At 43.5% G+C, this 530,384-nt stretch overlaps 7 protein-coding genes and 2 pseudogenes across 19 annotated transcripts; 6 read left to right on the top strand and 3 right to left on the bottom strand.

Moving 5' to 3' along the window:
• The first annotated feature begins 29,408 nt into the window (after nt 1-29,408).
• On the top strand, nt 29,409-48,508 carry Rhex (regulator of hemoglobinization and erythroid cell expansion). Of its 4 annotated transcripts, none has more exons than XM_047521149.1 (8): nt 29,409-29,593; nt 34,608-34,687; nt 41,349-41,482; nt 44,074-44,180; nt 44,417-44,517; nt 45,589-45,708; nt 47,150-47,211; nt 47,765-48,508. In XM_047521149.1, the coding sequence occupies exons 4-8, from the start codon at nt 44,170-44,172 to the stop codon at nt 47,948-47,950; spliced, it is 480 nt and encodes a 159-aa protein (XP_047377105.1). In that variant the 5' UTR covers nt 29,409-29,593; nt 34,608-34,687; nt 41,349-41,482; nt 44,074-44,169; the 3' UTR covers nt 47,951-48,508. The 4 variants fall into 4 exon arrangements, with proteins under 4 accessions (XP_047377105.1, XP_047377104.1, XP_047377106.1 ...); XM_047521148.1 differs by lacking the exon at nt 29,409-29,593 and adding an exon at nt 32,430-32,521; XM_047521150.1 differs by lacking the exon at nt 29,409-29,593 and adding an exon at nt 32,430-32,521 and having other exon boundaries at nt 41,349-41,486.
• Nucleotides 48,509-56,462: 7,954 nt separating this feature from the next.
• On the bottom strand, nt 56,463-61,755 carry Avpr1b (arginine vasopressin receptor 1B). Its single transcript, XM_047519971.1, has 2 exons — nt 60,816-61,755; nt 56,463-56,776 (listed from the first exon to the last, which is right to left on the bottom strand). Exons 1-2 carry the CDS (start codon nt 61,753-61,755, stop codon nt 56,463-56,465), a joined length of 1,254 nt encoding a protein of 417 aa, XP_047375927.1.
• Nucleotides 61,756-79,175: 17,420 nt separating this feature from the next.
• Nucleotides 79,176-79,701, top strand: LOC124961080 (small acidic protein-like; annotated as a pseudogene).
• Nucleotides 79,702-96,422: 16,721 nt separating this feature from the next.
• Nucleotides 96,423-99,068, top strand: LOC124961412 (UPF0415 protein C7orf25-like; annotated as a pseudogene).
• Nucleotides 99,069-140,660: 41,592 nt separating this feature from the next.
• Fam72a (family with sequence similarity 72 member A) lies at nt 140,661-151,377 on the bottom strand. Of its 2 annotated transcripts, XM_047519796.1 has the most exons (4): nt 150,440-151,377; nt 148,181-148,258; nt 145,381-145,505; nt 140,661-141,818 (listed from the first exon to the last, which is right to left on the bottom strand). In XM_047519796.1, exons 1-4 carry the CDS (start codon nt 150,589-150,591, stop codon nt 141,724-141,726), a joined length of 450 nt encoding a protein of 149 aa, XP_047375752.1. In that variant the 5' UTR covers nt 150,592-151,377; the 3' UTR covers nt 140,661-141,723. The 2 variants fall into 2 exon arrangements, with proteins under 2 accessions (XP_047375752.1, XP_047375753.1); XM_047519797.1 differs by lacking the exon at nt 145,381-145,505.
• Nucleotides 151,378-152,000: 623 nt separating this feature from the next.
• Srgap2 (SLIT-ROBO Rho GTPase activating protein 2) lies at nt 152,001-389,876 on the top strand. 5 transcript variants are annotated; one of them, XM_047519792.1, is made up of 24 exons: nt 152,001-152,164; nt 153,925-154,531; nt 245,332-245,524; nt 272,809-272,971; nt 314,735-314,797; nt 322,378-322,593; nt 323,241-323,369; nt 331,221-331,445; nt 335,132-335,233; nt 336,205-336,402; nt 345,714-345,798; nt 348,917-348,944; nt 350,835-350,859; nt 355,986-356,046; nt 362,390-362,467; nt 363,315-363,449; nt 365,181-365,286; nt 372,559-372,783; nt 376,511-376,590; nt 378,695-378,875; nt 380,399-380,545; nt 384,127-384,451; nt 385,096-385,190; nt 386,521-386,659. In XM_047519792.1, exons 2-23 carry the CDS (start codon nt 154,465-154,467, stop codon nt 385,183-385,185), a joined length of 2,922 nt encoding a protein of 973 aa, XP_047375748.1. In that variant the 5' UTR covers nt 152,001-152,164; nt 153,925-154,464; the 3' UTR covers nt 385,186-385,190; nt 386,521-386,659. The 5 variants fall into 5 exon arrangements, with proteins under 5 accessions (XP_047375748.1, XP_047375747.1, XP_047375746.1 ...); XM_047519791.1 differs by lacking the exon at nt 385,096-385,190 and having other exon boundaries at nt 152,002-152,164; nt 331,224-331,445; nt 386,521-389,876; XM_047519790.1 differs by lacking the exon at nt 385,096-385,190 and having other exon boundaries at nt 152,002-152,164; nt 386,521-389,876.
• A 12,338-nt stretch (nt 389,877-402,214) lies between these two features.
• Ikbke (inhibitor of nuclear factor kappa B kinase subunit epsilon) lies at nt 402,215-429,065 on the top strand. 4 transcript variants are annotated; one of them, XM_047521268.1, is made up of 22 exons: nt 402,230-402,554; nt 403,098-403,181; nt 404,703-404,798; nt 405,426-405,566; nt 406,225-406,354; nt 407,465-407,646; nt 408,293-408,453; nt 409,869-409,979; nt 410,267-410,446; nt 411,011-411,207; nt 411,955-412,019; nt 412,115-412,206; nt 412,362-412,448; nt 416,800-416,866; nt 416,988-417,100; nt 418,934-419,010; nt 421,875-421,914; nt 422,792-422,893; nt 424,088-424,184; nt 424,917-425,029; nt 425,211-425,282; nt 426,955-429,062. In XM_047521268.1, the coding sequence occupies exons 3-22, from the start codon at nt 404,712-404,714 to the stop codon at nt 426,986-426,988; spliced, it is 2,148 nt and encodes a 715-aa protein (XP_047377224.1). In that variant the 5' UTR covers nt 402,230-402,554; nt 403,098-403,181; nt 404,703-404,711; the 3' UTR covers nt 426,989-429,062. The 4 variants fall into 4 exon arrangements, with proteins under 4 accessions (XP_047377227.1, XP_047377225.1, XP_047377224.1 ...); XM_047521269.1 differs by lacking the exons at nt 416,800-416,866; nt 416,988-417,100; nt 418,934-419,010; nt 421,875-421,914 and having other exon boundaries at nt 402,229-402,554; nt 426,955-429,064; XM_047521270.1 differs by lacking the exons at nt 402,230-402,554; nt 403,098-403,181; nt 404,703-404,798; nt 405,426-405,566 and having other exon boundaries at nt 406,224-406,350; nt 426,955-429,065.
• An 8,402-nt stretch (nt 429,066-437,467) lies between these two features.
• On the top strand, nt 437,468-504,558 carry Rassf5 (Ras association domain family member 5). Of its 2 annotated transcripts, XM_047521465.1 has the most exons (6): nt 437,468-437,977; nt 464,165-464,286; nt 498,770-498,880; nt 499,898-500,195; nt 500,839-500,954; nt 502,404-504,558. In XM_047521465.1, exons 1-6 carry the CDS (start codon nt 437,515-437,517, stop codon nt 502,554-502,556), a joined length of 1,263 nt encoding a protein of 420 aa, XP_047377421.1. In that variant the 5' UTR covers nt 437,468-437,514; the 3' UTR covers nt 502,557-504,558. The 2 variants fall into 2 exon arrangements, with proteins under 2 accessions (XP_047377421.1, XP_047377422.1); XM_047521466.1 differs by lacking the exons at nt 437,468-437,977; nt 464,165-464,286 and adding an exon at nt 478,552-479,028.
• Nucleotides 504,559-506,894: 2,336 nt separating this feature from the next.
• Eif2d (eukaryotic translation initiation factor 2D) lies at nt 506,895-526,988 on the bottom strand. Its single transcript, XM_047521753.1, has 15 exons — nt 526,790-526,988; nt 525,720-525,910; nt 524,408-524,491; nt 523,317-523,407; nt 519,646-519,753; nt 517,587-517,831; nt 517,016-517,133; nt 515,099-515,144; nt 514,611-514,714; nt 514,340-514,489; nt 513,878-513,967; nt 512,612-512,707; nt 511,459-511,579; nt 508,963-509,137; nt 506,895-507,100 (listed from the first exon to the last, which is right to left on the bottom strand). The coding sequence occupies exons 1-15, from the start codon at nt 526,843-526,845 to the stop codon at nt 507,030-507,032; spliced, it is 1,746 nt and encodes a 581-aa protein (XP_047377709.1). The 5' UTR covers nt 526,846-526,988; the 3' UTR covers nt 506,895-507,029.
• Between the last annotated feature and the right edge of the window lie 3,396 nt (nt 526,989-530,384).

The following is a 530,384-nucleotide window of genomic DNA, read 5'->3' as shown; positions in this document are numbered from 1 at the left end:
GATGGAGGAGTGATGGGAAGGAACACCCTTCTCAACCTGACTGGAGATGATTGGACCTTCTGGGCGAGCAGTGCAGCAGAGGCCAAACCCTCCCTTGGGTCCAAACATGTTAAATAGGCATTTCAAGGGGCTGGGGCTGGGGCTCAGGGGTAGAGCGCTTGCCTAGCATGTGTGAGGCACTGGGTTCCATCCTCTTTGGAAACACCAGAAAACCAGGAAGTGCTCTGTTCACAAATTACATACTCCCAGCCTGGAACTGAAAATTGCTATGGAAATTCACGGTGGACCATGTGAACACCCTCTAGGGAGCAAAGAGCTTTGGGCATGTGCATGATGATTGTCTGTGACCCTTGAGAAAAGAACATTTGGGGTGCAAGAGGACCATGGGGGCAAGAGTGGAGCCCAGCGTGGGTAATCATCCAGCCTCCCAGCACTGGGAGAGGGCCTTTGGGGAGAGAGACCTCAGGAATGTGGACAGGAGGCTGGCTGGATGCGGAGCTTTTCTCTGTTTCCAGAACATTTGAGGCTGTTAGTGGTAACACTGTGTAATCATCTAAACCTTTCTGGAGCTTCAGCTTTCAGAAGACAAATGAGTGAGAATGCTCAGTAGCTCTGAGGACAGAGTGTGTTAAATGGGACAGAGTGTGTTAAGCTGGCTCTTGATGACGATGACTGCAGGGGACTCTTGGCTCTGGCAACAGCTTCTCCTCAGTACAAATTGACCAATTGGTTGGAAAATGCCCCAACCTCCTCCTGCCTGCCATTCTTTATTGAATCCACTCTGGGATGTTGAAAGAGGACTGGGCCGGAACCCTGGATCTAGACTTGGCTCTGCCATTAATTGGTCACCTGACTGCAGAGAAATCACTTCTCTCTGAATCTAGTTTCCTTGTCTATAGAATGAAAAGTTGGGGTTGGGTGTCCATAACAAAGACTATTTTGGGGATATAAGCTATGTGCCAGCCTCTGAGTTAAGGACTGTGTAAGTATTAGCTTCTTCAAACCTGACACCAGACCTATCAGATAATTCTAACTCATTTTACAGACCCAGAGGGTTTAAGTAACTTGCATAAGGAGCTATAACCAGGATTCAAACCCAGGTCTGCCTGACTTGAAAGTTGCTCTCTTTAACCATGGCACTGTGTAGGATGATCTCTTGGGTTTTACATTCTAGAATTTCTTCCTGAAAGACAAAGGCAGGTAAGGGGTGGGGAGGAGAAAGGGAGAAAGAATAACTGCTGCGTGGCAGAAAATTTAAGGTCTTTTATTGTAAGAAGAGGTGTGTGCAGGGTGGGGTGTGGAGGTGGATCTACAGGATAAGAAATCTCATTACCTATTTTTTGTAAGCATTTTCTATTTTGCCTTCAAGAAGCCTCCTAGCAAAGATCATTATTGTATTGCTGACAGGTGAAAAAATCCCTCCACTCCACAGAATTATGAAAAAAAATAATTTTCATGTGATCAAACCAGTTGTTTATTGCAAAATGAGAGCACCTGGCACTAAACATATATTTTTTTTAATGTGGCTTGATCTGCTTTGTTTTTTCAAAGCCTCTTGTTTTCATGAAATTGGAACTAAGGATTCAAGGTCTCCAGCATCTTTTGATGTAAAAAATTTAATTAGTTTGAGTAGTTCATAACCACTGGCAGTTCTAATCTGGGAAGCTGACTTTCGGGCCAGCAATTGCTGCAGCAAGTCAGTAGAGGGCGCAGGCACTGTGGAAGTTCCTCGTCTGAACATCACAGGGGTGAACGTGTGTGCGCAGGCGTGCATGTGTGGTGTGTGGTGTGTGATGCTGCTCATTGGTCCTATTTCAAGACTCCAAGACAGCTTTTCTTCAAATGGGCATGAGACAGGTGCAGGAAACTCAGGGCCTTCCTGACCAAACTCTCATGTGGACACGTCCACTGTGACAACCCAGGCAGGGGATGAGAGTGGCTTGGGATGGTATACACATGGTGGACTCGGGCAGAAGTGGTGGACCAAGACTTGTTTGGGAGATAGAACCCACAGGATGTGTTCATGGACTATGTGGGGATAAAGGAAAGGAAGGATCAAGGAGAACTCTAGGAATCACCCACACAGTCCTGTGCCAGGTGCTGCAGGTTCAAGGTTATTTGTGCATACAGCATTGATTGTGATTGGAATGCTTGGAAATAGCTAACAATAAGAGACAGATCAGTAATAATAGCTATGAATGGACTGCTGTGGAGCCATAATAAACCAATGAGAAAGCTCCAAACCACTGCAATATACTGTTGGGTTGAAAAAGTAGAACAGTCTGTCTAGTATGCTACAGTTTGTACAAAATGAGAGGGGGAAAACAACATAGTCCCATCTGCTTAAATAGGCATAGAATGTCTCTGGAATGATAGACCAAGAAATTGGTAGCATTCAGTATTTCATGAGAGAAGAACCAGGTAGTTGGGGGCAGGGCAAGAAGGAGCTAACTGTATACCCATTTGCACTCTTTGAATTTTGAACCATGTGGTTCTATTACTTTTGAAGTTTTGTAATGCTGTTGCAACTAAATACCACAAATTAAGTAGCTTAAAGCCATGCAAATTTATTATCTTACAGTGCTGAAAGGCCAGAAATTTGAACACAGGTTCCACTAGACTAAAATAAAGGTATTGGTAGCATGCATTCCTTTCTCTAGAAGAAAAATTGTTTTGTCTTTTGTAACTTCTAGAGGCTGCCTACCCTTCTTGGCTCATGGCCCCTTCTCCCATCTTCTAAGTCATGTTGTCCTCTGGCCACAGCTGGGGATGGTTATACACTTTTTAGAACTCCTGTGGTAAGATTTGGCTCATGCACATAAGCCAGGATAATCTTTCCTTTTCAAAGTCCTTAATTTAATCACATCTGCAAAGACCCTTTTGCCATGGAAGGTCACATATTAACAAATTCCTGGGATTAGATATGGACATGTTTGGAGGTCATTATTCTAATTGCCAACCACAATGTTCTATTCAAAAAGAATAAATATAATGTTAAAATAGTGATTCCTTAGCATTTGGTTGAGTCATAGGGTAGATAGTAGTGTGTTTACTGAGTACAGAGGTCAGGGAAGCAGAAACAGAGAAATGGAGGGACAAGAGCAAATTAAACCTGAGATGCCTGTAGGCTTTCCAGGGGTGCTATCAGATTGACCCTTGAATTTATGGATTCAGTGTTCCTAAGACCTTTGGAAGCTAGAGATAGACATTTGGGTGGTATCAGCTAGAAAATGACCAAGAGCACACAGAAAAGAGGAGAAGCCCCAGGATTGTACGTTGAAACTGCAAAGTAGGTGAAAGAGAGAGGAGCCAGGAAACCCAGAAGGAGCCCCAGGGGGAACAAGAAAACCACACTGCTCCCACCCCTCCATCTGCAGGGGAGCCCCACCCACTCTATTGCACCCCTTGCTCATTTTATTTATGGGATGCCCACAATCTGGAATCCTCTCGTTCTGTTTGTTTAATGCCTGTCTCTCTCCACTATATCGTAAGGTCGATATAGTGCCAGTCTTGATCATTGTCATATTTTGAGTGAATGAATGAGAATAAATTTAATTCCACTACCCCTAATCCACAAACAAAAACGTGGCTCTAAAATTTAAGCTAAGAAGGAAAAATGTAGCTGTCCCATATCCCCATCAACTGTGCCCTAAAGTTAGGCTGCATAGGATTTATCTGCTGAGTATTTAAAAAGTACTAGGAAGATACCTCTTTTCCCACTCGTATTACCTTGCTTAAGATCCATGGTCCAGTAGTTCCCTAGAGTGAGGCACTATCCTCTTAGCACTGAGCTTGACGCCTAGTAAGCACTCAAATTTTATGATTTTATTATTATTCAGTCTACATGCCTATATTCCTAGGGGAGATGACTGACAGTCATTTACTTTTTAGCATGAATTAGCTTCTCAGCAGGAAGAGTTCAGGAAGAATCTTAGGGTGGGGTGGGGATGGGGCTGCCACAAAGGGTAAAGGGTTTCCAAAAACGCTGGGGAATCTAAAGGAAACCCCCCGTTTGGTTTTGCCAAGGCTCGCGCCTGCACAGTGACAAGAGCGCTGTGTGAGTCTCCTCAGCCTCAAGCTTTTCATTTGGGGCGGTGTCGGTCCCCATCAGTCAAGCGGTGGAGGAAATGAAGAGGCTCTCAAGGGAGGGGCAGGGGAAGGGGACGGGCGGGCAGGGTGCAGCTGGCAGCCAGGGCTGCTGCCTCTCCGACGTGGATGGCTCCCCTTGCTGCTGCTGCTCGCCCGGGAGGCAGGTACTCGGTTCTGTTCAGGGTTGAGACTTCTCTTTGGGTTCCTTCCCACTTGTCTGGAATTTGGGCTCACCCAGTACAAAGTGGGTCCCTGGCGGCCTAGAGGATTAGAGAGCAAGGCACCCCTTTCCCTTGAACTGCTCCTTTGGGGGGCTGCATATCCCAATCCCCCAATTCAGAGGCACATTCTGACCCCTGTGTATGTAGACAGTGGGAAGGAAGGTCGCGCTTGGAGACTCGGGGTAAAGGACTGAGCGGTGGGGTTGGTGCCTCTGATAAGCAGTTTGGGAATCTACAGGTCAATGCGTGTCGTTGGGTGAATTTCCACCCCCACCTCCATTCTAGACCCCAAACTTGACCGTGCATCTCTTGAGAGCAGGTCTCATGCTCTAGTCTAGACTTTTTGGTCCCAGCAGAGTGGTCGACATGGCCTGCACTTAGGCCGTTCACTACAGTGAGCGTTTCGATCAAGATGTGCTAAGTGTAAAATACAGATTTTGAAGACTTTCCAGGGGAAAAGAGCAGAAAATATTACTAATTTTTGTACTAATCACAAGTTAGAATAATCAGTTGACATATTAGGCCGAATAAAGCATACCATTAAGATGGATGTTATCAGTTTATTTGAACTTTTAAAAGCGCGGCTGCTCAGACATTTTCCACAACATCCGGGCCTTGCATTCGATTCTCTTGTACGTCCGTGGTCTACTCTGCCTTGGCCTCCCCGCTCCCGTCCTTTCTTGTTCCCCTTAACTTCTAACCAGACTGCCACTGCTCTTTCCTTGGGCATCTTCAGAACCTTCTCTGGACAGCAACTGGCTCTCCTCTGAGTTTGTGGTATTTGTTGAATCACTGGTCATACCTTCCAGATGTGTCGCTCAGGTCATTTAAACCTAAATGTCATTAAAGATGTCATTTAAATCTATCTTCAGGGCAAAGCCATTCAGGCAGGAGCAAGTGGGGAGAGGGGGCTAACTTTAATTGAGTACCTGGGCTACCAGTTTTATGAATGTTATGATCTTCTTTAAATTGGTTTTCAAAACAGCCTGTATAGTAGGCGTTGTTTTTCTTTCTTTTTCAAACAAAGAAACCGAGGCTCAGAGACTCTAATAACTTGCTCCAAGTCATCCACCTTATCAGAGGTGCAGGGTCAGGACTTGAAACCTGGTGTGTGTGACTCACAGGGCGAGTTTTTCCCTCACCTAGTAGCATGCTATTTCAGTTTTGCATCATTTGAAATGAGTCTACAGAGGCTCATGGCAGATTATGCACAGAACCAGCCTGTCTGGGTCTTAGAGTATTTGGGTATGTTCTAGATCTAGCAATGGCCCCTGACTTACTAAGTAGCCTGAACAAGTAACTTCTCACCTCTGTAAGACAAAGAAGACCTTTAGAGTTTGTGATCCTAAGGCTGCTGAGAAGGGAAATTCAACAACCATGCCCTTGTAGCTTAGTCCCTAATAATTTACATCTGGAATTAGAGGAATTTTTAAAAATAAGAATTCAGAAAAGCAACCTCAGAACCTGATTTCCTCATGTCCCACAGGCAGGAAACCTCACGTTCATTTTCAAGGATTATGGGCTTTTGATAGGTGCCCACTCAGGACATGAAACCAGAGCGGTCTCATATGGGGTGTGTCCTTGGGAATTGCGATCTTGTATCACAGCTCCAACAACTGGAAATCCCATTATCTGTTTAGCAGATCAGAGAAGAGGGCCAGGTCCTTTCATTAGCCTGCTTATTAGTCCTTCCTGACACTGTTTTATAAAAGTGTCATCAAAGCTGGGATGCCCTTAGGAGTCCTCTCTTTAAGACTCTGACAGCCTTCTCAAATCTGGATGTACAAAGCAAATCAGTCCTGCCTGGGGCTCTTCTCAGCTGCGGCTTTCATTATTCTATTGGCAATTCAGGCCCCCAGACCTGTCCCCACGACTCAGGCCATACCTATGCTTCTTTATTTAGTGCCTGCCGATTGCTGCTAAGAAGGCTCAGGAAGGTAAATTTTCCAAACAAGTTGCTATTTTTTGTTCCCAGTCCCTGGAGGGTAAATGAAGTAGTTATTTCTCCTAGATGGATTTCAGACTGAATAGTGATTTTTATTTGTTCAACTAGACTGGGCCATAAATTAATTCACTACTAGTCTTTGAACCTGATGTTTAAAAAAAATGGGTCAAGGACTACATCCTTTATCTACCTCCCTTTGAAATTTGGTTCTGGGGTTTCAAAGGTGTGATGGGGAAAAGAGAGAGAAAGAACTACCGGTTAGAATTTGAAAACCCTTTTCTTGACGCTTCTGTTAGCAGCAGGGGCCTGCGTGCCGTTCAGTGCATTCCACGACTACCGTCCAGAGCCCCCGCCCCACAGTGTGCGGCTGGAAACAAAAGGAAGGAAAATATTTTATATGAACAAAAGCCCTATTGAGTTACTTCTGGGAAACAAATGAGCAAACTCTTTTAAAGATATTGCAGCTTATCAACAATGGATGTTATAGAGGCATATGTGTTACTTCAAATTAATTTCATTCTGTGAAATTCCGTAAGGCAGGGCCACTGGTGGGTGACCTAACCTTGCAGGCCGTACTTCAGATGGACAGAAGAAGCCAAAGATGGCTCTGTTTTACTAAAGCTTGTTATGTATAACCCCCCACTTCAGAAAGACCTTTGGGAGCTGTGTCTGACAAAACAAAGGCAAAAGTGACCTTTAATCTTAACAAGACTGTGAGGACAGGTAACGGTGTGGCATTTTCAGAAACTGCTAAGGACAGTTTATAAGAATTGGTGGGGGACGTATTAGGGATTGAACCCAGGGGCTCTTAACCACTGAGCCACATCCCCAGCCCTTTTAAAATATTTTATTTAGAGACAGGGTCTCACTGAGTTGCTTAGGGCCTCAATAAATTGCTGAGGCTGGCTTTGAACTCACAATCCTGGGATTATAGCTGCCCGTCACTGTGCCCAGCTTATGTGACTTTTTAATTGGATAGAGAACCTTACAAAGGGGGGGCATATAGTAGACACTCAATAAATGCTGAAAAGACAGGATGTGCTGAGGATCCAGCTCTTTGCTGCCTTGCCCCTCTTGCTGAGTTCTCTCACCTGCGCCTAAACTGCTGTCAGGGAAGCATAGGAGAAAGGGGCATGGCTCCCACAGCCTGCTTGGTGGTCAGCAGGACCGGAAACGTCCCTTCCTAAGGGCAAAGCAACGCCCTTGTTTGAACACAAAGCTTGAAATCCTATGGAGGAGGTGTGGCATACTGCCCAGGTGCATTGGGGCTGCCAAGGAGGATGGAAAGAGGGCTGTTGGCAGTGAGCACACACTTTCACTGTGACTGAGGTGCTGGGGGACCTGGGCAGGTTTCTGGGGGGGGGTCTGTTGGAATCTGGACCCCCTCCCCCTCTCTGAGTGATCCAGCAAGTCCTTCTTAAGAGTGGTGGAAACAGAAAAAGATCAAGAAAAACTGATGCAGTGTCCAGTGGGTGATAGAGGGGTAGGCTAGACTGGTGGTGGACAGGAGATCTGGGACTAGACTCCCTCAGTCCTTGCTCAGGCAACAACAGATTCTTCCTGAGCCACCAAAGACACCCCGACTTGCTCTCTTTCCTTCACAACTTTGATGACTATTTTTGCTGTTGTTGTTTGTGTGTTTTTGGTACTGGGGATCGAACCCAGGGGTGCTATTACTTTACAAGGTATGTGTCTTTAACATCTCTTCTGCACACAGCTTTGAATTTCAAAAGGAGTTAAACGCCAAGTGACCCCAGAAGGTTCAGGGGCTGGGTACATCATATTTAGGTGACATTTACAGAATTTGTTTTAAAATGGAATCGTGGAAAAGTGGAAAGTCTAACCCTAGCTCACCACATACCAAAAGAGATTTGTGGCAAAACAAAACAAAACAAAACAAAATGAAAACCAAACCCAGATTCATTGCAAAGCCGCTTCACTGACCCACATTAAAAGTGGCAGGCGTTACCGGAAAGAGGTCAGAGCGGCGAGATGAATTATGAGCTTTGTTAGATGCAAGCAGAGATGCTCTGGAAATAGAAGGGAAAACCTAAACATTGGAAAAAACAGTTTTATTGTCATGAGATTTGTTTTTTCCAGGTGTGTCACGGGCAGCTTCAGTGATGCCCAGATGGCCTTTCTGCAGCCCCCCTCACTTCCCCATGCTGCTTTTAAAAAACAAGTTCCAGCTGGGTACAGTTGTGCACACCTATACTCCTGGTGATTTGGGAGGCCAAGGCAGGAGGATTCCAAGTTTGAGGCCAACCTCCGCCATTTATGAAGGCCCTAAGCAACTGAAAGAGACCCTGTCTCAGAATAAAAAATAAAAAGGGCTGGGGATGTAGTTTAGTGGTAGAGAGCCTCTGGGTTCAATCCCTCGTACCAAAAAAACGACAAAAAAAAAAAAAAAAAATACAAAAAAACAGAAAAAACCAATCTTCCCTTTCCGAAGCTGCTGTTAGCTCAGTACCCGTCCGTCTCAACTCCATCCTTCCCCTTTCTTGCTCGCTGCCCTTCTCTTTTTTCTTCCTGGACCACTTCCCTCATCCATTAGCCTCCGTGAGGCCCGGATGACTCCCAGGGAGGCCAGTGTCTCCGCAGCGTGCTCTCTTTTACCTGGTGTTCTCTCCTCCTCCCTGTTAGCACAACAGACATTCGCTGTAGAAAAATGAGCAGGCGCAGAAGTGCTGGGGGAGAATGCGAGATTCGCCGAGTTCCACCACCCAGAGATGATGACTGCTCACATTTTTGGTAATTACTTTTTCATGATGCCGACAGAGAGAGATGGCCATTATCTCTTGCTACGTGGGGAAGGAGATAGAGCGTCCGCAGGCAGAGACGCGCCCAGCGTGTTTATTTTAATGGAGTAGATGTGCGTTCTGTTGTGTTTACGGAACAATATGGTATGAAGATCTTTCCCTGGAGATTAATCTGTTTCCACAGATACTTTAATGGTTAAGTCATATTTAATCTTATGATGTCCCACAATTTACTCAACAATCCACTATTACTAGGTATTAAGGTTGTTACTTAATTGTTGATTTCGTAAATGACAAACAGTCACCTGCCGTACACCTGGATCTTTGTGCATACATCCTTGACTATTTCATCAGGATTAATTCCCCTAAGGCAGTTACTGGCTCAAAGGAGCATGGACATTCCTTTTTAATACCACTAAATTGCCCTTCAGAAAGATTGGAATAATTTGCCTTCTTGCTAGATGGTGTCCACTCCCAGAGCACAGTCATGCTGAGCATCTTAATTATTTTTTAAATGATTTCAAATCATTTTAATTGAGTTTCTTTGATCGTTGGTGAGATGGAACTGTTTTTAATACATTATATATCTGGGCATGTGCAAATGTCACCGAGAAGGGGCAGAAGCTAGCCAGAGCACCACTGTAGGATGACAGCCTGGTGGGAAGACAGATGACAGGTGGCAGGTTACAGCTCTGTGTGACCAGCCATGATTGAAGGTGCTGCGTGAGACCTTTACCTAGCCTACACTCTAAGGGTGGGATGGAGCAGAGGGTTTCTGGAGGAGGGGACAACCCAGCTTGGTCCTAGGAGAAGGAAGACTAGGAGATATCCAGGTGAAGAGCCAGGGAACAGCATCCTGGGAGTTGGGGGGTCCAGGGAAATAGGGTGCCAAGGTAAGGATGGGGCCTGAGAACTGTAAGAAGCTCAAGTTGATCGTTGAATAAAGTGTAAGAGAATCTCCTAAGATACAGCTGGGAGCTGGGCAGACCCCAGGCCCCCACTGCCGGGGTAAAGCCTGTGGACTCTGTCCTGGGCGGCTGAGAGACACGGACCACCATGAGGCAGACTTACGCAAGGTTGCATGCACGTGGGAGAGAACAGGATGCTTCTCTGGAGGCTTCTTGCCCCAGATGCCGTTTAACACGCCATGAGAAAGTGAAGGGCCAAGGTCGGCCTTCATGGTACTTTAGCAGGATAAGGAGGAGGCATGCCTTGCTCAGGAAGAATCTTTTCAATTTGGAATGGAACCACCATTTACCCAGTTATCCCATTCCTATGTTTATACCCAAAGGACTAAAAATCAGCATACTACAGTGATGCAGCCACATCAATGTTTATAGCAGCTCAATTCACAATAGTCAAACTATGGAACTAACCTAGATGCCCTTCAACAGATGAATGGATAAAGAAAATGTGATATATATACACAATGGAATATTACTCAACCATAAAGAAGAATGAAATTATGGCATTTGCTGATAAATAGATGGAACTGGAGAATATTATGTTAAGGGAAATAAGCCAATCTCAAAGAACCAAAGGCCAAATGTTTTCTCTGATACGGAGATGTTAATTCACAATGAAGAGTGGGGAAAAATAGAGGTATTTTGGACTAGACAGAGGGGAGTGGAGGGAGGAGAGGGAGTAAGGGGGAAGGAATTATAGAATGAATCGGAAATTATTACCCTATGTGCATCTGTGATTACATGACCTGTGTAACTCTACATCATGTACAACCGGACAAATGAGAAGTTATCCTCCATTTATGTATGATGTGTCAAAATGCATTCTACTGTCATGTATAACTAATTAGAACAAATAAAAGATATTTTTAAAAAAGAAGAATCTTTTCAAGTTGTTAAATTATATACTTCTGAGTAATAACAAAACAAATGCAAGTTGATCCTATGCAAATTAAATACTTGAGATTATTGAACCTCAAATCAGAAAAATTCATGGTTATTTAGTTGCCACAATCAGGAACTCAAAATTTCTGGGATTTAACAGTTTGTGGTGAGATGTTTTCAGTCATAAAATAATTCTCACAAAAACAAAATTTTCCATGACAATTAGCACACTTGCTTGTCCCAGCCTCTGATTTTCTATAGACATGGACTGGCATTCATAATCTTTCACGGGATGTTGTCAATACAGAGTTTTTACAAATTGCAGACCTGAGAAGCTACATTTTCAAGTGCTGGTTGATACTGCCAAGGGTAATGCATCCTGAAAGCGACAATAGTTTCAATAAATGTGTCCAGTGTATTATTACTGCATATAAATTGAGGGATCTCGTGGGAGCCAACCGGCTTCCTGGAAAGCTACTTAAGGGTTTTACCTCCTCTAGCACAGAATTCTGCAATCACACACTTCCCACCACGTCCCTCAGTTTCAATCATATTTTCAGTGGTTGCAGAAATTCACATTTATCATAAATTTTCAAATTATACATTTTATCTAGAATATTGAAAAGGTCATAATATTCTTTGAGTATCATGTCTTTTTTTTTTTTTTTAAAGAAATATTATTGCTTCCAATATAAGAGAAAAAGTGATTCTGATACTGATCTTTGGGTTGTAAAAGGATTGATCCTGTGAGTCCCAGTTAAAATGAGTCTTCTCTTTCCTTTTTCTGGTGCTTTCTATTTTGGAGAAGTCAGCATTAATGCAAAGAGATCACCATTTATTTAGCATGAACAAAATGTATCTCAGAAACATTTCATCAACTTGGCAAAACTTGATTTTTCCCTATTTCTTATTTCTACTGGATATTTTCAAGAGCATGTTGTATCTTAGCTTTCGATTTTTGCTTATTTTAATATTTATGTTGTCACAAATTTTACTTAAAATATCATGCCAAATTACTGCCAACAAAACATATTTAATCAGAAAATATATTATTTTCACTTCTTTCAAAAGTGTAGATTTGGTTTGTGTCCAGAATTTATATACTTATTAGCATCAGTGATTTCTAAAGAATGCTCCATTTGCTTCTAATTGATGTTTTGGGGTCACAAAACTTTCTTGAAATTCATCAATTGTGTTTGACAGTGGAACTAAGAGGTGTATTCACACCCTGCTCACATTTCTGTGACACATTTACTAAAACCAACTGCTCTGAACTCTATTTTCTTTTGGCATTCCACCTTTTCCCTCCAAAATGTATGCAGCAATCCCGATATTTGATTTTGCTTTTTCTCCAGACAGTTTTTATTCATTCTCTGGTTCTGGTTCAATATTTTTTTCTTTTCAGTATCTTGGGAGAAATGACATATTAGTTTACTGAATATTAAATAAATATTATTAAAATATATAAGTAGCTTATATTAGAAGTTATAATTTTAAAAACATAATGCGTAATAAGCCATGACATTTTATCAGTAGCCAATTTTTATCCTGAAGGAATTTCCTTTAGCAACCCATAAATAAGAGCTAAGATGTAATTACCAGTTCATTACATAGTACTCTTTAATTTATGAATATAAAATGCTTTGCAGATATGTAATGACACATGAACATTAATTACTATAAAAGTAAGTTATGCTATAATGAAAATCTTATAGATCTTAATTTGGAGCGCAGAGCTACCATTCACGTAAACAATATGAATTACAATGCAAAATGTCAAATTTAGCCAATACACAATTACTAGTAGGTTTTTTTTTTAAACACTTAGAAGAAAATCAAAACAACAGTTAGAAAGCAACTCCTAGGTTGGAAGCACTAGTTATTATAGCACAATTTATTTAAACCAAAAGGGTCTGGTTCAACTCACTGTTCTTCAACTTATAAAGCAAGCAAATGTCAATTATTCTAGAAAAAGTCTATTTGCACCTGCCAGAAAACTATCATAATAAATGGATTTGTGTTAAATAAGACATTATATTTTCATTTGCCAGAAAATCATTGTAATAGGAATATGAATCACCAACCTGTACACTTACCAGTTAAACAAAAATGGAAACAAAAGTCAAGATAATGTTGTCTACAATGTAAATAGTCCCCTTAGATGTGCTCTTGATCAATAAACAACCTGAACAACCATCCTTAGCTGTCCTATGTGTGTGGCCACTACAGTCAATACAGTGCTTCCCACAAATGTAGGAACAGGAATTATACCATAGTCTCAAGGATGGTGAGGGGTGAGGTCTGTGTTGGGATTCTGGTCTTGCAGTTTGCTGTCTGTGACATTGAGCAACTCTCCCATCACTCAGACACCTCATCTACAAATGGGAATAAATACTTCAAATCCTTCTAACTGCTACTTGGAGGTCACAAGAGATACTCCCAGTTGATTAGCAAATGAGATCATGAGATGGGCATAAGGTTTCCATTTGACATTTGTTAAAAATGTGCTTGCTTTTTGAAAAAAATATTATTAGGTTTTAAAATCAAATAAAAGACATGCACAGAGCCAGTCAAAGACTGGCTGGGCCTGCGTGTGGGACCAGTTTCTGTTAAATCGCCTGCAGACAGCCGCTGGTTTCACATGGTCACTGCTGGACTATTTTTTTTTAATTTATTTTTATTGTAAACAAATGGGATACATGTTGTTTCTCTGTACATGGAGTAAAGGCGTACCATTTGTGTAATCATATATTTACATAGGGCAATGGTGTTTGATTCATTCTGTTATTTTTTCCCTTCCCTCCCACCCCTCTTTTCCCTCTATACAGTCCCTCCTTCCTCTATTCTTGCCTCCCCCCCAATTATGTGTCATCATCCGCTTATCAGCGAGATCATTCTTCCTTTGGTTTTTTGAGATTGGCTTATCTCACTTAGCATGATATTCTCCAATTTCATCCATTTGCCTGCAAATGCCTTAATTTTATTATTCTTTAAGATGCCCTTCAATTGATGAATGATTAAAGAAACGGTGGTATATTTATACAGTGAAAGATTACTGGTGGACTTTTGAAGGAGTCTACGAGACTGACATTCGAATTTCCTTGGGAAGCCAAATGTTAAGGCAATTGTTTGCTGTTTGCGAATAAGTCACTGTGCCGACTGAAAAAAATCTCCGAGTGATCTTTAAAGCAACCCCAAACAAAAAACGGCTCCCTAAGACACCTCAGGAGGACGTGGGGTTTTTATTTTGAGAAATGAAAATTTGCAGTAACAACCAGAAAGACATTTAAAGTCCCAGAAGTGATAAGAGTATTTACTTCAGAGGAACCCAGGAGGAAGTGAGTGTGCATTTGCCCTGTCTGCCTGCGGGCTCCCCTTGATTACAGCTATGCCTCTGTGGTCAACCCAGGAACACCAAAAGGGCGTCTCCCATCTTTCATTTATTCATCAAGCACTTATTGAGGGGCTGCCCTGGCCTAGACGCTAGAGAGAAAAGTCAATAGTCTCAGTCAACAAGGTTTTTGTTTGTTTGTTTTGTTTTGTTTTCTTTGGGGTCTACCAGGGATTGAACCCAGGGGCACTCGATCACTGAGCCACATCCCCAGTCCTATTTTGTATTTAATTTAGAAACAGGGTCTCACTGAGTTGCTTAGCACCTCGATTTTGCTGAGACTGGCTTTGAATTCACCATCCGCCTGCCTCAGCCTCTGGAGCCACTGGAATTATAGGCGTGTGTCACCACCGCACCCGGCTCACAAGGTTTTGAAGTCGAGTTAGTGAACTGCCTTTGCCTCGCTCTGTCTTCCAGGTTCCGTCCCTCCTTCCCTCTCCATCCTAGGAGACAACCTTCCCTGCACCCCCAGGTGCCAGAGCTCCGTCTCCTACCAATGACTTCAGGTGTTCACAAGGAGAAATGACAGCTTGTTCCATTTCAAGTACCTTTGCCCCTCTTCCGGCTGGCACCCTTTCACCTGGAATGCCTGTAGCCTGGGCACAAATGCCGCCTCTTCCATGCGGCCTTCTCATCACTGAAGTGAGAAATGACGAGCCCTTCCTCTCCCATCTGACAGCCCTCTTTGCCATCTTTTCAGCACTGGCCGAACACTTGCCTTCTGTTTCATCCACTGGGCTCAGATGGAGATCTCCGCTAGACTGGGTGGGTGTGGCATGGGATACCACTTTGCATCCCAGGTCCCTATTGGGTTTATCGCACCCTTGACTCCGGTCTCACCCTCCTGGGAACTTACCATATAGTGTAACAAGTGCGACTGGGTTGGACTTTTTTCTTTGATTTTAGAATTAGAATTAGATTGATCCGTCTCCTGAATTGGTGGCCCTCGGCCGTCATGGGAGCCTGCGCAGTTCTTATGTTCTATTTCCTTCATGTTTTTTAGTTTCCTTGGTTCTTTACACCCATCCCACGCCTGCCACGGACACCAGCTCTTATTTTACGAAGAAGATCCTTCCATCTATCTTCCACAGTGTCATGCGCACATGCATGGAAGCTTGAGCCATGCCTGGCATTGTTAGCTCTGAGCTTGCCCTTTGGCGAAGGGAAGGAAAACATTGCATTGGAATTTTAGGCACCCTTAGCTAATGAGGAGGGATTCCGGGAGGTGGCACTTGCAATCACAGCAGGAGGGATTGGCAGCTTATCTGGTAAACAGCTTCTATATATTCTCCACGATCCCCCAACTCAGGGTCGTGCTCTCCCCACACTTGTCCCCTCTAGCAGAGCCTCTTGACACAGGCTGTGACCTGGAGAATTCTCACTTCCAGGAGATGACTGTCCTCCTTGACATAGACTGCTATCTGAGGGTACCATTTCTGTTTCTCCCGAGTCTCTTGGCTGTCACTCAATGGACCTCTCTCTCGGCAAAATACCCCCCTCTCTCCCAATCGTGAAGAAATGTGTTGAGCTGGATGACACCTGTCATCCCAGTGGCTCTGGAGGCTGAGGCAGGAGGATCACAAGTTCAAAGCCAGCCTCAGCAACTTATGGAGGCTCTAAGCAACTCAGTGAGACCCCGTCTCTAAAATAAAATATAAAAAAGGGCTGAGGATGTGTTTCAGTAGTTAAGCACCCCTGGGTTCAATCCCAGGTATCAAAAAAAAAAAGGTCTTGAGTCCTTAAGTCAGCAGTTCTCAAACTCTTGGTCTTTGAATCCCTGTGCATTCTTTAAAATAATTAGGAAATCCAAAGAGTTATTCTTTTATAAGCAGTCTGAGTTTTGAAAACAGTCAGAGTCCATTCAGAGTAAAATCTAGTTGGTATGTATATCAAATTGGGTAATACTGCATTTTGGATTTTTTTAAAAAGTAAAACTGACATCTTAAAAGTTGGACTGCAAACTTCCACTCATGACCATTCCCCTAATTCCACACATATATTCACACATGAGGAAAATGTTTCTTGTACACATTTAGTAATGACACCATCACTGGAAGAATAAAATTGGAAACAATCTAAATGTCCACTGCTAGGAAGACAGTTAAATAAACTATGGGCATCCATAGATAGACCCCTATGAGGTTAAAAAGCAGAATAAGAAGGTTCCGTGCATATTGATAATAAATTAGCTCCAAAATATTTCATGTTAAATGAAATAGTAAAAGGGAAGACAATGTATATAGTATGCTATCATCTATAAAAAAAAATAAAAAACACAGTGTGTGTGTGTGTGTGTGTGTGTGTGTGTGTGTGTGTCTGTGTCTGTGTCTTCGCTCCTGTGTGCAAAAAGCAAGCCATGACCTGGCCATGCTGGTCGCCTTCAGGAATGGGAGCCAGCCATCTGGGGTCAAGGGTCAAAGAGCAACTTTTCCAGGAGTCTCTTCTTCTATCTTTGAACGTTGCCTGAAGAAACCAAAATTTTAAGCACCCCCTCCCCAAACTGAAAATTAAATTAAAATAATTTTAAGAAAAATTAAAAGAATTTTCAGAAGATTGAAAAGAAGAACAATTTCAAACACTTAGAAAAGCTGTTCTCCAAAAGAGTTCTTCTTCCTTGGGCAACGTCATGGTGGAGAGAAGGATACGCAATGCCAGACAGCAGTGGAAGGACTGTCAGACAAGGAGCTGCGCTTGTGGGAAGAACCAGTCATTTCTTAGCCGTGCCTCTTCCTCTTCTCAGCCTTGCCTTGTTTCACAAAAAAGGAAACTGAGTCCGCACCGTTAAGTGACTCATCCTGGGCTCCCAGGCCCTTGTTCCAGCTCTCGCCTTGTTGGAGGGGATTTTCCAATTGCTCCTGCAGATCCCTCTGGAGGGATGTGGTGGCCGTCGGGGGTACAGAAGGCGCCAGATCCTCTTTCCTTTGGTCTTACACACCTTTTCTCACTTCACATCCTAAGAAGAGGCTGGAGGCCCAAGCAGGGAGAGTGCGGGTGACAGTGGCCATGGGACATTATCGTCACCCATTCTTCCTCTTCCTCTCCCCCTGGGCCACCCACACCCGGGCAGGTGTCCCCTTCAGGGTCCCCTGGCATCTCACAGGCATATCTCCTCTTTTTCTGAAATCCCCATTGCCCAGTTCAGCTTCTTTATCGCAGAACTTGGTGGGTTCAGAGTGACTTTGCACCATTTCAAATCAACTTCCCCTTCAAAGGATAAAGATGGGCCATCTGCTGAGAGATTTAGAGATCTGGGGTAGAAACTTTCCAAGGTCCAGCGGAAGCTGGATGACCCTGGTCTGGCTGTTCTCGAGTCGCCTTTGGCAAGCATTCATTTATTCATTCAACAAATACGATCTGAACCTATTCATCATATGAGGTGAGTTTCTAGGCACTGGGGATGTCGTGAGGCCAAAACCCAGAAGGCAACCGTTCCTGTGAGCTTCCGTTCTTTGGAAGGGAGAAAGACAGTAATCAAATCAACAAATGAAGGACTGAGGTAACCTCAGACACCATGGATAAGGGGGTGACGTGACAGACAGAAGCTGCAGAGCTGACTTTGACCTTGTGCTTGCTCATTAAGAGAGAGAAGCCATCTCCAAGCCCTCCCCTCCGCTCTCCAAAGGTGAGATTCTAACATTCTCCCCACTCAACAGGTTGCCATGGAGGAATGACAGACATGGAGAAGAGGTGCCAGATCCCTGGGGTCCTGTGTCTGCCAGTGGTTGCTAAATATTCTTAACTCTGCTTCCGGGAACCTCAGAACCTACGACAAGAACTCACTGAACAGTCCCCTGGGTGAGATGAATTGGACCAACTCTAGGTTCCAGGACTCCAGAGCCAGCAATGCCTCCCTGGACAACCCCACCCAGTTACTTGGTTCAGGTAAAACCAGCCCAAGGCAAAATGGTTGTTACTGATGGTTCAATAATAGGCCAATCATTTAGTTTCTAAACAACTCTGTGTGGTAAGTATTCATAGTATGTTTATTTCACAGACAAAAAGAATGAGACTCAGAGAGGTTAAGTGACTGCCCAGAGATCACACAGTTAGGAAGTTCTTGAGACCCAGGGCACTGGAGTCAACATCAGTCTCCATCATGACCTTGTCTTTCATGATCCTTCCTCTTTACCCACCTTCCTTTGCCTTTCTAGAATAGGTATTTGCTTTGCCACCCTGGATGGACATCCCCTTGCTATCTCTTCTCTTCATGGTAAACAGATGTATCCAGCTCAGCCGATCACCCTCAACTTGTGACCCGAGTTCCCTTCCTGCTCTGGGATCATGTGTGTCTCTCACCCCATTCCACTCTCCCTCCATATCCTGTGACTTGTCTCATTTCGGGTGATTCACTGCTTATGACTGCCACTAGGAACATCTGGCTTCCAGGCCCCCTCCTAACAGATGGGCAGTAACTGCTGCAGGGATCTGGGAAGGTCAGCTGGCCAGGTTGAAGGGCAGAGAGGAATGGAGATGTTGAGGTGTCCAGCATGATTCCTTCTGGCCTAGGGACCCCAAGAAGCTCTAATTCTTGGAGCTTGTGCCCCCAGATTAGATTGCCCTAGTGATCTAAAATGTCACCTCCACCCTACCTTGGTAGCTGTCTCTACATCAGCGTCTGAGTAGCCAGCTAGCTCCCCAGGACATGTGGCCGCACAGGTGCCATCTACTGTGAGAGCTGGATCTTTTTTTTTGGCGGGGGGTCAGTACCAGGGATTGAACTCAGGGACACTCGACCCCCGAGCTGCATCCCCAGCCCTATCTTGTGTTTTATTTAGAGACAGGGTCTCACTGAGTTGCTGAGGCTGGGAGAGCTGGATCTTGCAGCTCTACTTGATGGGGGAAGAAAGCTGAAGGGCCTGTGTGCAGGCATAGAGAGCTTTGGTCTTAGAATTAAAAATGTGGGTTCAGGGCTGGGGAGATAGCTCAGTTGGTAGAGTGCTTGCCTCACATGCACAAGGCCCTGGGTTCAATCCCCAGCACCGCAAAAAAAAAAAAAAAAAAAAAAAAAAAAAAATGTGGGTTCAAGTCCCAGCGGTAGCAAGTGCTCTTGGGCAAGTGTCTTTCTCTGAGGTTCTGCACCTGCACGATCAGAGGTTTTCCAGATTCCTTCCAACTCAGAATCTGGGGTCAGACCATGGTTGGAGAAGGGGTGGACTTGGTGCCTCATTCCTCCAGGCAGGGGAAATTCTTTCAGTGCAAATAATTCTCCCCTTCCTCACCAGGGCCTGGGCAGACTCACTCCTGCCACCTCTTCCTGGTGGCTCAGCCCAACTTGCTGGTGTCCTGATTCCTTTCAAGACCCTTCACACACCCCTCCCTTGTACCTATCACCTTCACCTTGTTTTTTTTTTCATAGACACCCTAGCATATCTCTGGTTATCCTTGGTAAAAATAGTGGAAATCAGGGGTGAAATAACACGGAGGCAGCAGAACATAGTGTATATGAACACGAATTTGAGGTCAGTGAAATGTGAGTTCAAGTTCAAACTCTGTGACCTTGTGCAAGGTGGACCTCCATGAATTGGTTTCTTTACTGTAAAAAGGGAATAATGATTGGTCCTACCTCATGTCCATTATGAACATTAAATGAGATAATGAATGTGCCTCGCATATATCAAGTCCCTGATAAATGGAAGCTAACATTATCATTTAGGATCTTGCACAGCTCATTGCATGTGTGTGTAAGGATTACTTTCAACTACTCTTTCCTTTTCCTCTCCTTCCCTTTCTGCAGAGGACATCACCACGGTGGAGCCAGAGACTAAGTCAGCAGGACTCAGCAGGTAGGTGAGAGAAGGACCCACGCAGGAGGGGGATGGGGATCTTAGAGAGAGGGTCTGTGTGTGGGGGTGGGACAATGGCTGTGGATGCTGAGGCAGAGGAGAGAGGCTCCAGGTCGGGGCAGAGGATGCTTGGCTGTTGGGGCGGTGGAAGCCCCGAGGTGGAGAGTTTGCCCAGGGACAAGGAGGCTCTAGGGCACTTTCATAGATGGCTACCAAGCTAGCCAGGATGGCTGGAGTGTCCTCATTTCTTCTGGTTGCTTCCATCAGCATAGCAGTCATGGCCCTTTCTGGATCCATTGGTGTCGTGGCCCTCATTTTGCTCCTGGTGATTCTCTTGTCCATGACCTTGAGGAAATGGAGGCACGAGAGTGAGTGGAACATCTGGCCCTGGAAGTGGGAATGACGAAAGGGTAGAAACTGGGGGCAGAGGAGGAGATGTCTTCCTAGGGGTCAGTCTGGAAGGAGAAGGGCTGGCAGGCTATAGCGTCTCTTCTCTAGAGTTGCTGGGGACGCTGAATATAGCAACGTGATTTATCCATCAGACAAATTATTTCTGAAAGCCATGTGTAAGCCATTGGTATAAACAATTATGGTTTATCTGTGTCAACTAAAAATATTGATCCTGAATAATCTCATCCAAATAATAACAAAATTACTAAGTGTATTCATTCCCCTGTATCTTCCTGGGAATTTAACTCAGTCTGAGGCTCAATGGATGAACTTGGTGGTCTTTGCATTTCAAACTTCAGCCCTAAATTCCGTAGTCAACAAAGTAAAGATGGTCACTACCCCAAGTCAGGCTGACTTTGAGTTTATTAATTTTTCTAGGACTATTTAAGAAACAACTGAGGCATCAGACCAATTTGTTCCACAAGTCCTCGGTAAGGAAATGTTCAGTTTCTGCTGTTTGCTAGATAGGCCCCATACAGAGGGTGGTGGGGATGAGGCAGGGAACATTCCTTAAAGGAATGTTCTTAAAAATAGAGCGATCCAGGCTTGCACAGCAGGGACACGGGGTTCTACTTTCTGTCCTGTTGGGACAGCCCAGCACCTACCAGCTGCCCAGCCATCTGCCTCTAACTGGGGTTCTGTCTCTAAAGGAACTTTCCTACCAAGCTGAAGTCATCTATTCCAACGTGATCAACCTGGACCCCAGGAAAAAGGATGACTTTGCTGTCTACGCCAACGTGCCCTGTTTTGATCGCCCCAGGAGAACATCGCCAGATCAAGTGGAATACTCTGCCATCAAATTCCGCTGACAGGGAGCCAAGAAGCTGCTCAGGGCCGGAGCCTGACCCAGCTCTTGCTTTCAATTTATGTGTGTGCCTGTATGTGTTTTTTTTTTAATGCATAAAACATTCTGATAGATGACTGAGTATATCTTCTAATTTTTTGGAATCAAAGTGCAGTTATAACGGAAAGGAGTGACTCGGGACACAAGGAACTTGCTCACCCAGACCACCTCCAGCCCCAGAGGCAGGTTCCTCAGACAGACTGGCCAGCAGAGATGCCCTCTGCAGCCCTTCACTCTCCCCAGGCAGGGGGATCCACACCCTGTGGGTCCAGCTTCTGTTTGCTCCCAATAGCGTAGCAATCAGGGCCCTTTCTGGATGTCTACTGTTCTGCTTTGTCAGGAATTGACACCCATGAGTTCATTCATGAGTCATGGTCATGTCTGTGACTTGTGAGTGACTGACTACCTCATATATCTGTCCAATAGAACAGATGGACACTTTGCCTCGTGTGGGGCTGCAGGCACATAGGAAGTGCTTCTATGTGGGAGGATGACCACATCAACAATGACCAGGGACAGCTTTCGTGGAGCCTTTGGTAGATGTCTGGAACTTTGCCTTTTCATTCACTCTTTCATTTCTTCATTCACAGATATTTAATAAGCACTTTCACATTCTGAGTTTTATGAATATTGCAGTGAACCCAACAGATAAAATCTTGCCCTCGTAGAGCTTACCTTCTAGAATGAACAAAGAAAAAGCAAATACCCAGGATGCTATGGGCACCATTTGACACCCTGGTGGTGGTGGGTAGCTATTTTATATTAAAAGGTCATGGAAGAAACAGTCAGTGCAAAGATCCTGAGGTAGAAGTGGACTTGACATGGTCAAAGAAAAGCAAGGAGATGGAGTCCAGAGTGGAATTTCCAGATCACTAGGGGTCAGAAAATCAGGGTTCTTGACTATTACTTGAAGGGAACTTGGCAACTTTGGAGAGTTTTGAACATGATTTGATTTTAATTTTCAAAGACTTCTCTGACTGCTAATATTGAAAAAGAGTATAGGGACAAGAATGGAAGGAGAGAAAGTAGCACTCATTCAAATGCTGAAGCGCCAGGCAGACCCTCAAAGGGAGGAGAACTCATGCTTCTCTGGAGGCTGTTAGAAGGAGAACTCAAGATAGAAAACAGAGACCCACAATGGCATCAGTCTCTGGGTGGCAGAGACCCCAGAGACTAGATGAGTCATGGTGATGGGAAAAAAACAGGGTGCAGCCCATGACCATGACTAAAGAAAGGGGTGCTTGAGAGGTTGGGCAAGGAATAAAGAGCCAGAGGCCTCAGCACCTCTGGGTTTTGCTCTGGTAACCCACCTCTTCCCTTACCTTCTCCTACCTAGGGAGAAGTTCAAGGGTCAGTGACAGTCACAGGTGTTCCTGGTGGAGGACGAGGATCAGGGACTCAGCAAGGCTCCGGCCTCTCACCAGCACCAACCTGCAGGGTGCATGCTTTCCCACCAGCTCCCTCAGCTTGGTCTGGTCTTGAGGACAGTGGGAGATTGCCCCCAAAGGAGTGCAGGAGGTAATGGGGATCCAGCCATCAGTTCTTGAGCTCTTTAGTGGCCTGAATGGGTTTCAGTACAGGACTGGGCTCGGCCCCAAAGGAACCAGGGAGCAAAGCCTCGGTTTAGGCTTCCACAGCACATATGGCCCAGGGAGATCGCTGTCTGGCTGTGTTCAGCACCTCTGGTCCTTCCAGGAATTTCTGAAGATTCTCGTCCAAACCAGCCCAAGCCGGGGAGTCGGTGATCTAAAGCAGAGTTGCTCACGGCAGAGTCCTGGAATGTCAGTGGCGTGGCGAAGGCCTCCGCTGCTCCTCGCTCCCTGCTCCTTGACCCTCATCTGCTCATCTAGATATTCCTCTCAGGGACACCAGAACGGGATTCCTGTCTCCTCTCCACCCTACTCCTCTCACCATCCAAGGTGACCTTGGTGGCAATGTAGATAGCCCCTTCCCGCATCTGAACTCCACGTTCCCCACAGAGTGTTCTAGTTCTGAGAGATTAGCAGGGGCAGGATGGAGAGAGTAAGTGAGATCTAAGATCAAATAATGCTGGGCGATGATGAATGAGCAAAGAGCATTGTAGAATTTTTTTATCTTTTCATTTTAATCCAACACCGATGGCAGCCAGTCCTGTCGTCTACGGAGGGTGGCCTCATTCACATCAACCAGAAAGTATTTGTTCAATGGCTCCGCTCCACCTGGAGGGCCTAGAGAGGGAGAAGATAGATCAGAATCACTAAACTTCTCAACCTTTCCTGTGTTGAAAGCTGTCAAGGGTATGTTCAGACAGTCCGTGGTCTTAGCCAAGATGGAGGTGAGCATGTGACCCAGTTTGCCTGGGACTTCCTGTTGGCCCAGTGAAGTTATTAGGCCCACTTTCACTCCCAAAAGTGTCATAGTTAGGATGACACATGATGTGGTCACATGTTAATGAGGTTTTGAAAGAGCATAAGTATGTCCAGACCAAGTAAGGAGGGGAAGTGAGGTTGTTTTGTGTAATCATGGGAGGAGAGTTGAGGGACGGGAGACTGGGGGCTGAGGAGGTAAGAGGTTAAGATTGTGGGGATATAAAAACTTCCACCGCCTTGAATCTTAGCAAAGCCACGGAGCACATATACCTAATGTGGTATTTTGGGGAAGGGGAAATCATGGAAAGGGACTGAAAATGACACCTCGGTCAGCATCGAGCAGAAATCAGGGGGAAGTGGTCAGAGGGGCACTAGGAATGAGCTGGAGAATTCAGCGGGAGGCTGAACTCAGAGCTGAAGTGATCGCAAGAACAGTGACCTACTGGAAATTGTCAACAGTCTCAGGAATGCCAGCAGAGTTTCCAAAGAACTTTTCAGGGGATTGAACTAATTGGAGTTAAAGCTAAATGAATAGGCTGACCTCAGCATAAATCTGGGTTGTAAAACAAGTTTCTTTGTTTCTGGGCTTCTCCAAACCTTCATCATGGAATGTGCTTTGTAAATAACCATGTAGTAGCCTTCAAATTTCCTTTGATTTTCCCATGTCATGTCCTATGGGCATCGTATAGGAAAAGAAGTGTCACTTGTAACAAGCTGTGGGAGGATCTGGCTTAAAGGGGTACCTGCCCAGGGAGCACTGTCACAGGGAGACCCGAGGGACCAGGTTAAATCTGCTTCCACCCAGGAAGGGGGAGAGTGACCTTTAGACTTGCTTGTGGGCAAATGGGATCCTATGCCCAGCCGGAAGCCAGGATGCCCTTGATGGTGTGCTACTGCGCCAAATGCCTTGTGAGGCAGCAGGAGGCATCTGGGCACCGTGTTATGCCAGCACTATCACCTCGCCCTAGTAGGCATTTGCAGCACTTAAGTTTTGTTTGGTTGTCAAAACTGGGTGGAAGCATGCTGCTGGTAACTAATGGGTAAAGGGCAGGGATGCTGCTAAACATCTTTGAACGCACAGGACAGAGTCGCACAGGAAAGAACCATCCAGCCCCAAATGTCAACCATATTCCTGTTGAGAATACCTACTGTAGGATCTTCCTGGGCCCACAGGTGAGTCTGTATTTGCAGTGACTCCTGTAGATACTTACAATGAAGGTGCTCCCTGGGTCCCAATACCTCAAGTCAAGGTTCAAGGTGATTCTAACAGTAAAATAAATGCTGAAAAATGACTAGGACAATTCAGTAACTAGGAGGATGAGCGACCATCCTGGTTTGCAGGGCCTGTCCCAGTTTTAGCCTTGAAATTTCCAGGTTCCAGGACAATCCTCAGGCCTGGGCTGCTGGTCACCTGGCAGCTAGGGACTCTCCAATACAGAATTAGCCTTTGTGGTTTTAAAAGAAGCAACTTCCCTTCTCGGTTAGGATGGGAGAATTCTGGACATTTCCAGTTAAAGTCCAGAGGGCAAGGGAGTGAGAAGCTCCTGGACCCTGGACATTGAGATAAATTCTGGAGCTGGCCCTCAGTAGGAGTACCCATGGCCACTGCCAGGCGGACGGAGCTGTCTGCCTCCCCTTGCTCCACACGCATCACCCGCTCCTTCTCAGAGGAGCTGCTCTTGCATTTTGCTGAGTAATGACTGGGTGTGGTTTTTCTGGAAGATTCTTGGGAAAGTCTACTCAGTAGGTTGAGAAACCTCTAGACATTTGGCCATGTGGCAGGTGTTACATCTCCTGGGAAAGGATAATTCTGCAAGACCCTGAACATCTCCAAAGAGAGTATCTACGTTTTAACAAAGACAGGGACTGGAAGCAGGAACTGCTTCACAAAAACCTGAAATAAATCCCTGCATTCAGAAAGAGGGCTTGGTTGCTCTCTTTTTTTTTTTTTTTTGTGGTGCTGGGGATTGAACCCAGGGCCCTATGCTTATAAGGCAAGCACTTTACCAACTGAGCTATCTTCCCACCCCCTTGCATGCCCTCTTAATGTTTCTATTAGAGAGGGCTGGTGGCATTGCTTGGTGGTGGTGGAAGCACTTGCCTAGCATGTTTCAGAACCTGGATCCAACCTCTGGCATTGAAAATGTGTGTGTGTGTGTGTGTGTGTGTGTGTGTGTGTTTCTATTCAAGAACAGAAAAAGTTGTTTTTCTTGCTTCATGAGGATGAATATTTTATCACTGACATCATTTAGAATAACTGGTGCATGATGATCATAAAAAAATAGGCCACTTTTAGTTGGTTTTATTGTTTGTAAATCCTCCAGAGATAAGGCACCCCTTTAATGCCAGGATAGACAGCTCCTCCCACCCTTGGTACATCACTGACCTCAGCTCTCAGTCTTGGCACCTCACTTACCATGTGTGACCCTTGGCAAATAACTGATCGCCATAAGTCCAGGTTTTCTCATCTATCAAGTGGCAATAATAATGGCAACCTGACAGGTATAATCTGATGATATTATACAAAAATAGTAAACTATACAATGCTGCAGAAAATGTAAAGAATTATTAACAACTAACTGTATTATAATCGGTTCAATTATCAAGGATTATTTTCCATTGTTCCATCGAATGGAACTGTTCCATCAGTTCCATCAGTGGGACTGCTTTGCCATCATTCGGTAGAAAAGGTGAATTGTCAGTTAAACACATTTTGTTTGTTTGAGAACCACCTCAAGTACCTTTCAGGGACAGCTCCTCATGAACAGGAATCACACGACCCCTGATATTTTACTTACTTAAGGTGCTAATGATCTAGGTGGAGAGTCAAAATTGACACAAAACATCAGAAGAAAATGTATGTGCAAGGTAGACTGTGCCAGAACAAAGAACAATGTATAAAGGTCCAAAGGTAAAACACCGGTGAGTATAGGCAGGCAACTCTTACACCAAAAAGGTTTTTGTTCCATAAGGGGATGTATTTGAGTCTTCATTAAAAAAATAGTGCACTCCCCTAATATAGTATAAAAATATGTTTCTGGGAATATATGTTAAAAACTCAATTTATTGAATTCACCAATGTCCCCTGGGAATACTCTGACTAGGGGCAGTTTTGAATGCCCAGAAGGAAAAGTGGGGTACAGCCAGGAATCACCACTTGCTAGATGAATGTTCTTCCTATCTCCTTCCTCATGTCTTTTCCAAGATTTTGGCGTCTCCTCAGGAGGCCCCATCTGTCCCTCTAATACGGCAGCAGCTCAGGGTTCTGTCCTCTCACTTTGCTCCCAAGCCTCAATTCTGCCTACTTGCCGATGCCTCTGAAATCTACATCTCCAATGCGTATATCTAGCTGCTTCCTGGACTTCACCTCTTGAGTTCATAATAATAACACCTCCAATTAGTCACTTGTATAGTTTTTACAGTGTATCAGACACTCTGTAAGCATCTCATATATATGAACTCATGCAATCTTCATGTTAGCACTTAAGTTATCAGCAGCAGCAACAGCATCTCTAAGACACTGATTCCCACGAGGTCAGGCAACTTTTCCAAGATGGCGGAACCAGCCGGCCCTTACCTCTATGTACACTGGACCCTCGATAGTCACGCTCAGCACATCAGAAACAGAAACGACTTTGCTGTTCCTCCATGATTCCCACCTCAGCACCATTCACTCACTTGTCCAACTGGAAATCTATGACCATCTTGGAATTCTCATCTTACTTCATTCCAAGTGGTTCAATAACCAAATCTTATCACTTCCACTTATCTCGCTATCTCCTCTAATCTATTATTGACAGTATAACCAGAGAGTTCTTCTGAAAAAAATCTCATCTTCTCTCTTTGACTCATCAACAAGTCTTCAGTAGGTTCCCATAGTCTGTTGGATAAATTAACACAGCCCACAAGGCCTTCTGTGACAGCCCCAGGGTCACCTCTGCAGCCCTGCCACTCCTCAGAGCCTCTCTCACCCTCTCCCTTTGACCTTGGCTGTCCTTCCCCACTGGCTCTTGACAAAGCACCCTCTTCCCACTGCCCAGAATCCTCTCCGACTCCCTCCATCAGAGCTAAGGCCTCCTTTGATCAGAACGTGGTGGACCTCTCTTGTTCCTGGACTCCCTCTAACTTTCCATGGTGTAAACTTCATCGCAGCTTAATGTCAATTTTTCATCCGAAGTCTGTGCCCCGTCACATAAGGAGAGGGACCACATCTATTTTCTTCAACCCTGTATCCCAATTGCTTAGCATATATCCAAGTGTAGAGAAGACCACAAAAAAATGTCTGCAGAATGAATGAAGGAACAAATGGGAGAACCATCTGGAAGGTCATGGTAACAGCCATCATAGAAAAGCTCTTAATATCTTTTTTTGGGGGGGGGGGTACCGGGGATTGAACCAGGGGCGCCACATCCCCAACTCTTTTTATTTTTTATTTTGAGACACAGTCTCACTAAGTTGCTTATGGCTGGCTCTCTAAATGGCTGAGGCTGGCCTCAAACTTTCGAACCTCCAGTCTCAGCCTCCCCAGTCATGAAGATTACAGACACAAGCAACCTCACCCAGTTCTTAATCTTATATTATTCTTTTTAATATTATTTATATTGAGATAGAATTCACATGCCATAAAATCCAACCATTAACAGTGTATTCAGGGGCTGGGGTTGTGGCTCAGGGGTAAGCACTCACCTAGCATGTGTGAGGCACTGGGTTTGATCCTCAGCAACACAGATAAATAAAGGAATGTGTTCACCTACAAAAAATATTTTTTGAAAAAAGCATATACAATCCTGTGGTTTTTAGTGCATGCACAGGGTTGTGCAGCTACTACCACAATGTTTCAGAGCATTTTCGTCACCTCTTAAAGACACTGTGTCCTTAGAGGTCACTCTACCTCCCCCTGTCATTATTAAAGATAATAAGGCCTAGCACTTCTAGAGTGTTCCATAATTGGCAGAATACTTCATGTGGGCCCAATGAACCTAGAACGATTCCGTGAGGTGGGCGTCTTAATGGATGGTTCACTAGGTTAAACTTCAGCGTATGGAGTGAGACTTTTAATTAATAAAAAATTGCATCTTAAAGGAAGGAGAAGGGTGCAGGTGGCCCGGGAGCAAGAGGCCACTGTATACAGAATGCAGCTCCCATCACGGTGTGGTGCTGCGTGCTCCGTGTGTGTCAGATCATGGCCTGTTGGCCTGCGTGCTAAGCTGTGTCATCCTGAGTGTGCCAAAGTCAATGAGCTGGGGGGAAATAGGTGGAGAAGTACTGCTTACGGAAAATGGCTTTGGACCAATGACGATGGAGATAAGTGATCTGAATTTGAATCCCAATTTTATGACTATAGGCAAATTAACCTCTCTGATCTTCAGTTTCTCTATTTAAAAATAATATCCACGGGATCTTCCTTGTCGGATTGTTGTGACAATTAAATGAGTGAGTGTCTTTGAAGCATCTGGTGCAGCGACTGGTGCTCAATAAACAGAAAAACATTAGGGATGACCCTAATAACCAGCAGATTGGAATGAATGCACCCATGGACTTAACACTGTATCATTACTGAAAATGAGAAGTCATTGCAATTTGGGCTGCAGTGAAACAGATTCGCTCAAACGCTGCGAGCTGTGCCATGAAACAGACTCTCAGAAAGCAGAAGTTCAATGTGGGGCAAGAGCCCTTCCTTTTACTCATGTTAAAGGGAACTTTATGCTTACCCTCAGGAGATAATCTAAAGTAAGCCAACAAAGCAAAACAAGACAAACGAACAACAAAAAACAAACCTTTGTCCACACAGACAAAGTATCCATTAGAGCGTTGACGGTTAGGGTTTTCTCAATGAAGTATTAGGAGACCCTGAGGATGGAGGGAGCCTGGCTTGAAGAGAGAAAAGACACCAGCGGCAGGGGCACAACTGGAAAGGTAGGTGGCTGCCAGAGAGTGGCAACCCTTATAGACCTTTGCTGGGGACCAAACCCAAAGTTTTGCACATATAGACAAGGACTGTGCCCCTGAGCTATATATCCCCAGGAGCCACTAAAAATTTTTGAGCAGAGTGACGTAACTAGACTGTTAAGACTTAAAAAGCTCATTTGCTACAATGCACAAAATAATTTGGTAAGCTAGTCTTTAAAATACAAATATAGAGACAAGGTATGATAGAAACATCGATTGGAGAGATTGGATTGGTGAGTAGATTTTTTTCCCCCCTTTCTGAAATTTCCCTAATCCAACTGACACATCAAACTCCCTCTGGGGAAAAAAAATTGATTCTCCTGCAGAGAGTAGCTTTGTTCTCCCACCAGTGCTGGAGACATTATGCAAGGAGATAAAATGCTTGGGAGGGGGACTGTCTTGCTAAAGGGGAGCTGGCGGGAGATGGGGTGGGAGATGAGAGTCTTATCCACCTCCATCTCAGCTGCTTCTCCACGAGCTGATGAACCCAGAAATAGCTTCCTGTTGATGTTGCAGATATCATAACTTCGTTTATCATCATTCTGATCTCCCCTCACGTCCTACCCGTGGGGCTGGCGTCTGCCAGCTCAAAGTGCAGCCATGTCACACAGGGCTCGGCAGGTGGGACTCTGGACGAGGACCTCCCACCTGAGAGTTCTCCGGGCAGGAACAGGAGGTGGTTTTGTGAACTATTCACTTTCTCATCTTGGGTCAGTATTTGCATGCGGTTAGGGAGTGTGTGAGCTGTATGCACACGCCATGCACATGTAACAGGACACTTTTATTCACACTCATTGATCCATGCCACAAACATTTGCTGAGCACCTACTAGCTATAGGCCGAATCGTGGGGACTGGAATACAGTCCAATACTGCAATACTGCTGTATAGAGTCTGGTCATGGATGATGCATAACATACAAAGTCATGGAATTTTAGAACAGAAAGGATGCTGGAATTGACTGAATCAAAACTCCTTGTAGAGGCTGGGTGTAGCTCAATGGTAGACCATGTGTTTAGCATGTGTGAAACCCTGAGTTCCATCCCCAGTACCAAAAGAAAGAAAGAAAGAAAGGAAGGAAGGAAGAAGAAAGAAACAAATGGAAATTCCTGTAATTACACATAAGGAAATGTCCAGAGACTCCTCAGATCTCTAGATCATTGAAGCTCAATCAAGTGGACTTTCTACTAAATTCCTACCTAATGCTCCCTACCAGACACTGTGAGCATGTGTGCCAAAGTGTACCTCTTAAACCAAGGTATCACCATTTCTGACAAATTGTCAATCTGTCCCATACCAGTCCCCTATCAAGTGAGTCCCCTATCAAAATCTCACATGGAAGACCTGAAGTGTGTGGTGTTAAAGTTCTTCACCAATAATGACACAGCATCGTGAGCTTCGGGCAGCATCCTGGTGTGTGTTTCTGGCTTGGGCTGCTGCTGTTCCTACACTGCATCTCCATAAACAGTAATAGAAATAGCAAGTCAAAAATCATGGCTTCATTTCCTCAGGTTTGTTGTAGCTCATGTTAATTAAATGCAAAGTCCATGGCTCAGTCTGGAGCAGGGAGAAGTGAGCGTGGGGGGCCTAGTTAAGAATCCTTCCTGACAGCTGCCAGTGTCCTTGAACATTCCTGAAACCCCCAGTGATAAAGGGCCACATGTTCTTAACAGAAGCCACGTGAAGGAAAAAAACTGCAGCTACAGACGAGATTTCACAGAGCAGGGACGATCAACGCTTCATAAAGCACTGAGAACTTGTTCCAAGGGATATCTTTCTCGCCAGCATTGAGAGAATAAAAATGCTCAAAGCTACCATTTTTGTTTACCAGAAAGTACCCCAGGCTAAGGTACCTCACTACTTATTTGTATTATTTTACCTTAATCAACCTTATGAGAATTTTTAAAATTAGATATTTATCATTAATCCAATTTTTAGATTAAAACTCAGGATCAGGAAGGTTAAGTAACTTTTCCCATGTCTCCCAGCTACTAAGAGATGGAGCCAGGATTCAAATTTGAATATATTGAACTTGAAGGCCATTATTCTGTACCGGTCAACTTGTTCTGGACAGGGGTGACATTGCATAGGCCCATAAAGTTCTCCTCTCTTTTTTTTTATGTCTAGGTTATTTTATCAGCCTCCCACTCCTCTTTACTCCCAAGTGTAGATCCTGGGGTTTTAGCCTGAGATCCCCATAGAGCCTAAAACTGACCTTCTTCCCTTCCTGATACTGTCACACACACAGTCAAGGACAGTTTAGGTTCATCACATTTGCTTACAGGCAAAGAATTTGTCCTGGAAAAATTATCCTCATCCATTGCCCTACATCCCATGTGCACTCTCCCACGTGACAGTCATACAAGTACAGGTTTAGAGATGAGCTATTCTGGAAGGGATCTTTGCTAATAGCTGGAGCCCTGTTTCTTCATGCTGCAGAGGAAGAACATGAGTCCCTGGGTGGGCAGTGAGTCGTGAGCTCTCGAAGCAAGTTGGTGCCGGAGCTGCCATTGAATCCAAGCCTCTTGACTCCAGCTGCAGCCTCCTCTCCACTCTACCAGCCTGCGGGCATATTTGCAGTATTTAAATGTGTGCAAACATGAGAGAGAGACTACTAATCTCCCCCATCGACACAAACCGACACAAACCGCACCAGGGAGTGGAGAACAGGGCCAAAAGGGACAGGAGGGGTTATCTGCTCCTCGCCTGCTGCACCCACTGAGCTAGATTGCAATCTTCCTAGCAGTAGGGCCCCCTCCCTTGTTGGAAATGATGAAACATTTGTGACTGACTTCCAGTGACGAGAAGGTTCTGGGTGGGGTTATGTGGGAGGACGTTCCCATCAGGACCTTGGGGACACATAGACTGGGATCAGAACGTGCCTGTGGCCACAGAGGTAAGTACGGTCTAGGTTGGTAGGATTTTAGATTAATTTGCAGGGTGTGTGTTTGTCTGTGAATGTGTTCAAGTGTCACTCTGGATGCTCCCTTTTGATGTTGGGATTCCAGGGTGTGGAATTCAATTTGCAGTTGTCATGGAGTGACCCTAAGTTTCGGTACTTTACACTTCATGGACATAAATCTCTTGTTCCTGAGACCTGAGATCTGTTTGTATTAGCAGCAGCAATAGGGCTCCAGCTAAGGTGTATGGATTTTGGATGCAGAAAAAAAACTGGTTTTGAATCCCTGTTCTGCTAAACTCTCATGAGTCTTGGTTTTCTCATCTGCAAAATGGGTATAAGAAGACTCACCTACAAGGATTCAGGCATGTACACCTAGTGCCAGTACAACACTCCCTCAGCAGTAACTATTACTTTTTCTTTTGAAGTCAACTGGGACCCAGATCCCAGAGAAAATCTCTTCATAGGAGTGTTTTCCTTGAAATTTGCTCTGAGTTGCAAAGGACTAGTTATATGGGAGGAAAAAGGGGCCAGCCTGGGAGTCTAAACATGTAATTAATGGAAGTCAGAAAATGTGTGCTGTCAAAGAACAAGCCACCAAACATCTGGGCAAGGTAAAACCAATGATGACAGGAAGCAGTAATGGCTGACCCTGAAACAGAGCTTACTGCATGCCGAGCGCTGTGCTAAAGGCTTCATTTAATCCTCACAACCAAAGCAGGCAGGTGCTTTTCTTTACAGGTGAGGAAACTGAGGCATCAAGGCATTTAGTGACTTGACTGAATCAGTAAGAGAAAACTCTTCTGAGGACCTGAGCAAAGAAGAGCATCCTGAAACCAGGCCCTTCTCCCTCATCTCCCCCACCTGGGAGGGACTCAGGCTCCACAGTGCTGGGCAGTATGGAATCAGGCGACAGCCAAGGCTTGTTAACTGGCTGACCCTGCTTCTTGTGCTGTGTGTATCGACCTCATGGTGTGAGATTTGTCAATCGTACCCAGTACAATTCCCTGAATAGAATCGACTACATAATTGGTGGGACCAGCATGCAAAATGAAAGTCTGGGGTCCCTTGTTCAAAAATTTTTAAGGATTTAAGGATGAGAACAGGAAACATTAAGGTAATCACAGGACCCTTGTGAGCACAGGGTCAGACTAGACTGCAAGCCCATGAAGTCAGCCCTGGTCCTGTGTACTGCTGACACTGAGGCAGGAAAATTGCTGGAACATTCTCTGACCTCATGTAACCCTCTTGACAGTTCTGGTAGGGGGACATTTGACTTCCCAATTAAAAAAAGAGGAAACTGAGGCTCACGGCCAGTGAGTGTCCCCCTTCCCAAGGTTATTACATAAAATTTGTTCAATTGCAATGTGTAAAGCGTGTTACAAAATGCCCCCCATCTTCCCCCAGTGCCACTCAGAACTGTTAGGAATTGTGAGGTGTGAAGCAAGGACAAGACATAGTCTCAACCACCAGAGCTCACAAACCAAGCATAATCTGTAGAAGGTGCCTCGTTTCCCTAAAATTAGTAGGCTTTTCTCTATATAGTTGGCCAATGTGTGAAATGGAAAAGAATTCACTTAGCTAGTTCCAGGTGAACCTGGAGATTCGTGGGAACGGGCAAAATGAACCTGTGAATGCTATTCAAATCATTTGCACTTCTTTGTGTTCTCGCTGTTTTAGCCTTGGAACCAAGTTGCTTTCAGCTCAAGAAACTTCCTGCAAAAAAATGCTTTCTTTGCACTTACTGTGCTTGCACCTGGAAATAAGTGTGACTGGAGATGGGGCTTAGCTCGTAGGGACTCAAAGTTTCTTTCTGGTTAATCTGAGTCTCACCCCTTAGGTCTATTTTATTATTTTTTATATTTTTTATTCATTCTAACTAGTTATATGTGACACATAATGTCTTTCTTTAGGTCCATTTTAGACTCATGGAATTCTAGAACAACAAATTATCAGTACCGATCCATTTAACCCACCCCACCCCACATTTTAGAGACAGGGAAACTGAAGCTACATGCCTAAGATGACGGATTTATAACATTACTGAGTCAGCTGTCCATCTAGTTCTCATTTCCTGTTTCAGATGACACCTAACTACCTGGGGTAAGACCCCTGATGGGTGACCAGAGCCAAAGAGAAGATTTCTCTGACACCAGGACAAAGGTAATCCCCTAACCCTCCGCCATACCCTTCCCCAGGGTAGTTGGAAGACTCCATTCCTTCCTACCCTCAGCCAGGTCTTTCCACCTCTCTGCCCCCTGGTGAGTGGACGCGGTGACAGTTACAGTGGCAGGGCTTATTTGGGACTAGGGGCTTTCCAGGACCCCACAATTTCATACAGTGGGCTTCTTACACCCTCCACCTGAAAGTCATGAATACTTAGTGTTTTTTTATAGAACTCTATGGAAATGTGTGCATTTATAAGGCTAAGCAGTTGGGGTTGAGCGGGCTGTGGTCTGAGGATCAGTTTCTGTGGAGCACCTGTCTATGCCAGGCACTCGGCTCAACATTTTACATCCTGCACACAGTGTGGCCAAGGGTCTGCCCCAAGTCACCTTGGGGACTAGAACTTGTTTTGTTTTGTGTTTTGTTTTTAATGGGGAAAACAATAGTAGCTTTCTCATAAAGTTATAAATAGAATAAAAATAAAATAATTCATATGAAATGCTTTTTCATGATGCCGGCACATACAGAGTAGACACACGAAATGTATGTGTTTAAAAAAAACAAGTACCGTCCCCATTTTACAGAAGTAACTGTGAGGCTAGAGAGATAAAGCAACTCACAGCTGGAAAGGGCAGATTTGAAATCAGTCTATGGAATTGTTAAATTCCTGCTCCTTATTGCTTCCCTACTTACTTGGGTGGTTTCTTTGCAATGTACTCAGATTTATCTGTATTATTATTTTTTTTTTTTTGCATGAGGTCAAATTTAAATCAAACCTGTAGGAAACACCAATTCCACTAAAACTGTGTGGTACTTCCAGGATTGGCAGACCTCCTCTGCTCCATGAATTGCCAGCCTCCCTCTCTCCATCCATCCATCCATCGCCTGTTCTCAGATAATTCCCTCAGTGACTCTTCCCTGAACGTCCTATCTCATAGGTATCTCTTTTTCCTCTGAAGTGCTACATCTGATTGACAACTTTCCTTCTGACAACTCATTCTTCTTCACCTATGACATTTCTTTTGCTTTTTCACATATTAACGTCTCAATTTTCCAAACAAACTGAGCTCTTAAAAGCACAGGCATGTTCTCTCTTTCTTCATGCTATCAGGGTAATTCACCCAGGGCTGTGCACACAGACCACTCAAATGCCGGACTGATAAAATGCAGACATTTAGTCGATTGCTTCGATGTTCTATTAACATAGATTAAATTGATGTAGATAGATTTGATATCATGCTAATTTAAGATACTCAGAAAACCTGGGCTTTTTTCAATGTCTTAAAACTTGTTTTGAGGGCTGAGATGTGGCTCAATGGTAGAATGCATGCCTAACACTCACAAGGCCCTGGGTTTGATCCCCAACTCCAAAACAACTACAAACTGGTTTAAAGTTTAGTTAATAACAATGTATTATATTACTGAAAATTGTTAGAGTATAAATATTAAATGTTTTTGGTACAAATAAAAGTATGTGAAATAATGTATATGTTAATTAGCTAGATTTAGCCATTCCCCAATGTAGATATATTTCAAAACAAGATGCAGTGTGCAATAAGTATATGCAATTCTTATCAATTACAAAAATTAAGTTAGGGACTGGGGTATAATTCTGTGGTAGAGTGAGAATGTTCAACATACATAGAGCCCTGGGTTCAATCTCTAGCACCAAAACAAAACAAAACAGACAAACAAACAAACAAACAATGCAGGTTAATTACTGAAAATTTTGAAAAAGACAATAAGTGAAATGATTGAAAAGATGCTATAAACAACCCCAACACCCAGTTTTGTTAACATTCAACACTTTCTTCCAGTCTCCCTTTATGAGCAAAGTACATTTAAATGACATCATTGATTTATTTTCCAAAATTTTATATCTGTGAATAAATGTGTATTCAATATATAAAATTACTGTTAATGAACTACTGTTAATATACAGGATTACATAAATCAAGTGGGTTTTTACTGAACAAGTGTGATAACAAGAGAAGTTTAATTACCCAGAATTTTCTCCTTACAAAATTTCCATCTTTTTATGTATGAGAGTATTGTGTGTTGATAAAGGCAACTGTATCCTTCCTTTTTACAGATGAATCCTTTCTCTAGATGAATTTCTTCTAAATGTCATTTTTAAAGGCTGTTAATATTCCATTCAATACCTTAACCATAATTTATTTAATTTTTGTTTTCTAATTAGATCATTTTACACTTTTAAAATTTAGATAGTTTGTTTTCAAATAATTGACTCTATATGGAGCTTTATTTTTCTCAGTAACAGCTTTGGTCCTGATCTAGATCATTTGTGAATTTTTTGTACCTCATCCTTCACTGGTATATCATTTGAGGACTTTGGCATTTTTCTTAAAATAAATGAAAGAGATGGAAACTTTAAAATTATGGTTTGCTACCTGCATCCCAGTTTTTTTTTGTCTGTTTACCTTTTATTTTAATATAAAAAATGTTAATATTTTAGCATCAAATCTATTTTTCATTTATTCCTTTGTGATTTCTTCCATTGCATATCACCTAAGAAAGTTATCTCTCATCTGGGGATTTAACAAATATTATTAAATATATGAATATCCATTTCTATTTCCATCTTGTTTTAATGGCCCAATTTAAAAATATTTACCTCCTTAATCCCTTTGGAATTTATTTATTATCTCATGCCTGGATCTAAGTTGTTTTCTTTTTTTTATAAGTAGCTAATCCATTGTCCTGTGGGTCACATTTGTTAAATATGCTTTCCTTTCCTCCACTCGTTCTGTGAAACACTGTCGTGAAATATTTATTGTACACACCAGCATATTTTTCAAGTCTATACTACACCTAAAAAGTGCTACAGGAACCCACCTGTGACTGTTTCTTTCCAAACACATTTCAGCTCTTCTAAATTATTATATTTTCCCAGATGAACTTCAGAATACTCTCAAGTTACAAAAAGAAAAAAAAAAAAAACCTCTCATTGTAATTTTGATTAGAATTATATGGAGCCAATAAGTTAATTTCAAAACTGATTTTTGAACAGTTCTAACTTCAATGTTTTTCTATTAGCTTAAGTCTTTCGTGTCTCTCAGTAAATTTTTATTAAACTCTTCAGATTCATTTTCTATAATTAAGACTAATTTTAGGTATTTCCATTGTGATGATTGCTAAATATCATAGTATTTTTTACCCATTCTGTTTTCTGTCCATTACTAGAACAATGGAGAGAACAGCTCATAATTTTAGAGTATTGATCACAGTCATGGACTTTATTGAGCAGTATCATTAATTCTACCAGTTTTACGAAGAATTCTTTTGGAATTTCTATTTTTCAAAGAAGGATGGATATGATTTCTCCTTGCCCTAAACTGCACTTCAGTTTATTAACTCAGGTTCCAACACCAGCCTTACTGAGCACAAAACCTCATTACTCCTTTTTACATCTCCAGTCCCTTAGTTTTATCATCTGTTAATTGGAAATAAAAATAGTACCTGCCTCCTGGGTGGTGTGAGGTTTAGATGAGTTAATATATATTAATTGTCCACCATTTAGAACATACCCAATAAATAGTCAATGTCCCCATTATTATTAGAAGTTGGAGGAGACTCCATCTTCCAGGAATTAGAACTTCTAGGGCTCTTCTGTTACATCAGACATTCTTATTCTCAAATAACTGCTGAAATATTTTACCATTTGGTAAGAAACTGATTGATGGTGCAGGATAGATAAACTATATTTAAGTAAGAAACAATTCCCATACTTTTATTAACTTAATTAGAAATGAACTTTAGATTTTATTAAATGTTAGTTGGTTCTTTAATGAGATCATCATCTTAAAAATTTGGTCAATTGATGTCATATTTGTATTATATAAATGGAATGGTTAAGATGAGGCCTTTGGGTCACATGGTCTTTAAAACATGACTCTTCCAGCTGGGCACCGTGGCAAATTGCTCAGTCTTTCTAAGCCTTAGTTTCTTTGTCTATGAAAGGGTAGTAATGTGAATTCTTATAGATTAAGAAGATTGAAGCACATGATAAATACTCAATGTTAGTTTTCATTACTGTAGCAATTGATTTCCTAGATGTGTCTGGGCTAACCTCTTGATATGCCCATATATTTACCTCTGTATAAGTGAGATAAACTTGGAGGTTTTTCTGGGTCCTGTCTAGCTCACAGTCTGTACAAATTATGTGTTCCTTAAAACTTTGAAGTAATTCATTTGTAAAACTATCTAGATGCAAATTTGGGGGAATAATTCTAAATTTTTTTTATTTTTAAATAATAACTGATTTGGTTCCCAGCATGGCAAAAAAGGAAAGAAAGAAGAGAGAAAGAAGGAAAATAATAATAGATGGCATTTATTGTATGATTATTACTATAACCCAAAAGCTATAATAAATATTTTATGGATCTTATTATCCTTAGAAATAGGTATCATTTATATTTTCTGATCCTGAGATTAGTTATCACTGTTCCCATTTTATGTATAAGAAGACTGAGGTTTTGAGAGTTTAAATCACTAGGTTGATACAGAGAACAAGCTAGGAGATGAACCCTAGCAGTCTAGCTCTGGGATCTCTGCCTTTGGTAGCTGGATACCATGCTGCTGCCAAACTTTATTCTTATTGTTTTGGTCTGTTTAATTTTTCTGTGCTTTATGGAATCAATGTTACTAATTTATATTTTCTAGGAAATCACTGATTTTTTTTTTTTGAGATTTCTAAGTCAGTCTTAGTGCTCTCACAATTTTTTCTCTCTTCTGTTTCTGTGGTCATATTCTGTATATCACTAATTTATTTGTGTTTCCTCCTTTTCTTGGTTATTTGAAACTGTGTATTAAATTGGGGGAGAGAAGTCTAGTAACGTGGGAGAAGGTGGATAAATGAGGAATAGAAATAATGCTTTTTTTTTTCTTTTTAAATCTTCTATTTCCATCCAATGTGACTTCTTTTTCACCTTCCCTGACTCCAGCCTTTAAAGAACGTAATACTTGCCAGGTATGATGGCACATGCCTATAATCCCAGTGGCTCAGGAGGCTGAGGTAGGAGGATTGGAAGTTCAAGGACAGCCTCAGCAACTTATCAAGGTCCTAAGCAACTCAGTGAGACCCTGTCTCTAAATAAAATACAAAAAAGGGGGATGGGTGTAGGTTGAGATGTGGCCTAGTGGTTAAGCACCACTGGGGTCAAGACCTGGTATTAAAACAAACAAACAAAAACCACAATACTTCAGGCTAGAAAGAGATTTAGAAGTACTTTGCTAAGCTCTTTACCTATACAAGGACACACGGTTAGCAAATAACAGAGTCAGGAAAAGTCAGGTGACCCTCTCCTGTCTTCTTCTCTTTCCATTATGCCACAGTTAATTTTAGTTTAGTTTTGTTTTGCTTTGTTTTTGTTTGTTTTTTGTGGTACTGGGGATTGAACCCAGACCTTGTGCACGTGAGGCAAGCACTCTACCAACTGAGCTGTATTCCCAGTCCCCACAGTTAATTTTAAAGACAATAAATTAATGAAGACAATCTTTAAAGCTACTTAATTTTTAAAAGATTAATAGAGCCAGACTAACAGTATTGATTGTGTTTCCTTTAGTTCATTTGATTTTCACAAAATTTTCTAGTGCGACCTCATTTTAAATCATTCTTCCTAGAATGAATCTATTCAAAGAAAACAAAGTGTCAGGCTGAGAGGACGTCTTTTTACCCCATCTCTGATTTGATGCTAGCCCCGTTAGGGACGTCCTTAGGAAAAGGCTTCCTGAGTGACAGAGGGGAACTTAATTAAAACGGAATCCAGCCTTACATCCCTGTGTGAAACAAACAGCAAATGCTCTTAGCACCCTGATGCAGTGTGGTTGTGAGCACAACATTAGTGTGTGTCTGGGTGTCAAAATTCAGCAGAGTGAAAGAGGGCAGGACAGTCACTACCTCAATGATGGAACAGAGCAGACGGAAACCTTCGCATGTTCCAGGTACACGATGTAATTACCTTATGCTGCTCATTTGGTGTGTGTGTGTGTGTGTGTGTGTGTGTGTGTGTGTGTTATGAACAGACTGCCTGATCAGCAATCTGTAATTAGGCCTCAGGGAACAACCTGTGGTTTGGAGTCATTAGCCACTTAAATAATGACATCTGTCATCATCTTCATACCTCATCCTGTCCTAGATCTTGTTTCCAAACTACACTAAAAAAAAAAAAAAAAAAAAAAAAGTCCAAGTTTAACCTAAAATAAAACCAACACAATTTTTAACAGCTCTAGTCTCCATCATGGTAGAGTGTTTTATTTATTTATTTATTTATTTATTTATTTATTTATTTATTTATTTATTTATTTTACCAGGGATTGAACTCAGGGGCACTCAAACACTGAGCCACATCTCCAGCCCCATTTTGTATCTTATCTAGAGACGGGGTCTCACTGAATTGCTTAGCACCTCACTTTTGCTAAAGCCAGCTTTGAAGTCACAGTCCTCCTGCCTCAGCCTCCTGATCCACTGAGATTACAAGCTGGCTAGAGTGTTTTAGAGTCGCCGAATACCTAAAAATAATTATTGAGCATTTCCCATGAGCCCGGCATCATATAAAGTTCTTTACAAATAGCATAAATCACTGAGCCTATGCAAGAACTCTGTGAAATAAATACTATTATTCTTCCCACTTTACAGATATAAAAACCAAGGCACTAGGGAGTTCCATCATTCACACGTAGAGGGGGACAGAACTGTAATCCTCGCTGAGGTCTCTTTGACGACTGTGCTGTCTGCTGCTCTCATTCAACGTAGCGGCTGTGTGTACCTTGGTTGGTAATGTACTCTTAAAATATGGTAATGGTGAAAGGAAGGGTAGGCAATTGTAGTTTGGTATAAAGAACCAAAATAAGACAATGGGACATTTATCCAGTGTAGTGATTTTCCACCTGGAGAAAAATTTCTTATTTCAAAGTACATTTAATAATGTGTGAAGTCACTTTGGTAGTTACATCGATGGGCTTCCGGGATGTTCCATGTCCTGCCATATGCAAAATAGTGCAAGACAAGAAGGTCTTTTCTAGCCCCAAATGTCAGATTGCACTGAGAAGCACCGGTGGAGTGGAACGTGAGGTTGGCGTGCCATACTTGCAGGTTGGGTGACTGTGGATTCAGTCTCTACGAATAGAAAATATTAAAAAAGAAATAGTGTCTCTACTGAACATGCACACACTTTTTTCTTGTCATTAGCCCCTAAACATTACAGTATAACAACTGTTGAGATAGCATTGACATTGTATTAGGTATCATAAGCAATCTAGAGATGATTTAAAGTATACAGGAGGATGGGTTATGTGCAAATATTATGGCATTTTATTTAGAGACCTTGAACATTCTTAGACTTTGGCATTTCGAGGGGGTACTAGAACCAATCCCCCAAGGACACTGAGGGACAACTGTAATTTAAAGTGACACTATAAACCCCAGGGATGGCAGGGCTCACATACCTTCAGGGATCAGTCAGGAATTGAGGACAACCTGTTCCACTGTACAGTATCCAAACTCAAAAATCAAGTCAGTGCCCAGTTTGACCAGTGGGTCCCCTGTTATAACCCTTTTTTTCTGACCTGTAAATACATTCGTAATATATTAAGTGAGGGAACACCTACCAATCTGTATGATCCCATGTTTTTAAAAGATTGTATATGTATTTGTACATATTTTCTCCTACACGTACAAAGTATGTGTAGGTAAAAATGTATAGAAAAAAAATTGGAAGGATATGGAATAAGTTTTGGGATGATTTTGTAAAATGCTTTGCTCATGAATATCTTCAATACCTTGACTAAAACTATCCATTAGTTGTGTAATTTTTCATAAATTAAATAGGAGAAGCACTTAAAAAACTACAAGCATTAAGTACGCTATGGGAGCACAGCCCTGGTGACCCACTGGCCGTCCCCTTTGCTGGGCTCCTGCCTCCTAATATCTGCTCTTACCATGGACAGAGTGCACTGAGGGCAAGTATCCTACAGGAACAATGGAAAAGCCCTGAGGATAACCAGGTGACCGTGTGGTGCTTCCTGGCACTGTAGTGGTGTGTGCTGGGACCCATATAGAAGGATTCCATCATTGCGAGCAAGGTGACTTCTCCCACTTAGGGACATTCTCCCTCCCCAACCCCCACCTCACATACTGAATCAGAACAAAATGAAGAACTCCTGTCTAGATCTTGACTCCATGTTCGTAAATCACACTAAATAGAATTCTTTGGGAGTGACGATGTTAGGGGCTCTTTGCTCATTTAAGTAAAAAGCAAACGGTGGACAGGGTCTTTGGGGAGAAGTGTGTAGGATTGATTATGTCAGATCATGAGCAAATAGGATGGATAAACGGTGCACATGTTGCTCATCTTTTGATCTCCCCCCCAAAAAAGGGCATTCGCAAGGATTAGCTGGTTGTTGTGTGAAAGGTGTCAGGGAGATGGTGTTATTTTCTCTGGAGACTTCCAGCTGACCAGGACTTATAAGGCCAGGGAAAGGCAATGATGGCAAACCCTGAAGCCCCCACCCATCATTTCCTTCTCTCTCTGGACTCCCAGGGCACGTTCTGATCCTTAGAAGCCCAGGGTGAGGACTTCGAACAAAAGCTCAGTCTTCTTTCATTGCCCTTTGCACTTGGAAACCCTGACAGAGAAAATAACCATTAATGACATTCAAAAACTTTTTAAGGTTTAGGGTCTGAAGCAAGAAGGGTGGGTGAGTGCATGCTCCCATCTCAGAGATCAGTAAGTATCATTTCAAAGGCTTTAAAATGATTTTTCCTTTGCTTATAGAAAGCTCCACATTCAACAATAAGTGGATGGAATTCATATACTGGTGTTTTAAAACAAATGTATTTGTGAGGGTGTAATGGCATCCGCAGTCCTAAAGTCAACACTGAAGCTGCGTGGTGTTTGAACATTGCTGTACATGCCTGGGTGTACATGCACTTAAGACCTGAACTTCTTTGAACAATCTCTACCAGTGTTCTTTGCTCAAGAAGAACCCCCTTTGCTTCTGGTTAAGGCTCTACAGAAGCGGAGCACAATGATTAGATGTAGGCTTTGGACACAGAGTTCAAAGTCAGGTCTGATCACTTTCCAGGCCTTTGACCTTAGACGTCACCCATCTTTCTGAGTCTCTTTTGCTTGCATTAAAAGAAGGGTAATTAAACTTCTCTCATAGCATTGCTATCCAAAATAGGGAAGATGGAGGGTGCACTGAGGGTGACTGGCTATCAGGTACAACATGCCTATTTTGCATATTCAAAACCTGAAATCTGGGGAGAGGAAGGCAAATGGCCCAAGCAACCAAGTTTGCCTGAAAGGAATTTGGCACAGAGCCCAAGAGTCCTGATCAGTTTCCTTACCCCACCCCCGCAGGTCTCCAGGAACAGTTCCCCCCAGATCTCTTCCTGCTTGCCCTGGAAAGAGTCTGAGCCCCACTTACACCAGTGGCAGCCCAGACAGAAGCTCATCATGCTGACAGAGTGAGTGAGCCCACGAAGAACGGAGCAGGGTTTCCACCAGGCTCACTGGTGTAGCTGGCCACCGGCATGCATACCCTTCCTGGCTACCGCAGCCATATTGTCCAGAGAGGCAAAAGGCTCTTCCCTGAAGCCCACAGCAATGCCTGCTGTCTGCTTCCATCTGGGGAAGGGCTACCTTCGGCAACTGTGTTAACATCGCTGCCACCTCTGACTTGCACCCTTCTCTTTTCCGACAGAGAGATGAAGCTGTGGCATGGCTTAGTGATTGCTGTGTTGTCCCTCCTCCTCCAGATCTGTCTCCTCATAGCCCTCAATTACCTGCTCAGCAGGAACATAGGTAACTGGCTCCACATTCCTGCCCCTCCCAGTCACCCTAGGAGACTCCTCCTAATCCTGTAGAGGATGAGACCCCTTGGGAGCTATCACTTGAAAATCTACCTGAGGACCCAATGATCAGATCCCTGGCACCATGCATCCTCAACCACCCTGCATCTGGCAATTCCCACTCTGATCTCACCTTTTACCCAACCTGTTTCTCACTGGGAATGACGGCCCAGGCTCCTTCCACACCTGGACCCTCTGCCTGGAGACCTGCTTCCGCATACTTAGGCAGGAGGGCTCATTTGACCTGAGCCTAATGAGTTTTCTTCATCATGCCAAAAGACTGAATGTGAAAAATGGCCTTGAATTGCAACAGAAGGAAAGATAATTAGACTGAAACATGAGTTTAAATTCTTGAAATGATCTACAGAAGAAGGTAGAGAAGCTCTGTCGTGAGAAAGCTTTACTATTAGGAAATATAATGGTGCTTTGGCTAAGACAGGCAGGATGATATTCTGAGGATTTTTCCAGGAAAGGAAGTCTAAGCTTCTCCATTCAATCTCTGTTTGTTTGCTCATTCATCCATGTGACAGATATTTATTGAGCATGTCAGGCACTGTCTAAGCCCAGGCTAGAGGACACCTAACAAATTATAAATTCCTGCCCTCTGGAATTTCTGCTTCAAGGGACAGCAAAGAAGGTAAACAACACACATATAAGTTAGGTAATGATAAATCCTGGGGAGGAAGCAAGGCAAGGAAGTAGCAACTGAGAGGGGGCCAGCATCCCTAATGTGCGGGCATCTGAGTATAAACTTTCAGGAAGTGAGGAGTGAGCCCCCCTGCAAAGGCTAGAGACAGAAGCATGCCGGACACACGCTGGCAGGAGGCTGCAGGAGAAGGGCCTCAGAGTCCAGGGCAGGGGCTTCTCTGAGTGAGCAGGGTTTGAAGTACGGCAGAGCTGAGATTTGAAGAAGGGATCCTGAAATGGTCTGCCCTGTGAAGGGGAGGGTTCCAAAGGTGCTTAATTCAAGAGATGTCCCTAACCCAGGTTACTTCTGCTTTTGACCTTGCCCTCTCCCCTCCAGCCCACCAGAGTGAACGGATACTGAAAGAAGCCAGGCTCCAGGCCCCGGAGCCCAACCCTGCTCGCCATCAAGTCCCTTTGACCAAAGAGACTTGGACAGAGTCTGCTCTCCATTATAGGCGTGAGTAAGAGGCAGGGGAGGACTTGTCCTGAAGCTCTGTCTAGGCACCCAGGAGCCTCCCTGCAGCAAACCACGTTCATCCCTGTCAATCCAGAAAACCAAAACACAAACTTCTAGCCTGAGGAGCCCTCACACCGACCCAGAGCAGGCCTCACCAGCCTGCCTTTTTCAGAAAGGTGCCCATCCTACCAAAAGAGAAAGACCCCATGGGGTTCATGTGGGTCCCAGTCCAGGCTTGTGTGAATGAGTGATTACAGGGGCCTAGTGGCCGGCTCCTTTCTTTCTAATTCTATGGCCTCTTCTGCTGAGCCAGCAAATGGTGGAGCTAAGATTTTGACTGCTTCTGCCTGCCTCCAACCACGGTGGTCACTGGGCATCGTACCATCTTGCCAGTTCATTGGCTGCTTCGTGAAGTTGACTCCTTCATAGTCCCCACAGGGACCCTGGACTGAGACTGCCTGGGTATGGGCATTTGAATGAACATGACAGTTCCTTCACTAGACCCAGGAACACTCTTGGTTTTGTGCCCAGGTCTTATTTTCTTTCTTTCTCTTTCTCCTTCTCCTTTTCTCCCCTAGTGCTGCAGATGGAACCCAGGGCCTTGCACTCGCACCTGCTGGGCAAGCACTCTATCACTAAGCTCCACCTTGGCCTCACCCTCTGGTTTTCTATCTCAAGGGTCAAGAGATCCAATAGGTCACTGTCCACCCCACACGGTGAAAACTGCTGCTTCGGCAGCCAGGCATCTCCCCGAGGTGCCCACTCACTGGAGTTGCACTTTTCCATTGGTTTATCTCTTGATTGGTTTGAGTTTTGCTCTGTCCTTCTGATCTTATCTTTTCGGTTAAGGTAAGGAAGCCCTTGGGAACCAGAAGGGGCCACTCAGGCCTTCAGAGTTTCAGCAGAATGGAAGAAGCGCTGGCCTTACCCTGACCCCAGAGCTTCCCTTGAACCTGGTCAGAATCAGACTGTTTGGCCAGCAGGCACCTCAGCAATCACTGCTCAGCCCTCTGGCTTTGCAGAGGACAAAAATCAGGGCACAGAAGAGACACAACCTGTCTAGAGCTGGTGACAGCTTTGGACTGGAACCTGTGCCTGGGACTGGGCCATGCTGTCTGGATACAACCCTGTTGGTTTCTTTTCCTGGCAGACAGTCCTGCTAGGCATGGGCAAGCCTAGTGCGTTTTTATTAGTTCTAGATGGAGCTGAGGGAGCAGTCGTACCTGGACTCTTGGACAGGAAGATGCTGCCTATGGTTGGCTTCTCCCGCACCACCCTTTCCCTGTCCTGTTTCCCCTTCTTTCTCTTTTGGGGCTCTGCTTCCCCTCTCCCCACTCCTCTTTGCCTCTGCTTTTGTCTCAGTCTCCCTTCCATTATCGCTATCCTCTCTTAATACTCTAAGACTTTCTTTGGAAGAGGAACCATTTCCATTTCTCCCCAGGTGAGAGCAACACATCCTCAGATAGCTCCGTCAGCTCTGCCATCTTGCCTTCCACCTTCCAGGTAATGAAATTCCTAGTGATAGGCACTCCTCCCTATGTAACCTAGGCTCCCTGTAACACTGAGAGCTCAGGCCACCCAAAACCCAAATTGTGGAGGCAGGAGCGAGAAAGAAGGGTTGGGTGGGCCCTCGTAGCATCCCTGGGTGAGGGTGCCAGTCTTCCACCCACAGCCCCATATTAGCATAGATACACCAAATGAAGGGGATCTGAGCAGACCATAAAAGTGAAAGTGCTAATAGGAAACCCTTCTTCCCACACCCCAGTCATTGAGCTGCTGAGTCCTGGCCTCATTTGAATCCAGTCTCTGCATCTTCCCTTCCCACCCATTGCCTCCCACCTTCTCATCCTTAAGCCATTCCCTGAAGACAGGCAGAACACTGTCACTGGAAATCTCCCCCATTGCCCTGACCCTGCTCTCGGATAGCTACTGGGATCCGAGTCCTTTCCTACCAAGTCTTGAGCAGCCTCTTTGGGTTCAAGTTCCATCCAAGGGTCTGACCTCCTCCAAACAGAGTAGAAATCTTGACCCCTGTGTTTCTGTTGTCTTCCCACAGACCATCAAGGATGTGAGTTACACACCAGTGGTCTTTTCAGCCCCTGAATCTGTCCTGGACTATGAGAACATAAAGGAAGCCACAGATTATGTCAATGTCAATCCAGAAAACCACAAACCCAATTTCTGGACTCCTGTAAATGCTGCTTTCTCTGAGCCAGTGGAATACACTCAAGTGGCTGTGTGAATTCTAGATTGTTTAATAGGGTGAGATTCTCTATGTATTCTTGCATTCATTTGGTAGCAGAATTGCTTTCATTAAAAATAAGGCAGCTGAGTGTGGTAGCTCACACCTGTAATCCCAGTGGCTTGGGAGGCTGAGGCAGGAGGACGCCAAGTCAAAGCCAGCCTCAGCAACTTAGCAAGGCCCTAAGCAACTTAGCAAGAACCTGTCTCAAAATAAAAACTAAACAGGACTGGGGATGGGGCTCAGTGGTTAAGAGCCCCTGGGTTCAATACCCAGTACCAAAATATAAACAAGGCAGAGTTGGGGGAAATAGGACTATGTCCCAGCAAGAAAGATCTAGATCAGATATTAGGAATATCTTCCAGGTAAAGTATGAAAACAGAGGAGTCCATTAGTAGCAAAAGTGTTGAGGTCTTTTAAATAGGTTCTAATCAGCTGTAATGAAATTCTGCTTGGCAATCTTATGGTTAAATGACTTCTCTTTGAGCTCTTTAATTATTCACAATAAACAACTTCCTAAAAGTTTTAAATAAAACTACAACCAACAGTTCCTCTTTTCATCTTGCCTAGCCCTGCACGTTGTCTTTTTAACATTAATGTATTTTGCTGAGTAATCTTGCTTCCCCCTCAAAATTTCATATAATTCATTTAGAAATTCTATTGTCAATCAACTTGTGAATTTGCTCCTTTTTTTTCAAATAAGCAAAAGATAACAAATAGAATCCTAGTCAATGCCAATTGGATCACCATTGGATATTCCAAGGAAAATCTTCCAGAAAATTTAATTCAATCAAAGTCAATATCCATTGGGTTTTTTTTTTTTAACCAATTAGAAATAAGAAGATACCTTCTTGAACTGATTAAAAATAGCTATCTGAAGTCAGCTGATAATATGATGTTTAACTGTCAGGTCTTAGACATAGTCCCATTAAGTCAGGAATGGAGTAAGACTATCCCCAAACCTGCTATTTACTTAACATTACTCTAGAAGTTCTAATCAGCACAACAAAATAGTTAACAAAATAGTTAACACATCTGCAATCCCAGCTATTTGGGAGGCTGAGGTAGGATCCTTTGAGTCTATGAATTTGAGACCCCCACCTCAAAGCAGACAACAGATAAGAGCTATTACTACTGCAAAGGAGGACAAATTTGCCATTGTTTGTAGATCTCCTGGTCCTAGAAAACCACAAGGACTTAAATGCTTTACAATTGATTATGTTCAGTAATCAGTGGCTAAATAAGTATGCATTTTCCCCAACGGTTAATTGAGAGGTGAAATGGGAAAATTGTTTATGCTGGGTGTAGAGTCACATGCCTTTAATCCCAGATTCTCAGGAGGCTGAGATAGGAGGATCACAAATTCCAGGCCAGCCTGGGCAAGTTAGTGGGACCTGTCTCAAAATAAAAAAGAAAAGAGTGGGAATGTGGATCAGTGATAGAGTGCCCCTGGGTTCAATCCCCGATACCACCAAGGGAAAAAAAATGTTCACTCACAATAGCTACAAAACAAACAAAAATCCAACAACTGAAACCCCTGGAACACTCCTAGCCAAATCCAAACCCCGCTCAGGGGTGCACAGTTCCTAGAGAAGACCAATCTGTTAGCTGAGCTCCATCTGCAGACTGGGAATGCCCTTCCTAGCTCTGGCGCTGTGTGCAGTTGGCCCCCTTCACTTTCCCAGTTCCTCTCCCGCAAGATGATCTGTAGGGATGATTCTGATTTGGGTTTCTGGGGCTGGAAATTTTTTCCAAACTGTTTGTCCCTTCACCTTGTAGCTAGCACTGTTGTTCCTCTCCTTGAAAGCTTTACCTAAGGGAGAAAAAGAGATTCTACTGACTGGACAGGATGAGAAGCAAACATTGACAATAATAGTAACACTACCCTTGCAACAAGGAATGAAGCTCAGTCAGTGCAGGGAACATGCTGGTAATCATAGTGACTTGGGAGGCTAAGGCAGAAAGATCACAAATTTGAGCAACTTAGCAAGACTCCACCTCAAAATAAAAAGGACTGGGGATGTAGCTCAGTAGTAAACCACCCCTGGGTTCAATCCCTAGTTCCCTAGTACCAAAAAAAAGAAAAAAGAAAAGGAAGGAAAGAAGGAAGGAAGGAAAAGATAAAATAGAGGGGCTGGGGTTGTAGCCCAGTGGCAGAGCATCTATCTGCCTGGCATGTGTGAGGCACTGGGTTCCATACTTAGCACCACATCAAAATAAACAAAATAAAGGCACACTATCCATCTACAACTACAAAACAATTTTTTTTAAAGAAAGAAAAAATAGAAATAACACTCTGCTTCTTGCTGATGTCTTTTTAAAAGAAAAACAAAAAATCATCAAATTTGTGGTGAAGAGATTCAGGTAAGTTATAGGGTACCCAAAAGAGATTGTACAGGGACAGGGTACACTACCAAGGACATACCAAGACAGGGGATACCTGGGCTACCAGGCAGAAAACTTACTTTCTGCAGAACCCTGGAACAGGAAGTCAAGAGGAAATACAAATCAAAAGAAGACTTGAAATAGCTAGATTAAGTTACCAGAGAGCAACTTGGGAGATTGATTCTGGTCGCCAAAGTACCTATTATGCCTCTATTGCAAAGGCATTTGCTGGAGATATTGCAAATCAATTAGCCACTGATGCTGGGCAGATTTTTTTTTGAGGTTATGGATTTAATAAAGAATATCCTATAGAAAAACTAATAAGGGATGCCAAGATCTATCAGATTTATGAAGGTACTGCACAAATTCAAAGGCTTATTATAGCTCGTGAACATGTTAGCATGTATAAAAATTAAAAGAGACTGCTGTAGAAACATGGTTAATCATTGAATAATTAGAATATGACCCACTCTTCATGCTTCAGAAAAGAGAAAGGACTTTAAAATTTATCCAGTGAAAATAAATATCAGTATTCTTATATAAATCTACACCATTGATTCGAATGTTAGTTTGCACTTTTGTTTAACAACTCTAATTTTCCTTTTTTCAAATAGATTTGATTTCATTAAAATTATGTGTTGTCAGCTGTGTGTGGTGTGCTCACCTATAATCCAAGCTACCTAGGAGGCTGAGGCAAGAGGATCATAAGTTTTAGGCAACCCTGGGCAACTCAGTGATTAAAATTAAAGATTTAAGTTTAAAAAAAAATTTTTAAAGGGTTGGGGATGTAGGTTGACTTGCCTTACCTCGCACGTGTGAGGCCCTGGTTCAGTCCCCCATACTGTGGGTAAAATATGTTGTCCTTTTGTTCTACTGTACTTGAATTATATTAGCCTAGAAAATTACATTTGTCATTTTGATTCCTTAAAGAAGCAGAAGTATCTTGGAATTTTATTATTTTTTCAGTGATATAAAAAATGGGCTTATTATAAATTTGAATATGCCAAAATTTACATTGAGAAAATGTTGTAGGATTTTGATAACATCAAACAACTTTGTAGATGTGATGATATTATTGTATTAAGAGTTTACAATTTGAAATGTACTTGCTTTCAGTTCTGAACAGTAATAGTCAAAATTTTGATACTCATATTTGCCCATCATACAACTATGAGAAATTTCTTGAAGATCTTTTAATTTTAATGCTGACCTCATGTTTCACTCACCTTATCTAAGTCAATAAAACTTGCCCTAAATTATTTTTATATGACTCTGTTGGCCTCTAGTAACTTTTTGCCTGTTGTATACAATCTTATTCATATACATGCATTTTGAAAGAGAACTTAAATAAAATTATCTGTTCAGTACTAAAAAAAAGACTTGATAATCTGGAATCATCAGGGTGGAGTTAAGGCATCATGGCCTAGTTGGGGCAGGCAAGAAAGAGCCGGAAAATGTGCACAAAATAGCATGGAACAAAGCTGAATCAACACAGCCATGAAACCAGAGCCTGTCAGTATCATACAGATCTGGGGAAAGGAATGACTGGGTGGACTTAATCAGAGAAACCACCCCAGAGAGAGGCGATTTCTGACCTCAGTTTAGAAAGAAGGGTGGAAAGTCAATCGAAAGGAGAAGAGGCAGAAGCAAGACCTGCCCCAGTGCAGGCTCTCTGCAGGTTCTTGAGGGACTGACCTGAGCTGAACCTCACAGGGAAACACCTGCCTGGGCTCAGAGCGTGGCGGGAGGCTCAGGGGCAGGGCGTGGACGTCAGGGAGACCAGACACCAGAGGCTGTAGAATGGCTCAGATGGTCTGACTCAGGTCCCTAATGCATGACATGCTTCAAAAGCATGACACCATAGCACCTCTATCATGGAGGTTAACCTCAGCACCCATCCTGCTTGCGTATCGGGTATGAGAATTCTTGGAGAGTGCTGTTTAAAAATCAAGTTCAAAGTGTGACTCCACCGAATGACTTCCAGAGTTTTGAACTCCATGATGTAAATGATGTCTCAGTTGCTTTGATAAGTAACAAGGAAGGCCGATTTCACCACCCAAGGAGTTTCAACTAATAAAATGATGGGGGCTAGCTAATAATTTAAACGACAGTAGTTCCCCCTTATCTTTGGGGGATACTTCCAAGACCCCTAGTTGATGACTAAAACCTTGAATAGTATTGGACCCTGTATATACTATGTTTTTTCCTGCACATTAACTAAGCACAATAAGAAATCAACAACTACTAATAAAATTGAACAATTGTTAACGAATATGGTTTTTCTCTCATGCATGTGATATGTGACAATCTGATAATCAGGACAACTCCTCAGTGATTAACGTGTGGGTAGTTTATATGGCACAGACCTGCAAGACCAAGATGATGTATGTTGCAGGAGAAAAGAACAAAATGGTGTGAGATTTCATGACGTGCCTCAGAATGGCATGTGACTTAAAACTTTTGAATTGTTTCTTTTTGGAATTTTCCATTTAATATTTCAGACTATAGTTGACCTCGGGTAACTGAAATGCCGAAATTGAAACTGTGAATAAAGGAGGACTACTGTAATTAATCCTTGAAATTACCACCAGCCACGCTGCTAGCAAGAAAGTAGCCTTTGTGATGCTCCTGTGAGCTTAGAGGGTCATCTGCCTAAACCTGTACCAATAGTGTCTGCATAAGTGACCCTTTGAAGAGCAAAGTTTCCAGTTCAAAGGAAGTCACATTCTCCCATGCTCCATGTCATTAATACCTCCAGAAAAATAATTATGCTGTTCCACTCCTGGTTCCTCCATGAGTGAGGAACCCAGATAAAAATCTCCCCCAATTTATCTGATAATAAGATACAGAGAAGTTGATTCACTATTGGCAAACACTGGATGGTTAATTATGGGTCAATAATGAGCTGGGAATACAGACCACAATAAATGTGACCTGTCTTCAGTGGATTCTTATTCTAAAGGAGCAGGTATACAAATGTCCACCATGGGAGTTGCAGAGAATACCATGAATGTCTTATTAGCCAACCTGATCTACTTGGATAAGGAGGAGGAGGTATTTTATGCACAATATCCTTGGGGTTTTTTGTTTTGTTTTTGTTTGTTTGTATTGTTTGTTTTGTTTTGCTTCTGGCATGAGATCATTGAGCTCAGAGGGACCCTCAAGAGGCCCAACCCTCTAGTCCCTAAACTAGAGGACATAAGAAAACTATAGCTCATCTGGTTTTTTGAGGTCCCAGTAAGCTCCCTTATATACTCAGGCATATGTCTCATGACCTGTATTCAGTCCCTCACTCTGTAGTAGTCCCTCACTCTGCCCTTACCCAATACATTCCCCCAGTGGGCTTAGAAAGAAGGCAGCATGTGTCCAGGTATCTCAGGAGAACTGGGGGAGATAAGAGGCTGAGACTCTTCAAGACTTTAGGAGAAAGTTCCTTATGAAATTCAAGCTCAGAAACTGGGTAACTTTCCCAGTCTGCCCCTGAGGGCTATTACTGCTTCAGACCCTCCAGGAGAAGGAGGTGAATAGGCTGAATTTTAGTTAATACTGGGCTGAAAAGGGGGCTCCACCTGATTCTGGGGCAGAAGCCACAAAGCCGGTCCCTGTCCAAGCTGATTTTACCAGCACTTTTAGCTCCACACTGCCACCTTGTGGTCCAATGACAAATTCCAGGACACTTTGCTTTTCCTAGGAGCTGAGCACAGGACTCCAGGGAGGTGGTCCTGTCCTACCACTCCCTCCAGTTCGTGTTTTATTTTTTTCTTGAATATTCCCATTATACTTTCCACCAGGAAACAAAGACTACCAGAAATGTCCTGGATATTAAAGAGTTTTATTAGTGGATTTCAACCTTCTCTGGGTTTAGGACCCAGGAATGAACTGCTAGTTTGTGCTGAATTTATAGCCCCTTGGTAGATAAAAGACCTATTTACATACAAAAGACAGACACTGTCATATGGGAAGTTACTGGCCAGTACCAAACAATGGAAAAAGTCAATCTGAGGAATCTCCACAGTCAAATGACCAGTGCCCCCCACCTGCTATCCTCTCGCCCTGCCTGCCCCTCACCTCCTACTCCTGAGTGGATTTTAAGGGACCAGGGTACTGTGTCTCACAGTCCACAGAATGGCATCAACATTTTACACAAGTGTCCCACCCAGAGACAGCATCGTTCAGTTTCTCCTGGGCTTAGCTTCCAGGAATGGGATTGACTGCCGAGAACCCCCTTCTTGCCTTCCTGCCTTCTGTGTCCCATCTAAGATTCCTTCAAGCTGTCCATGAGAGCTTCCTACAGAACCCGAAAAGCTGTCACTCACAGATGCGGATGATCCACCATTTCCTCCAGCAGCTTTCTGGAATTGGCCCCCAAGGCCCAAATTGTTTTTTAATAAGACAGAACCAGCTTCTGGGAAAAGATCAAGAGCAACTTTTACATGGGAGAAATAGTGGGGTTCCCAAAGACACCCCACAAGTCAATTTCCCTTATGAGGTGCCAAACAGAAAATACAATAGTGGTAAGAAGGGGTGCTAATGAAGGCAAAGAGTAGAGTCAATCTTGATCCCAGGTGAACTTTTCCTGAACTGTAGACCCTCCTGGCCCAGGGGCCTGGAAATTAACCCCTAGAGACTGTGATGGGCTGACATATTTGACTCCATGGAAATGTTATAGGCCAGGCTGCAAGGGTAATGACTAAACAGACTCCTTTTCATCTCGAGACTCCATGTTATGTAGGAAATGCTTCTCCTATGGGAACACATCTGTACCCATCAACAGTTGCTTAGCATGGTATGTTTGGCAACAAAAATGGCAATTGTTTTTTTGTTTGTTTGTTTGTTTTTGCAGTGCTGAGGATTGAGGCAATTCTTATGTAATATAAAATTGTTCTTTTTTTGATTCCTATTTTTCCCAATCAAGGTACCATGTCAACAGTGATTGTCTAGATGTTAGTAACCATTCTTTAGTTTGTACCTAAGTAAGGTCATTTTGACCCACTTCCCCCTCTGCTAATGATTTCAGATCTCATGATGTTAGTTTGTGGTTTTAAATCATAGCAACAGACACTTGTGATTAATTACTGACTTATGGTTTAAAAACCCCTGTAACACTATGGTCGGGCTGTTCTCCCAGTAGCCATTTTTGGGGCATTGTGGGAGACTGTCAGCCAGCCAACTAGTAAAGACTCTCAAATTTGGACTTCTCAGTTGTGATCAGTCTGTTCTTAAGTTGTGCCCCATACAGAGGCAATCTGGAACCAGGCCCTCATTATCTTCTCTGACATCAGCAAAGAGTGCTATAGCCTACAGTCTTATAAATCCTTTCCAACAAACTGGCATTGCTTCCTTTACTTAATAAATGAGGACAGTGCTGCTCAGAGATTGGACAACTTGCTAAATCAATACAAGGAGAAAAGGGGTGAATCCAAGACTCCAACCCAGGTCTTTGGGGTGTCTTTGGTATTTCATCTACCTTCTAGACATCATGATAGATATTTACAGTAAATAGTACCTATTTTACTGTAGACATTTTGGCCAGGAACTGTGGTCAGAAGATGGAACAAGGGTGGGGGGTGGGCAGCAGCTTATGTAAGCAGGAGAAGCCTTACTGGCATTGGGAGTCTCCTAAGCCTGGCTCCACATGGGCAGATAGACAGGGGCTTCCATGGGCCACAGAGCCCAGTGAATGGGAGACCATGGGTCCTCTTGTCTTCTTAGAGCCTTGGTTCCATTAGGACCTTTGTCCCAGTGACCAGTTCTCTATCCCTGAAAGGCCAGGATGTTTTCCTCATGCATAACACTCAGCTTAAGGCCTTTTCTTTTAAGGAAGCCCAAGGAGGCTTTTTAGAACTGAGTGGTTATTTATTTATTTATTTATTGGTACTAGGGACTGAACTCAGGGATGCTTAACCACTGAGCAACATCTCCAGCCCTTTACAAAATATTTTATTTCGAGACAGGGCATGGTCTTGCTGAGTTGCTTAGGGCCTCATTAAATTGCTGAGGCTGGCTTTGAACTTGCAATCCTCCTGCTTCAGCCTCCTGAGCTGCTGGGATTACAGGCATGTGTCCCACGACCAGCTCTGCCCAGTTCTGAGTGGCCTCTTAAAGGAGTGTATCTACAAAACCATAATCACATCTCCGTGGTGGCATCCCCTTCCGCCTGCTCTAAGTCCTTCAGTGACTCTGCAGGCCCAGGCCTGGAACTGAGGCTGAGGCTGAGGGTGGGTGGGCAGCTGGAGCGGGTCAGCAGGGTCGTGCGGCGGCTGGAGAAGCTGCTGCTGGAGAGTTGTCTGCGCATGCGGGGCCGGGCACCCCAGCAACAGGCACAATGACGCAGGGGGCGTGGTAACAGGTGGCTGTTGAAGCCCATGTAGATCCAGGGGTTGCAGCAGCTGCTGACGTTGCCCAAAAGCATGGAGATGGTGAAGGCCACGTTGGTGGAATCTGCCACGAGAGAAACACAAGAAGCCTTGGGATGATGGATAGAAGGGACTCGGGAAAGAGGCCAGGCCTCTGCTGAACAGATGAGGAAACCTAGTTGCAGAGAGGAGAAAGGATTCGCTTGGGGTTCTATAGCTAGAGAGCAGCATGACTGGAACTTGACCTGGGTCTTCTGACTCCAGAGTCTACCAAACTGATTTTGTTTGTTTTAACTTACTACAGGGTGAGAGCAGGAGCTAAGTTTGTTGAGTTTAGAAGGGTGCACATTGTTAGGAAGAGGAGCAGCTCAAATAGGAGAAACTGGTTTTGTTCTAAAGCCTAGAATGGATTCTACCCTAATGGATGTAGACCTGGGACAGCTTCTGTAAAACAGGGAAAATAACCAAGTGCAGCTCCCTCTGCCTCTGTTCCCATGTTGCCCTCCAGATTCTGTCTTTGCCTTTCAGGGCCAGCCCGACTCATTCTGCCATTCATCACTGAATACATGTTGAGTACTGCCTCTATGCCAGGCCTGTGCCAGGGACCAGGGAGGACGATCAGTGGAGCCTGGCTGTTCCATAGGTCCCCATGGCTTCATTTCCAAGCACAGGAGAGAGCGCAGCTTCTAGATACATCTGAGCATCCCATTCCAGTGCTTGTTCCATGTTCTCAGATTGTCCCTAGGGAACACACTGACACCCCGTCCCTTGCCCACCTTTGCAGGGAAAAATGAATTTCTCTCTTAGGCAATCAAAATGCAAGAATGCCAAACTCTGAAGAGGTTCCTTCCAGATACAATCTTTCAGTGGGCTAATGAAGCTCCCCAGGCCAACAGGCAGGCTGCAGGATGGGCACCAGCCTCCTGGGTCCACCATGGTTACCACTATGGCACAGGAGGCTTACTGTAGAATTATTGAAAGCAATGTCAGAGCTGAGAAGAAATTTAGAGGTAATCTTTCCAATTTTTGCAGCACAGTGAATAAGAAATGCAGCTGGAACCCAGCTTTCCCAAGCAGAGATCCCGCACCCATCAGAGCTTCAACCTGCAAACGCAAAGGCACGGCTCAAGTGCCTGCTCTGTAAAGCATTGTCAAAGTTTCAGGCAAACTGGCTCCTCCTGTACATCTCTCATGGGTCTCATGGTGTGACCTCTTGTGGCCCAAGAGAAGGGATAATAGAGGGTTAAAACGTTTGATAAGAGCCACAAATAGGGGTGCGGGGAGCCCAAGGCCTCTGGGTCTGGATGGACTGTGTTCCCTCCACCACTCTAGGGCACAAGAGTGAGTGTGTGTGAGGCGGGCACATCTGAGTGAGGAGGGACAGTCTCCAGTTTTGCCTAGGTCCTGGTTGGTGTCTCGTTAACCATGAGCTTCAGAAGACTTGCAAAGTCGCTTTGGCTAAGGGGATGCTATTCATCCTGGCTGCTCCATCAATACACATTTAGTGCTCGGATGAAGCTAGCGACAGTTGTTCTGCAAGTTCCTTGGCATAGGAGGCATCTGCTTGACTTGGCCCATCTGTGCCAGGTACACTACAGGGCAGGAGATGTACCATGAGGAAGCACCAGAGAACATGGGCTCTGCTTCTCAGCCCTTGAGGGCAGATCCACCATACCTGGTCCAGGCAGAAACTCAGCTGACAGTGGGGACAGGGGCAGGGGCAGAGAGAAAGACAGGCTCTGACCAAAGACTCAGAGCCAGGAGGCCAGGAGACCAATGTGCTGTGGAGGAGAACTGGATGTATTGAAAAGTAAGTTTAAAGTAGTGAACCCCTGTCCAAAATGCTTTCATTTTTCTGAAAGAACACATTGTCTGTACAGTAATGCTTTGTTCCTATACTCAAGAACCTGGGTAAGTGCTAAATCACTCTGCAGAGGTGAAGAACAAGGTGTTGGGGACAAGCTTATGAGGATAGTGGATACTAAGGCAAGCAGGAAGGATCACATTAGCTGATTGGCAAGATGCCCATCTTCTCGTATGTTCCTCATTAAAGGGGCAAATGACCACCTCACCCCTGGTGCCATTGGCTGGGTTGCAGTTGTTCAGAGTAAAACAATGCTATGGCTAAAGAATGGCCCATAGAAATCTCAATTCAAGTCTTAACTCCATTTCCTATTAGCAGTGACATTTTGGACCCGTTATTTTACCTCTGTAGCCTCAACTTACACAGATGTACAATACAGAAGGTCATCCCACAGCAGGATGAGGACTCAGCTTGGCACCAGGAAGCTCTCCTTGTTTCCAGTCTGGCCTTGGTTAGGGCAAGGAGATCCCTAGTAGTTGGTTGGATTTAATATGCTTATTGCTTATAGGATAATTTACAAACAGTCTCTTGTCCAGACTGATGTCAAAGGGTAGCTAAGAAGGTATATAATGGGACCATCATAGTTGGACATTATTTTTGCACTTCTCCTCATGGTCATGTTAAATTCTCTGCCTTCCACTATTTCAGGTCTCCAGAAAAGCAAAGCATTTGGCTTGAGTGTGTGTCAGGATGACCAAAATGAGATTAGAAACAAAAACTCCAGGGGCACAACTCGGTAAGGGCTGGTAGGAATTGGTAGCCTGAGATGCTGGACAATGAACTCTCAGGAATCTTCCAGAGGAACCTGACAGGGCCTCCCTAAGGCACTTGCCTGGTGTCCCCAGCATGTGTCCTGAGCGGTGCACACTCTAAGGTGTGCTGCAGAGCACAGTCACACCTATCACAGGCACCCAGAGAGTCCTCCTGCATGGCCCCATGCCCTGATCCTGCTGAGGGGAGCAGAAACAGATGCACATGAACACCAGCCTCCAACACGTAGGCTGCCCAGACACAGGCCCTGCCTTCCTGAGAACAACTCACCTCCAATGTCCAGACTATCAGGCAGTGTCTCCAGCTCCCGAACCTACCTCACCCCAGTAAAAGGCAAGTCCTGCCATGTGCCAGCTGAAACAGAACTCTTGGGGGAACCCACATGTTTTTCATGTAAGAGGAAGGCCCTTCTCCTCGTGGAACCACTTTTAGAACCAAGGATATGAGCAGGGCTGGGGTTGAGGGAAAAGACAAGGAGGCAGAAGACATGGGTTTGACATTCACTTTGCCACTCCCTTGCTGTGTGGCCTTGGGCAAGTCATGGTTCCTCTCTGAGCTTCTGTTTCTTCATTGACACAATAAAAGGGTCTGAACTTGAAATGTGAGGGTTGTCATCTGTCAGCCCTAATTAATCAGAAGTGGCCATTGAGATGGATCTTAAAGTGATGTTCAGGTACAGGAGGGAAAAGTATCGAGAGAAAGTTTCTGGGTCACAAATTGTCATCCTGGACCAGATCATTTGGGAAAAAAAATCCTTTCAACTCTATCATCTTAGGATTCTAAAAGCCCATCTGGCAAACTGGAAGTTGGCTGGGAAAATCTGCCAACAGTTACAGTTCATCAGCATCACATAGTATTTTTAAATTGTTAAGTTAGTTATCAAAACTTAAAAATTGGAAATTTCACATGCAAGATACAGAGCATTGCTAGGCTGGACCAGAGTGGTATCTATCCTTCTTCACACGTTTGAACGTTTGTCCTCCAGAATTCATGTGCTGGAAGCATAATCCCCAGAGTCATATGTCCATTATACTTGCGGGTGGGACCTTTGGGAGGTGGACTGGGTCATGGGCTCTGTCCTCATGAATGGACTAATCCACTCATGGGTTGATGGATTAATGAGTTATCAAGGAAGTGGGTTTGTTATCACAAGAATATTTGCTATTAAAGTCAGCTTGACTTTCTCCTACGTCCTGTCATCATGTGATATCCTGTGCCACACTGGGACTCTGCAGAGAGTCCCTCACCAGATGCAGACTCTTGACTTTGGATTTTCCAGAGCAGTAAGAACTAAATTTCTTTCCTTCATAAATCACTCGGTCTCGGGTGCTCTATTACAGCAACAGAAGATGAACCAAGACAAACAAGCACCAAATTTCCTAAATGCTTCACTCAAGTCCTGGGAGGCATTGTAACCCCCGCTCTAACCCTAAGGTCCTTCTTCCCCGCTCTTTCCTACCTCACCCCCCCACAGAGACCAGACACTTGCCTTCATCAGGCGCGTCCTCATCCCACACAGACCACATCTGGACACTGAAGAAGGGTGCCCAGCAGGCGATGTAGGCCAGCACAATGATGAAGGTCATCTTCACTGTTCGGATCTTGGCCCGAGAGATGGTGCTGATGCTGCTGACCCGAGATGGTAGCCCCCGAGTGGCTGAAGCTGGGGCAGAAGGTGAAGGCTTGTCCCAAGTCCTCCAGCCTCCTCCTTCCACCCTCCCAGCCTGTGTCTTGACTTTTAGGTTCTTACAAATCTCATGGCAGATGAGGCTGTAGCAGGCTGTAAGTATAACCACAGGCAGGACAAAGATGGCCATAGTGGTCCAGGTGATGTAGGCCCGTGGCCCCCAGGAGAAGCGGAAATCAGCCCAGCAGTCCAGCACCCCCGTGCCCTGGATCACCTCCCGCAAAGAAAAAATGAAGACTTGAGGGAGGCTAAGGATGGCGGCCAGCAGCCAGGGAGCAGCAATGAGTGGGTACGTGGACTGGCTGGGCTGCTGGAGGCTGCGCAGGGGGTGACAGACGGCCAGGTATCGGTCCACTGTCATGGCCAGCAGCATGTAGGTGGAGGCAAACATGCTGAGTACCTGCAGGTACTTGACAGCCCGGCAGAGGAGGTCAGGACCCTGGAAGCGGTAGGTGATGTCCCAGAGCAGCTGGGGCAGCACCTGGAAGAGTGCCACACCCAGGTCAGTCAGGGCCAGGTGCAGCACAAACAGGTGCATGCGGGAGCGCTTGCGGCCTGGCTGGCCCAGGGTCAGCAGCACAGCCAGGTTGCCCCCTGTGGCCAGCACCAGGACAGTAGCCAGGATGCCAATCTCCAACTTGGCCAGCTCCTCATCCCGACCCAGCCAGGGCGTTGTGGCATTGGGGGCAGAGAGGGTGCCCCCGGGGTTGAGTATGGTAGTCCAAGAAGACTCAGAATCCATGGTCAAGGTTTGCTGGGGGTGGGGAGATGGAGGAAGCGTGTGAATGAAGTATCAAGGGGAAAGTTTAAGGAGAGAAAGACGAGGGAGTAGGCTTGAAAGCAAGTAGTAACAATTCTGAGGACAGGGATAGAGAGAGGAGGGAGACTGGGATAGGGAAGGAGAAAACAGCTGATCCCAGGGGCAGCAGGGGAATCCAGGAAAGAAAAGGATCGGGCAGATGGGATGCGGGCACGGGAAGAACAGAGGAGGCTGTGCCGGGTGAGGTGTCAGGTAAGGAGAGACCTGGGGCAGCTGCCACTCCTCCCAAAGCCACCCCAAATTCACTTTCTCCCAACTTTTCCGGAAGTGGAGAGCGGATGCCTCTAAGACTGCTCAAAGGTGCGATCCAGGATCATAGGTGTGGCCCGCAAGGTTGCAGGTTCCAGCCTAGCGGTCGGTTCTCACCGGTAAGTGGCAGCGGAGCGCAGGGGCTGGAGCCCAACGGGTTTTATGCGCTTGCAGCAGAGTCGAGAGACCAGGGCTCGCGGGTTGGCTCCTGCAGTGGGAGGGCGGAGAGAGGCTCACAGGCACCCACCAGGCAGGACTGAGAGACTGCTGGGGGAGGGGGCGGTGACTCAGGGACGGGGAGCGAATAAAAAGAACCCAGTACCGCAAGCAAGCTCTCACCAGCCGGCAGGACCCACGGACTAGCAGATAAACTCCTCTACACGCGCACCCTGGAGTCTCCGACTCCCTCCAGACAGACGCACGCCCGCGCTGTGCGTGTGTGAAAGAGGTGGCCTCTTCCCACCTACGCAGGGACGGTAAGGCTGGCAGCGTTGTGGCACGCCCCCTGCCTGGGGCTCCCGTTTAACCCGCGAAGGATCTAAAATCTTCGAGGTGGCACATCGCTAGATGGAGCCGTCACTTGGGAGCTGACATTCTACCGCACAGTCTCAGGCGGGAACTATCGGAAGAAGAAGAAAAAGTGAAGACATTTATGGGGAAGGAGAGTCAGGATGGAGAGATGGAAGGAGCTAGACCTGGGAGCTCCGGTAGGATAAGTAGGAAAAAATTCCGCGTATTTGCGCCTCCAGGGGAAGTCTTAAATGCTGTCCTGTCCTGAAAACTTTTGATGAGCTAGGTGCTTCCAAAATATATAAATGCAATTAACCACACTGTGAGACAGAAACCCAAGTCCTGGAGATGTTGCATAATTTGCCCTACAAGATTGCAGACCAGCAAGCTGTAGAGGCAGGACCCGAACCAGCTCAGCGCACTTTGTCCAAAGCACAGCTGCAGTATTTATATGAGGTCCAACTTGAGGGACATCATTGTGTGAGAGGCCTGGGGCTGAGGGTACAAATTAAGTGAACACCACCAGGCCCACAGGCAACTTCCAGGTCAACCGAGGTATTGCGTGGTATTGGAATTCGTTTCCTCTTCCATGAGTTCACATGCACGAAGTGCGTTATTGGGAGCTCTAGAGCAGATTTCCTTAGGAGTGATAATAGCAGGTGGTCAAGAATCTCAGGAAGGGCAGGATCTGCAATGGTAGGGAGGTCCTTTGTCTTGCCTTTAATCAATCTGGATTCGAACCCCTCTACCATGTCACCCACCTGCACATGCAATTAGCACCACTTCTGGAAGTTTCTACCTCCTGTAAAGCCTACAGATTTATCTCTTTTTGTGCTCTTCAGCCCAAGATTCCACTTTCTCAAGGAATTTGCTCTTTATGAGTGATTATTTTCAGTCTCTCTGCCAGATCACTCCTATATGCTCTAGTACTGTAAAAATTCAATTGTAACTACTCCCTAGACACTATACCAACTCCTACTGTGGTAGTCCCTTCTGCTTTCTCAGTGAAACTTCTCAAAGAGTTTGTCTGTGTTTGTCTCCAGTTCCTTGTTCCCAATCATTCATTTCTGGATCTAATCACTTAAAATGTGTGATTTAAAAATATTAGGGACTGGGGATACAGCTCAGTTGGTTGAGTGCTTGCCTGTCAAGCACAAGACCCTGGGTTCAATCCCCAGCACTGAAATATATATATATATATATATATATATATATATATATATATATATATATACATAAAGTGGTATCATACTATATGTATTATTCTGAAACTTGCTTTTAAATTCTACATTACTTTTGAGATCTATTTATGCTTATACATAGATCTAGTTCATTCTTCCTTACAACATAGTATTCAATCATGTGAATATAGTACCTTTTATGTATCCATAATTCTATTTTGATAATTTAGGTTATTTCCAGGTTTCCCCCACTGTTTATTTATTATTTCTATGGGGATATATTTCTTTTAAAATTTTTATTGAAAAGCTTTTGTCTTTCATGTTTAGGTCTGCAGTCCATCTGGAATTTATTTTTGTGTATGTGTGAAGCAGAAATCCAACTTTATTTTGTTTTCCTACATGGCAAGTCCATCACTCCCTATGGCCAGATATTACCCAATTATCACCTGTAATATGTCATCTTTCAAATTCCAAATGAGACTATTTCTTGGATCTCTGGTATGTTCTATTAATTTATTTTTCTATCCCTGTTCCAGTGTTTCCCTATTTCACGCACTCTAACTTTATAATGAACTTAATAAATGGTAAAAACAAGCTTTCCCTTGTTCTTATTTTCAAAATACTTCTCAAAATTTTGAAACTGTGAAATTTTGTATCAGTTCACATAGTTCCACAAAAAGTTCTGTTGAACTTTTAGATTGAAGCATTGAATTTAGAGATTATTATGGAGGAGGATCAATATATTTAAGATTTTAGGTCTCTTCCTATGTCCTTCAATAATGTTTTGTAATTTTCTTCATAAATGTCTTCCCATTTTGGGATAGATTTACTCCCATGTACCTTATAGTTTATGTTTTCATTATACATATTATTTTGCTGTACCATACTTTCTTTTTTTTAAAGTCGACTAGCATGAGATTTATTTATTCATTTATTTATTTTTTATGATGCTGGGGATTGAACTCAGGACCTTGTGCATGCGAGATAAGCACTCTACCAGCTGAGCTATATCCCCAGCCCTCTACCATACTTTCTAATAACTAATAACTAATTACTTATTGCCAGTATATAGCAATTCTCTTGATTTGGTATCTTGTTATTTTTCTGCAGTTTGTAAATTATTTTGGCTATTTATGCATAAAGTATTATCTGCAAACAACAATATTTTTGGTCTTTTATTCTCAATCTATTTAGCTCTTATTTGCTTTTCTTGTCTTATTGTGAAGGCTAAGAGTCTAGTACAGTTTTGAAAAGCAGGAATCATTGATGTTGTAAACTTTAATAAGAATGTATCTAAAGTTGTACCATTAAGTATTATGCTTATGGTAGGTCCTCCTCACTTTTTAATTTTTAAAATATGTTATATGCATGATTATAGTCATATGATTCCACAGTAGTTGTTATGGAAAAAAGTAATCTCCCATACTACCTCTATTTTTCAACTTCCTAGAGGTATTTTCTTCCATTTTAAATTTTTTAATTAAAGAAAAATTTAATCATTTACAAAGGTAAAGAGTAGCTTAAGGAAACCTCAAGTTTCCATTGCCCAGATTTCACAATTATCTCTATAAAAACAATCTTGTTTCATCTAAATCTTCATCCATTTCAAGATTATTTTGAAGCAGATGTCTGAAATAATATCATTCATTTATAAATAATTCATATATCTATTTTGCAAGGATAAGGACTTTTAAATTATAACTATAATGTATTACCATTCTTGTGGTAGTCAGCATTCTCCAAAGAAGGAATTAATAGGCCATAGATCTCTATCTATATCAATATCTATAGTTGTATCAAGAGAGTGTATTTGGAGACTTAATACAAGGAATGAGCTACATGACTCACCCCTAAATTCAATCCCCACTACTTAAAAAAAAAAAAAAAAAAAAGTAAACATTTTTAAAAAGTGAGTATGGAGGGCAGAGGCTTGGCCTGACTGGTTTTGGCTTCAGGGACTCCCCAGAAGTCTCTGGTTCCTCTCACCATAAGATATCTTGTAGAGTCACAGCATATCACAGTTGAAAGGGACTCACACACCCTTTAGTTCCAATCAAAAGGATGAAGAGTGATAGAAAGAACCTCAAGACCATCAGTTCCCATTGTTTCATTTTCCAGAAGGAAGCCCAACCTGAAAGTCAAAGGGGCAAATGAGGTCTTCAAAATCACACAGCTGTGGAGGGTTAAAGCCCAAGCAGGACCCAACGCTACCTGGGAGTTCTTCTCTCTACTTCCATGCTTCCTTCTCTCAATATGGTTGTTCAATGTGGTGGCATGTTGGAACTTCTGGACAAATGGTAAAATGTCCAACCTCACCCACAGAGATTCTGATTCATTGCCTCAAGGCAAAAATTTCAGCCCTGAAGTTCTAAGACCAACTCAGTTATTAACAAGTAGTAGAAGACTAATAGATTTTGGTTAAATGTTCTTTCAGAATATAATGAGCACAAATGAGTAAATGAATTATCCCTGCCAGTAATATCTCCTCAATTTTCAACCTCATTATAGAAATTTTTAAAATTCATTATATTAGAGAGATGAGCATAATAATTTGAAAATATATGGTTTGCCTTTTGACAGAGACTTTCTGGAGAGTAGATCAGAGGAGTGATTCTACTGTTAGTGAGAATCTCAAAGGTCCCATCGGGCCTGAGTCAAGTTACCTATGCATAATGGTATTGCCAGCCTCTCAGACCACATCCTACTGAAATGTGTGGCCATGAGTGATATAGGAAGAGGATCTAGTGCCCAGGCATCCTGGTGGCCAGCATATAGCAGGTAGCTCTATCCTTTATAAAATACCATGAATCTCCCTGCCTGGTTCCAAAGAGACCTCAGTTCTAAGGGAGAATTAGTGCTAGACAGTTTTCCTGGGGCTGGGGCTGGATTCTCCCAGGGCTGAGCTTTCTGACCTGGCTTCTTGGAATAGGAAGCAATCCTGTTATGCTCAAATAATACTGCCCTTGACTTCCTTTGGGGAACAGTTGAAACCTCTCCATTATTTATCACTCATGAGAAAGTATTAAGCTCATTGTGGCTATCGGCTCTCCAATAAGTTTCCCTGGAGTTCAGTGAAATGAGAGCACTGACTCACAGAGTAGACATGCAAAGCTTAGCTTTCTACATTCTGGGAAAGCTGGCCCCGTCAATTCAGCATGCATGACTGTTAGAGGGTAGGAGCCCCAGAGAGAAACCAGGGGCAGGAGGGAGGAGGTGCAGAGCTGCAGAGTCAGAGAGGTACAGAGGTTGAGAGGCGGCTGCAGAGTTCAGCTTCCACCTCTTGTATTCAACATCAGTGCTCGCTCCCTCCCCAAAGGTGAGGCTCAAGGCTCTTCCTTATGCTGAGGAGAAAGGAGGTCTCTCTGATCTGCTTTCAGGGTTCCGCACTTCTCTTTCCTATTATTTCTTGCTCCCCACCTCCGCCATGTTCCTATGTTCTCATGTGTATCCCTCCACGGAAAGTTTTACTGCCCGGTTTGGGTAGGTGAATGAGTAGGCAGCAGCCCAGGTTCCACTTCCTTTATCCTCCCGTCAACACTTACCTCTTCTATGCCCCACTGGTGGTGCTGGGCAGGGAAGCTCAGCAATCAATCCATCTGGCTAATGTGCAGACGCAGGCAGCGTGAAACGATTAAGTTGTCTATTATCTGTGTCTCCAACTCCTACCATAGATCTTGGCACATAGTGGGTACTTTATAAATATTTGTTGGAAGGATGGTGAGGGAGACATGGAAAAAACATTGGACCTGAAGTTGGGAAACTGAGCTCTCCTTTCAGTACTACTAACTCTGGGTGCCCGCGGTGAAGTCACCTTGTCACTCTGGCCTCATTTTTCTCTCACAAAGGAAAATGGTAGTGGTTGGATTTGTTGATCTAAGTGCCCTGCAGTACCTCTTTTATGGTTCTACAGCTCTACAATATCCCAACCCAGGCTGAGCTGTTAAAGCTAAACATTACCCTTCTCGGGTGATACAGATGTTTCAGAAAAGTCTTCTGAAAAAAATAACACCTAACCCAAGGAAGGACGTTAATTCTGGAAATTCAGAGCTAATATAGGAAGTCATGGATAAGATTCGTTTTGTGAGCACAAATTCTGAGCTACAGTCCCTATCAGGAACCAGGATCAGCAACTTCCCTGACAGAGGATGTCAAATGTCATACAGTGGACCCAGGCTGCAGATGATGCCAACGTGAGTTGAAAGATAATGTCGCACTGCGATGCCTCTGGCATGACCCATGCCCAGGTCCCCTTCCCAGGATCAGATCTAAATTCAAGGCTAGTCTTTAATATATTTTTACTTTCAAAATCTGGCATCTTGACTGCTTCAATGCAAGAGGTATCGTTGTACAGTCGAAAACATACTTTTAAAGAAATATCCTAGCTGACTGCCATTGTGTGCACTTGTAATCCCAGCACCTTGTGGGGCTGAGGCAGGGGGATTGCAATTTGAGGTTGGTCTCAGCAAATTAGTGAGACCCTGTGTCTCAAAATAAAAAAATAAAAGGGACTGGGTATATAGCTCAGTGGTAGAGTAGCCCTGGGTTCAATCCCCGGTGCCTCAAAAAAAAAAAAAAGGACTAATCAAAGGATCTTATAGAAGAGTAGATGCGAATGAACCAGCACATTGAAGAAATGCACAAGTTAAGTTTCATTTGTTTTTTTAGTATCTGCCTGGTGCCAGCACTATGGATATTACCCAAATTCTTGTATGTGTCATTTTCCCTTTTGTTCCTCCCTCACACTGGTGAGGAAATTGAGATGATGCAGCGAGGTGAACCAGCCTCCCCAAGCATCCACACAGCCAATACGTGGTAGGCCAGGATTCCAAACCCTTTCCACTGAAAACTACAGAACCCAATCTTCCTGCCATAATACGCTGCTCCTGGGTCCTTAGGTGACATAAAAAAGGTGGAAGATATTCATGATCTATTTAATAAAAATAATACACTAATAACAACTAAAATTCACAAACTTTTCAGAATTGAAGAATTACTTTGATATTGCATTATCTCATTAAATTCTCATAACCCTCCAAGAGGGTATTTTGGTCCTAAGTTAAAGAAGGATATTGAGGTTCAGAGAAGTTAATTACTAGACCAAGATCACACGGGACATAAAGGCTGTTATAGCAACAAAAACAAAAGTTCTTGGAAGGTCCTCATAAGGACCATAAAGGGATTCTGGAGAAAATTTTTGAGAATCACTGTTCAAAGTTAACAATCTCTCTTCATTTCTGCCTGAAAGGCAGGAATCATAGGGTCATCAAACTTGAATTGCAGAAAGGCTGTCAAAAATCATTTAGCCCATTGGTTTTTCAAAATGGGAACTGAGAGTTCCCCAAGGGTGCTCCAAGGGCTGCCTTATTCATTAAACTGGTCCCTTAGTCTCTCTCGGGCAGGAATTACTTTTGCTTAGGAAAACACTTAATAAACTGCAGAGAGATAGAGATGAGACTCTGATTGTTTGACCTGTAAGGTAGCAAGAAAAAGAGGGCTAAACCACTAGCATGAAACATCAGGAGGATTTGGATAGTGGAGACGTAGAGAAAGGAAGGGAGAGAGTTCAAGGGCCGGCTGCAGGCAGGTACGCCGAAAGGGCCTGTGGGAAGGCTCGTTTTAGCTGTGGGCTCTGATAGCCCTTTGAGGCACACATGCCCCTGCCAGCCTCCTCCTTGCCTCCACACAGATCTTCCTCTTGGGGTGCCTGGGGAGGACGTGGAGAAAAAGCCGTATCCTACATCGCTGTCGGCCAAGGCAGAGATAGAGAAGCACTGCAAAATCCTTTATGAGCATTCAGCAGAACCAGACACTGGAGCCAAGAGGACTAGGAGAAAGCAAGGCCTCTGGACCTCCTGAAGCGTGCGAGTGGGGGTCCGGTGGATCTCCTCCAGAGCCGGAGAAGCAGGTGACCCAGTTGGTATCAAGGTGAGGACGACACCTTGCCTAGTCTCCCTTCGGATGATCCCATTGTGCTCTGCTGACTCACTACGGGCCTGTAACACTGTTCGGATCCCGGCTCTTCCCATACACCAGGTCGTGGTGATTTCCTGATTAACAGATGGCCCTTCTGCTCTGGTCAAGCTGTTCTCCCAGGGCCCCTTCTGTCCACAGTGCTTGCTCCTTCCCTTGAGAATCCTTCTGATTTATCCAAATCTTACAGCCTTCAAGGCTTCTCATCTTCACGACTCTGGACAGCAGGGAAGTCTTTCCTCAACTTCATGGTGCAGGAGAACTTGGTCTTGGGAGCCCGGTTGTCCCTGACTTTCTCGACCTCCCTAATGAAGTTGTAATTGTGAGATAGAATGAGTCACTGATAGATGTCTTGTGTATCTTCAATAAATGTTGGTCACCTGTCTCGGGGTTCGTGAGGCATACTTAACTGCAAATAATCTTCTTGCAAAACTTATACCCTGCATCTACTTGGGGTTCAGAAAATACAGGCTCTATGCTAGTGCTACTCAAATAATTTAGGTGGCAAGGATCCTTCACCACAGGACTCAAGTGTGCACCTGTTACACTTGTGGGCCTAGTAGGCCAGGTAGAGGTTGGTGGGGTGGAGGCTGTGTTTGCTTCAGGCTTTAATGGAGCACTCAGGACTGAATCCATTGATGACTATTTTCTAAGTCTCTGACCCTGAGGTTCTAAGGACTAGTGGCCTTCTTCTAATCTCCCAGACAGTGTCCCAGAAAGGAAAGCAACTCACCAAGGGAGGAAGGGGTGAGAGTCAGCACGTAAGACTCCAAGCAGGGTAGTGTGCTGACACCCAGGTGAACTTCCAGCACAGCCCCAGAATCCAGCTAGATGAGGCTTCTCAAGAAAGGAGCATTCATGAACTGGAAAAGCAAGTCAAATGAAAGATCCCTGCCACCAGAAGTACTGGGGGACACAGAGCACCATGCCACTCTGCTGGGGACCTCATTAACAAATCCTATCACTAGGGTGGCCCTCAGGGTGACTGTAAAAGCAGAACAGAGACACGAACATGTACTAAGAGGCAGGAGCAGCTTCCCAATCACCCAGTCAGAACATCGGTCCTGTGACAGGAGAAACTTCCAGGAGGAAGGACATCAAACCAAGTCTGGGAGCCTCTTGATGATCACCAGGAACCACAGAGAACAGAACTCACCAGGTGGCCAGAAAGACTATGGCTCAACAACACAGGTGAGGGGGTACCCCAAGATGAGGAGAGTTTTCAAGCCCTGGAATGATAATAATTTTGCTGGTAGGTGTTCTGAGTCAGAGAGAATTTAAATAATAATAATAATAATAACAATTAAATGGAACTGGAGTCTAAGAAAATGTCAATGACTTCTAATAACTCATCTTTGGCTGATAGCAAACTGAAGAAATTACAGAGATCTCAAGCGTTTCAAGGTCTGTTTGACGCAGGGAAAGTCACCATGAGCACTTGGGCACAGAGGAGTCATTTCTTACCCCTTCAGGAAGATCCTTCAGCCTAGGTTTTTCCCTTCCCTGGGATACCTGGTTATCTCTTCACTGCCCTGCTGTCCTCCTTTGCCTGAGTCATAGAAAGAAGGCAGTTTCTTTATCTATAAAATGGGGACACTTAACACCTACCTGCGAGTCACTGTGACAATTAGAGATAATGCATGCGAGGCACATAATGAGACTTAGTAAATAGTGTTTGGTGAACTGTGCATCACATTATTTATGGCTTCAGCTTCTCTCTGCTGCTCCTCCTGGCTCTGACTCCCTTTTTAGAAAGTGAGCGCCACATGGGAAATTAGGGCATAAATATATCCACTGTCCATCTCATCCTTTTGGCATTCCACTCTTGAGGGGTATAGCGGTGTGGCCCAAGCATTTGACCAGTACCCACACTTCACTGACCATACAATTTACCTCCAAAGCTTGGCCTTTCTAATTCCCAGGTATGCAGGGACATCCACTAAAAGTTCCTTCCTTCGTTTTTTCTCCTTCAAACACTTCTAAAAACTATTACAGGGCTGGGGATATAGCTCAGTTGGTAGAGTGCTTGCCTCGCATGCACAAGGTCCTGGGTTCAAGGGCACCCCATCACAAAAAAAAAATCACTACAACATAAAATTAATCAACACCTTGTGCAGATCACCAGCACCACAATCTTCTGAGTTGTGTGTCTGGGACTTAACAGGTAGATTCCTGAGCCTCAGTCCAGTCCACCAAGTCAGAGTCTTTAGAGATAAAAGCCAGGGAGTTACATTTTAAATCTCTCCAACAAAACTTGAGAATCACTCTGACCTAAGAAATATGAAGACATCTGGTTTATGTTTTTAGGGAGCTCGTGATGTAGGTAGAGATGATAAAAAAGCAGGAAAGCGACATATATGTTTTAGAATGATTATTCTGGAAGCAGAGCACAGAAGGACTTGAAAAGGGAGCCAGAGGCAGATTTATCCCGAGGTGTTGGCAATAGGCGAGATAAGGGCTGGAGGTGCTGGCAAGGCAGGGCAGATGCCTCATGTCTACTCAACATCGATGTGTTTTTTATTGCAGGCAGTCACCAATTCCTTTGGGGAAGCTGGAAGGCTATAGATAACAGACAAATAAAAAGTATGAAATAGTTCCAACAAACTGATTTCATTTATGCCAGCAGAGGCCCCAAGCCTTGAGTCTAATTCAAAATAAAATGATACTGAGGGCTCAAATCAATGCTGGAATTTAAAAAGCTTTTTAGATTTTTCCAATTGCAATATTCTGGTTAAATTCACTGGAGTTGCCGTTTTCTTACATTTTGGGTTCCTCTGCTTTGCTGAATCCCACCTATGGGCTTTGTCTAAGGGGAATTAAGTGCCAGCTCAGGAGGAGAATGCGGGGACATGAGTCAGGGGCTGCTTTGGGAAGGGTTTCTCGGGGGTGAGCATGCAACAGATTTCACTGGGATGAAGAGCAGGAAGCTAAGAAGGGAAGCCACTGCAGGAGGTGAGACTGACAGGAGGCCAAAAGCCTGAAGTTTCTGGGCAAAATCAATTTGCCCAGAATGTTCTGGAATTAGATACGTGAGCTGGATAAACCAAGACAGGCTGTCTCTGTTCTTGGGTCCCGCCAAAGTCAATAATGGGTGCACAGGCATCTGAGACCTTAGAAGGATGTACCCCTTAACTTTGGGGAAAGGGTCAAAAAATGTCCCTGCCTGAAATGAAGCCAAACAATTGACAGAAAATATGGAGACACACGGACATCACTAGATGCCGAAATTAGGAGATGCTTTGTGTATGTGAAGTCAGTGAGGCTGAACTGGAGATTCAAACACACATGGATTCCTAAGCGGCCCGAGGAGTTCTATGGACACGAAGCAACAACGAAGAAAACAAAGAAGTACCTGCTTTTTTTTTTCTTCTTCCTGTCCACTTTCTTTTTTGAAACCAGTATTTAATCATGGAATCCTTTTACATATTTGGCAGAAGTTGCTTACTGGATCTGGTCCAACAGTTTTTTTGAGTTTTTTGTTTGTTTGTTTTTGTTTTTGTTTTTTGTTTTTCAGGAATTGAACCCAGGGATGCTTAACCACTGAATCACATCCCCGGCCTTTTTTGTATTTTATTTAGAGACAGGGTCTCACTGAGTTGCTTAGGGTTTCACTAAATTGCTGAAGCTGACTTTGAACTCATTATCCTCCTGCCTTAGCCTCCTGAACTGCTAGGAATACAGGTGTGTACCACCATGCCCGGAGATTTTGTTTTGTTTAGTGAACACTTTTTTTTTTTTAAGTTTTGAGTTGGTTGCCACTATTCACAGAGCAGGTGATTTCATCTAAAATCCAGAGTGCCAACTTTTCTTGAAAAAGTCATATCTAGTAATTTCAGGTTAGTAAACTAATTCCCACATGGCCACAATCTTCTGGAGCTGTGCAGTGGTCATTCTATGAAGGACACAACCTCCCCAGCTTACCAGTGTCACCAGGATTCACCACTGTCTCCTTACCCTACTGAGCATCAGTTGTCATTTACCCTCACTTTCTTGTAGTGAAGAACCTTCGAAGCAGGTTTCTATTAGAGTTCTCTATCTGGCTGCTCTGCCCCTTCATGCTGTCCATGTTGCATTTTAGTTTGTGAGTCTTGTCACAATACCTGTTGACATCACACAAACCCAGAGAAAGAGTTTCCAAACTGTTCTCCACCATCTCTGCTCTCTACATTGGTATAGATATACCAGAATTAATATTTTAGGTAGCTCTGGGGCACCATTAAGTCTCTGTCCTCTCCCAGAATGTCATGGTCAATTCAGGAAAGCACAATGAGAAATATAACTAACATGAAGAAAGTTAAAACTTCTTGAGAAGGGGCTGGGGATACAGCTCAGTTGGTAGAGTGTTTGCCTCACAAGCACAAGGCCCTGGGTTCAATCCCCAGCACCACACACAGAAAAGAAACTTGTTGAGATGATGTTATGCAACTATCAGAAAAAGGCAAAATAATGCATCCAAGAGATGATGTGAAAAGGTGCCCCCTCCTCAGCCTCTTCCCAGTCACCCCTCCCTATTTGGATTCCAAGCTCACCAAGCAACATCCTGATTGTAAATTCCAGTCCAGGAAATGTGTTCTTGGGAAGCAGTTGTGAATACTCTGGTCACTGAACATCTGGGCTCGTTCATTGTTCATTTGTACATTGGGCTCCTGGGATGCATGGTTCTTACAAGGGTAAGTTGGCAAGTCCCCCATGATCCGAACTGATAAAACTGAGCTCCTGATCTGTCCTCACTGAGGGCCAGACCGAACAAAACTCAATAGATGGTTTCCTCATCAAGAGATGCAGTCCTCTGCCTGCTGTCCATTTTTTATTAAATTGCTACAGGGACACGCAGCACCTGTCCAGAGTTGCTGATGCTGTGACTTCCAACTCCAGCTCCAGGGTCTGCAAATGGACACTGACAGGTCTTTATTCTTTTTGTTCCTGAGTTTTCATTGTCCCTGGGAGATGTTACTAGGTTCCAAGCCTGATTAGTGCCTGGCGCTCGCCTGACACACATGCATACTCCATAAACATGGAAAGAATCTCACATGGAGACATTTCAGCAGAGGCCAGGTGACCACCCAGCAGAGATGCCCAAAGAGATCCTCTGCTTGGGAGGCTGTGCTTCTTGATCTCAGAAGTCCTTTCTCTCTCAGATGCCACATGTCAGCTTCCTAGGCTGGCAGGTGGCAAAGGGCAGAGCAAGGGGAAGTGAGAACAGTGCTGGCATTTGGCCAGTGAGCAGTGGAAGACAAGTCTCTGAAGTGATAAGCACTATCATTGCCCAGCACGCATCTGTCAGCTTCCTGGTAACCCAGAAGCACTCTCCTGGGATCCCTGGAGACCCGGCAGGGGTAGAGGAGGTGGGGCAAGAGAGAAGGGACATGTTTATCCGCTCTGTATCATAGGTGCCAGGTTAGAACAGGGCACAGGGATGCAGGGGGGTCTCCTGGGTAGGAGGAAGGAATTGTGTTCACTCAGAGAAGACTGGCAGGGGGGTCAAGCAGCTGGGGAGGGTGTGCATGAAGTCAGCCCTATCCCTAATGTTGAAAAAAGAATGCTATAAATCCCTTACCTAATTAGGTTGAGCAATGTACATGAGGGAAGTTTTAGGGTCCAGTTTGATGCCCTGTCAGTACCCAGGGTTGGTGAGATAATGAAGAATGTCACAGACCCTCTCCCACCCCTAAGCCACCCCCATTCCTTCCATGCCCTTCTCTGACCTGGTACTGAGTCTCAGAGGAAAACTGCTGATCAACCTGTTCCTTCTACGATGCCAGAAGTATTGCTTTTATACCTTTCACAAAACATATCAGAATGAACCCCACATGCCCACAACCTAGACTGAACATATTTTCATTTGCCATGCTTGCTTCTTTTTTATGCTAATCTCAGACACGAAATAAATGGAGTTTTAAAACATAGGGCCATTTTGTCACATAACCCTTTTCACAGAACCTCATGCCATGATCACACCTAACAAAATGGACAATCATTCTTTCATGTCACCTAAGAGCCAGTTCACATTGTTTCCCCAGTTGTCCCCAAAATGAGCGTGTAGGGCTGACTGGTTTGCTGCAAAGCTTTTTGAACAGCATTCTCAGCACCTGGGCTTCTGCCCAAGAGACTCAGGGGCCAGTCAGGATAGGGCTGAGGGGGAGGTCCAGGCCCCCACCTCTGCTTTAGCCAGAGCAGTTTTTATTATTAGGGACAAAAAGAGGCTTTCTGTTAACATTTTTTTTTCCTGAAAATCATTTCCATGAGGCATTATTTCTTTCATATTTCCCAGAGAGAATGCCTGGTGCTGTAAATGCCCTAACTCCAAGGAATCACTCCTAGTGGGGGTGGAACACCAAAGGAGCAGCTGGAAGAATTTGGGAGACAGTGTTTTTTCATTTGTTCATTTTAGTTATATATGACTATATAATGTATTTTGACATATCACACATGGAACATCACTTCCCATTCTTGCAGTTGTACACAATGTGGAATTACACTGGTCATGTATTCATATACACTGGTCATGTATTCATATACAAGCATGGGATAGTTATGTCTGATTCATTCTACTGTCTTTTCTATTCCCATCCCCCTTCTCTTCCCTTCATTCCCCTTTGTATAATCCAATGAACTTCTATTCCCCACCCCCTGCTTTATTGTATGTTAGCATCCATATATCAGACAAAACATTCAGCCTTTGGTTTTTTGGGATTGGCTTATTTCACTTAGCATGAATGTCCCAAATCCATCCATTTACTGGCAAATGCCATAATTTCATTCTTATTTATGGCTGATTAATACTCCATTATGTAAATCTACCACATTTTCTTTATCCTTTCAACTGTTGAAGGACACCTAGGTTAATTCCATAGCTTAGCTATTGTGAATTGAACTGCTATAAACATTGATGTGACTGTGTCACTGTAGTATGCTGATTTTAAGTCCTTCAGGTATAAACCAAAGAGAGGGATAGCTGGGTCAAATTGTGGCGGTTCCATTCCAAATTTTCTGAGAAATCGCCATACTTTTTTCCATAGTGGTTGCACCAATTTGCAGTCCCACCAGCAATGTATGAGTGTACCTTTCTTCTTGGGGACAGTTGGGTGGCTAGAAAAGGTGAAATTTTATTCCTGCTCAACATGAGCCCACCTGGACTCACAAAAACAGATTTTCCCAGGACTGGCATATTTTGGGTCCATTTGGTAGCTTCTCCTCTGAGTGCTGTCACATATAATGTGTTACCTTTTCTCTTTCTAGATACTACATCTCGATCCATGAAACCCTTGGTTCCTGTTTATTCATAGGACTGATAAACACATTGCAAGGCCAGTGGATTCTGAAACTCTCCACTGTTCAGTTTATCTGTTTCACTTTCCCAGATTCACTCTCAAGAACTTGACCCCAGAGAAATGATCTTCCAAACTTCTAATCGATACAGTGTGGCATTAGCAAAACAAATATTAACATGGAGTATCCATAACAGACCTGGAAGTGGCAAAGCAAGAGACACTCCATCCCAGGTGCAACAAATCAGCAATTGAGCCAGCAAGGGGTTACAGCTCATGTTATATCAGTGTAAAGAAGAAAAGCTTGAACAGCAAGAAATTCTAGAAAATTCTGGCATTTTCAAGGAAACTCAGTGATCACAGTTTTCAGTAATAGCCCAAGACTTTCCTCCTCTTTCAGCACATGTGCTCAGATTAACCTTCCAAAATATTCAATATGATTTTGAGATTCTTGAAATTATCATCAACTGTCTTTCTGTCCTATTCAATTGCAGAATTGTAAGACCCTATAAAGATGCTGATGACATCCACCTTTTACATACACTCATTCCCTGTGGGCTGTCAACACCTTTGTCCACTCTAATAGGCAGAGTGTACACGGAGAGACACAATTTGAGCAGAGAATCAACTGGAGCACACTTGAATCATTGCCCCAAACCAATATTTTTTATAATTTCTAATAAGAACTCAGAACTCTAGCTTGCCCTTGAACCTAACTAATGTTTAGGAGTATCTGCTAAGTGCCTGGTTCTCTTTGTCTGTAACAGATGCATAGAATATGGCTCTTTCCCTGAGATGTTTGTGATTTCATTGGGGATGCAAACCTGCACATAAGAAAGAAAAAGGAATTCAACACAGGCTATGCTTTCCCCTCCATCTATCCAAGCATGGGTCGACCCTCAGGCCCAAATCAAGCCTTCCAACACTAAGCCTTTATCACTCATTTCTATACTCAGCCAGCCTTTTCTGAGGACCTACTGAACACCAAGTACAATATCCAAGAACCAGAGACAGAGTGGAGACAGTCATGGCTCCTCTTAATTTTAGTCAGTTTTTTCACCACTGTGATCAAACCTGACAAGAACAATAGAAAGGAGGAAAAGTTTCTTCTGGCTCGCAGTTTCAAAAATTTCAGTCCATAGTGGGCAGACTTCATAACTCTGGTCCCAAAATGAGGTAGAACATCATGGTGGAAGGAGTTGGCAGAGGAAAGCAGCTCAGGACATGGGAAGCAGAGAAAGAGAGAGCTCTGTTTAACAGTGACAAAATGTAAATCCTCATATCTAAACCATAACACTATTCTAGCTTCTAGCAAACCTTATCTTGAAAAGTGACCTGTCACATATGGGTGACATCAATAAAACTGTAAGTTCCCAAGGGGTAGTGGTCATATCTTACATTCTTTTGTCATCTCCTCACCAGTTAAAATTTGATCACAGAATTTACTGAATAGAATTTGAAGGTCTGGGTTGCATGGAATTTTCAGTAAACATGAAAGTTATAAATTAATAGTAAAATTCTAACAGAGAAATCTTAAAACATTAAGAATTGTTGTGCATGCACCCTTTAGAAAGCAGCTCAAATACCACCTCCTCCACAATGCCTTCCCTTAATTACTCAGACAGTTATAGCCCCCTCTTTTATTCCCCCTGTTACGGTTTGGATATGAGGTGTCCCCCAAAAGCTTATGTGTGAGAAAATGCAAAAAAAAGTTTACAGATAAAATGATTGGGCTATGAAAGCCTTAACCTAATCAGGGATTAACTGGGTGGTAGCTCTCGGGAGGTAGGGTGTGACTGGAAGAGGTGGGTTATTTGGGGTGGGCCTTTGGGGTATATATTTTGTCCCTGTTGAGTGAGAGTTCTGTCTCTGCTGATGGCCATATCCTGAGCTGCTTTGCTCTACCACACTCCTCCGCCATGATGTTCTGCCACACCTTGGTCCCAGAGCGATGGACCCAGCTGTCTACGGACTGAGACCTCTGAAATTGTCTCAAATAAATTTTCCTCCTCTAAAATTGTTCTCATCAGGTCTTTTGGTCACAGTGACAAAAAAGCTGACTAAGAGTGGTGCTGCTTGGGCCTGGCCGATTGCGGGCTGCTGGTGTTAGACTGAGGAGAACTGCGGGCGTGTTGGGCATTTCGCCTCGGGGATCTGAGCAAGTATGAGCGCTGCCAGGGAGTCTCACCTGCAGGGAGTCAAGCGTTCAGCCTTCCCAGACACCCACCTTGAATCTAGCAATTAGGAGGCAGCAGACTTGGGCAATAAAGAGAGAAAACAAAAATTCTTGAGGCTTACAGGTGCAGGCAAGAAAGAACATACGGGTTGTCTTGTCATAGGAGATCATAAATCAATATCTCACTTCCAAACAGGGGGAGAGGACAAGAAAATTAATGTCTCAATATCAACAAAGTGTGGACAGTAAATTATCAAGAAGATATCGACGACATTGGCTTCAGTGAGGTAGAAGATCATAATGGAGAAGGTGATGTGGGGATGATGGTGATGATGATGATTCACCTGATCCTGAAAGTCCAGATGACTCTGAAAGTGATTCAGGGTCAGAAAAAGAAGAATCTGCTGAAGAACTCCAAGCTACTGAGCACCCTGATGAAGTGGGAGATCCCAAACACAAAAAAGATGCAAAAAGTAATTATAAAATGATGTTTGTTAAATCCGGTGGTTCCTAACTCCCAAACACTTAGTCTTTGTATTAAAAGTAAACCTTATTACTATAATGCACAGTGGAGGACTGCTTATAGAGCACAGACCTTTGTATTATAATTTTTTAAAAGGCTCTTTTAAATAATTACAAAGTGTTTGCTTTCAAATGCCATTCGTTACACGTTTATGGGCATGACTATAACCATTTTGTAAAGAATAAGAGTTGTATAAAATTAATAAATATAGTACTCAACTTCCTTTCGTATTAGTATCATCAGCCCTTTAACCTCACCTTTTACCCCTTCAAATGCATTGTGGGGAAGACACTTTTGTTTGTGGTAGCTATCTCATCTTTGTTTTTGTTCCTTCATATTTTTCTCTTATAAAAATTTGATACTGTGATGTGTTCATGAAAAATATTCCTTAACTATACTTTGTTAAAAGTAGAATTATTCATCATGGATATTTCTGCTGCCAATCACAATCTAAATTATTGTTGGCAAAAGGTGAACTATTTAGTTCACTCTTACCAATTCAGTTCTGCTCTTTTGGATCAAAACAACATGAGAGCAAGTACATTAATCCATGAAGTCCCAAGTTTTCATTTCTATATAGGACAATGGGGAGGGACATAATGAGTTACCTGTTGGATGGGAATACAATTGACATACATTTGGGATGTATAATTCCAGTCTTTATAGAATTTGGATTTACATTGTATGTTAGGTTTTTGATAAGATTTGGCTAATTCTTACAAATAAAAAAAGAAAAATCTGACTAAAACACTCCCTCTGAGTCCATGGCACTTAATGAAAACCTCAGCGCAGTTACTATAATTACTAATTTACTAATTTAAGTTTCCCCTTAGACAAGCAGGGAAAGGGGAGAGGGTCTCAGCCTGCCCAGGAAGACCAGCTGAGTACCTTCCTGTTTCTTGAATGGAGAGAGAGTAGAGAATACACAAATCCAATAGGCACTTTCTTGATAGGATGACAGACATGCTAATGAATCTTTACAAAATTACCTGTGACTGCCCCCCCACCTTCACTTTTTCCTGAGAAGGTAAGATTAAAATTTTCTAGACCTTTGTGACATCTCATTTGAGGCCACCAAAGACTTAGAGAAGTCTTTTGGGGCATTCCCCATTTAGCATTGCCCCAAATTAGGAAGATGGTGGTTGTTGATAGTGTTGACTGTCAGGTGATGGGGGCTACATCCCAAAAGACTCCACTGGAAGGGACCAGGGAGGAATTTTGCCCAAGCAAGTAGGCATTGGGGGCAGAGAAGTCTGGCCCCTGCAGACGGTGGTTTAGTTAACAGGCTCCTGGTGAAGGGGAGACTAAGGCTGTATGCTGAGGGAAGCAGGGTTCTAACCCCAGGAGTCAGAGATAAGACAGTGCCCAGCAGGAACAGTGGAGCAAACAGGATCCTAATCCCAGAACGACATTAGCAGATAAATAACCCAGGCAGGAATCCAATTCTGGGGACCCAGGCAATGCAACTGGAGAGGAGCACATGATATGACAGTGATCTTAGAGTCCAGTTTCCACAGTCAAATGGAACAAGTCTCAAACCTCAGCTAAGCAAAGGAACAAGTTACTTAACTTCTCTGAGTCTCAGTCCACATCCCTGTAAGATAAGGCTATTAGATGAGGCTGTTCAAAGGAGTAAATGAGATTATGCTTGAAGAGGGGTTAGGACAGTGTCTGGTGCACAGTAGATACTAAAGTAGTAACTTGTTAACTGGAGTAGAGGTAATAGTAGCAGTGGGGGTAGAAATAATAATGAGGAATTAATCAAGAGCCTGACTGCCAGAATTGAGGTATCTGTGAACTGGCATTGAACTTGAAGCCAAGACACCAGATTTCAATCCTGCTTCTACTGAGTGCTAGATGTTTGATCTTATTCAAGTCACTCAACTACTCTGAGGCTCAGTATCCCCATCTGTCAAATGGAAGTGTTTGCACTAGCTGTGCACAACTCTCCAAGTTCCTGAGAATTTCATCAGACCCTAAATCTGATGCAATCACCAGCAGATTGGTGTCTGCATCAAATAGACACTTGAAGAATGTTGACCCAGCTGGATGGTCAAGCACTGCCCTAAGGCTGAATGGAATGTTCTTCTATTTCCTTGCCTAAAGCAGGATAAGGCCAGGGTTTGGGCCAGGTTGAGTTTGCCCGTGTGTTTCAGTGGTCTAAGCTGAGTGACTGTGGTTTTCTGGGAAGCAGGTTACCATTTTCCCTCTTGGTCATACGCCACCTCCAAATGGTCCTAGCTGTGACTGTCAGAAAGCTCAAACCCACTCTTTAAACCAATCTTGAAGTTAAAAGGAACTTGCGACTCTCTAAAGACATTTTTTACTTCCTTGGACAGTTAGATTTTAAATTCATTTGTAAACTGGAGGAAGATTAAAGTAGATGATGATCCAGTTTTGCAATTTTAATCTGAAGTCAAATTTCTAGGCCTTCTTGTAGCATACATACCCATTTAACTGGAAAATTCATAAGTAAATATGGTTTGAAGAGAGAGAATAAGTCCCTGGTGCTCTCAGACAGGCCTTTGCTGTGGATGATGTCATTATTTTATTATTTTATTGCCTGGAGAAGAACTGGGCAGAAAGTTCCGTTTTCATGTTCTTCTAAGTCATTAACGCGAGGAGGAAGGTGGTAATAGGAGTCTCTAAGAAATGCTTTTTAATCGTCTTAATGTCCTCCTTCAAAAAACAAAACCAAATTATTCACATACAGCACTAACTGAGGTGGACCCAGGCTGGGCCCGGCACTGTTTGCTCTCTGCAGATATCTGAAGTGGTAGCCATGGTGACCAGGTGTATCTGATGGTCACACATCTGACCCTCAGGACTGAGGGGAGCCACCATAGCAATACTGGAAAAAATTACCATTTTAAACCCACTAATGCACACTTTATTCAACTCATCTGGTGGATCTGGTGCCTGAATTGAAAGGATTCTAAAGAGTTGGAACATCAACTCTCCTGGTTGCGGGGACTCAGGGGTTTCCTTGAATGTGAAACTTTCCATAAAAACAGGACAGTACCCTGTAAACTGAGATGGCACTCACCTGTTTCCTTTTGTTGGTGCCAACAAAAGTGACAAATGAAAAAAGGAGAGGCAGTGCAAGCCCTTCCTTAAAGTAGTGGCCATTAAACTTGAAGGTGCATCAGGATCCCCTGATAGTGCTGGGCCCCCCAACCCCAGAGATTCTGATTCAGTAGATCTGAGTAGGACCCCAGGCTTTGCATTTATAGTAAGTCTTCCTCCACTTGTGGTTGACACTGGTCCAGGGACTATTTGTAAGAATCATTGCTCTAAGACCCTGGGTCCTTAGCTACACAATGGAATCAGCTGAGGATTTTTTTTTTTTTTTTTTTTTTAGTTGTTGATGGACTTGTATTTATTTATTGATTGATATGTGGTGCTGAGAATCAAACCCAGTGCCTCACACACGCAAGGCAAGCGCTCTACCACTGAACCACAACCCCAGCCCCACCTGAGGATTTTTTTTTTTTTTTTTTTTTTTTTAATGATGCTTGGGTCTCACCCCAGAGGGTCTGATGTAATTGCTTTGGAGAGCACTGATCTGAAAGGTGCTACTCCCCCTGCTCTCAGGAAATGACCCAAATTCATTTCCTGACATTCCTCAATTTCACTTTCAATGTATATTTTTTTAAGTCAACTACTATGTGCCATGCACCTGTATGCCAGAGCCTGGGAGTCTAAAAGATATAGGATCTCTCTCTCTGGGAGCTCATATGTGAGGGGAACCAGAACAGAAACTAACAAACAAAAAATTAATAACATACAACTAAAAATGGTGACAAAAACACTTGGGGAAGAAAGAGCCAGGAGCTAAGGATCAGAGAGAATATGGAGGCATGGGGCGCTCTCTTGGGGTGAGAAGTCACTGAGATGTGTCCCAGGTGACATTTGAATTGAAATTTGAAAAATGAGGGACCAGCCATACTGAGTGTGAAGAGAAAAAAATACTCCAAGAAAGGAACATGGTTCTCAGAGAGTTGGGGAGAGGGGTGTTCCTGGAGGACAGAGGAGGAAGCAGGTGGCCTGAGGGAAGGTTGGGGTGCGGGTGAGCAGGGCCACAGCAAGGAGGGCTTCCTAGGCCGAGGGAACGAGCTGAGATTCTTCTAAGTGCAGTGGCAAGCCAGTAGAGTAACACTTCTGTTTATGTTTTTATGTATTTAAGTTGATGCATACCTACACATATTTATGGGGTACAGTGTGATATTTTGAAATACATACATATATAGTATGTCATGATCAAATAGTCTAGTTAGCATTATCGCCTCAAAGTTTCTCACTTCCTTGTATTGGAAACATTCAAACTCCTCTATATAAGTAAATTGGTTTTAGCTGTAGTCACCCTACTGTGCTATAGAGCCCTAGGATTTGTCCCTTCTGACTGTTTTTTTGGTACCTGTTGTCCACCCTCTCTCTAGTGTCCCTTCCCTCAACCCTTTGTAGCCTCTGGTGACCTCTATGCTTCTCTCTCCTATAAGATTATCTTTTTTAGCTTCCATTTTTATATTTAGATAAATGCACACACACATATATATACTTCTATGACTGTCATGTGAAAAAAAGATTGCAAGCATCTGGACCCAGCTTCTTGGCTGAACCCAATAGGAGCAAGAGTTTCCCACATTGGGAGGTCAGGACAATGTCTCCCCTTGGGCTGCAGAGAAGGGCTCCCTGGAGCTGCAGGGGAACCCCCACTGGGTGTGGGTCAGAGGGAGGAGGACTGAATGCCAGTCATGCAGGCGCAGTAGCTAGGTTTGCATCTCTTTTGTGCTTTGTGTTCACTCGCCAGATATTAAGTTACGTACATGAGTTTAACACCTACACCTCTTCTTGGCATGGACTGGGGCTGGAGGTAGTTCTAATGAGGGGCCAGCTTTGCAGTTCCCTGCTAACTGAACTGGAGGTTCCAAGGCTGGCAGCCAAGTAGGAAAATCCACAGCCAAACCATGTGGCCCAGGAACTCTGGAGTCCCAGGTGCAAGGCCATCTGCAATAGCCCTTCACATTGAGTGGGGATTTTTAATCTATTGCCCAGATGGAGGACCAGATTAAATGATTCTGGCAGTAACCAGAGACCTGAGCAGGAGGACACCAGCAGGGACAATCTGTGGGAAAGTCTGTCCTGAGCAACCAGGTGCTAAGTCCCTCAGGGCAAGAGAAGGAGCTGTCTCTTGACAGACACATGAACTCCTTGTCACCCGACATAATTGCAGAATGCATGTGAGCTGAAACTAAATCCTTGTGAAGAGTACACTAATGGACCTCAGAAGGACTTGCATGGCCAAGGACTCTCACCTTGTCCTAAACTGAGAGGAGGGGAAGGAGAGAAGGGCAGGCTTTGCTTCACAGTTTTATAGTCATGGAAACAGGGGCTCCAAGTCGGATCGCCCTCCGAATTACAAAGAGGGTACTGGATGGGGTACCCAGATTCCTTTCTGTTCTCAGTTCTACCTAGTTCCCACTACATTGCCTCCCTTGGGGATAGCACCCTAAAGAAGGATGTGGATGCAAGAGGATGCAGCTCAGAACACTTTGCCCCAGACCCAAAGGGGAAAGATTGGGGTAGAGGTGAGTGAGGTTGGACCTGAAAAATGAATCCAATCATGTTCTCAATAATCAACATTTTCTGAGTGCTGTCTGTGTATGAGACTAAGTACCAGGAACAAGAGAGATCCTGGGCCTGGTGAGGGAAACAGAGAAAGTAGATACCTGGGCACAAGGGCTATTTTATTTATTTATTTATTTTTACTAATGCCTGTTGCACAATAGGCACCCAGCATACAGGAACTGAAGGAAATTATTTAATGACTTAGCGAATTCACAGAAATAGTCCTGGCTTTCAGTGGGCACTTCATGATTTTTTTTTCAACAAATGAAAGTGTTTCCTCCACAGAGGATTCTGGAAGCTAGGAAGATGCCTGGGAAGAAAGGAAGATAGGATAAGTGAGATGATAGAGATTTGGGGAGAAAAAAATGCAGCAAGGATCAAGATAGTATGAGAAAGAAAGAAAGAAGTAAAACAAAACAAACAAACAAAACAAAAAAACCACACAGGGTGCAGAAGAGCCAGAGGGAAAAAGAAACATGACCCCAGCACACCACACGTTCTGGGGTCAATAACACAGGGTCATGAAATCTTCACACTCTATTAGGAAGAGGAAGAGAAGCTGGGATATATAGGTGGCAAAAGATCAATCTAACTCTGCAGGAAATCAACAGATAATGTCTAAAATTGATAAATCAGCAAAAAGCACTAGAAGTTCATCTTTTAGGTATATGAAAGACAAAGTGTTAGAAGTGGTCACCCTTGGGCAAAAGGACAGGAGATGCCATAAAGACTCATGAGCTCCTAGACTAGTCCGCTGGCCCTGATTCCCTCCCCTGCTTGGACCCAGGTGCCATCCAGACCTGAGCAGCCAACTCCACCCAAACTGAAAGAAGAGGCCAAGACAAAAGCTGTAAAACACAGAACAAGGACAGGCCTTTGAACAGAGAGGGATCGTGAGGCGCCCCAGGAGCATGAGGCTAACTTCCAAAGTCAGGATCTTTTAAAATGGTATTTGATTTTCTGAGTTGAATGGGAAACTTCGACCGAATAAAAAAGTCTCTTCCTTGGATAACAGCTGAAATAATGAAGGAAACTGCAGGAGGGAGGCAGGGTCAGGGTAGGATCAAAGCTAATCTTCTGATTCCTCCTTGCTCAAATGGCTCTGTTTGCCCCAGAATGACTTGCCTCTCACAGCTTGAGGACAAGAGGAAAAGGCCCTTAACAGAGAGAAGCATAAAAAAGAGGCAAAGAATAGGACACCAGAGCTGGACCTGGTCTCAGGTGCCATCTTGTCTGACTCCCTCTTTGCATGCATTCGGGCAGCATTGTGGTTGAGCACTCTGTCCAAGGGCACAGAGGATAAGGGACAGAAAGGACAGAGGTGGCAGCAGACTTAGTTCTGTCTGATTCCTGTTTAGGCCCCTTTTCCCTCACTATATCACTAGGGAGAGAGGCAAGATGATCAGAAGAAGGATCTGGTGCAATGGGCACTAACTAGGACTCAGAACATATGGATTGTAGCCCCAGCTCAGTAGAAAATCATTGTTTAACCTTGGGAAAGCCATTCAACCTTTAGCCTAAATTTTGTCATTGGTGGACTAAGTTGACATTCTATGAGATTCTAGTTCCATCCTCAGAAAACCAGATTACGAGCTTGAAAAGACAGATTTCATGCTCATGTCACATCTGGAAGATCTAATTCCATACCTACAGGGCCACAGTCTATCCAAAGAAGTCCACATTCCACAACTAGAGAGCCAAGTTCTATGCCTGAAAAGGCAGTCACATAAGGAGGTGTTACCATCTCGGGTTGATGAGTTTGTTGTCTCTGTTTTGCAAAGAACTGAAGAACGGGACATAGAGGTTAAGAAGCAAGCAGTAGGTTTATTGCAAAAGGGACAGAGGTAGACTTCTCCGAAGAAAGAGCTGGGAGTCCAGGGGGGAGTTTGGGTCTGTTCTTTTTGTGGTCTCTGGAATTTCCTCCTTCCCTTGTCTCCTCTCCTCTTCATGTCCTCACTATTATTGATTGGTGACCCCTCTGTCCACATGTCTGTTTTAGTTTTTCTATTGGATCCCCTACTTAGGAGCATGAGTACAGAAGTGTCGGATTGGTCCCCCCTTGTGTCCACAAGCACTCATCAGAAGACCCTCTCCATCCTCCTTTGTTCTGGCCCTGTTCCTGACCTCCTTGCTGGACATCTTGCCCTGGCTACCTAAGGCCTTCTCTCTCTCCCTCAGAGGTATTTTCCAAGCTAGAAAATGATCTTCCATTCATGAAGAACCAAGTTCTATGTCGATAGGGCCAGGTTTTGTGTGGAGGACCAGATCATATGCATGAAAAGACAGAATTCATACCTAGAGCTAAATCAATGTCTGAATGTTCATATTTCATAAGTAGAGTACAGGTTCCATTCAGGTCTGATGCCTGGAGATGGAGGTTTCACACGTGGAATGCCAGGTTCCATGCCGGGTGACCAAGTTCCATGCATGCAGAGTCAGCTTCTATGACTCATACGCCAGATTCCATGCTTATGAGGCCATGTTTCATGACTGGACATCAATTTCCACACATGGAAACGCCAAGTTCCAAGCTTATAGATTGAGATTTAACATAAGAAATACTAAGTTCTAGGTGGTAGGGAAAAGTTATATTTTCTTAAAGAGTAAATTTCTATGACTGAAATTCAAGTTGCTTGTCTAAAATGACAGATCCTATACTTTTAAGTTCTGTATTTAGAGATTAAAAATTCATATATGGAGTGCTGGTTTGCATGCTATAGGACAAAGTTCAGTTCTTGGAGATTGAGATTATATTCATGAAATGCCAATTCCAAGCATACAGGAGTGGATCTCATAAGGTGGATCCAAAAAACATGCCTATAAAAGCAGAATTTACACCTAAAATGCCAAAATAATGCCTGAAAGTCCCGATTTCATAAATGAAACATTAGGTTCTGTGATGATATGGCCACCTTCTATGGTTGGAATTTAAGATTCTATACCTGTAACACCAACTTCTCTGCTGTTAGGGTCAGGTTGCATAATTTTAGAGGTTCTCTGAAGATAAAGAAGGGAAAATCAACTTAAAACAAAATTCAAACTCTGTCTGTTTCTCTTAATATACCCTTATAATACAGATCCTTTCTGATCCCAGAGGTATGTTGGTTCCCCACACACACCAGACAAGCAGCAAGTTTGCAGCAAAAACAATGGAGTGTCTTCCAATCCAATTTAATTCTGACACTATCTACTTGGATATAGCATCAGATCCCATAGGTTGAACATTTAGTCCCCAAGAATACCCACCTTATTTCCAATATCAATCAAAAGTCCCAGGTTGTTTCACCTGTGCTTCTGATTAACCAACTATAAATCAGGGTTCCTGCAACCCCCTTCTTGAGTTTCATTAATTTGTTGGAGTGGCTCACAGGACTCAGGGAAACACATTTGCCAGTTTACTATAAAGAATATTACAGATGAAGAGATGGTAGAGAAGGGGCACAGAGGTTCCTTGCTCTCCGGGGCTATGCTACCCTTTAGAAACCTCCATGTGTTCAGATACCCCGAAGCTCTTTGAATCCTGTCCTTTTGGGTTTTCATGGAGACTTTATTGCAAAAGCACAATTGAAGCATGGACAATTATAACAAAATGTGATTGGACAAAACGGATATGCTCTAATGCTAATAAACTGAGTGAGGAAACCCTGCAAGGCCCGCCTATTCAAATTCTTCTTGGTCTTTCTGTGCAACATTTCTTCCTTCAAGGTGTCAGGGTCTTTAAGCCCCCTTGCCCGTCTGGACCAGCGACAAGGGAAGGGGACACTCCCCAACAAGGTCAGATCAGGATAGGTAAGGCCGACTGATCGCCCGCTCCCAGCCCTCCTGGTGGAGGACAATCAGACGCGTCAGGGAGACCCGTCACAGCAGGAACTCGTTTATTGAGGAAATCCCACAGCTTTTATGTAGGGTGGGGGATAGGCGGGAACCAATCAGCTTAAAGGTCAGCAAGGCAGGGGGGTTCACGCAGGCGAGAGTCCCATTGGACTATATGGCAAGCACGAGCTGATCACGTTCGCGGAACTGTTGTTAACCAATCCCTGACGGTGGTCCGGTTTATCGCCATGAACCTTTGAAACCGCCTTTGAGCCTTGATTTTGCTCATTCGCCAGGGAGTAAGAAGTCAGCCTGAGTTAGTTAACATGTCATTAGTCCCAACATCAAGGTATGGGGCAGGACCCTTCTGGAATGAGGAGGGTCTTATGACTTTCTATTGGACAAGAATAATTCAGAGAATTTTTTATGGTCATCTCCATAGCAGGATGATTAAGTTTCTCTAAGTTGCCATAGAGAAGGAATCGTAAGTCAGTGGAAGAACACATGTGGATGAAATCCCATACATTAAATGCCAGGTTATATGCTAGTGGCACCAGGTTCCATTTCTGGAGATTGATATTATACATGAGGAGTGCCAGATTCTGTGCATGGGAGACTAAGTTCCTAGTCTTAAAGAACCAAATTCTATGAAATGCCAGGTGCCATGACCGGAGTGCCAAATTCCACACTTTCAAGCTATGTTCCGTGTTGGACATTGAAATTCCAAACCTGGAATTCGCTTGTAAGTCTATTACATCATGGAGATTGAGATTCTGAACATAGAATGTCATGTCCCCTGCTTTTAAGTCCAGATTACATGTTTGGCTATTGAAATTCCACACGCAGAGTCTCAGATTCCAAGCCTGGAATAACAGATTCCATGCAAGAAAAAACAATTTCTATGAGTAACATGAAAGTTCTACGTGTGGAATTCCAGGTTCCAGCCTTCTAAGACTGTGTTTGAGGCTTGGAGATTTGATTCCAAACATGGATTGCCAGATTCAATGCCTGTATGGCCAGTATCTATTCTTGGAAAATGAGATTCCAGTTATGGAGTGTCACATTCTATACCTGGAGGTATATTTTTATAAATGGAGAGTCGAGTAATAGCTTGGAAGTTTATATTTCCATATTTAGAAAGCTGTGTTTTGCTCATGGTGGAGATTCTGGAGTGGTTAATTTTAACTGTCAGCTTGAGGCAGCTGAGAGATGCCTAAATAGATGGTAAAACATTATTTCTAGGTATGTCTGTAAGGATATTTCTAGAAAAGATTAGCATTCAAATTTGTGAACTGAGCAAAGATCACCCTCACCAATGTGGGTCAATATCATCCAATTTGTGAAGACCTGATAGAGGTGAAGGAAGGGCAAATTCATCTTCTCCTGAGGTGGGACATATATCTTCTGCCCTCAAACATCTGGTTCGCTGATCTTGGTACTCTAGAACATATATATCTATATATTATATATATATATATATATATATATATTATTGGTTCTGTTTCTCTGGAAAACCCTAATAAGAATATCAACACAGAGAGTCAGATTCTACTTCTATAGAACAGGCTTTATGATGTTCTTGGCCCTGTTTCATGCCTAGAAATCCAGATCCCATACTTAGATTGTCAAATTCCAGACCTGATGTCCAGTATGCACAACTGGTAATCCAGAAGATTGCCTTATGATTCAGTTCTACAGAATATTATTCATAAAGGAAATGCCTTGTTTCATCTCTAGAAGTCCAGATTCCATATGTGAAAGGCAAAATTCGAGGTCTAAATGACCAGGTTTAATACCTGGTGGACCAGATGACACTCAGATTCTACTAGAATGCCAGGCTACGAGCTAAGAGAGAGAGATTTCATGCAGTTTTAATGTACGGCATACTTGAAGACCAAATTCCACATCTATATGGCCTGGATAGACATTCAATAGCATTGGTTCCACACCTGATAAACAGGCTACATCTCTGGTAGAACAGTTTCCATGCATGGAAAACCAAATTCTATGGCTGAAATGACAGGTTCTACACCTGGATTCTAGATCCCATGCTTGTTTGGTCATGTTCCACACTTGGAGATTGAGATTTCATACACATAATGTCAGATTCATACTTGTAGGTCAATCTCTGTACTTGGAGATTAAAATTCCACATACAAAAAGCTAGGTCACAGTTTTATATGTGAGAGTCAAATAATTACTTTTTTTAAAAAATATTTTGTTTTAGATGTAGGTGGGCACAATACCTTTATTTTATTTTTTATGTGGTGCTGAGGATTGAACCCAGGGCCTCCCACATGCTAGGTGAGCACTCTACCACTAAGCCACAACCCCAGTCCCAAATAATTACTTTTAGATCTACTTTCTGTGCTCAGAAAGTCAGATTTTTTTTTTTTTCCATTTTAGGCCAAGTACCTTACACAGAGAACCAAGTTCCACAGATCAGTTCTTATGAATGCATGACTTTGTTTCCTGCCTAAAACTTTAGGTTCCACACTTGGAAGGTGAGATTTCATGCCAAGATGTTCCACACCTGGTGGGTCAGATGACATGCTATGAGATTCAAATCCCAACCCACAAGACCAGGTTCCAATTCTGGAGAGAGAGATTTCATAACAAGCACCCATGACATGCCTAGAAAGACTAGTTGTGTGCCTAATGGGTTAAGATTCAAATATAAAAGTAAAGGTTCTAATCCGAGGGTGCCAGGTTTCATGACTGGAGAAGATTATACCTGAAGAGATTCTTCACAGCTGGAAATTCAGAATCCATGTTGGAAGACCAATTTCCACATTTGAAGGGCCATATTCTAGAGAGGATAGGCTAATATTCATGTTTAGATGTCTAGGTTTCATGTCTGAGGGTTCAAATTCCATGCTTGTAGGGTTAGGTCTCATGGATCACCACATTATTTGCTTGGAAAGATAGAATACACATTTGTTAACTGTATTGCAAGTTTTCATGCTCAGAGGGCCAGATGGCATGCTTGGAGGTCCAAGTCCCATATCTATACAGCAGGTTCTCCTGGAGGACGAGATTATATGCTGGGAAAGGTAGAAATAATACTTAGAGGCCTGACCCCTGCACCTAGCTCGGTGCCATCACTGGTTGGTCGCAGTCGCAGAGCGAGCTGGCGGGCGAGTCAAGCCACTTGCATCGTGGAGGTAGCAGGCGGGCACCCAACCCGCCTGCCTTGCGGAGCTGGGCAGTGGGTAGCCAACCCACCCAACCATCAGGCCAAAGACAGACGCCATCACTGAACAACCCCGCCCGACCACCACGTGGAGGTTTGTTGCCATCGTGGAGTTAGCCAGAGGCTTCTTTATAGGCTGGTGCAGGCATTTTGAATTATTCCTGAGGGCGTGGCCATCATCATTGGAAGAACAGCTCCCTTCCTGAGACACCTACAGGAGGCTAGAGGACCTTTGACAAGACCCAGGAGCCAAGAGAGGAGGTATTGAGAGACTCAGGACCAATTCAGAGCCACTGGGGAATATACCCCACCTGAAGGCCACCACCCCTAGAAGGTCAGCTTCCTAGTGGAGCACCGCAGTATCAAGTTCCTCCAAGACTTCAGGCTACTGAAGGCTAAAAGCAAAGGAAACTATCAGCAATGCGAAGAGAGAGCCTACAGAGTGGGAGAAAATCTTTGCCACTCATACTTCAGATAGAGCACTAATTTCCAGAATATATAAAGAACTCAAAAAACTCTACACCAAGAATACAAATAACCCAATCAACAAATGCAACAAATGGGCTAAGGATATGAACAGACACTTCACAGATCTACAAGCAATCAACAAACATATGAAAAAATGTTCACCATCTTTAGTAATAAGAGAAGTGCAAATCAAAACTACACTAAGATTCCATCTCACCCCGATTAGAATGGCGATTATCAAGAATACAAGGAACAATAGGTGTTGGAGAGGATGTGGGGAAAAAGGTACACTCATACATTGCTGGTGGGGCTGCAAATTAGTGCAGCCACTCTGGAAAGCAGTGTGGAGATTCCTTAGAAAACTTGAAATAGAATCACCATTTGACCCAGTTATCCCAGTCCTTGGCCTATACACAAAGGACTTAAAATCAGCATACTACAGAGATACAGCCACAACAATGTTCATAGCTGCTCAATTCACAAAAGTCAGATTTTGGAACCAACCTAGATACCCCTCAATATACCATGGAATATTACTCAGCCATAAAGAATAATAAAATTATGGCACTTGCAGGCAAATGGATGCAGTTGGAGAATATCATGCTAAGTGAGATAAGCCAATCTCAAAAAACCAAAGGACGAATGATCTCACTGATAAATGGATGATGACACATGTAGTGGGTGGGAAGAGGGCAAGAATGGAGGAAGGAGGGACTCTATAGAGGGATGGGAGGGGTGGGAGGGGTAGCGGGGGGGGGGAGAATAGCAGAATGAATCAGGAACTGTTACCCTAGGTAAATGTATGATTGCACAAATGGTATGCCTCTACTTTGTGTACAAACAGAGAAACAAGATGTATCCCATTTGTTTACAATAAAAATGAATTAAAAAAAAAAAAAGAAATAATACTTAGAAGACCTACCTCAGTGTCTGAAAGTCCAAAATTCTTGGGCAGGAGATGTAGGTCAATGGTGGAGTGCTTACCTACCATGTTGCAAAGCCTAGTTTGATCCCCAGCACCACCAACCAAACAAACAAAACCCAAGCAGAATTCAGATAGTTTCTGTACTTGGAGGTTGAAATTCCACACATGGATTGCAGTTTTCAGCCTTGGAGAATAGATTCTTGTCTTGAATTTTGAAGAGAATCAATTTCTAATTTCCTAAGTTTCCAAAGAACTCTTTTTAAAAAATATATATTTTTTAGTTGTAGATGGAAACAATACCTTGATTTTACTTATTTATTTTTATGTGGTACTGAGGATCGAACCTAGTGCCTGACACGTGCAAGGCAAGCACTCTAGCACTGAGCTATACCCCCAACCCCCAAAGTACTCTTTCTTAAGACTAACCTGTCTTATTGCATGTCTGAGGTCAAGCTGTCATACTGTCTCATCATGTTCCCATCCTCCATTTTTATAAAAAATGAATGAATGAATGAATGAATGAATGAATGGACAGCACAGTCTTAACCTTCCTGAATTTAATTATTAGCATTGCACTGGTAATAACATCGAGGATGATTACAGGACAACTCAATATATTGAAGCCTCCTTTATTCAAGACTCTGTAATGTGGTCACAGGGCTGTGAGCCCTTTTCTGTGTTCTCACAATGCTTCTAAGGATAAAGCATAGTATAGAAATAAAGTGTTGTGGGGTGTCCTGTGTTCAGGTATGTTGAGGAGTGAAGTGGGAAGAATGATGGCAAATTTGGCTTAATGACCTTACCTTTTCCCATCTCCTGACTTATTTTTTAAATATTTGTTTTAGTTGTGAATGGACACAATGCCTTTATTTTATTTATTTATTTTTACACGGTGCTGAGGATCTAACCTGGGGCCTCACACACGCTAGGTAAGCGCTCTACCACTGAGCCACAACCCCAGCCCTTCTCTTGACTTATTAATGAATGCATCGCTACCACAGAAGGGTGTAAGAACGCAAAGTAGAGAAAACCAGCACAAAATAGGGAACTTAGCAAAGTTCCTTTCATCTGAGTGACAAACCTATGGCAAAACTCTGCCTTATCTACCTCCTTTCCTTCCCCTCTCTTCCTTCCTTTATCTGTCTTAGAATTAAAATGGTAAAACTATGTCTTAAAAAATGCATGTCAGAGGATTGCGCTATGCTTTAAAATGTCACCTGTAGGCTGAGGTTGTAGCTCAGTGGTAGAGCTCTTGCCTAGCATGCGTGAGGCACTGGGTTTGATTCTCATCACCACGTATAAATAAATTTTAAAAAGTCCATTGACAACTTAAAAAAATTAAATAAATAATAAATAAATATATAAAACGTCACCTGTACATACCTTCATCTCGGTTGAGTATTTTGCATTGTTTCCAAGAGAACATGAGAAGTCCTACATTTACTTCGAATAGATCAATATTGTATCTTCGAGTTTGGAAAAGATTTTGAAAGTAAATAGTGGCACTCCATATTTCCTCAAACACTAATTCAGGCTTGTAGCAGAAACATTTAAAAGCATTTTGGCAAAGAAGATTATTGATGTCATAAAACCAGATTCAGTTTTTTCTTGGACGCTCTCTTTTGCCTTCCTGGTCACCACAGTTCAGTGGGGTTAGTCACTCAGACCATGTACTTATTAGATTTAGATTAACTTCATGGAGATACGTCATGAATTCAACTGTAAATAACGTATTTAAATAATAATTACTAGAGCTTTTGTAAGTACCACACTTATCAGTAGCTTAATGCCTTCTCTTTCTGTTTATTTCTACAGGGTATATTAAACTGTACTTTGTAGCAGAACATTTACTTATGCAGGACAAATTGTTCCTAAATGCAGTCTAGCATGTAACCACCCGGACACTTTAGAAAACCAGCTTCCTTGAATTTGTTTTAAGAGTACGTCCATAAATATGTTTAAAGAGCCAGGTGCGGAGGTACCCACCTGCAATCCCAGAGACTTGGGAGTCTGCAGCAGGAGGATCATGAATTCAAGACTAGACTGGGCAATTTAGTGAGACCCTGTCTCAAAAATTAAAAATAAAAAGGTCTGGGGATGTAGATTGTGGTAGAGCCCCCCTGGGTTCAAAATCCAGCACTGAAAAAAAGTTTAAAGACCACTATATTAAAGGATGGAGGGCCATTTGCATAATCTTCAGGAAAGAAAATCAGAACAACAAGCTTAGAAGCCGGTGCTGCAACTGCTTTCCCTGCCACTGGACGCAGGCCTGATGCTGAGCAGGGACACTCTGTCAAGACCCCTCTGGAAGCTGGATGTCTCCCCAGTGCCTCTCTGCTCTCACCGGAAGGGATCAGGTCCGACTTCACCACATCGTCTTCCACACTGAAATCACAGGCAGGGACACTGATTGGAGTCTGCCTGCACCTCCGCCCTCGCTTCAAGGGAAGCTGGGGACATTTGGCTTCTATTTTCAAACTGCCTCAATAGATGGGAGAGTCCAAATACGGAGTGCTCAAGGCATCTATATGACTTAAAAAATAATACTCATCATAATAAAGGCTACTATATTTAAAGTGTATAATAACAACATGATCTTAAACACAAATATTTTCTCTAACTCACCACATGATCAAGAATTGCACTATAACAGTAGAATGAATCAAACGTAACTTTCCTATGCTCATGTATGAGTGCATGACCAGTGAAACTCCACATCCTGTATAACCACAAGAATGGGAAGTTATACTCCATGTATGTAGAATATGTCAAAATACACTCCACTGCCTTGTACAACTCTAAAGAATGAATAAAAAATTTTAAAAAAGAATTGCACTATAATGTTCATTTTATTATAAAACTTTACTGTAACATTCAATTTTCTGCTTTTCCCCACTCAACAAATGATGCCTTTTCCTTAATTTACTTTAAATAAATTGCATAAAAAGATATGATTATTCAACAAGTAAATCTTTTTTTTAGTGTGTTTAATATATTTTTTATTTGTTCTAATTAGTTATACATGACAGTAGAATACATCTTGACACATCACACATAAATGCAGTATAACTTCTCACTCTTCTGGTTGTACATGATGTAGAGTTACACTGTTAGTGTAGTCATATATGCACATAGGTTAATAATGTCTGATTCATTCTACTATCATTCCTACTTCCATACCCTCTCCCCTCCCTTCACTCCCCTCTGTATAGTCCAAAATACCTCTAACTACCCCCATTATTGTTAATTAGCATCTGCATATCAGAGAAAATATTCTGCCTTTGGTTTTCTGGGATTGGTTTATACTTAGCATAATATTCTGTAGTTCCATCCATTTACAGGCAAATGCCATAATTTCATTCTTCTTTAAGGCTGAATAATATTCCATTATGAGTATACACCACAGTTTCTTTATCCATTCATCTGTTGAAGGGCACCTAGATTGGTTCCATTGTGTATGTGAACTAAGCTATTGTGAACTAAGTGGCCATAAACTTTGATGTGGCTGTGTCACTGTAGTATGTTGATTTTAAGTCCTTTGGGTATAAACCAAAGAGTGGGATAGCTGGGTCAAATGGTGGTTCCATTCCAAATTTTCTGAGGAATCTCCATACTGCTTTCCAGAGTGATTGCACCAATTTGCAGTCCCATCAGCAATGTGTGAGTGTGCCTTTTTCCCCACATCCTCACCTGACATTTATTGTTGCTTGTATTCTTGAAAATTGCCATTCTGACTGGAGCGAGATGGAATCTCAGTGTAGTTTTGATTTTCTTTTCTCTAATTGCTAGAGATTCAACAAATATATCTTAGGGAAACACAGTGTTTGGGTTTGCATATTACAATACACATTGAAATTTAATTACGTGTAATAATAAGGAAAAAAGCTACTTCCAAGGCTTGATATGTGATTCTCCAATTCTGCATTTAAGAAATTGACTTAAGGGAGCACCATCGGCGCTGAGTGGGCTGGGGGCTGCCAGGTGAGGTTTCCCAGCGGGTACCGTCTCCACGTGCCCGCGACTGCCTGCTCGCGCTCGCGATCTGGGCGCTGCTGGAAAGGAATAATACTGTCGCATGTCTGTCTGCACGCTCCATGCTCTGTGAAAGAATCGCCGTAGCCAAGGAACTGATGAAGAGAGCAGAATCACTTTTAAGATCAAGAAAAGGTGGTATAGAAGGTGGTGCAATGCTGTGCAGTAAATTGAAAGCAGAATTAAAATTCTTCTAGGAACTAAAATTCTCAGAAGCTGGGAAAGTAGCTGTTAAAGAATCCCATTTGCAAAGCACAAATCTAACACATCTGAGAGCCATTGTGGAATCAGCAGAAAACCTGGAAGAAGTTGTTAGTGTTCTCCATGTCTTTGATTACACAGATACCTTGGGAGAAATGCAGACTTTGATAGTGAATGTAGTTGCAATTGGTGGTCATCCTTGGGTGAAAGCCATTGGCCGAAAGGCTGAAGCACTGCATAACATCTGGCTGGGCAGAGGCCAATATGGGGACAAAAGCATCATTGAGCAGGCTGAAGACTTCCTCTGGGTCAGTCTCCAGCAGCCAGTGCAGTACGGCAACCCTTACATCATCTTTGCATTTTACAACAGTGTCTCAAGCCCCATGGTAGAGAAGCTGAAAGAAATGGGCATATCTGTGAGAGGAGACATAGTAGCAGTCAACTCTCTGTTAGATCACCTGAGGAGCTCCAACTAAGGAGAGTGGATCGGAGGATGAGGGTCCAGAACTTTTGCAGGTGACCAGAGTAGACCAGGAAAATATACTAGCGAGTGTTGCATTTCCAACAGAGATAAAGGTCGATGTGTGTAAAAGAGTAAATCTGGATGTTACTACTTTAATCACATATGTATCTGCCCTCAGCAATGGAGGCTGCTGCTTTATCTTCAAAGAAAATGTGCTCACAGAACAAGCAGAGCAAGAGAGGAAAGAGCCAGGTTCTACCTCAGCTGGAGGCATTTATGAAGGACAAGGAGTTGTTTGCTTGTGAATCTGCTGTCAAGAATTTTCAGTCTATTCTAGATACTTTAGGAGGACCTGGGGAGAGAGAGAGGGCCACTATGCTCATTAAGCAAATTAATGTGGTGCCAGACCAGCTTTCTGAGTGTGCCTTGAGACTAGTGGTCAGTTCAAAAAGCAAAATAGCCATTTGTTAACAACTTTTGGGACAGGAGACACCCTAAAAGCCATCGCAATGCCTGCCAACAGTGGTTTTGTTAGGGCTGCGAATAACCAAGGTGTTAAATTTAGTGTGTTTATCCATCAGCCCAGAGTCACCCCCTTACCAAACGACTACACAAATGTCAACGGTGAACACTAATGTATCCTTCAAATATTGTCATGGATATAAGTTATTTATACCAAAGTCTGGGTCTTCTCACCTAAACTGCAGCAGGGGGAGGTCTATAGTAAAAAGAATATTTGTAACTCAAACTAGTAAAAATTTTGTGTGTGCCTCATCTGTATTTAAAGTATATAATCGCCTAAAGTAGAAAAAGCACAAGAAACAACCTTATATATCAAACTGTCTACATTATAGAAATTAAGAACAAACACACCTATATAAACCTTTTAGCTGTCTCATAATACTTTTGTTTGGTTCAGTAGGGCTGCAACTTCCCTACTAGTAATCACATTTCATGGAATATGGCCACACTGCATCTTGCATTCATTAAATATCTAGAGAAAAAAAAAGAAATTGATTTAAAGTTTCTTAAAATTTAAAGAATTTTGCCAGGCATGGTGGCGCACACCTGTAATCCTAGCAGCTGGGGAGGCTGGGGCAGGAGGATTGAGAGTTCAAAGCCAGTCTCAACAATGGCGAAGCACTAAGCAACTCAGTGAGATCCTGTCTCTAAATAAAATACAAAATAGGGCTGGGGATGTGGCTGAGTGGTCAAGTACCCCTGACTTCAACCCCCATTACTCTCCCCCAAAATTTAAAGAATTTTAACAAATGAACTGGACTCTAATCCCACTTTTAAGGACATAAAGTCCCTGGGACAACACTGGGGAACCACTCAGGGCCACTGGTTAGGAAACACTGCTTTGCTGTTCTCTGGGAGGCATTCATATCTGAATTTTCTGTTGCTTCCTGAATCTACTTGTGATACAGTGGCAGTTGGAATGGCAATAGCTAATCCCAGACTTTCCCTACTGCCTGGAGATACTGTCCCTTTTCATTCCTCCACCTCATCTTTGCCCACTATTGGAATTGTATTATATACTTGAACTAATCAAGGAATGGATTGCCAAGGGTGCTTTTGAGTGACTGCAAAAAAAAAAAAAAAAAAAAACCAGGGACATCGTTCAGGGGTACAGCACTTGCCCAACATGCCTATGGCCTTGGAGAGAGGGAAAGAGAGAGAGAAAGAGGGAGAGAGGAGGGGAAGAGAAACCAAGAAACCAGAGGACTCTCCTGAGCAAGGGAGCCACACTGTATCTACAGCACCTCTTGCAGGCTGGAATTAGAACCCTTAACCCGTTTGGCAAAGTCAAGTGCAAGAGGGTTCAGGTGGACCCTCTAATGGCCTGTCAGATGAGGCTTCTCATTTACTGGGAATGGAGACTCTTTACACCCACAACCTTATTTGCTGAAAAGTGCTTATAAATAGCAGCCTGAAACCTTTTATCTTATTTGTTCATTTAGAAACAAAACAGTCCAGGCCTTATCTTAATGCATGTGGTATTCCGGTTGTAATCAGTGACCTTTTAGTTAAAAGAAAGTGACAGCAGGCTGGGAGTGTTACTTTTTGCTTTCAAAGGACTCATAAAATGGAGAGGAGGGGCTAGATTAAATACTAAAACATGGAGCTAATCGCCTAGTAGCCCTTAGGGTTTGGAGCGGAGGCTTCTGCTGTTGAATAAACAACCTTTTAGGTAATGAATGACACATGTAAGCAAGGATCCCGCCTTATCTACCGCTCCTCCTCAAAAGACCCCCAACGTAGAGCACGCAGTGCTGTGGTGGCACACGCAGTGCCTGCAGAGTCTAAGAGGGTGCCATTGGTCAGGTGCCCAATGAGGGCTGCATCTGCCTTGCTGGTGGAGCAGCTGTGGCCTGAGTCTCCCCAAGATCCCCTAAACTGCTCGTCCCAAGTCTTGTACAAGGCTCTATTGGCTATTCCAGAGCATGTTGTTCACTCCATCTCTTTTTTTATGTAGTTTTCAATATATTTTTAGTCTTTAGGTTAATGTATATATACACATTATATATTCTATATATTATACATATATGTATATGTATATATATATATATTTTTAGTTGTAGATGGACACAATACCTTTATTTTATTTTTATGTGGTGCTGAGGATCGAACCCAGGGCCTCACTGGTGCTAGGCAAGCAGGTTACCACTAAGCCACAACCCTGGCCCCACTCTGTCTCTTTCAACCCTACTTCTCAACTGTACCAATCATTTGGCACTTACTCATACATTGCTTGCCCTGTTAGTTAATTGTGTCATGCGTGTGTCTTGCCTCCCTTTGAGAGAATTAATCTATTGATGCCAAATCATGCTATGAGTAGTGTCTTGTTGAATTAGCATTCTGCACTGGTAATGGCTAAACATTACTCCCATAGGAACTTTACAGAATTCTCCAGAGGGGAGAGTTGATATCTTGACCTGGAACAGTTAGCTCCTGGGCTTCACGAGAGATGCATGTAAAAGTCCTGTTAATTGATTGAGGCAGAATGTGGAGTTCGACTTTAGAAAATATCAAAATTGAGTGGGAATAACTTCAAAACAAAAGGAAGCTTATGTTCTTGCAGAAAAACAGGTGGATTTTTTATCCGGGAAAAGGACAAGATGCCAATTAGACCAGTTACTGAGAATCAGGAAGGCGAGAGGCAGACTGCTGCTTGGCTGAGAAGCCACTGGCAGAGACATCTAACAAAGTACCATGCAGTCACAAGGGGCCTTCGGTGTCATCTAGACCCGGAAGCTTGTTCTTTGGAAATTTGACAGTTTTTATATTTTGCATTTTGTGTTTTGCTGTCTCCTAATATCAAGTAAGACTATATTGGAAAACACCTGCCTGTGCTAAGGGGACCCAAGGAAAGGGGGTTTGTCTAAGTCTAGGGAGGAATTTTAAGAAGGAGGCCCTGGGCCCTGGCACTGTGTGCCTCATGTTATTATAGAATATGATTCCTTCACTTCCCAGTTGAATCGTAGGCTCCAGGGAAGGCAACACCACTCTTCAGGTGTTGAATGAATAACTAAGGGTCCAAGCCCAAGACTTCTGAGCCACAACTGGACCAACTTGAAATAATAAAAGGTGTTAGAGTTATTGCATGATTATTTTCAAATTCTCTTATTAGATAAAAAATGTCACCTAATTCTTCATTTCTTTAACCAAGTTAAGGAAGAAGAGAAGTTTTTCTTAGTTTCAAAACAGAAGAATAAACGTTAGATATAGAGAAGGACTTCCTGATAATGAGTGGGAAAAAAGACCACATTCTATGCTGAGAGAGTGTAAACTTAGAAGATCTGAACAAAACTGTTAGATTTTCTTTAAAAAGGAGTTTCATGCCTGATTGGCATGGGCTCAGCTTTATGGTTTCATCCAAGAGGAAGAAACTTACCTCATCAATGTCCCTAAGCAGCATCTAGCTCAAAGAAGACCCATGGGGTGCTGAGTGCACAGTGACCCACACCTGGAATCCCGGGTACTTGGGAGGCTGAGGCAGGAAGATCACAATTTCAAGGACAGCCCAGAAAACTTAGCAAAACTCTATCTCAGAAAATACAAAAGGGTTGGTTGTGGGTATAGCTCAGTGGTAGAACCCCTGGGTCCAATCCCCACTACAGAAGGAGAGGGGAGGGAAGAAGAGGTAAGAGGAGGAGGAGGAGACCCAGGGGACTGACTTCTAGTCCAAACTTTCCTTCTTAGTTCATCATCTTTAACTTGTTTTTTTTCCCAAAGATTTTTTTTAACTGGCACACAATAATTGTGTTAACTTGTTCTCTTAACAATAAAATAAGAATTATTGGGGTTTCAGGATGGCGGACTAGAGGGTGGCTGCATTTCATGTTGCTCCAGGATGCAGGATTCAAAAGAGGATAGTGAGAGACTTGGGACCAACTCAAAGCCGCCGGGTGAGTCTCTTCCATTGGGGAGGCGTCCCGGATGGGGCGGTAGCCCCGGAACGCAGGGAACTTTGTGAAGTAGAGTTGCTCGGCGAGACACCCCTCCCCCCACAGGAGCGGTGAACACGGACAACTGGGATCATCGTAGAGGAGGTGGCTCAGCACAGCGCTTGGACTTGGAGCAACCACTGGGGCTCCAGGCGGCTGCCTGAGGAGGAGCTGCGGGGCGAGCTGTTTGGACTCAGAGTGACCGCTTCTGAACACCGGGGCCTGCCAGGGGGAGGAGGAGGAGCGCGGTGGGTCACTTGGACTTGGAGGGACTACACCAGAGCTACAGGTGGTTGCCAGAGGAGGAGCTGTGTGGCGAGCTGTTTGGACTCAGAGCGATCGCTTCAGAACACCAGGGGGCTACCCGGAGGAAGAGGAGGAATGTGGCGGGTCGCTTGGTCTAGGAGTGACTGCATCAGTGCTCCGGGTGGCTGCTCAGAGGAGGAGGCGAGTGGTGAGTTGTTTGGACTCAAAGCGACCACTCCTGAACACCGGTGGCCTGCCCGGAGGAGGAGTGCGGTGGGTCGCTTGGTCTCCGAGCAACCGCTCCTGAACACCCGGGGGGCTACCCCGAGGAGGAGGAGGAACAGGGCGGGTCACTTGGACTCGGAGTGACTGCCTAGGGCTACGGGCGGTTGGCGGGAGGAGGAGACGCGAAGTGAGTTGCTTGGACTCCTAGTGACTGCGTCGGAACACTGGGCAGCTGTCCGGAGGAAGAGGTGTGTGGCGGGTCTCTGGGTCTCGGAGCTATTGTATGGGGCTCCAGGTGGCGGCTCAGAGGAGGGGCCGCATAGCCAGGCGATTAAGTGCAGAGCAGGGTCCCAGGAGCTAGGCGGCTTCTTGGTGGAAGAGCCACACAGAGACACGCTTAGGGGCAGAGCGAAGGTTCCAGGACTGCGGGCAGATTCTCTGATGAGAAGCAGCCTAAGGAGACTCGTCTGTGAAGGGTGAGGCTCCCAGGCCCAGGAGGTAGGTCCGGGCCCCTGGGAACGTTGCAGAGGAAGGCAGCCCAGCCCAAATGGTAGTTGTAGATTGAGGGGAACCTCTAGGAGGGGAACTGACCAGCGAGACCTCCCCACCGGCTGAGTCTTCCCTGCCGGGTGAGGTTTTCCCACAAGGACGGTAAAACCAGAGACACAGGCACAAACAGGCCTTACCTCAGCCCGCAGCCTAGTTCCCCTTTGGATGACTATTGGTCATCAAGTGGAGGCACCTCTGCCCACTATCAGGAAATATACCCCACCTGAGGGTCACCACCCCTAGAGAGGTAGCTTCCTTGTGGAGCTCCGCATTATCAACTTCCTCCAAGACTTCAGGCTACTGAAGGATAAGAGGGGATATACTAGCAATCTTCAGGGACATTATAAGTCAATAGAGGAAATCTGCAATATCTTAATGATCCACTGATTCATGAACAATATGAGAAAACAAGGGAAGAAAATGTCCCAAACAAATCTAGATGTTACATCAATAAAATCCAATGACACAGCATGGCAGAAGAAATGACAGAAAGGGAGTTCAGAATGTACATAATTAAAATGATCACGGAAGCAAACGATGAGATGAAAAGGCAAATGCAGGCATTGAATGATGAGATGAAAGAGCAAATGCAGGCCTTGAATGATAGCACCAATCGACAGTTAACAGAGCAAATACAGGAAGCAAAAGATCATTTCAATAAAGAGTTAAAGATATTGAAAAAAAAACCAAACAGAAATCCTTGAAATGAAGGAAACAATAAACCAAATTAAGAACTCCATAGAAAGCATAACCAATAGGATAGAACTCCTGGAAGACAGAACCTCAGATATTGAAGACAAAATATTTAACCTTGAAAACAAAGTTGAACAAACAGAGAAGATGGTAAGAAATCATGAACAGAATCTCCAAGAATTATGGGATATCATGAAAAGGCCAAATTTGAGAATTACTGGGATTGAGGAAGGCTTAGAGAAACAAACCAAAGGAATGAACAATCTATTCAATGAAATAATATCAGAAAATTTCCTGGCGATCCAAGATGGCGGCCTAGAGGGAGACTGCACCCCCAGTCGCTCCAGAACCCTGGAGTTAAGAAGGGGAGGCATTGAGAGACTCGGACTGAAATAGAGCCACGGGTGAGTCTGCCCACTGGGTAAAGCTCGGTCCGGGTGGCAGGCCCAGATAGAGGTGGCTTATCGGAGCCAGGCAGGGCAGCTAGAGTCATCCACAGGCAGCCCTGCGCACTCCGGCGGTGGGCCCCGCCCACACAGCCAGCTTCTCCAGGTTCTCAGAACGGAACTGGCCCGCTAGGGAGAGCCTTTCTGACCAGAACAAGCTCCGAGTCCCGGAGCCCCTGCAGCGCAGCGTACTCCGGCAACGAACCAGCAGAGAGCCGCGATCCGCAAACAGTCTCTGGGATTAGGGCAGGGCAGCCAGAGACCTCTTCAGGCGGCTCTGCCCACTCCGGCTGCAGGCTCTCTTCACGGGGCGATCCAAGATGGCGGCCTAGAGGGAAACTGCACCCCCAGTCACTCCAGAACCCTGGAGTTAAGAAGGGGAGGCATTGAGAGACTCGGACTGAAATAGAGCCATGGGTGAGTCTGCCCACTGGGTAAAGCTCGGCCCGGGTAGCAGGCCCAGATAGAGGTGGCTTATTGGAGCCGGGCAGGGCAGCTAGAGTCTTCCCAAGGTAGCCTTCCACACTCCGGCAGTGGGCTCCTCCCACACGGCCAGCTGCACGGCGCAGGCCCACAGTGAGAGCCTTTCCGCACAGAGCCAGTTCCAAACCATGCAACCAGTAGGGGGCTAGGGGCAGTTTTCTTCGGATGAGCTGCTTTATCAGATTCCTCCAAGACATCAGGCTACTGAAGGCTGGGAGGTGATACACTGGAAATCTACCGGAACACTATAAGCCAGTAGCGGAAAACTGCAATATCTCAGGGTCTCACTGACAACTGACCAATATGAGAAAACAAGGGAAGAAAATGTCCCAAACAAACCTAGATACTACATCAATAAAACCCTATGACAGCACAGCAGAAGAAATGTCAGAAAGGGAGTTCAGAATGTACGTAATTAAAACGATCAGGGAAGCTAATGAGGAGATGAAAGAGCAAATGCAGGCATTGAAGGAGGAGATGAAAGAGCAAATGCAGGCATTAAATGATCGCACCAATCAACAGTTAAAAGACCAAATACGGGAAGCAAGAGATCATTTCAATAAAGAGTTAGAGATACTGAAAAAAAAAACAAACTGAAATACTTGAAATGAAGGAAACAATAAACCAAGTTAAAAACTCCATAGAAAGCATAACTAATAGGATAGAACACCTGGAAGACAGAACCTCAGACATTGAAGACAAATTATTTAATCTTGAAAGCAAAGTTGGCCAAACAGAAAAGATGGTAAGAAATCATGAACAGAATCTACAAGAATTATGGGATATCATGAAAAGGCCAAATTTAAGAATTATTGGGATTGAGGAAGGCTTAGAGAAACAAACCAAAGGAATGAACAATCTATTCAATGAAATAATAACAGAAAATTTCCCAAATCTGAAGAATGAAATGGAAAACCAAGTACAAGAGGCTTATAGAACTCCAAACATACAAAATTACAACAGACCCACACCAAGGCACATTATTATGAAAATACCTAACATACAAAATAAAGACAGAATTTTAAAGGCCGCGAGAGAAAAGAATCAAATTACATTCAGAGGGAAGCCAATAAGAATATCAGCAGATTTTTCAATCCAGAACCTAAAAGCTAGAAGGGCCTGGAACAACATATACCAAGCCCTGAAAGAAAACAGATGCCAACCAAGAATCTTATACCCAGCAAAACTTACCTTCAAATTTGACGATGAAATAAGATCCTTCCATGATAAACAAAAGCTAAAGGAATTTACAAAAAGAAAGCCAGCATTACAGAACATTCTCAGCAAAATATTCCATGAGGAAGAGATGAAAAACAACGATGCAAATCAGCAACAGGAGGCGCTAGCCTAAAGGAATAGCCAAATAAAGGAGAAACCAAATCATGTCAAAAACAAATATGAGTCAAGTGACTGGGAATACAAATCATATCACAATAATAACCCTGAATGTTAATGGCCTGAATTCATCAATCAAAAGACACAGACTGGCAGATTGGATTAAAAAGAAAAATCCAACAATATGCTGCCTGCAAGAGACTCACCTCATAGAAAGAGACACCCATAGACTAAAGGTGAAAGGATGGGGAAAAACATACCATGCACACGGACACAGCAAAAAAGCTGGAGTATCCATCCTCATCTCAGATAATGTGGACTTCAAACCAAAACTAGTCAGAAGGGATAAAGAAGGACATTACATGCTGCTTAAGGGAAGCATAAATCAGCAAGACATAACAATCATAAATATCTATGCCCCGAACATTGGCTCATCCATGTACGTCAAACAAATCCTTCTCAATTACAGAATTCAAATAGACCACAACACAATAATACTAGGCGATTTTAACACACCTCTCTCACCACTGGATAGATCGTCCAAACAAAAATTGAATAAAGAAACTATAGATCTCAACAACACAATCAGCAATTTAGACTTAACGGACATATATAGAATATACCATCCAACAAAGAACGAATACACTTTCTTCTCAGCAGCACATGGATCCTTCTCTAAAATAGACCATATTTTATGCCACAAAGCTACTGTTAGCAAATACAAGAAGATAGAGATACTACCTTGTACTCTATCAGATCATAATGGATTGAAATTAGAAATAAATGACAGAATAAAAAACAGAAACTTCTCCAATACCTGGAGACTAAATAATACACTATTATATGATGAATGGATAACAGAAGACATCAGGAGGGAAATAAAAAAATTCTTAGAAGTAAACGAGAACAAAGACACATCATATCAAAATCTCTGGGACACTATGAAAGCAGTACTTAGAGGAAGATTTATTTCATGGGGTGCATTCAAAAAAAGAAGTAGAAATCAACAAATAAACGACTTAACACTACAGCTCAAAGCACTAGAAAAAGAAGAGCAGACCAATACCAAAAGTAGTAGAAGACAGGAAATAGTTAAAATCAGAGCCGAAATCAATGAAATCGAAACAAAAGAAACAATTGGAAAAATTAACAAAATAAATAGTTGGTTCTTTGAAAAAATAAATAAAATTGATAAACCCTTAGCCACACTAACAAAGAGAAAGAGGGAGAAAACTCAAATTACTAAAATTCGGAATGAACAAGGAAACATCACAACAGACACGAGTGAAATACAAAACATAATTAGAAGCTATTTCGAAAATCTATACTCCAACAAAACAGAAAACCTCGAAGACATCAACAAATTTCTAGAGACATATGAACTACCTAAACTGAACGAGGAGGACATACACAACTTAAATAAACCAATTTCAAGCAATGAAATAGAAGAGGTCATCAAAAGCCTACCAACAAAGAAAAGTCCAGGACCAGATGGGTTCTCAGCCGAGTTCTACAAAACCTTTAAAGAAGAGCTCATTCCAATACTTCTCAAACTACTCCATGAAATAGAAGAGGAGGGAACCCTACCAAACTCGTTCTATGAAGCCAATATCACCCTGATACCTAAACCAGACAGAGACACATCGAGGAAAGAAAATTTCAGACCAATATCCTTAATGAATATCGATGCAAAAATTCTCAACAAAATTTTAGCAAATCGCATACAAATATATATTAAAAAGATAGTGCACCATGATCAAGTGGGTTTTATCCCAGGGATGCAAGGTTGGTTCAACATTCGGAAATCAATAAATGTCATTCACCATATCAACAGACTTAAAGTTAAGAATCACATGATTATTTCAATAGATGCAGAAAAAGCATTTGATAAAATACAGCATCCCTTCATGCTCAAACACTAGAAAAAATTGGGGTAGTGGGAACATTCCTAAACATTATAAAGGCAATCTACGCTAAGCCCATGGCTAATATCATTCTAAATGGTGAAAAACTGAAAGCGTTCCCCCAAAAAACTGGAACAAGGCAGGGATGCCCTCTTTCACCGCTTCTATTCAACATCGTCCTTGAGACTCTAGCCAGAGCAATCAGACAAACCAAAGAAATTAAAGGGATACGAATAGGAAAAGAAGAACTCAGACTATCCCTGTTCGCTGATGACATGATTATGTATTTAGAGGAACCTGGAAATTCCACCAGAAAACTTTTAGAACTCATAAGTGAATTCAGTAAAGTAGCAGGTTACAAGATCAATGCTCATAAATCCAATGCATTTTTATACATAAGTGATGAATCTTCAGAAAGAGAAATTAGGAAAACTACCCCATTCACAATAGCATCGAAAAAAATAAAATACTTGGGAATCAATCTCACAAAAGAGGTGAAAGACCTCTACAATGAGAACTACAGAACACTAAAGAAAGAAATTAAAGAAAACCTTAGAAGATGGAAAGATCTCCCATGTTCCTGGATAGGCAGAATTAATATTGTCAAAATGGCCATACTACCAAAAGTGCTATACAGATTCAATGCAATTCCAATTAAAATCCCAATGATGTACCTTGCAGAAATAGAGCAAGCAATTATGAAATTCATCTGGAAGAATAAAAAACCTAGAATAGCTAAAGCAATCCTCAGTAGCAAGAGCGAAGCAGGGGGTATTGCAATACCAGATCTTCAACTCTACTACAAAGCAATAGTAACAAAAACGGCATGGTATTGGTACCAAAATAGACAGGTAGATCAATGGTACAGAATAGAGGACATGGACACAAACCCAAATAAATACAATTTTCTCATACTAGACAAAGGTTCCAACAATATGCAATGGAGAAAAGATAGCCTCTTCAACAAATGGTGCTGGGAAAACTGGAAAACCATATGCAATAGAATGAAATTAAACCCCTATCTCTCACCCTACACAAAACTCAACTCAAAATGGATCAAGGACCTCGGAATCAGACCAGAGACCCTGCATCTTATAGAAGAAAAAGTAGGTCCAAATCTTCAACTTGTTGGCTCAGGATCAGATTTCCTTAACAGGACACCCATAGCACAAGAAATAAAAGCAAGAATCAACAACTGGGATAGATTCAAACTTAAAAGCTTTCTCTCAGCAAAGGAAACTATCAGAAATGTGAAGAGAGAGCCTACAGAGTGGGAGAATATCTTTGCCAACCATACCTCAGATAGAGCGCTAATTTCCAGAATCTATAAAGAACTCAAAAAACTCTACACGAAGAATACAAATAATCCAATCAACAAATGGGCTAAGGAAATGAACAGACACTTCACAGAAGAAGATGTACAAGTAATCAACAGATATATGAAAAAATGTTCAACATCCCTAGTAATAAGGGAAATGCAAATCAAAACTACCCTAAGATTTCATCTCACCCCAATTAGAATGGCGATTATCAAGAATACAAGCAACAATAGGTGTTGGCGAGGATGTGGTGAAAAAGGAACACTCATACATTGCTGGTGGGGTTGCAAATTAGTGCAGCCACTCTGGAAAGCAGTGTGGAGATTCCTCAGAAAGCTTGGAATGGAAACACCATTTGACCCAGCTATTCCCACTCCTTGGCCTATACCCAAAGGACTTAAAATCAGCATACTACAGAGATACAGCCACATCAATGTTCATTGCTGCTCAATTCACCATAGCCAGATTGTGGAACCAACCTAGATGCCCTTCAGTTGATGAATGGATAAAGAAACTGTGGCATATTTATACAATGGAATATTACTCCGCAATGAAGAATGATAAAATTATGGCATTTGTAGGCAAATGGTCAAAATTGGAGAATATCATGCTAAGTGAGATAAGCCAATCTCAAAAAACTAAAGGTCGAATGATCTCGCTGATAAGCGGATGAGGACATATAATGGGGGGTGGGAGGGGCTAGCATTAGGTTTAGGGTTAGGTTTAGAGTTAGGCTAAGGACAGCGGCAAGAATGAAGGAAAGAAGGACTGTGTAGAGGGAAAAGAGGGGTGGGAGGGGGAGGGGGAGGGGAAAAATAAAATAAACATCATTACCCTATGTAAATGTAAAAAAATAAAAAAAAGGAAAAAAAAAAAGAAAATTTCCTAAATCTGAAGAATGAAATGGAAAATCAAGTCCAAGAGGCTTATAGGACTCCAAATACACAAAATTACAACAGACCCACACCAAGGCACATTATAATGAAAATATCTAACATACAAAATAAAGACAGAATTTTAAAGGCCATGAGAGAAAAGAACCAAATTACATTCAGGGGGAAACCAATACGGATATCAGCAGATTTTTCAATCCAGAACCTAAAAGCTAGAAGGGCCTGAAACAACATTTTTCAAGCTCTGAAACAAAATGGATGCCAACCAAGAATCTTATACCCAGCAAAACTTACCTTCAAATTTGACGATGAAATAAAATCATTCCATGATAAACAAAAGCTAAAAGAATGTACAAAAAAAAAGCCAGCATTACAGAACATTCTCAGCAAAATATTCCATGAGGAAGAGATAAAAAACAAAGAAGCAAATCAGCAAAGGGAGGAATTATCCTAAAGGAACTGTCAAATAAAGGAGGAACCAAGTTGTGTCAAAATAAATAAATAAATAAATAAAATTTAAAAAATGAACCAAATGACCGGGAATACAAATCATATCTCAATAATAACCCTGAATGTTAGTGGCCTGAATTCATCAATCAAAAGATATAGACTGGCAGATTGGATTAAAAAGAAAGATCCAACAATATGTTGCCTGCAAGAGACTTACCTCATAGAAAGAGATACCCATAGACTAAAGGTGAAAGGATGGGGAAAAACATACCATGCACATGGACTCAGCAAAAAAGCTGGAGTATCCATCCTCATTTCAGATAATGTGGACTGCAAGCCAATGTTAGTCAGAAGGGATAAAGAAGGACATTTCATACTGCTTAAGGGAAGCATAAATCAGCAAGATATAACAATCATAAACATCTATGCCCCAAACAGTGGCTCATCCATGTATGTTAAACAAATCCTTCTCAATTTTAGAAACCAAATAGACCATAACACAATAATACTAGGTGATTTTAACACGCCTCTCTCACCACTGGACAGATCTTCCAAACAAAAATTGAACAAAGAAACCATAGATCTCAATAACACAATCAATAATTTAGACTTAACAGACATTTATAGAATATACCATCCAACCAAGAGCGAATATACTTTCTTCTCAGCAGCACACGGATCCTTCTCTAAAATAGACCATATATTATGCCACAAAGCTAATGTCAGCAAATACAAGAAGATAGAGACACTACCTTGTATTCTATCAGATCATAATGGATTGAAGTTAGAAATAAATGAAAGAGTAAAACACAGAAACTACTCCAACACCTGGAGATTGAACAATATGCTATTATATGATGAATGGATAACAGAAGATATTAGGAAGGAAATTTAAAAATTCTTAGAGGTCAATGAGAACAAAGAAACATCATATCAAAATCTCTGGGACTCTATGAAAGCAGTACTTAGAGGAAAATTTATTTCATGGAGCGCATTTAATAAAAGAAGTAAAACTCAACAAATAAACGACCTAACACTATAGCTCAAAGCCCTAGAAAAAGAAGAACAGACCAACACCAAAAGTAGTAGAAGACAGGAAATAGTTAAACTCAGAGCTGAAATCAATAAAATTGAAACAAAAGAAACAATACAAAAAGTTGACAAAATAAATAGCTGGTTCTTCAAAAAAATAAACAAAATTGATAAACCTTTAGCCACACTAACAAAGAGAAGACGAGAGAAAACCCAAATCACTAAAATTCGGAATGAACAAGGAAATATCACAACAGACATGATTGAAATACAAAACATAATTAGAAACTATTTTGAAAATCTATACTCCAACAAAATAGAAAATTTCGAAGACATCAACAGGTTTCTAGAGACATATGAATTGCCTAAACTGAACGAGGAGGACATACACAATTTAAATAGACCAATTTCAAGTAATGAAATAGAAGTCATCAAAAGCCTACCAACAAAGAAAAGTCCAGGACCAGATGGGTTCTCAGCCAAGTTCTACAAAACCTTTAAAGAAGAGCTCATTCCAATACTTCTCAAAGTATTCCATAAAATAGAAGAGGAGGGAACCCTCCTAAACTCATTCTATAAAGCCAATATTACCCCAATACCTAAATCAGACAGAGACACATCGAGGAAAGAAAATTTCAGACCAATATCCTTAATGAACATAGACGCAAAAATTCTCAACAAAATTTTAGCAAAACGCATACAAAAACATATTATAAAGATAGTGCACCATGATCAAGTGGGTTTCATCCTAGGGATGCAAGGTTGGTTCAACATCAGGAAATTAATAAATGTAATTCACCATATCAACAGACTTAAAGTCAAGAATCACATGATTATTTCAATAGATGCAGAAAAAGCATTTGATAAAATACAGCACCCCTTCATGCTCAAAACACTAGAAAAAAATAGGGATAGTGGGAACATTCCTTAACATTGTAAAGGCCATCTATGCTAAGCCCATGGCTAATATCATTCTAAATGGTGAAAAACTGAAAGCATTCCCCCTAAAAACTGGAACAAGGCAAGGATGCCCTCTTTCACCACTTCTATTCGATATCATCCTTGAAACTCTAGCCAGAGCAATCAGACAAACCAAAGAAATTAAAGGGATACGAATAGGAAAAGAAGAACTCAAACTATCCCTATTTGCTGATGATATGATTATATACTTAGAGGAACCAGGAAATTCCACCAGAAAACTTTAGAACTCATAAGTGAATTCAGTAAAGTAGCGGGATATAAGATCAATGCACATAAATCTAATGCATTTTTATACATAAGTGATGAATCTTCAGAAAGAGAAATTAGGAAAACTACCCCATTCACAATAGCATCGAAAAAAATAAAATATTTGGGAATCAATCTCACAAAAGAGGTGAAAGACCTCTACAATGAGAACTACAGAACACTAAAGAAAGAAATTAAAGAAAACCTTAGAAGATGGAAAGATCTCCCATGTTCTTGGATAGGAAGAATTAATATTGTCAAAATGGCTATACTACCAAAAGTGCTATACAGATTCAATGCAATTCCAATTAAAATCCCAGTGATGTACCTTAGAGAAATAGAGCAAGCAATTATGAAATTCATCTGGAAGAATAAAAATCCCAGAATAGCTAAAGCAATCCTTGGCAGAAAGAGTGAAGCAGGGAGTATCGCAATACCAGATCTTCAACTCCAATACAAAGCAATAGTAACAAAAACAGCATGGTATTGGTACCAAAATAGATAGGTGGATCAATGGTACAGAATAGAGGACACGGACACAAACCCAAATAAATACAATTTTCTCATACTAGACAAAGGGGCCAAAAATATGCAATGGAGAAAAGATAGCCTCTTCAACAAATGGTGCTGGGAGAATTGGAAATCCATATGCAACAGAATGAAACTAAACCCATATCTCTCACCATGCACGAAACTAAACTCAAAATGGATTAAGGACCTTGGAATCAGACCAGAGACTTGCATCTTATAGAAGAAAAAGTAGGTCCAGAGCTTCAACATGTCAGCTTAGGACCAGCCTTCCTCAACAGGACTCCCATAGCACAAGAAATAAAAGCAAGAATCAATAACTGGGATAGATTCAAACTAAAAAGCTTTCTCTCAGCAAAGGAAACTATCAGCAATGCGAAGAATGAGCCTACAGAGTGGGAGAAAATCTTTGCCAATCATACTTCAGATAGAGCACTAATCTCCAGAATCTATAAAGAACTCAAAAAACTCTACACCAAGAATGCAAATAATCCAATTGACAAATGGGCTAAGGAAATGAATAGACACTTCACAGAAGAAGATCTACAAGCAATCAACAAACATATGGAAAAATGTTCAACATCTCTAGTAATAAAAGAAATGCAGATCAAAACCACCCTAAGATTCCATCTCACCCCAATTAGAATGGCGATTATCAAGAATACAAGCAACAACAGGTGTTGGCGAGGATGTGGGGAAAAAGGTACACTCATACATTGCTGGTGGGGCTGCAAATTAGTGCAGCCACTCTGGAAAGCAGTGTGGAGACTCCTTAGAAAACTTGGAATGGAACCACCATTTGACCCAGCTATCCCACTCCTTGGCCTATACCCAAAGGACTTAAAATCAGCATATTACAGAGATACAGCCACATCAATGTTCATAGCTGCTCAGTTCACAATAGCCAGATTATGGAACCAACCTAGATGTCCTTCAATTTATGAATGGATAAAGAAACTGTGGTATAGATATACAATGGAATATTACTCAGCCATAAAGAATGATAAAATGATGGCATTTGCAGGCAAATGGATGAAATTGGAGACTATCATGCTAAGTGAGATAAGCCAATCTCAAAAAACCAAAGGACGAATGATATCACTAATAAGTGGATGATGACACATAATGGGGGGTGGGAGGGGTTAATGTTAGGGTTAGAGTTAGGGTTAGGGAGGGGGGCAAGAATGGAGGAAGGAAGGACTGTATAGAGGGAAAAGAGGGGTGGGAGGGGTGGGGAGGAAGGGAAAAAATAACAGAATGAATCAAACAACATTACCCTATGTAAATTTATGATTACACAAATGGTATGCCTTTACGCCATGTACAAACAGAGAAACAACATGTATCCCATTTGTTTACAATTAAAAAAAAAACAATTTGACCAGGTACTGTTCTAGTGTGGAGGGACTCTTTTTTAAGGCTACTCAAGTTTCACATAGTTTTATGGGAGGCATTTTACAAAAAAAAAAAAAAAAAAAAAAGAATTATAGTCACTGCACTGATTCCTCAGTATAGTTGTTTAAGTCAATTTTTTTTATTGCTGTGACAAAATACCCGACAAGAACAATTTTAGAGGAGGATAAGTTTATTTGGGGCTCATGGTTTCAGAGGTCTCAATCCATAGATGGCCAACTCCATTCCTCACGACCCTAAGTAAGGCAGGACATCTCAGTGGAAGAGTGTGGTGGGGGGAGGCAGATCAGGACATAGCAGTAGAAGCGGGTGGGGAGAGAGAGAGAGAGACAAAGAGAGAGAGAGAGAGAGAGAGAGACGGCCCAGTTAATCCCTATTGGTGGATTAATGCACTAGCTTAATCATTTCACCTCTAAAGTTTCTGACATTGTCTCACAAATGAGCTTTTGTGGGATGCCTCATCTCTAAACCATAAGATTCTGCCCCTGGCCCCCAAAAGCTCATGCTTATCTCACAACACAAAATACATTTAGTCCATTTCCAAGAGACCTCATAGTCTCAACAGTTCCAAGATTTCACAAAAGTGTAAATCCAAAGTCTCCTCTGAGACTCAAGGCAAAATCTCAACATGAGTCCCTTTAAAAATCAAAATTAAGCTACATATATCCAATATATAAAGGTACAGAGTAAACATTTCCATTTCAAAAGAAAAAATAGGGGTATAGAAAGAAGGGATGGGACCAAAGCAGGACTGAAATGCAGATGGGCAAACAAGTCCTATAGTTCCACATCCAGCATCTGGGGCCCATGATATCTTGATATTCTCTCCAAAGGACTCACGTACCTCTGTCCCTATGGCTTTGCTGGATGCAACCCACAAGGCCTCTCTGTTGGCTTATCTGTGCTCAGTTCTTGCAGTTTTCCTTGGCAGATGTTTCATGGTACTGACAATTCTTAATCTTGGGGATCTTTGTGGCTTTAGCTTCCTCCTCACATCTCCACTGCCCTATCAGGGGCTACCTGCAGGACTCTAATCCTAACTCCAGCATTCTGCCATCCTGCAGAATTGGAACCACATTATTTCCATCAAAATCTGCCACCATCTTGAGAAAGAGCCAAGCTCCAAGGACGGTGGCTGCAGTGGCCTCTGAGTGTCTGGGTGATTGAGCATGGTAAAACAACTTCCCGGGCTGCCTTGTGCATGCACAGTGCCCCATGGTCTCTGCTCAAGGGAAGTTTTATTTTTACATTCTTGAGCCTGAGATGGGTGTGGTCTTGCCAATTCCTGAGATGTCCTTAAGTCATCTTTCTTATTATGACTCTCTAGTGACTGTGTTCTCTTTAACTACCACACATTCCTTAGCCCCAGTTTTACTCAGTTTTCTGGCCAAACTATAAATTTCCAAATCACTCTGCTTTGCGTTCTGCTCCCAATTATTGCAATAAACTTGGCTAAAAGTTGCCAGTAGTATTCTTGCCACTTCCTGCTGCCTAGAAATATGGTCCACCAGATTAAGAAGCCCATCACCTTTAAATTCACAGAAAGTCTCAGGACATAGGCAAAAGCGTAGACAATCTCTTTGCCAGAACATAACATGAAAAGCCTCTAGTCCAATTTCCAGTAGAATCCTCCTTTACCTCTGAAACCTCATGAGCCCAATCTTTACTGTCTACAATCCAATCAGCACTCTGGTCTTCTGAACTCCCACCAGAATTGCCCATTATGATACACTTACAAAAATCTAAATATTTTCTAGCTTGCATCTCTAAACTTTTTAAAATTCCTCCCACAAATTCCAAAAAACTCCAAAATCTTCTGAACCACATGGTCAGATTAGTTACAGAAATGGCCCCATCCCTGGTACCAATTTCTGTTTTAGTCAGCTTTTTCATTGCAGCAACCAAAAACCATGACAAAAACAATTAGAGGAGGAAAAGTTTATACTGGGGCTCATGGTTTCATAGGTCTCAGTTCATAGATATCTGACTATATTGCTCTGGGCTAGAGAGCAGGCAGAACATCATGGCAGAGGGTGTGGTGGAGGAAAGCAACTGGAAAACATGATGCCAGGGAGCAGAGAGAGAGAGAAACCACTCCACTTACAGGGACGAAATATATAGCCCAAAGGCTCACCCTCTAATGACCCACTTCCTCCAGCACATCCTACCTGCTTCAGGTACCACCCAGGTAATCCCTATCAGGAGATTAATGCATTATTAGATTAAGTCTTTATAACCCAATCATATCACCTCTAAACTTTCTTGCATTGCCTCACACATGAGCTTTGGGGTGACATCTCACATTAAAACCATACGACAGTTTTTAGATGTTGATAGTCAATGAACTCGGTGAAAGATCTTTGGACATATAGAGTACATTAAAATTGAAGGTGCTACAGTTCACAATAGCCAAGTTATGATCATCATTGGATGTGTTCATCAATGGATGAATGGACCTTTCTCTCCCCCTTCATCTGTCTCCCTCTGATTTCACATTCAGGGTTCAGATTAGATTCTATATCTTCCAAGAGCCTTCTTTGACCTCCTAAATCTGAGTTAGATGTCATTCCTCTGTACTCTGAAAGACCCCGTACTTCTCCATCACAGCATTTACACTGTGCCTTGTCATTGCCTGGCTCCATGGTCATGTCCTTTGCAGATCTCTAAGCTCCACAGGACAGGAACCATAGTTCAAGGTTGTACTTTTGGTACCCAACACAAGTGCCATCAGGTACACAGCTAGCACTGCCTTAATATTTGTTGTTTGAATAAAATAATAAAGATATAATAATGGTGCTGCAATGTGCTTAGAAAAGTCAAGGAGGAAATATTTCATAGTGGAGCATTGTCTATTGAGGCTGACGGAAGAGACAGTCTTGGAGACAATGATGACATCGGATATCCTGCAAGGTTAGGAGCAGACAGAACACCGAAACAGCACCCTCAGAGTCGGGAGCCATGTGGAAACAGGATTAAAGGCCTCAGCTACAAAATACCCACTTTGACAGGTGCAGTGGTTCACATCTGTAATCTCAGCAATTTGGAAGTCTGAGACAGGAGGATTGCAAGTTCAAGGCCATCCTGGGCAACTTAGCCTGTCTCAAAAATGTGTGTGTGTGTGTGTGTGTGTGTGTGTGTGTGTGTGTGTGTGTTGAGGACATAACTCTGGTAGAATACCCCTGGGTTCTATCCCTAATACTTCCCCCCAAAAAAACCTGCCTTGGACTGGGAGTGTAGCTCAGTAGGAGTGTAGCTCAGTAGCATAGCACTTGCCTAGCATATATGGAGTCTTGGGTTTCATATTTCCACACTGTAAAAAAGGAAAAGAAGACACCCTGCCTTCTCTCCTCCTAGTAATTTATTTGAGGGAGAAGGAAAATCCCAAATAATTGTTCTCTCACCCTCAGTCTGATGTGCCTGGAGAGAAGCCAGGTATTCCCAGTCACACCACCTACAGCCATGGTCATGTTCTTAGCATCACTCACCCGAGTGGCAGCATTAGCTGCCTTAATGGTCACCCTCCGAGAATCTGATGAAAACTCTGAACTCTCACCACAGAAGAATCACATGGGCACATAGCACAACATTTCACATATAATATACAACCCTGTGAAGTTCACCTGTACGCCTCAGCTTGCTTCCTAATCTTTTAAAATTTGCTCTCCCTAGTACTACCAGGGTTGACTTGAGAAGCAAATTTCCTGACATTGTTGGATTTTTATTACCTTCAGAAGAAAAACAAAAACAAAAACACTCCAAGTTCCCTAGTAAATATATCAGACACCACCCACATGCTCTCCCATCCCTTGGCTTCACTTGCACTCCAGCTGCAGCAAATGTAACCCCACATTTGCTCTCCTCAGCTGTGCACCCCTCACTTTATGTCGCAGGGCTTCTCTACCTGTGGGACACTTGCAGGAAGGAACTAGCTCAGGCATTGTGCACGTATGACCTGGAAGCATGAAGAAATTGTCACTCCACAGAACAACTCTTGACCAATGCTGGGCAGCAGCTGATAGATAAATGCTTCTGTGATCTTGCATGCAGACAATTCTGCTTACAGTAGGATCAAGGCCCAGTGGCTTACATTTGTGACTAACTTGCTAGGGTGTCCTTGGAAATGACTGCTCTTCCTTCCTCTTTCATCTTCCCAGTTTCTCTCTTCAGTTCTATGGGAACTTCCCAAGATAAGCTATCCCAATGTGAGCCTGGTCCCAGGCTCTGGAAGATGACACAGAAGGCCCTGTATGACCTGATTTTGACCCACTTTCAGCCTTCTCCTTCTGCAGCTCCAACCATCACGGAGCCCTTGTCTACCCTCATTCTGAGTTTCATCACTTCACACTGCCACTGCTCCACGCCTCTTTCTGGTGACGAATTCTTACTTGTCCTTCAGGTTATAGTTAAGGATACGGATTCACAAGAAATGTCCATAAGAACCTCTCCCCAGTTTGCATTCCTTGATCTTCCTCTAGGACCCCATAGTCCTGTGACTTCCTCTTCATAACACATATACTATGCTTTGAATGTGTACCCCAAAAGTTCATGTGTTGCATAAAGGGGGTGGGAGGGGGCAAGAATGGAGGAAGGAGGGACTGTATAGAGGGAAAAGAGGGGTGGGAGGCGCGGGGGGAAGGAAAAAAAATAATAGAATGAACAAAAAACTATTACCCTATGTAAATGTATGATTATACAAATGGTATGCCTCTACTCATGTACAAACAGAAACAAGATGTACCCCATTTGTTTACAATAAAAATAAATTAAAAAAAAAAAGTTCATGTGTTGGATACTCAGTCCCCCAAATTCTAAGTCAATGATATTTGAAAGTGAGACCTTTGGGTGGTAATTAGGATCAGATGAGGTCATGGGGGGCACATGAAGATATTAGTGACTTTATAAGAAGAGGAAGAGACCATCAGGGCTAGCACGCTTGCTCTGTCTCACCAGGCAATGCCCTCTGCCATGGCATAGTGCAGCAGAAAGTCCCTCACAGATGCCAAGAAGATGCCAATGCAATGCTCTTGGACCTCTCAGCTTCCAGAACTGTAAGCCAAATAAATTTCTATTCTTTATAAATTACTTGGTCTCAAGTATTTTGTTATAGAAACAGAAAATGAACTAAGACAACTTACTATGCTGTGCTGTAAATATCTATTTACCTGTTGCTTCCTTCACTGGACCGTGAAACACTTGAGGCAGAAGCAGTAGATTTTATCTACCCTTCTCAAATTTAGGACAGTGTCTAGGAACCCAGATTAGAACTAAGTAGTTATTTGTTGACTAACAGCCTGAAAAATGATACGAAATTTCTGAGTAGAGCCTGCAGACACAATATTGGGTCTTTATAACATCTGGACCTCAGTGAAACTGGTGGAAAGTTCAACTGGGCTCCATTCCCCTGTGGCCTGCAGATGTGATAGTCCCAGTCTAACTGACCCAATTGACAGAGTTTGCGGGGCGGGCCTCTTGAACAAAACAGCCAGTGAAAAATCTGGACTTGCAACACTTTTTCTTAATGGGCTGCCTGGAACTTCCCTTGTCCTGCAATGGAAAGTTGATTCCAACACAGAATCTGTCCATGCTATCTCCTTTTCAGGTCCTGCTACGTAGAAGAAGGAGGAAAAGAAGGAGAATGAGAAGAGAAGGAGGAAGGGGAAGAGGAGGAGGAGGAAGGAGAAGTGGAAGAAGAAGGATAAGAAGAGGAAGAAGAAGTTGCCTCGAGGTTTTGCTTGAGAGAATCCCATTTGAGAGCCATGTTTGAAAGATTACAAGGCAACCTTGGCTCTTTCACCACTTAAATGTTGGATGACTTTGGGCAAATTACCTACACTCTCTGGGCTTCAGCATCTTCACGTCTATGTAAATCAAATGTTCTGGGTGGCCCCTGCCCAGGGGAGCAGTGAGACTGTGGTAGTGTTATACTAGAATGTGCTGACCACTTGGTCCCCAGCTGCATAATCTTACACTTCCTCCGTTATTTCTGGGCACCTATAGGAGGTTTCATGTGCTCATGTTCTCTTGACAAACTGTCTGGGTAGGACCTCTGGTCACTCTCACAGCCACCAGGTCTGCCAGGAGGAGGTGCCTCCCTGACTCTTCACAGTTACTGTCCAGTAGGCCACTGAGTGCTTCTGCTCTGCTCTGGGTGAAGCAGGAAGAATGGCACTCCTCTCACTTTATATTATGCTTTGTCACTTGGTCCCTGAAACAGTCGTGCCTGCCCCTGAAATCACCTTGGCTCCCTCCATCAACTGTCCTGAAGAATAGGTACCACATTTCGTTTTCCTATCCCTGTTGTCTTCCCACTTTCCCTCCTCCATTCTTAGATATGCACATGTGTGCATTTGTGCACACACACAAAGACCCCTGCCCATTAGATCTTGCAAATAGATGCTGGGAAGAGGTGATCATATGCCCCACACCCAGAGGACATTTAGGCTCAGAAAGGACAGTTCTACTATAGGAATAATAAAACCTACAGTCTATGTTTGTTAAGAGAAAAAGAAATTGTATACAGAGTATCTATTTTGCAACAAATATAACAGTGAATTACAATCCAGAATATATAAAGAGCACCTAGTGGTCAATTAGAAAAATATAACCCACCATCTTCAAATGAATGGATAAAGCAGAGTTGAGGATGTGACTCAGTGGCTCAGTGGTGCAGAGCACTTGCCTAGCATGTGCAAGGCCCTGGATTCAATCCACAAAACAAGGAAACAAAGAAACGAACAAAAATGGATGGATGAGGTTGTCGTTGGGCACATTATGGAGGTTCGCCTGTCTCTAGGTGGTGTGTTCCACCTTGACCGCTGCGACCAGCAGTCAGGCCTCCCCAGTGCCCTCACGTAGGAGGTGACTGTAAAGAGCTCATCGGTCACCTCTGAATATAACGAGACAGAAAACAGGAAGATGGCAGCAAATCCTTCAGGACAAGCATTGCACTCTCCAGACCCATCTGAATAAGGACTTCCGGGATCATGCAGAGGAAAGCATATCCCACCCAGCAGAAGGCAGCTTTGCAGCGTGCTCACTCACGCACATGCGTCTGGATACTTCATAACTCAAGGCTCTGCATTTGGGAATCTTATTCTTCCCATTTTACCTCTCCTTGACCCAGAATGAAGAAAACAGCTGTGAAGAAAACGACTTTGTAATACCAAATGCCAAAGCTACTCTCATTCAATGCTGTACGCACTGTGACATTCAGAATTTTGGTGAACTTACATATTTTTTTTTTTTTTTGCTTCTAAAAAGAAAGGAATATGTAAGTGAAAACAAAAAGAAGGGGAGAACTAGGATGATGAGAGCTTTAGAAGCTGTATTGACTGAAACTTTGATTAAGCTGCCCGTGACTTTATCTTTTCTGTAATGCCATTTGATTTTTAACTCTCAATCAGACTTTGAGTCGGACAGACACGTAAAATCAGCCCCTGAATGTGTTATGTCCATAATAGCCTTGCAAGAACCACTTGTAGTATTTAACTTTCAAGAAATCAGGGTGCTTTTGAAAAATGTGAACACATAGGATTAAATAAGTCAGGTTTATATTTGTAGTCCACAGGATTGATGCAGTATATATATAGCTTTCAAGTTTACAGTCAACGTATCAAGAAATACTCTTAACTATTAGTTATGAGAAATACTCATAACTATTCTTGTATTATTTCAAAAAAAAACCCAAGATAAAATTAAATTACCAACCAGTCTTAAACATCTTTTATAAACATATGCCATTATAAATGATGTGACAATGTTATTCAATTATAAAGAAGGTGGTGGCTTTAAAAAATGGATGGATAAAGCAAATGTGGTATATCAACACAATGAGATATTATTCAATCATAAAAATAGATGAGATTCTGCTTCTTTGTGAGTGTGTGTGTGAGTGTGTGTGTACGTGGTACTGAGGATTGAACCAGAGCCCTTGAGCTTGCTAGGCCGGTACTCTACCACTAAGTCACGTCCCCAGCCCTTAAAGTTTTTTTTTTTTAAAGAAAGGAAGACAAGTATAGAAAGTAAGCAAAAGATAAACAAGTTATACATTGAAAATATTATATAAAAATACATTCTCAATTTTACTAACTAGGTGTGAAAATACAGATCAAATCAAAATGATACACAAATTTCTCATCAAATTGACTTAAACCAAAGCCTGAAAATATACAGTGTTTGTGTTGCTGGGGATAAATAGGCAGCCTGGATCTGTTGGTGGAGGTGTAAATTGGACAGCTTCTTGAAAAGAATGATTCAGCATTATCTATTACATTGAAAAACATGGATGCTTTTGTCTTGGTAAATTGACTTCCTTTTAAGTGTGTGACCTTGTGAAATCCTTTGAAATGTACCCCCAAGAGACAAGCAGAGGGAGTCCCTGTTGCATTGCTTGTAAAAGTAGAAAATAAAGACCACTCAAATGCTTAATAAATAGTGGAAAGGTTTCATTACCCGTGATCCATAAATACAGTGAAATACTATGCAAAGTAGGAGAGATGAGGCATGGAAGGAGCTCCAGATCCATCTTAAGGTGAAAAGGAAAACAAGAAATAAAAGGATGACCATTTTCTTTTCATAGAAAAACATCCAATGAGGTTCACAGGGATTGCAACATCACATGGTAGGTACCTCATTAATATTTTCATGAATTGGTTAAAAAATAAATTTAAATAAATAGATACTGGGGGAGAAGTCTAAGGATTCACTGCTCAAGGGGCCACCCACGCTAGCGAGCATAACTGTCCCCCACAATTTGATCCAAAGGCAAAGACTCAAGTCCTTCACATGTTACATCTTCACAGTCCCCACAAAACCTAGTGCATAATACACACTAAAAAATGCCTATAAAAGAAGAATAGAGAGTGGGGATAAGTGAAGAAATGAACTCCACAGCCTAATCTAGCACCTGAGGTCTGATTAAAAGAAAAAAATAAATAAAGTTTACAGAATTCTTTTCCTATTGAGAAAGTTTTAGTGAGACTCTTCCCAGGATACATTCTTCAGGGATCAGACCTTTTAGGTAGAAACCCAAAAAAACTTGGACACAAGGAAAAGACTGATATAAATAATAGCATCAGGAAGAAGAACCTTTTAGAACTGGACCTCCTGCCTTATACAAGGCCTCTTTCCCATCTTGCCTCTGGTGGAAGGACAGCAGGTGGCAGCAGAATCAAGCCTTTTGGTTGCAGAAGCTCCTGGAGATGACTGTAAGAAGCTTGCAATGATTCTGAGAAGCAGCGTTTGAATGAAAACCTTTCATTTGAAAATTCTAACACAAGAAAAATAAAAGAGTGAGGAACTGTGCCATCAGCCCCAGCCAAAGCAGATCCCAGTGTCCTCACCAGTCTACCATCTGCAGAGTCTTGTCCTTCCTAGGAATTCTGAGATTCCTACTGACAGTGACCAGGAAAGGGGCCTGGGGTCTGTCTGTAGGTCCTTGTCCTGAGCTGGTTCACCAGGACCAGGCTCTGGTCAGGGTGGGACTCACTGGAGAGGTCAAACCAAATTCAGATCAAATTTACAGATGAAGGAGGGGTGTTTTAAAAGGAGACTGCAGGTGGTAAAAAGAAATAAAGTACGAACCCATGCCACAACATAGATGAACCTCAGAAACATCATGTAAAGTCAAAGAAGGCAGTCACCAGAGACCAGAGAATGCCTGATAGCGTTATAGGAAATGTCCCAAATAGGCAAATCTCGAGACAGAAAATAGACTAGTGGTTGTCTAGAGCTGGGGACGTGGTGACTTGGGGGTTACTGCTAATGAGTGTATGGTTTCCTTGGGGGATGATGAAAATGTTCTAAAATTAGTCTTTGCAAGTGGTTGCAAAACTCTGTAAATATACTAAAAACCATTGAGTTGCACATTTTAAATGGGTGAACTTTATGATACATAAATTATTTCAATACAGCTATTTAAAAAAGAAGTCACCCAGACCTGGATTCAAATCTCAGTTCCTCCTCTCGTAAGTCCTCAGCTTCTTTTCCACGCCCACAGCTCAAGATTAAGTTGCAATTATTTAAAATCAAATATGAAAATGCCAGCCCATAGTGAACTGGAATTTGTGTCATTTTCCTAGATTGTACTACTTGCCAGCAAGATAACGTTTCATCTCAAAAGCTGTGTCATGTTTGCTATTGGTACAACTCTAAAGGTTGTCACTGCCCTCTGTCCCCACCCAAGGTGTTTTTCTATCAACGTATCATCACTTTTTACAATCTTAGAAAGTCCCTGAAAATAGAAAGTTAAGCCAATGGCAACATTGAGTTGGGAAGAATCTGAGTAGGAGGGAACCCCTCCCTCAGTGACCAGAAGCACAAGACTAGAGTCAGCGGTACCCACAACACAAAACCGAGAAGTGACAGCACAATGGAAATGTTGAAATGGGTGTTTTTTATTGAAGAATTTGGGGTCTTGTCACCAGAAATGTTTCTAGAAATATTCTATGGAATATTTGGAGGAAACGTAAATACATTAGCCAACATTGTATTTTAAAAGTCATGCGAATGCTTAGTGGCGTAGGCCCTTCCTAGTAGGTTTTTTGTGGGGGAATTATACTCTTTGTGGAATGGATAAGAAAATGGGCTAAAGAGACAGTTCACCTTGTTTCAAAACTTGGTTCTTCCCCTTATGAAACCAGGGCAACTCCTAACTCCTGGGTGCCTCAATTTCCTCATGTAAAAATTGAGGGAGTTATTGAACATACTGGACTATAAGGCTATTAAAAAGTATGGTTAATGTAAAGGACTTAAGCAGTGCTTGGCATTTACACACTCAAGAAATCCATTCCTTCCACAGAAATTTTTTGAATTATATTCAATATGATTCAATATAATTCATGGCATATTCTGGCTCGATACACGCCACAGGTTTAGATGGTAGGAATATTCAAGTCAAAACAGGACCAAGTTCCTGCTCTCCTGGAGTCTGCTTCCCGGAGGTGGCTAACAAGAACACAGACAACAAATACATACCTATTACTGTGGACTGTACGGTGCCCCACCTGCCACATACATATGTTGAAGCTCTAACTGCGCATAAGATGATGCGTAGAGATGGGGCCTTAGGAAGATATGTAAGTTCAGCTGAAGTCATGAAGGTAAGGCTCTTGTGATGGAATGTGTGCCCTCTTAAGACAAGGGAAAGACACCAGAGTTCTATCTGGATCATGTGAGGACACGAGAGAGGACAGCTGTCTGTAAGATAGGAAGAGAGGCCTCATCAGGAACCAAAGCTGTCCGCACTTGGCTCTTAGATTTCCCAATCTCCTGAACTCTCAGAAACAGATTTCTATTATTTAAGTTACCCAGTCTATTTTGTTACAGCAGCTTGAGTAGACTAATACAGGTTTTTATATAAATACATATTTAAATAGAACCTTGTAGAAGCCATGTAATTGGTGCTATGGTTTGGCTGTGATTCAGCCTCACCAAAACTCATGTTAAAATTTCAATGCCAATATAGCAGTGTTGGGAGGCAGGAGGAATGAATGTCTTTCTCATGAGACTGGATTAGTTTTCATGGGAATGGATTGGTTCTCACAAGAATAGGTTTTGTCCCATCTTCTCTTCTGTAGGTGCCTGCTTGCCACTCTCACATGTGCCCCTACCCTGTGATGCTATCTGACCTGTTATAACACAGCACAAGACCTTTGTCAAATAGAGCTATCTGATCTTGGACTTCCCTGCATTCAGAACCATGAATTAAATAATCCACTTTCCTTTATAAATTACTCAGTCTCAGATATTCTGTTATAGTGACAGAAATGGCCTCACACAGTGGGTTTTACAGATGGAAAGAGTTCTATACTCAATACAATGAGGAACATGTGTTCCCTAAACAATGGTCCCCACTTTCCAAGGTATAGCCTTGGAGAAGCTGCTTGACTCAGCTTAGATTCCTGTGTTTATACAATGCTAAATGAGATGAAATATTTGATTCTGCCTATCTTATGGTTGGAATACCAATTCACCTTTGAGGGAGATGACTCACACGGGTATGCTAATGCTTAGGGTATCCTAAGAATAGACTGATTATCCTGATTATAATTTTCGAATGGAAGATTAATTAAATCCCTAAATTTGGATTTGGCTTCCTAGTTAGCAATGTTTCCTTCCTGGAAAAGAAACAGTGTGTGTCATACAGAACAGCTCCTTCTGATCAACCCCCCATTCCCTCTGCTCATTGTTAGCTCCAACTGCGCTGTTCTCCTAGCGTCTTCCTTTCCAGATAACAGCCTGGAGAACAGAGCTTCTGGTTTCCCTGAAGCTCTTTTGATATGGCTGACGTCTGACTGATGCATTGTCATTTCAGTTATTTTTCACTCGCACAGAAAAACCATAGAGTCTAACAGCACAAGATAATCATGCCTAAATTATTCATTTTGTAAAATTTGAGTCTCCTGCTTGTTTTGCCTCTGTATGCTTTCACTGGGGTATCTTGGAGCCACAACATTTATTCAAGTTCTTTTCCTCTTGTATTCTCCAAATTCTCTGAGCAAAAAGAGAATTCTACTAAAGTGCCCATGGAAGCATCTCAGCACTTTTTTTTTTTGCTCCCTGGGTACTTTCCACTACCAAATACACTAAAGAGAACAGTGACCTTTTTAGTTCCCTGGTGCAGTGGAATTGAGGGACAACCACAAAGAATTCAGAGTGCATCACATAATGGAACTGCCAGGCACCTTGTGATGGCAGAAATATTGTTTCCTGATGATGAGACTAAAAGGATCTTCTTTTAACTGGTGGATTTATTATTTTCACTTCCGAACAGTCCATTTTATAGTAGACTGTTTCTCCAAAAGGAAACAGAAATAGGAGTTTTTAAATATAAAAAATGCTGAATGCCATTCTTAAGATAAATGCAAACAAAAATAACAAAAAGATAATTAGCAGATTGTCAAAAATCGAAAATAACTTCCTCTGTTGGTATTTTTACAAAAAAAAAAAGTGGCGGGAGTGTAATTTGCTGCATGTGGAGTCATGGGAAAATGTCAGATTTTATGGTGCACAAAGGCTTAGATTCCATACTTCTAGGAATTCCATACTCCTAGGAATTCCATGCTTCTAACTTTCTGGAAATTCCATGCTTCTAAACTTCTAGGAATTTATCCCAGACATGTGCTCAAAGATATAGGTATAAAGATTTTCTTTGTGTAGTATTTGTAAGAGAAAAGAACAGGAATATAGATGTCCATGAAGGAAACTGGTTAAATAAGTTAAAAAGCTAGAGAGTCTATCCATAAAATGGGATACTATTGAAAAATGATTTCCATAAAATGATTTCACAGAGGGTGAAAATCATGGTACAGAGAGATCGAGTAACTTGCCCAAGGATTCATAGCCAGTCAATGGCAGAGCTGAGATTTGAAACCAGGTACCCTGGTTCCAGACACCAAACTCATGGTCACCACACTCCACTTGCCCCCATATAATCTCAAACTTCTATAATGAACTCTTAATTATAGTGTAGCCAGTATAAAACTTAAACCAAACTTTAATCTCACTGAGTCCCTATATAGTTCAATTGGCAGAAAATGTGATCTTGGTCATTTTGGGGGCTCCCTGCTCCAAGGGTGGTGCAAGGTTGTAGAGTCTTACATGGCACCAAGTCCAGCAGAGGCTCTGCTAGTTGTCAGTTACATTGGTTGCCACAGAGGTGTCCACTATGGCTTTGCTGTGACCAAAATACCTGACAAGAACAACTTAGAGGAGGGAAAGCCTACATGGGGCTCATGATTTCAGAGGTCTCAGTTCATAGGTGACCAACTCCATGGCTCGGGGCCCAAGATAAGGCAGCACATCATGGGGGCAGGGCCCAGTGAAGGAAAGCTGCTTAACTTATGGTGGGATCAGGAAGCAAAGAGAAACAGGGATGGGTGGGGGGTCACGGGAAGATGCACTCTGCCAGGGTATGTCCCCAGAGACCCACTTCCTCCAGTCAAGTCCCACCTGCCTATAGTTACCACCCAGTCAGTCCATGCAAACTATCTGATTAGGCTACAGTTTCCATAATCTAATTATTTTACCTCTGAATATTCCTGAATTAACAGGAGTTGCGGGGGGTGGGGGCGGTGGTCATCTCATAACATAATAGACTTATGTCTTACAGAATGACAGTTGTAGTAAACAAACTGTTTTGCATTGGTAGCAGATTTGGACTGAGACATGGGACTTAATACCTGCAATTTGAATGCAAAAACAGAGGACACTTTGCACAAGAGATGAAAAACTAACAAAAAAATAAGGACAGTTTCCATTTACACCTAAGATTCCTATGGTTGGGGATGTAGGTCAGTGGTAGGGTGCTTGCCTAACATTCACAAGGCCCTGGATTTCATTTCCAGTACAGCGGGGAGGGGGAATCCTCAAATAAGAATTGGCTCCTGTTCAACTAGCTAACCCATAAGTGCAGAAAGCAAGACAAGATTGCAATCCGAGGAAGGAAGTGTCAGGATCCAAAGGCCTAGAATCAAAGAGAATATATTTAAGTAGAAGCCAAGTTAATACCAGAACTTTGGAATGGCTAGAGCAGGCAGGAAAAAGCAGGAAAACCAAGAGGTAGAATCTAAGCATAGGATCTTTTAACTATAGGAGCTTGGGTAAGAGATCTGCCTGAAATTCCATCTGCCACCAATGAAAGCAGAAAGGAAATATGTAATGAGAGCCAAGGCAGGGGGAAATAGTCCAAGATGGGTGTGCCTCCTGTGTATTTAAGACTCGAGTCCAGCTCAGCAAATCTGGGTTTCTTTATTCCTTGGGCTACTGTCCATTTTAATGAGCAGGAAACATTTGATCTCAAGCAGTTTCAGAAACTCAGTTTGCCCCAGTCTTTGTCTGGGTTTTATGGAGAAAAAGAATAACTGCAGTACAGGCCTATATTTGCTTATAGGCATTCTTGGTCAGCAATTCCTGATCCTTTGCTCCACCTAGTGGATTTCCAAGCTAGAGAAGTTCTAGAAAACATCAGTGTTAAAACAAAAGGATGTGCTTTTGCTGATAATTTTGAACTTCTGTCAGTTTCTTTATTGATAATACCTGTTCTCCCTCTAATCTGTCCTCATTCACATTGTTGACTCTCATTTATTTTCGTTAAAGCCAAATGCGTACCTGAGAGTCAGCAGGATCTAATACATTCCTTTTCTCTCTTCTTAATATAGGAATAGCATTATATAATCAGGAGTCCCATTTCACCACAGAAAAGCGTGTTTCACTTATAATTATATCCTGCGATGGTCAAACTCAGTCAAACTTCGACAGGGCTATTTAATTACACAATGGTCTATCTACTTAATATTTCAGGAACTCCTTTGAGCAGCAATTGGTTAAGTAGTCATAGAACTCTTTCAAAAAGTTTCATATTCAATTATAAAAACAGATAAAAAAACATTGTAATTCACGGAAAAACTAAGAACTTCAGGCACAAAGGGATTCAGAGCTGACTGTTACACAAAATTCATTTGTGGAGATAAGGACTGGTATGGGTGTAGGTTTAAACCACTAGGGTATGAAATAAAAACTCAACTGTCTATACTAACTTACTAACACATGTCCTTGTCAATCACCAGACTTAAAATCAATCAAATCATTGTTCATTATGCCTTATATAGATTTGATACTTAATTTTTGTAATGGGTTGACTTATGCCCCTATTCATATTCATAGGTTAAACTCCTAATGCTAATACTTCAGAATGGGACCTCATTAGAGATAGGGTCTTTACAGAGGTGATCAGGTTAAAATGAGGCCATTAGAACTTTTGATTATGTAGAAGGAAATGAGAGGGAGGGGGTATGAAAAATGGTGGAATGAGACAGATATCATTACCCTATGTACATGTATGTTACACAAATGGTATGAATCTACATTGTGTACAACCATAGAAATGAAATGATATACCCCATTTATGTACAATGAATCAAAATGCAGTCTGTAAAAAAAAATTAAATTAAAAAAAATGAGGCCATTAGAGTAGACCCTAATCTAATTACTGATATCCTTACAAAGAGGGAAAATTTGGAAATAGGTAAATACAAAAGAAGGATATCGCATAAAAATGAAAACAGTCATCTACAAGCCAAGGAGACACCTGGAACAGAATTTTCCCTCAAAACCCCTAAAAAGAACCGACCTACTGACACCTTGATTTCAGACTTCTAGCATCCAGAACTCCAAGAGAATAAATTTCTGTTGCTTAAGTCAACAGATTCCTTTGTTGTAGCAGCCTGAGCAAATGAATATAATTACCTCTGGCAAATGAATAAGAAGCTTTCTGCAAAAATAAAATGAATCCATCAAATCTAGAGTTGGAAGGCTTCTAAGAAAACATATTGCTCAACCATCTTGTTTTGAAATAAATGCCCAAGGTCACACCGTAAGTCAGACTTAGTCACCTTTTAGCTCAACTTTCTGCCTACCAATGATCTATTACAGTCTCCCAACTGTTTCAAAGGTGCTGGCAGAACCATCGAATGATGTGTAGACACAAAACTTTGGTGGAAAGAATTTTTACTGGGGACAACATGGAAGTATAGGCCCCTCCTAAATATTTGTAAAGGGAAGCAGTCATTAAACAGGAGATTGATATCCAACAGAACAAGAAAACAGAAAACCTGACCCCTGGCTGGGCCCGTGGGCTCCACCATTCCTCCAGACAGCCATTTGGTGTGGTGAAGAGCTAGCTCTGATTGGAAGGCTTCCCCCATTCCACTGAGGATGATTCACAAGAGCAATTTAGTCACCCACAGGTCAGAAGCTCAGGTTCATGTGAGCAGAATGGGGGCAAAGGGATACAGAGTCTGAGTAATGCTTCCTAATGGGTGTGGAGACTTGTTATAATAGTAAGCACGCTGTTGATTAAAGTACATGACACAAGTAATTGCTAGAGATCCTAAACCAGCCATAGCCTGGGATGACAGAGTTCTATCTAACATCAGTCAGAAAGCCCAGTTTCAACTCTACAGTAGAAGCCTTTGAAAAGTCTCAGGAGTAATTGGCACTTAATCAGTGCAATCATTATCATAGCACATGGCTCCTGCAGTTTCAGGCTGCCTTGCAACCACTGAACTGCAAAGGGGGAGAAGGCATTTGTATAATTTAGCCACCGACTATACTTGATTCACAGTCCCAGACTAGGAAGGAGAGAAAATATCTTCCCATTTATATATTTGAAAAATACAGATAGGTCTGGGGATATCGTTCAGTGGTAAAGCACTTGCCTAGCATGCACAAGGTCCTGGGTTCAATCACCAGCACTGAGAGAGAGAGAGAGAGAGAGAGAGAGAGAGAGAGAGAGAGAGAGAGAGAGAGAGAGAGAGAGAGAGAGAGAGAGAGAGAGAGAGAGAAAGAGAGAGAGACAGAGAGACAGAGACAGAGACAGAGACAGAGAGAGAGAGAAAGAGAGAGAGACAGAGAGACAGAGACAGAGAGAGAGACAGAGAGAGAGAGAGAGAGAGAGAGAGAGAGAACGTGCCAATGCAGGGATGCAGGTTCACTGTCAATGAGAATTCAGCCTTGTGTCATTGATGATATAAACAGTGATGGGCATTTTCCCTTTACAGAGACCTAGACAGCATTAATTTCAACACAAAGGAAAGTAAAATCTTCAGCAGGTTGCTAAGCCTGTGCTTTTCATTTAATCTTCTAACCCTCCACCCTGAAATATCGAGGGGAGGATGACTGTCCACGGCCCAAGGTATGGAAAAAGCAAACGCTACCTAGCTACCTATAACTAAGGGACAAAGAAGTGTTGATTTTGCTCTTGGTTTTGCTTCATTAAATATTACCATTGGGCATCTAACTGGGTATTTAAAGAGAATATACTTCTCTTGGAGAGTAGACACTATTTTTAGATGAATATCCTCTCTCCTTTTCCCATCAGCAGGGTTCCCTTGTCCCATAGGGGTAAGAGATTTAATATAGTTGTGGCATATTAGTGCTACAACAATCCTTCCATCCCACGAAATATTTTGCAATGTGAGTTTCCTACACTCACATAAAGACCAAGAGTCTATTTTTTCTCCCCTTGAATCTGGGCCAGCCTTCTGATTAATTTTGACCAGTAGTGAGGTAGAAGGGAGGCTGTGTGACTTGCAGACCTGGCTCCCATTTCATCCTCTTAGAAGACAACCATCATATTAAGAAGTTCAGTCTAGATGACTGAAATGATGACAGAGGCTTCCAATATTTGAGGCCTGCAATGAAACAATTTAGGACCTTCTAGCCTAGCACAATTAACTGCCGCATACATAACACATGTGAAGCTAAGTGAGATCAACAGAATTGCCCAGTGAAACTAAGATTTAAGGGTATTCATTACACAGCAGTAGATAACTGAAATGTAATGAATCCAGGACTTGGAAGACCACTGGAGAGGCCTTCAATGGGCAGGTACTAGGTGTGGCTCCAGAAATGACTTTTAGGTATATTGGCCTGCCAGAGAAACTACTACTTCTGCAACAATCTAGAAGGTAGGACCCAGAAACCATTCACCACTTTCTAATTTCAGAGACACGTCACCATAGTCATGATCTGTACCTCAATCTCCAGCACAACCCCCCCACACACACAAATACACATTAGTAAAATGGGTAATTGCTGGGTATGGTGGAGCATACCTGTGATCCCATCTACTCAGGGGGCTGAGGCAGGAGGATCACAAGTTTGAAACCAGCCCCTTAGCAACTTAGTGAGACCCTGTCTCAAAAAAAGAGAAAGGGTTGGAGATATAGCTCAGTGGAATCTCCAGTACTTAAAAAAAAAAAAAAAAATTGATAATTAATATGTGGTTCCTACCTTTTCTCCACTTAAATTAGTTTTGAAATGCATTTGTAAGTGCATCTAATTAGCAAAAAAGTAAATTATGTGTGAAGCCCTAGTTGTAAGAAAGTCTGGAAAATGAAACTTTTATCTTTTTAGTCGAGGGACAGGATTTTTTTTTTCTTTTTGTTTTTTTAAAACTGTATGACACTTAAAATAGTGCCCACATATAAGTTATTAAATATGAGTTAAATGGTGGAACTAAAATTTGATAAAGGAAAGATATAATTTAGGGATGTTGGTCTCCAGTATATGTAGATTATACATAATTGTAGGATCACATTGGTCATGCAGTCATATATGTACATGAGGTAATAATGTCTGTTTCAACAGTATCATTCCTTCCCCCATATCCCTTCCCCTCCCTTCACTTTCTACCTCATATGAAGTAATTCTATTCTTCCCTCTATATGCCTAAAACCCGTGTTTCTGTAATTCCCCTTTATGAATCTGTCACGGAGTATCCAAAAAGATTTAGGATTCAAGATTTTTCTCAACCTGGTACTTGCTGTCGTTGCTGTCACTGTGCAGCCATACCAAGGAAAACATAACTGAATCTGGTCGTTTGTACTAAACTTTCACCAGAAACGAGTTTGGGAGGGGGTCAGAGACTCGTGAAGGGCAAGTTCATCATCTTGCTTCCCCATGACTTTGGCCGCCATCTCCCTCTGCAGGCTTGTTCTTCAGGATACTGACAGCTTGATTTCTCTGGGTAATGTCACACAAAGGAAATTAGCTCAGTATGTCTTCTACTGAACTCCATCTGTAGCTCACTGTTTTAAGGTATTTGTGAACAAAGCTACGAAGCAATTTTGATAAGACAAGGCAATGTTCCAGTCTGAGAATATTTCCCCTAAAGAGCCATTTTTAAAAATACCACTGAACAGCCTGAAAATCCACCCACGCATGAGCAATCGCCTGCAATATACAGAAAGCTTTTCAGGTGTCACAGCCATAATAGCAGGTGGTTCCTTTGGGTAGAAAAATTATGGCATGGATAAGGAAACAGAAAGAAAACTGTTTTGATATTCTGGGTACCACTTTCCCCAAGTGAATCATTCCCATATGCCTACTTTTGCCATGGGCCCCTTTCCAGAGGAAGTGATTTGTGTGAACGGAGGTGGAGAGACGTATTCTGGTGGGCAAACTTCACTGGTGCCCATATTTGGCAGATCCAATTAATCGTTAGTGATTTGTCAACCCATTCTTTCACAAGTCTTGAAAATGAAAAATTTGAATATGGATTTGATACCTGCTTTTGCTTTCCTCATAAATACATAATCTTGTTATGAAGATCCAATAGTGCTCATTTAAGGCAAGGCTGCTTCTGAAATTCCATATATATAGACTTCATGTGCAAGCTTAAAAGGAAAGCAGAGACTAGAGAAATTTGCAAAAGGTGGTTATTTAATTTGCTATTTTTTAACTTAATTTTTAAAAATTTTATTTGTTCTAATTAGTTGTACATGACAGTAGAATGCATTTATACATTTTGATAGATCAGACATAAATGGAGTGTAATCTCTCATTTTTTTGATTATACATATTGTAGGATCACATCGGTCATTCAGTCATATATGTACATGAGGTAATAATGTCTGTTTCAACAGTATCATTCCTTCCTCCATACCCCTTCCCCTCCCTTCACTTTCTACCTCATATGAAATAATTCTATTCTTCCCTTTTCCCTCCACCCTTATGGTGAATTATCATCCCCATATCAGAGAAAATTTTCAACCTTTGGTTTTTTGGGTTTGACTTATTTCACTTAGCATGATATTCTCTAACTCCATCTATTTACCAGCAAATGCCAGAATTTCATTCTTCTTTAAAGCTGAGTAATATTCCATTGCGTGTGTGTGTGTGTGTGTGTGTGTGTAATATATATATATATATATATATATATATATATATATATATAAAACATTTTCTTTATCCATTCATCTGTTGAAGGGCATCTAGGTTGGTTCCATATAATTCACTATTTTTGAGACATATGAATACCTTAAAGAACAGATATTTACTCCTGTGTGAAATTTTGTTACCTGTAAGAAAAATCTGGACTACTAAAAATAACTTTGTTTCCAGATAGATATACAAAAAAGCTGGAAACTAAGAGCTCTCCATAGTTTTTTTTTTTTCTTTTTCATAGTGTATAAGGCTAGTATTCTTATCATTTACAGGTAAACCGAGTCTCCCTTACTGAAAAGGGAGATGTTGGTGTCCCTAACTCAATTTAAAACAAAAATCAACTAAGGACCAATAGGGACAGATGTGTACAGGAAGATTGCTAATGGAAAACTTGACCTTATTTGACTGGAAGACAACTACACTAAAAAATACAAAGGAAACACTGTCATTAAGTTAACTGTGTCCCTTCCAAATCTTATAGGGATGCCATTTACTTACTGTGTGAGTCTAGGAAAGTTCTTTAACCTCTCTCTGCCTTAGTTTTCTGATGTTTATGGTGAGGATAATAGGAACTAGGAGGGATTACAGGTAAAGCATTTAGAACAATAGCTGCACACAGTAAACACTCAATAAATGCTACCTCACTTTCTTCCTTCCCCTCAACTGCTTTCATGTTAGTTCTACACAAAAGCAGGGATTTTGTCTTATTTAGTTCTGTATCCCTAACATTTATTTTGTGCATAGCTGGCATTCAATAAATATTAGTAAAATGGATTAATTAATGAAAGTAGATGGGCTCCGAGTTTGAAAGTCAAAGAAAAATTGTTCTCTTTTAGTTGTTGAGGGAAAAATAAATCTCAATTTAGAGTCACTTATGGAGGTAGGAGAGATTCCTCAACTAAGATGAGACGACTGATTTAAGTTGGGATCCTTCCAACTCTTTGGATGTTGGAATTAAGATTTTCTTTCTTATTTTGTAAAATGGGAATGATAGCTCCTAAGGTTATTCTGTACATTAAATTAAGGGGGATTCAAAAGCTCACAATAAACTATAAAGGGTTAAACAAAATCATGATATTGCTAATTTTCTTCTCAGTGAGCTTGTCTACTGGATGACAATAAAAAGATTCTTTGAGAGTGTTGGAAGAAAGAATCTTTAGCTAAAGATTTAAGTACTAAAAATATTCAACCCCAGAGGTACCACAGACATAGACTAATTTTTTCCATCTGTGCAGTTTAGGGTAGATTTGGCATACACTCAATACCAGGCAAGAAAGAAACTATGGTTTAGGCTGCTTTTAAAGTTAAAAAAAAAAAAAAAAAGGCAGAAAAGGAAACTATTTCCTTTTATAAGCATGAATGTTAAAATAGAGAGCGCCTTCATGGAGTAATTCACCAGTGCAACTAGACTGTTGGATCCATAGCCTCTCCTACCTTCCCCACTCCACATTTGTGTTCTCATAGTTGTTTTCTCTATCACTGTTTATGTTATGGTAACTTCCTTCTTACCAAAGGAAAGCAAATATAGATTATTCTTAATCAGCCAAGTATGACTCAGAGGTCAAAGGAACGGTTCTTTGTAGAATAATCTCTCTAAATTACTAATATTTAAGGACCTGGTTTTCAGAGCCTGGTGTTATTCAAAATATTACAGCTTTATGAGATAAGCTAATCCCAGAAAAACCAAAGGCCAAATGTTTTCTCTGATAAGTGGACGCTGATACATAACAAGAGGTGGGGTAAGGGAAGAATGGAGGAACTTTGGATTGGGCAGAGAGGAATTGGGGAGGGGAGGGAGCAAGGGGGTGGGAAAGATGGTGGAATGAGGCCGACATCATTACCCCATGTACGTGTAGGATTATATGAATGATGTGACTCTACGTTGTGTGCAACCAGAGAAATGAAAAATTGTACTCCATTTGTGTACAATGAATCAAAATGCATTCTGCTGTCATGTATAACTAAATAGATCAAAAAAAAAATCACAGCTTTAAGATTAGGCCCTGCACAAGATGCCTCGACAGAGTCTGAGTCTGAGGTTGAGAAACTGACTTGAGGAAAAAGATGAAGTAGCAGAAAAAGCCATGGTGGGTGAACCGATGACTCACTGCCCCCTCCTTGAACTTCAGGAATGATGAGATGGAAAGGGAAAAAAAGGTAGTGCCCCATTATGGACCAGAGGTTCCATGAAAGATGAGAAATCCAGAGAACTTAAAGAATGACATGGGTTCCTAGGGTAAAGGCAATAAATAAAATGTCCATGGTCAAGTTGTTACAAGCATCAAGGACATTATGAAAACTAAACTTGATTACATCTTATTAGAGCTATTGTTTTAAATCTGATCATTTTATTCTCCTGCTTAAAACTTCAATAACTCTCTATGTTGCTCCTGGATGAAGTTGAAACTTCCAATGGCATAGAATGTTCTTCATACAAGGATTCTAACCTTCCCTGTTAGTTTTATCTTCTAATTAATTCTTTATACTTATTTTGGAAGATATGGGGAACTATTTAGAATTTCCCAAATATGCAAGATGTAAACCCCATCTATTTGTTTACACTACTCTCTCTGCCCAAAGCACTCATCCCAGCTGGCAAACTCCTGGGCTTCAAAGCCTGTCTCAAGTATCATTTCTTCTGTGTAGCTTTCTCAACTCCTACTCTCTCTTATTACTCAGAAAGATTGTTCTTTCATCTATGGAGTCACAGCGCTTTAAGCATGCTTTTGTTAACCACTTGATACAATGAATTAGATCCCCTCCCCAACGCACTGCACCTCCCTGAAGTCAAGTGTGAGCAGCGCATTGTGCAATTCTTGCCACACTGTAGGAGAATAATACAGGTTTGTTGAATTGAATCAAATATTAAAAGACAACCAAAGTATAGGTGGATTTTTCTAGACCTAGGAATTATGCTAGGACTAGAAAGTGTATGCTCAATCTGCATACCTATGATTCTGCTTTTGGTATTACCAGAGTGTATGTCACTTGCTTTTATTAAAAAACAGTGTCATGAATATATTTCTCTAGATAAAAATTTATCAACCATTTTCTACTTAAAATTGACTTTCCTAAATCCCAGTTAGCTTAAAGTACCTGAGTAATTTGAAATATTGTCCGGTTGGAATGGAATCACTTTTGGGATTTGCTTCACTCAGTTCACCTCTATCTTGCTTTTGCTCTTCAAAGAGCCCCTCAATCAACCATGGCCTTTGAAGGCATGAGCTGAACAGGAACTGGATGAATTCTATTGAATTTTAACCTTGCCATGTTCTTTGCTCTAGCATTACACTTTTAATTGAACAAGTTAACTGAAGAAATATATAGTGTTTCCCAGCCCCCCACCAGTACTAGAGATTAAGCCCAAGGATGCTTTACATTCCCAGACTTTTTTTTTTTTTTAATTTTGAGACAGGGTCTCACTAAATTGCTGAGGTTGGTCTTGAATTTGGGATCCTCCTGCCTTGGCCTCCCAAGTCACTGGGATTATAAGCATGCACCACTGTGCCTGGCAATACTTATTTTTTTCTCTTATCCATATGCCCACCTTATTCCAGAAGAATAAGAATTTGAGAGATTGAAGAAAAAAGCTAAATCCAAAAACCAAATTTTTCACACTCTTTCCTTTGACTCTTTGGATGAACTTCTATTAGTTCTGGTGGTTAGTGTGAAAGACTTGTGGAAAAGTTCTACCGGTATTAGTGACAGCATTTCTTGAAGCACCTTTTTATCCTGGTTTATAGCAAATGATTCTGTCAAAACCTATGGATTACTTTAATCTAAAGACCAAGTAAACTGAAATTTGTTTAACCTTAAAATCCATCATTTCTGCCCCCATCTAGGTTTCATAATGATGTAGTTAACTACCAGCATGCATCTTGGCTAAGTATGACCATCACTGATTCATGTCTGGAGGTGCTCAGAGGATACAGCATGAAGATTAGGAGTGGGAGTTCTGGAGTCAGTCTGTCTGAGTCTATCCATGCCTATGACTGGTTATTGACCTCAGACAAGTTACTTTAGGTATGTCTCACCTGCTTTATCAGTGAAAAAGAGATAATAATGGTGCCCACTTCATGGGTTTATTTGTAGAATATGTGAATTAAATATGTAAAGCATTTAGACTAGTGTCTGGCACACAGTCAATATTCAATAAACATTAGCCCTTATATTCTCAATATATATACTGTCCCTCCATATTTTGGGATATGATAAGTGGTTATAATAAAAAAATAAAGGAAGGATGATCATTTTTAGAACCAATTTTATTTACAAAACTGCAACTCAGTCTGCTTTGGTACCATTATTGACAAAATACCTACAACTAAGACATTAGTTAAAAAGATACATTGATTTTAGCTTTACATAAAACCAGAATCCAACATTATCCCAGTTTCCTATTTCTGTGTGGCTCTGAATACAATTTTCAAAAACAACAAACAATGAAAAAATAAAAACTCTTTATAATATACAGTGGCTTAAGTTTCTTTCTATTTTAGGTTTTGGACAAACACTACTCATCTAAAATTTGCTATTCATAGAGAAAGCCCTACGGAATGGAAAAACATAAAGATTAAGGTTTAGTTTATCTGGCTTTCATAATACAATATCCATAATGGCTTTAGGAGAATGTAAATAAATAACATCAGTAAACAGTATATATTGATAATTTTTTAAGAATTCATTTATCTAATATCATGCTAAAGAATCAAAAGGATTATTCCATATATTTTCAAGTCTGAATTTATTCTGTAAGCTGATTCACAAGGTTTTGCTCCACATTAAAACAGTTATCACATATGTTAACCAGTATGCATGGAAACCTAACAGCTTGCTTTTTTTTAACCCCCCTCTTAATAGATGAGTCTAATATATGTATGTTTGACATGAGAGGGTACAAATGCCCTTTATTCAGGAAAGTAAAAAATCAGTGGTATCTGGTATCAAACTGTAAGAAAAACTTCCTTAGATTGGGAGGTAGCTGAGTGACATGTAAAAGAGTCTTATTTTTGCCGTACTGGGGATTGAACTCAGGGCGTTGTGTTTAGGAGGCAAGAATTCTACCAACTGAGCTATCTCCCCAGCCCATGGATCTTCTATCTGAAGTTAAGAATACACTTATATCAGACAGAAGTAGTAGAGGAGAGGAAAGAAAGAATAATTTTATTGGCTTAAACCGAGGTAATTAATTTGAGACAGCAAATAAATAAACCAACAAATGACCCGTTTTTGTTTTAAAAGAGAATAAAGAAAGGGAGGGAGACAGAAAATCACAAGTAAATCCTCACTACAATTTTAAGTTGATCCATTACAAATTTTAAATATGAAAATGTTATTATAAAAATATTACACATATATCATAATTCCATTCATCGAATACACTCCTCTGCTGAGATATCTAACACATCTTCATCTGTACTTTCTTCTATCTCTGGCAAATTGCCCCAAAGTAGGAAGTTTACACCTGAAAATAGAAGGTCATAAAATTCTTCAGTGCTCACTAATATTACAACACAGAACATGATCTATGAAACTTTTTATGTTAACATGCTTAGATAAACCATAGTGTTACCAGTAAAGAAAATAGCTATTAAAGCATGTACTACAAATAAAATCGTCTAATATTATCCGTCTGGGACATAAACAGTCTTTGAACCCTTTTAAGTAAGAACTTAAATTTTAGAAACTTAAAATTCAAAAGAATTTCAGACCTGCCTCCTCTAGCTACATGATGCCATAATCACTTTACACTGACAATGTTCTAATATATTTTAATGATCTTTAAGAATAGAGACCTTGTGAGATTCTTTTAGGATAAGTACCTCTTTGGAGGGTACAGGGAAAAGTTTGAATAAGTCTTCTTTATCTCTTCTATAAGCATAGCAGTAGTTGGTACCATTTTACTGACAAAAAAAAAGGCAACACTTTTGGATCCAGTTATAATATGAACTGGAATCCTTGAAGTAGGCAGGCTTTAGTCTAGAGGCAGTAAGGCAGAGCTGTAAACATTAGAACTGGGTTTTAATAGTCAAATTGACCAACAAAAGAACAATCTAGAATCTCATTAAAAAAGAATGAATTTGAAATTGAAGAATCTACCACAGACTTATACAGGACAAGAGCAAGCATACTGAAGATAATGAGAAGGTTTTGAAGGGCAATGTACTATATTATAGCTTAAAAGTACTAAATTAGAGGTGTTGGGGGAAATGACCTCTAGGACAGCCAATGAAGTTCCATGAGAAAAACAAATCTCAAACTGTCCCGTTGTCAGTGTGGGCACAAGGAAGACGCAGCAGCTGGGGATACCCACTTGCATTGAGACAGTGGCCACATGATAGAATGGGATGTGCCAGGGCTTAAAGATTTGGTTTGAATCCAGTTTCCAACTCTACCAATACCATAAGGATGGGTTTTACTATTTTTGCTACAAATGTATGCAATCATAAACAATATATATCATTGTTTTGTGTATCTCAAATTTTTATTGAATGGTATTATTCTGTTTTTCTAATTTGCTTTTATCACTCATTAAGCTTTTGGCCTTTTCCTATTTGATATGTGTAGATTTAGCTCCTTTAAATTCTGTAGAGTATTCCATGATGTGAGTTAAAAAAAATGTTACAAATATAGCCTACCACTCTTCCCTTCCTCTAGTTGCCTATTTTGCACATGTACCCAAGGAGACAACTACTAAGATGTATATTTATATTGATAAAAAGTGGAAATAATCAACTCCAACTTCTGTTTGGAAGATACTAGAATCTAATTAGGCAAGAAATTAACATTTATTTGATGCTAGTGGGCACACAGATGTCAACTATATTATTTTTGTATTTATTTTGTGTTTGAATCATTTATTATTAAAAAAAAAAATTCCTCCACCTACCCTTATCCCCAAGAACAAATGGTCTGGTTCTGGTAGTATGACATTTAAAGAACTGATAGGATTGCAAGGAATTGCTAGACAAAATCTAGGTGAAAAACAGAACCCAAAAAGGTAAAGTGGAGAGCTAAGCCACTTGCCTTTGGGAACATTTGCCTAACTTCTAGGAAATCTGGGCTGAGATTTCCCAAGCCTCTTTGGGAAAGTTCTGGGAAATCGGATCTGAATGTGAAGGCTAGACTAGAACACAGAGCTCCTGGGATCGTTTTCCGTTCAAACATTCTAGAATTTTATAAAACTTGTATATGTATTCCTTTGATGTTACTGTTTTAGGTGATTCAAGGACAGTTTCAATGCCATTAGAAGTCCTCTTTTATACTCTCAAATCTTACTTAAATCACAATTTAGGGTTACAAAGGAGAAGTTTGATATTCTTGGAGTCAATACTCAGAGCCATAAAGCAGCTCAGCACAACTGGTTCAAAGGAGAAAAAATAAACTAAGAGATTGAATCTGACAGAAGTGCCACCTTCCTTTCTCTGTTAAGAAGGGAGGAAGGAAATCCTGTGATACATCTGTTTCTCATGGATTAGATTCAGTGTGAATGGAAGAATGCTGGGCTTTTATCTTTGAAAAATTGACCAATATTAAAAAGTAAATCAAAATCGAAAAATCTCCACCCTGTGTTTTGAATTCTGTGAAGCAGGAAAAACAGTATCAAAGCAGAAACTTCCTGTAACATGTCCCATGAGCGATACAAATATATAACTAAAAGCCTAAATTAGAAATCTATATCTTACTTAGGGGAGTTCAGAGAAGTCCTTGCTGGAAAATGACCTTCTTAACACATAGAGTCTTTTTCTTTGTAATATTTTTTTAGTTGTAGATGAACACAATGCCTTTATTTATATTATTTATTTATTTTTATGTGTGGATGGAACCCAGTGCCTCACACATGCTAGGCAAGTGCTCTACTACTGAGCTACAGCCCAGCCCCGGCATAGAGTCTTAAGATTGCCAAATGCTGAATTAAGAGCCACATAGTTGAATCCCAAGTGATTAAAAAAAAATTCAGTGTATAAAAACTCAAGCATAATTGAAAGGTCTGAAGACCCTGACAACAAGCTTGCAATTCATGATCTGGGAAGGGAAATAATTTATATTTTAAAAAGGAGATACATTTTATGTTCCAAAGAAGACTGAAACATACTTGAAAACTCTGAGTATGTTAGTGTCAAATTAGAATGTCAAGTTCCTTAATGTCAATTTAATTTGTTATGTAGATAGATATTCGATATTGAGAACACGTTTCCTATAACAAAACTGAATGACTCTGGACAACGTAAAAAGGATTATATGCATACCTTAAGAATTGGTAGTAAACCAGAGGGTCAAATCCAACCCAACATCTGTTTATATAAACATAATTTTGTTGGTATATAACCATACCCACTTATAAATGTACATAATGCCATTGAACTATACATATTAAAGATGTGTTAAAATAGTAAACTTTATGTTATTTATATTATCACAATAATAAAGTACAAGATGGGTGTGGTGGCAAAAAAAGAATTGGTAGTATATTTTCTTACTAAAATAATTCACAAAACACATTGATATTTCCCTCCACTAAAATTTTATCATAACTTATTAATATAGATGTCAGAATGTCTACTTTTATCCTGAAGAATACCAAATACAGAGATTGCCTAGTCCTCCTGTTCCATCCACACTGCTCCAGTCTCCCACCCCCACCACATCTCTCTCTCTTTCACACACACACACACACACACACACACACACACACACAATTATTTAATCTAAAATCTTCAAAAATTCTCTGGAGTCAGAATATGTTTCAAGGTAGTAGTTTAGAGCAATTAAAGTATTACTTTAAAAAGACCAAGAAATCAAGCCAAGTTGGAAGTTCTTACATACAATGAAAAACAGAAATGGCAACAAATTTTGACCAAGAGTCTTCATAAATGAATGTCTGGGGAAAAAGGATTAAAATTTCACTAACTGATCCAACCCAGCCATGAAGGTCTCTGAGGAATTCTGAAATGATCTATTGGGAGTTGTTCTCAGTACTGGTAGAGAAATGTTACAGTGAAATGCCTAAGTTAATTGTTTCTTACCAGTGGAGTCTAGTCTGTTAATACCATAAACTGCCTGGCTGTGAAACATCCAGAAGTGTCCGTTGTTGCAGGAAAGAAGGCAGGAACTACAAGGAACAATCACATGATAACCTACAATGTTCCCGCTAAAAACAAAAGTAAATATTATTAGATACCATGTAATATCTAGCCCATAGAAGCAGTTTTATGTGCTAATGTAAAAAGACCATATAATTTAGATCCCCGTTTCTCCTAAATTACTCCCATTACTAGGACCTTTGGGATTGGAATTAACTCTATTAATAACTATAGTTCTATTATCAAGTGGGAAAATAGCCTGCAAGTTAAGTGAAATAATACTAACATATTTTTGCATTTCTTTGCTACTATATTTTTTCCTTCAGAAGCTAGCTTCTGGATATGATTTGTTCTATAAAGTATAAATACAAGGTTGTGATTTGTTCTGTAAAGTACCCAAAATTGATGTATAGCAATACAAATAAAATATATTAAATACACTCAGATCTGTGGGTAAAGGTTTTTGCTATCCCCAGGACCATAGCAAATTGGGTTCCTCTATGTTCTAGTTCCATGCCAGCACCTAAAAACTGTTTCAACAGATGGAGGAGTAGGAAGACAGCATGAGTCCCTGTAAACCAAACACAAGATGGTTGCTCTAATTTTAGTTTCAGTGTTTTTGAAGGAATTCAGAAATAAAGCACATCCTCAGCCTCTAGAGAAAGTTGGGAAAAGTTTTTACTGTCTTTAGTGTTATCCAGCTGATTGTAAGTACCTCACTCTTTCTCACACTCAATGTTTTTAAACTAACTAATCACATACTAGAATGAACATATATGTTCATATGTTTCCACCTTGAATTCTAAAAATTCTTACTATAGCTTGGTGTTATCCTGTGAGATGTGGGAATTAGTCACTTTTGTGAGACCCTATAAAAATGCCATAAAAAGCACCAGCCTACCTAAAATATGTCTTCTGATCATAACTTGCTTATAAGGCAAATAAATGAAAACAAAAATTGTTTTTGGACCAGAGCTGACAATTATTTGTAAAACTATATTGCAAGAGTAAATCTATGTCTTTAAGTACCACATTTATTCTATTCATCCATTCACTCGACTAATGTTTTATATGCCGGGTATTATTCTATATTAGGAATCCAGTTCTATACTAAGTCCTTATTTTAACGGAACTAACATTCTAGTGGGGATATATCAGATCATTTTGCTCCCTTGTTAAAAACCCCTTCAATGGCTTCCCATTGGCCAATAAAGGGAATAAAAAACGAGTCACACCAAGGTTTAGATCTGTGCTGTCTAAACAATAGCCACTAGCTCTATGTGGCTACTGGGTACTTGAAATGTGGCTGGCCTAAACTGAGATGTGCTAAAAGTGTAAAACATATACCAGATTTCAAATACTAAGAACAAAAATAGAATGCATACGTTCTCATTAATAATTTATGTTGTTTACAAGTTATAATGATAATATATACAGTGGATTAAATAAAATATACATATTTAAATAATGCTGTATATTTAAGTCAATATTAACTTAAAAACTTATTTCTTTTAACTTTTTAAAATGTTACTAGAAAAATTTTAAATACATAAGTATCTTGTGTATTTCTTTTAGACAACACTGCTCTAGATTATCTGGGTTCTGACTTCATCTTTAACTTGCTCATACTGTTCTCCCCCAATGCTCACATCTCAGTCATATTGACCTTCATCTTTTTATTTCTTTAACATGTTAAGCTTCTTCTTGCTATGGGCTCTTTGCATTTGCTATCCCCTCTATCTAGAACATTCTTCCTCTGGTTCTTTCTCAGTCTTTAGAACTCAACTCCAATGTTACTTCTCTATGAGATGGCTTCCCTGACCATGATATCTAAAATAACTCTCACCTACTTTTCCAACTTGTATTATTCTCTATCATTTTTTCTTCTTATTTCCTTTGGAGTACTTCCCACTATATTAATTTTGATATTTATTTAGATCATCTTCCCACTAGCATAGAATATACACAGGCCTGTGACTTTATCTCAATTACTACTGTGTTTCCAGTTCCTATAACAATGATTAGCACATGGTAGATCCTCAATATAACTATTGTTTGAATGAACAAATTCAGAGAGTCATTAGCACATAAGTTTGCTTATTTAAATTATTAGGATTATAATTTGTAATTCAAACCCCATTTAAATGAGAAAAACCTCAATTTTTCTTTATAATAAGAATAATAATACAATTCTGTCTACCTCTCAAAATATAATAACTAGCTTCTATTTTATTTATAGTTTATCAAGACTTGAAACATTCACAATTCATTTCATCTTCACAACTTTATAAGATAAATACAGAAGACATTTAAGTTTCTAACTTAATAAGATAGAAATTAAATAAGAAAACGGGTTCAGAAATTTAGAGGTTTAAAGAATTTACTCAAGATCATATAGACAGTAAAGGTAGGGCCAGGGCTCAAAGATGATTTTTATGACTGTAAATCCCAGTGTTTACCTCTAAACTATATTGTCTCATTCTGGAAAAACAAGCAAAACAAAACAAAACAAAACAAAAAAGCAGATACTTGTGAGTGCACTTTGAAAAATTACAAAATCATATACAAATGCAAAGCATCACGGACCCTTTTAAAAAATAGATCTAAGTAACAAATGGTTTTTCAATGGCTCATTGCATGGGTTATATCAGTGTTCGTTGCAGTCCACTGAACCTTTCTCTGTGCTTTGCTGTCAACATCCATCTTCCAAACTTAGGCTATCTAGAATAGTGCCACAAATTACCATTTTAAACATGCGATGTCCTTCAGTTTACATTTGCAGATTTCGGTGAAATAGCATCTTCCAATGAAGTCTACTGCACTAGGGAATGAAAAAGCTTACAGTCAAATATGCTTTGAAAAAATTTTGTGGCAAAAAAAATAACAAAATTGACCATCTGAATTTTTAAGTATATAGTACAAAAGTGTTAAATATAGTCACATTGTTGTGCAACAGAGTCTCCAGATCTTTTTCATCTTGCAAAACTGAAACTCTAAACTTACTATATAATATCTCCTCATTCCCCCCGACCCTCATTTCTTGGCCACCACCATTCTATTTTCTGTTTCTATGAATTTGACTACTTTAGATGCTTCTTATAAGTAGAATCATAGAGTATTTGTCTTTTTGTGACTGATTTACTTCACTTAGCATAATGTCCTCAAAGTTCATCCATTTTGCAACTTGTGACAGGATTTCCTTCCTTTCAAGGTTGAATAATATGCTATTGTGTATATGTATGTGTATATACATACATACCTGCATACCTACATACATATATAATTTTGTTTATTCTTTCCTTAGCTGAGTCAATGGACATTTGGATCTTTACTAATGTGAATAATGCTGTTATGAACATGAGTGTGCAAATACCTCTTCAAGATCCTGATTTGAATTCTTTTAAGTATATACTCAAAAGTGGAACTACTGGATCGCATGGTAATTCTATGTTTAATTTTTTAAGGAATCAACATGCTGTTTTCCATACCAGCTATGCAATTTTTCATTCTTACAGTATGCAAATGTTCTAATTTCTATTCATTCTCATATCAAATGTACTTTTAATTGCAATTTAGCACAAATTTAATAAACCCAAAGAACTGAGACTCTAAAGAAGAACTATAGTATATTTTCTAAGAGTTAATTTTTGTAAGCTCACTATAAACATCTGGCAAACTTTCTATTTAAAAACTTATTCATTCATTGATTCACATGTATCTCAGCACATTAATCCATCACTATTAAAACTGACAAAAAAAGAAAAGACCTGATTCTACTGCAGATATTAGTCTAACCTTCAACAGTTCACCAAACTGAGTCATCCTATTACTTATCATAGCTATTGAAAATCTAAAAAGGTTAATATTTTAAATTTATGTAACTGTGCTACAGAAAGAAAAAACAGTAGACAATAAATTTTTCTTTTTTGCAACACACAGGTGCACACACAAACTCAAAATATTAATCCATTTATCTCTGAAATAAATGAGTTTTTGGCTTTGCAGTTAGGTGTGACTATACTTAAAACAATTCATGAAAGATTTCAAGGAAGGAGGAGTCTGTAGCTTTATTTGGCATATTTAAAAACTTTAAAAGTTTTATCATCATCATTAACTTAGTTTTAAAAGAATTAGGACTATTAGCCTGCTTCCTTCCAAGTATGTTCCAAAGACTTGTAGAATACTTATCTATTAGCATTTTTAAATAATTACTTTCATCTTAAAATAAAGCTTCAAAATCTTGGAAATCGCGTAGGTATATATATATTATGGGAAGAAAAAATTCTTTGAGCTAGATAAAGGTATATTTGAGTCAAATAAGTGGCTATATTATCATATAGAAAGGAAATTTTAAGGACTTTTCACTCAAAAGTGGGAAGTGCTGAAATCAAATTTAAAAAGGGTTCAGTTATGCAAATTACTATATAATATCCCAAATAGGCTTTATGGGGAATAAAGATAATTTTAAGACTAAGTCTCCACATTTCTCACATCAAAATCTATTTTAGTCTCTCTTACTAGGGGAAGAGGGGAGAGAGAGATTTGAGAAAAGAATATTGGGGACTAGGGACAATAGAACCGATTCAGAATACCAATTGCAAATAATAGTGGAAAACTGGAGAAATATGAAAACCTGTGTGACTTCTTTTCTCCAACAGTACTGAAAATCTTGGCTGAATTTACTTCGAGTCGAGGTCACGAAACTGATTCGGTGAGATAGGATGTTACGCAGGGCATTGAGCCAGGGATCCAGCTTAAGAGACGCGCGGCCACGTGACCTTAATTGAACTGGAAGCATTACATCAGGAATGACCACTTTGGCTAAACCACAGACTTTGTCCAGACAGTCTGCCCACTTAGATATATTCCAAAGGGATCATCAGACGTTTGGGAGTGGCTGGAACATCAAATGATAACCTCCTCGTTGACTCCCAGAAATCCGAGCCATACACTTTCCCCATTTAGTAAAAGACTACGGTTGCCCGCCACTAGCTTGACTTACTTGGTAGGAGGGATGTCTGTAGAGAAAAGGTCTATGTCAGTATCAGCCAGCAAAACAGCCTTCATTCCCCTACAGCTGAGCACTTGTTTACAGAATTTGCAACACAGGATGGACACGCATCGGTCCTTGAAACTACAACTGCTTGTAGACATAGCGTCCCACGAAGGATGAGGTGCGGGATTTTGAAAAAGGAAACAAGAGCAATAACCTTCCTACTTGGAGCCCCCTAGGCTAAAAACCGAGTCGCGAGGTCTTGAGTTCTTATAAATCCTAAAATTGGGAAGGAAAAGAGTCCTTTCCTGTTTTCCCGGTGGAAGGACAAGTAATATTTATTGAATGGGAATGGGGGGGGGGGCAACAGATTTAGCTTCCTTTTAACTTTCGGAGAAGGTAGTGGCGTTTGAGGTGGGGAGGAGGCAAGTGGAGTTTGCAGGGAAACCTGTCATCGGCTTTCCCTTTCTGCGGTCTGAGGGTCCTCTCCTCGTGAGCTCCCGCCCCTGCAGCAATTCCCCTCAGGCTTCTCCTGCAGTCTTTTATTTAAAGCTTCGCTCTAAGCACGTTCCTCTCCCAGCTAAGCCCCTCCCGCGGAGCTCTCCAATTCCTCCCTCTGCCCCCACGCCTCCTCTTCCCAGGATTCAGAACCCTTCAGCTTTTTCCGCCGGGACGACCCTGGCTCTCCTCAAGCCCCCGTTTTCCTGCGACTCTCCACAGCTCAGCTCGGCCGCGGGCTCGGCTCCCAGCGTGCTCGCTCTCGCGCGGATTCTCTCGCGTCCTCCCTCCCTCAGCTCTCTCTCGCGGTCCCCTCAGGTCTCTCCCACAGCGGCTGCTCCCGAGCGAGCGGTGGTGATGATGGGGTGGGGCAGGGGTCGCTTTTTAGGTTCTTTCGGCGCTGCAGTCTGTGACCGAACACGACGTTTTTTGCTCCTTCTTCCGCTTTCCCTGCCTTTCCAACCGGCTGTCAGTTTGAATTGCCAGCGCCTCGCACCGATTGGGAGAACTAGACTTCGCCCATGTCGCGCATTGGCAGCTCTCGGGCCTTCCTCTGACGAGAGCTCAGTGGCTTGGAGACCGTATGCCCCGCCCCAGTAACGGTGCTGAGATCAGATCGGCTCTCTGGTTGGCTAAGCTTGACTCCGCCTTCCATCTCATTGGTCGATTTCGGAAGGTTTGGGCTAACCCTCCTCCCTCCCTGGTGGAAGTGGCAAGGCACGCCCTTTCGCATTTTTTATTGGAGGATATTCTACAGTCCCCTCCTATTTCTGCTCTCTATTGGCTAAAATTCCCCGCAACGCCCCTCCTTTCTGCCCCTGTCCAATTGGTCATGCCTTTTCTCAAGAGTTTGTGTTTGGTTGTCGGTTCCTTCTTAATCCCGCCCACCAGTTCTACTTTAGGGTTCGACAGCCCCGGGAGGAGCTTACTCTGGGACCACGCCTCAGCAGTGAGTGTTAGTCACACCTCCAAGTTTCGTAGGCTCCTCCCCTTGTCCCTGGACTCTAGAGATCAGCTATTCCTGTTGGCTGGAGGCCCCATCGGTCGATAAAAAGCGGGCGGTGATTGGTAAAGGGGTGGGTTCTGTTTCCCGGCGGGGTCCTGCGGAGTTGGCTGAGGCTCCTCAGGGGACTGGGGGGCCGATCTGCGTAGAAGCGGGTGGTGGGGAAGAGAGGGGAGGAGAGCTCCGAGTGGGAAGTGGAGCCAGGGGCCCGAGACTCGTCGCGTCAGAGCCAGGTAAAGGCTCCTTTCCTCTCCCCTTCCTTCCCTACTTGCAGGCTTGAGCACTGACCGAACAAACCCAGGCTGGGGCGGGAAGGAGAGGGCGCGGATGCTGCTTGCGGCATCGCCTTAGCTATGCCGCGCGTCTGGAATCCCTCAATCCGCCCCCCTCCTCACCCCCGACCCTCTCCAAATCTCCCAGTACAGCCCATAATACTTCTCCGGACTGCATGTCTCTCCGCCCATCACCGCACTGCCTGAGACTCTGTCCTGGCTTACTTACCGCAGCGCAGACTGCATCCAGCCCCCTCCCCATTTCCTTATCACACCGGCAGCCTGGGTCCACCTTGGGGCAGCCGTCACTGGCGTAGCCGATGACCATCGGCTGGCCTCTTCCCCTGTTTCCAAGCTCTGGCAGACAGCCCAGGTCACAGACCAGGACCCAGAAGGATGGGTGTTCCGCACAGCTTCCGGGGCTCTTTCCTTGTCCAACCCTCCTAGCTCGCTCGCAAGGTCTCCTCTTCACCCACTCCGGTTCCCAGACCCGCATCTCGGTACCAAAGTTGCTAACATCCTTGGACTTCACGTAACATCGCAGCCCACCAAAGTCTACTAACAGCCCCTCACCCCCAAGGCCATCTCCCCTAGCCCTCTCCGGGCTTCCAAGCTTATGCAGTTCCAGTTGTCTCTGGGCTCTGGTCCAGCCTCAGGACCCCACCTCAAAATCGCCTCCCCGCTTCCTGCCAGCCTGAACCATGCCGCCTCTACTCACTCCCGACCTCCCTCAGTGCGGCTCTTCCTCCGGCCCCGGGAAGTGTAAGATACTCGCGGATCCTCCTCCCGGAGCCCAGAGGGAAAGGGCCGGCCAAGGAGGGAGGGTCCCTGCTGCGGAGCGCCAGGGAGCCAGACGCCGGGCTCCGCGCTCCCGCCTGTTTCCCTCCGGCCTCCCGGGCCTTGGCTGGGGAGGTATCTCCTCCAGCACCTCTTGGTGCGACTCGCACGACCTCTCCCCACCCCCAGATTGGGATTGGGTGCGGTATCTGGGATTCCTGGGCTTGGGTGACAAAAAATATTGGGGATGGCATTAAGTTACTCTCGTCCTTGGTTTGGGGAGGCAATGCTGCCTTCCGTCCCCCATCCCCCGGTTTTCCCGGTTCCGACCCTCGCCTCTAACCCGTTTCCTGCTTCTGCCGACCACATTGTTTTCCTGGATGTCCCGTGCGGAGCAGGCTTTTTCCTGCAGATCCCCTCACCCCCCCCAACATTTTGCTGCCAAGAGAAGCTAGTAACCAAAAACAAAACAACTGGGAGGAGGGGCGGGAAGGGAAGAAAAGTTGTGCCCGGGTGGCTTGTCCCTCTCTGGCTTTGATCCCTTTTGATGTCCAGGGAGGTGCCCCAGCCAGAGGGTCAGGGGCCGCGTCGCGGGCAGGGCCAGAGGGCCCCCTTGGGCTGGCGGCTACCCAGTGCTGGCGGGGCTCGGGAAGCCGCCGAGGTGCCGCAGTCCCCGCCCGGAGCTCCGCGTTCCCGCCGCAGTCCCCGCCCGGAGCCCGCGCAGGCGGCTGCTCCAAAGTGTTTTCTTTCGGCCTTAAAACAAAATCCGGAGGGAGCTTCCTTCCTCCCCACCTCGCTGGGCCGGGCTCTGCTGGCCAGGCAGCGTTTGGCCGAGATGAATGGGCCCAGGCCGGGCCCGGAGCGACGTCCCCAACCCCACCCCCGCTGCGATTAGGATCTGCTCTCGGGTTGATCGCCCCCTCCCCCTTTTCCTGCATTTACAGGCAAGTGAACCGGAGCAAACGACTTCCGATCCAGTCCGCGCTGCTGCGGCTCCCGTTTGGGATTTGATTTGCAGCATCTTCGAGCCTGTACGACAAAAAACCGCGAAGCACGCCCAGTCTTCCCCCAGCACCCCGATACAAACCCACTCCCTTCCAGGGACATAGCTGGGCGCGTCCACACCCCCGCACCCCCACACCATGTTGTGCGGAAGGACTTCCACTCCCCGCCTGTGTCGTTGATGTCAGACCCCAGGCCAGGCTGCGGGCGCTGCCGTTCTCCAGGCTAATGCTGAGGCTGCGGCTCAGGCTCTAGCACAGGAACCAGTCGCCGCGTTCTCGGCCCCAGCGCCTACCGTCTGCATGTGCCCGCCGTAGCCGCCTGCCCAGCCCGCAGCCCGCGCTCCCCGGAGCGCTGGAGACCACCGCGGGGGGCCCCTTCTGCCCTTGGGAGAAGCGGTCTTGGAGGTATTGATTTTTTGGTTGGATTTTTCCCCTGGATCTATCAGTTCACAATTCGAATTTGGAAGAAAGAAGGAAAACATGACGTCTCCAGCCAAATTCAAAAAGGATAAGGAGATCATAGCAGAGTACGATACTCAGGTCAAAGGTAAGGGCTTTGAAAAATGGCATAATGCATGTGCTCTATGGACTGGTGAGGCATGCATTTCCACCCTGATTTGCAGGCGGTTCATTTCTTTGGGTGGAGCAGGTGGGGGCAGGCTGACCCCAGAGGTGGTTTCATAGGTGGGTCCGAGCCTCCTAAGGATGGGCAGTGCCAGGGGCCACAGGCACTGGTAAGGAACTGGAGTGGGCTTAGGAGTGTCTTTGTGGGTTTGGCTATTATTTTGGCAGCCCCTTCCCCCAGGCTGGACAGGATGGGGGGAGGGGCTGGAGGTTCTTGGAGAGAGAAAGGCGGCAATTCGGCACTCACCTCCCCATGTCTGGGTCAGTTTTCCTTGAAGGGCAACTGAAATCTGACAGGTGTTTGGACATTTAATTTAGAGGCTGAAGGGGAGTCCTGACAGGCAACCTTGAGAAGGTGTGCCATTTGGAGATCCCTGGGAGAGGCGGGGTTTTTTCTGATGCACTACATTAAAGCCTGAGATTTGCAATGGTACTGTTCACAAAAGTCTCTAGCCATATTGGGTTCACCTAGTACCTGCTCGGTTCCTGGTCACTCTGCATACAGTTAGAGATCAGAGAACAGAAAGAATAAGGCCATCCATACCCCGTCTCCACCCTTACCTAAACAGCAATAGAGTTGTGGTGTTAGGGTTTTAGGGTGGTGCTGATTCTGGAAAATGAGGAGACATAATTTTTAAGCCCTTCTGTGTTGTCATTCCGTGCTCCAGAATACATGCTTTTAAAGCCCCATTTCCTTCTCTGCAAAAATGTGAAGGGTAAATCAAAATGTGGACCTGGAGAAACCAAGTGACCTGTTTCTTCATCTAGTCCACTGCCTGACTTGGCTGGTCAATCAGATCCCATACCCAAATAGCCTTTTCTTAACCAGCATTTCCCTTAGGAGTGGTTCCTACCTGTGAAAGAGACCTAGCATATGTTTATGCAAGGCACTGGCTCTTCCTGACCAGTCCCTAGAAAGAGCCATGCTGCTCCAGTTCATCGAGACCCTAGCTGGGGAGTGGGAGAGGTGGGTGGCCTTAAATGTTACACCACATGGTTGGAGCTCTGGGTTTTCCTTTGTTTCAGAGTACAGAGGGAGGGGCCCCTCCTTCTTTCCCTGCACCAATGCAAGGAGACCTTTTCCTATCATAGAGGACTTGGGAAGGGCCATGTCTCCCCTCTAATGATTGCCTGGGGTGCGGGTAGAGGTAGAGTGTGTATTGGGCAGCTTCCTTATCTCTTGGAAGGTTGGAAGGTAGTTTGAAGTCCCCATTGTGTCTGCAGGATCTTTTGTATGTCATCAGTTTGGTCAATGCTGGAGGTGCCCTAAGGGACCTTCTATCCACTTGGCTGCAAATATTGGTAGGTTTATTACAGAGATGGGGGGAGTTGATTGATTGATAGCTTCAGTTGGGCTGGGATTTAGAGAGGTGTGGTTGTGAGTTATAATTGAGGTCTTGGCCTCTTGTCACTGTTCATAATCTGGGCCTGTTTTTGTAAACAATAGGCCACTGGCCTCCATGTCCTGTCCAGATGCACTACATTCTGCTCTTGGAATCCCCCCTGCAATTTTAGCCAGATATGTCATTCTTTCTTTCTTTTTTCTTTTAATACATCCTATTCTTAACTGTTGCCATAGGGAGTGTTAATAACTTTGACTTTTCCAGATTTCTCTCCAGAAGCACACAATTTGACTAAGGTGCAAAGTGATTTTACATGCTTATTTTTTGGAAGGTTCAAGGCTGATAGGTGTTAATAGATTCTGCCAGTTTCTTATTGGTAAAATATTTCTCACGAGTGTCTCAAAATTAAACACTTGGTATATTTACAAACATTGCTCATGGACATGATGTAATGCAGTCAGCTATTTGGGGTTTCTTTTTAACCTTGCCACAAGCAGGAGACTTCTGCTTTGCTCCAATATTTTTCCATTGCCACTATTCAGGATCATAGAATTTTATAGGTGACTGAGCATGATGTCTTCCTTAGATAAGGTGCCCGATGAATGCTTAGGGAACTGATCTGAATGGTTTAATCCCTTATTTTATAGCTGAGAAGAGTACAGAGAACTGAAGAGGCTTGTCCAAGGTCACCTAGTAAGGTGGTAGGAGATCTGAGGCTAGAGGCAGGTTTATTGATTTCTAATTCCCTATTCTGTATCTTTACTATGAAACATCATCTAATCAGAGTGGGGAAAAATTTCTTAAAGAACCAAAATCTGCCAATGAATAATAGTGGTGATAATGATAATACTTCACATTTTGGGTGCTCATTATGTTCCATACTGTCTCAAGTGCTTTACATGAAATGGTCTTGTCTAATCTTTACATCAGTCCAGAAAGTGGTCATCTTCCATTCAACACATGGGGAAACTGAGGCTCAGAAAGGCTAACAGACCCTTCCAAGGTCACACAGCTGGACTGTAGCTTTAATCATGGGCTGTTTATTGAGTGCTTAATATGTGTTTGTTTTGGGGTCAACCTGTATAGCAGTGAAGAAGGCAGAATCCAAACCCTCATGGAGCATACATTCTAGAACCTGAGCTCTGGACAAGCAGAGAATTTTGAGACAAAGAACCTGGGTTCAGGGTTGACTCTGCCATTTCCTATCTGGAAACCTTCCATCAGAATTATGGGTTTTAACTCTTTATGAGTTCTGCGGGACTCACGTGCTGCCAGCCTTACTTCTCTTACAGATGCCAAGATAAAAAAAGAAATTTGCTGTAACAGCAAAGCAGTTTGGATTGGTGCTTAAGAGCGCAGGTTTTAGGGCCATTGGGGTCATGGTTTAAATCTCCATTCTGTCACTCAATATGATTTGTCTGGGCCTCAGTTTCTTACTTTGGAAAGTAGGCAAAATGATAGGTATTTCCTAAGATAGTTGTGGGAAGTCACTGAGTATATGTCGATCACTTAGCACAGAATCTGGCATGTGTTCGTGTTCAAGGGTGGTGTAGCCTTCCCCTCTTCAGTAAGCCTTCGTTCCTGCTGACTTGGGCTAGTTAGTAAGCCTGCATGTTGTATTCACTCCCAAAGCACCAGTTGTTAAATGATAGGAAATGAATCTAGAAATGAAACTTGAGTTCTAAGTTCATCTAGTAGTAACAAAAGACATTTTGTGCCTGTCATTTCGCCCTTTTGGACATCAGTTTCCTTTTCTGCAAAATGAACAGATAAACTGTCTTAAGTGTTGGTTGGCTACTGTTGTTCTGTATGTCCCTGCCCAGAGACCTGGGTCTGCTGTTCATTTGGGATGGTTTGACTCAAGTGGTCTCTAAATGGACTGCGTGGGACTTTCTATCCTGTGGTTTTTGCCTCCCCTGAAATCACCTGCTTTCATGTGCCACGAAGAACTTCTGAGACTATAGCCCCAATGCCACCCCAGTGTGGTTTAATGAGGGGTGCTCATATCCTTGGTCAGCCAGCCATGTAGCTGCCGTCTTAAAAACCATTGTTTCTGGTTTGTGGGTGTTCAGATTCCTTTGAAAGTTCATGCCTCTTAATGTCAGACTGGAAAGCACTAATATTCTGAGTCTTTTCACATAGCTTTTCCAGTTTACAAGGCACTTTCATATACATTAATCTCTGAATATTCTTGACAGGCCTGGTCAGATTCATGGTCATAGTATGGTGCCTTTGGCCTCTATCCTGTTAGCTTCTTTGCTGGTATTTATCAAAAGGTGATGAGGGCAGGGCATGGTACTGGAGATGCTAGGCTGGGTGGTATTTGGGTGAATTCACATCATTGCCTATAAGTCCCAGGTATTGTCCTTCCTTATTCAAGATCCTTTTTGCTTTACCTACTCCATACCTTGAGTTTTTGCATTCTCCTAGAAAGCCTGAGACCAAGAGTTAATGAGAAGATTCCAGGAGGAATAGTCTCTATGGCACTGTGTGCTAAGCAGTCAGCTTCTCCTTTTTGAAAAGATTAGAGGTCTTCTCTCTCTTTCTCTCTCTCTCAGTGTCTTAGAAGAGTGTGTACCATGAAACTGAGAGGTGAATTTTTGTAATTTCCATGTGGAGCATTTTGATAGAAAAAGCACAGACCTTTGCCTGGAACATTTTAACCCTTTCAGAACCCTTTGGGAGGTGGAGATGAAATTTCAAACTCTAGTCATGTTGTGTGTGCACATGTGCTTGGAAATGCTGATTGCTGGTATTTAACAAGCTTGTTCCCCAGGGGAGGTCTGAGCAGTTCCTCACTCATGCCAGCAAAGGTCTTCTCCCGAAGCTTCTTTCCTCCCAGCCCCTGCCTCCCATTCCCCATGGGAGCTTTAAATATAATCAGTTTATGAAAAGCTGCAGTAAAACATCTTGGAATCCCCAAGCAGTTGCTATCATCTTCCTGTGAGATGGCTGAGGGCTCTTTTTCCCTTGTGCAAGGAACATAGAGACTCTGTAGTGAGGTGAACTCCTACAAGAAAATGAAGCTCTTGGAAAAATAAAAGCACTGCATCTCAGAGTTGCAAGATCCCAGAGAAGGGGGTAGGCTAGGATCCAGGGCATGCTGTGGGTTGTGCAAAGTAGCAATGGTTGGAAACCGTGTTCAGGGTAATCCTTAGCTTTGCCAGTGTCCAGTGTTCTTTGGGAAATGGGAACAGAAATTTCCTTTGGAGAAGGGTAGTTATGGCCTCATCTGTCTTGTGCCATACAGGTCAAAAGCTTAGACAAGCTCTGATCATTTCTCTGCTATCAGGTTCACAGACTGTGACCTGACCCAATCAGTCGGGTCTGTCCCCCTTTAATATCAACTGGTGTTCAGGCTCTGCCTCTTAAACTCCTGCTGTCCACTCCTGATAAACTGAGCTGTCCAGAGTCTCCTGTAGAATTCTCCTTTCAGATAAAGGGTTTCTTCCTGGGCATCATGCTTCCCTCACACACGCTAGATCTCTGAGGACTATGTTAGGAAAATGCTGTCAGATTTAGGGGAAAAGTAATCAATGTGTAGGTTTCTACTAGCAATAAAATTCAAGAGTACCATTTTAACCTGGTGTCAGAATTGACCTTTAAGGGAATCTGTGGAAGTTACCTCTGCAGAGGTTTGATTTAAAATTAAGTAATAACACTTAAAAATTGTTTTAAAAATTACAAAATAACACCTTTTATGATAATGTGTAGAACTCACATTTCTCTCTTTTTCTTTTAATTGTGGTAAGATACACATAAGATTTACCATCTTAACTATACGGAAGTGTACAGTTCAGGAACATTGTGCAGCCATTATCACCCTCCAGAGAACTCTTATCTTGCAAAATAGAAACTGTACCCATTAAATAAGAACTCCCCTCTCCTGCTGTCACTCCCTGGCAATGTCCATTCTACTTTCTGAGGTAGTTGCAGATAAAGAGAATCATATATTTGTCCTTTTGTGACTGGGTTATTCTGTTTAATATGACGTCCTCAAGGTTCACTGATATTGTTGATATGTCAGAATTTTTTCCTTTTGAAGACTGAATAATATTCTGTTTTATGTATATATCACATTTTGTTTATCAGATCTTTTGCTGATGGACACTTGAGTTGCTTCCAGTACTTATTCATACTGTTGGTATCAACACAGGTGTATTTCTATTTTTCAAAAATGTCCTCTAGGGCTGGGATTGTACCTCAGTGGTAGAGTGCTTGCCTAGCGTGTGTGAGGCACTGGGTTTGATTCTTAGCACTGCATATAAATAAAAAAAAATTTTTTTTTAAAATATCCTCTATACTAACATTTTATGAGCCTATATATGTATACTTCTGTATAACCACTTATCCTGATAAATATTTGAGTTTTTAATATATGCATTTATATTTTTATATTACAAATATCTATTTATGTTCATAATATGAGCATTTGTATTATTAATAATAAAGTTATGCCTTTTAATAATTACATGGGTTACTAAACTCTTATTGTATTTTCAGTAACTTTATTATGTTTAATAAACTATACATGTTTAAGGATACAATTTGATACTCTTTGAAGTACAGAATACACCTAGGAAACCATCACATCAAGATTAGTGAACATAACCATTATCCCTAAATGTTTCTTCATTATAATGTAGTTCTAATAAATGAGTACTACAGTAACCATGTACAGAAAAGACATTAGCTTAATGCTAAGGAACTAAAAGGGAGATACTACTAAGTTTAACAAAGTAATAAATAAATAATGATCCAAGCTACCCAGATTGTTCCTGGAAAATTTGTTTTATCTTAATGAAAAAAGAGAGGCTCTCAGAGAAGTTCAGTTAATATTTGTGTCTCAGTCACTGCTGTTTTTAGGAGAGAGAGAGTACAGAATGGGAAAAACAAGACAGGGGAAAAAAAGGTCTTGGTCATATTAGGAGCTGACATGTGACAGTATCTATCTTCCTATAGACCTTGCTTGAACTGGTCCCCAGGGCATCACACCTCTTTAGAAGGGTTACGTAAGTCAGATGCTAAGGGGAGGGTCTGGGGGCTCCCATGGGAGATCTTACCAGAATGTTATAAATATGGTTTCTTTCCTCTAATAATTGATTCCCCCTTGCCTGCTGAATAGAGACCAACTTTCTCAGGTAGACGTGAACTCCATCCTCAGTCTGGGCAACCTGTCATTTCAACCACTTTTCTCATTTTATTTTAAGAGAACTGGAGGCCTCTCTGGACTATTTGCTATTCTTTCAACACATCCACTATTAGCTAGCATTTTATTGTTTGTTTGGGGCTTACCACGTACTAGACATTATCCTAAGTACTTTATCAAGATTATTTTATAATCCTTACAGGAGAAATATAGTACCGCTATGGCATTTTGCTGATGAAGCAAGTGAGGTGTAGGACATTCAGTAACTTGCTGGTGTCTGCCCCTGGTGGAGATAGAACAGGAATTAGAACCTTGACAGTCATCAGAGTCCGAGTTCCGAGTGCTGCTCACAGAATGCCCCTTTTTCCCTGCTCAGTCCCTATTCCCTTGCCCAGTCCCAAGTCTTTACCTAAAGAAATTCTAGCTATCCTGGGATACCTTCCTTGATCACTGTGCTCAGAAATGACTCTTCTCTTTATTTTACCTATACATTGTTTTCCAGGGCCCGGGAGATAGCTCAGTCAGTAGAGTGCTTGCCTTGCAAGCACAAGGCCCTGGGTTTGATCCCCAGCACCACAAAAAACAAAAAACACACATTGTTTTCCTTCCTTTCTTCCTTCCTTCCTTCTTTCTTCTTCTTCTTCTTTTTTTTTTTTTGGTACTGGGGATTGAACTCAGGGGCATTCAACCACTGAGTCACATCCCCAGACATTTTTATATTTTATTTAGAGACAGAGTCTCGCCCAGTTGCTTAGGGTCTCACTAAGTTGCTGAGACTGACTTTGAACTCATGATCCTCCTGCCTCAGCCTAACCACCACGCCCAAAATTTTTTTTTTTTTTTAATAGATCTCATAGGGCATTGATCTCTTACTGCCTTAGGTTTGGAATATTTGTATTTCAGTCTTCTCTCTTTCATGATGCTTCTGGTAGGAATGTTTTGAGATGTAGTGCAGTGCAGAGAATACAGATGTTAGAACCAGTCCTGACTTGGAGTCTTGTCAATATTATCTCCTTGCTCTTTGACTTTGCTCAAATCATAAAATTTCTCTTCCAAGCATCCTCTTCTGTGCCATGAAGATAACAAGACCTACCTTGCTGTTTATTGCAAATGTATCTAAAATACTGACTTAGTGTATGACAAATATTAAATGCAAAATAAATAACTTATAAGGTTTCTTCACATGGGAAACAGTTCCAGAATATTATTGTAGCCCAAATGCTGACTCTCAGTAATTATGTATTGACTATAATAACAAAAGAATAAATGAATGACCTAGAGATAACTATTTCTTTTGGAAATAGTTTCTTAATTTGATCTTGGCCAGTTTATCTTTGTACAGTATCGCTGAAATGATTGAAAAACAAACACCTGTTATTCTGCTAAGGTCGCTGCATGAAAGACTATTTATATCCATCATTTCCGATGTACGCTGCTCATAGTTTAACCACCACAGAGCTGAACCGCCTCTGGTTCCCTTGCTATGCTGTGTTATGCCATGTTTCATGCTTTATTCATGCTGTGTACTCTCTTTGGGATGGATCCTCTTCCTTGAACCTGGAAAATTTATTCATCCATTAAAGCCCAACTCAGATGCTGTCACCTCCTGAAAGTCCTCCCTGCTTTACTGCATATGCTGGCTGTCAGCACAGTGACCCTGCACAGCATACCCCAGCATCTCCCCTTGCTTTCTGCACATGGCCATCAGTGTACCCACAGCATCTCTCTATGTCCTTGCGCACACTTGGTATTATTGCAGTCATTATGTTACATTGTAATTTCTTTGTTTACATCTCTTTGTTTATAACTCACTGAGCATCTTTGGGATAGAACTGTCTTTTATTCAATTTCATGTGTCAGGCTTCTACCACAGAGTAAGCACTAACATGTTTATAAACATTCAAATGAACTGTTTTCTGAGTTAAGGTTGGATGTGACAGGGCCATGCTGCCACACTTCTGCAGTTCTTCTACTTCAGAAAAATAAGTCACTCCTTTGTTAATGTTACTTGAAAGTCAAACTAGATGAAACATGGTGACTGTCGTCATTATACAAGGGCAAGTGCAAACTATAGCACCATCCATGGGGCATATTTCTCCTTATTTATTACCTCCCCTGTCCTCTTTCAAATCTCTGCCCTAGAGCTATACTTAATTTGATCAAATTTCTTCAATCACATCTCTTACCTTGGAAACCAAGAAAAATATTAACTTTGAAAATTCCCAGGAGTTTAAAAGAGAAATAAAGCTTTCTTTGTAATTGAAGCAGAACACATTCTACACTTATCCAGGATTTATTCCCCAGTTTTAACAGATATTCACAATCTAAATTGGAGAAAGTTTACATCAGTCTTGACCAGGAGTTAAAAACACTGTTGATTTGAACTGGGAGCTGTTGGAATGGGCTTGGTGAGAGATATTACCCGGCCAGAAGCAGCTGTATGATCTATGGTGAATGGGGAGGAAGGGTCCAAGGGCATCCGCAGGAAAACTCTCCCCTCTGGTTTTTCAAGTCATTTGGTATTTGGTAGCCCTGACCTTATTTACAACAGTGAATGGATAGTTCTGAAATTGAAATACACCTTCCCAGGGAGGAGAAATAGCTGGGAATTATGCCTTCTTCATTTTTGTGGGTGTCTTATTAGGATACCATAGGTTAGAGAGAAGGCAGTCTTTTCTTAAAAAGAAAAAAAAAAAAATTGTTTTTTCCTTCTTGTACCAATCAGTGGATAGGTAACCTGAAAGGCATTGTGAAAGTTGGGACCTTGTCTTTGCTGTGTGAGTCTCGATCCTGTGTTTAGAATCATGGCAGTGTCTGAAAGCTCCCCCAGGAGATGACGACCTCACCACCAGCTGTGGGTGACTGGGTGGCCACAGCTTCACAGGAAGACAAAGCACAGAAAACAAAGGGAACCAAAAGCATGAGCTGGCCAAGAGGCGACATGCCATGAGCTTTAAAAAATACATCCTGTTTCTGAAGAGATGGCAACAATTTCTCCAAACACTGAAATCCTTTAGAGATCTGTTCCCTTTTGTGTGTGTGTGTGTGTGTGTGTGTGTGTGTGTGTGTAGGGGCACACTGGGCCAGATCTTGGCAGATGAGTTAGCTGCTCTGTGGGAGGCATCTTGTCTGAGGTACTTATTCTGGAGCAATATTTCTTTTGGATCAATGGTACATTTTATAACAAATTGAACGACAGGATTCTATACAGGTAGAATGGTTCTAAGAGGAAGAGTGCAGGATTGGAAGGCAGAAAGTTTGCCTGCTAGTTTTGCTTTGATTATGATTTGGGGAATAACTCACCTAAGGTCTCAAAATTCCTAGTTTCCTCATCTATAAAATGAGGACAGTTCTTGGCACTGATTAATGATGATGGTGATGATGGCGCCCAACATTTATGGAGGACTCCAGAGGCCTAAACTCTGTTTTAAGTGCTTTACATGTATTAGTTCATGAATTTCCTGATAGCTCTATGAGGTAGCTGTTATTATCCCCATTTTACAGATGAAGCAAAATGAGGTTAAGTAACTTGTTCCGAGGCACACAACCAGTAAGTGATGCTCTTACCCAGGCTGATTGACTATATTTTGGTGAGGTACTAGGGATTGAACCTGGGGCATTTTACCACTGAGCTGTATACCCAGTTCCCTAATTCTTTCTTTCTTTGGTTTTTATTTGTTTGTTTTTGTTTTGAGACAGGATCTTTCTAAATTGCTGAGGCTGGCCTTGAATTGGCCATCCTCCTGCCTCAACCTCCTGAGTTGCTGTGATTATAGGCATGTACTGCCACACCTGACTTTTGTGAGGCTGAAATGAAAGAATTCACTTGAAAGCCATTTAAAAACTGTGAAATGCTGTATGTTTAGTTGATTGTTGTCATTTCCTAGTATCTTAATACAAAAAAGAGTTCATACAGTCTTTTAAATGTCTTCCTAGTGATACTTGCTTGACCTACCCAAGCCTTGTTTTTCTCATCTGGGAAATTAGTGATTAAATTAGAAAATTTCTAATATCCTCTCAGCTTTCCTTGTTCATGATTCTTGCTTATTTAATATATGAAGATGACGATGTTGTCCCTTGTAGGACACACTCATTGGTACAAAAACTGTTTTATTCTTGGGATGACACTCTGTGTGGCTTCCACACACATGGAGAGGATGAACCCCAGGTGGTGGCAGAGCAGTTGAAGCGACATTTGGTTGGTTAGGTGTCATGATCTGGTAGAAGGATGTGCATCACAGAGAAATCGGAGGAATGGTTACAAGATGGGCCTGGAGGTGGAATTGTGACTTGATCACTAGGACAATGAATGCTTTAACCAGGATAAATACATTAAGCCTTGGATTTCTAGGAAGCTCATGAAGTTCAAGTGAGAAAATGCCTGTGTCACTGGTTTGTGTGGTTTTTCTCACCCCTGTTGGAAAAAAAGGAATTTGTGTAATCCTTAGTATTAGAGACAATTATGTCTTGTGTTCAGAACTTGGATTTAAAAGGAAGCTTGAGTGATTGTCTCTAACGAAAATTAAAGAAATAAGGAAGTGGGAGGCAGGCTTTTAATCCCTGACATCTGGACGGGGGGAGGTGATGTAGATGTGGAACCTGTGTAGGGTTGACCTAGACATCTGGGCTGTGGGGAAGTGACTTCAGGCCTTCCTAGGATGTAGGATGGCCTCTTGCCTCTTATGTCGCTCTTCATACGTTAGGCCCTTTGTCAACGAAGGAATTTCTGTGAGAATTGTGATGGAGTATGCTGTAATACGGACTTGAAATGTTTTCATGTTTATGTTTGTTTTCTTTTCAGCTAATGAATAGGCTAAGTAACAGTCTGTTGTTTTAAGATGAGTACTATTAATAATAATGACAGCTCATATTTTTATCATTACAGCATTTGAAAAATATCATTCGCAGGGAGGGAGGTTCTAGGGTAATGCAGGAACAGCTTCCTAATTTTGGACAAGCCAGTCCACCTTTGGGATTCTCAACTTCTCAGCTGAAAAGGGAAAAGATGGATTACTTGTTCTTTGCTTCATCATTTTGAGGACACATGACCAAAAAATGGTTAGCATAATGTGAATTGCCACATAGAGTCTTGATGTTGATTGTTGTCCTGGGGAAAGGCTAGAAACCAGAGAACAGATATTACAGGTTTTTTTAAATGCATGGCTCCTCGTCCTGGTTTAAGGTTTCAGCTTTAAGTGACATTAATAGGCTTTGTGTTTTGGGCATCCTTGGAGCCAATTGTGCGGTATCGCTTGATCTCTCTTATTTATTCAGTGATTTGTGGTGATGTAAGTTATCTCAGCTCTTCGCTGTCAGCAATTTTAAACCAAACATCGGAGCATTTTGGATAGATGACATCTGTTACTTTGATTAATGAGGTTCTTGATCTGGATATGTTAAGGCCAGTAACAACACAATTTTAAAACACCTGGTTCTCCTCCACACTATAGTAGCACTCACACCAACAGGGCCTGAATCTGATTGTGCCACTTATTTCTTTCTAAGAGTAAGTGTGTGTGTGTGTGTGTGTGTGTGTGTGTGTGTGTGTGTGTGTCTGAGAGAGGGCAAGCAAACACTTGCTGGCTTGCTCTTTCTTCTGTTCTTTTGGCCAGGGAGCAGGATTGCCAGTCCAGAAGTGCCAGCTTTTTTTGGATTCAGCAGCAAAAGAGTTCATCATTATCTAGGCAGAAACAAACCTCTCAAGTTATTAACCCGCCCTTGCTTCATTTCTCCTCTTAGTCTTCCTATAAGAAAAGGCACCCTCGAGCACATACACCTCACACTCTTCCAAGACTTAATGTAAAACGATCTCATGTTTTTGAGAGCAGGAATTACTTGGGAGGGACACGGGTTCCGCAGGCTTAGTGGGCATGATGTGAAAGTACGACTGTTTGGCTGGTGGAGATTGCAGATAAGAGTGTGATATGTAATTGAGTAAGAATTTGAAAAATTAGCCGATAACATTAGAGAAGCAAAGCAACCGCTTGTGCTTTTTTATGCATGAAAACTATTTGGAGTAGGAGTGAGGAGCTAGCATTGTTTTTAGGGCGTGGGAACCCCCTCCCCACCCCACCAGCCAAATATGTTTGCCCAGACCAAGAGTGTAAGGTCTCTGAGTGATCTTGACAGATCATTTAGTACATTCTTCTGCCCCTGGGCAATTCTTCAGTCTAATCTTTTCAGGAAAAGAACTGTTGGCTACCCTTTAAAATCCTTTCCAGGAGAGTGTAGCACAGCCTACCTTTCCATCTTGTTCCAGTGACCCAAACTACCAGTGGTCAATCCTCTCATCTGCAGAACTTGAACTAGAATAAGAAGAGGCCTGATGAGTTAATTCATGTTTTTGTGCTGTTGCCACGCCCTCTGTACAGGCCTTTGCTGCATTTGGGTTCTTAGCAACTGGGGAAGGAGGAGGGTATTGATGAAACTCATAAGGCGTTGGCTCTTGGCTGCTGGGGTGTCCTTCCCAGTCCCCTCCCTTCCTTAGTTCCTCTGCTTTTGGGACACTTTGTATTGAACAAGAAGATCATGAGCTAAGTTTATTCTGGCACCCATTTATGTAGCACCTACTGTGTGCTTGGTACTGTGTTGGGTTGTGGGCATAGAGAGATTAAAAGACTTCTGTCTTCAAGAAACTTCAGTCTATTAGAGGGATGGATAGATTGCACAGATTCAGTGATAGGACCACTGAAGAGAGCTGTCAGAGCCCCTGTGGACAGTGGAATAGTCGGATGGTGAGTAATGCTGGTGAGGCTAGGAGGTGGGGCAAGATGATGATTGCCACTTAGCATTTATAGAGCACACCTGTTGCCTTCCTATACTTTATCTCATTTGACCTCACAATAGTGCTATATGAGGGCAAAGTGATTTCAGGCCTTTGTTTTTTGTCTTTTTTGAAATATTTTACTGTGAGTTAATTATACATTTACACACAGCTGTCAGAAATAATACAGAGAGACTGTGCACATCCTTTAGTTTTTCCCAATGGTTAATGGCTTGCAGTACAATACAGTACAGTATCACAACCAGAACATGGACATTGACATTGATACAATCAAAATACTGAACCCTCATGTTGCTGTTTTATAGTCCTTTCTCTTTTACCCTCTCGTCCTACCTCCTTGCCTTAATCCTTAGTCCATCAGTTATTGGCAACCACTGATCTGTTCTCCTTGTCATTTCAAGAATATTACACAAATATTATAAAAATGGAATCATAAGTATGTAGTCTTTTAGGATTGACTTTTTTTTGCGTCACAAATCTCTGGAGATTCATGCAATGTTGTGTGAATTAGTAATACATTTCTTTTCATTGCTGAGAACTATCCTGTGTTTGAAAATTTAACCTTTCACCTACTGAAGGGCACTTGGATTGTTTCTAGTTTTTGGCTATTAGAGTAAAAATGATAGGAAGACTTGTGTACACATTTTGGTATAAACAGGTGTTTTTTTAAAGAAGTAGAGAGTAGAACGTTTTTTATTAATGGAATTGCAGATTAGGTTGAGAAATTGGCATAATATATATTCTGCTTTCATCTTGGAGTTTTCGTATAGATAAACCAAAGTAATACCTGGTCATGAATGTTACAAGCTATAATGAAATGTTAACAAATAAATGGGACAAGATGCCACAACATTGTGTTCTGTCCTTTATTGGAACCTTACCCAGAGCAGTTCTTAAATTGCAGTCTAGAGCTAGCTTTTAAAGGCTGTCTTTTCTTTTTCTTATTTATTTATTTATTTATTTATTTATTTTGGGTACCGGGGATTGAACTCAGGGGCACTTGGCCACTGAGCCACATCCCCAACCTATTTTGTATTTTATTTAGAGACAAGGTTTCACTGAGTAGCTTATCACCTCACTTTTGCTGGGGCTAGCTTTGAACTTGTGTTCCTCCTGCCTCAGCCTCCTGAACAACTGGGTCTTTTTCTTATTTTTGATATATTGGTGTTCCTTATATGTTCTGGTTATTGATGATTATGGATGAAATAAATATCTTATCTTGGAGTTAGCTTATCTTTTCACTTTTTATTGAATTCTTTGATGTATAAGAAATTTCAAATTTAATATAATTAAATGTATCTAACTCTTTATTGTTTGGACTCATTTAAAACATACACTCACTTAAAACACCACTCTCCTATCCTGAAATCATATTTTCCTGTGTTTTCTTTTAAAAGTTTTGAAATATTACTTTTCATATATCTGTCTTAAATAAAGGAGAGATTTATTTATGTATGTGGTATGAGTTAGGGATCTGATCTGACTTAATTTTATATTCCACGTGGCTGTTTGTCCTACCTCTATTTATTTAAGGGTACATTTTTTCTACTATTGATGGCTTTTTTTTTTGGTACTGGGGATTGAACCCAGGGGCATCTAACCACTGAGCCACATCCCCAGCCCTTTTTTTTATATTTTATTTAGAGACAGGACTTGCTGAGGTTAAGTGCCTTTCTAAGTTGCTGAGGCTGGCTTTGAACTCTTGATCCTCCTGCCTCAGCCTCCTGAGTCACTGGGTTTATAGGTGTGCACCACTGTCCCTGGTTCTCCTATTGATTTTTAATGTCATCTTTGTACATTTATCTAGTTTCTGCATATTTGTGGGCAAGAATTCTCTATTATGCTGAAGTGGTATTGCCTCTGGATGTACATCAGGGGTTCCTAGTGAGGGAGGTGAAGTTTTTACCTCCCGAGATAGGTAGTACTAGGCTGTTACCATAGTCCCAGCCAGAACAGCTTTGCCATTATGTTTACTATATTTGACATCCACCTAAGATTTTATTTGAAGAATTCAAAGAAATTCTTATACTTCTTTTTAAAAGTTTAAAAACTACCATTTTAACAAATTATATTTCAAAAAGTTTTTCAGGGGTAGCCCAGGGTCTTCTTTCTTATCTTGAATTGGACACAAAGGGTAGGAACCTAGAACCTAGCAGTGAGAGGACAAAGCATTTTCAAAGTAAAATAAATACATTGTTTTGGGATTGTGGTTGATCCACACAGATCCCCTGTGCCACCAGTAATTGTTAGGTAGTCTCTGTGAGCAGTTTAGGGCTGTCTGGAGTCCAGTCCTTATCCTCTATGACTACATCAGTGAAGAAAAACAGCCTACGTATACGAAAAGTAATTAAAAAAAAATTAACCCCACAGCAATACAAGAAATGACATCAGCCTGGGGATGACTAAAAATGAGTTCTGTTGATAAGCACTTGAGGAATTCTGAGATGGGAGAGGTGTGGGCCAGAATGAATAAGACCTTGATTTATGGAGTAAGATCTGGCTAAGTCAAGAGTGGGAGGGAAGAACAGAGGCAGTGTGTCTTGCCTTAGTGCTGTTGCCACCCCCTCCATGCTCACCACTCCGGCATCACTTCCTACACCCTAATACAATGATGGTTTTATCCACACGCCCCCAGCCGTCCTGTCCCTCTCCCAGACACACACTCCTACCAGAAAGCTTGTGAGTTCTTGGAGGGTGGGCAGTGGGCAGCCTTTCATTTCAGTGTTCCCAGCATCCGGCCCCATGTTTTCACGTGGGGTGACCCAATAAATGGGTGCTGAGTGAGAGAACAGACTATGGCTGGAGCAGAGGAGTGATGGACAGAGGAGTAAGAATAGGCTGGGGAGTTTCAGATGCTCTTGAAGGTCAGCCAGTATCTGGCTCCATACTGGGGCAATGGAGAACAATGGGGCAGTCTGCAGTGTGGGGAAGTCCTTTCAGAGGGACTCCCTGGCTGCTCTGGGCAGCCTGGCTGGGAAGGGTAAGGGAGGGCTGCTTCTGCCCACACAGGGTACACCAGTCTGCGCTGGGCCCTGCCCTGGGTGCTACAACTATGTTGTCAAAGAGTGATCAATTCCAGGCTGGGGTTGTGACTCAGTGGTAGAGCACTTGCCTAGCACATGTGAAGCACTGGGTTTGATCCTCAGCACCACATAAAAATAAATAAATAAATAAAATAAAATAAAGGTATTGTGTCCATCTACAACTAAATATATATATATACACACACACATACAACTACAACTAAATATATATATATATACATATGTATATGTATATACATACTCTTCCTCTTTTCTTTCTTTCATATATATATGTATATATATATATATATTTAAAAGAAAAAAGAGTGATCAATTCCTAGAGCCACATATGGGGAAAGTGTGAGTCTCCATTTACTGAACAAGAAACTTGCATTCAGGCAGATGATCCGAGGTGACAGTGACTTGTAGTGGAGTGGAGATTGCAGCTCAGCTTTAGTTCCAAAGGCTACTTGTTCTTTTACCCTCACTACCATGTTGTGACCACACTATGTCAAGAGACACCACTAAGACAGGAAAATGAGCTGCGGAGATAGGGGTGGGGACTAAGGGTGAGGTAAGAATCAGGAATGCCGGAGGTTTCTGGCTTGGGAGAAGGGAAGACCGAGGGTGACAATGGCAGAAATAGGCATAGGGAATTCAGAAAGAGGTGCTGCGGTTGGTGAGAGAATGAGCATTATTTTCGGCATCCTAAGTTTGAGGTGACAGTTTCATTGAAGCAGGAATTTCATCAGGCAAGTGACAGTTTCATCCTTACCCCCTCCTCCCCGCCCCCTACTTCATTAAATCTGTCATTTTCCCTTCTTCTAAATTGGGAATGTTGCAGAGAAACTGTGAAATAGATGACACCTCCTGTACATGCCAAATAACCTGACCTCCTTTGCAGCGTCTTTACATTTCAGCTTGAGCAATGTTCCCCCTCGAAGGGAACTTCGTGTTTGCGTTCAGGAATAAATAGCATTTTCTCTCCCCATGCCCTGTAAGGAATGAGCACAGTTAAGCCAGGAGAGGAGACACTTGAGTTTGGAGCTGCCTTGCTCAGAGAGTGGGCCCAAGGCCTCTTCCGAGGGTCAGCTGTGAATTGAAGACAAATCAAGTCAAGCCCTGCCACCACCCTCCACCGTCTGAGCTCTCATGGTTAAGAGCTGGCTAAGGACCAAGTTATTTTAAAGGCATCTCGGGGAGTGTGGGAGAGGCCCAGTTTGGCAAAACATGACCGGGTGGTGCCAGTGCTGTGGCAGGGTGTGGAGGCAGGAGTGGCTAATCACCTAAATTTGAATAAATCTGGTATGGTGAGATGGTTCTTTGATAGAGGATTTGATTAGAGATTGTGACTTAAGTTTTGTTGAAAGAGGGGATCAGGCTAAAGCTATTTATAGGAAAATGTATTATAGGGTATTGGTAGTTGAACTTAATGTATTCATTCCTTCATCACCTCCAAAGCCTTTGAAATCTTAGTGTTATTTCTGTTTTGAGCCCAGTGGCCTGTGGTTATGTCTTATCCAATGTGTTGGACCCAGGGAGACTGTAGGAATTACTCTTCCTCTTTTCTTTCTCTTTTTTCTTTTTCTTTTTCTTTTTTAGTAAAAAAGATCACCCATGATTAGTGTGGGAATTCCAAGCCACAGTTTAGTAAACACAACCAAGCAAAACACACAACTGGAGGTTGGAAGGCTTGGAGTACCAGTTCCAAATCTGATCCTTGCCATCAACAACTGCATGGCCCTGAGCAAGTCCCTAACTCTCCAGGCCTCTGCTTCTTCAGATGTAAGATGAACACATAACACCTCCAACTAGGGTTTGTTGTGTTGATGAAGTGGGATAATGCTTAAGCATCTGCTTCATAAATTACATAGCCGAAATAAATATGAATTTAAAATTTTATTTGCTGTGACAGAGGAAGGTGGACAGTTTCCTGGTGTGTGTTTTAATGGGACTTGACCTATATAACATTGAGTCAAGGATGTTTGTTAAAGTGAATCACCTGTTGCCTTCTGGGCCGTGCTGGAAATGACATGCCATATTATGGTGAACTCCTTTTGCACCGCCCCAAGTTCAGGTTGCTCTTACACAATTTGGGTGAGATTTATGAAGGCATGCATTCTTACCCCTTGAAAATAAATCAGTGACTTGGGCAGGATAAACATCAGGAAAGTGACTTAGCTGGTAAATATGTGATTAATAATGTAGATTTGGCCTAAGAGTGTGGGCCTGTGTATATAGATGGGTAAATGATAATAACAAGTTGGCCAAGTTCAGTGTGTTGAGGAACCTATTGGGCTCTGCCCATGCTTGAGGTATGACTGTGCCAGTGCCATACTGGGTGTCTAACTATAAAGGAGCTTGTACCAATAGCACCATTTTGCATTTGTTTGTTTATACGTCTTTCTTGCCTGCTAAACTCTGAGCTTCTGAGGATGGGGAATCCTCCTGCCCATCTTTGTTTCCATAGTGCTTGGCACATAGTAAATGTTTATTGGATGGATGAATGAATGAAACTCTTGGTGTTTTATTTAATTAGAGGGATTTTTTGTGTGAGGCATGGGTGTGGGCTTATGTGTGTCGTCACCTGGTAATTTCATAGATGTTATCTCTACTGTAGACCCTCGCTGTAGAGGAGAGACCCATGATTATAAATAGGTAGATGTGGCTGCTGCCTTCTTCCTGGGTCCCCAGTCAGGCTGCTCTGGCCTGATGGCACAGTGGTGAGGGCTGACTCAACATTTGTCCTTGTGTCTTTTAAATAGAATAATGCCCTCCCTCTGCCCCCTTCCTCCTTGGCCTTCTTTCAAGGCCTGTAGCTCAGTTAATTCTACCTTAGGCGGCCTTTCTATAGACACAGTTGTCTTCCTCATTTCTCTTCTTCCCTTCTCTTTTCCAATACCTGTCCTTACCCCAAGGAAATCTTTTCATACCTCACGGATCCAGGTGTATTCCTGTTCTTGAATTCAAACCCAATCTGAATATCCTCCCCCAACATATCCTATTGTGGCAGATGAACTTGAAAAGTGCGAATGAGGAACCTAAAAGGAGGAAAGGCCTGGCTACCAGGCTCAAAGTGACAATCAAAGCAAAAAAGCACAGGTGCTGTCAACCCTGAAAGCTTCTAAAAGTGCCCCTAAGCCTCCTTTTGAATCACTTAAAGTCTTACTTTACCTCCTCATCTTTCTCCAATGAAATTTCCTCCTCAGGTACCAGTCTTAAAAAACAAAGCAAAGCAAAACAAAACACCCCAAACCTATTTCTTCTTGCCTTTTATGCCAGTGATGAGAGAATGGGATTTGGAGTTGCAAGGCCAAACATTAGTAGCTATGTGACTGCCACTTAGTAGCTATGTGACTCTGAAAAAGTTTCCAGGCTATCTGTGTTTCTGTTTCCTCCACCACTGAAAATATTACCATGTGCTACCAAATCACCCCTATCTACACTGTCCTGGTAAAGTATATATGAAACATTCTTTGTAGCTAACAAAGCACCATATACAGGTGGGATTTTTCTCATGTTACAGTAGTTTTCTATATTGTATTTCATTTGTACGTGATGTATTTCAGTCGCATTGTGGGCTTAAGACAGTGTTTGAGAACCAAGGCACTGTACATAACCATGCCTTTGATGGTAAAATGTGTTTGAACGTCAAATAACAAATTTACAAATAATGTTATTATGCAGTGAAACTTTATTGGTAAATTAATTGAGGGCTGTCTCTAGATTGTTAGGTATAGATGACAGGAAGTTTTATTTCACACTCCTTTTATACCTGCCAGTGGTGTTGAACATAGTGTTGGGCACTTAGATGATTAAGGTGTACATACGCTTGATGATAGTTTGAAAAAACATCTTAGTCATGACCCAGAATCATTCTTATTTAGTAGCAATCTGAGTGTCTTGACGTAATGTTAAATTAATTTATTTTGAAGTAGAGAATGGGAAATTAGAGGTTCTTCAGAAAGTTTATTTTGGTATTGTACTATTCCTTTTTATTCCCAAGTTAGATAAATCAGCATAAATCAAATCTGCTTGGAAAAATATTGTACAAAAGAAAGGCACATGTCTGCCAGTTCCCTAGCATGGCAATTCTTTCAGGGCTTTTTTTTTTTTTTTTTTTTTTTTTAAGATTACATTCTTTCTCAACTAACCAAGAAAGCCAGTTCCCAATCTCTTATCTTATTTTAGAAAAATATATCAAGTGTGAGAACCTGTAAGCGTGGAGTTTATTAGTCTGCTTAAAGCAAGGTTTACTTCAAATAGGTGATCTTTAATGTTGACCATTGTACTTTTGTCTTCAGAGAACAACTTTAGTTTTAATCCTATCCTCAAGTAAGCAGAGGAGAGATAGGGCTGATAATAGACAGAGCCAAGTGTTTGTAGAAAAATAAGATGAAATTACAGAAGGCTATTGAAAACCCTGCCTGGGAGAGTTTAAAGAAGAGGGTAGAAGGAGGTGGTCCACACCTGTAACCTCAGTGACTCAGGAGACTGAGGCAGGAGGATTGCAAGTTCGAGGTCAACCTCAGCAACTTAGTGAGGCCCTGACTCAAAATTAAAAAGAAAGAAAGAAAAGGATAGAACGCTTTGTTAGCATCTGAGTAGAGGCAGAAAGCTGGCCAGTAGGCTCTTCCAGTCCTAATTCTCTGTTGAAAGCTTCCTGCATTTATGCAGAGGTTGTGTAAGATGGTACTCACCGCTGTTGAATGTATTCTTGATTTGATTGGTTTCACTGCTCTTATGGTTTCTGTTTTATCTTGTAAGCATATCATGGTGAATACTTAAATCATTAACAACTCATTAAAAGTCTTTTTGGCTATTTTAATTTTCAACTAAGCAGCAGCTTGGGTGTGGTGGCAGCCTGCACAGGCCTGCAAGGCAGCCGTGCCTCAGCAGCTCCTAGCATTTTGGCTGTCAAAAGGCCACTGAATAAACAGACTGAATTGGGGGACCTACTCTCTGAATGTCATCCTGAATATCCAGTGTCCTTGCAAAGAAGGACAGGCTGCAGAATGGGGAAGGAGAGTCAAGGATGTCTCTTTAACCTTAAGGAGTCTTCAGCAATTAGCATCTTGACTTTTTGTTTTTTTTTTTATAAATGCAGTTGCTTTTTTTCTCTGTCTCAGAGACAATATTTGCATATTTTTTTCTTCTTTCAGTATTTCTATAGTTTCTATCATTCAGAGACTCAAAGAGTTTTTGGTTCTATTATTTCACTTATTCTCTACAGGAATAGGAATTAAAATCCTGCCCCCCCCCCCCCCCCCCCCCCCCCGCCGCCCCGGCTGGTGCTGGGGATTGAATCCAGGGGATGGTGCTTGCTAGGCAAGCATTTTACTCTACCACTGAGATGCATCCCCAGCAGGAATTAGTTTTGATGGAAATGAAGTAGTGTGTCACTTGCTGGGCTGTGATGTTCTAGGGTAGTTGTGGTGGGAGTTCTTCCGGCTACTTGTTATGTGTATAATACATATTATACACAGGTGCAGTCATGTGTTGTTAACCACAGGGATGTGTTCTGAAAAACCGGTTGTTAGTCGATTTCATCTTTGTGCAAACATCATGGAGTTTACTCACACCAGCCTAGATGGCGTGGGTCAGTTACTCGATTGGACCCCTGAATGCAACTGAGAGATGTAGTAAATGGGAGGTGCCTGAGGCTGCTGCCAGTGTAACACAGCACACTGTTTTACAGTAAACTTTAAAAAAAAAAAAGAGTGTACTCTAAAGATGAAAAGTATAGCATAGGAAACACATAAACCAGTAATGTAGCTGTTTATTGTCATTTTCAAGTATCATGTACTGTACATAATTGTATATGCTATACTTTTATAGGACTAGTAGCTCAGTGGGTTTGTTTACACATCATCCCCACAAACAAGTGAGTAAAGCATTGCACTGTGATGTTACCTGGGCTGTGACATCACTAGGTGAGAGGATTTGTTCAGCTCCTTGTTAATCTCATGGGACTGTCCTGAAATGGTCTGCTGTTGATCGCAAGTGGTTGTGTGTGGTGTGTGACTGTACAGATAATGCCTGTATGTGTGTGTGTGTTTGTATGTAACACACATATATATTCACATGTATATCTCACCTTATTCCAAAGAGAATGGGTAGCAACTTAGTGTCTCTTAAAAGAGAATTTCAAGTACTAGTTAGTTTTATACATTTTAAATATCTTACTTACTCTTCATAAGTAAAAAAAAAAAAATAAATTTCTCTACTTTTGGGTGGTTGAACTATTCTGTGGTAAATCGATCAGTTGCCACTTGTATTGAGATAAAGATATTCAGTCAATCAAAATGTTTCTGCAACATTGGCATGCTTTGTAATGGAAATGAAAATGACAGCATGTATTTGTCAGTTTAAATGAATAGGTTTCCTTCAGATCAGTGCTAAAGTTGGTATTATAGGTATCTCAGACTGGGAATGCTGATGATTAATTATGCAAATACCTGACGGAAGCTTTTGATCTCACCTCTGCATCTCAGAGATGTAGTTCCCTGTTAAACTGTATGCTAGCATTGGCATTTTTTTCATTTTAAACTTTATTTTATTTATTTATTTTTATGTGGTGCTGAGGATTGAACCCAGTGCCTCTCATGTGCTAGGCAAATGTCTACTGAGCTACAACCCCAGCCCCAGCATTGGCATTTCTCATGAGTACAGACATGATGCAGGACGTGAACTCTGTGATACCTACCAGACATTCAGCTTTTGTTTATTTAAGAAACCCATTCATTTACTCAGTCACTCATTGATGGATTCATTCATGTAGTCAGCATAAGGTGATGCATGCCCACTATGCACTAGAATCTTGTTTGGTGCTAGAGATGGAGTTATCAATAAGACAGAGCAAGCTAGGCACAGTGGTGCACACCTGTAATCCCAGAGGCTTGGAAGGCTGAGGCAGGAGGATCACAAGTTCAAAGCAAGCTTCAGCAATTTAGCGAGACCCTAAACAACTCAGTGAGACCCTGTCTCTAAATAAAATACAAAAAAGGGGCTGAGGATGTGGCTCAGTGGTAAAGTGCCCCTGGGTTCAATCCCTGGTACTCCCCAACCAAAAAACAAAACAAAATGACAGAGCAGGTTCCTCTTTTCATGGAGCTGTAATCTTAGATAGATATTTAACGGACTAATAAATGGACAGATTAATATGGTAATTTAAGGCAGTTCAGTGTTCTGAAGGAAGCAGAAGAAAAATGGTGAGCTGGAGAATGGCTGGCAGAGAGGAGGGAGCTTACTGACTCATGCACAGACAGGGAAGGCCTCTTGGAGATGATGTCTGAGCTGACACTGTGATGGAAACAAAAGAGCTAGCCAAGAGAAGATCTGGGAGCAGCAGATACCACGGTCTGAAGCTGTGTATGTTTGAGGAACAGAGCTAAGGTCTGTGTGACCAGAGGGTACCAAGTAAGTAGGAGAGGAACATGGAGTGAGGTGGAACATTCTGGGATGACCAGACCACAGGGCGCTGAGGGAACACAGTAGGGTCTCTGCATTTGATTGCCAGGGCAGTGGGAAGCCAAGGAAGGCAATGAGCAGGGGAGTGACATCTGATTTATTTATATTTTTAAGATCACTCTGCTTGCTGTGTGAAAAATGGATGTTAGTGGATAAAAAGTGGAAAGGGTACCATTTGCAAGATTCTTGCAGTAATCAAGAGATGATGGTAGCTTGAAGCTGGTGAAACATGGACAAATGTGAGACTTATTTTCTCTCTCTACTAGGTGAAACCAGAATGAGTGGCATTCTTAACGTACGGACATAAAAGGAGCATTTGCAAGGAAAGAACAGCAGTGGTAGGGGTGTATGTGGAGCTCTGATTCCTTTTATACAAGATGTAACACCTTCCCAGAGGTCATCGTTGCTACTTAGAGCACAGGCCCTGTAGGATGGTAAGGCAGGCTGCAGATAAGACCCACAACTCTGAGGCCACTTGAACTTCTTTGTAAACCCACTTGAATTTATCTGGAAGAGTTCCAAGCTTTGGTACTCTTATTTATCTAATGCTGGGTACAAAACCACTTACTGGGGTCTGATTTTAGGACTGTTTTCAAGGTCTCCTGTAGGTAAGTGGGCTGCAGACGTCCCTTTACTATTAGCTTGCTCTCTTTAAAATGTTCTCTTTCCAGGCCTCTCTCAGAAGTCTGGTTGTTTGTTTATATTTTAGTGAGAGATTGTATTGGTTTCCTGAATGAGATTTTGATAAGGGTCTAAGACACTAGATGCCAGTTAAGGGCATTCTTGGGGAAAGTAAGCAGGTATATGGGGCTAAAACGAAAAGGTTGGGACACCTGCAATTGATTGAAAGGTTGGGACACCTACTTAATGATTTTCTTAGCTCTGAGAAATAGTTTCCTAATTTTTAAAAATCAAAGAGTTGCAGTTCTTTTTAGCTAATTCTCCTAGATGGGTAGGTGAAGCGCAGGGGAAGGTGTTTTTCTCTCTTTTGCCTTCTGTGAGGAAAGCCTGTGTTTTCTTTCCCTTCCTTCTTCCAGAAAGAGCTCTCAGTGGCAATGTGTAAAATGCCAACTCACTAATTTCCTCAGAAAGGGATGAGCCCACAATTTCAGCCTGTTATCTGCTGTGGTGTCTGCGTTCTGTCCAGCGGCTGTGCTCAGAGGCTGGGCTCCCTTGTTGGGTGCTTATCTGTGAAAGCCAGAAGGGCCTGTGCACCCTCAGGCAATAAAGTGGACTTCAATAGTGAAGAGGGGGAAAGCAGATTGTCCAAAGCAAGTAGAAAAAATACTCACATCAAGGTTTTCCAGAGGAAAGATTTTTGAACCATCATCAATTGAATAGCTGAGTGGAGGTGTGGGGTGTGCACACCTAATCCCAGCTACTTGGAAGGCTGAAGCAGGAGAGTCACAAGTTCAAGGCCAGCCTGAACAAAAGTAAAATAAGAAGGACTGGGGTGTAGCACTTACCTAATGTTTGAGGCCCTGGGTTCTAACCCCAGTGCTGGGGGGAAGAAGGAAATAGAACAGAATTTTCCCTCCTTAAGATCATCAGGAAATGTATAGCAATGCACACCCAAATTGCTGACAAAATTATAGCTACCTCATATTTGCTTATTAGCATTTGTGCTCTTTAAAGTGGATTCACATGTATTATCTCATTTGATCTTAAAACTCCTATGAGGTCAGCAGGTCAGAAATGTTTAATCTCATTTAAAAACTGGGAAGAAAGAAGCATTAACTAGGCTAAGGTTACACAGTTAATAATGCCAGAACCACAATATAGAATGCATAGTTTTTCTTTTTAAAATACCATTTATAATGTTATTTATATGCAATAAAGTGAACCCATTTTAACTTTATCGTTCAATGAGTTTTGACAAATGTATGTACTTGTATAACCACAATCATAATTGCTATATTGAACATTTCTATCACCCCCAAAAGTTCCTTCATGCTTCTTTGCATCACCTGCCTCCTGCCCCCTGCCTTTTGATGTCTAATCCAATGCTCTTCTCACAACCCCACACTCTGATCTGACAGCCTTTCAGCTAGCTGTATCCTTCTGGAGAGAATACTGGCTGGCAGCCAGCCAGCTGCATCGTGTTGAGTTATGATAGTAAATGGGAAGCTAGTGGGTTGGTTACTCCATTGTTAGTTCCTTCCTTCCCGTCTTTTACCAGCTCCAGGCTATAGAAAGATAATGTGGGTTCTTCTTCCCAGGTGAGCTTGAAAAACAGGACGCCCACTCACCTGCCTGCACTTGCTTCCCATAACTTGCAGAGAGGTGGAGGGCAGGAGGTGGTGAGGTGGTGAGGTGGTGGAGGAAGCGACCTCTAGAGGATGCTCTGCTTCTGCAAGTCTACTCAGTCTCTGCCTTGGAAACCTGCTCTCGGTTGCTTAGTTGTGGTTCCCCAAGGTGTTAAGCAATCCGAATTCTCTATCTGTTGAGTGAATTCCAAAGACCTTTAAGATCCCAGCTCTAAAATATCAGCAAACCTTGAGTTTCATAGCTACGTAGAGCAGGCCCTGCCCTGTACCCAAGTTGGGTTCTGAAGACAGATACTTCCCAAAAGACTGTTCTGAAGTCCTGGTTTTTCCCATAGTGTCTGGAATATTCCAGAGGGTCAGGGTGTCTGCCCACGTGCTCACTCATACATGTTCTTGGAGTTGCTGTGTGGCATCCATTAAAGGAAAGAAAGGGGCTGTTCCTTTTCATAGCTAACTTTGCCTCTGGACCAGCAAGATGGAAGATGAATGTCCTAGATAAGCCCCTTCAGTGGCCCCAGGAAGTGACCCAGAATGATGGTCTCTGCTTTTCTGGGTGAGGTTTGCTACCATTTAGTCACTCAAGTTGGGGACAGCCTTGTGCTATTATGCGAATCCCACCCATTTGTTTTGGGTTATTTGAGTTTTCAGGGCCCTTTCGTATCCATTATATATCTCCCTTTTCTTCTCAATAGGTCTGGTACCTTCTTTTGGGGTAAAAGCTGCATCTCATCTGATCTAGGATAGCCACAGAGACAGAACAGATGCAGATTTCTCTTCTTCTAAGGCTCATCTTAAACCTGGGGCCTTTCAGTATTGATATTCTCCTGGTTATCTTGCAGATTCTCTGACTTTGGTGAAGGGGGAAAAATTACCGGGCTGCATGCTTGAGCTTCAGGTTTCTCATTTGCTGGTGACCTCAACCAGGAAAAAAAAAATTTTTTTTTTTTTTTTTTTGAGAACATAGTCTAGGCACTGGTTTTGCCTTGTACTCCCTAGTCTCTGGCTTTCAACAGCTGGTGGGCATCTGTCACCTTATTCTTTACTTTGAGGTGTACATCAGTTTGGTGAGGCCCTGGTACTGACCCCTCTGTCTCACCTCCCTGCAGGGACCTCTTGCACTGTGGAGGCTTGGGAAACAGTGGGCTTCCTGTGTTTTGTCTACCAGCAAAGCTAGGTACCCAGAGGCCTATGTGACAAGGCCCTGTGGCTGACTCTAGTGTGCTTCCGGAAGACAAGGTGATAGGAACAGAGACTTAGTTGAGAGCCCTATGTGTGTACATCTGAGGTGGTTGAACAGAGATGGGGACAGAAGACTGCTCTTGTCTGCAGAGAAAGGGACAATTTCAGTTTTGCAGAGGTCACAGGTTGTAGCAATGCTACCTCTTCTATTTCCCATGGGAGTTAGGTTTCTAAAGGTCCAGGAAGGTTTCATTCCTTTTCAAGCCCCAAGAGAGCTTTCCATAACAATGAAGAAACATTCAGGACTGCAGGGAATGGCAAGGATTACCGAGGTCAAGGAGGGTGACAAGGAAAAGAAAAAAGACTTTGTTTTAAAGGAAAACTTTTTTGGAGACATCAGGTAGGTGTTACTGTTCACCTGGGGAGATCTTGGATTTATTTGACAGTTCCTATTTTCCACTTAGGCTGCATGTATACACTCATTTGGGAACTAGGGAGGGGAATAATGTTCTCCCCAAGGAGTTGTGGCTGAGCTCCCTGTCCCTAGAACCAAACAGAGCTGCTACCCCTGGGAAGCAGATTGGCCTTGCCCTCCCCAGAGAGCTCAGAGCTGTGTGGTTATTTCATGTCTTTTTCCCCTCACATTTTCCTCTTTGCTGCTATATCTTCCCTTTCCACAGGACAGCTCAGCTGCCTCACCCCATCTTTACCTGGGTCCAGACGAAGTGCTGCCCCCCACCCCTTTTTCCCATAGCCCTTCATTTCTTCGTGAGAGGGAAGGAGGGCTTTGTTCTGATGCCCTCCTGGAAGGGCTGCACCCTACCAAGACAGATGGTTGCCTAACCTATTTTTAACTGTCTCTGGGGAAGAAGATTCCACAACCTATTTTGAAACCTGTTTCACTGATTGACAGCTCTCAAATTTGGAATTTCTTCCTAATATCTGACTTTAAATTCTACAGCTACCAATGAAACTCCTCTTTTTTTCCTTCGAAATCAGGGAGTTTGGAAAGGAGAGGGATTTTGGAAGTTATCTAGGCCCACCCCTGAAGAAGAAAATGAAACTCACCGATTTCCTATCTCCAAATTAAAATGGAAAATGCCTCCTCATCTTCCCATTGAGAATCGCATCGGTTTGGGGATCTGCCTCTGAAAGTGCACATTTGGGTGCCATTCTGTGAGAATCAATTTAATTTTCAGGGAAAAAAACAAGTGATTCTGGAGCTGGAAGTGTAAAATGCAAGGCATTAACTGACTTACTCTATTTTGTTTCTAGTGAGAAAGTTAAATGATGCTTGTAGAATTACCTTGCCACTGTTGGCGGAAAGCAAAAATAAACTCAACTCTCAATATACAAAGACTTTCCCAGTTCTTTCTCCTCCTTTCATACCAATACTTGTCTTTAAAGGAAAAACAGGGCTGGTTATTTTTCTCTTATCCATCAATAGAATCCTCTGTTAAGGGTCTGTCTTAAAAATATTGTCAGGTGGCTGAAACTCCACCGAAGGGCCCCCTTTCATTTGGCTTCTGCTGCTGCACACTTTCCTTGATGTGAGGCCCTGTGCTGCTTCCCTTGACAGACTGCGTCTTGATGGCAGAGAGCTCTGGTGAGAAGCTAATGATGTCAGCTCAGTGCAGAGCAGTGCAGGGGATCTTGTTATGTGGTACAGAAATCCAGCGTTCTATGCAAATCAACAGGAACGTATTACACTGACTCCGAAGGGGTCCTGAGAAGGGATCTTATTTCTCCTTGATAATGCGTCCTTGTAGCTTTTTTCAATCAAACCTCAAAGTAGACATTTTCTCCTTGCAGAGGTAGCATAACATGCCAGGTTGGAATGTCAGATGCTTAGATCAAGCCATGGCTGTGTTCAGACCCGTGACCAAAGTTGAGGTGGCATTTGGGACTTCCTTCATTTCTGGGTTCATGTTTTAGGCTATATGTAGTCAATGTGCAGATTGTGCTCACAAGCATTAGCATCTCAATTTCTGGGAATCTGATTGAAATTCAGTATTCCTTCTGCATTTTAACTGAGAGGTAGTTAAAATGCTTGTTTTAATAAAATACCAGGACAACTTTCTTTGCTATCTAGTTGGGGTGGGTTAGAGAATATAACCTCATTTTGCTATCAACCTAAGAGAAACAGGCAGGTATACTGGGGACATATTATCTGGGGCACAGTTGGGCCAGTAATTGGTCAGTTAATCCCCAAAAGTCAGTTAAAAAAGATAATCTTAAAAAACAAACAACAACAAAAACTAGCAGTCCCTACACATTTTATTTTAATTTAAAAATACATAAAGGTACATATATTCACAAATCTGCAACTGGGGCCAGGACTTTTTCTTAAAGCATGGAATTCTATTGACTTTGTTTTATAAACTATACTTTTAACATATCTGTGATTTCCAGTTTCAGTTTTCTTTAAGTGGAATAAATTCTTAAATAGATTGGAGAAATAAAATGCAGAATACTTTCAGAGTTTTAAACTCCACCACTGTAATCTTTTATCATTGTCTTGCCTACCTAATTCAGCAGTAGTATTTTAAAACAACTTGTCTTTGTCAAGTCTTTTCAAAGCATTCATCTTATTTTTCATGGAAACATGTTTTTTGCACCCATATTTCATCAGTTAATATAATAGTTTTAGTATATAATTAAAATAACAAAGATAACTACTGACCCTAGGGAAGCACCCAGCCTGACTGGTGAGAGCAGAGCAGATACACAACAGATGGGTCTACTAGCAATCAGCCCTCTGCAGCCAGTGTGTATTTGAGCGTAATTGAAATATTTAAACTGCCCAGTCATTTAAGAAAGCATCATTTGTAGATATTACTTAACTTTTTGCATCTATTGCCTGTTACAGGGAATTTTAATTTAGTGCCTTTAATCATAATTCTTCTTTTAGACTATAAGCTTTGAAAGGGTAGGGGCCATTTCTCATTTATCTGTGTATCTCCAATATCTCTTAATATATGGCTGGCCCATACCAGGTGCTGAAAAGTATTTGTATGTGTGTGTTATATATGTATATGCACATGTATACACATATATATATTCATGTATACATATATTAAATATATATATATACACAAAATATACTCATGTATGCATATATTAAATATATATACATATATATGAACGTATCTTCTTTATGTTATGTGTGTGTGTATACATACACACTCTTAGTACACTACTGTATACTAGTTAGTCCAAACAACTCTTTTTTGAATAATTGGATCTGTGTATGTATCACCATACATAACATAGTTAAAATCCATACACATAAGAATCTTTAGACTATCTATAGTTGAGGATTTTGGCTGCACTAGTTCCTTCTGTTTACATGAGGAACTGAAAATTGACAGTGAAGCTTTTACACTTAGGTTGGAACAACATGTATTTTAGGAAGATCCTCTCTTAATAGTAACTATACTTCATTCTTAGACTAATAAAAGCAATGTCAATAATAACTAATATTTATTGAGTGCTTGCTTTATGCCAGGCACTGTGCTTCGTGTGTATTATCTTGATTAATCTCCATGTTCCTGAAAGAAGGCACAAGGCATATTGTGTTATTATTTTCATTTGCAGCTGAGGAATATTTGGGAGCCAGGAAGGCTATGGTACAAAGGTTGAATATTTGAACAGTGGAGGAATGAGGACAGTTTGTTTTTAGAGTGTTGCTTCTTGGGTTGAGGGTCCTTCAGGCAGGGAAGGGTGGGTGGAAGGGGCCCTTACATCCACAGAGGCTGACTAGGGGGAGGAACTGGCATTTTGCTTTTGGCTTGCTGGGAACCAGAGCAGGCACTGTCCTGTCTCAGAGGATAAAAGAAAGGATCCTTGAGGCCAGCGGTTGCTGAGTATTTTAATTCAGCTTCTGGCTGGTGGTGAATAAGCCAAAATAGCAATAAAAACAGGTTACTGTGGGACATCAGACCCTGCCTGTCATTTTTTTTCTGGGTTTCTCCCTTGTTGGGGGGCCCTTCTGAAAATCCTCTTGCTTTGGTAGTCTGGATGTGTGTGAACAGGCTGCTTGCAGTTACCAAAACAAACAGCAGTGTGGGTCCCAGGGTCCTGGCTGGGAGCTCTATATAGCGTGGAAGGGCTCCATTTGGGAATGTTGTTGATAGAAGTCATTTTCCTAGCAGTTTGGCATGAGGTTGGTTCTGAGCTGAATTTAAGAGAGAGTTAAGGTCTTTTATTCTTCCTCACTTTGGGGACCTGGCAGATACCACAAAGCCGGTCTTTACGAATTCATTCACAGCCAGAAATGAATCTCAAAAAGTGCTAGTCTTTGGGCCTCTTGGTCAGGAAGGCAACAGGCAGCAACAACAGAAACAAACCCAAACAAACAAAATGCCTGTGGGCTGGCAAACAGAATTTCTTTGTAAGGCTAATTCTGAATGTCAGTCTCTTCCCTTTTTTGTAGGTTGGAAGGAGACCACAATGAAGGGCTGGAGATGGCAGTTGGAGGCCACTTTCTCTAGTCTCCCAACTCAAAAGAAGAAGCAGTAGCTATCTTTGTGGTTCGATTTAAATTGATAGAAGGACACCTTGGCCTGGAAATTAAATAAAAGGATTCTTGATATACTTTTTGGCCAGAGGGACTATGTGTTGCTGTGTGGTTAGTTTTCCTGCATGTCTGTAGCAGTTTGATTTTATGTGTGTATGTGTGTATATACTGGGGATTGAACCTAGGGGCACTCTTACCACTGAGCTACATCCTCATCCCCAGCCCAGTTTATTTTTTATTTTGAGGCAGGGTCTCACTAAGTTGTTGAGGGTCTTGCTGAATTACTGAGACTGACCTTGAATTTGAGATTATCCTGACTCAGCCTCCTGGGTTGCTGGGATTATAGGTGTACACTACTGCACTTGAATAGTTTGATTTTTTGACAGATGCCTTGATAAGAGTGAATTTTGATTGAGGGGGTGACTTTACTAGTAAGGCCGATTTCATGTTGGAATGGATTCTGAGTCTTTCTTGGTTTACTTTGTACTCCATGAAAAGAAAGACACTGACTGGTCTTGTTAGTCTCTGGGTTCCATTCTGAACTGGATAAAATTGGCCAATTGAAGAGTTTTAAAATAGAATGAGAATTGTGCAGTGGCACAGAGCATGTTTTTGGAGCTGCACTGTACCCATCACCATGGAAGTCTCCTTGAATTTGGCCTTAAATGCAAAGAGCTGGCTTCCTGGAATCCAGCATCTCAGCACTGTACACAAGCAGTGTTAGTCCATGCCTAGGTCATATCTGGACATCACTCTTCTTTTAGTTTCATATCAGATTTTGGCTTCCCTGAGGCAGAATGAAGTCATACAGCCCTCCCCGAATCTTTGGCCTTAGAATCTCCCCCAAAATAATCCATAACAGCTTTGTGAGGTGAGTCTTATTATCTACATTTTAAATATGAGGAACATGCCCAAGGTCATACAGGTCTGAGGAACTGAGATCCTGGAACTGCCTCCAAAGTCTATGCTTTTCCCACAGGACTTTTGAACTTGACCTTAACCCTTGGCCATTTATGTTACCTCTTGGATTCCGTGGGAGTAAATCAACTGAAATAGGTTTGAGAGAAAAAAAAAAGAGAGAAACTTAATTGTGGGTATTCACAGTTGGTCGCTGGTGGAGAAGAATCCACTACCAAATAGGAGTGGCCGACTCTGATATTTTCATTAATTTAGTCAGACTTCCTCTCCCCCCTCTGTCGATTGCACTGGGTAGAAATCAGGAGGTTGTAGCAGAGAAGAGGAGCTAACTGTGGCTTCCTGTGATTTACATAATAAAATCAGAATCTCCCCAATGGCTCTTTCCTGTCTGCTGGTGGCTATGATGAAGTGGGTCACCCTGGGGATAGCCTCACTTCTGGGCCTCCCTAGGGTTATTAGGCCCACAAAGGGTCTTGGGATCAAATGTGCAGTTAAATTGATGAGATCAATTCATTAGGATAAAGACTTCCTCTACTTCCAAAGCAGTATGCTGCTCAGCCAGACTCTCTTTAGAAGTTAATGTATAGATAAAAATTTCATTTCAGGAAGAGATCTATGCTGCCCTTCTCCAAAGCTCAGATTACTAGACAGACAGGAAAATTCTTGATTCTGTATCAAAATATTCAACTTTGAAAGATGAGGGGTTTTTCAGGTTAGTTTTCTGCCTGCTGTTTTCTTTTAGGAATAATTACTCTCTAGGTTTAAAAGATGACCCAAGTGACTTTTTTTTTTAATGTCTGGGTAGGTTTTATATAGTGTGTGTATCCTTCAACTCTGACCACCGGGTAGTCAGCTTAATCTCTTCCCTCATCTCGATACTTTAATTCAACATTTAATTACCTATTTTGGTGCCCATATGAATTAGATTTCTTTTTTAAAAAATTTAAAGCTCTTCTGAACTCATGAAAGATATCCTAGTCCCCAGAGGGAATAATGCCTTCTCCCCTAGACCCACAACTACCACATCCTCTCTCTGGACACTTTTCCAAAGGACAAATGGAAAGTGCTGTCTCCCTCACACTTGACCCATTTGGGTTTGTTCCCGTTGCTTTAACTCACAGAACACCTTTTACTTCCTTTGCTCTTTCCTTATAAAGTACGGAAAATCAATTGAAATCAAAAGATGTTAAATTGAGAGAGAAAGATGCTGCCACACTTCCAGCTTGAGGCAGACTTTAGTCTGTAATTTCAGACTTACTTTGATTATAAAGTGCAAGTACCCCCTCCCCCTTTTTGCTTTTCTTTGTGGTTCTATAATCAGGAGTCTGCTGTTTTCTCTCTAGTGCTATAATTAATAGTCTGGTCTGAACTATAAGAACCTTAAAGTTCTTAACAGAAACACTGCTTACTCACCTCGTTTTACAAACAGCCCACTTAGCCCCTAAGAGTCGTCTTGTCATTCAGCAAACGTATTTAGCACCGACTTCATGTTGGATATGAACAGTGCTGGATGCTGGGGATTTAAAGACAAAGAGAATATGGTTCCTGCCCCCTAATTGTGCACATTGGTGAGGCCCATGTGCAAATAATCAAGTAAAATTCAGTGTGAGAAATGTTGTAATTGAGTTCTATAAAAGTTGTGCCTATTCATAGGGTAGAAGTTTTCAAATTGTTTTGTGTTTGCCTGTTCCTCTGTGAGTCTTGAGGGCCAAGAATAAATATGAATGTGGATTTTTTTAGCTTTCACCACTGTGACAAAAAGACCTGACAAGAACAATTTTTGAGGAGAAAAAGTTTAGTTGGCACTCAGGATTTCAGAGGTCTCAGTCCATAGTGACTGACTCAGTTGCTCTGGGCCTGAGAAGAGGCAGAACATCATGGTGGAAGGATGTGGAGGGCAGCTCGTGACATGGCAATCAGAAAGCAGAGAGAGCCACACTCACCAGGGACAAAATATAAACCCCAAGGCACGTCCCAGTGACCTCTTTCTTCCTGCCATACCCTACCTGCCTAAAGTTACTGCCCAGTTAATCTATGGGATAATGCTCTGATTAGGTTAAAACTCTCATAACTTAATCATTTTACCTTGAAATATTCTTGCATGTCTCACACATGAGCTTTTGGAGGACGCTTCCTATCTAAACCATAACAGCTGTGGAATGAAAGCGTGAATGGATGTCTTTTACCAATGCCAGGCCTGTCTTTCAAGGTGTTCCATAGGTTTTAACTTTCCTGCAAAATGTTTAATTACTAAAGACTAATAGAAAATTGTTTGGGTTGGAACACATGGGAAACAATTGGGTTTTGCTTTCTTGCTTGTTAGCAAAATACCTAATTACTTTTTAGGATTCTATTAGGCTAATATATGAGATCATCATTTTGTAGGTGATTTGGTATTGCTTGACTTAATAAAAAGAGACCAGTTTTATAACCCTCTGGTCTTCTTTAGGTTTCAGGCATACATGAAGGTGAGGTTCTAGGAAGATACTGGGGCATACTATATGTTTTGCTGCTGAGTTACCCTTTGAGTGTGTCTTTATTTGGAGCTTCTGAGAGGGAGTCCGTGCCCCACCAATTATTGTGACACTCAGCTCTGAAGTGGAATTTCTCTGTACCCTTTGGTAGATGGGACAGGGAATAAAACTGCTACTCTGTGTCCATTTAAATATATTTCCATTTAAGTTGAAGAAGGTACAAGAACAGACTTTTGTGCATGTATAAGAGAAACAGCAAATGAAAAGGCCAGGCCCACCGCAGGCTGATGGAGTGCTATTCTTAGCTGGGGGCTCTAACCTAGAGAACAGGAAACAAGATGCTTTGGAATGTGGACTCTGACTGTCCCTGACTATAGCCAAGAGTCTTCAAGTCATAGGGAAACTCATGACAGCTGCTAGCATCCTCCAGACCTTCCTCTTTTGGTAGAAAATTTTATACTCCCAGACAGAGCTGGAGGAGGGGATGCCTCTCTAGTGTAAGGGATCCGGAGGGAAAGGGTAGATCAGGTCTCAAGAAGTGGACCCCCTCTTGTCCTGCTTCTTCCACAGAGACCATCTGGGTCTTCTTGGTAGATGGAGTGGCTTTTCTCATTCTCAGGAGGTTCTTTCTGAGAAATAGAGTGGTACTTTGATTGAACCAAGCCTTCTTCAGCAATTTAAGTACTCTTTGATTTGTTGTTTAGACTTTGACATTGGGGTTGAACTTGCTTGGCCTTTGAAAGTTAAAAAGCAGGACTAAAAATGCCTGATGCATACTGATAGCACATGATGGTGAATGACTGGAAGTGCCAGCCACTTCTGGTTGCTCAGTGACTACTGATTAATTGATTTGAATATATTAGTGTCTGGAAATTGGACTGATCATCCAGCTTCCCTGTCTTTTGCTGTGATTGATAGAGGAGAATGTTTCCAGGTAGGATTTTTCCACAGAATTTGGATGGTGATGGTATTAGCCAGGATCTATATTGTCACTGTCACTACCACCAAATGATCCTAATTTGAATATGCTTGAACCAGATAAAGTAAGGCAAACATATATCCAGCCCCTACCCTGTGTGCTTACTATTTAACATCGATGCAGCTACATGTCAGTATTTTAAAGGACATGTGTTAAATTAGAACCCATTATGAGACAGGATTTCTTCAAGGAGTGCCTGATATTGTGACATTACCTCCATGCACATTCTTTGAAAGGGATCAGGCCTGTGTATAAACCAATCTACTTCCTCATTTCTCTAAATAGGAAAAGAAAATCTCATTTCCTTTTTTTCTTACCCTGAACACCAAGTCCATTCATTCTTTCCAAAAGGGTGCCCCACTGAGAAGAAAGGAAATTGTTTTTTCTTCCTTAAGAATGGTGTACTAGGGGGCTGGGGTTGTGGCTCAGTGGTAGAGCACTTGCCTAGCATGTGTGAGGCACTGGGTTTGATCCTCAGCACCACGTAAAAATGAATGAATAAAATAAAGGTCCATTATAACTAAAAAATTTTTTGAAAAAACAAAAAAGAATGGTGTACTGGGGACTGGGAATGTGGCTCGGTGGTAGAGTACTTGCCTGGCATACGTGAGGGCCTGGTTTGATCTTCAGCACTGTCCCCCTTCCCCTCCAAAAAAGGTTGGGCATGGAAACTTGAAGCCTCCTTTCACTTTCACTCCTGATTTAAGATTTGTGAGACATGAGTGTAGGGAAAACACTGACTGTAGACTGCACAAGAGTTTGCTCTATCGGCAGCATATTCCAATTCACTTTAACTATGTGCCTTGACTATTTGTGATTCCCATACTTTCCATTTGTCACTGCTGCAAGTTAACCTCCCTAGATAAAATGCCAGTTAGCATGCTTCCTCCGATGGGGAGGAGGAGGGTTAAAAAAAAAAAAAGGTGACTGTTGTCAACTTCTTTTGTGGAAGTGGTAGCCATATCAACGCCAGGCCCTGGAGAGCTGGCTTGGAAAGGTATGGATCCCTTGTACAGCCCTAGACCACTCTATCTCAGGGTTGGGTCAAATGAGTTAGCCTTCAGGTAAAGTCTTTTCCAATGGGTTGTGAGAAAATGCTCAGTTTGGTTTTAACTACATCACATTTTTCTTTTGTGGTAGTGGTGTTATTGTTTTTCCCAGGGATTGAACCCAGGGGTGCTTAACTACAGAGCCACATCCCCAGCCCTTTTTATTTGTTTTTTTGAGATAGGGTCTCACTAAATTGCTTAGGGTCTAAGTTGCTGAGGCTGGCCTCAAACTTGCCATCCTTCTGCCTCAGCCTCCCAAGGCATTGGGATTGTAGGTGTGTGCCACCATGCCTGGCTCCACATTTACCTTTTTTAGCTTATCGTTGCTACTAATTCTTTTCTGTGTGTTTGTGTATCACTCCCTCTCATTCCCAACTGCTGTCTTTGATTTAAGTGATGTGATAGATTTCAATATAGGTACCTTTCTACAAGAGACATGGAAGCAAAATGGCTAGAGAATTGATCTTGTCCTGATGTGACAGGTTGTGATCAGTTCTGTCAAACACGGCAAGACCTCGAGCTGTTACTTCAGATGTATTCTGGGAAATCTGAAATTTGACAAAAGGTATGCAGTAGAGAGGCCAGTTAGGAAAATGACTTTGCAAGATAAAAATCTTCATACTAATGCAATCTCAAGAACTTCCCTTTGCATTAGTGACAGCAAGATGCTGGATCAGCCTTTCATATCCATAAGTTCCATATCTCCACATTCAACCAAAATGGATAAGAATGTATGGGAAAAAATTTCCAGAAAGTTCCAAAAAGCAAAACTTGAATTTGCTATGTGCTGAACACTACATCGAATTCATGAGATAGCAGAGTTGTGTAGGTACATCTTGTTGTAACCTCCTTCCATTTTACAGATCCTCAGTCTTTCTTGTCATTGTTCCCTAAACCATATAGTGTAATAACTATTCACATGTTGTTTACATTGCAGTAGGAATTATAAGTAATTTAGAGATGAATAAATGTACATGGGAGATGTGATAGGTTATATGTAAATACTGTGCCATTTCATATGAGATTTGAGCATTCTTGGATTTTATCTGAGGATACCAAATACTGGGGACAACTGTATATGAAAACAGCCGGAGTACAGGGGTGTCAGGACAGGGGAAATAGTGAGATGAAGTCTTATCAGAGGCTCCACATCACCTGGTCTTTTCCAGTGAAGATTCCTTTTATGTGGAATTTATCTGTTTTGTTTAGCTAATTGGAATTATGGTCTGGTTTCTATCCCTGAAGACTCTGCTGTTGGTCTTGGACTACTTAATTCTCTTTGCTCACCAAATCCATGACCTCAATAATAAGTCATGAGATCTAATGTTCAGTATGGTTTTGGATTATAGGTTCTTTGTATTCTTAAATCAGCAGAGAGAAACCAAGAGAAGCAGCCTGATCTAACTATATCCAAAACCCTAACAAGATGCTCTGGCATCAGAGAGACCTAGGTTCAAATCCTGGCTGTGCCACGTGTAAATTAGATCACAAAAATAAGTCGCTTTGTCTTACTCCAAGAACCTTAGTGTTCTTCTTGTAAAGTGTAATCAGAATTACTGCTCACCTTGCAGGGAGGTTGTGAAATTAGAACCAAGGCGGAAAGGGACTGACATGTGGAAGCCCAGTCAGCTGTAGTTTGTTTCTGTAGTTTGTTAGCAATGAACTTAGCAGTGCGGAAACCTGTTCCTCCATGCTTCCCACTTTTCCATGTGTGAAATGAACTTGGCCTTCCTTGCTCAGTGGTTGATAGGGAGCCAAATAAGATATCTGAGCTGGTGAGGATGGATGTGTACCTCAAGATCCTGGGGCTCAAGCTGGGGCTCTCTAAGTGGCAGTTGTAGAAGAACTATATTAAAAACACGCCCTGCCTATTTCCCCTCACCAGTCCTCCTGTTCAGAGCAGGGCTTTCTGGCCTCCTGCTTTAAATAGTCCTCAGATGGCAACATGGATAGTAGATGAACACAATCCTTGTGAGTCCATTTGCCCTGTGCTTGGAGTCTATTTTTAGACCACAATGGCCGGAATAGAAAGCCTCTGACCCCACATCCCACTGGAGCCATGTGTGCCTGGCTAATGGATTTCTTTGGGAAGCTGGGACAAAGGCCCGGGTCTGCTTCTGTCATTGACTCGACTGGTATGGAGTAGGCTATTAAAAACCAGTCTCCTCCTAATTGTCTGGAGGTTATAAGCCTGGCTTACCTGGGACATCCCACGTTGAGATCCTAATTAAAGTTTGGCCTGTTTACTCTGCTCTACTGAAAGGGTTATAAGGGAATAAAGGCAGATGAGATATTTATGGATGAACCTTTCCTGTTTTATTTTCCCTGCGATCTGTGATTAAAGGATTAACAGCACTCATATACTGAGTGGAGTCCTGTGAGGGAGGAGAGCTTTAGCACTTATTTTGCTTCTTTGAGCCAGGGCTGTGCCAGCAGTATTTCCCATGTTACCTCATTTAATCCTCAGTATTGTTAGACCTATAAAAGAGAGGTAGAAATTGAGGTCAGAACTTACCCAGGGGTCAGCATCGTGGGCCTTCTACTACTGCATTCCTCACATGCATCTCTCCTCCTAGGTGAACAACAGTGTGGTCATTTCAGGAAAGATACTGGTGATTTAAAAGCATCACTAAATGTTTATTATTAAACACCTGAATGTATTCATTATGCATTCACATCTAGGAATCCTGACATTATCTGCAAAGAGGCTTGTCCCATTCCTGCATTTGCATGTTATCTGAGCATATTTAGGTTGCCCAACTCTGAAACCAGTGATGCTGGGGAGAAAGAGCCTCCATACTGCAAGGGTGTTTCCAAAAGCAGCCCGATTCTTAATTATCTGACTAAAGACCACGTCCATGTTTATGGAGTGCCTTTCCCCAGGGAATCCCTGGAGCTTCCAGAGACATGATCTCAGCTGCAGAACATCCCTGTTAAGATAGGAGGAGGCTGAAATCATTTGCTCTCCTTTACAGTGAGTGGGAGACTCAGGCACAGATGGGAGACAGAGGCACAGAAGTTAAACAATTAGTCCAAGGTCACATCAAATGATTTCCAACTCAGCTGATGAATCTGTCTAGGACTTGGTCTTCCAAATGTCACAGCTTCTCTTTTAATGTAATTTGTTCTCAACCATTTTGCATGTCATATCCTTCTTCCTCCTTCTTTTCTTTTGGTAAATAAGAATTTTTTTTTTTTTTTTGCATCTACTTCCTGATTAATGTTGGTTTAATTTAGCCCTTCGAGATGATCAATGACTTAGCTGAAAAAACTGCTGTCAGAATGTAAGCCTATAACATACCTTCATTGTTATTTCTCCCTGATGTTGGATTTTCTGTACTTTTGCATGATGTCAGTCTCTGTGGGTTAAGAACTTTGGGACTCCAAAGACTTACACTGGCAGAGGAGCTCCAGTAGTTAGGAATAGTCACCTTTCTCAGGGTAGAGCTATTGGGAAAAGAATCTAGAAATTCCTGTTTGCAACTTCATAGAGGAAGTGGAGCACATTGAAGAATAGCCCATGGGCCTCTCCAGTAGAACAGTTCAGATTTGGCTTTTGTTATTCCTTGCTGGTTGTAATAATAACATTTTTCTGCAAACATATCTTTTTAGTTGTCCTCATGACTCGGTCCTTTTTGAAACATGAACTTACTCATGAAACACTTCTCCTGTATTTTAGCTAGGAGGTGCTGAGGTAATGTGAGCTTTGGTGACTACATATGGCCTCTTAGGGAAATGGCCCAGTTGTTTAGAATCTCAGCCGTATTTATGTAAAGTTTTCTGGCAGCTTTACTGCTTACTACTGTAAAATGCATTATAAGGGAGAACTTTTTACAAAAAGAGAGAGATTCACCCAGAGGAGGGGATCCATTGCTAGTAAAATGTGTTTTAGTACCAGATGCTTTTGGGGGTCCTGATGATCTATGTAACTGCAGGTCTTCTGGCTTTGTAATATATTCAGGTCCATATTTACTCATTCAACACTTTCTGTCTATCCATTGTGTGCCAGGCGCTGTGTTGGACACTGGGTGACAGAGAAGAATAACTCCCTTCTCCCAGGTTCTCACAGTAGATGTTGGAATTTAGTGTTGTTTAACTTCACTGATTCTGCAGTAGACTTTTCCAAGATCCTGTCCGGCATTGCCCTGTTGACTGTACGTTAGGATGTATCCAGTCTCACACGGTCTCTCATCACTCCTCTCTGCTGCTGCCCTGGGTCTAGCTGCCATCATCTCTCACCTGAATCACTGAATTATCTTGGTAGCCTCCTAATCCTTGCTTCCATTCTTGTGCCTTTCTGCATACTCTCAATCACAGCTCAAGCAATCCTTTAAAACTGGAATTCAGATTCTGTTTCTCCTGTTTAAACCTCCCAGTGGCTTTGCATCTCCTACGGGCTCCTGCCCTTGTTTCCCATGAGACTTTGCTTCCTAGTGCTGTCCCCATCACACTCTTCATCAACATTGGGCTATTGTGTTTCCTTCAACATGGCAGCCATGCTTAGCCCAGTCGTGTTTCAGGACCCTCCTTGTTCCCTCTGTCTGGAACATTCTTCCCCAAGTATCTGCATAGCTTACTTCCTTACTGTCTTAGATCTCTGCACAAAAGTCACCTTATCGATAAGACCTTTCTGACTGCTCTGTATAAAATGAACCCACCTCACGTTTCCTATTTGACTAATGTCTGACATTCACTTGACTGTAACCTCCCCAAGGGAAAGGATTTTGTCCTACTCTATCCCTAAATGCCTACAAGGCACTTAGTAAATATCTGTTGGTTGAGTAAATAAATCAGCCTATTACACTTACTCAGTTAGTGTCCTCTTTAGAAAGGGCCTCTTGGATCATTGGTGTAGCACATCTGTAGGACAGCTGGTATGAAGAAGATGTGGTCAGAATGGCTCTTTTTGTGTGGGATAGAGTTTTTATTTGTAAACTTTTTTAGCATAATCCCAATAGCTTCTGTGGGGTTTAAGGTCTCTTGTTAGCCTTATTAATAGTGCTCATTGGTTAAAGAGTCAAAGGATGGATTGAAAGGGATCTGAAATATCATTTGGTCTGCTTCTGTCATTATCGTAGAACAACAAACTCCAGAGAAAGTAGGTGAACCCAAAGTCATGAAGCTGGTTAGGGGTCAATCTGAAACTAGGTTTCTGACATCTGCTTCCCTAGACTTTCTTATATGCTGCCGCCTGGTCAAGGAAGTCCATGGGCTTTCAGATTTGAGAGTGTCTCTCCAGATTCTAAACAGGAACTTTGCACATTTTAGGTTAGTACGGATGGACAATGACCTGGTAATATGTGTGGAAAATACCAAAAGGTTGACCAGTGTGAATGGGAACTGCCCTGGAAGAGCCAGGAATACTACAGACACACTCACTCTTTCATTGGCAAGAGATGTGCAGGATGGAAAGGAAACCCAAATCAAGAGCCTTTGCTGTTCCAGTTGTTTTATTACATGTCACAGTTGAATGTGTCTTCCATTTAAATTCAGATTTTTTGATGAATGGCCAGACCAGCTGCAAGCCCTTTGGACCAGAAGCCTTGATCTTGCCAACTGTTCATTTTCTTGATGAACTTCCTTATTTCAAGCGTTTGTGTGTAGCCACTCTATTGTGGAGTTGTCAGAAGGGTGTAGAGTCGGCTCTCAGGGACAGTCAGTTCTCCCCATGCAGCATGTGTCCTGAGCTGGCCTGTTTCCATCCTCTTTGTAAGTGCGTGAGGTCTTTTGTTCAACAGGGTGCAGTGAGCAGGGACTCTTAAAGAGAGAAAGACTCCTCCAGCATTTGCTGGAACATGTTTGTGAACTGACCGTGATGTGATTGGGATGGCATAAAAAAGACTTAAATTTATTTAATTTCTTGCCATCTGGTTTGTGATACTAGGTGCCCCAATTTGAGTTTATAAGGCACTTTGATCATACACAAAGAAGGTGTCATACTTAATTCCACTCCCTGTGGCCTCCATTACAATACCTTTTATGTAAAAAAAAACCTCAGGCTTTTACAGAATCTAGTTTTACTTAAGCAAAGGCTCTAGACTTTCCTAGTTTGCCTGAACATTTTCCAGTTTAGATTGAAATGTACTCTGGGGATACTGACTTTCACATGGACGTTTTTGGGTCAAGGGAAGTTCAAGGGCCCTGAGTGCCACTGCCATCCCATTTAGAGAGCTTCACTTTGTTTTAGTTACAAAATATATTTTAGTTTAACTTTTTTACATTAGGTGGGCAAAATGAAGGTTAGAAAAGTTTAGGGTCATGCCCTAATACACCCAGGAAACAATAAGGCCTAGAATTAGGAACTGGGAACCAGGACCTACTCTGTTTAGACTCTTTTTATGGTTGGGTGAGTGGAGTTTAAGAGTCGGCTGAATTCTTCCTTTTACATCTTCAGGTTTTGTAATGTTATTTTTTAGCCCTCTACAGACCTGGGTGATTCTCAGATCTGGGTCTCAGTCACTCATGGGAGCCCTTGATCTGGACAAGACAAATGTCCAACAGTTCAAACAAACGGGTGGTAAAAGGGCTTAGTTCTTGTATATTTTCTTACCAGAAAGCTAAAGAAGCAATGTCAATGTCAAGAGGACTCACCCTGATGTTTTTGGTGATCAGGTTTGTGCTGGATTCTGACTTAGGTTCTGCCATTGGTTCTCAGTGCCCTGGTCCTTAGAAGCAGAGGCAGTTCTTTAGCTCATAGGGTAAATAACCAGGAAATTCAGATTCTTACCAACTCTTGTCCTTCTGTGTAAAAGGTCTGCTTTTATTGACCTGCTTTTTTCCCTTTCTCTTTCTCTTTTTTCTAGTAGCAGTTTTAAGTTAGCACTTTATTTAGATTCGTGCAAGAGGATATTGACCCAGCTTTGGAAATAAATGTGAGCCCTACTTCTTTACTCCCCTCACTTTTTGCTGTCTTGGTAGTATGCTAATTGTATTTTTCTCTCAATCCCACTCCCCCGCCCCCCAGTTTCTTTGGCAGACATTCTTACTTGTCTTGGAGGAGCAGGTGAAGAGCTCTTTTTAGGGCTCTTTGAAAGGATACAGAAAGGATGAGATAGTCTCAGCTAATGGTAACCAGATCCGGGGAGCTGGGGTCAGCCTGAGCTGGAATCAGTTCAAATTAGCAAAGCAGTGACGTTCAGTGGCAGGAATACAAGTGACCACAGTGTTAAAACACATCTGGAAAGGGATTCTGACATCATTCCCAGAATCTGTGGGGAATACACACAGCCTATAGACCCATTCCTCTTTGACCCTATAAAGATTCTTTATAGAGTAATGTCCTGAGTGGTTTTCTGGCCAGCTTGCCTGCTCATTTATCTTTGAGGAGGTGGAAGGAGTTAACCTGCCTTTGGATCTCCATGGCCCCAGAGGTGCATGGACTCTGCATTTGAAAGTACTGAAGGCCTTGGGTGGACCCAAGGGATCTGCTTTTCCTCTTTGTCCCTGTGAAACTTTTCTGGAAGCATTGCTGTGTAGGTTGGTTGCTCTTGGCTGTTTAAACTGTCTGGCAGTGTGGTGTCAGGATGCAGGTTTTCTGAGCAGGCTACTTGAACAGTGGCGAGGGAGGGGTTGAACTGAGCTGTTGAGGCTGGGTGTCTGGATCGTCACAACTGGTCTGTTGAAGAGAACACTGTCCTCAGGCTGCTCCCTTTGATGATGTTGTCTGTGGCTCTTGAGATGTGGATGGAGGTGAGCTGCGGGCATGATGAGGTCTTTTTTTTTTTTTTTTTTTTTTTCTGGCGGTGCTGGGGATGGAACCCAGGGCCTTGTGCTTACGAGGCAAGCACGCTACCAACCGAGCTATACCCCCAACCCCTGATGAGGTCTTTTGTTGGTGCTTTTGGTAAAGCAGTCTAGACTACAGGATTCAGCATGACTTTTTACCCTTAACCTGTGCGTGCTTTTTGGCTAGCCCTTGCCACCTGTCTTTGATTACCTCATCTCCTCTTGATTGAAGTTACACAAGGGCTCCATTTTTAAGACCAGGCCCTTTTTAAAAATAGCAATCAATTTTATTATAATTATTAGTGCATATTAATTGTTTCAATAATGAGTTTGGCAAAGGCCAAATGTTTTCTCTGATAAGTGGATGCTGATCCATAGTGGGGGGTGAGGAGGGAAGAATGAAGGAACTTTGGATTGTACAGAGGGGAGTGAGGGGAGGGGTGGGATGGGTGGGGAGGGGAAGGACCGTAGATTGTGAGACAGACATTATTACCCTATATACATGTATGAAAAGAATTTTAAACAAATAATATTTATCACTGTCAAAAAAGTTAATGTAAATAAATAAAAGTTCAAAAAAAATGGGTTTGTGACAACTTCATATATGCATATAAAGTACACTTTGATTGGATTCACCCTCCTTTATTGCTCTCTCTTACTTCCCCTTCCCCCTGCCCCTCTTCCTGGTCCTCTTCCCCTTTCCTAACACTTCCCCTTCTACTTTATGTCATTTCTTTTTTTACCCTCCTAGATTCCACATATGAGAGAAAACATATGATATTTGTATTTCTGAATCTAGCTTATTTTACTTAACATGATCTTCACTTCCATCCATTTTCCTGCAAATGACATGAGTTTATTCTTTGTGGCTGAATAATACTCCATGGTGTGTATGTGTGTGTACATCACATTTTCTTTATCTACTCATTAGCTGATGGGTATCTAGGCTACTTCCACAACTTGGCTATTGTGAATATTGCTGTTATAAACATGGGTATGCAGGCATCTCCATAGTATTCTGACTCTGTTTTCTTTGATTGTACCCAGGAGTGGGATTGCTTGATATTATGGTAGATTGAATTTTAGTTTTTTTGAGGATCCTCTACACTAGTTTCCATAGTGGCTGTACTATTTTGCATTCCCACCAACAGTGTATAAAAGTTCCTCCCCACCCCCATCCTTCTGAGCACTTTTTATTTTTTGTTTTCTTGATAATAAGCTGTTCTGACTGGGATGAGATGGAATCTCAATGTAATTTTGATTTGCATTTCCTTAATGGCTAAAGATATTAATTTTTTTTCATATATTGGCCATTTGTACTTCTTTTAAGAAGTGTCTGGCTAGTTCATTTGCCCATTTGTTGATTGAATTTATTATTCTTTTGGTGTTTGATTTTTTAGTTCTTTATATATTCTGGATATTAATCTGTCAGATGAATACCTGGTAAAGATTTTCTCCTATTCTATAGACTATCTCTTCACTTTGTTAATTATTTGCTTTGCTGTGCTTTGGTACTGGGGATTTAACCCAGGGGTGATCAACCACATTCCCAGCCCTTTTTTATATTTTCTTTAAAGATGGGGTCTCACTGAGTTACTTAGGGCCTCGATAAATTGCTGAGGCTGGCTTTGAACTTGCAATCCTCCTGCCTCAGCCTCCCAAGCCACTGGACTTACAGGTGTGTGCCACCGCACCCAGCTTGCAGAAGCTTTTTAATTTGATGTAATCCTATTAGACAATTTTCACTATATTTTTCCTGAGCTATTGGAGTCCTGTTCAGGAAATTGTTGCCTGTACCTGTGTTTTGAAGTGTTTCCCCTATGTTTTCCTCTAGTTCAGAGTTTTGAGTCTTCTGTTAAGGTCTTTGATCCATTTTGAGTTGATTTTTGAACAGGGTGAGAGAAAGGGATCCACTTTCATTCTTCTACGGGTGGAAGTCAAGTTTTCCCAGCACCACTTGCTGCAGAGGCTGTCCTTTCACAAACGTATGTTTTTGGCTCCTTTGTCAAAAATCAGATGTGAGGGTTTATGCCTGGGTCTTCTGTTGTATTTCACTGAAGACCAGGCCCTTTTGAGTTTCTGAGCCAATTGTGACTGAAAAGTAAGTTCTCTAGACAGCCTCATATCCAGCCTTCAGTAAGCCACGCTGCCATGGGACCTGGGACTCCAGATCAAGTGCTGGCAACCTGAGACCTCTGCAATTTGGCACCTCTTTGTGTCCTTCCAGTTGGCAACAGAGCTAAAGTTGCTCCTCATCTCCTCCTCTCTCCTTGGCTTAGGTTCTGTCTTGGTTTTTTTGGGCTGTGGCTGGAGGAAAAGGGAGTTCCAACATACACAATAAAAAAATAGAGAACCTCCATGTATCCAGCGCTCAGATTAAGCAGTTATTGTCAAATTTGTTTTATTTGCTTCAAACCCACCTTCTTTGTGCAAGAAAGACTGGGTAAATACTTAACTTCCCTATCCCATCTTCTTTTTTAAATTACTTTTCAGAATAATGAGTCAGTGAGCTGATAACCTCCACTAATACCAATATTTTGTTATTGTTGTTGTCGTTGTTGTTTACTGAATGTCACTGTGAGCTCATAGTTTTACTTTTTTGTTTGCTTGTGGTACTGGAGATTGAACCCAGAAACTCATAGATAATTATGCATTTGATAATTTGATATGTTTCAACCCATTGCTATCATTATTATTAATTGTTTTGTCACATTGTCTCAGGGTAGTAGGTGTCCCTTCAGGTTGACTCCCATGTTCTTTTTTTTTTTCTCTAATATTTTTATTAGTTGTTGATGAATCTTTATTTATTTATTTGTATGTGGTGCTGAGAATTGAACCCACTACCTCACATATGCTAGGCAAGTGCTCTTCCACTGGGCCACAATCCCAACCATCCATGTCCTTTTGACATGGCCCTTTTGAACTTTGATGCCTTCCTTACTTTCTGGCATAGCCAATTGTCCCAGGCTCTGTATCCTCCCACACATGGAATCAGCCATTTTTCCAAAGGACCTAGATCCTTTTAATAGAGAACACAGTCTGTACTCTAGGGCCGAATTACTTTCATAAACCTTCTTTCCTGGGACTATAGCCTGCTCCTGCTCGTAGCTAGTGTGAGACTCTTGCCAAGAATCAGTAGATCTCCAGGAACCACCTTGTTTTTATAAAGGTTCATCTCTGAGAATCTCCTGCTTTACCCCCATGCATCTTCCTGTTTCTGAAACTTTTGCTGCAGTTACACTGAATTTTGCCATTCGTATGTATGCCGTGCCTTGGACTGCCAAGCTGACCTTGCTGGAGCCAGTTCTCTGACAAGAATAGTTACTTCAGCCCTTGCACACCTAATACTCTAGAAATCAAGGCTTTGCCTGGGCTCAGGTTAACTTCTGCCCCTTTGGGTCCTGTGTTCTACCAGCATTCCATTTATGAAACCTTCCTTCCCCCATCAAGAACCTACTTGATCTTCGAGGATTTACCCTTGCTTCCTGGGTTCTGAGTTCCTGCCTTCCTTTGTGAGCCCATGGTTGATTTAATCAGTTTGGGCTCAACCCAGCTAGGATTGGGCAGGGTGGGGAGGAGGTTGTAGTGCGCTTTTGGCATAGCACGTACCTAGTTGACCTTTCTCCCTCTTTTCTTTCCTCTTGTAATCCTGGGTTTCAGCATCTTCAGAGTGGTGTTTAATAGGACATTCTGTTAATTTGCTGTCAGGGAGTAGGTGGCTCTGGCTCTGTACCATTGGCAAATGGACTTAAGGATAGATAATAGACCACAGTTTTGTTAAATGGAACAGGACAAGGAGATGATGACCTTGTAAGGAAACTTGGTTCATCTGAATTGTTGGTTCTTGTCTCTCATGTCGATATAGACGGATCCTTGACAAGAATTTTATGAGGTCTCAAATCTGGCTGATTGCTGGTATATCAATTAGTGCTCAGGGTTGACTATTTAGCTATCTTAGATGTAGTTTTGTAGATCTCTGGTGGTTCTGTGTAAAGAGTAAATCATTTTGTTATTTTGGTTTAGTCTGTTTAGCTTCTTCACATGGAGATACCTAATATGGAATGTATCCAAATATCAGGGGAACACCAGGAGCCTTGTTCCCCATCCCTTACTTGGATTCTGTGACTAGACCCACAGGTGAGTAGAAAGGAGCTAGGCTCAGAGTAGATGCATCCCAGATCTAGCTCGGCTCTGTGCTTCCTCCAGGCTTCAGTCAAATTTGCTTCATACAACTCAGAGTGGTATTTAGTGGTGATTCAGAACTGCACTAGCTTACACTTCATTATAACAAATAGGAGACCCAGTAATTTATAGCCTATCATTTCTGGAGTCTGGAGACAGCTCAGCGTAAGCTTTGCTGAAGCAGATTGTGTTACATTAAAGAACCTAGCTGGCTGTACCAACCTGAAGCTTTTAGATGCTAAGGAGGTCACGTAAAGGTGACAGAATGAATCTGGAACTCAATCCCCCACCCATGAAAGAGAATGACATTTTGGGTTGGCCTCTTTTCATTTCCCTTTGATTTTGAATAATAAATTCCCTCCTCACTAACCAGCTGAACAATTTGGGAGTCTGTATTCCCTAGAAAGACTCTATTCTCACACCCATCAGACTGAATTAGGTGAAAATTCCTTGGCCTTAATGAATGTTGAAGGATTTCAAAGGGCTAATGGAAATTCTTCTAGAAGTAACAATTTTCATTCTATTGGTGAGGCAGTTCTGAAGAAATTCCCTGAACCTCTTGGGTTATTTTATATAGCAAAATACCCAGCATTAGGTTGTCTTTGCTAATAGATGACAGGGAGAATGTGAACACTTGGAATCCATGGAGAGTCCTGAAGTTACATTTAGGCCCAAGGGTTATGTCTCCCTTCCTAACCCTTTACCAGAGCTGCTTACAGGAAACAGCATGGAGAAATGTGCATTATTTCTCTCCCTGCCTCCTCCCATTATTCTTTTAGAAAGTGGTGAGTGGTTCTCTGCCAGGTGGAATATGGGTGACAAATCCAAAGGCAGATTCAGAGTACAAATATAACCCCCATTCAGGTTGCTTCTGAAGAAAGGGAAGGAAGTCTTGTACAAAAATCTTGCTCTGTTGCCTTTACATTTGATATTTTTGAGTTTTCACCCTGGAATTTAGCATTCTACATAGTTGTTCCAGTCTGTTGATTGATTTCATGGTGCACCATCAGTGTTCCTGGTACTGTTCTGGGCACCTGAGATAAGATAAACAGGACATGTCCTTGCTCACAGTCTGTGGGAGAGCATTGGAAGGTGTGATAAGGCTATAGTAGCCTTGCTGTATAATTTGCACCTCTGTCTTGAAGCCAGTGGGAAGCAGTGGAAGTATTTTAAGCAGGAGAATGACATGAACCGCTTATGTTTTAGATAAATTACTGGTGGCAGTAAGGATAGCAGTGGGGGAGAGGGATTGAGATTGGAGGCAGTTAACAGTTCAACAGATACTTGTCAAGCTCCTATTAAGTATCAGGCACAGTTCTAGTGCTGGAAGCTTAGGGATAAACATATTAGGCAGTCTCTGCCCTCAGGGAAGAGGTGTAGTGGTTGGGAAGACAGATAATACCACGCAACAAATGATGTTTTTCAGATGATGATAAGTGATTTGAAGAAAATCAATAAAGCCATGAGACTTAGACTGTTTGTATCCTGGGTAGGTGCTGACCCATAGGGTAGTCAGTGAGGGCTCTCTGAGGAGATGAGCTGAGGCAACTCAGGGAAGATACAGGGAAGAGTGATCCTAATAGGGAGAACAGAAAGTGCAGGGGTCCTGAGGTGGGAATGGACTTGACACAATGTTTGAGCTCCATAGCAGTCAAGGTAGCTGGGTCAGAGTGGAACACAGACAAGTGAATGGTAGTCAGATGAGGCTGCAGGGTCTTCTAGGCCGTGGGAAAGAATTTGGATTAATTCCAATGGAGTAAGAAACACTGCAATTAATTAAATCAAAACTGGGCAAACTACAGTCCATTTGGTCCACTTGGCCTGCTGCCTGTTTCTGTAAATAAATCATATTGGAACAGTCACCTCCATTGGTTCTACACATGCGATTGGGCTTTATGTGAAGAGTGCAGAGTTCAGTAGTTGTGAGAAAGAACATATGGCCCACAAGCCTAAAATATTTACTACCTGGCCTTTGTAAGAGGAGTTTGCCTACCTATGAATGAAATGATCTAACTCAAGTTTTGAGGAGATATTCTGGGTGCTGTGTAAAGAAGAATGATTGGAGAGAAGAGTGTATCTGAATAGTTCAGATGAGAAATAATCAGATGTTGAACCACCAGGAAGTAGGGCCCATACTGCTTTTATTCTGTGTAAAAGCAACTAGCAATGATCTATACTTATTCCATGTTATTGAATGAATAAGGAGATAATTGAATGAGGTGGTATCAGTGAAAATAAAAGGGAAGTGAGACTTTCAGAGATTTTTGGAGATAATAAACCAGTACAGCTTATTGTTGCTGGGTGAAGGAAGGGGTAAGGCATCTTTCTTCTCCAATGGCTGGGCTCAGGGTGGGATTTTTTAAAAATTTTAAATAAATGTCTATTTTTTTAAAGTTGTCAATGGACCTTTATTTTATTTATTTATATGTGGTGCTGAGAATCAAACCCAGTGCCTCACACATGCTAGGCAAGTGCTCTACCACTGAGCCACAACCCTGGCTGGCCCTCAGGGTGGGACTTTGGGCCACTGCTTTTTCCCCCAACATGTACTTTTCTTAATTTCTCCATATTTTTTTAATCTCCCTAGATTCCTTTATAGACCTGTAACCAGGCTTCTTTTTACCTTCCTTGTTTTTAAACCAACTCTGAAACTTTAAAAAAAAAAAAAGGAATTTATCTTTGGACAGGGGACACCCAGCACATCCAGGTGGAGATGTCTAAAGGGACTGGGGAGCCTAGGTATGAAACCTTCAAGCCTGAGTCCTAGACTCATGGTAACAGAAATTCCGGATTCCTCAGTTAATGTGGGTTCTCCCAAGCAGAGGAGGGCAGGACAGACCTCACTGGACATTTATTTTCTATACAGTTTGGATCTAGAGAGGAGGCAAATCTAAGCAGTTTGTGTGGTTATCCCGTGACTGTAGAGTGTTTTCTTTTGCAGAGGCTGGTGGGTTCTGAGGAGGGTCTGCCTTTCCAATTCTTCTGCTGCTACTAACCTCTTTCTTTTAGGTGGGACAGCTCTGGGGGCTTCTTCCCTCTGACTCCAACCCAACATTGGAGTATTCGTGACCTTTTAACTCTGCTGTTGATTGATGACCACAAGGCTGTTGATACATAGGAAGGTCTAAGTTGTGCTTGGAGTTTTGTTGGAGCAAGAATTCTCTAACACTAGCATTAGACAGGTGGCTTAATTTTATTCATTTCGATGCCATTTCTCTTAACCTGCAAGGCTAGAGAAATCCCTGACATGCCCTGAACAATAGCTGCCCCTTTCCTTTTCTTTCTTTTCTTCTTGTTTGGAAAAGGAGAAGCATAGAAGTGACTCATAAAAAAGCATTTGTATTGAAAGTGGCCTTAAGAGAGATGAAACCCTAGACTTGGGTGTAAATCTCCCTTCTTTACAAAAGTCCATTCTGAAAACCCAAGAATAAAATGAGAATTGTAAAGAGACTGGAGAAGCAGAACCCCTCTCTACCTGCTGTTCTACTTCACCCCACTTTTTTGTCATAGTGTCACCCACCTGCTGTTTGCACAGTTTTGGAAAGCTGAGCTAATATACTCTTACATATAATATTCAATTTTAGTGGACTACATGGTTTTATCAGTTTCTTTTTCCCTAAGGAAACATTTAAGCAGTAGTCTTGCTATTCCTCTGTCCTGGAGGTAGTGACTTCTGGCAGGCTAAGGTAACAAGTCTGAATCCTGATCATCTGGTCCCAATGTGGCAGAAATAGAGTTCCAAATCCCTACCAATCCTCCCCCTGCCAAGTGATTTAAGTAGGTAGTTTAAAAATGAAAAAAAGTTATGTTGGAAGGTTTCTGTTGAGAAGCATGACTTCCACCGTGTTCAGCTCCACATCCTATGGACCTCTTATCCTTTACTATATGCTACTCTTTTTTTTAAATGACCTTATGGTATTTATTTATTTATTTCTTATGTGGTGCTGAGGAGCAAACACAGTGCCTCACTCATCTTTGGCAAGCACTCTACCATGGAGCCACAACTCCAGCCCTATCTGCTACTCTTAATAGTTTCTTATACATCTGTCCAGTCTTCCTTTATGTAATTATAAGCAAGCATGGATATGTATCCTTATCCCCCTCTACTCTTTCACACAAAAGTTAGCACATCATAACCCGTTCTATTGGTTGCCTTTGGTTCTCACCAGTATGTCTCAGGGATCTTTCTATGTTGGTTCAGAGAAAGTGGTCTCATTCTTTTATCAGAACTGCATAATATTCTGTTATATGCATGGCTGCATCTGTTTGTTGAACCAGTCATGCGTATATATATATATATATATATATATATATATATACATATAGATATATTTATATATCTGTATGTGTGTGTGTGTGTTGCTAGGGATTGAACCCAGGGCCTTGTGCATATGAGGCAAGCACTTTACCAACTGAGCTATATCCCCAAGCCCTGAACCAGTTGCTCATAAATAGACACTTGAGTTGTTGCCTGTGTTTGCTATTAAATGCAATGTCTCAGTGAACAAAGGCACCTTTTTACTTTTCTGTTTTGTATATTTATTTATTTTTAGTACCAGAGATTGAACCCAGGGGCACTTAATCACTGAGCCACAGTCCATTTTTATTTATATTTTGAGATGGGGTCTTGCTGAGTTGCTTAGGGCCTTGCTAAGTTGCTGAGGCTGGCTTTGAACTTACAATCCTCCTGCCTCAGCCTCTAGAGCCACTGGGATTACAAGCATGTGCCACTGTGCCTGGCCAAAGGCAGCTTTTTGAAAAAGTTGAACAGTACTGCATAAGTACTTAAAAATGAGATTTTTTTTTTTTTTTTTTTTTTTTAGAATGCTTGTTGGTTTCATTGATTGATAAATTCCCAATTACTGGTATTCACGAATGAAACACTGATGACAGTACCGAAATCCCTTCATAACTCAAGAACCATTAGTATGACTGCCCCATGGAGGCATGCTGCTCTATCTTCGGCTTATTTTAATAATAAAACCTTTGGAAATTTTAATAATGAAACCTACTTAAGGCCCTTTGCTCAAGAAGTCTGAATCACTGATCACTGCAATTACTGCCATGGCAGCTGTGGAGCAATTTAACAGGATAATAGTGAATAAGATAAATTACACTTCAGATTCTTAATGGATTGATGTGCAGAAGCATGCAAGGGAAGATGGGATGGGGAGGAGTGCCTTTGAATTTCAGCACATAGTTAGAAAGTAGGGAAGTGGGCCATTGTAGCCATTGCTGCTTGGAATTAGTCATCCTCTACTATCGTTTGGGGCTCTGATGCGTAGAGCGTCCTGTTTATTATAGACAACAAATTGGGTTAATTCTCTTGTTTGTGTGCCTCAATGGAGTGGGTGGCAATATGCTAGGTGACTTGCTAATTGTCTGATTTAGTGTACTCCCCTTTCTGCTAAAGAGTGAGTATCTTTAGTGTGAAAATAGGGAGGCAGATTGGTTTTACAAATAGTTGCTGGCCAGGGGAGTAAGCGTTCCTGCCAGGTGAGTGGTTAAAAAAGGCAGACTGGAAAAATAACTGTGGGATGGTACGTGTTTCCCTCTTATTTACAAGGCTAGCATAAAGTCTCCCTGTGTGTTGGGGATGGGGGAAGGGAGGGATCATTTAAGAAGTAAGTACAGTGCTTGCTTTGTGTGTCCCTAGACCTGTGTTTAGGGGAGAATAGTGAGGATGTGGGTCATATGGGTGGGGGTGGGCAGGTTCTGAAGGGGCCCAAGAAAGCAAATTTAGGAGTGTGCCGCAATTCCACTCTTATTGATGTTCCTTGGAACTTGGATACATTGTGGATAACTTAAACATCTGCTAGGTATAGATCTTATACCTGTATTCCCTGTATGAAACACAATACCCATTATCTCCTTCTTCTCCATCAAAGTCCTTGGAGTTGAAGAACAGGAGAATGAAGCCTTTCTTTCATAGCATTTAATCTGAATTAACACACCGTAAAGTGACATCACATTTAGAGTAGTGTGTTGCTATTAGAGCAAACAAAATTGTCTTGAAGTATAGAAAACCTTTTTGGAAAGTGGAGCTGGGACAGGCTGGGAGAACAAGACAGGTGAGGTCACTCCCTTGAACTGGAAAAGAACTTCTACAGATGGAAGATGGCTCAGGAACAATGTGATCAGAGAATTCTGTGTTCACATCCTGGCTCTGCCCTTTGGCCAAGTTATATAACCTTTGACAATATAGATATTTTAATCTGTAAAACAAAGAGAATGACATCTACTGTACAGTGTTTTTTGGGAAATGATTAAATGAGATAATAGATAACAGAGTTGGCTCTCAGTAGGTGGTATCTGCTACTATTATTAGCAGAGTCATCTGAAGGGTCTCATTTATAGGCTTGGAGAGAAGGCAGGTGCTCTCTCTTGCAGGAGGAGATTGGTACTTCTGGCAGTGTATCAAGAGGGCTGCCTTCAGGGTTGGGAAGCATATTGACAGTATTGGAGGAAGGTGTTAGTTACCATGGCAACTTGGGAATTCATTTGGAGGAAGAGTTGTGACTGGAGGTTATCTCACTGCAAGAGACTGACTGGTGGAGATAAAAGGAAAAAAAAAAAAAAAACCGTCTAGCAGGAATTAAATCTCGCTCGCTCTATCCACAGGAAATACCAAGAGATGTGCTCTAGAGAAAGTTCCAAATGTGAGTCAGAATGTGCTGGCCTTCTGGGGCAGTGGGTGACTTAGATTGCCTAAGTGCTGTTACCAGGTTATTGCTTTTGGTCATATGTATGATTTCAGTAAAAAATGAATGTATGAATGAATTTTAGTGAACTGGATTTTTTGGTTTTATTTATTTATTTGGTTATCTGAAAGCTTGACATCACATAGTCACACATATTTGTTGACTACAACTGAAACAACTACAGTTGTTTCAGTCCCCAAGAAGGTTTTATTATAAGGAGCATGAGTGCAGAGCACACCTTAATCATTTACTTTGCTCTGAGGTTAAATGGCATAATGAGTATAGGTATTTCTTCTTGATTGGGCAATTCAGACATATTTTCTTTTGGTAAAGTCTCTTCTGGTAGTTGTCTGTTATCTGCTTCTAATTTCATCCCTGTCTAGAAACAAAGGAATGGACCAAATAAAGCCTCTTCAATAGCATGATTCTAGATTTGCTGTTTAATTCTCTACAGACTTCTAGTGCTTACTCACACCTACTTTTCTTCTTCCCTTTGAAATTAGGGTTGGCCATGTGACTTGTTTTAACCAACAAAATGTGACAGTACATGACACTTCTGGGCAGAAACAATTCCCAATATGAGACTGTTCAATGCTTTCTTTTTCTGCCTCAGTGATGTGAAAGTTTGTGACAAAGTGGAATGTCTGTCATTCTGGGCCCTTGAACTATAATGATGAACAGAGTTCCCCTTCCTGGCCCTTGTCAGACACAGTGTTAAGCCACTGAGATTTGTAGGATTATTTATTCCTATAGCAGAACCCAACCCATACTCACTGCTTCAATTAATACATACTTATTGATTATTTAACTTCATGCTGGTCCCTCTTAGTTTAGGGATATAACAGTGAATGAGAAAAATGAAATCTCTTCTTCCTTGGAACCTACATTCTGTGAGGAAATCAACAACAAGTTAACAAAGAAAGATAATTACAAATTGAGGTAAATCCTTTGAAAGATAATAAATAAGTTCATGTTAAATATAAATCTCTAAAAACCAAAAAGTTCATGGGAAGCAACTGGAAATCTACCAGAATTCTTGTTAATATTCTTTATGTTTCTCTATATGTCTTAAGATTCTGGAGCCAGGTGCAGTACCATACACCTGTAATCCCAGGGGCTTGGGAGGCTGAGGCAGGAGGATCTCAAATTCAGCAATTTAGCAAGGTCCTAAGCAACTTAGCAATACCCTGTCTCCAAAAAAAAAAAAAAAAAAAAAAAAAAAAGTGCTGGAGATATGGCGCAGTGGTTAAGTGTCCCTGGGTTCAGTCCTTAGTACCCAAAAAGAATTTAAGATTCTGTACATTTCTAGAGTGGTTTCTTATGACTTGAAAAGGAGATAACACTGAAAGCAAAAGAGAACATGTGTTACTTGGTAGCCTTGTGACAAAATTAAGTAGCTAGTGTACTCCAAAATAAATGACAGCCAAGAATGATATTAATTTGCTTTGTATCTTTGAAAACTCATTAGTATCCCACTGGGTTTGGTGGGAGATGAATCCAAGCTTTGAGCTTTGTTTGTGTGCTCTGTTAAGCCCGTCCCTGAGGCACTTATCTTCTGCAGTCAGATTGTTCTGAGGCCTGGTTACTTAGTAGATACTGGTCCAGTTTCGTCCTGTTAACCTGGCCTCTATACTGGAGAGAAGTGGAATGGAAATGAGTGCATAATCTGTAGTGCTTGTCTAATATGATTTTGGAAATATGTTGATAAAACATTTCCTTAAATGTCCCCAGTGAAAGCTTTGAGACTGGTTGCAGTTTTTATTCTAGGAGAAGGGTAGAGATGGACCTTGGGGCTAGCTGAGGAATATTAGTTGCATTGCCAGCTGTTAATGATTGACTTGGTGTAACCCGACAGTCTCTTGATGTAAGTAAAGGGGCAGCACCTATCCTGCCTCAGAGGGAGGAAGTGAGGAAAATAGTGCTTGGGAATTGAAATAGGGGCAATACTGGTGACTGAGCCCAGGGGTGCTCTTACACTAAACTACATCTCCAGTAATTTTTTTTTTTTTTTTTGAGATCAGGTCTTGCTAAGTTGTTGAGGCTGGCCTGGAACTTTCGCTCCTCCCTACCCCAGCCTCCCAGGTAGCTGGAATTACAGGCATGTGCCACTACACCCAATTCAGAAAAACACTTTTGCAACTGCAATGAAAGGGAATCTGGAGGGTTGTCCTGGAGATATTTGCCCTTCATCAGTCAAACCAGTCTTATAATCATCCCCAGAAGAAGACTGAGGATCTCTAAACAGAGCTGAAATTTTTGTTGTTTTTTTTTTTTGTCTTGAATATTTTAGTCATCTTATTTTGGCTTGTACTCTGAAAATTCAATCTGGATGCAACTTTAGGGAAGTAAGGAAAATGGATGAAAGTAAGAACTCTCCAGCAACAAACACACACACACACATACACATCCTTGCAAATATATGGGTGTATTGATATATTGTAAATTTCCGTGTCAGGACACATGCCAACAGTTCTAATGATGTGTATAGTAAAGTCCCTTGTTAGCCCCATTCAGAAACCCTAAAAAGAGTTGTGAGACTGAAAGTATTGAAGCTGAAGGCCAAAAACAGTGATCATGTTACCTAGGGCCTCATGAATAATTCAGCTAAGTTTAATGTTTTTTCCATGGTGAAAATAAAGCTGAAATATTTGGCATAATGTAGGCAAATTTTACCCCCCTTTTGGGAGGGTGGTTGGTCATGAGGAATGTGAGAAAGGGTGGGGAAATTAAATAAGGAATCTTTTCATACTTCTTTTAACCAAGTATATGGAATCTCTCAACGAATGTTACCTCTAAAGAAGTAAATAGGTAAAAATTCAATTTAGAGGTTTAAAGGTATTTCCTTTGAATGCTCATTAATAGCTGGATCTTTGGGTTTGAAAAGTACTTAGAAAATTGCTCCTGAAGTCATAGAATGGTGGTTACAGAACTAAGCGGGAAAGGAATGTGTGAGATTCTTGGTGATGGGAAACCCAAGGAGTATCAGTCTGTTGCAGGAAAATAATGGTCCATAGGCATAAACAAAAGAGCCTATGGATATCAAAAGTCATACACAAATTGAATTACTATACATCTAATCATAAATTAAAGGGATTAAAAGCTTTATAAGAACTGCTAAAGATCAGAATTATTTTTCAAGCAGTGAACCTATTTCTTTCTCACCGATTTAGTTTTTAAATCTAGGTTTTAGTATATTGATTTAGCTTAAATTGAGACCTCTGCTCTCCAGGGGATAAAGCTGTATACATTCTGCATCTTCAGGTTTTGCTTCTTCTCTTTTTTTGGTGATAGAAATCCTATCCAGGGCGTAACACAAGCTAGGCAAGTGCTCTACTACTAATCTACAACCCCAGCCCCTAGGTCTTGCCTCTTAAATAGGTTGTCTCCTATTTCGTTCTACTTTATTTAAAAAAAAAAAAAAAAAAAAAAAAAAAAAAAAAACTAAGGATGTTTGAGCTGGAAGAATCTTAAGAGCTCATCTATACCAAGTAACTTATTGGACAGAATATAAGGCCTAGAAAGGTTAGTGATTTGTTCATAGTCCCCTCTAGTAAAAGAAAAGACAAGTGATTATGAACAGAGCAAAAAGAATCCAAAGAAGAAATTCTTATTTATTAAAAAACATATAAAAGGAAACAGACTTGACTGGCATGACCTGTTTTTCTTATGCTTGATGCTTTTTATTTCTTAAGATGTGATGAGAAATCTGGCAGTCCACCTGCCATCTTGTGATATAACATACTGTATTGATTCACTGAAGAATTATAGATGGAACCCTGGATTTTGATGACATCCTCAAACTGCTTAACCAGCTATTCATATCTCACCATCAGGCTTCTTCATTGTAGTTATTCTTCTGAATATCACGGACAGGGCAATTTTACAGAGAATAACCCAAAAGTAGGAAAAAAAAACCCAAAAACTGGAGTCATTGGAGAGTTGACAAGGCCATAAGACATTATGGGGCCATAGACTTGGCAAATAAGGAAAATCAGAGACTGGCATTGTAACAAATTCCCCCCTTGGGGTATCTTCTGATTCTGGAATAGGCAGCCGAGAGGATAGAAACCTAGTAAACTTTCAAACATTTATTGGGCTCAGGTTGCAAAATTGAATTTAGAACCTGCCAAAGAGGTTGGGCTTTGTATTGATGCTCTTAGGAGCAGAACTTTGGGATTAAGCATGATCTGGAAATTAATTAAACCTCATTGAAACTGAGGCCCAGTTTAATACCTTCTCACTCCCTGAACAGGTTAAAGATCTTGATTGGATGGCCAGTTTTCTTAGCCACATCTTACAAGCAAAGGAAAATCTTCTTTGAAGATGTCTTACGTTATTTCTATAACTTTTCATATGAAATGCCCAGTATGCAGCCAAATGTAGGCATATGAGGTGACATAACAATATGATTTGAAACTAAGGTAAATAATAGAAAATAGAAACAGAACTATCACATATGGATTAAAAAGCAACTGCAAAATATGTTCAAGGGTAAGAAAAAAATAAGATTAATAACTTTTTTGAAAATCTGGAAATTAAAAATGGAAAAATGTTAATTATATAACTAAAAATATAATAAATGAGATGAACTTAGTGGATGAGTTTCATGTACTATAGATATAATTGAATACAATTAATAAACTAGTGATATATTAGAATAAAGTATTCAGAAGAAAGCACAGAGATTAAAAGCTTTTTAAAACATAGAAGAAAATATTAGAGATATAAAGAATCACACATAGAAAATATCTAACATGCTAGCAAATTGGAAACTCAGAAGACAAACCAGGATAGAAGCAAAATGTTAAGCAATATGTTAAGAGTGTTTCCCCAAACTACAAAAGATATCAAACTATAGATTTGAGAAACACTTTGAATTTAATAAATCCAGAAACCTGTACCTAGGCACATGATGGTAAAACTGACTGAAAAACAAAGACAAAGAGAAAATCTTAAAAGCAAGCAGAGGAAAAAGAACACTTTACTTTCAAAGGAGAATCAAGACTGACAGGTAAATCCTCCATAGAAATAAAAAGGAAGCCAGAAAAAATTTGGATTGATGTCTTCAAAGTGTTCCAAGAAAACCATCTCAAAATAAAACTCTATACGTAGTGAAAATGCCCTTTAAAATGGAAGATGACAAGTTCCTCCATGCAAATATGACTTGGGGAAATTTTAACAAAAGGATTGGTGACAAACATGGATTATATTTCAAGATAAATCAAAGACTAAAGCAAAAATAAGGATAAGAGTGGAAGAATCATGCATATAAATTATATGTATTCTGAAAAATAATGCATGTAAAAATGAGAGGAAAAGGAAGGAAGGAGATAGAAAGGAGAGACTAGGATAGGACTGTCACAAAATTAACAATTAGGTGGGTCAAAGGATTCATTAAAAACTGACAAGCCAAATAGTAGGCGAGTAAGAGGGGAAAGGAAGGTAATGATATTTTAGAAAATATTAGTATAAATATAACTGCTAGAACAAAAATACAAACTCCCCTAAGTGGGAGAATACCAAAAAAAAAAAAAAAAAAAGTGATATAACATGATAGAAACAGTAAAAATAATGAAATATATGACAGATTTGAGATCAAATATATCAATAATATAAAAATACAAATGAGCTGAAACTCAATAATGAAAAGAAAATATTTTCAGAATGGCTCTCTTTTGCTGTATACAAAAAACATACCTAGGGCTGGGGAGATAGCTCAGTTGGTAAAGTGCTTACCTTACAAGCACAGGGCCCTGGGTTCAATCCCCAGCACCACAAAAAAACAAAACGAAACAAAACAAAAAACATACCTAAAACCAAAATTATTTCAAAGGGCTAACATTAGTAGGGTAGCTAAAAGACATGGGAGGATGGTATTAGAAGTGTTTTTTTAAAGACCTAAACAACTCCCAGAATGCCTATCAGACCTGAAATGGATACATGAAGTGGTGGTATAGTCATACAGTGAACTACTTCTATACATAATGAGAGTATGAATTAGGACTATACATCATAACATGAATGAAGCTAATCATAATATTGGGTGGAAGAGGTATAAAACAAGAGTGGATAATATGTTGTTCTGTTTATGTGGAGTTTAAGCAGGTAGGATGAATTTGAAGTGACAGTGATCAGGATTGTGTTTGCCCCAGGGGGTGACTGTGACTAGAGGGGTCTCAGAGGGTCTTCTGGTGCCTTGGTGATGGTCAGTTTGTGGATCTGGGTGTTGGCTGCATTGTGTTCTTCACTTTATGAAAAAATGTTAAACTAGAAGCTTAAGAATTGTATCCTCTTGTATATAAATGTTACATTTTAATAAAAGGATTACATTTAAAAATAGAAACTGTTGAAAAGCATAAGATAAGGTGTGGGGTACAGTTGCATGGAATATTGAACTAGCATCATGGGAGATAATAAATTTTAATTCCAATTTATAGGAACATTGCTTCCAGGATCTTGAAGGCCATTTCCTTTTCTTTATGATACCTCAAGGTTGCTCCCTAGCTTTGTTTTTGCAACTCAAATTAAAAATAGAGTCCAGAAAAACAGGATAGAGGATTCAGAAGTAGATCTAAATACACAAAGGAATTTGGCACAGAGTAAACCATGGCATATTAAATTGGTGGGATGGGAAAGAGGAATGGATTTTTCAATAACTGATTTTGAGACAAGTGGGTAGCCATTTGGGAAAAAAATTAAATTGGATCCCTATCTTTCTTCTTATGTGAAAGTAAATTTAACAGCATTTAAAATTACTTGTATAAAATGAAACCATAAGAACATTAAAAAAGAACATGGGAGACTTATTTTGTTAAACCATAGAATAAACTCTAAGCTTGATAGAAAATTTAGAAGCTATATAAGAAAAAATTGATACATTTAAAAAGTTCTCCATGGTTAAAAAAAAAAAAAAAAAAAGATCCTAAAGCCTTAAGATGAATAGGGGAGAGTATTTGCAATTATGAGAAAGGGTTAATTTCCTTTATAGAGAAAGTGTTCACACAGCCAACAAAATCAAGAAAGATCAGTAATCCAAAAGAAAAAATGAGCAACGAGCATGAACTGTTATTTCAAAGAAGTGGACAACCACAAAGTCTTAATTGCAACATACAGTAGGAAATGACTGATGCCTGATCTTACTCATAATTGAGAAATACAAATTACATTACAACTACAGTGCATAATCATTTTTCACATATTAGATAAAAACATTTGCTGATGCATTGCACTCTTGGGGTGTGCAGGATAGCAGAAGTCTCATACATTGTTTGGCATCATAAAAAAATTCAAAATATGTTTACCTTTTAACTTATGTGTTCCCTTCCAGGATTTTATTCTACAAATATACTCACATTTGCATTCATTGCAGCATTGTTTATGATGGGGGAAAAAAAAAAAAAAACAACTGGAAATAGTGGTGAGAACTATCAAAGTGGGACTGGTTGAGTAAATGGCCATCCAGGTAAATGCTGTGTAGCCAGTAGAAAGCAGAGATAGATTGATATACACTGTTCTGAAATACCTTGAAAATACATTATTAAATGAAAGCAAAAATGTGTTCTAGGGCTTTGTTTTTAAAAAGGAAGGGACATATACACAGAGGCTTATATATACATTGGATATTTCTAAGAGGATATAGAAAAAAAATAGTAACTAGTTTTCTCAAAGGTATAGAACTTTGGGGCAGGCAGGGTTGGGAGGGGAACTTACTTTTTATTGTTTACTGTTTCGTATTGTTTCAGAGTTTTTCCCTTTGAATCAATGTTATGCATATTCTGTAAAACCAAGCGGAACCAAGCCACTTCTCCTGTCCATAGTAATTCTTAACAGAGATGCTGTTGGCAAGTTATGTGCATATTTGATGTATGGGACTGCCCCACCCAGTAGAGGACATTATATTCCTATCCCTTGGTACTAAATGCCAGTAGCACTTCACCAGTCATTGTGGCAAACAAAAAGTGCAGCTGTAGATATCTAAACATTCTGGGGTGTGGGATGAGATGGTGGTGCAGTTTGAATTTGAAGCTTCTCTTCAGGGCTTCCTAGTTCCCTTACCAGGGTCTGGACATGGACAGCTATAGACTTTTGTCTAGGAAAAAAAACTTAAATGAACTTCCTTTCCATCACTGATGGTTTTCAGTCAGTAACACTGGATGTTGACCTGGACCAGTGACTTGTTAGGGAGAAGCATGGAGGTTAGGCTTTGGTGACAGTGGGCTCAAGTTCAGGAAGAAAAATTTTGGTTCTCTTCCCTTAAAAAGCATGGAGATTTGGTTTATCCTAATAGCATTGGTCCATTTCTCTGCGATGTGCTTTTTAGCTTTTTTCTAACAACAACAAAAAAATATTCTACCACACTGTTCTCTGCCAACACATTTTCCTGAGCTGGAAGGAACAGGTGTTTCTTTTGGAAATTGGCATCTGTCTCTCCTCTCACTGTGATTGTGCTTCCTCTGAGCCCAGGCCCATGTAACACTGAATTCACATTAGAAGATTCTCTCCTGAGGCTCATGGTGAAGAATTTCCAAGACCAGAGTCTTCCAAGAAGCCATAAAGAGATGAGCTGAGGTCTATTTAGGTAGGGTGAGCAGAGCTCCTGTCCTGTCTCCCTGGCCAAGAGCTGTCTCTGGCCCTTCCTTAAACAGGAGTCAAAGTACTAGGATAGAGAAAGCCTCAGGTCTCTGTTTTCTGCTCAGGTCTTGGAGCTCCAAAACACCCAGGGATTAAAAAACACCCAAGTAAAAATCTTTCTTCTCAGAAAACATCCAGAAACTGATTCTTTATTTGGAGTGTTTTCTTGTGCACTGTCCTACCCTTCCACATTTCTTCTGTTATAAATACATTTTTCTCTAACCTAAGTGTGCACACTAAAGCATAGGATATGCCCATCCTTTCCCAACCCCTCACATTTTTCATCTTTTCCTTTTTTTAAAAAAATGGGATGTTCTTTTTCTCTTTCAGGGTCCCATTCCCTGTTACACCTAGGTGTAAGGCACCTCCAGAGCATGGCTCAAAGCATTCTGAATAGTGCTTCTGATGATTAAAACAATAAATAAATAAGTAAAAAAAAAAAAAAAAAGCATTTTAAATGACACATTGCTTTCTTCTAACAGAAAAAAGCAACATGATTATCATAGATGATTTGAAAATGCAAAAAAAGCAAAATGAAATAATGATTAAGAAAGGCAACATCCTTTTATTTTAAATCATCATTTTCTCTTCTTTGCAGCCACAAAATCCTTTGTCTCACTTTTTACATCTTAGAGTGGCAGGGGTTTGGAGACTCCTGGAACTCTCAGCGATATAAGAGCATTGAAATGTAGCAGGCTGCTCCCTGAATTGGTTTCTGGGAGGAAGGAGCAGGAGTGAGTGGTGTGGGCCATTCTGTGCCAGGAGTCTTTCCTTCCAGCCTGGTGAGCTTTAGCTCTTGGACAGGGGCAGAGGCTATCTGGGGATTTCTGTTTCCTACTAGAATTCAAGCTCTGTCACCTTGACTCTGCCTGTGTCCTTGGGTTTTTGAACTGGAACCTCTTTGTTGTGGAAGACTGATTGTACTCTTGAATTTTGCAGATTAGAGTTGGAATCCGGAGTGAGAACCCTTCTCCCTGAAGAATTTGGACTTTCTTTTGGCTAGTTCCTGGCAGACAATGACAGTAGGATAAGTGGCACAGAGACTGATGTCATTCCAGTTTCAGACTGATCCAGAGCCTCTCTTAAGGACATCAGTGTGAAAGCTCAAAAGAGATTGTCCTAATTTTGATAAGTCTGTTGGGAGAACTTTTCATTTTTTAAAAACCCTTCTGTGGACGGTCATTGTGTTGAGAGATGGAATTATTAGCCTTTTCAATCAATATCATTTTTATGACATCGAATATATGAGTCTATAAGACAACTGGATGTTGGGCTGGCAGTGTAGACATTGTGGAGCAAGGAGCTTTCCTGAGCTCTTTGATTTCTTTTTTTTTTTTTTTCTGTCCCTCCAGTCTATTCTGATGGCTTCATATCATTTCCTAGATTCCAGGTCAAGAAGTACATTTATTCTTAATTCTCCCTCTGAAAATTCTATATCTTTCAGAACAAGGTAGAAGAAAAGGGAAAGGGGTTTATTATTAACTGCAGTAGTTTTTAAAAAGAAATCTTGCTGAACAACCTCTCTGTGGATTATAATTTCTTAAAGAATATAATGCAAGGGTTCTTTCTCTCCTGCCAGATTGCTCATCAAGAAGCATATATTCCTGAGCTTTGCAGGCAGCTTATTTATCTCTCTCTCTGCCTCAGCCTTGGCCCCTGTAATTCCATTTGTCCAGGCTGGTGTTGGGGAATGGCAAATGAGTCCAAAGAAATCATTAATAGTGATCTTGATGCCAGGCGTGGTGGTGCACCTGTAATCCCAGCTACTTGGCAGGCTAACACAGGAGGATGGCAAGTTTGAGATCAGCCTGGGTTCAATCCCCAGTACTACGAAACAAAAAATGACCTTTAGGTGGGCATAGCTTCTTTCTTATATATCCCTAATTCAGAGCCTCTGCTAGGTTTTCCTTGAAGTCTCCTCTAGGTGTATGAATAGGAATCCACTGTGTTTTACATTAGATGGTGTGCTGACCATTCATTTTTGGTTTTCCCCCACAGGGCATAATAGTAGGTGCTCACTAAAGGTTTGTTGAATTGAAGTGGTTTGAATTGAGTATGATTCATGTGTAATTTATATTCATATAAAGTCTGTTCTCAGTCTGAGTTCCTTTTTTAAAAAAAATTATATATTGCTCCTTTAAAGATTATCATTTCCTGAATTTTCTTTTCTTTATTCCTTTTCACCCACTTGCTTTCATTGTTCCAAATTTAGGTATATTGGAAGTGAGACCAGGTGGGTGAGGAAATAACTTGAATTAAATTGTTCAGTTAGAGGACGATGGGGGAGATGGCTAAAACCACCAGAATCTATTGTCTGGGTTTTTAAAAATTTTTGGTTGTAGATGGACACGATACCTTTGTTTTTTATTTATTGTTTTTTATGTGGTGCTGAGGATCGAACCCAGTGCCTCACACGTGCTAAGCAAGCGCTCTGCCACTGAGCCATAATCCCAACCTCCTTTTGTCTGGGTTTTAGGGTCAGAAAATGGAAACTGTGGTAAAGCAGAAAGGACAAAAAGTGATAGGAGTACGTTACTTTAAATCTCGATGTGCCATAGAGCCGCGCTCTGCAGTGTGGTGACTGCGGGCTTTGCCATGTTCTTGGAACAGCCCCGCAGGGTGGGGTGGTGGCGGGAATACTGTTCCCCTTCTCGGTGCCATGTAGGACTACAACAGCCCTTTTCTCCTCCCCTCCAGCTCTTGGCACTTGGTTTTCTGTGTCCATTCTTGACACCCCCCACCTTCCCCAATAAAAGTGAGGTTTTTTAAAAAAACCCATTAGCTTTTGGTCTGCCGTGCTTTTCATCATCTTCCAAGAGCAGCAGCAAGTGCAATCCCAGTCCCTTTCAGCCCCTTCCATGTGGGTGTCAGATTGAGTGTTTAACTTCTCCTTTATGAAAATGCACATTAGCTATTCAGAGACTTAATCTCCTAATGATTTGTGTGTGTTGGTAAAAAGGAAAAGCCATCATCCCTGCCTGGTATACTCAGATGTTCCCTTTGGTACACTGATGGCAGGTTTTCAAAAGCGAAGGACCATTTAATTTAATTTTGCAGATGGCAGGAGGTAGTGCAGGAAAGCTTGGTCACAATATGCCCCCTCCCGAGAGAATAGCTTCAGTAAATTCAGATTGCCCGAGGGGCGTAGATGTGAGAAATCGAACTTCTGCTTTCTTCCTACCTCCCCTCCATGATAAAACGTGGGGTGTTTTTGAAGAAGTGAAGAAAATTGCTGGGTTGAAAGAACGTGAGATTGCCATCAGTAGCTACACTGCTTTGGACATATGGATTATAACCGGCTACAAATCAACCCATTCCCTCTTCAATTGTTTTATGACCTCCTCCTTCTGCAGTGGCCCCCTCATGGACTGAAATCCTTTCTGGGGCTTTCCTTAGGCAGGAGACTGTCTACCTTCTTCCAAGGCACTAACTTGGAGGAGATGAGGAATCTTCTTTTAGCTTTCCTTGTTTTATTTTTAGGGTGTTGCCTTCTCACAGAGAGCAGACTCGTGATCTTGACTTGTTGGAGCATCGCAGCTGGGTGTTTGCTACCCAGACCTGTGAAGGTTTCAGGGCCAAAAAGCTAAGCCCCCACCCACCCCCTCGCTCACCCTCAGTGATCAAGTGTCACTCCTGTGGGCCAAAAGACACCCCAAATCTTGGCAGTTTTCACCTGGCTATTTGATCAATTAATTTCAAATCTTCTCCCAATGAAGAGAAGTTGGTTTTCTTTGCGTTTCAGAGCCATTCTGCTCTGGAAGGAAGTCATATTAAATAGGTACAAACATTACTTCATAAGTCATTCTAGATGGCATTTGGAGACTTGACCAGAAGGTCTTTCTCAAACTTCTGTTTGATCCTGCTCAGGTAAAGGTAAATAGGAATAGCTCCTAGATAACTTGGGAGCTTTTTAAAGTCTCTGATTTTTTTGGTACAGATCTCTTCTGCCTTTGCTTTTCTCCCCTCTTTTGGGTAGCTGCCTGTCCACCCAGCTGCCTCTCCACTCCGCAGGTAACTCCTCCCTCCTAAAAACGAGCCCTAATATTGTTAATCTATCTTGACAGGGTGTAAATGACAATGTGCATTTTAGTCATTTATCACCCTCCATGAGTAGACTGCTCTGTTTTTTGTTTTTGCCATCACCAAGTAGGTAAGAAGTGTTTATATCCTAAGTTGTAGACTTATTCACTGCACTGTATTTAGAAGGTAATGAGTATAGTAAGGGGGTAGGGGATGCTGGATAGTGAAGTCAGGTTGCATTTTAAAATGAGGGCCAGGAGCATCTAGATGAGGCCTCAGAGTAGGTCACATTTGTGCAACGATTTAAAAAAGGTGAGAGTGTAAGCTGTGTGGCTATTGAGGGAAAGCATCCCTGGCAGAAGCAGCAGCCAGTGCCTAAGGCCTATGGCAGAGCCTAATGCTCAAGTGTGCTTGGGATATTTGAGGGACAGCAAGAAGGCCACTGTGACTGAAAACTCTGTGGTCTGGTGGGGATGAGGGGGAGTATTAGGAGTTGAGGTCAGAGAGTAGGGATAAGGGTGTGTAGAGGACAGAGAAGGAGATGTCTGATTGTGTCATACTGCGTTAGGCCACTGCTTTTTATTTTGTCTCTCCATTTATATCTGCATCATAGCTGGTACCATCAGATCTTATAGCTTTCCAGCTCCACCATCTTCTGAACTCCCTGAGGTCTCTCCTTGGGAATTGGTGTGTGTGTGGTGGTGTGTGGGGGTGGGGTGGGTGTAATTATACGGGAGAATACAGGGACACTGGCATCAGAGCCTTTCCACGCACCCGGAAGCTGCTCTGTTTGAGATCTGGTGAATTGGTGAGATTCTCCTGACCCCGCTTCTCTGTCACACAGAGCAGCAACACTGTACAACTCACTCTTGATGCAGTCTCAGATGCTTATGATTTATGATGTATTTTATATTTGTAATTTTCTGAAGGTGTTTCCCATTGCTGACCCTCTGGTCCCAGAAAGCATCCTGAAAAATGCTTTTCTGTACCGCCTACCTGATACTTTCTAATTCTGGAAATGAACTTTCTGTGTGAATCTCATTAAATGAAGTCATAGATGTGAAAGTACTTTAAAACTCACACTCCAGGAAGAAATCCACGAACTGTATCAACTGTCTTCATTACCATCTTCACACCCACAAAAAGTGGGAGGACCACTTGGGATGTATTTTTTTTCCTTGGGGGAAGGAGTTTTCTCCTGGCCTGGTTGGATATTGGGCATATCTGGATCCAATCTAGGCCCAACCCCTTTGCCAAATCCAGTAATGCTGTGGTTTTCTAAGGGAGTATATGGAATGCTTTATTCCAGAAGAGAATTTCACCTTGTGTACCTGATTTTCTATTTGTTTTGTTTTTAAGAGCTGTTAATTACTACTTAAAGTCTCTACAATGATTTTGAAATATTGACTAAGAGCCCTGTCTATAAACCAGTGTTTTTCCACCTGCAAATTGTGACTCCTTTGTAGATCAGGTTGTGAAGCTAATTTAGCAGACCATTCTTAAGTTTTCTTTGAAAACTTAAATGGAATAGGGTTTAAAAAAATAGAAAACTATTGAAATGAACTGGATATAGAAAAGGTAAATATTGTTGAATCAAGTTTTTTTAAAGGAGTGAGTGTGTATATGTGCATGAGCATGTGTTATATTGCATATTATGGGTTATGATCAGAAAGAATTCCAAAACACTATGTCAGTCTGTCCAAAAGTTCTCTTTGCTTATTATAAGACTGATGAGAATAGAAGTGAGTGCCTTAGAAGGTAGTATGGGGGTGAGATAAAAGTAGAAGTTTGAATGACAGTTTTCAGTTGGAAAAATAAGCTGGATTGGGTCTGCTATTCTCCCATGAAGGTGGGAGATACTGTGCCAGGATATTATGCTGTTCAGGTCAACAGGAACTAAGCTTGTTGTTTCTCTCAGCACAAAGAATTGTGCAATTTCCAGTGGGAACTCCCCTCCGGAGCTGGGGAGGGAAGGGGAATGAAGAATAGAGAAAGAGGTAATTAGGCAGAAATCTTCGTTGTGAATCTAGCTGACCCAGGATCTGTACATAGTTAACTCTGAGGCTTTGTTGGAATCTGCAAAGATTCATTGTTGAAGACGGGGAAAGCACAACTCATTTCCATTATTTCAATTCAACATTTATGCCAGCTCTTCACTAGGTGCTGGGGATGTAACAACGAATAAGACATGGTCTTGGACTTGTGACGCTCCCAGCCTGGCAGGGAAGACAGATGTAAATTGCTAATTACTGTGCATTGTGCTGAGTGTCAGAGAGTATGTATAAGATGCTTCAGAATAGAACTTATGAATAAGAGTAGCTGTGCTTTAAGGCTTTTGTTCTGAGAAAAGTGCTATTTGATAATAAAGAACTAGAATAGGGGTTTCCTTTGTAAAAGATGGGGAAGTCCACTCTATGAGAAAGGAAAATGATATTTCTGAGGGGATCCAGTTAGGCTACTCTAATAATTTGTGTCCTTTACTCCAAATGTTTGTTTAAAAAAATTTTTTTTAATCAGTTTTGACAGAATCCCTGCCCAGAAATTCTGGAGGTGCATAAAATAATTAAAAGCAGTTTTCTAAATGTCCTAAAAAATATTGACAAAACAGGATAACAGGAACTTGAGGGTTTTTCTCCATGGAACTCACCCTGTTCTGCTTTTACTTTTCCATTGATCTTCAAAATTAGTACTAACTTATGGGGACATGTAAAATCATGACTAATTTAGCAGCAGTAATATCAATATCAAGTAATTCCAAGCAAGTCACATAGTCCAGTCATGTTTGGAAACCTGGGTCACCGAACGCCACTCTGATAGCTATTGTCAGCTGCATTTGGCCTAAACCTGGCCCATGGCTGTAGTGCCAGATTGAATCAAGAGTCAAGTCTTATTATCTTTTATTTGGTTTTTGTTTTATTTAGTTTGGTGTTTTTGTTTTTAACTGACTTGGCTCTGAATTTTTTCCCTGCCTGAGGCAAATTCTGAATATTCCCATCTATGGATTTCAACAAGAAGGTGTCTTTTCTGAGGTGTGAGATGATCAGGGAGTCTTAGAACTTAGACATACTGGATGTTATGAAGGATTTTCTTGCTTTTTGTTGGCTTTTTCTAGTGGATTGAGTAAAAGCAGCTGGTAAAACCCTTTCCACTGACACTGTAGAGGCATGTGGTTGAGGCGTGGCCTTTAAGTGGTGTGAGGTGGGTAGACAGGGGTAAGTACTTACCACAGATTCTCAGATGAGGAAATTGAAACCCAGAGGCTCAAATCTTCTGACTCATGGAGTTTTCTTGCTGCAGTGTCTAACCCATGGGACCTATCTACTTGTAAGATCAGAACGTGTGGTCATTTACTTGCTAACCTTTGGATCACCAGGCTCTCCATGTTTTGAGGGGTACTGCATTTTGCTTGATTTTGAAGATCCCAGGCTGAGAGAGTCATTATAAGAAAATTCTTGGAAATCTTGAACCCTCTGAAACCAAAACGTCTCACATTTCCTTCCTACTTTGGTTCTCTGATGGCCGGGGCACATATGTCACTAAAATCATTATAGTATGGTTTGCTGATCCAATTTCTGCTCTGTGTCCACATTAATGGCTCACCATTGCTCTAAGGAACAATTCCATACTTCTTCAGACTAGGGTATTTTCCAGGGCTTAATCCCTGCCTCTTCCATTAGTTTGACCTTTATTCATCCTCCCACTTAAAATCTATGTTCTGGCTACTATGGATTTCTTTTGATTATTTCAGTCATTTACATGTGACTTTCTGTGTTTTGCCTCTGTGCCCTTGAACATGCCATTCCCTTTGGACTGGAACCTTTCTTCCTGCCCTCTTCCTCCGGCTAACTCTAGTCCTTCAAATGTAGCTCCTTTGGGAGCCTCTTGCTGAGTCCTGGACCAATTAGGCTTCTTTACTGTATGTTTCTACAGCACCCTTCTTCCCCCTGATAATGGGCTCATCCCATTGTAATTTCTTCTTATAGTCTGTCTTCTCTGGAAGACTACATCTCTTTGTAAAGCAAGCCCAGGAAGCTGGTTAAAATTAAAAAGACTTATATTAGACTGGCATTTCCTAGTGTTTTAAAATTTATGAACTCTTTTCAGAGTAATATAATTTTTGATCCCCTCAGGAATTTAAGAAAAAAAAAGTGTTGTCATTTTTACAAACTGATAAGGAAGTAAATTTAGGCAAAACATTTTCTTTTATATCAACATTATTAAATATTATGTTGCTTATTTTTATATAGACTTTAAAATTTAATAGCTCCCATTATATGGAGATAATTTTTTCACTTAACAAGTGATGTGCACTATTAATTTATTTAAATAAATTATGTAAGAACATGATTCATAACACAACTTAAAAATAAAATATCATGCTAGTTTGAGAGCAAATATACATTTAAAATGTAGCTAGAAATTTAATTATTTGCCAACACATTTAAAAAGAAGAAAGTCCTGCTTTCTTGACCTTGTGTTTGGAATTTTTGCATTTTACACTAAACAGAAATGACTTATTCCTACATATAATTTTGGCAGGGGTGCTGGGGATGAAACCCAGGGCCTCATGAATGCTAGGCATGCACTGTACCACTGAGCTACACCCAGCCCTTACATATAATTTGTATTTTGTTTTCCACGTGGCGAGATACCACAAAGCTTCAGCTGTACATCTCCACGGGACAGCACATTGCAGGTCTGAATGCCTCTCCTCTAACAGCTGTGAGTCTAGTTTGGATATGGTTCTCTCTATGGCCTATGTTTTTAACACTGGATTTTGATACTGAAAGGTTAATCAGATAAACATGACATGGTGAACTGGTGAAGATAATCTCAGTGGGAGCTGGATGATTTGCTTCTGTTTTTGTGCTTCTAATTGACAATTGGATCTCATCATTAGTCCTCTTTGATTTACTGTTTTTAATCCATAGCCCACTCTGATTGCACATTTTGTGTTATATGATAAAGAATTTGAACAATTAAAAACTGTACAGTGCTGTAAACCCCCTTGACCTAAATGGTGGTGGCCAGGGACTACAGGAAAAGAGGATGAGGAATTAGTGTTTAATGGGTACAGAGTTTCAGTTGGGGAAGATAAAAAAATTCTGGAGTTGGATGGTGGTAAGAGTATGAATGTACCAGAGGCCACTGAACCGCACACTTAAAATGGTTAAAGTGGTCAATTTTATATTGCATATGTCAGTAATCACAGTTAAAAGCACCACCACCACCACCTTAATCTTAATGCTGTTTGGCTCATCGCCACTCATCATTATGCACACTTGCTTGATACACAGAGGTTCTACTATGAGGTTTTAAAGGGAAAATTGGGAAAACAATTAAGTTGTTGATATTTTAAGAGGAATGAAGTAGCTGCAATGGCTGCTGTTGGCAGGGTGATAGACCCTGTGGAGGTTCACAGTCTATTGCTTGGTCAACAGCCCTAGAAAACTTAGATGCAAGTGTTAGGACACGGGTTCTGAATTGGCTGTGGGGTGGCATAAACTCTATATCAAGTCCCATGATGCCAGATTACTACTCCACATTTCCAGAGTAGACAGACTCTTGCTGTTTCCTTCCTCATCATGAAAAGAACAGAGAATACAGGTCATACCAGAGATGGAGAGGCTGAAACCATGAACTTTGTTGTCTGCCACGTATGTCTTGTATTTCTCACTGGGCTTCTCTCATCAGTGATCCAGGGAATACTTTCTGCGCTCTCTACTTTCCCCAGGCTGCCTGGAGGCCAGGAAAGCAATTCATGTCACTTACTTCGCATGGGTTGGTTGGAGGGACAGGGACAGGATGTTTTCTAGGTGGTACATGTGTAATAGGGACTCACAGGGACACTTTTTAATCTTTTCACCTGTCATTGTGGTTCCTGTGACCCTGTTTACATTTAGAAAGTATCAGCTTATTGAAGATGAGACTCTTATTTTCTATTTAAATATTACCAAAGACCAACATATTTTTTTGTTTGCAGGATGGTAACAGATGCTGGATTCTGGCATCTGGATTATAGTAGCAATATTTAAAGAAACTATTGCAGAGGGGAATGAAATTTAGGAATAACCTTGCCAATTTTTGCTTGTACTAGGAGGCTTGTGTTTACAGTCTTTGGCCAGCCTTGGGCAGTTGAAACTTTTGTTCCAGTAAAGTTTCCTCCTAAAATGATTTCATTAATTATGAAAATGTCCTTTGGGCATTGTGAATCCTTTTGTGGCTATCATAAATAATGGGGGGAAAACATTTGTCAAAATATAACTGGGTTGAATAGGTAATACATCTCTCCTTTGATTTTTGGTGGGGTTTCTTTTTTAATTTTTAAAGGACTAGGATTGGTTTTTTTGTAGAAAAAAATAGATACACATGGCAAAAAAAAAAAATGCAAATTCTATTTCACCAAAACAGCCTTTCGTTCTTCATCAATGTTATTCATGGAGTGCTTATTGTGTGTTAAGCACTAAGGCATCAGGGATCAGCAGGGAGCAAAGCAGAGAGTGTCTAGATCGTGGGACTTAGGCTGTAGTGGGAGGAAAGATAGCAGGTACGTTAGTAGACTTGTAAGCAGTGAAGAAAGGTAAAATGGGGTGAGGGCAGAGAGTGCCAGGGGCTCTTTCAGATGGAGGCCAGGGAGAGCTGCTTTGAGAAGGCAGTATCTGAGTAAAAAGCCCAGTGGAGTGAGGGAGTGAGCCACTGAAGACGGGAAAGTGTGCTTCCAGTTAAGGGAAGCATATGCCAAGTCCCTGAGGTGGGAGAGTGCCTCAAATATTCTGTGGCCAGAGAGGCCAGTATGCCTGTGGATCAGTGAGTAAGGGTGAATTTTAGAGGCAGGCAAAGGTGCGGTGGTGCACATCTGTAATCCCAGCAACTCAGGAGGCTGAGGCAGGAGGATCGCGAGTTCAAAGCCAGCCTCAGCAAAAAAGCGAGGTGCTAAGCAACTCAGTGAGGCCCTGTCTCTAAATAAAATACAAAATAGGGCTGGGGATGTGGCTCAGTGGTCGAGTGCCCCTGAGTTCAATCCCTGATTCCCATTCCCACTTTAGAGATTGGAGGATCTGGGCCATGTGAGACAGATTTTGGCAAGCCCTCAGCTCTTCTCCAGTGAGAAGCCACTGGGAGTTGAGGTGGCAGGACCAGATAGGGGCAGTAATTCAGAACAAAATGCTGCTGCTGAGTTGCGTTCAGCAGGGCATGGTGGAGGGCCTATGAAAAGAGTGTTCTGGACATACTTTGAAGGTAGAGCTTACAGGGTTTGCTTATAAATTGAATTGGAAGTTTGAAAGAAAATACCCAATAACAACTCTGAAGGATTTTGGCCTGCCAGGTGAACAGTGATGCCATTTTGACAATAGGGAACAGGGTGGAGTAGGAAGGGGTCAGGGCGAGATATCAAGAGTTCAGGTTTGGCAATAATAGATGTTGGCTTGAATATGGGGAAAAGAGGCACACTTTGACATTGCTGGTAGAGTTGCAAATTGGTGCAGCCACTATAGAAAGCAGTATGGAGATTCCTCAGAAAACTTGGAATGGACCCACCTTTGACCCAGCTATCCCACTCCTTGGTTTATACCCAAAGAACTTAAAATTAGCATACTACAGTGAAGCAGCCACATCAATGTTTTTAGCAGCTCAATTCACAATAGCTAGATTGTGGAACCAACCTAGATGCCCTTCAATGGATGAATGGATAAAGAAACTGTGGTATATATACACAGTGGAATATTATTCAGCCCTAAAGAAGAATAATATCATGGCATTTGCATAAATTGGAATTGGAGAATATCATGCTAAGTGAAATACGCCAATCCCAAAAAACCAAAGGTGGAATGTTTTTCCTGATAAGTGGATGATAATACATAATGGGGGTGGGAGGGTGAGAGGTTAGAGAAGAATGGAGGAACTTTAGATTATGTAGAGGGAGGGGAGTATGAAAAATGGTGGAATGAGACAGACATCATTACCCTATGTATGTGTATGATTATATGAATGGTATGAATCTACATGGTGCACAACCATAGAAATGAAAAGTTGTAGCCTATTTGTGTACAAAGAATCAAAATGCAGTCTGTAAAAATTAAAAAAAAAAAAGTTCAGAATTGGGCATAAGTTCTAGGTACCTGTTAGAGAACATTTTTTTTTTTTTTTTTTTTGCGGTACTGGGGATCGAACTCAGGGCCTTGTGCTTGCAAGGCAAGCACTCTACAAGCTGAGCTATCTCCCCAGCCCCCCTGTTAGAGATCTAAGAGGAAATGGTAAGCCAGTTATAGAGACTGGAGTCCAGGAAGAGGTCTAGACTATGGATATGGATTGGGAGTCACCAGGCACAGTACTGAATGAGACCTACTAGGAAGCAAGTAGAGACAGAAAAGCAACCATAGGACTGATAACCGGGGTCATTTCATGGAAGCATTTAGTGGTTGGAAAAGGAGGAAGTTCAGCAAGGGAGGTAGAATCTGTGTCTGGAAGCATATCAAGAGAGGATGGTGTCCCAGGGCCAGTCTCGGTGCTGGTGGCAGTTAAGTGGAGTCTTGAAAACTCACTGTGTTTCGCAGTGTGGTGACCATGACTACCTGACCCAAGAATATAGAAGGGGGAGCCTGGCTAGAGTGGGCTAAAGAGAGGCTGCAAGTAGAGCAACCATTTTGAGTGTTATTGTAAAGAGAAACCAAGATAAAGAAGTAGCTGGTTGAGAAGGAAGGGGAGATGAAGGAAAGTGACTTTTAATAAATAAGGTGGGAAGCTGGGTGTGGTGGCACAGGCTTATAATCCCAGTGGCTCAGGAGGCTCAGGCAGGAGGAATGCAAGTTCAAAACCAGCCTCAGCAACTTATCGAGGCCCTAAGCAACTTAGCAAGACCCTGTCTTAAAATAAAAAATAAAAAGGGCTGGGGATGTGGCTCAGGGGTTAAACTCCCTGGGTTCAATCCCTGGTACCAAAAAAAGGTGGGGGAGGTAGCGGATATGGCATGTTTGTTTGCTTATGGGAATAATTGAGTAGTGAGGGAAAAATGATACCTATAATTTTAGAAGGGCTTGTGTAAGCAAGAAGGGGTAGGTTCTGGCTTGCAGGTGGCAAATAAACCTAGGATAGGGGCGTGACCAGGCAGGCAGGTAGAAGGGCAAAGCCGTGGATGTGGCGATGGGGCACATGGACTTCCTCTTCAGTGTGAACCTCTGGTGCTCTATATAAGCAGAAGGTGGTTGGTGAGAGCAAAATAATCTTTTAGGAATGGCATTATACCATATGTGCTTTAGATTTAAAAAATAACTGAATTTTATTTTACTTGAATTTAACAGAGGAAAGGAAACTAATGTGAAAGTGAAGAAATCGTTGAACTTCAGATAATGTTCCTTCTCCACCCAAGATAATAGCTTCTCAGGTTCTCTCTAAGGTTAAGAATACAATTATGAAAACCATTAGGAGGCTGAAGTTGCTATTAATATGTTAACTTCAATTTTAGCTATTTCTTCACTTGGAGATGGATTGGCTGATTTCTTGCCTGGAAGGATTCGGTGATTCACATTTTTACACTTCCCGTGTGCCCAGTGTTCATAGCTTAGTGTATCTCTTTTCCCATTGCCAAGGTTTCTAGCATTTACATTTCAGCCTGCAAGCTCCTATGTTTTTTGGTCTTGGTGTTGCGTCTAACTGCCTGTTCTTTTACCTTCCACCCTCTTCCTCTGGTTTTGTTTTGATGGATCTTGAGTACAGGGTTTCTCTTGCTTAAGAGGGCTTCATGAGTGCTTTACAGGCTGAAATCTTTCAAGTTAGAGAATGTCCGAGCCTTTTTTACACTTGAATGGTAACTCAGCTTGTCATAATATTCTTGGATCACAGATGCTGTCCCTCAGAATTCTTTAAGACATGGCTCCCTTGTCTTCAGGGTTTGAATGATGCTCTGATGAAGTCTGAGACTGACTTGATTTCCCTCTCGATTCTGTAGGTTGACTTTTCTCCATCCTAAATAAACCTTTCTTGATCTTTGAAAGTCAAAAACTTACATATCATATGCCTTTTAAAAAAATTTTTTTTAGGTGTTGATGGACCTTTTCTTTTATTCATTTATTTATATGTGGTGTTGAGAATCGAACCCAGTGTCTCACACATGCCAGGCAAGCGCTCTACCACTGAGCCACAACCCCAGCCCTACATATCATATGTCTTGACATTGATTGTTCTGTGTACATTTTCCTAGTATATGGAGTGCCCTTTTTACTCACAAGTTTAGTTCTTTGGATATTTTTCCTGTTTCATTTATCTTATTCCTTTGCATTTACTCTGGAGTCTCCTAAGTCTCTTTTTAATTAGGTTTTAAAAATCTTTTCATTATGAAAATGTCAAGAGTAGAGAGAACAATGTCATGGACTCCCACTCACCCACTGCCCTGCTTCAAGAAATCACCAACTCACAACAATCTTATTTCAGCTGTATCCCCTACCCACTCCCACTTTCCTATTATTTTGAAGCAAATAGCAGACATCATTCATCCTTAGATAGTTCAGTATTTATCTCTAAGAGATAAGGACTTAAAAAAAATCATAACCATTAATAAAATTCATCTAGTTTGTTATAATCCACTTGCTAATTATATAACATGTGTTAGATCAGCAGCTTCTTTGCTCCAAAGGTGCAGTGGGTGACCCCAGATGCTGGTCCTCAAAACCAGGAAGATGGAACTCTCCCAGATGCCGAATGGCATGGCCTTGGATTGGGCAACAGTGACATGAGTTGTGCACACAGGAAGTGCCTGATGGTTCCTCAGTGGTCTCTGAAGTTCTAGTGCTCACGTGAACTGTGGAGGGAGTCGGGGAGATCCAGAATGTGCAGTTTCTTTTTTAGCAAGAAGTGAAACTTAGGCCCGAAAGTTTAATAATAACCATGAAGAAGGAGCTGAATGATTTGAAGACTCTAGTTCTGCCTTTGGACCATGTGGTTTATTGCAGAACTTTTCAAACTTCAGGCTAAGACCTTTTAGTAGATCATGAAATCAAATTGGTGATCCCCAGCCACCATTTTAAAAAGTAGTAAATATCAAAGTTTGTGGCATATACAAGGATATTGTTTTCATGAAATTTTTGTTTCAATTGTGTTTGTGAATGTGTGAGTGTATGTGAATTGGCTTGACTTACAAAAGCTAGAAGCCACTAGTTTGGTCTATTCAATCTCTATTACATTCTGTACCTTCTGGAACAAAGAACTCATGAGATATATTTTGTTTATATATTCAACAAAAATATGTCTAATGCTTACAATATATGTGGAACTATTCTAATTACTTTTACAAATATTCACTTATAAAAAGTTACTATTTTAATTTTTAAGAGATAGGTACTATTATTGTCAAATTTTTGCAGATGGGGAAATTGAGGCACAGGGAGTGAATGAGGTTCACTGACTTGTCCAAAGTCACATAGCTGGTTAAGTGATGGAACTGGCATTTTGAGGCCAATATGATCCCTTAGTTTAGTTTTTTTTTTTTTTTTTCCCCTGCTACCTCTCCAGCTGATAGCATTCCTAAGTGGTGGCACGAACTTTAAGAAAAATTATAAAGTGTTTTTCCACTCCATCCCAACACATACACTTAAACAATCAGAGTTAAATCAGTGAGAACGAAGGCTCTCTATTAATAATTTCAAGGATCCTCTTTGTTAACCATTGCCAGCCCAGGTCTATAGAATTCCAGGATGGATGAATCAAATGGGACCACATCTTAGCTTCATAAACAAATGATGTGGAGGAGTGGTTAGGGGCACTGATTTAGAATTCAACACATAGAGGTTCAAGTGTGAGGAATCATGGTTGATTTTTAATTACAAAGGGGCTTACTAGACACCAGCCATGTAGCAAGTACTTTATATGCATTATTTCTTTTACTCTTCATAACAATCAGTAGAGTAACTGCGGTTACAAACTCCATTTTATAGATAATGAAACAGACCTAGAGAGATTAAGTGTCTTGTTCAAGGATACACTGCTAGCAGGGGGCAGAGCTCAAATTAGGACTCAGGTTTTTCTGAATGCAGAGTCTGTGCTCTTAACCACTCTGCTTTGCTGCAGAGTGGTTATCCCCCCGCCGGGGTATTTTGAGGATTGAGGCAATGTACCTTCATACTTGGATAATAACTCAACATAGGCTGGCTTGGCACATACTGATCACTTAATACATGGCATTTGTGATTACTATTAAATATATAAGATGTGTCTGTCTGTAACTTTTATGGAGAAAGTTTACCTTTCTGTACAAAATCAACTATAGTCAACTAAATCAGTTCTTAAAACCAACTGTTCACTTAACACATACATTGAGTTCTTGATCTCAAAGATCTGCTGGTAGATACTTCCATTGCAATAAGAGTTTCATCTAGAAAGAGACTATCAGAATCTAGGACAGTGCCTGGCACGTGATAAATGTCTTAGTTCAGATTCCCTAGAAAATGAAGCTTACACTTTATTTGTGAGAGCCATCTCAGGGAAGCAGGAATGAGGAGAAAATTGGAGTGAGAAAGGGAAGGAGAGAAAGCAAATATCAAGCACTGCTTAAAAGCTGACCATAGCTTCAGCGGAAGCTTGCTTAGGCTGGAGAGACATCTCAGAGAACCTTCTGCATCTCTGAACTGTATACCGGGGGAAAGAGGGAAGAGTTTTAATTCGTCAACTCCCATTTTCTCATGGTCAAAGTGTGACCTCATGGAGCTTCCTCTGCATTCTGGTCACATGAATGGCAGAACAGGTCCCTCCAAATCTCATGCCTAGTGGCAACAGGGAAACCCTGGGATGGCATTGAGAGGCATGCAGCACATGCTCAAGACCAAGCACTGTCAGGCTGGCCCACCAACAGCATGAAGGATCAGAACAGCCGTTGCAGCTGAAGAGTGCACAGTTTAACAGGTGGTCAGTGAGACAGGTGTGTGCACCTTGGGTGGGAGGGATATATAACCTGGATCTGGCAGAGCAGCCTCTCAATAATGACAAGCCCCCAATTGCCCAAGTTAGAACTCTTTGCCTGCCATCTCAATTAGACTCTGCAGTTATTGACATTTTTCATGTCTGTCTTCTTTCTTCATCTACTGTCTATCTCCTCATCTTTTACTGTCCATCTACATGGGGGCGCCCATGCCTGGGCCTACTTTCTTTTTTGTTCTGCATGTTGTCTTCAGACAACTGCATTCACTTTCATGGTTAACTTCCTAACTCCATCTACTTGCTGATGACTCCCAAATGTGTTTCCAGACTTGACCTCTCCTGAGAACTCCAGTCTGCAGAATAAAATGCCTTTTCCAACAGGATGTTCCATAGGCCTTTCACAGACCAAATCAATGTCTTGGTCCTCCTTGATCATTTTTGTTTGTCCCCTCTCTGACAACTAATTGGTACTTGGTTCTTGCTTCTTGAACTAAACTGGTAACCATTTTCTCTTGGTCAAAGTAGTGTACCAATACTAAGTGCTAAATGGGGTCCTGCACAAAGTGAAATACATTCTTCAGTGCCAGCTCGCTAGCAACTTAGGGGCTAGATTTTAATATGGATCGGGTGTGTTTTCCATCTGTCTGCCCTGGCGCCTTGAGCACATATGGTTTACCATTGTCTTTTGAGAGAGTGGACTGGTTTGAATTGGCAATTGGTCTTTTCTGGAGTTATCTGGTAGGAAATTCCTTGGATTTTGACTCTCGTTGTGCTTTGACCCTCCTTGGGCTGTCCTTATTTCTAAGACTCTTGCTTTATCCAGTTACCAGAGCCCTATTGGGCTGTTTGTATCTCTTCTGCTCATGGAGCATGCAGAGACCTTTCTGCTAACCCAGCCTACTTTTTTTTTTTCCCCAACACCAGGGATTGAAACCAAGGGCGTTTAACTACCTAGCCACATCCCCAGCCCTTTTAATTCCTTTACTTATTTTTAATTTTGAGACAGGGTCTCGCTAAGTTGCTTAGGGCCTCACTAAATTGCTGAGGCTGGCTTTGAACTTGGGATCCTCCTGCCTCAGCCTCCCGAGTGCTTAAATTACAGGTGTGCGCCACCACACCCAGCTTCTGCCTACTTTTTGACCTTCTCTCTTCACATCTTTCTGTGTGGATCTCCACGTCACAGAGCTGCACTCAGAGCCTGCTGAGCATCACCTGCCCATTTCTACCTCTTTACCTTTGCTCTGCAAACGCCAGTGCTCTTGTCTCCATTACTCTCGCCTCTTTTGACTCCTTTCCAACTCAAGGTCCCAAGACTAACTCAGATCCACTCCTCTCTGAACACAGTCAGGAACTATTATTTTGGCAGAGTGTTACACTGTTGTACTTTTGCATTTATCCTCCCTTTCCCCCCAGTTGGATTATAAGTTCCTTGAGAGTGAGACAATGTCTTACATTTTCTTGTGTAAATGTCTTATATTCATGTGTGTTCCAGTGATTCGTCACTGGGATCTTTGCACAGAGATGGTGTTAGATAAATATTTGCTGGATGTGCTGGTGGGTTACTGTGGTCCTCGGGAACTGACTTGAAGCTTGTTTCTAGCATGATTTGGGGCATCACACTAGGTGATATTTCCCAGAGGAGCTGTTGGTCTTCTTCCACATCTTTAGTTCGTACTATGAGTTAATTCTAGAGTTTGGACCTTGGGAATTCTGTTTCTTAAACATCTCAGGCAAGGCCTAGGAGCTAAAATTACTACTTTGGCATTTGATGTGGCAGCTTGTTCTTCTGGGAGCCTTTTTTCTCCAACTTGCTATTGAGTCACTTGAAAGAGCCACGGCGGCCTGCCAGAGCAATCGTGGTGATTAAAGTTCATTGAGCTAGCCCCCTGCACACCCTCCCGCCTCATCGGCTTTATGGGGTTGCTTTCTTTGCCTTCACATGGGGGCTGGAGAGTTAATGGATGACTGAGCGTCCTAGGGCCATTTTTCTCCTCCTCCTTCTTATTGGCTGGTGTCACTTTGTCTCCGAAGCTGCATGCATTGTTTTTAGGTAGCGTGGAGTTCATGTAAGGGGAGAAAGGGCCTTTTTTTCATAGCTTTGGGACATTCTACTGCACAAGGCAGACAGTTTTGAAGATGTCTATACTTACAGCCCAACAGAGGGAACTATAGACAAGGAAAGCCAGGGAGGCCAGGACCCAGGTCACACTACACTTCCCTCCTCCTAAATCACTCTTACCTTTGAACCCAGAGTCTCTCTTACCCATCCAGTTTGCCCAGCACTGTACAGGACAGGGTGGTTTGGAATCACTAGTTTTAGGATCACAGGCTCTAAAGCATGTGTTATTGCTAAGGATCAGTGTGAGTATGTATGGGGATTTCAGAGAATTCTGCTCATCTTGATCTCTCGACTGTTCGTCTGTATTGGTCATGAATGCTTATTCCATCTCCTAATTAGGAAGGCCCAGGGACCTGTCCCAGAGACCTCCTCCAAGGTGATCTTCATGAAGCTGCTTATTATTTTCATCATGACATAAATTTACCCTAGCGCAATTCTGGCTGCTTGGAATTCCAGCTACTCTGCTGGCCTTTCAATCAGCTTCTCCTCCACTGGCACCTTTGTTGCTATCCAAGGCCCCTGGTCGCTGTGTTATAGTCAGGCCATCCTCACTACCCCCAAAAGAGGCAATGCTCAGACTATCTCCTGGCTTAGGTTTTATCTTCTTCTGCAATATCATTTCCTTACCCTTCATTTGTGAAATTTCCACTCATCCTCAGAGTACTCATTCAGACTTCTATTTCCTTTCTTTCCTTCACAAATTTGGAGGCCTGCTAGATACCAGGTATTGTTCTGGGTCCCAGGAGGACATTAGGAAATGAAAAAGACAGACTTCTTTCCCTCAAGGAGTGGATCTTCCTTAAGAAGCCTTGCTTCAGTAATATTAGTTCCCACCGATCTTTCTTATCCCTCAGAAGTCTTCCTGATAATATTGTTCTTAATCTCATGTGCTTACGGTATATAATAACATAAACTTTTATGTTACCTTTATAAAATATTTTTAAATGTATGTTTTGATTGTCTTCACAATTAAATTGTAGATTCCTCTAGAACGCGGATCTTTATAATTCTGAATATTTCAGAATCCCTTACTTCATCCATTAGGACTTCTTTGTTTGCAAGTGATCAAAAACCCAAAGCAAAATACTTCAAACAAAAAGTGAATGAGTTGGCTAGTATGACTAAATGTTCCAGGGACAGAGCTGGCTTCTGGCCGTGACTTAATTCAGGCACTCATATTTCCTTTTCCCCATTTCTCAACCCTGCTTCTCTGCGCCAGCTGCATTTTCAAACAGGTTTGTCCCTCACAAATGGCAAGATGGCGGCAACTGTCTCAGACTTTCATTGTGACCAAGTCTTGTAGCTCCCAGCCAAGGCCTGGAAAGTCTTGGAGGTCTTTGGAGGAGAGAGAAGAGGAACAGGTTTTACCAAAAGCATGTGAACCAAAGTGGGGAAGACATGGATGTAAGAAATGAAAAACTATTGTGGAGGTATCAGTTGTTTGAAGTATCTCTTGTCTATGAGTATGTCTACACCTTATTCATTAATGAGGAAAAAGATTGTCAGACACAATCTTTGAAGAATATTTTCTGTTTTCCAGTTTACTGAAAGTAACTTGCCAATCTTTTCTTGAAATACTGACTACTCTCAGATAAGTAATAATGTCAGTCACTGAAAGTCAGTCCCTGTGTGTATACCTCATTTATTTATGTTATTATTTCACCTTGTTTGCTGTAGGTCTTCTTTTTCTTCCCTGCTTCAAGAGAATCTCTGTCATTGTATTATCAGAGGGTACTCTGTTTCCCAAGAGTAAATAAGAAAGAACGTTGGCTTGGGAACCCAGTGACTAGCTTCCCAATACCGGATCTGCAACTAAATAGCTGTGTGGTCTTGGTCAATCCTCTTCCCTTCTCTGTGCTTTGGTTCTTATATTTGTCCAGCAAGGGTTTTTAAGAACCCTCCCATTACTAAATTTGTAGAAAGGCACAGCAGCAGGGTGAAGAGCAAGACTTGGCAGGGCCTTCTGGCATTTGGTTTCCTGGGGGACAGTTTTCAGAGGGACTGATTACTGTGGTGATAAGAAGTCTTGGTAAGAGATATGAAGGGTATAGCCTGATGAAAGCCTCAATTGTTGTCTTACATAACACTGCTGGAAAGGTACTAGGAATTAATATTCCTGAGATGGCTGAGGTGATGTCATGTGTTTGTGAAAGGGCTAAAAGCAGGTGAGGCAGATTTTGTGGAAAAAGACTGGCAGTCAGACCAGTTTCCTAATGGGGAACGTGGGCTGATCTCATGCCCCATGCTGGCCCCAGAGCCTGTGGGAGCCCCAGCCCCTGCCCCCTCGGTGCTGGCTTATCAAGGTAAAGGGAAGGACGTGCCTGAGTGACTTTCCTGGACTGCCCTCCTTCCCCATTTCCTCCTTGGAAATATGAGATTCATGACTTAGAGAAAACTCCTGAATGTGGAGATGAATTTTGGAAGGGGGAAAGAAAATGAGCTATTATCTGAGAATTGAAAGCAGTAGGCTGAATGCAGTCCCGTGAATTCCCAGGGATTTCCTGCTCGTTCTCTGAAGTGAGGGATTTTTAGAAGATGGTGTCACCTGCATTGGCAGGTGTTATAATTTAGAGGCTGCTTATGATTGTTGGTGTGTCAGGGCCCTGATTGTGTTTGTTAAATGATCAGTATCCTGTTAGGGTTGGTTTTCTTCTAGTTGCAACCTTGCTGTGATCCTTCGGTATCTTGCCAAAAATGAAATAAGCCTCCTTTGAACTCCCAGGACACGTGTAGTTAGGGTATCAGCTGTGGCCAAGTATGGACAAGGACGCAGAAGTCCCCAAGGGAAGCTTTGTTGGGTGTGTCTGCTGATCCTGGGTTGGTACTCATGCATTAAAAAACACCCCTTGCCAGGTTTTGATCTGACACCCTTTGGAATGATGGAATGGTGATCTGCCTGCCGGTGAAGTTCAATGTCATGGCCAAGCCTGTTGTCCAGAGTGGCAACTTCCAAGATTTCTTTAGCAATATTCAATGCAGAGCTGATCTAACTCAGGAATCAGAATTAGAAACCAAGAATTCCTTCCTTCTTTCAGTGCCTGTTTGTTGGGGCCATTTCCCCCTTAGTTGGCAGAATGGTACTCGACAAAATGTGCTGTGTGATTGTTAATGTTTTAAAACTATTTTTTTAGTGAAATATGAACTGTATACCATGCAATTTATCCTTTTTAAAGTGTGCAGCACAGTGCTTTTTAGTATATTCATTAGGTTGTGTAACCAACACCACTATCTTAATTACAAAACAGCGAGGTTAGATTTTGACTTGAATCTTTGAATGAAATATCAGCCGAAGGTCAACTCTCCTTCTTAAGAAACTCATTTAAAACCTTTGGTCCCTCTTGCAAATGAACCAAAGTTTTAATTCAAGTATTATTTTTTTTACAAAAACAATAAGGAGAGGCATTGGACTTTGGTGGGAGGGAGCTTTTTGCTTTATTTCTTTTCTTTCTGCTATTGATGACATGTAAATCTTAGGTCTTCAGGTTGAAGCTTTGTTGTAGTAAAGAATATTCAAAGCAAAACCAAGACTTTTTGCTTTCTTGTCTTTCTCCTTTGTCAAGCCATGCTTCGTTAAGATAGGACTTGGACCCTGTCTTGTTCTCCTTTGTCACCATCATCTAGCACCTGTCATACAGGAGGGGTCAGGAAGATTTGCTGAATAAATGGGCTCTGTTGGGTGCCCAGGGAGGCCATTTTTGGTGTGGGCGTCCAGGCAGTTCGTGCTAGGGGGATTTTTCATATCCCTGAGACACAGCTGCTTAGAGAGGGTAAAAGCTTGATATTTTCCCATGCAATTCTAGGGAAGGAACTTACCAGGTCATCCCCACAGCCCTCAGGACTTCTCATCCAACTTGAAGTGGATTTGGAAGCCTTCCTGAGTTGGCGTGGTGAGGCAGTGTGGGTGGCGTGCGTGGTGTGTCTCCGAGTGTGCACACATGTGCACGTGCATGCTTGCCTGAGCACACAAGGGAACTGTGAGGAATTCCTGCGTGTTTTTATAAATTGCCCCTTTCTTCTTTCTGCCCTTGTGGCTTGTTGGTAGGCTAGGGTGCAGAGGAGCCTCCAGTCTGGGCACACGGCCCAGGCGTGTTGGCATTCAGTGGCCTATTGTTTCCTGCTCCTTATATACATGGACAGAGGACCGGGGCTGGCACAGCTGCCTTCTTGGGGACCATTGTTTGTCTTCTCAACAGCAGCAATAGCAGTGGCAGCAGCAAAGCCTGAAGTGGCACATTCTGCTCTGGACAGAACGGCCATTCTGTCTTAGAGCTGTAGGCCTGGGAGTGGGGGTTACCAGAGTTTCCCTTAATTTCCGTGTAAGTGTTCTAAGGGTGGCAGCAAGGAGGGCTTTTCCTTCGAGGGGAGTTGTGGGGGAGGGGAGATGCTCAGTGGTGTCATATCACACATAAGTCACAGTGGCAGGTGGTAACTGTTAGCAGAGCCTCTTCTTTTCCTGAATTGGGGTATGGATATCGCTCTCTCCCTTTCTCTGTCCTCTGGACAGACTGGCACACCACAGGACAAGAAAAACACTTCCTTCAAAGCTGCCCTGGAAGGAAGCAGGGAAGGGCTCCAGTCAGTTTGTGGATTAGTCAAAAGATGGGCTGGCTCGTGAATCTGTGGGCTACTGCACACTCAATTCTGGGAGCCCGAATTACTCCTCAACTGGAAGGCAGAGAAAGTGACAATCCAGGGCAAGAGCCATAGTCACTATGACTCACCCAGAAATAGCTCTAGGGACTCCATGCTGGTGCTCTATTTCTTTTGTTTCTCTGCCCCATTGTCAACTTCTTTGACAAGTCAGACAGACATTAATTTAGTTTTAGCCATGTGCCTAATTGTGTGACCCTTTGCTAAATTACTCACTATCTCAGTTTTCTCTTCTGTGCTGTTAAGATAATTAGAGATTCCTTATAGACTAGGTTTGAGAATTAAATAAGATGATGTGTATGCAAGTCGAGTAAACACAGGCACCCTTCCCAGAAGGGTCCAGAGAGGGTGCCTGAGGGTGGGCCGCAGGTCATGCTATGCTGCCCACTCACCGAGGCACCTGAGAAAGTCAGGGTGGGATTCCATGCTGGCTAGGTGTGCTTGGGGGTGTCTTAGACTACTTCACATATTTTAGAGGTCCCCTATGATGTGCTTGGTCCTTGGACCAAACAACTCTGAAGTGGCCTACTTCTGGAACTTCATGGGTGTCATAGGACTTTTCCAAGAGTTGCTAAAACAATCTAGGGTGTTCCTTTCTACTCCCCTAGTTAGTGAGACTGTTGAGGCAAAGTCTTGGGTGAATCACAGGTGACTCTTAGGGGCCCGAAAGCCCCACTCTCCTTCCATCTCCCCTAGTACCTTTGCTCCTGATTAGGTACCTGGAGAGTCATTTACCTTGAGAGGTGGTTTTTAGTTAAGGGACAGGTTCTAAAGACTATCAAGGAGGCTTTTGGATACTATCTCTACCCACAATCTGCTTGCCCCACGGCTACTACTGCTAGCTTTTCATTAAGACAGAAAGGGGACAGATGCTTCTAGGAACAGTCTGGACAAGGGCTTTTGCCTTTGAGACCCAGAAATCCCTGGCAAGAACCAGGTTCCTGACATGACCTCTGCAGATCTTTCCCCCCAGTACCCTTGTAATCAGACTCCCAAGTACACAGAACAAGAGAGCTTTGATGAGTGATGACCTAGGCGGCTTTGTTGTGCAGTCTTCTGTCTGCTTGAAACAATCCTCCGGTGCTCAGTTTCAGTTCAGGTGAGGTTACTGCAGGGCTGGTGGTTGGCAAGGGGAGGCCTGGGGATGAAGAGGGCGAAATACACTTACAGATCACCCACAAAGGACCAGATGGGAATATGTTGCATGATAGATATAGAACAGAAACCAAAGTGAAGATGAGGCTAGATTATGGCACCAAGCTAAGCCAAAGCAAAGCCAAATGCATCTTTACCATCCTTGTTGCTTTAGCATTAGTATCCCAATGCCAGATTTGCCTCTGAGTTATCTGCAGCTCCGATGGAAGCTCTAAGAATACGTCCTCCCCTGCAATGTATTGTTGCTGGGCCTCATATAGCAACACAAAAAAACACTGTTGTGACTGTGCATTTGGGAAATGAATTTGGAGCATGCATAAAGAAAGGTACAACATAGGTGCTCTTTCCCCCTGGAACTGGTGTCACGGTCATATCCTAATACACTTGAAGCTGAGCATGCCTACAAGGGGAAGGGGTGAAAGAAATGGCTCCCTTCGTACTGAGATGGAGCTTGGGACATGGCATCAGTAGGATCCACACTGCAGGTCTTCTCTGAGCTGAAAAGCACTCTGGCATTGGCAGGCTACTTCCTGGGAGTGCCAGATCTCTTTGCAGTCAAACATGCAGTGTTGCAGTCAAGGCAGATCTGGCTGCATCTGGAGCTGCCATTGCTGCATTCCGTAGAGATGGTTGTGTGCTAGGACGGACTAGCCAGAATTCTGCCAGGCTAGAGCTTAACCAGAAATATTTCTAGTTCTGACATAACAGATGCTCTGAGGCATCCTCCATGAGGATGAAGCAACAGAGATATGAGTGGTATTTGTTGTGAAATAGATCTCTTTCCAAGTCAACTTTTTCTTTTTTTTTAAACTCTTTATTTTGTGGTGCTGGGGTTCAGACCCAGGGTCTCGCACGTGCTAGTTATACCCCCATGTCCCAATTTACTTTCTGTGATATTAGAAACTATGACATGATTGATGCTGAATAGTCTACTTGCCCAGGTCATGGTGCTTGTTTCATTCTTGTTGGTTATCATTTGATAGGTCCCTTTCCACCACCATTAAAATATCCTGACCCTCACTCTACTTTATGAAGACGTTGAAAGACATTTTGAAATGACGGGGAAAAGTATGAAAAGTAAAGTTAATCTGTCTGAGTTTGAATCCCAGCTTTACAATTTACTAGCTTGACTTCTTCAAGACTCAGTATTCTCGTCTTTAAAATGGGGTTATGGTAGTACCTACCTCATAAGGTAGTTGATCAATAATTTAGGTGGACTTCTTTGCTAGAGGAGAATCTAAGTTCTGGGCACTGTATCAGGAACATAGTAAACTGGTTAATAATTTCACCTCTGAGTATTATTTTGCCCAATAAGTATTTCTCCTAAATTATTCAGCAGATTTCTAATTCACAGTGCTCTTCAATGGTCCATAAAGACTTAGTGGAGGTTGGGGATATACCTCACATTATCTTGCCAGTTTAGACTTTAGGCTTTTTTGTAGGGCTGTCCACCTGACTGTTTTTCTTTGTTTTGTTGCAGAGATCCGGGCTCAGCTCACAGAGCAGATGAAATGCCTGGACCAGCAGTGTGAACTCCGGGTGCAGCTGTTGCAGGACCTGCAGGACTTCTTTCGGAAGAAGGCCGAGATTGAGATGGACTACTCCCGCAACCTGGAAAAGCTGGCGGAGCGCTTCCTGGCCAAGACGCGCAGCACCAAGGACCAGCAATTCAAGTAGGGACTCCATGGCTGTGGCCATTGCTTTTAAAGACCTTGAGAATGGGGTTCTGGGTGGAGGGAGACAGAAGGTGGAGTTAGATCCAGTTGGATTTATGAGCCAGTGACTTTGAATTAATCAAAAGCCTCTAGGACTTTCCCTTTTCCACATTAATCTTATGTGAGTTCTCCATCTCATAGAGATCACAGTAGATGATGAACCCTACTAATAATAGTAAACACCTTTTTTTGTAGTCCTGGGGATTGAACCCAGGAGTTCTACACTGAGCTCTGTCCATACCCTTTCTATTTTTTATTTTGGGACAGGCTCTTACTAAGTTACTGAGGCTGGCCTCAAACTTTTGGTCCTCAACTTCTGGAGTAGCTGAGATTATAGGCCTGTGCCACTGTGCCCAGCCAGTAAAGACTTTCATACAATTTATATGCGTCAGCCGTGGTTCTAAGGGCTTTATGTATAGGTCAGCTAATTGAATGCACATAACTTCATTTGTTAGGGTTGTTATTACTCCTGATTTACATGTGAGGAAACTGAGGCATAAAGAGTTTAAGAAAATTAACACAGGATCACACACACATATCCCTAGAAAGTAGTAGAGCTGGAATTGAAATCCAGGCTGGCTGGCTCCAGTTTCTGTACTCAACGATTTCATCAAACCATCTTTAACCATAAGAAATGAATGATATCATAGCCATACATCTAAATTCCTGCCTATGCAGTTACTAAGGTCTGGTCCTTCTACATTTATAATTTTTTATGCACCTGACTCCTTCACTCTGTTTGCATTGCCATTTCCTGGTTTAGAGCATCATCTTTTGATTGAAGGATTGCAATACTTACTCTATCATCCCTCGCAGAGGTTTTCAGCTCTGACTGCATCTCAGGATTCCCTAGAGAACTCTTTGCAGTTCTAGAGTGTGGTCTCCTACTCTAGAGCAATTAAATGAGAATCTGAGGAGTGGGGCCTGGGTAACAGGATGATGTAAACGCTTCCCATCCCGGGACGAGCCAGCTTTGAGGTTTACAGTCTATAGCTTCTCCCCATCCCAATCTGCTTGGTACACATGATGAGATTTAGTATTACGTAACCCCCTGAGGATCAGACAGTTTCTCTGTGCAGAACTTTCAATGACCCCCTATTGTCTATGTGGTGTGGTCTTCCAGTATCTGCATCACCTGAGTTGTTAGAAATTGAGTGCCTCAGGCCCCCCCTCGGACCTACTCTACAAGATTCCCAGGTGATTGGGGAGTTTGTTGAAGTTTAAGTGCTTCTTTATTCACAAAATTGCATCCTTCTTGGCTTGTTCTTCAAGTCCCTCTACATCTGGCTCAACCAGTGTTCCAACCTTGTTTCTTGTTTCTGTTCCAGTGTACTTTACCCAAACAGATCATTCACTTCACTGCAATCCTGTTATTGGACTTATATGCTCATTTTTCATATCTCTGTGTGTCTAAGTCATACCCAAGTCTTGAGACCCATTTCAGTTGCTCCCTAAGAAACATTAGTTATTCTCTCAGAAGAAAGAATGTTCTCCATATACTGAATTCTTAAACATTTTATTTGTTCTTCTCTTAGGGCCTTCGGCATGGTCCACCTCATATCATCTTCCTTTAGTGGACTACACAAACTTGTTTTGATTCATTTTTAGTGTTCCTCTGTGCCTAGCATAATATGTGGTATAAAGTAGATGCTCAGGAAATATTGTGGAATGAGTAAATGAATGAGAAATTTAAGAATTAATAACTAATAAATAAATCAGCTATTGGCACATTAAAAAAAATAATGCCAAGTCTCTTAGCCCTCCTATTTTAAATTCTTATATATTCTTCAAATAAAACAAGGCAGAAATTATCCTCCTCAAGGCAGCTTTGAGCAGTGAATATGGAGGTTAAGATTGAGAAGAATGTATGATACTCTCAATACCAGCCAGAATAAGAATTTCCTTCAGATGTTTTCTCCTCTCAAAGTCCCTTATCTTTCCCAATCCTGTTCTGTTTAAGATAAGAGAATCACATATCTATCTAAACAGAAAACAAAACAAAACAAAATGATAAGAGAATCATCTGATAATAAAATATTATTTTAGTATGTGATAAATGAAGACTTGGGGGAGGAATCATTTGCTTTAGGAAATGATTTAAAATTGAATTTATTAGGTTGGCAAGCTCCTCCTAATCTTAAAATAGCATTTAATTTTTAGCATTATATCATATTCTCATTTAAGGACATACTTTTTATAAATTAAGATACAGATGTGTTAATCATATGAATTGCTCTAAGATCACATACACGGAACAGGATATTTTCTTCAAGACTGAGAGAATTTATTTCCTTCTGATAAAGCTGATACTTGTGTCATTTTTTTTTCTCAAATAGCCAGTGAATATTTACTGAGAGCCAGTCCTGGGCTCAGTTTTGAACAAGGTATTGGAAGAAACAAGAGAAGTGTATTGTGTATATACATAGGGGGTCATCTGGTTGGAGAGGAAGGATTTTGAATATAGGAAGCAGTTAGAGGATAAAGCAGCAGCGATCTCCTTAAGAAATCTTTGGTGTTATGTAGAACATAGATCTGATAAAAGATTGGAAATATATCATCAGAGATATGGGATTTAGAATATTCAGGAGAGTTTTCATGAAGCAAGTAGAACTTAGGTTAGACTTTAAAGGTAGTTTTGTGTAGAAGAAAACAGAATAGCATGAACAGGTGAGGGGAGGCAGGAATATTTATTTGGTGGTGAGGGAGTGTAGGAGCTAGTGTGGGGTGCAGAGAAGGTTCTTATACATTTATTCAACTAATCCATTGCATATTCCTTAAATTCCTTCAGAGTGCCGTGGGATATAGCAGAGAATAAGCACTGCCTGGTCCACAAGGCACTTACAATAGGATGAGGAAATGGGCATTAATCAGATCAGTCTAGTAGGTATCTAATTTAAAATTGGGATACGTATTACAGAAGGAAAAGTACAGGGTGATACAAGGACCTAGAAGAGGGGGACTTCTCCACTCCTATGGCCATCACATTGTGGCAGGTTTATGCCAACAACTTCCTCTCTGGTCTTAGCCTGAGTCTACTTATTCAACAACCCCTTTTTAAAAACCTACCTGGGTGCTGTGCATTGTGCTAATTCCTTTGAGGACTAAGATAAGCTTTGGAATTCTTACCTCAAAAGAAAGAGTCAGAGTTAGGTTTTCTCCCCCTCACCAGGCAGGTAAAAAGGTAGAACACCTGTAGATAGTATTGTCTGATGGAACTGGAAGTGTTTCAATAGAAGACTGATGAAAGTTAATCCTAGTGATTTCTTATTGAAAATCTCATGTATAAGGTATCATGAGAAATACAAAGGTGTTTTAAGTGAGCCCCCAAACCCAAGAGCTTTCTGTTAAATTCCTGTTTTTATATGTCAAAAATGGTCATGTGATAACAATTTCACATGGTACAGCCTAATAAAGAGTTCAGATGTACTTAGGAATGTACTTAATACAGGCAAGATGGCAAGAACCTGGATACATGATTTATTCCTTTATATACAGAAGTCAAACAACTGAGATTCTAGCTACAATTTTATGTGAACCAGGTGGATTCTAATATTATAAGTACATGTGTGAAATTCTGAAATTCTGTACCTTTTATTTTCACCACAATTAATCCCACAACCTACCTGCTGAAATCCTTTGAGCATCTGAAGAGTCCCCGTGGCTGATTTCTACCCTTTTCTTATAGATGAAGTGATCAGACCTCTACTTCTCAATACAACACTGGGAATAGTGCTTTCATTTTTCCATTTTCCACTCATTTTTGTGTTGAGTAACTAAGGTGCTTGCATAGAATGAGCATTGCCGCATAGAGACACATGCTGTTGAAATCAAACTGGCATTTGGAAAGTGACACCACCAGGCCAAACTTGACACATTTGTTGGCAACAGAAAATTTGGCATTTTGTCACAGAGAAGGTATTTTAGGTATGTCTGATTTGGTTAAGATATAAGCATAGCTGCTGTAATAGACCCTGAATAATAACTTACACATGATAGAGGTTTGCTTTCTCTGTCATGTAATGGTTTGAGTGTTAGCTATCCAGAGCTGTTTCAGGCTCCTTTTCCATCCCCAGAGAGCTGTCCTTGTCTGTATGACTCAAGATGGCTCATTGCCACTGTGTGCCCATTCAAGCCCGCTGGCAAGGCAACAGGGCAGGGGGCAAATATGTTTTTATTCTTTAAAGGTGCAGTCTGGAAGTGGCACATATATGCCCTCGGCTCACACCCTGCCAGCCAGAACTTGATCACATGGTTATGCTAAACTGCAAGGGAGGCTGGGAAATGTAGTTATTATTCTGAGTGACTAGTAAGCAGAGTTTTCTTTTAATAAAAAGAAGGGGGAATAATCAGCAGTATTTGCCACAGTGTTCCTATGTGGTCTGTGAAAGGGCAGGTGCACCAAAGAACATAGCCACTCAGCCATATAGTGCCACAGTCACACAAAGAAGAGGGATTTGTTCTGTCTGGAGGACTAGGGAGAACTTTATGAAGGTGAAGTTCAATGGAGAGGAAATGGACAAATGAATATGCCAATACTAGGTATTGGTCTTGTAAGTTCCATATAATTGAGACAATGCAGAAGTTGTAAAAGGAGTGTGAGGAGATGGGAAAGAAGCATTTTAGAAAAGGTGTTAGTAAAGGCCCAGAGGTGAGAAAAACTCAAAGCAGGTGGACAATTCACCTGCTTTGTTGAAGAGCAAGAATTATCAACACAATAGTGAAATCAACCTGGAAAAGTTGGTAGGTTCCAGAAGATTTCAGAGGTTTATGGATATCATGTGATGGGTTTTGGGCTTTATTTGGTAAGCATGGGGAGCCATTGATAATTTCGGAGCAAGGCACATAATGATAACGTCTTTAGAAAAGGTTACTATGGCAACGATGCATATATCAATTGCAGTGGAGAGACTGGAGGAGCAAGACCTGTTATTAAGGTATGGCTGTCCAGTGGTGATGTTAATGTGGGCCAGACCTCAAGTCATGTCCTTGGAAATAGAAAAGATGGAGCCAAATGTGAGGGCAGCAATCAACTAAGTCAAAGAAGCTGGGCCAGAGAAAGGACTCTTGGTTTCCTGGATTTCTGGAGTGGCAATTGTACTGTATTTTCATTCAGCTATTGAACTGTAGCCTTGATTTTGCTGACTCTAGGACTGGTCCCAGAATAGTTCATTCTCTGCCCAGAGCATCTCAGCGGGCACTCGTCACCTCCCCCGGAGCTGTAGCAGCTGTTGGCCCAGCAATGCCATGAATTTGTCTCCCTGTGCTGCCAGGAGAGCAGCTGCCAGCAGCAACTCTGGACAGACACGTCTCAGAGCCATGGAAACTATTCCACTTGGGATGGGACAGGTTGACCAGGGCTGAATGCAGTCCACACGGGTTCATCCCACCCTTTTCCAGGCCAGTTTCTCACCCTGCCTCTGTTGCAGCCTCTCATCCTGGGTTAGGTTGGGTATTTTGTTGCAGCTTTAAGTGACTGTCTTTCAGGACAAATGTTGCTGAACTGCTTTTTTTCATCTTCTCTTGAACAACTTCTTCCCCTGGAAACCATTATCCTGTCGCTCTCTGGCTTTGCTTCCTCGTCTGCTTTGCTTCTGCTCACCTTTTGTCCTCTCCCACACTGTGCTCAGTGCAGACATCCTCATTAAAGCCCACACAGCTTGGACTCCATGGCAAAGCCTGACCCGGTGGGCCCATCTCTTTCCCTCTCTCCCAGAGAAACCATGAGAGATGCTGCAGATAGACCGTAGCAATTTTTCAGTTCTACCTTCTTCTGTTTTAAGATAGGTAATATGGCTTCCCCATCCTTGGGACTCTGTTAATGTCTGAAATTCTGTCAGCCTGTTTGATTAAGAGCAGAGAGAAAATATTATGTGAGGATAGGAAGTCTTTCTAGGGAAGATGTTCTTGCAATTTCTTTGGCTCCTTGAAGAGGAGCATAAATGTATTCCTATTTGTTGCTGAGCCTTTGATTGTCTCTTTTAAGTGGAATCTGTGTTAATATTACCCAGCAGGATTCTAATTGATAATGCACTGGTTGCTTTTTTTTTTTTCCTTTCTTACAGAGACTTGCCGTAAATTACCTTTCAGACAGCTCACTTGGTTTTGATCTCTTACTTTTAATAGCTCATTTCTTTGTTTTATGTTGAGGTAGCTTTTTATTTTTCTGTTGAGTTTTTAGAGGAATACTTCTATGTCATTCTCCTGCTGTGTCCCTAGCAGAGGTCTCATGCTATTTTATAATCCACTGTCAACATCTTTTCTTTTTCCTGCTTTTCCTTCTCCTCAACAAATATTTGTTGAACATTTTAAAGGTATTATTCTATATTCTTAGAGGAGGGAGTCAAAAAAGTAAAAATAATGGTTCTTTCTCATACAGATTTGTTACTAAATCAGGATGGTATCTTATCTGAATATGAGAACACAAATCTTGGGTGCAAGACTGTATGTGGTAGTGTCAAGTACATGCTATGGAATAAAAGATGCATAGTTGCTGTGGTTAGGAAACTTCAGCTAGGAAATGGGATTTGAACCAGACTCTGAAGAAGATAGAATCTACCCTGCTTCACATTTTTTTATTGATGCATTATCATTGTGTATAATGGTGGAATTTGTTGTTAAATATTTTTACATGCACAGAATATAACAATATAATTTGACCAATATCATTCCCCAGTATTACCCCTTTCCTTTCTCTCCTCCCTCCCCTTCATCCCTTTTCTCTATTCTACTGATCTCCCTTTGATTTTCATGAGGACAGAATCTTGACAGATGGAGGGAGAGTCAGGGGAAGATGTTCTAGGCATGAGGGGCACAGCCGGAGGAAAGTTCACAGCACTTTGGGGTATAAGGAGTAGACTGGTTTGACTGGGGATCGAGTGGATATGGAGGAGTTGGGCAAAGTGAGATAGTGTATCATGGAGAGCCTTGACTCTGACCGAGAGATCTGGTCCTGTGCTGTGGACACTGGAAAGCCCTGAAGCTTTGAATAGCTTATTGTCCAGGCTTAGGTATGAACTCTACTTAAGGAAGATTAACCTGGTGGTAGTTTGCTAAGTGACAAGAAATTTGAGACAGGAAAACCAGTTGCTGCAGTAGATAAGAAGGATCTAAATTAAGGTGGGATGGTAGGAATGGAAAGAACAGGAATTTATCCTTCCGTGTACTTAGTGAATATGTATTATGCTCTGACCCTGTGCCAGACACATGCCAGGCAAGACAGATACTGCTCTCTGCACTCCTGGAACTTACAGTCTAGAGACAGATGGACAGCACCTGGTGTAGGAAGCACCTCCAGGAATTGCTGACTGATGGGATTCAGATTTCAATGAGCTTAGAAACACAAAAGAAAGAGAGCCAGGAGTTTCTTTTGGATTTCAGTGCCTGGTAAATTAATGATGCCCTAACAGAAATACAGAAGTGAGGAGAAGGAGTAGGCTTTGATGGACTAGGATATGAGAAATTCAGTTTGGGGGTGTTAAGTTTAAGATGCATGGAGGATATTGAAACCATAATTTCTAGTAATTGACAGAAAATGAATGGCTATCTGCAGGGCTTAAAGAGAGGTCAGGATTGTTGGAAGAGATTTGGGTGTGTTTTAAAGAGGTGATGTTTGAGACTGGAAATGTTTGTGATTTTTCAACAGTGAAGACTCAGAAAGAGGAAAAGGGGAGATTTCCTTTGTATTGTCAGTGGTATTCAGATTGAGAGTGGAGAGGAATTTAAGAACATATATTTATTTATAGTGATTTACTCAGCACACATTTTTGGGACCTAATTATGTACTAGGCATCCATCTAGGTCCTAGGAATAGAAAGAAACAAGACAATGTCCTGTTCTCACCAACATTAAATAAACAGTGTATTAAGAGGGTACACATGGAAAATAAATCTGCTTATTTGGTTGTTCATGAGTTGTGTTATGTTGGGGTTTGGGGGAGCAGGGCTTAGGTATCTCAAGAATCTGGTAGACATTCAACCTGCAATACTCCTTTCAGTGGGAGGTTAGCCACAATTAATTAAAGAGAAATTATTGTAGAGTCCATGTTCTTGGCCTTAGGCCCAGTATTTGAACTTGCACAGTCTCAGCATTTATGACACCTACTGCTGATGGATTCCTTCTCTGGAGTTGAGTGCAGAGTTGTTCACCAGTCTCGCAGGATAGCATTGGGTTGAAAAGCAGAGTCAGTTGGCCATGCAAAATGTTATAGCTGTGGTTGCAAATCAGAACAGGGTGGAGGACAGGAAAGTTCCTCTTTTTGAGTATGGAATGACCTTAAGGGAGGAAGTAAGAGGAAGCATGAAATTGCCGGAAAGGAGAACCCCTGACTTGCTGGGTCCAGTGCGTCACTCATTCATTTTGGACATATTTGGGAGCGGTTTGTTCCCTCTGGGAGGGTTTTGCCCAGATGTAGCATCTGGAGTTGAGCAAGGGTTGGCATCCCTTCCCCATGGCTCAACCTGTTTTTATTGAGAAACTAACAAAGGGTCCCTTGGTGTGTTTTTTACTGACCCAGGCGACATAGAGCCTTTGTTGATGGTTGGGTCTTTTTTAAAGGCAGAGTTGGGAGGGCTCCTCACACATGGGTAAAAAATCAGAGGACAGACACACAAGAAAACATTTTGTGGATTAGCAGGACAAGGTGGTGGCCAGTCTTTGGAAGAGAGAAAGATTCAATTGAAAGCTCCTTGGGAAACTTTGTGATTTAGTAGAAAGAGCTCAGAGTTTTGAGCCAGACAGACTTAGGTCTAAATCCTATCTCTTCCATTCTGTCTGACCTTGAGCACATTACCTTAAGCCTCAGTTTTCTCATCTATGAAATGTGGATAGTAATACTTATCTGGAAGTGTCATTCTAAGAATTAGATATTATGTATGTAAAGCATCAGTCTGATGCCTATAACTTAATAGACACTGAATAAAAGGTAGCTGATATAATTGTTAGTAGTGTGAGCTGGGTGCAGTGACTCATGCCTGTAATCCCAGTGGCCTTATCCCAGTAGACTTACCTCATCATTTTAGGTTAGGGAATGATAGAGGTCAGGGAAGAAGCAAAACATGCTTTTATGAGCAATTGGGAGGATTTTGGGGACTCCTGAGGCTCCTGGGTCTCCTAGGATCTGGCACTGGAATGTCAGGAGGCTAAGGCAAGAAGATTGCAAGTTCTAGGCCAGCCTCAGCAACTTATCAAGGCCCTAAGCAACTTAGTGAGACCCTGTCTCAAAATAAAAACTAGAAAGGGGTGGGAATGTGGCTCAGTGGGTAAATACCCTGGTTTCAGTCCCAAGTACCCCCCCCCCCCCAAATTATCAACATCAGGGAGGAATAGCTTGATAAGTTAAAGTCACAGTTTCTGGAACTGGATTTCCTAGGTTCACAATCCTGAATTTTAATACTTACTGTGTGACTTCAGATGAAGGTTCTTAATCACCTCCAGTTTCTTCATTTGCAAAATGATGATAATAATAGTACCTGCCTCATGGGGTTTTTATGTTGATTAAGTGGATTAATGTATGCGAAGACCTTAGGACAGCACTTGGCACATGGTAAATGTACATAGTAGCAACACTTACTCTCATCCTCAGGAATAGAGAATGAGCACAGCTAAGGTAGGTCAAACATTAGATTCATTAGTTATTTCCTGTTCAGAGTTAACCCTTCCTAAGCCTGGCTAGCAATACGTCCATCTCCATTTTCTTTAGAGACCTCTATGGGCCCGCTGGAATGCAAACTCATCCTCCCTTCTGATTTTAGGTATGGCTCCCTTGGACAGAACCTATGCAATTTTGTGACAGAACACATGTGATTTTGTGACTCTAAATAATTGTATGGCCAGTCCCTAATAAAAACTCGGCAGTTGTATGTTTTGTCTCTCAGGGTGTCATGTAGCTCAACTCTGATGGGTGACTTTTAATTTAGCCTCATAATCATCAAAAGGGGGATTTGTTATACAGCCACCTTTTGGTTTCCTTGTCCTCTTGGAATCAATAGTTGCCAATTTAGCCCTGTTGCCCAATTGTTGGTGTTTATGTAAAGATATAGTGCAACTCAAAAAAGACCAGTCCTGTTGAGCCTCCTGTAAGGTCTGCCTTTGGGACCAGCAAGCCAGTGTAGCCTCAGCCATGGGCGCAACAGAATGTGATTTCCTGAATTGTTGGTCTCATGAGACCAAATAGAAGCTCCTAAGCTTCTGCATAAGTGGCCTTATCTCATCATTTTAGGTTAGGGAATGATAGAAGGCAGGGCAGAAGCAAAACATGCTTTTATGGGCAATTGGGAGGATGTTGGGGACTCCTGAGGCTTCCTGTGTCTCCTAGGATCTGGCACTGGAATGTCAGCAGGCCACACCTCAGGCTTTCAGCTCCGTGGAGCAAAGACACTGCTGATCATGTCCCTTGACAACAGTGCTGGGGTGTAGGGAGTGTATAGTATTCATTTTCTCTGCTCCTGTGAGCCCCATAATAATTTCATAGCAGACACCGGAAGCAATGTGTGTGGCTGGTTCTCGGGGTCTTTAATTCTCAGGAATTTGCAGCCAATTAAATGAATTGTCTTTGATCTAGTTCTTTTTTAAAGGCCAAAGCTATGTCATCTTATTGGGAGCTGACTGTTTTAACTGGGCGGGTTTATAAGATAAGAAGAAAATACTGTCTCTGCTGTACAGACTTTTGTCATTGAAATGGGAAAAATCAGGCAGGCTGAGAGAGAATAATAAGAACACATGGGCACACGAATCTAAAAATAGGAGCCCATTTAAAGGAGGTTCCAATAGTCCCTGGGAAGGGAGGGAAGGTGGAGTTCTCAGGAGGAACTGGTGCTTGGCTCAGTCAGGGAAAGGTAAAAGGTAGCACGGTTGATGTTCTCAATTAGATTTGGTCCCCTGTTAATTGAAGTAAAGACTTTAATATCTAATTCTTGCACTGCACCAAAGTATCACGATGTGAGGAGTAACGGAGTCATATGGGAAGGGCTCAGTGTTAATGAAGGATTTAGGGAGAATGAGAAATTTTTCAGAGTTGAAACAGGATCATTTTTTCTGCCAGCTCCTGCTTCTACCTCCTTCCTGTCATGTAGTTGCTCCTGAGGTTTTCAGTTCAGGGGGGATCAATCAGCACAGATCTGCTTCTTAACATATTTGGGGTACAGCTGGTTAAAGAACCCGAATTAGAAAATGAATTGAACAAACTAGGATTATCTTCGATGGTAGGATGCTGAGCTGTGTTTGCCAATTTCTGCTTAAGCAGTCAGGACAGGGCATCCTTGCATGAAATTCAGACATCTCGCTGGCAGCCTTGAGCTGAAGTAGAGGTTGCAGAGCAAGTCTGGCAGCTCTCAGTCTGAACCCTCGTAAACAACAGATGTTCAGAACTGAGTTCTAGGGCTGGGGGTAGGGGTTTCTGTTGATGCTTGAAATATTTTGAATTTATAGGCAGCATCTAGGGGATTTAGCAAAAGGAGGAAGTAGTACAGGATTGGGGCAGTGTACCGGTGGAAATGATGCCTCTGGCGGATTTCCTTGGAACACAAAGCACAGGCTACAGAGTGGACTCAGAATGGAGAGTGAAGGGAACCCAGGGAGGAGGCACAGTAAAGACAGGCCAGACTGCTAAGGTGTATTGACTTCCTGGATTCCTTCCCTCCTGCTCCCCCTTTTGTACATGGTCTGAATCGGACAGCCTTTTCCTTGCTTGGTAACATATGGAAATCCCTACTCTATGGTAGGGAAAGGTACAGATATACATATCTGTACACATATGCATGCAAGCGCATAACACAGTCTTTTTTTTCAGCACCTCCCAAAGCAGTCTAGGTTCTTATGATATTCTGATTATGGGATATTGTTATGGGCTTTGTTTCACATTTTAAGCTTTGTGCTTCCTTAATATCGATTATGCCATTACTTCATTAATTGGAGGTAGCCCAAGATAGTATGGCTAATAGAAATTTCAGTGTTTTCCTTTCTTCCTCTCTTTCTTCTATTTTTTTTTTTTTTCATTAAAGTGGTGCTTACAAAAATTTTTTTTAAGTTGTGCTGGGTCTCAAATCCTGAGACTTATTTATGCATGCTAAACAGGTGCTTAACCACTGAGCCACACCCCCACCCCAATTACTGCCTCTTCTTTATCTCCATCCCCCGGAATCCATATACTGAATTTCCAGCCAAATGATGAGCATTTAAGAAACATACTTTGCAACATTGTTAGGGAAGCCATAAGGGAAAATATATATGTAATGTATCTTTAGTAGGCTTCCTTGGTACCAAATTAAAGAAAACTTTAAGATTGTTGCCTTTAATCAAATGAGGGGGGTGGGAAGCAGTTTATCAGGTTTGAACAAGTTTTTGTTCTATTCAAATTAGCCAGAAGCAACTGGTTTGAACATCTTTGATAAAATCACTTATCATCTGGGGGGCTAAGAACATCATTGTATTATTACTCCTTCTGGAAAAAAAGTATACATCTGGCCATTTTGACCATTAGTGTAGAAAGTTAGTGAACACCAATCCTGATGTGGGAGATTCATTATTCTTTCAGCAAACTATTTTTGGCGTGGGGGGAGGGTGCTGGGATTGAACCCAGAGATTTACACATGCTAGGCAAGTATTCTGTCACTGAGTTAAATCCCCAGCCCTCAGCAAACATTTATTGAACACCTATTCTATACTATAGATGTGCTAGTAATTAAATATACCCAGAAGAGGAAGCCATAATTCTAGCTCATGAAGGTTACCATTTAATGTAAAATAAGTTTAAGTTTGTTATGTATGTGTGTGTGTTCTGATAAACCATAGAGTTCAAGGTCAAAGAACCAGGATCGTTGAGTGATGCTTGTAGTACCTGTGATTCAGTAATAGGCACTGCGCTTCATTCTCAGCATCAGCTGTGGCCAATAGGTTCTGCTCAGGTTCTGGGGTCACAGAGAGGGCCAAGCCTCTGCCCTCAGGAGACTCCTGGTGTCATGTGGAAAACAGGTTTGTATAAAAAAGAACATAAAGTAACATATACTCACTGCCAAAGAGAAATGGGAGAAATGACTTCATTTTCCTCCAGAAGAGAATCTTTAAAAAAAAATTGTTTTAAATTTTAACACAATTATAGACTTACAGAAAAATTTCAATAGTATGAAGAATTTCCATATGCCATTTTACCAAGATTGCCCAAAAATGTTAACGTATTACTGCATTTGCTTTATATTTCTCTCTCCATATACAACCCACAGACTTCTTTTTTCTGCAACACTTGAGGGTAAGTTGGAGGCATGATTGCCCTTTTATCCATACATACTTAAGTGTGTAGTTATCAAAAATAAGGTTGTTTTCTTATAAAGTCACAGTTCTACTATCAAAATCAAGACACGAAGATTGACACAATAATAATTATCTAATTAATAGACATCCAGATTTTTCCAGTTGTTTCATAAGCAACTTTTGGGGCAAAGGAAGGTTCAAGATTATGCAATTCATTCAATTGTCTTTAGATTCCTTTAATGTGGAGTGATTACCAAATCTTCCTTTGTGTTTCCTGACCCTGACATTTTTTGGAGCACTCAGCCCAATCTTTTACCATTTATTACCATTTACTTTATTTATTTTAATGATCATGTCATCCCCAATTTGGCCACTGGAGTCCCATCAAACTGGCCCCCAAGTCCTTTTGATATGCATCATATCGTTTCTTTGAGTACTTCCTTAATTTCTAGCACAAGATGTTCCAGTTCATCTTGTATTTTCTTTGCTTTGGCTCTGGAGTCAGAGTTTTCTTCAGAGAGCCCTGGTTGCTTTTGTATGGTAGAGTATTTCAAAACCATGGATGCTGAGTGTGTTATTTGTTACTGGACTACTATTATTTGAAAATATCATGAGTCAAAAATGCACTTAATGCACCCAACCTACTGAACACCACAGCTTAGCAACCCAGTACTCTGTAGAGCGTCAATTGTTTCTACTCATGATCTCTCATGGCTGACAAGGAGTAATGGCTCTTTGCTATTGTCCAGAGTCACCAGAGAGAATCATATCACATGGCTAGCCTGCAAAAATTCAGAATTTAAATTACAGATTCTACTGAATGTATATTGCTCATACCATTATGAAGTTAAAAAAAAATCCCAATAAGTTGAACCATCATTAATTCAGATACTGTATTTATCTATATTAAAGCCTGTGAGTATCTTCAATTTCACTCAAATGCTACATGTTACAATTAATTTTCTCCTCTTTCCATATTTATAACTTTCTCTGAACAGTGAGATACTGTCTCTTCTTATTGGTAGTATTTTCAATTAGTTGCTTAGTCTTAGACTGTATAGAACATAGTTCCAAACTTGCTAACTCATGTCTCTGGAAAAGACTTCTAGATTTTAATACTGGTTCAAGTTCTTTTTGTTTTTGACCTTGAGGGCCAAAACAGTATTCAAAAGTTAGTTCATTAGGCCTTTCCAAAACCCCAGAAGTTCAGTGTGACTGCCTGTATCTCTCTGTCTGTCCTTCCTATCTATCTATCTATCTATCTATCTATCTATCTATCTATCTATCTATCTATCTATCTACCTATCTATCTATCTATCTATCTATCCATCCATCCATCCTGGAAATCAAACCCATGATTGTTCTACCTTTGAGCTACATCCCCAGCTCTTTTAATTTTATTTTGAAACTGGTCTTGCTAAGTTGCCCAGGCTGGGCTCACTGAAATTTGAGATCCTCCTGCCTCTCCCCTGTCACTGGGATTCTAGGTGTGTACTTCCATGCCTGACTGCTGTAGTATTTGTTTATTTGTTTGTATTTAATTTTTCCCCTCCAGAATGAAGTTTTGCCTAGTCCATTCTGTTGACTAGAGATTGGCCTCAGGAGATGTGAGAGACCTGCTTATCCATAAATTACATCAGGGCATTAATAGAAATCAGTGCTGGGATCATAGGCCAGATGAGGAGTGTGTTCTGTGGACCCTTCTGTAGCTATTTCCCCTTATTCCTGGGTCAGCTCCAACTCTGGGCAAACCATGCTGTGAATTTCCCTTACCCATTTCTACCAAGTTGTCTACTCTTCTCACATTCTCCCTGCCATTCTGGTGATCACTCCTTTGCATTTAGGGAACCCAGAATTCAGCTGTAATCTCAGCCCTGGGCTGTGATTGGGCAGACTGTTTCCACTTTTGTAATATGCTGATATAAGACCTTTGGATGATTTGGGTCTGGTCCCTTGGAGTGAAGTTCTAAGTCATTGTTCGTGGACATCCAACCTTGAAGAATGTTAGACCTCGTTGCTGGATTGTTTGCTGTCTCCCTGTTCTGATATCCTGCTATTTTGTTGACTTTCTTTACTCAGATGCTGTGACCCTTCTAAAACTCTTTTATATCTGTTCTGACCTGGCCATCTTCTCTTTCCCATCTGGAAATAGCTTCCAGGTTCCCCTTCCTCAGTCTCCCTTAGACATCATACTCCATCTCCCACATGCTCATTTTATTTCTCTTTCTTCCAGATGCTTATAACCTGGTCAGTGCTGCTGATTCCAGCTGTTCTGAATCTTGCCTACAGCTTAAGTTAAAAAACAGATGGGCCCAAAGCTTCCTAGATGCTATGCCAATTTCCATTGCATGAAAACAAATTACTGAAAAGCATCAGGAAATTTTAGAATAGTTTTGGGGTTTGAGTCTGTGTCTTCTCAGTGGTCCTCCCTCCTCCATTCTTCCATCTGCCCCATCCACTCCACCTTGTCCCTTTCTATCTCTTTGTATGCCTCCCGTGGCAGAGGCTGGTTTCCAAAACCTTTGCCCCCATTTAACTCTATGTGCTGAATGGTTTAACCAGTTGGATGGCACTGTGTTAAAAATCAAGCTGGAGTTATTGGTGTCTTTCTAAATGTTTTTGCCCTTTTTGAATTCTCTACAGAGGACTAAGGAATTTGTATCCTTTTTGATCATATAGAGAAGGTGGAGCTTCTTTGTCACTGGGCAAAGAAGTCACCCACTTGGGAATAAAATTAATGGTCCTCTATTGGTTTTATTGATCAGAATGCAAGACAATGCCAATCCTACTACCTACCCTTGCAGGGAGCATGTAGACATTCTTCATAGGCAAATAGTTTGTGCCTTAGGAAGCAGTGACATTGCTGCATCCCTGTTATTTTCAGAATCCCCATTCTTGAAATTTGCCAAGGGCTTTCTCCTGATGTTCTATAGAACACTGTTTAACTCAGCATTTGTGGTCACCCTAAATACGAGAGAAAGAGAAGCAACATAATGGGGCAGTAATCTTACAGGTGCATAACAAGGATACTGATCATCATTTATGACCATCAGGAGGAAGATGTTGGCATACACTAGTAATTATTGGGTACCCACTATGACCAGAGTACTAGACATTATAGGAACTGTCCTACAAAGAAGTCCTCAGAGGATGGACTTCCAGAATTTAGGGACCCCTCAACTTATATGTAAATTGTGACATTCATGTGTATACATCTTTCTCTCTTCCTCCCTTCTTTCTTTGGAAGAAAATACTTGGAAGAGAATCCTCAGATTCTCAAAAGGGTCTGGGGTATGTAATCATCTCCCAGAATTTAGGACCCTTGCCCTAGACTTGTAATCCTTTTGTTCATGAATCTGTAAGCTGGAATGCACACACATACAAGTGTTTACATTATTAAGTAAATAACTGAGAACAGCACTTTCACAAAACAGTACTTATCTTTACTCTTTGTGATGTACTCTGCTATTTCTACTTCGTTCTATTGTTCCGTTCCACCCTTTTCTGTTTCCTTTTTTGAGAAATGCTAGTTGTAAATTGATTTTTTTAAAAAAACTCCATTATTGAGTTTTATCCTACAGTTTGAAAAAACGTTATTTTAAGAGCATCAGTTTTTAAATTTTGGGCATATGTAAAATTACCTGGACTGCTTCTTTAAAGGGAAGATTTCTGGGCATTGCTCCACCCCTGGTGAATTGTAATCTCTTTTGAGGAGCAGGAGATTCCACATTTTAAAGATGCACTCTAGTCATTCTGATGCAAAGTGATTTGGGGTCCTCAAGACTCATAGTTGGAGAAACCATTATCTTTTTAGCTTACAAACCTGGCTGTTTAAGCCTTCAAATCTCATACTTGCCTTGAGGTGGTAGATAGTGGAGGGGATCATCTAAATCCAGACCAAGAGGGCTGGGGATACAGCTCAGTTGGTAGAGTGCTTGCCTTGCAAGCAGAAGGCCCTGCATTCAATGCCCAGCACCAAAAAAAAAAAAAAAAAAAAAGGCAACAGACTAAGTATTCTCTCATTACAGACTCATCCTGACCCCTGAATCTTAATATTTCTCTTTTTTTAATTAAAGATTTATTTGTTCTTTTTAGGTATATATTAACACATTTATACAAACATGGAGTGTATCTTATTCTACTTCATATTTCTTGGTAGTTCTCTTTTAAATGTCACAGCCCTTATTAAGGCAGACAAGGGGTTAACTGAAGCCACAGAATAGAAAATGAAGGGTCATTTTACAGAGTGACTGGGGTGTGGCACAGCCCTCCAGTAGGTGCCCAAAGCCAGTCCCAAATTAGAATAGGGTGGGATTCAAAACTGCTTTTCCTCTCCACTTGCCTTTCATGTGTAACCACATGCAGTGTGTCAACATGCTTTCCGGCGCCGTTAGGCACCAGCAGTTTTGCTCCCTCTGGGTTCATGGACCCTTGGTATTCCTGTTATGTGTTGTCTGAGAATAGCTCTGCGCTCTGGGGCTCTGAGCGCCATCCGTTAACTCTTGCAGCACCAGGCCTTTGTAGATGCTGAGGGGTTTCTGGTCGAAATACAACCACCACAACAAAATAAGAAAACACTTGCTAGTCAGGAGACCAGGGCGCTGGCCTTGCTGCACCACTATCTTTGTGACCTCAGGTTCCCTGAGTCTCAGTCTCCTCACTTAGAAAATGATAGGTTTGGTCTAGACTCTGAACCATCTTGAAAGTCCCTTCTAACTCTGAAATTCCATGATTCTATTTTTTATACCCTCTGGCTTTTTGCTTTGCAGTTTAAAAATTCTTTCAAGTTTCAGTTAGGTTAGGCACAGCAGATTTACTGAGTTTGGGAATTTCCAGAGAATCAGATGATAAGTTAGTACAGGCAAAATGTATTCCTATTTAGTGCACTGATGAAGTAGGACATTTATAAAACAAGTTCATTGTCAAATTGAGTAACAAGGCTGGGAATTTCGAGGTGTGTTTGTAAAGACTCCAGCTACTTTGTTTTGTGGGTGTAAATTCATTGTGTGGGCTGTTGAGTAATAGTATTAGTTGTTACAGTAATTAGAAATGATGATGATATTGATTTGCAGTTGGAGAACACTTCCTGTTTATAAAGTTTTTTTATGGACATCACCTTGTTTGATTTGATCCTCTCTTGATCAGATGAGTCAGGCAGGGCAGATCTGCTGTCCCCATTTATATTTTTAAACAGATAAGGAAATTTCGAGGCCCAGAGTACATTTGCAACTTACCCAAAATTATCTGACTAGTTAAGTGGCAGAGCTGAATCTGGGTCTTAAGTATAGTTTAGGGTGCTTTACCGCCTGCTGTAATGGGGTTCATTGTTCATTCAGATTCCTTAAGGACCTGAACTGAATAATTTGACCCACTAACCTGGAAATTGAGTAGGGCATCTCTTACATCATCCAACACTTTAAAGTTTTGCCAATAAAATATCAACCTGGTTAATAATATGCTGTAGTTCAGAGCGCACAAGCCAATGGGCATATAAATTTGGTCACTCAACAGGCACCCAAAGAGTGATCACAAGATCCAAGCTGGAGCAGTTGATTAGGCAAGCTAGATGGAGACTGAAGATATTAACTAACTATTCATTAAGTGAATCGTAGTCTTACTGTGCTCCACACTTATAGGATTTCTGTGGCTCTGTCATCCGGTTATTAGTCAATCCTGATTCTTGGTGATAGGTGTTTATTGAACATTCCAAAATATACCCTGTCCTCAAGAGACTTCCTTCCAATAAAGGCAAGATAAATATTAAAATAACACATGAGCTGCACACAGCTTATCTGATGACTATGTAGATTTCATTCCATTTAGCTCTATGGTTAAACAGGAGCTAGATTTTCCTCATGAGCTGTCATGAGCCATGTAAGGGGACTCCTTGTCCCAGGAACAGAGATTCAAGAGGGGGAGATACCCTTACGGATACCCTTTCTTCCGAATGGCTTGTTGGCATTGCTAGCCAGGAGGAGTTACTGGCTGTAGATCAAGCTTCTCTTCTCATGCCTGGTGCCAGGGAGATGCCTGCTCCTAAGGGGTGTTTACTGCTTTGAAAATAAGTGTGTGGATTTCTGAGTGACGTCATTTCACTTTGGCACTGACAGGTATTTATTTCTCTAGAATGAATTACCAGGGGTGAGCCAGACTGTCTGCCTCAGTCATCTTCCAAGGTTTCATTTATTTTAAAAATCTGCTAACACATCTGCTTGGTTTTTTTTTTTTTTTTTTTTTCTTTCCCTCTCTGTATGTTTGTCATGTTCTATAATTACTTATGGGGTTTCTGGTGACATCTTAATTAACTAGATAAGAAAAAAACTGAAGATATAATTGTAGAGTTGTTCGCAGGTTTTTCTATGGAATATGTGGACCCAACTGTCAATGTGATATAGATGGTTATAGATTCTTTTTAAACCAAGAAACATGTATGACTTTAATGTTCCTTGGCCATCGATCATACCTTTGTGATGTCTTTCCCTCTTGCTATGGTGCTTTAGTTTCACTGAATGAATTGGTCAACTCAGCCCTATTCTTGGGGGCTCTAAGGGGGTGTATTTAATTCCTAAGTGAATTTCTAGGCCCTTAGTTGTACAGTTCATACAGAAATTGAATGCTTAGACCTTGTCCTCCAGCATTTAGTTTGTACCTAGATTATACAAGGAGAGTTTAATAGCCACTTTGTTTATTCTTCCCTGCAGTTCTGAGCATGCTAATGCCAAGACATGGGTATAAATTAAGGAAAGGTTCATGCAGAAACCACAAAGAGGGCTGTTGGGCAGGCAGCTCTTCTAAGTCAGCAAGGTCAGAGTTTCACAATGGATTCATCCACACCAGTGTGTACACAAGACCAGGAGAAGATGTGGGTTGCAGGTGATGGACGGTTTAGGAATAAGAAAGCCATATCTCTGATCCTAAAGGTCTGCAAATGGGAGAAATAGGTCAGAAACAAAAATAATGATCTTTTTATCCCTAGTACACAGAACAGTGTTTGGCACACAGTAGATGCTCAGTTAATATCTGTTGAATGAATGAATGAAATAAGTTGAGATCAGGGACTCAGAGGAGTTTAGACATTTTAAGATGTCAAAAATCTAGGCAAGAAACATGGATTGCAGAGATTCAAATCGTGAGTCTACAATCTCATGGAGTCTATAGTCTTGAGTAGTGTGAAAAATCTCCAGTTGCCCCCTCTTCCCTGTGATAGGGTGCCATGGGGCCAGTTAAAGGGAAGGGAAGGTCTCTCCTGATATAAATTGAGTCAACTCCAGTGAGTCAACAGTGCCTCCCATTTGAGGGTCATTCCTAGTTCTCTGACCTAACCTAGAAGAACCTTGGTCCCATTAATCATTCAGGAAATTGTTATTAAGCACTTAACAGATGTCAGACACGGTGCTAGTCCAGTTCTCTACTTCAAAGCAGAATCCTGAGCTCCCAGCTCTTGGGCATGTCATTCCCCAAAGGGTGTGGCTAAGCTCTATGGAACTAATCCAGAGCCACAAGAATCCTGTTTCCATACAGCTCTTCCCCCAAACTTGATTATAGGGAACAATTTAGACTATTTTGAGTAAGGTGGGTATGCCACTGTTTAAATCCTTTCTAATCATCTGCCTAGGTTACTGAAGACAGTTTGTGATACTAACTTGAAAATTTGAAAGCTCACTTCTCCATACATAAAATACATTATTTTTGCTTTTGGCACTTTTTCTGTCTCTGAACTCTCCGACTCTGGTCTCATTGCTGGCAGAGCTGAAGCAAGAGCTGTGATAAGCCCAGAGGAGTGTGCCAGCCCCTGTCTACCCTCTTGTCTTTGAAAGACGCCTCCAGGTTTCCACTGTACTACTGGGTCAAACAACCAGCAGTCACCATTACAGGCAGAATCTTTTTCAAGTCAGTTCCTACCTTGGGGAATTTTTTTCCCCTCCTTCTTTTAACACCTTCCCCAGCAAATCCAATCCATCCTTTGGCTTATCTGGGTCAGCAAGGGTCTGATTTTATGCATGGCACTGTCAGACCATAAATCCGCTGCAGCTTTGCCTCTCTATCCAGCCCGTCTGCTTCTGTCAGCATCAGCAAAATGCATAATAGAGAAAATAAGCCAGAAAGGCTAATAACACTCATCTGAATAAAATAATCTCTTTGGCTGCCTCAGTTCATTTCATTTTAATCAAGGTGCCAGGAGGGAATTTAGGTTAAAATAATCCAGCCTCCTCGTCACTGGCTCCCTATCCAACCATCACTAAACGATCTCTTTTATCAGCCATGCGCCTTATTTTTTTTAATCCTCCTCATAGTTGGATGCTTAATAACATATATCGAGTGATGTGTTGAACTCATTTGGGTTTTGTCTATCATCACAGATATGTCTGTTTTTAAAAGTGAGAAATTCTATTATTCTTAGATATATTGATATTTGGCAACTCTATACAGACTGGCAGGTTTGATAGGAATTCTGAGATGGCGGAGGGGGTCTGGAAGCTGCTGAGGAATCTAGGATTCTGGCAATCTGGGCTCCCTTTTGGATGCCTTCCTGTCAACCTCAGCACATAGTACCCAGTGTGGAATGCAGGACTGATCGTTCCACCTGGTCCCTTAGGGAAAGACAGTGGAAGATTGAATTCTGCTCGCCCCTTGGTATCTCCCTCACGTCTTCCCAGAGTCTTACAGCTGCTTTGTTAATTGCCTGTTGCTGCCATCTTATCCTAACCATTATTTGCTGAGGACTGTGCATTTTCAGCAGGCTGTGCTCTTGGCCCTGGCCCAGGGCTGGGTGAGGAGTGTGTTGGAAATTGATGAAAGCTGAATCCTAGTTTGTTTGGAAATAAAAATAATAATATTTCCTCACATTTGTATAGTGCTTTCCTGTTGCTCTAGTTCTTTTGCATCCATCAGCTCAGTCGATCCACACAACACCCCTGAGAGTGCACGAGTCAGAGATCATTAGCCCAAAAAGGAACACACTGAACCCGAGCAAATGTTGAAGCTCAAGCCCTTCTACTAATGCCAGGCTTGGGCCACAATGCCATCTGCAGAGCCATGAACGTAGCAATTAGGAATTGCATGTCATCTTAGGTTAGGAAAGCTTCCAAGATTTTATAGCCATGCATTGAAGATCTTTAGGGAGCTAGATATACACTGATGGGACACATGTCCACTTTTTAGGTGACATAATTGAAACCAAACAGGGGCTATGGAAAGGAGAAAGTATAATACAGGAGGCCAAGATTATGGAGTTGGCTGTTCACCCTGGATATTTTAGTGAAATCCCTTTGAGCATTGTTGCTAAGTTTGTTGAACATCCATAAGTAGTCTAAATTGAGGGAGAAAAGCGGGGCTAATGTCTTTGAAACTTAGGATTCAGCTGCGCAGGTTTATCTGTTCCAGTGCATTTGTAGTGATAATCCCTTCTGCAGATGCACAGCCGCCTTGCGACTCTCTGGGTCTTCTTTCTTGTGACTGGAGTCATCCCCTCTCCAGTACAGTATGATGTTTTCTTGATCTTCCCCCTGAAAAATTTTTTAAGTAAGAAAAATACTTCTGGATATTTTGTCTGCTTTTTAGGGATTAGTGTTTGAGGAGGTTTGCAGCTGTTCAGCACATTCCTAAGGGATGCAGACCCTGGGCTTTAAATGCCCAAGTATTACACAACCTGGGGCTCTGGGGGTGGGGAAAGCAAAGACACTGTGCAAACAAATGATAGATGGAAAAGATATAAAGACAAATTTCAATCTCACAACCAAACGAAGTTCCCTTGGCTCCAGCGGCCCCAAATAAAATAAGGCTGCAAAGCCGCTCGAGCAGGAAACCACTCTCACAGAGCCTTAATATGCTCCCTATGAAATCACGTCTCGTTGACTTGCTTATTTTCCAACCCGAAGTGTGTTTCATCTTTGTTCATGTTGGCTGGGAAAATTGCCTGTACAGTATATTTGCGTTCCCCTCTCCCCACACTATCTTCACCTTTCCTACCCCACCACTGCCCAAAAATAAATAAATGAATTTTTAATTTAAACACCTCAGTGGAAAGGAGGAGCAAATCTGAGAAAGCATACAAACTCAGAGAACCTGAAATATTGAAAAGTAACAGGAAGTCTGGGAACCCCTAGAGGAAACAGGCAAGTTCTAATAGTTTTTTTTTTTTTTTTTTTTTTTTTAAGTCATAGACTCCTTTTGTAAAGTAAAATTCTTACAAAGAAATCAAATAGATGAAATAGATCGAAGCAGTGGGATTTTTTTTTTGGGGGGGAGGCATAAATCACTTTTAATTTTTATTTTTTGCAGTACCAGGGATTAAACCCAGGACCTCACACAAGCTAGGCAAATGCTTTACCCAATCTACTTTTAAAGCACACATTTATAAAAACTACTCATTACCGAGTCAATCAATGTGAACAATGAGGCTGTGTTTATGAACTAAAAATATTGAAATCAGAGTTATGAATAAGCACTATAGTTTTGTATTGGTTTCAACATCCAAGTTATTTCTGGTTTTGGTTTGGGTTGTTCACTACTAAGAAAATTATTATTCACACAGTTATTGTAATCTTGGGATAGTTTTAAATTGATTCAGGTGCTTGAAAAACAAGATATTTTTGTTTTAAAATTGAATCACTAACCCTAACAGCTCTTCCCATTCCCCTTCATAGGTATTAATTAAATAAGTCCCAACCTGTATAATTAGCATTGCAATAATTGATAATAAAATGATATGATATTGAGAATATTGATTCTCACCAACCAACCGTGATCTACCTGAACCCAACATAGGTCTGTTAGCCTTTTGTGATACATAATTGAACTTGGTTGATTGTCGAATTATGTGCTCACCTGTACAGCTTTTTCCAGGGAGGCACACACAGGCTCAAATTTAAAAAAATAAGCCTGTGCAGAGCTACTCCTTTCTAATAGCACTGGCTGGGGAGATAGCTCAGTTGGTAGAGTGCTTGCCTTGCAAGCACAAGGCCCTGAGTTCAATCCCCAGTACCACAAAAAAAGAAGTTCAGGTCCTTGCAGTGATTCTTTGTTCTGAGGCTTACATACAAAGAAGCTCCCCTAGTGGCCTAGGAGACATTGCAGTGCTGTCTAAGCCCAGAGACCTTGCTCATTTTAACGGGTTGCTCATTTGTATGGATGTTTTACAATTTTAGTTGAAATGTGATTCTCTGTTAATTCCAGAGTTTCTCAGAACATAATGTAAAAGCTCATGCTTAGTGAAACTGATCATAATAACTGTTGTGCTTCATGTGGTAGCAGGGCCCTGGGTTCCTCTACCTAGCATCATCCCCCCTGCAAAAAAAAAAAAAAGTTCTTAGTACACTTTATTAGCCTAAGTCAGTCATAAGGCATCTTATTTTAAAAGGTTCCCACTTCAACCTGTCCTCAGACTTGCTAAGCCCAGGCTCTCCCACTGAGGTATATCCCCAGCCCCCATCTATCACATTTGCTTATTCTTTATTTTGAGAGTGCTTAGGGATATAGGCATACATATTGGGGGCCTGGGGATATATACCTTGTATTCTTTTTCCATGATTGACTTTGATTTCCTTGGATTGCCTTTGACTTCCCTGCCTCTTCTTGTGATCTGTGGTGCCCTGTTTATGAGCTGTCTCTTTGTTCAACTCTCCAACATTCTGTTTTATTAGAGGTCTGTCTTAGTTTTCTACACTGCACTGGGACATTGGTACTTTTATAACCATTGAAACTCTCAATACTGCACCTGTTCATTTAAGATACAAACATTTACACATTTGTGGAATTCAATCTTATCATGTTTGTGTGCATGAAGCATAGTTTGGATCCCCAACCCACATTTTCCTCTAAGAAGCAGTTTGAAATCAGTTGTAAATTTAAGGTCTTTTGAGAACTGCCCTAATTTTAAAAAGCAAGTGTAATGGCCTGGTGCATTATTTGCTTCCTGAAGACATGAGAATCTTGCCAAGAGAAACCACTTGATAAAAATGTAAAGCAGATTTTTTTTTTTTTTAGAATATTGTTAACTAAAACTGACTTGGAAAGGTTCTTTGCAATGGAAAAATTGAATATCATCAAATACATTTATTTAAATCTCTCACCCTTTGAATTTTGGATTGTTTTCTATATACATTTTTTTTTAATCCAGATGCTAAACATTTTGAAAGGAATGAATTAATTATTTGAATCTCTCCCTCTGGCTAGTGTATTTTAAAATTTCCATAGAAATCTTTTTAAATTTCCCTGAAAGGTAATTGACATAATGTCACAGAGGTTGGCACATAAGTCTTGGTGATTTTGTCTGTGGAAGTGTGATACGTGGGGTAGGGAAAGGGACAGGTTTAGGACAGTTTCAGATTAGACTGTAATGTTCTTTGGTTTGAAGCAACTTTTTAGATTGAATTGAGAGGTTTTTGATTTGCTGGTCTTGTGTATATGTATGGTTGTTTTGTTTTGGTTTTGGCTCCAGGAGTTGAATCCAGGGGCACTTTACCACTGAGCCACATCCCCAGCACTTTTTATTTTTTATTTTGAGTAAAGTTCTCACTAAATTTCTTAGGGCCTCACTGAGTTGCTGTTGGCTGGCTTTGAACTTGCAGTCCCTCTGCCTGGGTCTCCCAAGTTGCTGAGATGATAGGCGGGCGCCACCAAGCCTGGGTGGTGTGGTGTGTTGTGAAGCCTGAGTCGGTCTGGTCTGATTATTTGTTAATAGTTATTACTGTGGAACTGGAACATTCCAAGTTGAACTCCCAGCTTTACAAATCACAGTTGCCCACCTGCCTCCAACCTGCTGGAACCAAGCCACTCTCAACTCCCTTTCTTTGCATTCACTGACTGATTAGAGGGAGCAGGAGGGGACTGGGTGCCCTCGGTGGGATTCTTTTGAGTGGTTAAGAGCACTCTGTGATTTTTGAGCTCCTGTATTGCCACTTTTTGGCTGTGTGACCTAGAGCAAAATTGTTTTTTTTTAAATATTTTTATTAGTTGTTGATGAATCTTTATTTATTTATTTGTATGTGGTGCTGAGAATTGAACCCAGTGCCTCACACATGTTAGGCAAGCGCTCTACCACTAAGCCACAATCCCAACCCCAGGAAAATTGCTTAATCAGGTTTTATTTGTTTGGTTGGTTGGGTTTTTGTTTTTGTTTTTTTTTCATCCATTTTTCCTCATCTTTCCAATGTGGTTAATAACACCTCTCTCATTAGATAGTTATGGTGCTTAAGTTAAAAAGTATATATAAAGGGCCAGCCATCTGCCGAGTACCATTATCCCTTGATTTTTCCTACTTTTTGTTGCTCTCCTTAAAGAAATCCAACTTCCAGGTGCAGAACTTCCTGTTGCTTAAATTAGTATTGTGAGGTAAGTAACAATAATTCTTTTGGATCACATTGTTTGCATTTGAAATGAGCAACTAGGTTTAGTACTTTACTATTCTACTTACTATGACTGTTTCAGGAATATATATGTTCAAATATGACTTGAGTTTTTAGTTATAAGGGATATGAGATCATAGTTCACTCAATGAAATCAAACCTACTTGGATGTGTTTTGTGGAACTAAAGAATAATCAGTGACTTTTTCGTGGCAGATGTCTCCAAAGTTGTTGTCATTGAATCCTATGATAGATAAACTTGTGAGGATTTAATTTGTAGTGCTTTAATGACTCCGTGTCTAAATAAAATCTCTAACTTTTGTCTCTAGTCCTAGAAATAAACCAGGTGACCTGATGGCTAAGGTGGTGGACTTCGGCGTCTACAGAGAACTGTGGTTCTATACCCTTCTCCTCCTCCACTTTCTCCACCCTTTCTCCTCCCTCACTTCATGTTATCCTTATTTTCTCTTTTTTGGTTTACTGAATTTTCAGAAAAGGAAAAAAGTAGTGATTCAAACTTCAGGAAAGACATTTTTATTTCTGTTTTTGCTTTGCTTGCTATGATGTTGTGACATGGACTGTCATTGTGTATGTTGGCCCTGGCTGCTTACCAATATTTATTTATTAATTTACTTTTATTACTGTTTCTCTGCAGGAAGGATCAGAATGTTCTTTCTCCAGTCAACTGTTGGAATCTCCTCTTAAACCAAGTGAAACGGGAGAGCAGGGACCACACCACCCTGAGTGACATCTACCTGAATAATATAATTCCTCGATTTGTCCAAGTCAGCGAGGACTCAGGAAGACTCTTTAAGAAGGTATCTAGATATTCCTAATCAGTGAGGTTCTTGGGAGGAGCAATGATACAATCTTGTAAATAAGAGAAAGGATATCTCCCTTGACTTGCCACTGACCATTCTTTCCTTCATACTCAGAGAAAAAAATAGTTGCATAAGCATTCTTTCCTTCCTTTCAGAACTAGATGAATGGTAGTCCTGGGAAAGTAACCATTTTTGAAGTAGCAGCACCATCATTCATGATCTGCAAGTTATTAATACTGTGTGTGTTTTGGTATTTTCCTCAAGTGATTTGTAAAACTGTTGGGGTTTAGGAACCTCAGTGTTGTTTCATGTTTTCCTCTTCTAGCTCATTTACCAAATTCCTGTGTGTTTGTATTTTGGTTTCATTCTCTTTCCAAGTTCTCATCTTGGCCTAAGGTACTCATGAATTTGGATGTTTTTATTCTGACATATCTTAGTTTTGGGTCCCTCCATGCCTCTGAAGCTCAGTTGTTATCTCCTTTCACCCCCACTTCCAAAATCCTAAGGCTAACTATTGTCCCGATTTTTAACATCAAAGATTATTTTTGCTTGGTTTCATACTTATATATAAGTAGAATCATACCGTCAATATTCTCTGGGTCTGGTTTCGCTCAGACCTTTGTGTGTACAGATCATACTGTCCCACAAGGTGAATACTTTTTTCTCCACCAGGACCCCAATGTATACAGAGTACTCTAAGATAGAAGCTAGCTGGTAGATCAGAAGAGAAGATTCCTTCTGTTCTGGCTGGATGAGAGCCTCTCTACTTTCTAGAAATTGGCCAAGAAACATTCTCCATACCCTAGTTTTTCAACCTCTTTTGTTTAGAATGTGTTTCATTAGTTAAGATATAGTAATCAGATAAGAGAACTAAAGAATTTGCCTGACCACCATGTTCATTAGGCGAAGCTTCTTGGGGCTTGTTTTGTGCTATCAGAGCAGAGATCTTTTCCAAGTGACCCTTTCTATTGGGCCTGGCTCTGCCATTAATACTTGAGCAATTACTTCTTTGTGTACTCAGTTCCCTAAACTTAAAAAAAAAAAAAAGTTTGAGCTATATGTTCTCCTTGGTACCTTCTAAATCCAATATTCTACAGTTCTGTGATGACAAGGGTATCACACTAGGGGCTTCCTTTTGGTTGTTGGGTAACCTTTGTTAAGTTTTGGTAGATAAATTTCAGCCCCAGAGATAAGAACAAACAAAAGTGAGGTGTGGGTGTGTGGAGGGCTAACTTAAGCAACTCAAGACCAAATTTCTTGAGGAATCAAGCATTGTTTTAGTTGCTGTTATCTGTAATGACCAGCAACTAAGAGACGCCAGACTGGAATCCAAGAGTATACACTAGATATAACTTTTGTTTTACTAGTTAATTCAGTTCTAACAGCAAAAAGAGTATCTATTTCTCTGGAGACATAGGCCTCAGTAAAGATAACTTTATTTCTATCTTGACTGTGGACATCTGAGCTTTATATTAATTGTAATCTATAAAATTCATAGGTCAAAGTTATGATGATAGAAGTCAGCATTTTCTGAATCCCTATGTGCCAGATATTGTGGTAAACACATTGTTTGCATTATTTTTTTAATCTCACAATAATTCTGTAAGTTAGTTACTGTTATTATCTCTACTGTACTAAGGAAGAAACAGGCTTAAAGAGATTAATCAAAACTGTGATGAGGTTAGTATTTAAATCCAGAATAGTGGCTGTAGAGCCCAATGTTTCCATCAACCTGCTCAATAGGATGCTTTAGGTATGGTGTGCAGGAAAAGGGTAGCCCAGGTGTTCTTACTTTTTTCCATTGCATCTGGATAGTTCACTTAGTTGTAGAATTAATCTAACCTTTTCCTTTGCACATGAACCTTCAAAGGGCGTGGAGGTGGCCAGGCCACCCTTCATGTAGGGGTGAGGGAACTTTTCAGCATCTGCATGGTTCCTGGCATCTGCTCTAGATTGCTTGTCAACTTTGAATTGTTTCTTCTACCTGGCGTTAGGGCAAGCAGCTGTGAGTTGGAGTGAAATAGGGCTGCATGTTTTTCTCCCCAGTGGCAGAATCTCTAGTAACAGGGAAACAAAGTCTCATTAAATGTGAGAACTGGCCAAAAAATCTGGCTCACAGCTAATTCAGCCAATTGGGGATCTCAGGGTGGCTGCACAATTGGCCCCTCTATGCTACTGTACTCCCTTAGGGGATGCTCCCTGCTGGCCCTCTGGTTTGTGGTTATGTCTGTTGGGACATATTTTACATTTTGCATGAAACTGTGTTGGAGATTCCTTCAGCTAAATATAACATCTGGAGAAAGTAACCTCCTGTCCAGAGCTCAGAAACAGACCTACTTTGTCTAGGACTCCAGAGAAAATTGAGCCCATTTGGTGCTCTGGACATCTCCTCTTGTGTAATGAAAGCTCATTCTGTCTGACCCCTGTTGGAAGCAAGGTTTGGACAAATATTATTGCTGCCACCTCCATTTGTTTAATGTGGTGGCTTCAAAACCGGTGACCAAACACTGCCAAGTCTGATGCCCATGCCCGTGTGGTCTCTGTGAGAGGCATGTTCTAAAGAATCCCACCAAGAACAGAAATAATTTTTCCCACTTGATCAGTTTAAACTGAAATGAACTTGGGTATGTTGTTTCCCACAGGGGAGAGGGCAATCCTGCTCTCTTTTCCTCCTTCCACTTAGTTGGAATACAGTAAAAGTCCCTCTGACTTTGCTTTTTCAACTTACTGTTCCTAGCCCTTGACAGCTGCTCACACTTAAACTTGGAACCCAGTCAACTCAGAAAGTTCTAAGACTCTCAGTTGCATCCCTGTGTTTACAGTACTCCAGTTCACTGTACTGTTTTACCTTTAATACTCTCAGTTTCTCTGGCAGAAAATCAGGTTAAATTGAGAAAGTTAGATCTGGTTCCCCACAGACTAAGCTTTGCCTGTGCTGGAAAGTTACTTGCTGCATTTTTAAAAAATTGTGATCTTGAATAGACAAAGATTTTCTTAGAATATAAAAAGTATGAACTATAAAATTTTAAAAAGAGATATACTGGACTTCATCCAATCATGGATTTTTGTTCTTAGAAAGACATTGTTAAGAAAATGAAAAACAGGCCACTGAGTGAAATATTTGCAATATAAATGTCTTAGTTTATTTTGTACTGCTGTAACAGAGTAGCTGAGGCTGAGTAGTTTATAAAAAATGAAGGTTTCAGCTGTGGGCCTGTTTGTAATCCCAGTTATGGAGGAGTCTGAGGCAGAATTGCAAACTCAAGGCCAGCCTGGGCAAACTAGTGAGACCTTGTATCAGAATAAAAAATTTTAAAAAGCACCTGAGAATGTGGCAAGGGCTTCCTGCTGCATCATAATGTGGCACAAGACATGACATGGGCAATAGGTAAAGAGGAGCTGGGAACGGGTTGCAGGGAGAAAGCATAAACCCAGTTCGTCCTTTTAACAGAAACCCACTCCTGAACTCACTCCCACAATAACAGTATTAATCCATTTACCCAGTCACCTCTCACAGGCTCCACCTCTTAATATTGTTTCATTGAGGTATTAGTTTTCCAAGTCATGAACTTGGGGGAATACTTTCAGACCATAGGAACATATATCTGACAAAGACTTGTGTCAGAATGCCAAATAAAGAACTCTTAGAACTCAGGAATAGGAAAACATCCTACCCGAAGTTTTTAAAATGGGCAAAACATTTTAGTAAACATTTCACTGGTAAAAATGCATAAGTGGCCCATCATTACATGAAAACATGGTTAGTGTCATTAATTATTGGAGAAATGCAAATTAAAACAAAGAGATGTACTCCAAATTCCCTAGAATGGTTAATATTAAAGTGACTGGCAATAGCAAGTTGTAGTGAGAATGGAAGAAACTCACATGTTGCTGGTAAGAATGTGAAATGGTATAACGAGTTTGGAAAATAGTTTGGTAGTGTCTTTCTTTTTATATATTTATTTTTTTGGTACCAGGTATTGAACCCAGGGGTGCTTTACCACCGAGCCACATCCCCATCCCTTTTTTATATTTTATTTAGAGACAGGGTCTTGCTGAGTTGCTTAGGGCCTCACTATTTGAACTCATGATCTTCCTGCCTCAGCCTCCCAAGTTGCTGGGATTATAGGCATGTACCACCACACCCAGCTTCTGGTAGTTTCTTGAAATTAAATATGTACTTACCATCTGACCCAGCAATTTTTTGGTGGGTGGGGGTAGTAGAGATTGAACTCAGGGGCACTAGACCCCTGAGCCACATCCCCAGCCCTATTTTGTATTTAATTTGAGACAGGGTCTCACTGAGTTGCTTAACTCCTTGCTTTTGCTGAGACTGGCTTTGAACTCATGATCTTCCTGCTTCAGCCTCCCAAGCCACTGGGATTACAGGCATATGCCATTGTACCTGGCAATTTTGGATACTTTTACATATTTACCCAAGAGAAATAAAAACATTTGTCTACACAAAGACTTGTACCAGATATTTACATCAATGCTTGTGATGGACTGAATAATATCACCCCCTCCCAAAAGTTGTTCATGTCCTAATCTTTGGATCCTGTGAATGTTATCTTACCCATGTAAGACTTGCAGATAGAATTAATTTAAGGATAGCTGGGTACAGTGGCACACGTCTCTAATCCCAGTGACTCCAGAGGCTGAGACAGGAGGATCACAAGTTCAAGACCAGCTTTAGCAGCTTAGCAAGGCCCTAAACAATTCAGTGAGACCCTGTCTCTAAATAAAATATAAAAAGGACTGGGGATGTGGCTTAGTGGTGAAGCACCCCTGGGTTAAATCTCCAGTACCCACCACCACCAAGAAAATTAATTTGAGGATCTTGTGATGAGGATAGTATGCTTGAGGCAGGTGTCATTGCTAAAAAAGGCAAGAAAACAGACTCTGAGAGTTCTCCAAGCAAAAGCAGCCCTACTGACACCTTGGTTTCAGCCCAGTGAAATTAGTCTTGGAGTTCTGACCTCCAGAACTCTGAGAGAAAAAATGTGTGTTATTTTAAGCCACCAAGTTTTCAGTAATTTGTTACAGCTGCCATAGGAAGCTGATACTTCATTCATAATAGCCCAAACTGGAAACAACCCAAACGTCCATCAACAGATGAATGAAAAAACCTATTATGGTACATCCATATGTACTACTCAGCAATAAAAAGAAACAGAATGCTGATAGATACAATGTAAACGAATCCAAAACGCATTATGCTAATAAAAAGGAGCCAAGCACAATGAGTACATTCTATGTTTCCATTTATATGAAATTTTAGAAAAAGTAAATCTTATCTATAGTGATAGAAAACAGATCAGTGATTGCCTTGGGCCCCGGGTGTGGATGAAGGGTGAACTGCAGAGGGACACAAGGGAACTCGTGAGTTAATGAAAATGTTCTGTAATCTTGAGAATGGTGGTGCATTTGTCAAAACTTATCATACTGTACATTGAAAATAAGCACATTTTATTGTGTGTAAATTATGCTTCAATGATGTTGATGTAAAAGTTAAACAAAAATGCCTATGCTAGGGGCCTAGCCGTAGTTCAGTTGAATCCAAGTCTCCTCAGTAGGGCTGGGGTATTGTTGCATACAGTCAGGGTTGAGAACCACTATTGCTTTCCTTCTTGGGGAAAGTGAAGAGCAGAGAGGACATCTGAAGCACTAAGATCCAGTCTATGTGGATGTGAGCCGTGTCTGCCCCTGCAGCTGACATTACTGAAGCAGTGAGGCCAGATTCCCCAGGCAGCCGGTGCTGGTTTCCTTCTTTGATCTTGGAGGGTGATGAAAGGTGAATCTGGCTTCCTTCACACTGTAGGAAGTGGGGCACGCAAGAGAAGTGCTGAAGATGGAAGGTAATAGGCTCAATTAAGACTTTTCTCCAGGACCCTTAGATGTTAAACATCCTTTTGCCATTGATACATCAGTCACAAGGGAATTGGCACAGCCTGTCAGATTTCCTTTGGCACCAAGGAAATGGGGATGGCAGTAAAAGATGATTTAAAATTAAAAGCAGCGTGTGTTACCTGTCCATCTCCTTTGGACTGGGATAAGATTTCCTAGGGAATCTTTGAGTCCAGCTGCTTGGCATATGTGCGGAAAGCCGATGATGCTGTAAGGAGGCATATTCTCTGGCGTTATTGTCATAGATAAGAAGAGAAGAATTGACCCACACACTGGGATATGTGTCTTTGGTGGGTATAGGGGACTCTCTGTACCTACAGTTCCACATTTCTGATTTGACCAAGTGTGGATCAAAAATACTTGGGAAAAAAAAATTGCATCTGTATAGTTACTGTTGCATAAACAACAGTATAATGACTATTTATATAGCATTTTCGTTATATTGGATACTATACATAATCTAGAGATGATTTAAAGTATATAAGACGATAGTACATAGGTTATATATAAATACTACACCATTTTATATAAAGGATTTAAGCATCTTTAGATTTTGATGTCTTTGAGGAGGTCCTATAAGCAATTCCCCACAGACCCTAGGGAACAGCTGTATGGTTAATTGAATGAATGGAAAAAGAATGGTTTTCCAAAGGTTGTGCCCCTGCATCCTGCCCCCTTGAGAAAGGGTTTAACTTGGAGATGTCTTTGGGAGAGGAACAGATGAGTGATTTAACCCTCCTTCTCTTCCCCATCTGTCTTCTGTCTTTCCTCTCCCCCACTGAACTCAGTACCTGTTATCAACCGAATTTCCTCTGCGATATAACACAGTCACTAACAGCATTGTATGGGGCTTTGCAGACAGCTGTTCCAGTTGCCCAGTTTATCTTTTTGGTAGCAAAAAATCTGTTCTGATTAATTGAGCTTTATTCTCTCATATCTGATGAAGAGATGGTCTTGGAGAAAAGAATAGGATGTGAAGCTGAGCTTATTTGAGTAGAGGATGGAAGGCTGCCAGCCACTTCAAAGGTATCTCTGCTGATAAAGGGTGTCAGGTTTGCTGCCAAAGCCAACACTGAGGGGAGCTTTGCAGCTAGTGCTGTTCATGGTGTTTTAGCTTTGGTTTCTGTGACACTAGGTCAGCAGCATCTGTATGCTCTCCCTGGAGGCTTCTCTCTGGGTGGTCCAAGCTGTTTTAGGACTTAGGAAGAAGCAGCTCAAAGAGAGTGTGCATCAAAGATGTCTGCAGCCCTTTGCTAAGGTTAGTTTATGTGTTTGCCTTTTGGTGTTTTAGTTCTTAGGTATCTAGCTGATTTTTCTAAAAGAGCTCAAGGTGCTGGGTTTAGAACATTCAAAGGCATAGTGATAATTCCACTTTTATAAGCCAAAAGATGATTAAGAGAATCCAAGGAAGAATAATGGGGGGGGAGGGGGCATAAGAAAGAGAGTTGCAGTGGACAGAAGACAGTATCTATATGCAACCTTGTATGTGAACACTATCCTAAATTAGAAAATCATGCAGTCAGTAAATATGTTAGTGAATTCTGTAAACTCAGCCTTATGCTAGGTGCTAGAAAGAGTTTAAAAATCCAATTGAGGAGTAAGATTTGCCCCCAGGAAGTATAGGCTTTCCATTCCACTTAGATGTCCCCAGACTTTCTGTAGGATGATATTAATGCTAATACTAACAACCTTTCATAAAATGCTTACTATCAATACTACCCAACGGAGTATGCCCTAAATGGGTATTTGCTCTAATCCTTTTTATCTATTTAGCAAGGTTATTTTCCTTAACTTTTTAAGGAAGTATTAAATCCTTAAAGAAAGTGCACATACTGTGTGTGAAGCGTATAACTCAGTGAGTTTTCACACACTGAAAACAAACCTGTAACCAGCACCCATATAAAGAATGTATTTACTCGATTCCAGTCATTACTCCCTGAAAAGTAGCTATTATGTGACTTCTAAGACAACATAAGCCTTTGCCTATTTTTTAAAAAATTGTTTTGTAAAAGGACTATCATGCTATTCTTTTGACAGTCTTAATATGTTGCTCTTTTGTCTGCTAGTCCATTTCATTGTTCTGTATTTTTTTCATATCTACAAATACTTATAAATGATATAGAGACTGTAAATGTACCAATTGTCTTCTGAAGAGTATTAAATTTTGTTCTAGAAGGCAGTTAAATTAATGCTTGATCACTTTGAACTTGGTTTTCTCCCTTACTGCAGTGGCTATGTTTTGGTTTCACCCTTATTTCTGGGACATGGTCTTTATACTTTAAGCATAGCCTCTCTGGGGTTTCCACGGAAAGATATGTTTATTAAGTACCTCTAACTTGGCAGGCTTTCAATATCAAATTCCATCTTTCCTATAGAGGGGTAGCATCTAAAATGACCAGCTGTCCTGGTTTGCCTGTTGCAGAGGGGTTCCTAGGACATGAAGCTTTCCATTTTATTCTACTCTTGGTGGCATTTGGGTAGTTTCTATTTAAGGCAATTCCGAATAGTGCTGCTATGAACTTATATTGGAAGATTATTTTTCTTTCAGATGTAGAGTTGAAAAAACTCACATTAGTCAAATACCCTTTTGTAAGACCTGGGAGAGAAGACATTGAAATTGGAACTCTTGTGATCCTTCCACTACATCATCCTGTCACCCTAGGCTTCAGGATTTATAGGCAGTATGTTTAGAAAATGAATGTTACCTTGCCAGGCACAGTGATGCCTGCCTGTAACCGTAGTGACTTTAGAGGCTAAGGCAGGAGGATCATAAGCTCGAGGCCAGCCTCAGCAATTTAGCGGGACCCTAAACAACAAGCCCCTGTCACAAAATAAAAAATAAAAGGACTGGGGATGTAGCCCCTGGATTGAATCCCTACTGGCCCCCGACCAAAAAAGAAAAGAATTGTTATCCAGTCAGATTGTTAGCCCTAATCATAATCCAGACTTTAAAGGTAGTGAATTCAAAACCTGATTTTCTGGCTCATTCTCACTTTCCCCTTGCATTCTTTTTCCTTCTCTTCTTTTCTTTTTCTTCTCCCCTTTCTTTTTTTCTCCTTTCCTTCCCTCCATTCTTATGAATGATCTTTTTTTGTTTTATAGTATATGTGCCTTGTAGAAATTAGAAACTGCAGAGAGCAAAATACGATTAAAAGTTATATTGTTATATTTTATAATCTGCTTTAGTTAAGAGCTCCATTTTTATGTTTCAGTAAATTTTTATTTCATTTAATACCTAGGCCCATAAACATTTCTCTAATTGTCCTAAAAATGTTCTTAATAACTGATTTATCCAAACCAGTATCTAGTGCATATTAGTTTGTTTTTATAACTTTATTTTGTTCATTTTTTTATGTGGTGCTGAGGATTGAACCCAGTGCCTCACATGTGCTAGGCAAGTGCTCTACCACTGATCCCCACCACTGAACCCCAGCCCCAGCCCTAATGCATATTAGTTTGATGTCCCTTAAGTTTCCTTTAATCTAGTACTGTTCTCTTTCAATGACACTGATTTGTTGAGGAAACCAGACCAGTTGTCCTTTAAAATGTCACATCTTCTGGATTTGTCTGATTACTTACTTGTATTATTAAAACCTGTATCCTGTATCCCTTGTAAATCTGAAGTTGGTTCTGAAGACGCAAATGGATTTGAGTTATGTGTTTTTGATTTAGAATGCATAGTATAGGTGAAGTCAGACACTTCATTTTGCATCACATCAGGAAATACCTAACATCTAGTTAACGTACCAATAGTAATGCTAACACCTCACCCTCCAAATAGAGTAATAATAGTCTAAACCCTCCATTTTACAGTTACTTTTTTTTTCTCACATGAAATAAAAACTGAGAGTATGGTGTTATACATGATACCATCAAACAAATATTGGCAGTTTGGTCATTCATCTGATAGACATCAATTAATAATTCTAAAGTTTTTTTTTTGTTATCTCTGTACCTTGTATACTGGGCTATAAGAGACCTTTCTGAGGAAAGGAGAAGATTATCAATATAACTCATCAGGTACCATGGAAATAGACAGTACTTTGTAGAAACTTATTACTGCCAGGAAAAAACTACACTGACGATGTATAAGCCAATAGGTTCCAATTTTTAATTATAATATTCAGGACAATAATAAATAATAATTATTCTCTTATTACTACTAAGTGCTAAATGAGTGCTAACCATGCCTAGGGACTGTGCTAAGTACTTTACACATATCAGTCTATTTAAGACAGCAACCCTGCTGGACATAGTGGCGCATGCCTATGATCTTCAACTCGAGAGACTGAGGCAGGAAGATAGCGAATTCAAAGCCAGACTCAGCAACTTAGCGAGGCTCTAAACAACTCAGTGAGAACCTGTCTCTAAAAAAATTTTTAAAAAGGGCTGGGGATATGGCTCAGTCATTAAGCACCTCTGGGTTCAATCCCCAGTGCCAAAATAATATTATTATTAATAATACTAATAATGATAATAATAATAATAATAATAAGATGATGATGATGATGACGAGACAACGCCTTGAGATGAGTACTGGTTTCATCATCCCCATTTGTGAACAAGAACATGGGCAGAAGGACTGAGTAATTCACACAAGGTTCTACAGTGATCGATGGGAGAATAGGGATTCAAGCCCAGCCATTAGCTTCTCCTGAGTTATCGCTTCACATCACTGTGCTGTGCTGCCTTGCAGGTAGAAAGGTGGCAGTCGTATTGGTAAGCTGAAAAACTGGTGCTTGTGCAAGGATTAATGGCTTGCGCATTCTGCAGTCACTCATATCGGTGCCTCTGCCAAGCCGGTATTTCCATTGTGCTATTCTGATTCTGCTTCTTGCCCAACTTGTCCAGAGAGAGCTGGAACCTTTGATTTCAGCCTCCCTTCTTGCAGGACTGACTGCTTTTGATTCTCTTATTTATCTTTGTCAAGAGTTATTCTTTGAATTTCTCCCTACCTGCCTGAGCATGATTTTTATTTAAAACAAGAACAAAACTTAAATTTTCCTTCTTTTGAGATATTATCTTCCATTTTTACATTTTCATCTTCTTCCCTTATGATGTTGGACTTTTTCCAATCTCTTAGTTTTTCAACCAGATCCTAGCCTTTTTTTTTTTTTTTTTTGCTTTTAAGTCCAGACCTTGGGATTGTTTTGTTTTTCTCTTTCTTCTTTTCCTTGTGCTCCCCAAATAATTTGGGCCTATAGCCAGCTTTTCCCAGCCTTTACTAACAATGAAAATTGTAGCTATTTCTTAATTTTAAAATTGTTTATGCTCATTCTGGCTTTGAGAGGCCATGCGAGCCTAGGAGTGTCCCCTCCATGATGTCTAGGGCTATCAAGGTCCAGGGTCAGCACAAAGTAGTAATATTTTCTGTTTTTATTTTCCCTTTCATATTGAAGTAGACAAACAGAAAACCCTATAGCTTAGAATTTCTTTAATTGTAAAAATGTAACTCATGTTTTTTTTAAAACAGTGTGGAGGGGGAACAAAAATAATAAAAGAAAATAATGATTCTTTGGAGTGACTGTGAATGTTTTTGATGTGTTTCCTCTCCATCTTTTTCCTTTGCACAATTTTCTTTAGAAAATAAGGATTATGTTGTATCCATATTAAGTTTTATGTAATATTTTTCAGTTAACATTTTGAATAAGCATTTTCCCCATGTCATTGCCTCTTATTTAAAAATGGTGCTTTTTATAACAGTACACAGTCTATCTGTGGACTATCCAATAGCTTATTCATACATTCCTTATGGTTCTTTGGCTGTGCTGTCGTGACTCCATTGCATTTTGTGTTATACACTCAGAAGTAATCCAAAGTCGTCTTCATACATTTCTAGGGAGTCACTTGTTTTTAAGGTAATGAGGTGACTTGTGTTTTCACTTAGAAATACCCTACTTCCATTTACTATATGCCAAGGCAAGAAGTTTTATCTTCTTTTTCTTTCTTCCTCTTTTATCTTCCTCATTGATTTTGAGCTTAGCTGGGAATCCAGATCTCAGAGCTATGCCTGATCCTGAGCTCCGATTGGTTCAGTGTGGTTCTTTCACCATGTAGGGTGTCAGTTTCCTCATCTTTACACTGAAGAAAATTACTCATATCCTCATTCTTCCTTCCCAGAGTGTCATAGGAATCAGTAAAACCAGGGAAGAACTTGCTCTGCAGAACTGTGTTATGGCCAGATGGTATCTGGTTGTGTTCCTGTAGAAGAGTGGACGTCTTGTACCTTCTCCCAGCTGGGGTGGTCTTTGCATGTCTGCGCTAATCTTTTTTAGCAGTGTGTTATCATATAGGGTAGAAAGGAAATAAAGGAGACGAACTGGGAGATCCAGTCTCTAACTTTAATCATTTCTTCTCCAAAGCCAAGATAATCCAAGCCTTCTGCCCACATAAGCATCGCATCTTTTCCTGCCTTGCCTCTTCCCATGACCTTGTTTTCCTTTTGATGTTCATTTTGAGGGTGGAGAATGGGGAAAAAAAATCATTCTCTTTTTGTTACTCTGAGTCAGTGGCCTTTTTGGGCCTTTGAGTTCTCAGGCATAGAAAACTGCACAGCCTACCTGACCCTTCTTCAGGGACTCTTTATTTTATTTTATTTTATTTCATTTTATTTTTTATTGGTACCAGGATTGAACCCAGGGGCACTTAACCACTGAATCACATCTCTAGCCCTTTTTTATATTTTATTTAGAGACAGAGTCTCACTAAGTTGCTTAGAGTCTCGCAAAGTTGCTGGAGCTGGCTCTGAATTCTCAAGCCTCCTGCCTCAACCTCCCAAGCTGCTGAGATTACAGGTGTGCACCCTCAGGGACTCTTAAAAAAAAAAAAATGCTTTAAATCCAGGATCCCAAGTAAGCACCAGTTCATTCAACACTGACACTGTAAAAAGGCTGCAAAGCAAGCCTGAAACAGAGTTCAACATCTAAGATTTCTTACATGTCAGTTGGATAGATGGACCATAGACTCTTGAAGCAGGTTACAACTTAAGACAGCAATTTAATGAGTGGTACAGATAATTAGTTGTCTATAGGAGCTTGGAAAGGAACAAATTCATGAGAGGTGAGTCAGGCATGCCTCATAGGAGGGGAAAGAATCGGACTGATATTCTTTTAATTGCCTCCTGCCAGGATTCTCATTTATCCATCCATTTCTTATCTTGTGGAAATATCTTTTGATTGTTTCCATATTATCTGATACCAGCTTCCTTTCCTGCTTCTTTGTTCCCTTTAGAGATGATACCCATGGGCCAATCTGACGGCACAGAGGCTTCATGTGGGAAATATACGTGGGATGAACGTGAAGCCTAAGCAAGGGACTTTGAGTGCCAATTTAGGGAGTCTGGATACAGTCAAGGAGAGCCAGTGGCCATTTTAGGCAGGACAGTGAAAATGTGAAAACCATGATTTTCTGTCACATCAGTTTAGGATGGGAGAGACTATTGGAAGCTTGCTACAATAATTAAAGGGGATAATGGAAGCTAGTTTTTAGAAGTGACATTGGGAACTGAGAGACTGAGGGTTTTTTTTTTTTTTTTTTTTTTTTGCGGTACTGGGGATCGAACTCAGGGCCTTGTGCTTGCAAGACAAGCACTGTACCAGCTGAGCTATCTCCCCAGCCCAAGACTGATGTTTTCTAAGAGAGAGAGGAAGATGTTAGAGACAGCACAGAGGGACCCAACATGAGGTAGGAAGTGGTAAATGCTAGAAAAGAATCAGATTCACTAAGTCAGTCAACAAATATTCACAACATACCTCCCATGTTCTGGCAAACAGCAAATATGGACCTTTTAGTCTAGTAGCAGAAATAGATAATATGCAAATAAATCAGTAAGCATAAAATATATCAAAGGATGATAAAATAAAACAGATAAAGAAGATGGAAGGATCTTAGGAATTGTTATTTTATATAGGGTAGTCAGAGAAGATCTCACTGCTAAATTGGCATTTGGGCTGATTTTTGAAGGAAATAGGGGATTTTGCTGTATAACTCTTTGGGACAGTTATTTTAGACAAAGAAAAAGACTTCATGGAACAGGCGGGGTGGCTCACGCCTGTAATTCCAGCAGCTTGGGAGGCTGAGGCAGGAAGATCATCAATTCAAAACCAGCCTCAACAACTTGATGAGGCCCTAAGCGACTCAGTGAGACCCTGTCTCTAAATAAAATATAAACAAGGACTGGGGGTGTGGCTCAGTGGTTGAGAGCCCCTGAATTTAATCCCCATTGCCAAAAAAAAAAAGACAACATGGTTAAGGCTATGAGGTAGGAATGTGCTGATCGGATTAGAGATACAGTAAGGAGGGCTTGTGTAGAGTGGCTTCGAGGGAGAATGGTAGGAAATGGAGCTGGGGGCTGGGGACAGGCTGTATCAGGAAGGGCCTTGGAAGCAATTGGAGGTTTCGGAACAGAGGAATGACAGACTCCTATTTAACTAGGATTATTCTGAAAATAAATAAATGAATAAATAAATAAATAAATAAATAAGATTATTCTGACTTCTGTGTTAAAATGACAGTAAGAGAAACAATATGGAAACCGGAAGGGAAGGCCAGTTGAGGAGGTTTCTGTGAATAATTCAGAATTCAGGCAAGAGGTGACAGAGGATTGAAATGGAGGTAGCTGGGGAGATGTTGAGGAGCACTGTAGTTTTGGGATGTATGTTGAATATGGAGCCAGTAGAATTTGCTGCTGAAATATGGTTTATGAGAAAAAGAGTAAAGATGATCCCAAACGTTTTGGCCTGAGTAGTTGAAAGTTGGAGTTACCATTTATGGAGGACAGTATCTGGGAGAGCTGCTGATTATAATCCAATGCTGCAGTTGGTGAAGAATCTGAGAGCCAAGAAGTGACCTGCCTTGGGTCACTCGGTCAGTAGTAAAGATAGGAACAAACCTCTTAGGTCTTTTAAATTTATTCAGTGCTCTCTCTCCAGAAGGTGACATGGAGCTACCTGAGTTCAGTTTTAGATTTGGTAAAGGGAAGGGTTATCAGTGAGGGTCAGAGCTGAAAGGGAAATTTGAAAATTAACCACATAAAACTGGCAGCTGAAACCAGAAGGTGGGTATTCGTGGTAAAAGGCAGTTGAGGCCTTGAGAGGGGCCTTAGAAAAACCAGCAAAGAGCAGAGAAGAACAAATTAAAATGGACAGAAGGCAAATGATAATCATATGACTCCTAGAACTTCAGTGGGAAGGTAAGTCAATGATGAGGACTACAAAGGGATCAAGAAGAATGGGACCTAAGCAAATGTCATGAGATTGGGTTCTGGAGTCTAGGGAGACTGGGGACTGAGCTCAGCACAACCTCCTCTAAAATTTTAAGCACTTTTGGCCTTTTTAGCTAGTAAGAAGGAATATAATAGTAAAAGCAAGAGATCAGGAGGTAAGAAAAAAACTTCTCTTCCACTAGCATCACCTTCTTGTGAGCCTTTAAGAAAAATTTGACAATCCCAGACATCCATGTGCCCATCTAGAAACTGAAAAGAAAACATACTTCTGCCCGTTTTACTTCCTGGAGATGGATTATATATATGGGGATAACTAACAGAGGATATGAAACCACCTTGGGAAAAAGATGTTGCACAAATTAAGATATCCTTTCCTAGTTAACTTTAAACTTTTAGTTTAAAAATGTTTTTTCGAGAGTCATTTAAAAACTTTACATTAGGGGCTGGGTTTGTGGCTCAATGGTAGAGTGCTTGCCTGGTATGTGTGAGGCACTGGGTTCAGTCCTCAGCACCCCATAAAAATAAATAGACAAAATAGAGTTATAAGAAATATATTTTAAAAACCTTTACACTAACTATCCATTAAATACAGAACACATTGACTGATACAATTGATATTCTTCTTTGAAACAATATTTCAATGTCATTTTGATTAACTCTTGCTTCATAACTGTGTCCATTAGACCTCATATCAGATCCTGCCTGGGCTTTTTAATTTAATTTTGTAGTCATTGTTACCCAACCACAAAGTATGGTCCCTGCCCGCAAGGCCATACAGGTCTTTCAAGCCTTCATAGTTCAGCATTGGTCCTTCTGATGAAACGCAGGGTGAGGTTTTCCCTGCTGAGTTCTGAGCAGTCAGTTTCAGAGCTGCAGGCTGAAGCCCCAGTGGAGTTTAATTCTGTCCTTCCAGTCCCCTTCACATTGCAGGATAGGAAGAGTGGGAATGGAAATTAATTGTACCTGCTGGCATTATTAAAGTTATCAGTGCATATCCCCTCTTGGGCCAGGAAGATTAAAAAGAGTGTTGTAATCAGAGCAGATGATTTTTGACACACTCTGGACTTCCTCCCCAGGTTAGATGTAAGGATGTGATCTGAGCTTGTTGCCTCTGGCCTGATACCACATAGCTCGGGGCTATGCAGTCTCTGCCTCCTCTTCCCACCAGCCCTGGAGGAGAGCCAGACTCTTGCTCTCTTCAGAAGGGAGATCTCTTAGTGGAAAATGAGTCCTTCTCACTTAAGACTAATATATTACAGCTATATATTCCAAACAAGGTGTAGTCAGGTGTCTTGGTTAGGCCTTGGAGTCACACCTTGTTCAAGTTCAGCATGAATGAAATAGGTAATTGAAGTACTGCTCCCTGGTGATTGTGTTCATTTTAGCAAGCGTTTATTAAACGTCTTCCCCAAGCATCACACCAGGTCCAGACAGTTCTTTCTGCATGGATGCTGTGGTATTTATTGGTTTGAAAGAAAGAGGCCCTTTATAAATCAAAAAAGATCCTGGTCTGGGAGTGTGGGTCTTATCCTAGCTTTCACACAGACCCATGGTGGGATCCAACTTTGTAACCCATTCAGGACTTTGTTTTCTAATCTGTAAAATAAGGGCTTGAACTCATCTAAGATTTCTCCCTGAAATGCTCTAACTAAGTGAGGAAATTCCAATGAAAATCCTTGCCAAACTATTAGACATGATACGGATGTAAGGCATTGTAATAGTTCTAAATGTAGCCAGTATGTTTACTCAGCACATAATTCATTGAGGTTTGATTCTGGTGGTATAGAGCTGTGTGCATGATAATGTAAAGATGGCGTTACATGACCTCTGATGTAGGAGCATGGAGCCAGTGGGAGAAACAGACATGCAAATAAGCAACAATGACAGTGTAATAATAGGTTCTTCAGTGGAACGAATTGAGGTAAGTTTTACTTTCTGAAGTTCTTTGTGTCTTGGTAAGAGTGAGAGTGGCGGGGGAAGTGTAGGGATTTCCAGAAGATGAAATAGTTATGCAGAGAGCAAAAAGGTATAGCCGGGCACAGTGTTGCCATCCCAGCACCTTAGGAGATGAAGTCAGGAGGATCACAGGTTCGAAGCCGGCCTCAGCAGTTTAGTGAGACTATATATAAGCAACCTAGTGAGACCCTGTCTCAAAAATAATAATGGCTGGGGATGTGACTCAGTAATTAAGCATCCCTGGGTTCAATCCGTGATACCAAAAAAAGAAAAAAGAAAACGGGTATAAACAAGTGAAGAATATTCTGGAACTACATTTGGTATGGATGAGGATGACTGAGCCCAGGTCCCTGGTAAAGGAAGGCAAGCCATGAGGCTGAGGAGATAGGCAGGCCTTGTATGCCACACTTAGGGCCTTACCTTCTGAAGCCAGTAAACTGGAAGCTCCTGTATTGTTGTTGTTTTAATCCATCATTTTGAAATTATTTCAGACCTAAAGAAAGATTGAAAAAATAGTACAAAAATTCCTATGTACCCTTAACCCAAATCCCCAAAATGTTAAAATAATGCAATGATCAAAATCAGGAAATTAAACCAGGCACAGTGGCACATGCCTGTAATCCCAGCAATTTGGGAGACTGAGGCAGGAGAATCGTGAGTTCAAAGCCAGCCTCAGCAAAAGTGAGGCATTACTGAGCTGAATTGTCTCCTTAGCCTTCTCTAATCTTTTGACATTTCCTGTGTTTCTCTTTGCCCTTCATGATTTTGACACTTTCAAAATGTTGGCTAGTTATTTTGTAGAATATTCCTCAGTTTTGGTCTGTCTGATGTTTCCTTATGATTAGATCCAGGTTAAGCAGTTTTGGCAAAATCCCCATAGAAGTGATGCCCTATTGTTCTTTGTAATTTTAGCAGGAAGTACTTGCTAAACTCACGATTCTCCTGCCTCAGTCTCCCAAGTCACTGGGATTATAGGCATGTGCCACTGTGCCTGGTTTAATTTCCTGATTTTGATCATTGCATTGTTTTAACATTTTGGGGATTTGGGTTAAGGGTACATAGGGATTTTTGTACTATTTTTTCAATCTTTCTTTAGGTCTGAAACCTAAAGTAACTGTCCCGTTACTGTGGTGGTAATTTTTATGACTTGATTAGGGTAGATGTGTCCCAGATTTCCTTGCTATAAGGTTAGTATCTTTCTCGTTGTACTTTAATAAGTATCTTGTAAGGATACTTTGACTCTGTTTTTCCTTGTGAGAGTCACCTTTCCATCACTATGACAAAATACCTGAGATAATCAACCTAAAAAAGAAGAAAGGTTTATTTTTGTCTCAATGTTTCAGAAGTTTTTGGTTCTTGATCAGTTGCTTGTGGGCCATGGTGACGCAGTTCATCATGTTCTTCCATGACGCAGTACATGGAAGCATGTACTGGAGAAAAACTGCTTACCTCATGGCAGCTGGGAATTGAAAGAGGGAAAAGGAAGGGGCTGATGTCCCAATATCTCCTTCTAAAGTATGCCTCAGTGGTAACTTCCTTCCACTAGGCCTCACCTCTTTAAGTTTCCACCGCCTTCCAATAGTGCCACAGGCTGGTGACCAAACCTTTATGTGCCTCTGGCAGATACTTATCTAAACTATAGTGCTCCTCATCCTTTGCCCACTAATTTTTAGCATCTCAACCCTCTTCCTAATGGAAACAATTCCAGTATTTGGTTTTACAAAGGGAGTGCCATGGACAGAGGTACCTTTTAGAAAGGTTCCTCTGAGATGTTTGGTTGTGAGAGACATTAGGAAAGTGAGAATAGGGCTGGGGCCGTAGCTCAGTGGTAGAGCACTTGCCCAGAATGTGCACAACCTTGAGTTTTATCCCCAGCACCACAGGAAGAAAAAAAAAAAAAAAAAAAAAGAAAAGTGAGAATGCTTAGAAAGCTAGTGCAGTCAGTAGTTCATTTAAGAGATGACAATGGCCTGAACTAAGGCAGTGAAAGGAGTAGAGGAGGTAGGAGAGACATTCCAGTTCTACTTGGAATCAGAAGAAGCAGGGTTTACATTTTATGCTTTCGATTTAAATGCTGGAAAAATTCTGGTCTGACTCAGGAAGAAAAAAAAATGACATTTTCTTTAAATTATCAAGTGTTTATATATCTCTAGGTTACTCTTTTAAGAACCTGAGCACCTGAATTTATTAAACATATTATAGATTTTGTTAAATAATGTATCTCAAGATGTTTCTTTTTGGGCTGGGGTTGTGCTTCAGTAGTAGAACCCTTACCTAGAATGCATGAGGCGCTGGCTTTGATCCCCAGCACCACATTAAAAAAACTAAACAAACAAAATAAAGGTTAAAAAATATATATGTCAAGCAACAACAGGTGTTGGCGAGGATGTGGGGAGAAAGGTACACTCATACATTGCTGGTGGGGCTGCAAATTAGTGCAACCACTCTGGAAAGCAGTGTGGAGACTCCTTAGAAAACTTGGAATGGAACCATCATTTGACCCAGCTATCCCACTCCTTGGCCTATACCCAAAGGACTTAAAATCAGCATATTACAGCCACATCAATGTTCATAGCTGCTCAGTTCACAATAGCCAGATTATGGAACCAACCTAGATGTCCTTCAATTGATGAATGGATAAAGAAACTGTGGTATATATATACAATGGAATATTACTCAGCCATAAAGAATGATAAAATTATGGCATTTGCAGGCAAATGGATGAAATTGGAGAATATCATGCTAAGTGAGATAAGCCAATCTCAAAAAACCAAAGGACGAATGATATCGCTAATAAGTGGATGATGACATATAATGGGGGGTGGGAGGGGTTAGTGTTAGGGTTAGAGTTGGGGGTAGGGAGGGGGGCAGGAATGGAGGAAGGAAGGACTGTATAGAGGGAGGGGAGGGTTGGGAGGGGTGGGGGGAAGGGAAAAAATAACAGAATGAATCGAACAACATTACTCTACGTAAATTTATGATTACACAAATGGTATGCCTTTACGCCATGTACAAACAGAGAAACAACATGTATCCCATTTGTTTACAATAAAAAATAATAATAATATACTAAATAAAAGAAATCAGACATAAAAAAAACACATATGTTTTTAGAATTAAAAAGCAAAAAAATATATATATATATGTCACTTTTCTTCTTGAACAACTCTGGGACCAGATTCCTGTTGTTCAGTGCGGAACTGTTGTGATTTACAGTATAGGTGTGCAATTTTATTATAGAATGTGATCAAATGGGATGGTTTTCTCCATAGCCCAGAGGCTGCTTCCATTGACCTTATTCCCAAATTTCTGCCACTTTCTGTCTTATGTAGTATCCTCTCTGGAGTTCAGAATGAGTGCTCTCTATCTTAACACAAAAACTGGATCTGTATGCCATGGTCTTAGGATTTGGCAGTATCCATGAACCATTTTTTTTTTTTTTTTTTTTGTACCAGGGATTGAACCCAGGGGCACTTAACCACTGAGCCACATCTCCAGCCCTTTTTAAAAAATAGCTTATTTAGAGACAGGTTCTCATTGAGTTGCATAGGGCCTTACTACATTGCTGAGGCTGGCTTTGAACTCATGATCCTTCTATCTCAGCCTCCAAAGCCGCTGGGATTATGGGTGCGGCCCGCACCCAACTCCATCAAGCATACTTTACTGACTTTTCCAAAGAAAGAAAACTCAAAAGCTGGCAAAAAAACAGAGAAGGGGGGTATGCAGGGAATGCTCAGCTCTTACCTAAGCAGCAGCCTGCAGATGATTGTTTACTTGAGATGGGAGCTTTTGCAATATAGTTTTGCAAGGGAGCTGGAAAGAGCATTTCAGTTTTTCATGACTTGGAGTTTGAGTTTATATAATTACTTTAAGATAACTTTGGAATTGGCCTAAGCACTTCAGGTTGTTTCTGACCCCAGGTCAGTGGCCTCCTTGAGCTAGACAGGAAGGAGACAGAATTGAACTTTTTGCTCCAACAGCTACAGAGGGTACCCCTCTTACATTCTGGAGATCTGCAGGGTTTCTGAAAATCCCCTTATGAAACAGTAGCCCCTTTTTTAAAAGCAATTTTTTATTTGTTCTAATTTGTTATACATGGCAGTAGAATGCATTTGTATATTTTGATAGATCATACATAAATGGAACGTAATTTCTCATTTTTCTGATATACATATTGTAGGATCACATTGGTCATGCAGTACATAAAGTAATAATGTCTGCTTCACTCTACTATCCTTTCTATCCCATACCCTTCCCCTCTCCTCACTCCTCTCTACCCAGTATAAAGTAACTCTTCCCTAGCGCCCACCCGCTATTGTGAATTAGCATCTGCATATCAGAGAAAACATTAGGCCTTTTTTGGGGGGGATTTGGCTTATTTCACTTAGCATGATATTCTCTAACTCCATCCATTTACCAGCAAATGCTAGCCCCCTTTGAATATATTTCTGCTGCTGCCAATAGGAATGGATTAAACTGGCAGACATGATAGAGGGAACAGATTACATGTCCCAGGTGGGAGGTCCTGACAATTCGATCTGACAGAGGAATTTCAACACAAATTCACATCAGCTCCTCAGATAGGTTGTCTGAGTTTCCCAGGACTGCCTCTGCCTTTCTCAAATACTTTTGACTTTGGCCCACAAGATGCATGCTTCAGAGTCTAAAACTGGCTTAAGAAGCCTATAGACTAAGAAAATATTTCATAACCTCTCCAGCATATTTAGGGTTAATCGAAAATCATTAGGACATACCACAAACTTGGTACCCTCTTTATGCCTTGGTTTATACAAAAGGTTGACTTGCTGGCTTGGAGACCCTGACCCTTTCTTCTCAACTTGCTGATTTCAACCCTGCATATTTGACTGCAAAGCCCTAATGCATTGAGGAATGCGGTACTGCCAGCATACACCCTGTCTACAAACCAGAAAGACATCTTGATTAAATTAGTGTCAAAGGGGCGGGGGTGGAGAGAAAGGCACAGTGACACAAAGGGCGTTTTGAAGAACCCTGTAACGCCTGTGGAGAATGAATGTGGAGAATGAATGTTCTCCTTAAATATGGCCCGTGACCTGCAACTCCACACATGACAGAGACACAGCTCAATTGTCCCCAGGAGTTGGCGGGGGGCAGGGGGCACGGGATGTGGATGGTGGGGGAGAGGCCAGCTAGGGGCCTCACTCTTCTTCTCCAAGTTGAGAGAAAGGCAGGAGGCAGGAAGGTCCGTGGTCACTCTCTTTTTGCTGTCACTGTGGCCAGCAATTCTTCGATCCTAAACGTTGCTTGTGGAATGCATCAGAAGGGGTTTCCTTCCACTGGGTATTTGAGCCCTTTTCCCTCTGTTCTTACATCTTGTCTGGGTACAAGGAGGACTCCTGAAAGCACCCATTGTCTACAGCTTCTTTCTGTCCCCTTCCTTGGGGCTTCCCAAGATTGCTGCCTGAACTCTGTAGGGGCACAATGAGGGGCAGTGCCCCCAAGACAGTGCCCACCCTTGTCATTTACCCACCATCCTCATTCCATTCATCCTTCAGTTCCAGAACTGAAGTGAAGAACAGATAGACTGTTGAGGGTTTCCGCAGGACGGCCATGGTCAGTGGGGAAGCAGTAATGCTAGCTGGGTAACCCCTTGGCTCAGTTCCATCTGCGCTCCGACCCCAGGCTTTTGCCGTTTGCCCTTTGAACTGCAAGCCATCCAAAGACAGCAAATGGATTAAAAAGTTAGTTAAGTTTTGGATTCCCCGCTCTAGCCAGAATATCCTAGCAGCTTTTTTATTTTAATCTCTGCATATATGCTTCTCTTTCCAGCAGATAGAATTACAGCCTTTTCAGCAGTATATACTTGAGGGTTTAAAAATTGATACACCAGAATATTCTTTTGTACTATCCTTCTCTTTATTTCTGTGAAAGTGTATGTCCTTTTTTCCCCCATTTTCATGTAAGAATTCTTGGGTGCTTGCTAGTTGCAAGGCCGTGTACAAGATGAGAATACAATATGAACAAAGAATATGGAGGGGGAGGTGGTGGGTTCAGATGCCAGTGCCATTGAGTAGCTGCTCCCATAGAACTTTAGCACCTATAAAAGGGAAATAATGTTAATAACTCTCATGGAGTTATTGAAAAGATTAAATGAAGTTATGCCTATAAATGACTAACACATAGCATACACTAAGTATAAGGTACAATCATTATTTTTGTGTAACTGTGATCAAGGCAATGTACATATAAGTGAGCCATAGATGGCATAGATAATAATTGCTAGGAAATTCAGAACACATAGTAGAGGAAAAACTCATATTCACCTAGAACCAATGAATACTAGCAAAAAGCCCCTTTCTGCATCTGTGACAGATGTCACTAGTCAATCTAGAACCCCCTTTTTTTTCAGATTTTGAAATTTAAAATATAATAGAGATAGAAACATATAAAAACATATTTGTATAGTAAATGAGTAATCACAGAGCAAACGCTGAATAACCAACTATACAGATCCACACAGGACTTTTTATCAGCGCCTCAATACAGTACTGGTACAGGGCTGGGGTTGTGGCTCAGTGGTAGAACACTTGCCTTACACAGGTGAGGCACTGGGTTCAATCCTCAGCACCACATAAAAGTAAATGAATAAATAAAATAAAAGTATTGTGTCCAGGTATAACTTAAAATATTTTTTTAAAAGTCACTGGTTCGACCTTCCCTCTTGGATTCCCCACTTTACCTTAAGTTTGTGATAATTATTTCTGTGCTTTTCTTCAATTATACCCACTAGGAATTTGCCCCTAAACAGCATGGTTTAATTTCGCCTATTGAATAAGAAAAACACATATTTTCTTCTCAATAGTCATATTATTCCCTAATCTTCACTTCTAATACGAAGTGTGTGGAAGGATTTCCCACACCAAAGAATTCTCCAAATCTCTGCATTTACCAGTTGAATGTCCTATAATTCAGTTTGATTCTGACATTGTCTGCCTACTTAGCACAGACCCTACAAGTTAAGTGCTCTGTCTCAAAAGACTGCCCCCATTTCTGACGTCAACTCAAAATTCAGTTTGTCACCTTGATTCTGATGGACTGGCTATTAATCGGAGATTTCTGTGACACCCCCTCCTCAGGTTCTGTCATGGGCTAGAACAACTCACACAGAACTCAAGAAAACAGTTTATTACCAGTTTGTCATAAAGGAATTCCCAATTTATTAAGAAAAGGATGCAACTCAGGAATGACCAAGTGGAAGAGATCCATGTTCTCCCCAGGCACACACCCTCCCACCACCTCCCCAGCTTCATCAGTCTGCAAGCCTCCAAACACTGTCCTTTTGAGTTTTTATGGAGGCTTCATTATATAGGCATGAGTGATTAAATCATGGTCATTGGCGATCAGCTTAACCTTCAGCCCCTCTCCCCTCTCGAGAGGTTGAGGGGTGATGCTGAAAGTTCCAACCCTCTAATCACATGGTTTGTTCCCCTGGCAACCAGTGCTTCCTTAGGGGCTTTCCAAAGGTCACCTTATTAACATAAACTCAGGTGTGTTTGAAAGGGACTTGTTATGAATGACAAAGGATGGCTCTTTCGCCTTCATCAATACTGTCACTTAGGAAATTTCAAGGGTTTGTGAATGTTCCAGGAATCCTGGCTGAAGCCCAAAATATATATTTCTTATTGTATCAATCACACATTCTTTTGAACACTGTATTAGTGGAATCACACTGTACACAGACTTTTGCATCTTGTTTCTACTGTTTTCCACGGATTGTAAGACTTAACCATACTGTCACATAGCTTATGCCCTGTTTATTTTTATTGCTATTGAGTTGCATCAAATACACTAAATTTATTTATCCTTTTAGTTGTCAATGGGTATTTGGGCTGTTTTCACTTTGCAACCAAAACAAACTTTTTTGGTACTGGCACATTTTACCCCCCGAGCTGCATCCCCAGCCCCGCCCCCCTTTTTAATGAAATACTCATAGCTAAAATTTATGTGCCTATATTTGAAACTGTGACATCAGAGATAAGCTTAAAACATGTTTAATTACATTACCAGCATGTATAATCAGATTTAGAACTACTGATAGATTTTGCTGACAAGAATTATGGAAAGTAGCTGCTACTTCAGGATTGTTCTATTATAGATATTGCAGGGGAAGCAAATCTGGAAAGTGGATTTAGACTTATACATTCACTTTTTGTGGGGATTTCATCATTATAAAAGCATATTTCTTGAGCAATCTAAGCAGGTAAATTCTAGAATAAAATACCAGTCATCATTTTTTATAAACTTCCTGCAACCTTTATCTTCTGTGCATTTAACTGAAATTCCTTATAGGTTGCGTTAAAAAATATAAAAGCATATAATGTGAATTAAATAGTATATATCATTTCTTGCCTTCCAAAGGAAGATTATAAAAATATGGTAATGTCCAACTGGTATTGGTATCCAATGTGGTATTATCCAGTTGATTCAGAAAAATGATAGAAAAGTATTTAGAACACAGTAGTAAGGAAAGCCTTTTCCCCTTAAAATGCTACATGGCTCTGTGGTCATTACTTTCTTTCTTTTTTTTTTAAATTCAGGAATTTCATTTTATTTATTCTTTTTAGATATACATGACAGTAGAGTATGTTTTGACATATATATCTATATATGTCAACTATTTATATATACACATATATAGAGAGATAGATATGTCTATATTGAATTCAGGGATTCTCAGCCACTGAGCCACATCCCCAGCCCTGTTTTGTATTTTATTTAGAGACAGGGCCTCACTGAGTTGCTTAGTGCCACGCTGTTGCTGAGGCTGGCTTTGAACTTTAGATCCTCCTGCCTCAGCCTCCCAAATTGCTGGAATTACAGGCATGAACACCACCATGCTTAGCACAAACATTCTTATATCTGTACTCTGACTTAACACGCGTCCAGATTTCTAGGGTGTGTACCTAGTAGAGAATTGCTGGGTCAAGGTAGGTATATCATCTTTTTTACTTTATAATGCTAAACTGTTTTTCGAAGTGGTTTTTCTGATTTTTACCACTACCCACAATATACAAGTTTTCATTTTTCTGCATCCCTAGTCACATACAGTATGGTCAGATTTTTATTTATTTATTATTTTTCATTTTTAAAAAAATTTTTGGTATCAGACATTGAATCCAGGGGCACTTAACCACTTAGCTGCATCCCTAACCCTTTTAAAAATATTTTATTTAGAGACAGGATCTCACTAAGTTGCTTAGGACCTCACTAAGTTGCTGAGGCTGGCTTTGAACTTGCAATCCTCCTGCCTCAGTCTCCCGAGCCACTGGGATTACAGGCATTCACTACCATGCCTGACTGGCTATGCAATTTCTGTAGCACCATTGATTTAAAATTATATCCTTTTCTTTTCATACACAGATTCTTTTTTCTTAAAGAACAAATACTGAAGATTTATTCTATATCAGGCACAGTATTAAATACTTCATGTGCAGCAGGTAGAGAGGTAAAATTTGAACTGGGTTTTAGTGAATGAAAAGGATTGTAGTAATTAGAGATGGAAAAATGAGTGGTATGTGGAAGGGAGGGCAAGCTGGAGTAGGATTTACCATGTGGAAGAACAGGAGAGCACAGGAATGGATGTGCACTCTTCAGAGAGTGGTGAGCAAAATAGTTCACTAAATCAGAGTTTTGATGAAAAATTCTAAAAAAGAGCTCTGAATGCCACACTAAAGAGTTGGGCCTTTATTCTGAGAGCACTAGGGAACCATGGAAAGTTCATTCATAGGAAAATGATATATAATAGTACTGCTGTTTGACAAACACTGGGCCTCTAATTCAGAGGCAGGGTAATAAGGGCCTAAGATGTAGTAACAATGACCAGACATATCTTTTCTTTCTTTTTTTTTTTTTTAAGTGGGGGATTGAACCCAGGGGCATTTAACCCCTGAGCCATATCCCCACCCCTTTTTATTTTTTTTATTTTGAGACAGGGCCTTGCTGAGTTGCTTAGGCCTCACTAAATTGCTGAGGCCTGCTTCAAACTTGTGATCCTCCTCCTGCCTCAGCCTCCTGAGTCACTGGGATTATAAGTATGCACCACCATACCTGGCTCAAGTCAGACATATTTTGAAGAAAAATTCAACAACGTATGGCCTTTTATTAGAGAATTAGAAGTTGCTGATTAATTCTTTCTGTTTTTATGCCAGTGTCAGTCAGGAAAGCCTAGTATGTTGTTACAAAATTTGAGCTGTCTGGTAAAGCTGACAATTACTTATATGTCCAGGAATCAGAGACCCAAATCCTCCTCAAACCCTTTTATTTGTACTCATTTTTAGAATTTCTTGTAGAGTTTTTCCATTTGGTGGACCTTGAGTCATGAGACAGTTCCTGAATTGGAATCCTCAGTCACTGGCTGATTTCAGAAATACCCTTTATTTGAAGTAGTTTCAGCCTTCTTTTATTTGATAGACTGGTTTTTGAAAAGCTTCTAAGGAATTAATGAGGAACTCTATGTAAAACCTCAGGCTTATTTCTCTCTTGGTTTACCAGAATGCTTTGGTTACCATGTCCTGGGAAATGAACAACTTTGACCCCTAAGTGTAGCAAACCTTCACTACCACCAGTATCCACCTATTCATCCTTTTATGTAAAGCATATTTCAGTGCTTTCTTTTATTGTGTATCTAGGTTGCACTAGCCCAGAAGGCCACAAACATAAAGTAATGTCTGTGTTCTCCATTCTAAAAAAGATAATTGAGGGGCAAGAAGTTGAGCACTACTTTTCATAAACTAGGGCTGGCAGGGCAAAAATTGGTGTTCAAGGCCAACAAGGGAAGCCTGATTAAAATCCCTTGGGCTTTGGAACACCAAAGGGAAACATCTTAAAAGTAGATGTACATTAGAAGTAGACTCCAGTCATTTTACAGGGACTGAAGCCTAGTTTCAGATTATCTTAATCTCTAATTGCATTAAGGTGATCCAGGATAGTTAGTGGATAGAAGCAAATTTAAATCCTCTCTAGAGGAAGATACCATCAGGTGTGATATATCTCTCATCGTTTTTCATATGCAATGTTTATTACATTCAATTATAAATAATTAGACATATGAGGAAATAAGATCTGTGCCCCCAAATTAAGAGAAACAACAAACTCACAGATCAAGGTAATCATCTTATCAAACTCAATTTTAAATTAACTGTATTTAGTATGTTTCAGAAATTAAATGATAAGAACAGAACTGGAAATAATTTAAAATGAACCAACTCAAAGTGGATCAAAGATATGTTTAAGAGCTAAAACTAGAAAACTTCTAGAAGAAAATAAAGGTATAAATCTTCATGATCTTGTATTAGGCAGTGATTTCTTAGACATGACACCAAAGCCAAAGAAATTAAAGTAAAAGAACATTTGCAGTGAACTCATCAAATCAAAAACTTCTCTGCTTACAAAGGACATTATCAATCAAGGAAAAGACAACCTAGAGAGTGAGAAGACATATTTTCAAATCATGTATCTCATTAGGGCCTAATAAAATATATATAGAACTCTTATATCTTAACAATGAAAAGACAAAAACACCAAGTTTTAAAATGGGCAAAAGATGTAAATAGATATTGTTCTCCAGAGAAGATAAACAAGTGCCTAATAAGCAAAAGGAAAAATGCTTAACATTGTTAGTTATAGGAAACTGCAAATCAAAACCACAATGAGATACCACAACACATCCACAAGGATGACTAACTTGAGAAAGAAAAAGAGAGAGAAATAACAAACGTTAGTGAGGGTGTGGACAAATTGAAACCCTCCCATTAGGATGAAATTAGTAAATGGTGCAAATCTTGTGGAAAATAGTTTGATAATTGAAGCATAAATTACTTTGTGCCCCATCAATTCTACTCCTAGATATAATATTCAAGAGAAATGAAAGCATTTGCATACATAAGAACTTGTACACAAATGTTCATAATAGCATTATCCATAATAATCAAAAAGTGGAAATAATCCAAATATTCATGAAGTGATGATTGGAACAAATCTAAACAAAATGTGGCATATCCATACAATGGAATATTACTCTACCATTTTAAAGAAGTTGGTTGGACACAGTGGCACACGTCTTTAATCCCAGTGGCTTGGAAGACTGAAGCAGGAGAATTGTGAGTTCAAAGCCAGCCTCAGCAACTTAGTAAGGCCCTAAGCAACTCACTGAGACCCTGTCTCTAAATAAAATGTTAAAAAGGGCTGGGGATGTGGCTCGGTGGTCAAGTGCCTCTGGGTTCAATCCCCGGTACCAAAAAAAAAAAAAAAAAAAAAGAAGAAAGAAAAAGTGGGATTAGGAATGTAACTCAGTGGTAGAATGCATACTTCTCACATACAGGGTTCTGAGCACCAAATGATTCCTAGCACCAAATAAGAAAAAGAAGGGGCAGGGGAGTAAGTACTTAAATACGCTGCAGCATGGGTAGACACTGAAAACATTGTGTTGATTGAAAGAAGGAGAACCTAAAGGCCATATATTGATTCTGTTATAAGATGATGAAAATATGCAAATCCATAGAGATGGAAAATGCATTAGTAGTTGCCAGGAACTGGGGAAATGAGGGTAGGAAGATGATTACTAGCAGTTAGGAGGTTTCTTTTGGGGGGATTAAAATATTATAGAATTAGTGGTGATTTTAAAAAAAGGAAGTATCAAATGAAAATTTTAGTACCCCAAATTCAAGAGCTCAACGTGTGGGTTAAACATCAGATTAAACAAAGCTAAGTGAAGAATTAGTGAACTGGAAGATGGGTCCAAAAGTAATATATACTAAAGGTTGGAGAAATAGAAGAATGGAAAATTCAGAAAAGAAGTCAAAAAATTTATAGAATCCGGTGAATAGGCCTAAATGCATATATTTGAAGTCCCAAAAGAGGAGAACTAAGATTATGGAGTAGAAGCAATATTTGAAAAGATAATAATTGTCCCATGCAGCAGACATGTTTGGGTAACCTTAAGATGGTGGCTGGCGTTGAGCCAAGAGGTGGCGCATAACTAGTGTTAACACGGAGTGATCTACTTTTACCTGATTAGTTAATGTCTCCTCTGCACTAGTGGTCAACAGATATTCCTCATTCTTTCTTGATTGGTACCAAGGGGTGTGCTTCAATTGTGCTAATCCTAAGCTGATTGGCTGCCTTAGGTATATAAGACACACACCTATAGGAAGCACCGCGGATAAGTAGCACGTCTGATAGATGGCAGAATGCAGGTTGCAGCTCGCAGAATGAAGATTGCAGGATGCAGGACGCACCTCTAAGAAGAAGCAGCAGACCTTTAAGAAAATAGCTCCTCTGATAATAGTAGCCTCTCTGAAAGTGTAGCAAGTCTCTCTTCCTATAAGCAAAGTCTCTATTCCTCTAAGCTCTAAGCAAAACCTGTCTTCCTCTAAAACTTCCTCTAAAAGCAAGTAAGCCTCTCTTCCCCTATAAACTAACAAACAAGCAAGAAAGCAGTGCACTAAAGAGAAAGATAATAGAAGTAGCTCAGTTTCCAATCCACCTCTGATAAATACCCGTGCAATTGTTGCTGCAGGCGGTAACAAATATCCGCGGGATTGTTGCCGCGGGTCGCGACAGTCCCAAACTAACAAAGACATTGCAGAACGAAGAAGCATTATGAACTCCAAGTAGGATAAATTCAAAGAAAATAGCATGTAGGCCTATTGTAAAATTGGTGAAGATTGTGAGAGAAAATCAAAAAGAAATCTTAAAATGGCAGAGGGAAAAAAGACTGATCACTTTCAAAGGAGAAGCAAAAAAGTTAATGTTACTGAAATCTCGGTCCTTGTCCCTGATGCCAATCCAATGAAGACACAGTTTTGAGAAAATGGAAAAAGAAGTTTTTATTGCTTTGCTAGTAAAGGAGAAACAGGGGATTCCCGTCCCAGTGACTGTGATTCTGCCCATTGTGGGGAACAGGGGAATTTTAAAGAGGTGAATCAAAGACTATTTTCCATGTTTTCTCTGTCCTGAGAAAACTTTTTTATCTGGGAGATAGTCATTTCTTAATTTTCTGACTCCATCCCCAAGTCCGAATTACTCTGTTCCTATGGTGGATATGTGATCCAGGACACAGAACTCTGCTAGGATGGGGAAGAAAGGTAATCTGATCACAGGGGGGGGATTAGGGAGGAGAGGAGAGAGGAAGAGAGAAACATGTTCTTTTTAAGAGTAAGTCTCAGCAGCAGAGCAGCACTTACTCAAAGCATAAAGCGGACCAACTACAGTAATAGCTGACTTCTCAACAAAAACAATAGAAAACAGGAGATAGTGCAATGAAACACAGAAAGAAACCTCCTTCAGAAAATAAGGTCAAAAGGATCAAATGTTTTCTCTCATAAATGGAAGCTAGAGGAAAAAAAGGAATTTAAAAAGATGGGGAATGGGGGGTCTCATAAAAATAGAAGGGAGAGCAGCAGAGTAGGGAGGAGGGAAAGCAAAGGGGAAGGAGTGGGGAATAAATTTGACCAAATTAGGCCATATGCATGGATGAATATATGGTAATGCATTCCAACTGTATACATAACTATAATGCACCAATTAAAAATAAATAAATAAATAAGTAGAAAGAAGGCCAGTAGAGTAGAGGAATGGAGCAGAGGGGAAGGAAGGGAATAGTACTAGGGAATGAAATGGAAAAAACCGTTATATGCATTTATGGACACATCAAAATGAACCCCGCTATTTTGTATGACTACAATGACCTAAAAGTAAAACAAGAAAATAAAAGAAGGTCAACTAGAGATGTTTTAATATAAGAAAATTCTGAGAATAGCCTTGGTAACTTAGCAACACCCTCAGCACCTTAGCAAGACCTGTCTCAAAATAAAAAGGACTAGGAATGTAGCTCAATGGTAAAACATCCCTGGGTTCAATACCCATTACCAAAAATAAATGAATAAATAAGATAAAAAATAAAATAAGAAAAGATAGATATGATATAAACTGACCAAGTAGATTTGAATACAAAAGGTATTATTAGCTGTAAAGAGGAATAGTTCCTAATAAAAATTCAAGTTAATACTTAATGACATAGCCTTAAATGTATTAATAAAAAATGAACAGAATTCAAAAAGGGAATTAGAAAGATCATCTACCCAAGTGAGAGACTTAACATATTTGCCTTAGTGAATGATTTAAAACTAGATGGAAAAAATCAGTAAAAAGATTTGAAAAACTATAATCTTGACCTTAATGATATATACGGGCACTGTGTCAGCCACTGCAGATGGACACACATTCTTTTTTAAGTGTACGTGGAAAGTGGAAGCCTGCATTGGAGAGGAAGAATGGAAGAACTGAGGTGAGCATTTAGAGCCCGAGATCGGAAATGCACAGCTCTTAACTCTGGATATTCTCCTCCTCACAGTTCAGTGATTTGGGGCAGGGTGTGGTGGCTCACACCTTTAATCCCAGTGGTTCTGGAGGCTGAGGCAGGAGGATTGCAGGTTTGAAGCCAGCCTCAGCAATTTATTGATGCTGTAAGCAACCTAGTAAGACCTTGTCTCTAAATTATAAATATTAAGGACTGGGGATATGGCTCAGTGGTTTAAGTGCCCTTGAGTTCAATCCCTGGCACCAAAACAAAGCAAAACAAAACAATTCAATGATTCATCAGTGGGAATGAGGAACTGGCAAGAAGAAAGGTGCCCATCCCAAGAATATGGATTCTTTAAAATTGTATTTCTCCATAACTGGTGGGGATGACTGCACACGTGACTAGTGTAGACAAAGACAAGAGGCTGCATAAACCCACCACCACGGCTGGAGAAAGCTGATCCAGGCTCAGATTTCCCTCCCAGCCCCAAGGAAATGCATCCTAATTCTCTACCAGTAGAGGATTCTATTCAGTGTCCTCAACTTGACTTTATGCTCCTCTTAGGTCCAACCCTGGACGCCTGGGGTGTCAAGAAAATGCTGTCTTCATAATGAAACTCTCTGGAGCCTCTTCTCTTGACTCCAAGAGTCCTAACACTACACAGATCCCTGGGTGAATTTGGCTTTGCTGCTGGGTTCCTCTTTCTTGAAGTATTTAATCAGCGATTTTCCCAATGCCCCAGGCATTTCCTGCTGGGGTGCTGCTGGCTGTTCTACTTCCTACCAGGCTGCCCTCCTCTCAGTGTTTGCACTGACAACTTTCAGATGAACTCTGTTAACTCCTGTTCTCCCAGCCGCCCCCCAGCCCCTCTCGGCAGCCATCTGGGAGCCACCCAGGCATTCTTTACTCCCCCAGCTCCTGGAATCCCTTTCTGTAGGAGGGCATATGCTTGCAAGCACCTTACGCTTCTGGTTCATTTTTCTTTCCTTCTTGCCCATTTCCAAGTCAGTGATTGCTTTTCTTCCTGAGTTCATTCCATGGCTGCTGAGAGATTTGTGCCCTCCTGTTGCTTATTTATTTGCTGTTGTGTCCTTTGTCCCTCATGTCCCAGTCTACTCAAGGGTACCCACGGTCACCTTGACACCATTTCTATGCCTTCAGTGTCCTGCTTGGAAAATGGGGTGGTCACTCACCTTCAGAATGACTTCAAGAAATCCTTTTGACACGAGAGGTCAGGGCCTGAAGACATACACCCCCACTCACGTCATTATCCAGAAGAGTAAAATATGGAAATTTGCCCAGAAAAGGATTACAGTAGTGGTTTAAGAAATGAAGACTCAGCTATTTTCACTTTCATTTTAAGGGATGGTGCTTTGAGCTTATTTTCTTAGTATTAGGATAAGTCACTCTAAAGGATTGAAATAACCTTGAAGGAATATTAAGACTTCTTACAGGACCGTGTTTCAGACTGTCGCATCAGAGGTCTTAGAGCAGAGGGCTGCCAGTCTCCTCCTGCTCCCACCCCCACTTCCCTGTCCTTGTCCTGTAGGACTCCATTTTGTCCAAATTATGTGTTTGTGCTTTGGTCAGCTGTGTCAGAGCATAGTGAGCATGCACAGAGAGTAGGAGCTGAATTCACAGAGTTCTTGTTATGTCCAAGAAAGGATTTCCCCCAGGGCCGCTGGCAATTATTTGTAGGTTATCACGTGTGACTGCTCACATGTTCCAGAGCTTCTGGAAAAGCCTTAAAAAACGCCTTTCAGAAATAAGTACTCGAAGCCTGGCATTATGGCACGTGCCTGTAATCCCAATTACTTGGGAGACTGAGGAGGGGGTTTGAAAGTTCACAGCCAACCTTAGCAAGAGTGAGGTGCCAAGCAACTCAGTGAGTCCCTGTCTCTAAATAAAATACAAAATAGGGCTGGGGGTGTGGCTCAGTGGTCAGTGCCCCTGAGTTCAATCCCAGTACCCACCCCCACGACACACACACACACACACACACACACACACACACACACACAAAAGTACTCTATAGGACAGAGGTCCTAGATTTCATTAAACTAGGAGAAGGGCATTCTTGGTATTCTCATACCTAAGCTATAGGGTACTCCTACCTTTTCACATATAATTTTCATTTCCTCCTCTGCTAACACTTTTTTCCCAATATATCTTTTTTTATTGTTGTTTTGTTTGCTTCTTTATTCAGAAAAATTACTTTGTGTGTGTGTGGTACCTTTTAGGGACCTTCACAACCCCACATATGATCATTAATAAGTTTAAAAACACATAAGGAGGTGGCAAAGTTTGGTAAAAAGAGTGCTCAGGTGGATGTTGAGAGGGGTGAACTCTAATATTACTAATACTTATTGAACATCCTAGGTGGTAGATTCTGTTTAAAGCACTTTACATGGATTTTCCTATTGTAGGGATGATCCTGCAATTGGTTTAATATACTGTTTTACAGATGTGGAAACTGAGACATAAAGTGGTTAAACAATAAACCCCGAGGCCCTGCAGCTGAGGAGTAGAAGTAGGTCTCCAATCCGGCTCCAGAGCCTGCATCTTTCACCCTATTCTAACGCTACCTGTAGACCTAGATAGAATACTGAATAAGTGCGTGACCTTGGAAAATTTATTTCAACTTTTTGGACTCATCTGTGAACTGTAGCCAGAGAGTGTTTGCGTGGGTAGCCTCTTATGGCATTTCCACTTCTAATAATCAACATGAAGAAAATACAGCTATGTTGTTTCATTGTTATTATATGAAAACAGTGTTTAAGTCTACACTAAACTTGGATCCAATTGATTCAACAACTGATTTTATTTATTTATTTATTTAATTTTATTTTTTATTGCAGTGCTGGGGACCGAACCCAGGGCCTTATGCTTGTGAGGCAAGCACTCTACCAACTGAGCTATATCCCCAGCCAACAACTGATTCTTGTATGGCTACTGCACACAAAGCAGTCAGCTGGGCACCATGAAGGACAGAAAGATACTTGGAAAAGTTATAATCCCATTCTTCCATTAATTTTAGATGATTTCATATTTTAGTGGCTTTGGGATTTTTAAAAAAATACTAAATTCTTTAGATAATGTGACAGGAATGAACTTAAGAAACCATTTGTGTTTCAGAATATGAATTCTGGGACTTGAAATGCATCAGGTTTCTGACATTTCTTATAAAATATGAATTTTGTACCCCGGAGAGTTTAACTATAACCATTAACTTCTGAGCAAAGCAGCTACTGGTGAGATAAGTTTTTGTGGTACTTATAAGCTCAAGGGATTCTTTGAAAATGGAATGTGACTGCTTTGGGAGTCACTTATACTGAAGCAGTATCGTAACCTGAAAAGAAGGCAAACTCAAAGAAAAAGGCTTTACTATGTAATAGCTGGATTTTTAAAAATCAGATTTCCATTTTTGGCAAGCTGGGTTCAACATCTAACTTGCCCTGGAATTAGGAGACCTCCTGATGAAACAGGAAAAAAAAAAATGATCCTTTACTAGAAAATTAACTTAACCCCATTTCTAGTAATGCCTTTGAGATAAGAAAAATTGCATTTTGATAGGCTCAGACGAACGTCCATCTTTCTCAGCAGATTGTAAACTTTTAAATTGTTTGCTTTATTTTCAAACCACAAGTGCCTGGATATATAATAGTTGTTCTATAAATATTTGCCAGTGGACTTTTTATTGCTTACCCCAAAATCCAGCCATTTTCCCATTTGCCATCATCTAGTAACTGAACCTGCTGTGACCCATCTCATCTGATCTGCCACCTCAAAAGTGCAAGATTTTTAGCTACTTTCTGCATTAGTGGGCTTCATTCCTTAAACTGCTATTTTCTTTATTAATTCCGAAATTAGTCGTTTGTATGCACCAAGTCTTTTTAAGTCTGTGTATGACTCGTTTAAACCTGTACAACTCATTAACGAATTGTAAAATTAGTTCAGCGAGTTATGAACAACATAAAAATGTCAAGAATAATGAGAAATATCAGAATTCATTGCATTTAAGTAGTTTTATTGTAGATATACATATACTGGGTTACAAAGAAAAATAAAGTCTTGAACAGCCTTGACTCCCCCTCTTCAGAAGATAAAGAGGGACCTCTAGTGTCCCTCTCATGGCTGCTCCCACCCTACCTCTCTATAAAAGTCTTGCACTAGGGTAGTGGGTATAGCTCAGTGGTAGAGCATTTGCCTAGCACCTGGAAGACCCTAGGTTCAAACCACAGCACTTCAAGAAAAGAAAAAAAAAAGTTTTGCATTGCAGTGGTGCTTTATTGTTGGTTATTACAGTGCTGGAGATGAACCCAGGACCTTGCACAAGACAGGCAGGTACTCTACCACTGTGCTATACACCATTCCACCCCATCCCTATAATTGAATTATATAACCTTGGTCTCAGTCAGGTGCCATGGTGCACGCCTGTAATCCCAGCAGCTCAGGAGGCTGAGGCAGGAGGATTGCAAGTTCAAAGCCAACCTCAGCAACTTAGGCCCTCAGCAACTGAGTGAGACCCTGTCTCTAAATAAAATACAAAATAGGGCTGGGAATGTGGCTCAGTGGTTGAGTGCCCCTGGGTTCCCTCCAGTCATATATATGTCCTTGGCCTCCCCAGAGTATAAGGCTCTAACTGGAGCTCAACCTTCCTAGAGCGAGAATTGGTACCCTCATCAGTGAGTAAATGGGGAATAGAAGAACCCTGCTTGCATATATGCAAGGAGGATGGTTGATAAAAAATCTATGAAGTCATTCCTGTGGGCTGACCTGCTGGATCACCATCTGCAGCACCCCAGACGTAGCACCATACCGCACCACCATTTTGGTGGACCAAAATGAGTAGAGGAGAGGCCAGATTCAGTACTCACGTCACCTAGCATTGGCCCTGCTGCCACACAGACACCCCTTTTGTCCCGTTCTCCCCATCAAAACCAGTTGAAGCAGAGTACCAGCTCAGGAAATGTGGTCTCTTTGAATTGGTGAGCAAGTGCCCCTGAAACCTTCAACCTGCATCTGGTGGTGCTTCTCCTGCTAATGGAACTTGAATATGAGGCTCATGTCTCTTTCTTCTGCAATCTGTACGTGTAAAGTCAAATTTGAACTTGATTTGTTTAACAGTTGGCCTCTGAAATATCTTACGGTTGAGGAGGGGATGCTTGCCTGGTGGAGGAGATCTGTGCCTTGAAAATTGGATTCCTTTTTGGAAAAGTGCTAACACAGGCTAATCCGCACAGCTGAATGACCCACTGTTTCTACCTGCTGACAAGGCTCAGCCCTGGGACTGGCTGAAATTAGTTCTCACCACATGGTGAAGACATGCCTTTCTCCCCCGACCCTGTCATGCAAATGGGGGCCAGTTTATGACTGTCAAATAGCATAGCTTTGTAGTGTAGGTAGCCAATAAAAAGCAGCCCCATCCCACTCCCTTCTTGAAAAACATATGTAATATGTAATATGATCTAAATAACTAGAGACTCAGGTAATAGGTGATCTCCCTGATGAGGACTGGTTTTCAAGCCCTTTCTTAATTGTTGTTCTGTGGAAAAACAAATATAAACCCACCAAAGCTCAGTGCATACACTGACTTGAAGAGGTCTAAAGATGAGCGACCAATCAGCCCATCGAGACATGGAGCCTGGTGTTTAAGGACATTTCTGCTGCTGTATCTGTTCTGTGAGCAAGGAGGCTTTGGAACATTACAGTCTTGGGGAGGTGAGGCTGCCCATTCCAGTTCTGTTGTCCATTGATGTTATACGTTGGAAAAGGAGGATTCCCTACCCATTTTGGCAGGAGCTGTTAAAATTTCATTGTCTTTGCACCAGCCCCGCCTTAGCGCTAGCAGCAGGCAGAATGGGGGCCTGCTCCCATTGAAACTCACTCTAGCCAAAGGGTTATGGCAAGTTTCAAAATAAAACATCCAGGCCCGAGCACACCATCACGCTTCCTATTCCATAGGACCAGCATTGTTAACTGTGCCACATCTCTGTTCTAAATTTGGGCACTTTTTCTTTTCCAGGCAAAAATTACTATGCAAACATTTAAGAGAAAAACTTTACCCAAAGTAATTTTTTCCCTGACTTCTGTTTGGTTTCCTGCAATGTTTAGATGACTCATTCTCTTCCAAGAAATTTTAAAGAAAAGAGATGCAGGCTGAATATTAGTGCACAAAGACTGCACTGTAGATTCTTTTTCTTCCCTGCCTAAAGACCCCTTGCTTCCTTACAGGAAACGGAAGGGCTCCACAGTCTTCATTGTCCTACACTGGGCCTCATCAGGTTTTGTTGTTCCTGGGAATAAATGTGCCCCTTGTCTTTGGGTGGAGCCCCTTGCAGCCTCCCAGCTCGGTCAACCTCTCCACAGTGGCCAGCACGGAGCCCTTCCTGCGCTTTGCTTTCCCCCAAAGGCACACAGTTAAGGTTTCTGAAATAGAGAACGGGTGGCCTTGTATCATTGTGAAAGGAGAAACACTGGCCATTTCCTCCCTCTCCCTGTGTCAGAATTGCTCCTGATTGCTAGGGGCTTTACTGTGCATTTTAACTGGATTAACTGCACGTGTATTCCCAGCCCAGCCCTCAGGCAGAGGGAGTGGTAAGTCAGATCACTTCTGCAGCCTGTTCAAATAAACAGGGTAAGAGTTGAGTGGTCCTCCCAGCTAATCAGCACACGAAAGGAAACATCTGCCTGGCTTAATTGCTATTTTATTGGCTAGACTTTCCTTCTCACTTCCCCACTCCTTTCTCCTCCACTCCTACAGGACTAAGTTGTTTTAAGTCGTGGGTAAGCAACAGGGTAGAGTATCAGGCGCTTTCCCCCTTAACCTCTGCCATTTCAACATAAGGAGGTGGTAGGAGAGGCTGGAAGGCTGGCGGGCGTGGGGGGAGGCTGGCCTGGAGGCAGCAGGGCAGGATGGTGGGAAGTGATACTCCTGGTCACTTCCTGACCCTGTTGCTGACTCGGAGGCTGGTGGTGAGTCATTTCTCCTCACTTCACCTCCTTGGGCCTCTGCTGCTTTAGTGGAGCTCAGCTTTCCTCAAGATGGGAGAGGCTGGGGTGTGAGTGTGCAGATGAAAGGCATTCCCTCTTGTGGCTTCTTCCAGTGGTTGAGGTCACTGGATGCAGACATTGGGAATGCTAAATTCAAGACCAGAAAAGGGCCCCTGAAGACCTCTGTTTTGCAGATCATCTGAAAACTTGCCCATTCGCTGCTGCTCTGTGGTGTGAAGACAGCCAGCCCATTGTAGGCTAAAGGGGTAGTGTTTGAATGGAATATGGATGCAAGGAGCCAGGCAAAAGATCACGTGGAACGGCAGTGGCAGAGGTCTTTCACTTTATGGAAGAGAAAATAAGAGATTAACCAGGCTGGCTCAAGTTATAGCAGGTGGTAGAACTGGGAATAGAAGGAGATTCCTATGATTGCCGATTTAGGTTTCCTTCCACTCCGTTGCCTTCTACCAGGCATAAAAATTCATGACCACTTATGATGGAAGGCACACCTATGTTGTAGACCATAATGAATACCTAATAGAAAAAAATGGGCAGAGGATTCCTTATTAGAAAAAATGGCAAACCATAACAGAAAAATGTCTGATAAACACATTTTTTAAAATGTTCAGGCTTACTGCAATCAAAGGACTGCAGATTGCAAGAAATACCACATCAAATTGTCAAGACCAAAAAAAAAAAAATGTGAAATAAGCATTCTTACAGGCCTCTGGCAGTATTTTTAATTGGCACAGTTTTTCTCAAAGGCAACTTAATAGTACAAATGAGTACTCTTTGACCCAGCAATGTTGCTTCTAGTAGAAAATAATGAAAAAATGTGTGCATAGATTATAAAGTAATTTAATACTGTATTTTTTATCACAAAGTATATGTCTAAGAATAGGTGCTACATCAGTATCATGTGTTATAATGTTATAGAAGAATGATATGTGGAGAAATGTTCACAACATACTGTTAAGCAAATAAATTTCCAAACGGCAAATGGTATTTCTAATACAATCCCAACTTTGTAAAAATAATAATGGAAGAGGGAAAGTTAGAAAAATATCTTACCATTGCCTAGAGTGATGATTTTTTTAGTGGCAGGAATTCAGGGTTACTTTGTTTTCTCTTTTGACATTCACTCCACTTTCATTGTTATAACAAATATATTACTTTTGTACTTAGAAAAGGTATTTTGGGTGCTGGGGTTGTGGCTCAATGGTAGAGCACTTGCCTGGCATGTGCGAGGCAGAGGGTTAGATTGTCAGCACTACATATTAAAAAGTGAATAAAATAAAGGTCCATCAACTTCTAAAAAATATTTTAAAAAAAGAAAAGATATTTTTAAGGTAAAGATGTATGCCTCTTGAAAAAATCAAGATCTATAATGATTTTGATTCCGAATAAAAGGGCACATCCCTTCTTGCCTAGGAATTGAGCTATGTCAGGACAGTATTATAACTTGTTAGAAAGATGCTGATATCTGAATTTTTATAGTAAAGAATTAGAAGGACCTGGCAGAAGAGACAACAAGGGCTTCCCCCTCTCAATTTTGCCACGAGGCAAATTGGTTTTATCCCCTGCCCTCTTGGGCTTGGCATATAACATTCTGTTTTGAAGCCATGACGTTTTCCTTCCTGCTTCCTAATTCATCTCTATTTCTACTGTTCTGAGTGGTTGGATGCCAGCCCTGGGTGGCAGCAGCTCAGAATTTGAGGACTACCACCCTGCTCAGGATTAACCAGTTGAAAACCCCTTAGCAGATATTATCAGAAGCAGGTACCGTTAGCTCATCTTGTAAGCCGTCATTATTGAAGAACCACTGCCTTGGGAGTTGAGAGTTTGGGGTAGAAACAAAGCCAGTGAGCGGTGCAGTACCTTCCTGCTTGGACTTATTTAGTTAGGGACTTTGTAGTCCTCGAATGTTTATACACTTTTTCCTATCTCATCCTCTTATGCATCTTTCCTTTGTAATCCTCTGGCATGTTTGCCTACAAGTATCTCAGAAAGCATGCTCCACCTAACAACTGTTGCTAGGTAGAATGTGGCTTTCAGGCCTGCTCTTTAGGGACCAATTGAAAAATCAAAGGCTATAACCCATTTTCCCTCTACACGATTGCCTTTGCTGGGCTATAGAAAGGGCACATTTCATTTTATTAAAACTCTTTGAGTAATCTGACCATAATTGGGTCTGAACCGAGTGGTTATCTGATTTGCTGGGTTAAATAATGGGCCTTAATTGAGTCTGTGTTATTTGTAGAGCCAGCGCTGCCCTTGCCTGTGTTGCCCCCTCCTCCCTCCTTCTGTTTCCCAATTAACCTTCATTCCTCTTTCCTTGCAGAGTAAAGAAGTCGGCCAGCAGCTCCAAGATGATTTGATGAAGGTCCTGAACGAGCTCTACTCGGTAAATCAGATGGGTTGCTGGGCTCTTTAACAAGCAGAGGGAAGCAGCATTTGGCAGCTGGCAGCCATAATCACGTCAGCAATACTGAACTGAGCTGAGGTTGAGGACAGTGCATGCTCCTCATTGGGGGTGACCCCACCCATCTCTTTTTTTCACACTCTTATTTTCAAAACTGAATGAGGAAAAAAAAAATCCTCAGAATAAGATTTGCCCTTAACTGTACAAGTTCACCCTGGCTTCATTTGAGGCATCATCCCAAGACACCAAGGTCTAGGTCACCAACACATCTGACACCATTAGCAGCAGCGACCAGGGACCCCAAATTTAATGGCAAGGAACACAGCCTGTATTGCACCATTATTATTTGCCTCTTGGAAAGCATTTGTTGTCCAAGTTTTACATCAGATCTTGGATTGATCTTGCTTTGAGATTAGAGCAAATGCTGTAGAGAGAAGTGTATACTCCTAAATGTCTCAATATAAGAATCCAGCTCAGACAGGCAGAGCCACAGTGAAGAAGCAGGCTGTGGCCTGAAGGGTGCAATCTGTTCCAAGACACCTGGCACTTCAGTGGCTCATGGGTGCTTCTTCATGCTGAGATGTGGTTGTGGTGGTTCTCCCCAGCCATGTTTTGTTGTTTATAATGAAAACGCACACACTACACACAAACACACACACACACACTCACGTACATCAAGGAAACTCCTGCTGCCATAAGAGGATTACTTCAGTTGTATAGCAGACACCTTTCAGGGAGCCCTTCTCCAGCTCTGCTGTATCAGCCATGTGTGTCACTTTCCAGGGTTGCCCCATCCTATTTGGAGGTGAAGTTGATTTTCTGTGTTCATTTGTTTATTCCCTCCATCCCCGCTTCCCTTTCCTTCCTTCTTTCTTCCTCTCCCTCCTTGCTTCTTTTCCTCTTTTTCTCCCTCCCTCCTTCCCTCCCTTGCTCCCTTGCTCCCTTCCTTCCTATCTTTCTTTAATTCACAGGAAAGCAGGCAGCGGTGACATATATAACAGGCATTTGGGGTCAGAGAATTCCATGTTCTTGGTCCAGGAGCCTAGGTGTGTCCGTTTTGTCATGGCAACGCTAAGCAAGTAAATAGTGTACAGTGGTCATCTGACTCGTTTGCAGCAAGGCTTGGTTCGTGTGAATTTCTACTCTGTGACTGTCTGCTATGAAGACAACCAAGCAGATAGATGGCACCCTTTGGTTCAGCTCCCGAGTTTTCATTTCTCTCAAATACATTTAATGTCTTTTAAAAATAGAAGCACATGGATGGGAACCATTTTCAGATTGGAAGAGTTTCCTGAACTTGGTCTTTTCAGTGCTTCTGCTCTTTATTTTTAGAGTGTCTTCTAGGCACCATCAAGAGCTATTCTTTCTTTCTTTTGGCACAAAATTCACTAAGATGGAAAAATGACACATGTCATTAGAGGAATTATTTCATTTTCCTGTAAGCATCTTTGACCTCTGCTATTTGCAGCTGTTTCTGGGGAGGAGCTAGTTGGATAACCAGCAAACCCCAGACCCACTCCAATCGAGTGTGCTCCGTCGGCCATGGGACTCGAGACAGCAAAGGAGGAAAAGTGTCTGAGCATTTGTTAGCTTTTACCCAGAGCCCTAGATCTCTTCATAAGCTATGATTTTCAAAGTAAGTGAAAGGGTATAAGCAGTGCCAGAGTAAAGAAGAAAATCTTAGAACTTGCTGCTCTGCCCTGAGGGCCAATTGTGTACCTCCAACCCCAGCCCTCAGGCCATCCCATACTGGCCAGTAAAGCAGTCAATGCGGAGTACAGAATATTCCCACTGGTATTCAGACTGAGAATTGGCTGAGTATGCTGTCCCCTGTTGTGAGGTGCATTGGTACCCAGTCCTATAATCTGCCCAAGACCTAAATAAAAATTTGATATATTCCTCTAAGAGGTTATGAGAAGAGAAAAAAAGAGTAGAGGACACCAGAAAGTTCCAGAGAAAGCAGAATAGTCTGATGCAGTGATTCCCAGGCAGGGTGATTCCCTCAACCCCAACAGGACTTGACAATGTCTGCAGCCATTTTGGTTGTCAGGCCTGGAGGGGTGTTACTTTCATCTAGTAAGTAGAGGTCAAGGGTGCTGCTAATATCCTGCAGTGCCAGATTAGTCCCTCACAACAAAGCATTATCTAGTCTCAGAATTTCAATAGTACCAAGGTTGAGAAACCTGGGTCTGGTGACTAGTCTCCTGAATTAGGCAATCTAGATTCTTGACTCCTAGCTGTATGAACTGTGGATACCCTAATCTCTATGACCCTGGCGTCAGGTATCTCCATATGCTAGGGGATGGAATGATAGGGGAGTTATACTTCCAGAAATATCAGACTATAAAGATCAAATTAATTCACAGATTCTATAGACCATTAAAAAGTTCAAAGAATAGAACTAAGAGTTGTTTCTTCTATAGGGTGAGATTAGCTTTTGACTGGTTTAAATTAAGGCACCATGGAATTGGGGTGACTAACCCTTCAACCTAAGACTGAAGAGTTTCCTGGGACACAAGACTTTCAGTGCTAAGACTGGAACAGTCCTAGTAAAACAGGATGATTCGTCACCTTGCATGGGATAGTGGTTTCATCAAGTAGGAAACTGGGACTACCGTATGCTGACTGAGGGAAGCTTCTTGGCTGTGGACACTCTCTCAGAGGAGTTAGGAAGAGAATAAGGAAAAGTTTCTTGTAAGGAACTTTCCCTCTGTTTGCTGTTTAGGAAAGCAAGAGAGGGTCTCTTTTTTAGTGACCCTGTAGGCAATAGAAGTTATTTGTGGGCACTAGAAAAAGGAAATCAAGGATGAAGGGACCCACCATATTTATCAGTGCTCTTCTTACTTCACATCTGCCCCTAATGTCCATGAATAATCCTTTTGGGGAACCAGTTATCCAAGGGTTGGTAACTTAAGTACTTTTGAACCTTGATGAACCAAGGAGCAGAACCCAGGTGTTTCCAAATAAAGATGCCTTTGGATGAGAGGCCCAGAATCCCACCATAAGTGGCCAGCTGCCCCTCTGCACCTTCTTGTTTTCTGCCTGAAGAGCTTTGATTTCCCTGACTTGGCATTCTGTGCCAGGGCCACTTCAACAGCTGTCATTCAGAGAGCATTCTTCTGCACGTGTTTCTCCCCCATCAGGAGCTGCTAGCTTGGAAGCCATGGGATAAGTGGTTTTCATTTTCTAACATTCTAGGAATGCCTTTGAAGTCAGAGCATGCTGCTTCCTAAAGAACTCTGGGATTGTCTGCCTCAGTTGCACTCAGAGACTGTCTGAAAAAGCCCAGAAAGCCCCTACAGAAAGGAGGGTATGTAGAGGCACAGAAGCCACATTGATTGGCTGAATAAAATTGGTCAAGGAGACCCTGGACTTGAGAAAGAAAAGGAGGTTGGGACACTCTGGAGCTGTTGTCACCCAGAGGTTTTATGCTCCAGTACATGTCCCCTTGGCTTGGTGTAGCAGCTGTTTGCTGCAGAGCTACTTTATCCTGGTGTTCAATACCTGTTCCCCTGAAACAGTGGCAGCTAGTGGTCCTCCAACTCTGCTTATCTGTTTGACAATGGCACTAGGCAGTGGAATACAAAGACAAATAAGAGATGTCCCTAAATTCAAGACATTTAGTTTTGATAGGAGGAGACAGAAAATTAAGATAGCAAATAAAAAATGAGGTAGAACTCTTAGGATCTGCATGGAAGAGGGACATGAATGAGGCTCCTTGAAAAGGCATTTGAGTTGAATCTTAATTGCCAAGAACTCTTACTCTTCTCCAAAAGTTCCTTTTCCCCCACTTTTTTTTCCTATTCAGTTCTTGTTTCATGATGCGGTGTCTTTACATTTCTTATTCCTCTCTTGAGGCTCTTGCTGGTAGATTGTTTTCAAAGTTTTCTTCTTTCTGTATACTCCGTCTTTCTAAATTGCTTGTTTAGGTCTGGTTATTCTATATTAAATATTTTCCTTAAATGTCTGGTAGCCTTAGCTGGCTGATCATATTTTAAAGTGAGGCACTGAAAAGTCCTGTGTTGACCATGGCCTTCACTGTAGGGTGATCCAACTGGCCATGTCTTAGGGGAAGCCCCAGCATCAGTATCTTGTTATCTTGGATAGTCGGATTACTGAGAGATGGCTCTTTTGATCTCCCACTTATGTGTGGGGACTGAATTGCAAAGAGGTCTGGGCCATCTCAACATTCAGTATAGAAGTTGCCATCGATCCTCCTGTTTTAAGTTCAGTACCCCTATCCTCAGATGAGCCTGGTATTCCCCAGTCTGTGGACACTTTCTAAGAAATTAAGCCTCAGTTGCCCATTGCGATTAGGGAAGGGATTTGGGGATCTGACTTTCCCAGGCTTGCAGTAATTTCTTGTTTTTAGCTCCACTTTCATCCCACTGCCCCAGTTTCTCTTGGGGCTTCTGTGACATGTCTGGTTGCTTCTTGGCTCTCTCTGCTATTGATTTAGGATTCAATTCTTGCTTATCTGCTTATCAGAGTCTGATTCTTTCTTTTTGTTTTCCTCAATTTACATCTAAAAAATTAGTAATAGCCAGGCATGGTAGCACACTTCTGTAATCTCAGCAACTCAGGAGCTTGAAGCCCAAAGATTGCACATCAGAGGTCAGTCTAGGCAACTTAGCAAGACCCTGTCTCTAAACAAAAAATTAAAAGGACTGTGGAAATAAAAAATAAAAAGGCTCAGTGATAGAGCACCCCTGAATTCAATCCCTAGTACCAAAAAGAAAATAGAAAAAAAAAAAAAAGGAATAATAAAAACTTTTCTGTCTTTTTAGTGTAATTTATGGAGGCAGCAGAGCTAAATGCATGAATTCCATATTTAGTTTTTCAAAGTAAAATGAATGTTCCTTGAAGAATTGAAAATTTTAATTTCTGAATTTCTCCCCTAGTTTATTTGCTCACTATATATATATTTCTGTAAGTCCTGCCTTGATTTTCCCTATTTCCCCAATTGTTTAGCATTGCTTATTTAAGCTTCAGCCTCTGGGTGCTTCAGTTTTCCCTTGGGTTGGAGGGCACTAGTAACGATTCTTCCTTATTTCCACAGAGGAGTGATTCATTGCCATTAAGTCATTTGGGCAACCACTTGATGGTAAAGCTACCATGTGTACATGACATTTTCCTTAGGAAGTTTTAGTTTCCTAGAGTAGGTAATGTTTTACTCTCTCTTGGTGGGGAAGGGTACTGGGGATTAGACCAGGGATGCTCTACCATCCAATGGTTTGTTTTGAGACAGGGTCTCCCTGAGTTGCCAAAACTGGCCTTGATCCTGTAATCCTCCTGCCTTAGCTTCATGGGTGTTTGGGTTTCCAGTCGTGTGCCACCATGCCTAGCTTTTTTAATCTCTTAATGAGAGAGTTCTTTAAGTACTTTCGGGGGAAGGAACAATATAAATTATTGATTTTCATTACTTCATCTGTTTGTTGGCAGTATTCTATGAGCTCCTTTGTCTCTCGTGTTCATTCATAATATTTCCTCTTTGATCATAAAATGGAAAAATCACATTCTTAAAAACCATTCACTTTCACAACTGTTTACTTGAGCATTTGAATTCCTTTGTTAGAATCAGGTGGGAAAAAAAATAGAGAAAGGAGCCAGGAGAACAGATGGCCTCTTTCCCACTTCTTAGTCAACCTGCAAAACTGGGGATCTGTTTGAATTACTTAGAAAAGCTTTTTAATGCCCTTAGTTGTTAATATTGCTTCTCCTATATAGAGAATATGCAAAGTATAAGCAGAGTGGATCTTATGGGAAATGGTGTCAGGTTTAGAATAAGCTGATTTAAAGCATTCTGCATCCAAAATGAGACAGAGTTTAGATTCTAACGTACTTTGATTTTGTCAATGCCTTAGTATTCTTTACTCCTTCCTCCCCCTCCAACTGATCCTGAGGGATTGGTGTACTCACAGAGCGCCTCTAGCCCAGGTTTTCTCAGCCTTGGCCCCACTGACATTTTGGACCAGATAATTTTTTGTTATAGGGGGTTACCCTGTGCAAAGGATGTTTAGCAGCATTCCCACTAGCAGTCCCCAAGGTGTCACAAGCAAAAATATTTCCAGACATTGCCAAATGTCCCCTGGCAAGACGCTGCTCTAACTCAGGTTCCTAAATGAAACCAATTTTGCTTTTCAAGTCTCCCTTGAATTTACTTAACCTTTCCTCCCAAGTAATTCCACTCCAGTCCTATGCAGTTATTTAGTGGTGAAGAATGTGGACTTTGGAGTTTGACAGACCTAAATTTGAATCCTGACTGCCAGCCACTTACTGGTCGTGTGACTTTAAGTTCCATAGATAATCTCTTTGAGCCCCATTTCCTTGTCTTTAGAAGTGGAAATAATAACATGTCCTTCAGAGTTGTGAGGATTTAGCGAGGCAGTGTACAGAGAACCTCTGATGCACAGCTGCACTAAATGATGGAGATTAATGTAAATATTAATACTGTACCCTTGCTGTCCACTGTGATTGTTCAGCCATGTGCACACGTATGCGCACACGCACAGCTCCTACACTCTCAATTTCTCCCTTTCAAAGAAATTTCCTAGCATCAAAACTTCAGCACTCTCGAACTTCAGATTGCTTGGTTTGTGATCAAGCATTTTTAATTCTCTGATGGAGGATAGCAGCACCCAGTGTGGAAACAGAAAGCTCCAACAAAACAGGACATCATGTTGCTGGAAGTAGTACTTTTGGGAGGACTGGAAACAAGGTTGAGTTCCAGGCTTCCTGGTCTCTTTGCTAAGAAATGGGATTGGATTCCTAGACAGTTGCTTTAGTGGAAAATTTGAAAATGGCATCCCTCTTTTTATATTATTTCTTGCAGTAATTCTAGTTATACTTAATAGGGATTTTATTCCTTCTCTGTCTTACCTAATTGTGCAGGTGTCTCATGGGTTGTTGTCCAGATTGTAGAACTGCTGCACAGATGAAATGAGCAAATGTGTATGTGACATTTGCACAAAGCCAAGAATATACTGTGTGCTCATGAGAGAGCTGCCATGAGAGCTGCCATGGCTGTTCTCCAGCTCTAGTGCTGTGAGGAAGGTGTATGATGTAGGGGAAGCAGGCCAGTTGGGAGAGCCCTGGAGGCTTCTCCTCTATCCCATTTTATTGCAGAAAGGTACAAAAAGTTTAGACTACTCCACAGGCCATGCAGCCCTCTTTGGGGCACCTAACCACCCAGGAAGGCTTTGTCCTTGAGTTCTGACAGAGGTGGTCTTTCCTGTCTAGGTGGTAATTGTGAGGTGAGTAAGCCTTAGGAAAGCCCTGGGCCCATATAAAAGTAATGATTACAAATGATAATAAATAGAATTGACTATTACATGGAGAACAGACCTGAAGTCATTTCAATAAGAAGACACCTTGGCTCAGTTCTGCTTTCCTGTGCTTTGGAACTGTCTTTACTATATAATGTTACTATGTAACACTTCTGGATTTTTCCCTTAGGGTGATGAGGATGTTGCTTCATGGGAAAGAGGTCTGACTGAGTCTTTTAGCAGAGAGTTGACCCCATTGGCTTGACCTCTGGGGTGGGGGCGGGGGGTGTCTTGCAGGTCATGAAGACATATCACATGTACAATGCCGACAGCATCAGTGCTCAGAGCAAACTAAAGGAGGCTGAGAAGCAAGAGGAGAAGCAAATCGGTAAATCTGTGAAGCAGGAGGACCGGCAGACTCCTCGCTCCCCTGACTCCACAGCCAATGTCCGCATTGAAGAGAAACATGTCCGGAGGAGCTCAGTGAAGAAGATTGAGAAGATGAAAGAGAAGGTGTGTATGCTCTAGCAACTGTACAGGCGGAAAGAATGTTCTGGGAGACAGGACTGATAGAAATTTCCCAGTAGGGAAAGAAGAGCAGAATAAGAAAGCTCTGGGTTCTTTTACCTAAGGAGTCCATTCTCTGTCCTGGCAGGTATCCTAGGTATTGAGGACGGATGTCAACTCCGAGTTTTCAACCTCCAGCATACAGACAAGAAACAGTAGTCACTTTCCCAACCCATTTTCTAAACTGAGCAGACTATCTTGCTGCTTTGGGAGGTGGGGGTGGGGGAACTGAGGACCTTGGGTTCAGCTTTAGGCATCAGGTGCTCAGAGGCCAGGTAAGTGACACCTCCTCCAGGTTGGCAGTGGAAAGATGCAGAATGCTATCTGAAGAAAGATTCAAAGTGGGGCACGCATCCAAAGTAGGGAGCCTCATTAACCTTTGCTGAATTGATCTACATTATGCCCTTGAATCTCATTAATCAGAATTAGAACCCAATTTAAAGCAGATGCGCATAGGGAGTAGCAGCACAGTTGTGGTTCTTGAATGTACTGTGCTTTCGTCTCCTGGAGAACAATCTCCCCTTTTTACAAAAAAAAAAAAAAGTAAAAGTTAACTTACTTTTTTTTTAAGTTAACTTCTATTTCCTTTTCAGCGCCAAGCCAAGTACACGGAGAATAAGTTGAAGGCCATTAAAGCCCGGAATGAGTACTTATTGGCTTTGGAGGCAACCAATGCATCTGTCTTCAAGTACTACATCCACGACCTGTCTGATCTTATTGATGTAAGTGCTTAAAGCTGGGGGGCCTATGGGCTCCTCTCTCCTGGCTTCAGAATCCTTGTCACACATTCCCCAATTCAGTTGTTCAGGCTTCTTGGGCATTTGAGATAATTACAAAAAGATAGTAACCATGATCCCTTAGGAGATTGCCATGTCCCAAGTTCTGGGTGATGTACTTTGTTTATTTCATTCACTTCTCACTACAGTCCTTGAAGGAAGATGTTATTATCTCTAATTTTATTGATTGACATTCAGAGAGTTTAGATGACTTACCCAGAGCTAGTAAGTGACAGAAGTAAGGTGGGTGCAGTGACGCATGCCTATAATCCCAGCAATTCGGGAGGCTGAGGCAGGAGGATCATAAGTCCAAGGCCAGCCTCAGCAACTTAGTAAGATTCTAAGTTACTCAGTGAGACTGTTTCAAAATAAAAATGACTGAGGATGTAGCTCAGTGGTAAAATGCCCCTGGGTTCAATCCCAAGTACCAATAAAACAAAACAAAACAAAACAAAACAAAAAAACAGGGGACAAAGGCAAAATTTGCACCTAGATCTTTTTACTAAACCCAAGTTCATGACCACAATGCTCTTTTTGGCTGCTAGGAAATATTCCCTTATGTCAGCAACTTGTATGAGAAGTAATGACAAGAGCTAGAGTTAGAATGTCATCCTTCACATTTATGTAGCACTTAGTGTTTGTTTCTGGTATGATCTCATATGATTATCACATCACCCTATGGGTAAGTAATGCTGTCCCCAGTTTATAGTTGAGAAAACTAGTGGTCCAGAGGGTTAAGAGACTCACCTACCCAGGGTTATAGGTTTGCAGTATACTTCAAATTAGGTTCCTGTCAGGAAGGCATCCAGATGACACTGACATCTGGACCATTCAAAGATGATCAAGAGAAGCAGGTTAGTAGGCACATGTGTTTTGCATGGGGCTGGCATAACCTTTCATCTTTGGCCTAATAAGTCAACCTTGACCTTGATCTAACCTTCATCTGGCCCAATCCTGAGCCAGTCCTAGGTAGAGCTGCTTTAGCATACTTTCTTACTTCATCCTCTGGTCATCACACACTAGCAACTGGAAACAACTGATGGAACATCAACATTCCAGTCTCTAGGACTTCAGGTGTGTCCCTGTATCCTGTTTGTGACCTGGCTTTTGCTCTAGACTCACAGCAATAGCAAATGGACCTTGCAAACCTCAGACCAGGCTGCAATGCTTGCTGCCTTGATTTCTCCACGAGATACTTGCCATACTGTACAATATCTTGTGGGGGTCTTGTCAGAGGTTCACTGTTCTCTAACTAGCTGGTTCATCTACTCTTGTCACTGAACTATTCTGGAATGCTGCTGTGTTTCCCACTCTTCCACCCAGCAAACTAAAGAACTCGACTAGATCATTGGTACTTAAATCTGGCCCAAATCAGAGTTGCTTGAGGAACTTTTCCAAAATACAGATTCCTATTGTCCTTTGGCCAGGGAGTTTTGATTCTGTAGGTTTGGGGCTGTTAATGCCCTGGATGTCATTGTCTCGCTGGGTAAGTGGAGCCTTGGTCTCTCTTCAGGCACCTCTTTGTTCTCTCTGCTTGTTGATGCTAATCTGAACACTGTCCTTCAATAGAGGGCAAAGCCCTAAACAGGGTCCTCTTAGTACAGCAACTCCTCACTATTTGGAAGAGGCCTGTTCTCAGCCTGAGGAAGAGAATCAGTTCTTTCTTATGCTCAGTTTCTGCTATTTATCTTGCATTTGGTGAAAATTTTTTTAAAAAAGAAAAGACTGTGCAGGGTGCCACACCTCTTGTACTGGTTTGTCCTCTTCCCTTTCTGTTGCCCTTGGGGTCACTGTCCTACCACTTTACCCAAATTCTGACCTCAGGGGAAGACAGGGGCTACTTCTGTATCAGTTACAACCTTCTTTATCACGTGTGAGCAGGGGTTTTAAAATTAGTATAAAAAGCAAGCTATTTTGGACCTTATTTTCATCATTTTTTTAAGCCCTGTTAAGAACCTAACTTCAGGGGCTGGGGAGATAGCTCAGTTGGTAGAGTGCTTGACTTGTAAGCACAAGGCCCTGGGTTCAATCCCCAGCACCCAAAAAAAAAGAACCTAACTTCACAGTATATGGTATGAACTGTCATTGAAAAAGAAGACAGCCAGCTTCCTCGGTACTCAGCAGGGCATGGGTCTAGGGGACTGTGAGCAAGTTGGGGTGGCAGCATTCCCGGCCACAAGGGTAGTAAATTTGCTCTTTTTTCTTTGCTGTTGTATTTTGGTTGTATCCAGTTTATTTTGCTTATTGTTTGTTTGGGTTTTGTTTTTTGTAGGGTGAGGACAGATTAGTTAGTCTTTTTAGGAAAAGTTGATAAGGTTACTGTACTCCATAAATGTTTAGTAATATTTATTTGGGTGAGGCCATGTGCCCAGCACCAGGGGTACAAATGGAATATAATAGTTTTGCCTGAGAGATATTCGTAGACTCTAGGTGTTTCAACCTTGGGTCAAGATCCTTTAAGGGAGCCATGAATTCACTTTTAGGTGTCTGACCTGATTTTTTTTTTTTTTTTGCGGTGCTGGGGATCAAACCCAGGGCCTTGTGCTTGCAAGGCAAGCACTCTACCAACTGAGCTATCTCCCCAGCCCCCTGACCTGATTTTTGAAGTGAATTGACTAGACTCGAATAGGGAAAAAATGTGAGGCTAGGTTTTATTTTGTGAAACTTTTATGTTAGGTGTGTATATGCATGCTTGTATGCCCATAGGAGTTCATGTATGTATGTGACGATGTAAATATATTCTTATTGAGAGTTGAGGATCACAAGTTTGAGAGTCACTGTACTAAGATCCAGAAGGGCAGGGACCAAGACTTACCTTACAAAACCTTAGTAGCCCCTTGTGCTTAATATGCAGCAGAACATGGATATGTTCACTGAAGAAAGAATAGAATAGAAAAAAGAGGAAGCAGATGATCCCCTAAGCCAAGATTTGCTTCACTTCTTGTGCCTTTAATACTGATTTAGCGTGTAATTTACATATGATGACTGAACTCGAGTGTTAGTTTCAAGAGTTTTGACAAATTTGTACACTCTTGTAATCTACATCTCTATCAAGATCTAGAATAAATACCTTGATGGAAGATATGTTCCTGTCACCTCAGAAAGTTCCTCCTGTCTCTTCCCAGTCAACTTCCCACCTTACAGCAACCACTTTAGTGATTTCATTCATCATAAATTAGTGTTGCCTGTTGGAGAATTTCATGAAGATGGGTATATACTGTATATGATTTTTTGTGTCTGACTTCTTTTGCCTAGCATTTTTTTGAACTTCATCCTTGTTGTTTGCATATATCAGTAGTTTCTTCCTTTTTCTTGCTGACCTATGTAATTAAAAAGGGCCAAAAGTGTGCTTTGGCAACACACCAACAGAGCAGGAGTGGGTGAGGAACCTGGGTGTGTTGGCATCTTGATCTTGACAGTATCCAGAACTTGCTGGAAGACATGGGATGATTCTTATTACAGTCCCTTGCCATCTGTGGTATGTATACATTCTGCCGTCTTTCTAGGGGTTTGAATCTCAATGTGTATTTAAGGCAAAGAAAAGAAGTGAAAAGAAGTTATTTTTGTCAATGCCATCACACTGACACAAGGTCTAGCCTTCGACTTCTTTTTATAGTATAGTGTGAGATTTAAACTCAGACTGTAGGAGTCCATGTGAGATATGTGACACACACCAGGAAAACCTCAACTTTGGGCCAAAAAGACATTCTGAGCTCACTTGATAGCATCAAGAACTGTAGGTCACTGGAATGTCATTATCCTCCCCTGTGCTCCTGTGACTCTCTCAGCCTAGGAGCAGATGGGTGAATGAAGAGTAGGGCATTGTCCTCACACTTAGCCGGCATGTTGTGAGTGCTAGGTACCTGGATAGAGGGTCCATGACACCATGTACACCCAAGTTGGACATGAAGGAACTTGGCTTTCCCAGTGGAAATTTTTATTAAGGGCAGTTACTGTTTTCCTCTGTATGAACTTGAAGTGGGTGTTATGAAACACCATTTTTATTTACTAGGTCTTTTCCAGAGTCTTTGAGAATATCAGCTGGTAAAGGGTTAATAAGCTACTGACTCCAGTTATCATACATCTGGGTGGGCTGTCATTAAATTCTTATAAAAATTTGATTTCCCCTGAGAAGGTTTTCATCAAACATTTATATAATCTAGAAATGGCCAGGGGAGCCCAGTGTGGCCACAGAACTCATCAGAAGCCATGGAAAACATGCTTTGTCCCCAGTGTGAACAAAATATCGCTCTGCCTCTACTCACTGGGATTCTTCTGGGAATACAATGAGATATTCAAATCCTATTTATCTAACCTTGGCCAGATATTGCTTTTTTGCTAAAGTCTCAGTTTCTGGCTGTTGCCCCTACAGATAGATAGATGGCCAAGGCTCTGGAAAACCTATTCCAAATGGCCCAGGTTAGCTGGAGTTGCAGAGAGCCAGAAGGCACATTTGTGAGTCAAGTTCCCACTCATTTGCACAGAGAAGCTACAGGGTGGTCATATAAATAGAGGCACTGCTGCAGCTTAGGAAGGCTCCTGCTTCCCTCAGACCATACACAGTAAGCGAACAAAAGGCCACACCCACTCACTTGACTTAGGTCAGTATTCAGACTATTTCCCAAGAGGCTGGAATCTACTTGTGGCCTCAGTTGGATTGATAACTAAGCTTTATCAAATGCCTACTGTGAGCAAAGCCGACCGTGTGGGAGGGTAATAAACAAGGGCAGAATACTGGCTAAGTCCTCCAGAAACTTGTATTCTGCTTGGGGATAAGAAATGGCAAACCACGGGATAAGGGCAAGTGTTCTATGTCACGTGAGGGCTCATCAGCAGAGTTCCAAGTGGAGGCCGGGCGATGTTGGCCAGGGATGCAGGGTTGACTATTTCTGAGAGTCTGGGAATTTGATTTGGATCTTGAAGAGTGGGTACAATTCCATTAGGTAAGAGGAGTAGGAAACATCTCAGGAAGAGAAAATACTAGGAGCTGCAGGATAGAGGTCAGTGGATTTAGGGACACTGATGATTGATGTTAAGTATCCATGCAGTACCAGCAATGTGTAAATGCTTTGCCTGTTATTAGCCTCAGAATAATCTGTGAAGACTGGTGTTACCCCCATTCAAGGCTCCGAGGAATTAAGTAGTTTGCTTATGGTCCCACAGTTGGTTGGAGGCATATGCTTCTCTAACACTATCTTAAACAAAGAGTATGTCATTGGATTGGAGCAGAAGAGGCTGAAGGAGAAAATAGAGGGAGATAATGTAAGATGGACAGACTGCAGACATAATTTGTTCTGCCTGTTTGACCTTGCTTAAATTATTTAACCTGTCAACCTCAGCTTCCTGATCTGGAAAACTAAGAAAATACTGACCTCACTGGTAGGTAATTATGAAGATTTAAATGTAGAATGTACACAGTGCACTTAGTACATTGTCTGGCACGTAGTAAACATACCCAGTGGATAGAAGCATTTCTTTACATTTCCAAACTAGGAAGGTGGATTTTTACCTTAGAAAAAAATAAGTGGTTCTTCAACAGGGGCATAATAAAAGTCACATTTTAGGACAGTGAAGCAGACAGCACTGGTGTATGATAAGGTATTTTTAGGACAGAAGCAGTGAGAACAGAGAGGAAAGGGGAGTTTCCAAAAATATATAAAGGTTCCTGAAGGACACCTTGACTCCCCCTTATTTTCCTTCCAACCCCCACCCTATGCTTTGGCAATGTTACCTGTCACTAGACTTACAGGCATAGAGTTCATCAGGGCCTATAGAGAGCTCCTTAGGAAGGTTTTAAGGTTCAAGGGCCCCCTGGCTAGTTCAGCAGCATCTCCCAGGGGAGGAAGGACCCTGCACGTGCAGCCTCCCAATCAGCTGCTTTTGTCTAGCTTTCATTTGCTTCTCCCTCCCATCTGAATTTAATGTCTTTCCATCCTCTGGCTCTAGTTAAGCTGTGACTGCCATTATTCTGCTAAAGCCAGGCACCTGCCAGAGCCTGTTGGCACTGAATCCAGAGCCCAGCCCAACGGGTGCTCCATCTCTGAGCTTCTGTCAGATGCCTGGAAGGAGGAGGCATGTCATGTGCTTTTTCTTCCCCAGTAGTAGCTGTTCCCAATGTGATCTTGATGAGGGGGAAGGCTTGGGGGGAGAGTTAATTTGATGCTTGCTTATGCGATGAAGTGACAGTCACACAGATGGCCTTCTCTATCCATGGATTCTTCTCTGACGTTTCTTCTTAGGTCTGGGCCTCAAAGCTGCTTAAGCAATAGAGAGGATAAAGAATAGCTGAAGAATTTGGATCTCTGGGTCCTTTTGGAGAAGTGGAGAATATTATCACAAAGTTTCAGGATGCCGTTGCTGAAAAGGGTCTGGGGATTACCTTTAATCCAAGGTTTTCAGACTTTTTCTTTAACAGAAGAATTCTTTCTTCAAACCAGACCTTACATAGACTCCCAATATATTAAACAGAAAAATGAGCAGAGCTGGCTTCGTTGAAGGAGGAATAGGAGGCTTAGTTGTTGGGCTGCCCTCTTCATCTCGGGGGCAGCCTGAGTGAGCCCTAGCACAAAACTTGGGCGCTCTGGTCTACAGCTTTAAAACCACTGGCTTCGTCGAATCTGTTCATTTTCTGTCAAGGAAACAGGTTCAGGGATGGCAAGTGACTTTTCTAAGGTTGCTTGAGTCTGCCTTCTGTGTTGTGTGTTTTTATATAGTTGCCTCTTTGATTTTTGTACTTTTTGGTGTAGGAAATCAGAATCCATTATATGATATAAATATCCTTAGTAATGCCTAGTTTGAAACTATTTAGTTTTTTGTTTTGTTTTGTTTTTTTGGTACCTGGGATTGAACTCAGGGGCACTTAACCACTGAGCCACATCCCCATCCCTTTTTTGTATTTTATTTAGAGACAGGGTCTCACTGTATTGCTTAGGGCTTCACTAGTTTCTGAGGCTGATTTGGAACTCATGATCCTCCTGCCTCAGCCTCCCAAGCCACTGGGATTACAGGCATGTGCCACCATGCCAGGCAATTGTTTAGTATTATAAATGCTATTTCTGTAGGGCAGGAGCTTCAGTATAGAAATCCTACTCTGCAGCTCAGAGTTGGAATGTTAGAAGCTGATGGGTTGACCCACAGAGTCAGCCTCTCATTTTATTTTCCCACCTGGAGCTGAGGGTATGTAAATTAGCTGCTGTTGGAACACTCTGGATTTTTGACCCCTGAGGGCCGAAATGGTCTGGTGTGCTTGGTATGTAGTAACTTACCACAGCCATCCTCAGGAAGTGGCAGGCTATATTGTTATTATTGAATTTTGTCATAATGGCAACCTCAGACAAATCTGGAAATAGAATTCTTTTTTTTTTTTTTTCTTTTGATACCAACAACTTGAACCCAAGGTTCAAGTTGCTGAGGCTGACTTTGAACTCACAATCCTTCTGCCTCAGCCTCCAGAGCTGCTGGGATTACAGGCATGTGCCACTGCACCCAACAGAATTCTTTAACTCTTAACCCTTCTCATGTTTATGGAATAGCACTGAGTTAAATCGTGTCATTTGGTCCTTATGGGTCCTCCTTCATCTAGCCACCTCACAGTCCTTAGGGTGTGTTTAACCATTGATCTGGGAGTCCAGAACTGAGAATTCTATCTCGTGCAGATCTTGGAATTCTGAATTCAGCCTTCTTCCCACTGTACAGCAAGTCTCATTGATGTGCTCAGATCTGCCCTGGGGACCACCCGCCCTTTCTGTCAGGCTTTGGGGCTGTCGTGGTGTGCTCACGTGCCTTCTCCTTCCACAGCAGTGTTGTGACCTAGGCTACCACGCTAGTCTGAACCGGGCCCTGCGCACCTTCCTCTCTGCTGAATTAAATCTGGAACAGTCGAAGCATGAGGGTCTAGATGCCATCGAGAATGCAGTAGAAAACCTGGATGCTACCAGTGACAAGCAGCGCCTCATGGAGATGTACAACAATGTCTTCTGCCCCCCTATGAAGTTTGAGTTCCAGCCCCACATGGGGGACATGGTGAGGCCCTCTTCCTATTCCCACACATCCCCAGGGACCTGAGTATGTTTGTGGGCAGCTTCACTACACACTACACAGAGGCCGTGTTATTCTGGGGGGAGAGGGCTTCCTGTCGAGGAGGTGAGGCCCATGTGACTCATTCAGCAAATAGCCACCAAGTGCCTGCCTGTTGGAGCCCTCAGGAAACTTATGTCTAGTGAGAGAGTTAGCTGAGGTTGGGAGAGAAAAATATGCACAGAGAGGGACATCCAAAGGGGACAGCTACCAGGCATAGTGATGTGTGCACATAATTCCAACCTCTTGGGAGGCTGAAGCAGGACTTCCAGGCCAATTTGAGGCCAGCCTGGTCAACATGACCCTATCATTAAAAAAAAAAAAAATCAGAGGGAACAGCTGGTACATTCTCAAAACTACTTAATATGTGAAAGGAAAGTGGGGGAAGGGGCCCTCCAAGTGGTGGACTGGAAGAAGCAAGAGCTGAGGTGGGGCCAGGCCCTAGAGGCTTCTGTGAGGGAGGAAGGGCAGGCTAAGCATAGGAAGGAAGTGATCTTGTCATTTGGCAGAGTTCTGAAGGATCTATTCTCCTGGGTTCAGAAGATTGTGATGAAGGATGTAGTTTTCCTTGGATATTGAACACAAGAGTGTAGGTGTCTCCAGAAGGGACAGGAGCTAAGAGGCGATCCTGAAAGCCTGATGCTGGTTGCCAAGGCAGGGAGCATGAATGTGGGGACCTTGTTAGGGATTCTTCACCTTCAGTGACTGAAACGAGAAGGGTATAAAGTGAGAGGAAAGAGAAGCTCCTGGTTCTGAATCTTAGGTTCTCCTTCTGGTGTTTGTGGAGTATCAGAGTGAACCTCATTCCTGCATTTGGGAGCCATGATTTCAACTACAAATCAGAAGGCGGGTAAATAGGCTTCCAATGCAGGAAGGATCAGGATGGACCTTCAGGCATGGTTGGATTTAGGAGAGGAACTTTATCAGGACTCAGTGGGTTTTTTGTCGTACTTTCATTCTCGGGATCTTACCTGGAGGCAAGGTGACTGCATTCCCAGCCTTATCTCCCTATAGGTTGGAATCCAGAGGAATGAGGATCTGCCTCCCTCCTCAGAATCCCCACAGAGGTCTCACTGTGTCCACTGGCTTTGATTGGGTGATGTGCTTATCCCTGAGACAGTCACTGTGGCTGGGTATCAGTTGACTTCCTGGCTAATGCCTGGGTCAGATGCTTCATTCAAAGCACTTGGCCCGAGTTGTGGAGTGGGAGGTTCTCCCTGAGGACAGTCAGACCAAAGTTATCAAAAGAAGGAGGCACGGATGCTAGGGGACCAAGAAACAGCAATGTGCTCTTGCCTGGTGCAGTGCTTCCCTTAGGATTAGCATCCAGACTCCTTAGAAAGCCCCGCTCCACAGTAACAACCATAGCAGTGTAATCAGAAGATTCACTGTCCTCAAAGGCCACCGTGGACAGTGGGACATTTCTGTCCTGAAGACAAAAGCATGGAAAGGATTTCTTTCCTTCTTGGGAAAACCAAACCACTTACAGACTGTTTCCACTGCTGTGGCTTCAGAGATGTCAGCGTCTGAACAGATGGGGAAGTGAGACGATGCATGTGCAGTTAGAGTTGGGGAAGGGTGTCACCAACCCCCAGGAAACCCCATTCCTCACCTGCCCTGGCTCCTGATCAAATTTGCCTTCTAAACTCCTTCCCCAGCTGCCTCTGAGATTCCTTCCCAAGCTTTGGTGGAACTTGGGGACCAGCTGAGCAGAGTGATACATTTTCTGGTGTTGACTGAGTTATCTTCTGAGCCAAACAGCTTGTCTCCATAAAGGGGAATCCAGATGCTGGGTACTCAGGCCCCCTCCTAGCCCTGTCAGAGCCACATTTCCATTCTCTAGAGCACAGCTGGAATGCATTACCTTGCACCCTGGTAGGAGATCCCTGCCAAAACATGCATCAGCAGCTCTGCTGTGTCTTAAAGGAACAGACGTAGAGGTGAATTTTCCTCCATGACTCCTCCCTGCCAGGTCTGGGTTACTTTAAAAATCAATAGTTCATTCTTCTGCCTGGGTGCTCTCTTTATGTCATATAGCTAGCTGATCAATGGCAAAGCCAGGCAGGAGCCAGGGCCAGACCTAGAGCTTACAAGGTTCCACATTCTAGCCTAGTCTTCCCAAGAGTGGAAAATAAAAAGAGATGAGAGGGAAAGTCGTTCTTGGTCCCTGAAGCCAGTCTGTCCTCATCAGTGTGGGTTGTCCGTAGACAGTGGAGGCAGCATGAAAGAGCTGCCTGGAAGTCCTTGAATTGGACCAGAGTTCGGTGGCATTTTGACCAGAAGCCCTGAAATTGGCCAAGGCCCCGCACTGACTGGTGTTCTGGGGCCCTCAACACATGAATTGATGCCAAGCACTAGGAGGTGGTGCCTGTCTCTACTCTTGGTGCCCCCAGAGGCCTGTGGGGCTCTGAATGCCTGACTGGTGACATCAGGCAGCCAGAGAGTTTTTCACTCTTGGCACTAACTCTTTCTGGCCAGTGAGCTCTCTCCATTGTGTCTACTTATCCAAGAGCCAGAGTGAAGTCAGCTCTCTTCAGATCTGAGAGCTGGCTTGGGTCAGCCTCTCAGCCCGGAGAAGAGGTCAAAGCAGTTTGGAGCTTAAAAGCCAATGGATGAAAAGGTCAAGTCCCAGCCCCCTCCATTTGAAGAGAGGTTTTGTCTTTCAAGCAAGAGAATGGTCTCTGAGCATATGAATATGCCCACTCGTTGCTGAGGAGGATGGAGCCCAGTCCTATCTAGAAAGCTCTCTTCAGACAAGAGCTAAAGGATACATGGTAGCAAGATGACAGGAGCTGCCTGGCATGGATCCTGCCTCCCTACCTTTTGCTCCTCTTCAGTCATCTTGGGGACTGGGGGTGACATCATGCCACAGCCACACCCCTATCAAGAGGGACGGTAGATTGGCTGTCCCTTCACACAGGGGAAAGCTTCTTGGCAGTAATTCTTGGGGGAAGGGCAGGTTGCAGAGGATCCTCTCCCACAGAGATCTAGTAAAGACCTGGGGCAAAATGATAGCTCTTTGGAAAATGTCACACTCCACCAGATTCCATGCCCTCTGGGGCCCGCAGCACAGCCTGTGAACTTGTTCCCCGCTTCGCGCGCTCTCTCATTGAGTCAGCCTTCTCATGCATGGCCTGGATTTATAAACACACGCTGGCTGCCAAGAGCGGCAAGTTAGCCTCCTGACCCACTTCTCTCCTGCTTTCACTCTGGTGTATGAAGGGGGAGGAGGGAAGGGCTGGAGAGGTGGCCACTTGGACCTCCAGCAGGAAATCCTCACTGTGCCAAAGCATTGTATTTCTGAAGCTGGGGCTGCCCAAGGCACTCTTTTCCAGCCTCCTCAGCCTTCCACAGAGCTGTGGACCTTGTGTAGACCCACTTCAGCCAAGCATCAGCCTGCGGAGAGGTGCCAAAGAGAGAAACCTGAACTTTCTAAACCAATCCCTCTCCCCATTCCTTTCATGAGCCCTTTGGTCCTAGAAGAGGTCCCCACACATCAACTTTAGATTTTGTTTCCACACACAAACTGCAAGCCTTACACCTTGAATTAGTTTTATTAGCAGTAAGAGAACTCTGGAACTGCCAAAAGAACTGTGTCCTCTTCCTGACCCGGTATGACTTTCTTCTGGCAGGCCTCCCAGCTCTGTGCCCAGCAGCCTGTCCAGAGTGAGCTGGTGCAGAGATGCCAACAGCTGCAGTCCCGCTTATCCACTCTGAAGATTGAGAATGAAGAGGTAAGTTTCCCACCTAGGAGGCTCAGAGCGCCCTCTGAGGTTCCCTGTTGAACTTCTTGCTGCTGCCCATCTGGGAGCAGGTGGAAGGAGCATGCAGAGAATGTCCGGGCTGCTGCAAACATTTCCTAGCCAAATGTAGGCTTGGACTTTCCCCCTGCTACATCCTGCCCTTGAACTCCAGGAAGTTGCTCTTGCATTGCCAAAGGTTGTGCTCTATTTTGAGCTTTTGCAAAGTGCTTTTTACCCCTTCTCCACATTTAATCAAAATGGCACTTGGCAGCTGTGTGAACAATATTGTGTCTCTGAAACCACCCCCTCATGCCTGGCTTTTTCCAGCATTTTCAAATAAACAGAGGCCTTTGACTTTGACACTTCAAACATCTCCATCCTCTTCGGAAAGGGTGACTTTTTTCTGGGCCCAGCATATTTTCTTTCAACAGCCAGTTCAAAAGGGCAGTTTGATCAGTGATCCAGCTTTCTGTTGAGCTCAGATGGCCTCTTACCTTGCTTCTCAGTAAGTCTTACTTTTCCCAGAAAGATCAGGAAAAACTGGGGTTGGGTCACTTGGTTTGCAAATAGGGAAACAAATTCATCAATTTGTTGAAGCTCAGGAAACAGAACCTGGGGCACTGCAGGACTCTGCCCATCAGACGTTTTAACTAGCTCTTTGTATAGTTGTGGACTTTTATTATAACAAAGAGCTAATGTCAAATTTTAAAAGTAAGCATTAAGGAAAAGAACCAAGTCAATTATATAGCACACAGTGGGTGATGGCTTTTAGGTCCTCATTAAAGAGGGTAGCATGCTGTAGCAGGGTCCATGTGACTTTATCACTCTTGGCACCATCCGGTGGGAAGCAGAGCTGCACCTTCTATGGTGTCTTCCATCCTTCCCAGCCCACTCTTCTCCCACTTCTCCAGACTCTTTTGCAGCCTGCCTCTCATGCATTATGTTGACCCTCATCATCACAGGTAAAAAAGACAATGGAGGCCACCCTGCAGACCATCCAGGACATTGTGACCGTCGAGGATTTTGATGTGTCTGACTGCTTCCAGTACAGCAATTCCATGGAATCTGTCAAGTCAACTGTCTCAGAAACTTTCATGAGCAAGCCCAGCATCGCTAAGAGGAGAGCCAACCAGCAAGAGACAGAGCAGTTTTATTTCACGGTAAGGGAGCCCAATAGCCTTTACAAAGCATCAGCAGGCACTGTGGCACCCACGGGAGCTTTAGAACTCATAGTCCTTGTCAAATCTTGGAAAGGTAGACTTTGAATATCCTAGATTTAAATCTGGGCATACTTGGAGACCATCTCTGCACTTAAAGGGACAATATCTACAAGTCGTATATGTCTAGCAGAGACCCCCACCACCCCAAAGGAAGAAGAGATATTCTCAAGTATACTATGAAGATTTTTGGGGTTTTTCTTTTTGGTACCGGGGATTGAACCCAGGAGTGGTTAACCACTAAGCCACATCCCCAGCCCTTTTTAATATTTTATTTAGAGACAGGGTCTTACTGAGTTACTTAGGGCCCCACTAAGTTGCTGAGGCTACCTTGAACTTGCATTCCTCCTGCCTCAGCTTCCCGAGCTGCTGGGATTTCAGGCATGCTCCAGCTACTACCAGAATTTTTAAAAAGACATCTTTAAGCAGCTAGTAGGCTTTTATTTGAAAGCTTCCTTCTCAGCTACAAGGGATCATGTTGGTTCTTAGGAACTACGTCCAAATATGCTGGCTAACACCTTGTTTTTATAAGTCTAAAGTCTCCTTAAGATGATATGATGACATTATTTTGTAACATTCATTGTTGGGGAATTATTTTTCATAATTACTACTAAAATTTAAAGGGACTGACAATATGCAGCATTGTTGTTTTGCAGAGCATTCCAAAACATTGTATTTTGTTATTCATGTATCTTCTTTTAGACAGATGGACCCATTTTTTTTATTTTTAAGTGGTGTTAACAGTCCTTGGAAGGTTGCTAGCTGGTTTTTGGTGCTGCTTTTTAATAATTAAGTTATTTTGAGCTTGCCAAGTAGGATTTATTGTTGCCTGGACTAAAATTTATTTCCTAATCTTCCAAAGACCAAGAAAGGAAAAATTAAGTTTGCAGATGTGAGATGAAATATAGCCAGTGAATATGCATACTGATTCCGAATGAAAGGAATTAACTTGTTTTTCAGTCAAGAAGCACAGTCTGCATGCAGTAAATTGAATTTTTCCTCCAACTGGAACAATTTGTTTAATTCTCCTTTGAACGTTGCCCTTTCTGCATTAAGAACACTAATGATTTGCTAATTTTTTAAAAAATCTGTTTTTTAATTAGTTAAGCTCAGAATTCTTGGGTTGTTTTCTTTTCTTTTCTTTTTCTTTTCTTTCTTTTTTTTTTTTATCCTGGAGAAGACTGTTGAAAGGGAGTGATTTAAGAGTATTATTCTTGTAAAATAATTTCAAAAAAAGTTATACAAAGAAAAATATGCTTAGTATATGAAATTTAAAGAGAAGAAAATAAAAATAATCCACAATCCTATCCCCTAGAAAGATAATGGTGTTAGGATATATTCCCTTTTGGTATTTTTTCTATGCATATCCAAATACATATGAGAATATATATTTATATTTTGATTACAAAATATGGGATATTACTGAACATATTGTTTTATAATTAAAGTCATTTTATTACAACATTTTTAAAGTAACTGAGTGAAATATTAAAATATATTCAAAAAAATAATGGAATGACATTTTGGTTTATTCGATAATTTTTGCAAAATGTTTAACGTATTGCCTGGATCATAGTTTGTCAGCATTTCAGTAAATGCAGAAATTTTATTTTCAACATCATCACTGTTAATTTATTATTAATCATTGCCAATGTATTCATTGATCATTTATTGTGGATTTACTGTATGCCAGACAGCATGCTTTAGGCTGAGAATGCTAAGAATATTAAGATGAAGAGGGGAATGATGGACTTGGGCATGTAAAGGGAAAACTTTTCATTTTTACTTTTTCTCTATAAACAGTTTGAATGCATTGGTTTTGGGTTTTCGTTTTTGTTTTTGTTTTTTGTACCAAGGGTTGAACCAGGGGTACTTAAACACTGAGCCACATCCCCGGCCCTTTTTTTATATGTAATTTTGAGACAGGATCTCACTAAGTTACTTAGGGTCTCTCTAAGTTGCTGAGACTGACCTTGAGCTGGTGATCCTCCTGCCTCAGCCTCCAGAGCCACTGGGATTATAGGTGTGCACCATCACACCCAGCAGAATGAATTGATTTTTGTAATTCAAAAAGAAATTTAAAAATTTTTCAAATGCATGTGTGCACATGTACATAAATGGCAACCAGGATGAATGACACTCAGGAAGCATCACAAAAAATGGCTTTTGTGCTTGATCTTGAAGGTCAAGTGAATTGTGCAGAAGATCGGGGAGGAAGGAGCAGAGTGTGCGAAAGCATAGTTATACAGAAACCTGGGTCCCGTGTTCAGAGAACTCCTTAATTATAATTAGGACTGTGTTGCTGCCCCAAGCTTCATCATCTCAGGAGCTTGTTGAAGATTCACTGTTAGACTGTTTGGTTAATCTGTCTGGATTGCTTAGATACAAATGACTCGATCTTGTTATGTTGAGGAAGATTTCCATTTTTTTAAGTTAAGAAAATTTGGGACATAAAATTCTTTGTAAGATGACTTTTGTCAGAATTACTTTTTGGCTTATATAAATCTCTAATATTTGTATTCAAAGTCAGTAAAAGCAGGAATGGATGGAATGACCCTGTTCTATCCAGCTGGTGACCTCTTAAATCCTGTCCACCCCTTCACCTATCTAAATGCACTGACATCCTCTAACCCATTTCCTGTCTTTTATGAACATGGTGCTATTTATCAAAATTGTGTGCAGATTTCCATGGCTTACAGGAATGGTTTTTGTCTGGGCTTGTTCAATAATGGATTTACAAGAGAGTTCATCATTTTTGCAACTGGTACCTGAAATGTTTCAGATAATTCATCTCTTGATAAGAGGACTTGTTTGGGGTGGTAAAATGGACATTTGAGAAAAGATGCCCATGTTAAAGGGAGGGACAGCCTGTGCTTGCCAAACCTTACAAAGCTCTGTGTTTCTTTGCTTCTCTTTGCGCTTCTTTTGGAAAGTTTAGAAGTGGTCCTTTGTTGTGTCTTGATAGTGTACCTAGTGACTTAAAAGGACTTCTGGGATAGTTTTCTGACCACTTGTGGCTATAACCAGATTAATCTGTCCAGGTGACATCAATTAGAATTTTGAAGTATGACCTATAAAGGTCACTGGCTTTCAGGAACCTCAGGAAAATAATCATGAAATTTTCCAGTGTAAAGCAAATTTTAAAAATCATCTAACCTAAACTTCTTGGCCAAGGTCTTCAGCAGCAGCTGAACCCAGAAATCTCTGGTCATGGGCTTTTCCTCTGCACCCTGCTGAAGGAGTGGTGCTAAAGGGCAAGGCTCAGGAACGCTGAGCAGCTTTCCCCTCTTATATACCATACGTAGGGAAATGCTTCCTGATCTCCTGGACTTGGTGTCTGTCACTCATCTTTTATAACACATCATCCAGCGATGACTACCTTTTTTCTTACTGCCGTTTTTATTGTGATTCTTTTTTTCTGGTACCAGCGATTGAACCCAGGGGCACTTAACCTCTGAGCCACATCCCCAGCCCTTCTTTATGTTTTATTTAGAGGCAGGGTCTTGCTGAGTTGCTTAGCGCCTTGCTAAATTGTTGAGGCTGGTTTTGAACTCCCAATCCTCCTGCCTCAGCCTCCCAAGCCACTGGGATTACAGGCTTCACCACCACGCCTGACTATTGTGATTCTTTAAAATACGGTATTTTTTTTAAGATACAAAAATTTCAAAAGGCCATGCATGAAAAAGTAAAGCCTTGCCCTGACCCTGACCTCTGCTTCTTCTCCCGCTACCAGTGATTGAAACTAGTTTGGCGGCCATGCGTAGGAAAACCACTAATATATTGGTAAATATCCTTTAATACAATGAATCACATTAGAAATGTAATGAAATAAAGTAAAAAGACTAATAGAAGCGCACCACTCATGCTGTTCTTTACTTTTATTAATTTGTTCTATATATTTTCATGTTAGTCCAGAAAGGTCTGCTTCCTTTTTCAATGGTTGGACAGAATTCCATTACATGGATATATGACTCTTTGTTCGGCCAGTTCTCTCCTCATAGACCATAGTGCTCACTGTTTAGCCAAGAATTATCAAAGTTAGAAGACTGGCATTTTTCCCAACTATTTCAATGGAGTGTTAGAGTATAGGATTCTTGTATTGGGGGTGGAGTGGGAAAGAGTTTAAGAATGATGGCCAACAAATAACAAAGTCAGACTACCTGAATTCTTGGGGACAAGTTTGGAAAAGGTCATTAGAAAGAAGACAGTGCCTGGCCATTGGAGCAGTGTGTGTTAGACCAATAAACTTGGAATTTGTGACCTGAGACCTTTTTCTATCTTGGTATCCTGCAGGCTTTGGTAAACATGTGCTAAACAGGTACAAATGACTGATGCCCCTGTGCTGCCAATTAAACTGGAGAGATGTGCTCCATTTAAGGTTTACTCTATTATGTATTATGTATTCTGTCTAACAGCTGTTTCCTGCTTTAAAAATTGACAGGGAGGAGGGGAAATGTCAGCGGGCCTGAATGGTGGGGAAACAGCCACAGTAATGACATCTGTGTATCTAGACCCAGCTCACTCCTCCTCCCACCCCACCCCTTGCTGCATAGATACTTAGAGCTAGCCTGCATTTGCTCAGACCAAGTTCATTGTGAAAGCAAAGTCCTGCAATTCATATCCCCATGGTAAGAGTAAATTTCAAGAGAGGACTTCTAAAAATGAAATTTGAAAAGCATTCTTATGCCCATTACTGTTTTTTAAATGCCTAAACATGCCTGTTTTGATTTAGTTGTGTTTTTTTTTTTTTTTTACATCAGCATAAAGCAAAGAAGGTAAGGAAGGAATGTTTTTAGGTTGCTCAATCAGGTGACTCAGGAATAAGAAAGGCTTTCTGAGCACCTGCCATGTGCCAACCCCTGTGTCAATCATAGTCATGCTTGTCCTGCTTCATCCTCAGCAACCTCGTGAAAAGGTATTCCTATTTTTCCACTGGAAAAACTGAGACGCAAGTGGGTTAACTGATTTGCCCAAAGTTAGAAGAATTAATAAATGGCAGGCCTAGAATATTCCATTTTACTGTGACAAAAATGTCTGTCAGGGATGGAGGCCTCAAAAAGAAAAATGACTATATTAATATCTTTTAATAAATCAACCTCATTGCTCTCAATACCAATTAGGAATTATTAAGAAATAATGAGATCATAAAAATGGAATTTAAGCCATGCACGATAGCGTACACCTGTAATTCCAGCAACTTGGGAGGCTGAGGTAGGAGGAGCCCAAGTCTGAGGCCAGCCTGGGCAACTTAGCCAGGACTTTCTCAAAACAAAAAGGTGAGCAGCTGTAACTCAGTGGTAGAGTCCCCCTGGATTCAGTCCCCAGGATGACAATCAATCGGTCACATAAAAATGCAATTGAAGTTTCACAGTGCAAAGAAAAAAAAAACAAAAAAAACTCCATAATGGACTTTTTACCTCCTTTCCTGCTTTTTGCAGAAATCTTATTTTGATAGTATCTAATGAAAAGGTTGGGGTGGGAAGCATTAGTCAGACTGTTTTAGAAACTTGGTTTATATTGGTAAAATAAAATCCCCAGGTAAAGTGAAAACCTCAGGCAATCACTTTGCTTTTGGGTGTTTGGTGAAAAAGTGTAATAAAAGAAAATCAGTTACCCAATATTAAGACAGATTTTAAATAAGGGATGTGACTTTTATTGCCCAAGAAAGAGATTTTTTATTTTTTATTTTTTGGTTCTGGGGATTGAACCCAGGAGTGCTTAACCACTGAGCCACATCCCCACCTCTTTTTATTTTTCTATTTAGAGACAGGGTCTCACTGAGTTGCTTAGGCCTTGTTACAGAGGCTGGCTTTGAACTTGCAATCCTCCTGCCTCAGCCTCCTGAGTCGCTGGGATTACAAGCATGCACCACTGTGCCTGGCAAGGAAGAGATTTTTGAGATCCCACATATACAGCTCTTTTCCTAGTCCCCTAATCTCCAGAAATTATCAAAAAGCCACTTGTCCCTCCCTTGTCTTCAGCTCTCAGCTTCTTTCTCTGTCTGTCCAGCAGCAACAGAAGGCAAGGTTATTTATCCCCAGCTTATCTCTCCTACAGATGAGTGCTGACTTCCAAGTGGATAGGGAAGTGATAAATAACACATCTGCAAACCCTAGGATGCCCTTAACTCTCCACACCCAGCTTACCTTTGCAAAAAACCCAACCATTGTTTCCACACCATTAGGGATGCAGGTCATACCTTGACACAGTTTTAATCCGTTCGGATTTAATGGAACCCGAAAAGGTAATCCATCATACCTCTTTATCAGATTATTATTTATTTTAATGGTTCACTGAATGACAGCCAGAGTTAACTAGTAAGTGAACATGAATGAAAAAAATGATTTTCAGAATCACGAGTAGAAGCTTAAGTGAGAGGGAGGAATTTGCACCCACCCCCTTTCAGTATGATTGGTGTATTCAGAGCAGTCTGGTCTTGTTTTGAGGGTTACAGTTTCTTGGTGAATTTTCCTCGTTAGGAAGCCCTTGTGTCTCCTCGGAGAGTCTTCCAAAGAGAGGCCTTTGAGGGTTGTGTTATTAGCAATGGATGTTTCCTGAAGGCTTCTCACCTCTAGGCCCCAAAGCACTATTCCAAGCCCACAATTAGAAGTTAGTCGGGGATTAGGATATCACCCCCGAAGACTGGCAGCAGGTGAGCTGGCAGCTGGAGCAGATGGAAAAGGGAAGGTGACATGAGAGCCTATTTTCATGCAGATGTTCTCGTGCAAAGGCATAAAGGAGCCAAGGGAACAGATCCTGGTGAAGGTGGCAGAAATGAATCAGTATGTGGCTTGTTTTATATTTAAAGTAGGGAGACACTTCAGGGCTTGGTAACTGCTAACAGCAGTTCTATACAGAGGAGAGTGAGAGTGCTTATCTCTTACTCACTCTTCATGCATTTACTAAGTGTCTGCTCTCTTGCTAGGTGTGGTACCTAAGTATCAGGGATGGGAAGAATCATGAATGAAATGGTTCCTGACCATAGGGAGGAGACAGTCTGGAGAGAAACACAAATAATAAACCTTCTGTGACAGAGTTGTATGAGAAGTGCTGTAATAGAGGTTTATAAGTTGCATGTAGGGCCATGTGGGCAAGTATGGTGGGGCCAGGACTGAATCCAGAGAAAACAGGATTTTTCTTTGTTTTGAAGTGGGGTTGGGGGAGGTACCTCTTAGTTTTGTTTTTGTATTTGCTTATTTGTTTGGTACCAGGGATTGAACCTAGGGATGCTTAATCACTGAACTATATCTCCAGCCCTTTTTATTTTTTATTTTGAGACAGCATCTAACTGAGCTACCTAGGGCCTAAGTTGCTGAGGTTGGCCTCAAACTTGCAATCCTCTTGCCTCAGCCTCCTGAGTCACAGAGATTACAGGTGTGCACCACCATACCCAGCTACAGGCCCTTGGTTAAAAGTTCACACAATACACAAAAATAGAGACTAAAAGTAACTCACATTTCTAACCTTTGCTTTCTATCAGTCTTGATCATAAGTGATATTGCCCTGAAATCAGACCCTCAATGTATAGTTCTGTTTTTACTTAGTACACTTTAAAAGACTGGCAGAACTATTATAGTTTAAAATGTTTTGTCCACTTAGCCCCTGAATGATCCCACATCTTTCCAGTAGTTCTCAGATCACACCCTAGGAAACGCTGCCATTCGACTTCTAAATTAAACATGGGCAGATGACCCCTGATCTGGCAGGTGAACCAGTACGGCAGGTGACAACCAAGGCAGACTAAGATCCCTAAGAATGACCCCACTGTGGGGGAGAGTGGAAAAGAAGCCATGTTGAGTCCAAAGGCCTGGGTCCCCCACCTGGCACTACCACCTACTAGCTGAGCAATTTAGTTGACACCCTCCTTCCTTGCTGTCTTCTTCTCATCTCTAGTAAGGAAATAGCATCTTACCTATGTACTGTAAAGTTAGTGTGGGAATCAAATGAAAGGCTGTGTGCTATAGTGTTCGGAAATCTCCTAAGTTGCCAGGTGTGGTGGCAGGAGAATCACAAGTTCGAGGCCAGCCTCAGCAACTAGTGAGATCCTGTCTCACAATAAAAATGAAAAGGGCCGGGGCTGCAGCTCAGTTTTAATGCACCCCCAGGGGTGCATTAAATCCCCAGTACCCAAGAAAAAAGGGGAAAAAAAAGAATCTCCTAGATTGCTTCACATATAAAAAGAATGCTATGTTTAATTCTGCTTCTCTCCTCCTCTATACTGTAGTGGATGAAACTTTTATTATAATGCTTCAGAGTGGATATCATACTGTCAAACTGCATGTGTTTGATGATCTGGGGGTTTTCCTTTTTATTTAGTTAATCATTTATTAACTTTTGTGGTGCTGGGGATGGAACCCAGAGCCTCATGCATGCTAGGCAAGCGCTGTCCCACTGAGCTGCATCCTCAGCCCCACGCCTTGGTCTTCTAATTCTGCTGCTACTCTCTGACCTTGAGCAGCTTGATCTCTCCAGACCTCAGTACTCTTGACAGTAAGATGGGGGTAACGATTACACTAATTCATGGAGTTGTTTTGAAGGTTTGATAAATTGTCCAGTGAAATACAGTCTCTCCATGGGCAGACATGCTTTGATGAGAGATCATAACTGAAAATGCAGCACAGCATCCTATTCCAGCTGTTAGAGCAGGTGGAATTGCATTTCTGGAACCACCTCTTGTGTTTAGAACTTGGTGTGTGTGTGCACAAGTGGGGGGTGGCAGCTTTCCATAAAGACTGTGCAGAATAGGGAAGGAGGCCGATTAGGATATGGCCCAAATGAAGATGCTCCGCTTGCTGGACTTGCAGCTGAGGCAGGGACTGGGCAATTGTTCCAGGTGCGGGTGTGACATAATACACCCTGCGAGAGGTGGGGCAGGCGAGATGTCAGTAGAGGCACCAAAGAGCAGGTGTGTGTCTTCACACCAAGAAAACTGGGCTCTGGGGGTCTGTCCACACTCTCCACAGTTCTTGTTCTCCAGTGCAGCTGAAGGAGATAGATGAGGGGCTTCAGGAGACCATTTGTTTGTCCTGGCCAATGTCACATTCCTATGGAAACAGAGCAAGGCACTAATCCACCGTGAAAATCAGCAGCTGCCCATAGACTCAGGGCCTCAGAAAAATTTTTTAAAACATGGACCTGATAGAAATTGGGTCAGAAACCAAAAGACCTGTCAAAAAGGGAATTGTCCAGCTGAGTATCTGTGATTTTTTCCTCCGCTCAGGAGTCTGACTACTCTTTCTGCTCCTCCCCTACAGAAAATGAAGGAGTACCTGGAGGGCCGGAACCTCATCACCAAGTTACAAGCCAAGCACGACCTTCTGCAGAAAACCCTGGGAGAAAGTGAGTGTGGGAATGCTGTGCGGGAGGCTGGCAGCACGGGCAGGTCCCGCTGAGCTCTCTTGCTGAGCACGCGCCTCCGTCTGCAGCCAGGTGGACCCAATCTGGTTATAGGAATGCATTTCTTTTCCTAGCCTGTTTAACGTGGACGCACATGCCCCAGATGACTGTTTGAGTAATGGGGAAAGGGCAATGCTTAATGAAGCACTAATGTACATCATCTATTTGTTTAAATGGAGCGTGCCTGCTCTCCACCCAGGCCCCCTCCTTTGTCTCCTCTGCCACAACCAGGGTAACGGGGCTGCAGTTATTTCCTTTGCAGACCCTTTGTTAAAACTCCCAGCTCCTTGTGAGACTGAGGCTGGAGCAGGAAGATAGGGAGCTGTGAGATGAGATGGCCAGCTGTTCTGAGGAGGGAACGGATCCTCAGGTGCAGGAGTGATGGACAGACTACTGCCTTCTAAGTTGCAGGGTGAACGTCTGCTTTCTTCTGCTTGGAAGGGCCCTGGTGCTGTTTAAGTGACAGCCCCCTCTCTCCTGTGATCCTGCTGAGGCCACAGTGCTGAGTGGGCTGTCTCATCTCAGATCTTAACCAGACCCTAGAAAGTAGCAAGGCAGAGAACCGGACTGGCACTCTGGACTTTGTCTTCTCGGCCATCAAACAGAAGGCGAAGGTTGAAAGAGACGCTTCCTCAGGGTTATTTGGCACCCTGCCCAGGTCTCCTGCCTAGCTCTCAGCATCCTATGATTAATGGGATTCCCAGGTTGGGGATATCTCTGAATGCCCTGCCCCACTAATCTCCTCACTTAAAGATGGGAGGGAGAGAAAGGGAGATGCTACAGGGACTGTGTGGTAATCGCAGCGACGGACGAGCCTGCACTTACACAGAGCTCTGACATTTTTAAATAAATTCTTGAGCACTCATCAGACAAACTGCAGAGCCCAGGAGAACATGAGGGCTCGTTGGCCCAGGAATTGGAGCCCTGCCTTTCACACCAGAGCCTTTTGGCCACCGTTGTCACCCAGACTTTTTCCTTCTCGGGAGAGTCCCCCAGATGGTTAATTCTCTTTTCTCTAATACCTTTGCTCTTATGATTTTTAAGGCTTTTTCTGTAATGTGGAGAGAGCCTGTTTGGTAACTTCTGGTCTCTTTCCTCTCCATCACCCAAGGGACTCAGACTAAACAGGTCCAGGCATTGAGAGCCAAACTTTGCTTGTAGAAAAATCTATACTCTTGGGTTATCCACTCGCTCTCCAGAGACTGGAAAAAAGAAAGCCCAGAAGTCTTTGAAGCAAGTTATAGCTGTAATTTTTGTTGTTGTTGTTGTTGTCAAGACAATCTAAGTATAAAACACAAGTAAGATAAGGAACAGGATCTTGGGGTGTGTGTGTCTGCTTGCTCCCACCCCAGTATGCACCAAATGTGCTACTCTGGAGGGATGAAGGTTGACCATTCATTAGTGTTGCAAATTGCCTTAATCTAAAGATGACAAGTTGGAGCAATAAAGAAAAAAATAGCTGTAAATCTTCCTGTGTGCAAGCCATCATGTCCCTGCATTTGTCACCATAATGCAAGAGCCCCCTTGTTCTTGCCACAGAGGAATAATTGATGTGTATGAATATTCCAGAAGGAAATGGGACAGATGTTGAAAATAATGGCTCAGAATAATATTTCTGCAGATGAAAGCTGAGCCTTTGGTAAGAAGAAGCTGTTCGGGGTGGGGGATGGTGTTGCTCAAGATGAGCTGAACTGTAATCAACAATTAGCAAGCTTTAAAGGCAAGAAAAAACCCTGCCCTCCCCCAGCCCTTGGAGTTGCCTTTTCAGGAGCTTGAATGGGGAATGGAGAGCTGAGCTCTGCTTCACTGACTCCCAGCCTGCTGAGGTTTCCCTTAATCTAACTTAGGTCTAGTGCAGATCAAGCTTCATTAACTGTGGATCCAAAGAAAGCCCCACATACTACATTATGACCCATGTATACATGTACATGTATTTTTAAATTTTAAAGACATATCTATGGGGCTGGGAATGCAGCTCAGTGGTAGGGTGCTCACCTGGCATGCATGAGGCCCTGGCTTCAATCCCTAGCACCATGAAAACCAAAAACAAACAAAAAAATAAAAATAAAAAATGCAAATACTTCTTGTGAACCTTAAGGTTTGAATTCCAGTTTTTTGTTTTGTTGTTTTGGTATTGGGGATTGAACCCAGAAATGCTGTACCACTGAGCCACATCCCCAGCACATTTTATTTTTTATTTGGAGACAGGATCTCACTAAGTTGCTTAGTGCCTTATTAATTTGCTGAGGCTGGCCTCAACCTTGAGGCTTCTTCCTCAGCCTCCCAAGTAGCTGGATTACAGGTGTGAGCCATTATGCTGAGCTTGAATTCCTGTTTTTAAAGCTGGCTATCACCCATTAAATTATTAGGGTCTGCCACTGGATTGAGAACTATGATTTGCTAACAGAGTCAGCATTAAATCTCACATCTGCCAGGCACATGGCAACTTACCGAGGCTCTAAGCACCTCAGCGAGAACCTGTCTCTAAATAAATATTTTTAAAAGTTTGGGAATGTGGCTCAGTGGTTAAGCGCCCCTGGGTTCAATTCCCCATACAAAAAAAAAAAAAAAAAAAATGAAGAAAAAATCTCTTGTCAGCCTCACTACCCCAGTTTAACCTAACAGAATTTAGTATGAATCTAAAGCCAGAACATACACATCTCCCTCCTCTCCTCAGACAACTCCTTTTCCTTCCTTTTCCACTCCAGCCCCAGCTGTGTGTACGGAGTGAGTCTTCATTCACAAACTCAGGAGCAGGAGAGCTTGTTCTCCCCTCCTCCTTCCCACCACAGATAGCCAGTAAAGTCATTAGAAGCTGAATTTCTAACAATTTGTTCTCTAAAGTATGATCTGTCTCATTCTTGTTACCCTATATCCATGCCTTTGGGAAGAAGATTTGGCAAACCTAAGATTTAGGGATACCAGCAACTGTGGCCTAGCAACCAAGAGAAAGCGCTTTCTCCAGACAAAACTGTGGGCTCATTATTCCTTTCTGCTGGTGGGTCTCCCTTCTCTACCCCTTTTACTTCAACATATGCTCTTCACCTTTGTCTTTCCACAGGTCAGCGGACAGATTGCAGTCTGGCCAGGTAGGTATGGCATGGACAGCCCTGGGAAGGGATAAAGAGAGGCCTAGGAGGTCCAGTGATCCCAGCTTGGGAAGGAGCCAAGGCTGAGATGTTCAGACATTGAATGACTGGCCAAGGGTGGGAGTTGCTTCCTTCCCTCGGCCTTACTGACTCCCTCTGGTCTCAGCTGGCAGTGGGGTTTGCTGTGACTTAGGAAAAGAGCTGAGCAGAACTGAGTAAAGGGAGTATCATTTGCTGAAATAGTCCCTGAGACTACCCAAAGCCACCATATTGTAAGGAAAATCGACATTTAACTCTGGAGGATCCTATCCTGGTAACCTATCTTTAGCTGGTAGACTTCAGCCTGTGGGCTTTGGGAAATCTCTAACTTACAGAAAGAAGATCAGGAGGTAGGATTTGATCTGAGATTTTCTTTCATGCATGGCAAAGATGATAGCCTAATTAGTGACATTGCTGGATAATAAGATATTTTATTGTGTTGACTTGCCAAATGACATTTGGTAGAAATCCTTGCCTGATGTGCAAGTATGCAGGCCTCCTGATCTTTCTCTACCTTCCCCTCCCTCTCCAACTCCAGCCAAATATTTTCCCTCCCAGTCATGGTGCTGCTATGAGAAAACTCGCGAGCTGGCAGAGAGCAAGGCGTCCATTCAGACGACAGTTCTCCGATGCCTAAAAATGTGCTGATTTAACTGGAGAAAGAGCTCTAATGGACTGGACTCCTTAGAGACCCTGTGTTAGTCCATTATATCAACCACTTATATCTGCCAACACACACAATAATCATAAGCCATTTACAATTATAGGCTCATTATTTAGAGATAGCTTCGTTTGGCTTTCATCGTTTTGTCATTGTGGATTATAACTAAAGTCCCATTAATATGCCAGACTTGAGGAGTGGAAGGAACCAGGATAATGGAATTCTGTGGAATGTATCTTCTGGTGATATAAGTTCACCTGAGGTCCTGTGTTTGCAGAAGTTTCTGAAAAGATGAAAAGAGCTGAGTCGATTTTCCCCTTGGGGGTTATTTCACTGTGTCTGACCTTGGGCCACTCTTATCCCCTCCAAGAAACAATGTTTTACATTAGCTCCATGAGGCTTAGAACTTCAAGGAGGTTCTTCTAGAGTGACCTGGCCGCAGAGGCAGAGCAAAGCCCAGTAACCAGGCCCCAGCCCTCACCTTCCCTCAAAGCAGAAAAACACTGCTCTCCTTGTTTTGGGTCTGGTGCCTCTGAGCCAAACTCCCTTTGAGAAAAGTTCTCGGAGGCTCAACACAATTTGAAAAATATAGACAGAATATCCCAAGATTTCTTCCATTGTAGATGCCCTATCCTCTAAATCCAGAAAAATTGCTTCCTATCTTTTCCCTGAGGATTTCCAAGAGAAAGCAAATGGTAGGTAACATCCTGTGGTATTTTCCAGCATCTCCTTGCAAACAGAAAGATCTTATTGTCTCACTCAGATCTGCAAATCTGAACCAACTCCTTCCTATTCAAATTTTGAATGTTGGTAGACATTAAAGATAAGCACTGCTGTGCTTTTATGAAGAGAAAAACTCTATTTGACTTTAGTTGGGAAGTAACAAGTCTCTTAGCCATTTCTAGGATTGAGCTGAATATTGTGACTTGTTTCATTAGCTACCATAAAGACTGTTTTTCATGATTAAAAACTTCACTTCTGGGTTTAAGAGCCCTTGTTTGAACTAGGTGTGATGGCACATACCTACAACCCCAGCTATTAGGAAACTGAGGCAGCACACAGGCACGTACGCACATGCGTGCACGTACACACATACATAAGCAATGATTTGTCTCATTCTGTCCCAATTTTCTCTTTTTTCCTTCCTGTTGCTGCATCGGCTCTCTTTGACTTGGTGGAATCAACCACAGGCGTAGCTCAACCGTGAGGAAACAGGTAAGAGCCCAGCAGAGGCCAGGCTGGCCTGGCATGAAAATTGAGTATATCCTACAGGCAACCAGGAAACTCTACTGTGAATAGGACAGACACTTCTCTGACTTTATGCCTGCCTTTAGAATGTACCCTTTAGTCATAGCATAGTTACAATTATAGTAGCTTGTTGACATTGGAATGGTCATGATCTTTATAACTTGTTTTCTCCTCTCGTGGTTTACCCTCTTGCATACTAGCTGGTATGATTTTAAGGCAACAGATTGTGCCAGAACTGCCCATGGCATCCTTCTACAGGAGACCACAGAAGAGGCCTCACACTAACTTATATGCACATTAATATGTCAGTAACTTCCAGAAGCTAATCCCCTAGACCAGACAGCCTTGCTTTAAGTTCATAGATTTTGTTTTTGGTAGTGTGTGCATCCTAGATGTATCCTGCCATGTACTAAAATGCAGAGATTACTCTGGCCTGGGAATGATAGACAAGAGCTGTTCATCTCTACCATTTTGTCTGTTTTTCACCGTTGTATTAAAATCTGCCCCTGGGCACCAGGTCTCATTACCCATATTAGGAGGAAATCTCAAGAGAGCAGTAGCATGGATAATCCACATCAGTGGACAATCTAAACAGCACTTGTGCTTGTTTAAAAAAAATTAATTGAAGTATTTTTTGCAGTAGCAAATTTGACTTCCTAATTATACTTTATAGCAAATACTGAAATGATTTTGTTTCCCCTAAGCTCAAAGCAGCTTTGCAGAAGGCAGTTAGCAGGGAGGCATGGAGAGAGTTCAGAAATATCTTTGTGTCTACTCAGGGGAAAGCTGATCCAGGCTTTCTAAAGACATTCTGGGTAATTCACAGTGGCCCTAACCACGGGGAGATAATCAAACAGAAGGCACTTGGTTTCTGTAGTGTCGGCAGCCCCAGCAGTATATTCAGCTGGTGACTGCTCTGGCTGGGTGGTCAGTCCAGCTGGGGAACTCCAATGACATAGAACTCACTTGTCCTAGCTCTGTTGCAATTTTTTTTCCTCCTTTTTTACTTTAGATCTCATTTTAATGAGAACACTGTCAAATGCATTTACACATTCTTTAAATGATAAAAATTTCATTGCAATTCTCTCTTTGCTCCTGTTCCTCTTTTTCTTTCTTCTTCTCCTTTCTCCCGTAATTTTATTTAAAACTGGAGAAGAATAGAATGCCTCCCAGGCATAACGTATGGCATTGAAAACTAATCAGCATACATCTTTAAGAGTGAGCAAGCCATCTTTAACACTAAGAATAGGACCAAGCTTAAACTTTGTTCCTTTCAGTTTCTGATCCAAAACTAGACCTCGTGCTTAGAGAAGGAGTACGTGTGGGCAGACTTTGCAGCTTCTCCTCTGGCTGCAGGAGTGGGAGCCCACAGTTGGGCAGGTGGCATGTGCCCTGGTTGGGCTTGCCATGGGAGGGACCAGCATCCATCTGGTTTACATCCTGCTGCACCTGAGCAGTTGCAGGCAAAGCACATTTGCCTGGATTTGCCTAAGAGTTCCAGAAACCCCAGAAACCTCATTCAAAACAAGACCTTATTTTTCTGCTACCCCAGTATCTCTCCAGCAGTTCATATCTAAAGGTGGGTTCATGTCTAAGATGGTCGGGGGTAGAATAATAATTTGGAAGATGAGGAAGGAATCATATAAAAGTAACAGGAACTCAGTGTTTGCTTGTTTGTGAGTTTATGGCAAATATGCGAAACAAAAGGAAGAATCTGATGGCTTTTGTTCTTGAGGGTGCCTGATGGAGTCCAGCCATTTTTTACCCTAGCAAAGACTAGGTTCAAAGCACCTAAGACTTTTCTTGAAAATTATGTGCATCAGCTGTTGCTTCCAGTCCTTCTCTGCTCTCTTCAAACCCAGGACTTTCTCTCCTGGCTTTTGATGTCTTCTTTGATGGCCTTACTTTCTCCATTCCTCTAAATTTAGGCTTCTTGCCAAGTTGCTTGACTTCTCTCTGTGCTCTTTGCCTTGTCACTCTGTTCCCCTAGATGACTCTTTCTCTCCTTCCCAAAGTGTCCTTTTGTTCTGTAGTGCAGCCTGCCTGAGTCCTGGGATCTTAACTCCCAAGTGACTGGACATTTGTGCTTGAAAGTTGAGATAACACCTCCACCCTTGGCCCCAGCCTTCCCCTCCCCTACCACATGTGCCTTCCTCGGCTCCTCCCCTAACTTCTGTGTCTGTTAACGGGTCTCTCCATCCTTCACAGTCCCTAAGGACCCAAATCTTATCTTTAATGTCATCCTTTTTTTTTTATTTTCTCCTTCATACTCACATCTGGTTGGTTGTAAAGACTTGTATTTTGTGCTTTGGTGAAAGTAGAAATCTAATAAATGTTATAGAGGTCGGTATGTGACAAAAATCCCTTAACCCTCTTACTCATAAGAAATTATACCCATAGGGAAAGATTGATCAGTTGTTACTAAGTTACAGTTAAATAAGTGCAAGAAATTCTGATGTGCTATCACGCAGTAGGGTGACTCCAGATAGTAATATATTGTACATTTTAAAAAGCTAGAAGAAAGGAACAAGTCATCCTTTTCCCACCCTTGTGTTCCACAGATTATGACTACTTCCAATGTGTTAATGGTAACCATGGACATACACGCTATTATCTGCAATGCCATGTTTTCAGCCAATCCTGCATACTTACTTTGCCATTAATATCCTATATCCTGTATATTCAGGCAAAATTTTGCTTTCACATTAACTTTTTTTTTTTTAATTGGGAATTGAACCCAGGGGTACTTAACCACAGAACTACATCCCCAGCCCTTTTTTATATTTTATTTAAAGACAGGGTCTCACTGAGTTTCTTAGGGCCTTGCTAAGTTGCTGAGGCTGACTTGGAACTCGTGATCCTCCTGCCTCAGCCTCCTGAGCTGCTGGGATTACAGGCATGCGCCACCATGCCTGGTTTCACATAATTTAATGAAGTCAGTAACCTGGGAGCTTCCCAGCTTCCCTCTGTGTGGATCTTTATATACAAATCTGGGACCAGCAAAACTTTGCAAACCTTCCTATTGCTATCTTCATTATCTCTACTTCTGCTATTTATAAGTGAAAAGTATAATAACAAGTCTGTAAATATAAAAAGACTTCCCAAAAATGGAGTGTTGTTTTTTTTTTTTTTTCTCTTTTAATAGTGGTACCATTTTCTTCACTAGGGTAAGGAAGAGAGAAAAAAGATTCTTCCTGTAAAATCACCTAGCCAACTGGCAGTGAGGTTAATAAGAAGGTAGACACTCTCTGCTGTCGCTGGAAAGCTAGAGGAAGCAGATGGGTTTGGGGGTCACAAAGATGAGCATTTAGGTCACTGAGACCTTCCCAGCTCCCTCCACCTTGGTGTATGCAATACTCCCTTTGGCAATGTTGTGGTTCCTGGCAAGCTCTGGAACTAGAAGCCAAGCCAACTCTTCTCTCCGCCCGATTTCTTTGTGAGACCCAGCTGCTTCCCTAAAAGTAGCCAAACCCATGGCTACAGTTGAAAATTCAGAGCCAGAAGAGGGGTGCAGACAAACCTGTGAAATGGGCACAAGGCATAGGACCCAGCCCGGTGGGGAATTCAGGCTCTGTCCTGAACTTCTGAAGCCCTTTCTAGCTAGGTGGTGGGCCCCTCTGCCTTGTGTCTTTCTTCCACACAGCTGAATGATTGTGCATGTGGCTACATTGTAGAACCCTTCTGGTTTTTAGTGATAGATGGTATGCAGTGTTTGCTGAACTCCTGGGATGCCGCATGGTGGTAGTGAAGTGTTCAGTTTCAGAGGGAGGCAGCCTGGGTTTGAATTCTGGCTTTGCCACTTACCATAAAGTTAACCTCACTACACTTTCATTTTCTCATTTGTCAAATGAAAATAATATTAATAATAATAATACATACCCTTATAGATTGTTATCAGGACCAGTCCATGGCCCAATACCTCTATAAATTCCTCCGTGACTGATATACACTAATGTTCTTGTGCCGGTAACACATACTATTGTCCTCACCATGAATCTCCTACCCAGTCTGTAGATAGCAAATTTAAGTTTATAGAAGTTTAATAGCATGAGCAGGATAGTATAGCAAGATTGGCATCTGGGAGGCCTATTTTACTTAGTATCAAGTAATATCCACTATCTCCAGGAATTTTGTTTTTTTCTTTCTTACCTTTCATGCCAAACAACCTTTCTGAAGCTCCCTTTAATTCATCCTGTGACCTTCAACTGGTATTAATTAAGCACCTACTATATGAGAGCTACTATATACTATATATATGTGACCAGCTGTAGACACCCAGGAATGGATGGATGTTGAACTTGTCCTTATAGAGCTTGAGCTGGTGGTGACCAGTGCAAATAGATAATCACACCCACATAATGAAGTCACAGTCAGGGTTGAGGAGAATATGTCAGCAGCAGGAGCAGCTCATGCAAAGCCTTGAGGCAAGAGAGTATCTCTCAGAGAAACAGAAAGGCGGCCATTGTGGCCATAGCAGAGATGGGGTTGAGCAGAAGGTGGGACACTGGAGGCAAAGGCAAGACCCTGAACTTGTGAAGCTGTGAAGAAAGCAAAGAGAAGTCTCTGGTAGAGTTCACATGATGAGACATACTTTTCTTCCCTTGCTGCACTATAATTATACATCACAGAAGGATTCATGTGGCCATATTTGCACATAACACAATTTGATCAACCTTGATCCCCAGTAGATGAGAAGTACTTTTAAAGATCACCTCGCCACTATGTAAAGGGATGGTAGATTGCAGGGGTGGAAATGGAGATACTGGTGGACTGAGCTGAATTGGTGGCAGTAGAGATGGAGAAGCATGAATAGATCCAACAGATATTTCGCAGGTAAACCTGACACGATGGATTGGATGGCTGGTGGTGGGGCAGTGGGTCAGGATAAATGACAACCTGCTCCATTTAGAACATGCTAGATTTAAGGCATGTCTGTGGCATTCCAAGTTGGTCGTTGTGTTTTTGTGCTCTGGAGCTTGGAGGACAAACCAGGTGCCTCTGTGCCCCTGAGACAAGTTTCACAGTGTGGCCCATTTACTCTGGGCTATCCCTGTTTGAAGATTGTGATGTTGTGTTTTTCTTTGGCTTTTCAGGACTCCAGCCAGGCAATTCCTCTGGTGGTAGAAAGCTGCATCCGATTTATCAGCAGGCACGGTAAGCAGGACCACAGTCTTACCCATATTTGTGCAAAGGTTGGGAAGAACTTCCAGGAATTCTTTGTAGAATAAGAATAGAGATTGCCTTCCTTTGCTAACCTCCTCAGCAAAGAAATAAAATCTTATTTGTTCACATAATGTTTGCTACTTCAGAATGGCCACACCTAGACATTGAGAAAAAGACATCATATGTTTTGACCCCAAATGCCACAGCCACTTACCACATGCCCTTTTTTAGCTCAAGAATGAGATTTAAATTCCAGCTGCTACGTGAGGGAACCCAGCTGCTAATACATGGTGGCAGTAGTGTCATACTCAGCCTCTGAGTGTAGTTATCTCCCATGGCACAGCCTGACCATTTTGTTACAGTGGCTTTCTGTGCCAGTCTGGTTTGGAAGCAACTCCATTTGTAATGTTGCACTGATTCCTAATAGTATTTCATTTTTGTTCTGGTTTGGTCTCACTGGATACAACGTCCACAAGAGCTCAGTCCTAAAGTTGTTTTTAACATTGAGAGTCTGCAGGGGCTGGCTCCTTCTCAACTTTAATCAAATCACACTAATCCTTCTGCTTGGACAAAGCTATATCTCATAAACTCCATTCCTTACCAGCTACTGGTCTGGTTCAACAGAATTTAGGGGTGGAGATAATTGCCAGAGAATTGATTTTCCAAGGTTAAGAATGTTTAGAAAGCACAGATATCTGAACTGGTGCCACAGAGATGTCTAGGAACAGAGCACTAGAAATTGTTTTTAAATATTGTTCTGTCTGGCGATAGGAAGAAGGATGGAATGACCTTCCTGAACTAAAGAGGTAGATAAAGTATTACTGATCTAAATTCAGAGGATGGGTACTTCCTGCCTCCTCTCACCTTCTCTCCCTATAAACTGGGACATTGTTTGGGGTCATATTTGGACACAGTAATTATTTGAGCAAATACAACTTATCCTGTTCTCCATCAGCTGTAATTTTTTAATGTTGTCTCCAGTCACTTAAAGTAAGAGCAGTGTACATCACTATTGAACAATGAACAAATATTTATCAAGCCCCTGATCAAGGCTGAGTACTACACACTGCCACATGGGAAAACAAAAACAGGAGTAATACACTGTTCTTGTCTTTAAGTAGTCCTATGATGCATTTTAGAGAATATAAGTAAGTGAGGGAGAAGTTAAATAAAGAGAGATAAGTGGTGCTAATTCAGAATGGCAGATTAAGAAATTTTACAAGATAGCAATGATTAATGATCAAATAGTTGACAAAGATAAGTCCAAACTAAGTTCAGGGGAGGAAGAATTATTTGTGCCTAAAAGACAATAGAATGGGAGATCTGAACTCCCATTTACCCTTCCAAGTATTTCATTCATTCATTCAATAGAAATATATATTGATTGCTTGTATACCAGTAAAAAGTTTCTGTCCTCCTGAACCTTATATTCTACTGCAAGACAAACAGATGATCAATTGATCTGCCAATAAATAAACAAATTCACATACAATATTTTGAGTGTTGGTGTCTTGAAGAAAAAGTAAAGCGAGTTGAGGAATGGAGAATGGAGAGGGGACACTATTGTCACTGGTTTCAAAGGAAAGGTCTCTCTTAAGAAGGTGACATTTAGCAGAGTTGTGAGGGGTGAGCTATGTGAATATCTGGGGAAGAGCATCATGGGGAGAGGGGACACTATGAGCGGAGACTGTTAGCATATGCAAAGAACAGGATAAAGCCAGCCCTGCTGGAACAGAGTGGAGAGGAAAGTGAAACCAGAGGCCAGACCTTGTGCAACTCTGTTGGATAAGATAGGCATTTGGATTTTATTCTGAGTGAGATGGAAAACCACTGGAGAATTCTGATCCTTTAAAGGATCCCTGGCTGCTCTATTGAGATAAGACCTTAAGGATGATACAGAAGTTACTGAGTAGGCCAGAGAAGACATGGTGGTACCTAGACTAGGGTGTTGTTATGGCATGAGCTAAGAAGTGATGGATTCCAGATATTGTGCCTTGAATTTTCCTATCTTTACCTCTGTGCAGGCACAACACACAAGGAGACAAATATTTAGCACATTTCTATGTTGAGACTCTAGGGAAACAAGTACATGCATATATTGCTGGTGGGAATCTAAACAAGCATAACCCTTTTGGAAGGGAATTTGGCAATATCTAATAAAACTACATATGTACTAATCTCCTAATCCAGCAATCTTTCTGAGAATTTATCATGCAGTTATTCCTCCAGTAATCAAAAATTAGATATTCACGAGGTTATTTGCTGCAGCATTGTTTGTAATTTCACAGTATTAGAAACAACCTAAATGCCCATACATAGAAGAGTGGGAAAACTATGATATGTCCATACAGTGGAGAACCAGATAACTGCAAAAAGACAATGAGTACAATTTCCATAAATTGATATGGAGAGATTCCTAGGATATGCTGTTAAGTGAAAAAAACAAAATGTGAAAGAGGGGCTAGGGCTGTGGCTCAGTGGCAGAGCACTTGCCTAGCACGGGTGAGGCACTGGGTTCAATCCTCAGCCCCACATAAAAATAAGTAAATAAAATAAAGGCATTGTGTCCATCTACAGCTAAAAAATTATTTTTAAAAAATGTGAAAGAGCATCTGTAGTATGTTACCTTTCATATAAGAAGGAAGATATAAGAATATACATGTGCCGGGCGTGGTGATGCACACCTGGAATCTCAGCAGCTTGGGAGGCTGAGGCAGGAGGAGCGAGAGTTCAAAGCCAGCCTCAGCAACTTAGCAAGGTCCTAAGCAACTCAGCAAGACCCTGTCTCCAAATAAAATATAAAAAGGACTGGGGAGTGACTCAGAGGTTAAGCGCCCCTGGGTTCAATCCCTGGTACCAAAAAAAGGTAAAAAGAATATACATGTATCTTCTCATTTCTGCAAGAAATACAGAAAAGATGAATCTAGTGTTTTATTCATTTTTACAGGAGAGAGTTGAAGGGGGTGGAAAGAATGAAGCAATGGGAAACAGGAGGGGGTGGCATTTTTCTGAGTTTACCTTTTTGTGTAGTTTTGACTTTTAGAACTGCATTAGTGTATCCTACAATCAATAGGTAAATTAACAAATAAAACTAGAATGTGAGTAAAACCCCAAAAGGAATGTGAATAATATCAAGAAAAGCTAATTGTACTAACAGTGAGCACATAATCACACTGAAGGGGAATAAGGAAGAAAATAATTAAGCAAGTAACTTTGGAAAACAATGTTTTGACTATACACTGTAAATCTAAAGACAAAAAGAGCTATGAGAAATCTTGTACAGTAGTAACTTTTATCACAGAAGTAAGGGTGAGCAATTCAGAAATTGTGTGTATTCTAGGTTTAAGCAAATACACTGTTGATTTTTAAAAATCTTAAGACATAGTAGCTAGCCACTTAAAAAATATTTGTTCAACTAAATTGAATTTTTTCACAAATAGAAACTCAAGGTATTCATGAACTCCCTAAAAAGCTGTGTTTAAAACTTTTGTATATGAACAAATATATTTTCACATTGAATGGGATTAGTACTCATAACTTTTTTCAATCTCAAAATGATCTGTGACCCACCAAATGCTGAGGATTTTTATATCCTTACTGTTTTCATTTCCCTTGAGAGATAAATATTATAGTCCCCATTATATAAATCAGAAAGCTGAATGGTGAATAGTGGGTCAGTGGAATCCAAGAAGAATTAAAGAAGATGAGGAACTACTGAAACTGAATCACAAGGAAGAGAAAACTCCACTATTTTCATTAGGAAGGGAACAGGAGATGGCTGTTGTAGTTATCATTTCAAGAAAAATCTAGGAGAGGTGGCTCATGCCTGTAATCCCAGCAGCTCAGGAGGCTGAGGCAGGAGGATCACAGTTTCAAAGCCAGCCTCAGCAACTTAGCAAGGCTATAAGCAACCTGGTAAGACCCTGTCTCAGAATAAAAAATAAAAAGGGCTGGGGATGTGGCTCAGTGATTAAGCAACCTGGAGTTCAATCCCTGGCACCAAAAAAAAAAAAAAGAAAGAAAAAGAAAAAAAAAAAAGAAAAGGAAAGAAAAAGAATCTAGCAGAAACCACGTGCATGTCCCTAATTCTGACTACTCAGGAGGCTGAGGCAAGAGGATCACAGGTTGAAGGTCAGTCTGGGAATTTAGAGAGATACTACCCCAAAATAAAAAGTAAAATGAAAAAGGACTGGGCATGTAGCTTGAAGGTCAAGTGCTCCTGGGTTCAATCTCCAGTACTGCAAAAAAAAAAAAAAAAAAAAAAAAAAATTACCTAGCAGAGCAACTCTGCAACATCTGGATCCAGCACAACATAGGAGGTTTTGCACCACTACCAAATAACTTACCCACGTCTGATGGCTTTTACACTTTCATGTTAGTGAGTACTAAGAAAAAGTAAAAAAGATGGATGTGCCATTTGGGTTATGCAAGCAAAGATTTACCTTCATTATCATAAAAAGCCAACTGATTTCCCCCTTTCCTTTCTGGAAAGAATATTGTTTCTCTTCTCAGCATCATCACATCAGGCCCTCTAAACACAGAGCAGTCCTTCAGCATTGGTTCTCCAGGGGAACCAGAAACCAGACCAAGAGAGAGCTCAGAGTGTTTCGGGCCTGCTGCCTGATTTCCATCAAACTGATCTCTTGTTTCTTCTTATCCTTGGGCCCACAGGCCAAGGCTGTGTTTTCTTGATGGTCTCCCCTATCCAAAGCACACCGGTGATGCTCTTTCAGGAAATTATGCAATACTTTACCAACCAGAACACACCAACAAGTCTCTGACATTTCCTTAATACTGTGTTTTTGACAAGTCACTGCATACGTGACTCTCTGTCAGAGCACTTGCTATTTACGTTCTGAGTTTAAGCAACATTATCTGACTCTTGTATCCCATTTGCTAACTAACATAGTACTGCTACACCAGCATTAATGGGATTTTAACCTGGCCTGTCATTTTATGAGGAATAGTCCCTTAGAGGAGCAGACTTAAGTTCTCTTACAAAGCCAGGTACTCACATTCCCTCTGCTTATTTCTCAATGTTGTTTCAGTCAGATTCTGCACTTTCAGTCCTGGCCTATATGATTAACCTCCAAAGGTCTAGCTGATAGATTCCAGCAAAATGTAGACTTATATTGCTTTATTTTTCCCCCCTAAAATAAATGTGAGATTTCTCTGACAAGTTAAGGTTTTTGAAGGATTGTGCCATTATAGAAAGATTTTGACAAAATGCCCAAAATTGAGACCTAGGTCTTCTGAGAAAGCCTAGGCAGTCCTGCTGGAATTAGAGATGCCAAATCAACTCAGTCCCTGGGCCTGGCACTAATGACATGCTTCCTGGATTTCTCATGGGGTTTTCAGTGGCATGTGTGGTGCTATCTGTAAGTCATGTTTCAAGACATGGTGCCCACCTTCTCTGTACTTGCACATCAATAGGCCCCACAAGTCTGGCATTGAGGACTGAGTATGTGATTGCGGCCACAAGGCCTGAGTCTGAGTACTTGCCCTGGTCCTTATTACCTGAATAACCAAGGATTGGTCCTCGCCAGTCCCCCCCCAACCTAAAAAAATGGGATTATTGCTAACCCCCGTTTTGTTATGAGGTTATCCCTTGTTTTGAGGATCAAGCACTTTATTTATATGACAGCATTTATTAACAGCAGTCACTATACAAGCATTATTTTTCATGAATATTTCTACTCTAACAAATCCCAAGAAGACAAAGTTTTTGTGCACAACAATGTAACATAGTATTCGTGCATGTTTTTCTTTGTGTAAAGTAGCAGTCCTGATCCAGTGCGTGGGACAGTGACTGGCAATACTGTCTGTTGACATATCACTTGTATTCTTATGTCCACTCTTTTTCATCAGTACTGAAAGCATTGGCCCCTAGCATAGTGGAACCATGTTAAAATAGCTAAAGTAATCATTATAACCTCACATCTTATGAAACTCCTCTGATGGTACTTAATATCTTGCCTGTCATGAACTACCTTCCATTTCTGACCCTGAGTGACAAGAAAGCACTAACAGGCCACCTCCCCACTTTACGGGTGGGACAGAGAGCAAAGGCAGGGACGGTACCTGCTTGGTAATCTCTTTTAGAGTCAAAAGAGAATTGGGCTGTAGACATCCCTTCCCTTAAGTCTCTGACTTGGTGCTTCCTAATCATCCCAGTGACTTTCCCAATGTCCCTGCACATGTTTGTCTCCTTTGGCCTGAAAAAGAAGACACAGGATGCCTCAGTACACACTGTTGGGGGAGATAGGTATTCAACTAAGCTTGGCCTGTGTCTGCTTTTTCTTCTCCTTAATCACTTTTCCCTGTGTCTTTCCAGGGCTGCAGCATGAAGGAATTTTCCGGGTGTCTGGATCCCAGGTGGAAGTGAATGACATCAAAAATGCCTTTGAGAGAGGTGAGGGAACAACCTGGAAGCTAAGACCGAGTAGTTGCCAACCTCTTGGGTACTGTCTCTACCCTTTCTCCCCCGAGAGGACCCAGCGCTTCCGAAGCCCCCGGGCCTCCCTCTTGAGCTGGCACCTGCTGTCTGCATACATTCCCCATTGGATATGCAGGGGGATGCCCAGCATGTCCCCTTCCTTCCTTCTCGGCCCCACCCATCCTGCCTCCCTCTGTGGATGATCTGCCAAAACCCAAGAAGTTAACTATGATATCCAGGCGGTTTATGGCTTCATCCGGAACCCTTGGTGGCAGTTAATATCAAGGCTAATGCGCCTGTTCATCGTAGCCCATTTATTATCCTGTGGGCTATTAAGGTAATGGGCAAGCTTTGGCAATTTCCGTCACTGTAATGGATATATATAGTTTCAATTTGAGGTTGGTCCTATCATTAAATCTAATTACATCTGATATGAAATTTTCCATAGGGAGCTCTGGCATGATTGTTCTGTAAGTAGGTGTCCTTTGTTGGGGGCAGGAGGAGTGAGAGCTAGTCAGAGGAGCTGGCCTCCTTGGCCTCGTTTTCCTCCCCCAGGGACTTGGTCCCAGCCTGTTTGCATGATTCTGTGAGGGAGATAGTTCTTGTGTCCCAACCTCAGCCCACAGGGTTGTCCCTGAACCTGAGTAGTCTGTGCTTCTGTCTGTCCTCTGGTCTGCTCCACTCATGCCACCCTGCTGGGCGTTGTGCTGAGGGACTGGGACGAGCATATAAGTGGGTCACCCCTTCCCCACTGCCTCTGCTTCATTCTTTGTGTTTTTGCCTCCCTCACTCTTTCCTTTCTGGGGGGGGTGCCTATCCTCAGGAGAGGACCCCCTGGCGGGGGATCAGAATGACCACGACATGGACTCCATAGCTGGTGTCCTGAAGCTTTACTTCCGGGGTCTGGAACACCCACTCTTCCCCAAGGACATCTTCCATGACTTGATGGCCTGCGTCAGTAAGTACCACTCTGGCCTCAGACTGGTTCCTGAGCCGGGGCACCTCTGAGCAAGAAGTGTAAACATTTCCCTGAAGTTCTTTGTTTCCTCATAAGCTTTTCAGTAAAACTTTTAATTTTTAATTTTTTGTGAGTTTATGCTCATTTTCACTCCTTCATCCCTGGCAGGAGAAGGAAGAAGAAGAATGATTTTTCAGTAAGAGTCTAGGACCCCAAGTCAGGACTTCTGGCTTTTTCCTTTCTGGTTTACCTTCATCATAAACTCCTTTGCTTCTCTGGGCTTTAGCTTCCTTTAGTAAAATGCCTTTATAAAAATTCATTCATAAGACTCAATCATTTCAGTTATTTGAAGTATATACGTTGGGTTTGGGCTTTTTATGATACCAGGGCAAAAGTGTATTACAAATGTCTCCTGTTTGTTGCTTTAAACACAACATGGCTTACCTGCTAGGTGTATTCATATATGCTCTCCTAAGAAGTAGTCATCTGGTATTTCTCCAGAGAGAGAGCTGTTTTCTATTTTCTTAGGGGTTCTCTGCCTCTGACTCTAAAATGTAGAGTTTGAAAAGCTCATGATACTGAAACATCCTTTTATTCGTTTCCAAATAATCCATGGAAACTCTGGAGGCTGATCCCATCTGAATGATGGCCCCAGAGGCTGGAAAGAAAGATGCCTTTGCAATGGAGAAAAGATCCTTACCCCAGGCCACTCAGCATCTTTGTGACCCCTGAGTTGCCAGTGTGACTCAGCATTTGCCCTGAGTTCTCTGAGTCCCTCTCTGTTATTATGAGGAAGGCCCAGAGCATTCAAGCTCTCTTGTTTTGTTTGTTGACCTACTGTTTGTGGTATCTTAGTGGAAGTGATTTATGTGGAAGTTAACTGCATTCACCCCTTGGGTAGTGTCTCATGTCTCTGCCCAGGAGACCAAGACAGTCTAAAATCCCAACTGTGGAGATATGCCCTTGCTCCAATACAGTACTTCCCATTTCTTTTTTTGTTTTTTTTTTTGGGTGTTGGGGATTGAACCCAGGACCTCTTGCTTACAAGGCAAGCACTCTACCGACTAAGCTATCTCCCCCCTCATTTCTTTTTACATAAAAGCACTCATAGAAAATAACCAGATCCACATGGGACACTGTGGAAGTGGGAGACTGCCCTTGACAGAGACCACGGGCCTGGTTAACTAACCTGCCCATAGCACCAGAGTCAGGAAGCTACTTTGGTCTTCTTCCCAGATATTTCTACTTACCCGTAGACCTGTTTCCTACTTCTGGCCATGTTGTGCTGATCCCTACTGAAGATAAGGGAGGGAAAAATAAGCCAGACTTGTCCAGAGGAGGAGGATACATGCACAGAGTGGGCAGGACAAGACCTGCGCAACCCCTTTCCCTCTCCAGATGCAGGACCTCCAGGATGGGTGTTAAATAGTCATGGCCAGCTCCTAATTGTTTGAATAAGAAGGTGGTAGGTGCTGGGGAGAACATCTCCAGCCCCTTTTGTGCCCAAGGATTGTATACCTTAAGTCTTGAATCAGTAAATGTGTGGAACCCAGCATGTGCCCTGCTATAACACCCCACTCCCAGGAGCAATTGGGATGACACTCCTGTCACTGTGTGTGGCTTTGACTTAGCACTCTCTGGGCTGCACCTGCTGGTAGTAAGGGGCTTCTGACCACTGTTCCCTGGGATCTCAGGCACAGTGAAGGATAACACATAGCTTTCTTCTTCCAGCAATGGACAACCTACAGGAGAGAGCTCTGCATATCCGGAAAGTCCTCCTGGTCCTGCCCAAAACCACTCTGATTATCATGAGATACCTCTTTGCCTTCCTCAATCAGTGAGTAGCCTTCCCAGTGAACAGCTGAATCAAGCCTTGGTTTCAGCTACGGGAATTTCCATATGGATCTATCATCCATCCAAACACATATTTAACACCTAATGTGTGCATTTGGAACACCTACTGTGTGCTGGCCACAGTGCTAGGCTATACGAATGTTATTGCTAAATGAGAGAGGAAAGCCTTGATATCCTTTAGCTCAGTACCAGGGAAGGGGACATAATCAGGTAAAATAAGTACTTCAAAGAAGAAAGAGTAAAGAAGGGGGTAGAGTACAGGATCTGAGTTGGGGCAGAAGGTGAAAGGAGGGAAAGCACTTTAGATGGGTGATCATCAAAGGCCTCTCTGAGAAGACAGGGTGTGAGCAGCAACCTAAATTCAGTGAAGGAGGAGCCATGGGCATGCTCAGGGCTCCAGAGTCATGGTAATAGTGGGTCGGATTTGGGAAGTGATTGAAAGGAGCAGTGTTATGATCTGATTTATGTATTTTTTTAAAACTGGCCAAAATGCTTTGTGATGTTACTATATACGGTTGCAAAGAGAAGGGAGCTGGGTCCCAAGGTTATTGTAGTCTGGCTAGTATGTTGGCAGACCGGAGGGTGGTGAGGAGGGGCAGGTTTAGGATGTATTTTGAACATGATGTTGATCGGACTTACTGATAGGCTGGTATAGACTGTGAGGGAAAGACAAATCCTACATTTTTGGCATGCGCAATGGGGAAATTGTGAAGCTTATCCCTACTGAAGATAAGGGAGGGGAAAGATAAGCTGGACTTTTTAGAGTCGGGGAAGACAGATATGGAGGAAGGACCCTGGACAAAGTGTCAAGGTGGACAGGGTCATTTGAAGCAGCTGTTGGAATCCAAATGGAGATCTGAACACAACAATCGATGCTCTGAGAGAAACCTTGGGTGCAGGTGCTGGTATGAGCGTCACCCAAGTATCGCCAACATTTAGCCAATCACCTCGGAAGTGAGCATAGCTAAAGGAAGGTCTGCCCTCAACCAGAAAGGCCTGGGGCCGAGATGGGGGCATTTCTTCTTTTCCAAGTTTGTGTCCTTGCCAAGGGCAAGCCCTGGGTCCCAGCGCTGGTGAAGGCAGAAGCAGGAACACGTGGTGCTTCCCGTCTGGCACCTCTTCTTCACTTGGCTTTCACTGCCACCTCTCCCGCTACAACCCAGAACAAAGGTTATAAATGGGCAACCGAGGGCCAGGTAAGGTACCCGGCCGTGCTTCCTGCAGGTCTATTGTGTCTAGAAAACTTTAACTATTTGGGGATTTCACTTTTTAGACATTTCAAGCCCTAGTTTTTTTGAAAAGTGGTTAGACCTGGCAATACTGAACCGGCATTCCTGAGGTAGCAATTCCCTATGGGGTCACGGCTGCCCTCTAGAGGGGCAGCACTCCCGGGTTCACTACGGTCCCCAGCCCTCCTCATTTCTCCATAGTTCGAAGGCTGGCATCACATGTCATTTATCATCATTCTGACTTGGTGAGTTTTCATATAGTGGAGAAAGAGTTCTCTGGACCCATTAATCTATCAAAATAGCAAAGACAAACAGTAAATCAAGGGGCCAGGGTATTTTGGGCACATATTTCTTTGTGAAGATGGAGTGTTTATAACATGGTTGATTTCTGGGTAAAAGAAATGCAGCTTCCAGGCTGTTTCACAAGCGTCAGCTTGCTTACAGGTTCAAGGTCAGCCTGGCCCTATAGTTATCTGGGTAAGTGGGCCCTGTCAGAGGTGCCTACATGATCATGTAGGCCCACTGCTGCCCTGCAGAGCTGTAGAGATCCTGGTCTCCATGAGGCTGTGTCTGCTCCACTCAATGACTGGGCCTTTGACACAGCATGCAAACTGCCTTGAAGTTAAAACCCTCATGACTCACACAGTGTGTTCACATGTGACCTACAAACTGCTAATAACTCTTGAGTTAGTCAGTCCCCTTAGGGCCACCAATCATCGTCTCCCCTCATTGACCAATACCTGCCCTCAACATGAGTCCAGCATGAGCAAAGAGCATGATAGTGGTGGCTAAATAGGGTGGGAGGAGCAGGGAGGGCCTGGGGTGACTCTGGATGAAAGTACAATTTCCTCTTTCTCTTCCACACATTTTCTTTCTGAGCAGGGGAGGAGAAACGATAGACTAAGCATCTTGCAGAGCTGGAGATGATGGCCATTGTTGAAGAAAGTGTGGCAACTGCACCAATTCAGATTATTCTTTTAGTTTTGTTTTTTGATTTTGGGTTTTTGTTTGTTTGTTTGTTTGGAAGGGAAGGTACCAGGGATGGAACTCAGGGGCACTCAACCACTGAGCCACATCCCCAACCCTATTTTGTATTTTATTTAGAGACAGGGTCTCACTGAGTTGCTTAGCGCCTAACTTTGACTGAGGCTGGCTTTGAACTCGTGATCCTCCTGCCTCAGCCTCCCGAGCTGCTGGGATTACAGGTGTGCACCACCACACCCAGCTTTTTGTTTTGTTTTGCTCTTTATTTGATTTTAAAAAGATTGATTTTATCAAATTAATCAAAGTGTCACATTGAAAAGACATAGCATTAAAATAATCAGTGTTTCCTAAAATAATTAATAGAATGCAGGACATAGGTGATAAAGAAGACCACCTCCACCTCCCCAGGAAGATGACAGCTGATAAGTGTGCACTTACCAGTAGGTGTAGCAATCACTGGCATCGTTGAGACTGCCTGGGCCCACACTTTAAGGACCCTTCTTCTTTATAGTATGTGTATGTGCACCCTTTATCTCTGGCTATGGTTTGTTCTTGGGTCGTTTGTATACTCAATGTCAAGAAGCAAATAAACTAATATCTGGTGTGGATGTGGGGTTAAGAAAGGAATTTTTTTTAAAGATGAGAGGTATTACTGCATGTTGATAGGCATGTGGGAATGACCAGGAGAGAAGAAAACTGATAATGAAGGAAAGCGAGGACAGTGGCTGCAGGAATCCTCTTGAGATGGTGAGAGAGGATGGAATATGCTGCGTAGGAAGGCAGGCAGAAGATAAGGACAGAGGCAAGCCAGGTGACAGATGCAGGGAGCATAGAAGATGGATATGGGGAGTGAGGGAATGCCTCTGAAAGTGCACCAGGATAGCTGGAATTAACTTTCCTTTCTTGTCTCCTAGAGAGCCCTTGGGGAAGTCAGCGGAAGGCTGGTAAATCACAGCTGTAGAGGGGAGCTGAAGGTCTCCACCTGGGAAAGCTTTAAAAGGCCCAGGGTTTCCCAGCTCCACGTTTTCCTGGGGGTGTGGCCAATAACACAACATCTCCTCATCCCTCTCACACTCAAATCAGGTCTGGGGCTGTGGCTCAGTGTCGAGTGCTTGCCTTCCACGCACCAGGCCTGGGTTCTCTCCCCAGCACTAAGAGAAAACAAAACAAAACAAAACAAACAAAAAAGTCTGTCCAAAGCTTAATACTCTCTCTGAGGATTTAAGGTTTTGAGTCTGGGTTCTGGAGTCCTCAGCTTATTAGATAATTCCTGTTGAGGAATAAAAATAGGTAGAATCCTGTAAATTAATGACTACCAAATGTCAGTAGCTCTGACTTCCATTCCCTGTCCTGTATCAAAAAGCAAATGGAATATTATAATTACAGAAAATATTTGAACACAATTTGTGTGCTAGGCACTGTGTTAAGTGCTTTGCATATATTGTCTCATTTCATCTCCCCAACAGCTCCGTGAAGGAGGCAGATAATTGCCCCTATTTTATTTTATCTGGTATCGGGTATCGAACTCAGGAGCACTCAACCGCGGAGTCACATCCCCAGTCCTATTTTATATTTTATTTAGAGACAGGGTCTCACTGAGTTGCTTAGCATCTCAATTTTGCTGAGGCTGGCTTTGGACTCACAATCCTCCTGCCTTAGCCTCCCGAGCTGCTGGGATTACAGGCATGTTCCACCACCCAGCTAATTGCCCCCATTTTATAATGAAGAAACTAGGAAACTAGACCCACATTAAAGAACTAGTGGGAAGCAACAGAGCCAAGAATCAAAACTCAGGCCTGTTTAACTCTAATATCCTTGAAATGTTTTATTTTTTTTTTCTTTTCAATCTAATCAGACAAATGCTTATATCAAAAAGTAAAAAATTCAGAAATGTGCATGATGAAAACAAGTTTCCATGGCAACCCCAATTGTCTCCCTCCACCCCAAAAGTCTTGGTTCCTAACCACTATGCCATACCTTTTTAAGATGCACACAAGAGGATGAGTTCAAATAAGTTTGATGAATTCATTTGTGTCATAGACTTAAACTGTAGAAACACAGTCTCTTATAGGAGATGGCATAGATATAAGTCAACAGAAAAAAATACACAGCGTTAAAGCAGGAAGTTGTTACCAGTGTTATTCATCTCAGATATTTCTATAAGAATAAAAATCCTGTGTCTAGTGTTTGAGATCCCCCACTCCCATTGCCTGGTACTAGAGATTGAACCCGGGATGCTTAACCAGTGAGCCACATCCCCCAGCCCTTTTTTATTTTTTATTTAGAAACAGGGTCTCACAAAAAAAAAAAAAAAAGAAACAGGGTCTCACTAAGTTACTTAGGGCTTCACTGAGTTGCTGAGGCTGGCTTTGAACTCATGATCCTCCTGCTTCAGCCTCCCAGCCTCTGGGATTATAGGTATGTGCTGCCACACCCAGCTGGTGTTTGAGATCTCGTACTAGCTACAGCCTTCAGAGTCTTCAAAGATTATTAACACCATGACATGTTACACAAAATTGTGTACATTTTCTGTAGAATCCCTAGTTTTTTCCATTTTTTTTTTTTTTTTTTTTTGATCTGATTGAAATCGAGTCTTGCTATGTTGCCCAGACTGGCCCCAAACTCCTGGGCTCAGTGATCCTCCCACCTCAGGTTCCCAAGTAACTGGGACTATAGGCATGTGCCATCATGCCTGACTCAATTGTCAAATGCTTGAAGACATCTGTGTCCCCCAAATAGTTAAGACCCACTGCTTTAGGCACTAACTTGAATGTTCCCACAGTGGATTGGAAAAGAGAAGGGGATCTTGGTCTGCTTTTTTATTGGGAGTCATAAGATGGGCCTAGACTGATGAGACCACAGACCATGACATTGCATCCTCCTCAAGTCCCTGGTCATTGTAACTACCTATGAAATGAACAGTCCTCTCCTTAGTAGGCTTCCGATGTTCCTTATCTTTCACAGAGCTAGAATTTGCTTTTTTCGGACCACCAGGCTTCCCAGAAACTTGTGGTTTTCTTTCATGTTACCAAAACACTGTCAGATTACACTAAAGAGACATGGCCTTGCTGAAGCCTCCTATCTCACCAGCCCGGGGTTAGTTTCAGTATGAGTCTGTGTTACCTCCTACTTCAGTCCTTCTACTGAGGTTACTAGGGTAATTATCTCTCCTGTCTCTCTGGTTTTAATTTGACCAAGAGCTAAACTTACATACTTCCTAAATCTCTGCTTCCTTTAACTCAAGATCCAGGGAAGGATTATAAAATTAAATATTTGAGAACCTCTGTGAAAGCCAGGCCCAGTGGTGCATTGCCTGTAATCCCAGCTACTTGGGAGGCTAAGCCAGGAGGCCTAAAAGTTCAAGGCCAACCTGGTAATTTAGTGAGACCCTGCCTCAAAATAACAATTTGAAAAGAGCTGAGGGGGTATAGTTCAGAGTAGAGCACTTGCCTTACATGAGCAAGGACCCTGGGTTCAATTTTCAGTTCCACACACATACACACAAGGAAGAACTCCTATGAAGCAATCCATTCCCTGCAGTGTGGGTTTGTTTGTTTGTTTTGGGGGGGCTTGTTTGTTTGTTTTTTGGTGCTGGGGATTGAACCCAGGATGCTGTACCACTAAGCTACATCTTAATCCCTGCCCTTTTTAAAAATGTATTTGTTTTTTGAGATGGGAGTTTCACTTAAGTTATCCAGGCGGACCTTGAACTTACAATCCTCTTGCCCTAGCCTCCCAAGCTGGAACTACTGACATGTGCCACCACTTCTGGCTATCCACTGAGATTTATAACCTCAGTCACTGGCCTCTCTTTCATTTGATTCTAGGTTCTTGAGAACAGTGACTCTCAACTCTTTCTTTCCATGACAGTTAATCACATCCATTGTCGAAGGGGCATGGGGCACATATCAGAAGAGAGAATCCTTGGGTTACAGCTCATTACAGCTTTGTAATGTGAGTCTAGATGTGGGGCATATTAAAAATAAACTCTGCCCAATTCGGAAGGACAGCTGCTCAGATGAAGATAGCCAAGTCTTGGGGCCTGCAGCTCAGCATCAGAGGGCTCTGGTTTCTTCCCAGGATCTGTCAGAATCGGTGCTGGGAACTTCCTGCTCAGGTTCATGAGGGAGAACTTTGCTCCTGAGCAGAGCTCACAGCTCTTCAGGCTTGAGGGGTGGGGGATTCCAGCCCTCTGTGCCTGGACAGCAGGGGACACTAGAGACTCATCAGGTGCAGTGACTGGTTGGCTGGTTGAGGGCCTTCCGTCCTTGGCCAAGATTGGAGGTGTGGCTGGGGCAGCTGCTGACTGAGAAGGGGGTATTCCCAGAATAAATAAATACCTAGTAATAAAGTCAGGCTGCATCCAGAGGAAGCCTGAGCAGAATTTGAACAGTATGCTGACCTTTTCCAGAGTAAATCATGAATGTAATAGTATAAGAGGATATTATGAAAATGAACAAACGATTGCCTTAGCTGTTCTAGAAAGAAATTTAATGTCTTGATGGACTACAAAAGCTAATCAGTTGGCTATTTGTTTGTAACAAGTCTAGAGACTAGAAAGGAATGGCCCTAATAATGTGATCATTTCGCTCTATAATAAGGGTGCACAGTGCATAATGCCTGTGTCTCCTGACCATATCATTACCAGGGCAAGCTGAGGTTCCCCATCTGATCGGGCAGCTTAGCAGGTTGGTCTGTGGGAGCCATATTTAGCTCCGCAGAGTGACATGTTCTCAAGGCAGCGTGGATCAGGTCATGGGTAGGGGTGAGGATGGAGTAGTAAGGAAGATTTGAATGGTGGAAAGGAAGGGTCAGACTTACAAGTAGGAACCTCCATCTTACCTCTCTTTGGCTCCTGAATGACCATCCGATGGTCACCCTCTTCTGTCCAGCTGACTTTCTAGAAGGCCTCTGGTGCGCGCAAAGGCAGGTGGCAATTTGTGGACCTTCTGCCTTTGCTCTTGGCAGTGCCTCCTGTGACTGTGTTTTCTGGGCATTCATGCGAGAGCTTTCCAGCTTGCCTCCTTTCCCTTCTCCTCCAGTTTATCACAGTTCAGTGAAGAGAACATGATGGACCCCTACAACCTCGCCATCTGCTTCGGGCCCTCGCTGATGTCAGTGCCGGAGGGCCACGACCAGGTGTCCTGCCAAGCCCACGTGAATGAGCTGATCAAAACCATCATCATCCAACATGAGAACATCTTCCCAAACCCCAGGGAGCTGGAGGGCCCTGTCTACAGCAGAGGAGGAAGCATGGAGGATTACTGGTAGGGGGCTTAGGGTTGGAGGAGGGTGGGGGTCACCAGTGCAACTGGCATGGGGGCCAGATGGCCAAGTGAAAGGAAAGGGAAACCCCCAGGTCCTCCAACCTCTCACTCCTAGACTTTTCAGGCTGCCAGGGTTTGGGATGTTTCCGGCAGTCCCCTTACCTTAGCCCCACCTGTGGAGTAAGTGCCACTTCATGCCAGCTCCCTTTTTTATGAATTCAAAGTAGTAAGGGACCATCCTGAAAGATAATGACAACAGCATTGATAGTAATACTATTAATTCAATGTTAATAGTAATACTGTGTGTAGAACTGCTGCTCATTAGTCAATAATGTCCCTCGGACTTCTACTTATGCTATGTATTGTGAGGAAAACAGTCCTGAGTCCCGGGAATCCCATTCTTATTGAGAAAAGTTTAGATATGAGGCATGAATTCCTGACTGTGCCTTTGTAAGATGACACTTTAGAATGAGTTCAGAAACTTGTGAAGAGAAAGAGGAGTAAGCTCCACTTTTAGCAGGTTAGGCAATGTCTCACCCTGAAGCAGGATTAAATTCTGTAAGGCAAGGTTTTTTATGAGAACAGAGATCTAAAAGGAATCCCTAGGGTACATTTTTACTAGATCCCTCCATTAGAAAAATAATGAATCATTTCCCAAAAATGGAATCATATTTCTATGTTAGAAATGAAGTCGCTGCAACCCAGAGAGAGGCCAGTGACAGTGTTTCAGGCTATGGTGATGGGGATTTAATCCTGATCTCTTCTCTCATAGTGACCACTCGTTATCCCAGTAGCCCCACCCCACCCCCACCCATGATACCATTTCAGTGTCATTTTCCTCTCTCTTTTAATCCCTAGCATCCCCTACCTCCCTCTCCTCCCTCTCCCTTTTCCACCTAAATAATGTTTCAGCTTGAGCTGAAAGCACAAGCCAACCCCAATCAGATTCCATCTGAATGCAGCATCTGGAACCAATTCACCAGCCCCATAAGCCCCATTGCTATTGACTGAGGTAGGGGAGAACAAGGGAGGCTGTTTACTTAATTAGAGGCCAATTGGTCCACACTTCTCCCTGACCCCCACAGGACAGACTCCTGCCCAAGCAGTAAAGAAATTGATATCCGTGCCTCTATGAACATCCTAATGCTGTGACATCCCTAAGTTCACTCCTCTCTGCTATACTGCAGATTCCAGGTCTGGGTCTGAGCTGAAGTACCCTCAAATGGCCTGCCAGGAGAGAAAGCTTTCTGTCACTGACAGATGATTTGTGGCGACTGGGAGGGTGTCACTTCAGGTCTCAGGGTATTGGCTGGTGAGCTCCAGGGAGCTGTCCTTATGCATGTAATTTGAAAAGTTGATTTTTCCCCCTTGTATTAGTAGTGAAGAGCTATGGAATGGTGTGTCCCAGTTCTTGTTTTACCTGCCTTCGAAAATCAAGCAGAACATCTGCCCTTCTCAAATATCAAACCACTTGGGCTGGGGGTGTAGCTCAGTGGTGGAGTGCTTGCCTAGCATATGTGAGGCCCTGGATTCAACCCCCAGCACTGCAAATAATAATAATAATAATATCAAACCACCATAGCTTTGGACTCATGCCCGGGGAACAGAACCCCCACTTCCCCTCAGTTCCCAACCAGGGTAGCAAACAGCCCAAAGAATGTGCTCACAGGTGGGCACCTTCCTCCAGTTTTCTTCTCAGCCCCCTGTGCTTGGTGTGTGTCTGACATTTATTAACAGCCTCTAGAAACACCATAAGATTAATCGAGGAACATTACCTGACATCATAATCTAGGTGGGAGGCCTCAGACCCGAGGCAGCAAGGAGCAGGATTCTGTGACCTTGGAATGAGGGACCATCCAGCCACTAGACTCACACCCATGTGGAAGCTCCCAGCCTCTTCTCTCTCTTCTTTGGGAAGACAGAAAAGTGCCAGCAAAGTGAGCTAAGATGATATAGGAGGTGAACCCCAAGAACCCTGGAGAATGACTAGGAGATCAGGACCACAGGGGAGAAGGCACCAGGCCATTTGCCTCCAATAGCTGTGGGCACGAGGAGCAAACCCATTTCATTATACTTCCCAATCCTGAAACTGGAACCTGGTTCTCTAGGACTGCCTGCTAGCACATGGTAGGTTCCTTCTGGGGTCCTCCAGTGTTGGTAGGCCTGGGGGACAGGGGGCCAGAGGGTGTTGTTAGGGGTGAGGGATCAAATAAGAGAAGCATAGAATTTTAGGGCTAGACGGGACTTTTAAGAGCTGGGATATAGCTCAGTGGTAGAGCACCCCTGATTCAATTTCAGACCAAAAAGAGGAAAGAAAAATGCAGTCTCCAGTTTCAGCCAGACCTGGTGATGCAGAAACTCTGGGGCTGGGACAGTTTGTTTTTCAAAAAGCCCTCCAGGGCTCCCTGAAATTCAAGTACTGTTACCTTAGTGAATGACCACATAAATGAACCTTCATCCTGGAGAAAGGTTTGCCTTTGCCCATGCTTCCCCTACCACTATCACCACCCAGGGTTTCCAGAATGTTACCAAATTCGTCAGAGGGTTTTTAAGCACAGAAAAATATAAGGAATTTGTGGCTATCTTTTTTGACAAAAAGGGATCCCTATTGATGTTCTCCCAGAATGTTCTGTGGAGTTGAGAAACTTCCTTGGAACTGACTTATTCCCCCAGGTAGTGTCCTGAACTGGTCATCTAAGTCTTTGAGGAACTTCCTAGGAGCATAGGACCTACGCCATAGGAAGGGAAAGGCTGCAGAGCAAGAGGTGGAGACTGTGTGGCCAGGCTGTGGGGTTGGGTCTTCCATAGTTCTGCTCTCTTGTTATGTCCTACTGCTGGACGAGGAAACCTCAGACACTAATAGGGTTTTTCTCTGCTTTTTAGGAAGTAAGATATTCCATCTGCTCTGAAGTCCCTGAGCCAGGAGATCAGGAGTAGAAATTACCATCTTCCTGGCCATTTCCTATTCTCCCTGCATGGTTTTAGAGAACATGCATTTTTTTCAAAATCTTGACCCAACACTCATCCCGTCATCTTTCAGAATTTAATCCGCAGCAGATTCTTGTTCCTCTGCTCTTATTTTCCACCCACGCCTATGAGTCACCTCCTACTTTCTCACTACTACACAGCTAAACCACAAAACAACCTAGGGACTTCAAGCAAAAGGAGAAAGAAGGAAAGGAAGTGCTATGTACCCTTCTGTGCCAAATGTTTCACTAGATTGTATCACTGACTCCTCACCCAACTCTGAGATGGACAGATCATTTTTCTTCAGTGTATGGATGAGACAACTGGGACTTACAGAGATTAAGTACTTGCCCAGGGTTACACCACTATCAAGTGTGAGAAGTGATTCTGGGATCCAGATATAGCTGATGATAAAGTCCAATACTTCCCTTCTACCAGACTCCCTCCTTGAAAACCAGGAACAAATTCATGTAGAGAAACAACTCCTTGAGAAGTTTTCTACATTTTCTAGAGAATTTATTTGATAATTTCAAAAGGGTTTCCATTTGTCTGGAGACAGTCTACATTCCAAATAGTCTCAATAGATTTCGTAGCAGGAGCTGGAACAGAGAACCTCTAGAGGTGTATATTTCATCCTGAGCATGTGTGTGCTATGCTTATTTAGAGCATATGACGCCCTTGCTCCAAGGAGGCTGTATAAAGGGGATGAGAATTTTGTAAGCAGATGCTGACATCCTGGTTACTGTCGCTTATGTTGCAGTGATAGCCCTCATGGAGAGACTACCTCGGCTGAAGACTCAACCCAGGATGTGACTGCAGAACACCACACGAGTGATGACGGTATGGGGCCGTGCTTCCTGGTCATGGGGCTGCCAGGGTGAAGTCCTGTGCCCCCGATGAACCTTCCTGCCCAATAGTCCCCTGACTGTTTTTCTGTCTCCCCTATCTCCCTTCCTTAGAGGACAATCCTCAAATAGAACAGTCTCTGTGTTTGAGCACAGGGGAGAGAGTAGACCTTTTGTGGCCCTTCAGCCTTCTTGCCCTGCCTCCTAGCTCCTTGTCTAGCCTGAGTCCAGCAGGATGTTGGTCCCTTATCTCAGCCCAGACTCCTGCCAGGTAGCTTGAGACCAAAGTGAAAGCTCATTTGAAAAACAGCAAGCCTGGGGAATAGAGAAGCTAGATGCCAAGAGCCAAGGGGAGCGAGCCAGAGGGGAGTGGGAATGAGGAGAAACCACACGCTTGCAGCCAGCCGACTGGAAAAACTGACCCTGTCCAGAGCACAGACATGCGAGCGCCGAGCTGCCTGGTGGGTGCACATCCAGGAGTGGAATGCTCAGCTGTCACACGCCAGCCCCTGGGCCGTGCCCGTGATTTATTAGGGCCTGTGCAGCCAGCACATTTTCCCTGCTTCCAACAGTTCCACACCTCCATTTCTGGATTACTTGGGCTCTGGAAGTCTCAGCAGCTGACAAGGGGGCCTCAGAATTTTCTGGGCACAAGAATGAAATGGCAGAGTTTGCAGAGCTTTGCCTGTTTTCTGCCTTACTGGGAATTCTGCAGTCCTGGGCCAGCTTTTAAAGGAGAAGAAAATTAGGACCGCTTATTTAGACCCCGATGTGAGAAGCAGTGTGATCATTTGCCACCTTCCAAGGGGAGTGGGTGAACTAGGGATTTAACACTGAGCTTGAGCTGCCTCTAGCCTACACTGTTGGAGGCTCAAGACATGCTATCCCTTGATCTCTCGTGAAACAGACAGGGCCACAGTTTTATAGTTGAGAGAACAGAGGTCAGAGAGGTCAAGTGACATTCTGAGGCTTTAGAGAACTGAGATTGGGATGCTTAGATGGGTCTTCTCTGGTCAGCCTGCTGTGGAGAAATCTCCACCCCAACCCACCTCCACCCCCAAACAGACCTCCTAGCCAGGGCTTACCTAATCATGCTCTTGTTTTGAAGCAGCCTTTCTCTTTACTACCCAGAGTATATGACTCTCAGGTTCTAGTTTCTGGAAGCTTCTCTCCACTATGTAATCTCTACCTATAGCCTAAGACAGATAAACATAATGATAACAATGATTAACACACTCATACTCACATTTCACAGATAAGTAAACAGAAACTCCACACAAAAGTAAAAATATATAGCATTCATAAACCCCTTTTAATTTCTCAAATTACTTTCACATGCATTTTTCACAAAATGCATTTCCACGTTCTGCTCCTTGGAAAGTTGATTGGGTAAGTATTTTCTCTTTAAGACTAAAAACTCATGTTCTACTGAAGAGGACGGGTAACCTAAATAATTATTTAAACTGTAGTATGATACCTTTTCTACAATTATTGGAATTATTATATAATCACAAAAGAAATAAGTGTTAAAAATATAGTACAACAAATTGTGGGGTTTTTTGTTTGGTTTTGTTCAAGGGATTGAACCCAGAGGCTCTTAACCACTAATCCAGGTCCCCAGTTCTTTTTTTATATTTTATGTAGAGACAGGGTCTCAAAGAGTTGCTTAGGGCCTCACTGAGTTGCCGAGGCTGGCTTTGAACTCACGATCTTCCTGCCTCAGCCTCTGGGATTCCAGGCACGTGCCACTGCGCCTGGCCAGTACAAGCTTGACGATAGGTGGAAGCAATGTCAAGAGCTATGTTTATGCCAGAGGAGTGGCCAGAGAAGCAGTGTCTTGATGGGTTTCATCAGGCAAAGAGAAGGGGATTCTGGGTGGAAGGGACAACAGGAGTGAAGGCAGGGAAGAGAACACCAGAGCTTTCAGAGTGACGGCACAGTGTGCCCTGGAGTCACATGTGTCATGGATCGCCCATGGCTTATTTTTCACACAGGGTTATCTTCCACCACTGAAAGTCCAGCTAATTGGGCTTTTCCACCCAGTTTCCTGAGTCTGTAGGTCCCAACAATATGTGTTTCCTTCTTTTCTGCTCTCCCAGAGTGTGAGCCCATTGAGGCCATTGCCAAGTTTGACTACGTGGGCCGGACAGCCCGAGAACTGTCCTTCAAGAAGGGAGCATCCCTGCTGCTTTACCAGCGGGCTTCTGATGACTGGTGGGAAGGCCGGCACAATGGCATCGACGGACTCATCCCCCATCAGTACATCGTGGTCCAAGACACGTACGTCGGGCCCTGGCACCTTTGGGGTAGTTCCGGGCAGCACTTTGTGGGAGTGAGACATCAATTCCAGAGCCATGGGAGTCTGAGGGAGACCAACCCCCAGGGAACGCCAATGCAGCTCCAAGGTTTACAGTTGCTTGAAGGGGGTCGCCTTCCAACTACATGGAGAATTTTTAAAATCTCTCCATTTTTTGTTTCCCTTTTAAGTCACTCCCTGATTCATTTGTTTTAGAGACCTACCAACTAGTGCTCATCCACATTTAAATGCCTGATGAGTGCTTATGTGGACTTTTTATTCGACCACATACATTTCCTTTTTGGAAAGATCAGGTTGGGGAAACATTTTCACTTCTCTGTCCTTCTTTTAAGGAAATATGTGCACCCCACCTGCTGAGCTATTGGTGCAGTTTTTCACCTGTGAATTAAAATGAGGAGTTACTTTCTAGGAAAAATCTGGCTTAAGCAGCTTTGTGGAAGTGACCTAGTTTGCTTAACCTGGGTGAGGTTGACTTGGGGAAAGATGGGCAAATAGGGAAACAGATGTTAGGAAACAACAGTCCCTCATTGGATCAACTGATCCAGCAAGGTCCCAGAGAGATCTCATTGGATGGGATATATTCCCACTCTTTGAAGCAGTGTCTCCTGGGCAGGAAGTAGCATCCCCTGTGGCCCACCCACACCTGCTTCCCTGTCCCTTGCCCTGCTTCTGCCCCCATTCATTTCCCTCAGATACAATACTGTCACTGTTTTTAGCCCTTCCCTTAATATTATTTTTTAAAGGTTGATATCCTGAGTGAGTCTGCACCCTCCCAGCCTCTCCCTGGCTCGTTCTGCGGGGAAATCCTCCCTGTGTTGATAACATCGCAAACCTGGTGGCGATCTGTACGTGGACAGGACCCTCCCAAATTTAGCATTATGACTTCACTACAGGATGGAGAGAAGATGAATTGTGGGGGAGAATGGGGCTTTCTTTATCATCAGTAGCCAGAGGGGCCAGGAGAGCAGTGGAGAGACCTGGGACTGGCTTGGACGCTCTAAGTGAGGCTAGATGCGCTACAACAAAGTGGCCGTGTGGCCGTGTCCTGCCTCGACGTCGGCATCTCCAGAGCCACCGCAGAGCTGACTGTCCTAACCCGGCAGTGCTTGGGACCTCAGCAGATAAACCACAGCCTGGACTTCTGCCTCCTTCGGGAGGTGGCCCCCAGCATGGCCACCACAGGAAAGCAGCGTGGGGTAGAAGGCAGATGCCTCGAAGCCAGGTGTCCCCTAGCCAAGGCCTCCTGAGGAGCTGAGGAGCCCATGAACTCAGCGGATTATTTATTTTTATTTAAATGACCCTGACCTCCAAAGGCCCTTAGGTTTCCTTGCCTCTGCTCACAGAGCTTGCCCCGCTAGGTGTCGCTGCTGCCTCAGAGCCGTGTGGGGTCGCGTGTGTGTTGGGGGGCCATCTTGCCGATTTAACACTGCTTTTTGTGTTGTTGTTGTTTTCCCTCTTCCCTGCCTGCCTGCCCCTTCTCCCCCAGCGAGGACGGTGTCGTGGAGAGGTCCAGCCCAAAGTCTGAAATTGAGGTCATTTCTGAGCCACCTGAAGAAAAGGTGACAGCCAGAGCGGGGGCCAGCTGTCCCAGTGGGGGTCATGTAGCCGATATTTACCTTGCAAACATCAACAAGTAAGCTCTGCTTTTCATTTTCTGCTCCCCTGTACAACGCACACCACCCAGCCTCGTCCCTGACCTCACCCCTCCATTCCCGCGCTGCGCGCAGGGCTCCCAGCTCCCCGGCCTAACGCTTTGCATGTGTTCATCGCTGCTGCAAGGCGACGGGCCTGTGGACACTTCCACAGGCCTGGGGGCAGGCCAGGTCTCCAGCTAGCTGCCGTCATGCTGTGGAAAGGTGTTCTACTGTGTGTTCCCACAGTGTCTGTCCACCCAGGTCTTCCTAAAGTCTTATGGCTAAAACTGTGACCAAAGTGTTGGTCACTTTATGCAACTTGGTTTTCTACCATTTCTTAGAGGTGCCTTCTCTTTCAATTCTTACTCAAATAATATGTTTGATGTCTTTCTTCACCCTTGTTTGTCTGAAGATTCAAAGTCTTGTGTGTCTTCCACCAAGCTAGTGTTATGCCAGGTGGACTTATTTAGATATCCCGTGTCTTGTTTCTCCCCCTGTCCTGCATTCACTCCTATGGAGGAGAGAGGAGTACTGTGCTCCAAGGAAAGCTTTGTCCTGAGCTCTTTATTCATTCTGTGACTCCTGGTGCCCTTTTCTTCTGCCCTTTCACGCGAAGAGAAATAATGTTCCATTTTCTTCCTGTTGCTTCAGCCCTGTGTATCAGCCTTCCCCAGCGACCCCTTTGCAGATTCCCACCTCTGTCCAGTAGGCTCTTACCTCTGACCCCCAGCTTTCATTGTGCCATTAGCAACATCCTGGGGTTTTAACTCCACCCACACCCAAGCTGGCTGTCTAGAGGGATTCCACGCCCGCCTGGCCTGCGTGCTGCTGCCTCCCTGGGAGGCATTCAGGTTATTGGAGAACTAATCTCATCTCAAGGGGCCAGACAACAAGTCCCAAAGCCTACAGACCTCTTTCCGCCAGACCCTGAAAGTTGGCCCAGAGCCAGCAGGATGACAAGCCCCAGGGCGCTCCTGATGAATATGGATTGGAGATGATGTACAGTTTTTATTCCCCTCTGGCTTTGGAGGAATGAAATGATTTGCACTTTGAAAACCTGTTAACCATAGCCTCTGGACACTGAGACTGGAAGGAGAATAAAAGATGCTTGTTGTTTTTAAACTACACCAGGTTGCCAGATCTCTTGGCTTTTTTCCAACCAGACGGTAGCAGGGGGAGTGGTTGGGACACGTGGCTCTTTTCCATCTCTTTCACCCTCAAGTTCATAAAGTAAGTTTATTCAGCTCACTTACTCAGTGTAGTTATAATTTAATTCAGACCAGTAAAAAACTGAGGATTTTATACTTCCCTCCAGCATACTGCCATGCCGGGAGGGTAAGCTAGTAAAAAGTAACTATGGGCTAATCACATATTTTTCCTTATTTACAAGTCTATGTTAATTATAAGCCTATACTCATAAGGTTGTAAACTTATTATTAAGCCAGAAACCAAGGCAGGGTTGGTGGAGGCAGTCAGATATTTAGTTAGGTACTTTTTTAAAAAATTGGGAGGGGGCAGTACTAGGGATTGAACCCAGGGCCTCTCACATGCTGGGCAAGTGCTTTACCACCGACTACATCCACAGTCCTAGGTACATATTTTTAAGTCATCATATTATATTTGACGCCATCTGTACAAAAGAATTTGAGGGAGGGACAACAGAAATAGTCAAAGAGGAACATCTGGTAGAAAGTTAAGGCAGTTCCCTTGAACTCCTTATTTGGTAGTATCAGAATTCTCATAATGAAGTTCTTAGATGACAAGGCACCATGGCCTCACCAGGCCTATCCAGACACCAGCCGGTCAGTGGGACGTCCCCCAGCATGGCTGGCCATGTGAGTGAGTCCGTGCCTCCTCGTCCCATCCCTCCCTCCAAGCTCCTTCCATTTCCTGAGCAACCTGGGTTCTCTCTCCCCCTGCGCCTTCACATCTGCTGACTCCTCCCTCACCAGATCAACTCCTCTCCCTTCAAGACTCATTCTAAAGATTTACCTCATGGGGAAGCCTTTCTGACACCCTTAAGTTCCCCAGGACTGAGTTAGGTTCCCTTGTTCTGGTTCCACGCTAAGCTCTCTGGAACCTACAACTCTTGTCTTCCTCATCTTTATGTCCCCAGAGCCTGACTGGGGACACAGCATGCTGCAGTCACTCCCATAAATCTTCCTATTCAGCAGATTTAGGCTTGTGAGTCAGCCATTCTCAAATGGAAAGAGAAAATCAGAAAGGAGTTATTAGGGTGTGGCATTTTGATTTAGTTACACACATTTATTAAGCATCAGCTATTGTGCTGAACTCGAGTGCTGGTTATTCAGAGCCAAATAAGACATGGTCCCTGGTGTCAGAGCCGTAGTCGGTAAGGTAAAGACCATATGGAGCCGAAGCTAAAAAGCAGAGCTGTGGATGCTGAGGAGCTGGGGAGGGAGAGAGCCATCATTTCTATAGTTGGAGTTAGTGATGTCAGAGAAAAAATTTTGCAGAGGTGGGCTCATTTCAGAAAGGCCTTCTTAGACTCTGAGAATATCCTTTTTCCACTTGAGAATGGCTGACTCACAAGGCTAGAAATGCTGAACAGGCAGATATTGCAGAGAGTGGCTGCTATGTACCAGGTCTCTGGCTAGGCCCCAGGTCCACAAAGATGAGGAAAACCTCAGCAATGAACAGGATCAGAACTGGCTTAGAGCACCTGCCCTGCCTCATAGACTCCCTTCTCTGCAGAGTCCTACCTCACCTCCTTCCACCCTCAGTCCTGCTTCAGCCCCCGTCTCCCTTAGTAGATTCAAAATCAGAGCTTTCCAACTGCTCTCTGAACTAGCAACTTCGTGGCTTCTTAGATTAGTTCCTTTAAAATCCGATTCCAAGACAAAATGAAAACATTTAGTATCAGGCAACACCCATAGAAGATTCTGCCAAGCCAGTTCATTCAAGAACCTTAATGGTGTGAAACAAATTGGCCTAGAGTGAGGGTTCAACCCAGCGCTGGGTGACATAGGAGTCATGTGGATGTCTTTCCACCCGAAGAAAATGCACACCCTGGGCCCTGAGTCTGCAACATTGAAGCCACTTGAAACATCTGTCCCATGTCTGCAGAATAAGCACCAGCAATCTCTTGCCACAGCCCAAAATGATTACAGTCTCCCTGTAGTTGGACCAAGAGGCAAGCTAAAATTTGGAAGTGAAATCTCTTCCCAGCTATTGCCCACTTCCTTGGTGGTGGTGAGACATTTCCTACCTGGGGCCTTATGTTTCCGTTCAAAGCAGGTAATAGAGTGGGTCTTTCCATATTCTTTCTCCCATCAAAAACTTTCTCTTAATCAGAAGTTTTTTCTGACAGCACCTTTCATGTTGAAAACTCAAAGCCCACAACCACCAAGTAAGTATCCGTTTCTCCCTTGCCCAAGTGGGGGTGGCAGGGGACAGACACTGGGAGAAGGCAAAAGAAGGCAGAACTGAGGTGAGAAGGGGCTGTGTATGCCTCTCCTTCCAGAAGTCCGTGGGTGCCAACATCTGCCCCCTTCACCCATCCTATCTTTCTTGGAGCCAGGGCTCCTGATCACCCCGCCCTTTCTGTTTGTGATTGAAGGCAAAGGAAGCGTCCAGAATCTGGGAGCATCCGGAAAACCTTTCGGAGTGACAGCCATGGGCTGAGCAGTTCCCTGACTGACTCCTCCTCCCCGGGGGTGGGGGCTAGCTGCCGCCCATCCTCCCAGCCCATCATGAGCCAGAGTCTCCCCAAGGAAGGTCCAGATAAGTGTTCCATCAGCGGACACGGGAGTCTCAATTCCATCAGTCGCCACTCATCCCTGAAGAATCGGTTAGACAGTCCACAGATCCGGAAGACTGCCACAGCAGGAAGGTCAAAAAGCTTCAATAACCACCGGCCCATGGACCCTGAGGTCATTGCACAGGTAACTGCTGGCTTCTAGACAAGCAGCTAGCATGAGTCCACACTTGTCTCTACCACTTGGGCAATCCATGCTAATTATGGCAGTACCTGGAACACCATGATGCTTGGTACCTTCTGTACTGAATTCAGGTACTCTTGGACATATGGATCTGATAAGACCTCTTGCCCAGAAATTGTCTGTCCCTCTGTCCCCAGCAAGAACTTGAAGATACAATGTAAGAATTCTGGTCTCCTGTTAATATACCATTTGGAAACCTATTGATTTTAAAGGCCAATCAGTAGAGTGTTTTCATAGGGCTTTCAGCCCAAGTTTTAGGTCTTAAGACCCTGGTAGGCTTTCATGAGCTTCCTGAGGGTTTAGGCTCGGGTACAGTTCTGGCCCTCTTTGTATATCTCTGCCCATTCCCATCATTCCATTTCCTCAGACTGATCTCTGATATGTGGTTAGTAGATGATCAGTCCACAACCCGCTTCTGGTCTTGAATACTCAGAAATACTCAGAAATACTCTGGCCCCTGGAAGCTCAAGCACTAGAATTGTTTCCAACCCCAGGCTCCAAATGCAGGGGATCTGAGCTCCCTGACTGCAGGTCTTCCTTCACAGTCTGCACCGCACTGATGCCTCTCTATTTTCCATGAATATTAGAGATCCAACCCCATCTCTAAAAATCCGACTACCGGGGCCACCCCAGCCAGTCCTCTCAGACGTCTCTCCCAACTGTATAATTTTCATTAGACCAGGTAGGAACTAAGGGCTCATTGTTGCCCTGTGTCTCAACTGGGTTGAGATGCTCCTCACCCATCCTCCAGGGGCAATAGTGGCTGGGTGTGGTCTCTATTGACTTTGTTGGTGCTCTGCTTAAGGAACTGTAATGGTAAGCCCGGTGTCAAGCTCTGGGCCTGAGATGTCTTGCTTTGCTGGCCTTCTGTTCTTGCCTCTGTGCCTCCTGAAGGCAGGCTGCCTTGTCCCATGGGAATCCTCCTGGATCCTTCCTTAGCCAGGTATTAATAGGAATGTCAGAAAAGCTGTGCTAGAGTGGGACAGACTCTAGTTGCAGAGAGAAACTGAGGGGCAAGAGCATTTTGAAGATTTGAGAGAGCTGGGGAAGTTTGAGAGTGTCATAGGAATGAGTGAAACTGAATCACTGTCAAGAGAAACCATGGATCACTCCATAGGACAAAGAAACTTTAATGGGGACCTTTGTGTGGAGCGTACAATCTTTCATGTGAGCTTAATCCCAAGGAGGAGCCCTAGTGATGGTTTGTGGTGCCAGACACAAGTTTTGGAGGAGGGTGGTGGGGAGTTAGGAGTTCTCCTTGGAAGGCAGCTGGCTTGCATAAAAAGGTTCTTTGGTTCTTTAATCCTGGGGCTAGGACTGCTGTTTCCTAAGATCTGGAGTGTTCCATTGATTGCAGGTGATTCACCTATGTGGGCTTTGGCTCCCCTCCTGGCTACTCTTTGGTTCCCTCTCATGGTGATGGGTAGAAGGAAATGGTTTCAAGTTGAACACTACTTAGGGGTAGGGATTGTCCTGATGAATCTTGAAGGACTGGGCTTTGGAACTCTCCTCAGCTCCTACGGAGGAAAGACTAATCCTCTTAATCTTTGGTCTTGAAGTTCAAGAAAATAAAGATCATATTTAATCTCTACCCCTTTTGAAAAAGTTATTGACTATGTACATATACAAAAATAGAGAGAATTGGATAATAAATCCCTGTGTACTTACAACTCAACTCCTGGCCACTCTTAGTTCATCCACCCGCACAACTGGATTGCATATAGTTCATGCATAAATATTTCAGTATCTATCTCTAAAAGCCAAGGACTGTAGTTGAAAACCAGCTCTACCATTCTTTTTAAAGGGGGAAAAATATTCATGATAGTTAAAAATCTCCCAGCCTCCCTTTTCCCACATTCTGAGCATTCACACGTTCAAGGATTTTGGCCAAGTCAAATAATCTAGACATTTTATAATTGGTTTCTTCATGACTTGGCCTATCTTGTTGAAATAGGATCCTTGGGGACTTGTCCCTTCATTTGTCTCACCTCCTTCTTTTTCCTGTTTTGCAGGATATTGAGGCAACAATGAACTCTGCCTTGAATGAGCTGCGGGAGCTAGAGAGGCAGAGCAGCGTCAAGCACACCCCTGATGTGGTTCTGGACACCTTGGAGCCCCTCAAAACCTCCCCAGTGGTGGCCCCCACTTCAGAGCCCTCCAGCCCTCTGCACACCCAGCTTCTCAAGGACCCTGAGCCTGCCTTCCAGCGCAGCGCCAGTACTGCTGGGGACATCGCCTGCGCCTTCCGGCCTGTCAAGTCTGTCAAGATGGCTGCCCCAGTCAAACCACCAGCCACACGGCCCAAGCCCACTGTCTTCCCCAAAACAAATGCCACTAGCCCTGGTGTCAACTCATCAGCTTCCCCACAGTCCACTGACAAGTCTTGTACTGTCTGAGGGGTATAATTTAATTGTTCTAGACAAGGGGACTATAGGGACTGACTGTTATTAAAATCTTCCTATTTAACTAGCTTGGGGACTTCAGTTGAAAATTAGATTCTAAGTTGTTCTTGCAGGAATTAGCCTCCCCATCACCCAAAACCTTGAGAATGAAGCTCCTGTTACCACCTTTCCTTTCCCTTCCCATTGCCCTCTGCTTTCCCCAGTCGTCGTAATCCAGCCAGCTGCAGTACCTACCATTCTTAGGTTAGCCACAGACAGTTTTTCATTATCAGGTCACTGTGAAGTCTGGCAAGGCAAGTCATGAGGACGTGAACTTGAGTCTCAGTCCCCTTGGACCACAGGGGATGCCTTGACCAGGTGGTTGGCTATGGCCATCCAGCTTTCAGTGGCATCTTGTTTTGGGTACTGATTATTAAGAAGCATATATAGTCCATTCTTCATTTTACACACACACACACACACACACACACACACACACACACACACAGAGGTTTTTCTAGTCTCTGGCAGGTGTTGCTTCTTCCTCCTGGTCAGTCTCTTTGTAAGTTATTATGGCAGTTCACATAAGAACCACCAGGGGTCTCTGTTTCCGTTACAAACTTTATTCTGTCTGGGCCAGAGAACTTAGTATTTGAAATCTCTCCAAATTTAGCAGGTTGGGACAATTCTGTAATCTGTGTTGGGGTGGGGGTTTTCTCTCTGTCTTCTTTCTATTGTTGTGAGTTGGTCACTGGTGTTTGCTTTTGCTCTCCTCCATCCTGTAGAAGTACATCCCAATCTTATTAAGGAGCTTTTAAAAGTTTTTCTGAATGTATAGACTTTTCTCGGGTTCATATCATTGTCTCTGATGGACCATTTTCCATTTAAGACATTTTCATGTATAAGACAGTTTTATAGCTGGTTCCTTTTAGAGTAAAGAGTCTTAAAGTTTTATTGTGTTTATGGCAGGTTTGAAAAAGGTAAGAAATGGGTCCTTCTTCCATTTTGGCGGGGAGCACTTAAAACATAAAATTTATTATCCTATTAAAAAATTAGGTTCAACTTTGCCAATCCAAAAATTGTTCCCAAACATAAACTTATTTTAAGTTTATCCCTTGGTTTGGTTATTTTATAAGGCCTCTCTCCAGGGACCAACAGGGGCATGTGGAGCCCCAGTTAGATTAAAGAGAGACCCTACCCCTGAAAACCAGTTTTCATTTATTCAAGGATAAGTAAGGGAATTTTGACTTCACAGGCTCTAGAGTCTTCCCAAGGACAGAACCTAAAGAAAATTAAAGATTAGATGCTGCATCTTTTGACTTTTTTCCTGGTTCCCCTCCAAAATGCAAAACTGATAACCTTGTTTGCTCCAATCCACTCTAAACCTGGTGCCTGTGGTCTTGGCTCCTCTAGCGTCACGCTGTTCCAGGAATACCAGGGAGACATCCACATCCCAGGCTCGTAAGTAGCAGACAGCTATTTAAAGCTAAAGCTCATTCCTCCTCCTTATGTTTTCTAGTTTGAAAACCCCACTTTTATTTTAGCCTTATTATTTTCTGTAGTCCAGGAGAGAGACAGTGGGTTGCCATTCAGTAGTAAAATCTGAGGGTTCTTGGCTTTGACCTAGAAAAAAATCCTTTTTGGACCAACCTGTGAAGTTGGTAGTTGGATCTATGGAAAGTGGTAGATGTTTTTTATCTGTTGAAAGGAAAGAGGAGCCCAGGGGTAGGGGGAACACTAATAAGGATAATCTGTGGCCCCAAAGAAACCCCTCCAAGATCTTGAAGTTTTGGAGAACTCTAGAGCACCTTCAGGAAAGCAAGTCAGCCTGTAAGAGGCAACCCACAGCCCTTTAGATTTCAATCTTTGTTGCTATTTAGTGGCCTGTTCCTTGTCATGACCTGGACTTACACAAGTTCTGAGTCAAGAGGGGGCTTTCAGACCTAAGGATCTATTTCCTTACTGAAAATGAAGGTCCACCCTTCACTTGACATTCCTTTTAATCCAACTGATCAATTTGGTTCTCATACCTGCTCTTTCCCCCTCTCTCTAATACCCTCCCCTCTAAGAAAGTAGAAGCAAAGCTTTCTTAATGACAACATTTTGGGGCCTGTTCTGTTGCTCTTGCCTTATTTCTCTTTCAACCCTGTACATGACTTGTGTTTGCCATCCCCTTGGTCAGTGTCCATCTGCTGATTCGCATCATGAACTGAACAGTGTGAGTGGTCACCTACTAAACCCAACTCTGGGAGCCGAGCTGTCTTCCCATCTCTGGTGCTCCTGACACCTATAAGATGGTCCTGTCGAGAGGACTAGGAACCATTAGGAGGAGAGTCCTTCTCAGCAGAACTCACTGTAGTCAACTGGAATTGAGGTTGCACACTGTGATTTTACACCGAAAAGCCAAAAGGAACTGGTCACCCAGGGTCTGGGGAGACCAGTCTTCCTCAGATATGCTTGCCGAAACCAGCATGATGCTTCCAAGAGCCCCGCTCTGCCCCTTGTGGCATGGATCCTTTTCCTGGTGTGGACTGTGAAGGGTCAGTCTTTGAGGAAGTGGGTGGGGGCAGCCACCAGCATCCCAATTTAGAAAATAGAGGAGTTTGCAGCCAGTAGCCTGTAAACTGGAAACACTGGTCTCAGCCAACCTCCTCAGGGCACCCTGGTTTCTCCCCAAGGAGGTGAGGAGCAGTGACCCCAGCACCAGGATGAACAGACCACTGGAAGGGCTGGTGTCCATGGACTTCATGTTCAGAAGAGAAGTTAGATCTTCCAGGGAATTGCAATGTTGTGGCGTCTGACTTGTATGTCACGTTTGTGTAAAATGGTATATTCTTTAAAATAGTGTTGATAACTGGAATATTGTATGTATGCTTGGAGATGCTTTGTGTGAACCTAAGACTGTCACTCAACAGATGTTGGATTGGGGAAAATCCAAAGCACAACTTCAAAATAAAATACATTTTTAGGTTTCGATGCTGCAGTTCATATCCATTCCCCACTCCCTGCAATTCCTGAGTCAGGAGTATAGCTGCCCAGAAAGGATGGTGATTTGTCCATGCAAACAGCCTGCCTGGCAACTGGAGGGATGAGGTGACCTTAGATCTAGCCACCTTCTCTCTCCCTCACAAGGCACAGCAGAGTCACATTTAGGATGTGGATTTTCAGCCCCCAGCATTTCCATTTAGTGCATGTGTGGAACCTAAGAGGTTTATCAACCATTGGGCAGTCTGTTGCCATGAGAACCGGCTCCTTCACAGAATCTGCCTTCTCTGTTGTCAGTGAGGACTGTTCTCATTTCTATCTTTAGTCAGAGTCCTCCACTTAGAGGAGCGAGGCCTGAGACATTGGTTGGAAACTTCGCCAGCTAAGGGAGGCCAGAGGTTCTCTTTTCTTCCGTAACCAGACCCCTGAGTCATCCCATTGACCTTCCCTGCATCTGGGAGAAGGGCTGACCAACTTGCCTGCACTGCTGGTGGGGCGGGGGTACCAGGGCTGCTGTCTCGTCTATAGATTTGGATTATAACAAAGTCAAAGGTAACTTGATGCTTTCTGGCCATGAACTGAGCAGTTTGGGTCTACCATGTGCTCATGCCATGGTGTGCTAGCAAAGGCCCAAAGCAACTGATTATGGACTGAAACCTCTAAAACTGGCCCCCTGGAGGCTTCACTACAAAAATACAAAATAAATAAATTCTTACAAAAGGAGGAATTGGATCTGCAGTTAGGGGAATTCTATTGTGGTTTTGTTTGATTGCTTATTTTGGAGATACTGGGGATTGAGCCCAGGGGAGCTTCACCCCTGAGCCACATCCCCAGCCCTTTTTATTTTGAGACAGGGTCTCACTAAGTTACTGAGGCTGGCCTCAACCTTGGGATGGTCCTATCTCAGCCTTCTGAGTCATTGGGATAAGGTGTGTGCACTGGGCCCAGCAGCGCGTTCTTTGGGATGGTTGACTAATTGGTTCTTGGTACATACTGCTGTCCTTACCGTCTACATGGGGAGCGTGTGTGGGCAGCCCAGCCCATCTGCCCTTCTTGTTCTGTCCACATTTCCCACTTTGTCTGGGACTATTTGATTTCTCATACATCTGTGAGTTCCTTCCTCCCGTGGGAATACACACACACACACACACACACACACACACACACACACACTAATAAAAGAAGAAAATAACCCCTCAAATAAAATGAGTTCTAGAGCCCACGTTTATTTTTAGAGGACTTATTCTAATACCAGATACCCCTGAGGATGGATCAAACTGGTTTCTCATATCCAAGGGGTTCCCTATGTTCATGGTAATATGGGGACTCCTACCCCCAGCCCTGGCCCACACCTTTATGCCATTTATTTATTTATTTATTTATTTAGGTACCAGGGATTGAACCCAGGAGTGCTTAACATCCCCAGCCCTTTTTTGTATTTTGTTTAGACAGGGTCTCACCGAGTTGCTTAGGGCCTCGCTAAATCGCTGAGGCTGGCTTTGAACTCATGATCCTCCTCATGATCCTCCTGCCTCAACCTCCCTAGTTGCTGGGATTACAGGCATGTCTCGCCACACCCAACACCTTCATGGTCTTCTAAGGATTTGATCTTCCCCATCTGTTAGTTGTGCATCTTGTATTCAGGTCTATCGTGCCCTTCCAACCTCTTGCCCTCCCACCTCCCATTTAAATGGAATAGCCACATCTTGAAATTCTCTTGCTGGGCCATCGGCCTTGGGAAGGTCAAAGCTGAAGCTGCTCTGCCACCCTGTGGTATGAATGAGTCCTGCCCTCAGCATGGGTGGATGGAGGTAGAGTGGGGTGGGGGGCTGGACCCGTGTAGCTAGGAGATGGAGCAATTCTTAGGCTGTGAGCAGAGGACCAAAGAGACTTCAGTCCAAAGGCGAAGGCTGTGCTTTGGGTCCTCTTAACATGTATTCTGAGGGAAGTTTGATGCAGTGAGGGAGGGGTAATTAGCAATCTAAGAAATACAATCCCATTTCACCCAGATTCCAGCCAAAAAAAAGAGACCAGGTAGGTGTGAGTTTAGGAAACAGTCTTAAAGATTATCTAATCAAATATTTAAATAGTTATAGAAAGTTTCCTTTTACTCAGAAATTAACCCTGTCAGAATACATATGACAAAGACTCAGTAGTTTAGTCAAACTTTAAGCCTCTCTCTCTGCAAGCAAGCACAGTATTGCACAGGACAAACAGGACTTGGATCCTGTGTCTAACCAGAGAGGAAAAGTGTTACTACACGATAAGCAAAAGAAGTGTTCATCTAAAAATGAAACATGACAAGACAACGCGTGCCAGGGTAGGTCAAGGAGGCCGGAAAGAGTGTTCAGGAAATCAAGAATTCTGCCTGGGCTGCCAAGACTGAGATGACATGTAGACGTCTGCATGGAACTATCAGCCAGATTCTTGGGTATGTGGATCTGGAGTTTGGGGGACAGATCTGACCTGAAAACAAATTTAGGAGCTACTACATTACAGATGTATTCAGACTCTGAGATTCCCTGGAAGAGCCTATAAATGCAAAAAGGAGAAGGTCACAACAATTAGAAATCCAGCAGGGGAGCCTGGCAAGGTGACAGTACGCACGTGTAATCTGGCTGCTCCAGAAACTGAGGCAGGAGGATCACAAGTTCAAAGCCAGCCTCAGCAAAAGCGAGCACTAAGCAACTCAGTGAGACTCTGAAAACAAAATGAAAATAAGGCTGAGGATATGGCCCAGTGGTTGAGTGTCCCTGAGTTCAATCCCAGCAGGGGAGAAGGACCAAAGAAGACAGAAGGAGTGAGTGACAGGGACGTAGGTGGTTGGCAGAAACCAAGAGAAGGCAATGTTGACCAGGAGAGGGACCGAGGTGAGTGCCCACAGGGAAAATGAGACTAGCATAGGAAGGTAAAGCATTGCTTGGGGACCTGGACAAGAGCATTTTAGTACAGGAGAAATGAATCCAGGTGCAGTGGGTTAGGCAGCAATGAGAGGGCAAGGGAGTTGGGAACTCTTGGCAGCTCAGCAAATGGGGATCGTCAAGACGGGTGAGGGGACCAGATTTTGTTCTCACAATGGGCAGAGTTGAGGCAGGTTTGCTCCATGAGCAGGACACAGTAGGACCGGAAGAAGGAATTTGCAGGAGAGACAGGGGTGAGTGACAAGGCCCAAGCCGAGGGGTGGCCCCGCCTGCAGAAGAGGCCCTTCTCCCTGTCTCTCGAGAGGGAAGGCAGGTGTGGGTGCAGGCAGTGTGGACGTGGGGTGAAGAAGTTTTTATTGCTGCTTTTATTTCAGGGAAGTTGAGAGCAAGGTCTTTGGCTGAGAGGGTGGCAAGGGATGGTGCAGAGGAGGTTTGAGGAGTCCAGAGAATGAGAGAAGAACCATGATACAGGATGGCAGGATGGCGCAGGGGCCAGGATTCTCCCACAGCCCCGTTCCCCACCGCCTGGGGGAGTAGCACCAGGTCCGCAGGCAGTGGCCGTCCCTCCTGCACCAAAGCTTCTGGCCAGAGTTGACTCCTGGACGTGGCAAGGAGCAGGGCTCGGAGGCTTTGTCACTTGGCCCTTCACACCTGCCTCTGCAAGGCCTCCTCCTCATACGCCCTAATTCTTCCCCTACCCTTTAGGGCACTGCACAGGTAAGTCTGCTGGGAAAACCTGGTGTAGACCATCTTTTTTTCCCTTTATTTCTTCTCTTGATGGTGCTGAGGGACTAACCCCATGCACGCTAAGTACAGGCACTAACACTAAGACCCCAGACTCATTTTTTTAAAAGATGGGGTCTGTCTAATTTGTCCAGGCTGGCCCTGAACTCCTGGGTTCAAGTGACCCTCCCTGCTTGGCCTCACTGGCACACACCATGGAGCTGAAAACAAGTAAATTCCTTTTTTTAATTTAATTTTATTTTTATTGTAAACAAATGGGATACATGTTGTTTCTGTTTGTACATAGAGTAACAGCATACCATTTGCCTAATCATACATTTACATAGGGTAATGATGTTTGATTCATTCTGTTATTTTTTCCTTCCCCCCACCCCTCCCACCCCTCTTTTCCCTCTATACAGTCCCTCCTTCCTCCATTCTTGCCCCCTTCCACCCCCAGTATGTGTCATCATTCACTTATCAGCAAGATCATTTGTCCTTTGGATTTTTGAGATTGGCTTATCTCACTTAGCATGATATTCTCCAATTTCATCCATTTGCCTGCAAATGCCATAATTTTATTATTCTTTATGGCTGAGTAATATTCCATTGTGTATATATACCACAGTTTCTTTATCCATTCATCAATTGAAGGACATCTAGGTTGGTTTCACAGTCTGGCTATTGTGAATTGAGCAGCTATAAACGTTGTTGTGGCTGTATCTCTGTAGTATGCTGATTTTAAGTCCTTTGGGTATATTCCCGAGGAATGGGATAGCTGGGTCAAATGGTGGGTCCATTCCAAATTTTCTAAGGAATCTCCGCACTGCTTTCCAGAGTGGCTGCACTAATTTGCAGCCCCACCAGCAATGTATGAGTGTACCTTTTTCCCCGCATCCTCTCCAACACCTATTGTTGCTTATATTCTTGATAATCGCTATTCTAATTGGGGTGAGATGGAATCTTAGTGTAGTTTTGATTTGCATTTCTCTTATTACTAAAGATGGTGAACACTTCTTCATATGTTTGTTGATTGCTTGTAGATCTTCTGTGAAGCGTCTGTTCATATCCTTAGCCCATTTGTTGATTGGGTTATTTGTATTCTTGGTGTAGAGTTTTTTGAGTTCTTTATATATTTTGGAAATTAGTGCTTTATCTGAAGTATGAGTGGCAAAGATTTTCTCCCACTCTGTAGGTTCTCTCTTCTCATTGTTGATAGTTTCCTTTGCTGAGAGAAAGCTATTTAGTTTGAATCAATCCCAGTTATTGATTCTTGCTTTTATTTCTTGTGCTATGGGAGTCCTGTTAAGAAAGTCTGATCCTAAGCTAACAAGGTGAAGATTTGGACCTACTTTTTCTTCTATAAGATGCAGGGTCTCTGGTCTGATTTCAAGGTCCTTGATCCATTGTGAGTAGATTTTTGTGCAGGGTGAGAGATAGGGGTTTAGTTTCATTCTGTTGCATATGGATTTCCAGTTTTCCCAGCACCATTTGTTGAAGAGGCTATCTTTTCTCCATTGCATATTTTTGGCCCCTTTGTCTAGTATGAGAAAATTGTATTTATTCGGGTTTGTGTTCGTGTCCTCTATTTTGTACCATTGATCTACCTGTCTATTTTGGTGCCAATACCATGCCGTTTTTATTACTATTGCTTTGTAGTATAGTTGAAGGCCTGGTATTGCGATACCCCCTGCTTCATTCTTCCTGCTAAGGATTGCTTTAGCTATTCTGGGTTTCTTATTCTTCCAGATGAATTTCATGATTGCTTGTTCTATTTCTGTAAGGTACATCATTGGGATTTTAATTGGAATTGCATTGAATCTGTATAGCACTTTTGGTAGTATGGCCATTTTGACAATATTAATTCTGCCTATCCAAGAACATGGGAGATCTTTCCATCCTCTAAGGTCTTCCTCAATTTCTTTCTTTAATATTTTGAAGTTTTCATTGTAGAGATATTTTGCCTCTTTGGTTAGATTGATTCCCAAGTATTTTATTTTTTTTGAGGCTATTGCAAATGGAGTTGTTTTCCTCATTTCCCTTTCAGCTGTTTCGTCGCTTGTGTATAAAAATGCTTTAGATTTATGCGTGTTGATTTTATAGCCTGCTATTTTGCTGAATTCATTGATGAGGTCTAGAAGTTTTCTTGAGGAGTTTTTTGGATCCTCTAAATATAGAATCATGTCATCCGCAAATAGTGACAGCTTAAGTTCCTCTTTTCCTATTTGTATCCCTTTAATCTCTTTAGTCTGCCTAATTGCTCTGGCTAGAGTTTCGAGGACAATGTTGAATAGAAGTGGTGAAAGAGGACATCCCCATCTTGTTCCCGTTTTTAAAGGGAATGGTTTCAGTTTTTCTCCATTAAGAATGATGTTGGCCATGGGCTTAGCATAAATAGCCTTTACAATGTTCAGGTATGTTCCTACTATCCCTATTTTTTCTAGTGTTTTGAGCATGAAGGGGTGTTGTATTTTGTCGAACACTTTTTCTGCGTCAATTGAAATAACCATATGATTCTTATTCTTAAGTCTATTGACATGGATTATGTTTATTGATTTATGGATGTTAAACCATCCTTGCATTCCAGGGATGAACCCCACTTGATCGTGGTGCACAATTTTCTTATTATGTTTTTGGATACAGTTTGCCAATATTTTGTTAAGGATCTTTGCATCTATATTCATCAAGGATATTGGTCTAAAATTTTCTTTCCTTGATGTGTCTTTTCCTGGTTTGGGTATGAGGGTGATATTAGCTTGATAGAATGAGTTTGGTAGGCTACCCTCCTTTTCTATTTCCTGGAATACTTTGAGAAGTATTGGAATGAGTTCTTCTTTGAAGGTCTTGTAGAACTCGGCTGAGAATCCATCTGGTCCTGGGCTTTTCTTGGATGGTAGGTTTTTAATGCCTTCTATTTCATTGCTTGATATTGATCTGTTTAAATTGTGTATGTCCTCCTGGTTCAGTTTGGGAGGAGCATATGTCTCTAGAAATTTGTCAATGTCTTTGGTAGTTTCTATTTTGTTGGAATACAGATTTTCAAAGTAGCTTCTCATTATGTTATGTACTCAGTGGTGTCTTTTGTGATATTTCCTTTTTCATTACAAATTTTAGTAATTTGAGTTTTATCTCTCCTTCTCTTTGTTAGTGTGGCTAAGGGTTTGTCTATTTTGTTTACTTTCTCAAAGAACCAACTTTTAGTTTTGTCAATTTTTTTAATTGTTTCTTTTGTTTCAATTTCATTGATTTCAGCTCTGATTTTAATTATTTCCTGTCTTCTACTACTTTTGCTGTTATTCTGTTCTTTTTTTTTCTAGGGCTTTGAGCTGTAATGTTAGGTCATTTAGTTGTTGACTTTTCATTCTTTTCTGGAATGTGCTCCATGCAATGAATTTTCCTCTTAGTACCGCTTTCATAGTGTCCCAGAGATTTTGATATGTTGTATCGTCGTTCACATTGACCTCTAAGAATTTTTTTTATCTCCTCCCTAATGTTTTCTGTTATCCATGTTTCATTCAATAGCATATTATTTAGTCTCCAGGTGTTGGAGAATTTCTGTTTTTTATTTTGTCATTGATTTCTACTCTCAGTCCATTATGATCTGATAGAACACAAGGCAGTATCTCTATTTTTTTGCATTTTCTAAGGGCTGCTTTGTGGCATAACATATGGTCTATTTTCAAGAAGTCTCCATGTGCTGCTGAGAAGACAGTGAATCCGCTCATTGATGAATGGAATATTCTATATATGTCTATTAAGTCTAGGTTATTGATTGTGTTATTGAGTTCTATGGTTCTTTGGTTGGTTTTTGTTTGGAAGATCTATCTAGTGGTGATAGCGGTGCATTAAAGTCACCCAGAATTATTGTGTTGTGGTCTATGTGATTCCTGAAATTGAGATTTGTTTGATGTAAAGGGATGCACCATTGTTTGGGGCATAAATATTTACTATCGTTATGTCTTCCTGATTTATGGTTCCCTTAAGCAGTATGAAATGTCCTTCTTTATCCTTTCTGACTAACTTTGGCCTGAAGTCCACTTTATCTGATGTAAGGATGGAAACCCCCACTTTTTTACTGAGTCCATGTGCATGGTAGGTTTTTTCCCACTCTTTCACCTTTAGTCTGTGGATGTCTTTTGCTATGAGATGAGTCTCTTGCAGGCAGCATATTGTTGGGTCTTTCTTTTGAATCCATTCTGCCAGTCTATGTCTTTTGATTGATGAGTTTAGGCCATTAACGTTCAGGGTTATTACTGAGATATGATTTGTATTCCCAGTCATTCGGCTTATTTTTGGTTTTGAAGTTGGCTTTGTTTTTCCTTTGAGTGGTTTTTCTCTAAGGTAGTTCCTCCCTTTGCTGACCTACATGGTTGTTTTTCATTTCCTCCTCATGGAATATTTTGTTGAGAACATTCTGTAGCGCAGGCTTTCTATTTGTAAATTCTTTTAACTTTTGTTTATCATGGAAGGATTTTATTTCATCTTCAAATCTGAAGGTTAGGTTTGCTGGGTATGGGATTCTTGGTTGGCAACCATGTTCTTTCAGAGCTTGAAATATGTTGTTCCAGGCCCTTCTAGCTTTTGGAGTCTGGGTTGAGAAGTCGGCTGCTATCTGTATTGGTTTCCCCCTATATGTAATCTGATATTTTCTCTTGTGGCCTTCAAAATCCTATCTTTATTTTGAATGTTAGGCATTTTCATTATAATGTGCCTTGGTGTGGATCTGTTGTGATTTCATACATTTGGTGTTCTGTAAGCCTCTAGTATTTGATTTTCCATTACATTCTTCAGGTTTGGGACATTTTCTGATATTATTTCATTGAATAGGTTGTTCATTCCTTTGGTTTGTATCTCTGTGCCTTCCTCAATCCCAATAATTCTTAAATTTGGTCTTTTCATGATGTCCCATAGTTCTTGGAGATTCTGTTCATGATTTCTTACCATCTTCTCTGTTTGGGCAACTTTATTTTCAAGATTAAATATTTTGTCTTCATTGTCTGAGGTTCTGTCTTCCAAGTGGTCTAGTCTTTTGGTGATGCTTTCCATTGAGTTTTTTATTTGGTTTATTGTCTCCTTCATTTCAAGGATTTCCATTTTTTTTTTTTTTTTTGAGAATCTCCATCTCTTTGTTGAAATGATCTTTTGCTTCCTGCAGTTGTTCTTTCAGCTTATTGGTATTATCATTCATTACCTGCATTTTCTCTCTTATCTCATCCTTTGTTCGTGAATCATCTTAATCATGTACAATCTGAAGTCCTTTTCTGACATTTCTTCTAACATACTGTCATTGGATTCTAGTAATACATAATCTAGATTTGTTTGGATCATTTTCTTCCCTTCCCTTGTTTTTTCATGTTGTTCATGTATCTTCCCCTCTAGCAGTGCAGATCTGGGGAATTGCAGATTTCCCCCTATAGGCTTATAGTGGCCCTATAGGTTTCCAACACCCTTTCTTTAAGGGGAGATCAATATTAGCAGTGCCCAATTCAGACACTATACAATCCTAGACCAAATAGCCCCTATGAGGACAATAACAAAATTGTCATAATAAACAGAATGAGTTCAAATATTATCTTTGGTAAAACAAACAGATTTGCAATAAGGTCTGCAGTTTCTAATGAAGGACAAAGAGGATGCAGAGGGATGTAGAATGTGGCTGTTAATGGGATAAGAAAAGAATATACAGAAGTTCTAGATAATAGAAAGGGTGAGAGTGTAATTAAAAGAAATTGGATCTTAGCATGCAAAAAAGGGAGAAAGAGACTCTGAGGGAACAGGTAAACAAAAGGAAAAGAGAGCAAGAAAAGTAAAGAAATAAAAACTTAATTTTTTTCAATAAGGAGAAAAAAGAAAATCTACAGTATAACAGTCATATAGTAATGAAACCTCCCAGTGTTCAGCAGCCTGATGCATGAGAGGTACCTGACAATGAGCTTCAAGCCTCCAGCAGGCGTCTCAGGATGGGATTTGCCCCACCCAAAGATCGGAGCTATGGCTTCCAAGATTATCCAAGGTGGCTGCTCTGGCTTCCAAATGTGTTGGCAAATGGGGAGCTGCAGCTCAGGGTGTGGATGTGGTCAGCTGGAGGTCCTGGAGGATGTGGTTGCAGGCAGGGGTCCTGGAGGTCGGGTGTGTTTGGTGTGGATGTGGGATCCTGGAGGCCGGGTGCAATCAGTCGGTCTGGGGTCCCAGTGATAGGGCGCAGTCAGTTGGTCTGGGGGTCCTGGCGGCAGGGAGCAGTCAGTCGATGTGAGGGCCCCAGAGGCAGGGAGTGATCGGTGGGGCTGAGGGATCCTGGAGACGGGGCTCAGTCAGTCCGGTCAGGGGTCCTACGGGGCCTGGCTGTTGTCTCAAAATGGCGGCAGCCACGTGTAATCAAACCTGTAGGTACTGTAACTGTGAACTTCAAGGCAACAGCAGGCAGCTGGTGCTCCACTGGCGGTCAGCGATCAGTTTGCTGACTTGTTGGACGATCAGGAGGTGAACCTCGTGCGTTGGTTGATGGATAGGTGTAAGGCAGGCGATGGACAGGCGAGAGGCAGGCAAATGGCCACAAGTTAATTTCTATTCAGAGCCTAACAGGTCCCAGGCACTTCATCTCGTTAGGTTTCACACCAACTCTATGAAGAAGATTGAGTGGCTTTCTCAAAGTCACTGACTCTTGCAAGGGAAGACAGAGCAAGCAGCAGAGTCAGGTGCCAGCCTGTGGGCTGACGAGGCTAGCTCCTGCCCTCCCCTCCACACTACTCTGCCCCTGCTTTGGAGAAGGTACACAGGAGATTCCTCCCGCCCCCAGAGCTGCCATCGAGAACCCCACCCCCAACCCTCCGGCCTTTCCTACCTCTGGTCCTTGGGCTACCATTGAATTGCCACTTCTATTTCTATGGCTCCTCAGAGCTACTTGGGAAAATGTGGTGAGGCCTCTTAGACTTCGTCTTCCCTCCAGGAGCCCTCCAGCTTCCGGCACCTTCCTGGACAAAACAGCAGCCAGGCTCCCCAGCTAAGGTGCATTTCTTTATCTTGTCCACACAGAGCATATGTCCTCAAAGAGGCTGCCACCAGCCCGTCTCCACCTCCCTGCTCCTTTTCTCTATCCTTTTTACAGTGCCTGAACAAGTGACAAGTCACACTCTGCCCATGTATCTGTGCCTCTGCACAGTCCCCTCTGCCTCAAACTCCTTACCTCCAACTCCCTCTTCTCAAACTCCCTTGTCCCAAAATCAGGTTGAGAAAACTTCTCGACTGGCAAGCCCTTCTTGACTCCCCGCTGTCCCTCTATGAGGGGCCACAAAATCACCATCTGCTGAAGTATATATGTCAGAGCATATAAAGCACTTCCAGACCCCTCTGGGGATGCCTAATTCTCCCCTTCACAACCTGAGCACACAGTGCCTGCTTTACAGTGGAGTTTCACTATTGTGATTGAAGCTAGAGACACTGGGCTTGATTGGGCTTGCTAGAGGGAGGAAAGTAAGAGCAACGGTTCATCAGGGGGAAAAGTGTAGCATTTAGCTTATATTGCAAACTTCAGTGGCCTAAAACAAGTTTGATTTCTCACTAAAACCAAATGTCCCCTGTTGGCCGGCAGGAGGCGCTGTGCTTGAGAAAGTAACCAGGGACCCAGATTACCAAGCTTAATAGACTCTCCTAGCTGAGGGAAGGAGCTCTAGGGGTCTTGCAGCAGCAACTAAGTGCTTTGATTGGGAAGTCACATGCTTCTCCCCTTTCCCAGTCACAAAGCCAAGGAAGTGCAATTGTCCCTTAAGTCCTGCAGGAATACAGGGTGGAGCACATGGCTCTCAGGAACATTCCTTCTGGCCCTGTTGTGAAAACCCACAGTTGCCTTGTTATCAAGTAGATCATGTTATCAAGTAGATTGATCTGAACAGGAGGCAGTTTGCTCTTGCTCCTGATCTGGTGTCACTGTGGTAGGGGTGTGGCTGGCAGAGGAAACCACCAGGTGTGGCCATGGGAAAGTCCCTCCAACATTCTATAGAAACATGGAATTTCCTGGTTTTAACCATTTCTTATCCAACTGCCATCTCAGCTGATCAGAGTAGCACAGACCTCTCCAACTTCCCAGGACATTTGATTTGGGGTCCTGGGTCTTGGTTGGGAAGTTGGCATACCTGCGTTCCTGCCCCAGCAATCTCTGAAGATCATGGTCAAATAACTAAATGTGTGTGAGCCTCAAAACCTTCAATGCCTGTCTGTAAAATGCTCTCCAGTATCCCAGGCTTTTGTGAATTTACTGTTCTGTCATCCATAAGCCCAAGGAGTGTGTGCACCCTCATGCTGAGGCTGAGAAAGCGGGTTGGGAGGGGTCATATGCTATGCTCCAGGTCACAGGAGGACATGACTTGGGTTCCGTGTTTGCCCTTAGGCCTCTGTGGGCTCCTGGGAAGGCAAATCAGATTCAGCTTCTCCTGGGAGTGGCAAGGTACACGTCCTGGACTTCCCTGGGGCTCCTGGGTGTGGGAACTCCATCTTTCCAGGCTGTTCTCTACTTGGTTAACTTGCCCAACCTGCTCTGTGGATTCCCGGCAAAGACTTGAACTTCCCTGCTCCAGTGAACTGCAGGAGATGCCAAAAACATGACCCAGTGGCCTGCCACAGAGGCCCATGCCTCAGTTCCTGGCCTCTGTGGCTTGAACTCGGGTCCTATTGCCTCCACTTGAGAACTCACAGCATCCTCTTTCTCCTTCCTGCTGCAGTGGTGGTAGCAGCCGAGCTGCCTGTCTCTTTAAGAGAGAGAGAGGGAGGAGAGCAGAGGGGAGGGAAAGAACGAAATCAGGAAGTCTAAGAGCTGAGAGCCAGGGCTGCTCCGAGCAGGGTGTCAGGACTGTCGGGGAAGAAAGCTGTAATCCCAGTACCCAGGGGGCACAAGGCCATTTCAGCTAGCTCTGCCTTTGGGTCCCAGGACCCTTGGCTACCAGGATGTTATGGGCACTGCCCATGAATGACAGCTGCAAGCCTTGAAAGTTCTGGGGGTGCCACCCCATCCTGCAAGTTGGCATCCCCTGAAGCCAAGATGGAGTGAGTATGCAGCATCCATTGGGGAGGGTCACATGGGGTGCTGGCTATGGGCTCAGCCTGGGGCAGGCCTGTCAGCAGAGGCAGCGGCTCAGGGGGCCCATCACACACCGCCTGTGCTCTCTGTGGCTTCTGGGAGAATGGTGGCATCCTGCAGTCCCTCCCTGGTGGACGCTCTTGGAAAGGACAGTTTGGAGGCCAGTGAGCCCCAGGGAGAGGGAGGGTTGCAGCATAGAGGAGCGCCCCAACAGCTACCAGCACCCCTTTCTTGGGCTTCCCAACACCCAAAGCTGTCTTGAGCTTCTGGTGCCTGCCCTCGCCTCTCCTTGGGGTCTTTTTCACTGGCCGGAGTCCCAGGAGTAGGAGTTGGTCAGGAAAAGCTCCCGGAATAGCTGGGGAAGAGGACTGGAAACCCCCCCACCAGCCCTGTGGAGGAGGTGACAAACAGGAAAGGGTTAAAGGACTGGGGTTGGTGGCCTTTGATGGGGGCTGAGAATCAAAAGGCACCAAGGGGGCCTCTCATCCGCCCTCCTCTTTCCGGTGTAGCTCAGCTCCTGGACTTGCCACAGACAGAAAGCACAACACACGCTTGCCAGGGAGAGCCTGATTCAGGGCCACTCAGAGCCAGGGGTAAGTGCATCTGGCCATGCAAGAGCGGGCGGAGGGAGGCTGTGGGTGGGCCGGCCCACCTTCTGTGCTGTCATCCATCCACTCGCTGAAGGCTACTGAGGCCTCTGTGCACAGGTGCTGGGGCAGACTGGAGCCAGATGTGCCACAAGCAGAGCTCCTAGGCATAGAACCCAAGGCTGTGCTGCCCCTTATGGGGCTCTGCTGTTTGTGCCACACTGCTGGTCATCCTAGGTCCTCAGCTGTGCCTGGCCACACCTGTACAGGGGTCGTGTTGCACCAGACCTAGGAAGAATGATGGAGGTCATGCAATCTGCTGCCCACCAGTTCCCCACACCAGGCCCTTGGCCTTGATTTCAGTGTCCTTTGCACCAGCCTACACCCCAGCCCCCTGCTGACTCCTCCCAGCCTCAGGGGCAGCCTGGCCCGTTCATTCATACTGAGCTGCTACATAGTCTTCAGAAGACTCCTGTGCCTCAGTTGCTTCTGCATGATGCAAACACAAGTACGTTACCTGAAACTAGAACTTGATGGATGAACACTTTAAGTGCTCTCTGACTCAAGGAGCTGACATACTCAAGGATTTGCTTCTAAACAAAAAATTACAGAGAGAAAAGGCTTAAAGCTAAGCAACATAGGATTCCAGGCCTGGGATGTTAGAGCAGAAATAGGCTCCAATCCAGCCTTCCTTCACAGTCTTTAAGGGACCATGACCCCTCTTTCCTCCTGCCCCAAGACATCCCCAAATGGCCAGTCCTGACTTTATACTTCAGAGAAACATTGAGATTTAACTTCTAAGGCTACACTTTCTGGAACCAGTTGCTTTAAAGGAACTGACCTTTGGAGAGAATAGGACAGGAGGAAAGATGGGGTTTCATATCCTCCTCAGGGCTGCTAAACCCTTGTGTTTGATGCTCTCTGGCCTTCCCCACCCACTGCTTGCTCCCTCTCCCTTTCCTCCTCCTCTCTCTCATAACAGCACTGACCTGTGTGCTGGTGGCCTGGAGAGCAGCTGTTAGCTCAGGGCGGAGGAAGTGGTGGGCCGGGCAGGCAGTGGGTGGGGTGGGGGCTCCAGGCTCATGTTGCAATCCTGGAGATTTGTGGTGGTGTGCCTGACGCAGGGCCCTTCCTCCTGTACTATATTTCTTCTTTCTGGGACAGTCCCAAGCCTGGATGCCAAAACCCTAGAGTCTGGAAGAAGTGATGGAAAAGAGAAGCTCTTCTCTGCAGAATGGCCTGCCTGGGGAGGGACTGGGGACACTGGGGAGTGAGGACAGGCAGAAGGCCCTGTGGGTGGAGCAGGCCTCGCTGTGGACTGAGAGCGCAGCAGGGCCTCCTGTTGGTTGTGCTTCTTTTGGAGGAAGTTACTTAAACTTTATGTGCTTGCCACTTCCCCACTCCCGTGAAATGCCTATGAACTAGCCACATGGATGCCCTTCTGGGGTGATCTTGGGATAGCCACCAGTGTTGATTCCAAGTCAGGAATACAATCCTGGGCCCCTCCCGCCACATGACTTTTTCCAGTGGGAGGAGATGCAGAGCACCACCAACTACCTGTGGCACACAGATGACCTGCTGGGGCAGGGGGCAACTGCCAGTGTGTACAAGGCCCGCAACAAGGTAGGTGCCAACCCAGCCCTCCCCCGCCACCCTGTGTCCTAGCAGCCTCCAGGGGGCCTGGAGGTGGTGTATGGCTGGACAGGACCCTGGGCTCTGCTGTGCCCACTTGGGAAGAAGGACCCCATGGATTTGGGCAGTGGAGAACTAAAAAGGGCGCTTGTCAGGTACAAGTTAGGACAGGAGAAAGATGATGGCAGGAAGCAAACTTCCAGGGGAGGTGACAGCAAGTGGTAGCAGAGGTGGGTTTGTCCGCATCCCCTGCAGAGCTGGATCAGAATATATGAGGCTCCACTCTCCTATGTAAGAGCTGGAGCCAGGTAACCCCGGTTCCAATCCCAGCCCTCTTGCCAACACCAGTGAGTGGCTTTGCAGTTAATATCTATGCAATAGTAACAATAGCCACAAGCCATCCCCTGCAGGGGATCAGGTATGCCAAGCCCGTCATCCCAGGGCCTGACCATCTACCTCCTGAGTAGGGGAAGGACCTGGGGCTAGGAGCCCATCTCCTTTCCTTTAGTTGGGCTGCTGGGAGAGTCTGAAAAGGGGTCCCAGAGAGGGTGGCTGCTCCTCAGCAGGGGTAGGACCTGCATGCGTCAGGCCAGTTCCCAGCCCTCCTCCCCATGGCAGAAATCTGGGGAGCTGGTCGCTGTGAAGGTCTTCAATACTGCCAGCTACCTGCGTCCCCGCGAGGTGCAGGTGAGAGAGTTCGAGGTCCTGCGGAAGCTGAACCACCAGAACATCGTCAAGCTCTTTGCGGTGGAGGAGACGGTGAGTCCTGTGCTGGGTCAAGTTGGATGGCCTTGTCCTTGACCCTCAGAGACTAGGGAGAGACTTGGTCACCTGCTAATCAACAGGTCAGGCTGAGCAGGCAGACCGTGGAGGGGGTAACTGGAGAGCAACATGTTGAGTGAGATAAGCCAGGCTCAAAGTCAAGGGTAGAGTGTTCTCCCTCGTGTGGAAGCTAGAAAGGAAGAAAAAAAAAACTTAGTATTTCATGAAAATAGAAAGGAGGCCCATAGAATTGAGGAAGGGGATGGGGGAGGGAGGAAAGAAGGAAAAGGAAAAGATCTGGGGAATGAAGTTGAGCAAATTGTTAAATCATTTATGAATGGGTCACAATGACTCCCACTACCATATATAATCGTAATGCACCATTTAAAAAAAAGAACGCAAGAGTGGGGGGACAGCACTTCAGAATGCAGGGTGGAGCAGGGTGGATAACGTTCCTCTAACGAGAGGGCTTTCTGTGAATGGTGCCCTTGGATTCTGACCTGTGGGATCCCTGTGAGACTGAGGAGGCCAGGCCAGGCCAGAAGCTGCTCGAGAACAGGATGTGGGGGGGCTTTGAGCGCTAGGCAGAGCCACCTCGTCCTGATGGGGGAGGAGAAGTGCCCTCCTCCCCAGCCTTCCTCTGTCCCGGCCACAGGGGGGCGGCCGGCAGAAGGTGCTGGTGATGGAGTACTGCTCCAGCGGGAGTCTGCTGAGCGTGCTGGAGAGCCCTGAGAACACCTTCGGGCTGCCGGAGGACGAGTTCCTGGTGGTGCTGCGCTGTGTGGGTGAGCCCGCCCTGTGCCCTGGGAAAATGAGGTCCCACCAGACCAGCCACAGGCCCAGGCCTTCTATCTTAGGCCAAGTCCCAGAGGGGTGGGACATTCGGAAACAAGTCATCCCAACCCAATAAGCATTCTCAAGGGTCTCCATTTAGTCCTGAGACAGATGGGCAGGACCCAGGTGTCTGATTCCTGCTAATCAATCAACTTAAAACTACAATTTAAAATTACATTTTAAGCTGGGTGCAGTGGCACACAGCTGTAATGCCAGTGGCTCAGAAGGCTGAGGCAGGAGAATTGCAAGTTCAAGGCCAACCTCAGCCACTTAGTGAGGCCCTAAGCAACTTAGGAAGACCCTGTCACAAAATAAAAACATAAAAAGGGCTGAGGATGTGGCTCAGTGGTTAAGCACCCTTGGGTGTAGTCCCTGGTACCAAAATAAATAAATAAATAACAATAAATTTTTAAAAAGAGTGTATGCCAATATACAATCAGCATTATTCACAGAGGCCAAAAGCAGGGAGCTTTTACCCAAAAGGATAAAATATGGTACCTGAATACAGAAGGATCTACTCCAGCCTTAAAAAGAGGGACATTCTGACACCGACTGCAATATGCATGTACCCAAAGGACACCCTGCCAAACACAGAAGGACAACGGCATGGTCCCTCTCATGCGAGCAGTCAGATTCCTAGAGACAGACAGCAGGATGGTGGTTGCAAGGACTGGGGAAGGGGGAGGGGGATGTTGTTTAGTTGACATGGAGTTTCCATTTGGGAAGATGAGAAAGTTCTGGAGATGGGTGCTGGTGATGAGAGTGTGACAGTATTAATGTGTTTTATGCACTGAACTGTACACTTGAACATGGCTAAAATGGTGAACTGTGTAGCTATCTTTGGCCACAAATAAAAAAGGGAAAGACATGCCCTGGGTTTCTTTGAGAATCAAGATGAAACCCCAATACTCTGGTCCTTGGAACACCCTTCCTTTCCTCTGTGTCCATCTCTGGTCTCCTGTTTCCCTTGTGACCCTGCCAACCCACGAGAACTCCGGGTCTACCTGGAGCCGAGGACAGCCTTCCCCAGAGCCAGCTAGCAGCCCTGTGTCTGTCCCCAGTGGCCGGCATGAACCACCTGCGGGAGAACGGCATTGTCCACCGGGACATCAAGCCTGGCAACATCATGCGCCTGGTGGGGGAGGAGGGGCAGAGCATCTACAAGCTGACGGACTTCGGGGCTGCCCGGGAGCTGGATGACGATGAGAAGTTCGTCTCTGTCTACGGGACGGAGGAGTACCTGGTGAGTAACACGTGGGGACCCCTGCCCCAAGCTGGGAGGCTTTCCACGTGCTGATTGCCCTTGACTTGTGCCTGGTTGAGAGCCCCCTAGAAGGGGTCTTGCCCCTCACCCTGCTCTATCAGGGTTATATCTCCCTCCACCCCCACTGCACCCCAACCAGAATTCCTTCCACTCTTTAAGACTGCCTGCCCAGGGCCCCCACAGTTAGCTCCTTTAACCCATCCTCCTGGGAGTGAGATGTGGCCAGTCAACACCTTCCCCAGGGCAGAGGGCACCGCTCTAGGTAGGTGAACACGGTGCCTTTTTTTTCCCTGGGGGCGGGTCTCGGGGATTGAACTCAGGGCACTCCACCCCTGAGCCACATCCCCAGCCCTGTTTTTTGTATTTTATTTAGAGTCAGGGTCTCACTGAATTGCTTAGCACCTCACTTTTTCTGAGGCTGGCTTTGAGCTACAATCCTCCTGCCTCAGCCTCCTGAGTCACCGGGATTACAGGTGTGTGCCACTGCACCTGGCTTACAGTGCCCATTTTTAAGCTGATAAAGTGAGTGGATTCAAAATGGCTCCATGTCTACATGGAAGTCCACAGAAGGTGCCCCCTGTCCACTCTTCCCCTCCATGGCTGTTCTCTGCTCTCTCTCCCCCAGCACCCTGACATGTATGAGCGGGCAGTGCTTCGCAAACCCCAGCAAAAGGCATTTGGGGTGACTGTGGATCTCTGGAGTATCGGGGTGACCCTGTACCATGCAGCTACTGGCAGCCTGCCCTTTGTCCCTTTTGGCGGACCACGGCGCAACAAGGAGATCATGTACGGTGGGCCACGGGGCAGAGAATGAAGGGGGTCGGGCCCTGGACTTCCTACTGGCTGACACCTGGCCCTTTCTCCACTGGTCCCTGCTGCCTCCTCTTCCCCGGCCCCCACCCTTACTCAGTCAAACTAGAAGTTGAACACTCCCCTGGCTCCATGGGAGACGCTCATCCTCCCTTATCTCAGTCTAGTGCTTCACTTTAGCCCTTTCCTGGTTCCCTGCTCACTACCTCTCCACCAAGGCTCAAAAAGAAATACCCAAGGTGACAGAGTCTGCTGGGGCCAAAGTGAGGCCAGCTCCCAAGTCCAAGGACTTCCTGTGGTTTCCAGCTATTGGCTACAAAGGAACTGGAGACACTGGCTACACTTCTCCAGGCTGCACTTCCTGGAACAAAAAGGATGCGATTTTGGTGTCACACCAAAACTCTAAAGACTGCAGGGTCTCTGAAATAAAAGGGTTCATTGAGCTTTTGCAGATGCTAGTCAGAAAGAGGAAAAAGAAAAAAAAAAAAAAAAACCAAGTCCTGGGATGAATTCCTGCAACTTACAGCAGCAGAGCTGGGCAGCAGTCAGAAAACTGTTCACTAGACCTACAGTTAAGAGTATTTCTTTTTAACTTTTAGGGAAAAAACACAAGTTGTTTACATTGAACCACGGCTATAATAGGAGCAGGACGAGACAGGAAAGCTTTGGGGTAGGAAGCAGTCCATAGGAAAAACTCATTGCCTCTGGAATTAACAGTCCAGAAAGTTTATATGGAAACAGGGCAAGATGGCCCTGGTGGTCTGCAGTGAGGGGACTGAGGTCAAGGTTTCCAGGAATGTGGAACAGTCTTCCTCTGGTGTCCTTGGAGCTATTAACTGATTAACTTTCCTTATCTCTCCCCAGCTCCATCTCCTGGCCCTGGTAATCACTTTTATGACACCTCAGAATTTCTCTTTTATTAGTGAATTACCAGGAAGGTCGATGCCGAAATCCTCAGCCCAGGGGACAAGCTGCGTTGGACCTACATTAGGTTTAGAGACAAGGGAAGGAGACTGGCACAATGGGGTTGTCAGGGAAGGACAGACGCTGAAGAGAGGGGAGGGTGAGAGAAGGAAGGAAGAGGAGAGGATACTGGGGGCCAAGCTCAGCCTGGCACAGCTGTGGAGGGCACTGGGCTGTGAGGTGTGCAGACGTGGGTGGAGGCAGCTGATGGTGGGAAGGCCTCTGTCTAGAGCAAGGAACTTGACTGGGAGAACTGAGTCCAGGGGATCTCAATGGCTGAGGGCCATCTCTCTCCAATTCCATTTTCCAGCCCACCTCAGAGTGGCCTGGTGGCATGAACCAGTCTTTGCACCCTCCATGATGAGTTGGTTGTCATTTGAAGTGCGCTGGGCTGGGGGCCCCACTGACCTGGTCCTGCCCCACCCCAGGTACCGCATCACCACAGAGAAACCAGTTGGGGCCATTGCAGGTACCCAGAAGCGTGAAAACGGGCCCCTGGAGTGGAGCTACACCCTCCCCATCACCTGCCAGCTGTCTATGTGAGTGGGAAGGGCGAGCACACCCCTGAGTCTGGGCTGGGTATCACTTCTCTCCGCTGGGTCAAGACTTCCAGGCTGCAGGCTTGGGTATGCCACTTCTCCTTCGTGGCCTCGGGTTTTCCATTTGGATGCTGGAATGTTCTTCTAGCAATTCTTTCTCAACCCCGCCTTCCCCACCACCGTGGTCCTGGGTCCTCGGAACCTTCTCATGGAAAGTCCCCATTGCCTACTCGAGGAGGACAAATCTGGCCCTAGCCCCTGATCATCTCCATGTTCTGGGAGGGCAGGGGGCTGCAGAGCCAGCTAGTGCCCATCCTGGCCAACATCCTGGAAGTGGAGCAGGCCAAGTGCTGGGGCTTCGACCAGTTCTTTGCCGAGACCAGTGACATCCTGCAGCGAGTTGTGGTCCATGTCTTCTCCCTGTCCCAGGCAGTCCTGCACCGGGTCTACATCCATGCCCACAACACGTGAGTGGGGGCGAGGGAGGGAAGGCACCAGGGCTTTCTCCACCCAAGTAGAAAAGTGTGGTAAGGCACACCTCCCAAGGCATGCTCTGTGGGGGCTTAGCTATGAAACCTGGGTCCAAACTTAGTTTGGAAAAGTACCAGTTCTACAAAGTTAAACAGATTTCCTTGCTTGTACTTCAGAAGTTCTGTGCTCTTCATGATGCCAATATGCATTCTAAGTCTCAGAGGTGTGTGTGTGTGTGTTGGTGGCACTTTCCCTAAATTTGTTGCTCATAGAACCCTTATTCCTGGAGGACTTTATGGGACTAGTAGAATTTTAAGGGAAATGTAGCAGGAAGCAGTGTGTGAAGGCAGAGTTTGGGGATTGGGACTTCCGCTCTGTGAGACCTGAACTCTTCCCTTTCTCTCTCCATCTTTGATAAGAGGGAAAACCACCTCAATCCTGCTGTCTGAAAAGTTGAGCTCTCCCCATGGGACAAGTCTTAGCTGGGGTTTGGTTCCCTGAACCGACATCTGACCTGATGACCCCTCCTACCTCCCCGCTTCTCTCCCCGGCGTGTCTAGGATAGCCATCTTTCTGGAGGCTGTGTATGAGCAGACCAACGTGGCCCCCCAGAACCAGGAATACCTCTTCGAGGGTCACCACTGTGTTCTTGAGCCCAACCTCTCAGCACAGCACATCACCCACACAACTGCCAGTAGCCCTCTGACCCTGTTCAGCATGGCCAGCGAGACCCCCAAAGGGCTGGCCTTCAGGGACCGTGAGTAGGGCCACTTAGGCTGGGCAGCAGGGGTTACAGTCCTGGGCATTGACTAATTTTCCTTCTGGGTTTTTTTTTTTTTTTTTTTTTTTTTTGGTGCACCGGGTACGGAAGGCAGGGCAGGTCTGAGTTTACATTCTGTGCATGCCTCTGAGATACCATGTGACTTTAATTTGGTGGCCTAAACTGACCTCCGGGGACTTCTCAGTGTCCTCGGATCTGTGAAAGCAACACCAACTGTATCAGGTTTTGGCTTCAATATACGCAGCCTGATCTCTGTGACTGATGGGAATACCTCTGTAGTTTGTATTGGAAGAAGCAGGGACCCAAGCAGCTGGAGAAAAGGGCAGGTAGTCAGGACTCCAGGGCTTTCTCCAAGTTCTAGCAAAACTCTCCTCCCTTCTCATTTTAATGATGTCAGTTCATCCTCCTTCTCTGAGGTGGAAAAGGGGAATTCACCTTGAAACCCTTGGGCAAGTGGGTGGGTTTTTGTTTTCTGTTGTCAGATCTCGAACTTGAGAGTGTAGTTCCCCAAACTGGCCACAATGTGGCAGTAAATGATTGCAACTTAAGCACCCACTCGCCCTGTGTTCAAGGCTTGAAAGGTGGGGACTCTGAGTGAGTTAGGAAGTTTGAGGTGGGACATCAGCAGTCAGGGTATAATGTGATCTGGGAACAAGGAAAGATGAGCTCAAAGTTGATCCAGACCATCAAGGCAGGTCCCTCAGATGGGGTCTTTGTCTGCAGCTGCTCTGGACATCCCCAAGTTCATCCCCAAAGTGGACCTGCAGGTGGATTACAACACGGCTAAGGTGAGGGGTTGAGGGGTGGCCCCAGGTGGCAGAGAGCGGGTGTGGTACAGGGGTAGGAGGTGTGGGACCTGACCCTGCCCACCTGTGTGTTTCAGGGTATGCTGGGCACTGGTTACCAGGCCCTGCGGCTGTCTCGGACCCTGCTAGACGGGCAGGAGCTAATGCTTCGGGGACTGTACTGGGTTGTGTGAGTGCCCTGGGGGATGGGGGGGGCAGGGTGGGCAGGAGGGGCAGGGCAGGCCATCCAGAGTTCTTCTGCACTGCACTAGGGGCCATGCCAATGTGCATGGCTTGCTCGGTGCCCCAGTCAGAACGACCTTGACTCAGGCTCCTCTCGAGCAGGGAGGTGCTCCAGACCACATGCTGTCGGACTCTGGAGGTCACAAGGACAGCCCTCCTCTTCCTCAGCAGCAGCCTGGGCACTGAGAGGTGGGTATCCTGCCCAGGCCAACCCTTCTCTCTGTGTCTGTTCTGCACCTTCATGTGTCCAGCAGTGTACCTGGTCTTTCCTGACCCAGAGCACCTGCCTTCCCAGCCTGCTGCAATAGAGAGGGTGCTCCCAACCTGTCTCTCCTCCCCTGCCTGGCCAGGCGTTTGCATAATCTTCCTCCTAGTTCAGTCGCTCACCTGGGGAGGCAAAGGACTCTGAGGGCACTGCCTGTCCAGGTATCTGGCAGTCTCCCTGCCCCAGGAAGGGGCCTCTGCTCCACTAGGTCTCTCCTTAAATGATTTGGAATGCTCATCCTGCACCAAGGCCCAAAGTAGAACTCTAGGGGAAGGAATCCCGGCCATGGCCATGCAAGTCCATGGACTTGACCCAAGGTGAAGATCCAATGGTCTCCTTCATGCCCCTGCTCCTGCTTCCTGTTTTCCATTTGTCTCTGCCTTCCTTGGGTTCCCTGCCCAGTCATCGGGACCCCATACCTTCCATTCCCCTGTTTTGAGCTATGTAGGGGTGATGGGTTGGAAAGAGAGGATGGGGAGGAGGAAGCAGAGCTGTAGAGTCTAGAGACGAGAACAGGGGAAGACTGTTGGCCAGCACACTGTGGAGAAGTGGGCACAGCCCCCCAAACCCTGGAAGGCTTGGTTGTGAGACAGGTGAGAGATGGGAGTTCTGCAGCCCAGGGAGGTTGAAGCTGGAGCCTTTCTTGCCAAGAGGAGATGGTGATGAAGAGAAGCAGATACTGCCAAACGTGCCCAAGTCCCCCACCCGCCATCCCCTACCCCTTGTCCTCAGAGGTGAGGGAATGGCTCTTCCGGTGCTGACTCCCCACAGCCCTGCCTGCCTCCTGAGTCCTGGCAGCAGCCACACTGATAATGGAGCAGAGGGGGTGCGAGGAATAGGAGCATCTCCACATGACAGTGTCTCCAGGGTCCCGTCATGGCTGAGCTCCTTCAAATGGTGACACGGGGTGGGATCCATTAGCACTGCTTATGGATCTCCTCTGAGCAAAGCTCTGTCCAGATCACAGAAAGGGAATCCAGGGATAGATGTGGCATCACATCACAGAGAGGGGACCAGGCTTCCCTGACACATGGGGGCTGGCAGGATGGCTGGGTAAGGGCACAACAGAGATGCATAGAGGAAGCCACTGAAGCCTTCCTGGAAGAAGAGGCATTTTAGGTCAGAAAGAGAAGAACACCTTTTGTGGGAGCGTCTAGGCAGAGATGGAGAAGAGGAGCATGTTTAGAGGATGGGGTCCTGTGAGGCTAGCTGAAACCACAGTCGTGATGGCAGATGTCCTGGAGTGAAGTCAGAGAGGGACGGATGGGGGGTGGGGAATGGAGGGGGAGGGTATGGGGGTCCTCCAGTTACAGGGAGGTTGGGCATCAATAAAATGACCATTAGGTTCTCTGCCAGGGAAGAGGTGCCTAGGGAAAGTGACTGGATGACCATTTAGCTTTGCCCTGGCCTGACAGGTGGTGGACCCTGGTGTTGGCTGCCTGCTGCTTTTCCACTCTGCCTCCAAGGCCTCGCTGAGGCTTGGTGTGTCTGGAGAACTCAGGGGCAGGCATGCTACAGTCTCCTGTCGAGGAGGATGGAGAGCAGGAAACCAGAGGGCCAGGTGCAATAGGACCAGGCCATCACCACCTTTCCCACCTGGGCCTCTGTCCTCATCTTCCAAAGGGTCTCCGAGGTCTCCCAGCTCCAACATTTTGCAACCCCATTCTCTTCTGAACATCCTCAGACCTGTAGATTCCTCTATGGGCCGAAGCCACTAGCTCCACCTGCAGTGGAATCTGAGGCATCTGACCTGCAGGTACCATCTGGAGGACCAGAGCACTGGGAGCAGAGTGGCCCCTCAGTGTCTCGCCTGGTCACTCACCTCCCCGGCAGGCAGCGTGCTTCTCCCTTGGCAGAGCAACCCTGCCTTTGCCCTGAAGCCCCGGGACCCTCCTCTGCAGCTGCTGCTGACTGAGGCACAGTCTGGCAGCCAGGACTGGCTCTGGGAATCCTAGGGCCCCCAGTCTACCCCAAAACTGTGTGCCAGCATAAGTTCACTCTCTTGTCAAGCCCCCCACCACCGAGGTCCCATTGGATCCTCGTGAACCCCTTTTTAGGGAACAGGAAGGAAACGTGTCTCCCCATTTTATAAATGAAGAGTCTGCAGCCTGGAGAGCTAGGGTGACTAACCCAAGGTCACGCAGAGTTCAAGACTAGGACTGGAATCCAGGTCTCCTGACTCCCTGAGGGGTTGCACCGGGTCAGCTGGTCCTCTTCTGCCATCAAGTATTCCCCTCCCCGAACTGCATCCAGTAAGGGGTTCCACAGTCCCAAAGTGGTGACTTCTGCGAGCCAAACACCTTGCTGGGCCCTAACATACCCGATGGGTGAAGCAGAAAGTATCCCTGCCTTTGTGGACCTTCCAGCTCATTCCTAATCCTCTCTGCTCACTTCCTCTTTCCTCCCCTGACCCTCCTTTCCCAAACCAAAATATATGGGGTTCTTTTTTCTCTTTTAAAATTTTTTTGCGGGGGATCTTTTTTTGTTTTTGTTGTTCTAATTAGTCATACGTGATAGTAGAATGCATTTTGACACATCATACATAGATGGAGTATAGCTTCTTTTTCTTCTGGATGTACATGATGTAGAGTTATACTAGTCGTGTAATCATATATGCACATAGGATAATAATGTTCCATTCATTCTACTATCATTCCTTCCCCCAAACCCTCTCCCCTTCTTTCACTCCCCTGTCTGATCAAAGTACCTCTTAATTCTTATTGTTATTTAAAAAGCATAGGTTGCTGGGTGCAGTGGCACATGCCTGTAATCCCAGTAACTCAAGAAGCTGAGACAGGAGGATCGCAAGTTCAAAGCCAGCCTCAGCAACTTAGTGAGGACCTAAGCACCTTAGTGAGACCCTGTCTGAAAATTAAAAAAAAAAAGAACATAGAAAGGGATGGGTATAGGGCTGTGGAGATAGCTCAGTTGGTAGAGTGCTTGCCTTGCAAGCCCAAGGTCCTGGGTTCAATCCCCAATTCCACACACACACACACACAAAGGGACGGGGAGGGGACAGGGGTATAGCTCAGTGGTTAAATGCCCCTGAGTTCAATCCCACTACCAGAAAATTTTTTAAAAATAAAAATAAATAAATAAAAAGCATATATTAATGGTAGAAAATGAGAAAGTACAGATAAGCAAAAGAGAATAACCCCACCACCTTCTACCACCAGACCCAGGCTGTTATATCTCACTAGTGTATGTTCATACATAGTAAATTGCTTTCTATTATAAAAGGATGCATATTAACCAACAGCAGTTATTCAGAATTTGTGGTTTTCTAGCCCACTTTTCTCAGCTAATGAGCTCTCCCCTTCTGTGTCCATACATTTTCCTCCTATCTGGTGTGTATCCCTTTTCAGGTTTTTTGAATTATCCCTCACATTTCCTTTTATAGCTAGTTTTATCCAAACTGGGATCCAGTCCAAGAACTCAATTTTGTTTCTGGTTGTTATGTCCCTTAAGTCTATTCTAAGCTGGCACAAACTCTCCCAATTGCTTGCTATACATGCCACTGGCTTAATGCGGGGACCAAGTTTGTTGTCCATCTTCTGTCTCATTTAGAGCTTCCTCTTCACGATGTTTCATTGATCTTCTTTCCTGGCCTTTCCTGTAAATTGGAACTTCTACAGACCTGATGGATTCAAGTTAGACATTTTGTGCTAGAACACATCAGAGATGACACTGGGTACTTCATATTGACACACCACTGGGTAGCGACAGCCTGATTTCTCTACTGTACGTGCATTTTTCCTGTAAAAGAAAGAATCAGGAGGTGTCACTTTGTCACCATGCAAATGTCCACCCCTCCATCATTTATCATTGATTTTAATACTATGACCAAGAGCATGATTTCACTGGGGCAACAGGATGCCCTGATGTGTTATTGGCTAATAGTCTACAAAAGACAGATTCCCTTCATAAATAAACTGTTGCTTATCATACAGCAGAGTTTCTAGAAAGGAACTTCATCTCTCTGTTTAATTACAAATTGTCCTAGTTAGGAGTGCATGAAAGCTACCTTGTATCACACAGGCTCATAAATTTTCATAGATTCAAGGTGTATCAATGCACATCCATCTTCATTCTTTGCAGTACTCAACAAGGTCACAACCATGGTACACAGGGCCCTCCCAAGTTGGCTCCTCTGTCCCAAACTCCCTAGAGACCCCGCAAGCCATCAAGGTTGTCCCAAAGATACCATGACAGCATGTGGTCCCAGAGATCTCTGTCCCCAAGTCCCCAAGAGCAGCCTCTCTCCTTCCTTCCCAGCATGGCTGAGACACCTAAGATCCAGGAGCTGAAGGGGGCTGCAGATCTGAGGTCCAGGTTGCGGACTGTGAGTGAGCTGGGGCCAGGGGTTTATCAGGAGCAGAGGTGGGGGTGGGCAGTGTTCTAGCCAGGCTGCCCGGCAGGCCTTGAGCTGGGGACCCCTGGGGGTCTGCCTTTTTGTCCCATAGCTGGCTGAGATTCTCTCCAGATGTTCCCAAAGTATCACAGAGACCCAGATAAGCCTCAGGAACCTCAACTCAGCGCTGGTGAAGAACCGGGATCAGGTACATGAAGACAGAAGGTCTGTGGGATTTTCCTAATTTGTGGGGTTGGGGTTGGGGTTGGGAGACACCCAGCCCAAAAAGTCCTTTCTGGAAGTCAGCTGGCTTCCTCCCTTCTGTTGGCAAGGCTGCTAGAACTGGGGAAGGAATCCAGGAAGGAACCAGACCCTCTCCTGAGATCATAGGAGAAGGGAGTCTGGGGCCCTGCTCCTACCTGGGAGTTGGGTCAGGAAGCACTGCAGTGCTGTGCTTCTGGGTGAAGTATAATTCCTTTCCATTTCTGCATCAGGCCCTCAAATGGGTCCTGTCTCTCAGCATCCCCTTGAATCCTCCAAAAACAAAAATGCTGCTAAACTAATGGCCATTTATAGACGAGGAATCTCACTCTGTGATATTAATTTGCCCTGAGTTGTAGCCAGTTAGTGACCAGTGACAGAGGGCTTCAGGACAGATGTGTCCAACTCCAGTGCCCATGTTCTTACCTACAGCAGACAGGATTTTTAACCTTTTAAAAGTCCATTCACCCTTTTCACTTTACCCAAGCACCTCCCTATGCTAGGCACCATCTTGAGGGCTCTGTTTGTTCTTAAAACCCCACGGTCTGCTCTGTGTGGAGCTGCGGGCCCCCTTACCCCACTCTGCCAATAGAGCTGCTGGTGCCTGTGGGGAGCATGGCACCTGTGGTAATCAGGGCCTCCATGGATCCATCATCTCATATCCTTGATCCTAAATTCAAAAGCTCTGAAAACCACAGGGTTCTTCTTAACTGTTTTGACCACAAAACCTGACCTAAACTGACGTAAGGCCCTTCATAGGCTATTTATTCCACTTAGGGTGAATGTTCTTGTGTTTCTCTGAAGATGTGAGCACATTTGTCTAGGGACATGGCCCCACGTGGTACCTGGGTGTTCCACAACACATGTGTGCGCTGTTCTGAGTTACTGTTCTGAATTCAGAAGATACTTGACCCTGAGTCTTTTGGATAAACTATGGATCCACGGTCCCACCCTGGCCACCTTGTCCTGCACACCCACGTTCTGAAAAGGGCAGGCTCTAGGGCTCTCAGAGCCCTGAGGACAAGTGTGTGCTCTGCCCAGAGTCCAATTCCAGGAACAGCTGAAATAAGTTACCTAGAGAAGCTCTGGGGAAGAAGTGGAGTCCAGTAGGCCTGAGGGTGAGGAAGGACCCCAGACATCTCAAACACTGGTTTGTCCAGACTGAGAAGGGGATGGAAGGAATAATAATTAAATCCTAGGCCCAGAAAGCCCTTGAAAGGTCATCTACCCACTTCCCTGTCTCCAGGCAGGACTGACGACCACTGATTCATTCTTGTTTTAAATAAGGATCATGGGTTCCTTGTTTATCGTAAATTTCTTCTATGGGCCAGCTTCACGTATACCAAGAGAAGACACCCTTCTTCCCTGAACAGGTGGCAGGAGAGCTTTCTGCTCCATTCCATCCCAGCTATCTCTGGCAGACTGTCTTGGGTTCCTGGGTCTTCCCAGGGTCTACACTCTAGGCTTCCTGTGGAACAAGGGCCACTTCCCTGTTGCCTGACCAGTTTGACTTCTCTAACCTCTTACTTAACTCATGCTATGTGAGGGAGTGTGTGTGTGTATGTGTGTGTGTGTGTGAGAACGTGAGAACAGGAGATGACTTGCTTGATCTAAGGTTTCTGAAATAATCTCGGAGACAGAACAGTGACCCCTACTTCCAGACTGGCCCCCAGAACTAGGGCAATGAGTCTCCTCCTGCAGGGAGACAACTCCTCCCCTCTCCCCATCACCATCCCATCCTCTCCTTCACTTTTGCTCAGTGCTATTTGATTCTTCCTGTCTGTCTCCTGCCCACAGCATCCAGCAGATTCAGTGTTGTGTGGACAAGATGCACCTCATCTACAAACAGTTTAAGAAATCTAGGATGAGACCAGGTGAGCCAGGAAGAGCAAATGTCCCCTACACTCTCTTCCCTCCCTCCTGCCTTCTTTCCTTCCTGAGATTCGTGGATACGCCTTTTGGGGTTGGTGACGCCCCCTAAGTGGATGGTGCTAGGTGGAGCCAAGGTGCAGCTGGCCTAAGACAGGGTTCCTACCCTCACACTGCCTGCAGGCCAGTGAGGATTGAAGCCTTTATGCCTGTGCCCATTGTCCTGTGAGAGGCTTAGATGACGTGGGTGGGGGACACAGTGGGCCAGAACTTAAGTGGCCTTGGAAAGGAACCTCTTACTTTGACAGGGCACTTTATGGTTTGAGTGTTTTCTTATCCCCTGTGTCTTTGGGGCACAGAGATAGCCAAGTTTTCCAAAGGGGGATCATAAGAATCCCACTGGGAGTCATGGGCTGGGTGACATGACTGTGTTATCTACTAATGCTCACAAAGACCTAGGTAGGGGCAGCCTGTTCACAGGCTCAGGGATGGGACACTGCTTGCCTGAGGTGGCTGCCATCATGGGGCAGGGTGAGCATGGTAATGGGGGTAGGGGGGACCTGGGGAGGCCCCAGTTAGCTGGGGAGCAAATGCATCAAAGCTAACCCTCTGTCCCCTCCTGCCCCAAGCATTTCCTAGGCCTCAGGCCTTGTTGCTTTAATGCTCTTCTATCCCTGGGATTATCTCAAAAGCACTTTCCAATAAAAACACAATGGCAGCAACATATGTAATTTTAAATGTTCCCTTAGTCACATTGAAAAACGGAGACAAACATGCCAGATCTGTGTATACACCTGCAATCCTAGTCACTCTGGAGGCTGAGGCAGGAAGGATCAAAGTTCAAGGGCAGTCTGGGACTGACTTAGACCCTATATCAAAATTTAAAAATTTTTGAAAAGGCTGGGGATAGAGCTAAGAGATAGAGCACTTGTGTAGCATGTGCAAGGCCCTGGGTTTGGTCCCTAGGACTGATAGGAAGGAAGGGAGGGAGGGAGGGAGGGAGATGTGAAATTAATTTTAATATATTTTAGTCAACCCAATATATCCCAAATGTCACTTTAGCATGTAATTAGTAAAAACAAAATTACTAAAGAGATATTTCATATTCTTGTTTGCATGGAGTCTTCAAAGTCCCATGTGTATTTTATGTTTACAGCACATCTCTATTTGGAAGCTAAGTGTTTAACAAATGAAATTCAGTCTTAACAAAACAACAGGTCTGTGTTTAATGGGGAATATATGTTAAACGACTTCAGTTTTTCAATTAATTAAATTAATTCAAGTAAAAGTTCAGGTCCTTAGTCTCACTAGCCATACCTCAGGTACTTCGTAGCTGTGTGTTTGGTGGCCACCATAGTGGACACAGATCTCCAGAACAGAACCCTCTCTCTTTAGGCACCTTAGTGCTGCCTCTGAATCTGATCTTAGGGGGACCACAGGGAATGGAGAAAGAGAGACCTCCTGTCCCTATAAGCCAGCTGGGCTTTCAGGCTCAGTCAATCTGACCCTATATCCAGTTGGCCACCTTTGCTGTGACTTCAGGAGTACCTCAGAGGTCTTCTGCCCCCATGGCTGGACCCCATAATCCTACCATCTAAACTTTACCCAAGCACCTCCCTGTGCTAGGTACCATCTTGAGGGCTCTGTGTGTTCTTAAAACCCTGGAAGCCATTATCCTTCCCATTTTCTAGGTGAGGAAATTGTCCAATAGAAACAGAAGGATAAAGTAACCCAGGAAATTTAGGTCCGGCAGCTTTCAACTGCCCCATTTTATAACCTTAAAGTATTTTCATTTCTTTTTTTTTTTTTTTTTTTTTTTTTTGCGGTGCTGGGGATTGAACTCAGTGCCTTGTGCTTGTGAGGCAAGCACTCTACCAGCTGAGCTATCTCCCCAGCCCAAGTGTTTTCATTTCTATTGGTCTTCCAGAGCTTTTATTAAAACCTTCAATTGCTAATGCCTGGTGTGTTAGAGGGTGCCCTTCTGGAAGACACTTGGTAGTCTTCAGGGCACTCTTTGACATGATCCACACAAGAGCCCTGACTGACACATGAGATGGCTGGGCAGCAGGCTCACGGAAGCCAAATCACCTGCCTTTGGCCACCTGCTCCTAGCAGGCAAGTCTGGGACTTGTTCCAGATCTCTTGGACTCCACATGTGCTCTCTGATGACTAAGTGCAGGGCTTAGGAAGGGGATCCTGCAATTAGGGGAGTGGAGTGGGAAGGCAGTAAAGGCCACCACCTGTAGGCTCGGTCCCTGAAGCCCAGCAGGGGGCAGCATCTCCCTAATGTGAGCATTAGGGTCCTTCAGGGATTAGCCAAGGCCAAGGCCATAAAACTTCAGCCTGCAAAAGTTGTCTTTCTGCAAGAGTGGTTGGGCAGAGACGAAGAACTAGAAGGTGGTGGCCTAGCCTTGTCCAGCTCATTGCTGCAGAGTCCATCTGGCTCTGTCGGTAGCGTGACTCTTCAGGGATAGGGCCAGGCAACGGCAGGCATCAGTCACTCTATTGGCTGAGGGCCATGACTGACCAAGCATCTTTCAAAGCCCATCTCCCCCACCACTTTCCAATTTCTCAACCCCCAGCCCTACCCCACAGGTTCTCCTTCCTCTGGAGCCTTGTGGCAATTTTTCTGCAACTTCTTTAGGCCTCTAAATCATAATCAGTGACTTGGGCAGATTAATAGCATCCTAAGTTGTAAGAATGTGGGTGTTCCTCTCACTGTCTTTCCTGGCTCCACTGGGCTGTGAGCTCTCATGAAACAGGATCCAAGCTGGGCTGTCTTCATCTCCATAACTGTCCCCAAGTCCCTGTAGCACTCTGTTTTGTTGATGATTAAGTAGGTGACATCATTTCTATCTGTTTCCTTTAGGCCTTGGCTACAATGAGGAGCAGATTCACAAGCTGGATAAGTGAGTGACCTGTCCACTGGCAGGCAGGGGACAAGGAGAGTGGATTCAATGGGACAGAATGATTGTGCCAGACAGGAAGGGCCCCGCTCCCGGGCTGAGCTGGGCACAGGGGGATAACTATCAGGGGCAGGTTATCTGGGGCCAGGGGAGGACACTGCCTAGCTGAGTCAGAGGGAGGTTTCAGCAGCAATCTTGATGTGACTGCATTTACTTCTGGCATGAACAAGATTGGAGTGGTTTTTTGTTTTTTGTTGGTTTTTTTTTCCCCTAATTGTCGTCCCTGATTTACTACTTTCCACTTCCTGCCTCTGACCTCTGCCTGAGCCTTCCTTTGTGCTTCCTCAGCTTCTGTTTCCCAGACACTTTCACCTTCCATGATGCCTTCCCTGGTCCAGTAGTTATTAGGAGACTCTCTCCCCAGGTGTGAATCCATCTCTGGGGCCCCTATGCACACACACACACACACGGGGTGGGGGTGCATACACACTCATGTGCTTTCCTTAACCATACGTCCTTCCCTCTCCCTGAGGACTAAGCTTGAGACCGTGTGTGTTTCTGGAAGGTCCCTCATCCATCTCATATCCCTATTGATGCCTGTGCTTTGTTGGCCTCTGACCCACATGATGCAAATAATTTTATTTTTCTTGTACCAAGGATTGAGCCCAGGAGTGCTTAATCACGGAGCCACATTCCCAGCCCTTTTTTTATTTTATATTTTGAGACAGAGTTTCACTAAGTTGCTGAGGGCCTCACTAACTGCTTCAGCCTCCTGAGTTGCTGGGATTACAAGTGGTACCACCACACTCAGCTAAAATGGTGAATCTTGACGGTGGCTCGTGCTGCTCATCTCTCAGCCTTGGTTTCTCTGTCTTTTCAGGGTGAATTTCAGTCATTTAGCCAAAAGGCTCCTGCAGGTGTTCCAGGAGGAGTGTGTGCAGAAGTACCAAGCAGCCCTGGTCACACATGGCAAAAGGATGAGGTAAGACTCTGGCCCTTCTTCCTGAGCTCTTGGACCCCAGGCTTTGGCCTGGCCCTCTCAGGCTTCTGAGGACCCTGGGTTCCACAGGCCCTGGCTGAGGGAGAGGAGCAAGTGAAGAAAGAAATATGAGGAGATTGGTGGTTTTATGTACCTAGGCAGACCAGGCAGTCTTCTGGGTGATTTCTACAAATTTGCTTGTTTAGACCCAAAACATCTGTACAGTAAATGTTATCCCCCCATTTCACAGATGAGGAACCTGAGGCTCAGAGAACTGGTCTCTTTTCAATATCACACAGCTAGTAAATGGCAGGTCCAGGATTAGTAAGAGGTAAATATGCCTCTAAAACCTGGATTCTTCCCCCTGTTCCAGTTGGTTGTTATGGGAACCCCCTCTTTGGGGAGAATACCAGATCCCCCTGGGACAAAGGCGGTCAGTTTATGGGCCTCTGAGTGGGTAGGGAAGCAGGGGCAGGCAGTGTCCTCTAATAGAGCTTTCTCTCATACTATTCTCTTCAGGAGTTTGGGGTTCCCTTTTAGGCAGGTCCCCCTCCTTCCCCTGGCTATATGAACATGAGCCCCTCCCTAGACGAGAGGTCAGGCTCCAATGTGCTGTGTGATCCCTCCATGACTGAGACCCAGACCCCCATATTGGAATAACAGTGCCCTGCTTTCCAACCTCCAGCACTGCCCCCCCCCCAAATTCTGATTTAATGGATCTGAGCTTAGGAATAAGTTCCTCTGGATGATCCTAATGTATAGTCAGGGTTGAGAATCAACCAATGATCTAATGGCCCTGGGCCTCAGTTTTCTCTCTGTATAATAGGGAAAAGTCCCTGTTCGTACCCTCACCTTAGAGATTCCTAAGTCTTGACCTTGACTTGCTTTGGAAATGGGTGTGTGAGCATTCTGCTCAAGTAAATGCCCCAGCGTGAGCTGTCCTCTGTGTCTCTGGAGCCTCGTTCCTCTCTGCACATGTGACCTGGCCCCAGTCACACACATGTGGTCCATGCTCCCTACTGTGGTTCCTTTGGGACCCTCCCCAGCCTCAGTCAGCAGTCCATCTGCACAGAGGCAGGTGAGAGATGGGCCACACTTAGAAGGGCACAGCAAGTGCCTGGTGGGCCCCGGTGGCTGGGTGGGCCCCAGAGTGAGCGGAGCCCTACTCAGATTCTAATTCTCTCCTGCTTTCTGGAGGGAGGTGCATGAGACCAGGACCCACCTGCGCCGCGTCAGCTGTTCCGTGACCTCCTGCAACACAGAAGCTCAAGAAGTCCAGGAGAACCTGAGCAAGGTGTGAGATCTTCAAAGGCCCCTAGGGCCACTGGGGGTGGGTTTCAGGTGCCCCGGGAGGGGAACATTTGGGTGACTTTGATGCAGGTTAGAAGACTCTGACTCACAAATGTGCCCTGGGGTGGGGACAGAGGAAAGATTGGAATCTTGATAATCTCAGACTAAAGGTCACTGGGAAGGCAGGGACTCTGGGATGCTGAGATACCTTCCCCAGGGTCCTGCGCAGCCTGGAAGGCGCCATGGCCACTCCTGAACGAGGCAATGTGAACTCTCCTTGGTCCTCTGATCAGTTGTCTGCGAAGAGACCAACACACAGGTGGCAGACAAGCTGCCGATCCCGCCACAAGGAATGGAGAGGGGCTGCTGCTTTCCCCAGCGAGCCACGCGTGCTTCTCACCTCCCCAGCACGTAGCACGTGCAAGCAGCTCCCTGCTTTCAGAGACTGGCCAGGGATTCTCCTACCACTTCTCTGCAGCTCGTGGCTCATATGACATCATGAGAAGTTTAGATTAGACACAAAGGGGAACTTGGCGTCCTGCATCATTCAGTCCAAGCACAGATGAGTGAGGATGGGAAGGAGGGGCTCCTGGGAAAGGCTGGACAATTCCAGCGACTCCAGAGATGCAGGCCGTGGGTAGCTGGCTCCCCTCCTCTTACCCTTTCTCAGCCTGTCCCCTCCCCAGCCACACACAAGCTGACTCAGTCCTTCTGACTAAAGCATGGCTTCCTTCAGGTCCTTGACCAGCTCTCCTACCAGCTCCTTCAGAACAGAACAAAGGGGATACAGACCTCACCACCGCCCATAGCTCCTCACCCCAATCCTGCTCCAAAGGACCTGGTTCTCCAGTAAGTGCCACAGAGAAGAGTGGGGGCAGGGAGAGGGAGGGGAGGGGAGGGGACTGTGCTGGGGTTAGGGCCCAGTCGTTTTTCCTCAGGCCAGGCCTGGAGGGCTGCCCCATGGCAGAAGAGGAGGGGTGGGGCAGTGCAACTTCAGCCTCAGTCGCCTCTCTTGCCTCTGCCTCGACAGCATGCAGAAGCTCCGTGAGGAGATGAGGCTGCTGGCCTTCGACCTGCAGGACAACAACCGCATCATCGAACGGTAAAAGAAATCCTGCTGCATGCCAGGGAGGGCTGGGTCCTCAAACTGCCATGGCTGCAGGGGCACAGAGTCTCTGGGCCTGTCCTTGCAAGCTTGATGGCATCAATTTTCTAAACAACCTCATTGGAGTTTCGACCTTGTCCACAAGGGGGTCCCCATCCTGAGGGGCTTAGCCTTCAACATGGGGGCCTCAGTGCCGTCAGAGATGGGGCTCGGAGACAGGTGGATTTGTGCCTGGGTCCTCATCCATACTGAGTGCGGATCCTGCCCAGGTCTCCCACACTGCCTCCTGGAGTCTCCACAGCTGTCCCCAGAGTGGGTGCTACCTCCATCCATATGTCCTGCCCCAGGAAACCGTGCCTCAAGCAGCCTGGCTTCAGTGCCCAAAGCCTGTGCCCTCCAGCTTCATGGGGCTGTTTCTCCTGCCCATGTTCACAGGACCCAAGCTGCCGGGGAGACCCTGGGCCACCTACTGGGGTGGCAGTGAATGCGGTGGCACTCATACTTTTGGGTTTGTGTACCAGTAAAGGTTACAAAAGCAAACGAGAAAGCCAGGATTGCCAACTACTCATCTGACCTAGCAAGCACGTTTGACCAGACCAAAGGCCTGCCCCATAGCTCTGCCACTTACAAAGCACATCAACCCCAAAGAGCTGATCTCAGAACAGAGGGTGGTTCCGCTTGCCCTGAAGGCCAGGGGCTACTTACATACCTGGATATGTGGGCACACACTCCCACAGCGTCCCCATCAGCCTGAAGTCTGTCTTTTTCCTCATTTGGGGACAATGGCATGGCAGACAGAGGCAGTGATTTCAGTGGGCTCTGAATCCTGACTGTGCTCCCTCCTGCCTGCATGACCCTGGGAGACTTGCTTAGCTCTGAGCTTCAGTTCTCTCCCCTATGAAATAAGAATAATAATTCCTACCTTCCAGCCTTATCACAGAGTTTAAGATATGATATGCAAGGTCCCTGGGGGGTAATAGAGGCCATGGAGAGAAGGACTCAATAAACAATCATTGTTTCCCAGAGGTCACTCCAGTCTGGGACCCTAGCCTGGGCCAGAGGAGGGGCAACCAGGAGCACACTTGTGGTTTGTCCCCAGCATTTAAGAGGGCCCTTGGGTAGGGGAGGCATCTCCTTCCTGTCCCACTGGAGCAGAAGAGTTCATCCTCTTAAGTGCCCGAAAAAAAGGAGATTCAGCAGTTTTGGAGAGACTTTCCAAAATAGCCCTCTTAGTCAGGAAGTTCTACTTTTAGTGCCGACATAAATTTTTCTTGCTGTGATATGTATTCTATTTACAAATAACTCAAAACTTTATTTTAGTGGTTTTTCACTTCCTGATTCAGAGCCATAGCCAGAGACAAATGAACCAATTTGAACTCCTTTCTCCTCCTCCTAAACTCGGGCTGCACATTGCAATCACCATGGAAGCTTCTGAGAGTGAAGATGCCTGGGGTTAGAGGGTATTATAGACCCAGGTGGTCCTCACAAGCAGTCAGATGAGAACCAGAGGGTTCTTATCAGGGGGCAAAGGCACTCCAAGAGGAAAGCTGGGCACTTGGATGATGGAATGCTCCCAAATATTGATGGTGCTGGGCCCTGGGATGCAGTCTGCAGGCTTCTCCAACAGGTGAGTGAAGGTAACCCCGCTAACCTGTGCCTTTCATTACAGATTAGGTAGAATCCCATCAGCTCCTGATGTCTGAGCTTTGTGGGGCGCGTGAAGCATCCAGAAGCATTAGAATCATTCACACACTGCTCTTCTGCACTGCGGGACCCAACCGAGGGTGAGATCTGGTCCCATCTCATCAGCCTACCTCCTCCTGGCCACTGGTCGGGAGATGTCGCCAGCATTACCTTCCATTGCCTATCCCCTGGAAAGCTGCACAGCCCAACTGGGGCACCTGGCCATCTCTGCCAGGAAACACAGGAAAGGGCAGCAGCCACTGCCTGGACCATCCTTTGTGCCTTATCCAGGCTCTGGGACTGCTCCTCTGTCACCCAGGCCTGGAGGCCTGCACCTGGCTAGACTCTGGGGAGAAGAGATCCATAGGCCCTCCCACCCCTCTGCACTCTCCAGGCATCAGCAGAGTAGGCCTCTTGGGACATCCCCAGGGTGCTGGGTCAAACAACCTCATCTCGGTCTTCTTCCTCTTCCTCTTAAAGTTTTTCACACTGAATACCCGCCACCTCCTGGGTCCCTGAGGGTTACCACACTTGGCCACTGACAACACAGAGATCAGTTGTCCCTCTGCTCTTAATCTGGCTGAGCCTGAGGTTGAGAAAATGGTTGCTGGGGCCAAGTGCCTGTGCCTCAGGGACTCTTTGCTTGCCTTCTGGCTCTGAGGCACTACCTGGTCCTGGGATGCAGGACTACCTGGTCCTGGGATGCAGCTGGCTGGGTAGCCCTGCCAATGAGCACAGGCCTGAAAGCCCAGGGCCCTGAGCAGAGAGCAGGCCTGCACCTTCAAGAAATAGAATAAACATGACTGCCTTTTCTGTTTCCTGTGACTATCACCGGGCTGAGAGACAGGGAAGGCCTCGATTGGGCGTACTTGGCAACCAAGCAGGGCTGGGTGGGGATCTTGAGAAGCATTGGGAAATGGAGGCTGCTGGTCATTTCCTGATTCCTGTCTTTTTCCCTAAGTGGGCCTAATTTCAGGGACCAGCCCAAGGAAGATGTCCTCTTACTGAGGGTGGAGGGTGTTATTTCCCATTCCTTCCATTCTCCTTACCCCTGTTCTTTGACGCACTGTGTAAGGGCCTGAAACTGGGGGAGAAAGAAGGTCTTTTTCTTAAACTCCAAATCCACCTTCTAAGTACTTGCTGCTTTTTGCCATCCTACCACTGTTCACAAAAACCTAGGCTGAGCCTGTGGTGGCGCACGCCTGTAATCCTGGCCGCTCAGGAGGCTGAGTAGGATTTCGGGTTCAAATTCAGCCTCAGCAACTTAGCAAGACTCTGTCTCTAAATAAAATATAAAAATGACTGGGGATGTGGCTCAGTGGTTAAGCACCCCTGAGTTCAATCCCTGGCACCACAAACAAACAAACAAACAAAACCCTGGGCTATGTCCTATAAATTTGAGTACATTTTAAACGTTTCATTACTTTGCGTAGAGCCAGAGTGGTGCCCAAGTAAGTTATTCTAATCAACGCAAACTGCTTGCACAATTCAGTCTTTTCCCTGCACGCACCTCCAACCTTCCTCAACCAGAGCTGCGCTACCCACCCAGCCTGGGCAGTGGAGCAAGGGTCGGGGAATGCAGTGACCCCAGGAGGACAGGAAGATGAGCAGGGAGCTCCACCATGAGCTTCAAAGTGTGAAGATGGCATTGAACTTGTCCCCACATAACCCCAGAAATCCATCTTGCCATCTTCCTGGGAGCCTCCACTTCCTCAGAGGCTTCTCTGTCTCAATTGGAGACTATTTTGCCTAATGACCCATCAGGGCCAGAGTGAGGGAGGCCAAGTCCTGGAGACTGTCCTCCTTATCCGCCCTGACTCGTCTGCTCTGCTGGAGTTCAGGCCAACAGTTCCGGCTCATCAGTGGCCCAACAGGAAAGTCCCATGGTGGATTTTCCCTGGCAGCTGTGGCTACTCTGGATCCCATGTGTTTGGTGTAGCTCAATGAAAGAGCCAGGGGTTCCCTGAAAGTCAAATACAGATGTTTGGAGATGATATGACTCAGGCTCGGATCTCTTGAGCAACACCCATGAGATGTGGAGGACATTCACAAAGGCTCTGATGCTGGGCAGAGCCGCTGATACAGGTGTCCCCACCCAGCTGAAGCCGTGAGAGCTCTGGTGCCCTCCCAGAAAGGAAGGGCAAAGTGACCAAGGCCTATGACCAGAAATCCCTGCAAGAACCCCAGATGTCTGAAGACCCCATAAACTTCCCTCTGCTCCCTGCAGTGATTCCTGACATAGGAGTGCAAAGAGCCTCTTCTGTTCACTGGATGGGAACCGTGTACCAGGCCCCATGCTATGACGCTGGCCTGGCCCCGAGGAGCTCACCTCAGGAAGGCAGGCTTGCCAACAGAATTTCAACAGCACCATGTAGTTACCACCAAAGGAATGCACAACTCGGTAGCGTGTGAAGTCACCATCATTGCAGGGCAGGATGTCTAGGTCAGACTGGGAGGCGACAGGGATGACTTTGGGAGCAGGTGACCCCGAGTGGAATCTTAACAGGTGAGAAGGTAATCCTGGCCAAGGAGGTGAGGATGGCCCTTCCTGCAGTGGGAACAGCAGAAGCACCGGCATGGAGCTCTATGTCCCTGGGGAGTAAGTTAATGTAGGAAGTCAGTGTCATAGAAGGGGAGGAACCAGTCCCAAAAGTTTCAGGACACTAAGGAATGCGGATTTTACCCCAGGGGTATAGTTATTTCTGAAAGGCCTGGTGCCTCTATCCATGCCCAGATGGAAGAGAGAGCTGTAGGGCTCTCTCTCTCTCTCTCTCTCTCTGCTCCCCTTTCAGAATCCACAGTTTCCTCTTGTCCTGGTCCAAGATGCAGATTCCAGGACCCAGTCCCTGAATCCAATTGACAAGGGTGTGGTCCAGGAATCTGCACTGTTGATGACTTCTTTGCTGATTCCTACACAAGCTAAAAGTCAGGCAATGGTACAAGCCTGTACCCCAGTTACTGGGGAGCTGAGACAGGAGAATCACAAGTTTGAGGCCAGCCTCAGCAACTTAAACACACCCTGTCTCAAACAAAAAATAAAAAGCACTGGGATGTAGTTGAGTGGTGAATAGCTTGCCTAGGATGCACGAAGTCCTGGGTTCCATCCCCAGTACCATAAAGAGTATAAAACAAAATAACAATCTAAAGTTTGAGGATGCTGCGGCAGAGTTTGCAATGTCCACAGAGGACACTGAATGACCCTGGACTAGATGCCCCTACCCAAGTCCCTTTGTAACAGTCGAGACCAGGGAAACCAGTATAAGGACAGGATGGATATCCACAGTGACCTGGCCACCACCTCTAGATCCACTGTTCGTATCACAGGGACTCCCTCACTTCGGCAGCAGAACCCTTAAAGGATTGCTACAACTGGCCATTCTGGCTTCACTTCAAAACAACTTCAAGGATTTTTTAAAGACCAGAATTCCACGTCATTAAGGATCCTTAGTCAGGCATCCCCAGAGGGACTTGTTAAGGAGTGGGCCAGGATGACCCCAAGTAACTTTATTTTCCTTGGAAACTCGGAAGGACTGCCACTTGGGGTGACGTGGATCCTTTCTCTGCAACCTTCACCAGCGGGAAGAAGGGAGAGAAGAGATGCAGTCACCATGGAAAGAGGACGAAGGGAGGGAGAGACGAAGAGGGGCGGAAAGAGATGGTGTAGCGGGGAAGGAGAGGGAAAGGGAGACAGAAATGAGAGTGATGAGACAGGAAGGGACCAGTGGGGACGGTGGGGGTTGAAGAGGAGCAGGGATAGCCCAGGAAGCCATCCAGGCCACTCTGTGCTCACTGGTCTGTCCCAACCCGAGTGCATGGCTTCCTGCCACACTAATGGGCTCAGAGCTGGCTTAGCACTGCAGTGTAAGTGGCTGTGGTTTGCAGCTCCCTGCTGGCTGAGGGACAAAAGCTGCTGACAAATTCTGTCTGGAATATCTGAGTTTTTCCAACATGGAAAGAAACACACACACACACACACACACACACACACACACACACCAGTCTTATCAGCTTGGTAGAATGGTTTAGGAGGGAAAAATTCCATGATTGAGTTGAGATGGAGGAGGCGCCAGTAAACTGGTGGGAAACAAGCCCCACCCACCCCATCCTCCGCGGTGACACCTTTTTAGGAGCCCCTTCCCATCCTGATGGGTCTTCCTTGTCCCCAGGTTTTGTCAAGGACCTAGAAGATTTCCTTGGGAGATCAGGTGTTTCATGATATACTGAAATCCATCCCCCTGAAGGTAGGGGTAGTGCTCAACCAGCTCTCATCCTGGCCAGTTAGAAGCATCTAGAAGCACCATACCCACCTCAGAAATCAGCATGTTGGAGGAGGAAATGAATCTCAAACAGAACTCCCAGCTCCACTCACACTTCCACTCAGCCCAGCAGGTCTTCAACCACCTTCCACTCTCCGTGGACCAAACAATTCCTTCATTTCCACACCAGGGCACAGGGTCCATGGCTTAGAGGGATCCTAAGAGTTATGTCCTGGACCAAGAACAGGTCTTGAGCCTACAGCTAAATGTATTCATTAAACATGGAAGGAGCCCCTCCTATTTTCACCACACAGTGGGAAAGACCAAGATCCAAGTGAGGGAGATAAAAATGTTAAAGTGTAAGTGACCTCACATTAGGGCGATGTGACGATGTGCGTGTCAGAGACACAGAGACTCATGCAACCTAGAAGAAGGAAAGATGGATTCAATCTGGGTGACTTTGGGAAGACTACGCAAGATCTGGATTTGGACCAGATCTGGAAAGAAGAACAGGATTTCAACAAGGAGAGAAAACTGGGGAAAGATTTTTGCTGATCTTCACGTTGCACCTACAAAGCCAGATCAGAGATTTTAAACACTTCTCCTCTTCCCACAGCAGCTGAGTGGTGCAAGGGCAAATTTATGCATCTGAGTGGATTAGAGTTCGGACTACACACCTGTTTAGATCAGTCACATGACTTCTGGAGCCCCAGTTGCTCATCTGTAAAAGAGCAATGTCGGCCATTTCACATTTTACAAGGAACTTTCAGACACATTTTAATTTTCCAAAGCATTTTGTCATGGTCCCAGCTCCTGATCTAGTGACACAGATGTTACTGACCCCCTCATCAGCAACACCCACTTCTTTGGGAGGCTGAGCTCTATGGGAGCTCAAGAAGGGAAGGAGGAAGGGGGAAGGAAGCAGGCTCTTCCTTGAAATGCCATGGAGGAGGTCACACAATTTTAACTATCTACTGTTGTGCCCCTATCTCCCCAGTGTGGTCTGGGAGCCATATTAATCAAAATCTTTTATGAAACACAGGCCAATAGCCTGGCAGGCTGAATCAGAAGTTTGGCTCTGGGACTGTGCATTTTAAGCAGACTCAGGTTCACAGTTTGAGAAAGTTTGGGAGCTCTGTGCCTGCTGCTCCTACAGCCTGGGACACTCTTGCTTAGACAGACAAAAGGCTTACTCCATCCAACCCTGTGTGTAAATGTGCCTCAGAAAGGTCTAACAGTAGGATGAATTGGAAATAACTTTCCTGTGTTCATATATGAATACGGGACCAATGTATTCACATCAGGCACAACCACAGGAATGGGAAGCTGTACTCTACATAGGTATGATATGTCAAAATACATTCTACAGTCATGTATAACTAAAAAGAACAAATAAAAAAGAAGGTCTATCTAATGTAGCAGTCTCAGCACGCCCTATCCCCTTAATGTGCTTTGTCTTAGGACACACATATCACACTGCTTATCTTGTCTGTTGTGTGCTCTTCTAAAATGTAAGCTCCGTGAACACATCCATTGCACTGTTGCACCATCAGTGCCAAAATGTCACCTGATACTTTGTGGATGTTAGAGAATGACTGGCTAAATGAATGAATGTTCTCTTCCCTCGAAGATTGAATTGGCCATTGGTGCCCGCTGCCAACTATGACTAGTTCTTTTCCCATTCTGGGCACTGGGTGGGGTTGTACTTCTTGCTCCCTTTGTATAGGGCATTTAACTATTTCAGTAAATTGTGAGGAATAAACACCGCAGAGTAGTTATTTATTTAGTGGTGCTGGTGATTGAACCCAGGGTATCACACATGCTAAGCAAACACTCTGTCACTGAGCTACACCCCAGCGCTTTTTTTTTTTTTTTTTAATTTTGGGAGATTCTCTCTGAGTTTTCCAAGCTGGCCTTCAATCTGTGATCCTCCTGCTTCAGCCTCTCAAGTAGCTGGGAATATAGGCCTGAGCTTCCTCTCCAGCCCGTGACCGGTGCACTTTTAAATGCTAATGTGAGATCCTTCAAGTTCTCTTGATTTCTCTCTGGCACAGTGACATTAGATAGGAAGACTGTGCCATCAGTAACTCATGGTTCCCTGAGTAACTCTAATGAGCAGAATGCCCTGGTCAACCTGCACAGGACAAGGGTATGAAAAAGCAGTCTCTGTTATTTAAAGGTCCTGAGATTGGGGGCTTTAGGTTAGTATAACCTAGCTTTTCCTGACGGATGCAATAATCCTAAGTGGACAGTTATACAACTGTCAGCCTCCTCAATTTCTCTAAAAGTTTTGGGGATTTTGGGCACCTTCAAATGCCTCAAAATCATCAAAAACAAAAGCTTCCCCTTTGGAAAGTCAGGCTGTGTTCTGTCCTTCCCTTTTCCTCCCTACCAGAGGGACAGGGGGAGGGAGTTTGGGGGACAGTATTAAAGCAACTCACCCAATAGAGAAGCCAACACACTCTGGGACCACCTCTGCAGTGACCTCACACACCGACCACACACTCGAATCCACTGTGGTAATTCTTCCCCTTGGTCAAAAATAAAAGCAGCACACCCACTCTGCTGGGAGTGAGTCACCATCAGAAAAAGGCAACAGCTCTGAGCCGAGAGGATCTGCTAACGAGGAGAAAACTCCCAGTGGAGGTGTTTCAGCAGATGCCTCGGCTTAGCCTTGGAACTGGATGACCAAAGGCAGAGCCAGAATATTTTAATGTCCAGGCATCGGACAGTAACCCAGGCAATATCCTGACCCTGTACAGGGACTAAAGTGGTTCAGCACTTCTTCCTGGTGAAGGAGGAATGAGTTGCTACTGTGTGTGTGTGTGTGTGTGTGTGTGTGTGTGTGTGTGTGTGTGTTGTAGGAGGGGAGGCTATTTCAGGGAAGAAGGGGACTGAGCTTTGAAAGATAGCATCTGAGGAGGCGAGTCCCATGCAGGGAGTCTTCTATTGAGCTTGGGGGAGGCAGCTACCTCTCCTGACCTCGATTTCTTGGCTCAGGGAGATGAACCTTAAGATAAACTTGATAAACTTTGTGGATTGGCTACATGAAGTTATATCTTCATTTCCATCTCCATTCCCATCCCAGAAGCCAAATGCAGGACTCTGGCCCTGCACCATCTCTTCCTCCATCCAGTGCTGAGAGCAGCCACGGCCATTCCACCAAATCAGAACACTACAGCATTCTGTGCAGCTCACACAGTCAAGAAGGTTGCACGCCTGGTTGTTCCAGGCAGCCCCCAGGGTCCCACGGGCAGTGCTGATGCCCATCCTTGGGAGCCTCTCCAGTCAGGGAATCTGGGCTGAGATGGGGGCCGGGAGTAGGGGTGGAACAGAGATGGTGATCACTGACAATTACTTCACAAATAGCATTTCAAAACTGATCTTTCAGTGATATACTCTTTGCCAGAAATCCTGTTGCTTCTTGCCACACCAAACTGTTACCCAGAGCCCAGGCTGGGTCCATGCCCCAGGCCTCACCCAGTACGCTGCACTGCTAGAAGGGAGTGATCTCTGGACAAGCCTCAGAAATTTGAAGATGGTTGGATAAACAGAGGGTGGGTACAAAAATATTTATATGCAATACAGGTTTCTGCAACAACTCTGAGAGAACTGCTTGTGGAAAAAGTGGGAGAGAGGGGAATAAGAGGCCATAAAGGTAAATGTATTTTCCCTTTTACACACACAACAGAAAACATTCAGGAGTAACCCTTTTTGGATTTTTCAGTCATAGTTCACTGACATTTATTAGTCCAGAGGGAACAGAACGGAAAAGCCCATTTCTTATCACTACCTTAGCCCTACTGGTAAGAGTGGTCCTCAAAGTGTGTTCCTTGGACCAGCAACACCAACACAACTTGGGAACTTGCTGAAAATGCAAAATCTCAAAACCCAGCCCCAGACCAACAGAAACTCTGGGAGTAGAGTTCTGGGACTTAACAAGTCCTCCAGGATATTGTGTTGCATCCCAAAGTTTGAAAACCACTGATGTAGAGAAGACAAGGTTCAGAGAGGGAAGAGGAAAGATGGAGGAGGGATGGAGCGAGGGGGCTGCTTGTGACCCACACATCCCATCTCAGCTCCTCTGCCCTGCAGCACTGTGGTGTGGCCCCTGGGTCATTCTTCCCATCTATCCATAAACCACCTCATGAGGTGAGACCCAGAGACCAAGAATCTGTCCTCTGCTACAAATATGGAAGGAAGGGGACTCTATGATTAACACCAGCAAGAGGGAGAAGCCGTGGAACAAAGCAGCCTGGGAAATTCCTGGCCTCTGGACTGTAGAAATTTTAGGAATTACCTAAAAATTACTTTCAAGGGGAAAACAAAAAGCAAAAATGAGGATTCCCCTACCAGACACTAGGGGGAGACCCATCTCTGGCCTGGGAAAAACCAGGAGAGACAGATCTAGAAGAACTTATCCTACAATCTCTCTCTCTCTCTCTCTCTCTCTCTCTCTCTCTCTCTCTCTCATTTTTTAGATTAATTGCAGGGCCTTAAGCATGCTATCCAAGTGCTCTACTCCTGAACTACATTCCCACGCCTACAATCCTTCCATCTGCCAGAGGGTTGGGTAGGGGTGGGGGCAATTTGTTCCAGAACCTGCTCCCCATACCCAAATCTGCCGACGCTCAAGTCCCTCATATAAAATGGCATAGTGTTCCCATATAACCTATGCACACTCTCCCATAAACTTTAAATCATCTTTAGTTTGCTTATAATACCTAATACAATGTAAATGTTGTATGTTAATAGTAGTTACACTGTATTATTTATGGAATGATGACAAGAAAAAAAGTGTACATATTCATATGATCTTTTTTTCTCTCTCTCTCCTGAATATTTTCCATTGGTTGTTGGTTGAAATCTGAATGAAGAAACTTCCGACCAGTGGGGGACAGATTGTGTTCCCAAAGTTGGTTGACAGCACCCTCTGCTAAATCAACCAAATCAATCCTGTGTTTTGAGAAGAAAGGTCTGAATCTTGAGTCAGAGAGGTGGAACTGGAAATTACCACAACAGCACCTACCTATCTCCCCCACTCTAAGCCCAATTTACAGTTCACGAAACGGGTTAGAGAAGGCCTAGGTCATTGCTAGTCTGTGACAGGACACATAGACCAAAAGATCCAGGAACCCCGGTTTTGCCTGTTTCCTAACCCATGAAATGGGGCTGTCTCCATGGGTGAAGGCGCTGGTCAGGATTCCCCTTCATAATCTTTCGAGACCCAGGGCAAAAAGAAGACTTGGACCTTTGTTAAAAAAAAAAAAAAAAAAAAAAAAAGATTTTTGAGTTGACTACACTAGAGCCTTAGACCAGGCATGAGCCCACGAAGCAAGCCCTGATGCAGATAGAAAAGGATCTCACAGGTGGACTGTCCACACCAGGTACAAAGCAGGGCATTTGGGGTATTTCCGCAGTTAAGGGGAAAGGGGGATTTGAGTGAGGAAGAAAAACTCCCCCAAGCCATGGGTTGCAGGAGCGTTCTCATAACCCAGGGCCCAGGATCATCATAATTCCAGTCTTCCAGGAAACGGGAATCTTCTACCCGGCAGAACTGCTAAGAGAGGGGAAATCCAACCAAAGTCAAAGTCTCACGCGGACGCCGGGAGGCAGCTTTCCGCGGTCAGCTTCGGAAGCGTGGAGGGTGCACGCTTCCCTCCGCGTCACGCGACTCAGCACTGCTGCCAGAGCCCAAGCGGGGCATTCCCGACCCACGTCGGGCTCTGCTAACCGAGGAGTGGCGGGAAGTGGCGGGCCAAGGGATGAACGAGCAGAGGAGCACAACCGTTTTGAAGGCATGGACACCTGAAGAGTGACAGAAGACCCAGACAGTGGACGCTGCTTAGACCCCATCCTCAGCCAGTTCCAAAGCGCTTCCCTCCAACTGGGTGTCTCACCCGTGCTGGGGTGCGGGAGGTGTATGGATCAGAGAGAATGAGGCAGGGCTGAAGGCAGAGGGCCCCCTTACAGAAAAATGCACCTTCGAGTCGTGCTGTATGGAGCCTTCCCTAAGAGCATCCTTCAGTGACCCCAGTGTCCACCCTGTTTCGTGAAGATACCCCTAAGTCCTCACTCGCTCAGGCCCGCCCATTGGTGACCCTGCCCCCTGGTCCTTTGGTTGTTCCCTCGGGTCGCCCTTCCTGCTTCGCTGAAGTCTCCCCGCCTCCGCCCCGCCCTGCGGGCTGCGGTCCCTTTAAAGGCGCTCTGCTCTGGGGCCGCCCCTTCTCTCAGGGCTGGCTCGGGAGTGTAGCCGCCGCAGAAGCCGCCGCCGCCGCCACTAGCAGGGCATGGCCATGGCGTCCCCGGCCATCGGGCAGCGCCCCTACCCGTTACTCTTGGACCCCGAACCGCCGCGTTATCTGCAGAGCCTGAGCGGCCCGGAATCCCCGCCGCTGCCGCCACCCCCGCGCCGCTCCTCGCGCGGCTGCGTCCCAGCGCCCCTCTCTACCGTGCCCGGGGCGCACGAGGGGCGCGGCGCCCGGAGGGCTGCCCGGGGGGACCCCGAGCCTCAACCCCGGGCCTCCCGACCCGCTCGTCCTCTCCGGCCTGGTCTGCAGCAGAGACTGCGGAGGCGGCCTGGGGCGCCCCGGCCCCGCGACGTGCGGAGCATCTTCGAACAGCCGCAGGATCCCCGCGTCCCGGCCGAGCGAGGCGAGGGGCACTGCTTCGCCGAACTGGCGCTGCGGGGCGGCCCCGGCTGGTGTGACCTATGCGGAGGAGAGGTGCTGCGGCAGGCGCTGCGCTGCGCTAGTGAGTGTCCCGGCAGGGTAGGGAGGGGCGCGGGAAGACCGCAGTCCGGCGGCCAAGGACTGTGAGGGCTAGGGGCAGGGAGAGGGGCCGTTGCCATCTTTGGCTCCAGAGGAGACCCGAACTTAAGGCAGGTAACCCCGAGACACTCCGCTCCTTATTTCCCCGCCTGTTATCCTTTAGTGACTGCGCACTGCCCTGGAATGTTTGTGCGGTGTTTGACAAATACCTCTCTCCTGACAGGTGCGTTCCTGGTCCCTTCCCCACCCCCAGCATGCACGCACACACGCACGCTTGCGGGTTGGGCTGATGGTGGGCTGCAAGGTCATTCAGTGTGTCTCCCTTGGACCCTTTTGCTTTAGTTGTGAGTTCTTGGAAGAGGGTTGTGAGACTGATACTGTGTTAATGGAAGAAAAAAAATGACTTGTTCGTCCGCCTGTCATACAAGCTCAGACCCCTGCTCCAGGGGAACCTATTGGGACAGGGAGGAGACTTAGCGAGGCTTTGGATGGAAGCAGACTGTGAGGTTGAAAAGAGCTTGAGGTCACCCTGGATCTGTACCCGCTTCTGCCTTCTACCTCTGGCCCCTCAAACCTTTGGACTCTGCTCCAGTGTTTGACTGTGCCCTACCTCCTCCTCCTCCTCCTGGGTTCCCTCATCAGTCAGTTATCATGCTGCAAAAATGATCCAACTCCCTGCTGGGTCCCTTCTTCCCAGGCCCCTCTGGTTGCCTCCTCAGTCGCTCTCTTCTCAATCCTGACTGTAAAACACTGGGCACCCAGTGGAGGGATTTTCAAAGCAAATCTGCAGTCTTCTTGGGGCTTATTATTTTCTTCTCCTACAGTAAGGTGTGTGTATTCCTTTAAATAGGTGTCTTCTCCCCATCCCTGTATTTGCTGTGGCCAGTTTGGCAGAGGATATCTACAGCCATGTGTTTATGTAGATATTTTAAATATCAGAAGCACAAGGCATAATGGCACAACCTCTCACAAGCAGCTCTGGAAATGGATTGTGGTTTGCATCTTTCAGGAAAGGCCCTTCCCCCATGACAGCAACCCCCACATCTCCCATCCCAGGCAGCATTGGACAGCAGCAGTGACTTGCAAGTCAGGAAAGCCCTACCTTTCCTCTACCTGCAGACCACTGTGCACATCCCACTGCAGCTGGCTGCCAGGAAGGAGAACTCAGATTCTAAGCCAGGGTCAGGTGGAAGGGGACATTTGGAGGGGAAAGTGGGTGCTGTACTTTACATCACTAGATCTCACAGTTTAGGTACCAATTTAAAAGGAAAGAGCAACAGTTATAGAGGTTTATGTGCTGTGTGGGGGAGGGGCTGCCACTTGGCCAATGCCTGTGACCTGACAGAAGAATCCAATGCGACTAGAATATGTTGCTGGCTTTTGTCCTCTGGAGGGTCCCGGGGTACTTTACTGCATCCACTGACCTTATTATACACAGGAGAGAAGCAATATCCTCACTATAATGGGTTTTATTGTGCTAGAATCCCAGGAGATCTACTTCATTGGCATTCTTGTTTGTATTTATACTTTTGGGGACTACATCAATTATTGAACATTTTGCACATAGTTTTATGATTTTTGTTGGTTTGGTAATAATGATGTACTTGTATATGCATATGTGTGATACTCCATGATTAAATGACATTATCCTCTCATCACCTTGGAATTGTTTGTTCATTGGGTTAGGCTGTAAGCGATTTTTACTGTTAGGAAGACCCTGGTCCTTGGGTAGTACCTCTGCTATTGTGTGTGATCTGGTGAAGTCGTTTCACTTTCTTGGGCTTCCATGTCCCCTACATAGTTGGTTTGATTCCAACCAGGGATATCTGAACACTAGAGAGGAAACAGACTGGAATCAAGGGGCTACAAAGAGGAGTCTCTCTTTGTTGTTATTAATATTTAACTAATCTTGAGCCTGTGACTGGCTGGGAAAAGTTGAGAAATGTTCTGATGTGCAAGTTTGGCTGGCAGTTCAAACTCACTGAGCATCTTGCTTTAAGTTGGTCTAATTCCATAATGAGGTTGGTTGTTTTCATTTTGCAAAGCCAGGGTCAGGAAAGGGCTTTTTATTTGTTTATTTATTTTGGTACTGGGGATTGAACTCTAAGGACCTTTACCACTGAGTGACATTCCCAGTCCTTTTTAGTTTTAAGATAGAATCTCATTAGGTTGCTGAGACCAGCCTTGAACTGGTGATCCTCCTGCTTCAGCTTCCAAAATTGCTGGATTTTGGGTGTGCACCACCACACACCAGCAGAGGAAAGGACCTTTTAAAAGACAATACCATGCAGTGATGAAGAGCGCAGACTGTAACCAGAGTCCTAGGCTTGAGTCCTCACTGCCACTTAGTTTTTGTGTGATCCTGTGCATGTCTGTGTTCTGTTTCCCTATTTAAAAACATGGAGATGATAGTCTTAGCTACTCCATGGAGCTAATGGTGCATAGCAAAGTGCAATGGACATTCAATTCAGTATGAATGTTACTATTACCCCTCCCATCCAACAGCCATAACAACTCGCCTGGACTTGTGATACCTCCTGGGATTGCTTTTCTAAGGGTAAGTGCAATTTTCAAACTCTGCCTGTTTGTTGAGCTGCATGGGGAAGTGAGTGCTGTAAGCATCCCAGGAAGTTTGAATGGAAAATGTCCTCTAGAAATGGCACTCCTGCCCAAAGTCCTCAGGTGGAGCCTGCTGTGCTGAGAGCATCCTTACAGAATGGTAGTGGCTTAGGTGTCACAAAGGCATTGGCTCCTTGTCTGTGTACCACCTGCACCCAGAAAAGTGCTAGGCATAGTTTCAGTAAGTGGAAGTTGAAGGTGGTGGCTTGTTTGTGCTATTAAATCTCCCTGTTCTTGGAAACAAGCAGAAGGGCAGTGGGTACATGAATGACATCTGTCTGCACAGGAGGCTGACACTGGCTGGGAGCCATGTTGGCAAATGGGCTTTTAATAAGGGAAACTTTAGAAAATTGTCTTTGAACTGTCTGCCTTCCTAACTTAAGCTCCCTTTACTTCAAGGTCTGTAACTGACTCTTGTTGGATTTGTCAACAAGAAAGTTCAGAGTTAATACTAATTTATAGGATCGAAGAAATCACATTTGTTAGACAGAGAGGGAAATCAATGGGGATTGGCATATATATATATATATATATATATATATGCAGAGGAAAAAGGTTGTATGACTGCATGAGGGTGTTTTGGGGTGGGGATTGGTAATGATGAGAATTCACTTCCAGCACTCCAAGAGGGAATGGACAATAACAAATAAACTGTAAAACTTGCCAGCTGCCCTTTGGCTTTGTTCTCAAGGACAGTCCCTTAAGAGTCATAGACCCTTAGTTTTGTAGAAGGCACATAGAGATGATTTTACCTTTCATCTAAATTTTGGTGAATGTGTCAGCCATCCTGGGTCAGGGAATGATCTGGTAGTTGGAGAACCTAAGTCCAGCTCACAAGGCCCAGGAGTTGATGCTTTTAGATGTCCCTTGTACACTCAGTGCAGATGACCACCTTGTGCTCCTCTGGAGTTGGAGTCTCTCCAGAGGGGGAGTTGTTCAGAGCCATGTGTTAAAGGACTGGAATGATAGGGTTGAAAGGGGCCCTGGGGCTCATCCTCCTAACCTCCCCCTCCTGTGATAGACTAATCATGGTGTGAGTAAGGTGTTTACTGTGAGGTGCTGGGGAGGGCTCAGCGCCTTCTTATTGAGCGTGGCTGGTATGGCACAGAGCTCCTTCCTGTCAGAGCTTTCTGGTTCCCATCACTGCATTAATGGCTGGGTTTATCTAGATTCTCTGCAGAACTGGAACCACCCCTGTGAGAACCCATTGATCCTGCAGATCAAAATCCCCATTTTTTTTTTTTTTTGCAAAAAAGTCTACTGGGATATTGCCATTGACTCTTCCTGCAGCAAAGTCTCCATTGCAGACATCTTGGAAAGTGTCCTTTGGTGTCCTGGAGGCTTCTGTATTTACCTTGGGCACCTGAAAGGTATTTGTTTAGCGCCCCCAGTGGTGCTGCAGTGTATGTTCTCGTTCATTTAGACTTGTGCTGGCCTTTGGAGGCTAGAAAAACTAAGCCCAGAAATGGTTGTTTTGTTGTTAAGGATGGTGGAAATCCCTCACCCCCAATTCCCTCCCCTCCTCCTGGCTCTAATTAGGGTCTTCTTCTTGGGACATGTTCTATTGGGGGGTGTATGTTAGGGACAGGGAAAGGGCATTCTTGCTTTCCAGAGGCTTCCGAGCCCCTCACTCTGCACCCCCTGTTTTTCCTGTCCTCCCTGCTTCCTGTCATCTCAAAGGACAAAAGTGAAAGGATTAAATGTGGGCTTAATTTCCCCCCCTATTCATCAGAGCATGAAATTTTCTGATTATGGAGTGTGAGGGGCTTGAATCACAGGTACAGTCAAAAATGATTAATGCCACTTGTCTGCCAGCCTAATTAGACTTGGTAATGAACGTGTGTGTTCGCCTGCTGATCCTGCAGCGTTATTAGGTGGGAGTGAATTGACATCTCCCCTCCACACTGAGGGTTGGTCAGATCTGGGATTCTCTCTCTTCTTTCCAAGTTTACTTTTGAATCAGCCTTTGCCAAGCCTGGAAGTGACAAGGAAAAGACAGCCCCATTCCAGCCCCAGGGGCCCTGCTTGGCTTGGGGAGAGAATTCATCCTGTCAGGGAGGGTGTGGGACAGACTGGAGCCAGGCCCAGCCAGGTCTGAGAAGGAGCACAGGAAGAATTCTTCGCATGTCAATAGTGCTTTTCTCTCAAGAGCCCAGATGTTTTCACGATGCTGTGTTCATTCTCAAAATAATTTTGTGAGGGTGGAGCGAAGATGCTTCTGCTGTAATCTCACATTTGTTGAGAGAGAGTCACCTGTGCAGGACTTGCCTGTCTGTCTTGCTAGGTGCAGCAGTGAGGCTAGTACCTCTCAGGTAGGCTAATTCCGACACGCCTTGAAGACTTTGGGGCCATCTCAGGCCCTTAAGCCATTTCCTCTTTGGGGCCCTGTGCCCAGCACCCCTGTGTCAGAGGCCACCTGGCATGGCCCAACCATAGCTGGGTCCCCACACTGCACCCCAGGTGCTCTCCCCCAGTGCTCTCTCTGGCTTCCCACACATACCCTCTCTCCTCCATTTCCCCATGGAGGGCAGTTGCCTGTCACCCTTGCCCTGCCCAGGGTATTATTAAGGTTAAGTGAGAAACCTGTAAACACATCTCTAGACTCATTAGAGGCCCTTCCTGTTTGCATTCCTGGGATGGCAAGGTGAGTGTTTCCCAGAGGGTGAGTATTTGTGGGTGTGCAAAGCACGCAAACACCCCCAGCCCCTAACCATTCTGTTATGTGGTTCAGCCAGCACCAGCTCGTGCAGACTCCTCTATCTGGGCTTGCAGATCCAGGCCTGTGCATCTGCAGGATGCTCTTTGCTGCTCTCACTTACCCTGGCCACCTGCCCCTCCCGCAGGGCTCTGCTGCTACTCTGCCCTGGCTGGGTTGGGAAGTGCTGGCGGCAACTGATGCTGGGAAGATGGTTTTGCATTTAGTCACTTTGGGGTTTGTTTGTTTTTTTTCTTTTCCAAAAGTTCTGGCAAGCTTCTCTCCACATGTTCCAGGCTGGAGCTCAGGGTTTGGATGGTTTTCTTTGGGGAAAGAAGAAGGAGGCTGAAGCAATGATGTCAGGGCAGAAAGCTTAATCCCTGGGGGCACTGGGATAGTGGAATAAAATCAGGGATGGGGCATGGCCATGGGTACGCTGCCCAAAGGTCAAGACTTTCTTGCCTTAGACTGGGGAGGTAGAATTCTAGTCTTTCCTGAAACACCCACGCACCATGCTAAGGAGACACAGGCAGAGTCTGGTGGATCCCAGGCCTCTCCATGGGGTGGTCATTGACTGAAGTGGCCAGCACATCTATGCTGAGCCTGTCCTGCTTGTGGTTCCTGGAGTAGAAAATATCCTTGAGAGATGCACCATAGGGGAATCTCCAAAGTTTGGTTCTCTTTTTGCCCTTTAGAAAAGGAAGGAAGAAATACAGTGAAGTCCCTCCTGGCATTGTAGTGTGTGCCCAGCCTCCTGGTGGAGAAGGGCTCATCTTGGCTGAGGGGTCCAGTAACCCCTGGGAGCTGAAGCAGGCCCCAGATTTTCTTTAAGGTTTTCCTACCTACCCCTACCGCCCTGAGTCTATTTGAAGACATCAGGGGGGAATCCTCGAGATGACATTATGCTGAGGATTTATAAGAGGGTGGTGTTCAACATCCAGTCTGTTTAGTCCTGTGTGTCACTGGGCAGGCAGGTGGGTGACCAAGTATGACACTTACCTGTAACCGTAGAGGGCTGGGTCATGTTTACTCTTCAGTAGAGGACCATGTGCCACCTTCTGCCCATTTCCCTGTTTCTTGAACAAACACATTTCCAGGGTGAGACAGGTCTTACCCATGTGCCTGCAGTGACTGTTGGCAGGGGCTGCTAGAAAATGAAACTTGGATTACACGAACCTTTAAGAAACCAGATGAGGGACTGGGGTTGTAGCTCAGTGGTAGAGCACTTGCTCTACCAAATATAACTAAATGGATAAAATAAAGGTCTATCAACATCTTAAAAAAAAAAAAAAAAGAAACCAGATGATAGGTTCATAAAGTCAGGCCCCAGAGGACCATAAGTCCTTATATGTTTTGTTTCTATTGGATGCTAGGTCTGGGAAAGAATTATCATTGAGTTTGCTCAAAATTCAAGTTGGTATTCTGTGAACCTGCTAAAATGGGAAAATTCATGTGGAATAAGAAGGGTTGGAGCAGGACATGGTGGTGCACGCCTGTAATCCCAGAGGCTCCGGAGGCTGAGGCAGGAGGATTGCAAGTTCAAAGCCAGCCTCAGCAATTTAGCAAGGTCCTCAGCAACTTAGACCCTGTCTCAAAATAAAATATAAAAAGGACTGGGGATGTGGCTCAGTGGTTGAGCCCTCGTGGGTTCAATTCCTGGCGCAAAAAAAAAAAAAAAAAAAAAAAAGAATTGGGAATGGCTAAGAGATGGTGAGTAGATGGAACTTCTATTGCACTTGGCTGCGTCTAAAGCATCTTCATGTGCACTGTCTCTGTTGAGCCTCACAGTTCCCTAGTGAGGTAGGCAGGGCTGCCTTAATTGTGGCCATCTCATAGATGTGGAAACACAGCATTCAGGGAAGTCAAGTGACTTTTCTAAGATGACCCAGATCATCAGTCTCAAAACCAACACCAGAATCCAACAAGCATTTTGCCCTTTTGAGCTGACATCATTGGTCATGCAAACTTGTTGAGTTTTCTTATTCATCTGCCTCCCTTCTGCCAACAAATGCTGAAATGTCCAAAGTAATAATAATGATAGAAAGAGGTACAGGGAAAAAAGGAAGTGCCAAGGGGTTGAAGCCATGTGCAAGGCCACCAGTCAGTGCCTGGGTAATTGAGAGTTGGCTAACCTTCAGCCCATGTTCACATTCAGTTTTTAAGTGCATCTTCAGCGTGCACAAATCATAAGCTCTTTAAACAAAGGCTGAAGTTTTCCTAAATCTCAGGATAAAAGAAATAAGGGAGTATCCCCAGTTCCCACCCTTCCCATTGGTGTCAGGAGAGTGCAGGCAGTGGGCAGGGAAAGGCAGGTAGAATATCTTTTCTGTTCCCTGCCTGCTCCCTGCCATGACCCAGCTGTCAGAGTTCATGACATAGGACTAACCAGGAACCAAAGGGAAATCAGATCCTAGAAAGGATAGCCAGGATGAGAAGGGTTAGCTTGGAACTGGAAAATGGACCTCTGACTCTAATCCTAGGCAGTGGTGAGACCCTTAGAGGAACAGCTACTCTGCCTCTGTGTATTTCCCCAGGTTAGGCTCACAGTTGGGACAGGTACCATCACCCACTTTCCTGGCTTACTTGAAGGAGGCTGTTTTTTCCATCCAAGTTGAATGGAAGCTGGAGATTTGGTGGTTTCTGTTGAAGCAATTATGTCTTTTCTGCAACTGAGGAAAGTATTAAAAATCCAAAAGCCCCAGAGATGCCTTAGTGTTTAAATGGAACAGCAGATTCCAGCTGTAACCTGAGAGTTTTGAGAGGATGGATTGAGCATGCTGTCAGCAAATGTGTATTCTGGTGCAGAGTGTTTTTAAAAGCAATCTGGAGGTAGATTCAAACAGGAAGAGCTTTTCAAGGTGAGAATATATATTGTACCCCCATACCCTAAGATGGTGAAGGTCATTGCTTCAAATTCTATTGACCCTTGGCCGACCTCCCCTTTAGCATGGAGGTCATCTAGCTAAGCCTCGAACATCAGGGAGCTAGAGGTCATTGCAGATACTCCCCTGCTTGTAGGTGCTGCTCCTCCCAACCCATACCCGGCAATGAAATATTGATCTAGTTTCTAAAGGATCTTGAGTGAAGATTCTAGAGCCTCTCTAAATCCTGTTCCTAGGCTCTGCCAGTTCTTTTCGGCTGTCTTCTCCAATGGCTTCTCTGTTATAGAATTGCTTTGTGGGGCTGGGGTATATTCAGTGGTAGAGCATGTGCACAAGGCCCTGCATTCTGTCCCCACCAGATGGAAAGGAAGAACGACTCTGAATTGAGGAGAAAGGAGAAGTGAGGTCAGTCTATCCTCGAGCCCAATGGGGCAATCAGGAGGGATTCCCCCCATTGCTCATATTTAAAACTTCCCCCAGCACGTGTGTGCTCTTCTGTCTGCGGGCTGCAGAGGGAGTATGCCCTTGTCTGTGCCCAGGCAGCTGGGAGTTCCTGGACCCTCTTGGAAATCTCAGGTGTGAGGGTCAGAGTCACAGTGGGGCAGGAAACCTTGGCTTCTATCCCTTGCTTGATGACCCCTAGAGTCATTTTAGGATCTGGACTCACTTATGATGCTTTTTTGGTGTGAAGGCTGCTTGATAATTAACCTCTCTGCCACCCCAACACACATACACAGGCATCTCAATCTCCTTAAGGAAGCATTAGGGAGAAAAAAAAACTGTGTCCAGGCCTGAGCAAGGGTAGCATATTAAATAAACGACCTGTAAACAATGTGATATTATTGCTACTGCACCAAGTGCTCAAAGGGCAGGGCGACCTAGATGGGGACCTTCTGGCCAGATTTCTCTGAGAAGGACAGGTGGCTGGGGAGCCTCCTTGGGAGATCAGAGTACAGCTTAGGTTTATTCTACCAACATTCTCTTCTGAGGATATTGGCCTTTGGGATAGGATGCCCTTTAGTGTTCTCCTTGACCTTGGGGAAGATGGCACAGGGAGCTGGCACAGGGAATACTGTGGCTCACATCTGAATTCAGAGGTGCTGACTTCCTGGGCCTGGCACTAGTGACCGGAGTGCAGATGTGTACATGAATCTTCAGCCAGGACTCCATGTGTGTGAGTCCTCTGAGGTTTGTGTCCTCTGGTTAAAGGACAAGTGTCCCTCCTTCATGGGCTGTTGATAAGTGAAGCCTGGGATCCCTGAGAAGCCTGGGAGCAGGCACCCCTCTCCAATAGGCTTCTGGAAGGCTCTGCTGCCTGTCTGTGTCTGTGCTCTGTCTTGTCCTGAGCAGTAGACTTTTCCTCTAATATTTGACCCCAGTTCTGGTCAGAGCGAAGGGACACCCTGTGAGCACCATTATAGAAGAAGAGTTCAACACTTCTGCCGTTTTGGGGAGAGACTGTCCTTTTCTCCTTTCGTGTCCTCCCCTCCTGCAGCCCATAGGGTCACATCCTTTTGCATGTCAACTCCTCGGTGCTCAGATCTCAGATGAACGGTCTGACTCTCTCAAAGCCGCACGGCCTTCTTGTGGGCCCTTCCCCCTTTGGCTGAGCACAGGAGGATGTGAGTTAGCCCCAGGTTGTCCCTTAGGAGTCCAGACAGCTGGTGAAGCATTATTAATCCATTGACCCCCAAAGAAATCCATTAACGAGCTCCTGGGCTGGGCATGTGGTGTGAAGTAACCGATCACTTCTGTTGTCTCTTGAAACTTTGGAGACATTGATTTTCAGACTCAGGCGCGACTGAGAAGTGAGGCTCAGGCAGGCTCTTTCCTGCAGCCTCTTTGGTGGGGGCATTTTTATCTTATCAAGTTAAAAGCCCCAGAAATAGAAAGTTTTCCATTGGGGGAGGTGGAGGGAAGGAGGCAGCATTGGTCATTCTGTGCTGGTGCTGGAGGCCGCAGTCCCAGGTGCCTGTCTGGATCACATGAGGCCCAGAGACCTCCCCGGGGCCGTGACTCTCCCACTTGGCACCCAACTCTGACGCCAGACCTAGAGAAGAGCTATTGATCTGCAGACCAGATGACCGAAGGCCGGGATGGGGAGGCAGCGGCTGCCTGCTTTGGGCGGGTCGCTGCGCGCCTCCAGCGGCTCTTCTGCAGGCTCCCGAAGAAGAGCCGCTCACTGTCAGAGAAGCTCCAGGTCCTGCAGAGGTTCGAGGCCCGGCGGGCTCGCGGTAGGTCCTAGCTGCTCCAGCTGAGGGTCTGCAGGGATGCTTGGGTTCCCGGCCTCTGCCTAGTAGCTTTTCTCACAGGAAAGGAGTGCGGGATCCTTCAGGCAGCCTGATATTAATACTGAGTGCTGCACCACGCCTTGACCCTCCTGACTCTGCTGGGACCAGGGCACCAGCACTACGGCCTGGGCTGGCTTAGGCTGAGCAGGCAGACTGGAAGAGCCCAGTCAGAAGCTTTGGATCGGCCATGGATTTTGACAACCTTTTCTGGGCTGGGAATTAGGACCAAGTGGTCATCATAATTAGGGTCTCCAGGCTGGTGGAATCTGGGTGCCTTGGAAGGCCACTGTTTTCCCTTCTACTCATCCTGTGGCTCAGAGGGGAGTCAGACTTTGCTCTGTTGCTGCATCAGCCTACCCAGGACCTGGGAGCAGTGACATTTCCTAGGCACAACTTGTTTACCTGTGTGGTTAGTGGAGCTGCATGCGGCTCTGCCTGGCTGGAGGCTGCTGGATGGAAGAGTTACACAGGAGTCCCCGCCTCAGGCGCTGATTTCCTTCTCGAAGTACTAATTAGGCTGAGAATGGCCCCTGCCTGGGAAAGGGGATAACAGGGCATGGCACAGGAGTGAGTAGAAAATGAAGGACTGTAGCAAGTCAGGTTATCTCTGTGTCTTCCGCTCTCCCACTCTTCTTTTTCCTGAGGCCTACAAAACCTTGTTGGTGGCAGTGCCAGGACTGGGGTCCCAGATGCCTGCCTTCCAGCCTTGGGTTCTTTCTGCTGTATCATGCTGTCTCCTGCATCTTGTTTCTATAGTACTGTCTGCTAAAAACTCAAAGCATTTATATTTGTTTGTCATTAATATCATTCATTTCTCCACATCCATGTGTGGTGGGAATAGCAAACAGATTATTCTGTTTAATAGATGAGGCAGCTCAGAGAAGTAGGGCCTCTTGTCAAAGGTCGTTGCCGTACAACCAGACCCGAAACCCTTTGCAACCGGCTCAGCTCATTGTAGCGACCTTACTGGCTTCTGGTTGGTGGTTGGAAGCTTTTGGAATGCATATGCATTCCTTGGGGTTCCCTGCCCCATCTGTCTCTGTGTCATTCTCATACCCCTTCAGGAATAGGTGGGGATCCAGCGGGTCACAACACTAAGTCTCAAGGGTGGGACCAAAATGAAATGCCATCTCTGAGCTAAGTTTCTGGAGGCAGTGTTAAGCAACAGGATCTTGATAACAAAAACTATGATTTTTCTGATGAAGGTTTTATCACTTGAGAAGGGAGAATTTTAATTCAGCTAGACCTAATCCCCATTTGGAGGCAAATATTCTTTAGCCAGCCTGAATAATGTGTCCTCATCAATAGCCTACACCTACTGTGACCTTCACTAGGAAGAGAATCGGTTACTGAGTTTCTCAGTTTAAATACTCACGAGTGCATTCATGTTCATCCTCTCTCTTCTTTCTTTCTCTTTTTCTCCCCAACCCCTTCTCTAAGAATTATTCAACAGATCATTTCCTTGCCCCTTTGCTATTCAGCCCAATGAGTTATAGATTTAATCAAATCAATCCGACCTGGAGTGGCAGCCTTAAGTGAAGGGCATATTCTGCATTGCCATTATGATGTGCTGACTTTTATGAGCTTTTGAACTTCCTGATGTAAGAGGAGGGGACAAAACAGGATGCTCAAAGATGATGGAGCAGTGAACTTCTGAAATGTCTCCACCTCCTTCACAGGATTCCATGAGCAACTGGGGAGTGGCGTTTAAGAAAATAGACGAGGAGCCAGGCCCACTTGAGTGTAGATCCTGGAGTTACCAATTTCTGACTGTCGGATCTCCTTTGTAGAGATTAACTTCTCTGAGCTTTGTAATTTCCATGTATGGAGAGAAGCAAAGACTCCCAGTCTCAAACTGGTGTAGGGTAGATGAAACATGACTTTGGAGGTAAACGTTTGACATGACCCAGTACCCCGCAGGCATGTCATTGGGTGCTTCTATTATTGAGTGCTCCCCTCAGGCCATGTGGACAAGCCTCCAACATGGCTGTCTGTTCTTCCTTCACCCCTGGGCCAAAGCGGACTGCCTGCATCTCAGGGGAAGATGTAGAATTTGAAGTTTGTCCAGGCAAAAGTGGAGGAGGGACATGAAACTCTTAAACACCTTCTCTGGAAAAATTCCTGTCATTGAGTTTACCACACCACATAATTAACAGGCAAAGCCAGATTAGCCCACCGGGTGTCATTAGGAGCTAAGCAAGCATGTCACCAAGGAGCAAGTCATATATCATTTTAAAAGACTGCTAGGGGGTCAGCGAAAAACAGGCCTGGGTCTCTCCAGAAGTCTCCGGGGGTCCTGGCTGCAGGGATGCAGCTGTGAGCAAGCCTTTGTGTGTCTCTGGCACAGAGAGCCAGCTGCAGATGTCATCTATTTACTTTTCTTCTCACTGCAAAAACTCTGCCTCACCTGGTTGGCAGTTGGCACTTCGAATGACTGCAAGTGACATCAAAGCAGGTGTGGAAAAACCAGTTGGATGCAGTAAACTAGTCGTCTCTTAAAGAACTGAACCCGTCTGACTCTGGCCTCCTGTGACCTTCTGGCACTCAGACCACACATACCTGTGCACACATACCTGTGTGTGCCTTCATATCCGCACATCTACTATGCTACACTGGGCATCTGCCCAGGTAGGACTCCTCTCAAACCTTCATGGCTGTTCATATCTTTAGGGTCTATAGGACACTACCAAAAATGTACTTCAGGTTACTGAGAAACTAGGCTGCCTTTTGCCCCTTCTGCTTTAAAATAAAAAAGCAAAACAAACAAACAAACAAACAAACAAAAACTCACTTAACTGCACTTTCCATTCTTGCCCTTCACTGCTGAACCATGGCCCTTCTGTAGTCAGGAACCTCTTCTATCTTCTCAGGGTCCCCCCAGGGATGGGTGGAGAGGACCAGAACTGGGGTGGGGACCTCTACTGCTTTGTCTCTCTTACACCCAGAGCACAGTGACACATGCCTAGAGCAGGGGAGGCCCTCCAGAGCAGGCTGAGGTCGAGAGGGTATCTGTCAGCTCCATACTGGCTTTGGATACCATGGGCTTGTCACTATTTATTAAATTCCCTTACACCTAGCTGTCTACTGTGGTTTAAAATATTTTTTTCTTTCCTTGAGGTGCTCTGGCAATAGGATCTCTGTTTTTCTTGTGACAATCAAAGCAGGTTATATTTGTTTTGAACTCTTTCTCTCTCTCTAAAACCCTTTCATACACTTTTTCCTGTTACAAAATATCATAAAACTGGCTGTTTCTGCAGCAGGCCTGGCCTAGGATAGGCTCCCAATAAATGCATGCATGCAGGCACAAATGAAAAACTGGTCAGAAACTAGGTAGACGTGGAAAGACAGCAGACGTAATCATGTAAATGGCTTAACACTCGAGTACGTGTGTCCTGATGGACAACTGCCCGTTCAGAAAGTGTGCTGTGTCACTGTACTTCTAGCTGCAAGGCCACGTCCGAAATGCAACCCAGACCTTTTCGGATATGGTATCAGAGGGTCCAGGTGACACATCTCCCCGTTCATTTGCATATCTGGCTTGCTTACCGTGGAACCCCCACCTCAAACCATTTACTTCTACTTTTCTTCCCCAACTCCTCCACTTCCCGCCATTCTTCTCAGGGATACTCTGTGACATGCACTGAGGGCCTGCAGACCTGTCCACCTTTTCCTGTTCCATCCACATTCTCCTGCTCATCACTGTCATCAACAACCTGTACTGCATGAGGCCATGTCATGGAACAGGGAGGTGTCTCTTTAAGGCATGTATAGTGTCATTAGGAAACGTATTTAAATATATACATACTCTCTGAAATAGAGTCAACCAAAAGATGAATTAAAATAAAAAGTCTAGCTGTTTTAACAGGCTACCTAAACTGTATCTGAAACTATGCCTAAACTAGATCTAAAACTGTAGCTGATTTTATTTTGGTGCTCAGGATTGAACCCAGGGGTCCTACCACTGAGCTACCACCCCCACTCCTAAAAGTAAAGAAATTTTTGACAACTATGGGCATTATAGTTAAAACTATATAAAATGATATAAATGTTGGAAATGTCAAAACCAGAGGGAAAAAATCAAGGGGGGTGGTGCAGAAGAGCTGGGAAGAAGAGAGCCTGCATTGTCAGTAAGAGGTCAGGTCATACTGTTTTCTGAAGCTGAAGCATGAGTTGCTAAAAATGACACAAAACTGTTCAATTTGTTTATGATTTTACACATAAACACAGATACATACAGGGCAGCAGAGGGGGTGTGCTTCAGGGTACAGTACCCCAAAGAGTGAAGTGGTGTGAAACCAGCCAGGGGGACAAGGTGCCCTTCAGTCAGACGCTGGTCTCTGAGTCACCGGGCACACGGTGGGCACTGCCTGCCCCTCCTCTGCTTTCCTGCATCATCTGCCTGAACTCATTGTGAACTGTCCTGCCCCCCTCTCCCTCCCCAGACAACCCTCTCTGTGCCCCTAGCCTGGACTGACCACAGCGCCTGCCTCTGCTGGTACTGCCAGTTTGGGGACCTGTGGTCGTGTTGGAAGTGGATGATTAATGTGCTGCCCGAGAGGCGCACCCACCCACACCCACCCACGTGGGGCAGGACTGTGCCTCTGCAGGCCTGCCTGGGCGCCCAGCTTCTGCCAGGCCAGCCGGGTATGTCTGGGAGGAGGGGCACAGAGGACATGTCCAGTCTGCTTGGGAATGTGACAAGCAGGCCTGGCTTGAGGAATTAGTAACTGAGATATTAGATGTGGGGACCAGTATCTCAGGGAGTTTTGATATCTGCTTTAATATCTGCTGAGCAGCAACGCAGCAGATTTTTGCCCTCGGTTCACCCAGTCCCCACCCCACCTCTCCAGCCCTTCTCTCCCCAGCCCGACCTGGAAGACCAGCTTCCGTGGATCCTGCCCATCCCAACTGTCTGTTTTACGTGGGAACTGAATGTCAGATCCGGACTTGACCATGTTCAGGTGCATAGTCTCGTGGCTTTTCCCAGAGTCAGCAGCCCCTGACCAGCCAGCTGCCCGCTTGCCTTATGGGAGGGACAGCGATCTCTGACTAAGAGTTCTTGGTCTCTTGTCTCACCGTTGCCTCGACCTTTCCTTTGGCCTCCTGGCTTGCTCGCTGGCACATTCTCTGTGTGTGTGTTGGAACTGGAATCAGGGTTTCATAGTGGGAAGGGACAGTTGTGTGCCTCTAGGTCCTCTGGCCGAGTGCTGGGGGTGCTGAGAGCCTTCAGGGGGTCTGTCTTCTGAAACAAGGAACCATAGTGTAGGGTCTCAAGAGGGCAGGGGTTCAGACTCCTTCCTGGAAATATTAAGATGCAGATGTCCTGAGCTGGCTGCCTGACCTCAGGAGTTTCCATTCCCTGGCTGCTGGCCTCGCTAAGACTTTAGCCAGGAGTATGGAAAACGTATAGGTCATGTTGGTTTTGGCAGTGGCTCCAGACCTCCAAGCTTGGCAATCACAGTCTCTCTACTTTCTCACCAGCTTGACCTATCTTCCATCCCCCCTTCCCTGCTCCTCTGGGCCCATTCCAGGCAGAGCTAGGAGTGGGGTGGGGGCATGTGGAAGGAGCATAGGTGAGCTGGCCCGTCGCAGGATTCAGTGTACCTTAATCCAGAAGAAACCGAGGGTTTTCACTGGCTTCAGATGCTGAGTCACTTGGAAATCAGGTATCCAGACTCAGGAGTCCCACAGTGTTGAAAGGCAGCTGCCATTTATTGAGTACCTACTAAATGCGAGAAACCATTGCATGCTTTACATACATTCTCTAATTTTGGCAATAGATTTGTCCACAAGCAAGATCTTGTTAATTACAGTTTGCAGATGAGGAAACTGAGACCAAATAAATTCCATATTTAGGCAAGGAGAGTTGCCTATATATCTTGTGTCCAGTTAGAAGCAGGGCTCAGGTTCAAATCCCGTCCCCTGTCACCCCAACAGCCAGATTCTTTCCATTCTCCCTCCCCCCCAGATTGAGTGTTCCGTCCCTTGCACCTGTTCTCAAAGACCTCCAACATACACGTCAAGCGGTGTTGGAGGATTTCTGATTTGTAGCTGATGAGTTGGTGTGCTTTGGTGTGCGTCTGTGGGGCAGCTGGTGCTGGGAACCCCGTGTCCGTTCTGATGTCGTGGAGAGCACGATTTCAGAAGGTGGGTCGCTTGAGTGGGGGAGACGGAGATCTGACTTCTTTCTTATGCTTGATCTTGGCCAAAGAACTGGCTTCTCTGCTGTAGGTGCCCTGAGAGCTCAGGATGAGAATCTCTGGGTGCTGCCTCTGTAGCTGAGTCTCCTGGAGGTAGAGTTCCTGAGGGAGAAGGGTCCTGGAGGACTGGTCTTGGAGGACCAGTCCAGGACAGGCAAGCAGAACAGTGGTTCAGAAACTCCCAGGGTCCTGGCAGCCTCCAGAACTGGCTTAGCTGGGAGTTTCCATCTAGGTATGAACTGGCCCTTCCCAAACCCTCCAAGGACAGGGTGGAAACCTGGGGGAGGGATACTCTATTATCCTGGGCAGTGGATAAAGCTCTCCTAACTCAAAACCCTTCAAAACAGACTCTTTCTGGCTTCAGGCCACCATCCCCAAAGAAGCCCATCCATCGCCTCCAGCAGTGCAAAATAGGGAGTAAAATCTGGGTCCACACTGGGGGATAGCTCTGAGGAAAGGACCTTTGAATAAGAAAACGGCTATTGAGAAGCAGCCAGGTGTGATGGATTTCCACGCCCAATGCTGCCGCTTGCTAGCTGTGAAATTGTCAGTGAGTCACTTAAACTCTCTAAGTCTCAATTTTCTCATCCTTAAAACAGGGATAGACAAAGGAGTTGAAAACATGTCCACACAAAACCTGCACATGGATGCTTATAGCAGTTTTGTTAAGAACTGCCAAAACGTGGAAGCAGCCAGGATGTCCTCCTGTAGGTGAGAAGTTAAAACAAAACAAAGCAACAAAGAAAGAACAACCCTGGTACATCCAGACAAAGGAATATTACGCAGTGATGAAAGGAGATGAGCTATCAAGTCGTAGAGAAAGGCAGGGGACTTAAATCCATGTTACTCAGTGCAAAGGCCAACCTGAAAAAAGCTGTCAACTGTACGATTCCAGCTCTGTGATGTTCTGGAAAAGGCGAAACCGTGGAAACAGTTAAGGATGAGTGAATGCCAGGGGTTGGGGTAGAGAGGGTTGAGCACAGGGGATATTTAGGGAAGAGGAACTACTCCGTATGTGTTATCTGAGTGCACACATGTCCACATTCGTAGAATGTACAGCACAAAGAGTAAAACTAAATATAAACTGTGGGCCTGGGGCTGTGGCTCAGTGGTAAACGCTTGCCTCCCATGTGTGAGGCACTGGGTTCCATCCTCAGCACCACCGAAAAATAAAAAAATAAAATAAAGCCATTGTGTTCATCTACAACTAAAAATATATATGTATTTTTAAAAGTCCTGTCCCAGATGTAAACTGCACTCAGGTGAGAATGGTGTGTCCCTGTGGGATCATCCACTGTGACATATGCAGCACCCCAGTGCCGGATGTTGGTAATGGGAGGCTGCAAAGGGCAGGGGTGGGGCATGTAAAGAAATGGTGGGCCAGGCAGTGGTACACGCCTGTAATCCCAGCGGCTCGGAAGGCTGAGGCAGGAAGATTACAAACCTCAGCAACTTAGCAAGGCCCTAAGCAACCTATCGAGACCCTGTCTCAAAATTCAAAATAAAAAGAGCTGGGGATGTAGCTCAGTGGTTAATGCCCCTGGGTTCAATCCTCAGTACCCAAAAACAAAACAAAAAAGTCACAAAACAAAACAAAATAGCAACGAAAGCAAGCAAGAAGGAAAAACCCTTTAAATCCCATCCTTACCCTTAAAGCAAGTATATGACCCTCCAGACATCATCTGCACACTGTACATATGAGTACAGGTGTATTTTATATAATTAGACCATAAAACCACCTTTTTCCTCCTTCAGTATACAGTGTGGACATATTCCCTTGTTGACCAATGTTAATCTGAATTGTTTATATAATAACTCTATAGTATTCCGTTGAACAACATATCATAGCTGTAACTAGGCCCCCGGAGGCGGCATGTGGGTATTTTTGGCATTTTGCTATGGTAAATAATGATGCCATGAACATTTTAGTGAAGATATATTTAGACCCTAGTAAATATACACTCAGGACAGACCCTGCAGGAAGTTGGTGCCAACAATAAGGCACCGCCTGACATTTCCCCATGTCCTCTTCAATACTGGGCACGGTCAGCTTTGCTTAACAGTTTTCTTTTCCTAAACTAGAGCAGGATTTTAGAAATTCAAATGTTGAAGGGGAATGAGCAAGAAGGAGGGGGGTGGGAAGTCCCAGGGGACAGCAGAGGGGCCTTTCCAACGTGAAGAGGGTTACTCTGCTCCTGTCTCCAGGTCACCTGGCACCTTCCCTCTGCAGGGAGTGACACCTGGGGCCTTGTACCTAGACTGAGGATGGAGGTGAGAGGAGGCATTAGGACCTGTTGCACCAGGACTCAGTAGAAGTCTGTGGGAGACCCCAGGGCCCTGATGGACTGTGCCCAGCAGGCCTCGGATGCCTGTCACTCTCACCACTGTCCCGACTAAACTTGGATTTTAGCCAGGTAATAAGGGTAGCTAAGCTGGAGTGGTGGCACATAATGCCAGAAACCAGGGAGGCTGAGGTAGGAGGCTCACGAGTTCAAAGCCAGCCTCAGCAATTTAGCAAGGCCCTAAGCAACTCAGCGAGACCCTGTCTCAAAATAAAATACAAAAAGAGCTGAGGATATGGCTCAGCGGTGAAGTCCCCCTGGGTTCGATCATCAGTATCAAAAAAAGAAAAAAAGACTAGCTAATATTTATTGAACCATAAGTGTATATCACGTGTTGCATTGTTATTTACATAATTGCCTCGTTTCATTTTCTCAGCAACCCTACAAAGTAGGTACTGCTATCACCTGCACTTAAGGGATAAGTAAGAGTAAGGACACAGCCTAGTGTCAGATCACACCTTGGTCTCTCCACTTCAGCTGAAGTTGAAACACCATGCTTTATGTGGTTCTCTCAAGCAATCCATTTAGACCCCTTTTGAATGCTTAATGGAGAGTAGGCTTTTCCTATACTGAGCAAGGCCCAGAGAAAAGGGCTAGGGACAGGGTGGAATGCAGGAATGGAGCCATGGAGGATTGGAGGGGACTGTGTGCTTATAAAGGGAACTACTGGGTCTGCTGTGAGGGCCTGAGATCCGAGTTGCAATCTTGGGGCCAGGTAGAGAGGGATTTTCCTGGCAGGGGAGCAGGCAGGGCAGAGGTGATGGTCAAGGCTCCAGTGGGTGGAGTAGACCTGGGCCAGCCTGGGCCAGGAGGGGAGTAGAGGGTGATGGAGACCCTCTGGGTGCTATTTAAGCTGCCATAGCCGGCCCAGCACAGAGGCCCAGTGGGGTGAGTGATCCCCAGTGAAAGAATGCGGGATTCTCAAAGGAATGTCTGAGAAGGTAGCAGAGACAGGCAAGGACTGTCCCCCTGACTTGTTCCAAGAGGAGCAGGATAACCCTTACTCTTCTTTAAAAACTTTTATAAATTGGACGGACACAGTGGCACATGCCTGTAATCCCAGCAGCTCGGGAGGCTGAGGCAGGAGGACAGGGAGTTCAGAGCCAGCCTCAGCAAAAGGGAGGTGCTAAGCAACTCAGTGAAACCTGTCTCTAAATAAAATACAAAATAGGGCTGGGGATGTGGCTCAGTGTTCAAGTGCCCCTGAATTCAATCCCCAGTACCAAAACAAAACAAAAAACACTTTTATAAATTGTAATTTTCCAATGCATATTATTTTTTTTCCAGATTTCCCTGTAGTACCTAACACATTATTTTGAAACTAAAACCTATTTGTGTGCTAGTCTTGGAAGTCACTAGCTGGGGGAAGATTGAAGAGACTGAAGATTCCCCACCAGGAGCTTCATGGGATGGGAAGGAAACCCATATAGTGGAGTAGAGGAAGCAAGCGAGAAAATAACTATTAACAGGGGACCTCCACATTCTAAGCCTTTTATGCAGCTTTTGACATCAAGAACCCCATTTCATTCTCAGAATAGCCCTGTGAACTGATTATTATGATTCCCATTCTATAGTTGAGAAAATTATGCTCAGAGAAGTTCAGCAATTTACCCAATGTCACAGAGCTGATTGAGTAGAGACTAGAGGCCAAGACTTCCCCAAAGTCTATTATACCATAGTGCAGCCCAGGTCCCGAAAAAGAGTGAGAAGGGGCTTGGGGGTCGCCTCTGTTCTAAGGTTGACCTTCTCCCAGAAGGCTGTGGGGGCCTGGAGAGTGGGCAGAGGCTCCTGGATTCAGAGGCCATCTGCTTCCCCTCACCCTCAGAAGGCCCTTTGCCCATGCAGGATGGGAAGCTGCTGTTTCCTGACATGGGAGTGATGGCAGGGGGACGTGGGCTCCTGGCAACCAGGCTCTGCATCTTTGGGACCTGGGCTGGAGGAGGGGAGAGTTGAGGGAGAGCTCTGTGTCCTCTTGGAATCTCGCCTGCAGCTCCATCGTGAACGGGCCTTAAGGCGTGCCTCTGGGTCAGAAAATTAGCCACTAGGTTTACAGAGTCACCTGGTAGTGTGTGCCTAGCATGATCTGTGTCTTTGGTGACTGGAATAGGCCAGAAGCTAACTCCGGCAGCTTTGAGGATTTAGGGGAGGTTGCCGTGTCTGCATTTTGGAAAAACAGTTCCCTAGTGCCTAGTTCCACCGGCTGGCTTCAGCCCCTCTGGGTCGAAGTGGAAGAAATGGTGCCATCCGAGCACAGGTTGCCATTGCCTGTGAACCTGACCCCTCGTTTAAGGCGGTGGCCTTGGTCGTGAAAAGTAGGAGCAGAGCCCTAGGTGAAGGCAGGTGGCCCTGGCCTCAGACCAGCATTGGCCCTGCCAGTCCACGGCTGATCCCTGGAGAAGGTATTCATGGAAACCCCTAAACACTTGGGCCTAAAGGCTCTGTGTTCCCAAGATGGCCCAGGGTCTGCATCATGGGTTGATCTGTGCTCCCTACAAAAAAAGATTTACTTAAGTCCTAAACCCCAGTACCTCAGAACGGGACCTTATTTGTAAGTAGGGAGATTCCAGGTGTAATTATTTGAGGTAATGCTGGAGTAGGATGGTCCCCTAATCCAACATGACTTGTATTCTTACAAGACAGCCATGTGAAGATGGAAGCACAGGGAAGGGACTGGGTGAAGACGCAGGTGGAGTTTGGAGGTGTGGAGCTATAGGCCAAGGGAGGCCAGGAAGAGGCAAGGGAGGAGCCTCCACATATTTCAGAGGAGCATGGCCCCTCCAGCCACTTGACCTTGGACTTCTAGCCTCCAGACCTGGGAGACAAGAAGTTGTTTTAAGCGCCTAGTTCGTGGTGCTTTGCCCTGCTGGAGCTGGAGATGCGCCTGGGCCCTGAGGGAGGGCCTCCATCCCTCACTGTGGTTCCTTTCTTGGGAGAGAGGCCTCTACTGTGGTTTGTCTCTGTTAATTTCTCCTCACCTTCCCTTTCTATTCCTATAGGCCCTTCTTCCCAAACCTGGAAGTGTGTTTATTTTCCTCAAAACATCCCCTGGGAATGGGGACCGGAGCTGTAACTGGAAGGAAAGGGTAGAGAGGAGGAGGGATAATACTGTTTTATAGACAGAGATACTAAAGAAATGTCATTTTTCCTTAAGAAACCACATTTAGAGCCCAGGAAGGGTGCTGCCTAATCTTTTGCTTCCTCTTGGTGGCAAGACTCTTGTCCCATCAGTTTAGTGACAGCAGAGCCCACCTCCTCTTGGCCTCTGTGAGGAGGGCATCTGAGCTACCTGTAGTCAGACCCCTTGTTTCTCCTCCCCCACCTTCCTAGGCTGCTCTGCCAGCAAGCGCCTGTCCAACAACCTCCCAGACCCTAGTCCCTGCTTTGGGCTGTACTGCTCAGTGGGTGTGTGTCCCATCTGCCCAGCTAGCTGGCTCCCCAGGGGTCCTGTCTTACTCAACCTCACCCTCAGGCCAGCACAGCATGTGGATGTCCGGGCTCAGCACCTGGACGCTGTATCCGGAGATGATGGCGCTGACCGTGCAGGGAGGGCTGAACCCTTCCTGGGGTCTGTGTGACCTTGTTCCACCCGGGGTCCCTCTCTCTTCTCTTGTCCTGAAAGCTGTGGAAGAAGTTGGGATACCAAGGGCAGGGCCTAGCCAGGCAGCACCTGTGAAGAGCTGCTTGAGAGAAGGCTGGTCTGTGGGGCAGAATTGCTCAGTCGCTTGGGACACAGCCCCGTCTGGATGCTGTGGGTTTCCCCACTCGCAGCACACAGGCTGTTGGAGAAGGCATGAGGGCTCTGACTTCATCGCTGCTGGCCTAAAAGCCCTTGACTTGGCGTTTCCAGGGGCCAGGCAGTACGAAGACGTGCTTCAGTGGCTTTGCTACAGCCTGTGATTATACGGTCTGATGGAACAAAGTCATTAATGCCTCTCAGTTCTTTTCCTAGACTCTCAAACCCTCCTCCTGGAGTCTCCTGTTCCTGGCTCCATCTAGCTCAGCGTCAGGCCTGTAAAGAGATCTTTCTGAGGTTTTGGTGCTCTGTGTGTGTGTGTGTGTGTGTGTGTGTGTGTGTGTGTGTGTGAGAGAGAGAGAGAGAGAGAGAGAGAGAGAGAGAGAGAGAGAGATGGAAATTGTAAGAGTGATCAGCGGCATAGACGGTCATGGAGTGCATGGGTCAGCCGGGCAAGGCACTCGAAGGAGGAGAGAGAGAGCTTTCTGCTTCCAAAAGCCTTGCCCAGGTGTGAGCCAATGGGAGCTCTTGATGGTCACCAGGAAGCCAGGGGAGCTCCAATCCTTCCTCCTCTTCCCCGTTCCCACTTCTTGGCATCCCTGGAGCATTCTTCCTCCCTCAGAGCGTGACCAGGAGCCCTACAGGTGTGTTCCAGAGCCGGAACCTGGAACAATGCTCTCCTTTGTGGGCCCTGGCCTCAGGGTTACATTATCAAAAATGTCCTTGCATTTCTGGGCACTGCAGGCAGAATAACTTGGCTGCATGTCCCTCCATGCCTTCCCCTATGAAGGGTGAGGCTGTTTTGGGGCTGTTTTGTGGCAGGGGACCTCACAGCCTGGATTTGCTTGGATACCTGGGGATTAGGGGGCCTTTGGGTTTATATCTTGGGGGTCTCAGAAACACTGGTGGGCCTCTGCAGGTAGGGATGGTAAAGCCACAGAGTACTGACCACCTGGTTCCATCTCCAGGCAAGAAGAGGGGCCTCTGTGGAGAAGAGTCTGGAAGGCCTGGAGACTCATGGGTCTGAAGGAAGGGACATTCTAGGCTTCAACTTGGTGCCTAATGGGGATGAGAAGTTGAGTTAGTCAACTTTTGTCACTGTGACCAAAATATGGGACAAGAACAACTTAGAGGAAGAAAAGTTTATTTGGGGGCCCACAGTTTCAAGGTGTCAGTCCATGGTTGGTCAAACTCTATTGCTCTGAACCCAAGGTGAGGCAGAACATCATGGCAGAAGGATGGTGGAGGAAAGCTGCTCAGCTAATGTCAACTGGAAAGCACAGGGAGAGAGAGGAGGGTCAGAGAAGCACCAGAGACAAGATATAAACCCAAAGGCACACCCCCAGTGACATACTGCTTATAGCCACACCCTACATGTCTATAATTATCACCCAGTACAGAAGTTCTTTCAAATTATTAAACCATCAAATGAATTAATCCACTAACTCAGTTACAGCTCCCATAATATAATCTTTTCAACTCTGAACATTCCTGCAATAATACATGAGCTTTTGTGGGGTCGGGGACACACCTCATATCTAACTCAAAACAGCAATAGAGCTTCACATTTGTCTGGTACTCCCCTGCAGACCTTAGTGGCAAAACCCATGCAAGGAATATGACCTGGCTGCTCATTTTGGGGGATGTAAGGAAAGAGGGCAACTGGGAGGAGTGGGGAATCTCCTCCCAGATCTCCTCAAATGAGTGGGCAAAAGAACAGCAGCCACCCCTACTCCAAAATAGTGTGATATGTTAGCTTTAAAAAGAGACCAAAAGAGCAGAATTCGGGGAACTTCTTAGAAGGAAGGAGAGAGTCTCAGGATTCCTAAACCATACTCAACCAAGAGTGGTGTTGTGGTTTGGATGTGAGGTGTCCTGCAAAAGCTCCCCTGTGAGACAATGCAAGAAGGGTCAGAGGAGAAATGATTGGGTTGTGAGAGTCTTTACCCAATCAGTGAATCAATCCTCTGACAGGTAACTGAAGTGGTAGGGTGTGGCGGGAGGAGGTGGGTACTAGGGGTGTGCCTTTGGGATATATATTGTATATTTCTCTCTCTGCTTCCTGATCATCTTGTGAGCTGCTTCCCCCTGCCACATTCTTCCACCATGGTTCCTTGCCTCTCCTCAAGCCCCGAGGAATTGAGCCAACTGTCTGTGGACTGGGACCTCTGAAACCATGAGCCCCCAAATAAACTCTTCCTCCTCTACGGTCATTCTGGTTGGTCTTTCAGTCACAGCAGCAAAAAAGTTGACTAAAACAAGTGGCCCCCTAATCCCCAGGTATCCAAGAAAATCCAGGCTGTGGGGTCCCCTGCCACAAAACCCACCCTCCCCACCATGCACCAGACTTCACCATCAGGAGGGAAAGTCAAGAGAGACCCTGGCCCCTGGCCATCTGGGCCTTCTGGCTGAGCTGTGGCATCTCCAGGACAGGCAGCTATGACCGACCCACAGCCATCTGTGGGCACTACACCTCAGCTCTGAGCATTTTCCCTGGGGGAGAACCTGTGTTGCTTTCTTCCGCTGCCACTCTTTCCTTCACCCGCCACCTCCCCACCTTTGCCTCCCCTGGCGGAGTCTCCCTGTCTCCTGGCCCCTTTGACTTCATCTTTATTCTGCCAAGGAGGTTCCAGAGGAAGCCCTTGAGAAAGTGGGAAAATACCTGGGAGCCCAGGCACCAGGTGAGCTGTATCACTGGGCACCTCACTTAACTTCTCTGGGCCTCAGTTTCCCTATCTCTCGGGGAGTCCCCAAGGCTCTTTTCAATTCTGGTCATTAAGTTACTGCTTCCAGGGAAGAGACCATGGTCTGCAGGATGTGTGATTTTCCCCCAGTTTGGGTTGCCCTTGACAGGACCTCAGCTGGGGCAGTGGCCATCCGGGCATTTCTGGACTGGGCCGGGTCCCAGCGTCCTAACAGGCATTCTGAGGAGGATGCCTTTGTCTCTGGAAGCACCTTTGATTCTTTCAGGCATCTCCTCCTCTACACCTGTGCACAGCCTTGTGCCACAGGCAGGGCAGCTAAATCCATATTTTACAGATTGGCCAAATGAAGTCCAGCAACACCGAGCCCTTCCCCAGGGATCTGTGGCCCCTGGTGACCAGTGTGATTTAGTAGAAAGAGCACCAGTCTGGAGCCAGCTGGTTTGATCATGAGGAAGTCCCGAGGCCCCAGTCGTAACAATCACAGGGTCATACAAAGAATGGCAGGTGAGAGCAGTTTGCACAGGTGTAAAGCACTTAACTGCCGCGGGGCAGAGCTTTACCCTCGCCTGCCTCCTGCCCGCCGCTGCCCTCCTGCACTGTCTTTTCGTTGGGAACTAAATGCCATCGCCCAGGTTATTTCTCTGGGCAGAAGTAGTAGAGATGCTGCCCAGGTCCTGATACCTCTTTGGTTCTTTCCCTCCAGACTGTAAATTCACCTGCCACCCGGAGTGCCGCAGCCTGATCCAACTGGACTGCAGTGAGCAGCGGGGCCCAACCGGGGACAGACCCTCTCCAGAGAGCACCCTCACCCCGACCTTTGGCCAGGTAGGCAGCAAAGCACACGAGCCTGGCTGGAGCAACCTCTGCAGGTGGCCCGGACTCTGTTTTCTCTCCTAGACGCTCTGGTGATCAGGCTCCAGTATTCCATGTGTGCTGAATGTTGGGGTCCCCTTCTGGCCACATGGAGCCATAGACACACCCTTTCCAAATGACCGGGGGCAGTGATGTGGAGAGCTCTGCAGAGATTCAGCAGTGTCCTGTAGTTCTCCCAAGCATAGATTCTGTTTTGGCCTAGGCCTCTGATCCAGAAGTGTGGGTATGGGTGGGGGCAGAGCCAGTCTAGAAGCCTCTAGAAGCCTCTAGAAGCCTCTAGAAGTTCCTTAGAGCCTTGTAGCAGTGGGGCCATTGGGGCTAAAGCTTCACACACCATCCTGCCTTCAGATCATGGTTCATTAGAGACCTGAAGGTCTTGTCTGCCTGCCACTCAGTCAGCCAGGCCAGCTCATCTTCTGGAGGGACTAGCAAATTCTTCTTTCCCTGTGTTCAAGGACCAGGAAGTTGATTCCAAAACAGCTCTTGATTCTGGGTTTTGTCCAGGCACTTGAACTGCAGTGTGTCTGAACTTTGATGTCTAGGGTTTGAAATGGAGACAGAGGAGAGCATTTATTGATTATTGTATTGAGCAGACATTTATCGATTATCTACCATGCACAAAACACTGGTGGTGGCAGGAGTAAAAAATGACACATCACAGTTGTCCTGGGAGAGCTTACGTTTTGGCAGGGGAGGCAGAAGACAGCCAAATAGTATATGCTGTGATATATGCATGGTAAGGAAGGCTTCCCAAAGGAGGTGATCTTTGATGTGAGCCTTCATCTGAGAGTCGAAGATTGCTGAGCAGGGAAGTAAGGAGTGCTCCTGGATGTCATTCATTTATTCATTTATCAGATGTGTTTTGAACATTTGCCATGCGCCAGGCTGAGAGATGGAGGAGGGAGCTCAATGATAAAGGGAAAAGACATGGTGCCTGCCCATCTTGAGCTTACAGTAGGGTCGGGCAGGGACACTTTAAATAAACTCTGTGTCTAGGAGGGAAACTCTCAGGGTGCTGTGAGGGACAGTAATGGGAGACCTGGATGTTATGGGGGACTCCCATCCAGTCCTGAGTCCACAATCTTTGTGGCCACAATGTGCATGATTAACAGTGTTCAAATGCCTGATCTGCCCTTGGGTGTTGCCAGCCGCCCTGCTGTTTCTCCCTGCCTTCTTCTCCCACTGGAAAAGTGTCATTAGAAATCAAGTATGACATATGACAGATGATATTGAATTGGTCCAAACTTTTACATTTAAAAATTCAGGCTGGGCATGGTGGTGGCACACACATGTGATCCCAGAGGATTGGGAGGCTGAGGCAGGAGGCTCTCAAGTTCAAGCCAGCCTCAGCAACTTATTGAGGCCCTACATAACATAGCAAGACCATGTCTCAAAATTTAAAAAATACGTAAAAAGGACTGGGGCTGTGGCTCAGTGGGTAAGCACCCTGGGTTCAATCCCTGTTACAAAAAAACAAAAAACAAAGAAACAAATCTGTATATCCTTTCCAGACTTTGGAATAGTAACTGTTTCTGCATAGCCTGAATGTAACCAGGCCCCTAGGGCTGGCCTACCCATCCAGGGAAGGGGCAGGCACAGCAGACACCCAAAGCACTGATGAGCAGTGTCAATTTTTCTGTTCTTTAGGGATGCTAAGGAGGGAAACCAGGGCCTTCAAGACGCCGGGCAGGTGCTCCACTACTGACCTATACCCTAAGCACAACAGTTTTGATGAAGGAGGTCCGTAGATGATGGAGGAGGGAGGTTACATAGCACATCGCACAGGAGCAACCTAAAAGCTTATTTAAGCAACTCTTTATTTTTCCGATTTCTTTTCTCTCTGGGTGTTTCCAAGTCTCTCTTCTCTGTGCTCTCCCAACCCTGCCCATTCCCTGTCCTGGAGTCTGGTTCCACCTGCTACTTCCTGGATCTCCTTCTCGGGGTCTCTGTCCCTTCCTCGAGAGCAGCAGGTCTCAGAAGAGGTTATTTTGTGTTTCCCCTCCCTCACACGTCAATGGAGACATTTTTGGTTGTCACACCTCAAGGGATGCTACTGGCCTCTAGGGAGTAGAGGTGAGGGATGCTGCTAAGCGCCCTGCAGTGCACAGGATAGACCCCACAACAAAGAGTTGTCTGGCCCCAGATGTCAATCATACCGAGGTTGAGAAGCCTTGCTTTGGAGCAGCTTAGCTTGATGTGGTGGGCAAAATGCCCCACGAGAAGGTCCTGGGGTTTACTGCACAGTGTCTCATTCTCAATCTGGCAGTGCTTTCAAATGGAGTATTTGGAAGCAGAGAAGTCCCCTGTCTTCCGAGGGAGAGAGGAGGCAACCTCACAATCCCCTGGCAAGCTAAATCAGGGCTGTGTCTAGAGTAGATACATAGTGCAGGCCATATAGCCCATTTCTTAGAGTGCCTGCCTCTCATGCTGGAGGCCCGGGTTCGAGTCCCCAGCACTCTGGGTTTGTGGAAATTAGAGTAGATACATGATTGATTGTTATTTTATTTCGTTCTAATTTTTGTGATGCTGGGATTCAAACCCAGGGCCTCATGCATGCTAGGCAAGTGGAGCCACATCCCAAGCCCCTAGAATCACATTTGAAATGTCACAGAGGAAGGAGTGAGAATCCCATGGGGCGCTGAGTGGACCTCAGTCAGCAAATAGCCTGGTGTGGAGCAGCCTGCTGTGTTTGCCTTGGACAGGCCTGACCGCGTGCTTTAGCAGAGCTGGGGTAGGACACAGCCTTCTGTCAATAAAGCCGGGCCCCGCTCCAGGCTCCCTCGCCTTTTTAATAAAGCTTGTTTGTGCTGATTTCCGCCTTGACTTGATTTTCTGTCAAAAATCAAGATGGAACTTTCCTTCGCCTTGATGTCATTGCCAGGCCGAGTGAGTCTCACGTGCTCATGCCATCCTGGGGATTTGTTGTGGCAGAGGCCTGGGTCAGAGCTCAGCTAGTCCTGGGGCATGTGATTATTAGGGAGTCTCCTCTTGGTGGCATTTCTCCTCGCTGCACTTTAAGAAAAAAAATTCATTGATTTTCTCCATCCAGAGAGAACCACTCTTCATTAACATTTTTATATGTCCTTCCTGTACATTCATACATTTTTCAAAACATGGTTGAGATCATCCTGTAGATAATTATTTGGTCTCAACCTTTTAAAAGCAATAATCACAGCGCTCTAACCATCTTCTGCCATGGTAGGGGAAGGGAAGGACAAGGGACAGGCACGAGAGGGGTGGGGTGGTTCACAGCCCCCAGTGCACACTCACAAGGTCAGATGCGTTGGCCTGTGTCTCTCATAGGTGTCAGAGACAGAGGAAGGGTGGCTGGTAGCTGCCTCTGCTTTTGTGGCCATAGGACCAGTCATTTTGCAGTCCTTGGAGATCTCTGAGGGTCTGTGATAGCTGACTTTTTCATAGGCCTCATTGTGTGACAAGACAAATCTCCTGCAAATCTACCCCAGATCCTTTTTTCTGTTTCAACCTGTTTGCTGGAGAACATCATTGCCATTAGCTGAAGACCAAAGTAAATTGCCCAAACAGTCGCAGTTCCTTTATTGGGGGACATACCTCAAGGAATTTGTATTTCTGGTGGTCTTCAAAGCACTCTTCTCCTGTAATGAAGAACCCACCGTGGCTCCCAGTGCCCTCACAAGGAAGCGAGACCTCTGATGATCTGCTGCAGTCCTTGCGTTGCTTCTGAGGAAGAGGACCCTGAGGGAAGAAGCCTTTGTCCTTGCCCACCATTTGTTGATCCTCATCATAACCAGCTGTGGCACGGGGGAATCCTGGCAGCTCTGTCCCTCTGACGTTTGGTACTGCTTTTCTTGGGACACGGAACACAAGAGTACAAGAGACAAACAAGTATTCCCCTCCCCTTTCACTCGAATCGCCTGCAGCCAGGGCCCCACTCTTCCATCCAGCTGGCCCAGTTGCCTTGGCCTCCTCCTGGCCCTGCAGAGTGCTGATCCGCAGCCCTGGAAACCAGGTTCCCAGGCCACTGAAGAGCCGGCTCCTCCCACGGCCACTCCTAAACCACGCCCAGGCACTGCCATGCTTGTGGCCATCACTACCTTCCACCTGTGCTTTTACTTACATGACAATAATCTTTAAATAGACTCATTTTACCAAACTTAACCTGTGTGAAAGGAAATTTTAAAATATCCTCGAATCACTAATGTACTTAGGATTTTTCCAGACACACATAGAATTAATTAATATTTTATCTCTAAGATTTTTTTTTTTTAAAGTGTGTCCAAGGACTGCCTCAAATTCATTTCACAAATATTTATTGAGCCAGGTCCTGTTCTAAAATCCTTTCAGGTGCCATCAGTGGGAAATGCTGCCATAACGAGGCTACTCTCTTTGGCCATCCGGTGCCTGGACTCCCAGGACAGTGGCTCCGGGGAGTGCCCAAGGGGCCATGGGAGCTGTGGAGAGAGCTCGTGGGATGCTGGGAAGGAAATGCCAGTCACCCATACTGATACCATGGTGCCCTTCCAAAGGAGAGATGGATCTGTAAGTCCTGACAGGGAATAGTGCAAGGTGAAAACAAGCCACCCCACAGGATATGCAGGTCCCGGCCATTTATATTACATCCGTGTCTGCATCCACGTTTGTGTGTGTGTGTGTGTGTGTGTGTGTATGCAGAGATAGGGCCTGGAAGGTGCTCTGCAGAGTGTTGGAAGAGATTTCAACTCAGGAAGGGAAGGGAGTAGAAAGGGTTAGAATCAGACTTTCAACTTTTACTATTTGCTTTTATGCTGTTTGGCAGATGATTCCACGTGTTTCTAATGTAATATTTTTAAAAATGCAATAAATATTGTATTAAGGAAAGGACCCTGATCTGGGTGCCCAAAGAGTGAGGCTAAAATCTAGACTATGTAGATGAAATACTTGTTTTAGGACCCAGAACAAGCCTCCTAGTTTCTCTGTGCCTTAGGTTTCTCCTCTGAGAAATGGAACAGTCCCCAGGGTGGGTGTGAGGTCACAGTATGAAATAAAAGTTTGTGAAACCAAGGAGTAAGTATCCTGTGGTGACCATTCAGGGCCATCTCTGGAACCTCCAGGGGCCTCAATGGATTTCCTTTTTTTAAAAATACTAGGCATCAAACCCAGGGCCTCACACATGTTAGGCCAGAGCTCTACCACTGAGCCACATTCCCAGCCCTTTTTATTTTGAGACAGGATCTTGCTAAGTTGCCCAGACTGCTCTTGGATTTATGACCCTTCTGCCTTGGTCCCCCAAGCAGCTGGGATTCCAGGTGTGCACCACCACGCCCCGCCTCACTGGATTTTTTTTTTTTTTTTTTTAATTCTATCATTCTGTGAGGAAAACTCTCTTTGGCTTCCCATTGCCCTCAGAATAGTCTAAATCTGGATTAGCACATGAAACCCTTCACGGTTGGCTTCTGCCAACTCACCAGAATACTAGAAAGTTGGGTTTCTGTTCTGGAATAAAACCAGGACACTATGACTTGTGGTTTGGGCGGCCACGTTTTGCTCTATGACTTATGATTATCCCCTATGAAATAAAGGCCTAAGTCATTGTTCCATTCTGTAGATGACCCTGTCCTCCATTCACCCAAGAGACAAATGGCTCCCAAAGCTCCAGGTAGGTCAGCCAGGCTGTTGACCTTTGGGCCCTGCAGCTCCTGCTCCCTTTCTGCCTGTATCCCAACCCAAACACATAAATACAGCCCTCTGGCTGTCATTCCTTAGCAGGGCCCTTCTAGAATCACCCCTCAGCCCCTGCAGCAGCAGAGAGATGACTCAGTTGGCATGGATTTCTGAATTTCCTGGCTCCAGGTTCAAGCTCCCTCCCGCAGACACACCACTGTCTCATTATCCAAGGCTCTGACTTTTCAGACCCTTGAGAAGAGAGAGTCCTAGAAGAGAGTGTCCTGGGCCAGCCCTCAGCCCAACGTGTTTCAACATGTTTGAAACCAGGACTACCACACGGGGGAGCCAGGGAGCAAGAAAGGAGGAGCCTGAAAGGGGAGGAGCTGGGGGCGTTTGTACTGCTGAGAGGTCTGGGCTCTCTAAGGCTCCCATAGACACCTGCCCACCTCTTGGGAGGTGCAAGGTCCTAGATCTCATCCGAAAGGCTTGGTAAATGTCTATCAGATGGAATTGTAAGTAGTAACAACAGGAGCTGGTATTTGCTGAGGTATACCTTGTTCTGTGTACTTTATTTTTAATTATCAAGAGACAGGTGTTGAAATCTTATCTATAATTGTGAATTTACCTATTTCTTCCTACAGTCCTACATTCCTGTATTTTGAAGCTCCGTTATTAAGTGCATTAACATGTAGGATTATTATGTCCTCCTGATTAATTTACTGCTGTATCTTTATCATTCTTTCTCCCTGGTAACATTCTTTAATCTGAAAGAGTCTGATATCAATATAATTTGATATTAATATAACCACTTTTTTGGCTTTCTTTTGATTACCATTAGCATAGTATTTTATTCTTATTTTTAGTGTTTTTGTGTTTTAGTGTGTTGGTGTGTCACCTATTGCTTAACGATGGGGAGATGTTCTGAGAAATGCATTGTTAAGCAATTTTGTCAATTATGTGAACATTATAGACTGTAGTTACCCAAACCTTGAGGACATACCATATTACACTCCTGTGCTATATGATATAGCCTGTTATTTCTAAGCTACAAATCTATGCAGCATATTACTATACTGAATACTGTAGCAATTTTTTATTTGTTCTAATTAGTTGTACGTGACAGTAGAATGCATTTATACATTTGATAGATCATACATAAATGGAGTATAATCTCATTTTTCTCATTATACCTATTGTAGAATCACATTGGTCATGTTACTATAGCAATTTTAATACAATAGTGGGTATTTGTGTATCTAAACATATCTAAACATAGAAAAAGTACAATAAAAATACTCGGTGGCAGGACCTTTTAGCTCCATTGTAATCTTATGGGACTGCTGTTATCTATGTGGCACATTCTTGACTGCAACATTGTTACATAGCACATGGCTATATTTAAAGATCATTGCTTATAGATAACAAACAGTTGGATCTTTTTTTTTTAAAACCCAATCTGATAATCCGTACCCATATTTAGGTCATTTGCATTTAATGAGATTATTGATATAGCTAGATTTTATTTCATTTTTAAAAATATTTTTAGATGTTGCTAGACCTTTATTTTATTCATTTATTTATATGTGCTGCTGAGAATCAAATTCAGTGCCTTACATATGCTAGGCAAGCGCTCTAACACTGAGCCACAACCCCAGCCCCTATAGCTAGATTTTAAATCTGTCTTCTTGCTATGTTTTTTGTTTGTATTCTATTCGTTTTTCTTCCCTTCTTCTTTGTTCTGTTTTTGCCTGCTTTTGGTTAATTGAATATATTTTATGATTCCATTTTCTCTTACTTGTTGAGCACGAGTTTTTCCCCTTCATTTTTTTATATTAGTGGTTGTCTTAGTGTTTACAACATACATCTTTAGCTTGTGAAAGTCTATTTATCAAGTGGCTACTAGCACTTCACATATGATATAAAAACCTTGTAGATGTATACATCCCTTTCTCTTCTTCATATATATAAACCCCATACAACATTGTTACTATTTGAATGTTCAATTATATTTTAAATGGATTTAAATAGTAGGGAAAAAACTATATATTTATCCATGTGGTTACCATTTCTGGTACTTTTTCCTTTGGGGAGATCCAGGTTTACATCTGATATTGTTTTCCTTCTGCCTGAAGGACTATCTTTAAATTTCTTGTATTGTGGGTATACTGATGATGCATTCTTTCAGCTTTTTGTGTCTGAAATAGTCTCTGTGTTACCTTTGTTTTTGAAAGATTGTCACTGGGTAGAAAATTCTAGGTTGACAGATTTTTTTCTTTTATTATTTTAAAGATGTTGCTTCACTATTTTCTCGCTTGCATTGTTTCCAGCAAAAAAAAAATCTGCTGTTGTCTTCATTCCTATTCCTCTGTATCTAAGTGTCCTTCTCTGATTTCAATATTTTCTCTTTATCACAGGCTTTGAACAATTTGATAATGATGTGCCTTATTGTAGTTTCTTTATGTTTCTTGTGCTTAGAGTTCATTGAGTTTCTTGGATCTGTGGGTTTGTAGTTTATATCCAAATTGGAAAATTTTCAGGCACTATTTCTCAAATATTTTTAATGTCCTCCTGCATCCCTCTGAGAATTCCAATTACATATGTGTTCTTAGACTGCTTTTACTTGTCCTACAGCTTACTGCTCTGTTCATCTTTAAATTTTTCTTTTCTTTCTCTGTGTTTTGTTTTGCATGGTTGCTATTGCTATGTCTTCAAATTCACTAATCTTTTCTTTTGCGATGTCTAATCTTCCATTATCCCATGTAGAATGTTTTTTTATCCAAGACTTTATAAATTTCCTCCCTCTAAGTTTTATTTGGATATTTTTAATATCTCCCATGAATCTACTTAACTTTTTGAATAACTAGAATACGCTTATCATAACTTTTAGTGTTTTCGCTAGTTCTAACATCTGTCTCAGTTATAGGTTGGTTTCTATTGATTTTTTTTTTCTCCTAAGGATCAAACTTCTGTGCTTCTTTGTGTGTTTGGTAATGTTCAGTTGGATGGCAGACATTGCAAATTTCACTTTACTGGATGCTGGATATTTTCATATTCTTATATATATTTTTGGGCTTTATTCTGAGACTTGGTTAAGTAACTTGCAAATGATTTGATGCTTTTAGATCTTGCTTTTAAATTCAGCATGCCCACTCCTTAAGCCTGCTGACAACCCCTTTTTCGATTTAAGTGGAAGGATACCATCTTGGAGTAAGTTTAATGTCCTATAACATGACTTTTTATAGCTTAATACTTTGTGATCTAGAAATCAATTGATATTAATAACTTCCTTGGTCATCCTCTGGCCACCATAGAATGAGAGGAGACTTCCTCCAGTTGCCATGACATTGGCATGAATGGCAGAAGAGGCAGAGACTAGGGTCTCAGATCTAACCTCTCCTGGGAAGGTTTGGAAGGTAAATACCCTAGAATCCACTCATTTTCTTAGCCTTTTTTTGTTTGTTTGTTTCCATCCATTATTTCCTTACTTTCCAAGATCAAAATTCAGCTGTGATTTCTATTCTGACTCCTTCCCTTTGTAAGGAAATGATTGCCTATTCCAGGGATTCCAGAAGTAGCTAAATAAGTACCAGCCCACCTATATGTGCTAAAGAAAGGAACTGATTCCTGGTTCCCTCTACCCCACTCTGACTCCATCTGGGAAAGCCCAATCCATGGCTCCTTCCCAGATTCTACACCATATCTAGAAGCTCAAGTGCTGGCTCAAGCGCTCAGTGATTCAGCTGCACTAGACAGCTGGCCCTCATAGGAGCCTCTGCAAGGCCTATCTAAACAGGCCAGGCTGAACTCTTTTCTGATCGGGCAGAGTGGAAAAGCCTTTCCAGCAAAGAGGGGCCTGAGCTCAATTCCAAGGAGGGACAGAGCTTCTGACTTATTTCTCTGGAAATCCTGAAGCCCTGGAGACATTTCTCTGCGCTCCTCATAGTGCATAGGAGAAGTAGACCACAGAGGTTACCAGGTCAGCTCTGAGCTCATGACCCTCCTTTCTGTAGGTAGTCTGAGAGTTGTTCACATCTCACAATGGTGATCAAGTTGCCCTGGATTTGGGAAGATGGGTCTTGCCTGGAGAGGGGCACCTAAGAGAGATTAGAAATATCTTCAGTCACTCTAGTCTCACTGAAGGACAGTTAGAAGACAGAATCCCTGGGCCTGACTTGAATCCTAACATGAGTTCTTGAAGACTTTAGCCTCTGGTGTGAATAACGAGGGTAATTTAACCATCTTCAGTGTTTTTATACATTAGGGCCCTGTCTGAGCTGACAGTCAAGCAAGAGAGGTATGGCGTGGGCTGGAACCCCAGAGAAAGTGAATCACATGCAAGTCTAACCTAAATGGTGTTGCAGCCACTTACCTCTTAGGACAGGAAGTCATCTGGGCAGAAACTGAACTCTCTGCTGTACACAGCAAATTCATGATAAAAAAAAAAAATGCCACTCTAAGGATGGTTGGTAGCATTCTTAAGATTCAACCTAGATAGGACATCAGAGAAAGTGTCCTTCTGAGAGTCATATGGAAGGTGTGGGAGGTACGGTCGTTAATTGGGGAATACGTGTCAGGAAGAGGGTGGTGGACGTAGGAGGAGGATTTTGACAGGCAGAGAAAATAGCAACAGCAAAACCACAAGAAGGCAAGGTGACTTCTGGCAATGTGAATCAATTTCGTGTGACTGTAATGAGGGTCACTTGATGGTGGCTGTAGATGAGTGTGAACTTTTGGCTGAGCACACACGGTGGAGGGCCTGGGAAGACCTGCTCAGGATTTTGGAATATTGGAGAGTCATTGGAGGAAAGTCGTAATAGAAACTGAGATACTGGAACTCTGGATTTGAAATCTGATTCTACCAATTATTTTGTTGGGCAAATGAACCACTCTGAGCCTATTTACTCCTTTGCAAAATACCTTCTTGGTAGGATTGTAAGGATTAAGTCATATAATGAAATATGTAAGAGCTTAGTAACTTTAAAATAACTGATATTTAATGTTACTCTCTCTAGATGGTATACTTTGAGAAGGCAGGGACTAGATCTCACTTACACCAAACTTGAACACCCAGTATGTCTGCCATGTAGAAGGTGCTCAGTAAGTATATGTTCGATGAATGAATGAAAACAAGCAACTACAGCTGGGTACATGTTAATTATCTGATCATTAGGAATTGAAATGTGAACAAAAGATTTTATGAAAGAGAGCCACCATGATCCGCATTTGGTCTTAGAAGGTTAACTTTGGCAACAAGGAGGTGGGCAGTTTGGAGGAGGCAGAGATGAGAATAAGGGAGATTCCTACAAGGCTTTGCAGTAATCTAGGTTAGTGACACTCAGCAAGACAGGAAATACTAAAGGGCAGAGAATGAGCAGGTGGGCAGTGAGCTCAATTTTGGACCTGTGATGAGAATCATCCCAGTGCTAACTCATGAGACCACAGAACGTAGAAATCCAGGACTTGGGGCTAGAGTGAGACCCAGCTGGGTTGATCCAATTCCACCATGAGTAGCCTGTTTATCTACTTGCAAGTTATTTAACCTGCCTGATCCTCCTTTTCCTCTCTGCAGAGAAAATAACTGCAACTTCTCCCTTAGTTTGTTATAAGGATTAAATTAAATGATGTGCATCAATTGAACAGCACACAAGCTAATAATAATTTCAAGGTAAATTTAGGCAGTAGGAGGAACGTCTCACCGTGGTGTTCAACCTCAGCATATGTTGTAGGTTTAAGGCCTCGCAGCTGATCTTCACTGTGATACCCTTCAGCTGGACAGGCAAAGAAGCCTGAGGTTCGTGGTGGCTCAGGACACCACATCAAGTGGTGTTGAGACTGGGGTTCCTGACTTCCATTCTTACACCGCAGCTTCTCTGGAACATGCAGAACCACAGGGTGGATCTCACAAGAGGATCCGGCCACATGTCAGGATTGCATTTGAGAAAGGAAGAAAGCTTAAAATAATATCTTTCATCATCTGATACTTTGAGTCAGGAAAGTGGCCCATTCATCATTTCACCAGGGCTCTCTGAACCCTGGGCAGTGCTGTGGGTGTAGGCCCTACATGCTGTGTTTTAGGGCCCGCTTTCTCCTCCTGGGCCCACAGACAAGAACAGCCGGTTCCTATGCTTTGTGGATCACCTCAAAGAGGCTTAAAGGTTACTGCTCAGGCTTGTCCATGCTGCCCTCTTACTTAGGTCAATCGATGTCATTACTGTTGATCATTCATAGGGGGGAGATTCTGACCCTCATTAGACCCTCCAGTCCTGCCTTTCTCCCTTTGAGATCCTAGGACTTCAGCCTGGAGTTTTCCTCCTGTAGACTGGCCAACTTGTTATATTGTACATGATCTTTGCAGATTTCTTCTAGGCCTAGGGTTGCTGCCAACACAGTATTTCCGTGACTTATGTACATGGCCTCCTTCCAAGCCTAGATTCATTGACAGGTGAGGGGGGATTAGGGAAAGAGACATTAACTAGGAGTCAAGAGGCTCTGGAGGTAATGAGCTGTGATGGAACTAGTTATGTCCCTCAGTCTCTTCACCTGTGAAATGGACATAAAACCGGCTGTCAGGGTAGAGTAGGCTAAGTGAAGCAATGGGGTTAAAAGGCCCTATTCAGGTGTCAGGTTTTCATGATGTTTGGACTGGCATGGAGCAGCTCCCTACAAGAACACAGTGTCCCTGAGAACCTTCCTTGCCAGGTCTTGCATCTAGTGTGCTGCTCACAAGGAGCAGGTTCCTGGGGGACTTTGGCTTAGTGTTTAAAAAGGTTGTTATTAACTGAATTTTAAGATTGCACATTTTGAACATGTAGCACTATAGTGGCATTACAGAACTCCCCATTGTGACTCCAAGGACATTGTGGCCATAGAGAATCTGGGGCTTGTTTTTTCCCTTAAGTATTGGATTCCCACTGAGCAAGGAGGTTTTTTTTATGAGTGTGCTTCTTTGCTTGCTGGACAAAGCAGGTAGGCTGCTGCGATGGCCCTGGATCATGCAGAGCCCCCTCTCTGTAGCAATCAACATTCTGGCACTGAACTTGGAGACCGACACTAGCTTCCTCTGCCTGAGGCCTAAACTATGTTCCCTGGGAAAAACCCCCCAAACACCCTCTCAAATACCTGATGGAAGAACAGATCACACCAGACAGAGCCAGAACCTACCTACCTTCAACACCATTCATGTGAGATAGCGCCCCCCCCTGCCCCGCCAAGCCCTGCCCCAGCTGTCTACCTCCTCTTATCTTCCCACCCAAGGAGGCAGCTACTTGGCATTGACATTCTCCTGAGCCAAGGGTGGGCCCAGGGGTGCTGGCTTGCAGCTATCTCAGTTTTGTGCCTGCCAGGCACTTGCAGGCCTCTGGGAAAGAGGCTGTGTGGGAGGATGGAGTCAAATTGGGCTACAGTTTGAAACCCTCCTGAGCACTGACAGATTTGGCAAAGGTGGGGGAGGGAGAGGACTCCTCATAAAAGTAACCAGAGCTTAAAATGGAGTCAGCAACTTGGCGTCTGGGGGCTGAGTCTAGCCCTCCACCAGCTTGTGCTTCCCCAGCACTGAATTGTTTCAGAACTGCAGGAAAAGCCACACAGACTTGGAGAAAGTTCTGACTGCCCACCCCCAGCCACTTTCCAGGCCACTCCTGGGGTCTGCAGGCCACTGGACTCCATGAGCATGGTGCCCATTGTATCTAGTGAATACTGGGAACATTAAGTGACAGACTGCACGCAAATCATCTGGGCAAACAGTAGTTGTTAAAACAATGGGAGCTGTAATTGCTATTGTACAAATCTAATCTGAGAAGTTGTAGGAGTATTGCCTTCATCGCTTTGAGGGGTTCATTCCTACACAAGGAAAGTATTTTGTGAACTGATCCATCCAGTTGCTGGGGAAATAGAAATAAGCCATCCTTGAGGCTAGGAATGACAAGATCTGGTCAAGAACCTTCTTGGAGTGACCGTCAGGAAAATGCACACCAAACCTGGGCAGCATCTGCAGGCTCCTTCCATATCCTGAGGCTGAGGGCCAAGTTCTGTGGGTGGGAGGGTAGGCTAGCCCAGCAGCGGCCCAGCCATGCATAGCTTTGCATATGATTTGCATGTGCTTGTGAGACCCTGCAGTTTCTTCTGGCATTTTCAAGTTAAAATACTGTTGCTTCTCTAGGCGGGCCAGATATCGATTACCCTCTTCTCCAGTTACTTCTCTAACCACTGATTGACCCAGCTTTCCCCACCCCACAAAGGAGGCTGGGAGTGGGATGGAGTGAGCGGGTGGGTGGGGAAGGAGGAGGAAGATGTAGACTAACACCACCTTCTACTCCATGAACCCCAGCCACCATGGGGGGTGAGAAGGGCTCTTTCCAGAAGGGCGGCGCAGGAGGAGTAAGGGATAGAGGGAATTGTCCCCCCTTGTGTTCATTCTGGTCTCTGCTTTCCCTGCATCTCTATTCCAGATGGGTAGAGCCCTAGATCCACTTGCCATCGGGTCCTGTAGCACCCAGGTGGGTGGGGAGGCGGGGGGAGGAGCGCGGTGACAGCCGAGCTGGGCTTTGAGGAACCTTGCCAGAGGAAGTGGCTTCGGGACTGCGCGGCGCGCGGGGCAGGAAAGGCGCGGGCAGGCGGGGGAGGTGTGGAGATGGCGCTCGGCACGCCGGGCGGAGCGAGCAAGCCCGCCGGCGCCGCGCGGCGGAGATGAAACCGCAGATGCCGAGCGCGGCCGAGAGCGAGGCGCGCGAGCGGGGCGCCCGGGGCCGACCCCGGGGCTGTGCAGGCACAGGCGGCGCGCGGGAACGGCAACCCGGTACCCCGCCGCCTGGGCCACTCGCGCCCCAGTGACAAACGCAGGCAGCCCCGCGCGCTCGGCCCCGCCGGCCCGGGGAGGGGTCCCCACCTCCGCCGCATCCCGAGCCTGCCCCGTTCGATGTGCTCGCAGCCTCGGTCCCGGGGGCAACGGGCTCGATGACGGTGGACAGCAGCATGAGCAGTGGGTACTGCAGCCTGGACGAGGAGCTGGAGGATTGCTTCTTCACGGCCAAGACCACCTTTTTCAGGAATGTGCAGAGCAAACATCCGTTAAAGGTAAACATAATGATGGAATACAGAGCTTTTGGCCGGGAGGAAATAATCTCTGTGTTCTAGAAGGGAAAACTTGCTCCTGGCAAACGGGCCAAGCCATGTGTCACAAAAGTGGCTGGCCAGTTGCCAGGGACCCTCTTGACCAATTGTGAAGGACCCCTTCAAGGACCTCCACAATTCTGATCAAATGTCTTTTCAGCATTTCCTGTCCCTAGACCTTTTCAAAATGGCTCTCTAGGGTTTGGGGACAGCACTTGGCTCATGGATTAGCTGCATTGTGCTCACCTGTGTCTGAGAGGGTAACTGGGCAACTGCTGTCCCCGCACCCCCAAATTTGAGCTTACAAGTGCTAGAGAGATGATGGTACCGTCTCTCTGTAGGATAAACACTTCATAGGTTGAGACTTCCGTATTCCAAGTGACCAGAAACCATTTTAAAACTGAGTCCACAACTTTGCAGAAGTCCAGGATGTTTTTAGAAACAGACTAAAACTTCTCTCCTAGGCTGCTGTCATGTTATTATTATAACTTCCTAAGTGGGCTTGGGTGACCTAAAGGGCTGGTGAAGTTTTGTGTGTCTCTTCAAGGGTCAGCCTCTGGACACCCAGCAAACCTGGGTCCCCTGGCTGTGCTCTCCCAGTTGGCTACAGAGCCACATTATCTGCCACATGTCTTGGTGGGAATGGAGGGAAAACTGTGTTTATTTGTTGTGTTATTTAGATGAGAAGGCCCTAAGCCAGGACCGTAGAGAGGTTACCTAGAAGGGACTATTCGTAGGCAAAAGTGAACTGTTAAATTTCACAGGTGTGTGGCAGGCTCATCATTAATTCATCAGTCCTATACCAATTAGAATTAACCCAAAACTACCCCCAGCCTGACTTGGGGCCTCCTTTGTTATTAATTCATCCTCTCTGCAGGCTCTGTATTTGCTGGGTTCTGACAGCAGGCGAAAGTATTTTCAATAATGTACTTTCAAAGATGAGGAGACACCCAAGAACCAGGGAAGAGATTGTGATTTTATGTTTGAAGGAATCAAGTAAAACAGACCTTTGGAACAAGCACATGTTTTCTGGGACACCCCCTCTTGATGCTAGAGAGCAGAGCTTATTTATTCTTTAGGGCTTCCCTTCTCTGGCTAGGTAAGTCTCATGTAGAACAGTGTCATGGCAGAGGGGAAGTGTCTCACCCTTTCTTGGGGTTCTTGCCTCATTGTGTGACCCTCCTCCCCATTAGAACAGTGGTTCTCAATGTTAGCTACACACTGAACTGGAGAGAGGGGAGCTTTAGAAAATACTGATACCTGGTTTGAAAACCCAGGGGGTCTGACTGGATTGGTCTAAGGGACAATCTGGGCATTGGGTTTTGAAAGGCTCCCAGGTAATTCTCAGATGCAGCTGAGGCTTTGAACTGTTGCTCTAGCGAGTTTTGTTGCTGCCTGGGAAGGAAATGGTTCCTGTTTTTAAACCCCATTTAGCTGCTAGGTCTGCTTCTCACTACTGGCCACGCTGTAAACCCTTGGTCCCAGAGGGTGAGAATTTTGCATAACCGAGTGAGGAAGGGAAGCTGCAAAGCTGGGGTTTCTTTTACTTGGCAATGGAAAAAGGTAGTTGTTTCTGGTATTCTTGGAAGAAATAGAAATAATATCCCCATAAAAAAATATACCGAGGTGGGATTGAGGGTGGGGAATGACTTATCCCCAGGCCCACACAACCTCCTTTCCTCATTCTTCCACCAAACTTTCCTTCATTCCTTCACCCCAGGAAATGCACCTTTGGTTTGGCGTCTACAGAAATGCCTTCTTTACTTTGTGTCTTGAATCATCTCATGTCTTGTGTCCTCTGCATGTCTCTCTATTTCATTTTGCCTGAGTCTGTAAGCCCACTAAGGACAGGAATCCCTTCTAAGAAATTCATTTTGTTCAACGTCAGATGGTGCAATAAAAGATAAATATTCCAGAGAAGGAGCGGGAGGCGGGCATGGCCTCTCCTATCCCTGGCCTCTGCCCAACTCTACTATGTGGTACGAGAAGACCCTGACATATTCAGAACTGCAGTCAGGGAGTTCGCCCCAACACCAGAATGGCCTCCAGCCTGGTCCCAGCTCTCCAGGGAGAGGCAGGGCTGGGTGAGAAGCCAGGTTGGGCTGGGCCCACTGGCTGACGAAGGCTCGTGCTGTGAAGAGGAGCAAGTGTGGCTAACCTAGGAGCTGGGGAAGCCTCCTCCAAACATTTTGGTCTCTCGGTCTTCGTGTTTTCACCTTTAGTCACATTTTCCAGCTCTTCTTCTCCCTTGGAGTCACTCTGGAAAAGGCTTCAAAGCCATCTGCTATATCCCTACCCAATTCTGACTCCTAACGTGTTTCTTCCCTCCCCAAAGCAAGAACACATCTGAGCTCCTGAGAGAATTTCTTTTTCCTGTCTCCAAGGGAAGGAGCTTATGTGTTTCCCGGTCGCTGAGAGACTGAGGCCCCCATTCGGGAAAGGCCGAGATGCTTCTATAAATAGCCCTGTCAGAACAACCTGTGTCTGCTGCTCAGTCTGTGCCTGATTGGAACAGAGCCATGGGGAAGCCTCACTGCCCTTCCCATGCCATCCCCTGGGAGTTGTCACTAGACAGTTCCCAAGGAGTCCCTGAGACCTCTCTTCAGCCCCCTTTGGTAGGAGGTGGGAGGCACTGGGATGGTCTCCCCACTTCATGGTACCTGGAACTTGGAGAGATAGCAGAGTAGAAAGGGGAACAGGTCCCGGGCCCCACTTGGCCTCTCCTCTCAGGTGATGGCGGTTTCCTGGGGCAGTGTGCTTTGTTTGAAGGGGCCCGGGAGCTGGTATTGAGTCACACTAGGCAGTTTCAGGAGGCTGAGGTGATACTCTGTTCCGGGCACTTCCCTCTTGACAGAGCACAATTAGGTTGTGTTTTCCTGCGTCATGTGTATCAAAATGGGCTCCTGTGGGTTCAGGCAGTGTAGACCGGATGCTCTCAGCAAGGCAGGAACATGCCCACCTTCATCTAAGATGTGTGTATGGGGGAGTGTGTGTTCAGTGGGTTCTAGGACTCCAGGACTCTGGAGCCCACCCAGAGCATCTAGGAGGTACCCTGAGGATACATACAGCCTGCTTGACAGAGGGAGAAACCGAGGTCAGAGAGGTGCAGAGGTTTCACCAGGCCACACATCTGCTTGAGTGGAGCCTGGACTGACACTCTCCTTGGGCTCCTTCTCAAGTGCTCCTCTCCTCTTCTTGGTTTTCTACTCAGTGGGTACCGAGGACAGACTTCAGACTTTGTCCCCTCAGAGCCCTCTCCAAAATGGAAAGACCCAAACAACTGCAGGCTGAGTGAGGTCACTAAGATCATTATTGTCCCTCCATTCATAAGGCAACTAGCCTGGGAACCTTGACCCTGTGTTTAAACACTAGCAGGGGTCCCTTTAATCTTAAAACTTTAATCATTTAAAAGTTCTCCTTGATATCTATCCTAAAATGGAAAGATTGTTCTAGATAAAAATCTACCTCTTGCTAGAGACTTCCATGTGTTTTTCTTTGTGGTTATGGAGAACAGAAGGCTGACTATATTTATGCTTAGATATTATATTTAAGCACATGTGGAACACACTCCCACCCCTCCTTCCCCCGAGGCTTTCTCTGGTCTGCACTGACACCCTTGAAAAATTTTTTTTTTTTCAAGGAAGATGCCAAGAGAAGGGGTTCTTTGAGTTCAGGGTACTACATTATTCTCTTTTTGCCTGGCCAGTCAGCTTCTCCCTGGAGGGAGCCTCTGGTACTCTGGGATCAGCAGCCAACCCTGACAGCCCTGGACCAGTTGGGGTAACCCTGGACTCTGCCAGCAGCAAGCACACGAGGCCACAGGCACAGCACCTGCCCCTGGCTGCCTTGGCATGACAGAATACTAAAATTAAGCTATATCTGAACTTGAGCAATAAAAATAAAACAGGACTCTTTGGGGCTGCCAGACCATTAAAGGGTTTTTATATGCTATCTCAGCGGCTTACACTATCCAAGACTAACCCCAAATGATTATTTGTACAGGCGCCTTCCATTTATGGATGTGACCTCTATTCCACCCCATGAATTTCAACACCTCTGGCCTTTCCTAGCGTTGCTTTTCCCTGCAAAAGTTGAAGGTTGAAGGTCATCAGCCCTGTAAGATCAGAAATCACATCCCCTTTGGCCAAACACTTGGTTATACTGGTGCTGACTTAATGCTGGCTGAATTTAGTTGCTATAAATCAGGACAAACTAAGTGTTGTAAGAAACAACCCTCGATTTTCAGTCCTTGAGTATGAGAAGTTTATTTTCTTCTTTACATGAAATTAAATCGACAGGTGGGAACTCAGGATAACACAGGGAAGATTTTTGTGGGCTAGGCCCGGAAGTGGTATATTTCGCACGTCCACATGCCATTGGTCAGGACTCAGCCACGTGGCCACACCTAACCACAAGGGAGGATGAGACTTGACATGCGACTGTGAGCCCAGGTGCACAAGGAGGCCTGCAGTGGTGAACCTTCGGCCGCTTCTGCCACACATTCCTCCCAGCACCCTCTGCACCTTGGAAGCCCTGCTCACACCTTGGTGAAAGGCATGACCTCTGTCTCTCTGACCCTGTACCTCTTCATCTGTTGTTGAAGGTATGCCACCCTTAGGGTGGGGTCCTATCTCCCCCATCTAGCCTGGGAGCCCCTGGAGGACAGATGATTCTCCTCACTCAGCCCTTCTCTGGTTCCTTTGCAGCACCTGAATTGTTTGCTGTGGTCAAAGGGTGGCCCTGGCCACTGGCATTGGAAATAGTCTTTAAATCACTTTTTGGAAATGGAGACTCCCAAGCTCCACCCCAGAGTTCCTTGCTCCTGACTCTGCAGGTGGAACCCCAGAGTTTGCTTTAAAATATACTCTCCCCAGGCTATTCCACGTATTCTTATGTGTAGGCACCACCTGTTTAGGAAACATTTGCTAATTGACCGATTACTGCAGTTGGACTGCAAGATGAACATTTATCACAGATTCCCGAGAGGTTCCTAGGCTGGAAATTATGGCCCAGAGATGTAAAAGGATTTGTCCCCAGTCACATTAAGTACAGAGAGAATGGAAGACTCCGGTCCCCTGGGCCTGCTTAGAGCTTTCTTCATTACACGCATCATAACATGCTGAGCTCTCAAGGCTGTTAGGGTGACAGCCCTTTGAGAGTTTGACTGATACCTGATGTAAACAGAAGACACAAAGAACTGTAAGTCAATCCTGGCTTCTCACCCCCACTCAGGCTGCTAACTGAGAGACTGTGGCAAAGTCACTTCAACTCTCAGACTCTCTTCATCTGGTCGTTTTCAACAGGAACACTTGTGATATGAGTCTGGCCTTATTCTTCTTTGAGATTCCCTCACCTCTTTGTATGGTGGACCTGGGAAACATTTTAGATATTAACTTTTAAATGCTCTAAATTGTAAGACGTCCCCCCTATGTGGGGTCAGGCAGAGGACCTGAATGGCTGGCATGAGTGTCCTCCTGCCGGACCACCTGGACTTACCCAAGACATCCTCATTTTCACTGCTTGGTCCAGCTCCCTGGCTCTGTCTTCCAGATCATTTCCTTCTGTCCCCTCTTTTTTCATAAATTTAGACTTGTTTATCTTGACTCAGCTGAATTTTCTCTAATAAAGCAATTCCAGTTACAGACTTGGGCACATGCACCATCTGTCTACCCTCGCAGTTTAGGAAGAGTGATTATGAACTGGTATCAGACCCTGAATCCCAGCTCTTATATCACACCGTCAGGTTGGGATCTGGATCTAGCTCCCCAGCCCATGATCTTGAAGGGGAGGCACCAACAGGCCCAGCCTGGAGTCCTGGATTCTCCTCTTCTTTCTGTTAGCTTGAAGGCCTAGCAGTCTTCCTGTGCAGAGAACACAGGCCCTCCTCATCCAAGGCCTCAGTTTCCTCCTCTGTGTGGCTCAATATATCCCTAAAAAAGGCTGGGATCCCAGGCCTGGCCTGGTGTATTCTCTGGAGGCAAGAGAACCAGATAAATTTGCTGAGAATCAGGAGCATTTAGCTTGAGAGGCAGGAGGAAGAAGAGAGCTAAGTGTCTGTGGTGCGGTGCTTCCCAGCTACCTTCCCCATCCTACGTATCTTCCTGGTGCTTGGAGATCTCTACTCACGTGCACCTCAGATACCTAATATTCATTATGTCCAGAACCAACTCATTTCTTTTACTCATACATGATCTCTCCCTGTCTCTGCCCCTCCACCTAGTCCCCCACCTTTGATCCCCAGGAGCCTTCATCCCATCTGCCACCATGGGCCCTACCTCCACAGCGTGGCAGATGGAGCTGTCCTTCCTGTCTCCCACCCTGCCTGTGTTGGGTGCTTGTTACCTCTCACTGAGATACTCTAATAAGATACCCAACTGGTTTCCATCCTGTTTCTTCCCTTTCTGAGTGTCCTGCATACAGCTACTTGTGGTACCCCAAAGTCTTCACAAACTCCCTTTGCTTCCTGAGGGAAGCCCACACTTGGTTCCTGCTCTTCAGTAAAGCATCCCAAACCTTGTGGTACCTGGCCTCGGTCAAAACCTAGCGTTTTAACTGTCTTACAGCACTGGGCACCAGAGGTGGGGGATACAGAGATGGACAAGACATGGTCTCCACTCTTTAAGACCCTGTGGCCTCCAATGCATTGTGTAACAGACCCTCAGTGATCCCCTTGCCATCCATGAAGTATTTAGCTGGGGGTCCCTGGCAACAGGGGCATCCTAGTGAAAGACACTCTTTGGCATCTGCCTTGTGATCATGTGGCTTTTATCAGAATGTGGCGGCAGCTTTTGAGCCAGGGAGGACGGAGGGGCTGACTCCTAGAAGGAGACGATTGGGACATCAATTGCCCTTTGAGAGGGCTGGAGGCAGGCTGGCAGAAGCTGGCAGTGACTGAGCTGAAGGAGCCCAGGGAGAGGTAGAGGGCATTGACTTACCCTCTGAAAAGCAGTTTCTAGCTGGAAGAGGTCATTATGACCATTCCCCTGTTTCCAAGCAAGCTTGCACATACTATTGCGGGGGGAGCGGGGAAGGCAAGCTATGTTCATTACTCCCCTCCTCCTCCAGCCCAGTTATCAATCCTTCCTTGTCTGGGGAGCTCTACAGTGGTATGCGGCTGGTTGGATCCCTGTTAAGTATGGGGCCCCGATCCTGGGCAAAGGAAGGCAGCAGAGAACCTAGGACTGACAGGTGGCACCAGCAGAGTTTCTGTTGCTCCCCTGCCAGAAGGCTGGCACATTTGACAGGTAATATGTGAAAGGGGGTCAGCCAGGGGGCTTTGCCCCACCCCATATTTGTCTAACTCCAAAGTACGTGCTCTTCCCATCACACAGGGCTCTTGGGGGAGAGTCCTGTTTTTTGAAACGTTCCAGATAAGTCCTAATCACCCATCTCAAAATCAGGTGACTTATCATAGAAAACTACTGTTTTCATTCAGCCAATTTCCTGATGATGAAATTTAGGCCCTTTTTTTTTTTTTTCCTGTTCTCGGCTCGGGAAACCTGGGTTAGTATACTCTGTTACATCATCATCTCAGCCTCCTGTTCACGAGCCTCTCACACTCCTCCTCACCTCTGGGCTCGCCCCCCCAGTGCGAAGAGTGGTCTTTACCAGGCATTGAGTGACTCACAGAGGGTGGGTCTTCAGGGTGCTGCCCTTTTATGGGTAGTAAGAGGCAGAATTTCCTGTGCCACAGACTGAGATGAGAGATGTCCCTTCCATTGGCTGATGGTGATGACAAATAGGTAAACAGCATGTGTACTGTTGATCCATGGGGCTGGGAAAGTGCGGGTTCTTGTAGAGAATGTGGAGCTGGTGTTTCCAGCTATAGCTCCTTTCTCTGTGCTCCCCAGACTCCTGACCTGTCCTCACCTATCCCTCATTGTGTTGGGCTATAATTTTCTGAACAGAGGCCACATCTTGGGTTTCGTTATGTCCTTGGCACATGGTAGTTGCTTAATGCATGTTTGATGAAGGCGGAGCTGACTTGGAGCTTCTTTCTCAATAACCAAGAGTTCTGGAAGGCAGCAGGGACTCTCCAGAGGATACATGAACAAGCACTTCAGGGTAACATTTGTGAAAGTTGATCTCAGGACTGTTTTCAAGGGATGCTTGCTAAGATTCTGGATAAATGGATTTTCCCAGTTACCTTGAAAAGAAAAATCCCACTGAGTGAGCAGAAAATGTAAGGACAATTTTCAGACCTAGGGTGGCCCCTCCCACCCTGTTCATGATTGTTCAGCTGTTTGCCCTGGAGGATGAGGGCGGGCAGGGCTGGGTCACTAAGCAACCAGGCCTGGCACCTGCTGGCAGGAGATGGCATGGTCCTTCCTTGAGTGGGGACACCAAGGGTGGTGGGGGGGCTGAGGGGCCCATGTGAGGAAGCAGGAGAGTCTGGTATGACAGATTTCTTAGGTTGACCTTTTAGCCATGGGGAGTGGCAGGTTGGGGAGGAGGGCCCCAATAAACTTCTCATTTGTTTTTCTTTCCCAATTTACTTTTGAGTGAGTGAAAGATACTAGTTTGGCAACTCCAGTAGTTTGGGCACCCTGTCAGTGCCCGGATACAGTGGGCAGGGGCTTGCTGCCCTGAGGTCCCAGGACCTCATATGACCCTGTCAATGGGCCTAGGAGCCCACTCTCAAGCCATCACTCTGTGAGACCTCAGAAAGCATGCACGAGACTCGGGCTCACTTTCTCCTTCTGTAAAATGGGAAGACTTGCTTCTCCAGTGGAGAGGAAGTGGTAAACAGGGGCCCAGCATTGGACCATGAGAACCTTTGGAGCTCTGGGGTTTGTGGTAACAAAGGCCGTTTTGAGAAATGCTAATGGGTGTCAAATTTCGATGTAGGTGGTTGGGCATGACTGCGGTGCAGGGAGGGATAAGCCTGTTCACAGAACAGAGAAAGGGCCAGGACTGGGGGTCCTTGATAGGAGTTAGCACTGTCCTGGGGCTTTACATGAGTATCTTCATTTGAATGCTCACAACACAATATGAGGGAAGCACCATTATTGTTTCCATTTAACACTGAGGAAACTGAGGCACAGAAGGAAGTCAAGTAATGTGTCACATTGCAGTGAGGGGCAGGGCCAGGATTTGTCCCCAATTGGTCCAGTGCCGGTGCTTCTAACCACCAAGCATACTGCTTCTCCAGCTCTCCCTAGTAGTTGAAGCCCCAGCAGCGAAGCCAGTTGTGTCCCCACATGCAACACCATGTGAACAGTACATCCCTGGGAGTCACTGAAGATAGTGCACTTTTCCACGCCATTTTGGGCATAGAGGAAATCAAAAGTCCTTGTCCCTAGGCCTTTATGACACAGTGAAAAGACTTGGAGCCACTCAGTAACTAACTAGGCTGTGTTTCAGTATCCCAGACTGATCCATGAGCACCTGGGTGCAGAAGTGCCAGCATGAGATGGAGTGGCAGCCCTGAGTGGAGAGGACAGGTGTGGGCTGCCAAGAGACTGCAGTATCAGGTGCCGTCTGTCCCAAGGTGAAGGCAGCTGTGGGCTCCAGGTCCAGGGGAGCCAGCAAGGACTGGCCTCCTCTAGCAGGGCAGTGCAGGTGGTGTCCTGGTGCTGGCACAAAGCCTAAGCCACCTCTCCTCCTAGCAAGTGTGGGTATGCTGGGTGCTGGGGACTGGCTTGCCACCAGAGTCCCTCTGCTTCTACATGCCACTCGCCACCTCTGGACTATCTGAATCCTTTATGGAGTCGAATGCCCCATCCTGCAGAGAGCTACAGCCAGAGCTGGTACCACCTCTCACTGGGTGGCTTGTCCCAGGGAAAGAGACTGGGTCTAGGGGTTTGCGATGGGGGCCCAGCTTGCTTAGGAGTGGGCTTGGCCCTCACTTGCTTGGAATATAGAAAGTCAGGGAAGCCCCCAACTTTAAGGATCCAGATAAAACAGGCCAGTCACATGGCTTCCAGGCCCCCCTGCCCTCGGAATCCTCTAAAAAAAAGTGTATGTTTGTTTGTTTATGTATGTATGTATGTATGTATGTATGTATGTATCTATGCATTTAGTGGTGTTGGAGCTCAAATCCAGAGCCTCATATATGCTTAGCTAATACCCTATCAGTTCCCAACCCCATCTTTTTTTAAAAAAAAATTATGTTAAAATACACATATCACAAAATTTACCACTTTAAATATTTTTTACCTTATTTTTTTCATCACTCTTTTTTTTTTTTCATGGCAGAGGACTGAACTCTGGGCCTTGCACATCCTAGGCAAGCGCTATGCTACTGAGCTAAATCCCTAGTCCCCCATTTAAAATTATTTTTAACCCATCAAGTCCCAAGTTTTCAATTTTGTGAATGTAATCAATGGTGTAATATTATTTCAAAGTTACCATAAATTGTGTATTTGTTGTTTATATAGGTTTTTATAGGTGTTCCACATCTGGGAAGATGGGACAAAAATGGGTTAAGGATGCAGTTCTGTGGCATTAAGTATGATCTTATGTTGTGTGGTTAACACCACCATTCCTCATTTCTCTCCAGACCTTTTTTTTTTTTTTTTTTTTTGGTGCTGGGATTTAACCTTGGGTCTTACGCATGCTAAGCATGCACTCTACCAGAGCCCCAAGCCCTAGCTCCAGAACATTTTATCTTCCCAAACTGAAACTCCCTACCTATTAAATAATAACTCCCCATCCTCCCCTCCCCTCCTGGAAATCACTTTCTACTTTCTGTCTCTATCAATTTGACTACTCTAGGAACTCCAAATAAGTGGGATCATACTGTTTGTCCTCCTAGGGCTTGCCTATTTCACTGAGCATAGTGTTTCAGGGTTCATCCATGTTTATAGCAAATGTCAGAATTTCCTTCCTTTTGCTGAATAATATTCCCTGATGTGTATGCTACATTTTATTTATCCATTAATCCACCAAGGGACACAAATTGCTCCCATTCTTTGGCTATTGTGGGTAATGCTGCTGTGAACATGGGTGTTCAAATATCTGGTTGAGTCCTTGCTTCCCTTTCTTTTGAATATATGCCCAGAAATGGATTTGCTGAATGATATGGTCATTCTGTTTAATTTAAAAAAATTTTTTTTAGTTGTAGATGGACACAATACTTTTATTTTATTTATTTATTTTTATGCAGTATTGAGGATCGAACCCAGTGCCTCACACATTCTGGGCAAGCACTTTAACCACTGAGCTACAACCCCAGCCCCTGTTCAATATTTTGAGGAATCACTGTTTCCCACCAGGGTTGTACTGTGTTTACATTCCTACCAGCAATACCCAGGTTCCAATTTCTACACATCCAGTAATATGTTTTATAATAGCCACCCTAATGGGTGTGAAGTGGTCATATCTCATTGTGATTTTGATTTGCATTTCTCTAATGACTAGTGATATTGAACATGTTTTCATGTTTTTTGACCATTTATATATCTTCTTTGCAGAAATTACCATTCAGGTCCTTTGTCCATTTTTAATCAGATTATTCATTTTTTGTTGTTGAGTTGCCAGAATTCTTCATATATTCTAGATATCAATCCTTTATCACATATATAATCTGCAATGAAATTATTTTTATTCATTTATTTAGAGACAGGGCCTTACTATGTGACCCAGGTTGTTTTAATATAAGCTATAAATATTATTGATGCAGTCATAAAATATAACTTTCAATAATTTTTTGTTGCTATTGTTATAGGGGATTGAACCCAGGGGTGCTTAACCACTGAACCACATCCCCAGCCCTTTTTATTTAGTGAGACAGGGTCTCACTAAGTTGTTGAGTCTGGCTTCAAACCTATGATCCTCCTGCCTCAGCCTCCCAAGCTGCTGGATTATAGGCATGTACCACCATGCCCAGAAACTTTCAGTAGTTTTTTATGGAGGAAGGCGCCATGACCCTAAAGATGAAAGTAATTAGGACTCACAAAAGTCATCATGTGGTCCTGGTTGAAAGGCCTGTCAAGGATCAAGATTAAGACAAGAGGAGCCCTGAACTGTGCCAGTCCCCACTCACCAAACCTCGTCCCACCAGACCAATGACTGCTGATGATGACAATGACAATGACGTGGCAGCAGCTGGTTGTTTCTGGAGGCTCGCTGTACTTGGTTGTGCTAAGCACTTTCCCATGGCAGTCACATTTCCTCTCCATAACAAATTGTGAGCTGCACTTCACAAAGAAATCTGAGTCTTGGTGAGATTGATTTACGTGACTTCACAGAACAGGGACATGGCTGGCAAAGGCCATCCCATGGCCCCACCTGAAGGCAGTGTGGTCTAAGTGAAGAGCAGGGACTGGGTATGACAGTAGCTCCCTCATTGAGCTATTTAGGGCGTCCAATGAGATTGTGACTTTGGAGTCCTCAGAGCAGTGCCTGTCTGCTGGTGACTTATCATTACAGTGAGACACTGCAGGGGTTCCTGTAGCTCCAAGGCCAGGGCTTTCTAGGTCTCCTGCATGGAGCTACTGACCCCTGGTCCTGATGAGCCACTCCTACATTCTAGTGAGGTGGCCACTTTGATAGGTGGGAGACACTCTGCCAGGCTCTGGGACATGCTGGCATTCTGAAAAGTCCACCAGGATGACCTTCATCATGTGAAGCTGATCTGGACTGCCTGAAAGCCACTGAGGCTTGTTGTCCCAGATTGTGCTGTGCTTGTTCTGGTGTGTCACATTATCTCTGTCTTCTCTTCTCAGATGACAGACAGGGACCACACCCCATCTGTTTCATTTCCCAAGGTGCCCTTCATAGTCCTCAACCCAAGGCAATTCAGTCAGTTACTCTTGACTGTCTGCATTGACCATCTGCTCTCCATTTGTGTTTGGGAACTTAAGTCTTTTTCCAGTTTCTCAGTCCCCTCTTTATTTTACCCTGTTCCTCCATTACACCCCATAGGAGCTGCTCAGATTCCATGTGGTTCTGCTTAAAGAGATGGCTCTGTGCTGAAGCCCCTTCCTTGCTCTGCTGCAAATATCCTATTGGAGAATACAGATTAGGCATTTCCAACCCTTTTATTTGAGGGACATTGGATAGGTTCAAAGAGAGACCTGTGGGAATGAACCCTTTCACTTCCATAGATGGGACTGGGGAATCCATCCCAGAACACAGACTCAGAAGGACCCGAGAGGGACCCTGCTGCAAGGTTCCTTAGAGCTTCCTCTTTCCTAGCTGGTTGAGATCATCCCAAGAAGACACAGTAACCCTTGTCTGTGTCTTGGATGTTAAGCAGCAGAGCATTTCAAACCCAGCCCAGACCAATGGGAATCTGCCCTTACTGTCTGAGGTTCTCATTTAGAACAGGCCTAACAGGAACCTCAGGGTCTGGAAGGCTCTGCACATGGCCTTGCTTGTGTAGGTCGTGCCTGAGGCTCTCCTTCCTAACTTAGGCCTGAATGCGTCTACTCAAGGGGTGAGAGAATTGCTGCTGACAGATTTGCTAAGAGCTAAGAAAGAGGAAATGTGGCAAAGGCTCCTGGTGAATGTCTTCCGGGGTACTTTTGTTTTCATGACTTAAATGAGGTAAGAAGATGTGGACTTTCTTGAACTTGGCTGAGTAAGATAGAGTCCTGCTGGCGAAGAGAGAGCAGGTGGGGAGGAGGGAGAAGAGTGAAGTGGTGGAGGTCAGAAACGTTCTTCCTGCTCCCTTAGACATGAGTCTGCTGCAATTCAGATGTGCCCATTTCTCCTGCAGGGCCCCCAGCCCCACACCCAGTTCTCTGAAAGAGAAGAGGAAGCAGTGACAGAAAAACCTGCCCTATCTTATGTGTCCAATCTTAGCCCTGCAGCAGAAGTGATGAGCTCCTTTGGTATCACTTCATCATTTCACAGATGAGAAAACTCGGATGCCAGGATGGGATGTGACCTTCTGTAGGTCACAGGTCATTTGATGGTCTTGCATTTGTTTTTACCAGTTAGCTGCAAAGGAGTGGGCCTCAGGGCTGGCTTCCAGCCAAAGCCTGAAGCCCCATGCAGCCAGTCTAAAGGGGCATCACCTCTTGGAGTGTAGGTCAGTTTGAGTTGCTTTGCTGTCTAGTGTCCATGTCTATGGGCTGGGAGCCACTCAAGCTGCTTCACCCTCCCCTGCCACCCAGTCAATGGGTATTTAGCTGGCACCCCTTTGGAGGTCAGCCAGTGTTTAGCTGGTGCTGAAGAAGTTGAAGCCTCAGACATGAAGTGTCTTCCTCCAGGCATCTAAATGGGGCTCTGGGACTAATATATGTGAAACAGTCTTTAAACAATAAAAGGTAGTATATAATTAGAACTCAGAAAGCACCTCCATAGGTTCTTGCAGTAAAGATTTAACATCAGGGAGCAGCTGCTGAGATCTGTGCCATGCGGTAATATGCAGCTTTGCCTAAAGAGGAATCTGAGGCTTTGGGCATGGCTGGTGTTTGCGAGGGAGTGCCCGAGCCAGGGAGTGAGCCTGGCTGTCCACCTGCCTGCTGTGTTGCCTTCCCGTTGGAGAGTAGAGAGTAACTCCAGCCAGTGACCAAGTCTTTGCCTGTGCAGTGTCCATCAGTGAAAGTGAAGTTCTAGAGGCCTACGAACTGGTGGAGGGAGGAAATATACAGGAAACATAGGAAGTGATTCAGGAGAAAGAAAGGGACCAACATAAAACTGAATATGGCTTCCTCCATTTAGGAAATAAAATGTCACTGATCTGATATATTAGGAAAGCAGAGGATAAGGAGATTGCTGTGGGCTGGAGGAGTTTCACTGGGAAACTGCATGGAGAAGCAGCATCTAGGGAAAATGGGGGTGTGTATTCTAGGCAGGAAAAAAACTGCACAAATAATAGTGTGGAGCAAATTACTGCCCGTGGGCCAGATTCCATCAGTCGGGTTTTATTGGAACACAGCCACCCTGGTCCTGTGGTTGCTCTTGTACCACAGTGTAGAGTCAAGTAGACTGGCCTGCAGAGCCTGAAGTATTTACTATCTGGCCCTTTTTAGCAAGTTTGCCAAGTGCCCATGTGGAGGAAGGAACGGGGGCAGGGACTGTGGGCACATGGGCTGATCTAGAGTATGTGCTCAAGAAAAGTGAGAAATGAAATTGGCTCAGAGGGGTAGAGCTTGGTTTCCCTGAGAAGAGAGTAACAACATATGCTTTTGGATAGGTTTGATCATTTCCTTTGTACCCATTATCCTGATTGATTTTACCTTTATATAGAACCTATGCAGCAATAAAGAATTTTTATACCAAATTTATAGATGAAGAAACTAAGCCTTAGAGGTCATCTCACTCTCTCAAGGTCGTGTAATTAACAGTGGGAGGCAGAAGTCAAACACGCACTTGTGTTCATCCTGTGGGTATTTACTTGAGCCCTACTAGGTGCTAAGCTGGAACTAGGCTCTGGGATGCTATGGTGGACAAGACAGGTGTGGCTGCTTCTTTCTCAGAAATCAGACTAAATTGAAATCCAAGTCTCACTGTGATTCCTAGGAGAGAGACTGAGACTTTTCTTTCCACCACAGGCAATTGGGGATCATTGAAGATTCTCGAGCAAGTGTTTATGATCTGCTTCATGCTCAGTGCTATTGACCTAGAGAAAAAGTAGGGAGCTTCAGTCTAGTTGCAAAGAAAACCTGACACCGATGGTCTAGTGGCAGGTTAATGTAAGTAGTTGCAGAGGTAAGCAGCAGATAGTACCGCTGCTAGCCTTAGATGTAGGTTAGCTTTAATCTTATTGTGGCTCAGCTCCCTCAACTGTAAAATGGGCACAGTGATGTCACCTTCCTCCTAAGTTTGCTGTGAAGATGAATGAGTGAATACATGCTGAGTGAGTAGAACAGCGCGTGGCACTTCGCTGGCTATAGTGAAGGATCATCATTGTCATTGCCGCCATCATTCAGGGCGGGAGTGGTCAGGGAGGCCTTGCCAGATGAAGGGAGGGCAGGTGGACAGGTAGGAGTGATGGGCTGAAGGTAGCAGGCAGGAAGGAGAAGAAAGAGTGAAATTTTTAGCAAAAATGAGGTTCGTGTGATTTAGCGAGCATGGATGTTCACAATGGTTCTGGCACAGAGGGTGGGACGCCTGGTCTTCCTCGTCCTGGGGGCCCCTATCATTGCTGGGGTCTGGTGGGCTGCCCCATGCCCATGTGGAGATTCCAGAAGCCCCAGGACTTGCTCAGAGCTCCTCTTGCTCTAGAGCATTGGATCACTCCCTGTCACCAAAATTAAGACTGCCTTGTCATCAATTAGAATGCAGAATCATCCAGTGTTTTATCGTGTTGTCATAAAGAAAAAATAAGGGAAAACTTGACTTAGAGTAAATCTGCTCTGAAATAGGCCCCAGACTGCAGGGGATGGCCCTCCTTATTTTACTAAGAATATTTTAATAGAAATGTTAAGAGAATCCCTTTTTTGGGGTGCACATCTCTGCTCTTACCACTAGCCCTCCATCTCTTCATTTGGCTGTACCCCAATAACCTCAAAAGCTAAGAGAGATCACAGCTTTTTTGTGCTTTAGGACATGTGAGACAAACCAATTTTTTCACCAGTGCTGTGGACAAGCCAGGTGCTCTGGGAACAGCTCAGCCATCTGCCACCAGTGCCAGGGGCTTAATCAGAGCAGATGAATTCCATGCCGGATGCACCAAGATGTATTAACCCCCAGGAGAGACACAGGCCAATGCCTATACTTGTGAAATCATAACAGAATTCCCCATTCCATCTCTATCTTGGGCCACCCCAAGAGACAAATGCTGTCTTCTTGGTTTCCAGCTTTGTGCCCTTGAGCAGAGACGAATCTTTCACTTGAGAATCTGGCAGGTGAACAGAAGTTTGGGATTTTGCCTTGCCCTTGGGAGACGACTATATTCTCGGTCTTGTTCACACAGTGGATACTATATTTTAGGAGAACCTTCTGGGCAGCGTGCATCTATTGGCACCAGTGTGTTAACTCTGCAGCTGGATGGGGAATTGTGGGGAAGAGTCTATTGCATTTTTCAAATGCTGCAGCACTTTGGAATCATCTGGGAGATTTTTTTTTTTTAAATCCCTATGCCCAGGCTACATTTCAGACCAATTAAATCATAAATCTCTGTGTATGAAGCCCAGGCATCTGTGTTTCTAGAGATCCCCAGACGACTCCGTTATGCAGGCAAGTTTAAGAACCACTGGTCTGGATTCTACACTCTCCTAGGGAGGGAAGAGGATTAGTGAGCTCTTGGTTGGGGTTGGCTGGCCCACTGGCTGGCCTACTTTGGGAGGTGATTCATCCAGTCTGTGGGTAAGATCTTGTCTGGCAGACTCAGTGTGGGCCGAAGCCATCCCAGACCGGGCACTGACATTCCACGGGTGTGAGATTCTTAGTGTTGGCCACACACAGGGCTCCTGGCACTCCCAGATGGAGCTCACCCTCCCCCAGACCTTAGAATGGTGAGGTCAGGGCTACTATCTTCTGTGTCTGCCCTGGAAGGCGGAGGTGCCTGGGGCCACTTGCATCACTTCCCCAGGTTTGTGGTGGGAAAGGGAGAGAATAGATGGGTTTATCTGATGTAGAAAAGGGGAACAGGAAGAAGAAACTGTAAGCCAAGGCAGCTCTGACTCTCACTGTATTCCTAACCAGGCCTGGGAGACTGGCCTTGGAAAGCCACGATGCAGCTACCTCTTCTTACTGGGAAATGGGGAAATCTTCTAGGAGCTTCTAGAATTTGCCCTGTATCACTAAACTCTTTTTTGAAAATGAGTCTGAGAAAGCTCTTAACTCCTGAGGAGCAACGGCCTGTGTTTGTGTCTCAGAGATGAGACTACAATGGGAGCCAGATGGTTGATCCTTCTGACTGGAAGCTCCCAGAGGGAAGGCAGGGTAGGGCCACAACCCAGCATGTCTGGTCCATGGTGGCATGCACAGGAAAGGCAGGCCCCACCAGGAGCTAAGACATATGAGAAGCTCCATTTTGAAGACCCCTGGTTTAATGAATTGACAATGAATGAGAATTTGTGAGGCTCACAAAGAGTTTTACTCACCTTAAGCCAATGGTAAACATTCCTGCAATGGCTTCCTCTTGGGTAGTCGGCAGATCCAGTTCCAGAGACCTGAGTGGGCACATAGGAAAGGGTGGACCCTGCATCCTAGTGGCTCCAACCCACTGATCAGACTCAACTCGGATGAACATTTCATAGGTCACATACTTTACAGGCCTGATTTAGCAGCTGCCCACCCCAGCCCTGCAGTGTGGAGGGACCATTTTTAGGAATGGCAGGTTGGAGACTGTCCTGGATGGTCATGTGGTAAATTGAGAAAACCTGGGCTCAAGGCTTACATTGACTTGATTCTTGGCCATTGACTAGCAGTGGGGCACAGGCACGTTTCTTAACTGCTCTGAGCCTCAGTTTTATAATCATAAAATAGGAGTAATATAAGTAGCATGTAAGAGAAGGTGTGTGAAAGTACCTAGCATGGTGCTGTTACTATCGGGAGCCCTGGAGAAGAGTGCAGAGGGAGCAGACAGGCCAAGGAGAGGTGCTGTAACCAGAAGATGTCAGTTGACATCAGCTGTGGAGTCTGACGTTTTATCTCCTCTGTGGGATTGGAGAGTGGGAGGAGGAAGTGATGGCGCATTTCCCACAGACAGGCTGCGGGGGGGAAGTCAAGGGCATGCTCTGCGTGGGGTGCCCCAGTGTGCTCCACTGGTGGTAGTGTGACGTCAGGGCAAATCCCCCAACCAAACCCAGACAGAGGCAGGTGTCAGAGTTATCCCTCTTGGGGCCCCGTTCCCTCATTCAAGGATGAATCCTGATCTGTCCAAGTCTTTTGACTTCTAAGGTCAGGCAAATTCTGGGTGACTTTTAACTAACCAGATCCTGCACTCCCAGCCACACAGGGCAATGTGAAGACAAAACTGGGAAGTGGGTGACTGTGATCTTGAGAGAAATCAGAGAATCTACTGAGGCACACAGTAACTTACACCCTGAAACTACCCCTGAACTCCTGCTCCAATATGAGGACATTGACCTCTACCTCCTAACTTCATTCATCCTTTCCCCTTCCGGGAATATACCCTCTTGGAGAGTTTGGGTTTGTGAGAATTAAATGAGATAATGTATGCCAAGTACTTGGCACAGAGGAGGTGCTCAGTAGATGCTGGTTGTCCCTTTGCCCCTAGTAGAGGAGGTTATCTCCCAATTATCATAGAGGGCTACAGCCACTGTCTCCACCAGTTCACTTATTTTCTTGACAACTATGTGTTCTCCTCTTGTTGTATGTAAAGAAAGCACTGTGGCCAGTCATGTGGGGCCTGCACTAGTGTCCATGTGCCCTTGTCCTCTGGGTCTAGAATTCAGGTCATTCCCATCAGCTTTTGCTGGCATCACACGTACACACCTGTCTTTCTAGCTTTACTGATGCTTCCTCAAGGAGATAGACCATGGCTGTCTCCTTTGCATCTCCCTTAGCATTAGCAGCTTCTCCGTAGCAACCCTCTGTAAGCAGATGTGGCCCTGCTCATTCATCAGTTCCAAGTCTGGTCCCTGGATGTTCCTGGTCTCACAACCAGCCTGAGGAGGAGGTACCATTTCCATTTTGCCTGTGAGGAGACTGAGGCTTAGAGAGATTTGAGTTGCTCCCCAGGAGTGGCTGGTCTCTTGTTCTCACTCTGGGGCCATGAATTCATTTCACAGTGAGGAGGCTGCTGCTCACCTCTTCTGACCTGAGAGGCCTTTGGGGGAGGGGCCTTTCCCCTTCTCCTCCTGGGAACCACTGTGCAACACCCCTACTTCTGTCTCTCCAGAATGTCTGTAAGTCGGTGGAGGAGACCCGGCGCCCGCCCACGCTACAGGAGATCAAGCAGAAGATCGACAGCTACAATAGCCGGGAGAAGAACTGCCTGGGCATGAAGCTGGTGAGCCGGGTCTGCCGCATGCCCTCTACCCACACCCACTCTGCCCTCATCCAGCTTGGCTCCCTGCTCTCCTCTGGATTCTGTAGCTACTCTCTTGTAACTCCCTGCCCTCTCTTGGGGTTTCTAGGGGTCCCGGGAACCCTGGAAGGCAGGTGGCCTAGGCTGCCAGTGGCCTCCATGAGCTCTAGGGAAACAACAGGCTTTAGAGTAGAATCTCTGCTCCCTCTGCTTCTGTGCCTGCAGCTTTGGGAAACTTTCTTAACCTCAGAGATATTAATGCCTGTGTCAGAGGTCTTGTGAGAATTAAATGAGAAACAGTGACCAGAGGCCTCGTGTTGCTTGGCCTCCAGGAAGCCTTTGACCAGGGGAGTTCACACTCCTCTTCCTACCCCTTAGACTCTGCAGTGCTCATAGAGGTAAGGGCTGCTGACTTGGCACACGGTTCAGAAAAGCCATCGTCAAGGGGGATGGGAGATGGTAGATGAACCCTGCCCCCTGCTGGTGGCTGGCAGCAATTGGCTTTGGTGCTTCAGCTTGAGAGGCAACAGAGAATTCACGGGCCCAAGTTTAAGTCTTAAAAGCTGAGGGTTCCTTGTAAAGAAAGGGTGTCTGAGGACCTTATTATAGAGCTTTCTCACTCCTTCCTGGTTCAGAGGCCACTATAGACCCTGCCTTTAGAGTAAGGACTCACCAAGGGCAATTGGCACCTACCTAGTGATGCGAGGTTTGGAGCAGTCAGCCTGAGCCCCTAAGGAGGGCAACTGCAGCAGCCCCACAAATCCTATCTAGCAGCTCAACTCTGTGGGCCTATTTCTGACCCACTGGGGGTGGAAGGTGTCTGTGTCCCTCCATCTCTAGGTCAACAGGGATAGGAGGGAACCCTCGGAGGCAGGTGGTGAGCTGACTGGGGTGACTCTGCTCTTAGGACCTCTAGCCTCCAGGGAAATAGTCCAGAGTGGCAGATACACTCATGCAAATGGATCTCCCTGAACCCACACGATGCCCTCCCACTTGCAGAGTGAAGACGGCACCTACACGGGTTTCATCAAAGTGCATTTGAAACTTCGCCGGCCTGTGACAGTGCCTGCTGGGATCCGACCCCAGTCTATCTACGATGCCATCAAGGAAGTGAACCTGGCAGCCACCACAGATAAGCGGACATCTTTCTACCTGCCACTGGATGCCATCAAGCAGCTACACATCAGCAGCACCACCACAGTCAGCGAGGTCATCCAGGGGCTGCTCAAGAAGTTTATGGTTGTGGACAATCCCCAGAAGTTTGCACTTTTTAAGCGGATACACAAGGATGGTCAAGGTATGAAAGAACGAGGGTCCTGGGGGAGGGAGGGAGGGAGAGAGAGATCCCAACCAGAAATTACCTTTCCCCACTGTGTTCACGCCCAGTCAGTAAATCTCTGACCAGCCCTGGTGGGGTGGGGGTGGGGGTGGGGCCAGGGGTCTGGCCGTTCATGTGGTGTTCAGGTCCATGGAAGACCACTTATGGGATCTGGGCAGGGAGACGAGAGCAGAGCTTGATGGACAGCTCATGGCTGCTCACTGTACCCCTCTCTGTGCATGCGCAGGAAAACCGCACCCAGGACTCCTATTTCCTAATCTGTGTAATGGGAGGGAATCCACCCACCACTCCTAATCTTTTGGGAGATGATGTGAATATGGAAACATGCTCTAAACTCTAAGCAAACACCCAAGATAAAAGGTCACTGCCTATTTTTTTTGTTTTGTTTGTTTTGTGGTATTGGGCATGGAATCCAGGGCCACACTGAGCTACACTGCCAGCTCACCCTGTCTATTCTTTTCAGGTTCGTTTCATTAGGTTAAAAGACCCCATGTCTTCTTCTAATTATAAGGCCTCACTCTGCGTTTCCAATCCTATCCCACCCAGCTCAGGCCCTGTCCTGTTCCAACGTGAGCACCCAACTCTCTCTCTTGGTTTACAGTGCTCTTCCAGAAACTCTCTGTGGCTGACTGCCCCCTCTACCTGCGCCTCCTTGCTGGGCCTGACACAGATGTCCTCAGCTTTGTGCTAAAGGAGAATGAAACTGGAGAGGTGGAGGTAGGTCTGCATCCTTGGCACACACAACCAGCTCACAGGGCACACGGGGGGTGAAGGTGGGCATTGTTCTAACTGCCCAGATAGGTGGGGGCCAGGGAGCAGCAGCAGAAAGACTGCTGTGGGAGCTGAGCTGGGGTGAGCGTTGGGCCAGAGGCTCAGTGTTAAAGCCAGAATTGTCTGCCCCTAGGGGTAGCAAGTCAGGGCCTGTGTGAGGCAAAGCCTGTGCAGAGAAAGGATTTTCTGTGCTTTGTTTCAAAACTCAGGGTGGAGGCCCAGGCTTTTTGTCCCAGGATAGCATGAGGCCCAGCAAGCTATGCTGCTGAGTTCCACTGAGCATAGACATTTTTGAGCCATTTGTCTCTCTCCTGTGTTTCAAATTCTTCCTTACCCTAAGGGGGGTTAACCAGTGTCAAGTCTGGTGACATAAACGGGGTGAATGGAGGCTGATGTCCCCAAGGCTTGGTATACTTGGGAGGCAGAGTCTGAGGAGTGATGAGAGCAGAGGAAGGTGTCAGTGTTTGGCCGAGGGTGTGAGAGTGGTCTTGGGGCACTGGAGATTTGGATGATCTGGGCAGGTGGGGCTCTGTCTCCACTTCAACCAGAGCAGCTCTGCTTGAGCCTACAGAAGAGCTGGTTTGGAGAAGGTTCCACCGAGAGTGTGAGAGTGCAGCTGGCCCTGTGAAGGATTCCTGGTTAACCTGAAGGCCTGGGTTGTAGTTAGGATTCTGCTGCTGCCGGCTCCATGACTGTGGTTATGCCACCTTCCCTCGGTGGTCTTCGAGTTTCTCATTTATCCAATGTGGAGATTAAACCCAATAGACTACAATATTCTTTTGTGCTAGAAAAATCACAGGCATCTCCATCCTTGGCCCCAGGGGGCCTTTGCTCAGCTTAGAAGTCAGATTGCCTTGTGTCTGGAGGGACCAGATCATTTCTGGGCAGGCTTGAGCCAACCAGGCCCTCCAGAAATTTAGAGGCTGTGCTTTTTCATCTGCTCTACCAGTGCGGGCAGTAGATACCTAACCCCTTGGCAGAAGAGAAAGGCCAAGGGGGTACAGTGAGGTGCTCAAGGTCACACAGGCTCCAACCCAAGGATCCCGAGTCCAAGTTCAGCTGGTCTCCAGCTGCTTCTGATGGTTCTGCTCAGTGGGGGCCCCAGGCTGTTCCAGCATCATTATCAAGACCTCAGCTGCTGTTGGTTCTCAAAATAAAACATGGCTTATGGGCCTGCAACTCTTGGTCATGAGATGACAGGATATGAATGTTCCTACTGGTGCAACAGATATATACAATCCAAGGTCCTTCGCTGTGTCTGTCTAGTTAGCAGCTAAGAGCGTGTGAATCACTCCAAGTGTATGAACCGTGTGAAGAAGGCAGGGTCAGGCCCTCAGGCTCTGTCAACTTCTAACCTGTTTCCTCTTCCATTTCTCCCCCCAATCTCCCTCAAAGTGGGACGCCTTCTCCATTCCTGAGCTCCAGAACTTTCTAACGATCTTGGAAAAGGAGGAACAGGACAAAATCCAACAAGTACAGAAGAAGTACAACAAGTTCAGACAGAAACTGGAGGAGGCCTTAAGAGAATCCCAGGGCAAACCTGGGTAACTGGTCTTGCTTCCTCTTCTCCCAATGCCCTCAGATTTATTTTTATTATTAATTATTATTTTGCAACAGACACTTTTTCTCAGGACACCTCTGGTGGGTGCATTTGTACCTGCCCAGCAGTTTCAGATGTGGCACAAAGTCTCTTCCATGGACAAGTGTCTGTGTGGGGGTTGATTCCTGCCCACCCCCATGCTGTGCCCCTCAACAGACTCTGCCAAGGATCAAAACTCATGAGATGAACAGCGTTGTCCTCTCTCAATCTGCAAGCCTTTCACAAACCAAATAGTTGCCTCTCTTGTCACCAAACCGGAACCTCTCACACCAGCCGGCAAAAGGAAAAGAGAAAAAGGTTTTAGAACTGTATGTTCTTTCTCTGGCTTTGACTCATCTTCAATTTCTCTTATTTGCCACCTTCAATACCTTTATTTATGAGTCAAATGTTGTAGCATATTCCTTTAGCAGGTCTGGGCTAAGTCCCTGAAAGCAGAATAATATTCGTAAAAGGATTGTCCCAAGACACCTGCTGTTCCTGCTTAAGGGAAGTTCATGTGGCCTCTGGCCCAGCTGCCGGGGTGAGGAGCACCAAGACTGAGGCTGGCTGAGATTTCCAGCAAAGCTGCCGCCTGCTCTGGCCCTGGCCCTGGCCCTCATTGCCAAGACTGCACGTGTAAACCCAAAGGCATATATGTGTGTGGTAGTCACATCTTTGTCAACACTTATGTTTTCAAGTTACAAATTTGAATTTAACATTGCCATCATCCTCTTGTGTTTCCACTAAAGGAAAACTAGCCATTTACCATTTTCAAAGTCTCCTGCTGAGTCCGGAAATCAGGCAGCAAGAGAAAGCCAAAAAGCATTGCAGAGAAACGTGTCCAAGCTGTCTGCAGCCTTGCCTCCGTCTCCAGCAGAGGAGGGCCTGGCTGCCTTGGGTTCCCCCCTGGGCCTCCAGCACTGCCTCCCTCCTCCCCCTGGAACTCTGGGATCTCCAGGTGCTGCCAGAGGCGTGGCCTTGATTACAGAAGGGGATCCTCCAACTGGGCCAACTTGGAGTCCTTTCTGTTGTGAAGCAGGCCAGGCACTGTGCTCAGTGAACCTGTGGGCCTGGCCTCCCCGTTGACCTCAGTGCCTTTTGTTTTGGAGAAATAGGAGCAGGGCATGTTTGCATGAAGCTCTGCTGCTGGCTTGCTTCTGTCAGGAAGTGGACAACGGCGGTGTGGGAAACAAGGCCAGGGGAGCCCTCACTTGGAGCATAGAGTGAGGGTCATACACCTCCTACCCATCTGGGTTCCTGGGCTTTGACTTCCCAAGAAGTAATATCAGCACATTGACAGGGAGGATCAGATTCCTGACTCTGAACATTTGTACTGGCTCCTTATTCAGGTTCAAGCTTAAAATAAATTAGCCAGGCGATTCCAGCAAGTAGCCAGGACTACAGAGACACTCCAATGCAGAGGGAGGACTTGCCATTCTCAAAAGCAGAGCTGGTATTCTCATCCAGCCTCTGAGTGACCATTTCTTTGCTGTCCTCTGCTTTCCTAAGTCCCTCTTGGGTCAGTTCCAGCCCAAGCTTTGTGTAGCCTCAGAAGTTTCCTCCTTTACCAAGGTTGAGTCCATACTGCCCTTCCCAGAGGAATGCTGACCCCTTGTCATGAAAACTGTATCATCTTCAGGGCTACAAGAACAACATGAGCTAGCAACAATTTTTTAAGCCACAAAAACCCTGGTTATCTGCCATCTCATGCTCAGCCTTATCACTTTCCTCCTCCCTTAAAAAAAAAAAAAAAAAATCTCTCCCTGATGCATATTAAAGGGAGCAGGTAGAGACCCTTTCCCTTCGTCCTGCATGTCTCTGACCTTAAGAGAAGGCATGGCTCCTGCTGCAACCGCTGAATGCTGCTGAGACCCTCCCTCGATTGGGATGGCTATTTTATTTTTGAGAAGGAAAAAAAAAAAAGTCATGTATATAAATATATATACATAGAGGCATATAGCTATATATAAAGAGATAAGGGTGTTTATGAAATAAGAAAATTATGGGAAAATTCAGACTTTAAAGCACAGTTAGACCCAGGACCTATGCTGAGGTCTGAGCCTCTGGAAGGTGTGTAGAGTTTCCTTCCCTCCCAGAGGTGGGTGTGACTGCTGGTAGTGCCTTCTATGGTCGTGTTGCTCAGTGTGTGTTTGTTTGTTCCAAGGATATTTTCTTTTTAAATGTCTTTCTTATATGGGTTTTAAAAAAAAGTAATAAAAGCTTGTAAAAATGATTCACAATGGCAATGTCTTCCTTGAACTTCACCATCTTATGGAAATTGGGAGCTGGGGAAAGAGGAACGACTAGACATGATCGCACACTACTTGGCAGAGTCAGATTTTCTTTTGCCAGTGAGCAGAGGCATGAAGGCTATTGTTCAACTAGTTTTGAGAAAATTGTCCAAATGTGTGGGCCGGAGGTTGCTGCCTGGGTGAGCAGCTATTCTGTGTCTCTTGAGAGCTAGAGAGGGAAGGGGACCTCTCTAAAAAGCAAACGGAGTCAGAAAAGAGCAGAGCTTTCTGCAGCTAAGGATGTTTAAACCCCACGATGGGCCACTAAGGTAGAAGTGGGTATTCTATTGCTGGAATTATTTCAAAATGAGATAGATAGGAATGTGTCCTTATAAGTTTAAGATGGCTTTACCTTGGAGGAAGAGGGCTGAATCAGATGACCAAAACAGTCTTACCTTGGCATCCTCTGACTTCCAGCGGAAGAACATCTCAGTAATCATAGAAATAACTACTTAAGTTATTAAAGAAAAATTCTTGCCTGCCTTCCAGTGCTGATTATGGATCATGCAATAGATAGGGCCCTTGGACTACAGAGGCTCTTCAGAGCTCATCTAGTTCAGCTATAGAAGAAAACACCCTATCCACCAGCCATCCTTAAAATTAGCCAGTTATTGTACACATCTACAACACCTGTCTACCGAGACCTCTGTATCTTTAAAAGATTCTGCCAAAGCACAGAATGAAGAAGCTTCTGCATGGGTTTGTAAGTTTAAAGTTGTAAGTTTGACCTTGTTATAGATTACTTGGCTTAGCACACAGCAAAAGAATCCATTACACAGTCAAAGTCCACCCTGCCCTCTTAGTATCTCCATGCGAACAGCGGGGAATGGAAGATGACCCAATGCAAATGTGTCACCATTACTGGAAAAACCAAAGCACAGGTCTCAACAGCAGCCTGCCATGGCAAAATTCTGGGCTGATCATGGTTAAGAGGGAGGGCTCCTTACTGCCTTTGTGTCTTTAATAGGGATTAACAAGATAAAAGACAACCTCTGTGAACCTTTAATCCCTTCAAGATTGTACAAAACAGATGATGTTCGTGAAGGAACTTTGTACAGTACCACAGGTTACTTGTATTCATATTAAGGACCTTATTTTGTTGCTACTGTACATATTCAATCCCTCAGATCAGACTTGGCTTTGTTGTAATAGGATCCTATTTGGGGTCAGTTTCTAGAAATCATTTTCTGGTTCCAAATGCTCAAGCCAGTAGAGACTAGTGAAATTAAGGACTTGAACAATCCAAGAACTATTTAAGGAGTTTGGTGCCACTCTTGTTCCTATTGTATGAGGAGAGCTCTGGTCACAGACATGACTCCCACTAACTGGGGAAGGGTGAGAGCAATGGTTCTGACATTTTTATTTATTTATTTATTTTGGCATCCAGTGATCCCTTTAGAATTGGACAAAAGCATGGTCCTCTCTTAGGAAAATGTCAATCCTGTGCAGCATTTCAGGGAGTTCATGGACCTTCTGAATATCCCTTCTATGAACCCCAGGCTAAGAGGGTAGGGAAGAAGGCATTTGTTAGCTACGACTCTTCACTGTAGCAAAGCTCTCATCTCGGAGTTACATCATAAACTTTTAGTGGTAGTGTGCAAAAGTTGGGGGGAAATCACAATCATAGGGAAACTCATGTTGTTATGTCTTTCTATCCTAAATTGAGAGTCAATTATTTCTTCTGTTGCCTTATGGATGACCAAAGACAGGTTCTATTTTCTGTACGAATAACTTTTAGAGATGTGAAAGGACTATGTGGGGGTTAGGAGGTTAACCAGGTAGTAGGAACAAATGAACAAGAGGTTATGGACTATTTGGGACAGGGACTTTAGAAACAGGAAGGCCTCACCTGCCTGCACTCTGAATGGGCTGTCCTAACTCGAAAGCAGGGGAGAATTGAACATCAAAACTACCTGAATGGAAAAAGCACCACACAGAAGCATCTTCTGTTGATCTCAAGTGCTTCTGACTTTAAAAGTTAGTACATTTTTCACTAAGTGGAGAAAATAAGAGGGGAATCAGACTTAAGTTAGAATTTAAATTTTTGATAAAGAATTATATTTTTTATTTGCAAAATCTGAAAATGCTCATATAAATTACCAGCTCAGGGCTTGGATTTCCACTGGATCCACTGCATGATACAATAGTGTGTCACTTCTTCTTGCCAGGTTTGGGGGCCTTTTCTAGGCCTTGGATGTGTTTTCGAGGGAGATGGTATTCTTCTACAATCCAAAAAGCAGAAACTGCTCAGTGGAGCATGAACTCACTCTCCTGCTCCCCACCAGCCCTACCATGATTTCTCCTTTGTCTCCCAATGTCACTCCTTGGCCTGACCCATGGGCCACATCAATCTCCCAGCCCTCTTTGCCCCAGTGTGCTCATTTTTGCTGTCAAGACTATGCTCCAACAATTCCCAACACCTGATAAGCTCTTCTACACTCAGCTGAAGCTCATCTTCCTGGGGATATGTTTTAAGATGGACCATTTACTCCACACCGCAAGGCCCAAGTTCATTCTTCAGTAATTTTCACACGGTCATCTGCCTTCCAGGTTTACTAGAAAATAGCACTTCTAATTTTCTCATGGAAGAGAATGTATGTGACTGTGTTCAGTTGTGTGCCCAATCTGTTTTCCTCTGTGTTTCTACTCAACACCTCACATGAGTCTCTTCACATGAAGGGCTCAAACTTGGAAGTCAATTGATAGGTACTGCCTAAGATCATAAAATAAATTTGCATATTGAGCATTTACTATGTTCTAAACCCTGAGGATGTGACAAGCATGAAAAATACAAGGTCTTTGCCTCAAGGAGCTCAGTCTAACAGAGAGCTCGGACATAAGAAAAAATTAGCCAAGCTGCAGACACTAACCAGAAATATAAACACAACTGGGAAGTGCTACATTAGCCATTTTAAAAATGCTCATTTAAGGAAAAGGACAGGGCCCCTGAGGTAGGCCAGTGAGAGCAGGTAGATTCCAGCTGTGGGAGGGCATGTGACAAGAGGACAGTCCAGGTGAATACAGAAAAAGTGTGATGTGCTTGCTATATTTGGGGAACAACAGGAGACTGGCAAGACTGAAGCTGGGACAGAGTGTGGGAGCCATGGAAAGCCTGGGAGAAAGACTGGGGTCTGGCAAGGACAGTCTTATGTAACAGGTTCAGGAGTTTATTCTGAAATAGGCGCTAAAGAGGCACACAGAGTTTTTTAGAGGGGAGTGATGTGATTGTATTTGTTTTAGAAAGCCGACTCAGGCGGAGCTGTGGAGAATGGTTTGAACTGAGGCAAGCAAGAAAGAGGCTGGGTGACCCAGTGAGTAGAAAGAACCTGGGCTCTGGAGAGTGAAACGTTCTGAGCCCAGCTGCAGCACTTAAGAGTTGGATGGACTCACGGCAAGGTAGTGGACCTCTCCAGACCTCAGTTTCCTCATTTGCAATACAAATAACAGTCCTGCGAGAGCATTATGATTAAGGAGCTGCCTGCCAGAAGTCCAGCAAAGTGCTCAATAAATGTTTTATAGAAAAGGGAGGCTCAGGAAGAAAACTAATAGTGTATATGGTGGAGAAAGTATTGAATTGGGAAGGGGTCAAAGATCTGGTTCAAACATTGGTTCCAACCCTTGTCAGCTGCTAAATGGACATATGTATGTGTGTGTAAGTATGCGTCCCAATTTATGATGGGATTATGTACCCCCAGAAAAACATTGTGAATGGAAAATACGGTAAATCAAAAATGCATGTAACACCCCTAACCCACCAAACCCAACTCAGCAGCACAGTCCACTGGAGTATCTGCTGTTTGCCTCCGTGATCACATGGCTGACTAGGAGCTGCTGCTCAGCCTCTCTAGAGAGTGTGGAGGGCATATGGCTAGGCCAGAAAGAGCTCAAAATTCAATCCTGAAGCATGGTTTCTACTGAATATGTATCACTTTGGCACACTGTGAAGCTGCACAATTGTTAAGTCAGGGACCTCTGGGTGTATGTATATATATATGGGTATCAAGATAACTACACCCAGGTGAGCTGGCAGGAAGATCTTTGCCAAACTAGCCCAGTGCTGATGCTCTTTGGATGGGATGCTCACCAAGCAGCAGCCAGCCGAGGTGGTGCACCTGGTTTCCCTGAATCTGCACCTGCAGGCTGTCCTTGGCCCCAGAGGCAGGAGTGACGGTGGTGCTGGCCTGGCATCGTTGCTGGAGGATGGCAGCCACTGAGTATGGGTCCAGACCATAGGGTTCCAAGTTCCGGACCACAGTCACCTGGGGGAACAGTGAGGACAGTAGACTGATGGTGGATACTGACTGCACATCGTCCCCTCCAGAGGGCTTTCCAGAGCCTCAACAGCCTCCTCACCCTGGATAGTCTCTGAGGGTTCACCATACCTATCGCCATGGTACTTTTCTTATCTTGTGCTTCTAAAATGATTCTTCTCCATCCAATTATTATTATTACTATTATTTATTTATTTATTTTGGTACTGGGGGTTGAACCCAGGGGTCCTTAACCAGTGAGCCACATCCCCAGTTTTTAGAAACAAGGTCTTGCTAAGTTGCTGAGGCTGGTTTTCAACTATAATCTTCCTGCCTCAGCTTCCTGAGCCATGGGATTACAGATGTGCACCACTGTGCCTGGCTCCATCCAATTATTGTGTTATATATTTAGTAAGATACTCTCTATCCACATATATGATGTACAGTTCCTTACCATGGAAAATTTAAAACATAAATGAAAGTAGAAGAGAATAATGAACCTCATATGTCCCCATCATCAGTTTCAACAATTAGCAGCTCCCAGCCAACCTTGGTTCACTCCCATCCCCATTCATTCCCAACTCCCCTAGTACTTTAAGGTAAATTTAGACTTCAGATCATTTCATCTATAAATATTTCAGTATTAACTTCCAAAAGATAAGGTATCTTTTTAACATAAAATGAGGGGACTAGGCTCAGTGGTACAGAGCACTTGCCTGGCATGTGTGAAGCCCTGAATTCAATCCCTAGCACTGCCAAATAAAAGGTAACATAAAAAAGAAATAATCGTCACATCTATAAATAAACTAACAGTAATTCTTCTTGTTAGCAACATGCGCACTTTTCTATTTTTATCAACTTCACAAAGAAGAATGTAACTTTGAGATAATAAAGAAATACATTAATCCTTTTTTGAAGTTATAATTTTTTATTTGATATCACTTTACTACTAAGTTACATCCCCAGTCTCTTTTTATTTTTTACTTTGAGACAGTTCTTGCTAAATTGCTGAGGGTATCACTAAGTTGCCAAGGTTGGCCTCAAACTTGCAATCCGCCTGCCTCAGCCTGCCAAATCTCTGGAATTACAGGCATGTGCCATCATGCCCAGCTATCTCTTTAAAAAAAAAAAAAATCACAATTCTTGCCAGCTGTGGTGGTGCATGCCAATGAGCTCAGTGACTCTGGAGACTGAGGCAGGAGGACTACAAGTTTGAGGCCAGCCTCAGCAATTTAGTGAGACCCTATCTCAAAATAAAATAAAATAAAAAGGGCTGGGTATAGCTCAGTGGTAAATCACCCTCAGTGGTAAATAAATAAATAAAATACACATCACAAAGCTGACCCCCTCCCTGATGCATAAGCCCCAACTATAACTTCTCCCAACAAGTAGTCACCTAATCTTTGCTTAGACCTCCATAAAATAACTATTTTATGAAGCACCAATTTCAATTTTGGACAGTTCTAGTTGGAATTTTAATAGAAAATTAGTGTTTAAACTAGTACATGCACACACAACATAAATTGCTTAGTATAATGTATGGCACACAAATAATAAAAAGTGACTTGCTAATTATTATTAAAACTATCATGACTGGTTCCCATTTACTGACTGCTTATTTGCCAAGTACTTAAGTGCTTCACTCATGTATATTCCTTCATTGAATCCTTACAATATAGGTATTACACAAGGTAATATCCCCATTTTTTACACAAGAAAACTCAGGCAAAAGGAGATTAAGTAACTTACTCAAGGTTAAATAGTGTCAAACAGTGAGGTAAAAGTTGTATTTGTACTCAGGTCTAATTCCAAAGCACGTTCTCATAACCATATGCTTCTGGAAAGTTCTCTCTTGAACTCAAGACATATAGAATAAGAACACCACTTATGCAAAGGACAGCTTTTTACATATTTGAGGATAGATATAATTTGTTCCTTACAACTTTGTGTTGTCAAGCTAAATATATTCAGTTCCTTCAGCAATTTTTACAAGTTATTTTCATTGACCAAGGCCCAAGAGATAATAGAACATATTAAGAGGTGAAAGCCTATAATGTAATACCAAGAAAAAAAATTAAAATAAAATCTTGTTTTCTTTTGGAAACCGGTTCTAAGCAAGTTTCCTAGCACAAAATCCTAGAGGGCAATGAGGACGTGGGGGTCAGCTCAACCTATTATACAGCGTGGGCCCAGGCACACAAGCCTTGGTGTTTCATAAACTTTGTGGTGTTTGAAGTCAATCTAAAAACCTCTAATTATACTAGAGAGATTAGAACTTAGCAGGGACAATAAATCATCCTCCTTAAACTTTATGTCTTTTTAAAAATTACCTTCTTATTAGAAGCCCTCTGTGCAAGAGTGATGTCAATTGGACAGATCTTCCCTTTCTTCACAATGGGCTCTTGTCCAGGAAAGGTCACTTGATAGGCAGGCTGTAATTTTTCCATACATCTGAAATGAGAGTTATGAGTAATAAACTGATAAAGCCAACAGAAACCATCTCCTCATACTGCACCACCAGCAGGCGTGTGGGTGTAAACAGCTCTTGTAGGGTAGTGGCTTGCAACTTGGCAGTACGTCAGAATCATTCAAATCACCTAGGGAGCTGCATCAATCTAGTCAGTATTTCTAACCAGGCATATTCTTCTGTTAAAGTTCCCCCAATGTGCAAAGTTGAGACCCACTTTGGTGAAGAGAAGGGAACATCAATGACTAAGAGCTCCTGCAAATTGTCCACTGGCCTGGCCTTCTGAGAATCTGTTGAGTTTGGAGGTTACTACCTGTCCTAAGAACATACCTACCCCAGCTTTGCCTCTGAGTACTGCTTCATATTTTTAACATGGTTTAATAATGCATTTTTTATGGAACACCTTTATCACAAGGAATTTCTACTATTTACCTAATCAAATTTTCTCCTGATAGCATATACATCAGAATTGACCTATAAAGGGCCATATAGCAAATGTTTTAGGTTTTATAGGTCATCTGGTCTACACCAACTACTCAACTCTGTCATAGCAAAGCATTCTGCAGACAACACATAAATGGGTACAGCTGTGTTCCAATAAAACTTTATTTACTGAAACAGGTAGCAGACCAGATTTGGCCCACAAGCTATAGTTTACTGACTCCTGATATAAATTATTTTTAGTTATGGTTCTGTGGAGAAGAAGTATTAAGAATCTTTCCTTTGAAGACTTTAGGACACTTCCCTCTAGTCTCTTGCTTCTCTTGTTGAAGTTCTTATCTTTAATTAATGTTCCTTTTCTTTCTTCCTCTTAAGTTTTCCTATGTCTTGTTGGCTCCAATTGTCCCAAAGCACCTCCACATTAGAATTATTCAAGCCTGTGTATATGTCGACTGACATGGATTAAATTATAGAAAGGAAGTCATAGACTTAGAGAATGATGACACTGAAATTTAACATGCTAGATATTAAGTGGAGAGGACAGAAAAGTTGGAGAGGGATTGACAATCTGTTACCTGGTCAAAAGGCTGTCCCATGGGAGCTTCATGACTGTGTGCTGTTCATTTTTCTCTAAGATGCAGTCACATAGGATGGGATCCAATTTCACCAGACTGTAGGGAAAAAAGAACAATAAAGAGATCTAAAACTTCTGATCTAAGAGCTGATTCAAAATTTCTCTTGTGTGTCCTTTACAGTCATTCCAGATCAGACTGAGTTGTGGAAAGAGTTTATCAGGTAGAACACCCTATCAATGCAAATGCAAGTCCACTTCCCTAGGAAGAGAAGCAGGTGGGGAAGGGAATGTGGCATAGGATAAATCCAAAGACCAGGATTCCGGGTTTAGTTCTCTACTGACTAACCATGGGACCACAGCTTTCTAGGTTTAATTTCACAGTAGACTAGCAAGGAAGGAAGACAGGAAGGAGGGAAGTAAATATTAACTACCCTGGTTCAATCATTACACATTGTATATGTGTACTGAACTATCACGCACTACTCCATAAATTTGCACAATTAAAATAATAATTTAGGGCTGGGGGTTTATAGCTCAGTGGTAGAGCACTTGCCTAGCATGAGCAAGGCCCTGGGTTCCACCCCAGTACCATAATAAATAAATAAATATAAGTAAACAAATATGTTTAAAAAGAGGGCATTAAATTAGGCTGGGGAGTCTCAACTTTCTAAGCATGATAGTGCCTTTTTAAATAAAAGTAAATTAATGGTTCAACTGGTCAGTGTACTTCCTGCATCCACTTATGAAAATAATATGTATTTTTAAAAATACCAAAAAACTACAATGATTTCAGATAAAATTTGTTTAAATTGTGGCTTCTTTTGTCTTCTATTTCAAAAATTCTATGGCTACAGACTGACTGATCCTTTACAAGATTCTTTTTGTTTTTTAATTATTGGTGCATAACCATGCATAATAGTGAGATTTGCTGTTACATATTTGTACATGCACTTAACTTAGGTTAACAGTTTTTTAAAGTGAATTCTATTCTTCACAACAGCCCTCCGCACTTGAAGATCAGAGGTGGACGCACATGAGGAGGTACTATTTACTTAGTCTGTAGTCAATGTTGACAGTACTCCTGGATCTGAACACCCTCGCTAACAAATCTAGATGCCCACAGCCTGTGGTTTGGAAACAATGGTCTCCCTTGTTTCTAAGCTGCTGAGATTTTCTATGCCCCAGCCCAGACACACTCCCCAAGTGTGCTTCCGCCTGCTGAAGATGAAGACGTGACAAGAAAGGCATCGTTTCCCCCTCCACTCACTTTTTGTTGTGTGCATCTACCAGCTCATTTTTCTTGGCATAGTCAATGATGACCGTTCGGACCTCACTGCCCTCGAGCATGCTCCCCTTCCTAGAAGAGGAGAAGTGACCAGGGTTAGTTTGAGCTGTGCCAGGAGACACTGCAAATACCCAGACTCACTCCGTGCTCAGTAGGGCACTTTCCTTGATTGGTTTTTCACCTCTATTTTCTTCCCTTTTCCTGACCAAGATAAGCAGAACTCAGTGAAGGAAAACGACAGAAAAAAATGGAGAGACCTATTCTCTCATTCATTTTAGTGCAAAGAAACATCTCTGTGGAAGGAGGCTTGAAGCTGGATTTGGGAGAATAGGAGACAGGGGCAGAGCAGGTTTTGCCAGTCACAGAACACTACTCAGGTTGAGAGAGAGGAAGTGTAGGCCAGAACACCACACAGGCAGAGAGGGCTGCTCTCAAAAAACTCACTTGTGGCCAGACTCCTGGAAGAGCAGGGTCATGCTGGCTGGGACACAGTAGAGGGGTTTTATATCTGGAGGGTGATAGGGCTGTTCCCTGCTACCCTCTTGGACAGTCTGGGAGGTCGGGGAGGGCTCGGGTATGATGAAAGATGTGATCCTAAAACCCAGCAGAAGGAAAGAAAAAACACATTTTATACTAGTGTCTTGGCAATCCCCAGTCCATGGCCCAGGTGCCCCAGGGCCTGCTGCACTACAGTGGCCAGGCCCCCTGCACTCACCTTGGGTGCTTCCAGTCCACAGCCACAACGCTCTCCACCCCTTTGCTCAGCTCCTTCACCTGTATAATCTGCTCCTGCTGCATGTGCTGCAGGAACTTAGAGAGCTAGGGGAGACAGGGCCAGTGGTAGGGGACTTCATCGACTCCACACACATACCAAGCACCTAGGATGAGTCTGACAGAACTAGGCAGGAACTGGAAGCTACAAGACAGTCCTTGCCCTCATCAGACTACATATAGGGAGGCCCCTGACATGCAGATCAGAACAAGAAATTGCAAGAGACTGATAGGGGTATTCTGTCATGACTCTAATTAGATATATAGGGGCCAAAGGGGGAGAGGGTGCCACCCAACGGCCTCAGCCCAAGGAGTTTCTTTATTCTCCCTTATACCTGGAAACAAAAAAACTTAATTCTAGCCTGAGCCCCAGTATTCATCATACGCCCCTCCACAACTCTAGGTAGGTATGCAGAGAAGTCACCTGCTTACCTTTTTATAGCTTGATTTCTTTATGTCCAGCTGTCGTCCTTCAGGGCTGATGGCAGATGGAAAAGGCAAGTTAAGCCAACAGAGGAGTAATGTGGGACCTTCCTGACAAGGAGAAAAAGGCCTTTCCCTCAGTCTTCTTCCCCAACACTCAGAGAGAAGCCACTGATGGCAGCATTGGAGAGGAATGCAGATAATGGGACATTGAATCTGCGCTGTCCAACAGCACTTTCCATGAAGATGCAGTGTTTCCATGTTGTCCAAAGTGGTAGCCACTAGCCATCTATATGGCTGTTAAGCACTTGAAATGTGCCTACTGTGATCAAGGACCTGAACTCTAAATTTTCTTGTCTTTTAATTAATTTAAACTTAATTGGCCACATGTGGCAAGTGGCTATTGCATTGGATGTCGCTTTAGATTTCTCTCAAACCTTCTATGGCCTCAAATGTTCCACTTCAGGGTGGACCTTTCCAACAGCAAGGGCACACTGTGGGCAGCCAGACCTCTAACAGGGTTCAACAAGGTTGAACAGAGTTGCACCCTGGAACCCAATCCAGTTACATCCATCACTTACCCATTGTCTATGGTAATATTAGTATAAACAGCAAAGTTGAGCTAAAATTTTGACTGACCTAAAATTTTGATCTTTTACAGAAAAAACTGCTGACCCCTGTTGTAGAGTAATTTGTTTGGGGGTAAAAGGTCCTAATGAGAGCTGTAACATTCCCCTCCCCTGTGAACTTAACATCTTTTCCCAAAATGCCATATTCGACAGTAGCAGGTTTCTCAGGGAGCTCTTCTAGAAGATTCTACAGTTTAACATCTCTCTTAATGGACACTTGGGACCCCTTTCTCTGTTACTTATAACCCAGCAAGGTCAGGACAAATTATCAAGGATCCCATCACATACTCCAGATGCCACACTTGCACAGGAAGTCTTAGAGCAGCCCACATGTACATGGGAAAGAGACCAGATTATAAGAACCACTTTTTAAAAACACAGCATGAGCTGGTACACTGGCAAATGTCTGTAATCCTAGTATCTTGAGAGGTCAAGGCAGGAGGATTGCAAGTTCAAGGCCATCCTGGGCAATTTACCAAAACCTTATCTCAAAATAAAATAAAAAGGGCTGGGTATATGGTTCACTGGTTGAGCATTTGCCTAGCATGAACAAGCCTTTGGATTAATTCCCAGTTCTGGAAAAAACAGAATGGGCTGCTCAGAAAGTTCAATCTTAGGACCAAAATGAATAAGTAAATCTCCTGAAATAACAGTATTTAATGAGTGCCTATTATACATCCCATTGTGTAATCTTTATAGTAATTCAATGAGTATTGGAAATTAGGGCTCAGAGAAACCCAGTAACTAATTGAAATCTGCCTTGGTCAAATACCCTGAGGAGATAGCTAGCAGGAGTGTCCACATGGCTGTCTTTTAAATCAAGCTTCTGTTCATGTGTAATCCTTCCTTTCCTGGTGGCCTATGTTATGGGTGAAGTGGGGTCCTCACACCTATTCTTCCCCTTGATACAACCTAATCTGGTCCACTTACTTTCAGAAGTATGAGGGAGTGGAACATTCCAGAAGCCTCCTGACAAAGAGGCTGCCTAGAAACTCTTCCTGTGCAGGAATGTGTTGCCTAATTCATGAGAAATAGCCCAGAAGCACCACAGCAGTGGCAGCATTCAGAGAAACAAGGGAATATCAACCTTCCATTTCCTCAAAATCCTTCACTGGCTAAAATTTAAGTTTTTAAAACCCAGAACCAAATTTGCATACCAGATCCACCTTCCATTCCACTCTACTCACAGGATGTCATTCCACCAGTCCTGCCCATTAGTCCTGCCCTGCTCTACCCTACTGCCAAGGAATAAGAGACCCAGACCCTGGCCTCCAGCCCACACCAGTGCCTTCCATACCAGCAGGAGAACATGTGGTTGCCAAGGAAAGTGCTGGTGAGTAACGGGAGATCAGTCTTCTTGACTCTGCATTTCAAAGCATGCAAGAAGCACTGCTGTAACAGTTCGTCCATTTGCTCTGCAAAGAAAAGACAAGAAGCACATCCTTTATAGAATGCCTGTTATGTGCAAACTACCTTCCAGACCCAGCTCCATCCCCACCCCAACCCTTGGCTCTGAGTAGGACCCACACCCAGGTACCAAAGCTCTCAGACTCTCAAGCACTGAACCTGTAAAGAAGGCTGACCCCAGAGAAGGAGTTAAGCCACAAAGTTCCACCAAGTCAGGGGCATTCACCCAGAGAAATCAGAGCCAGAAGAAACTATAGGGGGCTCTCTAGCTGAAAACAGTCCAAGTGCTAGGGCAGACTGGCACCCGGGAGACATGACTTCTGTGGAAAGGACTCCCAGGCAACAAGTCACAAAGTTACTGCACCACCTTCACCAAAAATAACTCTGCTCTCCTTTCCCAGAATGCAGTGCTACTGCACTCAGCAGAGGAGGGGATGGGCCTTCTACTCCCAGAGTCACACCTTGAAGGGGTTTGCTGTCTGTGGAGTCTTGGCTCAGGACCCCAGTGCTGGTGTCTTCTGGGGCTTCTGAGAGGGACTTCTCCTCACATGCCTGATGAACCTCCCCATTCTCCTCCTCCTTCCCCTCCAGAGTCAGGCCTCTCAGATCTCCCTGCAGGGTAGGGTCTACCTTCTCCTCATTGAGATCTGCAGGATCCAATACCAGTGGAGCAATTGAAGGTGGAGAGGACTTGTCTCCAGATCGCCTAGAAAAATCTTATGTCAGCAACAGCAAGCAGCAGCCACAGCACTCCCTGCCCTGGTCAAGGAGGAGTTAGCCAGGAGCTCAGGCTAGCAAGAGCCAACAGCGGGAGCACCCAGGAGAGAGCAGAGGGCCTGGGCTCTTATCTCAACTCCTTCCATTCAATTATGGACCCAGAAAAGTTCCAGGTCTTGGTTTCCGCATCTCTGAAATGAGAATAATTCTTGCCTCTTTAGTCCAAGGGAATAACCATATTATTAATAGACTCCTGAGACAGAGAAAAGGCTGTTTAAGATAAACACATAAAAGTACTTCTTTTATAAGAGCAAAAAACAATTAACCATTTTGAATTAAGTAACAGGATTAAGGTTGCAAATATATCTGTGGTACCAGTTTGGTGAAATGCAAACCCAGGGTTCAGTCTATGTAACAAAGTACAAATGTCCAGACTGCTCAAGGGATACAGAATCGGGCTTCTGTGTTAAATTAAATGCAACTAACTTGCCGTCAAGATTACTATGGTTTATTCCTAAATCTCAGGAAGACAAGAAAAAAAGTGATGTCACATAGCACAGTGTGCAGGGAGGTAAAAGGCTTTATCTTGGCCAAGATTATGTCAATCAAACCGAGTTTTAACTGATAGTTATAGTAAAGCTTATTAGCTTTTTTTTTTTTTTTTTTTTTTGGTACTGGGGATTGAATTCAAGGGCACTCGACCACTGAGCCACATCCCCACCTCTATTTTGTATTTTATTTAGAGATGGGGTCTCACGAAGTTGCTTAGTGCCTTGCTTTTGCTGAGGATGGCTTTGAACTCACAATCATCCTGTCTCAGCCTTCCAAGTTAGAAAATGAAGTACTTGCTGGATGTGGTGGTGCAAGCTTATAATCCCAGTGACCTGGGAGGCTGAGGCAGGAGGATTGCAGTTCAAGGCCAGCCTCAGCAACTGAGTGAGGCTCTAAGCAACTCAGCAGGACCCTTTCTCAAAATAAACAACAAAAAAGGAATAGAAAAAAAAAAAAAGAATAGGGATGTAGCTCAGTGGTAGAAAGTACCCCTGGGTTCAATCCCCAGTATACAAAAAGTCCCCCAAAACAATACAAACAACAATGAAAAAAGGTTCTGGAGAATGTCGATCATCTGCCCTAAAATACGTGTTTACAAAAATTTTTTTTAATAAAAAAAAAAAAAGAGTGGTCAATGAGGTTGCAACCTCCAGCAAAATAGGGCTGAGCTAACACTTATAAAGTGAATAACTAAGACTGGGCTAGAAAAGAAATCTACACCAACAGGCCACAACACTTGGCTTAAAGACAGGTATAAACACTACTTTTGAGAAAAACACTATTTACTGTTTTCATTATTTAAGAAAAAAACAAAAACAAAAAAACAGGAAATGAACTGGTATATGGCTCTGGAAAGCAACTGTTAGAATATTTTACTTCTATAATGAGAGGAGGAGATCTTAGAGTGAGATTTGAACATAAAAGTAATCAGTCATCATCTTGGGATCTGAGAGTCTACCCTGCTTTTACTTGGATTCAAAAGTACTCATCACAAAGTCAGATGCTGTCTAAGATGTCATTGCAGTTTAAGCCAGAGCTTAAAAAAAAAAAAAAAAGGAATAGCCTCCTACTGAAGGACAGAGTAGCCAACCCCTTAAAATCTTCTTTCCCCCACATTTGGCAAGGAAGTGATATTCTGGGGTCAGCAACTTGCCTAAGAACCTGGTTAGGAACAATACTCTGCTACTTCTCAATATAGGTCCCGTCTCCACCTAGCCTAGCTTCCTATAAGCGGAAAGATGCTGTACCCACCACAAGTGGTCCTGGTAAGTGTGGAGCACTGAGAAGCCCTTTCCCTTCAGGCCTGAAGTCAGCATCTCATCAGTGGACATCGCAGCTACTCCAATTGCTACAGGGGCTCTAGGAAGAAGAAGGCCAGAGACAAGGGTCAGGGAAAGTCTACCAGGAGGGCACAAGTCTTTCCTCCCATGTGTCTAAAGCACCCATTGTATCACAAAACTTTGAGTCACTGAGTCCAGTCTCAATTTTCTTCAAATTACTTACAAGTATTACTTTCAAATATTCTTGACCAAACATTGTCCTTCTAAATATTTGTCTCCTGACATGATCACTGGCTTTGTTTTATACCTATTGCTAATTAAACCCGGGCATGACTTAGGAGAGTAATGGGAATTCCCCTCCTTTAATTTAAAAAATATAAATGATCTCCTCTACCTTAGACAAGTCATAGCCATTATCCTATAAGGAGGTTCTCTGAAGAAGAAATCTATACCAACAGGCCACAACACTTGGCTAAAAGACCAGCTATACACACTTCCTAAAAATAAGGCTGCCAGAAATAAGGCTGAGGGATGCCACAGGAAAGAGCTGATCAACAGTGGAGCTGATGAGAGAAGTTCCTTCTGAGTTGGCTCTTTACAACAGACCTTGCCCTGTGTACCTAAACATCTAAGAACGGTGTGTTGCCAGGACACTTGAAACCACATTTCCAATAGCTACAAAAACTCCCAAAGCCCAAGCGAGAAGTGTCTTTCAGCCTGGTATTACCCAAGTGTCAATCATATGTTGCCTGTGAGCATGCGTGAACAGCTGGGTAAGAGTGGGGGACTCAGAAGCCCAGCAAGGGAGCCTGGATTCAAGGGCAGAGATCCCAAGAGCTGAACTTAAAACTTATTTTACTGAATGTGGTGGCTTCACTTATTGTGCCTATAGGTCCAGACAGTCACAGAAACTTTGAATCTGGCTTCTTTCCCAGTTCTTAGAAGAGGGGTCTTTTTATTCTACTCCACCAAGGTTAATGGCTCAAGGACTCCAGTGCAAAATGTGACTGTATTTTTAACAAACTCCTTGTGTCCCCACAAACGCCCTGACCCATCCCCAAGCTCCAGCCCCATATATACCCTAAAAGCTAAACTGAGCAGGCCAAATATCCATTTATGTAGTTGGATAGAATCTTGCAGGAGGAAATTAAAGACACACAATTCTTTTCAACTATATTTCTGCTACAGGTACACGAAAAAGGTTTCTAGGTGCTTGGTTTCAAAATGTTCAAGTGAAATGACCAGCAAAAATAAAGATCTTAAATATTGACTCCTCTCATGTCTACAACCTCTCCTTCTCTTCCAAAGAACTAATGATTAGGTGGGTTGGCACACACCTATAATTCCAGTGACTTGAGAGGCTGAGGCAGGAGGATCCCAAGTTTGAGGCCAGTCCCAGCAACTTAGGGGAGATACTGGCTCAAAATAAAAAAGGGTTGGAGATGAAGCTTAGTGGTAGAATGCCCCTGGGTTCAATTCCCAGTATCAAAAAAGACAAGCAATGATTAAAATAATGAGAGATCATTTTTCATTCATTAGGATGACAAGATAAAAATGACCCATCACCTCCAGTGCTGGTGAGAGTATAGAAACAGACCCCATAGTCTGTAGGTAGGTGTTATGGTTTGGGTGTGAGATGTTCCTGAAAAGCGCACATGAGACAATTCAAGAAGGTTCACACGAGAAATGACTGGGTTGTGAGAGTTTTAATGCAATCAGTAAAATTAATCCCTTGATAGGCAGTAACTGAAGGTGGGTGGGGTGTGGCTAGAAGAGGTGGGTCACTGGGGGGCATGCCTTTGGGGTATATATTTGGTGAGCTGAGCCTAGTCTCTCTGCTTCTTGATCATCATGTGAGCTGCTTCCCTCTGCCACACTCTTCCACCATGATATTCAGCCTCACCCTGGGCGCTGGGGCCCTGAGGAATGGAGTCTGCAGTGTATGGACTGAGACCTCTGAAACCATGAGTGCCCAAATAAACTTTTTCTCTTCTACAATTGTTCTGGTCAGATCTTAGTCACAGCGGTGAAAAAGTTGACTCAAACAGTAGGAGTGAAAACTGATGCTGTTTTTATAGGGAAACAGATCTTTAGCTTAACAGTTCCACTTTTTAGTATCTACTCTAGAAAAATGTTGACACTGTTGTCCCTAGGGGCATCAAGAAGATATTGTTTGTAATAGAAATAAATTGGAGATGACCTCAATGTCCACCAGCATAGGAAGTGTCCACCACATTGCAGGTAAAAAGATTTGGCAGATCTGTGTGTGCTGAAAGGAAAATGTCCACACCATATTAAGTGAAAAATAAAACATAAGCAGTATTCCTTAATACATATATTCTAAATCATGTTTTCTTTTATTTGCAGTGCTAGCATTAAACTCAAGACCTCTGGCCAGGTGTGGTAGCACATGCTTGTAATCCCAGTGGCTCAGGAGGCTGAGGCAGGAGGGTCACAAGTTTGAGACCAGCCTCAGCAACTCAGCAAAACCCTTAGCAACTCAGCAGGACCCTGTCTCAAAATAAAAAATAAGAAGAGCTGGAGATGTGAGGATGTAGCTCAGTAATTAAGCATCCCTGGGTTCAATTCTTGGTACCACAAAACAAAACAAAACAAAACAAAACCCAGGGCCTTATATATGCAAGGCAAGAACTCTACCATTGAGCTACACCCTCAGCCCCAAATCATATATTTTTATACACAGATGTATATGTGAATTGTAGGGGAGCACATCAAAATGATAATGGTTACTTCTAGGAGAAAAGGACTTGGGATGAGGGAGCTTTCAATTTTTCATAATTGTTTAATTACTTCTTAATTTATTTTTACAAAGAAGCAGAAAGGTGATGGTTGAAGGATCTTACAAATGTACTAAAAAATTACTCCATTATACATTAAAACAGCTAGATTTTATGGTATATACACTATCTCAATAAAGCTATTAAAGTGATTAAAAGATGAAGAAGAGGATGTGAATTATGGGGGGAGAGTGTGAAGGAATGAAAGACAAGGAAAGATCACAAAAATGGAATGTCACACACTGAAAGAGGCTAGAAGACATGGCAACTAAATACAATGTGGTACCCTAGACTGGATCCTAGAATGGAAAAATTAGTAAAAAACTGGGAAAATATGAATAAAGTCTCTAGTTTAGTTAACAGTATTATTCCAATATTAATCCCTTAGTTATTGTAACTACACCGTGGTTATGTAAGATGTTGCCATCAGAGGAAGTTGGATAAAGAGTGTATCAGAGCTGGGGATATAGCTCAGTTGGTAGAGTGCTTGCCTAGCATACATAAGGCCCTGGGTTCAATCTCCAGCACCATAAAAAAAGAAAAGTGTATCAGAACACTGTACTATCTTTGCCAGTGTTCTATAAATCTAAAATTATTTTTCAAATAAAAAAGTTTTTTTTTTTTTAAAAAGGCAGCGATCACACCAGTAGCAAATACTCTAAGCCCAGATATATGGTCAATCCAGACTCACTGCCATTGTCCCAGTGGCCCACTATCTGCTTCTTGCAGAAGGACCGGTTTTCTCTTTTAATATTTTGTCTGGATGATTTAGAAGTTGTCATTTCCCTCCACCTCCCTTTAACCCATGTTTCCCTCCAAAAGACACAGCTGTAAGGTACTGTACCTGTTCCCCACCAAGGCAATGGCACAGAGGTCGCCCTTCTGTACCTGAGGCAGACCAGCAGGGGGCACCACTAATCCCGGCAGCATCAAATCTGCAGCAAGCAAAAGCATCATGGCTTACTTTCTGTCTCCATCTCAATCCATGTTTTACTTCATCATTTATACATTCAATTGACAAAGAAACACTTATTAAGTATCAGTTATATTATTCATAATGAAAATTTTAAAAGGCAACTTGAGTATCAGTTCTCACTTGGGGGGGAGGGGGCGGCTAGTTGTCAAATATAGTATGTTGAGCATACTATGCCTAGATCTATCTTGTGCTAGTTCCCTAAATGCAGTTTATTGACGATATTCCAATATCGTCAATAAATAAATAATATATAAGTGATTATTAAGGTGTGGGGAGCCATCCATGTCTAGTGGAATCAGATTTAGCTGAGCCATGGGATACAGAGATCTGACTCCCAGGAGCTGACAGTCATGGGAGTGTTTCAGAATCCAAGGAACAAGTGGCCCTGTATAGAGTGGCTCATGGTCTGAGGATGTGCTAATTCCCTAAGTAAATGACTTCCCTAACTCCACCCCATCCTGTTCCTCACAGAAGAAGCCCCTCCCAGTCTGGGTCCCTTTACCTATGCAACTATAAATAAAGGTGAAGGTGGGGTCCTCCATTTTGTTGGTATGGCCCGATCCGCCACACCCCCTTCCATTTGAAGAAAGTATTGGCTCTTGTATTTATTGAGTCAATAAGTTTATTAGTAATTGATTTATAGCCAGTGCCATCCTCCGACAGTTATCCCTTCCCTTATCCACACTAGGCATGGCCAAACCCCCACATTAAGGTACACCATGAACTGCCATATATTCCAGTTCATGGTGTACCTTAATATCACTTATATAAGGCTTACAACAGAGTTAGCTAGGCCCAGAGAATTCATGGAACCAATCTACTCAGGGGTGTAACATGTACACAGGGGAAAAATTCTATTTTCAACCATATGAAGACAGGAAATGGGTAAATTTATTAAGTTAGTTGACCTTTACTAAATAGTTTCAGGCAATAGCCAAAATATAAGAAAATTATCTTACCTGCTCCCCCGACCAGTTTTTCAAGTACCAGAGGCCATGTTGTAAAGGTTGGTAGAAGATCAGGATAGGACCACAGTGTGTACACTACAAAAAAAGACCCAGAAGACACTTACTGTCAAAAGGTCAATCTGATAGGGAACTGACAGTCACATTAATTAGAATACAGAAGGAAACTCAACTCAAAGCTAGAGAAAAAGGTTTGTGGGGGTCCAAAAGAGCTTTCATTCTGGAGGAAAGCAGAGACCTAAGGAAGTATCACTTGAGACCTGAAGGCACCTATTGCTCCCTCTGGGCTGCAGCAGCAGAAAATGGTCACAGTGAATTAAAGTGGGAGCAGAAAACCATTGAGGTTTCCAAATTATGACCTAAGAAGTAAGTGACCTAGAAACATGTTCATTATTTTTCCTTTTATTCCATCTGCATAGTGATTAGCAGAGAAGCAGGGGTAGGGGTAGGAGTGACCTAAGCAGACTACGTTGCACTGCTGAGCCAATCTTATTGGAATAAAATCCCCAAGCAACAAAGTAGATATCAGCAGCTATGGAAAAAGGGAGTCAGTCCATGATATTCGTGACAAAGAGAGAAAGTAAAGAATCCCTGTAAGACATCCCAACTGAAGCACATCACTAAGATAGCTGGGTATATAATTTAATTAATCTAGTTTCTTTCATACCACAGTATTTCTCTTTAGTATCTTAAGAAAGTCTTGTTGTAGCTGAGCACGATGGTACATGCCTATAATCCCAGCAACACAGGAGGTTGAGGCAGGAGGACTGCAAATCATGCCAATCTCAGCAACTTAATGAAGCCCTGAACAACTTAGCAACACCCTGTCTCAAAATAAAAAATTAAAAGGGTTGGGGATGTCATTCAGAGGTAAAGTGCCCCTGGGTTCAATCCCCAGTAACAAAAAAAAAAAAAAAAGAAAAAGAAAAAGTAAAAAGAAAAGAAAGTCCTGTTATAGATAGCTTAAAGAATATTTTTTACATGCCCTGGAATTCTACCCTTTGCAAGAACGCTGCTCTAGCTCTTGTTAATCCACTGTAAACTCCTCGTCATTGTTCCTTTAGAATTTCCCTTTATAACCGCTCCGCTTTCTGTGTTAGTTCTCTGCTGATCCCTGCCACTCCTTTTTATAGCCGTTTATGATCTTACAAGACCCAATTCTAGGAACGGTAGGTCTTCAAAGATCTTTAGGAATGGTATTGAGAGATTTTGTGCTTGTTTGACATATGGGAGGCAGGTTAATGGAAGAGACGGAGAAGCAGGTGTTAGGCAAGGCATTGTAGTAATGGCCATGCTGTTGCCATACCTGTTGGATATAGATTTTTCTCCAGTTCAAATAGGATGGGGTTACCACCAGTCATATAAACAGTCACTGCATCCCCTTTGTGAGCATACAGCTTCACAATGTTGAGCTCTTCCTTTCCAGGTATTAACATAGAAACCTGATCAGTTCCAAGGGTGGGGAAGGCGGATGTCACATCAGTACGAAGTTTTCTCCTGCAGAAAGCACACCAGCACCATAAATACTACTTTGATGGACTTTAATAAATATAGAGAATTCCGAAGGGCTCGCTATAAAATTATACAGGCCAACGAAAAACTGCTTGGTTTATGATGCCCTGTTCTCATACCCTCTTCCAAAATCCTATTCTCTTTCTCATTCAGTGTCTCATCTATTTTCACATGTTCCTGGACATGTCTTTCCATTTTACAGGTAAGAAAACAAGAGGCCCAGTGAACAAAGTCATTTGACATAGGAAACCCAGCCCTGCCCTCCTGATTCCATGCCTAGACCCTCAGACCCAGTCTCTTTTCATGTTTGGTAAATCTGTCAGCTTATGATTAAATAGCTACAGCATGGCACCACGAATGTACCTATAAAACACTGGAACACTGGCTCCCAAATTCCTGATACAATAACCACTTGCGACATAGTCTGAATAGGCATATTCTCACATGTGCCTTACCCCGCCCACCTCACCCTCCAGCTGTCTCTTCTGCAGATGTAAACCCACTTTTTCTCCTGTAATTTCAGTTCTCAGTCCCCCATCTCATCTTTCCCAAGGGGCTCTAAACTCTGTGAAGGGCAGGGACTTTGTATTCCTTCGTCTTTTACACCCGCCGTAACACCTTACAGTCTGTAGTCAGTAACGCTGTTATATTTCTTTTAATCTCACCAAAATAGGCAAGAGAAAGCCTGAGAGCTAAATCTGGCCCCTTTTCATTCTCATCCTCAAAATGTGTCTAACCTTTCCCTTTGTCCCCTCGGCCTCTGCCCCTGCCCCAGGTCGTCTAACCCGGCCCAGCGAGGGCTAAGAGCCGGCCGGGCCCGAGACGTCTCGGGCCTCGTGGGCAAAAGCCCTTTTGCTCCCTCACCTGTCCGACCCCTTGATGGCCGTGTTGGACTTGACCCGAAAGGCCTTGGCGAACATGTCTGCTGGGGTAGCCGGGGGAAGACAAGAGGAAGAGTAACCAGAGAGGGTCAGGAAAGTGAGACCGTAGAGCTTCCCCGGGCCGAGGCCCTGGGGGCAGCCATACTGGGGGCCCGGCCGCGAAAAGGGCCCGGCTGGAAACCCGGGTCGCGCAGCTTTGCGGCCGTTGTCACTGCCGAGGCTGCGGCTGCCCCTAGTGGCGAGGCCAGGAACTGAAGCAGGGCCAGGGAGGGGCCCGGGAACATACTCTCGGTCGTTCGTCCCACAGCCCAGATTGCTCCGCGCCTGGGGGTCTGTGGGGGCCGGGCCCTCCCGCACCAACGGAGCTTTAAGTTCATGTCCTTTTACCCCATTAGCGTTAGGTACTGCGTTGAATAGAAAATCTGCAAGCCCCCATTCCAGTTTGGTTCAATTCTGCATAATTAAATGAATTAAATTTGCAGTCCTTTTGAATACTTCTCTAAAAAGTCTTTTATGTAATAAGATTTTTATACTGTATTGTAAACTAGAGGCCTCACCTAGGATATTGTCCTCCCCGATTTTTTTTTGTTGTTGTTGTTTTTCGTACTAGGGATTAACCTAGTGACTTTCTCTTTACCTCTGAACTACAGCTCCAGTCTTTTTTATTTTGAGACGGGGCCTCCCTAGTTTGCTGAGGATAGCCTTGAATTTGTGCTTCTCTTTCCTCAACTTCTGGAGTAGTAGTGGGATTGTAAGCATGGGCCACAGTGCGCAGCTTTCTCCTCCCTGATTTTATTTTTATTTTTTTGTGATGTTTGGGATCAAACCCAGGATCTTGAGCTTGTTAGGCAAGTACTCTACCAGTGAGCTAAACCTCTAGCCTTCCTCCCTAATTTCTAATTTACATAGGGTGATGTTGATAATTACACAGAGTCCACTCTTGGCCTAGGTTTGCCCCAAGCAGTCAAGCAGCCTGGGTAGAGAGATTAGCTTCCCTATAGTAACAACCGTTACCCTGGAGGCAAAGATTTAAACACCAGAGGTACCTGCCCCTACCAAGTTAAATTTTGCATATTAAAATTTCAGAGTTGTGTGTCCATTCACCAATAAAAAAATCCTATTTGCTTGATTTATTGACGATTGCATAAAGGAGAATTCCACCTGAGCTGTCCAAAGATAGACCTCCTGCGGAGACTGCCCACCACCTACTAAATCTTTGACACATCAAACCTTTATTCTGAAGTACCCCAGCCACAAGACCAAAGTCAGAGGAGCCCAGTAGAGAACACTGCCAAGTCTACTCCTCCTTGAAACTTGGTCATGTTTGGGGTGTATGCGATACAGAATTGATAAACCTTGAAAGCAACCAAGACACCCTTCAGTAGGTAAATGAATAAGTAAACTGTGATCCATCCAAAAATGGAATATCTCTCAACACTCTAAAGAAACAAGCTCCAAAGTCATGAAAAGACATGGATGAAAAAAGCCAATCTGGAAGGTATCGTACCTGTCATACGTAAGTGATGATTCCAACTATATGACATTTTGGAAAAGGCAAAACTATGAAGATAATAATAAGAATGGTTGCCAAGAGTTAGTGGAGAGGGAAGGATGAGTAGGCAGAGCATAGAAGATCTTTAGGGCAGTGAAACCATTCTGTGGGTACAGGTCAATGCACATTTTTGTAAACCTACAAGATGTACCACATCTGATGAGCCCTAGTATGAATGATGGACTTCAGGTGATAATCATATGTCAACACAGGCTCACTGATTATACTATGAAAAGAAATTTTTATTCCTACCTCATGCCCTATTCAGATATGAACATAAACAGATCATAGATCTAAATGAAAATACAATCCAGAAAACTTCTAAGAATAATGAGAAATCTTTGTGACCCTGTATTAAGCAAAGACTTCTGAGAAAGGACACAGTAAGCATGATTCATAAAAATAAATAATGGTAATTTGAACTTCATCAAAATTAATAAATTCTGCTCTTTAGAAACATGTTAAGATCTTAAAAATTGCTGAGAGTAGATATTAAGCATTCTCATCAAAAAAGAAATAAGTATATGAAGAAATGCATGTGCTCATTAGCTCCATTTAGCCATTCTGTAATGTGTACATGTTTTTTAAAAAGTTTCATACAATAAATATGTACCATTTTATTTGTCAATTAAAAAGAAAGAACTCTTTTGGAAAAAAATTAAGAAAATGAAAAGATAAACCAAAGGGGTAGGAAAAGGGATTTGTATCCATAATATATAAAGAACTCCCAAAGCTAAATATTAAGGAAATGAATAACCCAACATTTGTTGAACAAAAGATTTGAATAAACCCCTCACCAAGCAAACTATATGAATGGACAATAGACACATGGAAATATTCTCAACATCATTAGTCACTAGAGAAATGCAAATTAAAACCACCACGAGATACCACTACACATTTATTTACCATGGCCAAAATAAAAACCCATAATACTAAGTTCTGTTGGTGGGGATGCAAGATAGTATATACCCTTTGGAAAACAGTGTAGCAGTTTGTCATAATGTCAGCCTGCATTTATTGCTACCAAGGAAAAAACTAAATAAACCCTGTAGGAGCAGTTGCTCTTACTTGACCTGAAATCACTAATTTTGGAGGGCATGTGGCTGGGCAGTGCGTTATTAAATCTCCCACTAGCTTTGCTGCAGATAGTGCCTCTGATGTGTGGCTTAGGATAAACGTTGCCTCGCTTATTCTTCAGGAGTCTGAATGCTACTGTTTCGAAAACTGATTCTTCACTTCAGCCTGAAGATGTCTGATGGATGGCTAGAACAGGACAAAAAGCTTCGTTTTGTGTCTGTCCCCTTTGTTGCCTTAATTGTTGGGTCAGATTTAATGTTCGTTCGAAATCATAACATGGGCTTGATCTCTAGACTTGCCTGGTCTCTCCACTGCCCCCCCACCACCACCTCACCATGACCAGAAATGACAAACCACAAGAGTGAAGAGAAGTGGCACCTTTGTTTCTAGTTGATCTCCACCTATTCCCAGAAAAGACAAGAATATTTCTTCCATTTATTAGCTTATCCCTCTCTCTCATTATTCCTACACATTCCTGAATATATTCCAATATCTGTAAACCCTCAGCCCGTGGAGTTGAGAGGCTGATTTATGAGCAAATCTCCCTCTTCTCCATTCTTTGACCATAGAACAAAGCCTTTGAACATTCAACTCTTGGGCCTCGATTTTTCTGTGAGATGAGCTTCTGAGCTGAGTTTGGTAGCATTACTCTATGACCTAGAATTCCCAGTCTTAATAATTTATCTAGTCAACTAAAAACTTTTTTTTTCCCAATCAAATCTGGACATAAATGATACAGAGTTTTTTTTTTTTTTAAATTGTAATTGCTAAAACCTGGAAATGACTCCAACCTCCCTCACCTTGTTGCCAAAAGCTCAGTCCCTGTCCCAATGCCAATCCAATAACGAGTACATGATTTTGAGCAAAAATAAAAAAGAAAATTTACTGCTTTGCTAGCAAAGAAGAAACACAGGGGACTCCTTGTCCCAAAGGCTGTGCTTCTGCC

The sequence above is a fragment of the Sciurus carolinensis genome, chromosome 12, assembly GCF_902686445.1.
Source record: "Sciurus carolinensis chromosome 12, mSciCar1.2, whole genome shotgun sequence".
NCBI lineage: Eukaryota > Metazoa > Chordata > Mammalia > Rodentia > Sciuridae > Sciurus > Sciurus carolinensis.
This window is presented reverse-complemented; position numbering and strand designations above follow the sequence as displayed.

Excerpts from the sequence above, each read along its gene's own strand:
- Fam72a (XM_047519796.1), bottom strand. The coding sequence starts at position 150,591 with ATGTCTACAAGCAGTTGTAGTTTCAAGGACCGATGCGTGTCCATCCTG. Across the intron at positions 145,506-148,180 it reads GACATCGCATGTTTAAAATG|CGGGAACATTGTAGGTTATC; the intron begins GTAATTTGTGGC and ends TTTTGTTTTTAG. Across the intron at positions 141,819-145,380 it reads TAACAGACTAGACTCCACTG|GTGTAAACTTCCTACTTTGG; the intron begins GTAAGAAACAAT and ends TTCTATTTTCAG.
- Avpr1b (XM_047519971.1), bottom strand. The coding sequence starts at position 61,755 with ATGGATTCTGAGTCTTCTTGGACTACCATACTCAACCCCGGGGGCACC. Across the intron at positions 56,777-60,815 it reads TGAGGACGCGCCTGATGAAG|ATTCCACCAACGTGGCCTTC; the intron begins GCAAGTGTCTGG and ends CTCTCGTGGCAG.
- Ikbke (XM_047521268.1), top strand. The coding sequence starts at position 404,712 with ATGCAGAGCACCACCAACTACCTGTGGCACACAGATGACCTGCTGGGG. Across the intron at positions 405,567-406,224 it reads TCTTTGCGGTGGAGGAGACG|GGGGGCGGCCGGCAGAAGGT; the intron begins GTGAGTCCTGTG and ends TCCCGGCCACAG. Across the intron at positions 425,283-426,954 it reads AACAACCGCATCATCGAACG|ATTAGGTAGAATCCCATCAG; the intron begins GTAAAAGAAATC and ends CTTTCATTACAG.
- Srgap2 (XM_047519790.1), top strand. The coding sequence starts at position 154,465 with ATGACGTCTCCAGCCAAATTCAAAAAGGATAAGGAGATCATAGCAGAG. Across the intron at positions 323,370-331,220 it reads ACCTGTCTGATCTTATTGAT|CAGTGTTGTGACCTAGGCTA; the intron begins GTAAGTGCTTAA and ends CTCCTTCCACAG. Across the intron at positions 384,452-386,520 it reads ACCCTGAGGTCATTGCACAG|GATATTGAGGCAACAATGAA; the intron begins GTAACTGCTGGC and ends CCTGTTTTGCAG.
- Rhex (XM_047521149.1), top strand. Across the intron at positions 44,518-45,588 it reads CCTGCTCAGCAGGAACATAG|CCCACCAGAGTGAACGGATA; the intron begins GTAACTGGCTCC and ends TCTCCCCTCCAG. Across the intron at positions 47,212-47,764 it reads TCTTGCCTTCCACCTTCCAG|ACCATCAAGGATGTGAGTTA; the intron begins GTAATGAAATTC and ends GTCTTCCCACAG.
- Eif2d (XM_047521753.1), bottom strand. The coding sequence starts at position 526,845 with ATGTTCGCCAAGGCCTTTCGGGTCAAGTCCAACACGGCCATCAAGGGG. Across the intron at positions 523,408-524,407 it reads AAAACTGGTCGGGGGAGCAG|ATTTGATGCTGCCGGGATTA; the intron begins GTAAGATAATTT and ends TGCTTGCTGCAG. Across the intron at positions 513,968-514,339 it reads TTCCAGGAGTCTGGCCACAA|GAAGGGGAGCATGCTCGAGG; the intron begins GTGAGTTTTTTG and ends CTCCTCTTCTAG.
- Rassf5 (XM_047521465.1), top strand. The coding sequence starts at position 437,515 with ATGGCCATGGCGTCCCCGGCCATCGGGCAGCGCCCCTACCCGTTACTC. Across the intron at positions 464,287-498,769 it reads TCACCCCGACCTTTGGCCAG|AATGTCTGTAAGTCGGTGGA; the intron begins GTAGGCAGCAAA and ends CTGTCTCTCCAG. Across the intron at positions 500,196-500,838 it reads GATACACAAGGATGGTCAAG|TGCTCTTCCAGAAACTCTCT; the intron begins GTATGAAAGAAC and ends CTTGGTTTACAG.